At 40.6% G+C, this 470,506-nt stretch overlaps 20 protein-coding genes and 2 long non-coding RNA genes across 33 annotated transcripts; 9 read left to right on the forward strand and 13 right to left on the reverse strand.

Moving 5' to 3' along the window:
- Positions 1–7,931: 7,931 nt before the first annotated feature.
- leo1 (LEO1 homolog, Paf1/RNA polymerase II complex component) lies at positions 7,932–14,108 on the reverse strand. Its single transcript, XM_085907111.1, has 14 exons — positions 13,957–14,108; positions 13,440–13,588; positions 12,955–13,250; positions 12,596–12,804; positions 12,310–12,414; positions 12,142–12,236; positions 11,846–11,994; positions 11,658–11,742; positions 11,186–11,280; positions 10,960–11,094; positions 10,009–10,144; positions 9,385–9,577; positions 8,665–8,762; positions 7,932–8,228 (listed from the first exon to the last, which is right to left on the reverse strand). The coding sequence occupies exons 1-14, from the start codon at positions 14,012–14,014 to the stop codon at positions 8,076–8,078; spliced, it is 1,956 nt and encodes a 651-aa protein (XP_085763237.1). The 5' UTR covers positions 14,015–14,108; the 3' UTR covers positions 7,932–8,075.
- A 694-nt stretch (positions 14,109–14,802) lies between these two features.
- Positions 14,803–25,509, forward strand: tmod2 (tropomodulin 2). Its single transcript, XM_085907112.1, has 10 exons — positions 14,803–14,951; positions 18,734–18,961; positions 19,036–19,192; positions 21,602–21,724; positions 21,944–22,018; positions 22,176–22,306; positions 22,393–22,500; positions 22,577–22,720; positions 22,937–23,081; positions 24,032–25,509. The coding sequence occupies exons 2-10, from the start codon at positions 18,836–18,838 to the stop codon at positions 24,061–24,063; spliced, it is 1,041 nt and encodes a 346-aa protein (XP_085763238.1). The 5' UTR covers positions 14,803–14,951; positions 18,734–18,835; the 3' UTR covers positions 24,064–25,509.
- A 4,170-nt stretch (positions 25,510–29,679) lies between these two features.
- On the forward strand, positions 29,680–34,850 carry lysmd2 (LysM, putative peptidoglycan-binding, domain containing 2). Of its 2 annotated transcripts, XR_015065720.1 has the most exons (4): positions 29,680–30,136; positions 30,992–31,338; positions 32,444–33,562; positions 33,717–34,849. XR_015065720.1 is itself a non-coding variant. In XM_085908177.1 (3 exons), exons 1-3 carry the CDS (start codon positions 29,885–29,887, stop codon positions 32,493–32,495), a joined length of 651 nt encoding a protein of 216 aa, XP_085764303.1. In that variant the 5' UTR covers positions 29,680–29,884; the 3' UTR covers positions 32,496–34,850. The 2 variants fall into 2 exon arrangements, 1 of the variants encoding a protein (XP_085764303.1); XM_085908177.1 differs by having other exon boundaries at positions 32,444–34,850.
- On the reverse strand, positions 33,196–46,172 carry scg3 (secretogranin III). Of its 2 annotated transcripts, none has more exons than XM_085908175.1 (12): positions 45,853–46,172; positions 45,227–45,279; positions 45,097–45,139; positions 44,330–44,536; positions 41,862–42,004; positions 41,176–41,322; positions 40,893–41,106; positions 40,407–40,523; positions 38,397–38,480; positions 37,720–37,827; positions 36,758–36,847; positions 33,196–33,865 (listed from the first exon to the last, which is right to left on the reverse strand). In XM_085908175.1, exons 1-12 carry the CDS (start codon positions 45,947–45,949, stop codon positions 33,747–33,749), a joined length of 1,422 nt encoding a protein of 473 aa, XP_085764301.1. In that variant the 5' UTR covers positions 45,950–46,172; the 3' UTR covers positions 33,196–33,746. The 2 variants fall into 2 exon arrangements, with proteins under 2 accessions (XP_085764301.1, XP_085764300.1); XM_085908174.1 differs by having other exon boundaries at positions 40,893–41,109; positions 45,227–45,285.
- A 3,900-nt stretch (positions 46,173–50,072) lies between these two features.
- On the reverse strand, positions 50,073–67,018 carry tnfaip8l3 (tumor necrosis factor, alpha-induced protein 8-like 3). The gene is made up of 2 exons (XM_085907640.1): positions 66,663–67,018; positions 50,073–51,082 (listed from the first exon to the last, which is right to left on the reverse strand). The coding sequence occupies exons 1-2, from the start codon at positions 66,706–66,708 to the stop codon at positions 50,520–50,522; spliced, it is 609 nt and encodes a 202-aa protein (XP_085763766.1). The 5' UTR covers positions 66,709–67,018; the 3' UTR covers positions 50,073–50,519.
- Positions 67,019–73,071: 6,053 nt separating this feature from the next.
- Positions 73,072–77,547, reverse strand: cyp19a1a (cytochrome P450, family 19, subfamily A, polypeptide 1a). Its single transcript, XM_085907841.1, has 9 exons — positions 77,238–77,547; positions 76,996–77,146; positions 75,677–75,831; positions 75,419–75,601; positions 74,989–75,103; positions 74,807–74,918; positions 74,568–74,730; positions 74,147–74,388; positions 73,072–73,536 (listed from the first exon to the last, which is right to left on the reverse strand). The coding sequence occupies exons 1-9, from the start codon at positions 77,461–77,463 to the stop codon at positions 73,279–73,281; spliced, it is 1,605 nt and encodes a 534-aa protein (XP_085763967.1). The 5' UTR covers positions 77,464–77,547; the 3' UTR covers positions 73,072–73,278.
- Positions 77,548–82,265: 4,718 nt separating this feature from the next.
- gldn (gliomedin) lies at positions 82,266–87,641 on the forward strand. 3 transcript variants are annotated; one of them, XM_085907840.1, is made up of 11 exons: positions 82,266–82,613; positions 82,674–82,865; positions 83,199–83,250; positions 83,330–83,347; positions 83,425–83,523; positions 84,149–84,277; positions 84,342–84,458; positions 84,605–84,688; positions 84,846–84,971; positions 85,048–85,198; positions 85,752–87,641. In XM_085907840.1, the coding sequence occupies exons 1-11, from the start codon at positions 82,266–82,268 to the stop codon at positions 86,215–86,217; spliced, it is 1,782 nt and encodes a 593-aa protein (XP_085763966.1). In that variant the 3' UTR covers positions 86,218–87,641. The 3 variants fall into 3 exon arrangements, with proteins under 3 accessions (XP_085763966.1, XP_085763964.1, XP_085763965.1); XM_085907838.1 differs by having other exon boundaries at positions 82,266–82,865; positions 84,170–84,277; XM_085907839.1 differs by having other exon boundaries at positions 82,266–82,865; positions 84,194–84,277.
- Positions 87,642–87,820: 179 nt separating this feature from the next.
- On the reverse strand, positions 87,821–117,718 carry dmxl2 (Dmx-like 2). 3 transcript variants are annotated; one of them, XM_085907837.1, is made up of 55 exons: positions 117,137–117,718; positions 112,105–112,230; positions 111,558–111,629; positions 111,359–111,437; positions 110,983–111,127; positions 110,540–110,606; positions 110,284–110,456; positions 110,020–110,200; positions 109,722–109,902; positions 109,351–109,569; positions 108,987–109,258; positions 108,294–108,563; positions 107,984–108,213; positions 107,696–107,898; positions 107,323–107,444; positions 106,939–107,028; positions 106,726–106,834; positions 106,527–106,646; positions 106,198–106,425; positions 105,730–106,016; positions 105,014–105,180; positions 104,276–104,927; positions 103,643–103,972; positions 103,444–103,563; positions 103,135–103,270; positions 102,305–102,415; positions 102,010–102,179; positions 101,513–101,610; positions 101,221–101,386; positions 100,687–100,951; positions 100,356–100,558; positions 99,858–100,226; positions 99,267–99,449; positions 98,893–99,189; positions 98,592–98,783; positions 98,426–98,502; positions 98,098–98,228; positions 97,445–97,690; positions 97,020–97,202; positions 95,579–95,769; positions 95,291–95,424; positions 95,117–95,202; positions 94,832–95,033; positions 94,078–94,195; positions 93,153–93,218; positions 92,496–92,582; positions 91,980–92,101; positions 91,748–91,886; positions 91,157–91,217; positions 90,886–91,013; positions 90,724–90,801; positions 90,284–90,375; positions 90,146–90,198; positions 89,835–90,052; positions 87,821–89,464 (listed from the first exon to the last, which is right to left on the reverse strand). In XM_085907837.1, exons 1-55 carry the CDS (start codon positions 117,221–117,223, stop codon positions 89,255–89,257), a joined length of 9,342 nt encoding a protein of 3,113 aa, XP_085763963.1. In that variant the 5' UTR covers positions 117,224–117,718; the 3' UTR covers positions 87,821–89,254. The 3 variants fall into 3 exon arrangements, with proteins under 3 accessions (XP_085763963.1, XP_085763961.1, XP_085763962.1); XM_085907835.1 differs by lacking the exon at positions 97,020–97,202 and having other exon boundaries at positions 117,137–117,715; XM_085907836.1 differs by lacking the exons at positions 93,153–93,218; positions 97,020–97,202 and having other exon boundaries at positions 117,137–117,716.
- A 5,627-nt stretch (positions 117,719–123,345) lies between these two features.
- LOC147059179 (uncharacterized) lies at positions 123,346–328,311 on the reverse strand. 3 transcript variants are annotated; one of them, XM_085907134.1, is made up of 5 exons: positions 327,841–328,311; positions 262,763–262,865; positions 248,623–248,756; positions 192,265–192,433; positions 123,346–124,206 (listed from the first exon to the last, which is right to left on the reverse strand). In XM_085907134.1, exons 1-4 carry the CDS (start codon positions 327,996–327,998, stop codon positions 192,385–192,387), a joined length of 444 nt encoding a protein of 147 aa, XP_085763260.1. In that variant the 5' UTR covers positions 327,999–328,311; the 3' UTR covers positions 123,346–124,206; positions 192,265–192,384. The 3 variants fall into 3 exon arrangements, with proteins under 3 accessions (XP_085763260.1, XP_085763262.1, XP_085763261.1); XM_085907136.1 differs by lacking the exon at positions 123,346–124,206 and adding an exon at positions 125,795–125,842; XM_085907135.1 differs by lacking the exon at positions 123,346–124,206 and adding an exon at positions 191,483–191,616.
- Positions 283,439–303,321, forward strand: sema6d (semaphorin 6D). 2 transcript variants are annotated; one of them, XM_085907130.1, is made up of 20 exons: positions 283,439–283,554; positions 289,533–289,707; positions 290,383–290,494; positions 291,482–291,542; positions 291,765–291,827; positions 291,934–292,035; positions 292,677–292,767; positions 293,016–293,135; positions 293,408–293,496; positions 294,829–295,046; positions 295,154–295,285; positions 295,821–295,976; positions 296,217–296,390; positions 296,713–296,853; positions 297,030–297,107; positions 297,189–297,247; positions 297,770–297,826; positions 298,276–298,458; positions 299,248–299,489; positions 299,811–303,321. In XM_085907130.1, the coding sequence occupies exons 2-20, from the start codon at positions 289,578–289,580 to the stop codon at positions 300,933–300,935; spliced, it is 3,333 nt and encodes a 1,110-aa protein (XP_085763256.1). In that variant the 5' UTR covers positions 283,439–283,554; positions 289,533–289,577; the 3' UTR covers positions 300,936–303,321. The 2 variants fall into 2 exon arrangements, with proteins under 2 accessions (XP_085763256.1, XP_085763257.1); XM_085907131.1 differs by lacking the exon at positions 297,770–297,826.
- Positions 322,672–325,562, reverse strand: LOC147059181 (E3 ubiquitin-protein ligase RNF128-like). The gene has a single exon (XM_085907132.1). It carries the CDS (start codon positions 325,120–325,122, stop codon positions 324,043–324,045), a length of 1,080 nt encoding a protein of 359 aa, XP_085763258.1. The 5' UTR covers positions 325,123–325,562; the 3' UTR covers positions 322,672–324,042.
- A 1,068-nt stretch (positions 328,312–329,379) lies between the features above and the next one.
- slc24a5 (solute carrier family 24 member 5) lies at positions 329,380–336,397 on the forward strand. Its single transcript, XM_085908135.1, has 9 exons — positions 329,380–329,542; positions 330,917–331,102; positions 331,562–331,645; positions 331,733–331,836; positions 331,945–332,045; positions 332,965–333,251; positions 333,571–333,777; positions 334,582–334,683; positions 335,410–336,397. Exons 1-9 carry the CDS (start codon positions 329,380–329,382, stop codon positions 335,730–335,732), a joined length of 1,557 nt encoding a protein of 518 aa, XP_085764261.1. The 3' UTR covers positions 335,733–336,397.
- Positions 336,015–343,239, reverse strand: myef2 (myelin expression factor 2). Its single transcript, XM_085908136.1, has 17 exons — positions 343,039–343,239; positions 342,181–342,383; positions 341,431–341,483; positions 340,555–340,562; positions 340,372–340,465; positions 340,031–340,219; positions 339,804–339,957; positions 339,681–339,730; positions 339,537–339,597; positions 339,224–339,325; positions 338,995–339,036; positions 338,815–338,910; positions 338,613–338,708; positions 338,421–338,492; positions 337,677–337,846; positions 336,987–337,038; positions 336,015–336,810 (listed from the first exon to the last, which is right to left on the reverse strand). The coding sequence occupies exons 1-17, from the start codon at positions 343,149–343,151 to the stop codon at positions 336,647–336,649; spliced, it is 1,719 nt and encodes a 572-aa protein (XP_085764262.1). The 5' UTR covers positions 343,152–343,239; the 3' UTR covers positions 336,015–336,646.
- Positions 343,240–346,985: 3,746 nt separating this feature from the next.
- ctxn2 (cortexin 2) lies at positions 346,986–347,231 on the forward strand. The gene has a single exon (XM_085908155.1). It carries the CDS (start codon positions 346,986–346,988, stop codon positions 347,229–347,231), a length of 246 nt encoding a protein of 81 aa, XP_085764281.1.
- Positions 347,232–352,422: 5,191 nt separating this feature from the next.
- Positions 352,423–364,546, forward strand: slc12a1 (solute carrier family 12 member 1). 2 transcript variants are annotated; one of them, XM_085906993.1, is made up of 26 exons: positions 352,423–352,668; positions 354,350–354,490; positions 354,756–354,831; positions 355,369–355,464; positions 355,540–355,679; positions 356,149–356,259; positions 356,367–356,478; positions 357,351–357,478; positions 357,603–357,687; positions 357,847–358,004; positions 358,091–358,198; positions 358,723–358,846; positions 358,982–359,083; positions 359,507–359,662; positions 359,753–359,852; positions 360,009–360,120; positions 360,212–360,352; positions 361,379–361,485; positions 361,590–361,672; positions 361,900–362,025; positions 362,605–362,733; positions 363,201–363,312; positions 363,486–363,572; positions 363,645–363,780; positions 363,899–363,966; positions 364,050–364,546. In XM_085906993.1, exons 1-26 carry the CDS (start codon positions 352,423–352,425, stop codon positions 364,183–364,185), a joined length of 3,120 nt encoding a protein of 1,039 aa, XP_085763119.1. In that variant the 3' UTR covers positions 364,186–364,546. The 2 variants fall into 2 exon arrangements, with proteins under 2 accessions (XP_085763119.1, XP_085763118.1); XM_085906992.1 differs by having other exon boundaries at positions 354,347–354,490; positions 363,486–363,780.
- Positions 355,571–366,245, reverse strand: LOC147059186 (uncharacterized). Its single transcript, XR_015065611.1, has 5 exons — positions 366,027–366,245; positions 364,173–364,266; positions 359,734–359,821; positions 355,790–355,897; positions 355,571–355,697 (listed from the first exon to the last, which is right to left on the reverse strand). It is a non-coding gene; the product is annotated as an uncharacterized LOC147059186 (long non-coding RNA).
- On the forward strand, positions 365,847–368,526 carry dut (deoxyuridine triphosphatase). Its single transcript, XM_085906994.1, has 7 exons — positions 365,847–366,002; positions 366,511–366,661; positions 366,806–366,897; positions 367,551–367,595; positions 367,727–367,801; positions 368,265–368,335; positions 368,423–368,526. Exons 1-7 carry the CDS (start codon positions 365,936–365,938, stop codon positions 368,486–368,488), a joined length of 567 nt encoding a protein of 188 aa, XP_085763120.1. The 5' UTR covers positions 365,847–365,935; the 3' UTR covers positions 368,489–368,526.
- Positions 368,527–370,170: 1,644 nt separating this feature from the next.
- On the reverse strand, positions 370,171–414,506 carry fbn1 (fibrillin 1). Its single transcript, XM_085907427.1, has 66 exons — positions 414,306–414,506; positions 413,874–414,132; positions 410,712–410,794; positions 409,229–409,327; positions 408,903–408,998; positions 407,996–408,091; positions 402,861–403,058; positions 401,675–401,800; positions 400,692–400,817; positions 399,050–399,202; positions 398,722–398,967; positions 398,458–398,610; positions 398,236–398,355; positions 397,616–397,741; positions 396,842–396,964; positions 395,675–395,797; positions 395,003–395,155; positions 394,606–394,659; positions 394,146–394,271; positions 393,943–394,068; positions 393,734–393,853; positions 393,501–393,638; positions 393,381–393,431; positions 393,188–393,313; positions 392,878–393,105; positions 392,683–392,808; positions 391,852–391,980; positions 391,000–391,125; positions 390,386–390,511; positions 390,166–390,288; positions 389,801–389,926; positions 389,311–389,436; positions 386,555–386,677; positions 386,293–386,415; positions 386,087–386,212; positions 384,902–385,024; positions 384,694–384,816; positions 384,433–384,600; positions 383,893–383,961; positions 383,690–383,815; positions 382,530–382,652; positions 381,903–382,061; positions 381,752–381,823; positions 381,523–381,648; positions 381,328–381,450; positions 380,566–380,691; positions 380,358–380,474; positions 380,142–380,267; positions 379,935–380,054; positions 378,691–378,816; positions 376,935–377,087; positions 376,781–376,843; positions 376,587–376,712; positions 376,381–376,500; positions 376,189–376,311; positions 375,034–375,165; positions 374,828–374,953; positions 374,181–374,387; positions 373,957–374,082; positions 373,600–373,722; positions 373,274–373,390; positions 372,318–372,446; positions 372,100–372,219; positions 371,319–371,550; positions 371,052–371,235; positions 370,171–370,698 (listed from the first exon to the last, which is right to left on the reverse strand). Exons 2-66 carry the CDS (start codon positions 414,047–414,049, stop codon positions 370,312–370,314), a joined length of 8,715 nt encoding a protein of 2,904 aa, XP_085763553.1. The 5' UTR covers positions 414,050–414,132; positions 414,306–414,506; the 3' UTR covers positions 370,171–370,311.
- Positions 414,507–424,314: 9,808 nt separating this feature from the next.
- On the reverse strand, positions 424,315–433,330 carry LOC147059189 (SHC-transforming protein 1-like). The gene is made up of 12 exons (XM_085907983.1): positions 433,001–433,330; positions 431,925–431,995; positions 430,028–430,088; positions 429,391–429,507; positions 429,262–429,315; positions 427,913–427,964; positions 427,698–427,824; positions 427,238–427,418; positions 426,751–426,823; positions 426,321–426,417; positions 425,270–425,417; positions 424,315–425,134 (listed from the first exon to the last, which is right to left on the reverse strand). The coding sequence occupies exons 1-12, from the start codon at positions 433,328–433,330 to the stop codon at positions 425,006–425,008; spliced, it is 1,440 nt and encodes a 479-aa protein (XP_085764109.1). The 3' UTR covers positions 424,315–425,005.
- A 1,898-nt stretch (positions 433,331–435,228) lies between these two features.
- On the reverse strand, positions 435,229–449,842 carry secisbp2l (SECIS binding protein 2-like). Its single transcript, XM_085907610.1, has 18 exons — positions 449,525–449,842; positions 445,585–445,766; positions 444,565–444,889; positions 443,994–444,132; positions 442,885–443,108; positions 442,624–442,648; positions 442,428–442,495; positions 442,186–442,296; positions 441,984–442,100; positions 441,234–441,401; positions 440,998–441,139; positions 440,732–440,901; positions 440,254–440,386; positions 440,010–440,172; positions 439,248–439,468; positions 438,883–439,037; positions 438,577–438,793; positions 435,229–438,352 (listed from the first exon to the last, which is right to left on the reverse strand). The coding sequence occupies exons 1-18, from the start codon at positions 449,543–449,545 to the stop codon at positions 437,712–437,714; spliced, it is 3,222 nt and encodes a 1,073-aa protein (XP_085763736.1). The 5' UTR covers positions 449,546–449,842; the 3' UTR covers positions 435,229–437,711.
- Positions 449,843–450,664: 822 nt separating this feature from the next.
- On the reverse strand, positions 450,665–455,940 carry cops2 (COP9 signalosome subunit 2). Of its 2 annotated transcripts, none has more exons than XM_085908393.1 (13): positions 455,200–455,940; positions 454,688–454,801; positions 454,523–454,600; positions 454,316–454,441; positions 453,886–453,975; positions 453,679–453,795; positions 453,415–453,589; positions 453,146–453,324; positions 452,954–453,006; positions 451,989–452,086; positions 451,829–451,911; positions 451,682–451,740; positions 450,665–451,119 (listed from the first exon to the last, which is right to left on the reverse strand). In XM_085908393.1, exons 1-13 carry the CDS (start codon positions 455,251–455,253, stop codon positions 450,975–450,977), a joined length of 1,371 nt encoding a protein of 456 aa, XP_085764519.1. In that variant the 5' UTR covers positions 455,254–455,940; the 3' UTR covers positions 450,665–450,974. The 2 variants fall into 2 exon arrangements, with proteins under 2 accessions (XP_085764519.1, XP_085764520.1); XM_085908394.1 differs by having other exon boundaries at positions 453,718–453,795; positions 455,200–455,937.
- Positions 455,941–458,396: 2,456 nt separating this feature from the next.
- Positions 458,397–463,656, forward strand: LOC147059192 (uncharacterized). Its single transcript, XR_015065594.1, has 3 exons — positions 458,397–458,498; positions 463,300–463,370; positions 463,497–463,656. It is a non-coding gene; the product is annotated as an uncharacterized LOC147059192 (long non-coding RNA).
- The last annotated feature ends 6,850 nt before the right edge of the window (positions 463,657–470,506 follow it).

The following is a 470,506-nucleotide window of genomic DNA, read 5'->3' on the forward strand; positions in this document are numbered from 1 at the left end:
GACACAACAAATCAATGATAGTTGGTTTTTTTTTCCTTTAATTGCATAACTGGCCTTAGTCATGCATGAGCAACCAAACTCCGTAGGCTGTATCTGCAGAGGAGAGTCTCACGCAGAGACAGCTCAGCTTGCCTTCCAAAGTACAAATAAACCAACGTCATGTCCAAGTGGGGATCATCACTTGCACAACCATGTGTGCAAACTACACAAAACAATACCTTGGCACTAAGCTGTACCTTATACTGTCGTCTAATAACCCTGCTGTGATTGTCAATGTCTCAGAATTCTAGTCAAAAGTCTTTTCTCATATGATTTTCTTTTTCTTTATTTATGTGAGAGAAAGAAATCTATCTTGTGTGTTTAAACCTGAAATGTGAATGAGCACAAATACACTTTAGATTGTTTCTAGATGAGGGCCTGCAAATTCACTGCCACAAAACTCCAGCCAGTCATTTTTATTTTGAAAGGGCCTAATGTTGGCTGGTATTACAGTCGGATCCTAGAAAAAAAACGTCATTGTTTAATTGTTGTACTAGTGAGGACAAAGAGCGTACTAGTGCATGGACTTTAAGATAGATAAGAAGGATATTCAATAAGGCTCCACCTGATTTCCATATTACAGGCTGTATTTACAAAAGAACATTGAATTACTCATGTTAAATATAGGTACACATTGTGCTTCTTGGTGCAGTCGAGACAAAAGTGGAGTGACGCTCTGAAGCTGCATGAAAGCCTCCAGTGGTTACATAATGCAAACAAATTCAAATGGACATTTTCGCCTCTCATCTCTTTGTGCACAATGTCTTATTATTATTGCAGAGAGTAAGAAAAGATGGAGATCATACATTACATGGAAAGAATGTCAAAATAAGCATATTGACTGGATAATATTAGTGAAAAGGAAAAAGTATGAAATAACAAAATTAGCACTTTGCTGTTGAGCTGCATTTCCCTGTGTTTCCACCTATAGTCATTGACTTCCTTGACCATAGCAATTGTTTGGCCATTTTAGAAAAAAGCACCGACAACAAAAAACCCCAAAGTATCAGTAGCACAAAGCCAACAATTTGTGCAGCGAGAGAAAAAGCACAAACTTCTGAATCTTCCACTACGATGTCAAAATTGAACCAAAAATAGTACAGTATGTGACTTTGGGTCATTTTTCTTTCAATTGTTCTTTTCATAAACTGGATTGTTCGTAATATGGGTCCTTTCTAAACAGAGGGTCCAATATTGTCACTAGTATACAATTACTCAAGGCCATTTGACTTGACTTGTATTTGAATAATGGTCCCAAAAAAAACCCAAAAAAAAACATATGGGGACTAGTGCGTCAATAAAACAAACATATGGAACCAGTTACCGTAATTTCCGGACTATAATCCGCACCTGAATATAAAATGCACCAGCTAAAATGAGGGGAACATGTTTTTTCATATATAAACCACACCGAATGAAATATCCTTATTTATATTACCTGTATTACCAAAACAAATCATAAAAATCTCATAAATAAATCGTAGCAGACTATAAGACGCTGGGTTGAAAAGCAAAAAGTAGTATTTTATAGTCCGAATATTACGATACTCCCCCTGATTTAGCTAAATCCAATAATGATTACAATATTTTCTTGAACTGAAAAACGATTTAACGTGACTTTATTTTGACCCCTCTTTATCACCTATCCTGTTCATGCACAATGGTATAAACATCCCAAAGTACTTTGGCATCATGTCAATGAGTCACAAACTACACTTTTTTTTTTGTTGCCCACTCTCCAATAGAAAAGACTGCAAATGTTCCCAATGCGCTGACACAGCAAAACCACCACTGTCACCCTCCTGCAGCTACAGCATGTGTACTTTCACCGCCGTACTTTCTCCACTGCAGCATTGCCTCACTCTGTTGGCAGTGGCGACGCTCGGGACCTTTACAGTCCACATGCTATGAGAACAAGAAGAGCCAGAGAGTTATTTGGAGGAATCAATTTAGCACCATTACCTCCAGACTGTCAGACAGGTTGGCGCTAAAGACAGTAAGTCAGCCGTAAAGTGGTACGGAAATTTCCAAGGTTCGTGTACTAGTATGATCTTGGTCCTCACTAGTAAGACAATTCATCATACTACTCGAACAACTTGGGCACTTACTAGTCATGTTTACTGTTTGTGCTGTTGAGAAAACATTGCTGTATTTGTCGGACAACTACGTTACTAATGAGGCAAAACTACGAGTGGATATTACACATGGCAACTAGTTGGGCCTATTAGTCTTACTAGTGCAGCACAGTAGTTTGCTAGTGATGTGAAATTGTGTCCCAGTCGCCCAAGTAGTGGCACTAGTAGTGGAATTTTTTTTACAAGTAAGAAAAAGTTGTTTTACTAGTGCACTGAATTGTTTTAGCAGTGATGACGAAGGTCTTACTAGAATTTGACTGGAAGAAAAATAATTTAGGCAGATTATTACAGAGTGGTTTATTTCTAGAAAAAAACAACAACACAAGTGAATGTTTACCTCAACCGCTCCCCAACTCCACTTTTCCTCATGTACATTTTACACTGCAGCTTTTGTTCATTAAATGTCGAAAGAGAAAAGTAGAAAGGTATGTAAGCTCACATATCAATCCTCTTAAAACTGATTAAAGCCTTAGCAGGGGTCGCACTCCATCACACTGGTCAGCTGCCTGCTGTTATGCAACAAACCAAGTTGGGCATATTCTGACTCTTGCCGCATTAAGATTCATTATATACCCATCAATCATGAAACACGGGAGATATTTTTCAGCTGCATGCTAGTAAACTAAATGAAGTGAGATGATTAGTTAAAAGGAGCAGCCCCAGTCTGTTTTGATAGATCACTTTCATTTCTTCAGATACTTTACGTCTGCAGTCCAAATTTGCAGTCATCCATCTCGTTGTTTTTTTTCTTTTTTTTCTTTTTGCCTGGTGAGAATAAAGTTTCCTGGAAGTGGGTCAAACAAAGCATGCGAGAGGCCCACGCCACATCATTGTCCCCTCGCCCCAGGTATGACATTTGTGTGTTGTGTGCATGTGTGTACTTTCACTCTAATTCTATTTGTGGACGTATCCATGGTGATAATGATGTGAAGTCATTGAATGGGGACAGACAAACAAGTGGATGCCTCAGTTTGGTATGAGCTGCGCTTTTCCTGCCAGTCTATTTGCCCATTGGAAGTGAAATAAAGGATACTTAACACAAAATGGAAAGAGCTCAGCTCAGGTAGAATGGTCATTATGTCATGCGCATTCGTCACTGAGGAACGGAACATGGAGAGAGAAGTCTTGAATCAAAGAAAAATACTATCTGTATCAGCACCTAATATACTATTATTTAAAATATTGGACTCCGAGGTAAATTTCAGGACGTCATCATCAGGTTGCAGCAGAGAGACTAAAATGGACAGCCTTAGAAATTCAAAGATCTGTTTGGAATTTTGCCATGCAGTTCTCTGTTACAGAATGGCAAGAACTCAACCATTGGTCACATTCAAAAGTTCAGGGTAAGTCGCTGGAGAGTGAAAATAAATATATTTCACAAACCGCAGAGAAGAGCCAAATTTGAAGAACTAAATAAAATGGCAAATTAAATATATAAAATGAGACTTTTTGAGTGTGAAGAATGAAGTTATTATATTAGCTGCTGATTGCGTAATACCGCTGGCTTTTCTTCTCCAGATCGGTACCCATGACTGACAATGAGGCACTCCGTGCAAGTGTGAAGCCCCTGTCCACAAAGTCCATGAAATTTTAAAGTTTAAGATTATTCCCCATAATCCTACCTGTGAAACAAACAGTGTTAAAAACATAACCTTTTTAAAGTTACAGAATTACGGAATTACACAAGCTGAGTAAGAGCTCGTGATGCATTGAGGCACATATTTGTACATTAGCCACACGTAAGGCTCTTGTGTTTCTCATTCCTGGTGTCAGTATAGTCCACGAGGTTGCATAACTGCGACCCAGCAGCATGCACTCTTCCCAACAATGTTTACACATGTAACACATCCATCGTGGAAAGAGTTATCTCTCAAGCACTAATTGAAATATACAAATACCTAAATCTCATAACAGTATATCGCACCATTATATGATACTGTACATGGAGAATGAAACGTTCTCACAGACCTCCACCAAGACCACACAATCCTTATTTGGATTAGAATCACAGAAGGTGCATAACAGTGCATGCCAAAACACGGCGTGCACTGTTACCGCTTATGAAATGCAAAGATAACTCCAGTCCCTATGCATGAGTGATCTTGCTGTGTGGATTTACGTAAGTAAGCAGGGTAAAGAAACATGGGTGACAACAGCCATGGACGTGGACATAAGATGATGACAGAGAGAGAGAGACAGGTGGGAGACAGTTTGGCTCGGTTAAATAACAAAATAATGAGGTCACTCAGGAGCAGTGTGTACTGTCTCAGCGGGTTCTGAAATACCGCAGGTTGCGGAGAGGAGGGACGAGTTCTCAGGACACTGCAAACTATAATACTCTTCCAACTCTCCACCACAAGACTCTGCACCATTCGCTCATTTTCTCTCTCTACTGCCAGTGGTGAGACGTAATCAAGTATTTTACTGCAATTTGGACATTTTCGCTTCCAAGCCACAAATGATTATAATATATAGCCACAAATAATAATAATAATAATAAGCCTCAAATGATCAGAATATATAGTCATGAACATTTGTTGCTTTGTTGCAAAGCAGTTTCGATATTCAATATTGAGTTTATAGCGTCATGCCACGCTGACTACTTTACATGGAGACTCCTGAACAAACACATCACACTGCAATATTTTTGTTTCGTGCAGGCTGCAATGCTTTTACTGTGCAATAACTTGTGCAACCTGCAACACCTTTGAACATCACATACATATTTCATGCACAACATTTCAAAACTACTTCTTATTGGTGATATTGCAAGGTGTGCAGTGCACTAACGTTTGTGATGAAATTTTTTTTAAAATGTGTTGAGCAGATGAATTCCACCCTTATGTTTCATATATTACCGGTGATTATTATTTGTGTGGACAAAGTCAGTGAAAAATCATGCAACGGGCCACATAAAAAAAATATTGAGGGTCAGATTTGGCCTGCGGACCTCGAGTTTGACACCTCAGTGCAATTTAGCCCTACTGTGGTAAACATCAACTTAGAACACTCCGCTTGTTAATTCCTGACCCCCACAGCGGTGCCTCATGCTTGTTTTTGTGGCGTAATGGGCGCTCAGAACAGCTCCTTACTGGTGCTAACCAATTGTTTACCGATTAATCTCTGCGTTTTGAGCTGAACAAGCTGACCCAATTTGGTGAGGGTCAGCAGCTAAGGAAACAGACAAGACGCAATTGTTATAAATGTGTGTGTGTGCGTGTTTATTATGAACACCCGCTAATACGTAAGGGAAAATGTTTTCACAACAGGGCCAGGTTGCAGTACGAGGATCTGTGTCATGTGTAAGTGTTTGAGGAGTATTGTATTTCCCTTTTATTTATTCGTCTCTTACATAAGCATCAGCAGGGAGAAGAGTCGTGCCGAAGCGGGTAGCAAAGGCCACCAAGATGTGTGAAGTGTGTAGTCTGACATCTTGTGCATATATGATTTGAATAAGCTCTCGTTGCCGTGATTACATGTTCATCTCTCATTTAGTGTTACGTATATGAGGGGAAAAAAAAAGGTCATAAAATGGAGCTGCTGTGTTTTCAGTATCCAGTTTCATTTCTAATTTGATGACACTCAGCAAGCACAAAGCTCTTTGCCTGAGCTTAAAGCTCCTCAGAGATGGTGAAGATAAAATCTTAAAAAGGATTTTTCCACATTACATTTGAATAGAACCATCTAATGACTTTTTATTTGCTTTCAACCCAAAAGTTCTAAACATATTGCAAGCATTTAATATTTACACTTTTTTTTTTACTAGCCACTGATTTCAAAATTAGTTATCCATCAATTTGTTGTGTTTATGTGAAGAGGTAATACATTTTTATGGGGTTACAATCATAATAGCCTAGTGAGGGGAACCAAAATGTGCCCTGCGACAAACATGCAGTATAATGGAATAAATGTTATTCTACTAATGCACCCTAGTCATTCCACTCGTGTATTTAATGGTCTCACTAGTACATGGAGGGACGGAACACTGGATATCAAGGATGTTGACGAAACGCTCAACAGCTTTCTCTACATGTTTGCGTACACACGTGCACAAACACATTGGTCAAGAGACGGGAAAGTGTGTATTTCAAATAATTGAAGCTAGCACAGCAAACTGTCTTTCTACAAAAGATGATGTAATGTGGCGTTGTCCAGCTTTAAACGGGCCTGTAGGAAGATGGGGGTAGATAAAGACAGAAAAATGAGGGGGGGGGGGGGGGAGCAAGAGGAAAATGCTGCAGCCCATCCGCCCTCTGTACTGACAGTGGAGTGCTACTCCCCCCCCCCCCCCCCCTCCCCTTTTGCTTGATAACCACCCTTGCCTCCGCTATGCTGTGTGGAACAGGGTTTACATAACCCACTGCAGTCTGCAAGTGCAGCACATCACTCCTGACATAACCTTCACTTTGCAAGACATGAGCCGTGCAAATTTTGCATCATGAGGCAGGGCTGCTCTATGAAAAAACATATGCGTTGCATATCCTTAATATGCAATTAAAACACCATATATATGCTTATAAACCTGGATATTAAGATTGAGGAATAAATGCTGATGCACAGGAAGACACATAGGTAGGCCTAAAAGTGAGTTTGCTGTTAACTATGGGAACATTTTGCCCTGAGCCATAGCTGTTTGTATAGACTAATGGCATTTGGTGGGTGGGATACACCCTTTGCTGGTTGCCAGTCAACTGAATTTAGGGGCATACACAGCATTGATTTTTTTTTTTTTTGATTGTATGTATCAACAGTAAACACACACCATGATGTTGATTTTTGAGAGAAGTTTTTTTATTTTATGTTTTATTGTATAGTACAGAATACAGAAAAGTCCAAATTGAATTGTTGCCTAATGCCTGAAAGCTTTTAGAGTAGAGAAATTATTTTGTCCAGGCCATTTTAATTTGGTTTTCTTAAGTAAGTAAGTAAGTAAGTAAGTAAGTAAGTAAGTGAATGAGTGAGTGAATAAATAAATAACAATGCTCGATTTTCATTCATTTTAGTGTATTTTCTTTTAAATTAATTGTCACAATATTTACCCGTTTGAAGTTATTTCAGTGAGTGAATAAATAAATAATGCTTGCTTTTCATTCATTATTTTACTGTATTTTTTTTGAATGAATTATTACATAATATTTACCAGTTTGAAGTTATTTCAGGAACTATTATGGGTGTGTCGTTTTAAAAAAATCACCAATAATTTAGCCTAGGTGTGTCCTTGTCTGTTTCTGTGTGACAGTGCGTCATCATAGTGGATAAGCTTGAATTAGTAACCAGTTCTGTTGCTGCATTCATACATTGCTGTCCTACTGCATATAGATAGAGACAACATGGTGTGACCTTGCCTGCTTTCAAGGAGGAGGAACATTCACGTCACAGGACTAATAAATGAAAAGGGGATTGCACCTCACTTATATTACATAACTCACAAAATTACCTTGTTAGCCTCAAAATGTTAAACAATAGTGCTGCACTATATATATAAAAAAAAAAAATCAATATTGGCCTATTGGAGCCTAAATATGCCAAAAGTGATTTTGGTATGAACATTTTTTTGGGAGCTTTACTACTACTAGTATATGTTTGCTCAACATATATTTAATTGACTGAATATGAATTTCAATGGAAAATTGCAATTTCTTGGTTCTTAAAAGCACCTTTTGGTGAAATTCACTCGCTTTGTAGCATTAAAAAAATCATAACCTTGCTGTGTGACTCATGCATTTGATTCAAATTGTTAGAAAAGATGGACAAAAGGCTTTAGGAATGTTTATTACATAAGACATTTATTTCTCACTTCAGTTGTACACAACATCAACAATTGTGCACACCTACACGGAGCTTTCCTTAAAAATATATACAAAACATGGGATGGATGTTGGGCCGGGCACTGAGAGAGTTTTATTCATCGTCTTCTTCTTCCTCCACTTCCCCTTCTGCCTCCTCCTCCTCCTCATCTTCATCTTCCTCATCGCTGATTACATATTTCTTGGCCTTCTTTGTGGCGATTTCCTCTTCGTCCTCTGCCTTTCGTTTGCCTAACCCCTCACCCTCCTACAATAAACACAAATAAAAATTCAAGCACAAGGAATGGAATCAAAGCATTAAATTGTGAACAAACTTTCTTCATTCATTACATTCTGCTTATTTGCAGCAATAATCAATGTTTTTGTGTTTAATCATATAGAATTTGCTATTGTCCTGATTAAAAACACATCACCAATATGTTTGTTGTTTTGTGGGGAAAGGGGCCCGGAACAGATCATGTATACCAAGCTATGATATAAATAAATAAATAAAAAACAGGACAGCTGTTGAATGCATGCACACTGTTAACCGCTCGTTGCACTTCTTTCGAGTGGAAAACACGAGTATGCACTTTTACTCTTGCTCATGCAGGCATTGTGTTTCAAAGTTGGATGGCTACTCAGCCTTAGCGCTGGTCGGCATCACAACGCCACCTGTGGGCAGAGTGGCATATGACACTCACCTCATCACTGTCAAGCTTTTTGGCCTTCATCAGTCTCTGGGCCCTGTCGTCATCAGAGCCTTCATCGCTGTCTGATGAGTATATCCTCGCTCGTTCCTCTAAGGAGTGCGACAGAGCACAACAGTTGGAGACCTCATAAAAATACACATTCTTTGAATTAATAGAAAGAGATTTGGAACATGTCCATATTAAAGCGTTTGATGATGAAAGACAAATACAATTTACCATTACACAGACAACAGTTGTTATAAACTGGACGTTTTTTTTCCTTCAAGCTGGTATTGCCCTCATTTTATGTTCCAATATTTATTATACAACATCAGAGCCTGGTTCCAGAAATGAGCTATTTCTCTGTTTCACTATTTCTATTTTACTTGTGCCTTTATTGTATTTGAGGATAGGCCAATCTGTTGCATCATTCTTATGCTCCCTGATTCACGATCATCCTTGTCGCTGTTGTCCCTGTTTTCTTGCCTTGAGATTTCAATCAATCAAGATTTGAACAACTCTTGACTTTCTCTAGTTCCATCACATTGTCGTCTGCCAAGGTTAAAAAAAAAAAAAAGGAACTTTGTAAGCCTATTTTGAAAAACAAAGCTTCGGAAAGCAGATAGCACAAAGACAAATAGGTGTCATTTAATTAGAGCTGGAAAATTGACTTATAAATAAATATAAATGACTATAAATATTTGGTTACCTTCCACCAGTGTCAGAGCTCACCTCTCAAGCCGCCTCCTCCTTTGTATTTGCCCTTGATGGCCGCCAAGCTAATGGACTCCTCCCCCTCTTCTTCATCGTCGTAGCGATCGGGCTCGAGGTAGCTGCTGCTCAGGCCTCTTTGATGCTGTTTCTCCCTCATTCTCCTCTGTTGCGACTCTCTCCGGATAGACGCTCGCAGGCGCTCCTCTTCTTTCTACATTGACGGGAACCAGTTGGAGACTACATTTTTAAAAAAACATCTCATGTAGTATTACACAGCCCATTGAGGCAACTCTACACACTGAGTCTGTTGTTATATTTTTGTCTCGTTTCTGAAAAAGTTAAAAAATGACTTGGGTGATGATGCTGTTTGTCTTAACGCTATTAGCCATGCCCAAAAAAAGAGTCAGTGGATAATGGCTGCTCTGTTTGAGTTGGCAGCAAAGACATAACCGGCCCCAGAGTCTTGATGACAAAAATGTCAGTGTTGCCAACCACAGTCCACCATTATTATGTAAGCGTGTCACGATGTCTCTTTATGTAAGCAGCTGTGCTTTGTGTATAATACACACCACGGGCCATTTGGATTCTTTTCTGGTGGTGATAAGTGCGTTTTGAAAACAGAAACGGAATAGAACGCCGCACCTTAATCATTTCATTGCGATGCGACTCTGGATCTCGTCCAGCCATCGGGAGGATTCGGATCTTCTGTGTCTTGGAACAGCGGTCGGCCAGAGACAAAGTCATTTTCCTGTGTGTGGCGCTGTCAGTGGAGTGAGGCCTGGCGAGGGAAATGGACATCATAAATCACAGCAAACTACTGTCTGATCCTGAGGTAGATACTTGTGCATTGGATAAAATGCCCCAATGTCACTTGCGAAGATATATAAACTGTGCCGATCAGTAAGCGAATGAACTTCCCACTCTCACAGCCAATGGCATGTGTGACGATTTTTCGCAACACAAGCGAGTTCTGAAAACTAGTCACTAATTATAAATGATATCATTATAAGCATCTATCAATCTATGAGCGGTAGACCCAATTAATGATGGAATATTTATCATAATCACACATCGGGTTACTTTTTAATCGTCAAATCCTGGTTGATCGGGTCAGGTGAATTTTGCTGCAACAATTGCGCTTAAGCAGTTCAATCAAAGTTTCATATTTCTTAAAAAAAAGTTTGGTAACCACTGTGTTCATCACAGCAGAAATGTGAATCAAAACACAGTGCCACAACAACACAAAAGGCAATGTCTAATTTGGCAGAGTGAGGCACTGTTGTGCACTAAATCAGCCTTGGGTTGCATCCCACCAGTCCCATGTGGTCTGAGAAAACAAAACATCAGGTGGACGAGTGGCAGCTAAGAGGATTACACAAAGTTGGACAGCTTGCACAAGCTAATTGAAAGACTTGGAGCATATTTCTCAATGGAGCACCAATAGAGGCTGCTATGGTTGCTGAGAGTAAGATTTAACTTGGGGCTTGTTAGAGGAATACACAGCAGAGGACCTGAGATTTCATATTTGAAGTTGTCTGCCTTTACCAAGGCCTTGATTTATTCTTGATAACCCACAGAAGAGTGTTTGAGTACCTGAATGTGAGCTTGGTTTTGAACACAGCCTGTCCCTGCAAGCCAGTACCCTGGCGGATGAACAGGTGGTTGTGGTCTCCTTGGAGTGGTGCTTTGTAAACGTCAAACACTTCATTCCCCAAGTGGAGGGACATGCTGCAGCAGAAAGCAAAACGCTGAGACTCGAGAGGGCCCAGACATTTGGAGAGCAATCAGACAAAGAGATAGGTCGACAGTTAAGACGTACCTCCCGTCGGACCATTTGACAATGCGCGCGTTGCTTTCGCGTGTTTCGTTTCCCTCCTCGTCGCGCTTGACTCGCCACCGAATGGTATTCTCCACCTGGGAAATTGAACCTTTTCCAGTCAACCACAGTTAAGCAACTCTGACCATGTCAAGTCCTAACTTATATTTTTTTCATGGCTCTTTTCTTATGGCTAGCAGATTGTGCCCTCTAGCGCAATGGCTCTCGGGTTACGCAACAGGATAACGGAATAAAACATAGCAGTCAGTCGACATCTGAATGGCACAAGACAAAATAAAGGTTGGTGAGGGGCCAGGTCAAAGTTTAATCTAAGCGAGTTGCTGGAGTTTTGAGGAGAGGGAAAAAATTCTTCCTTAGCAACGCAAAAGACTCATGGGTCAGTTACTGCTGCAATGACTGACTGACACTCAAGCACATTCAGTTATACAATAGGCAAAGAGTGCAGTGGACACACCTTCAGCTTCAGCCTGGTGCGTCCTTCTTCATCCAGCATTTCCTCATCCTCAAATTCATCCTCATAATACTGTGGGTCAAAAGGCCTACAAAGGGGGAATTCAAATGAACTCAGATTGATCATTCAGAAGTTATACTTTAACACTGAGTACAACGTGCGTCTGTCTATAAAGTGGAATTGGCTCGAACCTGGGCTCCACAGAGAGGAAGTTGGGCAGCTTAACAAAGTAAAGGTCAGAGCCAAGGTCAGTGCTGACTTTGGGGATCTCGACTTCGATACGAGTCTCAGGCACAGGCTCCTCCTCTGCTTGCTCTCCTTCCAAACCATCTTCCGCATCCTAAAGAGAACAGCTCATCAAACTCCGCTTCATTGAGCCATGATTAAAGGGATTAGCACAACGAGGCTCAGCGAGATGCTCTGAGGGCTACGTGGTAATTCTTCTTCAAAATGACAGAGACAGTAATGAAAAAGTGGAGTTGGCTACCATGGGCTGTCCTGGGGTTGGAGGCTTTTCTGCATCACTGTCAGAGGAGATATCGTCAGCTTCGCCGAACAGGTCATCCGCTACAGCCTTTTTGTCTGTGTAGGAGCAAAGAATGAACAGTCTTTTAAAATGTTCTGTGAATGGTGAGCACTCATTAGGGTACCTTACTTTCATTTCCACCAATGTCACTGTCAGAATCTGAGTCTGAAGCAGCTTTTGTTTTGCTTCTCCTGTGGAGGAAATCATCTTCACTATCGCTTCCTTTCGCAAATTCTGAAAAAATACAAAACAAAAATGTACACAATGCGTCTTTTGGCCCGGTTCACTTTATCTTGTGTGTATATTACACAAACCAGCTAAACTATTAATCAGTCATCTGTCGTCATAAAAATGGGCGTCAATATACATAGATTAGAGCTATTCTCGGACCAACCTGGTCCCAAGTCCACTGTACCTGACTTTCTGTTCCTGGGGCCTTCATCGTCAGAATTATCCCTTTCTTCGTCCGAGTAGTGCCGTTTCTCCTCTTCGTCCTCTGATTGGTCGCTCTTTACCCTGCCGTCCCACTTGTCGTCATCTGAATGGTTCTCCTGGCCTGACCCTTCTCCATCAGAGTGAGGGGTGGCCCCACCCGAACGCGGGGTTCCAAGGTCACTGTGAATGCTTAAATAAAATAAAATGAACAAGGTACACCCACATTATTAGCTACCTGGACTACATGGAGATGTTGCTTTTTCAGAGATCATAATCCCTATCAAAAAGGTATCAAATCACAAATTGTGCAAAGTCAAAACATTTCATCAGAATCTGTACCTTCTGTCAGAGCGGATGCTGCCCCTCTCAGAGCGAGGACTCCCCCCTCCAGACATCCCACTGCCTGCCGGGCTTCCGCCATCCGAGTGGCGGCCTCCATCTTCCTCCTCCTCCTCATCGTCTCGATGGCCACGCTCCGAGCCACTGTGCTGCTCTGCATCAGAGTGTTCGTTCTCAGCCTGATCCGAGTGCACGCTGGCGTCGGACTGGTTGCCCGATCGCTCAGACTGGTTGTCACTACGTCCGCTGCCACTGTGTTGACTGTGCTCTTCCTCACTGTCATCTCCAAACAGTTCCTGGGAATAACAAGATGTACAGTGAGCCCTGTCAAATAAAAGATGAACTGCGATATAGCGAGGATTCGCTAAATACAACAGTCTTTAGACAAGTTAGTGTTTTCTTACTACTACTACTTGCCTCTACATTGTTAACCATGTGATATTTCTGAGTCTCATTTTAGCCAGGGGTCAAACAGTGGCACACACCTTATTGATACTGGGTTTTCCACCCTCCTGGCCTTCATCTTCGTCGTCGTCATCTCGTTCTCTCTCACTGTCACTGCCACTGCCAGATGCGTTGCTGGCAGAACGAGGTCGCTCTTGCTCAGAGTCAGAACCGGAGCCTGAAGCTGAATCTGTAGGACATCGGTCACAACATTAGGCACACGTGCACTTACAAATGATATTATAAAGAAAATATGCATTAAAATTCTGCATAATTATTGCATTTAGAGGAGGCAGTAATTTACGTATTAAATAGTCATTATAATCGATCAATGGGCTATCAACTCGCACTCTGCCGTATGTTTTGCATACTACGCAGTAAACCAGTCGACAGTCGTTAATTGTATCCTGTGCTGTTCATGTGTTAGCATAAGTGCTAACAAACAAGTGTGCGTTACCTGTTTTAGCCTGACAAGAGCTAACTAGTTTTTGTTTTTACTAGGTGAGCATGCTAAGGTCATACAAGTAGCAGATGAAAGGCTCAAATAGAGCTCCATACCTCGTTGATCATTATCGCTGTCTCCATCACTACCGAACAGTTCATCCATATCCGCCATTCTTCCAAAACTGTGGAAATGTGACCTACCGGAAGTATTTAGGAAGATAGATTCAACTTCCGCGGTCACGCTGGGGCTGCTGAAGTGCAAATAACACTAGGGAGCGGTAAAACGCAGGGCGTGGATAACCTTGATATGCTGCTTTAATTGAGTGTGTAAAGTAGAACTATATTTATTATTGGTTACGTTTTTTTCTCCACTAATGACAGTTATGCCAACTAGTAGGGCAACTCTGACATAAAAGGACAACTACATATACAGTAGTGAGGTAAAACTGCAAAAGTTGACATTCGCAGCAACTCGTACAACTACTGAATAATATATATTTAAAATTATTATGTCATGATATATCATGTGGAGCACACAATTTTCATTTAGTGCAATAGTTTACCTCACTAGTAATATGTAGTTTTCCGATCAACCTTTCTGCCATAATTGTGCTTACGACAACTAGCATACCAGTACATGAACGTCAATATGGATAAACAAGGATGACGCGTGTACACGAGTTAGGCCTAGTATTGTTACTAGTTCAGCAGTTTACCATCTTAAGTGGAACTGGTCAAAAGTGGCACAATTAGTGAGGAAAAAAAACCTGACTGTTGACTAGTCAGACATTTCATTCGTGCAGCCTGGTTATTTTAAAATGAAATTAAAATGCATTAAAAATTACAAAATATTCTGGAACTATATTTCATTCAGATCATTTCCGCTTGACTTGCAGTCCCCCCCCCCCCTTTGGAGTTGGTTCTTTCCCACCATTGGGCAAAAATCGTGTAACAGCGTTGTGGATTGGTTCAATTGTACGTCACTCATTGAATCTGCGGCACTCTCTTTTCCCTGTTGTACCACCCTAAGGCTGACGAGAAATTAAATGCACAAGACACTGTTCTCACAAGGAAGTCAGATCTCTACGCCTCGTTTCATCATCCCTCAGGTAAGACCTGCGAGAGACATGCGCTCACCAAACGATTTCTTTTTTATTTTGATCGATCAGCTTGCTGGAATAATTGGATTTATACGAAAACTGCCACTTATACGTGTGCTCTCGAGCTGGATGAGCTAGCTTTTTAGCACTGTTGAGCGAATGTTAGCCTGCTAGCTGGTTGCTGTCAGGCTATTTCTATCAGATGCCTAGTTTCAGTGGATATTCCAAACAGTCTTAATTTAACTGCCGATTTGCTTATTCCACTTTCATGTACGGATTCTAACTGTCGCTGGGATCGTCATAAGCATGTCATGACGAGTTAAACGCAGATGAATGAAATTCTTTCTACGAATGGTTTTACAGCATTTCCGTAAACTTTCCCACAGAATGCAATGTACGCCTTGTCACCCAATGGGCGTGTTGTTGCTTGTAACACAATGACATCCAGTTCTTCTGGTACCTGACAAAAGTAGTCCATCTATGAATGAATTTCAGTTTCAGGCAAGCGCAGACACACGTCAGTATTCGAATTGTTCCACGGTGACTCCCATCTTCAATAAGAGCACGGAAGGGAGAAGTGTAAAATACCACGTACAGTCAATAATTAAGTGCAAGATCATATAGATGTGTTACTGTACACTTTCCTCTTCACATTCTACATCCGAGTTCACTTTTGGTAGTCTGTCTGGTCGGCATGGTGAATGCAAGGGTGTGGCTCTTGTGTTATGGTGCATGGTTCGCTCAGGGAAAGTGAGCTTTCAGCTGATCGTCTTACAAGATGCGAGGTCGTTGTTGTTTATACCTTGCACGCTGACATGACAATGGCGTTGAAACCTACCGTCTGCCACACCTACCCGATGCAGTGTTGAATTGCAGATAAACAGGCTCTGCAGATAGGATTTGCTTGCATAGAGAGAAAGCAACCTGCTCAGAAATGTGGTGTATAGTGTAAATAGCCAAATATGAAGTGGATTGAATACATTTACCAGCCACAAAAAGAAATATTTGTAAATAAGCAGTTCTAAAAGTCAGATTAAGTTTAATAACCCCATTTCATTATTCTAAACTGCCATTCTAAAGCGGTCTTTCTCGTAGAACATAATTATGCTTTTACGTTCATGCTTTCTTTTTTAGTCTTGGCCAAGCTGAAACACCGGAAGCTCCTTGAAAGCTTCTCTTATTATACTTCGTACAGCAATAATGTAGTTTGTGTCTCAAGTGCGCAGCTTGAATGGGGGAGTAAGCAATCATGTGTTATTTCGAGTAACACCCCATTTCCTGCCTTGTCATTGCCAAGTCTTTAGGAGAGCCCGTTTATTATCGAAATGGATAAATACATATATATATATATATATATATATATATATATATATATATATATATATATATATATATTTTGGGCAAGTCACATTACAGATAATCTTTTCACCTCTGTATTTGGCAGATAAAGACAATATATATTCTGCCATCTGCCTTCATCAGTGCAGTGCAGTGTAGTAGTAGAGGATGTACAAGATGGAGCGAGACCGTGTGGGAATGAAACAGAGCAACGCGTGGGATGAGGGATCTGGGTAATTCTAACTATAGTCTTGTTAGGCCGGTCTACTATAATAAGGGAATAAGATGAAAGGACATCCTGTTTATCTCCCTGATGTATACTTTCTTCCATTAACACTCTGAATATCCATAGATTTGTTAAAACGGAAATAGATATGTTGCTCTGATGTCGGTGAGGTCAGTGTGAGAAAGGTCGAGGTGACAAGGTGAGCTGTGTCGATGGGTTTGTAGCATTATTGGCTTAGTGTCATTACCTGTATGTTTGTGTTGAAGGATTAGCAGAGATAAGAAGGACAATGGAATTAATCAGACTGCACTAATGGATCCTCTTGTTGCAGTGTTTTAACACCATTATCACTGTCTACGTTCACAAATATTTTTCCGTTTTACTGGGCTTTCTTGGCTGCGGTTTTAGAAAAGAGGATAATATCGTAAACTGTGTTATTTCGGGCTCATCTTGTCATAAGAGCATTATATGTGTGTGTCTTATGTTTATCCCGGCTGCAATTTCTCCAAATCCTGACCAGAAATATCATCACGCCTCTCAAGCCATCAGCATTTGTAACATATCAACTGACATTTTGAATAGGGATGCTCTGATACCACTCCCAGAGTATGATTCCAAGTACCTACAATTCAGCACTCGCCATTGCAGTTTTGATGGAAACGTTTGATTTAAATATTGCTCACATAGACAAACTTGGCATATACATTTCACTCAAACATCACACAACAACAGTTGTCGCGTCTCCAAGGAATGTTTCTGGCTGAATTTTTCTGATATATATATTTTTTTAAACTTGAATTTTTTTACGCCGTTGTGAAAGTTTGTTGTTTGTTTAAGTACAGAAACACAGTTCCTACTGTATAACAGTATAAGCAACCTATTAGCATTCAAGTCACTATTATTTGAGTGGTATTATTGCTGTTGATTAAAGCCCATCAGTGTTGACATTTCAGTTCAGCCCAAGTTATCAGGCTTGTAAATGCCCCTGCTGTGACTCTTACCATTTCTCCCTAATGTCTTTGTTGTGGTGGCTTAATAGAGCAGGCAAAGGGAAAGAGTTAAGAGAAAGAAAGAGGTTGAATCGTGGAGGCGAGGGACTGAACTGCACAAGGTAGTGTTCAGGAAACCCCTCTGAAGTCTTTTTTTCCAGCTGCCACAATGTTTACATTGTTGAATTATTTAGGTTGAAGGGCAAGTCTTATGTAATCTAGCGGTAGGAAGACTTGCTTAATGTTCACTTTCTTGCGCAATGAAATAGCCCGAGAAAACTATAAAGGAAACTATAGGGTTAAATGTCTATAGTTTGGGGGAGGGATTAGGCCTAACTTCAGATGTGGACCACTTTAGGGGAATCTGGAAATGATGAGGTCATGTTATGTTCCAACTGTGGCGTGGGAGAGCGATCAGAAAACCGAGATTGCGTCACCCACAAGATAGAAAATTATCAAATGTCTTCACCTTGCTTCATGTTAATTTGCACACATACTATTTGCTTTAAGGTACATATGGATTTGAAATAACGATATGGTAGAGACAGAGAGGGATTTTGTTTGTCTCGGTGGTTAAAGTAGCCCGTTTGGTTCACCGGGCGAGAGTTTGCAGTCTTCACAGGAGTGGTCAGTCTGTTGACTGAAAAAGTTTTCTGGTTCCAGCTGTGTGTTACGTCATTGGAAAGCTTTATGTGCAGCACAGGCAGCTGTGATCAACTATTGTTTCAAAGGATGACATCAACATTGGCGTGTTTTTATTAAAGACTTTGATTAAATTGTTTTGGGTTTTTTAACAAGAGTTTGGCATCCGCTTAGAGATGAGTCAAGGCTATGCCTGACTTAACTACAAAAATAATGAGTCTTTAAATAACAATGTTTTGGTAATCATTTATTAGAACACACCATATCATCGGTGATGCACAGCAGATGAATGATTTGCACATTTCCTTCACGCTTCTGAGTGCCGGGTTTTAAATCTGCTTTGGCTTTCCTGTGCCGCTTGCAGACTTTCCTTGTTGTCTCCAACATCCAAAATAGACGTGACTGAATAGTTGTTTGTTGCATAAATTGTAGTTTAATCTTTTTTTTTTTTTTCAGATCATATAACTCAGAACTCATAGCACTCAATCGTAACCGATCCTTGGGCAAAAAAAAAAACAACAACTCATATATTTTACTCATATTCCAGCTGTCAGAAAGTCATATTGTTTGGTTTCTGTTTTTTTTTTTTCTTTTAGTCTTCAGGTAGCCTTCTCTTCTGTGGAGCGACAGGGCAGAGACATTGAAAGTGGGGCCGCAGTCTGCCGTTCGGTGTGGTCGGGAAAGCAACAGTGAGCATCATGGCGTTGCCATTCAAAAAGGACCTGGACAAGTACAAGGATCTGGATGAAGATGAGCTTCTTAACAGTTTGTCGGTGGATGAGCTCAAACAGCTGGAGACGGCCCTGGAGGAGATGGACCCAGAGGTCAGAGCTTATTTCTGAGTTAACTTTTTTTTTTTTTTAGGTTGCTTCTAATGGGTGTCTTTGGTCCCTCTCAGAATGCTCTTCTTCCAGCGGGTTTACGTCAAAAGAACCAAACAGCAAAAGGAGCCACAGGAACGTTTGACAGAGAGCGTCTCCTCAAATACCTGGAGAAAGAAGCCATAGAGTACAAAGACAGAGAGGACATTGTCCCTTTCACTGGAGAGAGGAAAGGTGTGTAAAACCAACTGCGACAATTTGCTTCTCAAAATCCAAAGCACCCAGCACACATCAACCTTATCACGATAAGTGACGATGAAATAAAAACAAAAAAAAAACGAGAGATATTTTATTTTGGCGAGCTGATGTGCGTCAATGGGTTTGTGTCTGCAGCAGTAAGCAGCTGTAATTACTCTACTGCTGTCTTTGCAAGTATTACTAATTCTTATCCGGTCTTATGCAACATGATGGCGGAGTGCGTGGGAGTACCACCGTTGTGCGTGGGGCGAGTCGCCAGAAGGGATCTACAACAGTTTAACTGAAGTTGACTAGATATTAGAAATTAGTACAGTGGTGCCTTGATCTAAGAGTGTGTTTTGTTCTGCCAAAAGCTTTCTATCTCAAATCCATCCATTCTTTATCTGCACCACTTGTCCTCATAGCAGCTTATACATTTCCTTATTGAAATGAAAGCAAATGCCAATACTGTAATCTGTGACAAACCCACATTATGCTCCATCTGGTGTATGAGCTTTTTCCACCAGGGGCAAGAGACTATTGACATACAAACAAAGACAAGTTTCACAACTGAGTGACTCTAAAAGCCACTGTAATATTATTAACATATGCCTATGAGTATTGTCATTGTCTGTTCACATGGTTTGCTTCACCGTTTGTGTTCATAAGAAATTGCACTACATGTGTTGGCATGATTCACAAGTGTGTAGGTAACTATGTAACTGTTCCGTTTATCATTCCAATCTCAGTTGAGTGATAACAACTAGCATGGTCCAAAGGAGTTCCCCTTGTCAGGATCTTTTAAAGATAAAAAAATTCTTTCCACTCATATGTAGGAGATGTGAAACTGACATCTTGACATCCACACTGAACCCTCACTGGCCCCTTAGCTGTAATGTATCCCATATGTGTATCTGTGCAAGTTCTATGACGACATGGAAAACTTGAATCATTGCAGTAATTATATGGAATGTTGCAGATTCCCTTTCCCTTCTTCTTTTCACCCCCTGCTGATAAATTAAAACAAACAACCTCAAGTGCTTTGGAAACCCCTGCAAAGGATATCAGGCCTTTAGCTTCTTCATTTTTTTTTTTTTTTTCCCTTTTTCTCATTGAGATTCTCATTCCCAATTCTTTTTCCCTCACTGCCAACCTCAGACGTTTGAGGTTTGCAGAAATTTAACATGGTTATTTGCGTTTTGAGACCATAAACCACATCTGAAAATTTCTATGGCTTTGAATAAATAGGCGCAGGATGGAGCCTGATAATTGCTGTTGTTGGCTCCAGGAAGTGCCAGAACTGCCACCGGGGACCAGTCTGAGCAATTTGATTGGCTTGACTGACTGGAAAGAGAGGAACAAGTGAGAAGCCCCTGGTGTTTTTTTTTTTTGCAGGCGCCTAGCACTGGCATTCACAGGCTGTGACACCGCAGCAGCGCAGTCAAGATTACAGTTCATTTATTGTTCATGACTTCCTTCCCTTTCCCCCCTTTTTCCCCTCAGTGGTTACCATGGGCACTACCATGCGCGCTGTTTAGTCTTAGTTTGGCACAATTGAGGATTGTGTGAAATGTTGTAGCAGAAGAACACATGGAGCCTAACCCTTTAGAATTTGCACTTTAAATCGTAACAGCCCAATAAGCCGCATCAATTATATTGTCTCAGACTACCAGAAACTGCAAAGGAAGTTGAGTAGGGATTTTAAGATTCGGGAGCATTTCAGGAAATCAAAACACTTTGCGCGCTGCAATATGATGCCGTATTGTTTGCCGAGAGCACAGGAAGCAGTCGGTCACTGACGCTCTCAAGCTACTGCTGTGTGTTGGAGACGAATGGAGGAAAAAAAACAAAAAAAAAACTGGTTTGAATTAGTTTGATCAGTCATGCAAATGCCGTAATTGGAATGATAAATATATCGATGAAAATTGTCTCGTCATTCGATGTGAACGCGGCAATATAAATAAAGATGTATTTTAATACTTACATTTGATATAACAATAAATAGGGTGTTTGTAATCATAATATTGATAATACAATCAAACAATATTGTATTGCAAGGCTTTCTCACGTAGTTGAAATCAATGGTGAATGGTATGAAATAAGACCTAAAACCTTCCCGGCATCTAACTGAAATAAGAAAGGTCATTTAAACAGATGCGTTACAAGTATCTGTATCATCCCGTAAGGGAAATTAAATATAAGCTTATTGAAGGCCAAGATCCTCAACTGCTGCAGTTTCACGAGAGGATGCGATCAAATATGTAGCAAAACAAAACTTTGACTTGAACCTACTCGTATCATCACCCTGTTTGATAAGCACTTTTTTCCTGTCTGTCCTGTCTACAAGGAAGGAATTATCTCCTTGTTGTGCTCTTTCCTCACCGCTCTCTCATTTTGTCTCCCCAGGCAAAGTATTTATTCCGAAACAGAAACCAGTGGAAATGCGACAGGAGAATGTCACAACACTTGACCCAGAATTGGAGGAAGCCCTGTCCAGTGCCACCGATACAGAACTCTGCGATCTTGCATGTAAATGGATTTACTTGTTTACATCTGTTTGGGCTGAAGGACCAAAACTAGATAGTCAATTCCAGTTGGCGCTCATGATTCCATTTTTATTGTGTACAACTAGTCCGAGTCATACCGCGTGTCTTCCAAGAATGTTAGTCCCAGAATGGCCTTCAACTTTATTTTTATTCGTGGTCATCTGTGCCTGTGTAGAGCCTCATGACCTCCTTTTGTTTATAGCAATCCTGGGTGTTCACACGCTTGTAACCAGCAATCAAACGTATGACGGAACTGGAGGAAAAGAGGGCTACAACGGTATGGAAAGCAAAAAGTCACAGCACTACTTTGCCTTGATTTAATACAGTACCGTAACATACTTGATATGGAGTTGGCAAGCTAAAATCGTGCCTGCTGGGTGAGAGGCCCGCTCCAATGTCCGCCACAAACTAACAAACTTGTTATTGTTCTCAAGATGTTGTTAAAGGGGAGAAGATGACCCCCGTGTTTGACGAACCACCCAATCCCACAAATGTAGAAGAAACTTTGAATAAGATCAAGCGCAACGATCCCTCCTTAACCGAGGTCAACCTGAACAATATTAAGGTGCAAAACTCATTCAAAACCAACATGCTTTTGAGGTTAGTATAACAACTATCTTTTCAACTTTCAACCAAATGTCCTTTTTGCAGAACATCCCAGTCCCCACTCTCAAAGACCTTGCCAAAGCCATGGAGAAGAACACCCACGTAACCCAGTTCAGCATGGCAGCCACACGGAGTAACGACCCCATCGCAGTGGTGAGAGATGCTGGTCTCGGAGCTCTCGTCTCACAGAGATGCTCCGTATTCACCTTTTGAAATATTGCTCGTCCAGGCGTTCAGCAACATGCTGAGGGAGAACAAGACGTTGCGAAGTTTGAACTTGGAGTCCAACTTCATCACCAGTGCCGGAATGCAGTCGCTGATTGACGCATTGCGGGACAATGACACGCTCACAGAAATCAAGATAGACAACCAGGTTCATTCTTCCATCTCTCTCCTGTCCAATGACTTTTGCTGTAGTACTCGACAAAACCTTTTTCTTATTTAGATGCCTGACAATGTAAACGGCAAGAGCTTACACAATATTTGTCATTTTTCCCCTTTTGTAAGTTCAACTATGTGATCCCGGCTTCTGTGAAGTTGCCCTTAGTCCGATATTGCAGACATTTCAAGGTGGTGAATTGTGTTTCAGAGGCAACAGCTGGGTACCAATGTAGAGATGGAAATAGCTAAAATGTTGGAAGAGAACAAGAGTATAGTGAAGTTCGGCTACCACTTCACCAAGCAGGGCCCACGCTCTCGAGCTGCCACCGCCATCACCAAGAACAATGACCTGGGTATGCCGCACTCACGCATACACGTAACACGTGAGAGAGAACCTGTTACAACCCGCTCTGAATCAGCGCATAGTCGAGCGTGGATCATGTCGTGACAAATGTGTGACGTACCCAGTGGAAAACATTTGCTTGTCAATTTACCATACATTGACAAACTCTTGTCTGACGCATTTCAAATCATTTCACATGAAAATAACACCGAATTTTAATATCGTCGCAGAGTTCTACTCATTTCCATGACGTGCTTGTCCTCTTGCCAGCGTGCAAATGAAGTCGAGCTGTTTTTATTCCTCTACATCACTTTTGATCCAGTCTTGGAGATGCCCGATTGAGACTCTCTCTCATACTGCTAAAACGAGCAATTGTATAGAATTGTGACAAGTAATACAATATTCCAAAGTTGTGGAATTTTTGTTTTGGGATCTTTTTATTTTTTATATTTGGGATTTTTTCAGCTTTTCTGTTTCACATTCACAGAAAACATAGTAAGAGTGTTTTTTTTGCAATACAGTGCTACATTTACTGTTCTATTCCTGCTTCATGTATTTTATACCTTTAATTCCCGGTTACTATTTTGAATGTTCTCAACTTTTAGCCACCAATGACCTGCTCTCTTTTTTTTTTTAGTTCCTCCTCCAGTCAGAGCTGCAGTAGCACAGGTCTGATGCATGGGTTGTGCTCAGTGCAAGTTAACAGTGACTTCTCTTCACAGTGTCCATGGGACCATTTGCTGCTTTAAGAGTGTGGTGCCAGTTTAGATTATGATGCACTCACTGATGCACGCTCATGAAATGCGTGTGAACTTTCACCACGTGCTCACTCACATATTATGTCAACTAACAAGTTGTAGTTAGCATGTAATCGTTCAGTTTTTTTTCTTTCCATTTAGCTTTTGCAGGAGGGGTAACGAAATAAATAAAAAATAAAAAAACACATTTCTTTCCCCACAGTCCGCAGGAGACGAGTGGAAGGGGACCAGTAGAGGTGGAGTTCCGCCTGTATCCCAGCCAATCATGTCACTTCATCTCGCCATGTGGAATCACTTCCACCAATGCCCTGATCTCATCTCACCGTGTGGAACAAGTCTTGTGCCAAACTGTGGGGCGAGGCGCAGCAAGAACATACATCTGAGAAGAAGAGAAATAACTGGAATGAAATGCCCCCTCCTTCACCCATATATGTGTTTCTCATTATTATTTTTATGCTGTCATTGAAGGTGTAAATCGAGTTAGTTTTTAGTCTTTCCATTTCAGCTGCTCCCTGGTTTCAGCCTTGAACTGATCTCTCCTGACTTTTTATTTTCCTTCTTTTATATTGATATCACATGAAATAATGGTTAGCATGACATAGCAAAATAGAAATTAACCTTAACATTCAGGTTCACATCATGGAACACCAGGGTCACACCAGCAGCTCACACAGCAGGAGCGCCGCCTGCCTAAAAAAAAAATAATCCTCCACATCCACCCTGCTGTCCGTCACTATTTACAAACTTTGTTGTAAACCCAAGTGAAGGCACATGTAGGCTTTGTCTGGTTTCTTTTTATTTTTATTGCCACTATCTTGTAAAACCTCACAGCTGCTGCGTGTTCGGATTCTGATGCAAACAAAGCATGTTTAGTTAAGTAAAGTTGGTTGCTGCAATCAACCTAATAAAATAACTGCTGACTCATTCCCTCTAGTTAAATACTCCACCCACTCAAATGTACCATGGCATAATGTTTTAGATTTCTCCACTGCTCTATTTTAACGGTTTCAGACAGGATAGAGAACAGGATATTAATATTCTGTAGTGAAAAGGTTTAACAGATGAAGCCATAAAATTGTTAAACCATGCCAAAGACCAACACATGCATTGCTTAATTGTGTCATTTTTCTAGTTTTGGTTTAGACAGTCTTTCTCATGGTGTCATTTCATAAACATTCCTTGTGCGTGTGTATTTTTGCAATATTGGTTTTATTTTTTATTTTTGGAATAGAATTTGTTTCTTAAAAGGTCAATATGAAGTACACAACAAAGGAAGCGAGTGAAATGACTGTACATGAAAGTTAATGTTCCCCTTGCATTCCCACATGTTTTCAAATCAAGCTACTTCTTGGGTACTTATTGCACAGTGATATAAACCTGAAGTATTTAAATTTGCTCAACTTTTTCTCATGTTCTATGATATCACTGAGTGTTAGTGATTTGTCACAATAAAAATGATTTGATTAAATAGGAAAATGCAACACTAAGTCAGATGAGGGAATAATAGACACAATATTTGAATCAACAGAATGATTAGTCTCTTTTCTATAAATCAGAATTTTTAATAATCAACCCAAGAAAATCACAATGTCCAGTAGGAGTGAGCTATTTCTTTTTGTAACAGCCACTATTGTAGTGACGCCTGCACTAGAAAATACTCATTTGCCACCCCCCCCCCCCCCTAAAAAAAAAAGATTGATTATTACCTATAAATGCCAGAAAATGGCAGCAAGTGCTACTTCTATCAAAATGAAGCTCCTCAACCCACACCAACATAATTTCTTGGCACTAAGATAATGGCAAAGCACTATTGTCAAAACAAACCTCAACTCACTTCAAATGAGTTCTTTGGCACTAAAATGGCACAAGATTGGCCTAATCATCAAATCCACATTTGTAAATACACAACCTTGAATATGCGGAGCTTCACTGTCTACTGTATAAATCGAGCTTTCCGTCTAAGTTAGCCCCACACGCTTTCACTTGAACCTCAGCAGGTTCTCCCATCAACATACCATTCATTTCTTAACATGCTGTGTGCCTCAAGCCAAGCCTTCTCAAGGTACGCTAATCTGCTATTCAGATGTCTCAAATGAGTTCCTTAGATTTTGTAAATACGTTCTTGTGACATAGGTTCTCTATTCCGTCATAGCATCTGCTTCAAATGTTTCTGTTGACCAACAGTTCTTTCAACTTCAATGCCACATTCCTTCAACATGATTTGTATCTGAGCCTTGTTGGGTTATTTGCATGCTCACATCCTGTAGTCTTTTCACATAATACGTGCAGGTGGACAGTTAATGTGCAGCTTTGTTGATAATCTGTGACTCATGTATATGAATTGTAAAATGGCATCTCAAATGCGTTGTGTATGCACTCGCCAATGTGTGTGCAACACAGATCTGCACAACTACTGTGGCTATTTTTTTTTTTTTTGTATATTATGTTAAAATAACAGGCGCCGACACGACATGGTGAAACGCACTGCTGAATATACATATATCTTCAACAATAAATGTTTTTACATTCCGTCTCTTTGCTATTCTTTTTTTTGTTCTAACATCTAACTAGTGGGGCCTTGTGGTTTGGGAGTTCCTGTGCACCCTTTAATCAAATCCGGTTTCTGTGATTGTTTGCACATGCCTGGGAGATGATGTCATTCATATGTTTGACATCATCCTCATGGGTTTCACGGGGCGGGCCTGAAGTGCGCAGAGTTTTTGTCAAAGTGCAGGTGAAGGATGTTTGTTGTTGCTATGTCTCAAAATGAGAACAAGGTGACTTTGAGGTCATCAGATTATGTTCAGGTGTTTTGATGTGTAAACCCTGAACAATGCATTCAGTAAGTTTACCTCGACGGCCAAACAAAGGTTAACACAATATAACAGGAAGGAGGGGCTTAAAGGACTTTTAGAAAACAGTTCAAAAAAGTTAAGTCACCTTCTGCACTTTTAAACTGAAGGGAAATTTTAAAGCATAAAGCAGAACCTTCTGATGGGATTGGAAGTTGTAGATATTTTTGCAAATGGGGCAGTGAGGTATTTTTAGAGATCACTACAAAACAGGCCAAAGTGATGTATCATGAACCCGTGAGATTTACTGTGCAACTCCAAATAAGATGTTTGTGTTAATGTCAGGTGCCAGTGCCTGTCAAGGAGCATGCTGAAATTTTCCTAGTCTTGAAAAAGACTGCCCCATGCCCCAGTCCTCTGCCCCATGATGACTGAGTTATTTTTTCCAACTCAGTCCCCCCTTTACATATTTAAAAGTAATTAATTACTCCTGGCTTTAGTGAACTACTTTTGCATTGCCACTCCCAACTACAGAATGGAGATTTTTTTTTTAATAGTGTCTTACATTGATGGATGGATTCCTTGCGCCATCTAGTGCTCAAAGTAATATGACAGCTAAGGTGTCACGCCCCGTTCTTCCAGTAGGAGTCGTCAGAGACCAAATGGTGGACTGTTGGTCAGTGTGTACTGTAATATCCATCCATCCATCCATCCATCCATCCATCCATCCATCCATCCATCCATCCATCCATCCATTTTCTGTACTGCTTGACCCCATGGGGGTCGCGGGCATGCTGGAGCCTATCCCAGCAGTCACCGGGCAGTAGGCGGGGGACACCCTGAACCGGTTGCCAGACAATCGCAGGGCACACAGAAACGAACAACCATGCGCACTCACACATCTAGGGGCAATTTGGAGAGCTCAATTGGCCTACCAAGCATGTTTTTGGAATGTGGAAAGAAACCGGAGTGCCCGGAGAAAACCCACACAGGGACGGGGAGAACATGCAAACTCCACACAGGGAGGGCCGGAAGTGGAATTGAACCCGCACCTTATGAACTCTGAGGCGGACGTGCTAACCATTGCAGCGACGTGCTGCGAGTGGAAACTTTATGAAAAAAAAGACGACTAATTATTTCAAGGTTCCTAGCCCTTCAAAGTATTACGAAAGGCTGCGAGGACCATGTTGTCTGAGGAGCTGATGTTGAGAAGGGTATTGCATTAGAATCTTGGCTGTCAACATCTGTGCATGCAATCAGATCATCAGGAGACAGCGCAGGTGTTGTCATGGTAACGCTGTGACTATGACTCATTGTGTTCTTACTCCTCCTTTTTTTTGTAAGAGGGTGGCTAATAACATTTCTTTTGTAAGATGAACAGACATCCTTGAGTCCTCTACCAAGAATTCACAACAATAAAAAAATGTTCTTCTAAAACTAAACAACAAACGTTTTTATGTCCCAAGCTGAACAAGAACATACAGCCATGGTATAATTTGATAACATTTAAACGAATTGAACCGTTTTAATCACAGTCAATTGTGCAATACTGCTCTTTCTGGTGTGCCCATATGGGAAGGCCCAACTGGGAAGGGTATAAGACAGTGGGAAAAATACTGTTCATTAATGCCTCTCAACTCCTATCAGTTCATCAGTACAGCAATAATATTAGTCGGAGGATAAAGAATATATGACTGGGACTACTGTAATATTATCTGTGCACTGTTTGTTTAATTTATGACTTAAAGGCTTAAACTGTAGCACTGCAACACAGAAGTTAAATATGGTAGCATAGTGGACAGAAAGGCTAGACACTGCTACTGCCGTGGCGGTCGTTTAAAGTGCCCTGTAAATCGGGTGGAGTTGAAATCATTTCAACTGTATGGATGATATGGATCAATATGTGCTCCAATCAATTAATCCCACCATCATAAATTATAAATGAGTTGCCTGGTCATATGCACAACAACTAATGTGAGATTTTTCTCATGTTCGTATATCCACTGGAAAAAAAACACCATTTGACCATCTTGAATGTGGTAACACAATAGTTTGTCCCACAGATAATTAGATTTCATTGTTTACATTCTAAAGGAGCACCTGCCCTCTTTGTGCTCCAGTTGAATAACACATTTCATCAGCACCATCCAGTGTGGTCAGTTCATCATTGCTTACAGCCCCTTTGAGTGAATAAAGGATTCGATAATTTCAGAATTCATTAATTCAAGAGGTAAAACTAATTAGTAAGTGAAATCAGTGATTCTTCAGTGTTTTAAATATTCATGGGACAGGCAAAGCGAAAACAAAGACAAGAGGCAATAGAAGTATTGAGATCATTAATAAAAGGGCTTCTCTCCCTTCATGGGTTCACAGTGTTCCAGAAACAATTTGATTATCTAGCAACTCAACAAATGGTCTTTACTTGCACTTCTACAATAATTAACTGACCTTAGTTGTAGCCATGTAAACAATAGGAACAAGAAGTGCAGCAACAATTTGGACAGACGTAACAATAAAAATTGTCACATACATTTGTTGCACATTTTTTTCATTTTAGAGCTACTCACAAAAGATTATTTTTACTGTTGATTTTCTATCAATATTATATTTGATTGATTAATTAAATAAAAAAATAATAATCCAAATTTCCATCGTTTTCTTGTGCAAAAACTGGACACGATTTCCAATTGACAGTGTTAAAAATGCACAAACATGATTCAGTTATTGGTTTGGTCTGCAATATGATAGGAAAACGGAAAAATGTTGATGCGTGTATTGTTATATGTACTCGCCGTACTGTTACATGCAAGATAACCTGGCCAAAAAACGAAAAAACTATTACATTGAAAATGTGAGAAAGAGAACAAACATGAATGCTAAATAATATTTTTTAAATTTTAATCCAAATCAAAAGCGGACCGTAAAACTGAACTATTGAAGCATTTACAACAAAATAAAATCCACCGAATCGAGCGATATGATTTTATTTGAAAAGCGTACCGGAAGTGAGTGGTTGTTCTTATCGTTGATTGGACGGGTTGCTGCTGGCTACGTCATCACGTCGACGTGACGGCCGTGTGACGAAAGCGACTTTTGAGGTAGTCCACCCCAAAACATGTCTCTCGTCCCAGGCTAGCAAGCAGAATTACACCGGCAATGGGAACCTTTGTGTACCTTGACGCTGTCATGTTTTTAGCCCTGGCCACGCTTATCGAACGTTGAAATTCCCCGAGGTCACAAGTTCCACATTAAATCCAAAGAAAATGGCGGAGTTCTCGCCCGTCTTACCGATGCGGGATGGAGGAGCAGGAGGACGATTCGGCCAACCTATCTTTCCTCGCTCCAGGTCCGGTTCCGAGTCGGAGAGCGAACTCTCCCAAAGCCTGGCTCGGACCAAGATACGTTCTTATGGAAGTACGGCGAGCGTCACGGCCTCCCTGGGAGAGAAATTCATAGAGCATCGGGTTACAGATAGCGATACTCTGCAGGGGATTGCCCTCAAATATGGTGTAACGGTAAGTTAACGCTGCTTCCGCAGCTCCATCGTTTGCAGAGGTACAAAAGATACTCTCACTGCTAAATAAATAAAGAGCAGAAGTGCCCATTCAATTCCTCTTATTTAGAATAAGAAGTGATCATGTCAAATGTGCTCAACCGCAAAAGTAAAATGAGGACATTTTACCCTAACTCGCATGCAGGCATCACTTGTAATCAAACTGATCAAGGCAGAGCAATTGAGAAAACAGACTAGATTGATTGACCAACCTCTCAGGACATTAAAAAAAAAAAAAACATCTTGATATGGTTATTGATTTTAACAAAACAAACCTAAAAGTTTTATTTTCTCTCTGTTGTTAAGAGTCCAGACTTTCAAAATACTAGATGACAATTTTGCTGCATGGCTGCAGCAGAACGAGGGAGTAGGGACTTTTGCAAGACTTCTAAGACATTATCAGTATTCAAAAGTCCTGAAAGACAGACCAATACTGTGGGAAAAATATACATTTGACCATATTTGGACAGCCCAACATGTCAGCCACAACTGCAAGACATCAAGTATCTATCTGTACTTGATATCTGCGAGAACTCAAATGTCATGCAGTACTTGGACTGGTTCCCTTTTTAGCGTAAACCTTCAGTTTTGAGTTCCTGGATTATTCTTCTGAATGCCTGTAAATTCAAATGGAAATGGTTTCCAACTATGAAAACTCACGTAATTTTGCAAACCCAGTCGCTAAGTTTTAATATGTTGGAAAGTTTCCAGATTTTCCTTGATAAAGTCATTGTAAATGTATTTGGTATGATGTGACTTCTCCTTCCTTCTCGCTATTAACACTTTTCTTCGTCTCGGTTGTCACGCAACCTACCAGATGGAGCAAATCAAGAGAGCCAACAAGTTGTTCAGCAACGACTGTATCTTCCTCAAGAACAGCCTCAGCATCCCCGTGGCGGTACCCAAGCGCTCCATTTTTAACGGATTGTCTCTGGAGTCTCCCGATGGCGATATCGAAGCAGTGTGTCAGCAGATGGAGACTCCCTGTGTCGTGTCGCAGGACCTCGAGGGACTTTCACCGCCATCCTCGCCGCCTCCTGAAGACTCCAGAGCCTCCCGGCCCCAAGCGGAGGAGCTCTCTGCCAAAGACTTCTTACAAAGATTGGACTTGCAAATTAAACAGTCAAAGCAGGCAGCGCGCAGGCTGAAAGAAGAGGAAATAAGGTGAGGTCTAGTTAACAAAACCATTGTTATTACAAAACACATCATTTTAGGAACACTATGATAAAATAGAATTTAATGCATATAATTTGAACTTAAAAGTTAAATACAACTGAAGTGAACCACAAGCAGGAACCCGCACGCGACAGTTTAAGAATCACTGCTGTAAAGGCTTTTCCAAAAGTATAGTCATGGAAATAAATTGATTTTGTTTAGTTTTCAAATCAGAGATTAGTAAGAACTGTTCAAAATTTTGAAAAGATCAATTGTAACAAAAATCCCTAGAAACATCTCTACTTTTTAAAAGTGAAGACAATTTGCAATTTTAGTATTGACACAAAGTTGATGCACAATTTGTCTTATAATATAATTACACTGCGGGCCATATTTGAATATGTAGCCTGTGACCACAGGTTTTTTGGTCATGGTTGTAATAAATTCATTCGGCCAGAATGCAGTGGCTGCTAAACTCCTCTACATGACGCATTGGTGGAGTGGCAGACAGGAATCAGGCTTGTGCTAGAAACATGATACTTCCTGCAAACGTCAAAAGAGTTTAACTTGCTGAGTCAAGCATGAGCATATCTCTTATTCCTGCTTCCCACAAATTCACACATTTGAGACAAAATCACAAAAGTACATCTGTTCAACAATCAGCACACCCACTGGCTAACCAATGGTATCTAAAGTTTTTGTATTATTCCAGTTATACGGCAGTGAGCCAATATCTCACTTTCATTTCATCTTGAGCAGCTGGTTTGGCCTGCGAGAGTTCCACTTTGGTTAAACAAACACTCACATGTACAAACATGGATTGTGTGCCCATTTCGCTTTTATCTTTAAGCAGGAAGAAAACCACCAAGCATTTGTGCTCTTTTGTAAAACTAATGTGCACTGAACAGTTTGACCATGCCCTAAATAAAAACAATACTACCTGGATAGGTAGGCTACTGTTAAATACGCAAATTAATTTCCCGGTTACATGAGCTGGAGCTGCACCTGAGACTCATTCATGATTCACACAACCTTATGATCAGTTTCGAGGCTGATGTGTTTTTTCCACAGTGGAACATTTCCGTTAAACCTTGTTTGTCTTCCTTCTTTGCAGGAGCAGTGAGGGGAACTACGCCGCCCCCACCACATCATACCAAGAAATATGACGGACCAATTGTGTTTACCTTAACCTCGCTTGTTTGTTTACCTTCTTGCTTGTTTTGTTTGCCTTTTATTTATTATGAATATGCAAGTGTTATGACTTGTATGATTGTTTTCTTTTTGGTACGGTTGCCCTGGTAAGACAGTCAGCACAGCTTTGCATACAGGTACTATCGAACTATTTATGCACTGCTGCTATGTAGACCGCCCCCTAGCTGCACATACGCTCATCAGTATAACCTCAGTAAAACATCAGGTAAGAGGCTAGAGTTTTCATATTCATTTCATTTGTTCCCTAAAAGCCTTTTTTTCACAAGATCAGAAGGGACACCTCTCATTTTGGAGTGCATTATTTATGTGTGTGGAGATGTTTTTATGTGCTGCTATGTTTTACTTATTGTTAGGCCAGAATAAATGAGTACATTGAGCAAAAAAATAGAAATGCAACACTTTTTGCTTACATTGTTCACAAGCTGAACTCACAGAAGTGAGTTTTATCAAAGGAAAAGTTCTCGTGAAAAAATGGCAGCAAAAACAATGATTGCCTTTATATTTTTGTTCAGTGTATTTCAACCTGATTTGTTGTCACCCCAATGATTGTCCTTGCGTGTGTAATGTTTTGAGTGGTAATTTACTATTACCGTTATTGCTCTCTTGGCCTATTAAGCACACTTGCAAAGAAAAGACAACGTTTTAATTGCTTTCACACTCTAGGAAGGAAAAAAAAAAGCACATATTTACATTTTGAATGACCTCATCTTGTGTGTCTACTCAGATGAAAATGTACATGAAGTCGAATGATTGACACATTGCCCTCCTGTGGGCCCCAGTGTTATTACAACGGTTCACTATCATGTGATACACAAATGTCTTTATGACATAGAATAAGATCTCACATATACACCGACAACAGAAAAAAAAGAGTTTACATATCAGAGAGAATCAAAAGACTTCTGCTAAATTGTCAGCTATTGATCTCAATATTTTCCAGAGCTGTATATATGTTTTAAAAATATAGAAATGTCAATGACAAAACAATGGATTATTACTCTTCAATCTTGCTGTGAAAATAGTAAGAAAATGATTTTAGTGCTTTGTTTCATCATTTTATTACATCCTTTACCCCAAGATAATGATTGTAACATGAAGGTCGTAAGCAATTATTATGAATACACTTTACCATGACTTGGGGATCAAGTGTAAGTGATAAATGAATGTTCCCTTAGTATTTCAGTTCAGGTCAATAGAGGATGACATCACAGGCTGCTGTAGATCCTTTTGATGGTGTCCCCCTCATCCCTGGCTATGATGCCCTTCTCGATGTAAGCGTCCACCTGCTGGTCCATGAAGTCCTTCAGTTTGGACAGGTCATAGTCTGGCACACAAATACACCACAGTGATTACATTTCTTAGCCCCGCTTAAGCCCCCTCCAGTATTGTATTTGATTTATATAGATCAGTGATCATCACCACACCCAAACAAGAAGTAATCTGTGCTGTTGTTATCATTCAGAGGGATTGAGGTCAGTCTAAGTATGTATGGTGAAAGAAAACATAAAGGAGCCCATAGCAGATGTTACATTTCTCTCTATTGGAGTCATTTTAGAATTGGAGGAATATTATCTGTCACACCCAAGAAATTTTAAATAACCAATGCACAAGGTACAAGACAAATGCATTTGATGAGTTGTCCTGAGATCAAACAAACATGCGATCTAGTAAAATTGATTATCAAATATAATGTTACCAAGTCTTGTCTTTATATTCTTTCAACATTTTCAATGGTAATGCAGTGTTACTCAAATAGCCATCTTACTCATTACCTGGAAATACCTATTTTTTAAATATATTTTTTTAATTATCTTTGCTTTATTTGTTCTATATTTGTCCTACAATTCTCAAATGACCCATGACGTTTCCCGCCCTGCTGATTCCTAACATCTTTTACATTTTCATTTCCCTTCCCCTTTTATTCCTCCCCATAATGTCACAGCATTACCAGGTTAGCTCCAGAAATGAGGTAATTATTATCAGTCCTAGAAACAAGACTAACACTATCCTAATTAAAGAGGCAGCTGGCCTACAATATGAATTTCAATAAGGACAGCCCGAGTTAATGGACACGACTCCAATCACGATACTGTTGCCGGGACACGGTTTGCTGATGACAAACATGACGTGCGTCAGGGATTTAAATGCAACCTGATTAGATTCTTTCAATCATGACCGTGAGGAGCCAAAAACCAAAACCAGTATGTGGCCTGTGCTTCCATCTGCTCTGATGCTTAATCTGTGTGTTGCGTAGGCATAAACACACACACACACACACACACACACACACACACACACACACACACACACACACACGCACACACACACACACACACGTTTCCAAACAGCCTGCCAGTTGAGATTGTCCTAATGGCCACGTCTGGTGGAGTAAACACAATAAATGTTCACTGGCTCTGTTTCTATGACACTGGCCGAGGTCAAGGAGGCCTTTGTTTGCTCTTCTTTTCTGACAACAGGGAAAATTCAATATAATTACCGGGCACTTCATTAGGTACACTTACACAATCTAATGAGCACTGCCTTTTGAGCATTTATTTGATATCCGTGATATCCAGGTTAAGGTCCAATTACTCGTACGGTCTTCGGGGCAAACCTGTGCACTAGTAAACTGATTCATGCTACAGGGAGTACTAGTGACACAAAATTCTACTAGTTGACATATAGTGCTTTACTACTAGTACTAAGAGCGGCGACATATGTACTATAATTGTGCAGTTTTGCTTCACTAGTGACATCCTTCTTGTATACCTAAATTGCCCCGCGGGTGAAAGTAAAACAAAAACTGCAAAAATAAATAAATATGTAAAACAGTTCTACTTGTGTTCTCCGGCGTTCTTCTAGTGAACTGAATTGTTGTACAAGCGTGTCGAGTAGTGACTCAAGATACAACTTGAATTTGTTCTGCGCCCATGCTCTTAATTCAAAACGTCTCTATCCCAAATCATCTTTCTTCATTGAAATGAATAGAAAAGCCAATAATTGTTTTTTGAAATCTTCAAAGGTGAGTGTGTTGCAATAAACAGGTTCAAGGCTCCTTTTTGGATGTACTGCTCCCCATCTACCAAACTGCAGCTTGTGAAATGAATTCACAGCCACAAATTGATGCTCACAAGTTAAAATCAAAAAGTGGCCAAATTACGGTTCATATCTTGAAGTTGCGTGACTCGAATCTCAAGGCACCACTGTACTATTACATTTTAAGATGAATATCAAGAATATTGGAATGCATTTCTTAAAATGTCTTTCCATAAGTTGACATGTTGAGTGATTTTGCCATTTTGAGGAAAATTAGTCACGGTTCATTGTCTTCCTCTCCTATCATCAAGTGTGTGTCTTCTTTGACCAAACAGTTAACAGGCAGGCGGGGGAGGCGACTGTTGTCCCAGACAACCATCCCACAACTAGAATACTAATGAAGTGTCCCACATGCAAGCTCGAAGAAGAGACACTGTTAAAAGCTTCCCTGCTGCTCTGTCCTCTTGTAAATTCAGGCCTGTCAAAATTCTTTTCAAAGCTTTTTTTGTTTATCAGCACCTGCCTCGCCACACATGTTGAATAAAGCCTCTGAGCACCGCCCGGTGTAAAATGCAATTTTCACGCAACTATCACCTTCTGCTGTTCATGGCCTGCACAGCTAGAGCTCATTATCGTTTCATTTCCTGCTGTCAGATGAAATACCGCTGGGCATTGATTTTTAGAGCAGCGTGCGTCAATCAATTTTCAAGGTTGCTAGTCACAACCAAAGAAACAAAGTGTTGCCAAACAACGGAAATAATAGACCTTTGAAGACGAGGACATTTTCTTCTTTGTAAAAGTGAAAAATTCAGTTTAGTTTCCTCTTGTGTGCTTTTTAAATGTATGCAGTTTGGACAGAAAAAGGGTAAAAATGAAAGAAAATATGATCGGCAAATTTAAAAGGTATATTGAATGTCAAGGGACAGGAGAAGTTTACCAAGCAGACCTATGTTTCGGAACAAGGCAGTCGAATAAGCAGTAATTTAGGACAAACTCATTGCGAGTAATCCATATTCATTAGCTGTGGGGCAAGCGTCTAGTCAAGCATCCTTCAAGCACTCATTTCAAATGCAGATTAGGGACACCAAAAAAGAGCTTAGAAGGTTTGAGCTTCTCTGTGCCTCAGACCTGCGTGTGACCCACCACGATTCTGCCACATAAGTTCCTTCATTCAACTCACCGTCTTTGCCTTCTTCCTTGTTGTGTTTCTTCAGCCACTCGATGTTCTTTCTGATGGCCTCCAGATACGTCTCGGATTCGCCGGGTCGATCTGTTGAGAAAGATCAAAGCATAGCAATCAAGAGTATTGCTTTTGCTCGGCAAAAAATACAATATCCTGATGGACTAAACATCATGTAACACAAATGTTCACAAATGACGTCATGTTCCCATTTTATCAGTATGAATAAACAGAAGTATTTAATCCCGTTTTACTGTCAAGTGAGTACAGTGCAGTGTGCAGGAACAGGAAATAACAGTATCTGTGACAGGCTTTTGGCCGTCACTTATCGGACTGGCCTAGTTCTGGGACAAACACGGACACTGTGCTATGATTGGCTTGGCCGGCTGTTCTGCCTTTATTTTTTAATTTATTCATGTCCCGCTGGCTCGGCTGAGCGGAAACAAAAAGTTCTGCTTTGTTTTGTAGTCAAAGTAGGACAAAGGAGAGGTTTTGATTAGTTGACGCATCATCGTTTAGTTACAGTTTAATTAGAATTTGAACGTATTTGACATACTGTTTATTCACTTTCCATAAACACATACACTGGGCCAAAATTATATATATTTATATTATATTATATTATTGCATCCATCCGTCCATCCATTTTGTAAAGTATCGATATCAGATTTTGCACATATAGATCTTAAAATGTTTAAACTACCTGTTGGACAATAATAAATTGCTGCTTAGTCCTTAATGTTTCAGAGGACTTCTATTCCTTATGTTTAAAATGTGTTAGAATCCAATTTGAGGGTGAGAAAATGACAATTAGGGTATTTGTATTAGTGTCAAATGTCAAAACAAGTCCAATTTGAGGGTTTTGCATATTGTTTTATATTAAAAAAATAGGCCTTCAAGTTAACATTTAAAGTCTAAAGGCAATGTGCTGTATGTTCATCGCAGCTGCTTTGTGGACTGACTGGTTGATGGCTGATCCTGTTTGGTGGAGTCCTTCAGGTTCTCGTACTCCTTCTGCATCTTGGCGGCCTCAGCCTTGGTGTTGTCGTCCTCATCCAAATTCTTCCCCGCTGCCCGAAAACATCACACTCGATTAACCCCCGGACTTTGATTGGTTTAGCTACCCTTTCAGCTTAGTAGTCGTGATCAAAAATACTTTGACTTCAAGATTTTACGATGTTTTTTTATTTTATTTTAATTTTACTTTTAAATACCAGTCATGAGTAGAAAACATCAATTATTACTTTTTATTTTTTCAATCATGAAAATAGAATTTTTCTCAGCACTATGCGCAGATGGGAAAACCTAGCAGCAACAATAAAAACAATGGAATTTCTATTTTTGCAGAGGACAAGCTGCTGCTAGTTGGCAATTCAGAAAAAAAAAAAAAATTTTTTTGTTTGTTTCATTACATTTGTTTAACAAATGTAAAATGCATTTAAAAAATGAAGGAAAATGGACACAAATAGCCAGCATAGAGCCCAAAGGGTTAGTTCATAGGGCAATAAAACATCAAATTGATCAAAAAGAAAAGGCCTCGATGATGAATCAATATATTCTCGATCCTTGACTCATGATTGATTAGAATAATCACTGTTCCATACAGTTTGCAGGTGGTTTGCTGGTTTGGGTTATTTACCGTTAGGTCCTACAAAGTCTGACGGTCCAAGAGCCTTTCCAAGCTTGTTCTTGGTCTGCATTGCAATCATACCGTCCAGATTTTCTACAGGAGTGAGAAAAAAAAAGTCACTTCACTCATTCCACAATGAGTTAAAGCCCAGCAGCCTCGCTCTCACACTACAGAAGCTTTACCTTGTTTTTTAATTCCGTGTCACACATTTTACATTTCAGTTCAGTGCAATACATTTGCATTCATATGGTTTGTTTAAAAAAAAACAATCTAAAATATTTGATTATCTTTTATGTGCTGTACATTTAAAAAAAATCCATCCATGATCTAAACTGCGTATCCACACAAGACTATCCTAGCAGTCTTTGGGCAGTAGGCGGGGGACACCCTGAACTGGTCGCCAGCCAATCACAGGGTACGCATAGACGAACAAACATTCACACTCACACCTAAGGACAATTTAGACTGCTCAATTTACCTACCATGCATATTTTGGGGATTTGGGAGGAAACCGGAGTACACACAAAGAACATGCAAACTCCTGACAGGAAGATCATACCCCGAATTTGAACCCACCATCTCAGCAATGTGAGGTGAATAAAATCTAAAAACTAAATGAAAGGTAAATACTATTTTGGATTTTCCTATAAGCACAGCATTAATGTTCAAACGATAAAGCTTCTCACATAAAATGCAGTTTGACAGCAATTCTTGTGGACGGTTCTTTGAATTCAAAATGCTTGAAAGTGCATTGTAAGCATAAATCTGGTTTTCCCTGCTCGAATCACTTTACAGTAAATGTAGGTTAATGTTATTCTTATTTTGCCTTGATGTGATCCCTCATTTACAATTATGATAGCTTACTACTACTTCTCTCTTGGGTTGTCACTTTCTCCTCGCAAGTTCTGTCTGTGTTCACACCGCCTACTTCCACGTGAAGTGTGAAAAATAAAATGCTGTTTTTTTTTTTCAGCCTCCTCCCCAGCGTTGAGCATTCAAACATACTGAACACTGTTTTTCCTGATCCTCTTTGTGCTATTTCTTTTTAAAGACTTTCGTTTTTGTTGCGTGCTCACCTTGCTGACCCAATTGGTCAGTAGGGGTTGAGGGCGGCTCAAGTTAACATGTTGCTAAGTGACTGTGGAATTCTAAGCAATTATCCCCGGTGCCACCCCAAACAACCATATGGCCAAGGCCGACAGGTTGCCATGGCAACTCACATCATGCGTAATGGCTGTTTTGTCCGGCTTTACATGGTCACTATTGGCTAGCTGCTATTCAAGGTCTTACTGAAGGACTCTAACATCAGCCTCCATATATTTTTAAATTGTGAAGATGAACAACGTGAGCTATTTCTGGGGAACCTTTCATGCTCATTGAACAACACAATAAATCCTCAGCGCTTCAGATGAGTTTTTATTGATTCTTTTTTTAAACTCAATTGTAGCCTTTTTTTTTTTTTTTTTTTTGGTCTGCTGGTCAAATTACCTCTCTCGCATGCATTCAGAAATGTTCACACAAAACTGTCACATACATTCACACACAAACCCAACCTCACACATCTTCATGCGGTCTCATTCTTCTCAAAATAAAACCGTTCAGGTTCATTTGAGCCACTTAATAATTTGACTACTCTGATTTAAGTCTAATTTGTTAATTTTAGTTGTTTGATTTGTCTGTCTTAAATAAAAGGAAAAATGACTGAGCCAGAATAAAAGAGAAAGTTAAAGGAAGGAAAAAGAGGTGACAGCGGTGCTTGACATGTGAAAAACCTTTCACTCATGTGATGATGAGCCATAAAAGTAGGCTGGCTATTCAACCCTTGACACTAATCTGTCATTTCGAGTTTACACTCAGCTGCACCGACTCATAAGAAAAATGTCCTAATCCAGAAAAACAGGAAACATTTCCTAAAATCAGTCTAGATTAGAGTTCATATGTATTCAGAATTACTAGAAACAAATCATTTGCATTAGTTGTAATGAAAGATGTTTTTTTTTTTTTTTTTTGTGGTCTTACCCAGATAGGAGACGCCTTCCTCGGGCGTGATGGTGCCGTACTTGACCATCATCTTCACAAAATCAATCAGCGTTTTCATGATGGTGATGAGTGTCTCTCTTTCCTGAGCGTCTTGATCTGAGACAGTCACGAATCAATCAGGAGCAATGACAGGAAGTCATTTTCAGGTATCTTTACATGACATTTATTTATAAATGTATTTATACGTTGACTTAAATACAGATTGGGAGTATTGCCACCACTGCACAGTGGAAACATGTTTTGTGTTGGCAGTAATTGGTTGCCATAGTGTTCACATTATCACGCGGTGTTTGGCTCCAGGGATCTGGAAGATGGATTATGAATAATTACTACTGTGTTTGTGTGTTCCTAGTCGGCAATTTGCAAAGGTGACTCATGGCGGAACACCTGATTGCCATGACAACAACATGTTCGGCTCTTCGAGGCACGTGTGTGATGTCAGATGACCGAGCACGTGGTGCTTACCGGAATTGAGGCTCCTGAGTAGCCGGTAGAAATTGGGAAAGTACTGGAGATCTTGAAGGCCGTCCTCTGGGCTGACTTCATTGTCGTCCTCGGCGTCATCTTTGTCCCAAGTGTTGTCTAGTGTCTCGTCCTGGTCTTCAGCATCCCTGTCCACCTCATCCATAACCTCGTCGTCGTCGTCATTGTAACGCCGACCGGGCTGCTCCCATTTGTCCTGCTGATGCAAGAAGCATTTTTATATGAATTGAAATCCTCCCCATCATTCATTTGTAATTGTGATTACCGTGTTTGCTGCCTGGCCATCTTCCACATCCGCGACTTCCTCTTCATTGCTCTCCTCGATCTCGTTGTTTTTGGCTTTTTTGGTGATGAGATCCTGCAGGGCCTCGGCCACCTGATACTCCAGCGTATCAGCCTGACTTTCCGTGATCTAACCGGAAGACAAACAGCCAGATTGAACACCATTGTGGATTGTATAATATTGATCCATGCTAGTCAGAGAAGCGGTGGACTGGAGGTGTCATATTCGTAATACACACGTGAACAAAATCCAATTCACACATTTCATTTCAGTGAGACAAACATTTTTCCTGCAGTGTGAGCACTTCTCCCTCCATCTCACGGGAACGCGGAATATAAACTAAGACCCAAGCAATATGATGTTTTGAAGCTACATTAAGCAGGGTAACATTTTGATTGCCGATTAATTTAAAGAAATATACAATGAATGAATGAATTTTTTTTCCCCAAATATAAAGATCTAATTTTCAGGTAGAACATTTTGCAATATTTTGTCCTAATTTTACTGAGAATAGGTCTATTTTCTCAACCTTTATTTGTTATGTGTCATTGTGTGAAAACAAAAAACAATTGGTCAATTTTTGCTGATTTCAAAAGTAATATTACTAAAGTATGCATTGCTTAGTCCAAGTCCAAGCCTCATCTACTGTCTACCACTGTCAAACCTACCAAACCCAGTTTGAGTAGCTTGGACACGATTCGGTCAAAGACACCTCTGTCGTCCTCCTCATAGATCCTGTTTGCAATCTTCTGAACAATGTCCTCTGCCGTCAACGGAGTGCCGTCCACCTGACGGAACGTGTCTGTCTCATCTGAGAGAAGAGAGGACATCATATGTGTTAGTTCAATTGACAGAACACATTGCAGCTGAATCACAGCAGTCTTCCAGCCACCCTCAAAGGAAATTTCATCAATTTATCAATCAGGACGCTGTGGGTCGTATATGGAATAAAAAAACGGAAGGGCCCACTTTACCTTGTGTTGATTTATGAAGCACGCAGGATAGCGCCGAAAAAAAGATCTTTTACCAAGTAGCGAATTGCAACAATGCGAAAGAACACTGTTCATTTTTATTTCAAGTAGGTGTTTTGGCAAGAGAGTCCCAGTACTTTGACTATGCCGTGTATATTTTCTTACTCATGATTATGAGAGATGCTATTCATACAGCGCAACTCTTTTACGACTCCCGTGCATCCCACAAAGGCCAAGTGAGTTCTGATTTATTGGATCATCTTCAAGCTATTATTGTCTCACTCTGAGGAACAACAAAAGAATATCCACAGTGTGCTTTTGCTGTATTGTGATGTAACGCAAAACGACGAGAAGCTCACAGATGCTGGGCCATATGCGGGAACTGATTTGCGTCAGAGTCATCTCACCTCAAAGATCCTATTACGCTGATTCATACAGCAGGACATTTGTATTTTAAGATGTTTTATCCCTTGATGAAATCTGATGTGAAAGTATTTCCTGTATGCTATTTTTTTAGGCAGACTGGAATCCTCCCGGATAATCTGGCAAATGTGTTTTTATGTTTTGTGTTGCATTTTGATCTGTATCACTAGATTTACTTTCGACTTGGATTTCTGTGGAAATGTTGACTTTATACTTATTTCTACACTCTTGTCAAGGTATCGGTAAGCGAGCTATTTGGTACTGGACCACACCAAAAAACTGCAAACCACAACAGCATCAATTGATCTTTATGCTGAAAGAGCATATATGTGCATGTTTTGAACAGGGTTGTAATAGCTTTTTTTTTTTTTTTCATATCTGTGGATGGAATTTTTTTATTAGTTTTAGCTTTTTCGAAAAGGTTTCGTTTGAGGCTAGTTAGTTATTAGTTTTATTATTAGTTTTCTATGTGTAAGATTTAAAAAAATCACTGTGTTGTATAGAGAAAACTTAACAAAAAATATTATTTTAAAAGCAATCTGCAGACTTTGAAGTACAATAATTATGTAGTGCATAATACTGCTTTTATAATTAGGTGCAGCACAACTCAACAAAACAAGTGACGGTGGTTTTCATTTCCACCCCTTTTTTGCCAAGTTGTTGCCATCTTCTTAAGTGCATTTGCGGCTGGACATCCTGTTGAGAAGAACTACAAGCCACTTGCCCACTTGCTTTTATCTGTGAGTCATTGTCAAGTTGGACGGATGGATGGATGGATCAATTGATGGATGGATGGATGGATGGATGGATGGATGGATGGATCGATGGATGGGTGGATTGATCGACGGGTGTAAGGATAGATGGAAATAAACTGAAATTGTATTTTAGGTTTATAAAACTACCTAAAACTGTCAAAAATTTCATTCGTGTGGGTGTTTGCCAATTAATGTCATTGGCACTGTAAATCCGTAGCTACAGAAAGACCAAGTTCAGTCTCAGGTCAAGGTCTATATTATATAATATTTAGTGACATTTTCTAGCTTGCACCCAACAAACGCTCCATATACGTATATAAAAATAAAACTAACAGCAAAACTACAACAACAACAAAAATCTAAAATGAAGCTTTTTCCCTAAAATAAATAGATTGGGCTAAAAACTACTTAAAATTATTTGCATTAAAAAAAATACAAATGAACACTACTTTGTAAATAAAAATCAACATAGTAAAAAAAATCCTATTGAAACCCTGATGGTCAAAAAAACAATTTTGACTTTTGTGGAGTATTTTTGAGGCATAGTATTGAAAAAATATAACGCTAGTGCTTGTAGGGGCTGGCACAAGAGCATTTTGGAGATAATCCCACTGACATCCACGTGTTCTCTTTCATGACTGCCTACAGACGCACGTGGCATGTTCAAAGGTCACCTACTCGCAGACAACATGACTGCTGGATGAGCCTCAGCTGGACATGAATATAAATGCTTTGTTGTGTACCAACGTCGATTTTAGAGGGTATTTGTACGGTACTTGATCATTTTTGTGAGGGGTGACTTCCATGGAAAGAGGTTAAATGAACCGCAGTTGAGATTTCCAGAAAAACAGACGCCAGCGACAAAGACAGGTATTGTATATCAACATAATTAACAGTAAAAAAGATAATAGTTGAATATTGAGGATGACATTTATCAGAGTATTTTTTGCCGCAACTACTACTTTAGTATAGAGTGTGAGTACTTGCCATTCTCCATCCCGTTCTTGGTCGAGTCATATTCCTCAGCCAGTCGGCGATTCTTGGTGGAATCGGATTCATCTGGAATGTACTCATCTTTCTTCTGCTCCACCTCATCAGTGGTCTCCTTGGATTTGTGGCTTTGGGCTAATAATGACTTCAGTACGGTCGAGTCATCACCGTCCGGTTCCTTGGAGATGGCAGGTCCCTTGCTCTCTGATTGGAAGCGCAAATGAAAATCATTCATCAGTGTGGAGGTGAGGTGTGAGGTGCAGTTTCCTGTATTTTCAAAGTCGGAAACTTTTCATGGGATGAATGGAAAGGGATTAAACAAGGAATTTACTAGATTTGACTCAATTGCTGGCTTTTAATCAAGCTTACACCCGTGGAAAGAAAGGCTTAATTTTCAATGACATATTTGGTAAAAAGACATAATCTCACCACCATTCCTCAAAAGTAATCAAATATACTCGTTTAACACAGTTTAATTATGTGCAACCGATATAGTAAATTCAAAATACTTTTTTTCTAGTGAGTGCTTTTGACAGAATACAATTTTTATATTGTATTCCCATGAATTTCCAAAACAGATCCAAAATCCTCCATCCTTAACTTCTCATCGATATTTCCTGGAAAATTTCCAGTAATTTCTAACCTTCAGTAAAGCCTTGAAATTTGATTCATTTTAAATTCTCCGTGCATTGGCGATGCATTTTCTTACTGGCAGTGCTGAAACCTGAACTCATGAATTGATTAACAATGCGATTTGCTCTTACCAGCTGAATGTACCGCAGTCTTCACACTGTCCGCCTCGGCAATCTGAGGAAATGACAAGCATTTCTGTAAATCATTTCCATGCCACGTATTGCTAATCCATGTTTTTCTGAGAGATGAAAGAACCCTCACCTGCTCTTGGAGTGGTCTTTCTTCTGTCAGCTGTCGATTGTACACTGATTTATCTACAACTGTAATGAACCAAAGAAAGAAAACTTAAATTTCTTTGCATCTCTGTGAGCATTTATTGTCTGATTTGATCATTTAGTGGCGGTTATATTTTTCACAGCTGAACAGAATTTTGCAAGTTTTGTCAACACTTCCGTTGAAGCTTCTGGAGACATATGAAAGCTGCTCCCCCCCCCCAACCCCTCCCCTCTCTTGGTCAGACCTTAATCGGATTACCAAACAAAAGATTAAACTGAGTCCAAAATAGACCACGGGCCTCAACAGCCGCTGGCGAGCTGCAGCTCAATTTGCTGTATTCGGTTAATGAGCAGATTTACAGCTAAATTAACAGACAACTGCTGGAAACAACTACAAAGAACCACAAATGTGAGCTAGAATCAGTCCGATGTCATCAATTGTTCATTGTGAGCATTTCTCACCCATAAAGGTCTGTTATTCTATTGTTGAGAGATTCTCTGATGTCTGTTCCAAGTAAGAATGTGTCACTGAAGTTTGTTCATCGGCAATGAACGTGTTTTTAATGCTCTTAAATATTAAGCCTGTAAAAGATGACTTTTACAATGACTCACCCTCGCTGGATGCTGTCGGTGTAGGAAAGGCAGATATTTGGTTTAATAGACTGAAAAAGAGAACATGGAAAACGACGCAAAGGTGTTTTGCCGCCATCCTCACGAATAAGGAAAATGTCAAAAAGAAAAAGCAATCGGTTGCTGGGGCTCCAACCGCCGCCGCGGAGGCTCCAATATTGCTAGACGCTTGAGTGAGAATGAATCCCTCTGCGGGGAAGCGGCTGGCCTGATCTCCGCTTGACTGTGGAGCGAGGTGGAGCTGTCAGCCGGCTGCGGTGCTGAAAGCAGGTCACGTAAACGCTTTGCTTCTACAAAGGATGAGTAAGGAAGGCTGAGCAAAACCCCGTGTGAGCCACAGCATCACTGGCCAGAGGATGGAACACAGCTCAGCACAACAGGACCTGCCCCCTCACTGAGGAGGAGGAGGAGGAGGAGGAGGAGGAGGAGGAGGAGGAGGAGGAGGAGGAGGAGGAGGAAGGAGAACACTGTAAAAAGTGTCTCACTGTACATGAACAAAGTCCACGCTATGTGATGTTTCGGCATATAACACCACAAAAAAGCTGTATAAAGTCTCCTTTTATTTAATATCATTGACATTATAAATACATTGACAAATTAATCAATCTTGTGATTGTGTTGGAACCAAGCCCCTATATAGTCGTTTTTTTGTAAGGTCAGAGCAAAATAAAAAAATATATATATTACTTTGGTACCATCTTGTGGCATGTTGATGTAAGTTCAGAAATTATTTTAGCCCAAAGTAGTGTGTGGGCGTCTTAGAACCGAGGTAATATGCTGAAGTGAGTTGAGAGCTTCATTTAGATCAATGCAGTGCTTTGCAGCAACTGTGTGCGACTTAAGACTACTAGTGACATTATAAAGTTTTAAACATCATCAATAATAATAATAATAATAATAATAATAATAATAATAATAATAAAAGATAGATAGATAGATAGATAGATAGATAGATAGATAGATAGATAGATAGATAGATAGATAGATAGATAGATAGATAGATAGATAGATAGATAGATGGAAAGTCGGTTACCTAGCCCATCTGCCTCATAATGAGAGGTTCCGTGTGCAGTATTGCGTGTCATTCCCGTTGGTGTTTTCAAAATTTGCATGTGTGTAATATGTTGGGTCTGCAATTTTAAACCAATAACAGCATTTAATTCAACTGACCATTTCTTTTCACCAGTCTGTAATTGAAGGCCATCTGCTCAATGTGCTCATCACCTTTTGCAGCGTAGGAGCATGACCTGGTCCATAATGTGCGTCACACAATCTCCGTGCGCCATGCTTTTGCTGTAGATCTTTCCTCTGCCCGCTGGCTTGTCAACAGCAAGTGCAATTAAATGACCTGCAAACCAATAGATTTATGCTCACATCACAGATTTACAAGGCCACTTTTATGATCTGTTTGCTTTCATTGTCTTTGTGTGATGCCAATTAGACATAGAATGCGTATTAAACTTGAGATAGATCACATAGAGGCCGATAACTTATTATTGCATTTAAAAGCCCCCAGGATTTCTTTTAATTAAGAGAAATGACCATGATTATTTAGGCTTTTCCGTAAAAAAAAAAGAAAAAAAAGAAAGACCACAAATAATAAGTCTTTAAAAAGGACATAACATGCAAAATGTACTGTTTTAGCTTTTATATACATTTTCTTGTACACTTGGAGTCACCTGGATTGTTGAATCTAATCCCTCCAGGTGATGCAGAGATACTTTTATAATCCGTGTGGGGGATATATTTTAATCCGTTCAATTTTATCCATTTCACATGACATATTTTGAACAATTACGTTACAGACTATGCAGCTGCACTGCCAAACAAGGTGATGGGTGTGGCCAAATATGCCATCTTTATTTCTCTCAGCGAGTGAACAGTGAAGTGAACAGAGATAACACACCATTGCGATACGTTCATCTGAAGCCGTGGTTCTGCAGGTTTGTCGTCTTCATTATCGTCTCATTATGAAGCTGATTTTTTTTTTTTTTTAAAAGACCATGTATAGGAAGGCTTTTTTTGACTCATGACCCCTGATCTTTGCCCCCTATCCCTACACTCCTAATCCTTCAACCCTGACATTTAATTCCTGACCCCTGAACCTGGACCCTTGACCCCTGATCCTAACCCCCACAAAATGACCATGTACAGCAGAGGTGGCAAACTTTGACCCGCGAAGACAAATTGTGCATCGACTTTGTGTCACTACTAATATTGTAAATTGCCTTTAAAAAAATAGAGATGTTTCTGGCAATTTTGATTACCATTCATCGTTTTCAAAAAATGTAACAATTCTTACTAGTCTCTGATTTCAAAACTAGTTATTCTTCAGTTTGTTGTGTAGCCAATACTTTATATATTATGAGACGCTCATACAATTATTTGGGTTGACAGTCATAATGACCGTTCGAAGGAAACTATGACTATGATGCGACCCGCGACTAAAGTGAGTTTGACACCCCTGGCTGTATAGCAAAGCTTTTTCTGGTTAAATAAAATGTCCATGCATAGTACAGCTTTTTATTTGTCCAGTTCAGCTTTTAGTTTGTAAAAAAAAAAAAAACATTTATAGTAAGGCTTTTTTAGTTAAAAAAAAAGATTAGGCTTTTTCTTTAGTAAAAAATGACCATGCATTTTTTTTTCCATTAAAAAAAAAAAAGAGAGACCAAGCTTGGAGTTGTGCTGATTCACTAAGTACCACTAGAGGACACTGCTTTACATATTTTAACTATGAAAGTCAATTCAGAATCTCGAGTAGGTGCAAAGACTTGAAAATGTTCATCCATTCATCCAGCAGACCATCTGTCACTGATGTTGGACATGAGAGACAACTTCACTATTTGCGTTTGCTGGAGCAAAAGAAAAGTTTTTATAACTTCCCATAAAGTTGCAGTGTCTTGGAAGTTAAAGTAATATTAAAATCCAGAGGGAAATAAAACAAGCAATTCAGATTTTATTTTTTGATGAAGTGAATTGAGTGTGTCTAGATATTTGCCCATATTGCTTCTCAAACCTTTTACGTATGCCAGGTGTAAAACAAATGCGCCTGTGACAATTATGTTGCATATTAACTACATACATGTCTGAATGTGAACTTAGCAAACCTAAACAGAACTGCACTTAATGATTTTTTTTTCATAGTACAAGAGGAAACCCAAGTTCCACATTTTTAGAATCATCGTTGTATTTCATGGTCTAAATCTCATTCACAGTTGAGGTGGACACATTTCAAGCAAAACTACAAAGAATTTTTTTAAAGTCTTTTTTTTTTTGTGTAGATGAAAAATAACCACAAGGCTAACTTTGATGGTTTTGTCTTTTAACATTTAAGAGTGAAAGGGCGGATGCTGACACGATGTCTGTAGGCCAGAGTACCGCAAGGCATCCTCTGAAGCAGAAATGCTTTATATGTTGATATTTCCAAACGTTAGTTTCGCGTGCATCTTTGGTAAGCCCACAGGAAACCTGTGACCTCGGGTGCAATTTGTGGTTTCTTTTCCCCATATATATATAAATATATATATGAGCACCAAGATGTGAGAAGCTATCATTTTCTTGCAATTATTATCAGAAGGAATGACAAGCTGACTTTGACAAGAAATCTTTACTAAAAGACAAGTGATACACTCTGGAGAAGTTTGACTTGTCATTGGTTTTATGTACAGATGATTCATGCCAAGTATATAAGTATACAAGCACACACGAACACACACGCACACACGCACGCACGCACGCATGCACACACACACGCACGCACACACACACACACTGATTACTGCAATCTTCCAAATGCAAATATATCTTAATGCATGTTTTTGGGCCATTGATGCATTTATTTTGCATACACAAACGAATGTACAGAAAAAAGCCGCTTGAAGATTTATTGGATAATTTTCCTATCCAGCTTTAGGTCCATTTACTAGGAAGACAATTCAGTATACTAGTGGAATGTCAAGGGTACGCAAGTCATACTAGTTAGCCAAAAACGGACCTAGGAGTGCTAAATAAGTCATTTTGTTCAACTAGATTTGTTGTTTAACTAGGTCGGCCTCGTCGTTCTGCCAGCATTAGTGAGGGCAAAAAGTCGACAGGTACATGGATCTCAAGCTGAATATCAAGGATATGAATGACTTGACCAATGGTTTTCCATAGAGCCCCCCCCCCCCCCCCCCCCCCCCACACACACACACACTGCCATCCACAATTTTTTTCCCATCAAATATCTTTTTTAACCCTTTGATGCATTTTTGACCCACGTATGCATCGTAGGGTTAAAGCCCCCCCCCCCCACACACACACACACCAACCCATCCATTTTAGTTGAAAACACATGTTGAATGATTATGGTAGGTTTCATTTTTACTTCTCATTGCATTTTAATGCGCGTGAATTATATGTGGATTTTTTATCCCACTGTAAATGCTCAAACAGCTTGCCGTGAACACATACATGACATGACGCACATTGTCCGAGTGTAGGCGTGGAGACACACAGTGAGCCGCATCTGCAGGATGTTACAACTGATTCCATGGAAACGGATACAGGAAACAGGAAGTTGACAAAAAGAAAGGAGGAAGTGATGCAAGCAGTGGTAGGGTGAGCAGGAAGTGGTCAGGCGGTGAGATGGTGTGAGACAGGTGAAAAGGTTAAAGCGTCCCCTCATCCAGAAGTTTGTTGATGCCGTTGCAGATCTTCCTCAGAGACAGTCTGTACTCATCTCCGTCCCCGTAGAGCTCGGCCAGGAACTCGCCATGGGCGAAATGGTTGAAAACGTGGTCGATGCGAGCGTGAGAGCGAGCCGTCAGGTGCTGCTCGACCAGCGTGTGAAGCAGGTCCCGACACTCTAGCAGTAGCTCGGACAGAATATTCCGGTCAAAGGTGTACTCCACCTCGTAGAAGGACACCGCCGTCATGGCCGCCTGGTTCATCTTCTTCTTGAAACGCTCCACCGTGTCCAGCTCGTCGGGGCTGAACTGGTGGTTGCGGTACAGGATGCCGATTTTCAGGGCGATCTTGATGACGTCCTTGATGATCTTGTGGGCCTCCTTCTTGCTCTTGGTGAACTCGCGACTGGTCTTGTAGAGCTCGTCTAGGATTTCGCTGCTGGTGTCGTCCGTCAGCATGTTGGCCACCACCATGGTCGCCATCTTGCTCAGGATCTTCTTCTGGGCCTGCAGAGCCAAGGAGCGCGAGTTGAAGCTCTCATGTCCTGAGGGAAGAGTGAGAAATGAGAAGGGTGGGCTAAAAGTTGTTGGGTTTTACAGCTTGGTTGTTGATGCAGGTTTTTTTGAACACCATTATGTCTTTTTTTGCATTTTGTCATCATCTGTGGCTAAAATAATAAGCTCATTTGGACAAAATAACCGGTAGAAAGGACATACTGTATGTATGTTTTCAAAGATGCTGAGGCAAAAATACTCAATAAGTGAAAAATCTCTTTCTTAAGCAGATATTTACACAAGTGCAGGAATAAGTCAAAGCGTAGTGTGGAGCCAGTCATGTACTGGTGCAGAAGTGTGGTGCAAGCACATTCTATAACAGGGCGGCGGCCTTCTTGCAGTTGGCAGCAATGCAGTTGACTGACCGAAGGAGGAATGATTACTATCTACTGTAGAGAACATCAAACAGCTGCAGATTGATAGCAACGCCTCTGCACACTCTCTGTCCGCATGCTTCACAGCTGTGCACTATACTTAGCCAAACTTGTCAAGATCAGCAAAGTCTGACATGTGCATGTGAGGAATTGCCTAATGAAAGCTTTATTTTATTTTAGGGCGGACCAGATGCCATATTGTGACAAAAGCAGCAGTTGGTGAAGTGGTAGCATGGTAGAAACATCTTGATCACAATGGAAAATTCTTATAGCAAGCTGGAGTAATGGCAACACTGTTTGGACAAATGTATTGGGTCACATGGACAAGCAAGTTGACATATTTAGTTTATCTTATTTATCTCATTGGTCCTATCAGGATTGGAATGAAAACAAATTTGGAGGCCATCTGCATACAAATTTGCTGTTGACACTTCCAAGAGGAAGCATGTTGAGCGCGAAAAGGAATCCTTTGATTTGATCTTTGAGGAATGCTACAGGAAAGGCGGACTCTGATTTACGATGGCCGACACCAACCGAAAAAGATGTATTTGATAGAAAATAGGATGTGAAAATACAAATGAAACTGTTCATCTGTAATTATTTTTTTTCCAAACTGTGCCCTGGAACTGGAGTAGCATTTTAATGTTGGTCATTATGATGGTACATAGAGAGCTAAGTATTTTATTCAGTGGCACTTATTATGAAAAATTGGAGAAGCACAATCATTTGAACATGTGTGGGCGCATACCCACAAGAGGCTCAAAGCTGTACCAAAACTGGCGAAAGCCGGTTGGTGGCATTTCACGAGTTAGTTTAAAGCAAAATGACATTTCATGAACATATAATTAGCCCAGCATGACATTTAGTAACCAAAAAAAAAAGACTGTCTGCAATCACTTCAAAATACAGATGATGGCATGTGCCCTCTTTCTGCTCTTCTGAACGGCATCATGGGAGGATGAGTGAAGAACTCATAAGAGGCTCAACAGCAGGGGGGGATCTGTTTGTGGTTGACAAACACACAACAGACACAAAAAGAAATGAATAACACGCCGATTGTCATCCACTTGTCATTACAGTGCTACTGCAAATAAGTACATCATCATCATCCAATTTTATTGGACCTTGAAAGAGTAGCTTTTTTCAATTAAAAAAAAAAAAAAGAGTCATACATTTTTTTGGTTTGGTTGTTTTGAGGGGAGAGGTGGATGAGAAATGAGGAACTGGAATCTGGTAAACTCTTCAAAAATCGACTGCAATGGCCACGCACCCCTAACTTGGAAGCCCGGGGGCCGACGTCCTCATGACCTTTCTTAGCACGCCACTGGCCATGTTTTACTATAGCTTTACGCCCTCCCCCAAAAACTGTTCATAGTTTTACAACAGCTGCATCAAGTTGTGCATGGAAATACATTTAGATGTCACAATGTGGATGTCATGGTATACATTATAGTCAAGTAGGAAAATCAGGATGTGGCAGTGTGGTCTTCATTACGCAGATCAACAGGCTGTCATATCATGTTTGTGTTATGAGCCGCTGATATTCCCAAACAAACTGGAACAATCCATGAAAACACGATTGATGAAAGCAACAGCTTTGTAAACATAAAAGAATATGTGCACTGTCAACTTCAAAAAAATGAATCAGTGATAAGTGAAATACATCAGCAGAGTTGGGAAAAAAAAAACATTCAAACACACTGATAAAAAAAAAACACCTCATTCTCTGTATTAAAATATTAATTAAAATCATTCAATTAAATTATTAAATTATTAAAATGCAGTCGTTAAAACTAGTATGCGAATAGAAAAGTAAGTCTCTGTAAGTCTACTATCACCAACAAGGTATTGATAAGCTCATTTTAGAGGTAGATTTATATTTTTAATCGCTTTGTAGAATAAATGGCAATAAATAACACGTAATAAGTGCTTTCATTGGAGACCTGCTGAATGACGCTCAGGCATTTACCAGTCAACACACGGACTGGCTAATAGTTAGCCAGTTAAACAGCCAGTTTGACTTGAGGTCAATCTAATTGGCTGATGCCCACATCACTTACTAGGCATGAACCTCCCTTTCAATGCCATACACACTCATAGTCACAGAAGTAGTGTGGACCATGATAACTGATAGAAAATTCTTTCATATTTAATCAAATATTTGATATCAGCAGCCCTAATTGAGACAAAAAAACAATATTGTACACGCTTGCAGTTGGCTTTACTTCTCTCTATTCACAGCTTTCATTCAATGTGTCATCATTCACTTAGGTTGGAAAAAGCACCCAGCCTATTTTGACCAAGTAAGGAGTAGAAAACACAGTTTTGTTTACTAATGTCGGGACTAAAAAAAAAACATCACCATTGCAAAGATATTCCTGTAAAGCCAATAGGTGCCAATCAACTCGAGAGCTCTCGACAGAGGACCGTCCAACCATAGAAGCCACGTGTCCACCAAAGGGGTTACATAATAGTGTTTTGGAAGTTCATTTTAGACATTCGGATTAGGAAGGTGCCCATGGCTCCGCTGACATTGGCTGTTGACTAGACAGTCCCTCTTTGTCCCGCCTGATGTTTTTGGAGTGCTGAGTAAACACTTTCTGCTGCATTACATCAAAATATACATACAGTGTGGAACATGGAGAGCAGCCAAAGCTGCCCTGCAAAAAAAAAAAAATCTATGGCACCCTCTCCATGGTACATCTGGATTTAGTTATTAACTTTTAGTCTGGCAAATATTAGTTTTCGGAAATACATGTACAGGAAGGTCTAAAACCACATTTAAGAATTGAACAAGACATGCTCTATCTGAACGCATCCTTAGTCAGCAGATCACGTCTGCTAAACTGCTGCTGTGCTTCATCGTATTTCTTGGATTTTATGGGGTCATGCGACAGATGCGTGGAATGTGACCAAAATGAATGTCATATCAGAAGCCACTGCAGATGGCAAACAACTGCCAACATTTTGTGGGAATTCCATATTTCAATTGTTCAAACCGTAAAGAAACCACAAGCTATGATGCTAAACAGTAACACTTACATTATCCTTAACAATAAATGCCTCACAGATGATTTGATTTAGAAAAATGCAGCAGAAGTGCACATGTACTTTCCATGTACATGCGCCAAAGATTTTCACTAACAACCCAAGCTAAATTTAGCTCTTTTGTGACATACAAAAATGTTAGTCTCTTAATGGAGATGTATCACTCCTACATACTTCCTTGACCCCGACTATAATTATGATGTTGAGAACAAAATCGTGAATGAGTGGATTTTTCAGTGAATAGCAAAATTCAAGCAAATATAATAATAATCATAATAATAATGACCCACAACATTGAATACAATTATTTTAGGGAGGAAAAAATGGCCAAAAGAATTCTCCAATTATTAAAGGACTTCCTTACAACCATGCAACACGTCAGAATGATTTTTCTGTGATTCTCCACAGCTCCCCCCCAAAAAAATCCTGTCTGGATCAGATATCGCCCGCTCGTACATGCACGCACATACATGTGTGCGTTGCTCATGACAACACACAGATGTTCAGCATCCCATGACACCAGGTGCATGTGTTGTTTTGCTGCAGGGCACAAAAAAAACGCAGCGACTATGACCACATGCGTGCGTGTCGTGCACACACAACAACACGCGATAGGACCTGTAAATGTTATTAGTACAAACAGGGAAAGAGCTGAAATGCTAAAGGGTAGAGGTGTTGTCGGCAAGGGATGACAGCAGCATCTCGACAATATATTTTCCATTTATCTACATATTTCCATTGCAGACAAGATTCCTCAGACGTGAATGGCCCATGAAGGCTTCCTTGAATCTTTTGAAATGTCACAGTAATGAGAATTTTTTCATAATCGCCGTTATTGCTTCTTGGTGCTTTGGGAGCCAGTCAAATATAAAGTTCATGTGGCTTGAATGAAACAAAAAGCACCATATTATTTCATATCTTGTAACCGAGACGAACGGTTTGACGTTTACAGGTCGACCCCTAAAATCGTAACCCAAATATGGTCAAACAGTGCTGGGCCCAAAATTTGTACTAAAATTCCAAATCTGCCCTCATTTTTTTCTGTCAGTTTTTTATCATAATAATAATATAGTAAAATATAATCAGCTTTAGTAATATTTATATATGAAGAGTTAGGTTAAGCAGCAGGTTATATTCTGAAAAAAAATCATAGCTATGAATTACCGACACTTGGTGAAATCCATATTCTGCAAGCCCCAAAAAAATAAAACAATAAATAATAATTGTAAATTTGCTGTTGTTTATCCCAACCTTGGGTAAACATAACCTAATCTGTTTCGGAAAATAACAGTATTTGAAGGTAAAACATTCTTCAGACTCTAATGATGTGTATTTGTGAAGTGTCTCACTGTGGCTCTCAGACTGCTACCATTCGGCGGTGGTTGGGGTTGAGTTATCTTTGTAAAGACCGAATAGTTGACACAGCTCTCGCAATGGAGCTAATGTAATTTAGTTGGCCTGATGCTACTGCATGTGATTGAAGACAGGATTCATTCCTGCAAATGTGGCAGTTTATGTCTGCTCGCAGCGTGTCGGAGAAAATGTCTTGATATGCTCCCAGTTGATAAGTGTGTCATCCCCAGGGACAAATACAACCACACCAACCTTGCATCAATACAAACAAAATGTCAGAGGAAATTCACTTCAATAGTGCAAGCCTGACAGTTTGCCTTCCCAGCTTTTTTTTTTTTTTTGGCCTTATCTTTGCTATCATTTTTTGACACATTTTTCTAGGCTGCAACTGGAAAATAACATTTTAATGACCTTCTTGATTAATGAGCCTTCACGGACAGAGTATGTCCACAGCTTGACTGATGAAATTGAAGGAGTATTTGTCAAATTTTTACGAAATGCAGAAGTGAGGATTTTTTATTTTTTTTTGCCATTCAATGTCTCTCCTCCTCTCAGTCTGTCCTGCAAAGATTCCATCTGACTATTTTTAAACGCCACTGTCACATAATGACTCAAACACACCAGCCCTGCACGCCACGTGTCCTCTATCTGTAAATATGGAGAAGAAAAAAAGTAGGCGATTGGTCGCCACACAGAGGGCCATAAGTAAGATGTCTTGTTCGTGGTCACGCCATGTTAAATCTTTCCAAAGGCGTTCTGGTTTGAAGGAGGTCGTTCACCTCACCATTAACAACTATTCAAGATGTAGCGGGGCAATCAGAGCTGCAGGGTTAACGAATAATTCCCTTTTAATCCTTCTAATGGATTTCATCAGCATGAGTTGAAAGTCCTTTTTCTTTTTAGTGGGTTTGGATTATTTACTGTGACTGAAAGTGGAACATGCACAAAAGGAGATGGTGTACATTCTCCTGGAGGATTGCTGAGAAAAAATTGAACAAGACAAATGAATGTTGGGCTTTGTGTTAACACTTTCTGACTTTTTTTTTTTAATGGATCTAGCTCAGTTCAAACAGCCAATTGATAATGTGCACTTAATTTATTTTAATTTTATTCTCTGAGCTATGCCTGGGACCTCCAGTGTGTAAAAATGTTGTTTCATTATGGCTCGTGTATTAATAAAGGATTACCTTATCTTTTACAGTGATACAGTGCCCATTTTGTAGCCATACAAAATTCGTGCCTTGAGGCTGTAGAACCTTTGATTTGCCTCTATTTTGATTTATAGTACAGTAAACGCACAAAAAAAACCCCCCAAAAAAACCCAGCCCTTTTGAATCACATGCGACCAAAAAAGCCTTTAGGCTTATTTGATGCTTCGTCCCTCATCTGCGTGTCTCCCTTCTAATGGCTATCTCCCAGCAGAGTTGAGGTCAAAACAGGAAGTGGCAAGAGATGCAATTGAGTGATACACTGTTTGCTTGATTGCCTGTCACGAGGAAAGTGGAAGAAAGTGACATTGGCGACCTCCACCTCGGCTCCCATCATCACTTTGGCTATCCCTCACACAACTAATCCGGTCCTCTGAGGATAACAAGTGCTACTCAAGAAATCCTCCCTGATCAGATGGCAGACCTTGTGGGATCGCTGTCCTTTGACCTCTATCTGCTTGAACATTAATGCTCCAACCAGCTGCGGACTGCTATTGTTTAGTTTGCACAGAGCCAGTCGGGCATGGGAACTGGCTGGCGGCTTTTTCTCCTTCCTTCCCTCTACTGTGGGAGCTTTTCTCTACCACTCTGCTCTGCCAAAGCCACATCACTAGCACATAGCGATACATGGGGTTGATATACAGGAAACAGTTTGCATATAAACAGTAAAAGCAGATTGTTTGGCACGCTAAAAAATACAGTCAAAACCCTCGCTAAAGGGCAGATTTTCATTCGAGCATTCATTTCTTTATCTGATTTGGTTGAACCTTATGGTGTCTAAATGCACAGTCATGGATTATCTTTTTTTTAATTATGCTCTTTGCATGTGTTGCTCTTACATGTGTGTTGCTGTTTGAAGGTTTTTCATGACAGGAACATCTAATTGTAACTTTTGCAAATCTAGCAAGCAATTTGCATGATATGCAGACTAATGAGACAATCTGGTGTTTGAAGTATACAATGCTTGATTTGATTTTCGTGTGTGCTGTTTGTATGTATTGATGTTTCATGTTTGTTAAAGCAGCAGGTCTTAATTTACCGTAAGATCTATGCTAATTTCCGTTAGACCATCAATGGGTGTTGAGGAAATAAAATCCCATTTTGCCTCACGCACCTAATCAGGAGATATTGAGGGCACAAAGGGGGTTCATGCATCTCCCACACCTAGCGATAATTAAACAAGATGAAAATATAGACGGAAAGGGGCCGAGTTTTTCTTCTCTCAGTTGTATTGACGCATTAAATTTCAATGTGCTTGCGTGTTTTAATGTGTGATTTTTTTTTTCATTTATTTCCATACTTCACCCTTGTGTCACCCCTTTTTTAACATGCATCATTTTCTGTTCATGCAGTATTTCTGTTAAGGTTCATTTCTTTTGTTCTTCTGCCAGTTGAATTAAATCAGTGGCTTGTTATGGTAAATTCAAATTGTGTTCTGTATTTACTTATTTTTTAATTTCCCAAGCAATGACTAAATTGTTATAGTGTTGGTGTTTTACTGGGAATAACAAATAAGCATACTTTTCCTCTTATTCGGCAAGTGTGTGAGTGAGAGTGTTAGATAACACAATAATCTTCAATTTCTTGACAGAGAATATGTGTTTTCATAAATTTCAATAAAGTTCATAAATGTCTTTTTATAGGTTTAAATGAATAAGGTATGTACAATTAATTGTGGCATCTTACTTATTTTGAAACATATCCCAAATGATACAGATGGTGCAAAACAAGAACAGCAGAACACAGAGGACCTATAAAAGAAACAGAAAACTGTCTACTGTCTTTTAGCTAAGTGTAGGTTTAAATACTATGAGTACTCCTCCTCTTGCAACTACTGCTACTGATGGTGCAAATGCCAGTAGTGTTTATTTTGCAGGTCCGTGCAAATATTGTTTTGCCAATGTCGTTTCCATGGAAACAAACAAAAAAAAATACTCAAAAGTCCAGTTTAATGTGTAATAAATCACTAGTGTTTTGGTGCCATCTTGGACTAATTATCATGTTGACCAAGTTTAGTTCAAACCATTACAAATTCTGTTACTGTGACTAATTTGTCTCCTTTAATAAAATGAAAAGGACTATGATTTTCCTTTTTTCTTTTTTGTCTGAAATGATTCTATTATAACCAAAAGCACAAGAATAGCTTCAGTACTTGTGGAATAGTTCTTGCCACATGCTCAAGATCTGAGTCTAAATAAATCCAATGACTTACTGAATAAAACGTGCTCTTTGATCACCAAGTAGATCACTGGACATAATAACAATATTTCATGGGTTCCGATTCATAGGGAATCTGCGTAATGACCATGTAAAGGCTTTGTCATTGTTTTGGTTTTGTCTCAATGCCAACATAATATCTAATATTGGTGCTCTTTCTTAAATTCCACGGAAGAAATCAAAGCTTTCTGGAGAGAACATTTTACGTGAAGTCATATAAATACATCATGTACTGTACATTTTCATTCACTCAAGGAGGTAAGACAAACGTGTATGTGTGTGTGTGTGTGTGTGTGTGTGTGTGTGTGTGTGTGTGTGTGCACGTGTGGAGGAGGGGTGAACATTTGCGCAGGTGGAAAAATACAAATCTGCAGTTATGTCACATAATCTGAGAACGAGTGACAAAGATATACAAATCTGGAGGAGGTGGGTAGAGGGTGGTAGAAGAAAAATGACTAGCTCTGTAACACCTGTCAAAGTGCCTTTGCATCAGATCTACTTTCCCACTCACTAGAAACATCTCTTCTCCTCTAGCATCATTGCCTCTTTTACTTTGCCAGTCTCTGACTGAATTTCACCGAGCTGAACGTCAAGGAAGTAAATGTTTTCCGGCCCTGGATGAGTAGCTCCTGTCATTGGCCCTCGCCAAGTCTCAGCATGGCGTAGCATTGCTTTCAAAGAGACCCGCACGGCAGTGCAAAGGCTTCAACTCAACACACACTACTCACAGGCACAATCATCCAGGCAATGCCAACCTTCCCCATTACGCTGGCCCCCCTGCCTTGTTTACTAGTTAACCCATTTGGACTCAGTGTATGTCCAAGTGGGCCTGTGGGAAGCTCCAAAAGGACCAAGATCAAAATGCAAAGACTACTGGTTCATTCTTGGACGAGGAAAACTATTTAAAAAAAAAATAATCTGCTTTTGACTTTACTAATACCTTTGTGGGTCACTCATTTAACTTAGCAGTCATGTCATAAACACCAACTAAATGGAAAAAAAGTTCAGATATAGCCACAGTGATAATTTGTCTTCAGAATGCATGGAGAAGAGACTGAACTCAAGGCATAATAAAAAGTCAACCGCAGTTGAAATCAGAGCTTTGGATTTTTTTCATTAGGCCACGCCTCTTAAAGCCACATATCATCACTCAAATACAAAAATGTGTCTGTTGTTTATCACTTAAGTGCTTTTTATAAAACCAGTTTATTGCTTGAAATCGTAATATTGTTGTTTTTTGCTGGGAATAAAGAAGACATGGCCGTGATTATATTGTCTGTCTATATGTTTTGATGCACCGTTTGTTTTCAAATAGTTATGTATGTATTAGAATGAACCATCCTTCTTTTCTCAGCTTTAGTTGAAAATGGTATTTACTGTTACGGGCAATTAAATTAGGCCCTGGGCTAAATCTGATGTCATGCTGTCACTTTGTGGCTTCTACATTACAATTAGTAACCACCGTCGGGCACATCTGCTCTGCTCGCTTGTTAAATGAAATCCTCCATTCAACAGCCATGAGGAAATAACCTGAGTTGTTATGGAACGATAGAGATAGCGGTGGTGCATAGTCAGCAGAACGAGGATCGTTTAGCATCAGGAAAACTCATCAAATGGTATGTGGGTACCTGCTTCACTGGAACAAAATGACATCACATACCAAAATGAAAATATGAACAGAATATAATTCAGAAGTGAAACTTATTTTTGGTGGAAAAAAACGCTTCAAACATTGCTCACATCAATAACCACCATCAAGGGAGATGTCGACTCATTTTGCAAGCCCTCATTTTACAGCAAATATCAAAGGAATGATATATGCGGGCTTTTATTTTCGGCAAGCTTTTTGTGCCGTATTCTTTCAATTATTGCAAAAGAAGGATCACCCACAACAAGGGATGTCAAGCCCGAGAAAATAATTTGGTAGAAAACAATGGGGGAGGAAAGGCCAGAGGAGCTTGGGTGTCAACTTTCCATGTCACCTCAATTAAAAAGTTGCTCTTGCTTTGATTGTCATGATTAAATTGGATACGTGTTTCATTTTGACCTTGAGGGCCTGATAGTGTTTGAGTGTAAAGCCCAAGCGCTGCTCTCCTCATGGCTGTGGGCCCGAGCACCACCGCTAACTAATGACAAGGAAATAACTGTGGTTCACATCCTCTCACAAACACACATTTGAAGAGTTGTCTCAGCCACGGAGGGAATACATTTCTCCTGGAAAACTAACCCTCAACACTGACAGCGTAAATCCAACCCCTCCACATGTGTTCACTTTAATCCAAGACTATAAGGAAAAAACTGTCACATTTGAGCCTCCCTTTCCTTATTGCCATTAAAATGTTGTAAACCACACAAATATTACTGGTTTGCCTTGTGCTTCCCACAATCTTTATTGGATAGCAAGAGGAGAAATTATCTATAATTTAGAAAGGAACACTTTACAATGAAGCAATTGTATAATGGGTTAATAAGAATGTATTGAACAATTCCCCAAAATGTGTGTAATCATTATTTGGCAAGTTCAACTACCAACTGCCTCAATTTACTTGCAAACTGAATATGTTTGTACATATTTTCCGTGCTGATTCTTTTCAGTGAACTGCGTTGCTGACATTTGTTAGCTCGTGAGCCTTCACTGTAGTGTAATGAGCGGCTTCTATTTATAATTTAGAAAGTGGTAAGGCTAGGCAGTAGATCAAACTCATCTTTGTCACGAAGTTGTCGTTATAATTTCCCTCGGAGGGCCATTGCAATTGTGAGCCCATATAGATCATAATATCACATATAGCAAAAGTTTTGAAATGTGAAACCACTATTTTTTAAATTTATTTTATAAAGGGAGATTGGTAACACAAAAAAAATGCTCAATGTCTTAAATTCATGATGTGACAACTTAAAATTTTAGTATTTGATCAAGAAACATGATGTTAATGCACATAATAAGATAATGTCGCAGCCACTGGTTCTCTTGATGTTATCATCAGACTCGTTTTTTATGATTATGCTTGAATATATCAGTTCGTTTATTGATCATTACTGCTTCTATTTTAAAGTGGTACAGTAATCCCTTTGTTAATGCATGTATGTTGGAATTGAACTAGCAAATATTGGAAGACAGTTGTGTAATTCATATTAAATCCTCGTAATACTTGTAATTCTCTCTTTTTTTGTATTTGTTTTACAGGAAACTTTAACTTCTAGTGGCAGGAAGAGCGTGATGTATTTTTTCAAGGCAAAGTTTTGGGGGGGGAAAGCATTTTCTACTTGATATAACTTCAGGGCTGTGAACAAAAATGATTTTGAATCTAAACACTTAAGGTAACAAGAGTTCATACGCTTCCCTTTGGTTAAACAACCACATGATATAAACAAACACAATTCATGAACGTATGGCTGAAATGTGTGTTGTTGCTGAACACTGGGAATAATAACATTATATGAGGTAATAATTCCAAGGTAATGTCTCCAGATTTCCCTACTCACACTTCATAACAATAAGAACAATTGGTTCTGCTGTGCCAGAGTTAGGTGTGAGCAGGAAAAAAATGTGGCGTTGCCTTCCATGCCACCTCCTTTGTTATATTTGTTATTCACCACAATTATGATCTACTTTGACTCACCAAGTCCAAAACAAGAGCTGGCTGGACATCGTTCCAACAGTCAGGCATTGTTTGCTTTGTGTCGCCAATCAAACCACAAATCTCTGTGAGGTCCAGTGAAAATATCTCTGTCCATGTTATAGAGACCAAATTCCTCTCTGAATGGCCCATAGAATATTATGAAACATGTCACATGATGCATACAATACCTGGAAGTCTTAAGGCTGCTCTTTGTAATGACAGGGTGGAAAAAAAAATCTCCTGAGTTGCCTTTTCCACTTTGGCTTTTTTTTTTTTTTTTTTTACAGTTTGTGTTAGAATTTTCCAGAATCAGCTCGTGGAGTCTGGGTGTGTGTTGTGTGCAGGGGTGCAATGAGCACTCCCCATCTGCAGATTAGATTAAAGTACTGGGGGATGCATGCAAGCCCAGCACACTGTATTTTATGGAAAAGCTTTTGAGCATTTTAGTCCTTCAACTTCATATCCAGAGTCAGTATGCCCTTTGTCCTCACCAATAAGACAATTTAGCTCAGTAGTAAAATGATTAAGGCACTGCGAGTGCCTTAAGTGCCTCACAATTGCATTGTCATCAAACAAGCTTAGGTTTGTTTATAATACAACCTAAAAGTGCTGGCATATTCTACACTATACTACAAAACAAGACACGACGCAATGCGACACTACACTAACACCACCCTACAATAGAACACCAAACTGTTCTCGAACAAGTCTCAGTTCAAATGCAATGTCGAAGTCGACAAAAATGCATGGAAATAACATCAGCAGATGGCAGATTGATTTCTGGTTGAATGATTCATCGGGATTATGTTGCCAAAATAGGCTGTGAGCTGACTCACAGTTCACCAGCATAATGGCAAAGTCTCGAAAAGAATCATCTTCACCACCAAGGAGGAATATTGAGAGGAAAAATGTAACAGGTGGTTAGAAAATTACGCACTGAGTTAGTGTAGTAACAATACACCCATGTTAAGATTTATACCTGCAGTAACTGGCCAGGCCAATGTATACATTACTGTAGAATATACACATAAATTAAATTACATAATGTGACAACATTATAGCTTCTCCTAAGAGGAGGAAGTCAACCTCAATTTTTACTTTGTAATATGCTCTGTGCAGCCCATGTTTCGGGCTGTTTGAGCAGATTGCTTTGTGATGTCATCAATTCAGCCTTTTTCAGTTTGTGACATCACTGACTCCACCCTCATCATTTCCAGAGGATGACTGTTGTCGTTGGACAGTCCATTTCAGGGCGACTTTAAGATATAAACTGACTTTATCCATCACGCTGGTTTGTTGATGATCGCTGGTCCCCAGGCTGAAATAAGTCTGGATCTAGGGGCGACACCAGCTTGTTTGTCAATAAATGCTTGATCATATTAGTTTTCTATCAGCAACTCATTCACATAAAAGTTTTGTCCACAATGGCCTGAAATGGAAAAGGTAGCCTTACATAATATACCTGCCTCACAAAAGTATTATATTTTTTTTTACCACTGCCCTGTACTCTTGTATGGCAATAAAATGTCAAATATTAACCTTCCCAAACTTAACGTGTGGCATCCCAAAAGAGACTGTGTTTTCTACTGACAGAAAGTGGTACGCTGCTTTTGTTTTTGCAACAGGCTGTGTGACCTGCTTAGATCAAACATCTTTGCTGATGCATGTTAGAGGTCACTGAAAAGAACCTGGAGGCAAGTTTCATCATTAAATATGATTACTAACAACAATCAGAAATTGCTCATGCCAGAAAGGTCACCTGAAATAAAACACATCAATATTTACTCTTTTGACACTTTGCTCCAGCACATTCAATAGATGCTATATTTAGTACTCATTTCTCCTCTGAATAAAAAAAAACTCATTTTTGTACTTCCATAGTAGTTCATCTTGACTTCATTAAAACTCACAATGCAAAAATGTTGACCTTTATGAGGCACTCATGCTACTTTTTCTTTCCCTTGACAGTAAACGGAATGGTGAAAAATGTGGAACAGCCACAAAGTAGGATACATTTAAGTATGAGTCAGACTATTGGTTCAAGACATTTCATTTTCCTTCGCTCTCACAACACAGGCCAGACAGGAAGGTCCGCTAGACTTTAATTTATCTGCTTTCCCAAAGACTTTTACAGTTTTGGACAAAACAGAAAATAAAATAGTCTCAGACCATGGCTGCATATGAAAGTGGGGTTTCAAACCTGGACGTTGCCATGCCACATTTATGTCGCCACCTGGCTCACATCTCAGTGTTCCGCTACCTTCGCCAATGGATCAAAAGACAGACAGACAATGTGCCAGATGGACAAACAGATGGTGGAGTTCAACATAGCATAATCAACATACAAAGTTGGAAACAAAAAAGCCTTACAGAATTTGGGGTAACATTAATGAAACAGTTCAGGCAGCAATTCTACGTTTCCTGGAGATGATCAACTTGTGAAACCACAACACATGTTTGTTAGGGGAAGCCATTTGAGCATTTATTGAAACTGTTGGCGAAGGTCTGAAACCTTGAATACTCGTGTAAAACTAATCAAGTATTTATGCTAGACGCATCAGAGAGAAGCATTCAGGGATGCTGCACCCGCCCCTCCCTTGCTCCAGTCTGATGCGTTGATCACCAAACACGTGTTGGAGTTTGCCAGTAACTGGTGGCGACTGAGCCGCCTTTCACTAGCAGCCGCACTCTCTGTCAGTCATCAGTTATCATTAACTCGTGGCAGCATGGAGAGAGCCACACACCAACCGCAAATATTTTTGGGGGAGAGAAATTACAGAGCTGATGTCATGAAAAATGGCACCCAATCGACAATAATAAAACAAATCCAAATAATATTAAAAAACATCATTAAATTATGATGGATAAAGTAAGATGGATGTATTCTATGTTCAGATATACAGATAGGCTTTTTCTAAGGCCAGTATCGATTATTAGTGATCAAGGAGGCTGGTAATCAATATTTGGAGCTGAGATATATGTTCTGGTGTCAAGATTTTAAAAATACAAACTCCATCTCTTAATGTTGTCGAAATGTCTTCAAGCATGTTTATTCAACACAATTTCAGATATGTTTTTTAAAAATTTTACTCAATCAGTTTATTTTGTCCCAAGGATATTCAGCATGTCTCAAAAGGTTAAAATAAAATAAAATGAGGTAGACAGTAAATAAAGTTTTCCAAATTTCAAAATTACTGCAATTTCAAATTTTTACTTATCTTTTTTTATTCATTAATGACCTCCAATAATGAATCTAGAGTACACATTAGAGTTACTTCTAATATTAAATAGAAAGCATCCATTCAACTTCTTTTAATATGAAAGCGTATTTATTAAAGTTACTGTATTAAGTCAAGCGTACCCATTTGTTACTTCTCATGTTGATGTAGAATCAGAATTAATTAGTTACTTCTAATATTATATTGTTAGATTTATTATGTCAAGAGTACCCATTAGAGTTACGACTTAAGTTAAATCTACAGTACTCAACAGAGTACTTTCACTACTAGTAAATCTAGAAGTCTCATGTGTTCCGTACATTTTAAAATCTATAATACCCATTACAGTAACTTTTAATGAATGTCTAACATCTGAATAGTAATTCTTACCCAGAGTATGAGTGTAAGATTTTCAATAAGGTAACATCTGTGATACATGAAATGACTTAAAGGCTACCTCCAGAATATGTGCAATACAAGACATGAACCTGTTGAGTTTGATTATGAAGTGAAATGAAGGCGAGTTGTGTACCTGGCGAGAAGTCCCCATCACTCTGATCTCCAGAGTCAGAGTCCATGTTCTGCTGCAGGACGCAAGGAGATTGCAGAATTTCTGATTCCTCTTCTGTCACACTCTCGTCTCTCCCCCTCTCCTCTTCTGATTTCTTTTCTTTACGCAAAAAAAAAGGGGGAAAAAAAAGGAAACCACAATTTATTTTCTTCCCGCTGAGCTTCCCTTCTCCACCCAATCCTTGGATCACTGAAGCAGTGGGAGGAATGCTATAGGGATCATTTGCTGAGCTGTCCTTTTCCTTTCTTTTTTTCCCTCTACTTGTGCTCCCTTCTCCTGACTCCTTCACTTTCCTCCTTTCTTCTCCTTCTCATCTACTTTTCTGATGCCCCCTCCCCTCCCAGCGCCTTGGTCCGTCCCCTCTTTTTCTCGTCCCTCCTGTTCCTCCTCCTCCTCTCATCCGGTGCTGTCCACTCCAACTCTTTCTCGACCTCTTTCTGTATGCAGCCTGTTCCTCCCTCGCTCTTTTTCTCTTCCTCCTCTCTCTCTCTGGGCGAGAGCGTTGGCTGTGTTTTTAGCAGAGCAGTGGGAGAGACTCATTCAAGGCAATTTAAAATTCATCCCAGCAGTATGAATCCCATGACCTCTTGTTACTGGCTCTCATAAAATGAGCCCCAAACTATCCATGGTGGTCACATGACACGAGGTCAGTTGCTGTTTAACCATAGGCAGTAAACGTTCCTTGCACATAATCTCCAGGTCCAATCTAGGCACTTTGGGGTTGTAAATAAATTCCAAGCAATGTTATGGAAACATGGTCAGGGAACTGAAACTGATCTATTTATTGTGGCTGTTTTTAATGTTGGCCCTGATGGTGTTGTAAACACTGCTTTGTGGTTGAGTGTCCTTGAATGAACTATTAATGATCATTTCCCCCCTGAAATGTGTTTACGCGAACATTTGTGCTTTGTACTTTCCCCATTTTATTTTATTAGGATGACAAAAATAATTAACAGTTTTTTCTATTTCGCATTATATCATTATGGCTTGTTTCATGAAAAACAGATCAATAGTGTCTGGAAATTTAAATTAGATTGTTGGAAAAATTGTTGGAACCCTTCTATTAATGAGTGGCGAAAAAAAAAACCCCCGTGGATAGCACTTGAATTTGACAAATGACACATAAAATCAACCAATGAAAGTCAAACAGGAGGCTGTGGGTCAGGTGGTAGAGTGGGTAGTCTCGTAACCGAAGGATTGGAGGTTTGATCCCAGTGGTGGTCTCAGGTCTCAACCTGCCAACTGTGATGCCAATTTCAGTTGACAGCAAGTGACAATATGGATGAAAATGAGATGGATAAAAATGAGTTAATATTCATATTTCACAAACGTAATATGAATCAGAATGTTGTATTTAGACTACTGTAAAAAATAGGGCTTGACTTACCTTTTAGAGACCCACAAAGACCATTATATTTGAAGCACCTTGACATATATATTTTTTTTTTTTCTCTCTCACATGGCCTACTTTTGAAACCTAAACATAGTTTGCTGTGCAGGATGTCTCACCACCCACCATCTCTTACTGCATACCACTTCATTTTGGAAGCAATCCATAGAAAGTTATTCCTCTCATGTGTGGAGTAGTGCAGTGTGTACTCGTCATTGTTTGACTTGACTGTGTTCCATTGTGTGGAAATGACTCAACGCACAATTGTCTTTTGTCTGTGGTCGGTCTTCTTCTGTCTTGTGTTGCCGTACGGATTCCAGCGTGTGGGGGCAGGTGCGCGTGCAGTTGGTGGCCTGACAACAGTTGCGGGCCAAAGTGGACCCCAGGTGCGGACTTGATGGATGCGCAGCAGGAACATAGGCCACCAGATGCCATTTGCTGGCCTCGGGCTCACTTAGAGCTTCAATATTAACTCGCATTTGATATTCAGCTTTGGCTCCATGTGCTTGTACTCTCTTTGTCCTCAGCAATAAGACAATTGACTGTACAAGTACAATGACAAAAGTGCATTAGGTGCCATACTAACAAAATGTTTCCCACATTTTTTCCATTCCAGAACTTGAGTAAGACAACATATCAATTAGTAAAGGTTAGTAGTGAACCAAAAATTTGCACTGCTACTAGTCCTAAACAGCAACAGAAATGTCACCTGAAATAAAACTTTTGATACTTTGCTCCAGCATATTTAACAAGTGCTATATTTAGTACATCTTTTTTTTAAACCCCAAAACACTTCTGTAGTCATTCATCTTGAGTTCATTAAAATTCACAATGCAAAAAAAAGTTGACCTTTATAAAGCACTCATGCTAGTTTTCTTTCCCTTTACAGGAATGATAAAAAAAAAAAGTGGTATAGCCACAAATCAGGATATATGAATCAGGCTAATGGTTGAAGAAATTTCATTTTTCAATTTCAAGCATTTGTCCTCTATCCTCAATATCGTCACAAGTATGACAATTCAGAACACTAGTATAGCTTGTAAAAGGACCAAGTCTTGTGGAAAAAAAATACTAGTAAGCATACTAGTAAGACAGCTACATATTACTCGCGACGGAAAACTACCAGTGGGTTTGGTGGTGGTGCTACTAGTAGCCATTAGTTTCTGACATATGTCACTACTTTTGACACTAGTTGTGGAAAAACAACATACTAGTAAAAGTCATCCTATTTATTTGTTGGGCCTAGTAATATTACTGGTGCAGCACAATAGTTTAATTGAAATTGGTAATTGTGTCTAATGAAACTTTACACTAGTAGTGGGAAAATACCACTACTATGACACAATTTATCTGACTAGTGCAACCTATATGCAAGCCTCATTAAATAGATATTAGACTTATTCTTTGGTCAACACAACATTTGAATCAGTTTAAAGCACAGTTCAATCCAGTTCTCTGCAGGGCAGGACAAACCAAAGACAGAACACTAATGACCAGTGGTGCCTGCAGTATTTTTACCCTGTCCTACCCCATGAGGAAATTATGCATGAGTAGCATTGTCATCATGGAAGACTGACCCTGCTTGTGTTCTAACAGGAAAGAGTGGATATTTTTTTCATTGAGCTTTCATGTAAAATGATGATTTTATAGAGTGAAGTGACATTCATAATCCCTTACGATTGAGACCGTTTTCAGTTTTATCCAAACATGATAGAAAGACACTCAAAGAACATTCCTGATGAAAAAAAAAACAAAAAACGGTGAGCATAATGACACGTTGAGGACATGTGTACAATTGTTATGCGAATAAACATGAGTGGATTAGAGCATGCAAGTGGAGTAGATTGCCAGGTCCATCCGTTTAACAGCAAGTTGCCATGGTAGCAATATGCCTGCAGTCTGAACGTAGGCTTTCATTTTGGAGTAGTACTGACTGTTATTATTGCACGTATGCTGTATTAGCAAAAGTGTTGGGACACCTCGCAATTACAGTGACAATGGATGAATGGATTCCCGTTTTGAAGCTATAACAGAGCCTGTCCAGTTTCAATGAACATCCTAAAACCTTTTCCTCTCATTTCTGATACAGGGCAATTTAAAGCTACTTGGTGACTAACAGAGGAATTCTTAACCCCAAGCTAGATTTCCTGTCTTTGAATGCAACAATATTCACAAATAGACAATCTGAAGCATCTTTTTGTTAGGCTATGTACAGCCAATTGTTGTAATCCAGTCAGTGCGATAAACATTCTGGTCTGGATTTCTTCAGACCACAATGAAGAGGAGATGGCTTGCATTTTTACGAGGGACTCTTTGCAAGTATTTTATCCTGATCATCGGAACCGCAGGCTCATGCATATAAACACACCCAGTGAACCGAAAAAAATAAAACTGCCATGGAAAATACTCCTCAGTCTTTATACTGTCAAAATACTGACAATGTAGAGAAATTAGAATGTTAGATTTCCATGGCAACTATAGCTTTTATTGACGTAGAATTCCATCTGGGTGTTGAAACCGAGAGACAGTATGGCCACGGGCATTTGTGAATTTTTGCACTTTTGTGTGTGGTGTCTAACGAACAGCGTGCGGTCAGTCAGGCAGCAGACATGAGGAGAGATAGTAACGTTTTGCTGTGTCTTACGTCTGAGATTTTTGGAAGGCTCGCTGGCATCACGCCAAAACAAACCTGTCACGCATATGCAAGTACATGGAGCACCTACTGTATATGAGGACGGGAAGTAACATTGAACGTTCAAAGAGAACAAGAAATATATTCAGTTGAGCACAGCTAAGATGAACAAGGTTACAAATCAACAGAAATGTCTTTCTATTGTTTCGGAAACTGTACCATTTTTATTGGAGGGAATAGTTTGCACACAAGTCAATGGCAAACAAAAAACACAATTCAAGCATTATTTTAAAAAAGTGAAAAACATCCAAATCAAAAGTCATGTTTGGAAACTATTTCCTTATTCTACATGTTAGCAAACTATTTCCTTATTCAACAGAAAGTTCCAGTGCATGCAACAATCTATTCTTGTTTACAAACTGAGAGAGATTGGGAGTGTCTGGAGAGTTAGGCGCGTGTGTGTGTGTGCGTGGTTGTGCACGTTTGATTGGCAAGAGGAAATGACAGTATCAGGCGCTCATGTGACAAAGCAAAGCGATAATGAAGCTGTTTCACCCTGGAGCTGGTAAATGCCAATATGTATGAGTATATTGTTTTAAAAATAAAATGCACAGAAATATTTATGACCTCTTGACTTTAGTTTATGATTGTGCTAGGTAACCAAATATTAAAACTGAACATTCAAGTTTTTAAAATGATATATTCATAACTTTGCAATTCTTAGAAGTAGGAAAGACAAACTGGCAACAGCAGACATTACTACAGAATAAAGTTATGTGGCTTCGTTTAAACAAAAGTAGTGCTTTGTCAACTTATTGTGCCACAGTGCTTTTTTGTAAACACGTCCTCTGTTAATCATTGAAAACTCACCTATTTGCTGTTTTTTGAGCTTCATGTGGACAGTGTAGTCATTAAATATCACCTTGTGGCATCTATAGGTAATTACAAAACAAGTTTAGATTTTTCTGTCTCACACCTTTTAAATTCAATAGACAGACACACAACTTACCTCTCCACTATACATCACTGGCATAGATAAACACAGATACATTATTTGTCAACATTTCCAGAGCAGTTTACCAAACATGGATAATTTCTCATGTTACATTTGATGAGCTGCGCCAGTTGGGAATTACCACAGTCAGAGTGGAAGTTGTTTGGAAGGATGAAATCGCCTCATATGAGGGCCCCGGTGAGCTTTTCTGGACATCGCTTCGATTATCCTTTCCGAAGACCACGTTTGTTCTTGAAACTTCAGGCCATGGCTGCAGGAAGGTGCACAGTGGTTCTGGGAGCTGCTCTGCATCTTGCCTGTCTGTCATGACCAAACTGAGCTTTGATTTCTCAGAAAAATGGTCTAAATTCTCACTCCCCAGTCATTTGGATCACAAGAAGTTAGAACTTCACACAAGGCAAGGCACAAACAAGAGCCGCAAACCACCGGGAATTTAGCACAATAACAACACACTAGCTCAACTTTCTGGCAGACACCGACTTAAGCGCTTGCCAAACATCACAGTGCAACTGTACAAACATCTCAAAGCATAGTTCAAAGCAGCAAAGTCAACAAAAGGAAATACCATCATTGAACTTACCTCAAAGCAAAGTAACAAATGGCAGGAAACATGTAAAAACTATGAAAAGCAGGAAAGCATTCATTCATTCATTCAGTTTATTTTCAATTAAAAATAAAAGCACCCCAAAACAGGCAGTCCAACAAGATTAAAACAACGCCATAAAACCAGGAACATTTTGACCAAGGGTGCTATGAAATGCGTTTCCAGCATTTATTCATCCTTGATATCCAACTTTTATGTTCCATCTGCAACCACGCTCTTTGTCCTCACGAATAAGAGAATTAAGTATATTTGTGGAACGATTCGGGTGCACTAGTGGGACTCAGTAGTGTAGTAGTACAGGACAGTAGTTTACTACCAACATTGATTTGCATACGTGTACGCCAAAAGTGGTACTTATAGTGGAAAAAAAAAAGGCTACATTCAAATTTAGGCATAAAAACAGTCTTCATCCTATTTACACACGTCGTACTAAATTTATCAAAGTATCTCTGTGTAAAAAAATACATTAGGTTTGAATGAAACATCATGAACGTCACTTCTAATTGCAGCACTGACTGAGGACTGTACTGTACTGTACTGAATGTTGCAGTGTCCTCTTCTGGCCACTACACGTAAAGACAAGAGGATCTTCCATATTTTTCACATTATTGTCATTCATCATCAACATACGACTAAGATGCGGCAAAACAACAGACAACAATTTATTTAGTAATAATTTATTGAAAGTGAAAAATATAATAATAATAATATACAGTTTAATATACGACAGTGAATTCGATACACGTTACCAAAACAGCACAATTAAGATCTATACAGCCATGCAAAGGTAAAACACATATGTATGTAATATATCCAGTTGGCAATTGTTTACATTGAATAAGGTGAACTCAATGAATAAGTAAACAATATTGTACTGTACTTATGTAGTCACTATATATATAAATGTCTGGAAACGGAGAAGGCAAGCAAAAAGTCTCAACGAGGGTCCCAGTGTCCTCTTTTTCTGGGTAAGAAAGTCATGGAGAGACTTTGGCTGTCCTGCTGGTGCGCAGCAGGTTGCTGGGAGAGGTTGTTGGTCTGCTGGAGGCAGTCCAGAGTCAAACCCTCATGAGGGCACACGGAATACTGAGAGAGCAGCGTGGCCAAGATTGATTTCATCATGAGCAAAGCAACGTGTTTGCCTACACATGCTCGAGGGCCCGAGCCGAATGGCTGAAAGTAACGACGCGGCGCCTGAAGAAGGAAAGCCACAAAGTTATCAAAGAAATCAGTCTAGTTTTATTTCAAGCCAAACCTCGCACATTTTTTTCTGACCTTCCTTCCTTTCCTCAGTTTGTAAAAGTGTATTGTAGAAGCTCTGAACTAAGGTACTATGTTGACATGAGCTGAGAAGTTTGTTTGGACAAAAGTTGTGCTTTGATGTCATCTCACAGATTGTTGATACCATGGAATTGTGTTGTTGAGGAGCTTCATTTAGAGTTGTACCCAAACTTCACCCAATTTTTCCCCCTTATTTATTTATTTATTTATTTATTTATTTATTTATTTGAATATCACAAGATGGCAGCAAAACACCACTTAACTCTCAACAAAGATCCTTGTCAACTCACTTCAACGTGATTCCTTGGCTACCAACAAGCTGCAAAATGGCGTTACTTTTGTCAAAACAAGCTTTTCAGCTCACAGCACATTATTATTACTACTTTTGAATACTTTCTGTAGGGGTTCACTGAATTGTGGAATCTTTCCATTGGACCAAAATATGAAACAGAATAACTTCAATTAAGAAAAGCAGGGACAAAAGCAAAACATGGTATCCCTATGAACATAAATGTCTACTTACATTTTTTTCAAAGTTTTGTAGATTCAGTTCGTTGGGTTTGGGGAAGAACTCTGTGCGATGCATGCGGCCGGTGTTCAGAATAATATTTGTGCCCTTTGGAACCCGGTAGCCATCAATGACGTCATCACAAAGTGCACGCCGCATGGTGAAGTCCACCACTGGGTGGAAGCGCAAGCATTCATTGATGAAGCTCTCCAGAACTTGCAGCTTGTGAAGGTCATCATTTTGCAGGGGTCGCTCACCTAAAAGCAAACAAATCACCAGTTCAAAACTGATATTTTGACATATTGCTATTGGGGTGGGCTGCATGTGGGGACAGCACACAACTCTGCCACATATATCTCAAGCATTCTACAATCAATGTTAATCAAATAATTATGACAAAATATATACTGTTATAAGATTTCCTGCCAATCCTTACCCATGACGCTGTCTATTTCCTGGAGCAACTGCAGCTCCACATGTGGATGCTGTTTGAGAAGCAGCAGCATGAAGAAGAGGCTGACCGAAAGAGTGTCCGGTGCGGCGATCACCATTTCCAGCACGCACTGAGTCACGTTCTCAGCGGAAAGCTCGCCACGGTTCTAAAACCCAATGATTATAGTGATTATAGTTTTTTTTGTCCTAGCGTGGTGGACAGGTCAAATGTTTTTGTCCAACCTGTGTGAATATGAGCTCGGCAGTGAAGTTGATGTTGTCGAGTTTCTCCGCTTGCTCCACTTCTCTTCTTTTATGCTCCACGAGGTCCTCAATGGCATGTTGGAGCTCCTGGCTGGAAAGCGAAGGATAATGTTAATACTGAATCGGATTTTGATGGATTCTAGTCCGATCACGGGACTTACGCTGCCGACTTGTGCCTTTGGTGAATCCAGTCAAACTTAAAGTAGACGTCAGGTTTGATCAGGACTGTCTGCCATGTCTCAAAATACTTCAAAATCTTCTGCATCAGCTCCTTCTCTGGACAACAATGCAACATTAGAGAGGCTTGTTTCATCTAAATAAGTGTTAAACAACCTAATAAAATCTACTTTAGGTGTCTTGCTAAATGGGTTTCTTCCTTTATTTTGTCTGATATTCTGTTTTAAATCAGAAATATTTTCTTCTATTTCATCCTTTTTGGGACTCAAATGGCCCGTGATAATTATGGTGGAGCTGGAGGATTTTTATTAATTTGTTTATTGTTTGGCAAAACGGCTATTTCAGTGGGCCACCGCCTTTTGTTCTTTCAATAAATCAAAAACCACAATATCGTGACAAGAATATTCCACTTACCATTGAAGGGCACATCCAAGAAGAGTCTATTGGATATGTCGACCACAGTGCAGCGCAACAGATTGAGGACATCCACGTTTGTTAACCCGTCTCCTCCCACAGTCTTCCTCAGGTGCTCCAGGTGGTTCTGCGTGGAAGACACGCACACCTCCAAGGTCTGGTGAAGGCCCGGCCCCGTCAAGGCTGCAACAAAATGTCCAAGTTCTTCACCTCCTTTGCTAGCTGCTTATTAACTCAATTGAAGTGCAATGGTTTTACCTTTGGTGAAATAGGTACGTATCTTTTTCCACTGGGTGACATTGTTATTAAATATAATCCCTCTCTCATTCATTCCGATGCAGCTCAGTCCTAATTTGCTGCCAAACCGTGAAGTGTAATGTCCATGCTTTAGAACGTGGTGCACTGCCGATGCTCTGATAAAGATAATAGAAGAGTTAGGGTTAGAATGAGCAGGAATTCAATTTACAACATTGAAGGTTGCCTATCGACAGGGAATTTATGTTAAATATTTTTCAGCAGAATACCGATTGAAACCAGATTTTTTTTGTCATGCAAAAAGATTTGTATTTATTTAGTTTTGGTAATGTTGTTAAATAAGTAGCACATCTGCCAATGTTTTTTTAAATGTATGGTCCCAATATAACTAAATAAGACATTAATGTGCTTGGTAAAAACAGTGTGTGTTTTCCGCTTTATCCTGCATGGATTGATTCACAGTTATCTAGGTCAGTATTTTCCAGCCAGGAGGTACCCGCAGGGGTATGGAGCAGCACATTGCAGTGGATGATGTTCATTTTCATGAATCAAGTTGAATCAAGGCAAATAAACTGTTTTTGTTTGAGTTTGTTGTCTTTCTGCTCTTGTTTGGCAAAAAAGTTCAATTATGGTTTATTCCATTAAAAAAATGGTGGTAGCATCACCACTCCGTCGTCGTATGTGGGCTACCTCGAGTGGCACATAAAAGATTTACTGAATTAAATTTGAAACTGTTCAAACGATGCATAATGCCATAGTGACCTCAAATGTGAACCTTAATCCAATATGGTGCACATATTGATTCTGTACATTTCAATTGTATTCAACTTTATACTATGAAACAGTTGCATTCAAACGTTGTTGGCAAACCTTTATTTACATCTTTTTTTTTTTAAGGTGGTTCTCGGTGGAAAGGTTTTGACAATTGTTGACTTAGGCCAAGACTTTTGCATTTTGAATGGGCCTATGTTGGCAACTTATATTTCTTTTGTTAATTTTTTTACAATCTTGGTCAGGGGGGTGAACAAGAGTCACCTAAACAATCGTGGTTTTTGTTATACCATGAAATAATTGTTCACTAAAATACTGAAAACATTCATGTTGAAATCTTATGCTTTGTAATTGTATTCTGCTTTACTTGAATATGAAACCTTTGCATGTAATTATCTTCCACTCCCAGTTCATTGCCTGTAATTCCCATGCAAAATTTCTAGCAGAAAACATTTCCAAAATTCCCCTAGATTATTTTCTCATGACATAATGATATAGCATTTAAAGGATGTGAATCATTGACCTTTTCAAAATTAAGTTGAAGAACCAACCTGCTGAGAACAAGCGTCTCTTCTCCATCAATCCAAACTCTGACAATGTCACCATACTTATCGTTGTAGTAATTGCTGGCTGTGCCTATGCCCGTCCAAATAAATCTCAGGTATGACAGAAGCGGACCCAATCCCAGGCAAAAATATGGACCTGTAGAAAAGTAACATAAAGAAAAGTAACTGACTGATAACTGGCTGAGAAAGACACGAGTCATCTTAGGACTCTGTTCCAGATGACCCACCTGGTACTCGACGCTTGTCCGTGTGACCGCAAGCCACCAGCAGCAGGCAGATGAGTAAAAGCAAACTTCTGGTTGCCACGGAAATCCCAATTGATGCCCCCACGGTTGCATTCCGGGAAGCGGGGGCCAGTTCCGCCGCCATCGCTTCCAAGTCTACCACAGTCGTGGTCCGTTCACAAGCAGACATCAGCTCCATAAGAAGGTCGATTGAAAATAAGACGGACATAAACGGTGCAATGAAGCTGCGCAAGCACAGGGGCTTCTTCTTTATAGGCTGTCGACTTGGGTTATGAGCCAGGTCAGGGCAACGCAAAAGCCACAACATGAGTGGGGAAAAGTAAACAATACACTTGTGACCTTGACGCTTGGATTGAGGCCCGTGTCCTTGCGCATACGCTACAGTGCAGTATTTGACAGTTCACTGATGAGAAGTTGCACTCTCCTCCTTTGAACATCAAATGATTCTGCTTGGAAAAGTCAGAAATGAACAGCTGCTTGCATCTGAAGGATTAGTGAGGGAGGAAGATTTTGCATTACTGTCATTGATGTGTCTTTCATATAGCTTACTCGGTAGCTCACACAGGTTGTGTTCAATCAAATAAAATTAAAATAAACGTCTTGTAAATTTGACACCCATTCTTGAAGAGTGCTGCTAATAACCCTGACAAATTTGAATCATTAAAAAAAATCAGGGAGAAGAAAATAAATTAGATTTTTAAATCATAAGAGAAAAAGTTTACTGTGGGTCTTCACCGGACTTTCACACTGTATTTGATATTTTGGCCTATTCCTCCATGCAGATGTCTGTGTGATGTTTTTGGGCTGTCGAAGGGCAACACAGGCTCCACAGATTTTCTTTGGGGTCGAGGTCTGAACACTGGCAAGGCCACTCAATGTCTTTGAAATGCTTTGAAGGAGACATTGTTGTGTTTAGGATTATTGTCATGCTGGAAGACCTGCAGCCACATTTCATCTTGGATGCTTTCATTGATGCAAGAAAGTTTGGACTCAAAATCTCACATGGGACCACCTCCATGCTTTACGATGAGTTGAAATGGTCACAAACATTTTGATATTCTCCAGCTCCTCTTCTGGATCATGCATATATATCAGATGGGCCGGACACATGTGACACTGTAGAATTTGATTCCCTGTCAAGAAAAGACAAAAAAAAAATCGTGGGATTGGGGCAGTCAGTCGTTAAAATCAGGCAGAGATCTTAAAGCTTCGATGTGACTCAGAAGATGTGCCCAGGTGCCCTCACCAAGAGGTCAAGGAGCCCTCAAGGGCGAGCTGAGGTTTTATGGAGAGTAACTCCTTAATCCACCTGCATTGGGAGGGAGTTTACAGTTAAGGAGTATCTAGCGGGCAAGATGGAAAAGGCAAAAACTGTCCGTAAAAGTTTGGAAGCCATTGGAGGCAGGGGAGTGTCAAACAAATCAACATAGCCGTACTTGAAAGAAGCCGAAGAGGTGGGAGTTAGGTTGAATTTTCTAAAGAGCTCAGACAAGGACATAAAAGTTCCTTGATCATAAAAGCTCTGTGAGTTTTGCTATACGTTTGTTGTATCAAGCCCGGAAGGTCATATCCGTGCATGAGGGCAAAGGTAAATGGTTGTATATAGACTCTAGGCAGGGGCAAGAGGGGGCCTGGCTCCCTCAAATAAATGTTGTACTCCCTCAAACTTTATTAAATTCCATATATTTTTATTATCTCATGGATCTCTCCTCCGCTCCACTTAATGTCAAAATGTCCAAATTGCTTGGCCCCTGAAATATGAAATGTATATGTGACTTGGACCAAACAATAACATCCATCGTCATCTGAATCTAATGTGTAAGCACCGATCGTGGCGCAAAGCGTGTGTGTTTGCATTCATTCATTCATTCATTCATTCATTCATTCATTCATTCATTCATGCATTCAAGCCATGCATGTGCGCACACATGCAGTTGTTTATAGGGTAATAATAATTGGGCCGGCCATGCATTTCTTGTGCCCCTCTAAAAACTGAGGTCTGGTGACGGGTGTGGTTGTTTACAACAGGCGCGAAGTGAAGAGCAAGGCTTTTTCTCATCTGAACGCCAAATTTAATCGTGGCAATTACGACTGGATGGGAAGAAAGGTTAGAGGTGTAGTTAAAGGGAGTTGAGAGCAGGCCAAAGTGGAGGGAGAAGATGCACATTTCATATCTACCCACAGGCGGCGTATGTCATCATTTTTGCTACCAACTTTGTAAATATTGCAGAACCAATAGTAGTATATACCATATTGGGCAATGCCAAACTACCCAGAGCAACACGGACTTGCTAATTCATGGAGCTCGAGCTGTCATAAATGGGATTGCCACAAAAATAGTGACAATGAGCAGCAAATACATGTGAAAACAATTCATACTGTAGAGCTTTGCATTTGGGTTTGTTTTGTCCATCTACTTGTTCGTAAGCAAACTGCCATCTTGGTCATGGAGGATGGAGGTACCAAAATGATTCTGATGATTGGACAATTCCAATGATTGACTCAAATTGTAAAAATAAACAAAAAAGATAATATCCAGATCATTGCCAAAAATTAATCAAACATATTGAGTTGTTCATGGTAAATGTATCCATATCTAATATTTATTTCTTTTCATATTAATATTGAAAGAGTAACAGCAAAGAGTGACAAAGCCTTTGCTGTTTGGAGGAAAAATGTCTTTGTTTTGTTGTGTATAAGTCAGCCATCGCCCACTCTTGTCCAAGAATGTGTTGTGTTCAAGCGATTGACTGTGTGCTGAGACCCTGATGTGATGGCAGCATTCCGCATGATGTCAGAGACCCAGATTGTTTTGCATGATCAACCAATGCTCCTTATGAGCAGATGTTAATATAACCTCCCCTTTTTGTCTTGAGGGGTCAACAAGCACATTTAACAGTAAATTGCTATAAATATATATTCTTTGCACAATAACCCACAAATTGATCTTTTAAATTACCGTAATTTCCCGGACTATGAGGCCAAGATTCATAATTATTAAGATATGCACCGTGATGCGGTAAAGCACTGCTTTTGTGGAAGCAAAGTCGTTCCTTGACGCAAATGAAAAAAGCATGTCATAACAATAACGCATCTGTGAAGCATTTAAAATATAAAGACTTTTGTCCTTGTCTGGAGGAGCAAAGCGTGACATCATAGCTTAGTGTTTGAAAGAAGATAAGGCCGACAGCTGCATCTCAGGAAGAGTGGAGGAGGGGCCATAGCAGGACCTGCACTGTGTTAGCCACATTTCATGGATAAACCATTTGAGATGAATTTCATCATCCATTATCATCCATCCATTTTCTTTAGCCCTCGTCCTCATTGGGGTCAAGGGTTAGAGAGAGCACATCTACACAAATAAAAATGATTCATTCCTTTCGTATTTTCCCCTTATTCTTCCAATAATTCTGTCCAGGAGTCTCAATACTATTGTCCACATTGTATCCTTAAAGTGCACTCATTTATGATGCATGTTGTGCACCTTAGCCGGGATATGCGTGTTATGGTTGCTCTTTTATGTGTTTTTGCCCCCAGCCTCAACTGTCCTGAAGCACCATGAATAAAAGGCAGAAAAGAAGAGAGTCCTGATGCGCTCTTAATTCAGCATGTGTGTACACATGTGCTGGAGGGATTCAAGCTGGTCAACAACTCTCTGTCGGTGACCCACAGCTTCAGGCTAGAACTCTGCTCCTTGAAATCCAGAACCTGAAACAAACTGGAATCTTGCACTCGAAGCTGTATGTGTACAGTATGTGAGTACTTTTATTATAGTCGAAAACGATTGGGATGTCTTTAACCCTTAACATTTGGTCCAAATTTGACCTCAAATTCCTCTGATCTATCCGTCCGTCCATCCATGAGGTTCAAGTTAGGATCATTCATTCATTCACGTAGTTTAAATAGCTGTCTGTTTGTCTGTACTGCAGGCAACAGGAAGTAGCCACTTTTTCACTGTCAAGGCCTCCAGCAACTATGGCAGACCTGTCATTTTCCCACAGAAATGTCACTTTTACGGCCCAAATTAAAGCAATAGAAATAGGTCATTGTCACAGTTAGTGGATGGAGGCTGCATGAATGTAAGGCGGTGGGGGTGGGGGGGCACGGCTTGCTGGAGGAGAGGTCATGAACTGACTTGTGAAAAAGTCCACTGCAATTGTACATTGACGAGATGTGAGTTTTCTTTGGTTCAACTGATATAATCCATTCATCAAGAACACACTCAATTTGAGTGAGACAACTGTCAAAGTAATACTTTCATCTTAATCGACAATGGTTCATTCCAGTTCCAACCTTTTCTCAATCTTTTTTCACTCCCCTTAAATTGAATCAAAAGAAATAGTATGATCTAAATAGTTGAGATGTTGATATGTCTTGGTTTTCTAGGCAGAGAAGGAAATGTTGAAGAAAGGGAGGAAAAAGAAGGAGGATGAAGTAGTTTATAGGGGATGTAATCAAGGTAAAAGGAAATGAAAAGATTCAATCACGGAAAGCATAAGAAAAGAACACGGTGATCAAGTATCTCAGCTCAGAAGCCAGGAAGAAGGTAAGGAGACAAAAATGGGTTGTTAATAATTTAGGAAGGGAAAGACACATTGAAAACAAAAAGTACGATTGTGAAAAAAAAAAAAAATGAATGAACTATAAATCATAGCATTACTCTGCATGTTCCACTACAATGTACAATATGCAAGTGCTTTCATGTGTGTGTGTGTCTGCCCACGGCGATGCTCTAGAATGGACTGTGCTGAATATAAATCAGGTGACTGAACAGGCGGGGGTTTCTTCCCAGACAGGCCCAGAAGATTGTGTCATGCCCACTCCTACATAACTGGTTTGCATGTACTCACACATACACACACACACTTAGCGACTGGCGGGCAGCACAACAGGCGCTGTATTTACCAGCCAGCCTTCACATAATCCAGACTGACTTTCTGCTCATCTCATTTGTGGTAAGGAAGGACTACTTTGTTGTGGCTGTAAATATTTCTTACGTGGATTCCACCGATGCTGACTTGTACGGGTGACTCCAAGAGAAGAGCTGGGGACACGGTAACCATGTGGATCCCGACCCCCAGCATGACTCGCCCTCAGCGGCTGGTGCTCTACGGGACGTGCCTGCTGGCCTTATTAAACTCTGTGGGGCTCCTGGTGCTTCTGGTCCAGCAGAATCAACAGCATGTCCTTCTGGAGAAGGTGGAGGCCAGGCTGAGCCAGGTGGAGCAAAGCTCAGTGGTGGAGTTTCTCCAAGAGATGCCCAGAGAACGAGCTCAGAGGAATGTTGGCAAACCGCGGTATCAATATTCCAGAAACAAGAGGAGTGATGCGCTCGAGCTGGAGGAGGAGCAGAAGAAGGCATTAGAGGGGACACAAGAGAAGGAGGTAGGGATGGATGAGGAGCAGGAGATAGAGCAGGAACTGGAGATGGAGCTTCAGCAAGGGGAAGATGTGGAGACCAGCCAGCAGGAGGTCAGCCAGGAAGTTGGGCAGGAAACTGAGTTGAAACCCAGGCACAATCGAAAGCACAAGCATCGTCATAACCATCGTTACCAAAAGGAGAGCGTGCACGATGACATGATGACGATGCTCACGTACTCCATGGTGCCGGTAAGATGACATCCAACTGGATGAATGAATGAATGAATTAGATAAAACAAATTCATGTTATTACTGATATAGAAATATTTGGAGAAAAACAAACATACATTTTTGTGTGTAAAAACAAGAAAAAAAAAAGATCAAAATAAACCATTTAACCTGTTTTATTTACTTCATGGAGATAAAAAAAAAGTAATCTCATATAAAATTTAAATGTGATAGCAGATATTTTGTTTCAGTTATAAGACATGTTGATGATACCATTGTGCTAAAATTGTAAATACACTTCTAGCTACAGCCTTATTCCCTCTTAAATTAAACCTTCTTTTCTTTCCCTACTAGATTAAATTGTTGATCGACATTTGTAACAGCACCAAAGGAGTCTGCTTAGCCGGTACAGTCTGACCTATACGTAGTACATACTTTTTATTCACCCTTCATATAGTCTAACATTCCTCAACTGTTTGTTACAGGGCCCCCTGGACCACCAGGTATGTGGCATGCACGTAAAGTCTATTGCATAGGCACACTTCTGTTCAGAGCCCAACATTGTTTTGGGTTACTTTAGGTTTGCCCGGTGCAGACGGCATGTCTGGCATTAATGGAACGGATGGCATTCCTGGGGTGAATGGGCTTCCCGGAACTGATGGTAAACGAGGGAAAAGAGGTAAGGATGAGGTGTTAGTACTCATCACAAACTAATTGTTTTATAATCGATGATTCTATTGCTCGATTACTTGGGTAATCGGTCCATCAACATTATGTCCCTGTAACCTACATTAGACGAAAGACCTATCATAAATGAATGAATGAATGGATTTTCCAGCCCTGACTGTCACGCTCACCTTTATTTTCCTTTTACATTTCACGTAACAAAGGTCACATCAGACTTGCAATCGATAACTGCTTCACGATGTGTTGCTAGAACAAGCTTTGCTTAGCGACTATATATTAGTTAGTTGGATTTCTGAATCTATCATCAGGAAAACAAAAATCAAAATGACCTCATGAGGTTATAAAACACATTGATGTAGCCTATTCTTGATAAATCCATGAATCGTTGCAGACAGTTTTGGATGAGTGTTATTTTGTTGAGTTTGAGGGATTACATGGTGAGCCATAGGTTTCTTTTGGGACAAAAGGAACTGCTTTGGTATACGTCAGTTTCTGGTGTGAGTGAGAGGCGAATATTATTTCAGGCTCATACGGCACTTCAAATCAATCTCTTCAGTTCATGGGAAGTTTAAGAATAGTGCTGAAAACATTAACATTGTCTTGGTCGTCGGTCACAGGACTGCCGGGTGAAAAAGGAGAGCCGGGAGAAAGGGGAGAACAAGGAGAGCCGGGGGAAAAGGGAGAGCAAGGAGAGCCTGGCCCACCTGGAGAGGATGGTCAACCGTCCAACGATGTCATCATCGAGGGTGAGTCGCGACGTGGTGTTGTCACTAATCATGATCCCTGAGGTCTTGAATCTTTTATGTGCAGGTCCTCCTGGTCCTCCCGGGCCCCCTGGACCCGTGGGTCCCCCTGGACCTCCAGGACCTCAGGGGCCCACAAGAACGAGGCATCACAGAGCACACCTACAAGCAGCTCAGACCATGGGTGAGGGGAAATAGATGATGAATGGGTGAATACAGACAGACAGACAGAACTAGACAGCTCGATGGAAAGATCATTTTAGGGGGTGCTTAAGAGCTATTTGCCATTTTAAATAGGACTCTAACTCCTCTTGTTCATGCCTCTTCCAGAACAATTATATTCAATTCCAAATGATGATACTTCGTTTGTGAAGGCGACTGGGAAACTCCATGAGAAGGAATCAAGGAGGAACGGTGCGTTCAAACCAGGGTGGTTATTGTACTCATCGCAAACATTTTCAATTAATCTGCTGATGAATCGGTAATTTGGAACTAGAATCGGGATTGTTGTAAAAGCAAACTTCATATCTATCGGGCTCCACTTGTAATTTTCATTTTGTTGTCTCTTCAGAGTGCCTGATAAAATCTCTGATCAACCCAAGAAATGTGACAAAGATGGAGAGCACATTTGGAACATGGATGAAGGACACTGCCGTGCTCAATGACGAACGCGTATGGGTGGCAGAACACTTTTCGGGTCGGTTGGACCTTGTTGGCCTCACACCGTTGACCAGATACGCTTTGAACAAGAAATAGTAACTGTTTGCTCACAGGTCGTATGCTGAAGGAGTACCAGAGTATTGCAGCATTGCAATACAACAACAGTGACATGGTGAATGTTCGAAAGTTCTACCAGGGGTGCGGTCACACAGTACACAATGGGTCCTTCTACTATCAGATTGCTGGCACATCCAGCATTGCCAGGTAAGCAATGCCACACAAACTCATGGAAAGCCATTTGAACCCTTATTCCAGATCATACTAGTAGTGATGGGAAAATGAAGCTTCAAATTTGCTTACTGAAACAATTGTATTTTTCGACTCCTCTGGATGGCACAATTGGTTTGAATACATTTTAAGGAATGCCAAGTCAGTGCTTTCAGTCTATGGTTGAACAAATAATGGCATCTTGAGGATTAGAAAATGACAACTGCTTCATGAAGCATGAATTTGAAGCTTCATTTTCCCCATCATTACATACTAGTAGCCTAAGACATGTCACTTGTGAGGCAAACTGTGCAAAGAATAAATAATAATAAATAAATGTGATTTAAGCGTTTTATTGTTCAAACTGTGTATAATATTACAGTAGATTAAAATAACATTAAACATGACATTTTGGTGTTTTGCTGAAGACTTACACCTGTATCTTTAGGTCATGTTGGATGTACTTTGTGAGCTGAATATTACTTAAGATTTTAAAAATTGAGAAGCACTGATATTTAACGCATACTCAACGAGTTGTGTTTCGAAACAGATTTGAGTTGGACACGAAGAAGCTTCGCACACTCATTGTAGATAACGCTCTCTATCACAACCTGGCTTATCTACTGCATAACTCCAAGACCTACTTCAAACTGGCAGCGGATGAGAACGGTCTGTGGCTGATTTATGCCTCCAATGTGGATGAGAGCATTGTGGTGGCCCAACTGGACCAGAAGAGCTTCTCCATCACCTCCTATATCAACACCACCTATCCCCGCACTAAGGCTGGCAACGCCTTCATTGCCTGCGGGGTTCTGTACGTCACGGACACCAAGGACGCCAGGGTCACCTTTGCGTATGACCTGCTGAAGGGCAAACCAGTTAATGTAACCTTTGACCTGAGATCTCCAGGTGGAGTGCTGGCTATGCTCTCCTATAGCCCCAAAGACAGACATCTGTATGTGTGGGACAACAACTACGTCAAACTCTATGTTGTCCACTTCATCTCTGATGACTGACATGCTGATAATCAAACTCCTGATTTTTTAAAAGTATTTTCAAAGCATATAGTCAGCTCTTGGAAAAGACTTATATGAATTTTTTTTATAGGGGATTAGGACCATAGATGCCATATATGCAAAATAATCACTGAATTAAATGTTCCATCCATGCATAATGGGACTGTCTCAAAGCAGTACACAGTGGCACAAACATTGAATTATAGGGGGGCTTGAAATATGAGTGACTTGATTTTTCAGAGATATGCACTGTTTTTTACTGCTTTTTTTTTTTGCTTTGACTTGCAAACTAAAATTCTAAGAAGATACGAGTGCTGTATGATTGAAGATTACTGTTGAATGGCTCAAATCAGAGGATTTTGACAATTTGAAGTTAAAGAATGGCTCTAAATGATGACTCAATGACTGAAATAGTTGTTGATAAATCTAAATCGATTAGTTGTCACAAATAATTGATGACCAATGCTGCGTTTGTTGCACTGTTTGACTGTGTGAGTGAGAGGAAACAACAAGAGCGTTGCTGATAAATTGAGACGGATCGTACCAGTAAACCATTTATTTAATGCTCCATCGCTGGCTAACTATTTCCATACAGCCACACATACACACTTCTGGGTGTATTGCTCAAAGGAGCCTGCCTGCTTCCCCACCACAAATGCACACTCCCCACATACCCATGGTCACAAACACACTAAAATATTTGAATGTAATTTTTCTGATTAAAGACTCATGGCAAACATAAAAATTTTGTTGTGCAGGCTGCAAAAGATAAATGGCATTCCCATTCATTCAAGTTGATTTGAGGGTGTGGATATGAATTGAGTTAAATACTATCTCTAGGTACCATTGGAGTACAAGAACAGCTCTGTTGTGTTGAAGTTGAATGACTTTTCATTTAATCTTTCAATTTTTATTTAACTACCCCCCACCCAATGTTTGAGTGTTAGTGTCATGTGTGTTTCAATAATATAGAATGCAATTTTTAAGTAATAAAACCCCCACTTCTTTTTTTGATCAACACTTCAGCAGCTACTATATATTAATGCCGGTCATTAAGGTGGTACTTGATATAAAATGTTCAAGTTCAATTGTCGAGAACAATCATGATTAGTGTAAAAAGTACAGAGTGCTGTATTTAAATCGCAATCTCAGTGTTTGTTAGGTAGGTTGACATTCAGGTGTAACACTAACAGATTTTTTTTCACAATTTATATCAAACAAATGATAATTTATACCAAGTTTTTTAAGCTATGTCTTGCATGCTTTTATCTATATGTATTTGACATCTTTCTTTATATCCTGATCTGTACATAATGTATACAATAGTAAGCAGAACTGGAATATTATTTCGAGGGACAGGAACCAAGGACATAATGACAACATTGCCAAATCCCCAGATGAAATAAAAATAATTTATTCACTTTACAAAGGTAAATCTCACACCATGACCTGTTCTTTCTTTCTGGCATCAGTGTCTTTGCAAGCACCTGCCCGTGATAGTTTGTGTTGCCGTGCATGCATACACACTTATATACAAACACACACACACAGACACCAGTCGGGTCACTGGTAGAACACATACAATACACATAGTGGGCGGAAATACGGGAGAAAAACACAAAATCTGTTTAATAAATACCTAACGTACACCTAACAAAAGTTACAGCTAATTCAGCCAGTATGATACAAACCAAAAATAAAGAAATGCTTTTATGTTTGTACACGCTGCTGGGATACTTCATATGTATACATATATATATATATAGAGAGATATTTATATCATTTATATATTAAAACTATTTCAAACATTTGACTACTAGGCCAAACAAAGCCAGACATTCATTTGTACTTAACAGTTTCTTCTTCAATAACCTACCGGTATTTGAGATAAATCCTTTTAGTGTCTCCATAATTTGAGTGCAAGTATCTATTCTTTATGGTTGAACAGTAAAAACGACTACTGAGATAACACTTTAAGACAATAGACTGTGTTGCACGTCTCCCAGTCAAGTCAGATACAGTAAAACCCCTTACATTCCTAAAATAAAAGGTGTTAAATTAAACAGTTTTCAACACAGGAATTGTCAACCAAACAAACACATCAATAAATAATAAAATTCAATGATTAGAAAAAAAAAAAAAACTACAACAGAAGTCAACATCATCTTGTGCAAAAAAATATACCAGAAGTAATCTTTTGTGTTTCCGCTTTGGGTGACTGATTATGGGGCAAGCAGACGGATGAAAACATTGAAATCACAGTCACGAGAGTAAAACATCATCTTCCCATCAGGAATGTTCTAGCAGTGAGGCTGCCGCACAAACAGGCAATTGAGGGCAGGTGGGCGGGCACACACAGCAGAGTCAGCACACGCGCACGCACGCACGCACGCACGCACACACACAAGGCCAGACCAGGACAGGTCAGTGTCTGCGAAAGTTGGGGATCACTACAGGAGCAATGCAGCATAAACTCTTCCATAAGGGCTGAGAAAAGCCAGGCATAAAAGGAGGGAGGAGTGGAAAGAAAAAATCAAACTCAAATGTTGATTCACACTTTGGATACCACTGACTTAATAACAAACCACAGTGCTGGTTACAGTAGATGCTAAGAGAGAGTTCAGCTGTGGGCACAAAATGACGACAGTTACACACGTTTTTTTCTCAAAGTTTTGCCAGAGTACTTTTTACACAGCACTATCAATAGACCTGTGATTGCACCGCGTAACGAGAACAGGACATGCATAGCTTCCCTAGGGACACCTTCTAAGAGTAGAGATTCTTCAATAAAATGACAATAAATCTAACTTTAAAATCAAGTATGTTACCTTATGCTTGATACTTTTGCTTGTAGCCTTTGGGAAAAACACATATTTGCAGCTCCGTTTGTCACTCAAAGGTGAACTTGTGAACATGCTGAAAGACGCCCAAGTACGGCAATCTTTTCACCAGCTCATCTATTAGTCTAAGTGTTGGTGATTCCCCGCCCCTCCTCTCTCTTTCTAGTTCCTCTTTGGACCTCTAAAGTGGAAGAAACTTACAGGACATCGACCAAGCTGCTGGGGATATTGTAGCGGTCGGGGAGCACCCTCATCTTCAGGGTGCCGTCCGCCCCGCAAGTGAATATGCGATTACTGGGACGTGTTTCCACCTGCATGACGCCGGCGCCGATGTTGCGGAAGATGGACTGTTTGGCGTGTTCGCTGCCGAAGGAGTGCATCAGCCCGTGGCCGGCCAGCTTCCACACCTGGAGAAAGATGCAATCCATACAATTAGTTCATCAAATGCATTCTCCTAATTGAAATGAATTGAAATGCAATCCACCACCCCTCCAACAAAAAAAAAAAAAAAAAACCAAAAACAAACTAGCACCACACTGCAAATACCTTCATATTTGTGGTCTAGCATTTATAACTTTGCAGAACCTATTCTTTGTTATTTGCTGAACATTCCAAAGGTGCCTTGTTTGTGTTGAATGGTGGTATAGTCATTGCTTACTCACATTTCCTTTTTACAGTCACTTCAACTTGCAAAACACGGTAGCATTGGAACATTTCGCATCGCAATAAAGATAGAATGCATGCTATTTGAAAAGAAGCGTGGTTTTGACAAGTCACCTTCATGTTGCCCTCTGCAGAGCCAGTGACAAAGAAGTCCTCGAAGGCGTCCAAAGCCAGCGCTTTGATGGCCGAGTCGTGGGCTTGGAAAGTATGGAGGAGCTGTCTCTGGCGGATATCAAAGACGCACACAAAGCCCTTTCTGCCGCCAGTGATCAGTAGCTGCTGTTTAGGCGCATACTGCAGTACAGTGGCTCCGTTCTCGTGACATGGGAAGGCTAGAGGGACAAAAAGGAACAAATATAAACGTCATGAAAGGAACATATAAGTGGAACACCGGAGTCAGGTGTTGAGATGCTTGGCTTTCTTACCGTGGACCATGGTATTGCTGGGTGAAATCAGCGTGTCCCACAGACACACATTTCTGTGGAAACGCAAGATCATTTGTGCCACTGTGTACCAAAAAAGGAAGAAGCAGCAGTGCTGAAAAAAAAAAACTCGATGCTGACCTGTTATCGTTCGACTGTCCAGCAGTGGCGATGAGGCTCGAGGATGTGATGAAAGCAAAATCTCCGCAGGTCTTTGTGTGACATTGCCAACTCTGCCGGCGAGATTAGCAAAAGTAAATGTTGTTTAAGAGTGTATCAGGACTTCCTTTTCATCTTATTTGCAGCCATTTTGGGCCATGGAGAAGAATCAGGTTTGAATTTAAGAAGTGTCAAGTACCCGACAATATATTCCACAATATGCAACTTCAAAACTGAAACTTTGTATAATTTAAAGAGCTAGAATTGGAAACATCAAACTTCAAAAATCCCCACCCTTGGAAAATATCATTACCTTAACATAAACACAACTACGATGGTGCAACATAAGGAAGTGAGGTGGTGTCAACAAATTGCCAGAACAATGCCACCAGGATTTAAGCAACGGGGGTTGGTGAACTCACCAGGTAGGGTTTGGGGTTGGATGATGTTTGGTTGACTTGCCACAGGCTGAGAAATCCCTCTCCGTCAGCGACTCCGCACTAGAGCAATCAGAGCAACCTCATTAGACAGACAAAACAAAGGCAATGATGTTGCATGTATGCATGCGTGTGGGTTGCACGTACTTTGTTGCCCTGGGAGTTGAAATAGAGTCGAGTGACACGAGCGTTGCCTGCTTGTCTGAAGCAGATGAGCTGCTGAGGTCTGTTCCATTCAAACATTCTCACACTGCCATCCTGAGCTCCAGTCATGTCTGATACAAAATACACATGATGAATAAGTGGAATATATATATATATATATATATATTTGCAGATATATATCTATATCTATATATATATATATATATAAACAATGAGACCAAGATAAACTCAATTGAAAAAAAAAACAACTTACAATACTGATATATGGGGTGGGAGGTCATTCTCTTGACGTTATTAAGATTTCTCTTCATGATCTGGAAAAGATAAATGAGACACCAATGGATAATGGCAACTAGGCTGGCTACAACAACCCTCACCTACCAAACCCTTCTATCTTGCAATCTGCATCATAAGGCGCGTATTTATCAACATGGCGGGAACGAGGAGAACCCAGGCCGGATGTAAGCGTGACGCAAAGCTGCACCTTGGGCGACAGGGCTGTGAGAGCGCACGCTATCAGTGTCTCTCTCAGTAACGCAAACACACTCGCTGCCTGTATCAGCCACCATAGACTCAGCAGGCCAGCTGTTTAGGCGGCACATCTTAGTTTTCCTATACATTGATAAGAAATGAAAATACTAATTTCTCACAAAATGTGCAAAATGTATTTAGCAGAATGGAAAGCTCTTAAGCATTTATGCAATATCCTTGATATCAATATTAAGGTCATATAATTTCACTAAGACACTTACTTGGTTATAGTCGTGAATGTGAATAGTGTTTGTTAAGATTTATAAATGGTATAAAAATACACGGATGTGTGTATGTGTGCATGAGCCTGTACCACGCTGGCCCCCATGCTGGTCTGCCCGCTGCCCAGCCATGGCATGGATGCGGACACGGGGATCTGAGGTGGAGCAAAGGGACCAGAGCTGGCTTGGGCAATGTTGGTATGAGATGATTTGTAGTCCACGTCGTCAGAGCTGCAGAAACGGTGCACACTTTTACAATTCTAACAATTCGTTTATCATGGCATTGAATAAGTCGTTTGAAGGAAACGTCAGAATTAGTCAGACCTGCGGGATTCCTTATCAAAGTCCTCTCCGATCCAGGTGTAGGGTTGCACAGCCACCAGCGTTGACACATCAACTTCTTGGACATCATGGGTGGAGGCCAGCACTATTTCATTTGAGTTAGCCTGGCAAAGAATGCGAGCAAGTGGGGGAGAGAGCCAAGGATGGAGTGAACCAAATGATAAATGGTTTCCTCTCATTTCCAAGAAAGATTGTGAAAAGCAGTACCTCCAATTAATATAAGTACTCTACTTGAAGCCACTTTATTCAAAAGCATCAATGTTGTCGATGGAGGTCTCTTTCAAGCGCTCTACTTATCAAAATTTTGAAGCAGTTTGACGGTTCTTTTTGTAGGCCAAATCATTTATAAATGATATGTGCCAATTACCAGTTACTTGTTTATCCTCTTCACCTCTCTAATTTCAAGCATCAATGATATGCAATCAAATAAATATAAATCTGGGATCAGTGAAGCCTTATGGCATATTTGCCAATACATAAAATTCACATTTTATTTACCTTGTTGATTGCAAATGCCATGATTATGTCCGACTCCTTGTGAATGATTTTTGCTTTGCCTCCCGGGTAGCCCAGATCTGCCTCCACCTGGATAAATCAGGAGAGCAGATAAAAAGCAGGTTCAACAGTACACATTAAGAGAACTTTTAACACAAACTGTTAATTAGTTAAGAATTTGGATGGAGAAATCAACTCAGCTGCAGCCATCTGCAAATTTTGTGGAAGCAGTATTAGAAGAGTGAAGCTAACAAGAAATGAGTAGTTTGAGAAAAATCTGACAAAAGTATCAGAGATGGAAATCCCACACAGCTCTGACAGTAAGCATGCAAGTTAGTAATTATATTTTGTGTGCAACGTCGAGGAAGCTTAGATGCTGTTGTCTCCAAAGAGTGTGAAACATAAGAACATCCATCTGTTATTGGTAGGAATTTGATGTGAGAGTGGAAAACACAGACATCCCTGTGGGGGGTTAAGATTAGCCTTGACTAGATCATATGCTTGAATAGCTGCAGTCATTATCAAGCCAAGCTGGAGAGCAGACATTCACCAGAACGTCTTAAATGTTGCTCCTTCAAGCTTAGCCATCTAGTAGTGACTACCACCAACAGTCAGAGGGACAGACAAAGTTAGCCTGGTGATACTTGGTAATACTACTACCTTGTTGGGACCGCTACCTCCAGCTACCCAGTTTGGCCTTACATGGTCCGTATGGTTGTCTACAGACTACACAACACACATCAAGGCGTAGAACACACCAACACAACACAGCACAGCACAGCACAGCACGACACAAAACCCATGCACACACACAGAAAAATAAAACATGGAATGAAAAATAAAATTCAAAGAATGCTGAAAGGATTTTTGATGCATGAAATATAGTCTGAATGTGTGCTATGATGAGGCCACCTCAGAGTGTGGAACACTTATCTGTCTATGTGGGTAACCACACAGTAATGAGCAGTTCCAGACATCACAAAAGTTACTTAACCGTCACGTACTTGAAGTTGTTTCAGAAGTCAAAGCAAGGATACTATCAATATCAACAGATAAATGCTCAGGGCCTGAATTACAAAAGGTTTGCACACGCCAACGGGCGAAAACGTGACTGTTCAGGGCAAAGAGATGTTGAAACTGATCTCCTGGTGCTGCGTCTAACTAAAGTGCACAATTGGAGCGTAGTTCATTTTGCGCATTCTGCGAAGATTTTTTTTCAAATAGATGAATTTGGCACATGAAATGTGATTTATCAAACTTAATATGAATCTTCTGGTGTACTTCCAAATGTTCTATTGTGAAAACCATGGGAGCTATCTAACTTGCAAAATCAAAGTCTCCCACACTTTTACATTTGTTGCCAACAGCGCGTGCAATCGGTTAAACTAACTGAACACTCAATTCATGGCCCGCTATTTGGGAAATTAGTCAATGAGGACTTTTCTGTGTAATAATTTACAATACCATTAATGGATCAACTTCAAGGAGTGTTGGTCCTAAATGATGTCCCACAAACACAATATTACACATGCCTTTATCCCTGTGCAAAAGAAACAAATATACCAAAAGCATGTAATCAGCTGACCTCACTCTGCTTCCTTTTCTTGGTAAAGATGTAACGAATTAAGGTCTCCTGAAGAACTTCCTGTTTGACAAGAAAATGCCACAGGCGTCGAGCTGGAAAGGACTGATGATTTTTTGTTCTACAAGACAATAAATACATTTAAACATGTCAGAATTATCAGAATTAATGAATTCTCAGATCATCTCATTAATACCCCTCATAATGTACAAAACAAGGAATTTGGGTTCATGTGACAGCAAAAATGAAAATGCAGAGAATTAAACTATTACTATCTGCTGTAAAAGGGTTCCTAAATTGGAGCTACTAATCCTGATTATTTTGGTAATAATTGAACTCAAATGATCATTAACTTTTTGGTACAGAACAAGAACATTTTTATATGTGGTCAAAAATATTATGAAGAATACATTTCTTTGAAACATGAATTACAGTATGTCAGTTTCTTTCAGACCAAACAAAATGTATAAAATTTGTAATTTCAAAATAAAAAAAATGCAAATGTTCAAAGTATGGTTTTTGTGATTGAGCAAACCTAGTTCACTGGATGCATACTAATGGGTTTTTTCACATATAATTATGTCAATTTTGTAATGGTGGAGTGTAATAATCGTATTTGTAATTGAATTTCGTTCAAGTGCACAGAGCTTGACTAAATCATGTATTGATGCTCAAGTAAAGATGCCTGACGTTTATGGTCTTCTCTAAAGTCAATGTGCGTGTCAGTGTGATTGATTTACTGTACAGCAAGTCTTACTTAAAAGGAGTGTTGTCTGGCTCCAGCATGGCCTTGTGTCGCAGTATGGCAGGACCGCCTCCAGCACTGAGGTCAGTAGGGTAAGTGTTAATGTAGTTGGGAGGTGGACCGTCAAATTTATTCATGGTCTCCAATAAAATATGTTCCCAGTTTTCGAGGGTCTTCAACACAGCGTTTGTGAAAGGCGAAGTGACTGGCAAGTCTGCAGCAAAAACAGCACACAAACATATTTGAATGAATATGCTACAGTTAACTGAAGAGTAACCCGATAGTGTACGTTTGTACCTGCAAAGTCAAGCCCAGTGATAGGGAGGAAGTTCTTAATAGAGTGATGAAACAGTTTCACCATAACCAACCGGATCAGAGCCCAGCTATGGTTCCAAATGGACAGCACACAGGATTGTTAAAAGCAGAAGCACAGCCTTCCAAATAACGGGCAAGAAAAGAAGCACAACCCACCTGTAGGAGTTGGGGTCAGAGTGCTCAGTCATCTGTGTGTCAGAAAGGAAAGCGTCGTCATCATCTTCATCATCCTCTGCTCCACTTTCGTCAGAGTCGCACAAAGCATTGCTCTCTGACAATGGCAGGAAGGGCTGAGAAGAAAAAAAAAAAGTAAAGGTGAGAAGGAACAAGGGAAGTAACAAACACCACATTTCATTTGTTTGGGTGTAGAGTAAATTGTACGAAAAACAAAACAAAAAAAATCTTATTGATTCCAAATGTGGAAAAATGCAGTTGATGGCTTACTTTGGCCACAAAATAGTCCCACATGCTCAGCTCTGGGGGAATAAATTTCTCCCTGTACGTGGGTCTCTCTGTGGGCAGAGGAGGTGGGGCGGCCGGCGTTTCCTTCACAGGGCGACCAGGTACCAGCATCCTCATATTAAATCTGCGCCTGTATCGGTCCCCGTCCTCAGCTGGGGCCTGAGTGGGCACCACTGACGGACAAAAGAAAGACACAACATTCTTCAGATTTTCATTCCATCGGTTTGGTCCAGACTGCAAAATGCTGAATAAGGAGGATTTGAGACTGTGCATCACTGTAATGGCAAAATATCCAGAAATACATCAGGATGAGTGAATTGCATCAACACCCAGAACACATCCAACTGGCAATATGTAATCTGTGCAAATCTGCACTGTAAAAACATTCAGCATACATTCACTTGGATATGCACAAACCTGCACTGTTATCTTGCAGAACTATCACTGGCATTGCACCAGACAAAACAAGACACAACACAAAACAGAATTGACAGAGCAGTTAGACTCACAACACATTCTTGTATGACTGAAACTAATGCAGTAGATCACAAAATTGGAGACAGAGAAACAGCAATGAATGATGATGTTCAGTAACTCAAATAATAACGGAAAAAGGTTTCCTTGGGCAAACCATGTGAAATGCGTGTGCCTCGGCGTTTGTAAAATGGTGCCGTTATCTGTCCTCAAAAGGTCAGCATTAAAAAAGGTATTAAACTGATTCCTATGAATTGATTGGATTTTAAGAGAGCCACTTTGCCTCTGTTCTTCAAAAACTTGTCTCTACTCGCTCTTTTTCACTTTTAGAGTCGAAATGCCAATCTGTGTCTTCCCCTTCCACAAAACAAAATCAGGGCAGTGAGCAGTGGGAATTTCGAACAACTCAGTGAATCAGTCTACATTGCTATCATTAGTTATAATCACATTCAAACAACTGGCGCACACACTAACTATCACATGTTAACTATTGTTAACATCAAAGGATTAACACTCGCTAATCAAGGCTATTTAAAGAGTTCTAGGTCCACTGCTTCATTACTCTAACAACACCACAGGATGTACCTGGTTTAGCCTTAACTTCAGAATTAATCTGTGGGGGGTCAGCTTGGGCTTCTGTACCGTCCTTGCTAGCCCCGACTGTTGCTTCAGCGGCACAACAGGAATGATAGCATGAGTTGAGCACAAAGGACAATGCACGCACATGCAGTACAAAAGACACACACGTACACTGCAAACAAACACCAAAATATGCTGTTGGCTTATCAAAACAACCCACTTCAAATCACACATGGCTGTTTGTAATAGACATTCAGTGTTAACCACACAACATAGAGAAGGGCGGGTGGGTGTCATCAGCAACAGTGCAAACCTGGACTGTACATCTACCATGCACTTCAATCCTGCAAACCACCAGCTTGTTACTCACAGCTGGTCTTAGTTGCTGGTGCCACAGTGCCTGGCCCACCTCCCTTTGAAACGAGAGGGGGGTACTGTTTGGGACACTGGGTTTCATAGGGAATGGGTTTGGGGGTTTGGGTGAGGTTGCCCTGCTCAGGTCTTCGTGACTCCTGAGACTCCTCTGGCCTGGCTGCCTCAAAATCAGCTGGCACTGGGACACAGGGCAGAGCGCACACTCACACAAGACACTAGACATCTACAACAGCATCTTAGGAAGTACATCAGGGCTGAGTGGACGTTTGTGACCCTGATGACATTACAGAGAAGCATTACAATGCAGGGAGGAGACGTTGACAAAGGGATGGGCCTAGGGCATATAAGTATGGACAGGCAAATAAACCCAGACTAAATGCAAAGACAGAACGTAACGAAGTACACTAACACTAACTGTACCTGGTGGGGCCTCGGGCCTCTTTGGCTTTATTAGGACTTTGGCTCCTCCTCCAAACACTGCGGCCCACATGCGGTTGTTGAGAGGGTGTGCGGCAAGGCGGAAGAGTTCATTGCTGTTGTGGGTGCCCAAGCCGTGGATGAGCAAGGCTAGATAAACAGCCATGACTGCTTCACACAGTAGCACGTTGAGTCTCGGCTGGTCCTCCTCCCTGGCAGACGTCAACAGAGAAATCAGGGACGACACACCTGGAGAAAGGGAACACGCATGCATAACATTATCAAAAAGCATCATAGCAAAGAACAAAAATGCAGTCTGTGCACAATATAAAGGCAATTCACAAATGAACATAATGAGCAGGGTCTTTCTTTCTGTTTCCTTGCCAGAGGCCATGAAGCTCCTATTATAGAACACCATCTGTCCATTTGCACAAACAGACTTCCTGCTTTGCACCGCTTCCCCCACTTTTCATATTCTCTCGCTATCATGTCGTCGATGCGCTCTCATAGGCCATTTTATTGAAACTCTGCCTTGCACAACTCAATTGCACTCCAAACTGATTATGCTAAATATGTCAAACACAGATGAATGAAAATGCAAATCATTCAAAAACAAACAATGGAGTACTTGCTTTTTCAAGTGCAAAACAATTTACCTGGCCACTGCGCAGGAGCAGAGTTTGGAGTGATATGTTCCTCTATGCTTTCTGTGCGGAGTCGTTTCCTCTCACTGAGCAACAATCCCTGGTACACCATTCCAGTAAACTGATTGGCCTCTGTCTGGCTGCTGAAAAGTCAATAAAAAGGTACGCGTTTTCATCTACAGAGAAAAGGACCCTTTACAGTAAATTCCTTGTATGCACACTCGGAGTTGGCATCACTCCTCTGGAGTTATATAAAAAAAAATGAAAGGCCGTGATGTAACTGCACCGAAGAGACATAAAATATGCCAATGAAGATTCAAAGGCGTGAGTTGTAGAGTACCTGTAACTATGGCTGTCACACAGTGCCTGATAGATGCAAGCAGACAGAGATGCTGCCAGTGTGTGTAGAGCATTTACCTGAGGCAGACAGAGACAATTCATTGTTCTAATTTTCCACTCGTGAAAATGACACTGAACAAACTGTGTGAATGAATTTGAGTTCTAACCCGGTCATCTATGACATCTGGATGCGGCGGAGCCTCCATGAGGGTGATGGTGTGCAAGATATCATGAATGTGGTTGCTGAGATGAAGCACGGGGTTGGCTATGACCGTCTTGGTGGTGGCAATGCAGGCCGAGAGCAGAGGCAAGGTGGTTGGAAGAGGGAGGGGAGACTGTAGCTGCTTCACTGTGATCTCCTAAAAACAAAGATAAGTGGCTTCATCATTTACTGTGCCAAGAAGAGTGATACGGAACTTGCAGATACATATGGGAGCTAATCCATTTATTAAACAAGTATGTGGCTACCTGTTGGCTTTCCTGCAGAAGGAACAGGAGCTCCATGCGTACAGAGGTGACTCCTCCGCCCTTGGCTCCATGGAGACTGCAGTATGAGAGGAAAACCCGGAGGAGGGCCTGGTTCTTCCTCAGCCAAGCCTTGCGCCTTTCCGAATGCTGCTGCTTGGCTTGAAGGCGCCGTCGCTCCATTTGGTGACGCTCATAGGCACAGGCGTCTAGTCTCTCCAACATGTCATCCGATATATCCACTGACGCTGCTCGTTCTACCCAGTGCTCTGCTTCTGACTCTTGCTCCTTGCCTTCCACCTGCATATTCATAAAAAAAAAAAAAAAAAACATGATTGGTTTGAGATATTAACGGAAGGAAATGTGGAATATTTCACCTTGTAGTTGCAGATGTTATGCATGGCTGCAATCTCCTTCTCCAGCCAACTGTAGAGCTGAAAACGAAGTTTGCCTCCATCCACCTCGAAGCCCGTGGCTAGTGTGCGCAACTCTGTCATTAGGATTTTTAGGCAGGCACGGAACTTCAGCTGCTCTGCTATCACATCCACCTCAGACTCACTCTAAAACATAAAAAGAAAAATGATCATTTTCTTGTTCACTACGAAGTGTTACACCAAGCTCTACTAGTAACTAAAATAATTTCTTTTATACCATTAGATTAAATGCTCTATTTCATTTCTACCTACCCACCAGAGCAGTGCTTAAACCACCAAATGTTCCCTTTGTGCATGCGCAGTCCAAGTGTGCAATGTATTTTAACGGCTGAGGCATTTAACTACAACTCCAGCCATTAAATCTCTGCTCCACTTTGAAAATGTTACGGCTTTGCTCCACTTCAATGGAGTCATTCTCATAGTCACGCCATATTAATTGAGTACATTTGGATGATAGATTTAAATTACACATTTTTGAATGCCAGAGCTGCACATTGGGACAGTTATAAACAGTTTGAAGATTATTTGTCTAACCTGTGAGTCATCTCTCTGTAGCTTCGTTTCAAAAATTCCCTCTGCTTTCGTTCCAGTTTCAAGTTTCTTCATCGTCAGACAATCCTCATCGTCGTCTTCATCATCGTCCTTGTCATCCCCCCAGTCGAGCTTTAGCTCATCTTCCGACTTGCCAATGGGTTGGCTCCAGTCCATCCCACCTGCATTGTCATCTCCTCCCCAAGCCGGGGGAGCAGGGGAAGCCCAGTCCATACCTGTGCTCCGTTCGGATAGCAGGCTTGAATTTACGTTGGCCTTGGATGAAGCCTTGCTCAGGGGAGAGGAGCCTGATTTCTTGGTAACTTTGGGAATTTTAGAGAGAACCTCCAGAGCCAGAACTGGGCAGCCCACCTGTTGGATTACATTGAAATTACTTGTGTGTTAATTGTCAGACTCTGTCGAATGCTTTTGATTTTTTTTATACTTTTAAACAGGAATGGTGTGAGTGTTACAGTCATTGGCCCAGATAAGTAAACCCACCTTGAAATGTGCATTTGCTGTGGTGAAGAACAATTTGCGCTCTATGAGGTTGATCTCATCTGCACTACTTTTTTCTGCAGTGAGCCCCACTGTGGTTGCTGTAACCTCTGAACTCGCAAAGTGCCGCCGAATGATGAGTGGGTGGGTTCTTAGATAGTTGTAGAAACTGAACACTACAGGGTTGCAAGATTTGACCATCACATCTAAAACACAATACAAAAAAAGTGAGTGAGAGAAAAAGAAATGTGTGAATGCCTTCAACCAAACAAAACCTTTATTAATGTTATTGAGACTTCACAAGTAATGTACTGAATGTCTCAAAGCAACTTACCAGGATTATCATCATCATCTTTGGGGGTGCGCTCTAAGAGTGTGTCCAAGGCTTGGGTGTAATCCTTCATTATCCAGTACGCTATGCTGCGCAGGAACGGGTCAGGGTGAAGTCTAGAACAGTGGTAATGACTTCCGTCCCTGTCGCATCCAAGAACCTTCTCATAAAGGAGGCCTTGGCACGTGGATGAATTCTCAAAGTCTGCTTCATACAGCCGAGCAACTATCATGGCTAACTGGAGGTCCTCCATCTTCTCCAGCAACACCTACACACAACAAAACAGTAGATGGGATATGAGAGGCAGATTAAAAATAAATATTAAATGCAAGTTTAGGCATCTAAGAAGCTTTATTTTTTGTGATCTATGTTTTGACTATATAGCATGTGAAACCTTGGTCAAGGAAAGATATGTGGACATTTACCCTATGTATCAATATAATTTGTCTTAGAGCTGTAGAATAACCAGCTGTCTCAGAAACAAGAAGAATCTCTATTTTCAGATATGAAATATGCATTGGTGAGAGTTGTTCACACCTCTATTGCATCTTTGAGTGATCCAGCCAGCAAGAAGAAAGCAGCCGACTGTTCAAAGCGTTGCTTTCCAAGCAGGGAAAAAGCATTTTTTAGAGCTGCCTTCCTCCACCGGTCTTCACTGAAATTATTCTTGAAGAACTGAGTCATCTTCTCATCATGTTGAGATCTGAGAGAAACAAGCAACTTAAGTCAATATCCCCAATTAGTAATACTGTAAATGAAAGGTATGATTTCAAAATGAAATAAATAACTAATATTGATGCACTTTTTTAAGGATTAAAAATAGTCCTACCTGAAGAGCCCCCACAGGACAGCCTTTTTTTTCATGGCCAGGTAGAAGAGAGCAGCATCCAAGGGGTCATTGTGCCTCTGGAATGCAGCCTTGCCCAACTGATAATACAGAAAAATATTCATGATGAAAAGAAAACCTAGACTTTATTATAATAAACTGATGGACGGAACATATCCGAAATCCAATTATTTTAGGTGATTTTTTGGGGATCACAATTTTGTAACATAGCTACACTGTACATATTTTAAGTGCAAGCAAGCACATTTGACATGGTAGTGTGTAATTTGTAATCATTTTCATTAGCCTTACATGAAAGTTAACAAGAATTGGACCTGAAACCATTTTGTGATCATTTCAGTGAACTGAAACTGTTGTGTAAAATAGTCAATTAAACTGTAGCTGTCCCTTACCAGCACTCTGATAAGTTAAGACTTGTAACAAATTATTTTAGTGCCACTATTAGTAACATGTTTCTCAGAATTCAGATCTCTAGCTACCTTTTCCACCATTTTCCGCAAGGTGTTGATGTTGCGTATCCACCAACCAACACCAACAGCTCGGAGTTCAGACCACTGGGGGTCACCTCTCTGCATGGCCGGAATCATATTCAGCAGCTCCTCCTCTGCCTCAGAGTGAAAGGCCCAGGCAAAATGGCATGTTGACAGACCTAACAAGGACATATTGAGAGAGAAGATGAGTGATGGTGACATGAAAAAAAAGTGTCAGCATTAAATGAGCTGGAGAGTTCACCGTATTAAATAAAACAGCAGTGTCAAAGGCAAAGTGTTTTACCTTGGTGAAGAAGCTGCATGCGATAAAGTGGGGGCAGAGAGGTGAGCAGGCAAGTATGAAGACGCATGGCCAGCAGGTACCTCAGTCCACACTCGTCCAGAGCCTCGCCTCCTATAAACACACCAGGTAGCTGTCAACTGGTGTCACTGATATTCATTTGATTGCTAAGTCTCCCCTTTGAACCCTTAAAAAACAAACGGTCCTTTTTCATGTCACTCTGTTTTTCTTGTCCCTGAACCTTCTTACTGTCTCTGTGCTGGAACAACCTGCTAATGTCTTCTCGTCAAAAGACTAAATAAACCGGATTATAAATTACAAAAAGATAATGGACAAGCGCTGTTGGTTTACATACAGTTTCAAGAGCAGAAACAATGGTATTTATCACAATAATTTGATGGTTGAAGATTATCTATGCTGATAAACACGGTCAAGAAAAATCATACTAAGCCTGTTTATAACTTTAACCAACCTAAAGGCTCGATGACCTCTTAGCAAGGGTATTATTAGTTTTTGATAAATGACACTAAAATAAGTGCAACCGGTATCTGTTGGAAAAACATTACATTTTTTCAGTTAGCAGATGGACATTAAATGTTTTTGTTTTCACTTTATGGGAATGGGGACAGTCGCAACATATTGACTATTACGTTTTGGTAAGATTAATTTTCAAGGACATTTGGACGATGCTGCAAAGTGCTTGACTGAACTGTGGTGTGCACATCTGTTGTGTAAAGATAAATCACTGCATCAATGAAACATTATGCCACCACATATGTTGTACGCTCCAAGGTATCAAAATAAAATGACAGCGCATTGACACAATTTCTGACCTGTGTATTGTTGGTCAGTGGAGCTGGTGACCTCAGCACTAGTGGTTGCTACCGTGTCAGCAAGGGCCACTAAGAACATTTGCTCGAGTCGCGTTAGTCCAGGGAGGCTGGAATGCATAAGGTGACTGGACAACACCTAGACAGACACAAAGGACGAGTCATAATGAAGCTGCTTGATGCTGTCACTCTGTTTTTTGGCTACTTCTAATAAGTACATTTGCTGACTTAATGTACCATGAAAGCATTTAGAATTTCTACACTTGATAAAAATGTAACACATAACAGGTTCATTTTTTTCAGTCTTAATACCTGTGCATGTTCTGGTCCAAAGTAGGCAGGACCGTACTGTGAGAGGTTGATAACACGAGATTTCTTCTCAGGTTTGTCAGTGGCAAAGTTCACAAAGTCGTCTGTGGTGACTGTTGGCACCTGTTAACACAGTCATAAGTAGAAAAGGAATCAGCGTCAATCTTCAACGACAAAATGCTTTCGACCGTTGTGTACAAACCTGGAAGAGGTCAGCATACTGGTCCTCGGCCGAAATGTGCCCTGCCTCACCGTTGGCCACTTTGGGTCCTTTGACAGTTTCTTCCGCCCCCTTGAAGGAAGTGTCTTCGTCAGCCAACATGAGCGCGTAGAGAGGCAGCGGGGGGATGGAGTTGATTTCGGTATAATCCCTTCCTCCGTCACGACCGGCTACGATGGTGTCTTTTGCGGTGCTGCCGGTCACACTGATGGTTCTGGACAGATGTCTTCTGGCTCCACCCTCACCTGCCTCTACATCTCTTACTACAGCGACCTCCCCAGCAATACACTTCACCAAATGAGCAAGAATGGCCTGGCAGAAAGACGATTAAAATACACACAGGCAATTGCTGTTAAATACTACTAGAACAGTGGTCATCAAATATAGTAGAACAAGCTCTCTCTAGTGGAATGCTAAAGAATTACTGAATTGTCAAACTTTGCATAATTAACCGACTGAAAGGGGAAAGTCACGAGCAATACATTATTTTAATTGAATTATTATCAAAGTCGTTTTTTGACTTCCCTTTATTTAACCACAGTGTTAATGTCGGAAGTATTTTTTTAAGCAGAACATGTTTGAGAACCACTTTACTAAGGGATGAGGATGACTCACCTTGGCGCGGCGAACCTTTCCCAAATCCATGAGCTCAAGCAACTGGGTGGGATGATATTGGGGTAGAGTCGGGGACAGGGAGTGAGCTGCCTCAAAAAGTCCACCCTCTTGAAGTCCAGCTGGGGCACGTAGGGCCTCATCCACTGCGGTGCTTCCTTCAAAAACACTCTTAGACCTGGTTCTCCCTTCGAAGACTGCGGAAGAAGTTGCGGTTTGACCTCCAGCAATGTCTGCAGATGACAGGTTGCCCTCCTCTCCCTCACCAGGCTTCTTGTCCTGGTGCCACTGGGCATACACATGCATCTCGCAATCCATGCCCACCACCAAGATGCCATCCCTCACCCAAGAGAGTGAGACTGGCAGGGAAGGAGTACCATCCACAGAGGACAGCAGGTCCACTGCCCTTAATAGGATCCAGCGAGAGCGGATCCCCTGTTTGATACTGCCCCCTAGGGGAAGGGTGATGACAGCCACACCTTCTTTGCTGCTTGTCTGCTCATTGACCATGCCAGAGATTCGACCGTACATAAGAATGTTGGATCCAACCCCCACTGTAAGGATGTGAGAGCCATCTTCTTTTGACAACCAATCCAAATGGACGTAATGCTTGATGTTGGGTGAGTTGTGGTCTCGGCTCATGTACAGGTCCGACCTGGTACAGAGAGCAATTTCCTTTTATATTTGAGACAGCTGATAGCAGCAGAGTAGCTTACAGAAATAGGCAGTTGCCTCCCTGACCTGCTGTAAACAAAGAGGTTAGAGTCCACGCTGACTCTCGGGTCCAAGGTTGATGAGGGTTTGTTGAATTCTTCCAAGTGGAGAGTTTGCTCCAAAACCCACTCTGAACCACCAGTTGATTCACACTCATAGATAGACACATGCATGGAGAAATCTTTTCCAGAAATCTAGAGGGGGAATAATAAAAAAAATAAAGTGGAAATCTATAAAATGGCACAGAAATGATTAAAAGTAATGCTGTATTTTGAATTATCACCTCTTTTAATACAACACAGTGCTACAAAACTTTGTCATTGTCATTTTTAATAATTCTTCACAAATAAATAATGATCTTTCCCCAAGTTGTTTGATTTTTTTTTTCATCATTAACCAATTTAAAATGTTATGATTTCCTGGAGAACAAAACCATTAACGCTATTGAACACTAGACTGAAAAGTTTGGCAAAAGGCTGCCACTTCCTCACTATGTGGGAGCCATTTTGGATTTGATTTTGGAAATGCAAAGAACATGCATAACAGCTATGACAAGTCTTGTACATAAGGTTTGTTGACTATTTTACAAATAAAAAGTATTTATACTTGAATAAAATCACCGTCTAATTAATTAAGGCTACACAGACTCGCCCCATGTTTTGAGGGAATTGCATATATAGGCAACAACTGATTAAAACATGTATAATGTAATCTTGGCGCAATAGAACATTCAAATATATTACCTGTCCTTGACGTGGCTGTTTAAAAGCCACAGCCAGCCTACCGGTGTAGGAGCATGACACGGCAACAGGCCGCCCTGACACAAACACAGCGCTGTTGTTGTCTTCCTCTTCGTTCATTAGAGCCCACGGCTCCCAGCGGTACATCCTCTTGTCCTGCTCATTGTCACTATCTCCATGATCACCCTCGACGGCACATCGCCAGAACCGCACCCGAGAGTCAGAGCAGGTAGTCACAATCAGATAAGGAGCCAGGCATACAGGGTAGATGGAGGAGGAACTGAGATGACCTAAAATAAAAACAAGATGAGTAAAACAAAAATACTGTGTAACGTGGTACCAGATACGCTCCTCTTTTTTTAGCATGTAGTACGTAAATAATTTGCGACATAGAAGGTAGCTAAATCTCTATTTGTAATCCAATTCTTTAAATTGGAAAATAATAAGAGTCAAGACAATGCTCAGGCTGACCAGCAGACGGTGTGGCTCTGGTAACCTCTACCCCATGGGGCAGGTCTAGTCGCTTGCTGTACACCAGTTTGGAACTAAGGATGAGTTTGCTGGCTGACTGCAAGTTGACTGTGGAGGCTGAGCGTGGAAGAGGCCTGATAGGGGAGGTCTCTGGAGATGAGTCAGGATTCATGACTTGATTGGGAACCATGAGCTGACTCTGGAAGCTAGAATCTTCGTTCAGATCATCTGCGCACAAAGACACAGTAATGATGAAGCTGGATTGCATTTTAGATATGAGAGTATGCAATAAAACTACCAAATAATGCTATAATTAAAAGAAATCTTACCAACACAGGCCTGAACAGACTGGAGGTGCAAGTGCCACATTTGTAGCACTGAGTTCCTGTTTAGATCCTTTTCTATCAGCACCAGGAAAAACTTCTCCGAAAATGGTGGAGGGTGGTAATCTGGTGTCGGAAAAGTTGATTGAATATGAGGTTTTCAAAGTTGTAGAAGGTGCAGTATTAAACAGATAGTATAGTGCACCTTGGCCAGATGGAAAAGCAGTTGTGTGTGTGTCTGGTTCTTTTTGAGGTTTATAACCTAGAATGAAGTCCTCTTGGAAGACATGGAGCAGCTGCGTGGTGGCACCACACTGTATTCCAGATGGAAAAAGAAGACACAATTACAATACGTATTCTGTGTACACAATGTTAGCATTGCAAGATGTGGAAAGTGATGTGAAGAGCAATGACTCACCTGGTTTGTAATGACATCCAGCTCTATGATACAGCCAGGTCTGGCAGTAGACTGCTGACTGACAATGTTGAAGACTTCACCAACTAGTTTCTGAACCGTGACACAAAACGATTGTAAGTGTACAGAAAATGTGGTGAAAATGCAAAGATATTTTTACGTAATATACATATGATGCTAATTTCTGCCTTAGTTGGTTTTTTTCCTCCCCAATATGGGTGAATTATATTCAGTGTTGTGTTTTGGTTAGTTCTGCTTCAAACTAGACACCCACCGAGTTCGTCCACAAAATATCTTTCAATTCAAAAACTGGGAAAAGGTGACATATTGTTATGGTTGCCACATGACATGTGGCATTTGTGTGTTTCTGTGTGTTGGTCCACTCACAGATGTTTCCGGATCTGAGAGTTCATCTAGTAGCTTTCTGGCATCGACCACAGCTTGATACAGACGAAGGTTCTTACCATCTGATGCCACAAAGCAGGCACTGGCACTATTACAGTATGTTCCTGAAGGGAACAAAATATAGTGCGACAGTGAGATGAAACAGACTTTTAAGGCTGTAGAATATAAGGAGACGATGATTTCCTTTGCATATTGTAGCAGAGTAGACTTTGATCATCTGAATGCTAGATTGTTGTGTGTTCTTCAATACCAAATGCATGACTGCCTCTCAAAGCTATACGAAATGTTACTGCACTGTCTTTTATTTTAGACAGATGGTATCGTGAAATAATTCAGACATCTTTGACATGTTTACCAAGTACAGAGCTGGGGACAAGTGAAGGCAGCCAAGCAACATTGCTGAAAGCAGAGGTGTGCAGCGAGTTGATCCGAGCCAGTTCGGAGACCCCTCCGGTGCACGAGAGTGGTCCAATGTGATCCACTCGCCACAAGATAAGTTCACTGTAGATGGCATTGGGGTCATGGAAGGTCCTTGTTGCTGCATTGCGGAGCTGCTTCCTGATAAACAATGAGAGAGAGATCCTTGTGATATTTATTGTCACTACCTCTTCTGGTTCTTGTCCATTATTTCATTGCTTCTTACCTTGGAAGTCCCTTTGGAAGGGGAAAAGTGGGAGGTTGTTCCCCATCCATGCTTCCAGGAGCCGAGGGAGGTGTAAGCAGTGCATTATGGTGCGAGGAGGTGAGCAGCAGTGGCAGCACTGTATGACAGGCTTGATCATTCAAATGGAAACGGTGGCCACAATAGCGAAATTTGTGGGATACGGTCAACACATTGGAGAATGCAGAGTGCTCGGCGAATGTCACGGCCCACTGGAAAGGCAGACAATTTTCTCAGATTCGGCTAGCATACAAAAATATTACTATTCCCGCTCCATCCCCCCCACACACACCTGGTTAAGAGATCCGTCAACATGCTTGGAGACCATCATAACTGCAGGACTAGTGCCGGGATTAGGAAAATAAGAAGAGGCTAATGCAGGCAAGCCAAGGCCAGCCGAGGCTGAGGCAGAGTGAGCGACGTGTTGAACCATCCTTCCTTGATCGCCTGCCCTGAAACTCTCCCTCTCGGTCAAAGTACAGGCATACATCAAGATGTTTTTACTCAGAGAGTTGGCATCGCCTGTAGGAAATGCCACTGGGATACGGGAGGAAAAGGACACCTGTAGGCATATTGGGCAGGAAAGATAACCACAATCATTCATGCTGATTTGATTGTTGGATTTACAGAATAATTGCTGACCAGCCAAAACATTCTACCGCAAACATTAGCTAATTGTCAATGAGAGCCAAGGCAAGGCTGTATCAAACGGTATGCCTTTACAAAGATATTGAATTTAAATGCACACTGTCAGAGAGGATTGGAACACTTTGGTTGGCTTATTTAGCGTCACAAGAGAGGCAAATCCTCCTCCACTATAATCACCAGTGAGTGTAATGTATGCCTGGATGAGCATGTGGCACAGTAATCACTGATTAAAAGCAGCCAAGCTAATATTTAGGAGAAAAAAAATGACTTAATTTCATTTGCGTGACATTAAAAGCAGGACACTGCATGGCTTTCAAACCATCAAAGCTGTTCTTACCTGAACCTGTCGGAAGATCCCTTGGTTAAATTCATCCAGGTACTTGACATGCCAAACAAGGAAGGAGCCATCAGTTGGGTGGATGGTGAACAACATGTCAGGACTCTTATTCCACTCTGTGATTAGAATCTCCATCCTCCTTTCCAGCAGCATTGAGGGCAAAGGCAAGCTGGAGCTGGATCCTGGTGAGGATGCCTTTGTGCTTCCCTGCTCCCCTGTCTCCGCTTCCTCTCCAAGTTCAGATGAGCCTTTGTCAGACATCTCATCCAGGTCTAGAAGAAAAAAAAATAAAATTCATCATGTGCTTGTGCCACATACACAATAAATGTGTCATTAAGGAATGTCCACTGCACTCTGGTCGTACCAAAGTCAAACTTCAAAGGGGATCCTTCGGGGTCCAGGGGGTCTTCTGTTGCATGATCTAGCTGCTGTTCAGAGTACTTGCGAAGCTGTAGCATAAAAAGATCCATCGAGCAGGTGAAGCTTAGATCTTTATTATTGAGCCAATGAACCACAAATCCTCCTGCCCCGGTGCCATCATCTGTGTTGAAGAGCGTAGAGTCTGCCAGCATTGATGGGATGTCTGCAAGTGAAAACAAGGAATAAAGAGGAAGCGGAGACAGATCGATCATTGAGACACAGTTAATCAATACAGATAAGAATAGTGTATGCTGTAACTAATAGGAGATGAAATGGATCTAAGGTAAAGACGGCTGCTTCGGCGAGAAAGCCTACCTGTGTTGGGATTAATGCTGGCTGAAATGTGAAAATGACACAATGCGTTGGCATGATGAGCAATGTGGCGATGAGTGTGTGCATCCTGCGTGCCAAGCTGAGAGGGGAGCAGCTCACTGTGAGCTACCAAAGCAGATGATCGTCGCCTTCCCCGACGCAGATGCTTCAGGTGGTGAATAGACTGTTCAAACAAAGCAAATAGCAAAGATTTCAACAATAAAGAACAAAAAAAACAACAACACATTTTTGCTATCAATTGTTTCTATTTAGGTCTCATAAACTACCCCGCGTTGTATACCTCCAAGGCATGTTGAATCTTGTCCTTGTTGCCTGCCAAGCCTGGCAAGCTAGAGCTAAACGAGTGCGTGTTCTCAGATATTTGCCCCCCAAGCAAGCTGTCTTCTGGAAGCAGGGTCTCGGACCACAGCCTACACACGCCATCCTCACAAGATGTCAGCAAAACATTGCACACCGAACCCCTAAAAGATACATGAAGGATGCACTTGACATCCACAAAGGGAATACAGGGCTTCATTTTGCAAATAGGTATTCATTTGCTTACTTTGGCATGTACTTGCTAGTCTTCCTCCAGGACATACCAGTGACCGAGCGAGGATGGGCCAGGTAAACAAAAGAGAAGTGAACGGCGGGTGTTTTTTTATCCGCGGGGTCCTGAACGACCACTGCGGAACGCCAGCCCGTGGTGGGATACCACACTTTGAGTAAACAGTCATCCTGCATACACAAACACACACATATCATTTTTGGTGATTTCATTCAATGTCCTTTTATTTTACAAAGTCAAGTTATTGGCACACCTTCCCAACTGTTGCAAAGTACTCTCCATCAGGGGACCACTTGGCAACGTGCACAGATGCAGCAGTCCTGTGGGCCACACGGTCACATTAGCTTAATGCAAAACAAAGACAGCTCACTCATGGCTACCACTGAAGCTGCTGATGTGCAATAGTGGACTTTATGGGTGGAATCTTAAAAAGCTTTCACTTCCCTGTTTGTGTAGTCTTACTGATCATGCACGTTTGTCATAAGATGAGAATTACATGAAGTGAAGTTAAATCGCATGACCCACAGCATCATGATAGAGTTGAAGCTTTTCACTATTGAGTTATCAGAAAACAAGACCTCAGTATCACAATATTTTCACATTTGTGAAAATTCTAACTAGATTTGAGATGATCTGCAAATCATGAAGCAGAAAGGAAGCATTTTGCCTTGACAGTTACGCATAAACAAGACGCACTTGCACTGCCAGACACAGTTCCAGTCATTAAGAACGGGATGAAGCTTGTCCTCAGATGCCTGGCCATCCTCCTCTTCGATTAGGGCGTCTGCCAGCGGTGGAGCCCACAGTTGGAGGCGCTCGGTTGCTGCTAGGATACGGTTCCCTGAAGACACAACGGCACTAGGTGACACATCTCACGGCCGAGTTGATGACTAAAGAGCACAGAGCATCATTTGTATTATGGGAGATACAGAATACTCAATTGCACATGTTCTTCAGGGCAACTGAGGTGGTAAGAAGGTAAAAGTCTTTTAGGGAGAGGATTCAATTAGTCCGTTTTTGGAGAGAAAAACATTAACGGGTTGATTTTATTACACAGAAAGCATTGGCATACCCTGTGGGTCCCAGGCCAGGTTGTAGGTGATGGCGTCAAGGAAGAACTGCCCTGTCTTTTGCCACTGATAGTTAAGATGCTGTTAGTGACAGGAGAGCAACACACACACGCACACCATGCGATGTTATTGGCTTCCTCGCCCACTTCATCTTATTACATTTTTTGGTAAACAATAATTTTTATTCGACAAAACGGGTACCTTGTGCCGTTTGTTTGGGTTGGTAGAGAGAGGTTCAAAGATGCAGACTGTGTTTCCATAGGAGGCAGCAATCTACATAAAAGCAGTATTCAAAACCATTAGAAAATAATAGACGGGGGGAAAAAAACGATCTTGAAGATAAAAAATAAATAAATAAATAAATAAAAAAACATAGACTGGAGGACATCTTGACATTTACAATCAACACAATGCTTAACAGCATCTTACTGAGTTTAAAAAGATGAGAAATGTCCCTTCATGGATCAAGAAAGAATACATACTGTTAATCATAATCATCATCATAAAAGAACAGCTTTTGTAACGTTCTGTCCTTTTTCTTTCTTTTTGTCTTCTGCCATCTGCTGCCTTTTAGGAGCTGGCCACACTTTACAGAGCTGCGGCCAACAAAGTGAAACAAGGACAAAACTAACGACATACACACTTCAAGAGTGTGCTGTGGTTTCAAAATTCGATGACTGCAAAAAAAGTGGACAAAAACAAACCGAGTGCAGGGGTGAAGGGATTTGAGTGTGAGGTCAACACTTACCCTGCCGAGCTGATGGGAGCACTCCACACAGCCCACCTGAATATTCCCATTCTGTGCTCCTGGGATGATCTGCACACACTCGAAGTCACTAGCCAAGATCACCACATCACAACCTGAGCCATAAGCCTGAAAATGAAAAGGTTTCTCATTAAAATGTGCCTTTAAAAAGTTTGAAAAAAGAAAATACAGGTATAAACAAGTACTAATTCACTTTAGTTTGGGCTCTATAACAAATATACAACACAAAAAGTGAAGCACTTAAACTGGAGAGGATTATAAAGCATCAATGCAACACTTCTAGAATGTGCACCATCATGAACCCAAGTTACATAAATAACAGTATTCAGGAGTTTAATGATTCAACAGAAACAAACCATTCACATGATCCTTATCAATCGTTTTCGTTAGCCTACGAGCCTAAATTACATAATGCCACTAACATGACATCCCATATGGGCAAACAAACAAATATGCATACTCGCATTTACACAAACAATATTAGGTCATACATGCACTGTGTTTAGCAAGTTTTAGCCTTTTATTTAAGATTATATATATTTTAAAATATAACTAGCAAGCCAAATTGGCCTCAGAGCAACAGGAGTGCCTGAACAACAGCTTATGTCTTTCATTATTCAGGAGAACAGGAGGAGAGGCAGGGAACTACTGAGTCACACAATAGGGACGCCTTATAGTCACCACTGAAAAACAAACTAATCGTAGCGGTTATGGCCCCGGTGGTTGATGCAAGATGAGTCTTTGTGCACGCTGCATGCGAGAGGCAAGTGAAAAGAAAACTGCAGTCCATGGATTACACGTCCCCCCCCCCACACACACACACACACACACACACACACACACACACACAGCTTCATCTGCTGCAGTACATCACGACTCAGAATTAAAACGTGGTCACCGTCACGCGCTGTCTTGGGCTGCCGTGTATGCGGTGGAGATTTCCTTTAAGTCTCTATGAGAACAAGTCATTTCCATCTAGCGGGGGGCTCTGAGCTACTAGACAAGTCAACAACACGAGTACACCAGTCATGAACTGGAGTCTCTCATCACTTCTTTGTTCCTTTGGTTTGTGTGTCCTGTTTCTCTTTCATCATCTACATGTGCCAACAGTCTCATGCATAACCAACAAGGTGCGGCGGGAAAAGGTGAGCAAACAATGACCGCTTGTTTGTTATGAGAGCATACTCCTGATGTATAACAAAATGACACCATTAAAATACAAATTTGGAAGCACGTTAGAAATACATTGACGTTTTGTAGCATTTACGACAGCAGGACCAGCAGTGTGAAAATAGACCAATCATCATTTCAGATGACTGTATGCTGAGATGATCAGCATCTCCGCAAAAGGGAAAACAACCACTATTATTATCACCACCCATTCAGCCATTTTCAACACCGCTTATCATATTCAGCGTCACGGGATGCTGGGGCCTATCTCAGCTAACTTTGGGTGAAAGGCAGACGACACCCTGAAATGATAGAGACAAACGACCATTTGCACTCGCATGCACACCATCGCTGTGTGGGAATTGAACTCAGGCGAGTGTGTCGCAACACCCTCAGTGACTACGTGACTATCACAGTACTCGAAATGTATGCAGCATACAGGAACGCTATGAACATATTTTTGTTCCCTTTTTTCCATCACAGTCTGATATTTTGACAAAAAACAAAATGGATATTCACTAAACTTTGCTGTGGGGCCAACGATTAACTTATTTTGTTGGGGATCTGGATATATGTTAAATGATTGAGTCACTATAGCAAGGTGCAATATACGTCTTCATTTTTAATGTTACGATCAATGGGACTGTCCACGCTTCACAATCACAATCCCGCCGCCAGTCTTGTCATCTTTCATCAAGCAGGAACTCGCCTGCAACCTAATGAACAGATGGACAAAGACAAATATGACGTTCCTCTTTCTTTTTCATTATCTCCCCGTCAATAAAGGCTCAGCAGAATCCTGCAGCATCGTGACTGACTGACACTTTTCTTACCTATCGTCACAATAGCATTGCTCAATCAAATCTGATGGTAGTTTAGGACTCATACACAATGCACACACTTTGGTAGGTTAGCGTTTTGATGCTGGCATTTTTCTGGACTTCAAAATATAGACCACCAATACTAGTTGGAAAATATCATTTACTAATGTTACAAACTCATGCATTCACAAAGCGACTTTGGTTCAACAGTTTGAAATATTCTTTGGGTGATCCGACATATATCTAGGGAGGTCAATCCAAATCAGGACACCAGGGTTGTACTTTTCTGCTGATCTGATCAATACAACATTCCACCTTGTCAGCCTTGTCAGTATTTAAAGAATGTAGCTGACTGAATAAATATTGCTTTTTTCTAAGCACAGTACTGTAGGAGGAGAAACGCTATCACGTGTGAAACTGAAAATGCATTAAAGTTGAAGTGAATGTCTCAATATGGGAGATTTTGAATGGTTTCCATTTAAAATGTTTATCTTTGCTCAATTTTGGGAAACTCAAGGGTGATTTTTACACTAGTCATTTCTCGGAGGACAGCTTTGGTGTTTTACCGATGTACAGTACCGATGAGATCTGCAGGCACCTTTGTTTGGAAGAGCATCTATTCAAGGCAATTCGGGGAAAAAACTAGGGGCATGCAGCTGTGTGCGATTTATTTTTATTTTTTTTAGAACAAAGTGTGAACATGCATGCACTGACTGTGGCAATGTGAGTAGATAAGAGGAAGAGAGCGAGAGATCACTTCTGTCTTTCTTCCATCCAATGGCCCCTATTCCCAGCGACTAACTCAATCATGCAGACATGTTCTGCTGCTGCAGCTGCTCCCAACATTTTCCCGCACGAGCTTGGCTGCTGCAGTCAAAAGCCTGAGCTAACCATATTTTTTTTTGTTCCAAATCAAAAAAATTTAGCCAAGAGAGAGAACCCCAAGTATGTATGGCTTCTATTCCGACAGACTACTGGTGCACACTGAATCAAACAAAACCAAGCTCTTCTCAAATCTACATGAATATTGTCCGAACATTTGCAATGCAAAAGATGTAGTTGATGCTGCAAAGTCTGAGATATGCATTTTTATATCACGTGGCACTATGATAGAGCTCGGCACAAAAATGCGCTTTATTTCCACTGTGGCAAAGCAGCCCCAGAACACAACAGAGACTGTTCCACTGTAGGCACGGTGTTCTTTGCTTTGCACAAACAGCACAGACATGATTGAAAATCCCACAACGGTCACAAGGCCACAGTCCTGGTCTGTCAATATGCATTTCAGCAAATTCCAGTCTTATCAATTTCAAGTTATTTTAGTCATGACAGTAGGGTTGTGAAATAACAGTGGTGAAATGGTGTTGTGTTAACACTCTTGTGCTTGCATTTGTTGTGTGTGTATTCCAGGGATGTAGCCCAAGAGCCCACGGGGTCAGTGACAGTGTGAATGAAAATACATCGGACAGATTGTCCAGTGTTCTTCAAACGTCCTCTGGGACAGAGAGGGGAAGCACCAAGTGCGCAATCTATGGCCTCAAGGCAAAGTGCACAACTTTTGCTTCAGAGCTAGTTCTAACCTACGCTGATGCACAAATATGAGCCTCAGAGCAAAGCTTGCGTGCATTTGCAGCCTCCATCTAAAGTTAACATCAGGGCAGAAGAGAACACATCCCCCCTATATTGCAATTCAAAAAGAGTTAGCCCTTAATAGAAATATTCTAATGAATGTCTGGAAGCAGCCAGCATCTGGAAGAAAATGTATACTAAAAGACAAAGCAAAAATCTGGCAGCCATTGCATCTGCCTTAAATTTTATCAAGACAGTCACAAAACCTTTGAAGCAAACAGTCATTATACAAAAAGCTGCTAAATTGTTAGCTAAATCTTTGTAAATCAGCTTGTCCCGGACAATGTCAAAGGAGTAAGTTGCCAGTTTCATGAACAGCTGCCAAGAAAAACTTGAGTTTTAGAGGGCAGATTGTCTCATGGGACATAACAAATTACTGTCCCTGAATCATCATAAAAAAAAGGGGGGGGGGGGGTCAATCCTATCCTGACCATTGTCAATTAATTACAAACAAGCTGAACAAAAGCATTCTGTTTACCACAATATAGACTCTTCCGTTTATTTCAAACGGTGCATTGGATGTAAATGTATATAAATATTGAGTGGACTATTCCGCATGATTGCCATCACAACATCCACTGTAATATTATTCTATTTGTGTCTTCCAAGACAAAATGCAATATTGTCCGGTTGTCTGGGACCTCTCTGCATGAAGAAGAAATCAACATTGGGAAGCTTGTGGTCCTTGCCTGGGGTTCCTACCATATGTGACAAAACGCGCATCTATACTGTTTCATAAGCATCAATATGAATTTGGCAATATTTCCAAGAGTCACTGCCGCCAGCACGTGTGTCCATATAAGGGCTGCCTACGTCATGGCTGATGCTGGGATGACAGCGAGCTAATGGTCCGTGAGGAGGATTTAACGCCAAATGGTTGCGAGCTAAGCCACTTCTACAATCAAATACTATCATGTCTCTCAAGTTGAAAGTACATCCCCCTTCCTCATTATAAGGACGGTAACATTTAGACCACCATACAGCACAGTATTTGCGAGTTACGATAACGGATGCGCAAAGGGATTCCCTTGCTTGCAGTAATTGTAACGTGACAAGATGCTGCTAAAGGTCATTGAGTGACTGGTATTAAATCATGTGAATAAATAATAGCGGTAATTGACTGGTGTTGATATTGGCGTATAAATGTCAGTCATTGATGTTTTTCAATGCAGGGCAGACGATCAACGAAGAAGGCAGGAGAAGTCTCGAGTGTTTGGGATTCTCACAGTGCGGCAGTTTGCTAGCTTCCTACCCGGTTAGCTTTAGCGGATTTTAGCTTCAGCGAGCTAGTTCGCCCCCGTCCAGATGGTATGAGGCTAGCTAGCAGCCCACTCACTTCGATCGTCACTAGTTAGCATCAACTCATGTCAAATAATATTCAAATACAAACTCACCGTGAACGGAACGTCATTCACGCTCCCCACCGAGTAGCAGCAATCCCCGGGGTTCACTGCTCCTGTCAGCACCTGATGCAGATGCATGTTTTTTTTTTTTGCAGCAAAATTTGATAATGTATTTTTACGCAGCAGCAGATGCCGTTTTTTTAATTATTTAGAGCGAGTCCACCCTGTCGGTTTCTCCATCTAGCAGCAATTGGGGATTCCATCAGTAAGCGTTCGAGTCGTCCACGGCCTCGTAACGTCGTCTTGCTCCACAGACGTCGTGGTTGGAGAGCGGATTTGTTTTCCAGCCGTAAAATATAATTTTACGTGACCGACATTTACTCGCGTAAAAGTGGCCATCCGTCGCCTTTCGTTGTCAACACCATCCCCACGATTGATCGTCAAAGCCGAGGCAACAGAAGCAGCTGAGGCTCTGCAGCGAGCCAGGCTGACATGCGCGTTCACGCCGTTGCCTAGGCACGACTGGGTGCTCATAGATCCACACCACCTAGATCAAAGTCAGTTCATTAATATTCACATTTGTTCCCGATTGATTTATATCAAGCAATCGTTTGAATTAAACCCTGACCTATTTGAAACACTACTTTGCAATATAAACCCGAATTTATAACCATAGCCCTAGTCATTTGAGACCCTCATTACAAACCCTAAAATGAATACCAAACTCTAGTCTGAACTCCTACTTTGAAAGCCTTAACCTAACCCCAATACAATCCATGCAAAGTCTAAGCCTAGTTTAAAAATGTACTTTGAAACCATAAACCCAATTGAAACCATCATTTCAAACCCTAACCTTAGTTTGAAACCCTAACTCTAGTTTGGAGAACAGTTAGGATTTTTTTTAATACATATTTTTGTATTTGAACGAGTGTCTGTTCTGACTTGAAGACTGTATGAAGACTTTTGCAGCTGAAGACTTTTGCAGCTGACTAAGATGATGTGTAATAAATACTGACTGTATGCATAAAAACATTGTTTTATTTGATTCAAATGCCCTGTTTTCCATTGCCTACATTGTTGCTCACATACACAGACAATAAAATACCTGATACCCGAAACTGAAGTTTGATCATGAGTAAGACAGACCCCGGTTAAAGTTCAGTGTCTATCATCCGTTATCTGCTCTTACTCATCTCGCCAATGATGAGATTTCATGATGCAAGTCACATATTGCTGTTTTCCTCTGATGTCCTGGCACATGTCCATTGTCACGTTACTGTGATCTCCTTAAGTTGTCTCTGTCAGTAATAAAAGTATTAACACCAACTCTATGTAAAAAAATCAGCTTTCAAAGCAGTGGCCTAATTAGTTATCCACTGTGACATCATCTTGAGGAGCCTGCCTTCCTTCCTGCCTGCCTGCCTGCCAGCAAACATGACACGCAGTATGGCAAATGTTAACAAGGCAGCAGCGTAGAGAATATATGTATAACATTTACAGTGTCAGTAACAATGCATGGCATATTTTATCTATAAATTCTCCGATATTAATTTCACAATCACAATACCGTAACATCTGCAATATACTGCATGTTACCAAAGAAGTAATATGTTCTCATTATGGAATGTAATGCACTTCAATCCAATCATGCTGACTTTACAGAAATCTATCCACCTTGGCTATGGCCCCAGGTCCAAATGAAAAAAAAAAAAAAAAGAAGCATGATGCTACCACCAATGTTGGCGTGATGTTCTTTTGGCAATGACCAGTATTGTCGACAAACACACATTTTGAATTATGGCAATAAACTCCAACTTCTGTTTCATCAGACCATAACAAAATCTCAAACACATGGGAAAATGTGTACAGTAAAACATACCATCACGATTACGATATAGTAGTTTGTTCTACTCCTAAGAATGTCCTCCTGCTATTTAGTGACTTTAATATGGTTGATTAGCTGTTTACTATTTTGGATTGATCCCTCAATGATTAGAAATAGCTTTAGACAGTATTGCACAAGAATAAATTCAATGAACCAAAGTTCATAGAATTATAATCATTCTAATTTTTATACTGAACTTTGAACCAGTTTGTATAGAAAATGAACTTTCCCAACACTGGCTGTAGACTAGAACATGCAAAGTTTTACAAGGGATGAAGAAAGCTGAGTTTAAGTCTAACCAACCAGGATCTAATAGTCTTTGTTCATTTTCAATGCAAATACAGAACAGTAATTCTTGCCATCAAATCCATCAACATCCATGTGAATAAATACCACAGAAAGGATATTTATGTATCAGTCAAAATACCATATTGGCTTTGAAGGTTTATGAAAATTTCCAGGACATGTGTATGTTTTTAAATTTCTAATTACCTTAAAACTATTCTGTTCATCATTGGTTATGACATCATAGCTGACCTGTGAATAAGGAATGTAAAATATTTTGTTTAATGATGTTAGAGAGAGTGAAGCACAGATGGTAGACGCTGTGAATAACAACTACCAAGTATATGTCTATGCATTAAGGTTGGTTGGAGGGTAGCTGATGTTTTTTAGACAAGCCTGGGCCATCTAAAGAGAACATAATTAAATGCATTATAGATTTTCTCATTTCATGGATGGCTGCTAGCTGGAGGCTGCGCAAATGTTGCCCTGAGGTGCAAGATATTTTACGTGTAATGGTAAGGATGGAATGGAACTTGGACGTGTAGTTGAATACATAAATGAGTGGTGGCTTAAAGTAATCCAAATGTGAACATGACAGTACATCTTACATCTGAGTTTTAAAAAATGTCAAGTGAAAATTGAAGAATATTAACTGGTATTCTTTGAATGAAAGTGGAAAGTAGCAGTATTTCTTTTTACAACATCAATAAAAAACAAAAATGGCTTCATGCAATACACAGCTGAGGTCACAATGGAAGGTTAAAGTCCGAAAAAAAAGAATGAAACCAAAACAAGATTTGTGTTTGTGAACATACATCCACACTCTTGTGAGAGATAATAAAGTGAAGAGAGAATAATGGCGGAAGATTGGAGAGGAGGCAGGCAAGTCAAGTGTGCAACCCTTCACCTGATTCATGAACAGATGTGACGCACACGCCTCCGGTCTTGTGCTTGACCTGCAATCCGTGTCTTGGTCTTCATCTTTTTCTCCTCTCACTAAACAGAGTGTGTTGTAACTAAACGAGTTATACCAACAACTAACTGCAGTCTTACCTGATTAGACGCCGGTTTCTATTGGTTGTTATAGTGTATATGGTACATATTTCTTATTAATTTCTTGACAGGACAATTGAGGGCACCTCCTGCAGCTCTTATCTTTGAATTGGACATCCACTTTTTCTTTCGATTGTTTTAAATCCTGGAAAATCCTGATCATCCTGGAAGGATGACCCATCTGTGGTCTCTTCTCAAGGTTTCTCATTTTTCCCCGTTTTTTTTTAGTTTTTCCTTGCACTCCTGGGAGTTTAAGATCAGGGGATGTTTGAGAATAATTGTCAATTTTTGTACATGTGAAGCCCTTTGAGACTTGCTTGCGATTTAGGGCTATATAATTAAACTTGACTTGACATGAGTGTAATAGACATCACAGAAATCACGAAAAATCCATAGCTACGCCGCACCGCACTACAAGCTGAAGGGTACAAAATAGGGGCTTATAGTCCCTAAGATACGGTAATGAATTTGTATTCAACAAACAAAACAATCAGAACACTGTGTTTCAATTAATTGGGTTGCACAGGGAATTTACGTTACAAAGAAAAATTTGGGATTGACCCTTTAAAAGCAAATAACCAGCTGTAAAATGAGGTCTGAACTTTAAATGTCAAAGAGTGATGTGATGATGCGTGACCATTTTTGTAAATGATTCACTTGTGGCCTGAGTTGGGGAATGCATTTCTGCCAAATCATTGGAAAAGTAACATCACAGACAAAACATATTTAACATACCCAAACTGAGACAGATCAGTAATTCATAGTCAACATTGATTTCTTTGAGCTTTTCAATTATGTTGCTTGTTCTTTGTTCGTACCTTGAATATGACCTCAATAATGTCTGCCTCCATATTTGACTTTGGTGTTTGTTTTTCATTAATTTTTATAACCCTGCATCTTAAAGCTCGTTTTGTCTCTTGGTCCTGAATCTGTCTTGCACACTGCAATACTGCACACTCTCTTAAAGACCTCTGTGCCTGCAGATACAGAAGATTGATGACTGTTATCAGAGTGTTGTCTCTCTTTGATACCATTATGGCTTTTTTTTTCGCTCTATAAGCATCATCTTTTTCACCCTTTTACTGTGGTTAGATGAGAGTCACGTGAAAAAGAAAGCCAAACTAGACATGAATGATCTTCTTTCTAAACTAGATGAAGCTACAATGAGCAATGTGATTATTTTCCTCACATTAAAAAACAAAAATCTCGTTTCATTGGACATCTCTGAAGAAATAACATATTCTTAGACTACCATGTAATCAAGGCTGTACAGTATAGTGTAAATTTAAAATGCCCTCAAAAATAACTCAACACACCACATTTGATGTCTGTTAGCAACAAACATAAGTGTACCCCAAAGTGAATATGTCCAAATGTTCTCCAAAAATCTATTTTGTAATCCCTTCACAGCTGTGGGCTCACTGATAAATATCTTTCACATTTTTTGGGTGATCTTTCACTGCCACTGCCGTTCACATTACACTGTGGCATGATTTTATAATTTTTTGTCTCACTTAATATAGCATTGCATTTTACAGGTGGTACACACGATCTGATTAATTCCATGTGTGTGTTTCACATGGGCCCCGTCTTTAGGAGGCCAGAGGTCACTGATGTAGTGCCTACGAAAGAGCTTCTCTCAAAATCGTTTGTGTTTTTGGTAAGAAATGGCCAGGTAGTTTTGCAATTTGGCCACATACCCTGGTTTGATGGATTTATGTTAAATTAGGAAACAATTCAAACATTAATATACAAGGCCAAAAATAAAACAGTTTGTTGTTTCCCCTCATTACAATGATTAGGATAATGTGCGTTATATCAAAGGTCAATCCTCAATTTATGTGAATAAAGTAACCTACTTGTCAGATTTTCCTTGAACATTTACAGAATTTAATCTTCCTCAAAAATGTTTATTATCTACTTCAGTGTTTTTTACACAAACCTTTTCTTCTGCCTCTGTTACAAATGCCGAAAATTGTCAACTTCACAAAGTAATTTCAATCTCATTTAAAAAAAAAATCAATGTGGACATGAAATTGAGTGTGGTGTTAATCTTAGCCAGAAGAGGTCACTACTGACATGCAAGATGACAAAGAGCTTTCTTACTAAATGCTGTAGTACTGCTCAATGTTGTACTTTTATATAAAGATAATACAATTGCAATTAAATTCATGTTCATTGAGCACACAAATAATCTAACTCCAAACATTTGTTAATGTTCATAACCTAATGAACAGTAAAATAATTTTATCTTTGAGTTTAAGAATGTAAGGACTCGCACATATGAATAATAAATAAATCAATAATGAATAAATCAGTCATAACATTTCAAACAACCAGAGGAAATTAGTTCGCCACTAAAGAAACTAAATTTGTATATATGTCAATATTTTTTCCCCGATCAAAAGCTCATGGGTATGTTTTTGTTCCTTGGCTGATCATTAATCTGAACCATCACATAAAATGTTCCTAATCAGAGAAGCAATGAAAGGATCACGATGAGACTCATTACATTTTGAGTTTGTGTGAGCATTCAGGTGTGAAAGAGTGACTCTGTAAGGTAAAGCAATAGCACCGTAAAAGACCTCGACTTTAATGGTCCTTGTAAATGTTAAAGGAAGACTTCTTATCTGAGCAAAAGAGACAATGAAGCCAGACGGGATGGCGGTTCCAAATAAAGGGAACTGGTCAATGAATTTAAAAGAGACTCTTCCCAACTTGTTAAAAAAAAATAATAAGGAGACTGTCATTGTTCTTTGTGAGGTGAGGTCCACAGAGATTTAGGAGTAAGGAATTCAAAGGTAACGGCATGAAACTTTAACGCCAAATATAGAGAAAGCCACAGTGGGTGTAAAATCCCTTACATTTATTTTTATGACACCTCGTCATTAGTGGAACTGAGATCCTGAAAACGACAAGCTTGGTTAGGTCATTTTCCTTGACAGTGAAATGAATTAGATGAGAAGGCAATTTTTCAGGGACTTCTAAATACTGCATATAAAATGACAGAACTGCATTCAACATCAGGACATTTTTACTCAAGACATAAATACAATCCTTTCCAGCACAGACAGTGAGTAAATTTACTACTTATAGTATATTTCCACAACCCTTCTGCCACATGTAAATAACCTGGATATAGAAAGTCTACACACTCTAACATTTTTCACCACTGATGTGCCCAACAACATATATAACTCAAATGAAAAAGGAGTACATATTTTAGTGATGAAGTAGAAATAACATATGATATAATGCGGTTGCACAAGTGTGCACCCCTTATCCCAGAGGCATGTGTTCATAGTTAAAAAACTTTAAAAGAGGGTCTTGATTGGTTGATTGACATAATCAATCTGCAAATTCATCTTTTGTGATATTTTTGTTTGATATTATAGTAGTATATAATTTTATTTATTTAGAAAATCATCTGGCTCAAAGCAAACACTGCTAGAGAACAATAGATTGTATTTTCCTAACACTAGAGAGCAGCAGAGAATAGGAAATACATTAATGGTGACATTTTAGAAAAACGTTTCTTTCAACAGACCTTGGAGAACATCCCCAAAAGATTTGAGCACTTAAGCACACTTTTATGTGTGTATATGAACTCAACGAGTTTTATGTCTTCTGCATGTGCATTAAAGATGCGGTCTTTAATGAACGGTTTCTGCCACTGATGAAAATTTGACTGCTCTACACCAAAGTGCTCTCTAGTCATCAACACAACAGATAAGATCACATCTGGACACTTGTACAGTACTTTGGTAAGAACGGGCGTTGCCCTTAGAGGGTCATTTGTTTCTGTGATTAGATTGTGCCTCCTTCCATTATCACCTCATAAACCCTTCCCGCCCTTGCCAGTCACCTCTGCTCCTCTTCCTCCAGCTTTCTCCGGGTCCTGCATTTAAAAAAAACAACAACAAAAAACCAAATCAGGGCCCCACATCAGCCTTTTGTCATTTCAGGTTGTGCATCGTCCCTGCCTCTTATCACCATTACGGAATGTGGCCGGACCAGGCCTCTAAGAATGAGCAATGAGGCAAGCTGAGAGGGTGCAGTGGCTCAGGCCAACACGATAGCCATTACGGGGCTAAAGCACTACCAGCGTGTTTGATGAGGGGGAACAACTGAGAGCTGCCCTAGGATACCCCATTACACTCCCCATCTTTGTCTTTCTGTCTGCAGCTATACTCACATACACTCACACACATATTCCTTCTAGGTCTTAGTCGTCTTAACTGCTATTTAAAACCCATGTCTGTCATCTTGTCTTAAAGGATAACCTGGAAGCAGGAGTCTTAACTTCTTTCAACAAGCAATGCTTTACTTTTGCCATTGTCAAACAAAAGTACGTAAGTGATAAAATAGCGTAAAGTAAGTATTAAGGTGTACCCACATTCCCACATTTAGGTCTTGATAAAGGGAGCAATATGTGTCTTGTTAGAATAGCAAAAGAATGGATGGGATTGTGTTAAAAAAAAATAAAAAATCTATTAGATACTAGCTATCCACAAAATAGGACAGAATAACTTCCAACAGTAATGACCTACTGTGCTGGAAAACAAAACACTGTCAGAATCACTCAATGGTCCTTCCCCCCCCCCATGCAAAATTGGTTTCAGTAGTATAGTAAAGTGAACTCTGCTTTTATTCTAATAGCCTATCCTTGTAAAAATTCACATACTGGCTGTTTTTGTGCTCAGGTAAAAAATGAAAAAAATTCTCACCTCCATCTTGTGGCATCAATGCTTATGTCCCACAAAAAGCATATGAACATTTTTGTGCGTCTTCTTTGTACTGCTTCCAGGACTGTTTTCTCACCTATTCTGATTTTAAATTACCCATCTTTAGATATTCATCAAATTTCGAATGTCTGTTGCTTACGTAAATCTGCCATAGCAGATCAGAATTTGAGCTTGTGAGGGGTGGGCTGGACAGTAGGCATATGATCAGCATGAGCAGTTTTTTTCCTTTGAGCTACCCGCATTCTTTCTGGACGCGCATCACTTAGAAAAAATGAATTTGATTCCGTTGAAGATGTACTGTGTTTGCCAGGCCTTTATCAAAAATATGACTACTCAGCCTTAAAGCCAATTATAATTTGTATCAGACTTGACACGAGCTATCAGACTCTGTGGCGAGGGGAAAAATACTTGTTGAAAGTGGATGTTGAAACTGAGAAACTCTAAAATATAGTCACTGAGCTGATATGAAATGAAGGCAAGAAAAGGGAGCTATTATAGACAGTACTGTGAAATCATAACGTATTAGATGCAATAACACAGATGTCCAGGCTGTGAATTGCAGCTACTGCTTAGAAAATGGAATACTTTATTTTCAGCTCTGCATTGCAACTCTGAAAATACAAACTGAATTGAACCATATTCAAATATGCTACATCTGGCCACAGGATAGAAACAAATTACCCAGTTCAAAACATTGGACAGCTTTCATGTCTCCTGAGATGAGGTTCTCAACATGATACTCCTACATCAGTCATCTTAACGGTGCTTGACATGTTGAAAGGACGAGGTCTGTGTGAACAGAGCAACAAAAATAGCCATTCAAACAGAAAAATGTGCTTTGTAGGTGCTGTTGATCATCACAGGATGGCTTTATTGATTTGCTGTTGGAACTGTGTATCCGTATGGCCGTATGTGATGTTCTCCATGAGAGTGGGAGCATCGGAGGAGCTTCACTTTTGACTATTTGTTCTAAAGCAAATATAATTACTCTGGCCACCATCAAATTTGAACCAGAAATGGCTTTTTATATGTCCCTAAATGTGTACACTAGGTTTTTGTGATATTTTCCATTTTTCAGTTTGACATTTAAAAGCTTGCACAATCCGGATTTGACTGAGTTACATCTTATCAGTGTTTGTTTTGTGTTTTGAGCCTGATCCTAACCTTTAAATCCGAAATTCCACTTAAATTGAAATTGAAATACAAATCATTCTTAGAAATTGAATGCTAACATTTTGTACTTTACTTAAACTGTAAAAAAAATCTACTGTACCATATTTTAAAATGAAGTTCAAACAGAATATACGCATATGTCAAGAAGCTTCATTCTAAAATGTTTAATTGTATTTCACCTTTTCAATATGGCATGTGGGGTTATTTAACATTTTCTTTCACATATCATTAGAGAGAGTGTGTGGTGTTCGTACTATACTTTGGGAACTGCTCTAGCCCAAACGTCAGCTGAGGGAGGCTCCAGTTCACCTTTGAGACTTCTGAGGATAAGCTGTATAGAAAATTCTTAGATGCACTTTTATTGTCTCGACTTTCCTTCCATTTCAATAGCCCACGAATCATGACCATTGTTCGGTCGGAGAGAATTCAAAGCTGAAGGCTCTGATAGTCGGTATGTAGACAGTTCTGAATAAAATACTTGGGATTTAAAAAGCTATTCAAAGAATCCTTATTTAAAGGATATTTGTTTCATAAGGCTGACAGCTCAAGGTAAGATGTGGACAATTGAACTAAGACGGCACAATTCTACTGTGTGTTAATGAGTACACGAGTTAAAATATCATAGCATAGTAGTCAAATAAATGTTGCTGTCTTTTGATTCCTGGCCAGTGCCCCAATACCCAGTCATCATGACTCTCAAGCCTTTTCGATTTTAAAGTAGTATAGTTGAGTACAATTTGCATTTCTGTTTAATATTTAAGTTGCTTTTTGTGGCTAGAACAATTTGTGACAAAACACAAAGGTTGGATTTAAAAATTCTTAAAGTCACCTGTGTTGGTGTTGGTAAGTGAATTGCAAACAACCTGCCAGCTGCTCGAATTTGTCAGCTTGCTTTTTCAAAATGAACAATGTACACCAGTAAAGATGGAGAGAGTCCAATAGAAAAAAATCTGCAACCCCAAAGCTACTCCCAAGAGGGAATTGTTGGTCTACAATCAAATTATTGAGGTTATAATTCATTCATTCACCAGAAGGAAAATGTTTTTGCACTTTTTGAAACAAGTGACTGATTTCAATCATCTTGTAGCCTCTGGTAGTACAATGCCATTCCAAATTGAACTGCACCTATAATGTTCTAAAAATAAACAATATATAATATGATGCACGATAACCAGCGCCAGTCCTAGCTTGAATGGCTGTGCGAGACCCCCTTCATACGTAGCAGGGAGGTAGTAAATGCCTCCAAAGATAGAAGTGGCCTTAAAAGTTATAACACGGCTCCAAATGACCTAATAACTGAAAAATAAATCCTGCAAAAACAGCATCAAGTGCTATAAGTGGCCAGATATGGTTGAGTGGCGATCATATTGCTGCCAGCGAAAAGCATCAATAAACATTGGAGATCCCACATGTATTATTCTCTTTGAATTTTTTGTCATCCACTGAATGTGATCGTCCAAAGTTGAGGCGAAGGCTATTTGTTTTGTCTAAAGAATGATAGATTTGCATAACTATGGCTTGTTTCTTCAATCAAGAAAAGCAAATTCATTTTTCTAGCACCAATCATACACTACATGAATCCATAGTGCTTTACAGAGGCAAAGAAATACAAGAAATAATGATTTGAATTACAAAATGAAAGTCAAGGTGAAATCCCAACATTATCTATCCATCCCATCCATTTTCTGTACCACTTTTCCCCATGGGGGTCGCGGGCGTGCTGGGGCCTATCCCAACAATCATCGGGCAGTGGGCGGGGGACACCCTGAACTGGTTGCCAAACACAGAGACAAACAACCATCCGCACCTAAGGGCAAGTTGGAGTGCTCAATCAGCCTACCATGCATGTTTTTGGGATGTGGGAGGAAACCGGAGTGACCGCAAACAACCCAAGCAGGCACGGGGAGAACATGCAAACTCCACACAGGGAGGGCTGGAGGTGGAATTAAACCCACACCCTCTATGTGTGTGTGTGTGTGTGTGTGTGTGTGTGTGTGTGTGTGTGTGTGTGTGTATACAAAAACACCTAAGTGCAATTTTTCACAACACAAGTTTTCATTCTATGTAATTCAAACGATCTTTAAAGCTTCATTAGTCCCCACAACAGATTTTCTTTTTTCCCCTGACCCTCCTTCCTCTGCTAATGAAAGCCACATTCAGCAAAGTAATCTCAAGTATATAATCAGACATTAAAGTGCAAAACAGCAGAAAAGTCAAGTGTGTGAGCCAGATCATCTCTCACTTTAAAATTAGGTTGCGGAATCAGTGAAAACAAATGTTCTCTGCATAAGATAAATTATGGAAAACCTTTTCATCTAGTAAAATCATCAAAATATGAAACATCACAAAATGTATGATTTTCTTTTCCATGGATTTAGAATGGCAAAGCACTCTGTCAAGTTATCCAAGTCTGCAATGATGGCTGTTGTTGTCTCCCCCATAAGATGATGTAAATGTTTGGGGGGGGGACTTACTTGAAAATCTCTTTGTTAAATCTTCAGGAGTTTAACTGAGTACTTGATTGTAACCAGTCAAGCAAGATGACATGTATGAGGACATGCAGACAAAGGAAGCGAGTACATCATTTTTAGCCTCCATAAAGAGAGCTCATCCATCTAAAACATTGATGTATTCTACTGTATAGCCCATTTCACACAGCTGTGGTCAGGCCCATTTTACACATACAAAGGTGTTCGCTTTTGTGCCACCATGTTGACTGTTGTGGCTTATTTACTGGATTTGGAACACATTGGAATACATACAGCGCTCTTCCAAAGACACAGGTGGAGTTTTGTGTGCTTTTGTGTGAGACATCAATTGGTCCGTAATGGAACGCTATTAGGGCCCTCATTTTGAGTCATAAATAACAGATGTCATGGCGTTAGCAGCAGACTCAATTATTCATCACCCTGAATGTCTTGAAAATGGGCCTGACGAGGCAGAGGTTTAATTTTAGCCGACTATAATTTGTACTGTAAATGGGAGGTTTCCAAACAGCCAAACCTCATTAGGAAGCACCAGCATGACTCACTGTGGAAAGAGAGAGCTGCGCACAGAGTGAAATAAAGTGATGCTGTGTTTTAATTTTACTGTCGGAGGCTACCTGCTGCTGCGGCGTGACAATCAATGGTGCCCTTTGAGAGTAAAATATTATTTTCATTTTCACATTTGCTTTCCACAATAAAGAGGAGCTGATCACACAATTTGAAGTACAGGGACCCTGTAGTAATAACACAATATACTGTAACTGACAGATGAATAATTAATGTCACATTTCCCAGAGCAACTTTGCATTGTTTATGCATGTGATGGAGTTTGACTATGATTCAAACCTCAAGCCATCACATCATTTTTGTGAAGTGTTTACACCAGAATTGGATTTTATTCAGTATTTTATGGCCAGTAATTATTTATTGTAAATGATGGATGGATGGATGGATGGATGGATGGATGGATGGATGGATGGATGGATGGATGGATGGATGGATGGATGGATGGACGGATGGGTGGATGAATGGACGGACGAACAGATGGACGGACGGACAAACAGATGGACGGACTGACGGGTGCATCCATGGATAGATGCATAGATGGATTGGAACATGGATGGATGGAACTGTTCTAAATTGTAAAAATTATGCAAATCTGTTCTTATCTCTTCTTTAAAACATTTTGTACTCATTTGTCATTAACCCAAAGCATGCAAACATACATTATGTCAAGTTTATATCAAGATTACAGTTTGTCTTAAAGTTTGAAATGTTGATGACCCTGGTGACTCACTGGAGGATAAGAGTGATCTAATGCTCTCAAGGCTCTGCCCTGTTGGAAATGAGAAAAACTGATACATTTCATATTCCCCAGTGGTGCGTGCCACCACACTCATTTCCATTGTGCTCACACATGTGTGAAATTAAAGCTATCAGGACCACTTGACTGAGAATGCTATTACTCCAATAAAACATTTCAAGGGAGGAAGTATCGCTGAGAACACATTTTCGTGCTTTGGTGGCCTGCAAGTCACGAGGGTAATAGCAACAACACGATGCATCCACGTGGACGACAGGTGGTGTCAACAGATAGAAATGGAGGCGGAGTGTGTGTGTTTTGTGTGTATGTGTGCCCACGTACACAAGCTTGAATCTATCTATGTGTATCCATATTCATTAGATGGGCAAAGAAAAAGCCAATAATGATTGTGTCACTTGAGATTAAGGAGAATGACCTTCAGATGACTTCAAATGGAGGATGGAAAGGGCGGAAATGTGAAAGAAAGTCAGAAACGTCTTCAGTAGAGACTAACAGGTCATTTCCATCCAATGAGTTTCTATCGCCAGGTATCCCTGCTTTGCATTTGGACAGGTGCACTACAAGCTGTTCTTTTGGCACCTGAAGAACATGCTGAGCAATCGCTGGAGGTCCTGACAAATATTGTGATACACACATTCTGTATCAAAGAAAAACGAAACAAAAGGGAAACTATCCACAGTGTTGTGCATAGATGAACTTAAAACAGCTGCTGTGCAAGGGTTATTCGTGTGGTAATTGGACATTACGTTATTTCACTTCCTAGTATGCAACATCCTAAAAATGCAGGGCACGTTGGTCGGAAGATCAGATTTGGGTGGGCTGAAGAGTTGAAACTGGTCACCTTTTTTTGTGCAGTGAAGGGGAAGTCAATTTATTGTTCGATTCTTTGAAAATGTTGGTGGCATCTTAACAGTCAGGGCGGGCGGTCCACCCACAGAAAATGGTGTGTTGCATCAGGAATAACATCTCGTGTAAAAACTGAGCCAAAAGCAACATTTTACGAGTGATTTGCTGTGGCAGCCCCGGGAAGTTGTGTCTGCTTTTTCTTCGAAAATATTACGAATAAAAAACGGGATAGCGATTTCACTCAATTTGGGTTCCTTTTGACGTTTTAAGTATGTTGATTATCTCTATACACTGCTGCTTTGAGTTAATTGCTTTGATTTGCAAGTAGAATTTCAAGAGAGTGGTGGCAGTGAGATCAACTTTACAAAATGCACGGGTCTTCACAAATGAGGCTTTGATTCATGTAAATAAAACCAAAATAAAAAAAAATAAAAACCTGTTTCGCTAACAAACTATGAGCAACGTCATAGACGAAAAAAAAAAGAACATTAGTGTGGTGGTCCCATAAAGCAACAGATATTTGAACACAAACTGTGACCAAAGAACCACATGGTGACAAGAAGAGCTAAATTGAAATGATCAATAGTGAATGAATAAAGAAATAGCAAGCTAAGCGTATCAATACAACTTTCAAACACAAGGCATTATTTAATATTTGAATTGGCTTGTAACATGTCATCTAGCTCAATTTTTTTCCCGATTATTTCCTTTGATTTCTTTATTGACAAAATGAGATGATTTACACAACATGGTTCAAGTGACACCATTCCGTTTTCATTTATGGCCCCCAAGTTAATTTATTATTGCTTTAAGTGTCCAGTATTGTAATTGTAAATATTGAATCACTTCACAGTCAAAAAACAGAAAAAGTCCTTGCATTTACAGTTGAAATCCAATCGTAATGATTTGAAAAGGAACGTCTTTTTTTTTTTTTTCCCAAACAGACAACTGAATAGAAGTGAAAAAGCAAATCTGGTCCACTGACATAATCATATAATGAATAATAAAGGAGGATTATGACTGTGACCTTTAGCATAGCCATATAATTGAGAGCTTAGTGATTTCCATCTCCACAATATATGTGGCAGAGAGTGATAGAGGAAAGTCGGACGTAGAGGGCTTACCAAAAGAAAGGTGTAGATCAAAGAAACAAGGTGCAGTGAAGATGAGGAGAGAATTGAAGAGGCAAAGGTGTGCAGGAAAGAAGATCCCACTGTGTTGCTCATCCCGCAGGCCCTGACATTATCGGTGGGGACAGACAACCACGAGGGCGTCTCAGTGACAGCAGAGTGTGGAGGAAAAAGGTGGAAGAAAGAGGAATAAAATGTACCATCTGACAGTCATCACACCTGACATTTACCTGCTTTTCATGTGTGCCGGCTTCACATATGGTGTTCAAAACAGGCCACTCAACCTCCATTTGCTGCAAGCGGTGATGCTTAAGCTTGAAAACCACACGCGCGGTTATCGTTAAAAAATAAGTTGTGTTTATTTAATACTATGACAAATAACTCGGTAACATGAAGTAGATCTTAAAGATATAACATAATACTCAAACTGAATACAGTTATTATATACATATCTGTATGTTTTTTAGATTTGAATCACACTTTAAGGACCTATTGGAGTTTTTTGATGACATATAGTTCTGGGTAGAAAAAGTATTACAAACCTTACAAGAATTTCCCCTTTAGTCAAGCTGTATGAGAGAGTTTGGCTTTATATTGCTAAAGAAGATATTTATTCCACACTTAATGTGGACCTGCCAGCTGTGACACTGTCATGGGATTATGAATAAATTATTTTTAAAAAATTGTAATCTGTAGATGTCAGGATATATTCTGGAGGCAGAACACAAATGATTTACTGACTTGAATTAAAATGATGGAAAAAAAAACATGAGTTTGGAGTTATTGTTGCTCGATATACCCCATAAAGTTGAGGTATTTTTCAATTACCAAAAAATACATTTATAAATGAAACCTTCATAACAACTAGTTCTAGCCTACAGAGAACACAAGACTGCTTTCTGCCTGGCTCAAATAACTTCATCCATGCCATCAGAAAACGCTTTGCCTTTTGACACGTGACATCAAATGCTCCTTAGAATGTACAATAAACAAGTCATGTACAAACAACGGTCAAAATACACTTTTAATGTCAACAGTGTCCCATTCATTTTATACAATAGTATTGTTGGTATGAAATTTTACTACCTTCACGAGCTTGATGAACTACCTCCCAGCTAGCCAAAGATGCTCTCCCTTCACGATCTAAATTGCTCAGGCGGAAAACCAGTCTGCTTTCCCTCAAGTGCAAGTGTCTATTATAGCAAATTGCATCATTACAAAACCAGCGCTGACAGAAAGTTATTACAATTAATGAGAAAGTGCCTCATTAAACTTGGCCATGACATCGCCAGCATGCTGACCCCAAATCAAACCAATCGCACAGCCCTCTATTGTAAACGGCGGTGGTCCATCCCTCAAGTCAGTTAGCACAGGTCTGCAAAATCAGCATTATTGGGGGCTTACTGGAGCAAAGATTATTTCATCATCATTAAAACTCAGCCAACCAAAACTTTATCACACACCAGGCAATTAGTCTACACGACAAACTGGTCATGGATATGCATTTCCCATAAGGGATCTGCACCACAGGCTGGTTATCAATCTCTACTGTCAGACGGACAAATGACTCCTCGCGAGAACTGCATCTGCCACATTCAATCCACACACACAAATAAATGCTTGTGTAAAAGATGATCAAAAAACGAATAAATCTGACACCTATGTCTACGGGTCACGCGGAGCTTGTCTCTTTACATTGATGCTTCTCAATTATTTTCTTTTATTTGCCCCCAGGTAGAAGAAATATATCACGTCCCACCCAAACTCTCCTCAGTCCTATAAAAAGTATCTTTTATCTATAAAATTGTAATAAGTATACCTCTGCAAAATATTATTTCATAATTAACTTGTTCCGTGGGGTCACACACACCAGTTTTGTGTGTAGTTTGCATGTTCTCCCCGTGCCTGTGTGAGCTTCCTCCAGATACTCTGGTTTCCACCCAAAACATGCATGGTAGGCTGACTGACCACTCCAAATTGTCCGTGGGTGTGATTGTGATTGTGAATGGTTGTTTACCTGGCTTAAGGCTGCTGGGATAGGCTCCGCCATGCACATTTTAGTTTCGTGTTTACTTTAGAGCACTCTGAAAATGACATAACGTCTGTTATCGTGTAGCATCTGGCTGTGCCTTCTGTAAGGTTGACTCAAGTGTAGCTGCGCACAGGGAACTTGTGATTGCATGAATACAACCCTTTCAATAATGCATGGCATATTGAGTCAAAACCAATCATGAGCAGAACTTTCAGGAGCAGCAAAGTCAAGCCAGCCATGCTGTGCTGAGTGAAATAATGACTGCAAAAGAACATGTAATATTGAAGACACATGCATGCGTGTCATCGATTTAATATTTCACCCAAATACTAAATGTTTGAACGATTTTAGTTGGGTGTGTGAGCGTGTGTTTGTATGATTTCATCTTGAATCCATTGATTTGCTTCATTGACCCCCTGACACATGATTGGTTAAAGATGGTGGGCTGATGGTTGTTATATGTAATCCCCCTCCAATCAGCAGCTTTTGGGTCTCCATGGTCACACTAACCTTACCATTTGTGGTAAGACTTCATTGCTCTTTCTCAGATCCACAAGCCTTGCCCATTACTTATAATTTGGACTATTAGTCAGGGAGTACCATCTGGGTCCTCTAATTATCCTCTTATGTTCTCTCGCTTCTTCTTGCCTTGCATTTCCTATCATTTTTTTCCTTGACCACCTTTCCTCCTCATTTTCCCACAAACACAGTGTGCTCTGAGGAGAGATAAACACAGGGACTGTTGAAGAGAGACAAACACATTTTTAATGGTTTTTGGAGATATCAAACTGGAGAAATTGAAAATAATCTTAGTCATATTTTTTTTAATGATTTCACTCATTTCCCCTGACTGCCTATTTTGTTTGAATACAAATTTGGGATGCAATGCTTGGCCACAACCTTCTCAGACTACAGTATTGATCATTTGTTTTACAACCGATTATCAGGTCTCCCTCGACCAGCCAACCACAAGGGCAGCTATGTGACTGGTGCTGGGTGATGGTTGAGGGCGGGTTCCTCAGTGATTCCTAGTTTGACATCAAGAATATTTTAAATTAGACTTTGCAGCATAAGGATGAAAACCATTTAAATTTAATGCACAAATTATGAAAATATCGAACAGATTCCAAAGCCACCACCATGATCGATGGGAATCTACAAAAAAAAAAAAATGGTAGGTTGATGGTAGCCTATACTAAATGAATGATTTTTTTACTTGAAGGCAGCTTGCATTCTCTCTGAATTCCAAATTGTGCGCTTTGTTCTCAGGAAGATACACTGTTGGCCAGCTGGGATAGAACCTGATACCATTTCTTTTTTTTTAAACACATTTTTTTTTTTTTTTTTATAAACCATTTCATTTTTTTAAAAATGTCACCAATTCCAGCAGGGTAGTCTCAGCATGCTGCTGGAACTGCTCTTTGACTAAATCGCAGGTTAACCACTGACAGCTTGTCATACTTGACACACACACGCATGCACATGCCCCCCCCCCCCCCCCCACACACACACACACAGCACACAACACAGAACCTCCTGTCCTGGGTTAAAATGTTCTAGGAGTCTCAAAAGCAGAGATTTGGTTTCTCCTTTTATGCAGCCAAGGAGACTATTAGTAAAAATGTATGGCACCTTCCTTAACAAACACATGCACAGACCCACACACTTAATTCCTTAGATTGAATTAGCTTTCTTTAAAAAGAAAAGATCCTTAAAAAATCTTAGTATCCGTTGTTTGGCACTACCAAATGGAGAAAAAATCTTTACATAAATAAAAACGAGTAAACAAACCAAATGACAGGTAACTGTTAACTTTAAAAAAATCACCGACATAAATGTTTAAAATGAAACCAGTTCTTAAGGAATAAATAGTGAATCAAATTTAATATTAATTTAATAATAATTTAATCAAGTTTAATACAACTGAACTATACTTGAGCAGTAATTCTTTTGCATTCCAGTGTCCCATACTTTGATAATAACATTATTTTTTCTATGTGATTGATTTTGTCACCCAATTGTCCAAAAGTCTCTGATAATTGCTCAAAATGTGTCAAATCAATGGACACAAACCAGAAAGTCACTACTGATTCTTTCAGTCCAAGTGTTTTTTTTTTTTTTTTAGTTTAGGTTTCTTTTGTGTTTAGGGTATTGTGTCATAGTCCAAATAAATAGTATTTTTTTTCTCTCAAAGATCACCTCAAGTGTTTATCTGTGCCCACTATGAATGGCTCATGTTCACAAGGGAAATCTGTCATGCGTGAATGTCCCCTGTCATAATACACAACATAGCACTTCACTTTTCTTTTTCTGTGTTGTCGCTTGTGACAGTTCATGTCAGAGCTGCTGCCATTGCTCTAGAATGTTACACAAGTGAGTCTTTTAATGTTTCACCGGACCAGACCAACAGTTTGAACAATGAACAATGACAGCATGACATCCATTTGCAACCTCATCATTTTTTCCCCCCTACAGGTGAAAGTAATTCCTAGCCTGGTTCCTGTCTACTGACAGATCCAGACAATTACATTATTCTAAATTTGTGGGAATATTTTGGTAAGGTGCTTTTCTTTAGAGTTTGATGAGTTTGGAATGGAACAAAACCATTTTGATTTGGGCCTTCTCGCCCAAACTTTGTGATCTATGACCTGATACATGGAAGAATCACTGAATTATACTGTGCATAATGTCACAGTGGCTTAACCCAGCCTGGAGCGATTAAATTCAGCACCTCACCTTGGTTCTATCTATGAAGAGGAAGCCACCATGCATGCTGAAATTTTAGCAGGAGTGGGTAAAGATGTGCGAAGAGCGACACAGAGATAAATAAAACAATTTTACTCATGATTAATCATACAGCTTTTCTCCTCATTGATATTTTTCAACTTAAACTATTGATTGTTTTTTTTTCTTTTTGACGTTCAAGAAAAGTCATGTGGTAGCCACCCTGACTGGAGGGATGGGGCCCTTATGCCCTCTATTGACCACATGGTTATTTCAATTAGCACATAAATGTTTAATCATTATTGAATGAGGCGGAACTGGCAGAAGAGGTAAAGACAATACAGCGTTGAGTGTAACAAATGGAGTGAACATGCTATGTTTGGCAAAAGTAAATGGAGGATGTGAGTTGGCTGAATTGGCTTTGTGTGCACTTCAACGAGCTGCGGTTCTGGGATGCCGTCGACCTGATTAGACATGAAGAGTGTGCTTGTGCAGGCCAGCTGAGTGCCGAGTGTGCCGTATCACAAGTCTCTGCTTTTCGGGGCTATATTCCTATCACTGCCACTGGCTTGAGCACACTTCCAAATCCCAAAACCGTTGGCATGGTGATCTGTAGGAGATTCTGGGACTCAAACACCTATGTGTTTCTAGTTTACGTTTTATAAAAATGTCCTGTTTATGTCGCTGTTTTGTAGCTGCTCATACTGAGATTTAAAGCACCTCTTGGGCAGGCTGTGTTCCTAAATCTTGTTTGTAATCCCATATGAAGAATGTTTCTAAAGAAAATGCTTTCCCTCTCTTTAAAAAAACAAAAAAACAAAACATATATAAATCCATTCACCTATTGTAATAAACTATCTAATATGGGAGCAAGTGTGAAGGATCTGCTCTTCTTTTAGAAATAGCCCTTCATTTTGCATTGGAGGATGTCGAGACTGAAGTATATATTCACAGATGAGAATGTTGAAAATGCTTGGGAGAAAAGTCATGTCTTATTTAGAAAGACACCACTTGATGATACTCCATGCACAAGGAGCCAAATGCTCGAAAAGCATGGTTATTTTTCATAGGATACATCTTCATCAATTACTTGTGATGTTATTCAGTATTATTCAGACAAGATGAGATGAAGAAGAAATAGAAGAAAGAAATGAATTTATCAGCCCAACTGGAAGAATTAAGAGCTCACATTTAGGTGGTGTCATGTGAAACATGTCAAAATGACATCTCGGATGTTAGATCTCCGAGGCTAGAATTTGTTCCTCTGAAATATAGCACATGACTGACAATGTTAGAATATTTGGGAGAAATTGTAATATCGGTTTGTTTTAGGATCTATCGTCTGTTGTGAAAGCAAGACAGATTCTCGGAAAACAATTAACAGTGCCACGATAACAAAAATATACAGATAAATACAAACATATAGTACAACAGAAAAGGATCGCAAGAAAGCAGGCAGCAATGATCTTAACAAATTTCCCCTCCAAAAAATCTGTCACACACACTACAAAGGGATTTCCTAATTGGCTGAAAAATGAACCATGATCAAAGGATTTCAAATGACAGAAATGCTCATTCTGATTTTCGGGTCAGATGTTCACCACCGTGTTGACTGATATGCTGATACGCTATTCGAATGCTCCACACGTCATAATCATTCCACCACAATCAAATACCACTGAAATAGCTAGAGCAAGACTTCTTGCATCTCCTCTTGCTCTTTATCAGTATGTGTTCACTGATGCATAAAGGAAACAGCAGTGCGCGATCATATTCACCGAATACACTGAAGCTGATTAGCGAAAACGAGCCGATGTGCCAAAGCTTCTTTTCCTAATCCCTTGATTAGTCAAATAATAAGAGGCCTGTTTTCCTGCTCTCTTGCTCAATCACACAAAGACAAAACAAGAGTTTTGGCTGAGTTCTGAAACCGGAACTGGTATCTACACTCTCTCAGAATGATCCCTTGGCCACAGCAGTGGCATCGCAAATGTGAGAGCCAAAGTCTTGATGCCAGACAAGCTTTTCTTGAGAAGACTGGGTTTAGATATCCAACGAGAGAGCTGGTTAGTGCGTTCCCAAACTGGACTGGAGATTAACCTACTGGCACAATTGAACCACTTCCAGTTTGTTTCTTTGGAGTACTTTCTCTTGAGGAAGACTGACTTTTTCAAATCTGCCCAGAAACAAGCACACACAGATAAAAGTCCACACTTTACACTTATTCCCATGCTGCAAATGTACAACGTTGTCTTCATTTTTATCACGAAACAGCAACGTCCTAAACAGATAAGATGTAGGGACCCTGTAGAATAACTTGTTTCTAAATATGTTATCTATGAAGATAATTTCTGAAAAGGTGCAGACTGTTATGATGACAAAACACCAACTTGTGGATCTCAAAGCAGAAAGACACAAGTGAGCACACGAGACTGTGGAACACTGATACACACACAAAAAATCTACAAAAGGTCAATCTAGAGCAAACTGCAAAAGGTATGTTAGAAAGAGAGACTGAACGGAATGAAGGAAACCTAAAACAGAACCTGGAGACTCCACCCACATCTACACTCCCAAGGAGATTACAAAGAGAAAAGAAAAAAAAGATTTTTTGTTAAGTCCTACTTGATGGCCAGCATGTAGCTGCTGCTTTAGAGGACCTTGTTGTTGTGCCATGGACCTTTTTTTTTTTTAACACATTCAAATTTGACCTTGTAGTTAACAAGATGCCACTTTGCTAAATTTATGTAGGACATTTGAAATGTTCACCTTACAAGGACTTAAGTATGAAGGTGTATCTGGCAGGCAATTCATATGTACAGTTAAGGTCAACAGACAACGGGATACACTTGATCAACATAAACATCTAACTGACATACAAAACCACACACAAAAGAAAAAAGAACTAAAGAAGAGAAAATGGAAAACACAATTAGGCATGTGTCCAGGACCCCTGGAAACTCGCGCTAAGGCTGCTGAATATAATTCATTTGCAAACGAGAAGAGAAAAATGTAAAGCCCAATTTACCGTGGATAGGGACCTCCAAAGGAACTCTTTCACTCCAATCTTTCACGCAGACAAAAAGCTGCCGCATCTTCACCCCGTGTGAGAATTGCACCTTTGAATCTGCATCTGGGGCAGAGGCACCCTGGCTAAAAACAAAGAATGAATCGATATGTTTGCTTTGCAATGAATGCACTTTCAAAGAAACGCTGTCAAAGAGGGCAGGCCAGCGTACGGTCAACTAAGTTATTGTCAACTATTCCCCTGGCATCAGGAGAAGATTTTGGAATGCATTTTAATTTATTCTTTTTAAAAAATGTGCAACTCAGTGGAGCGTGAATGGGGCCTTTTCATAAGCCTCACACTGGTGTGAAATGAGGTGAAAAGTATCCGACTTAGAAGCGATGCGGCAAGTCTTCTTCAAATGTCTGTGGAGGTTTGCTGAGGTGACCCGCACAAATCAGCTTTTGAAATGAGTCAAGTGTGAACTGAACACAACAGGAAACAAACACACATGCAGAGTTGTATCTCGGACATTTTTGCAAAGCATGACCCTAACCCTAACCCTTTCTTGGGGGCCCTGTGAAACGACAACATGCTACACATACAGACATCCAACAAAGGTTGCAGTAAATAAATATGTTGCTATTCAGATAACTTACGGGAATTTTTATGAAATAATCGGGTATTCTGATAACTTAAAAAAAAAAAAATCTTTGTAATGAATACAGATGGCAAACAGACAATTCATTTCATAAATATACCAAATAATTGGAAATATTGAATAGCCGCAGCCCTAAATGTCATGGCTTTTCACAATAAATAATCAGAATGTGAGAATATCTTCTTAAGAGCATGCTAAAGAAGAGGGACTCAATGACACCTACAATTATTCTGCTGCAGAAAGCCGTCTCATTCGATATCATCTGAGTGTTGTATATTTATCAAAGTGACAGCAGGATGCAGGGATCCAACAGAACCACTTACTCACTAATGGCTTACACAGCCATGGATCATTATCCTTCACAGCATAGCATAGCACAGCACAACTGTGCACTGTAAAGCAGAAAGCCACATGGCCAAACCCCTCGGCGGACACAGCACTACACCGAGAATCCACTGCAGTACGAATTGTGTTGGAGGCTGATTAATCCCTTCCAGGAGTGTTTCTTAAGTTTTGCCTCAAAAAATATTCATGAGTGCTTCTTGTTCTTTAAGTGCGGCATTTGAAGTTAGTGGGCCTTTTGGCTATAATGTAAGTTCACTGCATTTGTCCTAAATTATTATTTAATCATTACAACGCGTTGTGAAGCTATACTTTTTCATCCATCTATACCTCCGGTGTAGTATAAACAACAACAAAAAGCCTCAAATGGATGACGTTGTATCGTGTAGAGTATTGCCGCAACAGTTGGTCAATGGACAGAGTTTGGCAGTTAAGATGGAAATACACAACGGTGGTGAGATGTGACATATTGGGTTAATGAAAATAGAATAGTAGCAGTGATCCATCTGTTACTTCAGGCAAAAAAAAAAAGTAGAGCTGGTACAATTGCTCGGCCAATTAAAATTCAGAGAGATGGATGGAGGGATCAGAAAAGGGAGTGATAACACAGCACGATGAGAGCCCCTGTGAAGAGGGTGTGATTTCACAGGCCAAGTGTGAATGGGCTGAGTGAGCGAGGTGAGAGCAGTGCCCGAGGTGAGAGAGGCTTGTTCTGGTGGAGGAAAGGGTTGCGGGTCCAGTGGGTGGAGAGTGCTGATCTGAAGGGAGGACTGGAGCGATACGACGCGTTCTGATTTTGTGAGCTGCACTTTCAGAGCCGTGCAGCATATGGACAGGCGATCATTAGCGGATACAATTTGCAGATATCTGCACTCAAAGCAGAAAGTAAACTGTGCGTGACTTGTGGTTCACTTGAGGGGAGAAGTTGCACTCTTGTTTTTTGGGAGTTTATCATCTAAATAAGAACTGATATGGCGTAATAGCACATGTGATATTTGGGCTGAGGTGGGGGAAATAGTGTTAAAAAAAGATGAGTGTTTTTGCAGCCAAGGTACAAGAAGAACATGTGACAATGGCTGTGGGACATTGAACAAGAGAAGCCAAGCCCTGATTGTTTCATCCCAAATGACTTCAGAGAAAACATGATGATGTAAGCCCCTCTGATTATGACTGTGTTTACTCGTCCTGCAGGGCACTGCAACGCTGGAACCATTTTGCTTCGGCAGCATTTTCCCACTGAGACTGTCGAAGCTAATTCAATTACGCAGGCACTTTGTTGGAGAGCCGCATTACGTATTTGTATGCAAATCAACGTGTGCACCTAACTTATGAAACCATTATATTTGCATGTTGGAACACACAGATGGGTTCCCGTGTTGTAAGCTAATGAATTTGATTATGGCGTGTATATTTAACTTACAATTAATATTTAATGGCTCGAGCCACAGAAGGCGAGAAATGCGATTCATATTTTAAACAACAAATCTTCACATCTTTGAGTCAGGCGTGATGGTTACTGTGTATTTTATTTTGAAGCGTTTATTTGTTTTGAGATCTGAGACAATGTGTCTGATGAGAGTAGAGGCCAATTTGAAAAATTATTTTATTTTCCTCCCTTCATTGTTTTTGTGACAGTCTTCCCTTAAACCCTTTGACCTTGGGAAACGATTATCTCTCCGAGACAGTGATTCAGGCTTTGGAGAGATATTAGGGAAGAAATGTAGTGGAAAAATTGCAGTAGACAGAAAGACTGAATGCAGTACAATATCCATGCAAAGGAAATTGTCATCATCATTTTGTGTTATGTGTTAAGCATTATAGTATGTTATACAAGTATGTTTTAAGTAATGTAAGTTGTAAAAAAAAAATAGGCCAATAATGTTTCAAAAACACAAGTAATTCTATGATGTTAAGTTTGACAGTTAACACATACATAATTGTTTAATATGGTATTGTTATGCGAGATGTACTGTAGACTGGAATATTGTGAATACTCTATTTTTCATGTATAGATGAGATAGATGTGAGTATTACTAAATATAGGGAAATACTGATAATGAAATGAATATCAAGGGTAGGAATAGCATTCATACTGTAAGTATGTGTAAGCAGGTAAGGTATCACCCAATTCTGTTTTGGTTGGTTTTCCTTTTCCTCTTTAATTTTAATACTTTTACGGTATTAATTTAGCTGTTTTTTTTATTTTATTATTTATCTATCACACTGTACGTTTGTATTCATGCATATTCAAAATACAGTAAATACAAATAAAAAAAGAAAACAAGGGTCTAATCTTTTTTTGTCTTGCAAGTCAACCAAAAACACATTTTCAAACTGCAAACATCCCATAAATTGGGTCAGTCATACATATCTCAAGGCACCGCTGTTAGTTAATGCAAAATGCGAACAGCTGTACTCTGTGATTTTATAAAAATCAGCTCAGATTAGCTTTACTCTCTCTTATTTGCTGCCTTTCTTTATTTCCCATTTTGACTAATGCTTCTCCTCATTCTCCCCAGTCCTTCTAAGCATCCTTCCCAGCTCCCCGTTTCTATTTTGGCTGTGTTGAGCTGACCTTTTCTCTGTGTCTATCCATTGGAGATTTCGAGCACTCATCAAACATGACCTCCGCAGCATGGCATCATGCTTTTCTCTCCCTCTCTGGTCTTACTTTCTCCTCTCTCCTCTGTATGTCCTTCTCCTGCTCGCCTTTGTTCTCCTTGACACGGAGTGAGAGGGACAGGAGGTTGGGACCTGCAGCAGCGGGTGGTGCTGAGTATGGACTTTGATCATGGAAAGAGCGGAGAAAGGTTGCTGACACACTGATATGGCTCATCCTTGGTCGCCTTAAGATGTGAATGGTACTTTACTTGTTAAATACACACTAGTCAGAATCTCCGGACAAGGAGGTGAGCTAAAAAAAAATCTTAAATTAATATTAATAAGTAAATAACAAAAAAAAATAATAATAAATAAATAAATAAATAAATAAATAAATAAATATATATATATATATATATATATATATATATATATATATATATATATATATATATATATATATATATATATATATATATATATATATATATATAATTATACACATGGCAAATTAAAAATCAACATTTTTATCTGCATCTATTTCCCATTTCTGTATAGCTGTACAGTTGCTGTACTTGGAAACTTTCCAAGGTTGCAAAAGTTCTCAAGTTTCGCAGAAATAATTGGCGGTGACAGAGGCTCAGTTCATAAAGGACTTTGCTTTGGACCAGCGGGTCAACTGTTTGAATCGCATTGTGGATGAAAAATAGATATATGGAAATTGAGGTTGTCTGTTCCATGAACGCTCTTAAGATGCTCTTGAACCCTGAACCGCTCCAAATTCAAGCGAGGGTGTAAAGTTTGAACACCAAATCATTCTGAAATCTCTTAGTCTTGCGTGTGTGGTCTTATTCTCTGTTTGGTGCCATTCTTGCAAGGAGACAATAGAACTTTTCACCATGATTGATGTCACACATCCAGGTGGCAGCAGCTTTTGTGACCTTCATTGGCACCACATGGAAATCTTTGCATGTCATTTGACCAAGGCAGAGTGATTGAGAACACGGGCTAATCTGATTGAATGATTGCTCGGATTAATGGGACAGACACACTCTCTATGGTGAAATGGATACTGCACTGGATACCTGATATTAGCTCAAAGGCTAGCCATTGCTTTGCTATAAATTACTCAACAATAGCCCAACCACAATTTCATACATACTATCTGTGAAAATATGTCTTCCACAAACCCAGCGGTTTTGCCAGATTCTCGGCACAAACGTTAACCACATTCATTTGAATTAGTCTCCTCACACACCTCAGAATTTTTGTAAAGAAAATGAGGGGGGGGGGGGGGGTTAGTTTAATACACATACAAATTTATACATGTGAAAGGCAATTTTCTCTTATGAGATAGAAACATCATGTTTTTTCCATTGTCTTGGATTATCTTCTGCTGTCACATTGAATTCTATTTTGTTCATGACCTCTAAAAATTTAAATTGGTTTCTTTTTTGTTTTGAAATTGTATCCTGGCATGCTTGCTCCCTCCTGCAGCGAAGGAAAGACTCCACGCAGCTCCCAGGTTAATGCAATACAGAAAACCACACATATCCAAACACTAGGAGGCATGTATTTCTAAGTTTGTTTATGCAAATCACAAACGCTGACTCAAACAAAACATGCCTGAAGAGACGTGCAGAGATTGATTAAAAACTATAAAGATATATAGAAAGTCAAAGATGAGAAGAGAAAAGAGGGTGAAGAAAGCAAGTCCGTCCCTGCTGTGCTACGGGCTCTGAGTCAAGATAGAGCACAGGTGAGTGCTGGCTCAGGTAAGGTGTAATTTCCTGTTCATAGTGTGTGTAGGCTTTGCACCTGCAGGGAGACATCCTGAAACACAGCTGCTCACCCTCACGCGGGAAGAGACCAGCGAGAAAATGTATTATTAAAGCCTGTGCTTTTCATCAGAGCAACTGTTCCATGGTACTCCTCAGTTCAAGCGAAATGAACAGAGACCAAATGTACCAGACCAAATGTTACATTTGTATGAAATACCAATGCCATGTTGGCCTTTATGTGAACAAAAAGAAAAACGCTCATAACAGAAGGTGTAAAAGAAACCATTCGTAGTTGGTGGTGCGTGGGAAAAAAAAGTAGTTTCCATTTGACAATTCCAACAGTCAAGCAAGTAGAAGTTAAAAAAAGGATTGTTTAACCCTTACATTCCATTTGGCATTTGACAATAACAATTGCACAATGCCACTCTGATATTAGATGGCTTTCTAACCTGACCCTGGAATACACACAAAAAGGAACATATTTAAACTTCAATGATTTTGTAAAAGTACCACAAAGTTTGCGTAGACTGAAAGCTCTAATAAGGTCCAGCGTGGCCTATCTCTGCACGTAGTCGACCCGATGTTGGTAATAAGAGAGGCTGTGCTGCTGTGGGAGTGGTCTTGGCCAATAATTGGGATTAGCGGTTTTTAAAGCATTTGCAAAAGACTTGGAGTTGATAATTTGATAGATAGCACAGTTATTTCGGCACAGTTTGTACTGGCTTGGTTTGAAATTGACTGGATACATCTTGCCTGTGGAAAATAGTGAGTGTGTAAGGTTTGAATGCAGAGATTCAGAGGAGGGCCCTTTCAGTGCTTGTGAGCAATTGAATTTTGCAGGAGCATATGTTTAGCGAGTAGTTTTATCCTTTAATGTGCTGTAATACCGACAGAATTAGGCTCTTAAAATGATTATAACGTTTAGTTCCATCCTGAATTAGTTGATCCCCCGCTGCCATAATTTACAAGAGGCGAGAGGATACCGAATGATGGCACGGCATAGCCCACTTTCCAATGCTTTGACGATGCTGTGAATATTAAAGCGGATACATCCACATGGTTAAATTGTGACTATTGATGGAGGCTAGCAATGATAGCACATCGGGGAAGTCTGTAGGAACATCAATAGACAATGGCCCGAGGTGGGACTGAATAATTCACTGAGAGAGGAAGTGCCTATGTGCTGCTCAGGGAGACGTGCAATCTGCCACGAACTTGCCTGCTTTAACTTTGATCATTTCCTCTATCAAAGGGGAAAACAAGTTCAACAATTAATTAAAATGAGTTTAGGGGGATTTATTGAATATATTTGAGTTGATTTTTGCTCCGTAATGCTTTTTGCTGGAGTGTTTAGAACAGACTTCTGCCACAACCAAATGTTCATGAAAGAGTGAGAGAAGTAAAAAGGTCCACCAGTTTATTGATCTCCATGTTTCTAACTCTGTTTTGATCCATTCATTTTCCACCCCATCCATCTTTTTCATAAACAGATCCATGTCTTGAGCTGTCTTGGCCTGTTGGCTTCCAAATAATTTAAAATTATGCAATCCCTTGACTTTTAAATCTGAGCTGTAGATCATTGAAGACCTCAACATTTTGCTGGCAACATTTTGTTTGACTTTTGTATCCATCGCAGCAGGATTGCAACTACAGTGCATGTCACATTTAGTTTATCCTGTTTACTGCACACTGAACCTGCCCAACTTTCTCCTGTCACTCGTGATAGTTCTATTATTTGAATTTAGGATTTGCATAGGGTCAGCATTATGTGCTGCTGCTGTCTACATGATCTTGTCATGCTAGCTCCAGTTTGCTTCCTCTTTGTTGACATATTTCAACACAAGCACAGTGAGAAATCATTATGTGCTCCATGGTAATTTGGTAAATGAATTATGGTCCAAATATGATTATTTACAATATTTATGATTTTTAAAAAAATGCATCTTTGGTAGCTATGTATAGTGACAGGCAAAATACTTTTTTTATTTTTTTTATTTTCATGTATAAATGAAATGAAAAATGTGTCTTGAAGGCCGCGAAACACACCAACCACTACAACATGTATTAGGACGGCAACATATAACGCTGACACAAAGAGAAAACTAGGCAAGCCGAACTGCAGGTGGACAACATGTTTTAGGACAGCAACATATAACACTGACACAAAGAGAAAACTAGACAAGCCACACAGCAGGTGGGAGGAGCTCATTTTGAAACTCAATTTGAAGATGACAGACTCGGCTTCAGAGAAATGTGGAGGAGGCCTCTCACTTGGGAGGTGTGACGACTGGGTTACACAACCCAATTGACATTGGACACGAGTGCAGGTGCAAACACACACACACACACACACACACACACACACACACACACACACACACACACACATACACACAGTATTACAAAAGCAAAGGTCTGTCCATCCCAATTAGCTAGCTGCTGTTCAAGGTCACTGAGTGTCAGCGTGTGTTGCACAGAGATAAGTTTCCCATTAATGGGTGCGCACCTGTACTTGACTGGATAGGGTCTAAGTCACTTTTTCACACAAACATATATAGCAAGCACATTGCTATATTATCAAGTCTAGACAAAGGAGTGGAATATATAGTAGTCATATTAAATATTAAAGATCTGTTTTGTGCAGATTAATGAGCCTTTCGTCTATATTGACACTACTGAAAATAACAATAACATAAAAAAGATTTCCATCCACGAGCAAGCAATCTGGCTATCTACTCAATAGTAGGTGGTGGGTGTCATGACGTCACCCATTCCAACATGGCACTATGCATTAAAAGGTAGAGGGGGGGAAAATGATATAATCTTACTTTACCACTGCCATGATTGTAAATAGTACCAAATATTTGCAACATAGCAGAACAAGAACAATGAACTGGGTTAGTGTGAAAGTTCACTGTATCCCGCTATAGTAGAGATAATAATAGCAAATGTGATGATTTTATGCCATTGCTCTTCTTCCATGGTCACGTATATGTTCTCGAGTATCATCTACCTCCGAGTACATAGATTGGAAATTCTGGTTGAACAGCATAATAATCCACAGTCATTTGTTTTGATTTGAAAATACACTTCATTTGTTATCATTACCGCATTTTCCACCCAATCATACCAATTCCACCTTGCCCATTCTTTTTTTTTTATATCTTATCATCACTCTCTATTCGATCACTTCACATGATCTGATCAGAGAGGAGGAAGAACAGAGGAGGAAGTGTGAATCAATAGATTCGGTCCCTTGCCCTATGGCTAGGTTAGAAATCAATGTCAACGGGAAATTAAGTCGTCATCTCTGAATGCTGTATCAGGCACACTGGAACAAACACAGCTTCAGCACTGAATGTTTATAGCTTGGAATAAGATGATTCCCATTGCCTTCAGTCTGCTTGGAGAAAAGTACTGAAAGCATAATAGGCTTTCCAAAAATATCCGTATCTTAACGCTTCATGTTAGGACATGCGTGGTGTTGTCTTTTTAACTTCAGTAGGAAATGAACGGAGGGGAAAAAGAAAAAAATGAAAGAAAGACAAACCATGTGCCGTTTTATATGACACATAATTTGATGCAAGCTTAAGACTTCTGGGAAGGAAATAGGTGTTGATTTTGTACATTTCATGGATATAAAAATTCTACACACTCGTTTAAATTAGAAAAGCTTTTCTGCCTGAGGCAGTCCTTTTCAAACTGTGGGGTGCAATGTCACAGGGGGGTGACCTGCTGGAAAGCAGTTTTATTTATTCATCTTTGCCATACCTATACAATTTATTTGCAAATGTTTTTGTAAACGTAAAAATAAAATAAAAATAATATGTAGTCAGAAAAGTATGCCCATCTTTTTACCACTAGGATATGTGGTCAGAAGCTTTAAAGTTCTAGCTTTAACTGTTCATAATTCAACCCTCCTTTTCTTAAGGTCTAGTTAGAAAGAAAGCAAAAGAAAACTTCTATCTGCTAACTTAGTTATTTAAGCTACAATTTTTCATTTTCTGTAATTAACACTTCTTTCTCTCTAAAAATCTGTTTTATGATCAATAATTAATTATAACCCTGATGTTTTATTTGGAACAAAAAATAATACAGAAAGAGAGGGAACAAAGCAGACAAAAGAGAGCTGGAAAGCGAGACTGTGAGGGGAAATGATTTGATCTGTAAAGAGAGAAAGAAAAAAATCTAACATCGTTTTGAGTGAACAGAAAGAGTTATGGAGAGGTGAGCACTGTTATTTCTCGAAGGGCCTGTGCGAAGTAGCTCATACTGAGGCCTCTGGCACCACATCACTCCAAACAACCTAATTGCACGCCGATGGGAGTGAAAAAGCCTTGTACAGACCCAAAGGATTTCTGCATAAAAACAACACCAGTAACGAACAACCTTGTGTTGCAAAACCACATCAAAGTTTTCTAGTCTTTATGAGTCCGAAATATCTATGCACGTCGTCTCCAAAGGTTAATCCACATAGAAATTAATTTTGATAAGGGAGGCTGAAACCATATTTGAATACCAAGAGATTAAGATGTAAATCATTTACATGTATAGAATATTTTTAGGTAATGCAACAGGTGCTTTAAGTAAAGTACACTGCTATGTAGCACAACAGAGTACCGACACTTTTCAATTTGAGCCTTGAGCGGGACTATTTATGGCATACCTGGCCCTCTGTCATTTAGACGTGTCAAAGAACCTGCAAACAAGCTCATAACGAATAAAACTCCACCAAAGGCTAACTTTGAAAAAAAAAAAAGCTTACCCAATAATGCATTGACGCCAATGCCAATATTTAGATGTTATGCTGCATGCAAATGAAATGAGTTTGAAGCAGAAGTGAAGGCAGCCCTAAGTACAAGTGCTTTAAAATCAAGTTTAAAATAATGATTTAAGAAGGTTTTAGCATCCTTTGCCAGATTTTTCTCAAGTGACCCGAATGACTGACATGATGGTGAGGTGGGTCAACAGATCATGTGACCTCAGTGACTCTCAAGGTGTTAATGACCCCATATGAATTTGAATTCCCAGGCATTTCAAATAGAAAAGGTTGTCAGGTGAGAGGTCAAATTAATCATCAAGGTTCTCAAATAAGTCTTCTTGCATGCAACAAGCACTATTATGGGTATAACCACTTTTACACAGATAGGTAAAGTTGGGACAAATTGGCGGGGATGAATGCTTTGGACACATTGTTGTTTAGTAGTACAATAAAGGAAGATATGCTACAGTGGATATAACAATTTTATACATCCCTATTCAAATGCCATATTTTTGGAATGCAAATAAATGAGACCAAGAAAAATAATTTAAAAACATTTTCAAACAATTATCTTTACAACGTTTGTAAGAGTAAACTATTATGCTAATGTTGCTGCACAAGTGTGCACACCTTCAGAAAAATGGGGATGTAACCTTATTTACAATGAACTAGTCACATTCAAACTCATGGGAGTCAGCACAAAGCTGCAACTATTTAAAGTGCCTCTAACTGAACCCCAATAAAGTTCAGATGTTCAACTTGGCCTTTCTTGATTTTCCTTTTTTTGGAGGAGGGGTGTTCTTTTCAAACAGAAGCCTGAGGGTTTTGTGGTAATACTGAATGATATTTGGAAGCATTTATAATCCCCCTCCACCCCATTCTAAAAGCCCATTTTGAGCTGGGTGGGTGGGGGTGGGGGTGGGGAATTGAGTACAGTCCAAAAGCTTGATCCTACCACTACAATACTTAATGGAAGTATGGTGTAGTATCTTTTGAGCAGTGTTGTGTGTGCCTGTGTGCACATGTTTGTTTTAAAAACAACTTTGGTTTCATTAGACCATCATACATTTTGCTGTGTGCGAATTTAGGTGTGTTTTGTTAAATATAGCCAGATTTAGATGTTTTGTCTTGCCATTCATCCCCATAAGCAAGAGCTGTTTAGAATATGGAAGATTTTTGGCAAATGTACTGAACAGCCAGAAAGTCTCTTGACAGCCACCTTGACCAGTTTTCTTCTCCTTTACTCATCAATTTTTGGGGATGCCTAGCTATTTGTAATGTCAGTGATGATAACTTTCCTCACCTTGGTCTTGGTATATTTCATGCCTTGGAATTTTTTTTGTAACCTTCAGACTTTGAACAATGAGATGTCTTTAATTCTGTGGAGGCTCTCTCTGGGCCATGGCTACGTGTCAAGTAAGATAGATGTGCATGGTCAATTCGAACAGTTTTCAATGACACAAATCCACATGAGTTTGCACTAAAGGGGTTTTAGAGTACTTTGGGTTAACCTGGTTGACACATGATGAATTTCAACCCAGTCATCTTGCTCTATGGCAGCATAACTTTACACCATAGCATTTAAGCTCCCTATGAATCCAGTTTTCATTGGACAACAGAAAAGGAAACTTCAACAGTAAGACTAATAATCAACTAACATGGGTAACCAAAAGTTGCCATGTGAAGCGTATGCAGGAAAAGTGTGTTTGGCCTGGAGACTGGGTTAAAGGCCTGGAGGGGTGGTGGTGCTGGGGCTGATGAGTGGAAGGAAATATGAGCCAGACTGGCAAAGACAGCCCTCTAGTAACTGATTAATTCTTCCTGTCATACCCACCACACACATTATATTTGTGACCTGCGGCGACTGGCAAAAGCCAATGTCTGGCGGGGTACGAACGGATTTATGTATGTATGAATGCTTAGTGGGCCTCAAGTGGTCTGTTGTTGGAATATTCCCGACAGTCTTTGCTGCGATTGACTATTTAAAATTGCTGTTGAATTTAAGTGACGCATATTAAACTTCAAGTAGTAAGTCAATGAAAATATGCTCAAAGCACTTCGATAGGTTTCTCAAAGGCCTTAAAAAGCCAGAGGCAAGATAGCTTGTATCTGACAAATAAAGCCAGGGATTGCTAGTATATGGTATGTGATAAAGCTTGAGCTTTATCCTTTACAGGTGACTATTCCTAGGAATATTCCCCAAAAAACTGATGTTTGAATTTGTAGTTCTGCGAAAAAGTAATTTTTTTCGGCATAATCCAAGAGGATTCGTAGCATTTTGGTCTTTCAATGTCGGTATATCGTATGGCTTGTTGTTTTTTCTTTCTTCCTGCAATTCAGGTTTCAGTGGTGACATTTGAATTTCAATTATTAAGGATTTTTTCTTGTTAGTGTCTTGTACAATTTTGCATCCGCCATCACATTTACATCATTTTTGTACAGTATACGCTCCACTAGAGAGGGTTAAAAATGTCTTTCTCTGCAAGTGAACAGGGAGGTAGTTAATTTAGTTTGAAGCTAATTAGTATGAATAAAGATAGCTTTGAGTCCCCAAGGGTGTCGTGCGCTGTCAGGCTTTCCTTCAGACTCTCCACGCCCCACTGCACCACTGCTTTCCTTTCTAGTATAACACAAAGTGGTTGCTGCCAAAAGGAAACTGTGAGTATGGGATCGTATCATTCAACTGAGTTTGTTGCATTAGAATCCATCCAAATGTCCAATCTTTCATTCAGCTGTAATTGAAATGAATGATGTTTGATTTGAATCAAGAGCCTGTTCATGAAAAGAATTTGTGGATCCACTTGTGGATCTCTTTAAGAGAAAGGAGAGACTGATTAAAATATTTGTACTCTCGTAAGAGCTGCAAAAAAAAAAATGACTCGAGAAAGTCATTTACATCATACAGTGTAAGTTAGCAGATGTGGAAAGGCCAATAAAAGCAGCAGTAAAAAGCATCTGCTCACAGAACTGAGTACATTGGCGGTCTTAGCAGTAAAGGTGCCCTGTGTGCCAACATCACCGCTACAAAGCCTAACTAGTAACAAGTTTAATTTAGGTTTTTTTTTGCCCTGCACTTGTACAGTAGACCTATAGAGTGGATCAGCGCAATCGCAAAATGTAATAACACAAGAACTGATTTGCATTGCATCAGTTTGTGCTGTGGTAAACAAAATACATTGCAATTTACTGCAAATAACCCTCAGGCTACCTAATGTTCAGTCACGTATGTTCTCTGCACAAAAATACACACACAACCTCACCCTACTCAAACACATATTATGAGTCCAGCCCCGAAGAAATGTTTCTCCTTCAGTTGGCAGCAGCTGCACCTTTTGTGTCTTCATTTACCACAGTTATCTTGGCCTTGTTCAGTCTTTGCCGATGAACTGGTGTACGATCGAACAATTGGCGTCTCTCGAGGCTCTCGCAGTGTGCAGCGATTATGCTTTAAAGGGTTGTTTACTCTCGACTTGGATTTTGTGTAGGCGTTGCCTTGGCACTGCTAATACGGATGCCGCAAACCTGACAGAATGGCTACAAGGTCAAAGGAAGTAGAAAAAGCCCTGCAGAACGATGGCAATGGTCTATACCGAATAAAATACATACAATCAGCGCAACATTGGTAAGGCAGTTCTTCATCCAACTTTAATTTTCAGCTCTCAATTGCTTTTATGAACATTGTGGTAAAATTATTTTTTACCTTTGTAAACACATTCTCACACTCATTAATCTTACTGTGCGTCTTTAACTTAATCCAACATATAGTAAGTGGTCTGTGTGTTTGTTGCACTGGATCTGCTTGTGGACAAACTATTACCACTACTGCTTATAGCAATATCAGGACCAATCTGTTAAACAGCCATTCCATTTGCACTTTATTGTAGTCAGCCTTCCTGAATCTCAGTGGAATTCTTTTCTCCAAAGGAGGCAATTACGTCTCACAGGCGTTCTTATTTTATTTTATTTTTTTAATACCGCAGAGGTCTCGCAGTTTAGTCTAACTCTAACTCTGCCAACTCCATCTGTCCAACCCATCTGGCCCATTACCTTGACTCAGACCTGACAACTTTTATTGTTTTATCATAGAGCACACACACAGAGCGAAGGGAATCACCTGTCTGGAACCAACCCGGTGCAGCATTAATGTTAATGAATCAAGTGATTTAAGACTTCGATCTTAAATTAAGTCAGGGGAACAGATTGGGAAAATGGTGAGTATTAATAATTCAACCCGTTAAAGTGTGGGCCCATTTTTAAGGATGCATACATATGTAATTGGAGACTACTTAAAAAAAATCCAATTAAAACATAAAGTGTATATAAAGAAAGCTTACAGGTAAGAAGTTGAGGCTAATGCCTAATTGGCATCAGATGTAACAGGGTGGGAACTGAAACAACACATTTACATAGTGAACCTCTACACACACCTACAGTGGTGAAATAAGAACCATAAAAATGATTTGGGGAATTACCAATGTTGTCTGTTCAGGGTCATGAGGGCATGCATCTTAAATTCAGTGGTTTGTAGCTAAAATCTCTTGTCAAACATTAAGCTCTTGAGATCATTTAGTAAAATCCTGAGATTAATACAGTACAACTCAAAATTAAATACATTACGGCTGACAGATCTGTGTCACAGAAGGAGGTCATTGTTCTGGACAAAGTTTTATGATCCTAATTACAGTTATGTAGCTCTAATACCAGTAGATCATATATGGAAGTAACAGCAGATGTGGGCTGTTCCCCACCTTATCTCATGTCTTATACAGTGATCTGCCTGATAGATTTGTGAGCCATCATCTCCCCCCGACATTCACACCCACCACATTGATATTAAATATGCACACCACCACCACCACCACATACAAGCGCTGCCGTCTGTTCACAATTACCAGCCCTGACATTTAATTTCTTCTGTTTCCCATTTCCTGAACTGGGTGGAGATAATTCTCGCTGTCTTACTCTCTCTGCACTACAAGGTGACAGGTAACATGTCCTCGTACAACCATCACATATCACCTGTTGTTTGCCTTCTTAGAACAAAGACTGCTGGATTATAAATCATATTCAGTCACAGAAACGAGGGTCTAATTTTTCCCATGTGGGGGCAGTTGCTCTGTCTCAGTTTATAAAGGCAACACCATTTGGTCCCTCGCATCGCTCCCTCAGTGTCCACTATGTACACGATTGGACATGATTTATTTGTATGCAGTACATTTAAAAAGGGACCAAAAATAATTAAATAAAGAACTATTAAGAATGGATCCAGTCACTGTTTCATTTCTTATTGCCTTGGCTCTGAGACCAGAGGGTCCCAGGTTTCTATCTTGTTTTTGAAATTTGTGTGATTGTTGATGAGATGCTTGTTCACATCCTGAGCAGTGTCCCGGTGCTCCCTTGAACAAGAATGAACTGCCAGAAATGCTCAAGGATCTACCCTGACATCCTTTTATAAGTAGCTGAGCTACTTAACAAATGAATTTATTTGAAAAGAAACCGTTAGATAAGTTTGTTATCATGTTCCAACATTCCATATTCCATCATTGGCACTCGATTTTTGACCTTGACTTTTGTTTCATGTTTTTGGATACGCTTGGCTTTGCTGAGTGGTTACCTATGTACCAAATGTAACCACTTTATTAAACAGTGAGCTTTTTGGAACTGGCTTGTGCCTCTGGGTCTCTGCGTTTCTTGGCATTTGCATCTCATTCCATGTAATGCTGAAGACATCGATAACTATTGTTTGTGGTGTTTCAAGGTCAGAGAAGTGTCTTTATCACTCATTTTGTCATGACAACTCCCATAATGCATTGATGCGGTCTGTGGTTAGTCACAAAGTTTTTACTTTCAACTTTGTGTCATTTGTTGCAGAGAACGATAAATATTTTTGTTTATGTTGTTCTATGTAAATATCATATGGGTTACTATGGGTTATCATTTGTAGGTGAGAAAAGAGATTAAGAAAGAAAGCAATTTACCCTTTGGTAGTGGAAACCACACAGAGGTCACATGTGTTTATCTTTCAGCTGACAGACTCCCAAGTATTATGTTGCTGTGAAAAGTGTAGTCCTCAAGTTTCTGGCTTTCATTCACTTATTACAATTCTCAGCTCAACTAGTGTTGAACAATGTCAATATGACTTCGCAGGTTCTCATGTACGTCACACTCGCTGTGTTAGAAACTATCAGAGCTGCAGTTTGATATTATCATGAGTTCATATATGTTGTGAAATTGTGTTTGTTTTGTCAGCGTGCAAGTGGCCTTTACAGTCTGATTGTATAAGGCATACTGTATCAGCCAGAAGGCCACAACCGCTGTTTCATCTTCAGACTTTGACACAGGGAAGCACTCAGGGGGATCAGCTGCTCTTTAAAAAACACAACCACACATTCGCTGGCAGTGGGACACAAACACACAGACATTTCTGATAAGAGTAAATGTGGACTAGAAATGTAATGGCATTTGTGTGTGTGCATGTGTGTGTGTGCTTATGTGGTGAGGTGGAAGTGTTGATTAGGAGGCCTCTGCTCTGCAACTCTCAAGAGTGTTCCAATGTGTAAATGGAGGGAATAGGAAAATATGCGTTAGACATTTTACTGACCCACAACTACTTGAATGGCTTCTAAGCAAAACAAAATCACTTTTTAGATTCATCCCACACAAAGTGATCTGAAGTAGTGTTAGTATCTCTCAATGATGCATTATATTGAACACTTTTGGCGGATGTAAAAATGATTAGATATTTTTTCTCTCCCCGTTTGTTCCTCTCACCCCACATAAGTGGATGCCGTCAGATGCAATAAAAGCTCAGCTGAGTGAGACATGAATAGCCTTCACCTCCTTTTCTATATTAACATTGCCTTCAAATTCACTGGAGAGTGGCATGAATATTCTCATCATCAGGCTAAAAATAGCTATTGTTCTTCTAATAAGCACTCTGGAAGCAAGAATAAAATTGGATGAGAATGGGAACATTTCTGTTTGTGAATAGAAGTCATAAGATATTTGAATGTGGCAAACGCTATAAGAAAAACACAACTGTCAATAAAAAGCTGTCATTTGGAAAAAAAAATGATTTATTGTTCTTTCTACTCGATCAATATGGATTTGAAATGTAATTGTTCATAAAAAAATAAGACGAGCACTTCTCTAAAACACAATTTATGCCGAAAAAAGATTATTTGGCACCATTCTACTGCGCGATATGTGTCAAACAATACAGGCCTGTTTAATATGTGCCGCAAACTGCAGTCCCGTTCCTAAAGCTAAGCGCTGTGACAATTTTATTGTAGGCTTTTATATCCGTTTATGCATTCAAAAAGCCAATTAAAAGGAAAAAAAAACTGTTCTTACAAGTTGGTAATATTGTCAATTGGTGGCAGATGACATCGATTGGAAAAAAAAAAGGAACGATCAACATGGGAAAGCAATTGACTGTGTTGATGAGGGAAGTGTTGATGAGTCGAAGCTTTAGCCGTGATGTTTATCTTGTTTCATTGTCCCATTAGGGTTGTTGTTTTTTTTACCTGGTTAATTGTGTGGTTTGTTTTTATGTAAGTATTAATAAGCTAATATTTTTGCTATAACTCAACAGCAAAAGTTGTGCTTCTGTTACCTCACTGATCCATATAGTCTTGCTTGCTTGGGGTTAACGTGATTTTCTTCTGACAATATGTTAAGAGACAACACATTTGCACCGTGACAAAACTGCCAGCGCACCCTGCTCTTCGTAACTGTGCAAGGCTCGCCCGTGTTTGCCAATTTGGCAGACAGGGCTTCATCAAGCTGGGTGGGCCAACCAGCAGAAGCAGTGTCTTGGCGGAGTGACAATTTGATGGCAAAAAGTCAATTCAAACCTGCCCAGACCATGTTGAGCACCAGTGCAAAGTAAACAGACTTAAATCGGGAGGACCATGGAAATGACCAAATTCTGAGTTTCCTCATCTGGTTTAATTAAAACAACAACAAAATCATCAACAAGTATAACCAAAATTTCCTCAAAAGGGAAATCATTAGGATGCTTGCTTTATGTCAAAGCTGTGAATTAAAAGGCCCAGTCTGATCGTTTTAAGAACACTTTTCTCTCCCTCTTCACCTGTCACCGAGTGGCACACTGACTGTGCATGCAAACCTCCAGACCACTCACAAAGCCATCGCTGTGAAAGCCCAGGTGGCTTTTGTCAAGGCAACCGACATCCGATAAATCCTGAAATTATACATTGAGACATAGTTTACAGTCATTAATCATGGTCAGACCTTGTTGGTGTCAAGAGACCTTTGCTGGTCGCACATTGCATTAACCAATACAAAATCATTTAGTGTAGATCAAACTGTAGTCACAATTTGATCTGAAATTCCTCATGATTCTACCGTCGGATGTGACCTGTAAGCAGCAGTAATCACACAATAGTCATCAGTAATTATTGTCTAAGCGTAAATGAAAGCTAAAAGCAGAAATCAGACTTTGGTTTTTCAAATTCAATCTGGTTCCACAGGGAAAAAAAAACACAATAGGTGAAATTGTGAACAGTCAACTCCAAATAAGCCGGTTAATAAGTGTGCCCTTGCGTCTGATCACCAAAAATTTGACACAGCAATTTCCCGCTTGCTAAGATATACTGGAACAGAAAACTTGCAAGTGTTACATCATAAAACTTCCACCTTTCAGTATCAAAAGTGAACAGTATTGTAATTGTAAAAGTTGAAGCGGAAGTTATATAATTTCAAACAAATTCATCACTGAGGGAGGACAATGATTTTCATCCAATCTTGAAAGAGAACATTGATTAATTTATTGATGGGGTAAAAGTATGCTGTCATAGTTTATACTAGGCGCGGTATAGAGTTGTCCATTACTCATAGGAGACCAGAAATGATTGCCTGAGTCAGTCAGTCTATCACTAGCGTCATAATTCATTACAACCCACACACACACAAATTCAATTAAAAGCTTTGCTAAACAGTGATGATGAAATACAGTCCACCCCACAAACTGTCCGAAGAGCCCATTGTAGCGTTTACCATCACTCCAATTCAAGATGTCACATGATCATTTACGTTAAAGGTTATTACCACAAAACCAGCTAATCTTCTACAAAAAAAAACCCTCTCTGATGTCAACCCATAATTACATTAGAGAGGCTTCTTCAATTAGAATGGTAATTTTCCATTAAAGATGCAAGGTGTCACTGAATATTGAATAAATTGACCATTCATTTGAAACTAATGCTTTGGTTCAGCGATTGCTAATGAATATCTTATGAGCTACAAATACTAACAGTGGGACATCTATTATGTGAAAGTGAAAATGTAACTGGCATCGAAAGAAAAGGCCCAGTAGAGAAAAATAGACCACTAAATTCTTATTCAAGTCAATAAACCAGAAACAATACTTTAAATCAACCACGAATGAATTATTTTGGTTTCACCCAATTCATTAACGGATTGACAGAATAATACATGCTCTCATTCATTTGTGTGAAACGGAAGCTTTTGTATGCATATAGCTTTAAGTCGTCCCATTTTCTTTGCTAATAATCACAACATTTATGAGTTAAATCATTTAAAACAAGCACCGGTTAGTTTGGTCTGACGGATGATGTTCACCATCTCTTTCACTTGGTCAAAGCATGCCTAGATAAGGCAAAGGATGCTTTGAGCCGAAGATGTGCTAATGGGGACAAAACACATTGTCGCACACATCCTTTACTTGTGTTGTCAAGGAGCATCACTATGAAGTGGTGATGAAGGACAACATGATCCCACCTCAACCTGACACCTGCTGCTTATCCATCTGCCCAGCCTAACACTCCACTGCTTCTCCTGCTAACCCCATTTCTATCTTGTGGAAAATGCAAACATCAAACAATTTACCCACAGCATTGGAAACATCTTATTGGTCCTATGCTATGGAATTACAGAAATAAATGAAAAAATAACAAAAACCTTTTTATAGGTTAACTTAATTTGACCTTTAAATTCCTGAATGCATACTATCTAAGTGGTGTCATTTTCAGAGACACAAAGAGCTATGTCATTGAAACATTGATGATTGAACATCCTCGGAAGCACGATTAATATTGATATCAACCTATTAAACAAGGATGTTGTTAATTCTGCCTGTTGTGCTCAGTGTTTTGGGCGGAATCCTACATCATGTTTTGAGGTTTTGCCACAATGATTCAGTTTAAAAAATATAAACCATTATGTTTGCTCTCAGACTTGGCTGAAGTGCTGATTCTGCAGCCGAGTGTTATGTTTAAACTATGTTTAGGTTAGTCTGATGCATGAAAATAAACCTGCTTGTTCACATGAAGGTCTGGCTTCGGTCGACTCTCATGACTGCATCTGCCTTATTTCCTGATTGGTGGTTTTTGGATGGGAAACAGTTCAGCAGTGTTGGTTTCAGTGGTTGAAGCTACCGCACACACACACACACGCACACACACTAACACACACAAACACTGCATACGCACACACATGAGGCTTCATAACAGCAATGACAAGCAGGGGTGACCTACAGTTGACCTGGGAACTTTGCCACTAAGCAGAAGGCTGCATTGACAGCCTCACTGAGCTCCCTCGCGTAACGACCGGTTCACCAAGGGACACATGCACAACTGCATACACTGATACAATGCATAAAGAGACCTGCAATGCTGAACGGCGCTTCTTCGACAAACAGCCAGCTGCGGATATTATATTTAATTTAGTATAGTCCCAATTAAATTTTAGAAAGGCTGTTATGTTACCGATTACTGTTTTTAAGTACTGTTGGGAAAGGAAAGGCTTTACCTTAGCCAGCTGCCCAAGATGGAAGAAGCTGGATTTAACAACAGCACTGATTTGGCAGTCGAATTAAATCACTCTGCAGTTTTGAGATTCTATACTTAAGATAAGACTCCATGGGGCCCTTTTCATTGAAATTTAGTGACATCCCGTCTTTGATGTCCTCTTGGCAAGACATGAGTGGTATTTAGGAGAACACATCCTTTTAGCCCAGCAGGACACATATAGCAGTGAAAAGGCATGTATTGTATTAGTAGGATGGAACCTAGGGCCAGCAAATGCAATTAAAACAAGGGCCCCAAAATACATCCCTGTGGAACACCATACGACAGAGGGTCAGAGAGGGACTCAAAGCAACCGAGGCTAACACCAAAAGTTCTGCCAGCCAAATAGGATCTAAGGCAGTGCACGACACAATAGCGTCATTTAGCCGTGCGATCTGCCACGAGCTGCTCAGTAATAAGATGGGTCAGGACCAGACGAGAAGCGAACTGTCACGCCGCTACCACTCTCATCTGTGATGAAAGACATTTTCAACAATCCTCTTTGCTGCCATGCTAATCCTTGTCAGAAAACACCCCTGTTCATCGCTTATCTCCAGTTCTTCTCTCCTCTGAGCTCTATTTTCTTCTACCTATATTTTTGCTGCATTTTACTTTGCTCTATTCCTTGCTATTGTGAACACTCATCTTTGCTCTTCCATTTATTCTTTATTCAGGTCTGATCATGTCTTGCCCAAAAAATTTTTATGTTTGAGTTCATATTTTGTATCTATTTATATATTTTATTCTATATTTCAACAGAGGCATTATTTTAGATAATATTTCAATGAATATATTTCATGAATATTTTATAAAACAAAAAGCACACTAAAGGCTGTATCATAGTTTGTCAAAAAGATTACAAATATATTCTACTTACTCTGACCATCAAACTTTAAAGCTCAAGTACCCTTGGCTCCCTTGAAATTAGTCATAAGCTTTGAATTTTATGATGAGGGATTTTACTGGGCATCATGCGAAACAAGTGTTTAACACATCTGCCTCACGGTTCTGAGGTTCGGGGCCTCTATCCACATCCCAAGAAACGTGTGTTAGCTTCTTTGTAGACTCTAGGTTACTTAGATGTTAATAATTGTTATTATCCTCTTTGTTGAAATCAATAAACTACACCACAATAAATATGAAATATTAATGTATGAAAATGAAGCTCTACATACTGTTTAAAATCTTAATAAAACATGTAGTTACAGTATGTTCTCTGCAGGCTGTTAAAAACCAATAATGTGGAGCAGAACATAATAACCCATTGATTAAAGGTTTTGTTTTGCCAGTTGGATCTGTAATAATCACATATAAACACATGGACACAATCAGGGTGTGCGTCACCTCTTGTTTAACGTTTTTTTAACGTTTTCCGACCTATGGAGATGGTCCCAAAAACTTCGTAAATTACTCCTCAAATTAAGTCATGGATTCACAAAACAGCTCCACGCAATAAAGTTCTTTCTAGCCTTGATACTGTGCAGTACTTACTAATGTGAAAATCCACCACTCCAGATTCATATAGAAAATAATGCCATCACTGTAGCCGGACATAGCACAATCCTGGGCAGCATGACGGAATTAAAAATGTGTCACTTGGATGTGCTATGTAACATTTGGCAGCAAACATAAGAGCCATGAGGCAGCCGCATGACGTTTGTCTATTTAGTGAGTATTAATGGGCCCTGGGCAGATAAATTATGAAAAAGGGCAATGCATATCTTGGCTTAAAAGGTCTTTTCTCCGGGCTAATTACCACAAAGCATATCAGGTATTTGAAAGTTGGCCAATGAAATGGCATGCCATTTGAACAATTTTGTGTTCAAGCTATGCCTGAAGAATTTTTACCATAGCTGGAGCATGTAGTCTTTTTAAAGCACGCCGGGGTTGTACAAGACTTTTCCGCAATCGTCGCAGTGAGTAAATGACATCTAGTGAATGTAAATGCCCGGTTATTATGGGGCTTGTACTAATCAACATTAAATTGCTGCCTGCTAAGATTTATTTTTGGCCATGAGCATGGGTTTGAGAAGTGCAAAAGTAAGTGTATCAGAAATACTTGTGACTGTATTACCAAATGGTCCAATCAGCTCAGTGCTAGACATAGCACACCACTCTCGTTGATGATGAAGGATTTCTGCCCTGTTTCATTTGACCATAGTCTCATTGCTGAACTACATAATTTCCTGAAAGTGAGGACTCTTTTGGTGAGGGGTGAGTCACACATTTCCACACGAGCATCATAGTCTTGTGCTTGAAGCCTTTGAACAACATTAAATTGGTATAGTTGAAGTTTAGCACTCTGTGAAGCATCCCCTGGATTGAGCCTTTTTTTGTTGTTGAAGAGTTCCAGTGTAGATATCTGACTAAACTTTCCTTGGCTTTTTGCGAATGGCTGCTCAATGAGTTTGGTGTTTTCATCATGACTGGTAGTGTCAGGGCTTCTGCTTCATCGCTTGTCTAGAGACAAATCCTGTTTCGGAAACTTATCATGGATAGTGTACATGCCCGAACGCAGTGTGACAGTGAAGAAGCTTCTTAAAATGGCTTTGAACGGTAGACGTCTTCCCAAGTGGTAATTGTGCAATGCTTCCTCTGTGTCAAATTGCAAGCCATGGGCAAACTTACAAAAATTGTGAAGCCTAAGGCTGAGCTGTCAAATGCTGATGACCTTACATCTGTTTGACTGATAGCTAAAACAAAATAGAAAAAAATGAGTTCTTGAGTGACTTTTGGGACACCTCGTATGTAAACTTTTCACTCTGACTATATTTTATTATTCAACTCTATTCTCCCAGGATTTTACCAGCTCGGTCAGGTGTGGAAACGCACACCAGTGCCAGCATACAGAGTAGTCTGATGTACTGTACAAACACCTGGGTAAGCTACAATTTCAACAGTTCTTTCACAACCCTTTCCAAATTTATTCACATGGGGGCGAATGAATACAGACAGAATTACAAAATTTAAGAAAAAAAATCTGTGGCGTCATATCTGATCACTATCAGCCAAGGCAATATTTGTGTTTTTCCTGGGATGTGTGCCATAGCACAATATCACAGTGACACAATGAGTGAAGCATCGAAACATAATATATGTCTTCCTTCCATGCTGCTATAATATGATATCCAGTCTGAGAATATCAATCCTTTTGCCTACATTAATTACCAAGACTCTCTGTCATATTAGCGTGTCGTGTGTATTACAGTGCGTAGTCGTGCATGTGTGTGTGTATGCTGGTGCATTGTTGTGCACGCGTACATCAGGTGGGATCATTTTTACTCCCTGATGGATAAAACCGTTTCGCTTCAGATAGAAGAGATTTATGAGCATGGCGCCCCCACACACGGAGACACCCACTGACAGTTAGAGAGATGGTTGTGCTGGAGAGGAAGAAAGGGAAGAGGAAGAGGACGGAAGGCAAAGGAGATTGGAGGAGAAGGCAAGCTGTGAGCTGCAAACATATAAACAGGTGAATAATTTCCACTTCGCTTTTAGATTGTTTCCTCATCCCTCAGCATGGCCCTCTCCTCAGAGAGAAAGAGATGGGCTGGAACTGTAGCGTCTTGCTAAGCAGCCCTGCAAGACTTTCTGGCACAGACATATAGCTTGGCTCCTCTCGCTCCATCGTGCACTGCTGGTCGCCTCGCGCCACTGGCCAAGCTGTTAAAATGCACAGCTTTATCCTCCCGCCTGAATTGCATTAGCTCTGGGGCTGTCATAAACTGGTACAAGCAGCAGCCGTTAGAGACGCACTCACATTGGCTAAGAACAGCCTTTATCTAGACATGCTCTCATTCACTCACAACAATATACTGTGCGCATACTTTGGCCGCAAACAGATGCATTCATAAAAGCTTGTATCCTGAAGGTATGAGTGCAATGACCTTTGAAAATATTCCCTTTCCTTCCAACGGACACATATTTGTTCCATTTTCCATTTTGTTTGGCAAAGTGAAAATACAGACAAAGAAGTTATGTGAAATACATACGCATTTATTGTACAAGCATTGTCAAGTCCGATGACTCACATCTCAAGGCATTTTTTTTTTGCATTCACGGACCATTCAAGAATGGGAACCCTAAACTTAAATAGAATGTCAGGGTAAAAGAGGACAATTGGTCCTCCAGTAATTTCAGTAACTGGGCGCCCATTATGTCACTAATTTGCTCTGTGTGAGTGTGTGTGTGTGTGTGTGTGCTGTAATTGGTTAAAAGCAAAGGTCGAATCATGCCTGTCAAAAACCAAAAACAGCTATTACCGACCTTAATAAACCCGTGGAAATAAGACACAGTCCAATGTTTTTGCTTAATCCCAGTGAAATGAGTGTTGTGTTACACAAGGCACTAAGTGTTGTGGCAACACACTTAACTTGTTCAAACCATGTGCAAACACATGGTGGTTAATGTGTCAGGGTTTGAACTGCCGTGCATTTTGCAATTTGAAGTCCATTAAAAGGGATTACCTTTGCTAAAATCGGATGCAATATCCGAGCGTTTGTTTTAATGGGATTTGTGTTGGGAACAAGGCTTTCCTCTGTCCTGTCGACGGGAAGCCACAGTGGAAAAAAGCAAGTGAGCAAACAAGGCGAGACAACAGCCTGCTTTTCAGACAGAGCTGCAGTGACACCTCTCTCAGCCAGTCTCCAGGCTGTCAGTCCCAAGAAGGCTGTCGCCTCCCCTCTCTCAGTATCATTGACTTTTTGCTGACTTAAAAGCACTAGAGCTTGGCCCGACTGCAATGATGCATTGTTCTGGAGGAGTTATCATACTGGATAATATTCTCCTGAAACACACTCTTAAAGTTGACCTGAAAGAATGGAGCTGGCTGCTTCACTTTCTCTCTTTGGTTGCTAGGTTTGAGTTCCCCACACAAGATCACTGGAGCCTTTATAGGCTTCTGGCATCGGTTCAGCTCTCCTCTTCTGTCTGTGACCATGAGAGAGTGGGAGAGGGCAGCACAAGGCGAAATCCTTCCACTCTCTCAGGGTGGCGTGCTGGGACTTCCAATGTGCCCCAGTCTTTTACTGGCAGATCTAATCCTTCTGATGGCGAGTTCCATCAGCTCTGCTCTCTGCCTATGACCTCAATCTGTCTCATTAAACCATAATTGGGAATAAGCGAGTGAACCTGCACCTGTGTGCCCCTTTACTAAATCACACATTGGGATTTCTCACCCACAGCTAAAATAACATAGGCAGATCTGAGCTAAGGCTGAAGCGAAGGTTGTTCTGTGGCATTCGGGTATTTCAAAGCGTTAGCCCGGGGCTATGTTACGACTCTCGAAACTGAAGCCCCAAAATGACACGTGCTGCAAGAATGTACTCTTTCATTTCGTAAGAAAAGCGGGGGTGAAATATGACTTTATTCAATGGTATGTCATCATAAATCATTGGCAGGATATAAATGGTAGTCACTCATGATTACAATGGACATCCTGCAACAGGAGTGCATTCAGAGACATGTGCAAAGACTATGAACTATATAATATTCAACTGACGCAGCGTTCAACTTACTGATTTATTGGGCGCTGCTAAAACAAGGCCCAATGATGCACTCCAGTCCAAGCATAAGTCACCCCATCCCCACTGTATAAGAACTTGAGACTACATTGACATCAGTGGTTATCTAAGTTAGCATTACTAGCTTTACCCTGAAAATGCATCTTTTTATTCCCTTTCCTGCTTTAGAGTGACTCGTTATCAGCCATGAGTACACATGCATGCTTCGGGGCTTCACGTTGGCATGGCGCCTCAATGCAGTCGTGCAGAAAAGCACCGCAACACCCCAATAGGATTAATTCCATCCACCGGAGATTTTCAAGTGGATACATTTCACAGCTCAAACATTAAAGAAAGATAGACAAGACAAAGCAGTCTCCATTTTTCTGGGTCTTAGGTATTTGATTGACAGTTGAAAGTTATGTTAAACATGGTCACTGAGCATTATGTGGAGTTGGTCACAGCATTCAAGAGTGGACAGAAATTTGAGATTTTTCTATATTGAATCCTTGTTTCATATAATTGGTGACATTAGTTTACTTTACAATTCAGTTTCATTTTGCTTCACAATGTCAAAATGTATATTGGTAAACCCCGATTACTCGGGTTTCTACCATAGTGTGCATTGGCAGAACCGCAATAGGTGTGTCAGCTACATCATCGTCAAGAGTCAGCATGACATCATTCCCCAATGAATCACAAGGAGAAAGGTCACACACCCTTATTTTGAGTGGTGTTGGGTAGCGGCTGGCAATTACTTTCTCTGGGGGCATATAAGAAACTGGAACGGTTGTAGAAGGCCACAGCAACAAGCCAACCCCAATAGTGTTTAATATTCATTTTGTGTTGCAATATAAAGTGCAATCTTTTGTTAAGCTGCAAATAGCGGGGATGTATGTGTATTAGGAGTCATAACCTTGAAACACAGATGATATTATTATGGTGATACATATACAATAATAACATAATACATTGTAGTTTTTTTAATGGAGGAATGTGAAAAAGTGATATCATGTCATTTGATCAATTTGGTGACTCATCTTTGTTTGAAAAGTGAAACAAAATAACCTCAATGAATTGTACTGTAATTGCTCCATATTCTTCCCTATTTTTTGTTTTATCTCTTAGACAAAAAAACAACAGTTTTTCAAATGTACATGCATTATAATATTCATCAAAGTGAATATGGCATTTTTGAGCCATGGAGGCAAAATGTTTCCAATGTTAAATATACACTTGAGTACATGAATACATACAGTAAATATATTCAACAAATATCCTTGGTAAAAAAAAAAAAACAAGGTCAGTTTTTTCACCAACTGTTGGAAAACAATGAAAGTCTTACTCACTTATGTACCCAGCCTATTCCTTTCATGGGAAAACAAACGCGTGGAGGACTTCTAGATTTTTTTTCCATTGAAAAGGTGGGCCGTGAATGAAAAACATGTTAGGAAACACTGCATTACACCACCGGAGATGAGTCGCCGGGTTGAGTGTCACAATAACATCGGATATTGTTTAAATGTATGTATGGGAGATTTTAGTATTTGTCAACCTCAGAAATTATTAGAAGGATCACCGCAATAGTTTGGATTTTATGGACGGTAACTAGCGTCTTTGACAGTAAGCTGTCGTAAGCGAGGAAGACATTTCTGCTGATAAAATTCAATATGACATTGAGCAATGTGAGGCTTGTTTACATTAAACGTGCCTGTCGTGTTATTAGCATGCAAACAGATAGATCTGCTTAAACCTAAATAATACAGTGTCCACCTTCTTAACAAAACACGGCCAACTTTATTACTTGGTGAGTATTGTTACGCCTCAGAGCTTTTCAGATTCATCACGTCTAAAGCGAGTGCGGAATATTGTTCAACGTGTCGCTGGCCGCTTTTTTGGGTCGTCCTCTTCCGCTAAAAGAGCGGCAAGAGAAATTGAAATGTTTTCTCTTACAAGCTGCAAGAACTGGCACTCCCACATTGTTAAAATCGGTAACTGTTACAGAGAGTGGAGTCGCACCAATAGACCCTATAGAAATATCACCTCTATCACTATACCGGAAGCACTTCTCACATTTCACGTAAGGAATACGATGGATATACACTTGCACAGAGATTTTGTTTACAGAACAATGATTTACCGTATTTTTCGGACTATAAGACGCACCGGACTATAAGGCACACTTTCAATGAATGGCCCATTTTAAAACTTTGTCCTTATATGAGGCGCACCGGACTATAAGGCGCACCATTAATGCATCATGTCAGATTTTTAATCCAAATCAAATCATTCTCCATTTTATCATTTTTATTTCAACTTCAGACGCAAAAAGTTATTTTATAATCACAAAATAATGATCCATAGTCTTTTTGATTGATGATTCATAGTCTTCAGCAGGCCACTTTTGATTGATTTCATGACACAATGCTTCGGGCCAGTTTAAATTTAGGAATTTAGTCCATATATAAGGCACTATAAGGCGCACTATTGGCTTTTGAGAAAATTTTGGGTTTTTAGGTACGCCTTATAGTCCGGAAAATACGGTAACTGGACTAACCCGATGCACAACACAAACGACTTATCTCCTATGCGTTTTTATATGAAAGGGTTCATAAAGGACAAGTGAATGTCTCTCAGTCGTGAACACTGCCATACATCTCACACGGTCATGTCAGTCTGATTTTCATTTTTCAATGCCTCTTCAGAAGAATAGAAAGCATACAGCCAGCCTTCCATTTTCTATACCACTTATCCTCATTTGGGTCAGACATTTGCTGGAGCCTATCGCAGCTGGGCAGAAAATATAAGATGACATTGAAATAAGTGGAAGTGTTGCGAAGTTATGTTGTATTGAAATGAAAGACTACAAGATATTACCATAGTGCTTTGTGTGTGGGCATATGAGGTTCAGCTACCCTCAAACATTGTATTCTGCCCAAGACTGTTACTTTAAGGTAAAAATACTACATCTTGAAAAATGCTTATCTGGAAATTCCAAATCCTTTATTTTTGACATGATTTGGAAAATAATCTCTTGCATCAAGTAAAACAACCCTAGAGGAGTCTTATACTTGAATAACAATGTGTGCTTTTTTTTATATAACGATACAGTCCTGCTCACCTGCTTAACACGGTAGCCGGGGAAAATACATATTTATAGACATATATCCAACCACATATTCACATTGTGTGATGAATTTATATCAAATCCATATTTTGCCTCAGTGGCCATTAAAAAAATCTCATTCAACAGACAAAACCACAATACATGCCAGTGTGTGACTATTATCAAACAGGTAGAGCCAAATAAAACTGCGACTGTTGTGCGGTTTGAATTTTAGATTCGCTCCCTCAGCACCTTTACTGTCTCAGGCAGTACAGCACAGCCCAAGCTGTTTTGCTGGAAGGGAATATTTTGCAGGGTTATGCCATGGTGGTTGCATATAAATTGATTTTTATCATATCTTTTGTTTTTTTACACTCCTTTATCATTTCAAGCTGGATATACAAACACTGGCAAAAAACACCCAAAAACTAATATACAATGTCAATCATTCAGTGTTAATAATGGTGAATATAAATGTAAATAAGACTGAAAACTAATCACTGGCTTTCTGACAAAATCACTGTCATACAGAAAACAGACATGATTGATGTGCACATCTACCAATATCATTTAGGTGGGCTGGGTTCAGATAAGATAGAAGCTTGGTGTGGTTCAGGTGTGCATTAAAATGAACACAGTGGCAGCTTTAATTCAATATCTGCAGACTATATTTACCAGAATGATTGGCTGCACTGTGACTTCATACTTTCATGCCTGAAGGACAGAGTGCTGAGTTTTAAGACCAGCTCCGATTTAATTGCATGTTTACAGAGGGCATGACAAACATTGTTTAATGCTTTCAAAGAACTCTGTGAACTCTGACTTTGCATGCGTTTGCGGGGTTTGATTAAACAGTGGAACCTCAGTTTTCATGATTAATCTGTTCCAGAAAGTCTAACTCAAACCAAATTCTATGAAATTCAAAAGAGTATTTGACAATGAAAGTTAATTCAAACTACAAATATTAACCAAAACCCCCATGTGGTTTAGCTTTTCAAATTAAAAATTTTAAATAACTAATCAAATGGATACATTTAACATTTCATTTTCACCGGGGTGAGTGAGGGGAGGCAATTATCAAGTTCTTCAATAAATTTTGACAGTCTATAGTTGATGTTGTATTTTGCTAGTTCAACAGACAGAAAGGCGCATATTCAGCCTTTGTGGAATACACCTTGCCATCTGGTAAACCCTTTAAAGACAATTTCTAAAATTATTCAGTTGATTGAGCATGCATTCTGGGAAATGAATGGCCAAGTCACAGGAAAGGAATAGATGCAACCAGGTCAAAGGTTTAGATGAGAAAAATCGGAGAAACCCGAGTCATACAAAATAGGTGATTTGGGGAGTGTCCTTTTTAAAGAAAATATTATTCAGCTTCTTTTTGCCTGCATGCTTCTTGTTTTGTTTCCAACAACTCCACAACAATACCTTGCATAGTAATCTCATCTACACAGTCATTCTCTATTAACTGTCTCTCGAAACTCCTGATGGCCATGGCTAGTACATTTAAACCTTCTAACAATGACAAATCAGGCCAACTATTGAGCATTAGAAAGTACTTCCCCTCATTGTGTGTTCACCACTTACAGTACATAAGAGAGTGTCAGTTGTCTGACACGCACGCACACACTCACCCACACAGGCTGGCAAGATCGACTAGGAGGGACACTCGGAATGACTCACTTGGGATCATTTTGAATGTGACAAAAGCAGATTCGCCATCCTCATTTTTCACACTATATCCTGGTTAGCCACAGACATCTTGTCTGGACATGCAAACATTGTATCCATTTAATCCAATAAAGAGTGAGAAGTGAGCACACATTCATGACAGACTTGACTGGAAAATAATGACAAGCGAAGAAGGCAGTCTCTTCTCTTGCATGCATTATTAGGCCATAAGACTAATCATATGAGATTTGACGCTTTCATCAGTGGATTGTGTCTCACTTGTCCATAAGATCATTTTAAGCATCAATCTGTTCCTGGTCTTGCGATGCTGACAGCTGCTCTGAAGTTTTTTTCCTGAGCCCTTCATCGGAGCAAAGCACCACAGACAGTGGACAGACAGTCAGTCAGATGAGTTGCAAGTGAAGCTTCTGAGCATGTCAGCGCTGGTAAGGCAGACAGCTGGAACCAGATGAGTCATTTCTGATCTGTCTAGCTCCTACTCAAGGGAGTACAGTGAGACCACATGGGTAGAGGACAATTGCTCACATCTCAAAATGTTTGACAGAAACTGCCGTGCGTGTATGGTACATGTGTGAATGACACCATGAAGTGACTTAGTTGAGAGGGACACGCGATGATGGAACATGTTATTTACGAGATAGACTCTCGAGTGTGGAGATTACACACATTTTGTGGCGCTCAAACAAAGTTGTCATTGGACAGCAATGATACACTGACTCCTGTTTATTTGCTCTTCCATGGTTATTTCTTTTTCCATTTGCTGTACTTCCATTTCAAAAATGTGGACGGGGAAGGTAGTTAAGGTACCTTTTACTACATTTAAGTCTAAACACACCACCTTATCATCTACCAATATATATAACAGAAACTTTTGACATTTTATTCAAAGGTATAGTTTCGATGTTGAAAAACCTGAATTTCTTTTTTTTTTTTTTTTAACCAAGATGACCTGGGTTTATCAGCTGACAAAACTTCCCTCATTTCACCTGATTAATTTCTTCCTTTATGGTTTCGTGAACCCTCCCTCTTTCCCTTCAACTGCTAATGTTCGCAGAGTCTCGCTGTGATGTTATTGCATGCGGATTTTCCTGACGGCAGCCATCTGCCTGTCCCCCCCTCCCTTGTCATTAGCCCATCTCCGAGATGATTCTCAACACATATAATTGGCTACGATCTGTCTGTCTGCGTTTACTGCCAACCAAACATCTGAACAGCCCAATCCTCTGATGAGTGGACGGCTGGAAACGTCTTCTGTCCGTCTTCCTCTTGTGATGGCCCCAACAACCCCCCACACACACACATCCTACTTCTCCACTTCCCTCCATCTTTAGCCAGATAATTTTCTTCACTTTGTCACATCTTCCAAGTCATCATGTCTGAAAGTAGCGCTCATCGCTCCCCTTCCTTCATATTTTCTTCCCATTTTTTTGTTCCCCCTCGCAGGGCCACATATCGCCTGGTCCTCCGAGAGAGTGAGCGATGTGCGTGTCGCTCATAGTGGCAGAGGGAGCAGCAGAGCCTGACGTGAACATACGCTATGAGAGATCCCATTTATAACACTGTCTCCTAATGAACAACACACTGAATGCAACATGGAGGCAATTACCATCAGGAACCCATTGGAGGTATAAAAGTCTTCTTACTGCAAAGTAGGGAAAGTCAGAAAGGACACTGATTGAAAACTTTTATTTTCAAGATGACTGCAAATTGACACTAGTACATGTTCCACTCTTCAGCTCCAAGCTTGGCCTAAACCAGGAGAGTCGTAGCCAGATAAGCCATCTGCATCTCTAGCATCACTGATCGTTGCAATTGGCCTGATTTCATCTTCATTTCATCTTCGTCAACAGTGTCATGCTATTACTATCTTGCTAGGCCTCGTGTGACCTTCATCAGGAACACTTGGGTGTCAAACTGACATCAGGAAGAATGACAGTCCATTATGAGGAAAAGAGCTTACAATCCTGTCAGTGGGTGAATGTAGCATTAAAATGCTTTTATAGGACACTGGGGCAGGTGGCGGCAGGTGGAGAAAAGGCACAAAGAAAATCTATTTAGGTTGGCTGAAAGGTGAAATTGACTGGTCGTGTCTAGACGTACATAGCAATTTTCAAATCAAAACTAAAAATCATTTATCATGGTTAGCTTCATGAAGCATTATGATGATGATGATAATAATAATAATAATAATAATAATAATAATAATAATAATAATAATTGAAAGAATTTGATACTGATTTGCATTTTTCAATAAACAACTTATGCCTTTGGTGATTTGTTTTGTCTTGAGTTATGAGCAAAAAAAATTGAGAGAGTATTTCTGCTGCATGGCACCAGTAAATCACAACATCCATACACTACCAATTCCTATTGTTTTCCTTGCAATGGAAGGGCATCAGTAATGCACTAATGCGTCAATAATCTTTTTTTTTTTTGCCATCAACCGACGTGGAGCCCACAGAAGAAGAGCATGGAAGGACAATACCATCGTTTTGTGCTCTCTTCTGTTTGTTTGTTATTACCGTGTTTTCATACAGAATGAAATTTTCCTATGAAAAAATACATTTGGGAAGATGAACTTGTGTTTCTTTAAGAGTACTGGAATGGATTGCTTGCATATACGTATATTAATAATATGATATATTCATTTGATATTTATATCAAAGGAGAAAGCTGATTTGATATACAAGTATTTGGAGATACTAGTGAGCTCACTAAAAAATTAACTGAATCACAAAAAAAAAAAAATCATAAAAACTAATTGAATCACATTTCCATCTCCCCAGGCAAAAACATATGCATGCGTGGTCTGTTTTCAACTGCCAGTTTTGAAATATGTATTGGCGGCCTATGTATTGGTCTGTAAGCAACTACTGAATTTTAGAAAAACCGTAACCCTGGACATAATTTTCCCAAAACGTCTGTTTAAAAGAGACTTAAAACTTTCATGAGAACAAAAAAAACCCCCACACACATTCTGGCCTACTGTGCCGATAAACATGAATAATTGATGCAAACTAGGGTTTGTCAAACATTTGGGCCTCCCTTTTTGGCTTGTGGCTGTTAATGGATTACAATATTTGCAAAGAATAAACAATGGATTACATGCATTTTCATATTCCCTTGTAAGACTTTCTTCTTTGGAGCTCAAGACAAGGAGCTGCTGCCGGCGTGTTCCATCTTGGTCACCAACTAATCCTAGGGCACATATTATAGACCGGGGGTCACCATTTCCGTTCCTCGGGATGGCGACTCCTCGGGGTCCTACATGAGTTATATATCTCCCTGCTGCAACACACCTGATTTAAATTACACCCTGATCCGGTCTCCAGCCAATCGCAGGGCACACATAGACGACATACGTACCATTCTCTCCGATCATACGATACATACGATCTTCTCTCCGACAGCATAATGCTCACGACTGCATTATGCTGTCGAAGAGAAGATCACCATGTCAAATGTGATCTAATAACTGCGACCAGGACAGATGGGCACGAACTAAGAACTGCTGACGACTAAGACGCACACATTTACATGAGCATGGGGGCGCTATCAGAAAATGAGAGAAAACCTGTTAAAAATGCTAAAGAGGCAGAGCTCAGATTGTCTTTCTTCTCCCACCTGCTGCACACCTCCTACCGCCACCCCGCAAAATATGCACAGTAAGAAGGCGACTGCAGGTTAATTAGCAGGAAGAATATGTTCTGGGGCTGAGAGACAAACAGGAGATGGTTTTTCACTGGCCCTCTGCTCACTGGCAGATGCTCGCTCTGCCAGTGTCGTGACCCGACTCAGCACACTTCTGGAGAAGGAAAGAAAAAAGAGCTTCTGTGCAAGCGGGAGACAGTTGGAGCAAAAACAGTTATATTAAATGGATGACTAGAGAGATCTTATAAGTCCCAGAAAACGACTGTCGTTCTGTCGTTTATGCTCATAAAGCTCCTCGGTGTTGGAGGATCGGTCCGTGGAGTTTGGTCCATATGGCTGCTGAGGCACAGCAATGAAGGAGAGAGCATTCCCGGTGGTTTCTTTTAGTGTGAGTGAACAGTGTGACTGGAGGGTTCTCAAGGTTATCCTGTTGTTGAGCGATATAACGCGACTGTGGAAACACAATGGGGCATAATACAGTACTATTAGCAGTCTACAGGGACAGAAAATGAGCACTTCTTGCAGATGTTTGTGAGCCAGTTGTTGCGTAAACATGTAGGATGAAGAATTGGATAAAACAAAAAGGAGTGTTTAATCGTTCGGTGCTGTTGTCCTAGCATGGGGGTGGTGATACACGTCTTTGATAGAGTAGCTTGATAACGTCAAGTGAAGGGCAATCTGGCTCCATGTACACAGTGAGAGGAGGGAGGAGCTTTGTATAAATTGAAAGGAAGAAAGAAAAAGAACAAACACATTCTGAGACTTTGAGACTGTGCATGCCTTTCATTCAAGGCAAAAAGCGAGAAAAATCAAGTCAATTAACTAGCTGACACATGGATCTGCTTGGTTGGAACCAAGGAACACACAGGGAAAATAAATCAGTCAGTTAAAAGTTCTATCTTGAAAAGGAGACAATAACATTGAGTCCTTACAAAGAAATGTTCAGCTTGCTGATATGTCCTCACCAAAAGTTCAACAAAGATTCGACAAAATTACGTTCCCAAGGAAAATGTTTGTCGATAAGTAATACATAAGCCTTCTATTTCGTTAATGATATGTGATTCACACCTATTCAGTACAGCAGTACTTCAAAATATTCTGGTCACATTTCTTTAGAGCCCAGTCACAATGGTTAAGTGGCTTTATAAATAAAGCCATAGCTCCACTTTGGTGGTGGAGTCATACATGATGGGAGGGGACTATAATATACTCTGATGAGGTTAGAGGTGAAAAAGGAAAATGTAGTCTGGCGCGCTTGACTTAATAATTATAATTTCCATCTCTTATATGAACATGCCAGATGAAATACTTTTCTATCTGCTTTCAGTTTAAAGTTCATGGTAAAGTCATTTTTTTTCCTCTTGTGCAAAGATGCAGCTCGGTTGGCATTAATCATCCAGATTAATGACCGCTGTTGCCAGTTACCTTTAAAAAGTAATCAGTAATCAGATTGTTTACTGTTTATTATTTGACTCTTTACTCAATGGGAGACTCATCCTCGCCACAAAAGTCATGGACATACTCATTATTGAAAACGGAGGTGGTTTTAGATGTACGTCACCGTTGGCGAATCAGACAGTGGCCCCATCTGTCTGTTCTTGGACACTCAGAACGAAGGAGCTAGAGCAAGCAAGTATAGTTAAAATGTGAAGGGAATAATCAATGCTACTATATCAGATGACTTTATGTGCTGGGCCTGTTTGGTTTGATTTAGTTGCGCATAATTCCTTCAGGGAATACAGTAAATACAAGGAGGAAGCAAAGCGAGTGCAAGCCAAGTTGAGCCGTGATCCAGATGAATGATACAACGAAGGGCAGCCAACAGAAAGTAATGTATGAAGGTTCTCATCTTGGCTGACTGCATGCTCTGCTGAACATCATCAGAATTGCACCCCAAACTGATTCAACACACACACACAAAAAAAAAAAAAAAAACTTTTCAGGACCTTCATTCACTTGCCTGCGATATATCTGCAAAATATGTCATTACTGAGGAACACAGAAAATCTCTACTGGTAACAGCAGTTGCCAAACAACATTCTTGGGCTGGAAATGAAGTTCTGAAACAGAAGAAATATCTTTTCATTTCCCTTTTCCTCAGAAGTGATCGAAGCCAAATCGATCATCTCGGTCAATAAACCAACGATAGAGCGCATATGCTGTAAAGGATTTTTGCGATGAAGCCAGGGGGAGAGCTCATGTCTTTAACAAGGCATGACATTGAGAAAGAGTAATAGCAACCTTGTGTTTTCTCCTCGTGAATCTCAAGACTGATTCAGTACAATTCCATTAGCCCTCCTCCTCTTTCTCCTCCAGCTGAGAGCTTTCTGTCTGTCATTCATCACGAGCTGCAGAGCCACAATGAAAATTAATTTTCCCCACCATACATCCATTCCCCTCCCTCACTCAGTGTTCCCCGCTCAACCCTTTACTTCCTTTATATGATTAAACTCTAATTCCAGTGCTTTCATCTCTACCTGGATAACAAATGTGAAAGTGTTTGTTACTTCTGGTCGCTTACTTTTGGCCCCTCTTATATTTGCAAAAATGGAAGAACTGATTAAAAAAGGCTCTGGCTCATTTCAGTGGCACAACAACAACCTATTCCAGTAGGTTATAATTCAATTGGCTACTCCTCTTTATTGCCTGTCAGTAGGAGCTATATTAAAACGTGTGTGTTGGGTTACTTGTGCAAAACAACATGTAGCTTTGTTAATGATAATAATTTGACAATACTTTTTTGCAGATATGTAATAAAGCCTATTTGCTTTTCTCATTGCGATTCTTCTGATATATTGAGGCGACTACAGGCTACCTTGTGTAGCTCTCTGCACAGTTTGGTATTTGGCTATTTTTTGGGACAATTGACCCGGTGGTGGTAGCCTTGGTGGCAAATATCTCTTAGTGCAAAGGTCAAGAAGTTAAAGTGTCTAAAAATAGGATCCATTTAAACAGCCTGAAGAAATCATTCCTGTGACATGCTGGACTGATGAATCCTCTTAATCTTCTGGTTGGTTGTCGTCTGGGCTACGATAAAGTGGACTGTCGGCGCAAAAACTGAAGATACATCTGCAACTTCAACCCAATTCCAAAATTAACTAAATTCATGGTTTTAGATTTGTGTCAGCCTTCTCCTCAAAACATAGGGAATTCTAGTATCTAACAGTATATTATTATTTTTCCTGTAAATACAAAAATGAACAAACCACCATCAAACAATACCTTCAAGCTAACAACTAGATCTTAGTACAGGGGGTCCTCGCTTTACGACGGTCCCAAATTACGTGGTTTCGTGTTTACGACACGTTTTGTATATTAAAAGCCTTTTTTCCAACCTATGCGGTTTTGCGTCGTAAGTGTCATAAAGGCATCGTAAGAGCTGTAACGCGCGCAGGAAGTAGTTGGTGTGTGCAGCGGAAGAGAGGCTGTGGACCAAGGAAGACTGTATTACCCACTCACATGGTAGATACCATTTTGGACTGTTGTGTCAGCTCTCTCACTCGTGTGTGTTATCATCAACCACAGGAATAAAGGTAAGTTATTGTGTTCTCTTTTTTTTTTATTACCGTAGTGTTTCATTTCATTACTGTTCCGACTTACACCGAAATTTGGTGTAGGAACGGATCAACGCCGTTAACTGAGGACCCTATGTATTAGGAAATGCTCTCAGTAGGATACCGTGCAGAAAACTACAACCATTGTAAAAAACATGTTACTGTAAACATGTTGCAGTATTTCTGATAGATCGCATATTGTGGATGTCATTGGGCAAGTTGTTATTACTTCGTGGTTGATTGACGTATCCGCTCCAAGTAATTTTTCCTTCATTATCTTCAAAAATAGACTACATCTGTATGCAGATTTGTGTGACTATTAAGTATGACAACAACAAGCTGGATGCTTAGATACGGACACAACCTAGCTGACTCCCGAGTGAGTCATTGATTAGCTGCAAAGCACAGACACAGTAATTAACAGAATGTATGCGAGGGAGGCCATCGTTACAGAGTGACCCACCGTCCAAAGCTCTCAAATGAGGAGAGCTTTAGTCTGTCAAGGACAGGGCTGTCACCTCGTAGCTTGTGAGTGGATTTGGTCCAAACAGCCCCGAGGCCCACTGTCGTGCTAGATAAAAGTTTGGCCACCTGCAAAGGCGCCAGGTGGACTTGTCAGCAAATGGAAGAAGATGGCAAACTGGAAGGTAGAATAATAAAAGTGAGGTCAGGCTTGGGGAACTACCATCAGCTGACACGGGACGAGAAGAAAAATGCAAACTCCAATTTTTGGTTTGGCGTGTAGAGTATTTAACCTGTAAACGAACATTAAAGTGGAAATCACTTGATCTGGTGTTTGTTGACTTGCTAAGTGAGTGTCGAGGACAGAGAAGAGAGGGATCGTCTAACTTAGACTCGGACACGGTCCCGCATCTTCAGGCAATGTCCAGAACTGAAACCAGTGATTACTACAGAAAATAACACGTGACATACATACAGAACATCTCAATTCCTTGAGCCTTTATCAAGCACCTCTGTAACAAAGTGTTTTCCATCAAACAACTACAACAATCATAACAAGAAGAATAGAATACTAAATACATTGATATTATACAGGAAGTATTGGCTCCTTGTTGCACACTCCCCATAATGTGTGAAGCCGTATGAGGACGCAGGAATCATAGATGTGTCTGGCCAGCATGTTAAGATTGTAATTTTTTTCTGTTTTACATTGCACGTGAGCTTACTCAGTTGAGCTACAAGCTGAATTTGAAATTAAACCAACTGTAGTCTACTAAAGGTTCACTGCTCGTCTGATGGCAAGTACCACACATACAGATGGGATGGTTCAATTCTCCTACGCCATTTAGTCCTTTTCTCACTTCCCTTTATCACCGAGTCTCATCTCTTTCTATATCTCCTCCAAGATGTAGTCTTCGCTGAGCAGATGTCGGCCTTTATCCCACAAACGAGGATAAAGTTAGAAGTGCTCTTGTAACAGCCTCACAAGTCACAGGCATCTATTTGAAGTGAAATACGCTGATAAAGGACTAAGAAATACACGATGGGATCACATGATCACAAAACTGCCTCAAAAGTAGATTCATTTGTAACAAAAAGATAACAACCAATCTATGAAAAAAACTTAGACCATATAGAGAAAAGTATTTTAACACGTGGCCTTCAGGAAGTGAAAGTATCAATCAAGTATCAGTATTGTCGATGAAATGGACTACACTCTTCTCCAAAAACTTACAAAATGTTGTGGTGGGAATTCTCTGTCCATTCTTCCAGAAGATCATTTGTGAGGTCAGAGATATGACTCAATTCTAAGGATGCATGCCAAGCTCTGCAACAATAATCTCCAAATTATCAAAGTAACAAAAGTTGAAACAATAGAGTGCGGCAGTGGGTGTCAGTAGTGTTTGAGCGGGTTTAAATGAATGCGTGGGTTGGCGTTGAAACAGCACCACGAGGCTTGGTAAGCTGAGAGAGAGTGGGCACCGAACTGGCAGGTCTGTGCCACTGGTCTGGTTTGCCCAGTTAATTCTCAAGACAGGCTCATCCAAGGAGAAACATCTTTGCTCTTCTTTCACAAGAGCAAATGGAGAGCTAAGATAAACATGCAAACCCCTAAGAACCAAGAGAGATTAAAAAGGGCAGAGAATACAAATCATTCACTGATGAAATTGTGTTTTCCCACCATTCTCCTCCTGTGGAAATAACTAATTGATCTGTCCACTGTGTGATTGCCTCTCACCTTGCTGACTGACTGTCACTCAATCTTTGTGAGGACTCCAATGGGGAGTGAATCCATCTCTTTCAAGAGAATACAGAGTGTGACGTTTTTGTGTGCGCGCACGCATTGTTCTTGACAGTCAGCCATCACACCTCAACATCAGGCCCCCTATTTTTGGACAGAGCGGGCACTTTGACAAATGGCGATGGGATCTTTTGTGATAGGACATGTCAAGGCCCCTATATTGAGTTTTTCCAAGACGTACACGATTTGTACTCAAATGTCATTAGTTTACCCCTGGTAGTTTCCCACTTAAGTTATTTTTCTACCATTTCTAGCTGCTAAGTTGGACTTCAACTGCTTAAAAATGTAGATGTTCTAAAACCTCTGACCATATTATTTGGCTCATATTGTGTATGTGTGAATGAGGCCCCACTTGAACACAAACAGCTTTATATCACAATGTACTGCATTTATTCAAAACAAAAAGTGTGCTTTTTTTGCTATTTCATCCTGATTGTTGCACATAAGTGCCAATTATTTTGTCTAATAAACCAGCAGCAACAAGTGGTATGATAGAGTCATTATCAGTTATATAAAGGCTTAATTCCACACTGTTTTCAGCTAAGTTTTGATTTGGTTGAAAAGCAATAGGTGAACTGAGGTCAAACGAACTAAAGTTGTATGATGTTGAGTCTAGCCTGAGGGGAGAGTGGAACAAAAGAGAAAAGACAAGGCAAAAACAACTGAGAGTGAGTCATGGAGCACAGACAGACGGTATATTTCCAAGCTGTGGCTGCGTGTACATTTCAGACAATCAGTGTCAGTGTGTCCGCTGTATTGAAAACTTGGTCAGTTTTGAAATCTGAAGACATCTGGTCTCTCAGCATCTGGGTTATTGTAATCTTCATGCTTGACTGTCCATGGGAACAGAATGACTCCAGGTGACGAGCTGTCAGATGCTCCCCTCATCAAAATGACTGTAGGGTCAGAGGTGAAAGGCAGCCGATCGCGGCAACTGTGCGGCGGCGTGACTCCAAGCTCTGTTGGAAGCAGGACGGCAGGATGACTGACTGCGTTTTGGCCTTTTTCTTGTTGTTGCTCCCCACAGCCCACAACACTGCTATCACGCTGTCTTGTTTAGTCTGCCAAAGCCTCGGAGGATAGAGTCAATGAAATCCTCCAGCCGTATGTGAAGCCCTTAAGCTGAGGTAGCGGATGTAAACTGTTTGATTTCTTCTTTTTGTCATATTCCCTTGCATCGCAATTGCTATTCTGGCTGACTGCTTTGCAGTTTAAAATCAAACCGGTGACACTATTATGATTGGGGGCATTAATGTCTGAACATAAAAGAGCAGCGAAGGAATTAATCAAAATAAAATGACAAACCTCTCACATGAGTGCTTACTCAATCTTGCCTTACTTCTGATCCAAATGATCTGTGCACAGATAAACAAGCCTTCTAATAAGGTTTTTTTTTTTTTTTTTTTTTTTTTTTTTTTTGAAATAACAAAACAAGAACTGAGTTTCAGCCAGCATTCAATCTTCGCATCTGGCACTGTATCTTGCAACAATGGAAAAAATAAAGCTTTTTGCAAGAAGATGGGCGAGGAGAGATAGGCTTGAATTCCCATGGTCTGAAGCAGGAAGGAAGGAAGAAGAAGAAAAAAAAAGATAATGAATGTAAAACACAAAGCCTCTCAATGGCAATTACCACGCATTGCCTGGTGCAGCTGACAGTTTGAGAGAAGCGCTCTTTGCACGTTTTATTCCAACCAACAAAAGAGAGTGAGGCAGAAGTACTGCTGGAGTGTACAAAGCTCAACTGCCATGCCAGCTCACTAACTGTTGCCCATTATGTGGGGAAAAAAACGGTCTGGAACATGCCCATGACCTTGTTGACCTTAAGATAATCTTTTACTAATATTATTTTAAACTATATTTCGAATGATTTTTTTTCTTCTTGTTCTTCAAATGTTTGATGTAAAGCACTTTGAATTGTCTTGTACATCAAATGTGCTGTACATATTAACTTGCCTTGCCTAACCACCTGCAAAATACAACCATTCTAAAAGTGAAACGGCTGGTTTAAAATTAATTATCGATCACAGTTTAACCTGTCATTAAAATACTGGCGCAACAAATTTTTATTTAAACTTGGTCAAAATGAAACAGTTTTAGGGAGGGGTTTAAATTGATATGTCTAAAATTTAAACTAGATTTAAAATTCGGTGCAACAGAATTTCAACTTTATCCTAGATTCCATCTAGTTTTTAAATTAAACTTTGTTGGTGCGATCCAACATAAATTAATTATTTATGAACTACCAAGGTTTTGATCTGGCCATAAAAGTCTCCTCTTTATTAGGGAAGGTTTGGGGTTTTTATTCCACAATCTAACACAACATTCAGGGGTTTCATAAGATCAGACCAAATGCTTTAAAACGTCTTCAGTAGCTGCTCTGAAAATGTGAACGGGTTAAATTTCAAATACAAAACGGTGCCTATTGCTGGATCACAAGTAGTCACATGCAATTGTGATATTTCTGACCGACCTTATGTTATTGTTCATGTTTCTCAGAAAGATGACAAGCAATCTGCTGCTGTCCTTTAGCCACACTTCACAACAAGCAGTTCCACCATGTCTGATGTTGTGCTACTCAGGAATCACAGGAAACTATGTGGGAATCAGAGGGGAGGCATGGTGTGGGCTTTGGTTCTGCCGCTACTACTAATGAGCTGTAATCTGGAGCAGCAGGAGGGAGCTCAAGGAGTGGGTTATGTTTGTTGCTGAAAGAGGGGGAGGAATGGCAGCTCAGGTGCTCATTTCCTGAAGCCGAAGGACATAAAAGAGGCGGTGTTAGAGACAATCTAGGCGGGGATCATGAGCTTCCAGGGATGTTTGTACCTAGGTAGCGGTGCTGGGCAGGTGGGTGGAAAATAAAGTCTATTCCTCACAGCTGTTTCCTTCGTGTGTATTTTTGGCCTTTCTCTGCACACTACCAAATCACAACCATACCTAGTCACCAAACAGGCTTGTTGCCTAACTCTTTATTAATAGGAAACTTCACAAGCTGATAAGGTCTGGGGAAAAAAAGAAATGCTTGTCAAGAAATGCTCCTCATTTTTCATCCACCACCTTGATGTGTCATAACACCACCTGTGCGAGGGGTAAGAAAAAAAACAGGGGGTAATATGTTTCAATGACAGGCCTGACTGTTCTGGAAAGAAAAAAGCTTATGTCATCTGCAGTAGCATGAAAAGGCAGAAGGAATGCATTTATTTCAATTCAGACCTGCCGGAGAGCGAATAAAAGGTGTGTCAATGCAGAACCAAAGCAAAACAAAGTGCTTGGAGGGAGACAAAGATGCAACCTGCAGGAAAGATGAAGAAAGAAAGGGGAAGATGGAGCGAGCGCAATTTTTTTTCCACCTCAGGCTAGAGTGCTAAAAGCTACGTGTTCCCCTGGTGACAAAACGCAGTCGTTTGCTTTCTCGGGAGAACACCCAATCCATGCGTGTTTTTCCCCACATTGTATTTTTACCTTTTTTTTTAGTCCACATCTCATTTCCCGGCATCCGTTCATCATTAATTTCATTTGTGTCGAATGCAAATACTTGGAATCTCTCCTTCTCCATTGTGCTCCGGAAAAGCAAGAAAAAAGCCAGACTCAGTCGGCAGCCGCAGCCAGCATTAGCCCCAAACAGTATCAGCCGGGCTTTATTACATGTCAGCATCTCTTCCTTTCATTTTTTGTCAGGCGAGGAGATTATGCCCCAGGCCAGAAAGATATGCAGCAGCAGGGGTGGAAGGGAGGTAGTGGTGGCCATGGTAAAATGGAGGATGAGGAAGCCAATGATAGGAGACAGAGAAAAAAAGAAGAGCTGGGGCAGCTTGGGATCTCGCATATAGCTCAAACCACAGGTGTTTCTTTAATACCTTGCTTTGTGGGAAATGATGAGGAAATGAGGAGCACTTCCCTCATTCTTTTCCTGCCCCCCAAGAGCTATAAAATATTTTCAGTTTCTTTTCTTTCTCTCTCTCTACCACATCTCAGGGGAGTTCAGAGCATTCAATGACTAATTCTGCATGCTTTTTCTGGCACCCTCCCTAAAAAAAAGGACCAATCTCAACAGAGTATGTAAAGAGAAGACAATATCTTTACTCACATGAAATGCAGAAGCAGGAAGACTGTCATCACTACATTCTGTTATCACAGCTCAGGTAAATGGCGCAATTGACCGCTTGAGCGCTTTGACTGTGTGTACACACACCAAAAAAAAAAAAAAAAAAAAAACATGGTAAAAGAGTGTAATGACAAAATGGCAATAGTGACATCACTAAAAGCCAATATCAAAAAAGATTTTCTCCAACTTAGTTGGATGTATGGATTAATGGCAATCACATTTTAATGAAAGCACCATCACATAAATTCAGCTATGCAAACAGGAAATGTTTTCATTCAATCAATGCACAATTAGCGCACGATTAATTAATGCATAATCGATAATTAAACGTCAAATGTTATTGAGCTTTGGAAGGGTTTTTTCGTGTGTGTTCCAGTATGACTGTGCCCCATTAAACAAGGCAAGGCTCAAATGTATTCTTGGATTACTTTAATGTAGACAAACTTGCAAAGAACTCCATGAAACACCTTTGGATGTTGTACAACACAGCGAGTCGGCAGGTCCTTTCTCATCCAAAAGCAGCATATGACTTCACTAACGTCAAAAATTCCCATTTGCCTTTTTGCAGTCGCCAGCCATTTATGTGCGACTCACTCACTATGTTCATACTCGTCTGCTGCCAGCCGACCTCCTTTTTTCCTCATCTCACATGGTGATAAATATGAGTGAAACCTAAGTCGTATTAGTAAAAGATTGAGTTTTTTCTTTTCATTTAACTGGGAGACATATAGCTATTGATCATACGGTGAGACATGGCTGAGCCATCTGCCATGTGCTGCAAAGATAACCATGGTAAAGTGATACGCTTCTTTGTGGAGATTTCCACTCCTCACATCATAATAGGCTACTGGCCAGAGGGGCTCAGAAGGTAAGCTGGAGTAAGGCCATTTCACAATATGAAAACAAATAGAAGTATCTCAAATAAATGCATACATTTGATTTAGATGAGTCGGTTTTGATTCATACTAACAATGCAAAATACCACCAGGAGGCTGGGGGAAAAAACATCTGGATTTTGATTTAATAGCCCTTTAAAGAACAGATATTCATAAACAAATAGCGGAGCAACAAATGCAGACATTTGGTTTAACAGTACTAACAGGCACATTTTCTTTATGCTCTACAAAGAACAACAATTACAGGATCTTACAGAGTAATTGTGACTTGTCTCATGTCTCAATTTGTATGTCTGTATTATTCAGCCCAAAATCAAAAGAAGCAGCGCAATATCCATCAAATTGAAGCAAAAAATCTATCCATTCTATTTAAATATGATATTTCTTTGTTTTTATAAAATACAATATTGTAGGATGTATTTCTGATTAAAAGCATGTTTTGAATTTTTGGATTGAACTAATGGCATTCCATTTAAATGAACAAAGATGATTTGAAATGAATAGCATAGAATCCTTTTGTTGTCATTGTAAAATATTCCAAATTCTCAGTAAAACCCATACGCCATGGTCCATATGCGGAGGTCTGAGTGAACCAAAAAGTCCCTCAAAGATGAAAATGGATGCGGTGACTTGGTAGCAGTTTAAGAATTATACTTTTGAAGTTTTTCTTGACGGGGAGGATATCAGAGGTTTGACCCATAATTGGTATACAATCAAGCTGTTCCAAATATATTCTGTCAGCTCTTTTCCAGATGGATCCGCAAAACAAATTGCAAGCATGACATCGTTTGTTGACCAATAGTTGAAGGCCAAATGCGTACTGTCAGAGACTTAGAAGATTTTATGGGAACAGGCTGGGATTTTACAATGTGAGCAGCCAGAAACACCTGCGCCATTGGTGACCCACCATATGTGTCTGTCAAATCTGCTTCCCAGGAGGTGGCAGAATGCATTCATACAGTATGTAGACGTGTGCACAAGTGCGTGAAAGTGCTGTGTTCAAATCTTGTTGACTAAGTCTGCACACCTGTCTGCATTTACGGGGAAGGAAGGAGGGGTATTTTCCAGAAGTAATGTTTGCCGACTTATGGAGGTAGACAGAGCTCCTACACAGGTCAGGCCCACAGGCAACCAGGTGGGAATGTACCCAGTGAGCTGTGACCACCAACAGTTGTGCAAGTCTTTATTGGCTCCATCCCTTCATCACTCCTTCCTCAGCATCATGTCCCCTTTCAGTAGCAAGGACACAGATGGTCTCACTCTGTCAACCATGACTGCCCTACAGCAGAACCATTTTCCTTTTTATAGTTGTCAACTCTTCCAATACACCCAGAGATGATGTGTCAGAAATACTAAAGCCCGCAATATACTTTTACGACAAAGTTTTAGATAATTACCTAGGACAGCATGAGATTGAAAGCCATGAGATCTTTATTCAGTCAGGCTGTCGGGTTTCATTAAAACTTTTTGTTTGGACTTGCCAGGCCAAATTTGAAAAATCAGTGAATCTAAACTGACTCATATGACAATGATCATTTTCAGCAAAGTAAATAATTCGTCAAAAAAGAGGTGTCAAGCTGTTTGATGCCAAACTAAACAGAAGACAAAGAGAAATACTTATATTTAAAATAACCAAAAATGTTGCCTTAGAAATAGCCTGCTAGTTTAATGCTAACATTTTATGGAAATGTCATTGACATGCGAAAGATTTAAAACCCAGTTCAGGGATAGAAAGTGGGGACATAAAAGTTGTGCAACTATCACTGTGGCACAATTGCAACAGATGCAGTCATCTTAGTAATTGAACAGAAGTACAATATGCCCCCAGTGAACACTTAACTGCTCATTCGTTAAATCTATAATCGAGTAGAGCTGTATCAAAAATGGCAATGTTTTTTTAATTATTATTATCATTCTCATTTATATATGTGTCACTCTGCTGGAGAACTACATCATGAGGAAAGGAACAATTTTGATCCTCACATAAGCTGACCAAATGTGTTGCTGGTGTGTATATGACAAAATGCATTAAAAAGTCTCACATAAATATTTGATTCTTTGCATTCAACTTGAGAGTATTGTATTATGAGTGGAATGGAATGGAAGGAGAGTGGAATAATGGGTAGCATCTCTGCCTGCCTCACAGTCAAGAGGTTCCCGTGACCCTCTACGGCAGCTCTAATGAGGACAAGCACTATAATAAATGAATGGATGAATGTATTAGGACTACTTTGAACCCAGTCAGAGTTTTCAACAGAGCCTCACAAAAGACCCCAAGGCAAATATTTATCACATTTACAAATGCATCAAGTTCAATTTTCTTCTCGCAATAAGATGCCATCCGCCACACAAGAGCAATAAATCCACTAAGCCCGCTTTCTCCTGCTTGAACATAAGGGGAGTTCATTTAAATTGATTCTTAAATGATATATAAGGCAGTAAATCATCTCCAAATGGGGAGCTGCAGAAGGCACACTAAGACTGCCAGGTTAAAAATACAAGGAGTGAGGGAGGGGCGCTGTTATTTATGGTGATGTCGACACTTCTTTTTCCATCTGATGAGATGACAGGGTGACTCATGGAACACAGCAGGTAATGAGAAGATATCTTCAGGGAAAAGTTTCATGTTACCGTTTGAAACGGTGACTCATAATGAGATGCACGAAAAGAAAATTCCACAAATGACATGCTACATACAAAAAGGGAACCTCGTTAACTGCCTGGTCAATATCATAAACAAAAATGTTGAAAAAATAATTGGTTTTAAGATTTACTTCTCACTCTGCTGCTACCTTCAAAATACTGTTCTCAAAGTTCATCGCATAACGCTGGATTTATACGAAATAATTTACGTGACGCAATTATAATTTCACTTTTCCCCATTTGGCCCAGTTTGCAGATGAATGAAGACAGAGTGAAAATGAAAAAACGCATACAATAAAAAAAAAAAAATGCTTCGGCTAAAACTCTAACGTCAATTAGATAACTGTCAATGTGACAATTAAAGCGAATAGATTGGACATAGCCTGTCAACAAAATGCTCCCATCGATGACAGGGAGGTGAATTGGAAGATGAATAACAAAATATGTCTGGCTGTGGCCTGCGACATGATGACGAGGTTACCTTCAACGTAGGAGGAAGAGCTAAACGGTATGTAAAGTTTCATTTCCCCAATGCCACACGATTTAGTATTCATCATAACGTTTCTGGCACTTGGCCATGTGGGTTGTTGCATGTGTATATGTAAGGACAGCAAAATTGGATACGGGTGTCTTGCCTGTTGATGTAAATAGACAGTCCAAAATGACTGGATATCAGCACTCAATTTAGAACCGCACATTAAATGTCATGTCAATCCAGCCTTTCCTTTAAATACACAATCTGCGTGCAGTTGTGCAGATAATGTAGTGGCTTCACTGGCAAGGCCAGACTTTCAGTGTCAAGAGATCATATTTCTGCCCAAGATCTTGAAAAAAACATATCAGTATTCTGTTTCCGTGGCCATGTCTGGCAATGAAATGATGGATGTGTCTTCGTAGCTGCGCTCGGAAAAGGAGCCTAAAGAAGGACGGGAGCAGAGAGCCAGCGCCCCGCCTGCACAGCTCCGATCTCCATTTGTGCACAACAAAAACACAAGAGCGATCACTCATCTGGTCCTAGCGTCGATGACTGCATATGAATACCATACTGGTGTTGATGGATGTGTACGAGCGGATGGCAAATCTGCAAAACATCGGTGCAAACTATTTGAAATAGTGCACCTTCTATTCAGCTTTAATGGGCCTTTGGATAGTAATGTTTTTCACTCTGTGGACCAAACCACACATCTGATAAATTATTCACAAAACCATTACCATGTGAGTCATGTCGTGGTTGCACATCACAATAAATGTGTTTCTCTGTATATAATTGCAAGCATTTGTTATTGATGTAAACATTGAATTTGAATATTTATAAATATGTACATGTGCGCACTACTGAAATCATGATATGGCCGCTAAATGTGCTGCCTGCACATAACTACATATTTGAGCGACCAAAATATATCCGCTTAGAGCAGGGGTGTCAAACTAATTTTTTTCGCGGGCCACATTGTCGTCATAGCTTCTTTCGGAGGGCCATTATGACTATCAACCCAAATAAATGTATGAGCACCGCATACTATATACACTAAAAGCCACAAAACAAACTGACAAATAACTTTTTCAAATCAGACGAGTAAAAACTGGTCAAATAAAAAAAAAAGATCGCATTAAAAGTGAAGACAATTTGCAATTCTAGTAATGACACACGAATATGATGCACAATTTGTCTTTGCAGACCACATAAAATGATGTGGCAGGCTGTATCTGGCCCCCGGGCCTTGAGTTTGACAACTGTGGCTTAGAGCTTTCAATGACTTGAATATCTCCCCCCGCAACAATGAGGCACTCCGAAAAAGACAGGCTGCAGGAGGACATGTAGCTCGCAAAGTAACAGCAACGGCGTCAGATAACCACTGCAGCGAACAAACAAGAGGTGAACCAAACCGGTGGTGCTTTAGCTACTCCTCCCCGAAAAAAAATAAACGTCACCACAATTCACATTGACTTGCAGTAGCTCACACTCAGCACATGTTTTCAGCAACTATCTTTAAATTTTAAAATGTACTTACAGACAAATCTTGGAAATCAATTTACAAGGTCAGACACAAAGGCAGCTTTGCAGTTTAGGTACGCTTGGCCTGAACATATTTGGATGCATTTGTCAGTCTGTACCTGAGGGTATCGTCTCTTGGTTAAAACAGAGGCGACATGTCACTCCAAATTGTTTTGATAAATATTTAAGTGCAGCAAAGCCCAACGGGCCCCGAGTGAGCCAAGACAACAAATGCTACAATGAGGGAGAGAGAGAGAGAGAGATTGAGAGAGAGAGAGAGAGCGACAGAGAGAGAGAGAGAGAGAGAGAGAGAGAGAGAGAGAGAGCGACAGAGAGAGAGAGAGAGAGAGAGAGAGAGAGAGAGAGAGAGAGAGAGAGAGAGAAGAAAGAGAGAGAGAGAGTGAGAGAGAGAGAGAGAAGAAAGAGCGGCAGTAAATATAATATACAGATGAGACAAGAATATGGCAGGGCTCTAGCCAGCATTAAGTTATTCTCAGTTTGAAAACACAGCTTCATTATACATTCCACAGGGGCCATTAACTATGCATTTCATCTTAAAAATATCTTCTGCTTTGTGTTTTTCTGCATTTCAATACACAGTATTTGATTTAACCTGTTTTTGCCACTCATTTTAATTAAAAGTCTGGCTCATACCTACCATTTGGTGTCAATCTGTATGAGTCCATATGCTCTTTACCCGGGCTGCCCCAATCTTTCCCCCAGACCCATATCATGTTGCCTCAATGGAAATACAGAGCTTCTCTTTGCTCTTTCACAAGTCACTGAGCCTTAAACTCAACTTCAAAAGTTACTGCATTACATTTCATTACATGACATGAGTTCATAACGCAGCTGCTTTTGTCCTCAAAAGTCATCTTACAATAAGACTTGAGATCCTTATTTTGCCAGACAAAACAAAAGCTCAAGTTACAATAAATCCAAAGTTGCATATAAAGATCATGAGATAATTCTGAATAAATAAAGTGGCCCAATGGTGGTAGCTTGAATAATGTGTATGCAGGCAGTATAGTATGTGCAGATGATGTTGTTTTCAAATCTTTCAAATCCTACCATGTTTTCCCTTCCTTTTCTCTTACCCATCTATTTCCCTTTATTTTACCAATGATAATGATCAAGGAGTTGCCTGGCCAGAGGTATAAAAATTCCAAGTCTAATTGTCTTCAGATCAATGGAACTGAGAAGGCACAAAGCATTTGCGGAAGCTCGGCTTCCCACAGCCCTTGGTTTTAGCTCCACAGCTCTAATTAACATCGCTCGATATTGAGCGTTACTTTAAGCAATGATAAACAACACTGGCTTTATCTCACTTACTCCTTTAATTGAATCAACAACCTAATTGACAGTTTTTTCTTTTAATTCTTGGTGAACAGGACATTCGATTTCTCCTCAAGTTAGATGGCGACCTTGGTGTGTAGTACAATGGGATGACCTTGACTATCAAAAAAAAAAAAAAAAAAGAGCTTCAGTGAGGATAAAGTAAAGGTTCGAGGGCTACTGGCTAATGTTGCGTACACACATTCATATGGAGGCATATTGCGGCCACACAGGGTCAGTATTGCGCAATTATGTTCACTTTTGTTGTGATAACAATATTTTTCCAATGAGAACATGTATTTGGCTTATTCTAAATGAAGGACAAGCTTCAACCTGGGGTGTTGGGAGAAGACTATGCAAAGAGAAATGACACCAGAATTTACAGGAACTGACACTCAAAGCAGTGAGATGCCAATGGATCACCATGTGTTTGCTAGCTGGGATTTGCAAGGATGTGCAGTTACTGGACCGTAGCAGTGAGGGTGCCATGCTCACAGGCGATGCAATGTTCCGCCAGAATTTGGGCGTCAGTAGCCACAAACAGGACTGAGCATAGTAAAGATGTGAGGGCTGAAGTGACAGTAAAGTCAAGGCACTGGAGATGACTGCTGACATTAACACTGGTCACAAGTATAGCCAATTAGATACCTGCCAGATGTGTAAATATAACGTTTAAAGCATTTATACCTTTTACCGTGTATAATTTGAATAAAAGCAAAAACAGATTTGGGTTAAAAGCGTTATAAATGAGAAATGTCTTTCACTCACCATGACGTCACATTCTTCTGTGTGGAAAAAGCCGAAGCAATCTCTTCCATGTCATTTTACCAAGGCAGCGTGATTGAAAAAATGGCATCTGGATGGAATTAATTATTTTCTTCTGGGCCATTATGGGAAGGCTTCTTCTCCTCTGCTGTAGTTTGGATGTTTGAAATGTCTGGAAAAAAGGAGATACCACATGAAATAAACTGCTTAGGAGACCCAAGGCTGGCCATAATTTCAACAGGTAAGTTCATTTATATCCAGATACGAGGGAAATTCAGACAATAATGAATTCAGAAGGCATTAATAAATGAAATGCCCTAATCTTGGTAGATGTGTCAAGGCTTAGTATACTGGCACAATTTGTAAATGAGTCTAGCCCACTGTGGAGTTCTTTTCACTGAGCAAGGATTGGGTTGAAGATATCTGTAGCTTTTTTAGTATGACAGCACACAATTGAAATGACAAATGCGAGGGAACAAATGGAACAAGAAAACCTCTTCTGTGAATTTCGGTGCATGGGCGAGGAGATACAAAATGTTGCTGTGCTTCCTTACTGATCAAAACTTCCTGCAGCAAACTTGGCAGTCACAATTAATTAATCATTAGAGTCTTCAGAGATTTCAGTGAAAATAAGGGTCAGTGTCAGTAATTTCTCTCATGTCAAAATGATTGATTATATGAAGAACTAATGCATCTTTCTACATATTAGCTTGATTAATTAATGCATTACACATAGATGGAATAGTATGTACCAATTTATGTTGCAGTCTTTGCTTATGGGGAATCCAACGAGGCAAACCCAGATTAATTGAACGTGCAATGTCTTAAAGACTACAAATATTCCACACATAGAGGAAACGTGGAATTAAGTCATTTAGAAGTAAAAATAAAACACCCAATTGGTCATCTGGATCGTGTGCCAAAAACTATATTGTCTGACCAAAGCAAAACAAATTATAGTAGAACAAAACAATAAAATATGTTTAGCCAAGCTGAATCCAAACTGATTTTACAAAGTATAAACTACATTTTATGGATCATTTCCTCTCTAAATTAAAGAGTCATCAATCTTAAAGTTTTGGTTTAAATATGTTGATGTTTTTTTGTCATGTTTCCTACCTCAAGTCTACAATTTGAGCTTTTAAGGGGCCCTTGCTTCCTTCCTCCCTTCAGTGAATGAATTTCTTTACGTCCTCGTTAACACTGCACTAGAATTGCACTGCTCACAAAGAAGCAGATGTTTACCTTCTTCACGTTACAGGAAATTTCAATAGCATATTTTTCTTGGATTCAACCTTCATTCAGTCAAGTACCTACAGCGTAACCCTGTTGATCATAAGCTTAATAGCATAATTTCCTGGGTCATTTTTTTCAACAAATAAAAATAGTTTAGTTGCCTTGACTCACTCTTTGTCTATTAGCCTGTCCACAATGACCGATGATTTACACAAGCTGAGAAAAAGAAATACATTTTAGGGAGGAGATTGGAATTTCTTTCATCAGTACTGTGAAACAGTGTAAAAAATGACAACATTATAATGAAATAAAAATAGTTATGCATGGCCACATAAAATAATTACAACTGAATTATCATCAACATCTACGGTACATACAGTACATGGCAACAACTTCTCAAAACCTTTTAGCCTCGTGTACAGAAGCCTTTTCAAGCAGTGGATACAGTTGAAATGTCTCAAAAATAAATTATGTGTGTCTTTAAAGGCTCTTCTGCCCAATTTCCTTCAATATTCATTTAGGCCTACCAAGTGATGCCGACAAATGTGACTGGAAAAACAAAAACTACATTTGGCAATGCTTTGATCACATTTTTTTTTTTTTTTAACCACAAAAAAAAACATGCCACGATTGTCAAGGAAGAATAAAGAATAAAGAGGAAACACTAAAGGAGAGAGTGTTCACGGGCTATTCACTGACTGCACTCGTGCTTCTCAAAATCAGATATTGTTCAAGTTTTGTTTTGTACTGTAGGCACAGGTACAAATGAACTTATAAACATAGTTGAGTAATAAAGCCGGCTGGCTCGGTCTCGAACAAAATGTTTTTTCTTCCATTTTCTTGGAAGAGCATACACATTTTTGACTGGCAGTTACATCTTTCATATTGCGGCGGCGTTCATCATAGAAAAACTAGTGACTATTCATTAAAACTCGAAGCAGAAGCTGACACATTGCACGAAGGTTCAGTGGGTTTCGCTCCTGTTGCTCTGTATGGTGGGCCTTCAATTGATAAAATGGGAAACATAGACATCCTACTGTGTGTATGTTCAGGGAAAAAAAAAACATGTTTTTTTTTTTCATGTGGGTTCTTTCATTGCCTTGGAAAATATAATTAACAAGCCTTTCATCCCCAATGACATAAATACATATGTAACTGTTATTATTCATGTTGTATTCACTCACATGTGGTGATTTACTAAACATTACAATCATTTTGTGATAGCGCAATCAAACACAAGGTATCCTTCTTAGGGAGCAGTCATATAGTGCAGGTTATCGTTAGGGTGAGGACTCATGTTGATACCCTATTTGCAAGCCTGACCTTATATGCTTAAAAAAAACATTACATGCACACATTGAATGATGAGGTCTATGCCACATCTTTGTTGTTTAATTTGCTAAACTATCGGCCTCTAATTCCCCTCAAGTGGCATCCGAGATCAAAACACATCCACAATAACAACATCAGTGCCCATTAAACAAGTTCAGAGATGAAGTCTGGAAACCATTTGGGATTTGGTTTAACTACTCCAAATGCATTTCAATAGGAAACCTGAGCAACATCATTTTCAATGATTCCTTGATACACAAATAGAAACGGGGGCGCTGACTTTCACAGAGGCCAACCTTTAAACGTTTATATTTCGTCTCTGTGGTCTAGTAACTTTCTTTATGTTCTCAAGCCTCACCTTTAAACACACATCGGAGTCCCACAATAGTCTGTGAAATTGAAAGGTGGACCATTGGCTCGCTCGCTAAATAATTTTTTGCTAAGTCAAACCTGACCAAATTAGTTTCAGCTTTCTTTGGTTTAGGGTTTTCCCTCCAAATTGAAAAAATGATTGCTATTTTTTACAAAATAAATGATAAAAAAAAAAAAAGTATATATTTTTCCTCAAGTCAGGGAAGAAACCATTGCATTATAACGCATTCATGATTTAATACTGTGAAAACTGACATTTTTATTCTTGCGGCAAATTGCCGCAGACATAACGGTAACCAATAACTTTTCAAGTAACTTTTCCAACACTATTTGGTGGTGAATGTCACCTCATTCTTCAAAAGTAAGTCAAACTGAGCGCAATCATTCATGGGAACTAATAGTTGAATGAACTCAGAGTATACAAATGCACTTCACGAGACTTCTCATCTGCATTCTAAAGTTAAAACCAAAGTTCAATGTCGTGAGTGGGGGCAACATTTTTACTCGTCCAATGGAATTTCCTAGTGCTTGGAGATTCCAACACCAAGGACGCAATTTAATTAAGCAAAGCTTCAAACGCAATCTAAACAAACAGACAGCCACAAACAAGCAGCAAGTCCAATTACAGAAATGTTTATATGCAGGGCAAAGCAGCGTTTAACGACCAAAGAGTGAGTGGAAATGAAAAGAGGAAGAGGAGGAGAGTCTGGTTGCTTTGATCCATGTTTGGGAGATCCAACACAAACGCTGATGCCGATTTCAGCAGGGGGCCACAACAGACACACACGGTCCTTTAGGTAATCAAACGGCTTCATTCGGGACTTCAATTTTTAGGAAACCTTCACAAGTAAGACTCAAAATATCTCACATGGATCACATCAGAAAGGACTGGAATTTTATCTTCCAACATGTACTTAATGTATTCAGAAACAGATTTATTAGAATTAGATTAATATTAGAATTTATTTTACAAGGTCTCAGGGAAAATATGTAGTTTAACAACAATACATGTGTGCTCTCATGATTGCATTTTGTAACTTTCCAACTTCAAACTATCCAAAGATATTGGTGAAAGCGACCCACCGTTCAAAGAGCCCAAGGGGCTTGACGGATTGCTGTGATTGGACAGCAGGGATGTGTGCTGTCTCCAGTTTGTGGAGGCAGACATACACAAGCCGCACCAAATGATTCCTTTCGAGGGAGCAGATGTGATGTGGTATTAGAGGGCAATATTTCAAATAAACGAAACAATAGCATTTTTTTTTTTAGGGTGGGTGATATTGGATTATCTTGAGCCAGTAGCCATGTCAAAGTGTCTTCCTCCACAGTAGAGCAAATAAACAGAAAATACTGTTAAAAAAAAAAAAAAAAAAAAAAAAAAAAAAAAAAAAATGGCCTCGAGATACGTACGTCCCCTCCACGTATTATTGACCCAACCAAAAGTATGTGTGAGTCGAGGTTTCACCCTTTATTGGAGTGAGCAAGGGAAGTGAGTGTGTCAGTGTATTGGGGTGCTTGCCTTGAAAATGTAGGCTAATTGAAGCATGAGGCATATTCATTCCAGATAAACCAACATTAATGAATATTTTCCTGCTGTCTAATTCAAATGCTATGCCTTGTAGATTTGACTGTGCGTATCTCTATTTGTGTGTGCGTGTGTGTATTCTTAAGTGTGTTGGGCCGCGGGAGCATTAGCCTATATTCGGCCTCATTACGACGAGTGTGTTGATGGGTTGGCAAGGTTAATAGAGATTCATAATCTCAGCACAGCTGCAACCCCCATGCTTTATGAGGCTAGAATGTGTGTGTACGTATAAGCATGTGTTTAATATTCATGTTAGCTTTTAGACATGACTTTTATGTGTGCTTTTCTCTCCTGTTTGCACGCCTCTTCATGCTCTCTGTAATCTGGTTTACAGGATACACGCCACAGCCAAGCACATGGTCAATTTCCCCTCCTGGTCCTATCATTATCCAGAGGCATAATCCTCCGTTATAATTCGGGAGACAGCTCCTGCCAGTCAGGGCGTGCTAACAGGTCAAATAAATCTCAGCGTGAAGCCCGGATTGGGTCGAGGCCCAGTGAAGTCATGTATTTTCCTCATCTGCAGTCAAAGATGTCCTTGTGGGTTGATTACCAATAAGGGTTGATGAAAAGGGCACACATGCAAACGTGTGCGCACACACACAGAAGGGGTGATAATCTGAGAATGTTCATACTTGGAATATTTCTCATAGTGACATGCCAAAGGAGAGTAGCAATAGAACTTGATATACTTTGCCGTTGCCATATGTTGAATCCCACTAACTATTCTTGCAGGATCATTTTTTACATACTAGGTGGATCGGAAACATTCCAGGACTAATGTTACAAAGGATATATTTCAAACTGAAATTAGTTCACAATCCCTTGAGCATCTGACAATTCCTGGCCGAGAAGAACATCGCTGTGCTGGAACATCCTCGGTAATGAGCGATCTCAATCCATTTTCCCCCCTTTTTCCCAGCTCAAAGTGACCTGTTTGAAAGATGTGAATGACATCAAGATGACCATAATGACTGAGATGTGGCAGATACCCAAAGACTCTTTCCAGGAGGACTTGAAGGCATGGCAGAGAATGCTGGAAAGGTTACTTCCAAGAGGGAAACTTTCTACTTTTGTGACACATTATGTATAAATGAATGAAAGTCACCTTGGTATATGGATTTATATATTAGATTTAGGTATTTCTTTTTGACATAACATGACACGTTTCAAATAGGATTACAGATCCTTGTTTGATATCGGATTATCACAGTTATCCACAATTCAAATGATCCCTGTGGTTTAGGTCTCCCACCATAGATAATCCGGGACAATCTGCTGTGACTTGAATATGTGCAGCCATATTAATTCCTACATGTGACATATGTTTCCAATATTAAGGACTTCAAATCGTATTTTCAAAAATCAACTTAGACTTATAAAATGCATTTTCTTCAGACTTTTTTCTGTAAGGGTTGAATAATATATAACATTTTCTTGCAGGCAGGGGAATCTGAGAAACACTTCCAATATTTGGGGTTAAATTTTTAACAGGTTTTCAATCACCAGTGTGATGTTCGAATATATCTCATTGATTGTAACACATTTCTAGTCAAAGGATATTTCAAGTCATTCAATTATTTTCATCTCGATACAGCATATCAGAGTTTACAGTTTTAAAAAGTTGGAACGTATCGGTAGTAGGTATAATACAATCACTCATTTATCAATTGGTAAATGTGGAATCTGAACTAGGGATAAATATTAGGCTACATTTAATTATCGATTACTTGTTTGTTTGCATAAAGAAAATGTGACTTCTGCCATATTGATAAGCATGGTAAACATTTTAATAATATGTCTGTGATTATGAGTAAATAGCACCCAATTTATTCTGCAATAAAGGCCATTAAAAAGGAGCAGTCAGGCAACTATCCCAATTAAAATATTGTAAAAGACGACGTGACAATGTCGTTTAACAAGCTTGAACTTTTTTTCTTGTAAGAAAATGAGAAAAAAAAGTTGGAGTTATTTGATCTTCAAACTTAAGAAAATAACTTTTGAGCATGTTTTCATTCCACATCATAAAGGTTCTCTCGTGTGGAGTTTATGACCTCATTCATATTTTCAAACCAAGCAGCACCTTCGACCTAGCCGTCTGGGTAAACGATATTGGATTGCAAGGAGTAAAATGTAAACTTACCAAATGAATTTGTTTGACGCGAGTGCATATACAATGGTGTGTCATGGCGTTCTGAATCACTGACACAATTGACCGTTTCAATGGGGAGAAGGTTTTATATGTCTCGTGCCAAAATATCAACCTTCCTTGTTGCTCTGTATAAAAACGTTTTTAGCCTAAAATCCACAACGACTTTGTGAAACGACCCAATTAAAGTCCCAAACGAATGTGGGGGAAAAAAATGGCAAAAGGTCTAAGAACAGTCTGAAGCATGCTGGAACCTCAGTAACTGTTAAATATGGACGGATTCAGTGGAATAAGAACTCTATCTCACACCTGCAGCTGACTCACAAAGATTTCGGCAAGTAATTAGTGCACAGAGTTGGAAACGTACAACTACTCTATGTGAGGCACACATTTCCCTTTTAAGTCAGCGGAGGTCATTAAAAATTGGAGCAAGCACATACAAGGCAAATGCAAAAAAAAAAAAAAGAAGAAGAGGGAAAAAGATAAGGCGCAAACTAGTCTTAATGCAACATCAATAGCAGGTCATTATAGAAAGTGTTGAATTTTCAGAAATGTCCGCAGCTCTGCTTCTCGCCTTCTCGTGAGAAGGTATTTACAGTATAATGCTAAGTGACATATAGAGGTCTCCGGAGCAGCAGTATGATTAGCTGGCTGCCTCAACTCTTGCCGTGCGTATATATCCATCTCGCTTTCATTAAATGAATAATCCACCCCTTCACTCACTTGAATATAGAGACAGAGGAGGGGAAAAAAAAAAAAAGAAAAGTTGTCTCCATTTTGGAGGGCAGAGTGACATAACAATAACGAGAGAGAAAGTTACTTCAGGGCGAAGAAGGAACATTTGAACTTTCATTTTCATATGGTTGGATTAGGTTAATCCTAAACATGGAGAGAAGATTTGACAAGTGCTTTGTGGGACTCAACAAGAATTAGGGTGTTTAACATACTGGGGTCTGGGGGATGTTAGGAAATCATAACGATTAGCCCATTTTCATATATTGCAGAGTATCATTGGCCATCAAAGGATTTAGTTGCTCTGAATGAGGTATAAATGATCTGGATGGATGGATATGGATAGTCTATGGACTACAACAATTCTTTTTGCCCAGATCTTTTTTGGGACCAGATTTTTGACCTAAATACTGTATGGGATTCTATGAAAGCATATATAATGGTAACTTTTCAAAAATAGAATGCAGTGCAGCTCAAGTAGAATTCAAAGTATATTTTAGGGAAAATATTGTAAAACGTCAGCGATGATCTCTATCACGTGTTTCAAAAGTTGAACTCGAGTTGTGAGTTTTGCATTTCCTCTGGCTTTTTTGGGGGCAATTAAAAAGATGGACTTCTGTTGTTTATGACCTCATTTGGGACCGCGTTGTACCCATCGTCGCAAACCCAAAAGGATTATTTTATAGTCATTCCAAAAAAAAGTCTCAACGTGGTTGTGGCATAGAAAGAGCAGAAAAAGAATTGGTCATGGACATAACAGCTATCAGATGCTTTCATACTTGGACCCTTTCATTTCCCCCAAGTGTGGGTTATTTGGTCAGGCGTGTAGTAACCCAACCTAAATGCTGCTCAAAACAATCAACCACCTCTTCTAGATCATTGCTTCCTAAACATTTTACACCAAGGATCACCTCAATAAATACTTAGCTCACCAAGTACCTTTGTAATGACCAACATTAACTACATTAGTGTAGTAGGCTTCAATTTATATGGTCTGGCTTGCTATTGGTTGGTTTTGATGGAATCAGTTTTCCTCTCACTGTCTCATTTTCTCCACTCCACTGGGATAACTCTGCTTCATTGTCCTTACAATGTAGCAATAGGTTTGTAACATGGCAACCCTATACCCTCTTCTACAATCCACAAAGTGTGCAATGAGAAGATGGATTAGGCCATTGTATGAGAAGGGAGGTGGCAGCAGCTCAGGATCATAAGAGATTAAGCACATTTTTAAGTGCATGAATTAAAATTAATTCCTTTAAATCAAATACTAAAACTTCATTGACGTTTGGGGGGGCTCTGAAAATATCAGAGGATTCTGTGTTTGGGTGAGTCCACCTCTGGTCAAGAAACAAGGTTTTAATCTTCGAGGTTCCATGATAATATTCAGTATGGTTAATCTCAGCGCTACATGTACCTTGGGGTAATAACTAAAACAGATTATATCAAAACAGTTTCTTTGACTTTGACTGTAATGAGGTGCTAATTAGAATGTCTAAAAGTAAAGAGTGTATGCAAACAAATACTGCCATCATGGGATTATTTTGTTCTCATGGTGATGAGAAAAAAAATATAGCAATGCAAATATGTTGACTCAAGGCAACCTGTGATACAAGATTAGTAGCTAGCCAGTCGCTAAATAACTACTCATTTCTGAGTGCGGGTTGCTCAGAATTCCTGCCCGTGTGAAGTGAATCACCATCTGTTAATCTTGTCAATACAAACAAACACAGATGTGGATATTAAAAAATAAAATAAAAATAGAACAGTACTCTTCAGCATGACTCTTACAGTCGGTAAGAAAGGGCAAAATATCATCATATTACAAATTTTATACCAGAATATAACTTTCCTGCAAGCCTATTCCCAGGAGTGTTTTCGATTCTAAAGAAAAGCGGTCTTATTTTGAGATGACTGCACTTCAAAAAGCTGCATATTCAATTAGTTTCATGAAAATAATGCAAATAAACCCTAATTATTGATGAGTCACACAGGAGCATGTTGTTCTCAGATAGTTAAATTTGAACATGATAGAGTCCTTAACTTTGAGTGCAATGTCAAATTAGATTCCCTTTCGGCACCAACAACTGCTGACCTACTTTTCAGATGACTTAATATGCTTTTTCTACTACCTATGCAATTATACACAAATAATTAATCCAAATTCATTCCCACCATTCAGCAGCAGACGAATCATAAAATGCCGTAATAATGGGACTGGTTTCCATATTTGTCCTTGTTATTAGTCCTTATTAATAGTGCACTGTATAGTCAGACTAAATTTTCAGTATGCAATTAGCCAGGAAGTAACATTCATGGCTAATGTGCTTACCAAAGAGAGAGGAATGTTCATGAGCTGATGTTCATCTAATGAATTCGGAAGAAGCAGTCGGCGGGGGAGGTTGACTTCTTTCTCTGTGTGAGATGAGCCTTTCAGAAATTGAAGCTACAAGGAGATTCAGCAGCCCACAGTCATAAAAATAATTCATCCAAATTTAGTTAATGAACCTCCTCCCACATGTCCTATCTCTTTTGTCTTGCCTTTCACCTCCACCATCGCTTTTCTTTTCGGCGCGCAATCGACATCTCTGACTAACTTGCGGAACCTCCCGCTTAATTGTCTTTGTCTGTTCCTCTCAGAGCCTCTTTCTTGCTATCTACCTCTTTATCGTCTCCCCGCTCTTTTCCCTCGCCTCCGCTCCACCGGTGCCCCCACCTTAACACTAATTAGGGTAACATGAAATCATTAGGATAGCCATCACAATCTCTGCCACAGTAATTCCATAATCATTACCATGCCTCCCTCCTCTTCTTGCGGATACGACAGACTCATCAGAAGGGCTGGACTACCTGGCTCCGTTTCCAAGACACAGCAATTAGTAAAGCCCCTTTGCCAAGGATCTATATCCATGGTAAACAATGGAACTAATGCTTCTGTGTACCTCTACAAATTACCCCAAATAACGTGTTTGGACTGGCCATCATTCTTCAGCCCTAGCTACAAAGCGGTATGGAATGAGATTTAATCGTTTCTCACAAAAAATTGACTCAACTAGGATAGTATGGTGCACATAATGAAACTCAAGCTAACATATATGACAACTGGGATCGATCACATGAGACCAAATGAGGAACCTGGGCAGTACGGTAATACAAGAGCCCAAAAATTATGGAAGGTGAACAGGAGGATTGATGTTGGTTGTTAAATAAAAATAATAGTAATAAAAAAACAAGGGTTGTGGGTCTGTCTTAAAAAATATATTCTATTCTGGGTTTGGTTGTAATTTTTTTGACATACATTATATTTCTGAAAAAGTATCAATTTTGATCTGAAATTCCATTGACTTTTTTTCTGACCAATGCCCAAACCATATTTGCTAATTTGCATAATCCTAATTTGCCATCAGGCCTGTCATTCGTGTTCTAAAAATGGCAGACGCGTAAGACTAGTTTTTCATGAGTTTGAACGTGATCAACCTTTTCCAGATCTACATCATAATGCTATTTCTTCATTTTTGCTCCATGACCCATACTTTTGCAAAGTGTCCTGGTTCTTTGGGTGACCCTTCTAACACAAGCATGGTATAAAATGTGCACATTAAAATTACAAATATTCAGTAAAGTAGGGACTGTTGTCTTCAAGTCAGTTGCTTGTTAATGATCGCGCTGTCCATCTTCAAGATTGGACTAAACACTAAACTATACCTTAAAAGCTTTAACTAAACTATACTTATATAAGGCTATTGTTTGTTTTTGTTTTGTTTTGACAGAAAACAAGGGGTGGGACTAGATTTGTGTCTGTCCTTCTTCCCATTGCCTTCGAATATGTCGACCACTTTGAACTATAACATCTATTGATTTTGCTCTTTTACTACCAAACTTTTGACTTTTTTGTGTGCTGTGTTTACATGTTCAATAAATCAAAGTCAAAGTCAAAATGTAATGTCATACAAAATGAACAAACCAATTATGTGAACGACGGGTTGTTTCCTGTTGGAACTTTAGCGGTAATTGCTTGAGGTTTCAAGATGATGTAATTGCACAATTAATGCATGCCAAGTCGCGGTTGCTTGATTAGTGGTAATTAGTTGATTGCAAGGAGGAGATGCTGGGAGCAAAGCTCGCATGCAATGAGTGAATAACACTGCTTCTGTCTGTCAAAGATCAGACTAATGTGCTGTTGCATATGCAGGCAGAGATGACCCCTCTCCCTGCATGACTCCAGCCTGGCCATGATTCTGCATACATTATCCTTGAGTCCAGGCAGCCAGAACAACACAATTGAAAGAAGCTTGCCTTCACTGGCTCCGGGAAATGTCTTATAATCAAATTTACCTTTCCATAGGTGGCAAATTCAAAAACAACAGAGGAAGAATACTGCCAGCGGGGACAACAAAGGTCAGCTGCTTTGTGCATATCATGTACATACAAGGTGTCAGTGGCACACACACACATAAATAAACTCAATCATAGGAGCTTGATTGGGATTGGAAGATGTCCATGGTGCTCACTTTCTGACTTTCAGGGTGTATGACTGCACTAAGGCACATTGCTCGCTCAACATCATTTTGCCCTTTTGTTGACCTCGTATGGCTCAAGTTGCTGCATGCTTGTCACATCATGTTTAGGTTGCCGGTTTCAAGGTCTGACATTCCTTTTGGGTCATGAGCTGTAATCCTAGTGTAAACAAAGCTTCTGCCTCTGATAAAAGATAGGAATTGATTGTTATTGTCAAACAAATATTTATACAATGACTTTGATGCTCATTGGCGTTCACGTAGATTGATACAAATCAATCACTGGTGATAATAGCATGTAAAAAAACACTGTCACCTTCAAAATGATAGATGCATAGCCCAGAGTATAGTTAGGTCATCAAAACAATAACATACTGCCTCAAATTTGCCAAGTTGAAAAATGATGCAAACAACTAGCTGTTCAGTTAAAGAGTAAAAGTTTATAATATATCTATTCGGCGACCTTGAGTGCCTTGAAAGGCGCCTTATAAATAAAATGTATTATTATTATTATCACTATTCACATCTCTTATTTGAGCAGTTCTGTTTTAGAATACGATAAATGGAGAGAGAGAGAGAGAGAGAGAGAGAGAGAGAGAGAGAGAGAGAGAGAGAGAGAGAGAGAGAGAGAGAGAGAGAGAGAGAGAGAGAGAGAGAGAGAGAGAGAGAGAGAAAACACATGAATATTTAATTGTGAGGGATGCTTGACGTCATGTTTGGAAACAGTATTTATAATTGTGCCAGGGCCTGTTACAATAGAACCGACCCAGTATGAGTGCACCCCTAAAGTGGACCCATGAGACGCAAATGCTTTTAGCAACAGAAAGCTAATTGACCTTGAACTTTTTCCACATTCATCCTTTCCATTTCTGTATCGTTTTCTAACCTATGATCAGTACGGGAGTGAGATTTGGCCCAGGGATGAGAGAAGGAGGGATTTAAATTTGAAAAGGAAGATGTGTAGTTTTCCCCTAGCGCTGAATATTTTTCCTTCAAAAGAGAAAAAAGTGGGAAAAAACTGCAATTTCTAGAAACCGCCACCACCAAAATCTAAAGTGAAATAAAAGCAAAGTGAAATTCACTAATAATTAAAAATTGGTTCTGAATATCTTTCCAAGATAGATGACAGAATAGAAAGACCAGCGGACATCCATTCAGCAATCTAGCGAACAACTGATACAAGCATTTGAGATTCTGATAAATGATTGGAAATGATCTCTATGATCTTCTCTTCCATACTAATGTGACTCAAACCATATTAAAAACCTTGCTCGGTAGGGATGGGGTTTGCAATCAGAAAATCTCCATGGACCAGGTGACATGCTCCTGGGCCAAATTAGCCGTCAGGATAATAAAATCAAGCATTCATGCTGACATACATTTGCCTCTTTTTGTCCTCTACGGTGCAATCTCCATCCCCCAGCCTTCACGTCTCTGCATGCAGAAATCCACTTTCACCAAGGAGTGATGCTGTACATCAATATTTATGATCCAAAAGTTCCCATTGACCATTGCTGTGTTTGTGTGCGCAGGCTTCACTGCAGTGCTTACATCAGGTAGGAGAGGATTAAAGGATGAAAGTGAAATAATGAAATGTGTTTTGTGACCTCCACAGGACAGAGAAGGGGACTTAGGCTTTATTCTGATGCAGTTTATATTATGCTAACTTAAAGAAAGGGAGTTACTGATCCCACTATTATTAGCTGGAAGCTGAGCTTGAATAGGCAAATAGAAAGGCCTCGAGGCTGCACAGTACAGCATTTCCATTAACTTGAAAAGATATGACACTTTAATGGACTGTGAGAAGAAACTGGTGACCACCAAAAATAAGTATGAATAGAGTTCAAAATGTACAAACAACTATGCTCATTACCGTAAAATAGTTACAAGGACTATTTAGATAATGAAGGTTTCAGTTACTATTTGCTCAAAATATATTGTTACATTCTTGGATAGTATTTTTTAATATAAAATGTTCTATTAATTTTAAATGAAAAATTAAGATTTTATATTAGGCCAGCAACCACGTAATGATTATGTGTTAATCTGCCAATCTGTTTGTCAATTAATCAATGAGTCTGATGGGAAAAAAACTAATTGTCCTTTAACGCTCTATTCCTTTATTAAAAAAAAAAGGACATTGTTTCAAAATCACACCGTAGAAGATGCACAAACAGGAATTATGACTCAGTAACTGGATTGGTCCATAGAGCATTTCAGAAAATAGGCAAAAGTGTTGATCATTGCTCTCCAAAATAAAAGCAAATTTTCCATTTTGATTCTACAGCAAGATAATCAGTATGCAGTCTTAAAGGACTCCATAGATCGGAGAAAACGTACTGTATGGAAAAGGAGTTGCGTGGACAATTTAGAATATTTATCTCAGTGATTGATTGTCAAAAGTACGTAGATTCATTTTACAATTTATGAGTTGCACCTCTTCAGTTGTCAAAATCTAACAAGTTAAAAGTTCCACATAATACATTATGTCCCTACATCTGTATTTATACATGTTATCACAATGTGCTAGTATGTTGAAAGAGAAGCATCTCCACTCTTGTGGCGCCTTGAGAATTGAGTTCCTTGTAGTAAATCCAATCATCTTTGCCCATTGAAACGAATGGTAATGCCATGAATCTATTCCAAACAGATTAGCATATGCATGTACCTTTTCTTCTCCAGCATGACTGTAACAAATACTGTAAACCAGGCCGTCTCTTCACCATCAGTCACCTCTCACATATGTTCTTTAAGATGAATGGACAGAAATCCCCCAAAAAAGAGTGAAATTTCCCAATATTAGCCAGTTTCACTTGCTGCTTCGTAATGGGTGGATGTACTAATACTTTTGTCTATGCGGAGTCATTAGAATTCCCCTTGTACTTAATTCCTATGAACTAAAACAATGTTCTGCACAAGGTCAAGGAGGTTGACGATAGATTCCAGCTTGTTTTCGAAAGCAGTTCATTAAGACAGGCGAGATGATGATAAAAGCTACAAAGACTTGACCCCTTTTTTAATCCAATACATTTGGACTGTTTCATTGTATGGTAGGCCAGTAACAAAAGGCAAAATGCAAACCAAATGTCTCGGACCACCAGTAAGCTTTGTGGTGAGGTATGCTTTGTTCAATTGTTTACTGCACAGGAGTTGGGTAACAGAAGCAAATTTCCTGGAACAAGCCTGTTGTCAGCCTTTCAAGTTGTCACTCTACAGCAGAGGAGATGACAAAACAGAGACAATCCCACTCAATGCATTATGCTTTTGGGAGACAAGGGAATATTAGGTGCCTTACAAGTTATTCTCTGAATTTTTAAAAATATGACAAAACACTGCTTTCCCTTTCTCTCTTTCCACACATTTTTAGTATATCCATAAATGGTGCACCGATCCACCTTCAATGGATGAAAGCACTAGAGGCTGTTGCTTCTTTCCTTCTTCTCCTCTTGCCATTAATTCCATGGGGAGGAGAGTTATTGATGCCAACTTGACCTGGCTGGTTTGCATATTCATGAGGAGATGGAGAAGAAGGGCGCAGCATGTTCCTGCTCTCTCCTCACCTCTTTCTGTCTGTCACCCAGTCGCCTTCTCCCCTTTCTACCAGACTCCCCAGTACACGATGAGGCTGACGGATAATAACCGCCCCCTCCTCACTCTTAAGTATTACTTTTGCCAGTCGGTACATGTAAAGTATTTGGCAGCTGTAGGCAGAAACACAATCTCTGTCTAATGAGCAACAATACTTCTGTGCTCTCTTGATATGGTGCTTTTCTCCCAAGCCGCACCCATTGAGAAAGCGGTTCTGAGCCTCAGTTCAAAACAAACCGTTTGCTCAAATATGTTTATTTGTTGTGATGTCACTCTTTGGTGGCGGAAGCTCATCCTCATTCAAAATAGCAGTTAAGACAATAGTTTATCCTCAATCAGCATCAAATCAGTTTTAAACAAGCAGAAATAAGGCGACATTGTGGATGGATGACTGCTTAGCACATGCACCTCACAGTGCAGAGGTTTTGGGTCCCATTCTGGGCTGTATGTTTACAATATGAGTAAACACCAAGGTAAGTATAATAACGGAAAGATGTATAGCTAGTAGTGACGTTTCATATCACTAATTTATTCTTTTCTTTGGGTTATGCTTTGTACTGTGGTAGGCCCATGTTTGTGGTAATCAAACAATGGTGAGAAAGATTTAAAAGTTAACCACGGAATGGGACTTTTGGTTCATCCGAGTTAAAATTCAGTCTTCAGCTTGTTCTAATAAGAAAACGGATAACTTAAATTCCATTTGTTGTTCCAAGAATTTTCTAATTACTATACATGGAGGTAGGCTCACAGGCCAAAAGAGAGACAGAATGCAAAACTAGAGCAAATGAGTAAGAAGCAGTCGGCAGAGCATAAGGAAAGATTGTGTGACATTGCTTGGCATTGTCATGTGTGCAGATTGGAGGGGGAGGCAGCGGGCCGGGAGCTCAGTATGATTCCAACTGAGGCCAGAGACCATGAGCTAACCTCGCTGCTTTTTCACACACAAGCGAGATAACAGAGCATGCTGGAACCATGTTTTCTCTTGTATTGTGAACTTGTATTATTGCATCCTATTTGTTCTGCACAAGCATCTGTCTATCCAAATGCAAATACTACATAATGTATATATCAGCTCGAGAAGGAATAAATGACCATGAACCAGAGCTCATTGGGACATAACATTGGAGAATGGGAAGCAGGTAAGGGGTTGGGGAGTGAGGCACCAACACTCTTGGTGTGACTCTAGAAACTCTAAAATCATTAGATTTGTGTTACCCTCTCTCCACATCTGCATCCTGTTTCACTTGTTGGATGTATACAACACAGTTTACGTGGCATCATCCAGATTTTGTTTTTTCTTCAATGCGATCCAGTTTGGATGTTTAACTTTCTCTGTCATATGAGAGAGAAACAAAGAGTGAAGTCTGATCTCCTATATATGGTGCATTCAAGATAAATGTTTAATTTTCTTCTAAATTGGGAAAATTGTGAACGCTTGCTTGGTAGGCATCATGGTTTGATTGAAAGCTCCACACTTGATCAAACGAACCATATTACCAGAGTAATCACACAATAGGTCTTTTTAACCTAATGAAACCTATCAAGTGTGAAGACATTTGTTGATAATATTTACCTTTGTATATGAAGACATGGAGTTTTCCCTTAATGCTTACCAATAATGGCTTATTCCACCTTTTAGCTTCAGTGTTTATTCTAGGGGTCATTTTCTCAAATGTGAATTTGCATTACAGGCAGACAAACCAACTTTTCAAGTTTGCTAAGTTGAGCAGACAAACAAGGTTGGAACGTCTCTATCTCAAAGTCTGTTGGTTCCATGCGCTTAACTAGGTCTTATTTATATACAGCGAGGGTGGCGCTTCGAACATCCTCCAGGAAAGTCTCTTCTCTTTGATTGTGCCTACTGCAAAGTTTTTGCACATACCCTGTTGAGATTGGTATATAGGCGATCCCTTCTCCTTCTGATGTGGTCAGAAAGGCACCACACAAAATAATTACTCTCAACGATGCCACTGTCTTTCTACTTTGTAAGGTCACAGGGGGGGCTTGGGGATATCTCATTTCTCCTCAGATGAGAGGCAAGGATAACATGAGAGGGTTTCTGTCGATCAGATGGCTTTTATTATTATTCTCTTCTTGCTTGTAGAATTTTCAGAGTGTTTTTATGACAATAAATTGAGCAAACATTCAAGCCACAATTGTTTCACCCAGTCACACCAAGGCATTTTCAGAGACACGCGCATACACTTGCAATGCCAGAAGGGATACTTTGTCATCGCGAAGCTCTCTATAATGACCCTTTAGAGATTTGTATCAGGCCTTTAGTGTCCTAATGAGTCTTAGTAACCCTCTGCTATCGGTTGATGTCCCTGCAATCAGCCCCAGTGTGTCTGAGTGGGTCTAAGGTTGCTGTGGGAGCTCCCTGTACGTGCCTTCTTATTGCCATAGCCAGGATGGATGGTACCTCAATTGAATAAAAGGGCTCACCGCTGTACAAAACAGCCGACGTACTGAATTCACAATGAGGGCTGGATTTACACATCCCTTCTGTGAGTCTGAATTAGCATTTCTTACCCCTCGCGTTATGTGTGTTCAATTGCTTTCATCGCCGACTGGGACCTCTCCATAAATACTACAGGTGATAAATCCCCAAGCCCCCGAAGGGAAATATCAGTCTTGTTACCGGACAAATGGCCATGGTTTCGGGAACCGTAGCTGAGATTAAGAGTCTGTGAAAAAGGAAGGGAAATATGCTTTTGTCAAAGCTGGCAGATTTAACTTGCTTTTTAAACTAGGTAGCTATGGCTGAAGAAAGTTCACTGCCTGATGGAACATGTCGAAGCAGAGGAAAAAGGGTGTAAGGTAAGAAGATCTTTGACGTGCCAAGTTTGGGGGCAATGGGAAAAAAATGGGAGATGGCTCTAACCTTGTTTGATTGATACTCAAATTCCTGTCAACCTGAGCTTGAATCCTTGTTGATGGGTTACTGTCAGAAAGAATGAGACAACAGTAAGTCCACAATTGCAGCCATTTTGCGCCACTCAGATTCTGCAAAATAATAACCCCCCCCCCCCCAACACACACACACACACACACACGCACACAAAAGCTTAGTTACATGCTGCAACACAATGTCCGCTCTTGTAAAGCACTCCATTCTCATAGTGCAAAATGCCCTGATTTAATCCCCAATATTTCTCAAAGAAAAAGCAAAATCTACAAATTAGCTATCAGAAGAAATACTTGGGTATCACCGGGGCTATCTCTGCTCACTCAAGTGGAAGCTTTCTGCATTAAGATCTTTTACAAACAACTGACCAAGAGAATGAGGGGATCAATTTGTTTCAGTCTGTTTCTGGCATGAATGAAGCCAAAAATTCCTTATCTCTTGAAAACACTGGAAGTCCCTGCTGGCTCTGGGAGAAGAGGCTCCTATTATTTCCCTCTGTAGCAGTATTCACAATTCTAAAAGAATATAGTAATATAATGCACCAGCTGTGTGATTTGGTAACTTGGAAAGGCTGATGAGTGTGTTTCTTTTGTGCATTTTGGAAACATAATGAGAACATTGTGCAGAGTAAACAAGGGGACCAAGGACAGGTTGATGAAGTAAGCGTATCTGCATGGAGCCCATCCAAGGGACGTCAATGAGCTAGGGATGCACCAATCCCACACTTTTCAGACAAGGAACAAGTACTTACACGAGTACTCACCAATACTGATACTTGATAATGCCGTCACGTTTTATTTTCTTCACATTGTTCGAAACACACAATAATGATCAGACATTGTCTATTATCTAAAGAATTTCAATATATATGTTAATTTCCTCAGTAATCTGTTTTCTAATCCTATATAGAAAAAAATAAACACATTCACTTTAATTTACAAACTGCAGCGAACCACAGCCCACAAAGCTGTTACCTGGCCGCTAGTGTAAAGATGAATTGCAGCAGCACACTGAACCGCAAGCAGCAAATAATGTACAAATAAACACAGAAATGTTATTGATGATGCCATTTCATCTGCACAACACACAACTGTAAATGAGTTTATAGTGGTTTCCATGTGCTTGCGTCCATACATTTTCATTTTGAAGGCGACACAGACTACAGTTTAGAGTCAACAAGAGCATGGTAAAACATGATGATAATAATAATAATAACAATGATAATAACAATGATAATAATAATATCCCATTAATAAGTATTGCCTTAAAACAAACACAACTAGCCATGCTGACCAGAACGGGCAATGATGCAAGCAAATATCTGTGACCCACAAGTTGTGGTGCTTTTTGCCACTCGAGACGTTCATCATCTTGATCCCAAAATCTTAATGATTAAAAAAAAAAAAAAAAAAAGAGAATTTTACTTTATCGAGCATCTCTCTTATGCAGACACATCCCTACAGTAAGGCATTTTCTTCCTTGCTGTTCTAGCTAACAACTAGGCACTCTAAAGCAGCAATGCCAGAAGCCTATCGGAACGGGTTATGCATTTTCAGCGCACAGACAAATTGAGCTAGTTAGCCGACTGCATGTCGCAGTAGTGATTGATAACCACTGATGCGAATGAGGGAATATCAGACCTCAAGACTGGGCAAGGCAAACAAAAACAAGCCTATTTATCTCTCACTCCTGGCATATTTTAACAATTATTTTCAAACGCATGCCATAAATGTATTTAGCAACCATCGTCTGTATTCTTGTTATAGAAATTTTAAAGTACTATCTCCACACGGACGAGTCTGACATGACTCATACTCGCAAAGTGCTGATGTGGTGTCAACACTGGTGCAGAAAACTCATACTAAGTGTAGATGGACTTTCATGTTGCACAGTTCAAAGCTTAGGCAGCACTCAGAGTCAAGCCTTGCCTTTTCCACAAGTATATTTTCTCTTTTCCACCTTTGCCCTTTCTTCTCGCCTGTAGATTTGTTATAGCTCAATCAGGCCTCACCCTGGCTCACAGGTAAGTCACCTTCATTTCTTCTTCTATCCCTTCCCACGCTGAGTGGACATTTGATTGCATGATGAAACCAAAGTGGTGCAAGTCGGGTGTCACTCTGACTTCTCACCCACTGTTTGCTCTCCTGACTTGCTCGTGCACAGACTGAAGAACCACCAATCTGAAGCACCCAGAGATTGCGCAGGATTTGTGAAAGCAAGGAGAGAGTTGTGTGAAAGCTAAACAGGAAGACATTGATTAACTGGGTGAATTTTGATTCTGAGCACGATTTTTGGCAAATTGTGTTTTTCTGTATGTGTCAGTCTATTATACTCTGCTCTTTGCTGATGACTTTTGACCATTTGTTTGTTTTTATTGTATTTTCCCTGATTTTGCTCTGTGACTATTAGGCACTTGCAGGCATTAGGATGCCAAGTAAGTCACACAGGAGATTTAGTCCCATTAAAAATTAATGTACAAAGATGAGAGACAGTATTTCCATTATGCTGGATGTCTTACCATCTATCACTGCTGTCATTGTGACTCGTGCACATTTTTTTTTTTTAGTAATTCATTTGCCTTTGTATGATGTGGCTTTTTTTTTTTTGTCTCTGTGCTTCAACATCCTGCTGGCTACAAGGACAACCTCTGAGGGTTGCAATTGAAAATGCCACAGGAGTACAGTTTCTGCATCTCCTTGCTGATTTCATTGACTTCTGCTTGTGATGTCTGGCAGCCCATCAATGCAAAGTAATTACAATGAGGCACTGTGGGGTTGAATAATTGATGTGTTTTTTGGAGCTGATGTATACTGAAAAAGCTATCTGCCCACAGTCCCGTCAGTAGTTTATCACAAAGTGAGAGAGGGGAGAGTGCAGCCAGACTGCCAATGCATAGCACTGTGATAATGATGCAGGTCTCGGCCTGTCAGCACAGGGAAGACTAGGACTGAGCTCCCAAGATGGTTACAGCTCAGCTATCAGCTTCTTGCCAAAGATCAATACCTTGAAGAGAAATGGTTTCATGACAAAAAAACAGCTCAACTTCCAAGACTGCCTCCTGTTTGCAGTGGTGGTTTGCAGCATTCTACTTGCTGCAAAGTCACTTCGCACGTAAAATCAAAGTCTAAGGGCTCTATTTTAGTAGACAAGTAGACAGACAGTGCGTGTGCACTTGGGCATGCAAACCGCTGCATCTTCATTTTCGTGCAGGTGCAAGCCTCTTTCCGTGTTTGGGAATTGTTTTAGCATGTTTTGGATGTTCTGGGAGACCAAGGCTGTTTTCACCTGACAGTTTAGTGACTGAAAGAAGACAAGACCTTATACCAGCTAAGTTGTGGCGAAGGTGCAACACGATGTTGGTCAATTTGACTGAGGTGCAGCCAGACGGATTTGGAGCGCTGCAAAAATGTGTTGGATGGTGTGTTCATTCATCAATATGTTGACTGCGTGCATTGAACCCTGTGAATCATTGTAGAAATCAATTCATTGAATGCATTATACATAATATATATATATATATATATATATATATATATATATATATATATATATATATATATATATATATATATATATATATATATATATATATATAATTATGTATTATGTATTATTATTATGAGAGAATTTGAATAATCTTCTTGGGCTGTTCTGGTTGTACGAGAAAATAAGAAAAGAGAAAGATAAGACACCGCTGGCCAAATGTTTAAGTCCACATGTCCATATTATGTCCATATCATTCAAAACCAGATAGGAGCCACATCCCAGAGTTTCGCTACAGTCTACTATGATTTCTTTTGCTTTTCTCAGAGGCAATTAATCTCTTTTTTTGTCTAGTTGCCCGATGCTGGCTTAGCCTCTTGGTCAGTGGGCCACTCTCTGTTCCCCATTCCTTCTTTTGCGCTATCGTGCTGCCATGCCTGCAAGCCCATGAGCCAAACTCCACCCTGACACACTCACACAGCATTCATTATTTACAAGCCAAAAAGGGAAGAATAACAGGCTCGGGACAAAAAGTAACACATATATAAAGTGCAAAAACTAGGGTAGAAAAATCTAGGGTAAAAGAAATACGGTGGATTGGGTGGTTTTATTTCCATGGAATAACATTCACTCATTTGTCAAACTCAAATCAATACAAGCCTTTGAGATATTTTTTCTTTCGCTTTCTGTCCAAACCAGATTCCCTTGTACATTCATCTCTATCGTGCAACATCACACTTGGCTTTATTCTATTTTGTTTTTTTTGCAACCACATGGTGCTTGCTCCCACAACTGGATGGTGCCTACAAGCTAGTGTACACTGAGCCAAAAGTAATCCCTTTAGCTGCATGAGGAAATATTATGCATATTCTCTAAACAAGAAATATGATTCAATGTACAATGCAAATTATAAGCAAGCACAACTTTATAAATAACTGTTAATTTATTATGGCAGCAGTCAAAGGATCATCACCCCTTTGCTGCTCACCTGCTTGTTTTCCAAAGCACATTAACTGGGGTCTCTGGGAGGATTTTCTCAACAAACCCTCCTTATTGCAGACAATACAAAGAAAAATCTTTTTTTATTATTTCCGTTCATTAAAATGAAATTCAAGGGGCTCCATCTCGATATGACAAGAATACCAGCTTCCGCAGGTTCCCTTCTCTCAAAAGAGAATACCTACAAATCATTTTCTGCTGCATTCATTTCATAGTCCTAAAAAATTTCATGCAAAATATAAGGGCTCACAGTCAGACAATTCTGTCCAAAGGAGCCCTCTGAAATGTATGTTCGACTTTTCCTGCAGAGTATATGGCAGATGCAATCATAATATGAAGAGCAAATAAGTACTCTATACTGTATGATCATGACTGAGGTCTTTCAGAGCATTTCAAAAGGAAATTGCACAAAAAAAAAACATTTTCTTGCACTGTACATTTGTTTACAAATTTTAGAAAGACCACCACATATGTATACTGAGTTACCATGTATACGAAACGTGCTTCATAAATAAATCTGCCTTGCCTTCATAAGGAACATCTTTTTTAACTTGATCAAAGGCAATGTCAACTTTTCACTATCAATCTGACCAAACGAACAAAAATTGATTTGCTTTAGCTAAACCCAATGTAAAATATAGTTGTTGTAATTATTTGGTTCATGGCGGCTCGGTGACACACTGGTTAGCATATGCGCCTCACAGTTAGGAGGGTGTTGGTTCGATTCCACCTCCAACCCTCCCTGTGTGGAGTTTGCATGTTCTCCCCATGCCTGTGTGGGTTTTCTCCGGGCACTCCGGTTTCCTCCCACATCCCAAAAACATGCTTGATACGCCAATTGAAAAATTGCCCCTAGATGTGAGTGTGAGTGCGGATGGTTGTTCGTTTCTGTGTGCCCTGCGATCGGTTGGCAACCGGTTCAGGGTGTCCCCCGCCTGATGACTGCGGGATAGGCTCCAGCACGCCCGCGACCCCCGTGGGGACAAGTGGTATGGAAAATGGATGGATATTTGGTTCATACTGTACCAGCGTTTTGGGTAAGACATTTGCTTCACAGTCAAAAGTTCTGGATTCAAATCTCAAGCCCCCTTTTCTGTCATGCCATGTTTGCGTGGATACCTCTTGGGTACTCCCAGATACCAACACATGCATGGAACATTTAATTAGGACTCAAAATAAACCAAATGTGGGAATTTGAGTGTTTGTGTTGCCGTGAATGATTCTTTTCGTACACAGTACGTACCATTTGAAGGCCAATTCATGGTGTACCCTTCCATTTGCCCAAAGTCAGCTGGGATAGGCTCCAGCTCATCCATTACCCCCCACAGGATAAACGGTAGAAAATGGATGGATAGAAAAACTAGATGATCGTGCAATGACACAAGCCAAGTGGCTTGTTGCCAGTGGCAGCACGCTTGGCAAATGGCAATGTCCAACATAGCTATTGATGTAGTGATGTGCAGCAGCCGATATCAAATTCAGCATTTTAGAAGTAAACAGGTTGCTTGAGCTAGATTATTTGATTGAAGGTGTCACCAACAAGACAAGCCTGCTCTCAATAGCAATATTTGATTTCAAACAAATAAAACAGGCTCTCATAAAACTAGAGGGCAAGATGAGCACAGTGTTTGAAAGATGAATATTATTTTCATGATCCATTATTTTTGTATTTTTGACATTGATGGTGCTTTAGACAAATCATTCTACTTTTTCATGAAATTTCAAACATTGCACTTAACACAAATCTTAGAATAACACAATTGCACACAAACATAACAGCAAGTAGTTTTTAATTTAAATTCTTGTATAAAATGTCATGAAGGTCGGAAGATTCAAAAACTCTCAGTTTGTAATTCTCCTATTCAAAAGTTTGGGAAAATAAAGTTACATAAAGATGATCACAATCTCTTCTTCAGACAGAAAGGTGCCATTTGCTGCACAAAATGATTATAAAGACAATTCCCCTTCTGTCCTACTTTAATTTAATGCTCTAGTGATGGAGGTCAATTTCACACACGTCAACCTTTGAACGTCTGGTTGCCTTCTCATCACCCAGAAAACGTTTATCATTAAGACTCACCACATTACTGTACAGAATGTGTGTAAGGACATGTTTCAAGGACATGTTTTGCTTTAAAAAGAATAGACATTTTGAGCAGGACATCAACACATACACTGCTGCGCAATTTTTTGTTTTATCTTTCTTCAAACGATTTGACCACAAATGATCGAGAAAACAGGGGAAAATGGTTACACTTTAGTCTTCTTGTCTACTGCCTTCTTGTGTGACGTGTCAATCAATTGCTTTTTATCAAATTAATGGCTAATTTTTGGGAAGACTTAGATTTTGTGTCGCATAATTTCAGTTCATATCAGAGTTCCAGCCAGACTAGATGTAGCATAATGATGATTTTTACATTTAAGCCTTTGCTTTTATCTGTTTCTTTGCCTGTTTGTAAAAAAAAATGTTTTTAGAGGCATAAAGAAGTGGGAACCGGTGATTTAGACCACTGGTGTCAAACTCAAGGCTCAGGGGCCAGATATGGCCCGCCACATCATTTTATGTGGCCCGCGAAGACAAATTGTGCATCAAATTCGTGTGTCATTACTTGAATTGCAAATTGTCTTCACTTTTAATATCTTGTTTTTTTATATATTTGACCAGTTTCTACTAGTCTGATTTGAAAACAAGTTATTTGTCAGTTTGTTTTGTAGCTTTTACCGTATATAATGTATATAATATATATACATTTATTTGGGTTGACAGTCATAATGGCCCTCTGAAAGAAGCTATGACTACAATGCGGCCCGCAAAAAAAAAATGAGTTTGACATCCCTGGTATAGACACTCAGTGTGCGTGTCTGTGTGTTTCAGTATTGTGCAGCAAAACTTGATAAGCTGACCAGATGTCTGTAGCGAGCAGAGCAGTCGACTTTGCCGAGGGCTGAAGCCTTGGAGGCAGCCTTTGACTCCATCTTATCTTCTCACTCAAGGCACACGGGGCAAGTTTCAATCAAAGCAAATAGCCTCCCGGATGATTCCCTGTAACCCCGGTGAGCCAGTCTCGGAACTTTGGATCCATACAGTCCAGTCGTCTGTACGGAAAATCGTTTTCCCATGCAGCAGAGGCTGATTTGATTTTGCAGAAGGCAAATGGTTTGTCAACAGCAGAGGGGAGATCAACAAAAAATCACATTTTTAACTATGTGTGCTACGGAAATGATGCTGAATGCTGCGGAAATAGGATGAAATATATTTAAAATTATTTACTGTTGTGCATTACATACTCTCATTATTTTTATCAGGACACACTTTTCCCCACAGTCCGGCCACTAATTGGAATATTTTATTTTATTCTTGCAGTATAATGTTCCTTTCAGGGTGGCCTTAACACTCATTTGTTAAGGCCACTGTGTGGATAGAATATATTTTCCCAAATCTCCAAATTTCGGTCACAATCCAAATCTTGCAGTTAATTAAAGGTGAGAACCTTTAATTTGCAATGACATGTTTTTGCTTTTAGTGTGCCCCTCATACGCCTTCATATAATCTACAGGCTTTTCTGGAAGAGGAGAAAAAAGGAAAATGCAAACTCAATTTTCACTATTTAAAAACCACTTTAAGAAGAGAAGCTTCACATTACACACATTATCAACGCGGTAACTATGACAACAAAGATCATAGAATACCTTTAGTAGTGTTAAACTAATCCCAATGTAAATCCTAAAGCTCTCGTTGCAACAATCCATCCATTATCCAAACTGCTTTGTTCTCACAAACAAGTGATTTCCAATCTATGTCATGAGCAGAAAGGAAAAGTGACTCTAGACATTATTGTTTTTGTTTTTGTGGAACATGTTCCGTAATGAATCTATGTCTTAATGAAAATTACAAATACTGGCATCTTGTTTTGTTACAACCAGTTTGCAGCCCTTAGGTCAGGCAATACTATTTGCAGACATGCGGCATGCAAACCTAATTGTAACAAACCTAACTGTTGCACAGATGATAATATTTGAGGTGAGAGTACCCGAGTTTTAAGCCACCTGGGTAAACAGGCTATTGTCCATATAAATCATGTATAGTGACTGAGTGGTGGACAACACAGAGTAGTATATTGACCAACACTGTGACAGAGATGAATGCATACACATACTGCCTTTTCTACACAGCCTCTTAGCCACACTCCACACAAACTTATTTTTCTTCTTTTGTCTTTTATAGGTTCCAGTTCAGGGTGTACACCGCCTACAACCCTAAGACAGCTCAGCACACCCGCAATCCTCATGAGAATAAGCGGTTGAGAAAACGGATGGATGGACGGATACGATAAAACGATAAATCGATCAAACGATAGATCGATAGGAATATGTTATATGTAAATATGTTAGAAATTCCTAAAAATCAACAAAAAGCATAAATGGGCAGGTCTTTCGATATTCTTTCAAATGAATGAATGAGAATTGTGACATCGGACAATGCAGACAAGGATGCCACTGTGGATGTGGGAGACTGAGACCATAACCCTGTTGGGTACCATTGTATTCTGAGGTCTGCAATAACAATTGCACATTGAACAATAGTCTTGCATGGCCTGCAATCACCCCCAAAAAATAAGCAAACCCCAAAAATATGCCAGTAAATTCCGCAATGTTCTAAAAAAAACAAATCTACATTTTGGAGCAGCAAAGGTTAACCTGGCAATGCTCTATCGGCTATTGATATCTACAGTCAAGCAGCCATCACAATGTTTCTGTCTTTTTCATACTTTTATTTCATATTTACTACAGTACATAAACTTTATAAATAGCAATGAAACCAGATCTTGGATTCAATAACTGGATGTAGGTATATAAATAAAGGTGCTGTTCTTGCTCCTGTCAGGGTTGCAGTGTTGTAAGCCAACCCTCCTGAGGTGTCTTCAAAAGCTGAGTGGGTCATGATTATGCATGATTGTTTGTTTGTTTGTTTTGTGTTTCATAAACAACATACCAGGCTATAAACTGAGCAGTAAATATATGTGACTGAGTAATTTAGCTGTTTCTCCCTTTTCACTGTAAATGTGAATTCAGAGTACAAGGAGGGAAGCAAATAAATGTTTTAATGATAAGTTATTCCCCCCTGGTGGGTGTGGAGCAAGATGAGTAAATCAAGTGAAAGCAAGTGTTAAATGCATCAGAGTACAGCTCATATTTTATTGATGGCCCTTGACATTGCATGACCAGCCACACATTTATACTTACAAACCATAAAAACACACTTTCAGAAATATATGCAAGTACAGGCCCAATTTAAAGTGACAGTCGGCTACGAACATTGTCATATTGAGGGCCAATGATAAACAACTTGCTTACTTAGAGTTGAGAAACTGTGTTACTCAGAAAGTGTTTAAATGTTCCCCATGTAGCTTCACTTCTGGTCACTGCCTACTGTGGTAGAAATGATAGATTTTTTGCTGTCTCACAGTTTAGTTCTCATAGACCAGTAGAACGTTTTTCCTTTTTTAATTAAAACTCATCTTACCTCCTTTGACTGAGTTCTTCTTAATTGGAATTTCAAATGAAGATATTTTCACAAAATAGCTGAAGGCTTCCAGACACACAAAAACAATAATGAGGCTGAATGACACATTCTGCAGTCAATCAAAAGTGTGTGTGTGTGGGGGGGGGGGGGGGGGGTGACAGCTAGAACACTTGCTCAGGGATATTTATACCCAGTTTACCCAGATTTGATTGTCTATTCTGCAATGACCTTGAGAATGGGAATATATAACATTTTGCTTTCTCTACTGCTAGTCGGTGGTCAGAACATAGACAACCAAAGCTGTGTCCAAATTCACAGCCTGTGTCCTTCAAGACCAGCTTGAACGATGGGTCAATTACTAGAACTAATAAGTGACTTAATAACCCTTTTTTAATATAAACTCAATTATATCTACTCTGCAACCGTACATTTAGCTTGCTAATATTGAATTTGTTGAAGTTTCCTTATAAATCATTCACTGCCATTGATGACTATAGACGTCAAAAATCTATTTAAACTGTGGTGGCAGTGAATGAGTAAAATATAATGAATGGCAATTTGTTTAGTTTTGATGGACAGCTAGCATCACTAATGTTGTAGTGCTTCATTCACCTCAGTTCTATGCAGGCAGCGAGCGTTTCATTCTCAATCAGTAAAAATGTGGATGTCAGTGTGAAAGGTTATCTGTTTCTATATGTGCTCCGTGATTGACTGGCGACTGCTCTTGAGCATGGTCCGCCTTTTGCCCAAAGTCAGCTGAGATATATGACCCTGAACAAGATAAGCAGTATAGAAAATGGTTGGATAGGATTTAATCTATAATGGAACCTTACTGAGCATTTTGCTCAACTGTGCCGAGACTGCAACATGTCTTGAGAGCCTGATTCACTAAGATAGCGGTCGCTAAGTTATGCGTTGGCAAGAGTTGTAAAAGTAGTCGCGACTGCCGTATTTAAGAGCAAATTTTGACCATGAGGTACTTGTGATTACCACGGAAAATTTGGGAAAGCACCCCAAGTGCAAAATGAAGTTTGAAGTGTTAGTGCAAGAGGCAAACCGACAGGTCCGCAGACAAGACACCGCTGGAAGCGCCAAGGGATAAGCGGAGCCTCAGAGGGGATTGAGCCTTTTCTGTTGCCAGTCGTTCCCTCTGGAATGAGCAACAGTGCCCCACAGTGCAATTCCCACAAAAGCTAATTTTCGCTTTGGAAAATATTTTGTTACCTAACCTACAATGTTATTGAGATTTGTTACCTTGGAAATTTGAGTTGACTCGTTTTTTTTCCACTCGAGTTCTACGATGTAACATAGCCCTGTTTATGATTGCCTCTAAAGAATCGTTATGTAATAAAACATTCAAGGTTTTAAGCAATGATTAAAACAGAGATAAGAGTCTGTATGCAAGTAATTACAGGCATGTGCGTACTCTTGTCGCTCTTTAATGAGACAACCACAAACAGACATTTGACAAAAGGACAAACATCCAAAAAGGCATCCCATGTTTGAACAAGTTAAATGCAAACATAGCCAACATATTATTTGTTAGAACAACACTGCATTTACATTTTCGCCCAGACAACTAACCCCTCACATCCTACTTTGGCGCATTGACCCTGACCTTAGCTATGAACCACAAACCGCGTTGTGACCTTTTCATCAAATTGTTTGACTAGTCTGGATCTGCTTTTTGTCTCAGTCCGATCAGCATTAAGGGACTGTATGACAGGGAACGGCCCACACAATGAGACAAATTACACACAAACGCACAAATGTTGTTGTTACATGTTTTGTTAAGTGAGGGAAGCCACCGAGATAAATTATGATGGATTTATTTGGTTTATTTTGGAAAGGATGCTGTCAGATGTAAAATACCTGTATGGGTCCTTACCGGATGTTCATGCCATTTTTCCATTTAAAATTATTTATGTCCCTGCTCCACATTCAGTACTTTGTCCACTTTACTGAAATGCATTCTGAACGAGCTGTGACAGAATGAGGTTTCAGACAAATAGAAATGTAGTGAGGCAGATTCCCAGCAGCCCATTTCATCACTACCTTTGCTGACCCTCAACCCACATGCGCACAGACACACATAAACAGGTCTGTGTTTGCCAGATCCCAAGTGTTGGGCACTGTCTGTTTGCAGAAGGCAGCCTGTTAAAGTGTCTGATTAGAGCTCTGTTTGAACAGAAAGAGGCAGCATCCTATCAGCGGACGACAGGGGCCAGCCAATGATCACCAGTGGCTCATTTGCAGCAGGCCTGCTCTTCGAGGTGGTTCGCACCATGACATCATGGCAGATCGCACAAGGACGAACAGAAAGACACAATGACTGACGGCATAAAAAGCGCATGTGAACTTGAGGGGTTGGGGAGGGGGGCACGCTCCCACACAGCCAGCAGGTTTCCGCCCATAATGCATTTAGAGGTTCTCAGATGCATGTGATGGGACGCACACAAATTAGGCTGACTCGATTGGCAATGACCTTCCCTCTGTGGAGCAGATGCAGGTCACTGCCGCTAACAGCTGGCAAGCAGGGAGCACACCACCTCAATTTTTATGCCTTTCCATTACCTGATATAAAGTCTTCCAAACCGCAAAGATTTTTCAATCACAAGAAACGATATAGAAATGAACAACAAAATAAAACGCGCATGGAATTAGAATTGTGGAATTTGTCAGTGTAAAATCTTTAACTTGAGGCCGTCGTACGATAATAAGCACTAAAAAAGGTGATATTTTTGTTTTATTGTTTCATATGGCGATTGGACCGTGGACGTGGAACTTCGATTTGGTCGTCAAAGTAAAAATGAAAGCAGTAGGCCATAAATGAAAGTTTATGTTCTCACTTGGTTTCGGCCTAGAAATACTGTCGACATTACCCATAGCAGCTGCATATGATTATGTAAACTTCTGAGCAATACTTTAAATTGAACCTGCCAGAGGTTTTAAAAATGCCTCGTTGGCTCTGTGAGACAATAAAGGTCATTGCCCACTGATATTTTTACAGAAAGGAAGCTGTGATTTTTATGATGTACCTAAGGAGTGGAAGCACTTAAAGGTGAGCAAGGAACCAAGACACTGATAACAAGGTTTGGTGAGATGGAAATGTCAGAGAAGAGAAGATTAGAAATGAACATGAGACTAGATAGAAAAATTGCTATGTGGGTGGGTTTATAGTGTTTGTTTATTAAGTTGGTCAGTGGGTGGACTCACAGATTGACAGATGGACGGACGGACTGACGGATCATCTGGGAAGGGTGTGTACATTGCATTATGCAAATGTTTCTGCAAAACTACTATGTCTGCCTTTTCAGTCAAGGGTCGTTTAGTGTGTGAAGCATTTCCAATGCTGCCGACATGTGCATTGGGAAGGATTATCCAGGACGTGTGGGCTTGGAATGACTTCTCCTTGACTGAACTCCCCCTTCTGTTCTAGAGGCCGGGAGTGTTCCCTAAACTCCTAAGTGAAGCAGAGACAGACAGTCTGTCTGTGGCAGAGGACGCTGGCCAGCTCTCAGGAATGACCCTTCACATTTCGACAGGCCCTTTCTTCCCCTCAACCCCTCAGCATGACTCTTAGCCCCATGGCCTTCTAGTCGCCACAAACAAGCATATCCATAGCAAGTCGCCTCTCTGTCCAGTGTCCGCTGCTTTGCTCTTCATTCCGTGTCACACATTCATCCCAGTTTATAGGGGTTTTCACTTCTTTCTTTCTTTCTTTCTTTCTTTCTTTCTTTCTTTCTTTCTTTCTTTCTTTCTTTCTTTCTTTCTTTCTTTCTTTCTTGAGCTAAGTTAATGGCTGATGAGAATCTTTTTGTTTTGTTCTTGTATAAACTGGATGAAAATATGATGAGAAGGACGACGAGATGAGGGAATAGGCATCAGGAAAAAGTAAGTATTCCTTTGCTATTACTTCTAGATACATAAGTTTGAACACCTGCTATTGGAAATTCCCCACAAACTTTACAATTGGCCAATTAACATAATTTTGACCTCAAATTTGTGCAAGCATTGGGCACTTGAATATTGCCATTCAACCAAACCGGACCATCAGAGGCAAAAGTATAGTCAGCATTTATTCACCTGTCATTTCAGGTATTATCCTAGCACCCTTACAACGAATTGTGCATTCGAACCACTTTCCCAAAACATGGCAGTGACTGTTCAAAAGCACTTGATCTGGAAACACAAGAGCAAGAAACAAATCATTTGCCTTTTCAACATTTAAATGCCTCGAGTGTTGTTTGTTGATTCACCAAATTTCCTGTCTCACCTTCTGTGTGTGGGTGGTGCACTTTAATAATGTGTAACACTGAACGTTCAGATTTGTTCAGAGACGACGAGCAATAATAACTGTGATTCGATACTGCGAAATACCACACAGTAATCTAAACCTATTGACCTGGAATGATGTGAATAGTGTTGAATTTTTAATGCTGAAACAATGAAAAACCATCTTCTAGATCACCAGTTTATCTTATTTGTTGGGCGCCTTACAAATATAATATATCGGTGTACCATACGTATAAGTTGAAAGAAATACAATATCTTCTTATTAGTTAAAACAAATGTGGGCTTGCGATCAAATTGCTTTTTAAAAAAAGGTAAACTGGGTCATGTGCACTAAGATTCGCCCTGACCCATTTACAGTAGCATTGGGTATTTAATAGAGCTGTTTGTCCCAAACAGTTACATTTTTAAATATTTATCATTCCATTGCTATGGACCCATTCCATCACCCCCATTCCAGTATAATATGTTTTTTTATTTTTTTTATTTTAGCCTTTAACCTCTAAGTGCCCAGAGAAAACCAGGACTGGGGCAGAAATTAACTGCGACTGCAAGGATCAGAATGAGAATATAGGTCATCCGGTCCCACAGATGAAAGATGCATAGCACTGCCTGCCGAGATAGGAGCAGGGTGGCGATGGAGTAAATATAAAGAGGCTCCCATCTCCTCAACATGGGTTAAGATGTTAAAATGACCGCAGGGAGGAAGAAGACGAGGAGAAAAAAGGCATTTTTGTGGGGCGGGGAAGAGGGCTTAGAGAACACAAGATATTTAGAGGACAGAAATATACATCACAAAAATATGGGCATGGGAGTATCAAAGTATTCAATTCCCTTAATAGTGAAGGGAAATACAAACAGCAGACAGCTGTTGTGAGAGCAACTGCAGCTCACACACAATGCGGTCCTCTGTCTGCTCGTGCCTGGCAGCGATCAGAGGGCCTGTCTAAAGATCACGCCCGCACCGCCGCTTTGTTTGCTTTAGAAGTTGACTTTTTATGGTCTCGTTCAGCTCTCAAATCGCCCGTTGTTCTTTGGTGCCAATGCCATGTTTTAAATGCAAAGCATGCTCATGCGAAAGCTTAACTTGTTTATCCATATGCTAACAGGATTTAATCATTTACTGTTAATCCTCAATAGAAAAGCTCAGTGGACATTTCAACAAATGTTGCATTGAATCTGTGATAGGCCACTTGCTATTATTTACTTAAAAGTACAATGAAACTGTAAGGTGGGGGAAGAACAGAGAATCCATTCAATTAAAGTTGCTTTAAGTGGCTGCATCTCACTGGTGAATGACACTTCTTTTGATGAAAGATAACTTGTAGGTTACATGACCACTATCATTTCACCTACCTTGTTAATCATCCATCCACCATTTCTCCACACTACACACCATGACAGATCCTTCTGTTCAATTCTTCCAGCTCGCCATTCAGATGGGGCTCCACCCACTAATCCATCAGATTGAATTATCCACCCGCTTTTTCTACCATAATTTGATAATATCCACCAAATCCCCACATTAATTCATTCATTAGCCAGCATCCATCCACGCCTTCTTCTACTATATGAGAGCATCTGTGAATAAATAATAACGAATAAAGGACTGTAAATTGAACCATCCACTCATCTTTCCATCTATCCATTTAACTCGGTTCTGGGAATACATGCATCTTCTCAGCGGTGCAGTGCAAAAGGAGAAATAAATTATATTTGCTGTTGTTTTTTTCCACACAAGGAAATAAAATAACAGTGGTCATAATGTGTTTAAGAACTGCTGATGAAAATAAAATGAACTCAATCTCCAGAACAGCTGTTCAAGTGAGACGCCTTACTAAAAAAAATCTATCATCAGAGCACTCCGGGAAGAAAAGTGAATAGCTCAGACTCCTTCCCCCACTGATATGGATCTGGCTTGCTAATATAGTGCCTACTGCCACGGAAACGTGAAGTCACAATGTTTCCCACACCCTAACAAAGTGACCTCTTTGGGATGCAGACAGGTGTCTGCCTCTCCTCCCATGATGCAGACTCCAAACCAGAGTGACACACACAAACACAATATAAACACACAAGGCTGCTTCCGGGTTACTAGGTCACTCTGACATGCACAGGTCAAGCTGTCAAGTCAGGCTTTATTAAAAGCCTGGGAGTCTGGAACATTTAATTAGCGTGAACCGTGTTAGGTAAGTGCGGGGGTGGGGGGGGGCACTGGGGTGAAATTAGGTCTGTGACAAGACCTCTTAGACCTCTTAGACTGGTATAAATTAAAAATCAGCCCACACTTGGTCTTCGCATACTTGCAGGGATGTCATTGAATTGTTTTTAGTGTACAGACAAAAATAGTTGATCATGAAATTGCAGATACAGAAGCAACCTCCTTCCAGACTACCCCCACATATACACAAAGATGATTGTCAGGAAAGAGTTGATTGTTTAGGGACGCATAACTTTTATTAACATAACAGCACAACAGCTGTCCACAGCCTTTTTATGAGTGTATACGTGTATAAGTCATGAGAAAAATCACAGAACAAAACACTTGCATGAGACGCACTGGACTATAAGCCGCAGGGTTCAAAATTTGAGAAAAAAGTAGCGTTTTATAGTCCGAAATGTACGGTAAGTGAACAGAAATATTTAAATACTCCATAGACAGTTTTTTAAATGAATTTACAACGCTTTTGTTCATGTCTTTCAAATCTCTCGATCAAAAAACAACATTGTTAAGAATAGTTGATACAGTCAAACCTAATGTTATGACTGGTGAGTGTACATGCTGGGTCCAAAATTGTCTTTAATGATGATTGACTACAGCTGATAGAGTCCCTGTGCCAACACAATGGAGGTTGATTCAATTTTATAATCATGAGCGCTACCTGTGGAGACTTGTTGGCATTCTTTCAGCAATTTTTCGATCACAGCTCCAGCAAAACAAACAACAATAATAATAGGAATATTTTAAAAGAAATCACTAGGAAATTTGCAGTAAATCATTCCTGCACTAGAATTTGTGGCAACATTAATTAGGTCTGAGTTGTGATATGCGCTCATAAGAGATCATCTATTTTGGAGTTTTTTTTTGGGCACAGCCTCACAGAAACGTACATCCCACGGTGGCTATTTTCCTAATTTGTTTTAAATTTAGACATTTACGGAATGGCTCAACTCCAGTTCAGATGAAATAGTGTGTGTTGGGTGGCAGTTAGATCTTTGGTTTGTAATCAACAGCATTTAGCGGTTTAGAACGGCGCAAAATGAACTTGTTACGCCAAACAGGAGTAACGGTAGGGAATTATTTTTTATTTTTTTTAACAAGTTCGCTGTATTTAGGACTTCAACACTGAGCTATACAAGGTCCTCCATTATGTTCCGTCTGTACAAATTCGTTACGTTGGCATCATTGGAAATGCTCACATACATCTAATATGTTTGCTTCTTATAATTAATAATGTGGTAAAAAAAATGACTTATCCAGTGGTGTTCCTATCTTAAATGGTGGTCGTGTATAGACAAACAAGTAGTCACATTATGCACTATTTAGATTCTTCACTTAATTATAAAAGTGTATTTGGAAAGTGCGAGGAGAGGTCCAAACACTGCGACAGAATGCAAACTTCTCGGAGCAAGGACGAAACCCAACTTCAAACATCCAACCTCGTATCTGTGAGGTGGATGTCCTCGTCACTCTTTGTTAGTCTTTGCCACTTTTGAAAAATATTCAGTATGAAAATTATTGATCATTACAAAAATAATAACTACTGGGCCTATAAATATTCAAAACATTAAAGCTACACCTTGTGACTCTACCATTCAACTCCAATGGTGTCGTACAAATGGCTTTATTACCACATTTGATGTGTCTGAGAGTGTAACACACGGCTCTCCAGAGATAACTTTGTCTTTGGAAGTAGCTTGCCAGCCACCGTGTTGGATGACTGATCAGCTGTTTCGGAAACGGGGACAGGAGGCTATCAGGGATTTTAGCTCCACAACAGCAAGCAGATGGTCTTGTGTGTGTGTGTGTGTGTGTGTGTGTGTGTGTGTGTGTGTGTGTGTGTGCGTGTGTGTGTGTGTGTGTGTGTGTGTGTGTGTGTGCGTGTATACACACAAACATACAGTGCATGCACACGTTGGCACCAAAATGAAATACAAATGACTGCAGGACCAGTTCAACACAGGAATGACACAAAAGTAAAAGCATGCTTCGTCTCGCTCGGATTTAAAGGCATGCAGGTTCTCCCTCTGGAACTGTTTAACATCCAGCATGATTAGTTATGAACGCACTCGGTGCTCAACACAGTGACACACAACACGGAGCTTCGCAGCATGAATGGATGCGCAACACTCGCAAGTTACTCTGCCATGCTGCTGCTCATCCCTGCCCTGATGCCAGCTGCTTTTCTGTCACACAAAATTACACGCAACCAGGTGCTCCACAGCGCCACCCGCACAGACATAACACATTTGCTGAGACATGACATAAATACATGCAGGTCCATGTACTTTATGTCTACGACCCTGCCAACGTGTGACTCAGCTGCACATGCTTTTGTCACTGCACATTACATCACAAATACAGAATATAAAGCAAGCCACCGCGTGCATACATTTTCATCACTTAGAGCTGGGAAATGTGGCCTAAAATTTATGTCAACATATAACTTGACCTAAGCAAACAGAAAAACATGTCCCAAAATGAGTTCCAATCCAAGAGCTGTATCATGAGTCTTTCCTTTACAAAGACAGCAATGCTCATTTTGGAGTACTGCCATGAATTCTGAAAGTAACCTTTGTCATGCTACTGCTCAGTGGGAAGATACGTATCACATATTACATCACATCAGCCACAAGCTAAAGCTGCTGGATGTCTCTGACCCATTAAGCAGCTGATAAGCCTTGTGCATGTTTCACAACCTTGTCAGGTGGGTGGGGCACAAACTGTTAATATTGTTGACCTAATATGAAAGCAAGATAGTTATAAAAGAAAAATCCAAAAATGCAATGATTAAAAAAAAAAAAAAGATCTTTAATTCCTTAGATGTGCAAAAAATAAATGCTTTATAATTATTTTTAAAGGATATCTAAAACATTGTCATCTTTTAATCAAAGTAGTTTTGAAAAGTCTTGAATTTGGTTGGCTTCATTCAACTTGTACCCTGATTGATATATGCTCCCCCCTTTTCGGAGGTTTTGGCAGACAAAGCCGTACAAATAAGTCAAACATGTTGCATCTCTGTTCCATTTTCATTTGTGTCACATTTTGATGTCAGAGAATGAAAGCAGCAAGAAAAATTGATCAAATACACTAATGGATGCACATTAGCAGTGATGTCATCTTTTATTGATGTCGCTTCCTATTTGGAAAAGTGAATCCAAACTGGAAATGCCATCCACGTCCAATGGAATCAGATCAAACAAAACCAGCAACCATCATTACCATCACAGCTACGGAGCAACCATCATTACCATCACAACTACGATTGCTGGCACCCCTTTCCATTAACACAGCAGATACATATTTATCTGAGTGAAGCTTACTGATATATTTTGAAATTGGAAGCAGTTTGTACAATTTTCAGCCAAATCTGTCTTTGAATGTCAATGGGCAACAGTATATATGCGAACTATAATCCAGCAGTGACCGGATATGAAGTCGGTACGAATTTATTGAAAGCTGTTTTTCATTCTGCTGAATCTCATTTAAATGTTTTCTTCTCAACAGTCTCCTATGGGAAAATGGTATAATGTATGCCTCGTGATTTGATGTCTTCTGCTCTAGTTTTCAACATCGTACACGGCAGCGCTGACTTTCTTTGTAAGATTGGTGCCTTTGTGTGAATATGCATGCGTATTTATTTGTGCTTGCTGTCTGAAGGTGTCTTAATGCCTAAGGCAAGTTGGCACACTCAGGAGATGGGGGAGAAGGATCTCCTGTCTGTTGACAGTGCACTTAAATGCATGTTTGGCTATAAGAATGTGTCTATACGCGTGTGTATGCATGCACATGCATAAAACTTGACACTATCAACTTGCTTCGGAGAGTCGTAAACAAATCATAAATGAGTGAATCAATCCAGAGTTCATACCCATAGGAGAGCAGGAAAAAGTGCATATGCCTGAGCTTTAGGTTTAATACATGGGGTGGATTTGAGAATACTAATATTGGCTGTTAAAAGGATCCATTTTACAAAGGTGATTTAATGTAGAAGAAGAAAATAAACCTACCCAGGTAAACAGGAAAAGAGTTATGGTTCAGGCTGAACTTTGTGGAGTAGGCGATGCAAATGCAGGGAAGCAAGGTAGGTGTGCTTTCAAAAGATATTTCCTTACAAAAAATACATAATGAAGGAAAACGAGGCACTTTGGAACAATCATAGCCTAAACTCTCCAAAATCTGATTCAAAATAACAAACAATTACACTCAGCGGAACAGGGAGGTGACTACCAACAGGGATGACAAACAAAAGCAATGACTGAGAGGAAGCAAAGAACTCAATACAAACAAACTGCTGATAAACTCTGTATTTTATTCTATTTTCAGATGTTCCCCTTCTTGTAAGCAGCATACATTTGGTCGATATAGCGCAATACATTGGTGTCTGTCATTCACAGAGCGTCAGAGACAGAGATAGTGCGAGACTGAGAACGTCATACACCAGCAGAAAGGAATGACGTCTATCATAAATATTTTATAAAGCTTTCAAGACTGAAGGATTTTTCCAGAGGAATAATTTTAGCCGTTTCAACCTCTACTTACTCTTCTTTTAGTTCCTTTCATCGACTAGTTTTAGGACAGTAGAAGCAACATCTCGAAAGGACAAAAGATAGCATCTACAGCAGAGCTATCGTCTGGCAATTCTTTTGCCAAATCTATTAACCCCCCAACAACCCACTCATCGAGACTTTCTGCTTGCCCCTCTGTTTCCTTATCAAATAATATCAATAACTGATTATCTCCCTGAAATTGCTCAGTTGTAAATATATTTAGACTTATCTGAGGAATATATTGTTAAATGAAAGAGAATGGCTTGTTTTTACAATACACAAGAGGATCAAGGACAGGGAGAAACCGTTTCTGTATCTAACTGCTGGCTCCTGAATTTCCCCTCTCTCTCTCTCTCTCTCTCTCTCTCTCTCTCTCTCTCTCTCTCTCTCTCTCTCTCTCTCTCTCTCTCTCTCTCTCGCTCTCTCTCTCTCTCTCTCTCTCTCTCTCTCTCTCTCTCTCTCTCTCTCTCTCTCTCTCTCTCTCTCTCTCTCTCTCTCTCTCTCTCTCTCTCTCTCTCTCTCTCTCTCTCTCTCTCTCTCTCTCTCTCTCTCTCTCTCTCTCTCTCTATATCTATCCCTCTCTCTCTCTCTCTCTCTCTCTCTCTCTCTCTCTCTCTATCTATCTGGAAAATGGCAGGCAATGCACGCAATTAATACATGATTGCTTAGACCTTAGACTGAAGCAAGGTAAAATCCAAGGTATTGTAGATAAGGGGATACCATGAATGAAGAAATTATGTTCTTATTTTATTGACAGAACAGCAGACAAAACTGCCACTATGGCATTGCTTTACAGCTTTCCTCTTTTGGCACAAGTCCACCACACCGGTAGTGGCCACCCCTGTCTCAAAGGATATCAAATGGCCAAGCCATATTTAGAAGTTTAAAAAAGATGGTTTAGCGAAACGACATGGATGGTTGTCAAGGATCCGAAACATGGATTGTTCTCTACAAAAGTGTGTGTGGGTCCCAACCTAGTGTAATAATGTGTAGCAGAGCGTGCACGACACAAAACAAACCCTTACAAACATAGAAACAGAAGAGATTATGAATAATTACCATCGGCAGACCTTCATCTAGATCAAAACAAGCGGGAGACAAAAATGTGGTCCCATTCATGGATAAGCATGTTTAATGCATGTTGAATTTAGTTAAATAAGTTGAATTTTGAAAAGGCAAATGTTTGGATTGGTAAGAGGATAAAGGGAAATTATTCCTTTTGTAAAGCATTTGAAGTGTTTGTTTACATTGCTGCAAATAGAATTGAATCAAACAGTGAGTGTAATTAATAAAGGAATAGTCAGGTAGCCCACAGGTGTGGTGAGATGGATAGTGATGTTTCTACAATTATATTGGATACTAAATTGGGACTACACGTGAACCACAGAAAGGTAACTTCATATTTGCTATATGATTAAAAATGTTTATTACGATTTCTATCACAGACCCAACAAGGGAGTTCTGAGACATTGTTTGATTATGAAGTCACCCAACCACTGAGGTGATCCAGGGATTTTTTTTTCTTATTGATCACTTCATCACATGATTTGCCCGTGAATGCTGTAACACAGTTTCAAGGTCGACAGCCCATCAAAATAACTGTGAAAATCAAGGTATAAATTTGACAGTTTGAGGGTGATGAGGTCAGAACTCGTCTAATGAGTGCTTAACGGAGAATGTTTGTCAGAAAACATTGCAGCGTGAATGCTCAAAACAAGAAATGGTTAAAAAAACATAACAGACATCTTTGTATTGCATATATAGTGCACATGGAATCCAGCGTACCAAAAGAAAATAATTAAAATTCCATCCTGGAGACAAGCATTGGAATGAAGCAATCAATACATTTATAGTCCTCTGAAATGGCCAGACTTAACTTTTCCTACTCCCGTGGCTTTAGCTCATTAAATCATAGGGTGCTTTGAAGGACAATAATAGCCCGACATGGACAAAAATGGAATGAAAACAGGAGATCAATAGTGGAATGTCCTGGTCAATTCACACCAAAATGATTGGCCGTGGGTGACATCAATACAGCCTTAATCTCTTACAAACAAAAGGCTGAGTTTTTCGATTTTATTTTTCTTTCGTATGTATCACCCCACCTACGGTGGAAACACAAACCAGATCAGGGATTATCACAAATGCACTGTACCATTTGGTGAAAACCCAACTAAAATTGTTTGCAGGTGGGAATGTCTCATTCTCCTCTTAACATGAAGCAGTTCAGTTCAGTTCAAAGGTTGCCAAACTACAACAAGCTTTCATTGGTCCAGACATGCAGCTGGATGTTGATCAGCAACTGTCAGAAAAATGGTCTTGTCACTTCCATGTTACTGCAGCACACACCACAAGTTTCACTCTGCTATTTCTCTCTCACACCCCACAGCGGGAAAATCAGATCAGGATTTAGTAATTCACACAAACCTTGGAGAACAGAAGTGCACTTTTATTGTGGGGGTTACTGTCTCCAAGTCAAGTCCCAGGATGACAACAGGATTGCTGCACAAGTATTACAGGTTCTGAGTGTGTGAAGGACCTCAGAGTAGACACTGGAGGCTGGTATTGCTTTTCCAAAAACAAGCAAATGAGTTCAACCAACGTCAATGCTTGAAAGTTTGTGTAGCTCCTTGTTTTCCAGGTGTGTGGGAAGGGCCTGCTCAAATTATATGAGCTTCATGCCAACTAAGCATGCCAACTCTACATGTACTAGCTGGAGATAAGGTGATTGACAGTGGAGATCATTAAACCAGGAAGAAAAACAACGGTTCCCCTTCTCAGGCTGAATATGAATCATGAACCCAACTTGCATGTGCGAATGTGCAGACAGGACTCTCGGGAGAGGAGACTTGGTCTGTTGTTTGACGTTGGCTCTCTCTTTTTCTGGCAGAATGCATTGAAACGGAAAGACTGAGGGTTTGGGATAATGGACCGTCATCGCACAGTGGCACAGTGCGTTGCCTGCCATTCCCTCAGACAGCCTTTCTTGCTAGTGCTACACGGCCCCTCTTTTCAACCCCAAGGAGCTGCTGGCCAGTGGCCAAGCATCACTGAGTGTATTTGAGTGCATGTGAATAGGTACACTGTTATTTGTGAATGTATTTTGTGTGGGAATATAGGAGGTACTTCTTAGCTAAGAGCCATGCTTATTAACACTCTAAGTGCTCTTCATTTTCTATTGTTTTTCCACTCTGCTCCATAGAGCATCTCACCAGTCTTCTCTTCATGGCTGAGAGAAAAATAGTGATGGGACACAGGGAAGAGAAGTTGGAGCCACAAAGTAAACACAATTTCAGGAAGCACACGAGCTGAGCCCTCCTGCAGTCTCCCAGTAGTTGACTCGGCTTGAGGCTGAGAGCAATCAATACACTCAAGTCAGAGCATCACCTCAGCTTGTCCCTCACGATCTGCAAACCTTTGAGTTAAACAAAAACCCTCAGCAATAGTGAGAATACAATACCGCCAGATACACACCTGGTGACATGTATTTCAATGCCGCACCTACAACATCACACATGACTGTGTCCCTCTGCAACTGCTTCTGTTTTGTGTGAGAGGGAGGGATTTACAAGGATCCCTGTCGTTTTTGGTTAAAAGTGACAGTTTGTCACACAAGCTCAGTGTAAGGCACATTAACTGCCTTTAAAAGCCCTCACAAAGAGCCACAAAATATCTGTGGTCGGGTGAGACGTTATTCTAGCAGTTCCGCTTGCTTCAGCGTTGCATAGGAGTCGAAGTGTGTTCATGTGGCTGTGTAATGACACACCTGGGATGAGAGATAAAGAGGCCCATTGCTGCTGTCTGAGAAAAAGAGGCACAGAGACCAGAACACACTTTGGGGCACCATAAAAAGAAGACGGCCTCTTGCATTTTGTTGAAATACAGTTGAGGCAAGGCCACGATGTTGGTTTCCTTGGATCAACCATACTTTCATGCATATCCTGTTTTAACCCTCCTCCTTTTCAACGTCCTCTTTTGCTGCTCTCCATACTGTGTATTGTGCTGGGCATGGGTGGCCGTGTGCCATTTTGCCCTCTGGGCCCTCTTGTCTGATTAAAAAAGGGAGGTTATTGAGGCCATGACATCTGGCACGGTTGCGGCACATACAAGAAACAATGGCGTATAGATTCTCCAGCACATAGCAAACAGAGGGAGACGGTTCGACTGGACCAAACTGAAAGAAGCCATACCAATCTAAGCAGGCCCAGCATTGCAGAGTGGAGCCCTTGAATGAGGGGTCCTGTTTGGTTTAATCCCGACCATGCACCCTGAACCCTTTGCGCACACAGATTTCACAGGCATTACGCAGGGCCACTGTTTGCACTGAGGCAACGCAACGCAGAGAGGTAACCCACTGGGGATGCCAAAGGTTTAGATTTTCCCATGATGGCAACCACTCTCACAGGATAGAGGGCGAGTAACCAGGAAGGAATCTGGCCCTTTTCAATGGCTGCTGAAAAGAGAGCTGTGAAATTGTCAGAAATTTTTCTGTGTGTAAACAGGAGACTGAGGGGGGGGGGCTTGCCTGGACCAGACTAAACTGCTTCCCAAGACTCTTTCTCTGTTCCACTTTTCTTCAGTCTGTCTTTGACACTCCTCCATTTGTCACTGCTCAGCCCTGTCTTAAATTAATTTTCTCTCTGCCTGTCCCCCCTTCCCTGTGAACAAGTCCCATACTGTGAGGACACATTGACCTACTGCGAGGACATTTTAGCACATGGCATTCATTTCTTTTTTCCAGTTTTTCTGAGTGACAGGGTTATTGTCAATATTCACTTACTACAAAATGCATATTTGGTCACCCAAGTAAAGACCTCTAGTGCACTGAGATTAAAGATGACGTGAAGAAGGAAACACATCTTCTAAATTACTTATACTTTTACAATTATATTTGACATGGGCATGAAATATGTGGTCCGCTGGCCCTATTTAGAATCATCTACTGATATAAATTAGCATGACCACGCAGGAATCTCCTTAAACATTTCAGTGGTTGCTAAGGGACGGCCTCAGCTTCTGTGAGTATGCCTCATGAATGAGGAGGGGGTTACTAATGTCCTCACCCACTGACCACACTCTCAACAGACTGCTCTTGTCTACTAAAAAAACAACATTATTCTACTTCCTAAATACAATCAAACACAGCATGCAGCGTACACTGAAAAACCTTAATACCCAACATGCTGTCAGATGTGTTTAAAGTGAAACGACAGAAAACTGCCAAAACACCTTCAAAATTATGTAATGCAATAGGGCAGACTAAATACCAGTTTCAAAAAGTGCTTATATTATGATGAAAGTTCTTTTCATAGACATTGTGAGGTTTAAAGAAGAAACATTAATCCGATGAAGGCTTTGCTGAAAGGTAATTTTGTCAGATTAAAGATATTCTTGCATCTGCTGTTTTGTTTTTTTTTTCTTTCCTGACAAACACTAACAACCAGCATGGGAAATCACTGAATATTGTCAATCATCAGTGATTGAGAAAAAATATTTGCTGATCTGATGGTTGATTCCACGTTCCTACAGCTCTGTATCTGGATCAGATATAATTGAGACCCAATGTTAATTTAAAGTTAATTTTACATAGCTCGCACGAAAAAGGCTTTAATGAAAACACTTTTAACCTCAAAATGAGTTGAATGCACACTTTATCAAAGGCCTCCTATGCAACTTCCACACTTGGATGGTATATACAGTATATAGAACATAATAACGTGACTGTTAGTGTAGTTTGTGCCATGGCAGCAGCGGGAGCATGATTAAAATAAGTAATTAAGAAATAAAGATTACAAAATTGATTCAAACCACCAAGTCAAAGCCCAATTGACTAGGTGTGATGGAATCATTTATATATGCAGATGTCCTTGTGGAGTAAACCAGCAAATTAAGCATGCCACAGAGAGAAGGATAAGAGGAATAAGAATGCTGTTTTGGGAATGACTGCTACCTCTGCTCAGAAGTGTGTGCGTGCGTGCGTACATTAGTGTGTGCGTATGCAGAGTCAGAGCAAGGAGTGATGTTATCGTGACGTAAAAACATAGATTTATATCATCTAGAATTTCATACAACATTGTCCCAGGTCAGGTTAAAAAACAAATCATAGATACAAACTCTTCATTACAACAGTTGCATCCTTTGGAAAAAGCCCTTTTCTATTCCAGAATAACACGAGATAAGGTAAAATCTGGAGGGGTGCACTTTGATGAGTTTTGTATTTAAAAACTGGCCCAATCCCATCAAACACCTTGCGGATGATTCTCGAATAGAGGGGTTCCTCTCTCAGGTCCAATGTCAGTGACCTTCACACATTTTCTTCTACATGAACTGAAAACTTCCCACAGACATACCCAAATCTCACCAGAAGAGTTATAAAAAATGTTCATGTTATAAAAGTCTCGAGTCAGTGATTGAAAGGCAATACTTTTGACAATACCATGCCACTCAAAGGGTAAAGCAATGAACTTTTTGGGAGGCAAAATTAGACTGCCAGAAAGTATTTCTTAATGACAAAATGTTGCCGAGAAATACATTGTGAAGTCATACCCAAGCTGTCAAACTAAGTCCTGAAAGCCAGTTAAAGGAATAAAAGGTCCTTCCCAAGCAGAGTGAGAGTTTCTGTTGTCGGGCCGTTTCTCTGCAGAAGCGCCCTCATCCATCTCCTTGACAAACCTAATATTTTGCCCATTTGCTTCAAAACTTTTGTGCCAAATGAATGGCAGTAATAAATCTCTCTTCCGATGTCAATGCCCATGATGAGCCAGCTACTGACTTTTAACCATGTTTACCATCAGAGACAGCCACCAACCTTCCTAATTCGGGCAATGGCATGGCGCCCAGATCACTCACTTTAAATATATTTAATTTATCCTAACAAAATAATTAAGGCTGGATTCTGAGATGTGCACTCACAAAAGCTCTAAAAGCCTCGATGTCCTCACAGTGACAGTGATTTCTCGTGGGACTGCAGACAAGGAAGAACAGCTTGACATTGCTCATTACAAATCTTAAAAAGTACCACATGCTTGCGCTAAGAACCTTTTAAAGTGCTTCTGCCATTTATGTAGCAAATGCTCAAGAAAATACCCTAAATGAAGTAGATTAATTTTGCTTCGATATCATGTCTCTGCATCTGGTGGAAGATTTGATTTGGGTCAGTTGTCATCTACTATACTTTTCAATGATATTCAAGACCTAAATATTCTATACATGTCCTCATCTGATCAATAAATAATCTGCTCAGACAAACATTTGCACATGACCAAGTGCCATGGATCCAGAGGCTCCACATAACCTCAGAAAAAACAAAATTTTAGAAGCAGGATAAGAGAGACAGCGAGATCAAATAGAATCAAATGGACATTTTAAAAACATGACTTCATCGCAAACTAGTGATTTCTGTAGCTGACCACAGAACAGGACGGGAATTGTTTGATGAAACAATATCTTCAGAATCTTTTTGATGGTACACTGGCGCGTAATAGGAAAATTGTAAATAGTCATGGAAACCATGAATCACTGACTCTCGTGGTCCGCAATATTGGTGGACCCTGCAATGTTATGTTTGCACTGACGTCAGAAATAACGTTACTGTTCATAATTGTGTGCAGTGCTTGGACAATTCTTGTGGACCTCTTTCACTAACCTTGTATACAAGTAGATTTATTATTTTTTACGTATAAATCCAACAAGGTGAAGATAGTGTTCAGTTGTAGTTTAGTCAGTCAGCATTTGGCAATGACTTTGGGACAGTTTAAAAACTCCACGGATGAAGTCAAATTACACATCTACATACTTTACCATCAGGCTTTCCATATAAAGGATTAGTGTACACCGACGGCGCTGTTTAAAGGTGTCACCCTCCTGCATTTGACACCTGTCCCTCCAGGCCCAGGACAGTGACCACATATGTACACTTTAATCCAGAAACAAATCTTCTGATATGGTTCTACCCTTATCTTTATCAGAAGAATGGTTGAAATTGCATTTCTTTTAAAAGCAGGCCTTAAGAGGCTTAGCTGCAGCAGTGCTTTAGCAGCCAAAAGGTCACTTTTGCAAATTGGGTTCATTAATCTTCTGGTGTATGGCAGCACCGATGGGACACTGTTCATACACAGGCAGAGATTAAAATGGGAAAAGCACTCTTAGATTAGCCCAGAAAAAAAAAGAAACTCTTGGAATGATAAAGACACCTCAGAAGTTGAGACTTGGCTTTGTTAAGTCCAATTTTGGCTCATATCAAAGAGACACTGAAAGCTAGGGCTGTCACAAGAGAGGCTGCAGGAGCCCAGAGTGGCATTTGGTATGATTATACCATCATAGATGATTACACTTAGGCATACTGTACCTCTGAACCAGTGCAACGGTGGAATCTCAATCTCTCTGTAAAATCCCCAGAAGTGAAAAGCATGTGTCAACATGTGACAAGATCCCTTATCTGGTAGACTGTAGAAGTGGTACTAAAGTAGTCTGACTCCTGAAGGCACCGGTGTATTACCTGACCTGATATTTCACCATTTAAGTCCAACCAGGAGGGGTAAAATTAATCAGATGAGATGTTTGTTTTTTTTGTATCAGTTGTTCAAGTGTACAGCTTAAGACTCACTAAACCGGCAATAATTAGTTAGGATGTCGTGCAGTCTTTCATCGTCCTCATAAACCAACTCTAGCACCCACAAATCTTAATTGCACAATAAAATAAAAGCACATGATCGTCATACTGCTATGGCCACATTTTATATTGACTAGATGAGGATAACAGAGGTGTATTTCCGTTTTATTCATTCTCGTTTCCCACTCAAGTGGCACAATTAATGGTTAAATAAACCAGGCTCTCATAAACTTAATAAATATTTTAAAACAAACCGCCCTCATATTCCAGATAATGTTTTGTGTTTTCAGTCTGTATTCTGCCCCCATGATGCTTGCTAACAATGTTTCATTTTAAAACAAACCTTCCTCATATTCCAGATAATGTTTTGTTTTCAGTCTGTATTCTGCCCCCAAGATGCTTACTAACAACGTTTCATGAGTTATTCATAAATTCCATTCTCTCCTCAGTTTATTCTTTATCGGCATTGTAGCTCATGCCATTCCAAGAATGGCCGACAACGATCCCTCAAGCCAATAAAAATAAAATGTAAATTCTATAAAGTTACAAAATTCTAGCTTAACATTTTTTCGTTTCTTTTCATTTTTTGTCTTGAGGTTGAGCCACACTTTTAAAATGGAAGTGATGTCGCAAAAAGAAAACAAAAATCAGGCTGTGAAATGTCATTCATCACTCATAATGAAAATTCTATCATCAAGGAAAACTTTTAAAGTTGTTATGAAACAAAACTCATCACGGCTTTCTACTAATGATCACCCCGGATGCAAATGGGATTTGGAAATGCTTGCATCACCACACGCACGCAAAAAGACAACATTCAAATTCAGAATTTCTATTTCATATTCTATCCATTGGGTGAGTAATGACGCCCGTTATTAAAGCGGGTAATTGTCTTACAGTGGTGCAGCGATATTGGATCCGGGGGGCTGTTCTGCCGACACAATCGGAGGCAACTGGATGTAAAGTCGCTGAGCGGTGAAATAGGGAGCAGGGCTGAGCAGAAGCACAAAAGATGCTATCAGCACCAGCGGGAGATGCAAGCATTGTACTGCCTGACCTTTGTGAATGACACTCGGCCCACCTGTTACCTAATCCTCCCCAGAGACTTGGACTGTCTCTGTCCGCTTGCCTCCTGCAACCAGACAAAGTTTACTCCAAAATCTGATAAAAGCCCTGCATAGAGTGATCCAAGCATCACAGACAACAAGCAGTGGGCTACAAATACTGTACATCGTAACCTTAGGGGGAAAAAAACCTGCTTCGGAACATGCAACAGTTGGTCCTGTTGAGGTTCCACACCAATCATATCAAAAGTCATATAAGCCCCCACTAGAGATGGCGGTCATGTTTTGTTGTCGTTTTGCACGGTCCACGAGTTGATCTGATGCTTTATACTACCCCTGAATAACCCATTACCCTACTTTTACCAGTAGTTTCAGTTCAATTTAACCAGCCTACTTGCCAAATTTTCCATCAAGCTGTCTGTATATTTGTACATTGCTTAGCTGCACTGATGCTCGTGTTTCACGTCTCATGTTTGCGTGTTCCTTTTCTCCAATATTATCTCTCAAATATATAATGTCACTGTATTGATAATGTCAAAACAGGGCAAGGAAATGCTGCAATAAAGAGACGATTCAGCTGTGGACCAACACAAGAAGCAATACAAGTCTGATCAGTCAGTTAAAAATAACTTAATGTAGCACCAATAACAAGTGTGATGCTGCTCCGAGCAAACAAATGCAGTTGTAATTAATGAGTTTGAGTGCACTGTGGCAACACTTAAATGCACTACATGGATATTTTATTGAATTTTGCATTGTAATCCAACCTCCTACACTGGCCAGCGAGATAATATGGTTGCTGAATTTTATCTGTTATTCCACTTAAATATGCTGTCGGCAACCAACGCCCCCCGCACACACACACACACATGCGGCAACTAGACTACGGTAATGACAATGAACCATCATCATGGAGAAAAATCTACAGAGTATCACAACATACTGTGCACATACACTAATTTTAGTAAACTGCCAATGACCCTGCTGCCTGTAGGCAATCATCATCAATCAATAGCAGACGAGGCCTTTCATTGCCTCTACAGTTAAACAACAACAAACCTATCCTTCTTTTATAGCATCATTTAACTCTCAATTAACGCTGGTCCAGAAAACAACGTTAATCCACTTCCTGTCCAGCTGTGCACAGCATGTGGCAGAGCTGGCCACGAAAGAAAGATGTGGTCTCTGAGAGTCCTGTTAGGCAGCAGCCTGCTTCCCTGCTAACCAGCTGGTGTTATTGGATCTCTCCTGACCGGGCAACAAAGGTGATTGCTCAGTCAGGGCTTGCAATTGGGATAAAAGTTTTGTATCTTAAACGCAGCTCTTAACAGGACTCCTTTAATCGGCGGGCTCTCCCAGAAATATAGTCCGGTGACAGAAACACACATTTGTTATGGGAATAACTTAAAGGCACACACACACCTAGTAAAAGATTATACAGCACATCCAAAGCTAAAGAAGATCCGTCTTGTTGGTGTTTAGGAAATGGAGCCTCACAACAACACTTTCGGGGCTGGAAACCATTATGCCTGTTGAGGCGAGTCCAGCAGAAACACAAGTTTCTGAAAGCATCGAAGGCAGCAAACACAGCAACCATGTAAGGCCAAAGAAAATGTGTATGCTTGCAAAAGTAATCATGGCACATGGGTACACTTGTTTGAAAAACTTGAAACAACTATATTGGTCTTAAGAGGGAAAACAAACATGTTTGTATTTTATCACGATAATAGTCCATATATTGGCAGCTCTAATATATGCTAAGCCCTGCAGCAAACATCCAAAGAAAGAAAGAATGAGGGAGATTATCAGTGTTGAAGATTATGATCTTGTCTGTGCAAAGATTATCAGGTATCAGTGACTTTGTTTGGATAGAATATAAAATAGAGTATAAAAAAAATAAAAAACACATAAGAATATGATTTATTCATAATCTACCAGCATATAGATAAAGACTGCACAGTTTTCCAAACTTCCAGGAGTCAAGTTGTCTAAAAAGTGTCTCAGCTTTACCTCAGGCTCATCGTTCACATCAGTTTCTCCATCTATTGTCTCACGAAAGGCAGTCCATTACTGCATATTAGCAGCAGAGTGAGGCAGGGAGATAAGGAAGACTGATGATCAAACACTCAGACAAATCACCAGTGACAGAAACACACATTTGTTGCTCAGGATTTAACTTTGATCTTGCACTCTGCTGAGAGCCAACGTCTCAGCCTTTGAACCAGGGCTCTTAGTGTAGGTCTCACACTCTCATTTTATGGAGACCTATTTGCTCCTTCAAACTGCTCTAGTCTAGTCCAACTAAACTAACATATTCAGCAAGACTATCAGGCTGCATTTACCCAATGCCCCCAGCAGCCACGACAGCTATGTTTCAGGCGCAACACGGGATGGCCATGAGACAATGTGACAGGCGGTGAATGCGAGCTAAAGTGTCGAAAAAATGAGAAACCTAGTCAGCCATGAAAACGAGGTAAACACAACTACACCTGACAGGGTTACCATAGGGCCCTGGTGTCAAACTCAAGGCCCGGGGGGCAGATACGGCCCACCACGTCAATTTAGGTGGCCCACAAAGACAACGTGCAACTTAAGAACTCTTCGTGATGTAGACCTTTCTTGAGAGCTTTTCGGGAAACAACATGTTGACTCAAGCTCGGTGTCTCATGAATCAGGTGAGTTCACTTTTGCAGTTCATGTGTGAAAGAGGCTTAGCTGTTCAGCTCCACATATAAGGAGAATCCCACATCAACAAAAGATTAGCAGGAACTATCTTCCGATCTTGCAATGTGTTTTAATGTCATACTTTTCTTTACATCCTCGCAAACATATGCACATAACTCACACTCGAAGATCTCTGAGTAAGATTGTTTTTTCAGGAGCGTAATAACAGATAAGTGGCTGCTGTGTGCCTAAGCTGTCAGCCATGGATCATCTCATTTCCTGACCGGACCGCCCCTGCCCCCTGTGTGTTATTACACAGCCCCGGATCATGTGACAGCGGAGGGAGATGACTGGAGCAACTAATTGAGACCGCTCTGTGTGTTGACTGGCCGAGAACAGTGGGGTAACTGTTTGGCAAGGCGGTTTGATACTCGACCCCGCTACCACAGAATGACTCTTTCAAACAATGACCCTGGCAAAACCATCAGATCTTGCCACCTTGCTGTCAACAGCTGTTCCTTTTAAGATTTGGGATTCCCCCCTTATCCTGCAAGGGGACAACAGGTAGCTTTAGCACACCTGGCCCAGCATATCCCATGATTGGCGGACTATTATTTGTTCTGGACTTTCTGAAACTGTAGCACTGTTCACGAGTCACAAAGACATCAACCATTCCCCCGACCCAGCATGCACTGACCTGTTTTGTTGATAATGCATGTTGCTCTGCCTGCAGTTTAACAACAAGAGTGCAGCTCAGAGCATCAACCAGTGTCTTTCAGGGGTATTGTGGACAGCGGAACAATGGAGAGGCCACCAGCAGCAGCAGCAGCTTAAGCCCACAGGTCCTCACACAGGAACAACTGTCAGCTACAATTTGCTCTGAGTAGAGTAGCCATGCTGTCACACAGCACTATTATTACGACACAGCCCTAGGTCACGCTGAGGCTCCAGGGCAAAACACGATAATCCAGAGTCATCACTTTCAACCCTGCCGCATTACGGACTACTGTACAGCCCTTTTGACGACTCAACATCGAAAAGCACACTAATCCAATTTGCTAATAGCCTGTATGCTTGAGAACTTTGAGCTTTGAATGACAAATAGGCCTTGATTTTCATCACCACTTCAACTGTGACCCTAATGCACACTGTCCTCACGTAGCGTAAACAATTACATATTTAGCAGCACTTGCATACACATTTACAAATGCATTTCTTGCTGAAGCGGACAGTGGGGGGAGGGAGAAGGAGACATTCCATTTGCCACTGCCAAGGTCAGCAAAGGCACTTTGGCTCAGTGTCAGCTCAGACGCTACTTTTACTTTTTGAAATCTGAGAGACACCATGCTTTTAAAGCTTTTGCTGCATCTCAGATGACACCCCCCCAGCCACCAATAACGCAATAATCTTGACCACTCCTCAGGCAAGTAGCTGTCTGGTCATGAGTAATGCACAATGTGTGAAAATTGGTTATATGATCAGTGCCCTGAGGAGAATTGCCCCTCTTAGATACGTAGGTGTCAAGGGGACCTACACTTACAGATCTGCAGAATGGCAAAAACAGCCCAAATGTATCTACCTGGAAACAGAGAGCCGTCAAATGAGAAAATAAGAACAATTGAGGGATGAGAGCTCAAACACCATCATGTTACTGATTTGGGGACTATCAATATCAGTGTCTGCAGTGCAAGTGTAGGATTTGAGGGCGTAATAACACAAATAGTCTTTATCATCCTGTTTCGCGTTGCCTTCACTTCCAGCAATTCACATTCATTTGATGAGTCCTTAGTGCTCTTTGCTTATTCTCTAAATTTCATCTATTGTTTCTTTACTTGTTCCTTTTAGGGGGGTGTACTTTTACAGTCTCAACACAATAACAATGCACTGCTGACACGTTTCTACTTGAATTGGCTCTGAATTGGAAAAACAATCCAACAAGTTTAGCACGACAAGCAATGTTTTGGATCCTTTAACACAATACTCCGCCCAACAATATGTCACCACTGCTCCTTCTTTTCAGTCTCATCACAAATCGCTTTGTAGTCTTTCAAAACAAAGTTTAGTCTGTGATGCTTTTAGTGCTTGCAATGGAGGCCAAGACCAGAGAGGAGGAAAAAAAGCAACACATTCAGCGATAATCTCTGAATGTCAACTTGTCATCATGCCTGCGGCTCCCTGGGTGGTAGTCAATTGCGTCTTTTGTCACACACGCATTACGTGGAACAACTCGGTGACTTCTTAGTTGATGTCCACTGCGTGTTTGTCACCATTACATGTTGGGAAGTGAGTCTCGACGGATAGCGCCAGGATAGTGAATGAAGTCACCCCTCCATTATCCTCTCCATCCAACCTTTGGAGCAAATGAGTGAATCAAATAATTGGAGGGAAGCGGCATAGAGGACAAGTCCACCTGCAGCCAGGATAATGTCTCCAATTTATGGCCAACCCTCCCTCTTTGTGACCTTTCATCTATTTTTCCTTCAAGCACTTGCTGTAGCCATTTGATACGACGAGAACAGGTTGCTGTTTTTACAACGGCTGCACTTATTAGAAACAACATGCTTGTAGCTCCGGCACATAAGTGATGGCAATTAGAGCAAAATTAGAGTTACAATTGTGATTCATTACAAAATTATCTTTGGCATGGAGCGTTCTGTGCCACCATAAAAATAATCACACCCTATTAGGAGCAACGTGGTGGTGCAGCTAGTTAGCATTCCAGACCATGCTGATGTGAATTTGTTTATTTACAACTGGCTGGCGTTTGACTGCTCAACATTCGACAAGAACAAATTCAGAGTGATGCCAATTTTCTCCTGCATGATAAAAACAACGGGGCTTCTGTGGGTTCTCTCGGGGGACCGATCATGCAGTCAACCAGATCTCAGAACACCCGTTAAGAGACACATACAGTATCTTCTGAACACATTTGATGAGATTTGTAAATTACTTGAATTCCCACCAGAGTTGCCTTCAGCATCAAAAACATCTTCAAATGAAACTCCAAGTGTGGCTTCATCTTTGGATCATAGTACAAACTTGAACGTTGGGTAAATCCTTGTTGTTGAATTTAAAAAAAAAACTGTCATCTCAAAATATATAAGTGTCTGATAAATATGCTCCAGAGATGTGTCGGTTTAATGGAGGAATCATCCAGCCTTGATGTATTAGAGGCAAACAGCATATGAATCAGACAGGGAAACAGAGAGCGAATACGAATCAGGACAGGTCTCCTCCCGAAGCATTCTGCCAGCTTCCCATCATTTATTATGATGATCTATGGCTGCTCTTTACATCCTGACTTGATATTCAGGCTCATGCGAGGTGTGGATCATTAGGGAAAGCTTTTACCATTAATAAGCCAGTGTTGTTTACATGACTAATACACCAAGAGGCAATGAGGTTGAGGCATTTAGAGGAGGGCATTCCATCTTCCCCACACCAGTTAACACCAACCACACGCTATTGGTATTTACTGGGACAGGATAGACTTCAGTGTGACAGGTGATGTAAGTTGCAATTGTTTCAACCAGAGAAGCTGTATTCGTGCCACACTACTATGAAGGTATCTGTTTGAAGAAATAAGTGACCGCAGTTCTCATCACACTAACTAGCCAAGATGTGGTAAATCAGCAAAAGAGAGTTATCAGTCTTTGGAGACACAGAACTGAGATGAGTAAGGCCAGCAGTTCTTTAACATGTTGTCCTTGGTTCCTTTGTTATCTTCTGGATGAGTCATCACTGTGGCCTTTTCTGTAGCTTTGTTGGTTCTAAGAACATTCGCCACTGTTACATGCTTTCTCAACCCTCACCAGAGTTCTAAAGGTTTAGGCATTACTTTGTAAATCTTTTCAGACAGATAAATGGACAATACTTATACTCTCAGCTCTTCTTGAATTTAATTAGATCATGACAATTTGTTGTAGCATTTTGAGTAATTTTGGCCTGCGGCATTTCGTCAGACAGGTTCTACTTAGCTGATTTCTTGACTGAAGCAGGCTTGGGTGTAGTCACAGCAGCCAGGGCTCATGGCATTTTTTTTTTCATTCCATCAAGTTAATATGGGTGTGAGGGTCATTCACCAGGTGTGCGGGTGTGAGTCACTGACTAATTTGTTAGCAATTTTCTAGGCCGGGGGCACCAGACCACTTTGTTGGGGGGTGAGGCTGTAAAAAAAGTGTTTTGAAACCCAAAGTCCTGAAAGGCTGTAGCTGTATCAAACTGAACCCTCTTTGATAAAAGCAAAAAAGTACAAATCAACGGTAAAAATCAACTGTTCTATCGTTTGCCAGCTCATTAGGGTACATTTTTCATGGAGGTGGTCCCAATTCTTGAATGAATAAAAGCATTTCAAATCACACACATTGCACAGTCACTTAGATATTTGACTTGTATGAATATTGTGTAAATTAGATTGTATATGCGTTGCATCATGATGCAGCAAAACACCCATGAGATTTTGAGAAAGTGTTTTTGAAGTTGATCAACTGTAAATAAATACAATTGATGTATTGTGGATAAATGTGCACCAACCTTAGAGCTCTCATATATTTCTTCAGGGTTTGTCGACGCAATTCCAGTGTGTATTGATGCTCTGAAGCTTTTCTGGCAGCTTCTTTTGGCCCGTGTGGTGTTTTTCCTTTCACTTGCAACCCAGCTATGCATCCCTAAACATTACACACATGAAGAGAAGATTTTACACAAACCAGACCATATGCTGACAAATAAAGATGCTCAATAAAAGCATTTGGGCAAAGGTTAAAGTAAGCAGATGCTTCATCTGTCATTTAAAAAATGGTTGGGAGTGAACTTTACAACTGTGATGGGATAGTGATATAGAAGACAAGCCAATTTTTTGATTGCATTCCATGAATTGAAACCAGACTATTAACAGATTGTAATGTACACCATAAAAGTTGGAGGACAAACACACTAAAACCTTCCCTGATTATCTCAAGTTTGAATGAAACTCACACAATCCTGTCTCCGTAGGAATGCTTGTTCTGGAAGTCGACTGTTATTAGCATGACAACGGAGGAACAGACATGTATGGCCAGGGAATTAGCTACATCAGAGGGTGCCCAATAAGAAACCAATTTTTTATTCTACAGGAACCGAAATAAATCCGTGTTTCAATTAGTCCACATGCATTGCAGTGCAAGAGGTGTGTACGGGTTTCAGATTGTCCAATTCACTGCTTAGATCTGTTTCTGGCTACCTGCAGCAAGTGTTAAATGTAGAACAAATTCCTCTATGGTATGAATCTCTTTTCTTCCTCAGTCAGGTGCCTTGGCATGCACTTCATAGCCTGCAAATGCGACAGACAGCCCCATTGGTGTGGACTGGGATTCAGCCAGGTGAAAATCAGTGGAGCTCAATTTGCATTGTTGTGGTACAACAATACCACAGAGTAGCTTCGACTATGCTCTTCGTTCAGTCATGCACAGAAAATATCATGCAAGCTTTATTACAAAAATGGAGGGGATATGTCTGAATGATAGAGAGAAAAATCCATCAGGCTCCTACAAGATGCTAATATCTCTTTTGTGTTCGTGACTGACAGATTGCAATTTTCTCATCGTTCTTGCTGTAATCGAGCAGAGCAAAGGAAAAGTGAGGTGAAAGAGATTTAAGCTATATTTGAGTACAAGCTGACATTTAACTGAGATACGTAGTTACTTAGCTCGAATCATTGATGAGACTGTGCGATGTGTCTGTCCACTCTATGGATCACTGGGATTATTTTAGAAATGCTTCCATGCCTCAGTCCCAAGCAAGAAAGAGAGAAGCTTAACTTGTCATCCCTTTAGAGAACGATGTAATTAACAGGCTCTGATGAGTAGCTCAATCTCCACACACATACACACACATACACACACCAGGAGAGTGGCCTGGTTTTGGAGGAAAAGTGTGTGCGTGTGTGTTTGAGAGCAAGAGACAGAGGGAGGGAAAAAAAGAGCAACAGCAAACATTGCGATGTGCATTTGTCCTTGACAACAACCTTGTAGATTTTCCACGATAAGGCAAAGTATTTTTTCGCCATTATGTTTTCATAACATAACTTCAAGATGTTATCTGTCTGGAACGCTTTACTGTTGTATTTTTTTCTTTTCAAATGCTTGGCGCAAACATGTAAAGGACAAAATGAATGTAGCTCAGTCACTTGTTGGAGAGATGGCAAGGCGTGATGGAAGTGCTAACGTCACGACTCCTGTGGTGGCAGGGAGCCCTGCCGCACTTCCTCCTATGTCCCTTGAGGATAAATATCTGAATGTGATTATCTGCGTTATTTCGGTCTCCACCAGTGACGTTGTCTGGCAGCACAATTGAAAACACTAAAGCACAGGAGCAGAGAGGCGTATCTTGAATCCAAGTTTGTAATGGGGTACTAACGCCTTTTACAATGCATGGCTACACAATGGTGGACTATTTTATTACCGGCAAAAAGACGTCATAGAGTGAATGTGGTGATGCATCACCGTGTGCGCTTGTGAAGGATCTATAATTCATGAGTGCTAGAATATATAGAAAGTTACAATGACAGCAATGTGCTGGAAATATCTACCTTTTAGTTTTAAGTAGCATTCATACTACCTGTTATTAGAGGAAATACTTTCCTATTTACAGACGTCTTACATGGAGAATATTGTGTAAAAGATATGAGCTCACAATACATACAATACACATTAGTTTATTACAATTATAATTCATTTTTGACTGGACAATATTCCTTTACTGTGACAAATTACAGGAGCATCACCCATACTGAATTTCATTAGATTTCGTTTTGGGCTCAAAACTTTCTTCTTCAATAACACCACCGAGCTGTTCTGTAAATTGTGGCACTCGGGCATGATGCATTTTCGGGGTGTAGGCTTGGCTCCCTAACTAGCTTACTGTACGCTATAATAGTTTTAGACATTTCCTCAAAATTCCAGAAAACTGTAATGGTGAAAAAGATACAAACGCTATAACTCCCCAATTAAATATTCCATAGTTGTCAATCTTTTCACATGATTTCGAAGCAATTATCCTCAAACATGTTTTATGTGTTTAGATATTTAACAGGGTCTTTAAAAAACTGGATCCATTATCTTCTGCTGCAAAGTAGACATAAGGAGTAGTAAACCGATGCAAAAGTGTAAGGGCGAATGGATCAATGATTGTTTCAATAATTGGTTGACCTTTGACAAGCAGCACAGAATTGTGGGCAATTTAATAAAATATAAGACAGTGGGAATTCCTTATTAACTAGGTGTCACAAGGGGGGGGGGGGGGGTCAAGGGCACTTTGACAGTGCGAAGAAATCAAAAACAATAGTCATCTTTCTAGTAATGTAGTCGGGGTTCTTGGGTCTTGAAACCTTGACTAATACCCACACACACACAAACTCTGAAACTCTCTGATGATACAATCAAATTAATTGGATGCTCTTAATTCATCCAAACTCATTTGAAATGTAAAAGAGACCATTAAGCCAAGCCATTTGTCAATATTGAGACAGGACTGAGAGCACTTAGTGGGATACTTAAAAAAGACGTCGGGGACAGTTCTATGAGGGCTTCACATGAAGTCATCTTTAAGAAGCTTGTAAACATTTAATAGGAGGAAAAAGAATGTGTGTAATTAAAGATGAACTTTGGTCATGCAAGCCATAGACAACCACTGTGGTAATACTGATACGACTGTTGCTGACAAGTGGCACAAATGTACACAATGATTTGAAGTACACTAATTTTGCTTGCCAAGTACAGCAAACTTATCTGATTTTGCTGGATTTGTTTCAACATAATCCATAACGACCCTTTCCTTGCAACAAACTCTTACCAAAATTTATTAGCCATGAAGAACACTCTGATCCTGTGATTAGATGATAATCATCGTCCCTGTCTGCAGTGATTTAAGTTTATACTTTTTTTCAGCATGGTTGCCCAAACTTTCTGGGGGTTTTTTTCAACTGACTTTAAAAAGAGCAAATGAAAAAAAAAATGTCATCAGTTGATTTAGGATAAATTTTGTGTCCAATAAATAATTTGTCTTGGATCATAAGTGCTTAATTGCACTTAATGTGCACTTTGCTGGAGAAATGTTTTCAAGCTTATTATTTTGAGTTGGATCACAGCCAAATTGGTACTCAAATATTGTGATGCATTTTTGCAGACACTTGTCATTTTTAAAACACAAACACCTAAATTGCTTTTAGACCCATTTTTCTTTATTCAACCCTGTCAAAGCACCAAAAAACAAACATCAAAACATTTCATTTCCAATTGAAAGTAATGCCAAGAAAACAGACCACATGACAGCACTGCGAAAGACGAAAAATTGATCAACAAAACAAGCATAAAACTATGGTGGATTTCTTCTTCTGTGTATCTTTTTTACCAACGCACATTCTGCTCTAGCTCGCAAAGCTTACAAAAGCTTTGGTCAATTCTCATCTTTTAACTTGAAAGGCTCTGATGGGAGGATCTAATTCATTTTCAAGGCAGTCAACATATTGATCAGCCATTGAGCCGCCAGGCTTCATCACTATCATATTGCAACTACAGTTTATGGATTGGAGAACTGGGAATTTTATGAAGAAGACAAAACAACACTTGTTTTGAAAAGCCCAATCCAAGTGTTTTTGCAGTGATAACAGGCACAATGTGTGAAAGGTATCCCACCAGCAGGTAAATATACATTTATGTCAAATTAAGCTTCTTTGGAATCCCCAGGGCCATTTTTACATTTTTACTGTATTCATCATTGCTTTTGTTGCTTGCTGCCTTCCATGGGTGGAAGCCACCATCTAATCTTTTGAGAACCCTCACTGTGCATTCTCAAAGTATAGTACATTTTCATCAACAATGTGAGGCAATGGTGCAACAGCACACAAAGATTAAGCAAGAGATGTAGGCCTCCTACTTTGGTCTTTAGATTTAAAGTCAAACAATAACAATGATGATGGGATATCCACAAAAGTTGCCGATTTTCACTTATTCGACTGTGCAAGCAAATCTTTAGCAAATAGTGTTCAGGATAAATTTAAAACAATAATGATACAGTTGTTTTAGGACTTAGTTTGGTACTCTAGGCATCATACTACACTACACTACACCTCAAAATACCACACATAATAACTAGTATTATAAATATTTGGTTATCGTTAAACCTTGATATTCGTTTAGAATGTTCGATTGTGTAACAGTAGTTTAACATGAATTTGTATGGCATAAATGGTTATGATGTGTATGATATCTATTTGTGTTCATGCGGGAGAGGAAATAGAGATATCAAACCACGTGTTTGGCCACTTTAATCCCCAGACCTTGTTAACTGTCCTCCACTATGACATCATCCTGTCTGGCGCAATTGACCTTCAAACATCTTAAGCCATTTCAACAGATTCCAAGTCCACTTTATCCCTGCTGACATTTGCAATGGGTGGTTGGGTTGGATGCTAATGGATGGGTGGGTGGATGGATGGATAGATGGATGGATGGATGGATGGATGGATGGATGGATGGATGGATGGATGGATGGATGGATGGATGGATGGATGGACGGACGGACGGATGGACGGATGGACGGATGGACGGATGGATAAAACTCTGCTCAAACTTTCCTCATTTTCCTCATTTCTGTTATGTGAAGAAACAAAAAACTTGATGTCCTTGAGTTTGTCTATTGCTGCATCTCGCTAATTGCAAAACTTAATTTTTACCATCAGGAAGTACAAATTCTGCCAAAAAGTATTTTTTTTTATGCTGTTTATGTTTACCATACACACACGTACTCACACGGCGACACACTCGTTAGTCATTCTGTCATAAAAGCAATGTCAGCATGAACAATAACGGTGGCTTATCCAAAACAAGGCTTTTTTTATGCAATTAAAAAAAGTGATGTTGGCAGGCAGAGCCTCTAACAATAGGTCTTGCACACACAGACACACACGAGTTGGGACAGCAAACACTTCATTTAAATCAGCAGCACACAATTCATTTGGGTTTTTGCTGGAATACAGTGATAAAGCAACAAAATTAGCCTACCTAGCAGATAATCTGAAACACAAACAAAGGGGCAGTCAAGCAGCATGCTGTTTGAAGAGGGACAAGAGATGGGGATGATCAGGAGCTTGCAAGGAGGAAGAGGAGGAGGAAAGGAGATTAGGCAGTAAAAACATCAATATTTGCTTGGTCACCCACACACTAATGATGTTGCTAGTAATGTATGCAGTATGTAAAGTATGATGAAAAAAGGTTTGGTGCATGGACAGGGTAAAGGGTTTACGGTCAGCTGGTGAAGATGCATGGGAAATGCCATGATTTAAATGTGTCCCTAAATATTAATTGCTTATAGCCCATGTCTATTGAGCAAACACGTCATAAGAAACTCAACCATGAATTATGTTGCTTGCCAGCATATTTGACACTTTTCACCTCTGCATCCGTGGGTTAAATTAAAAATAGATTACAATATGACTTTCAAAAGCAACATAATTAATGAGATATGTAAACACATAGTCTTATGTAATCATCACCATGTTCCGAAGCTTATTTAGCAATTGACCTCTCTCAAGGGGATGTCAGAAAGAATGAGAGGTCTCAAGGAGAGAGAAGTTCTCTGTGAAACTTGGGAAAAAGAAACTTCAGAGGAACAGAAGAGTTGAACCGCAAAATAATGTCCGTGACAATTCAAAGGTACAGTAATTGTAGATTGCTTTCCATCGTGTGATTATATCTATCTTCATCCTTTGAAATGTAGTTACAGAAAAAAAAAACAGAGCTGAAGTCTTGATCTTAGATGAGCAACTTTGGCAAGGTAAACAAGACCATTATTCTTTATGTTTCGTCCAGATATTGAAGCTGCAATTGTGTTTATTTGGATTGCGCTTTCACAGTGTATGAAGACTGCAAACAGTGTCTGACAGCACCAAACTGTAAACAAAGGGAAGCACCCGTCTGAAAACGTCTCGTCTGTTCAACGAACTGAGAGACAGCTACAAGGTGGTTTATTATAGTCTGTAACAATCATTCAAAGCAATTGATCAATAACAGCTTTCCTTTTAATGAAATTAAATTTGAGAAAAAGACTCAATCGTGAGGGCCAGTCTCTTCCAAAACTAAAGCTTACTTTTGAGAAATCATATAGTCATTTATATGTACTTGTCAAGTGCATTTAATATGTTTATTGCCACCATCAAACAGTATGTATTTGTCAGATGTGTTTTTCAATAAGTAGGTGTCTCACCCAGATTGTCTGTGAAATTCAGGTTTGTAAACCATTACAAGGACTGAACGCTCCCTGTAGATATTGACGTTGCATCACTTTGGATTTGAAACCTTTTGAGTAGAGGATAAAGATTAGATGCTTTTCACATCGATTATGAGCGACAGAAATGCCAACATGTCGGTAGATGGACAAGTTAAGATATATCACACTGAAATAGATTAAGTACCGAATTGGTATGAACATGAGTATGTGTTGAAGTAGGTCATTAAAAGAGTCATGATTGTGAAGAAAATGAAAATGAAATGCAATGTAAAAAAAAAAAAAAAAAAAAAAAATAAAAGCGACTGGCGCTCAACTCGAGCCATGCTGTGAGGCAGTGTCTCGCCTCTTTTTTCTCAAATGTACATTACATCTCTAAATAAATCATTTTGCAAACACAAGGCCTTTCTCAGTCTCGTCTTTGTTGTTTTACAATTTGAGGTGTTAAGAAAAGAAAACAATGCTGTCAATGTGGAGAACACTATTTTGTCCAAATATCTATCCATAGATTTAGTTTTAAAAATGTTCACTAATTTGGGGGATTCTTCTAATTTCCCATCCATATGATCTCTTGTTGCTCATCACGTCTCAAGCCCACTGCTCAACCTGAGAGCAGATGGTTGCGAAATTCACACATCCAAGTGACATCATAGACAAATAGGGCAGTGAGCGTTCGGTGCCAGTGAATTTTAAGTTTCCATGACTCAACGCCACACTGACAGAAGGAGGGGTGGTTCCACTAATGGTTGTGCGAATGCATAATTAACAGACTGGTTGGCACCTGACAGCCTTCGAACCTCAGAGGTCACGGCGTCCTCTCCTTTTCGCCAGGCGCCAATCAGCCACTCTGGATTACCCGAGCACGTCCTTGTCCCAATAGCAGATTGCCCAGAGGACATCAGTCACATTATACCGCCTGGACTGGAGATGAGACTCGCACAAAGCAGCAGGAGCAGCAGCAGCAACAGAGATAGTTAGAGATGGAGTGCTGGGGTGATGGCTCACAATTGATTCTGGAATGTCACTGGGGACACATGGGACACAAAACAAAAGACAACCTTGTCCAAAGATACAAGCTACCGCCCGCAGAGGCATCGCCCTGATGTTATGGATCAGAGAAGAATGATGGATACTTTCTCAATGGCCAACGGTTATGCAAAGCTGGACAGATTCATCTGTCTCCCAAAAAGGATTTGCTGAGGTAATTCTGCTGATAGGTGCATATGTGTTACTTTTAAATGTCAGCTCCTCACAGGTCATTTTAATTGTGTTTCTAGAAATGCCACCGCATGTGTCACCGGATTTAATTTAGCCCGGGCCTTCCATGGTATTTTGTTGAGACATGAGGTATATGTTTCCTCATAAATAAATAAAAAGTCAAATATGATATGAAGTTTAGTTTGAGCAACCCTCCCTAAACTCAAGTGGTAAGATTCAGCGCCTCTGTCATCACCATCACATTAGTTCTGCTGCGGGAACACTAAAGAGCTCTAAGTCAGCAATACCTTCAGTTTGATGGAAGTTCTAAAGCTACTTCAGAGCCCTCACCAAACAAACCATTTGTTCCCACTCATTCTGCACCTCTAAATCTCTGGGCTCCTATTGACCTGGAACCGGGCCTCAGCACAATACTGAAAGACTCCTTTGAGAGGAGCAGTGCAGCAGGCAGCAGTAGGAGGGGTTTGAGTGTGGGGAAGCAGGGTTGGGACACTGCAAGTTGATGGTCCCTTAGCTCCTGATTCACTGCTCCTAGTGATAGGCCCTGGGAGATGAAAGACCCTCGCACTCTGTGAATTCAGCGCCAGACAGGTCCCACAAAACTAGATGTGCTAAGACTGGACCTCCTTTAAGAGCACAGAATGAATGCTTTCAACTGGCCAGTCCCGTTGTCTCTCCTCCGAAAGCTGCTGCTTGACTTTTTTCATAGAGCTGAATGGAGTGGATAGTTGATATAGTTGGGCTTTCAATTATTGGCTTCATTTGGACGGTTTGGAGCTGGAATGAGATTGCAGGTTTAATATTTTATCATCACACTAACCATCACATCCAGAGACGGACAGTGATATCAGAAGGCTGACATCAGACTCATTGTGTAACAGTGAGTAGTTAGTTTACTGTCGGGCGCTCACTATTGCATTGCTTTAGGAGCGTCTTTGTGTTTTAGGATGCTCACACTTGCTTCCTTTGGAGGCATGATTAGAGTTGATGCAATCCTCAGAGTAACGAGAATGTAATAACGAACGGAGTCAGTTGGCATGCGGGTCCTCTCGGCTCATCTCTCGGGGTTTGACAACCGAATTTCGTCGGACATCCGAAGCAAAAAAATCTCAGGTTTTTTGTTCGAATACCGAATTGTTTGAGAACCGGGATGTTCGAAAACCGAGGCTCCACTGTATATGTAATGGCTAAAAATTAATGTGAAGACACTAAACATTTTGAATAATTTCTTGCAACGAAGGTGGCAAACAGTATGCAACACTTGATTTCCATAAATCTCTGCAAGTGTTTACTTTTTCACATTATGAATTCTACAACATTCTATGAGGATCACAATACCCAACACTGATGAGTTAATTTTAGAACATGGGAGCAAAAATTGTTCTAGTTAAAGTGATTACAGCTGCCTTATTATATCAACTGGGGCATTTATTTGTCTCTAATGCACCTGTAGATCAATTGAAGTAAGACGTGTGAGAGGTTTGAGCAAAGGTCAATAATTAAGAATATACCTCAACATTTTTTAAGCGCAACCAAGTTAAAAAAATAATGGTAAATTAAATCTTACAACTATGTCAAAAGTTCAAATATCACACAGAATACATCATCAAAGGGTATTGCAAAATTTAATTTAAACATATTAATTTCCGATTAAACCGTCCCAAAATAGAGATGATGAAATGTAGCGTAAGTACTTTAGAACAAAGTTTCAATAAATTGCACATTAAGATATGAAGTTGATAGCTTGGATTTCATTTAACCATACAGGAAATTTGTTCCGACAACTTTACGAGACAACAAAAGTTTAAGATGATACTTCAAAACAGGATGGCAGGTCAAGGAGATAGCAAAACTTCCTCTGAGTTGCAGCTGTTGAAGAAAAAGAACATCCAAAAAGCTATCATTATTCTCCTCAAGAAAAGTACTGTTTTTGGCAAGAAGCCAGACATGGAATACTTCCCAGTGCATTCTTAAGCAAAAGTTTTAATGGTCTTGATGATAGTTTAGGTGACAAGCTGGTTTGTTTGTCCGCCACGTATGGCTCCAGTGAATATACTCGATGTTGTGTCGCGGGACCGCCAAGCTCTTATTTACTGACCGGTTTGGTGTGTGCAGTGGTAACACAGCTGCCACAGATCACTACACAGCTTTAATTATGTTATCAGTCAACTCCGAGTGTAAATATCCTCAAAAATGTATTGAGCCCGGCGGGAAATGTGCACACATCACAAAATCACACTCGCAGCTGCAATGTATCCAATTCTTCGGACGCCATCAATCACCATCCCTTTTCTGCTGTCAAGTGATATTTTTGTGATCAATATGTCTGAGGAGCTAGCCTGTGGTTGTTATTTACAATGTGCCAGCCCAGAAAAAAAAAAAACAAGGAGGTTGATAAAGGATGATATTGGAACTGCAGAGAAGAGTTTGAGGACAGATACTGTGGATAGTAAGTAAGGATGAATGGGAAGATGAGAGATCAGTCATCGGATATAGTGGAAGCTTCTAAAGGATGCTTCAGGCAGAGATGCTCTGTCACTGCTTTAACATTTATCGCAAAGTACAAAGTCACACACGAGCATATTGTGACACACTTTCAGTATGAGGAGCAGTACTGTCAGGGTCAGTTTATCCAGACTGGGTGTATAAAATATGGAGGAAGGTTGTGTCAGGCAGCCCCCCAAGCAATTGAGCCGGTATCTGGAGGATAAATAAACGTCTTGCACCTCAGGGAGTTCAGGTTTGTTTTCAAAGGACGCTCAAACCAACTTCATTGTTTTGAGTCCAAGAACCTGCCTGGGCTCATGCTGCAATAACAACTGGATATTGAGATATCTTTGACTATTTTCACTTCTACTGTGGAGTAGCAAAACAGATAAAAGAGTTTAGGATTGGGGGGGTGGGCTCCATTCAGAGTTTAGTTTGCATTTTTTGTGAAATACATAGGTGCCTTGAGGTACGACTGACTGCGTAGCTTAGATTTTTATGTCCATTCGCTTTATACTAACATGTAAAGGGAACTGCCATAGACTACAAAGCTAATCAAGAGCAATTATATTGCAATGCTATAACCCTTTAAGCAAGAGATAATAGAAGACAATTACAAATACTCCGATATATTTTTTATCCTCTGCGGAGAGTGACAAATATTGCGCTGAGGTGCTGACCTAACAAAAAACGGTTTAACATTTGTCTTAATTATGTAGTTACACCATACCATTTTGTAATTAGGGTACGTTTTTATATATTGCTATTTCGTCCTCTTTTCAAAAAGACCCCTTACATTTCTTTTTTTCTGGACCAGATTAATAGATTCAATTCAATAGAAAAAGAGTGTCTTGAGTTATAAGCATGACTGTGGGACAAATTCAACACAGATCTCAAGGCAATACCTTCATGAAGGGAGAATGTCTTTTTTGCTGCACCCTCTAATATACACGTTTAGCTCTGCACATGCTTGGCTTCTGACCCTTGTTATTGCTGGCTTCCTCACAGTGGAGACTTGACTGAAACTGTACATTTATCTTGCCCTTAATGGTGCGTATATTTGTTCTCGTGGTGAGTTAGTTGATCTGTATCCAGTGCTTGAGTGTCAATGGCCCCGCTAGGGTGACAGAGTAATTACAATGTCTTTGACCCTCTCCCATCTTGCACTGTGTCGCCTAATTGTGGTTGTCGTCTCGACTTCCATTTAGCTTCAGATAAGAAACAACTTCTTGCAAGTGGGTGCAGCCTTGAGTGCCTTTCCACAAAGGCATATCCTGAAGATAAATGTGTTTACTAATAACTCCATTTAAGCCTTTCAGTGCCTGCTGACAGACTTACTACTGTCATTCACAAGCTCGGAGGTAGGATGTTTTATTGCCATTTTTTGACTGCTAAAAAGTGTACCATCTCGCAAGTGACGCACAGTGGTTTCAATCCAGTAATGTCCCAGATTTCATCATTAAAATACCCAAATTTGTGTATTTCCTGTTCAAAAACATGGGCGAGAAAGGAAAAGAGGCAGCAGGCTTTAAATGCCTCAAGCTACTATACAAACATTTATTGTTAAGGCAGTTGGCATGTGCCCTCAAAACAAGAGACATGGCTGTTTCTCTTTACAATAGATGTTGTATTTCACGTGTACTTATTAGATGTGCTATTTGATTAATATGTGTGACATATTTAGTAATAAACAGGGATTTGATAATATTTTAAATGCAAAGTTAAGATCCACTGCTTTGTTTCATTTAAAAAAAAAAAAATGGAGCTGAGCAAAAATCAACAATAGTGAAAATGTATGATATTGGTGCTTGTCGGCCCTTATCAATGTAATGAATGATTATGTCGGTGCTGATAAACAATCAGGAGGATAGGCACTAAGATAAGCGGGTCGAAAGATTTGACATTAGGACCCCATTCATGAGTTATTGTGGACTAACAAAATATTCACTTGAGCAGTGTGATTACGGAGAGTGGCTTGTAAAGACTGGAGTCACATAAAACTGAATAATGATGGATCTCAACCTTCAACACAAACTGGGCTCTATATTAGATACTATGCTTCAACTGTATATACAGCTTTGTCCCACAAAACTGGACATTATTGTCTTTACAAAGGCATATTTCTTGTCTATTACAATGAGATTGTTTGGACATCACTATTTAAAGGAATGCAAGTTGCCAACAGCACACAGGTGTGATAAAAAGTTCCATCTATTTTTTTTTCTTGCAGTCGATGAACAATGATGTGTTTGCGCCACACATGATTGATGGAATTATGGCTGTGCAGTTATATTATGTAAATTGGTGTTTGTTTTAAAAATTCTGACACAGAAGGTGAAGGAATCTGAATGCGATTGGATAAAGTGACTAAATATATGGAGCGACTGAGCGAGTTTGTGTTTTGAGGTGCATGCAGCAAGTCGACGACTGATTTAAAAAAAAAAAAAAAATCACAAAGTTGACTTTACTATCATCACTTTAGCGTCGGCTATAACAAATCTTGAGTAGTTTGTGAATTCAATACAAGTCCACCTCCAAAAGCAGCATGGGGATCGCCTGTCTTCCTGCTGAGATCTGAGGTCATTGTGGTTAAGTGGTTTGACCACAGCCGGCCGTGGTTTTGTAGTAGTTAGTCAAACAGGTTAAACAGAGCTTGAGATAAGCAGTGATGTATGGCCGTAAAAGTATATAAAAACTGTTTTGTTGTCATTTGTCTGTTTGCTTCCCATGGCTAAACGTACTTGTGGATGGCTGCCAGAGATGCTGCTAATAAGAAATAACGTTATTTGTGTTATGCTGGAACATTGGAGTGCTTGTGATGATGAGAGGAAATTGACCACTGCATTAGTTCTCAAAATGTGTTCGACTTTCCAACAACTTCACTTTGAAATATTGAGCTGGAGCGAACAACGTGTTTCGTTTGGTTCAGGAAGTCCTCCTATTTGCAAAGTGACAAACAAAAATGTTTTCAGGAAGAATTATGTTTTCTGATGGATCACCATGACCGTTGAGGTCTGGTAAGGAACAGAACACCAGGCTTTAGGGCTGGGAAAACATGGTGTCTTGGATTTTGTTATTATTGGATGGTATGCGACTGTGGTTGTCATGGTTATAGTAATAATTCAGTGTTATATGAGACATTTAACCTCACGGGAGGAAACGGAATGAGAATGATTAGTGAGTTATGTTAAAAAGTTTGTGCTTTTTTTAAACAAGACTGAGTCAAATGTGATAATGACTCAATGTAGTAAATATAACAGAGGTAAACTACACTGCAAATAGGACAGTTCCATCATCAATCCAACATGAAACCACATGGTAGTTTTGCATAACAAATATAGATAATAGCAAAAGCTGCATTAGTCACATTTTAAGTTTGGAGAGACAGATGATTTGTACAAGTTTCACTAGTGAAACATTTTATCGCATTATGTGATCTGTTTTACACAAAGCTGTACCCATTGATAATATTGACTGATATTGCGTGAAGACACACCTGAAATTTCATTTGTTTGAATCAGAAAATAGGAATATCTTGGATGGAAATTGTTATGTTTACTGTTTTTAGCGTACTCAAATCCACTTGAGAATATGTGAGCCAAGACAACGTCTCTAAGCAGTGGTGTTTATACTTGTTTATATTTTGGGTAAGCGCGAACTGAATTTATAGTTTATTTATCTTATGTGAAACTTCCAGGAGATAGCTCACCTGTTTTCTGGGTCTGATCATGTGACGTTCGCAAGCTGAGTTCTTTGACACGGTGAAGTCATTTTCAGTTGACAGCAAGTGGCGGTACAAGGCAAAAAGACCCCTGTGATGAGATAAAACAGGTTGAGTTTTCTGTTTAATTCATATTCCACAAACACAATATTAATCAGAATACCATGCTTAGACTAGTGCCAGACTATTGCTTGGTTTTGTTTCACATACAGATTGCAGAATTTTTCGAACGATCCAGAAAAAATATCCTTTATTTTGACAGACTGTTTTTAGCATTTTATTTGCAAAACCCGTGTAATGGTATAACCACTTGGACTCCCCAAATGGAGACAAAAACCTCACAGAACTCCAACCAGGTTGTCAAGATGTAAAACAGCATGAAACCTGTCACCTCAAAACAAGTCAACAACAGCTTGTGTTGGTTTTGTTTTGTGGACATGCGACTGTTTTTATGGCTGGTAAGCCGACCCTGAATGTGTGTCCTGTCCATATCCTGAAGGGAAAAGTAGCGGTAGACCACTTGGCCTAACATGAAAGTCCTTTTGCTTGGACACTAGTGGGTTTATTGGTCACAGTTCAGAGCACTCTGTTTGGAAATAGTATACCAGTGTGTGTCCCTGTGTGAAGACTGCTTGAGTCATGCAAAGATGGCGGCATGCTTTTGCTTACAAAGATTGTGGAAATGAGACATCAAGAAGATCTGAGGTGAACAAGAGACACTTTGACACTTGCAAATTATGTGCGCCATAATGTCAGCCACAATACGGCCATCTATCTTAATTAGTGTTAGTTTTAGTTTTAACTTTCTGAGTAAAAATGAAACTTACATTTCTATAATGCAATATGATCACAAAAAACAAAGTCATCTAATATAAAGAAACATTTGCTTCATAAATGCAACAATTCCACCAAAAATAACCATCTGGATTCAATCAAAGGGAGGAAAAGTGACCCAAATTGTGGCGACTAAACCCACATGTACAAAATGACTCATCCACAACCGGAAAAGGAAGTGGTACGAAGCTAACATGTCAAACTTTGCTTAAATGTGATAGCTGTACATCCTAAAACACAAATTTAACCAAACCACACGTGCATTCCTTTGTAAGACATATTGTAGCTGCACCAATATACAATGTGGTTGCCATTGAATTGCTGGCTGACAAGCACTTCATTCAAATCTTGGCAAAAGAGAAAGTTTTCAAGATGCCCCACCCCCCATCCTACCTCCACTACTACCTCAACCACTTCACTGGTGAATACTACATTGTAAGAAAATCAATGGCAGAGACCACAAAGGCAAAAGTGAAGATTTCTTTTACGTAGTGCACCTCACTGAATGTCTTTTCTACCAAGATGAAATGTTTCAGTTGTGTGTGAGGGTTTCTTCTTTTCACATGGTAAACACATCACTTTCTTATATTGTCTTAATACAGATTTAACTGCAATCCACTGCGTTCTTGAACGAACACACATTCCCTTTTGTGGACAGAAAAGCTTACTTGCAACTGTATCAGGAAGAAATTCCTGAACAGAGTAGAAATACGGCAATATCGACTTTATTTACAGTATGTGCACTTAAGTTTAAGGAGCCACACCCTGCTCTACTCTTTATGGAGGGCCGTTATAGAGCGATAAGCCAAGAGAGTGGAGAAATACTGTTGTACGTTAACCTTGGACAAGAGGCCACATTTGTTTTTCTTTATGGCAGTGAAGTAGATGAGAGAAGGAAGAAGATTGGTGCTCACTATTATGTTCTAGTCTTTCCCTGACAGAAACATAATTGTATAGGCTAAGGGTTCCTTCCCACTCGCTTCCTGCATGCTATAATTAGACGTGTGGTTTCTGGCAGCCTACACTAACTTTAGGAGCCCTTTCTGTCTGTTCACTGATCTGGGGCCAGATTTAGAACTTCCCCTCTGGAGTACGATGAAGTTCTTGAAGGAGAGAGTTCCGATCCAACAATCTATGTCTCGGGTGGTGTTTATCTGCTGCGTGGAACCTGCGAGCTGAGGGGGAGCCCAGGAGACTCCACATCAGCACTTGGCCCACAGTCATTAGGAAGGTAGAAGAGTGGTGAGAGAGCGTGAGTTGGAAAAACACTTAGCAGCCGTGTGGCCTCTGTAACACAGACCTGATCCAGCAGACCTCTTTGACCCTCTCTCTCATAACTCATGCAACTCCCACATACACATGCACGCACACACTCACATCGTCTTAAAGAGGGCACAACCGCCAAACCATTTGGCAAAATGTGAGCTGCAGCCGGGCATTCCCATGTATCTAGCGTGCATGTGTGCGCGCGTGCGCATGTAAGCAGGGTGGGGTTGAGACTTTTCTATAGAGCAAACGCAAACAGTCCATAAAGAGGCCCTGCCACTCTTCCATTTCAATGTAAATGAGGCTGACTCTGACTGGGGTTAAAAAACTCTCAAGGGGCCTGGCGACTACCCCCGCTGGGGTCACACGCACACAAACCGCAACACACAACTACACAAGGCTACGCACTACAATCTAAGGCAGGAGGCCCAGATAAAGAGCTCAGAGAGCCTGTCAGAGTGTCAGCTCCCATTAGGCCAAAGGCGTGTGTGCGTGTGTGCGTGTGTGCGTGTGTGTGTGTGTGTGTGTTTGTGTGTGCACGCGTGTGCGTGTAGGCAGGCGTACCATTTTTTTCGGATACATTGCATTCAGTGCACACGCTCTTTTTCTCACACACACATCCTTCCAGGGCCGCCCTGCCTAGCTGACATGCTGTTTGAGACAAGAGAGACACACAAAAGACAACGGAACCCGGGTGAAAAGACAAACATCTCCTACATTTCCGACATCACACGCAGCGATGGCAAAAAAGAGAGGAAACAAAACATGGTCTAAATGATTCTCGATGGGAAGAGGTTAGGTTACAAAAAAGGGAATCCCAATATGAATAAACTCCCAGGAGAACAGGAAGGAAAACACACAAGTGATGCTTTTTAGATTTTAATTCTGAATATGACATGCAGTTCTTTTTTCATGACACTGTAAACTGCAATGCCACGCATTATTAAACAGTGGTACCTTGAGAAGATTCATCCTACTTGCAAGTTTTGTATGGTGGCAGTCAACTCAAATCAACTCACTTTACAATAAGAAGCAGTTTGGAAAAGGTGTTTTAACCTCTTTAAACATTTACTGTCAAAATAAACCAAATAAAAATAATCAATGACGTGTGTTTTTTAAAAAGACAGCTTAAAGTTAACACATATTCTAAAATTCCTTTTCAATGCTGATTATAAATTTAGCATTAATAGTCAAGATTGTAGAAGCAACACATATTTCAACACAAATGGTGGAGCAATACAGGTAGACAAACAATACAACAATACTCACACTACATATATTCTTTATCCTCTGAAAAGTTTACAGTAATATTGCATCTTAAGTCATTTAAAGTAATACCAGAAAAAAAAGTATGTTTTTCCTTTCTGTCTGCATGACTAAAACATGCTACCTCCTGGTGGCCAAGCCAGGTCCACCAAAAGGAGTGCCACATGAAAATATGTTGGAATAAAGATAAGTCATGATGCCCAAACCATTTTTTTTAAATTTTCAGTTCAATTCTGCTATTACTCAAAGTACAATTTTCTAGAATGCTATTTTTCTTCCCACTTCCGCACCCCCTCATTAACCTCCACAAATTGTGAGCACAACTTGACATGCCGTTGCGATATAAACACTGAACAGAGAGCACCGTACAACCAGAGGAGTGGCACCAACGATTTAGCAAGAAGGGGAGGCCTTCTGAGGAAACACAGAGTAAACAAGGAGGAGAAAAATAGTTTTGAGTTCAACCCAAACACGACTCCTTGCTTGTGCCCTGACTCAGGTGTGTGTTGCAACCTGAAGCTTTGACATGCTCAGGCAGCAATGCCGGCTTTTATCCTCCTAAGCCAGTTCTGTTCAGTGCAAGATGCACTGTTTTATTTGTCAAAGATGTGACTTGAACTAAAAATAACCGTTGGTGCCACACTATCCTGGCACTTTAAAACATGGGAGTGTAGTGATAGTGTGGTAGGAAAATCCCTTGTTTACTGTTGAAAATAGTTAAGTTCAATCACATTAAATAGCTCACTCATGGGAAACATGGCTCAGGAGTTGATTTGGCATCTCATTTTCAGACTTAAAACTTGTCCATAAAAGAAAGGCGGAACTCGACTGCAGTCCACTGATATGATGATGGACTCGTTACTTTCAAAGGAATTGCATGTAAACAAAAGGCTCCATTATAAAAAAAAGTACATTTCTGTGTTGCTGTTGAGGAGTTATAATGATGAGCATGTCAAGCTAAGTACTGTAATATACAAGCAGGTAAACACATTCCTTGTTCACAAAGTGATGGCACAACCACTGGAGCAATTTCCCCATCTAAAACAGCACACATTTGAGTGAGCCCATTTACTGTGGCAAATATGTGCAATAAGAATATGGAATAGTCCATTGCATGAGAATGGAGTGGAGAGGACTCAAAACCATCATGGCATGGTGTTTCATGAATGTTACAATAATAATAAATGTTCATAACTAAGAAAATGTTGCCTTTGTCATAGCTTGCTTAATGGTAAGTCCCCGCTATTGTCATAGACTGTTGGACACACAAGTCAGCCAGATTTTTAGAAAATAGTCAAAGCCAGAAGTTCAGACATCAAGATGAGGTTTTCGGTATATGCCAAAATACAGTTGTCCAAGGTAACGGGCAACCAAAACAACATCATCTATGTCTATCTCTGTCTTACAATTCAAAACAAACTGCTCTCAAATAGGTGTGCAGATAACATTTGTATCAGTCTGCCCGTTTCTGTATACCAACGTGGGACATAGTTTCAGGAGTTGTGCAAATAAAATCCTCCACGTGTTCTTAAAATTTTCCAAAAGCAACCCCTCGCTTCATATTTTATCCCTATGAGAACAAGGCAAAGAGAAGTCTTTGATGCAGAAATAACCTTCAAAAACAGAACACAACAATCCAGACTGGACTATACTTGTTGGCGAAAGAGCCTATATTAAGACACGCCTTGTAAACAACTTTATGTCCATACTGTAAACTGACAGGTGTTTCATCTAAAACACAGCTTGCACATGATTTAGGGGAACTCCAGCGACCCTGGAGCATTCATTCTGTCTTCAGTTGTCTAAGATTACTCACGCAAGTGACACACACAGCGCAGTCCGTCTAGCGTCTAATCACTCCTTGTGTTCAAAAGCCTCAAACCACAGCCCAGACCCCCTCAGGCAAGATTCACAAGTATATGGTCAGAATATTGGCATACATACACCCAGGTTACTCATTAGCGTGTTTGTCTCGTACTGTACAAGTGTCTTCGTCACCGCGAAGCAGTTTGGCTCCGCATCAGTCACAGCCATGCATGTACACGCAGGCTCAGACTGGCAGACGAAACAGAGGAAAGAAAAAAAAAAAAAAAAGAGACACTCAAGAGAAAGCAGCAATTATAGATTTGTTGATGACTTCATGCTCACGTAAGCCAACAACTTGCACCCGTGTGATGCGATCAGTGGCCCACAAGTCTTTGTGGGATACACGAGTGCTCGGAGACAAGTTGAAGAGCCCCTCTTTTGGCAACGCTTGCCAAGATAAAATATGGGTATTTTGAAGCGCACACTATTTATTTCTCCAAAACCCTGACCTCAAGATCACATATCCTGAAATAAAAGTTGGCAAGCGTTCTCATAAAATGGACATCTTAAATTTAAACTGTAGAAAGCTCTGCCAATTTGGAAGCATAACACACCAACTACTGTATAGCATGCCCCGAGGAAAAAACACATCCTGCAGCTAGAATAACCCCCCCACCACCACCACCACCACATCTTATTATTTGGAAACTCTTCGAAATTAAAATAGAGCAAGATAAAAACAATTTCCAAATGTTATAAATCTATTATGAGGCACAACTTGCGACTTTTGGCGACTGTGCATTTCTTGAAAGGCATATTTGGCATTCCCATGTCAAAAATGAGCAAATTATAGCTTTACAGCTCGAGACAAATTTGGATGATTAACCCTGCAAACCTCTCGTTGACGGCTGTCCTCACTTTGGGCTCTTTTCGTCCCACGTTAAATTCTCTTGTCACGCACTACCCCGCTGTTACTTCGTAAACTCAAGGACTGGCTTCCATTCAGTTCTCTTTGTATCAAGGTCAACGTTACTGCTGCTAGAAAATGCAAAGTCAGCAACATTTAACTCGTTAAAAAACAAGACAGCTCGGGGCATTTGATACCGGCCTTGCTCCCTTCTTGCCAATAAATTACAGATTTTTTTTTGAGGATCACTGTTGCACTATTTTCATGCGGCCATGATTTGGTCTGATGCTGGGGAGGGGGCTAGATTGACTAGATTACCTTCCTTAACTACGGGGATAAAAATGCTAATTTGTTTTCCTTTCTGGAAGACTCTGGATTTTGAGCAGAACGGGTTACAGCTGAGTTCATTATTTTGACTCAGCAGATAAGGTTGAAGATTGGATTTGGGCTGGCAGGAGCTGATCATCATTCTGGGAATTATGCCCTGAAGTTGAAAACAAATTTCATGCAACATTCCAACCACAGAAAACAGACACACGGCGTGGAAACTGTTCCCAACATATCATGTGAGTGATTTTCTATAGTGAACCCGGACGGGTAAAAGATGTGACTTTTTTTAAATTGTGGGTCACCTGGGAGCCTAAACGTTTTTTGGTACTGTAGCTATTCCCTCATCTACATTGTTTCTGCATTAAAACACAGAGAAGGTATGTTTTCACACAAAAATCGAATGTTTAGATTTAGATCATCCTTACATGTATTTTAACTCTTAATGAGACAATAACAACTCTGTAAACAAACCGGACAAACCGAGGGACAAATGAACTTGAGGCCTGGCAGAACTGCTTCACATTTACGTACACACGTCGCATGAAAACAACGTAATAAAGCATCTGGCGTTTATTGTTGTGAATAATGAGCAGATTACGCATACAAGTAAATTATGACTTATGAACTTGGTCACGGAGCAAATTAAACTTGTAGGTCAAGGTAGCACTGTATTAACACTGCATCTTCATTAGCCTGTGCGTTAATCACATTGTTCTTCTTCTGGCAAATGCTACAGACTAAATCAACTGCACATCTGGTGGGTGTCATTCTCAGTGTTCAATAAATGAATTAATTTGTTCGTATGCATATCCACTAATAATAAGACCGACAGTTTCTGTCTACTGAGCAACCACTGAAGTAATTAGCTGAATTTCAAATTGCATAAAACTTTGGACGAGAACAGAGATATTAAAATAGAAGCAGAGAGCAGTGAGGGGGAAAAAAAAGCATAATTTCCAAGTGCAAGGCTCATTGGTGTGACTTATCACCTGCTGGTATCTGAGGCTGCAGCTAAATGACCCTACTTATTCCACAATAGCAGCGGGATGGAGACAGAAATAACAGACACACACTTAAAAGTGTCTCTTTCAGATGCACACACACACACGCACACATATATAAAATACTTGATGGCCATAAGTGATTTGTCTTAGTCTGAAACAATGTTTCCAATTTTATCACCTTACTAAACAAAGATAAGGGGGAAATGATACGTGAAGAAGTGATGGAGAGAGTGGATGAGGCATAAACGTGAAGTGCAAGTGAAAAATTCATTAATCTCGAGGAATTGGCACAGAAGAGGAGCTCAGCGGGGGGTGAAACTTTAGTTAACATGCAAGATCGCACTTGTCTATAGCCCCAGGTAGGACAGAACCAAAGCGCCGAGCCACTTCAGCACTCCATCCTGCAGTAAAATTGCAGAGAAAGGGTTTTTGGTGGAAGCGATTAATTATCATACTGCCTAATACTTTGCTGGAATCACTAAAGTCGAAAAAAAAAAAAAAAAAATTCAGAAGGGGATGAGAGAATGTTATCAAAGCTAAAGTTTCTCTCTTTGGTCTTTTGGGCAAACACCTCCGAGTGTGTTTACTGATGTTATCCATGCAGGTCATAGGTCAAGTCCAACTGTGCTGTTTTGACTCTGAAACCCAGTGTGTTCGCTCTGCTTCCTCTCTTCTAATCCCTACCAGCTGTTTGTGTATGTACACGTGTGTCTGATGCATGTGTGTGTGAAGCTAAACTCAACCTAGAAACAGGAGACCGAGTTGGGTGATGTTGCCCTAACCAGAACGAAAACTACCAACCTGTGAGGCACTTAGGATGTTATTATCTATTCACCGACAGTTGGAGGACATAAATGCATTGGAATATTCATATTCAGTGGGGACACACACACACACACACACACACACACACACACACACACACACACACACACACACACACACACAAAATCAATCCTATTAAAACCATAGCCCTTAATAGAGTTCCGTTAAATTAGCTCTCTGAGCAAAACACAAATGGCCACTTCAAAGTAGAGAGCGCATTGAGAGGCCACACTATTTTCACCAGGATATAATTTAGACTGAATAAAGTCACGCTCCATTTTCAGCCAGTCCCGACAACTGTTTTTTTTTTTTTCTTTTTAAGGACACCTGATACACTGCCACCCCCCCTTCCCTTTTTTGGGGAGACACACTTGAAGAGCAGCATGCGTGGGAGGGGGCTGGTAAATGGACTTGTTTTGGAGGACTATGAGAGGGGTCAGAGACCAGGCGTGCACATCTGTCCTGCCACAACAGGATTGTCTCCAGTGTGGCGTTGTGTTTGTACGGATGAGTGTGCCTGGTAAATAAAGGTCTTGCTGTTACATATATATATAGTGATACAGAGATAGTTTGATTTGACCATGAAAATGTATTGGAATGTCATTATTCTAGTTAAGGCCTTAAATAAACAGTATTGTTTAAAATTGCATGGTTTTATAAAGTGCAATTACGTTGGGGTAAGCTGAATATCCCAACATGAACCGAGTTGTGTGCCTTTAAATGTGCTGTAAATTAGTTAGTGACATAAGCAACATGGCCGGTTAGTCTTGTCGAGCATCTGTCTGCCTGTGAAATTTGGCATACTTTAGCTGTTTGTCTGGTTCTGCTGTTCAATCAACAGGTGAAAGGGCATCAGTGACTATTGCGCTACGTTTTTCCACGCTTCACTCGAGCGTCACTCGAGCTTCACTCGAGCTTCACTCGAGCTTCACTCGAGCGGTTGGCATGCAACACAAAAAGGAAAAGAAAAGAATGAACCCTTAAAATCTAAAAAGCCCTTCAATTGGGGCGTCACTGCTGTTTTTGTTTTTGCCATTGTCACTGATTTTGACATTGTGTCCCATCAAGCATCCTACAACTATATTATTTGTAATCCACCCCTTGATGCTATTACTTTGTCTGATGCAACCCAATCCAACTCCACTGAAGCTGCCAGGTATTTTTAAATTCAACATTAATTAATTTTCTACCCGAGAGAGCTTTACAACGGTATATACGTAGACTCCAATGATCATGCATGCTAAAACAAGAATACATGTACTAAATATCCAAAGCTAATTTTTCAAACGTATGACATGAACCCGCTTGCTCAATGACAGTCTTCAAGTCCCTGCATGTTTGAGTCATGTCTCAGTTTTCCGAGATACTTTTCCCTTTCTAATATGTAGGCTAGCTACTCTGTAGTGTCTCTTCACAAGCGCTTATCTCGACCCCAATTTGACATGAAAGTAAAAATGTAAGAAATCTTCCATTCTTAAACTGCACTGCATCCAATATAATGCCATCTAGTTCTAATCGTTTCCCTTATCCTGTGAGACTCTGACACCAAAGCTGCAGCGTAAGCACATTCGAGCTTATCAAAACGTTCAGCTTGAAATCTGGAAAGAATTAACCCTGTGACGTCTGACTGCAAAACTAGGTGTGCAATGGGTGTAAGAGGGAGAGATTTCCCTGTTGGCACGTGCTAATTAGGCCAGAGTAAGTAGGGCCTGCTAGAGCTTGTCTGACGGCTGACCTGGAGAGACGGGATTACCTTCTCCAGCTGCTCTCACCCATACTGGCTCTCCAGATGCATCCTTATTATTGGACAGGTGGCACATGGTGGATCTATCCCTCACTGCAACTGGGCTTCTATGATAATGAATGTGTTTCACAACCGGCTGGACAAACAAAAGAAGTCACAGAAATCCAGCACAGGAAGAAAACTAAACCTATTAAATGCTGGCATTCACTTCCCAGTCATAACTTTTGAAACACCTACACTCACCAAAAAGATCCAATAGAAAAGCTGCATTATGTGAAAACAAAACATACCCTCATGCTGACTCCCAAAAGTAGGTTGACAACAGTATTGACAATTTGGTAGCAGAAGGTTGAACTAAACTTCCACCTGGTCGGTCAAGGGTAGACAGCTCATTCATTCATAAAATGTGTGAACGACAGACATCATTGCATTATAATTTTTAAATCATCCCAGCGGGCATTGCATTAGAATTTTTAAATCATCCCAGCGGGCAGCACAGCCATGGTAGAGCACACAAACAATCAGGGGTGGTTTGCGGCCTCCAAGTGGCCATTTCATGGCACAGATGTGCTGAAACTCTAGTAAGAGACTAGAAAGCCGCCTTCAAAGAAGTTAAAAAAAAAAAGACACTGATTGGCCAGGATTAAATTTGGCTGTGACCACTCCGACAGTGGCTCATCCCTCCCTTTTGCAGATCAGCCGGTTTGTCTGAGAAATTACCAGCCCGCCTATGTGCAGATATGCACCACACAGGATTTACTATTACTACTACTATTAAAATTACAAACTTTGAGGCTTATAAAGTTGAGCAGATGTACCTGGCCTGTGGCTTTACAAGTGGAATAAGCATCGGTGTTGTTCTTAAACGCAGTGGGTTAAAAATAGTGAATGAAAATTAATCCCCCAAAAACTACATTTGAAAAAACATTTTTGTCACCAGAATAAAATAAAAAAACACCTTTTTTTAAAAAAAAGATGAACTGAAACTACATCTTATGTTTATAACTAGAGTAAAATTATCCTTATGGTTCGTTACGGTCTTTGTCAATATCATACATGAGCTTTCAGAGTCCATTTTTGATGTAGTACAGAAGAGTTGTAATTGACTTGAGTTTATTAAACAAAACTAAAATAAATACTAAAACATCAATCTCCAACTAAATTCAAGCATTATTAATACAATAAAATAACAAACCTACTGTAAAAGCAAACTGAATTTACAAAGAACCGTCAATACAAATACAAATCTAGGATAAGCCTGATCAATGCCAAGGGGTCATGTGTCTGATACAAGCAGGCATGATGTGGGTGTGTGAATTGATATTGCTCTGCAGTTGAATGCATCTGCATGCAAATGAGCAACTGATGTGGGTGTGATAAAGATGGTCCAGTGAATTCCTGCATCCTGGTCTGGCTTTTACATCCCAGCACTTCGTACTGACATGCATACGTGGTCATACTTGTCATTTCCGCTCTCACTCTCTCACACACACACCCTTTCCCCCAGCTAGATTTGCACGGACACCTGGGCTAATTCTTGAAAACAGTGACTTTTCTTCCGGCTAGAGGCTAAAAATCCAGATAAAGCAAAGTGTGAATTTGACACACCACAAAGCAGTGTGTTAAAAACCCTGCCAAATACAAGTGATAAAAGTTCTATTATATTGAACTTTTGAATCCAACACATTTGCATTTGATTCAGAACTTCGGCATTTTGTTTATTTATTTAACTTTAAGTGCAATACATTTTAATTGAATCATTTTTCCTTTTTCATACTGTGCATAATGTAATAGTGGCTTACAATTTTACCAAATATGTTTACCTTTTAGGAATGAAGCGCCATGCATTTTTTAGGTGGTACATTTGTAAAACATTTGAGAACCAATGTACTACACAATCCAACTAAGAATTCCGGTTAGTTAAGGATGATGACAAAATGCATCTTGAAAACGTAGGCTAATCAAACCAGCTGAAGAAGAAATCCCATAAACAAATAAAATAGCGCAAACTCCAAAGTCTCCAATATGGGTGTCTACACATTTGTGTGTGTTTTTTTTTTCTCCACAAAAGTTTGTTGACCACCCCTGGGGAGCTGAAAAGATGCCATTTGTAGCATTTAATGTGTTTTGCTGACATGAGACATTTGCTGGCCCCAGCTTGTACAAAAGTCCCTGGATAAAGGGCTTTTGCCTTAAATCCCAGATAGCCTCCCAACTCCAAGGAGGACTTAACTGGCGACTGGCAGCCACCATGGGAGGTGGGATCTTTTTTTTTTTTTTTTTTGTGCCTGAGCTTTTGGACTGGAGCTTGGGGTTGGCGAAGGGGGTAGGTAAATATTTGGGTCAGCAGTAGAGGTATAAGTGTGCTACCCTTGGCAGGCTATGAGACCATTTGGAGTCAGCACGAGGGCTGAGCAGTAACAAATTCCTTCGGATTTGGAATGAGCTGCGCTGGCCAGGCTCGCTGTAAAGATTAAATATCATTTAGGAGACAGTACAATTTTTGAGTGTGTGTGCAGTTGCCTGTTGGGGGGGGCCGATGACTGGCACCGTGCAGCTGCCCTCTGACCTTTGTACTTGTGCGTGCGTCAAATGCTACGCCCGCTGGTAAGGTCGGAGAATGCAAACGCCGCCGCCCTGTGTAGCGAGCCCCTACCCACACAGCTGCTCACCATACTGTCACCGGCACACACCGCACCTGTTTGCATGTGTTTTTGTGTCAGCGCATGCCATGTGTGTGCCAGCGCCATGACACACCGGAATAGACCAAACGTGAGAGCGTGTGAACGGAGCAACCTTTGGGCCGGTTCCTTTCCTGGTGACACTTTAACCCCCTATATCCTTCTCCACCCTCGACCAAGTCATATCCTTCCTTCCTGAAAACGTCGACTACTCTGTCAGCTCATTAGCTTCATCTCTTGCAGTGTGACGTGTATAATCTGCTCCAGTCTTAAGCGCTCATTAATGGAGCTACACTGATGGTTTAAGCAGATATATTATGGGATTGATACTGTAATGAAAGGCTCAGGAAAACAGAGAAATTCTTTGTCATTTGAAGTTAGCCCTGTGAATAGGCCCACATTAAAACCCTGTAAAATTAATTTGAATGTGTTTTCATGACACAATAAGCGGAATACAGCGGAACCTCAAGTTACGAACTTGGTTGGATCTGAGCCCGATTGTAACCTGAACTGTTCATAAATTGAGGTAATGTTTCCCATTGAAAGGAATGGAAATTCAATTAATGTGTTATAATTCTTTTATTTGTATCTTCCATTTAGATATAAATGGCAGTCCGTGGCCTCTTCATTGTGCCTCATTGTCAATTGTGAGTGCGTGCACATAAGATAGAAAAGCCGCAGAGTGGAGAGAGGATTAAAACAAAAAAGTCAAACTGAGCTTTTCCTGCTGGCATGCACACACACTGTAGAGTGCCTCATTGTCACAGCGTGACCCAGTCTATTCCAGCCATCGAAGGCTCCAAGTAGTTATATGGATGTGTGGTGGATGTGTAAGTTTAAGATTTCCACAAGACCCCTTGACACAACTACAGCATGCAGTTAGCCACCGAGCAATGTCCACATCCCGAAAATCCATCGTTCCTGCTTGTGACTTGCACCTCCTGTTGTAGAGTGAAAAGCCCCTTGTTGACCCAGTGGGATATACTCCAACCACATGAGGCTTTCAACAGATATATTTTTGTGACTCAAAAATTACGTGATATGTAAGTATACATAACAACAAGCTAGACAAGACAGCCTCCATGTTTCTTTATGGTTTGGTTTGACACGTGCACTGGACTTGCCCACAGCATTTGAGAAATGGAGTCAATGGCTATTTATGATTTTAAAGTCTCATTTTCTAGACTTGGTGATTTTTCTCTTCATTCAAGTTAGGAGGGTTTGTTAACACTCTTGTCTACCTTATGATATATTCAGGAGAAATATTTATTTTCATTTGACTTGGACTTAAAGTCAATATCAGAATATCTGAAGTGACCTTAATTGGTGGAAATATTGTTATAATGGGGTCAAGATGGCACTGCATTACAAACACATCGTTATCCATTTCATGAATAAGACGGGGTAATAGTCAGCTCACATCCTGGAGCATATCTGGTTCTTTCTGCCATGTGTGCTCGAGGATGGCCAGGCAGATTAAAACATTTAGGCGGCAGATGAAATGGGATCAATAAATAATGAGTTGGAAATGTCATGTGTGTCACTTTATCATCAGCAGTTCACGTTGATGTGGTTGCTTATCGCTGGCCGCAAATTACTCACAGCACTAGCTATGAATAAGATTAGCGTTCTCATTTTCCCAGAGAAAACCCCAATAAATAAAATTACTATACTGTACAATTTATTTTGAACATTTCCATGCATCGCGTTGAGTAAATATGACAGTCAGCAGGATTGCATCAAAGTAATGTAGATTTTGTCATTTCCTCAAATACAGCGCGGAAAACATGTGACTGAGTAGAATCTCTCCTCCCCTTATCAGCAAAACGGTCTCATTAAAAAAAAGGAGGCGTTAACAGCAATGTGCGTGAACAGAGCACAGGTCATTTCACAACTAAATATAGTTATATCTCAGCACTATAGCTTGCATGATTATCACATTGGCAGCAAAGAAACGTGTCACCTTTCAATGACCTCTGTTGATGAATATATTTTCATAAACAGGATAAGCAGTCAAATGCACAATCGGCAGGATAAATGTTACTGTGACAGCTTGACAGTCATTCGGCGCAGTTACCCTTTTGCAATGAGATTGTGGACTATTTTTGATTTGTCCTTTACTGTGACGCTCGCAAGAAGTTTGTCAAATAGAAACTAGACACTGTTTCATTTGACGTTATTATGAGCTCCACTCAGCCAGGTCTCTGCCGGGCTATGCGTAGGTCCAAATGATTATCTCAAGCATTGTAGCTCAACATTGTTAGCCTTTATTGCCTAACATTGGCATGTAAACATTTTATTTCATTACAATTGCTCCATTAGCATCATTATCTTTATTCACCGATCGACCAGAAGAAAGCACAGTGGAGAAAGTGTCTCATTGTATAGTATTGTGCTATTTAAACAAACTGCTTGGGGGGGTTACAGTAATCCAGAAGGCTGGGCTTGAGAAATCAGTGGCCAGATTTTTGACATGGGTGGCCTCTGCGGTTTGACTGTGTTGGGGATTTAGAGAAAAGCTTTGCATGTAGACTGGAGGACCAGAGGAGCCTCTCAACAGGACAGCACAGTCAGGTGACAAATGGTGCCTGAGGCCAGCCAAGTGCCAGAAATGGCCTCTTAATCAATCAGAGGTCACTCGGGAGGCCCGGTCCAGACTGCTCCCACCCTGGGAGTCAGCCATCTGATGGAACACTCAATGCCAAAGCATGTTGCACAATCTTTTCTTGGAGTTGGTGTACCACTGCTCCTGCAATTGTCATTAGGCCCATTTCCACCAAATGGTACCGTATGGTTTGACCGACTATGACTTGGAATGGAAACTAACCTTGGGTATGCAGATGAGATGGGGTGACTCTTTCACCCCAATCAACTGATTGCAAGGGTGTGGTGGAAAAAGTGAAACAACACAGGTTCTTTTGATATCCTTTCAAAGATTTGAAAATGGAAGTGCCTCCATCCTAAATAAATCTTACCACATGATGGAAATTTTTATTTTTTTTTTTTTAACAAAATTGTCTATTTACACAATCTTTTCAACTTTGACTGAATATATGGTTTTCCATACAATATTAATCATAAGGACAACACATTGTACCACTTGTAACAAATTAACAAAATCATGTCCTGGCATGCATACAACAGTGCTTTCAGTCAGATTTATTGTTAGGTCAAGATTATACTGATTCATTTACAATGTATACTCTTCAGTGGAATCTCAATGTATTGGACTAATTAATTCAAACTGTTTTATCCTCACAAGGGTCATGGGTATACAAGAAACTATCCCAGCAGTCAGTGACGAGGTACACCCTGAACTGGTCGCCAGCCAATCGCAGTGCATACAAAGACAAACAACCATTCACACTCACACCTATGAACAATTTGGAGCGGTCAATCGGCCTACCATGCATGTTTCTCGGGGAGAACATGCAATCAAAGCCTCCAACTCTGAACTGTGAAGTACATGTGCTAACAAAAATATCTTGGTACTGTATGAAATGTTTTAAACTTGATACAACTTCATCTCACTGGAGCTTGGGGGAGAGGGGGATAATGGGATGCAGCTGGTCATTTAAACCGCAACTTTCGTGCGCATTCTTTTTTCACCTCCATTACAATTACTATAGATTCAATAGAAAAGGGCTTGACAAAAACCCAGCTGTTTATTGTACCAAAAATAGCATATTAACGAGACATGTACAAGTACCACAAGATGAGAACTTGCTCCAGCAAACAACAGGCATGGATACACTGACACGCTCTTTTTGAACGTGTAAATGGCGAAGATAATATAACATTCAGCCCCTGCTCGCATGGCTGCCACATATGTCCATTCATTGTCCTTAATGGGAAAGTCGCCCCTGCAAACATGGCCATCACATAGACACGTTTGCTCTTGTCTACTGAATATCAATGACAAAAGCAGCATAAACTGAAAAGGTGTGTCCCTGTCTCTGTCCGTTGTTTGTGCCACAGGTTACCGATTACTTGTGCAGAGGCCAAATGAATGCCAATTCTGGAACTAAGATGGTGCACATCACTCAGCAAACCAGATCACATACACAATGAAGGAACACGTAAATGCAAGGGGGGGGGGGGGGGGGGATTTGGTGGGAACCTCATCAGTAGTTGAGGCGAAGACGCATTCAACTCTTTCTTACAGATGAGCTACTGCCGCCACTAATTTTATTCCCAAGGCATTTCATTACAATTGAGAGTACCCTTAACCTGTCATGTCCTCTGATGATCTGCTGGGAAATAGTTGCAATAAAATCTTTCCCCCTGAGGTGTACTGGCCTCAAGCATGTAACCCCCATCCTTGACACATGGCCATCTGCACTAGCATTTCTGGCAGTAAATAAGGGCGTGTAGCACAGGCCAGCCCAACCTAAGGCCAAGCCCTTTGCATTCTCCTCTACAACCAGAGGCCCACCCTGCACACCCCCTGGGGTTCACCGACACACGGCGAGCTCCCAAGGGAAACGTGAGGCTCTGGCGGTAGCATGGCCCTTGTGCTTTTTATCTCCAGCCCCCTCACTTGCCCTACCATGTTGCATGCACATCCCTTTATTCGCCCACTGCCATCTATCCATCAACCTTCCCACCATGAAGAAATACATTTGTCCAGACCAACCAGTGTTTAACACTTTCACCTGTCTGTCCAACTGCTGTGATTACCTCAAAATATTACATTAAATTGAACAAGAATGATTGTAGCAATATTAGGACTCTGATGTTAAAGTAGGGAGGGGAGCACTGGCATGACTACTTAAAAGCCACTGATATTGAGTCACGTTGCCATTACACCCCCAGTAATACTGTCAATCCGCAGGAAAAAGGGCCGATCAATACAGCCATCAATCACTGGACACCCATCAATCCATATATCTATTCACTCATTCTGACTCTCAGTCCTGGCGTCCGCACAAACATTGAACACATTGATTGATCCGCCACTAGCCCCCTCTCCCACTCATGAAGCTTCATGCTGATTCAGTACTCAACAAGGGTACAGCAATGGCACAGAGGTAACCCAGGAGCATTGACAGAAAGGGGATTAAAAGCCAAAGAAATACAACACAGTTGAAATGATTCAACACAAGTGGGAGACAGAACTGATAATCTTATTCAAAAAAGGAGGAAGAAGGTGAAACAAGTGGGAGACAAAGACATGCAAGAAGTGTCAAACTCGGATCAGGGGGGATCAGTAGTGCAAACTAGTGTTTCCTCTGCAAGCATTCAGATGCAGATGCAACTTTCACAGCGCACAATGGAGGTTGTCCGGAGTGTGGGGGAGTGTGTGCATTTGCGATGATGGTGCACGCAAAAAAAGGCTTCTCACACATCTGCTAACTTGCATCTCTGATGGGGGTGCAAATAGGCCTCCGTTGTGCTACCACGCAGACCCGGCTGGAGTGACCCGACGCCTCCGATGATAACATCACACACACTGGAGCACCCTCATCGTTGTTGTTTACATGCATGACGCCTGACGACTATGTAAATGCAGCAGACAATAGAATATTCAACATCACAATGTTGACAGTATAACAAAGTGTTTATTTACATGCACTGCTGTTGTCCTTTACCAAGGACAAATTCAAACACTTTCAAGATGAATGTTCAAGCATTTTCCGTGGAGGTAGTAAATTAAAGATTTTCTACCAGCACTGCACATACCTAATATCACAAAGATTTTCAAATCATGGTAGGTACAATAGAAAACACACATTTTACTTGATCCTAGAGATAGATGTAATCATGTCAAACATTTTATTTATTACAAATTCACTGCTCTTTGAACCATCAAAAAGCATGACGTTAAATGTTTCAGGATTTAAAGGAAGTGGAGAAATCTTTCAATTTTATTTATTTGGAAGGGATACTAGAATGCTAAAACAGTGGAAACACATCAAGCCTGATACAATGATACAGTTTTGCAGCACTACAATCACAATAATAAACCGCAAAAAAAACAAACTAATAGCTCTCTGGCAACTGGAAACGGTACTCTTCATGATAGGAAAGTACGGAGGAGCCTCGGTTTTCGAAAACAATCCGTTCCAGAAGGCTGATCGAGAAGAGAATCATTCGAATTCTGAATCACATTTTCCCATTACAAATAATGGAAAAGAAAATTAATCCGTTCCAAGCCAAAAAAACCCCGTCATTTTTTCATTTGCGCATTTTTGTCCTATCGCACAACTGAAGCGCACCGCCGAACGCGCACCGCCGAACGCGCAACCGTAGCACGCCGCCAACCGCGCAACTGCACCGCGCTGGTCGCATTATTGTTAGAGCCGTCGCTGAAATTTAGAAAATACTTTTAAAGTCCTGATGTACTTTCCAAAATTTAAGTGGACCTCAGTGCGCAGGGAGCTGAATTTTGTCCGATCGCGCAACTGCAGCGCACAGCCGAACGCGCAGCTGTAGCGCGCCGCCGACCGCGCAGCTGTAGTGCGCCGTCGACCGCGCAACTGCACCGCGCTGGTCGCATTATAGTGACAGAGCCGTCGCTGAGATTTAGAAAGTACTTTTAAAGTCCTGATGTACTTTCCAAAATTTAAGTGGACCTCAGTGCGCGTGAAGTTTAATTTTGTCCGATCGCGCAACTGCAGCGCATCGCCGAACAAGCAACCGTAGCGCGTCGCCGACCGCGCAACTGCACCGCGCTGGTTGCGTTATTGTGACAGAGCGGTCGCTAAAAATTAGAAAATATGTTTAAAGTCTCAATAGACTTTCTGAAATTGAAGTGGACCTCAGTGCGCAGGGAGCTGAATTTCGTCCGATCGCGCAACTGCAGAGCACAGCCGAACGCGCAGCCGTAACGCGCAACCGACCGCGCAGCCGTAGTGCGCCCCCGACCGCGCAACTGCACCGCAATGGTCGCATTATTGTGACAGAGCCGTCGCTGAGATTTAGAAAGTACTTTTAAAGTCCTGATGTACTTTCCAAAATTTAAGTGGACCTCAGTGCGTGTGAAGTTTAATTTTGTCCGATCGCGCAACTGCAGCGCATCCCCGAACGCGCAACCGTAGCGCGTCGCCGAACGCACAACTGCACCGCGCTGGTCGCATTATTGTGACAGAGCCGTCGCTGAAATTTATAAAATACTTTTAAAGTCCTGATGTACATTCCAAAGTTTGAGTGGACCTCAGTGCGCAGGGAGCTGAATTTTGTCCGATCGCGCAACTGTAGGCACCGCCGAACGCGCAGCCGTAGCGCGCCGCCGACCGCGCAACTGCACCGCGCTGGTCGCATATTGTGACAGAGGCGTCGCTGAAATTTAGAAAATACTTTTAAAGTCCTGATATACTTTCCAAAGTTTAAGTGGACCTCTGTGCGCAGGGAGCTGAATTTTGTCCGATCGCGCAACTGCAGAGCACAGCCGAACGCGCAGCCGTAGCGCGCCGCCGCCCGCGCAACTGCACCGCGCTGGTCGCATTATTGTGACAGAGCGATATTCTTCTCAGAATCTGTGGCAGTTAAATGGTTGTCATCCTTATTTTGGCCCAAACCTTTCCCACTGCACTTTGAAAACATAATTTTGTCACTTTCATAGTGCTTTGCTAAATACAGTAAGGGCTTAGCCCTATCTCCCCAAATCCAAACATTGCTAAAATATGTTTTAACTAAGCAGCAGCAGCAGCTTGCTTGAGCCTCAAATAGGCCGAAATAAGTTTTAACTAGGAGCGGCTGCTGACTTAAAGTATGGGAGGAGGGGGGTGCTTTAACACAGGGGGTGCAATATGGGGTCACACAAGAGGGAGGAGGGATCTACCTCCCACCCCCACCCGCTTTCCCTCTCTCTCTGCCTCTGTGGCTCTTGGAAAGAGAGGAAGGAAGCCAGGAGCGAGGCAGAGAGGTCCAAAAGCGAGCGAGGAGAGAGCTGGATGGTGGGGGAGGGACTGGAGCAAGAGCGCTCCTTATTGGCGGGCCGTGGATCTCTCCCTGCGTGGATTGATCGAGCTCAGGTCAAATTACACCATTTGCCGTGTCTTAGTTTGTTTTTCTCTCAGCCAGGGGAAGTTGGAGCGACGCGCGATATATTCGCCTCCTTTTTTCCCCCTGGAATTACTGCATATGGATACGCAATAATAAAGCATTCAGATGAGGTGAGTTGTTTTTTTGTTTTTTTTTTGCAGAAATGCATGCACCTATTTCTTTACTTTATTCCAGAGTGAAAGTCAAATTAGTAAACGGGAGAGGCTGTGGAAAAAGAAATAATGCCCGTGTGTGCAAACAATTGTTTTACTGTACAGGTTATATACATTAGGACAGATTTTTTTTTTTTTATAATGGATGGCTTTGTACTGTAACCGCTCGGTTCCGTTTGCACGCGCTTTCTTTATTGGGAACATTAACTTCTATGACTCTTTTTTGGGATGTCACTGATTTCTTCCCTTCTTTTTAAAGGGCTGAATCAATTACTAGTATTTAACTGAATCACTCCCGAGTTGAGAAGTCTGCGTCGCTCGTCTTGCTATTCTTAAACACCTGAGACTTGGGGCGTTTAACTCTTGATGTAATTATTCCATTATTATTAATGTATAAATGCGTTCAAAGTTACCGGAGGCGCTGCTGCGTGGGGTGTGTGAGGAAGGGGACGACACCCTAGTTATACCACAGAAGAGTGCGACGGTCGCGGATCTGCTTTGAGCATCAGTCGTCACAACCAAAGGGGCCTCGGAACCAGGACGAAAGAGTCCCAAAAAGAGGTTTAGATGAAGCGAGCGGAGCGAGAAACTGGATTTAAAACAATAAAGTGTGTCCGGATGGAATTTAATGTAAGGAGAATCATACACATTTTTTTTCTTAAATGGATTACCAGAGGAATAATCGGACATTTGGGCAGATTGCTCCGTTCATGATCTTAAGGTAGGTTACGTTGCAAATTAAAAAAAAAAAAAAAAAAAGAAGACTACTATGTGTCTTTTTTCTTGTGTCTGTATTTAAGATTAATGTCAAATTTTGTTTCTTTTATCTGTTCCATCTCTTTGATGGAGTACACATACGTTATTATGTTGTCAAAGGGACTGGGAGTGTTTAACAATGTCACAGTACCCCCCATTCAGTCGTTTTTACTTGTTTATTATTTTCATATTGAATAATTGAGGTGTCCCAATTGAACACTAGCACCCTCTGGTTGGCAGTGTTACTTTTATCTCTTCAGTCGTTTATTTCTCTTTACGGTGCCTTGTATTAATTGAACGCATCGCACTTCTCTATGGCTGCCGGATAATAGAAAAGCCCCCTCACTGTTGTTTCTCCTCTTGTGTCCCCTCCTCTTTGTTGTCTTTTGTACCCAGTCCCACATGTGGACACTAAAGGCTTGTGAAAAGATTTACCACGGATGGAACTTTGAATGCCTTTACACCCCAGTCTGGACAATACACACGTTTGTGCCTGCACTGATGCATGAATGGATTGTGTGCTTAAAAATCATAGAAAATAACCCCTCCCAAACTAGGAACATTAGCACTCTGTGCATAAAATGAATTAACGTTGAAAAGAAATATAAATACAGTGTTGGCCATATTCGTTTAACATGCATGTTGGTGATTTTGAGTGGATTGAGAATTGGTGTGAATGCTAAATTATCTGACAATCTGCCATTTGCGGGAATTAAGGCTAGTATATGAGCCAAATAGCTTATTCTAAATTGATGTGAGCACCTGAGATGCTGAAATCCCTGAAAAAGTCGTATTTTTTCCCTGTTGCGGTAATTCCTTGCTAGATTTTTTTGTTTTTTAATTTTTACCATGGTTTTGACTACAAACTTGATGTTGGCCAAAGCCTTACCAGGGTTGAACATCCGGACCAGCTGCGGGTTGGCCGACAGCTCGGCTCGTTGCTGCCCACCGGGTCAGAATTCAGCGACCAGAACAACTGCAGTTAACCTCCGGTCCAGCCAGCTGCAACCCAGAACAGCCATCATTAAACCCTTGCGATCTGTGTTAACAACCTCATAGATGCTCCAAATGGCAGCTTGAAATCAGAATCATTCAATGTTTGGAGGACCGAGTGTTAAAAGTTCAACGAGTCAACATGTTTATATGGTTTGCTTTGTTCCTTCAAACCCCCTTTTGGTAGCCCCCCAAATGTGCTCTCCTGAACATAGATAGAGCCAGTGACCGGGGGTGGGGCACCATTGTATTGGTGTGGCCAAAGCCCCCCTTTGTTTCCTGGTCACACCTGCAGCTAGGCCCTTTTGTGCATACGACTGCTGTGTGCAACCTTTCTCCTGTTTCACTCTTCCTCTTGCCAAGTTTCACAAGAAAGAGGTTAGAGGTAGTTTACTTCAGACTTGCATTCTCAAACCCTTCCAAAGTGAATCCAGGTGGTAGTAACAGCTTAGGGTCACTGGGACTGGTTTGAATATATACATAATAATCACTCTCGGGGCAATAATGTGATCATCTGGCCAGTTATCTTGCGAGGCTGCATCTGGACCGCTTCCTTATTTATGCTGTATGAAGCTATGCCTCCCAATAAATCCAACGAGGTGCTGCTACCGAATGTCTTGCAGTATTCGTGCCCTCCGAGCTCTCGGCCGAAGATGTTTCTCTCCGCCAGTAGTTGTTGATCTTTGAAGTAGACAATAAACCTCAACAAAGCAGTGCATTCTTTTGCTGCCGCAAGTAAAGCCTATTTGGGATTGAAAGTGCTTGTGGCAAAGCAGTCGGCCAATGGGAAACCACCTTCGGATGCAACTACAGATGTACAGCGCTACCATCCTTTTGACAGATTTTTATTTTAATTATTGGCTTGGATACTACCACTGCTTGACGTGGGTAACTTTGTGAAAAGTTTTGGAAATTAATTGAGAAATATCGGACGCTGAAGACTGATGACTTTGTTGTGAAGCTTGGCATAGCTCAGGCAGACAACAGGCATATCCTGTTTGTGCTTGTATTTTTGTGCCAGTGTGTATTTTGAAGGCCGAGGATGATTTCACTTGGAAGGGTTTAAATTGCTCCCATTGGACCTGTAAGTAGACTATTTGCCAAAGTAGTGCCTGAAATTTTCCTGCTGCGTTTATATGTACCCATCGCATTTAGAATTGAGGCAAGAAACATCATGCACCATTGTTATTTGCCACTGCAGTTTTTTTCTATTTTTTAATGAGCACCAAATCGGACTTTCCTGCAAAATGGAACCCAACGGCGCGGTCTAAGAGAGGTGGCGGCTGACATATGCCAGTGAAAGCGTAGCTCACAGAGCGCATATGTGTTAATCTGTCATTTTAGGCTCGTAACACTAAATCCTCAGATTTAACTACCAGAATTGGGCTGTAGACCCCTATACCCCCCCCCCCCTCCTCCTCCTCCTCCTCTCCCATCCCCCATGTTAAACACCATGACTTTGTGCCAACAATATCAGCGGCAAAATGCGTGGTTGTGGGACATTTGAAAAGCCTGTAATAACAGAGGTAGAGCGAGGCAAGGCTGACTGGCAGCGAGTTGCGTGACAAGCTCAGCGTCTCTGGGCTTGTTTGAGGCCTATATGTACATGCACACCACACACACTAACTGGAGGGCAGGAACCAAAGAGTGCAAAGGAATAGTCAATAGAAAACATTCTGGGCTCGCCGGAGATTTCAAAGTAATTTTAGATGGCTGACCTCTGGGTGTCTTCTGTTTCTGTTTTACATAAAAAGAAAGCCATTGCCGCTACGGTAAGGCTGTAATGGTGCTGAGTTATAGTTAATTTCCTGTTTAATTGCATTTTTAGCAATAAGCTCGGAGAAAGTATGGCTTCTGTGTTTCCCCAAGCTTGGCTCTGATGCAAAGCCAACTGCCCGTCTAATAGGGCCATAGAATTGATATACTCTATGTATATCTCACTTTAGTTACCTTTTGCACAGTACCTCCGCTTGCTCTTGTTGTTGTGCATTTGGCATCTATTCCCGTGTCGGGTTTTGGCGTGAGAGCATTTGTTGGTGAGCACATTTCCGAGGTAGTAAAAGAACACTAGACGCTTTTAACAAACACCAGTGCCTCCACTCTAATAGAGGTCTATCGTCACTTCTCTTTTAGACAATGTTGCTTCGTCGCTATTGATCTGTCGGCCGGCATGGAGATTCACAGTGAAAGGAAATGCTCCGCCATTGTGTGTTAGTTAGATGTACACCAGCCCATTTGACCCGAGACAATTTCTCTATTTTGTCAAAAACATCAAACTTCTCATTTCACTGTTAAGTAGACTGATGATGATGGAGCACAGCCCGATTCAGGTCTAGCATTACTCATAATGACTTTGCTGTTTGGAAGGTCGCAGCGTCCCACTGAGCGCTGAATTGCCACCATTACGCACCGTGAATGACTAAAACACACTTATAGAGCGGTCCATTTCAGCCTCACTTGAATCTCTCCCAGGTGACACGGTATAAGTTACCATACTGCAATTGGATTATCAGTGCTTGGAAAAATGCAGTCGCTTAATATCAACATGGACTGTTCGAAGCAGTTGATGACTCAAACATGGTGGAAAAAGCTGGCATGCAGATGTTTTGTTGGCCTCTGTCTACTTTGACACCGATTTGCTCCTCGGGCACTAAATGTAAGTATAAAGTGGGCAAATTTAGAAAGGTTTCCACACATGACTGTGGTGAAACAGAGATCTGGTCTGCCCCGCTTCCTGTGTGGATCAATCAAAGCACTAATGGCTTAGCTCTGACAGACTGGAGCAGGTGTGCTTTGGAGCTAATAGAAAAATGAATCATTACTGTTTGTGCGCATGTGTGCACATGCATCGTTGGTCTTTGAGATACATTATGTGAGAGCGTGATGATGTATGTGCTCCCAGTGTGCGGATCCCAGCATGCTTCCAACTAATCTATGCTTTGGCCTGTGTGACGTCTCCCAGTAAATTGTTTATATCCGTTCAGGCTTTGCCCACATGAATAATTTGTTTGCCTTATAAATATTTGAAATGTACACCAATCATTTAGAGCCACAGCCTGCCTCTAAAGTCCTCCTACACACATTTCGTACACATGAATACGACCTGCAATACATTACATTCATCCGGTGTATTATATCTACATTAGGACGTATTGGGTGTGCGTGAATGTGTGTGTGTGTGTGTGTGTGTGTGGGTAGTGCACCCATTGTAATTACACCAATGTCAAAACAAGTGAGCGTGGCTTTGTCCTCATAACACAAAGATGGAGTGAATCACTGCAGTGCAATAAAGCGCTTTGGCCCCAAGGAGAGACTGCAGCAGTAAGAGCTAACAGAGCGCTAATAGAAGTCAGCTAAGGTCGCATGTGATGGCGCACCGGTGATGGTGATGAAGTTGCAATGAGCTGATCAGCGATGAGCTTGGCCCCGCACAAACCAATCAGAGCACAGATGTACAGAAGCAGCAGGGCCCGCCGTGCTTCGAGCAGAGCGGACTTCCGTTCCAGCGAACACACACTGAGACACCGCGCCGGACTTTTGGCTGACCTTCTGTTAGTTAGCAGATGCAGGCGGAGCGAGAATGGGAAATTTCTTGCTCTGCCACCCACCAATGCTCGAGTGTGTATGATGCTTGAACACCCACCAGTCACAATACACGAGCTTTATCAAATTTACTCGATCAATTTGATATAATTGCAGACTCGAGGTCCAAACAAAACCAACAAAATAGACTAACAAGATGCAAACATGTCGAGTTAAGGACAGAGCCTTGCTGTGAAAAGCGATAATCTGCGGGTAACTGCCCACCTCAATAAAAATTATTTGCCTTATATGCCACGAGAGAGCAGCAAAGCACATTTTCCTATTAGACAAGGCTGTGGCCTCACCAAAAGAAGTTCATAGTGCCAAAACAATATTTTTACAGTCAACATGACTGTCGCCTAGTCCAAGACAGCAATCATTTCTTTTCATGCTAAGAGCAAATCATTTAGTTTGGGGGTTCACTGTAGAATAATAAACAATGATCTGTTTTGATTGCCTGAGAAGTATCTCTTTGACAATATATTAAGTTTAGAGCAAAATGTATTTCAGGATGTCTTCATTTTTTTTTTATCTAGGTTAGATGTTGTGCTGTACGTCTCCAACTGAATAACAGAGGAATCTTTTTTTTTTGTGCATGTCTCCAGGTAACATCTCCACTAGTGTGAAACAGGAAGTGGATGTGAGCAGCCATGGGCCACAGAGCTGCACTTCTGCTCAGTGAGCTGCTGCGGCTGCTGCTGCTGCTAACAGCTTCACGCACTCTCCTCGCAGTCAGCTTCCCCGAGGACATTGCACCCCTGGATGTCGTTGACGCACACTGTGAGTTCACACGCACACAAACGCACAATCTCAGCAGAGATGGGTCACGATTACAATGACTGCAATATCGCAAAAACGCAAGACAGGACAAAAAGACCAACGTAATGTTGGCGTCTTTATTTTATTCACGGTAAGAGTATACAATCTATAGATCGGTCGCATTCAATGTTTTTTGTTTCAATTAACCAGCTCTAATTAGTAACATACTGCTCAAACACTACTAATGACAAAACATTTTATCACTCTGAATAATAAACTTGCTCAAATTGAATTCAGTAAGTGTGCGGCGAGTGGCACTCAATGGAGTGCATCGCGCTACCAAAGTTGAGCCATCTCATTGTCATTACAGTTTATGCATTTATACACTTCAGAATTGGACAAAAAGGTAATCTTCCTTGGCCCCTAACCCAACGCTTTGTACATTTTGAAAGATTTTCAAAACAGAACATCACTGACTGCTATAATAACATTGTTCTTATTTCATGAATATGTTTGAGTTATTGAAAGTGCTGGTCTATTTCATTGCATGGTAAAAAAATATATATCAGTAGGCCCGCCAATACACCAGCCCAACATCCAAATCAATGAGTCACATTGAATATGGATGTATGCAGGCACATGCCAAAATTAGCATTTGCATCAAATTTACCAAGCAATCTGTGTGCACGTTTGCAGTTTCACGGAGGTACCCCGTGTTCAGAGGCAGGCCCTCTGGTAACGAGTCGCAGCATCGCCTTGACTTTCAGCTGATGACCAAGATACAAGACACGCTCTTCATCGCTGGCAGGTATACTGAACACGGGCAGATTCTCCTTTACACATCTCCCCACACACACTCACTCACTCGCATCTTGGCAGGTAAACAGTGCCGCTAGAGGGAGGGGGAGGGGGGGGGGGGCTCTTAGTGTTATTGGATCCGTGGCTGGTATGCCGCCATCTGAGGTATACGGTCGCTATCGATCCAGCAAAAGCATCTATCAACCTCGCCCGATGCTCTGTCAGAGACTTCTTGGCATCTCTACATGTCATTTTAGTATTTATGAGCATTGGGATTAATCTTACCACCAGCCACTAGTATTGTAGCAAGAAATCACCTTGACATCTATAATATAACAGCCCCCAAACTCTGCGCCTCCCCCCCACTACTGTAATCACAACCATATGTAGTACAGGGATCAGGTAAATCACACTGCCACTTGTGGGTGTTCCCATATGTTTGCTCAAAAGGAAGGCTATTATTGTTCCCAGTTGGGTGTTCAGCATTTGTCTTAACTGGCAGATCATCAAAACAAAAAGTGACGTCATGCAAAGTACAGAAGACAATCAGGTTTTAAAGCCTGTTGAACCAAAAACCATCTTCACTGAGGATTAATTGTTCTTCATGCAAACGACAAAAGACAGAAGATACTCGATTATTTTGCTCATCGTCCCCAACTGATGAGAGCTGCTCGAAACTGAAGATCTCATGTTACCATAAAACCAGAGGTTGTGTTTGGGACGCGAGCGAGTCACATCCGAATTAACAACAGATGTGATTTTCTTAGAATGAGCTCAACCCTAAACAAAAAGCAACCAGGAAAACAATGTAGATGAGCTTATTACCATGCAATTGGACACGATGAAAAACAAGGTTTATCTGTGGCCCTGCTAATAGTAGAAAATTTTTGTGTCAATGGTCACTCCATTAATATTTGAGTCTTTAATAAAAGTCCAACATTTCTATTTTTTTTTTTTTTTGCATCACTGAAATTTTGTGCACTGTTGCTGTTCACAGAGATCAGGTGTACCTTGTAAGTTTGAGAGAATCGTACAGGAATGAGATCATCCCTTACCGGGTAAGATTCTTGCCACAAGCTACTCATTTAAACCACAAACGCGCACACGCACAAACACAGCCATTCATCACAAACTAGGCTGGATGTAAATTGAGAGAGTTGAAAGTCAAGACGTGTGTGTCTGTGTGTGTGCGTGTGTGCATGCGTACATTCCTGTTAGAGCACATGCATTTGGCATGCAGATATGTGTGTGTGTTAATGCTTCACATTTTGGCTCCATAGAAGCTGACATGGCGGTCAGGCCAGGCAGACAAAGAGATGTGTGCCGTCAAGGGAAAACACAGAGTAAGTACAACTATAATTCAGCCTCACGACTGTTCTTTTAGTGCTACTTAGTAATTACGAAAATAATAATAATAAAACCCTCAACACACTCTTTGTGCGTTCATAGGATGAGTGTCATAACTTCATCAAAGTGCTGGTTCCCAGAAATGACGATCTGGTCTTCATCTGTGGCACCAATGGCTTTAACCCCATGTGCAGATACTACAGGGTCAGTATACACATGATAATATATGCAGCCGTGCCTTGTGATATTATTTTTTTCTGTTTTGACTTATGAGTGCAAAGTTTGGATGCAAACAGTGTACGGTAGCAGTGAACTGAAATCTCTTCATAACGAGCAGCAGTTTGGCAAACTGAATTAGTGAGAGGTTCTAAAAAGAAGCTTTGAGTCCTTTATTGACATTTAAAGTTTAATGTCAAACTAAACATTAAATGAATAGGAAGACATAACTAAACATGAAATAAATAGAATTAAACATTGTGTTATAACCATTTAAGACAAACCATTTAACACAAATGGTGACACAACACATGTAGACAGACAATATAGCAATACCCCTCCTGTCTTTTTTTCTTTATCCTCTGCAATGGCTGACTAATATTACCGCTGAGTAATTTAATGACTTTATCATCACTATACTTTTTTTTTTATAAAATACAATATTAAATAGTGTCATTTTCCATTTTCGTTGAAAAAATTCTCAATCTATAAAGTGACCAGGAGGTGGAAGGTAACTCAAAACGTCAACGTGATATTTTCAATGCATTCTACAGGATTGTTTGACCATTTTCTTCCCCATATTTGCTCTGCTGTCTTTGTTGAATGTGTGTGTTTGTTCCTTCCCTCAGCTGGATAACCTGGAGTTGGATGGTGAAGAGATCAATGGGCTGGCACGATGCCCATTTGACTCCAAGCAAACCAACGTCGCCCTTTTTGCAGGTGAGGGTCAAAAGCACAGCCGCCCACCTACACGCTGGCACACGAGAGACTTTCTACACAAGAGCTAATGTGTTCCTAGTTATGCTCTCATGATTACCTCTGTGTTTTTGCTGCGGTACAAATACGCCTGCAGCTAAAGCAAGTCGGTCTAATTAAAGCTTTTAGATGAGGGGGGGAAAAAGTAGCATACGAAGAGTGTTGTCGGCCAGCTTCAATTGAGTGCGTTTCTTGTTTGTCTTGTTTCGTAGAGGGGAAACTGTATTCTGCCACGGTGGCTGACTTTCAGGCCAGCGATTCTGTCATTTATCGCAGTATGGGCGATGGATCCGCCTTGAGGACCATCAAATATGACTCTAAGTGGCTTAAAGGTAAGAAACGCCCTTTCGCCACATCTTCAGTTGACTCCTCTCCGGCGATACCGTGGCACGACATGGTGTGCGTCGAAGCCGGCGAGTTTGCGATAGAGAGCTCTCCTGTCTTGCCAAACTCCTCGGGGGATATGGCCTGCTCCCTCTCAGGCAATCTAGGTCACACCCAGTCATATACAGCCTTGTACAAATCCCTGAAATATTCAACACGCACACTGGTGGTGACGATGCAAAAATACTCTCTCAACTCTCTGCTTCTGTTTCTCCCTCAGAACCTCATTTCCTGCACGCAGCCGAGTATGGGAATTATGTGTACTTTTTCTATCGAGAGATTGCAGTGGAGCACAGCAATCTGGGCAAGGTAAGAACAGTCTAAAGGTGGCATTTTAGTGCACTGCATTTTGCGAACAAATGCTCTATGGAAAAAAAAAAAGACTAAAAGCTCCTCCATCGCATTCATTCATTTGTGGCAGTCCCCGTTCATGCGATGACAGTACACCTCATTACAATAAAGCTGAATTTTCAACGGTCTGGGTTTTCTGGGAATGTTTGCCTGATGTAAAACCATTACACAGCGAGAGGATTTGTCTCCCAGAGAATGCACAATCGGTATCTGGCTCTCTGTCCAAGCTAATGGAAGGGCATTAGGATGTTCTCTGTTCAATGCCAGCGTCAGGTTTGACCACGGCCCATCCTGAGCTGGTCTGGCTGAGCTCACTAGCCTGAAGGCCAACATCCTCCATCAGTTTCCACTTTTCAACCCTATTAGTACTGGAGTGACATTTCAACTTTGATCGGGGTTATCTAATTATCACAAGTCCCAGATAATTTGCTAATATGTATATGCCACTACGAATAATGGTGAGGCTGTGAGGGAGAGGAGCTATTTCTGGACTTTGCTACGAGTTCTTTATTGAATTCTAACGCCTCTCCAGTCTTTTTAAAATCAAACAGCTGGCAGCCACAACTTTCTGTCATATTGCGTGAAAAACAGAAGGCAAGGCAATTACAACCAACAACAACATTGGTGTAACACATGTCAAATCCAGGTCTTCAAAATAAAATCACACCAGTATGGTAACAGTTGAACCACACTCTTATTGGCTCTGTGCTGGGTCATTCAGCGGTCACACTCAAACTATTATGTGCTTCTCTATTGGGTGTGTTTGCTAAATAACCCACCATCGGGCAGAACAAAGTGGATTGAGTGTTATCAAACTGGTGTCAGTTAATTCTAGATTTTGGACTTCAGACTGCAAACTGGCGTCCGTTAATTTTGAAGGTTGGACTTTAGACTGCATGTTGCGTGGTTTATTATTTTATCACGAGTTGTTTTTCTTTCTCTTGTGTTTATGATTAAGCTTTGCTTAGACGGCACAGCAATCTCGCTTGATGGAAAAAGGTGAAGGAATGGCACAAAATGGCTTCCTCTCTGCATTCACGCAATAGATCCCACATCACTTGTTTCCATTAGGCCAGCCATTTGATGTGCTTTTTAATGTTTGGCCTCAGTCAGGGCGAGCAGTTTTCCACTCAAAATCGTGAGACCTAAATACAAGTGTGTATTCTGGCTGTCCGTGCTGAGCCGCAACAGAATGCAGAGATGCATTATTTAGTACAGTGAAAATGTTTTTAGCGAGGAATTTCACTTCCTCCAGCCTCTATCCTGGCTTAAACTCCTGCTCCCTTTTAGGTGGTCTACTCTCGCGTCGCCCGGATCTGCAAAAACGACATTGGCGGGTCGCAGCGCGTTCTCGAGAAACATTGGACATCTTTTGTTAAGGCGAGACTGAACTGCTCCGTGCCGGGGGACTCCTTCTTCTACTTTGACGTGCTTCAGTCCATCACTGACATCATCAACATCAACGGCGTCCCGTCTGTGGTGGGCGTGTTCACCACTCAGATGAACAGGTGGGCTATGACTCTTTATGGCTGATGGATGGACTAATTTCAAGGATGGCAGAAGGCTCTACCGAGGTGAAGTATGGCCATTTAATCATCGTGCTTCTTCTCCGCAGTATTCCGGGGTCAGCCGTGTGTGCTTTTTCCATGGCCGACATCGAGAAAGTCTTCCGTGGTCGTTTTAAAGAGCAAAAGACCGCCGACTCCATATGGACGCCGTTCCCAGAGGAGAAACTTCCGAAACCTCGGTAGGGATCTTTCGAACCCGCTGAAAATATCGATGTGACATTCAAAATGGGATGTAATAAGTGTGGCCTTTCTGTGGCTCCTAACTCGGCAGCTGAAAAGCAGTCCCTTTTTTCAACCGGCGTAACCAAATACGTTATAGTGGTAAAAGAGGTTATTAGCCGCGACCCAGCACACACATTCACCATCTGCCGATGATTAAATATTTAAGGTGACATAATTATCTGACGATGCAGTTTGAACCAGTTTGTCACACGTACAGTCTGCTTTTTCGAAGCATGACCTGCGTCGAAGACAAAAAAAAATCCACAAAGCACCTCATTTCCCTGGTGAATCATTGATGGAGGATAACCACGCGTATTATGCATATTTAATGTTTCCTGCTGAGGCCTTTTTTTGTGATCTAATAAGCACCTGCTCCCCAACCCTTTCATTTCACTTTCTATTCACTTGACTGCACATGATGATCAGCCCCAATGATCACATGAGCTGCTTTTTGACCTTTTGCCCGCCGTGCATGTGAACCCTCCATTTTAGACCCGGGTGCTGCGCAGGTTACGGTCCAGCTGCATCCTTTAAGAGCTCCATCGAGTTCCCGGATGAAACCCTGCAGTTCATCAAGTCACACCCTCTAATGGACACGGCTGTGCCTTCTATGGGGGACGAGCCCTGGTACACCAAGACGCGTGTCAGGTGAATAACCGAAATGTCGTAACTTTATAACTTATTTGGGTCGGGTTGGTAACAGCACCTGAGAACTCTACACAGGCCAAATATCATGTCTATTTTGATTCCATTGAAAAGTTACTGTTCATGCAATATTGATAAAATACATGGCTCCTACCCGTAAGGATATGTCAGGCTGGTGATAGTGGCATCATTATCAAGATTTTGTTTTTGATCCCCAAAATACATGGATGAAATGTGTTGTAGGTACAGGCTGACTGCACTGGCAGTGGACAACGAAGCGGGCCCTCACAAGAACTACACAGTGGTTTTTATCGGTTCCGAGTCAGGAGTCGTGCTCAAGGTTTTGGCCAAGACCTCGTCCATGTCCCTGAATGACAGTCTGCTTCTGGAGGAGATAGACGTCTTTAACAAGGCCAAGTAAGCCATCATGCACTTTTCACCCGCTCTGTCTGCTTTTGTTTTGTTCTCTCTTTCTCTTCTCCATCTGCCTCACGGCTGACGAGTCAGCAAATATTAACTGGCGCTTCCTCGTGCTGATGACAGCGTCTGTCAGATTTCTGCGTATGCAACGCTTGTTTTTCCTCCCAATCGTTAATTTGTGGATTCGCGCATCATTTGCAAATGTCAAAAGTTAAAGGCCTGATAATCTGCGAGAGAAAGATTTATCCACCTAGTGATTACATTTTTATTGAAAGAGTAGACGTTAATCTGATGAACCCTTTTTTGCTCCATTTTCCAGGTGCTTGTCTAATCACGACGATGATAAGCGTGTCCTATCACTGCACGTGGACAAAGACGCACATAGCCTGTACGTCGCCTTTTCAAGCTGCGTCATTCGAATTCCGCTGAGTCGCTGCGAAAGGCATTCTTCCTGCCACAAGTAAGTGATGCCCCTAATGCACACTTAAATGTGCTTTTTGCAGTTTTACACCTTTGCCGTTTGCTTTTGTCCAGTACGTCGTAAATAGAAGGATAACAACTTTGCCCTCAATACGGGGGTTAATGTTCAGCAAACCACAAATGGTTTCCCAGAATGATGTGTGTGTTTTGGACTAGGTCTTGCATTGCATTACGTGATCCCTATTGTGGATGGAGGCCTCAAGGAGCCTGTGAGAGGATACAGCCCGGTCTTTTGTGAGTTCAAGGTCCAGATTTATCGCAAGATGTCTTAATTAAAGCCGAGATAATAGAAATTCTCATTTGTCTCATTTTCAGGACGGGCTATGAGCAGGATATTGAATTAGGAAACACTGGCCACTTGGGAGACTGTCAGGGTAAGAGTCATCTTCATACCACTTCATGCGCATATCCTCTGACACACACTGACGCACACACACACACACACACACACACACACACACACACACACACCTGAGCAAACAATAGAAACTCATCTGCACACTCACACCAGCATTCGCTCCACTAACTTGTCCCGACATACTTGTAAGTCTATGTTTGGTATTAACACACATCTACATACAGCGAGTACATGGCTACTTGTAACTAATGCCTCAAACATGCACATTCAAGGGTCATGCTCAGCCGGTGCAAGTGGTAGAGGTTTTGGTTTCAATAATAAGTGATGGCCATTGCTGATTTTCTTTTGAAATAGCTGCCTTGTCAAATGTACCAACTGACCATGACCCAAGCTGAACCTCGGTATTGATCAGAACCAGAGGACCTTCTTTAGAAAGATAATGAGTGCTTCATTTTTTTTTTCAGTCGCACTCAAAAGAGATTTTATTTTTAACTTCTGAGTTCCCTGAATAATGTATTGTGCTTTTTAATTCCTTTAGCATTTTTGGGCACTACATCAGCGCCAGATTACAAATCATATGGCGACCCCACCTCTGGTTAGTTTGATCTTTTACTCAAATGGTTTATTTTCCCTTGAGTTCAGCATCTCGACTATCCCTGTCTTGGCACCGCTCATTCATTGTCATGTTTTGCCAACAAAACACCTCCTGTGAATGCAAAAGTCACCTGCTCCATTTTAACCGTCACAAACCAAACCCATTTGTCAGGTCACATGACTGACTGCCTCACTTCACACTCATCACTTTTTGTCCTGATCGCTCCCCCAGGCATGCTCACCCACCAAAGCATCCGTCCTGTTCTGTCCCAGCTCCTCTTTGAAACTCTGTATCCTCTCTTTTGACCCAACCAAATGTTTAGAATAAAAATGTCAACGCCGTGATTTACTCCAACTAACTTTTCAAATTCCCATTAGCCATGTCTACTAATTGGGATGATGACAGTATGCTTTACAAACCATTTGTTAACAGTTTGTTTGTCACCACAGACGTGGAGTTTTCATCAGCACCAGTCACTGTCCCGCCCAGTGGGCCCATACCTCCCCCAGTACTCATTCCCACTCAGAGCCCCAGTTCTGGGCCCGTTCCAGAGCTCTACGGCTCGGGCTTTGTGCTGCAAGATGACCCGGCCACCTCTCATTCTTTAGACTCTCTCCCAGGGGGGCAAGAGGGTAAGGCCCACAGGGAGCCAGCCAGCATGCCGCATTGATCTGATAGCTGCCGACCACTGACAATGCACGCTGAGGCTCATACCTGCACCCTGGCAGCTATCTAGAGTTGATTCAAGTGCATTCATTTTCTCTTACTCACATTTCACTACTGCTTTTTCTCTTTTCTTAAAATGATCCTTCACTTCTTTTCAGTCTTTCATTGATTTGAGCTGAAAATAGACTAGCTAGCTTTAGCCCTCGTAATAGTTTACTCTAGCTGGGAGATGATTGGCTGGGCCTGAACTGCCGCAACCCAATGGTGGCCGCACAGTGGGTGAACTAACTCTTTCAATGTCTGTGGTTACTAACAAACCTCCCGTAGAGCATCGACTATTTCAGCCAGTGGAAAAACATCGCTCCTATTGCTCCTCTGATCTACTTCCTACTGAATGATTTCTTGGTCGAAAAGGTTCATTCGGCTTCCAGACCAGTGAACCCTTTGGTGCGCATGGATCCGGGAAACCAATCCTCTTTTCTTGAATTAACAAATCTCCAATGCGGATAGTGGAATCTATATGGATGGCTAACTACCTCTACCAATTTTTCATATTTTCTTCATCTGTTCTACTTGCAAATGATTGGGTACATTGTTTGAGGAGAAATCTGAGAGAAGCAACTCATGCACGGTTGTGTTTGAGCACAAACATGCACATGTCTGCTGGTGAATTGGGGCTTGCGGCGGGGGACGCTTCACTGACCACTTGACTCATCTTAGCAGGAGGTTAACCCGCCTTTATTGTTTGTTTGTAGGTGTGTGGGATATCCAAGCGAGTGAAACCAGCCAGATGGTCCACATGAACATCCTGATCACCTGCGTGTTTGGTGCTTTTCTCATGGGCGCTCTACTAGCTGGCCTGATTGTCTTTTGCAATCGGGAATCCTTCATGCGAAAACAACGGCGTGTCCACAAGGATGCGGAATCGGCTCCATCCTGTTCGGACTCCCCTGGAAGTTTCGTCAAGCTCAATGGCCTCTTCGACAGTCCTGTAAAGGTACAGTCCTTTACTGTGTATACAGTGGTGCCTTGAGATTAGTGACAATATGAGGCATCCTACTCAGTCATATATTCTTTATCCTTTGCTGACAACAACAAAGATTAGTGATGTATTGATGTACCGACAGAAGTCGAGACGTCTCAATGAACCGTTTAGCCATCTGTCTGTCTGTCAATTCGAAAAGATGATTCTAGTGTTTTGAGTTACAAGCATCGCCATGAAATGAATTGAATTTACATCTCAAGCCCCTAAGGAGGAGTCAAAACACTTAAGAGTTCGAGTGAAATATGCTTACTGTTTTATTGTTGATGTACACAGGAGTACCAGACCAATGTGGATTCTCCTAAGCTGTACACCAACTTGCTGAGTAAAGACCTGAAAACGCCCAACGGCGACACCAAGACCATGATCCTGCGGGACGGTTGTCCGCCTCCTGAATTGGCCGCTCTGCCAACACCCGAGTCTACCCCTGTTCTTCAGCAGAAAGGCTTGCAGCCCATTAAAAACCAGTGGGAGAGGGATCACAGGAAGATCAGCGGCCACCGCAAAGAATCCAACTCGACGGCCAAGAGTCCCCAATTTCTCCTCCCTTCACCCGGTCCTCCTAAATCCAACTCCCACCACCCCCACCTGGCCCTGGGACATTCTCACATCCCGAGTGCAGTCGTCCTGCCCAATGCCACACATGACCACCCATACCTTGACAATGGAGATGACACTCTGCCACATCCTTCTGATAAGAAGCTGAAGAATCCGGAACCGAAAGGAAGTAGGAAAGACCAGAAGCGGTCAGTGGACGCGAGAAATACACTTAACGACCTTCTAAAACATCTCAATGACTCCGTGGCCAACCCTAAGGCCATTCTTCACGAGGGATCAGGGCCGCGCTCTCGACAACACCTCACACTGGAACCCATGGAGGAACTAACGGAACTACCTCCTAGGGTGCCAAGTCGTGAGGCCTCTTTGTACTCTCCTTCCTCCTCCCTGCCCAGGCACAGCCCCACCAAGAGGGTGGACGTCCCTTTGTGCACCAGTCCCACCACACCAACGGGCAGCCTAAGCATGGGTGGAACCTTGGAGAGGCCAAGAGGGGGCTATCAGCTCCAACGGAGTGCTTCTCACAGGCACTCCCTGTCCACCTCAACCAATGGGGTGACTATGGGCGTATCTGTGTCTCGCCAGCACAGTATGAACAGAGGGGCATACATGCCTCCAACGCCCCCGTCCAGACTAGATTCCCATGTTGGAATGATGGGGGCTGGAATGCACTCGCCCAACCCTCCCTCTTTATCCCGGCAAAGCAGCTATAGTGGGCATGGCTCACTTCCTCGTACAGGACTTAAAAGGACCCCATCGCTAAAGCCAGATGTGCCCCCGAAACCTAATGGCTTTGCGCCACAGACTCCACAGATGCGAGTGGTCAATAAGTACAGCTATTAGAAGACCACCAATGCTTGGGCGTGAGCTCTTTGCCTTGACAGTTATAGCTTTGAGCCCGGACGGCTCGGCTATGGATTGGGTTGACCCCAGTGTGCGTCTGTGTATCAACCTGAGGTGTGTTCCCCTTTAAGTGATATGCACATTTACTCACGCTTCAGTTAAAAGGGAAGAAAAAAAAAAAATCACACGTACGGCCAAAGATACTCCTCCGATGTTTTTCATGATCTTGATTTCCATCCTGCATGTCATACGGTGGACATCTGTGCTTTGGTGTCACCCGTTTTCAAATGTAGGTACACGGACTGGAACACCGATGTGACCACAGTGTCTGTCAGTGTGTGAGGTACCAGGTTGGAAAGAGTGGAATACTTGAAGAATGGATCTCATTTTTCACTGCCTTTGAGCACTGTCTTCCCACTAATGTGAACTGATCTGACAGGTAGGCCATGCTTTTGTGTGGAAGGTTGTGCAAGGCAGCGAAGACGGAGTAAACCCAATACTGTAATTGTTGGGTTCAAATATAATGACAGAGACAGCAGGCATACAAAACAGTGTAAATGATGACGTGTTTTTTGGCCGTGTGTGTTTGCATCTGTTTTGGCTGATGGGCAATGGCTGACCATGTGTTCAGCCTTCACACGTCAAGAGCGGGTGCCATGCAGACGATGCACCTTAAAATCCATCTAAATTCTAAGACCTAAGTCACTGTCTCGCTAAAATGTGTTGGAAATCGCTATGGTCTCGTATGACCTGATTTTAAACTAAGCCTGAACCATTGTGTCATTTTTACAGAAGTGATAGGGTTGAGCTATTTTTAAAATGGTCACACTGGGTTATATTCTGGGACTAGAACTCTTATCCTCCTCAATACATTTGCTGCTACTGGTTTTAGGCATAGCTGTGTGTGTTTGATGCATTCATATAGTAGTGTGGGATGACCCTCATATGGGTATGCACATCTTTTGTTTTCATGCAAAGAGTAGCCAATAGGTACCATTTCAAAAACCAAACACACTGTAAAGACTGATAATTTTCTTGATTTCTAACTTCTACTCGTAATCTTTTTCTTTATGTAGCAGGAACACATATTTATCATTCAACTGAATTAATAACACCAGTGAGCCCCGTCGCGTATGAATTGGACAATTTCTCCAATACTAAAACTAAACATTTTCTTTTCCGACAACCATGACATAGGTTACTTGGAATAATACAGGTATGGTTTGCTCATTTTATCTTCAGTGTTGGTTCTAATGCCCGTGTTATTAGTACAGCTTCCCTGCGAGTGGTCGGTGTACAATCAACACAACATGTCCAGATAAGTCATGCTGGGAATGACAAGTTTGTGTATATACTTAAATACTATAAATAAGGAGTAAGCATATTTTTAGGCAAGTGAACATGAATCTGTGCATTGTGTGCCTTATTCTCAAAATTATCCATTACAATACAGTACATTATTGGCAATGTCAACGGTTCTTAATACATTATTGTCATTTGCCATATGAATTGTTTTATAGGCCAAAAAGTGTTTCAAATTAACAACCTAATCATAAGTGATAGACATTCCACTTGTGACTGGGTCATACATACGCAAAAGTTTTAAAAAGGATGGACACTGCTGGCGTTGACTACATATTAATCCGCCACGCAGAGGTGCCGTGCAGCGAATGTATTTTTGACAGCGGGATGTAGGCTGTTTAGACCTTGCACTGTGGACCAGTCGGTTGAATTCAGCTCTCCCCGCCCATGACCATTGTATTAAAACGGCGTTCATGCCGTCACCGTTAGAATTGGTTGTGGTTATGCAGATGATCAAATTTAATTCAGATTTTATCGGCCAGCAGGGATAACTTTCGGAATGATTTCACTTCACAATCTACATGGGTGACACCTAACTTAAGCGATCAGCTGCCTATTTAGCCCAAAGCCACTTTTTGTTTACAAGGAATGATTGTATGTAAAGATTTACTTCCTGCCTGTCATCTTAAGCAGTATTTGGGCTCTTCTTTTTTGTGCGTGTGTGTGAGACACTTTGCGACCTGACATACATGAAACATACATTCAACATCCACTGCTTAACTGCCTTGTACATTGCAATATGAATTCCTTCTTCAGTTGCAATCTAAATTGAAGCCTTTAAAATTCAGTCGAAGCTCTTTTTATGTGCAGAACTGTTTTGGTCATGTCATTTAGATTTAAATGCTGTGCAACATGGCCATGCAAAGCCAGGTGTATATATTGGTTCTCCAGAGTATTTGAGCGTGTAGATAATGTTTTAAAGATGTACTGTGAAAGTGTAAATAGTAATGGTCTTTGTTTCATATTTTTTGTTGATTTTTTTTTTTTAACACGGCATGTATAGTTGAAATAAAACATTACTGCACAGAAATATAATGGAGTGGTTTGTTAATTTTTGCTTTGATTGGTTAGCAGCACAAGATTAGGGAGAATGAAAAACCTTGCTGGTCTTTCTTTATAGCACAAGGTCGAACAGCAGGGTTGATGCAAGTCCTGAATGCACATTGCCCCATCAGAGCCATCAAGAGTCCTTCGAATGATTATGACTCACTTCAGACTATTTTTAGAGTGGGGTTGTTTTGAAGTTCGGGGCAAGCGCAGGCTCAACCACACCAGAAAGCATGTGGGAAAGTTTCCAAAATAGAATGTTCCTGCAGACACTAAACATCTGGACTAACTACCGCTCGGAGCAAAAGATCTAAGCCACTAATGAGCTGCGGAGGAATGCTTACACACCGGCACATGCATACATTTAAATGCTTGCAGCATAAACATCCAGAAAATGATACGACGTCAAAGTACAGCTGTGGACAGATAAGATGTCGACAACAAAGGAGAAATGGAAGATAATGGGATGAAAATCTCAAGTGGTTCAGTGTGGGAAATTGTGTTGGAAGTGATAACCATCACACGCCCTACTCCCATGAGATTGACGATATACAGTACTCAACCTTACTTCTAAAGCACTTAATAAATACAACAAAGGTCTAGCAAGTACCGTGCAAGATAAATATCAAACGACAAATGGTTGTTTTCTTATTAAAATATACTTAATCACCAACAAATTCCTGCAGTGCCTCGTTTGTTGCTTAGACAAACTCGCACTGTTAAAAAAAATCCACAGATTTTATATATTTGAAGTAAACTGCATATGTTGCAGCAAAATTTGCAGAAATGTACAAGTCTAAAAGTGCAAAGCAAATGATGCGATCTAGAAGAAATAATCTAATTGTTTTCATGGATAAAAATGCTAAAATATTTTGTGTGCACGATTATGCAAAAAAACATTGGAAACTGGAGGCAAAGGCCAAGGAAGATGCACTTCCATGCATCTATCAAAGTGGTACATCCCAAATATGCTACAATAGGAATAGACTGAGTCCAGTTTATATTTGTATTCTTGTTCTTTTAATTTGCAGCAGACAAAAGGCAGAGCAACGCAATTAATCATGACATTGGGTTTATGCAAATGAGACAATGTTAGCAAAGAGCAATTAGTGTGAAAAGAAAAATGGGATTCGGCTTACTTTTTTAACGTCACACAACAAAGAAGGCAGTTGTCACTTGAATGATGTCCTTATGGCAGCCAACAAATGAGCATATCTTAGCAACAGAAAACACCTACATATTCACAGTTAGACATTGGTGGATTCATCTATTTGTAGATTTCCTTTTGGAAAACATACTGGAAGAAAGACTCCAACTGTGCTGTGTCGTCACCATGTGGCATTTCTATGCCAAGGAACTATATGACAGTGACGTGAAGTGCTTCATTTAGACACAAATGGTGGTTTGCAAACCATCTTGTGGCATCTGTGGGCATTTGTAAACCTTTTTAGGAAATGAGCTAAATACTATGGGAGCTTTTTGCTATTCACAGCAGGTTGACTGTATATAATAGCAGAGGAACCCTGTACACTGTAAAATCACATTACAGGCGAGATAAATTTGCTGTTAAAGACCCTGTATAAAAAATTCAGATGTGTTTCAGAGGATATTATTTGTTAGAAGATAATTGTTGAAAATGTGCAAAGACTAACAACAACATATTGTAGGACTGAATTGAAGAGGTACGCTGTTAATTAAACAAATTTTCCCAATTTCGATTTTCCAGATTTTATGGGTGTGGCTCAAACAGGGCCCAATGCCACATTGTTTGCATGAGCGATTAGCCCATGCAATTGCAACATGCAATTAGCTAGCGAGCTGAGTCTCCAATCCAGAAATGCATCTTTCCCTTGGGGAGGCCGCTGCCGTGGCCGCTTTAGAACGCCTCGTCGTCTCGACGAGGAAAAGCCCCGCGATGACCCAGCCACCGGACCCTTTAAGCGGATATATTTTTTCCACTATCGCAGGAGCTGTGTGTGTTAAGTCCAATAGATGGAAAAAGAAGCGGGCGTGTTCTTACTAATCTGCACAGAAAGAAAAGGGTGGCGTTGTAGCTTTTGGCTCATTGCTTTCACTAGAATGCTGACACAAGTGCTCCTTCATTTGCTTTCAGTGGGGCCGCTTGTGCACACATCCTAGCTTCTCTCTCTTTCGCACTCTCTCGCTTTCTCTTTCTGACACACACACATACAGGAAACACACTCCCCTCTGGGTGTTCCAACACAGGCTGGGGTGTGATTTGCTTGGCAATGGGGGACAACAAAGAGGTGCCTCTTGCTATTCTGATGTACATCCCATCCCCTCAATTTATCAGATGGTCTCTTTCAATTAGTGAAGGCGAATCAAACACAGCCAGTGATTCTGTAGTTGTTTTATTCATTTGTCCAGCCGCCTGGCCACACTTGGTCTCATTACCAGCACAGACTGTCCCAGCCCCAAAAAAAAAAAGGAAGCATTGTTTGTTGACTCTAAAATAAACTATGGTAATACTTAAAGTCACCATACAGCATTTTTATAGCACTACAGAGTAGAAGAGTCCAAAATGAACTATTCCGTAGTCACATGTATGGATTTAACTTATTGCACGTATTTTGAGTTTTTTTTTTTTTTATGAACCCTGTCAACATATGTGCAGGACAGACTGTCCCTGTTTCCGTCAGTCGTCAGTGAAATGGGTGAAAGGTCCATCAGTGCCAGACTGAAAGATTTGTCGGTACTTGACCCGGTTGAAAATTATTACACGGACATAGGAAAATCCACTTCGGTCAATGCTTGGCCCATCATTTTTGGAAAGTCTGTCTTTAATGGTCTATCGCCAGCAAAATATCCATTCCGTCAGTCTCCCTCTTTAAACAGCTTGGTCATTCATCTGGATTCTCAAGATGGATAAGCAAATTGCTGATGTTACAATTTGCGGCAACAAATCTAAGACCACACACAAGCTTTTGCATCAATCTATTGATTTTCTACAAAACTTACCCCTATTAGGGTCACGGATGAGCTCGAGCCTATCCCGGCTGACTGGGGGCGAGGGTCTGGTAATCAATCGCAGTACAATACACACAAAACATAAAAATGCAAACAGACTGGGAGTGATCTGGACCACTTCTGTTGATTAACTTTCACCACTATCCCTCTTGAGAAATGTATGAATGGTTGTTAGACTAATAGCTGGCGATCAGTACTTCCTGTCTTCTTTTCTTAAAAGCCCAGAGGTGAGACCAGCAATTACACACACTCACTGATGGAGAGGTGCTTCGAGAGCAAATGCATGTGCTTGCTCTGATGCATTAAAGCTTGACAGTGTCCAGGCATTTGTTCATTTGAAGGGATAATTACATGACAGGCAGCAGTAAGCCAAGTTTCTGGTATGAAAAAAACAAGTTCTCGAGTGCCTCCACAGATGCCAGACAAGTGAACTGAAGCTATTGCTTTGACAGTTTGTTTAGAGGAATGAAGGGACAAATGTAATTTCAAGAGTGCATGCAAAGGTAGAAATGCTCTAAGCAATCAAGTCTAATGGAGTAAGGCAACATAGGGACATTTTCGATGTATTGAATGTATTGAAGCTCAGCCAGGCTGTGCAATCGGCCGTATTCTTGCAAAGGAATAAAAAAGGGAAAAAAACAGTGGATGAACACAAGGCTATTTGCATTCAATAAGGTAATGTTGTTGACTCCCCCTGCAGTCAATGCTCCCAGATAACCTGCAGAAAATAACATGACTGCTGCTTTTATGCCTACACCTGCACATTCATGTTTTTTATTGAGGTGGAATTTGAAAAATTGATATCATGCATTGTATTTTAAAGTGAGTTCCAGAGGTCAATATTAAATGTAGAAAGTGCAGTAATGCTTTGCCCTCACAGCAAACAGATTGCGAGTCATTTAGAACAGAAATGTCATGTTTAGATTTTCTACGTACTTTAGAGGATTGGATTGTCCAGGTTTGTTGGATAAAGGCTTGAAGAGTAAACATTCTGGTTGTAATTGAGGTTGTCATTACAATCAAAATGAATCCATAAATCTATCATTAAGAATGACTTCAATTGTATTGGATTGTAATCATGCCTGTAATTGATTATTTGATTATTTTCAATTCAAAACAGAAGATGAGATTAAAAGACCTTGCGGAGGAGACTCATTCTCAAAACATAACTGAATAATTTTAAATGCCTTTTGCCAGCCGGTTCAGAAGCAAAACTGCATTATGTAAAGAGTGGTGACCTCCAAAGAGATATGGAAAAGGTTTATTCACTAAATAGAGACACTGCTCATCAAGTACTTTGAACAAATCAAACCAACCAGAAGAGTAAAATGTAAAGACATTGTTTTTGGGCAATGGGGTGTGTACTTACACAAAACCTCTTGAAGATAAACAATATCCGTGATGGGTTAATTGCCGTTCAATTGAGCGTTGCATGTTCAGCTGTTAAATATTTCCTTTCTAATGAATGGACTGTGCACCAAGTCAGTGACGCAGCGATGTACTTTCAATCTCGCCAGTGATCGGCAAATTAGTTTCCAGTTAACTTCCTGCTCCTATCACAACGCTGGGAAAATGAAAAGAGAAAAATCCATCCAGTAAAATAGTAAGTCAAACGGGAGCAGTATTTTCCAGTTTCATTGAACAGTGGGTAGCACACTTTTCAAACGTGGAGAAATCTGACTGCTTTGTTAGAGCGGTGAGTGACATGAATAAAATGCCTTTAATGTCTCTGAAGAAATAAATTTGCTGATCACTGCAAGATCGGAACTACGTCACTATTGCTTCGGCAATCAAGCTTGGGAGTCCATTCACAGACTGTATTTTTATCTATTGCTTTTAAAGATTGACTCAGATTTCATTGCCAATATTTTGCAAAAATGTAGCCCGTTAACATCTCTGATCACTCGGACTAAATCATACATTAACACGCAGAGAGATGACGGGGCAATGCATTTGGATTGTACTGACTGTCTTCCAGCTTTGCGATGCGTGCCATCAATCCTACCAACAACGGACCAGTGTGAGAGATTCAGATAAAGCATCAGCAGAAGAAAGTAAGATGACAATCTGTCCAAGCTGCTTGTTTAAGATGCAGACACACAGCTTCAGCACCAGCACACAAAGGCGTTTATCTCCAAGATTTAATTTGCTGTAAGACTGTATTTTGGGGTGGAAAAGCATGAGAGTCGGTGCAAGAAGAAACATGCAATCACCTCACAGGGACAGTCTGAGAGATGTTAAAGTGAAGGATTTGGAAGGAGCACTGTTAATCTGCATGAAAGCTACATGGCCCTCCAGTTACATTGTTAAGGAAAAAAAAAAACTTTATTCTCTTCAAGTCTGTTCTTATTCCTTCCACTGTCACCCACTGTGAGGCCTTTAGAACCTTTGGAGTGTGGGTGTTCCGGGAGCTTTGTTGGTTAACCGACGGATTATCCAGAGTCCTGAGGCCTAGCGTACTATTACAGAGCTTTGTCATTGCGAAATCACATCTTCCCAGACACGCACGTTGGGCCACACCCTCACACAAACCCACAGGGATGAAGAGAACATGGACGTTTCAGCAGACGAGTCCTCATTACCTGCGGAGCCCGGAGCCTGGGAGAGCCCCTTTGTTGTCAAACACAAACATGCGCACATCGGCGCGCCTTAGGGCGAATTGTGAGTCGGGATGAGCGGGACTCTGTAATAATGATAAAAAGATTTCATCACTAGGCGCAATCGCCTTTGCGAGACCTGGTTAATTACAGTTCAGGGTGAATTATAAAATCCAATGAAACTACAAAATATGCCACATGGTTCTCAGAGATATAAAAGATGTAACTACTTGTGCTTATTGTTTGAGTCCTCCTCATTCACTGTCGTATACTCAAAGTTCATATTCGCCAACTGAAATTCAACCATTTCAAGAGATTCTCGCCTCATTCAGCTCAATTATTGGAACCATCAGCCTCTGGAATACTTGTTGGCTGGCAGTAGCTCATTTACATTTCAGGAAGCCTCTAAAAAGATGGGGGGGGGGGTTGTAATTCCCGAACCTCATGATATTTTAGTGCAAGCACGTCACAGACCACTATTACGACACCTGCAAAGTGTTTTAAATTGTGAAAGAAATACAAATGCACACTATAATCTGTGATGTGGAAATCTTTTCAGACATCAAATCATACATTGAGAGGATGACAAATTCATGATGAACTCATCCACAGGCGCATTCATTCCTGTGTTTAACTATTAATCCCCATTCATCACTATGTCATTATGACTTTGTGTTCTGCTCACTTGATGGATACACAGTAGCTACGTACATTGCTATATTCATATTCATTTCTTTCCCAAGTGATTAATTAATACGTGAGCAAATTAGCTGGATTGTCGTACAACAACTTATACTTCAAGGCCACACACTTGCTAAGATTCGATGAATTGGTTTCCTCTCAATTGACATGTATGTATTACACACGGGTGCATTCAGACGGCTAATATAGTACCATTAGGGCCATTCTCATAAAAATATTGATCTTTCTTTATTCAAAGACTAAAACGGAATGACGTGCATGAGAGAACTGCATCTAATTCAGTAATTGTGAATAAAAATTGACATTATTTTGTAAACCTCTGTTGTAAAGCTATCGGGATACATATATGCTGTGATTCGCTATGTAAATAAAGTTCAAATACAGTAACCAAATTCGTTTAACAACAACACGGCTTGTTTCGCTGTGTTGGGTAGTGTGTGTATTTTGTGTTCAGGCTGATTGCGTAACTCGTCGACGCTGTGGGTAATACATGCGAGACCATATTATGTTGCACTGAAACCACATTATTTGATGCACAACAATAAATATCAGTCGGAGCACTGAACTCCAAATCTCCTGGGTGTAGGAATACGCTGATGTTTTGGGACAATTTTAAATTGGATCCAAAATAATTGTTTCGTAACATATGTCATTTAATTGTATTTTCGAAAACCCACTTCCTGTGCCTCGGAGAGAATGCCACATCAACAGTGACCACACATTTACCAAGCCTGGGAGGCAGCGCCGAGGAAGTTACACGCGTTATGTGGATGGATTTTCGATGCCTGGGCAAAAGTATCGGCCTCATATGGTTTTTGAAAAACGGACCTTTCATTAGCCACTCAGCACTGCAAAAACATGTCACGTCCGCAAACACCGCAAGCTAAACATATCTCCTTCCTGACATAAAACATAATTCCTTGACATCAATTACTACTTTCCTACTGAACTAGGATTATGGCACCATCTTGAGGGTGAATTCATAAAAGGCAAAGTGCAAATAGGCAGGAAGTTGCTGAACTCTCACCATATGGAACTTCTTCAGTCTGCTAGAAAATGCTTTTATTCCACTGAAAAAGATTGGAATTATTGTCCTTGGCTGTTTGTGTGCATCAAAATAGCTTATTTGGCACCGTTGTAAGTGCTCTGCTTTTTTTGCCCCGGTTAGCAAGAACATTGAACGTTGCCTGGCTCCGACACCAGCTAACTACATAAAGGTAGCTCTCCCCTGCTTTAGTGTCAGAGCAAATTAATTCTCCCTACAGATCAATGGCCTCATGCCCTATACACACTGGCACAGAGCGCCGGTTTACAAGCTTGCTGCTGCATCAGCCGCCTCGTTTTCTGCCGCTGTGGCATCCTCGAAACGACCTTGTTTATCAATCAGATAAGCACGCCGAGGCCAATAGAAACAACAACCGACAATTTTGTTTCCCCTGTTTTTTTCCTCCTTCTAGATACAAACAAAAAGGTGCCCTTGCTCCCCTCCACACTGTCCAGATCGATAGCAAATAGGTGTCACACTGAGCGGATAAGCTGGCTCTCGCACGTCCCATCCTGACTGAACACGGTCTTTTTATGTCGCTAAGGCACACGTCCAGTCCGGGGAGATTGTAAGATGGTGGCTGCAGGAAATGGAAAACTCAGGCCACAGGGTGACGGAGGAGAGACGATGGCGCGAAAAGAAGGGAAGAGATGAATGCCAAGATGTTGCACACCAACCTCGATTCTTTCCAGCGGGTAGAATTCTTATTCAAGGCAAAAACACATCAGCAAAGATCCAATAGCCTGGGCTGAACAAATATAGCACCGCACCAAAAACTGCTGGCCGGAGTACAAACCCACATGTAGCCTAATTTATTTATAACAGGGTTCCTAAGCAAGAAAGAAAAGTATGGAATTTGAAATCATAAATTCCCAGGTCTATAAAATGATGGAAAATGGGAACAATTGTACTAGCAATAGGACAAGGATTTCGGTGGAATTTTCTAAAAATAAAAACTGTCCTTTTCACTTTCATCGCTTCTAAATTCCACAATAAAAGCTAAACTCATGAGAATTTACAACAATTGATAATTAAAGTTACATGAGTTATTCTTACTGCGCTCTTCTCACGAATAGTGTTTAATTTTCACTATTTTAGTGAAGTTGTTGTTAAATACTCTCTGTCCTGATTGTTTGGGAAGATCAGTTGATAATGTGCAACTCTTCAGACATCTCAAGTAGTTCCTATCGAAAAATCATTACAATGTTCCAAATGAATGCACCATTAGCTGAGCTATAACCTGGACATTATTTGGCAACAGAATGGCATATAAAGAATCAGAATGATACACACATATTTACCCCAATGGAACCAATTGTTTGATTTTTATTTATTTATTTGGAATTCTACAAATTCAGGCCTTGAATAGTGTATGGAATTTGGAGAACTCAAATTTGCAGGGCTTTTTAAAATAAGCTTTTTTTGTAAAGACAGCTTGACCTAAACAACCTCAGAAGTCACAATAATGTTTGATCCAAGGTTTATTTGTGCCATTTGATCTCATTTATTATGTAAATTTCCTTCAAAATAAGGAAGTAATGGCAGAGGTTCAATTGCTGCCTTGATCTACAGTTTCCCTCACAATTTCAATCATAGCTTTAGTGCACTTTTCTCACAGAAACTTGAGGGGAAAAAAACCTAAGCCTAAAATTATTCCTGCCCTGGACACATTTTGAGTTCGAGCCACGGTTTGTTTGTTTGTTTGTTTGTTTGTTTGTTTGTTTGTTTGTTTGTTTGTTTGTTTGTTTGCCAGTCAGCTGTAAATCTGCGCTTCTTCCAAGGCAGTGAAGAGAAATCACAACACGACATTGAAGAAACGTGAAGTTAAGCACAAATTCAAAGATGAGGAGCACAGTTATTGCTTATTTTCGGCCATGTTGTCCAAATTGAATGAAGTTTTTGTTGTTTTGTTTTGTCACACAAATAGGGGAGCCCTGCTGTCACGTTTTTAACACCATAAAGTGGCTTTCCAGCTCATTTCTATTAAAAACCGACCAAACTGTAATAAACACAATACCAAAATAATTGTACATTTCCAATGACATTAATGCTCACTTGTAATTGAGACTGTCACAGAAGCATTCATTTAAAACCAAGTGTATTATTATGGCTGCAGTTGTGTGCGTATCACAAAGAAGAACCACATTGCCAAATGCGGCACTGTGATTAAATGATGTCATGGTGTTTCCACATGGCTCACTCATGAATGGTGATCTCTTTTTCGTGTGATCGCTTCCCCAAATAACGTGATGTAGCATGGCATACATCATGAAACAAGTAAAGCATTATTATCAGTGTACAATTTTCGACCAGCATCACAGAATGCATCATGTCCTCCTGTAACTCTTTAGGGGGGGAATACAACCAAGGCCAACTAAACTAAACATTTAAAATCAACATTACGTCTATACTTGCACGATCTGCCCTTAAACAAGCTTCTCTTTACTTTTTCTACACTTCAAAATCAGGAGCAGCACCCCGCTGTCACAGCTCTTTCTTTCCTTGTGAATCAGCGCGCATCAAGTGCTTCAAAAATACATGGGAGAAAATCACTCAGAACCTTGCATAAAGTCTGCTTTTCGGTGCTTTTCTTACAATTATGACTCGTCAGAGAAGTACCCTTTGCTTAGCGGCTCCACCTCTGCATGATATGGAGAGTTAAAAGGCTGTCATGTGGCCTTAGGAGCACTTCAAACAGGCCAAAGGAGTGTGAGCCGCAGCACTAGTGACACACAGGGGGTCAACGACTTTCAATGTGTGTGCGTATGAGCTGACGTGGTACATGCGTTTTGTTGCAAAGGTGCATGTGCGCTTGTGCGTCGATACATGTGTGTTTATGTGTGTGTGCTTGTAGCGTTACAGAGGGCCTATTAAAAAGCTGCCTGAGGAGAAGGCTTTCAGCAGAGAATCCATGGGGGCAGAGAGGATGGCGAGGCCATTGTGTGTCACAGTCCCATCCTGAGAGCTGGAATTAAAGTCTTTCTCCTCTACTCAGCTGGAAGAATCTGTACCACCACCGACCCCATGTTCAATTAGAGCGGCCCTGGAGAAAGAGGAGAAGCTTCGACACGAGTTACTAGGATGACTGATGAGGAGGAGATATGTGAGAAAATAATCATCATTGAAGGAAAAGAAAGACAATGAACTTGGGGAATAGGAATTTGACTATAGGCTCCATCTATTTTCGATAGCGCTGATGCTCTTCAGTCACGTACGAGTTGGAGTTCATCCCAATTGACATCAACTAAAAGGCAGGTTAGACCCTGGACTGGTTGGCAGGAAGTCCATTTCCATCCATCCATCCATCCATCCATCCATCCATCCATCCATCCATGTGTCCATCCATCCATGTGTCCGTCCATCCATCCATCCATCCATCCATCCATCCATCCGTCCATCCGTCCATCCGTCCATCCATCTTTAAAATAATGCTTCCAGTGCTCTGCTGAGGGTTTTAAAGCCTCTGTCTGTTTTGGGTTATATAAACTGAGTTTAATGTTCGATTGCTGCGGGATGGAAGAGTGACATTGCTCACAAAGGATACATCACAGCACGTAAACAAATTGGATTTGCCGGTTTATTTTAAGCCTAGCCGAGCCGAGGTGAACGGCCTCCCGGTACAACATTGGGTCTGGCTTGTCAGGCTAGAGGATGGGGGCACTTTGTGCCTTTGTGAAGGTGATGCTCCAATCAAATTAAGTAAATAAACAGCGGAGGATAATGAACGAGAGCATTACTAATTTCGGTAGTTGTCTCCAACCCAATAGCTTTGCAACCAAAAGCAAAATCAATATTTACCAAAGGGAATGAGTGTGACAAAGCACATTTATCAGTTATTGGATCACCAAATGGATAGATGTAGGATTTGTAGGCAGGCTGTTGTCTCAACCTTCACAAGTTCTGTCCCTACGGGCTTCATTATGTCAGAAGGGTGGATTTGGAATAGAAGGTTAAGAAGTTGTCAGGCCCAATTGGAGAGCTAGCTGTGTTACTGTAATGCTATTAAGTACTGCTGGGATGTGCAGGTGCTTTTGTAAACCTCACAAAAGTTATTACAAAGCAACTTTTGTGGTGGATTCTATTCCATTTCTTAGCAGTATAGTTGAACATTGGACAAAACTCTTAAAACTGGGAGTTCAAAGCAACCCAAATTGGGTGAAATATGAAACCAAGCACGAGGTCCAAAAGAGACCAAGTCGTTGCTGGGTTTTTCTTACCCAAGGATTTTACCCAGCGCGTAAATTTGATCCAAAAAGGGGTCAAATAAGCCATGCTGGCTACGTTTCAATGCAGTCAATATTCCTCGCAAGGTCGAAACTCTAATTTGGGAAACGTTTGGAAAGCCAATAATAATTACATGGGCCGTATTTGAATAACGGCAACACAGGGCCGTCATGCATTTCCACTTGCTACTTTCAACCGCCAATGGAAGAAATTATACTCATGTCAGAAATAAAGCAATTGGTTTCCTATCTGCTCCAAAAGTGTGCTTTAGTGCTGTTGTGTACGTGAGCTTAGCCATGATTGTTTAGCGGACTTCAAGCCAGTCTGCTGAGTCAAAAATAATTAACCCTTGGGTAAAAATAAATCAACCCTCTCAAAATCCACAGCGACTCAGCGAGTTGGTTAGGAAAACAAGCTAGCAGTTTTGAGTGCGTATAATGCACACCAATCATGACTATATTTGGGACTTTCTCCTTGGCGTTTGCAGTGTCCCACCTGATTAGTCGCATCATTCACTAGTGACAGGCTCATTTCAACTCTCAAATAACACATTCACATGAACAATCACAAGTGTAAGGGCAAGGAAACATAAAACAGAAGTGGATGTCGTGTTGGCCAAATCACAAGGAAAACATCCCATCAGGGCCCGCAGTTACCGGTCTCACACACCACATCACATCACGTGACCAGTCATGCACACTGGCTCATTTATCGTGAACCACTGACACACACGTACAAGTTATAGATTAATCCCTGAGGAGAAGATTTTCCATACTACAAGATGCAAAAACGAGCACACGTGCTGCATGTTTTCCAAGAAGGAACCGAATGCAAACAAAAGAACAAATTATGAAAACAAAGAATTGATGCAAATGTAGGGAAATAGTGTGACTGAAGCTTGGATGCTGAACAATATGATCCTGAGCCTGCTGGGATGTGCTCTAAGCAATGAAACGATATGCAGATCCATGACTACTTTTTCAAGACGCATGCATGTGTGCATGTGTGTGGAAAGAAGAGTTACGCGTGTGCATGTCGATGAAAAGGAGCATGTCCTTCTCCTCCCACTGTGCCGTGACATCTTTCCAATCTTGTATTCCGCGCTGCTCGTCTGTGATCAAGCTGCTGTCACAAGCGGGCTTTCGGCGCTGATTAAGTTGAACTTGCCGTGCAGAAACTGCGAGGCACCGTTGTGTTCAGGGGCAGTAAATTACTTTTATTCACGCAGGAGGGTCAAGAGAGGGAGGGAAATGTGTTTGTGTGGGCGCTTCATCACTGGTGCTGTGTGTGGTCAAAGTGAGATGCTATCACTTTTTTCTAAGCACCTGCTGGGGATTACTTTTACCCTAATAGTTTATGGAAACAGTTCAGAAGAGATGAAATCGTGAGGAGTTAACTGATTTGTTGGTCAACACCTCACTGACTTACCGTTTAGAGACAAATAAGCACTTTTTCCACAAGCAAGAATGCCAAACATGGCCTCTCGAGAAATGGTTTTGTTTTATGTGACCCAAGTTAAGATTCGCCGGAAACCATTACAAAAACTGCAAAAGCTGGTCAATATCTGATTTGTTTGGACTTCAAAAAAGAAATGGATTTTGACTGTTTAGTTCATATTCCACAAATGAAACATGAATCCAAACACTGTGTTTTTACGAGTTGGGCTGCACAGAACCTACAATGAAAATTTGGTGGTTGACTTCCCCTTCAAGTAAAAGGTGTGTGGAAAATGTCAGTGCTACTCCCCTAGTGGCCTGCTTCTCACCTCAACCACAAGTCCTCAAACCGTCTGGAACTCATACAAGGTCCACGTCTCAAGTTTAAGGCTGGTGTACAAAAACAAAACTCTTGCCAAGTGAGTCTGTCTTTCTGTCTGTCTTGTTTCGCATTCCCTTGCCCCAAGGCCAAGTTCCTCTTTGTTTTCTCGGTGTCACGTGACCCCACCTGAAGCCAGAGTCCTATCTATCTGATAGCTTCACATTCCCCTCCCATCCTGATGTCAGCCTCTGCTCAGTCACACACACCAGCTTTCCACCATGCCTGGACAAAAGAAGCTCCATTGGGATGTAACTCAGGCCTGCACATATAGAAAGTGGAGACAAAGCCTACCATTCTACTCTAATAACAACAACTTTTGTCATCTCTCACAAAAGAGCATACACAGTTCGCGTTCACTAGCAATTTGTGACAGCGCTGGGACACTTAAGGCGCTTTAAGGTTTTTCAAACCCAAACCACTTTATTAGGCCACATTTCACTTTGAATGTGTTTGGTGATTTTTTTTTTTTTGACTCATTGGATTGTCTGTGGCAATATACTGTTCTATAGCTACTTCATATAGTAAAACGTTAAGAGTTTTTGTTATAAACGTATGTAATACATTGTCAATACACGAGGAAGACAGTCATCGAATGATAAATATATGCAGTTACACTAACATGAACTGGATATTCCCCCAAAATAGATGCAAAGATTAAAATATAACTTTTTAAGTTTTGTTCCGCATATTCCATTCAGGAGATTAAAATTGGAATGCGGCTATGTCGCCGTAGCCAATAAAACGATAATGTTGACATGATATTCAAGTCAATGGACTAACCACAACTGTATATTTTTATATTTTAGGAGGATAATTGTGTCACACAAAGGATGGAAACAGGAGGAAACACAATCTTCATGTCCTTTTCGTCAACTCTCACTGTAGTTGAGCCCCCGTCCTAGCAGTGACCCGCGTTGGTGGAGAGTAATTAGGACAAACCTCCGTGTGACATTTATTAGCAAGCAAATGGCAGCCACAGCTTGTGGACAAACGGCGGCCATGACAGATGGTCACTGCGACTGAGTGACTTTTGGGGACCTTGTTCAGCACAATGGCACGGAGACAACGACCCAAAGCTTCTGTTGTGTCACACTCACATTAGATGCAAAGCAGCGATGCACATGTCTGAAAAACGAGTCACGGAGAAATTCAATGTGACATGCCGGCCCCGAGCTCATTTGCTGCTAATGCTGCAGGGCTCTCTTACAACTTACGCTACGTATATTCATTTAGTTTCGACCACCTCTCTTACCTGTTCGCTCACGCTTAGGAAGAAACTGTAAAAGGCTCTTGGTGTTTTTTTTTTTTTTTGCTTAGCCTTTGTCCTGCAAGCTCTTTGCAATTAAGCAAATGGGTCATTTATTAATGACCGCCGTAGGCAACGGGACACAGTTAATAAGGCAGAAAAGATGCCCTGCTTGGAAAACAGTACTCCACATACAGCGCATTTGGAAAGGATTCAGAGCTTTTACCATTTTTTTTAAATTTTTTTTACAGGCTCATTCGAAAATTTAGTAAACTCATTCAGTTTATCTTTCCCCATTTAAATGTATAGAGATGTCATGAATCCTTTCCGCCCCACCAAAAACCACCAACAAAATACTGTAGGAAAAATAACAGTCTACAGTATTATCCTTGATTAATATGAAACGCTTCAGCACAACTGTGACCCTTGTGAGGAGAAGCAGTTCAGAAAATGGATGGATAGAATGGAAAGAGTTATACTGTTTGTGCAGAGTGATTTCATGCTTCACTGCCCATTGACATTGTTCTGCTCCTCCCGGTGTTCCATGACCACCAGGAGGCTTGCCTACATCATGGATGCACAATGTATTCGAAGTTATAACAATATTATATTTAACATTTGGTTTATATATGGCTGGGAGTATTGTTGCTCCAACAACTGCTACAATGATATAAATCTTACTGATGCTATAGTTTGCATTGTGTTAGAATTAATCCAGCGTACATTTAAGTTACAAGTTTTGAAATACATACCACAAATTTCTGTTTACAACCCGTCACAAACCAAATCGTCGGGCCTACCTTGAAAAACTCCTAAGTTAGGTCCCTCGAGGTACTCGTGTACTTTCCATATGTATTGGATACACACAAACTCGTGATCATTTTACAAGTGACATTAAAATGAAGAAGACCTTTGTGACAACGGCACGAATAACATCACAGGCAACAGCAAGGGCATGATCATTGATTGAAGCTGTCAAAGTGTGCTGAGAGGCACTTTTTTTCTTGGAGGACACTTTAGACAACAGTGCCTCAGGCCATCAACATTCAGAGCGAGGCACCATGATATTTTTCCAGAATATGATTTCACGAAAACTCAATCTTGAAGACAGAAGAGTGCTGACATAGCATTTTGATGAAACAGAAACAAACAGGTCTGTTAAAGGAGAACCCCACGCAGGAGTCCAATAACCTGGATTTATATTGGGAAAATTGGTTTGATGGGTACAAGGCTGCTCTGGGACAGGTGCTTACTCAACACTGAGATAATACAGAGGATGGTTAAACTCTGAGAATTTCTGTGTCCCTTTCTGCCCTACAAACCAACATATTTTAGTAATTGATATATTCGTCATATTCAACGTGAACGTATTGTACATAATCTTACTGCATAGCATAATGTTGCTGGTATTATTATTACATAGCATAAGGTAGACTGAATATATCACCATCTATGATTACAATAGATATTGTTTTATAACTTATCATTTTTGTGGCTACTGGCATTTGGGTTTTTTTCGTAAAGGAGATCGTTGAAATGCCTGTTTGAATGTTTAAGGTTGCTAAAAGATGACTCAAGTTAAAACATCTATTTGAATGTTTAAGGTTGCTAAAGGATTACCTATAACAAGACTGTTATTCAAGACACAATAACAAACCCGTTGCACCATACTACAGAAGTAAAAATGTTGAACCCAAAGACTTTTGGTGCAAGTATTGACTGCATCCCTCCACTAGATGGCGTTATTATTTACAGCTGTCCATTGGACGCTCAACTCAACACACCTCATATTTATTGATTTAGCGCTTTGAGCACGGCTGTTACTGTAACAAAGTTCTTCAAAGAATATTAAAAGAATATTTGTATTTGTTATGATTAGTCACTGCAGGTGTACACACTAAAATGTCTGTTTTAAATGTTTATCCAAATCCTTGAGGACCTCTTTAACCGTCTCCACAAGGGGGCGCATATTACCCCAGACAAATGGCAAGAATTTGCATGTTGGAAACCAAGCACTTTTTGTTTACTTTTTACTCCTAGAAATATCCAGACCCCATCCCCTCATATCGTGTATTCTAGAAACAGACTCACAAATCCACATTTACAAGGAATCCATAATTATTATCCCACAGCACACTCAATATTTGTGCTTCATCAATGAAACCAAAAAAAAAACACAAAATGAGTGAGCATGTTGAGCAAATCATCTGAGGTGGAGGGAAAAAGGAAACAATGGTTGATGTTGCATGTCATCACTAAATGGATTCATTTGTTTCTTGCTGCACTTTGGTAATTCAATTTTCCTGCTTCATTAGGATAATTACTCAGGCATTCTGGGAAAAGAGAGCCTCCGACAAGACCAACTGCGGTAATTTCATTCACCAGTCCTCCTTCACTGAGCTGAGGCGGCAAACAGCAGCAGACAGAAGGATGCGTTGGAGTGAAAGTATGATGCAGTCTCAAGTTGGTCGGGGTGAGCCTTTAAAGAGCAGTTTCAGTTTAATAAGTGAGGGTCAAGTCCAGGAAAATTATGTCAGAGGATGTAATGTTCTGAGGCAATGGAAACACAGCTTCGACTCGAAAAGGGGCTCCATCAAATTGCACGAGCGTGTGTTACACTCAAAATAACATAATGACAGCAAAGTACTACTCCATTACAGCATCATTTCTGTTGCATCATTTGTTTTTGTGATTAAAAAAAAAAATGAACACAGCAAGACGCAAGAAATTGTTTCTTTGCCGGGGCTTTCTTTTCATGAGAATATTTTTCTATAATACACACTTCCAACTGGTGCTGCAATCAACAATTATTTTAATAATTGATTAATCGATGAATTGGATTTAAAACGTTTTTTAATTTTCATTCCTTTATTAAAACAACATTATTTCAAACTGACACGAGAAAATGTAAACACCTATTAAAGTTGATTTAGCTACTGCTTTGAATCGTAACATCAGAGAATTGCTAATAATGTTCACCACTGCTTTTCCAAATTACTAAAAGCAAATGTTTTATTTTGATTCAATACAGATCACCAGTCTCATTTCATGAAGGACTAGAGAAATTGGCTAATATTTACTGGAGAGAAGTTGAAATTCTGAAAGCTTGCTTGACTAAGAGAAGCTATTGTCCAGCAGATGGTGGTAAAGGACAAAACTCTCAGTATAAGCACTGAGCGGGTTCCGTTTTGTCCCCCCGACTCCCCTCACTTAAATAATGTGGACAATAGTGTGTCCTTTTACCCCCAAATACATGCTGATTTTATTATTTGTCTGAAATCAAGTCAAATGACTCTTGCTTCATTCTATTTCTTGATCCTTTCCCTGGGATTGAAGGTCAAACGCAGTTTCAAGCGTACAGCCACAAACTGTATAGTATGCCGTTAAATGAAAACCCTCGGAGTCAATTTTCACAGTAACAACTGCAATAAATCAGGGGAGTGCCACCGGTGAGAAGAGTGTGCCTCTAAACTCGGGCTCGCCAGCCGTTCCCAGCCAGCCTAGTTAGATCAGTATTGATTCTCTGTCTCACTGTGATGCCGCAATAACATTTGACCTGTGAATACTGAGATCACAGCATCGCCCTGACATCAACAGCGGGGCGAACCCTGAAGCAGCCGAGGGCTTTTACAATGCTGTTTTCGCCACTCACTTGGCTATGATACATAGAGTACACCTTGACACCAGCCACACTCATTCACTTTATTAGGTATACTTGCACAACCTTATCAATCCTAGAGTCATTCTGAATCAAGAATTCTATCTTTACAGAACAATAAAGATTAGGTTTGGGTAGGGCTCATCGGTTATGAAAATTTACGATTATTCTGGGCTGGCAATAATTGAAATTCTGATTGTTCAAATGAGCATTTATGTTTGGGTTACAAAAAAGACAATGTTTAAATGTAAAAATAATATTTGGAAACATTTCTTTGAAATACTATGGCTACGCAAGTTCCTTTTGGACCAAAGAAAATTTATATTTTATTTTATAAATATATATAAATGGTGCAAGTCCATACATTCAACTATTGTTTCCTTGACTAAACAAATTGCATTGGATATGAATGTGTATTAATTGTACAATTATGCAATTGTTTTAATTGTAGCGTGTAATTGTAATTGCTTTTCAACTAATTGCACAGCCCTAGGTTTGAGTGGACAATGTTTAACAATATAATTGGATTCCTGTATTTTGGTCTGTTTGATGTTTACAATCTGATTAAAATACACGAGAAATTATTTACCGGGTACTTTGGTAGTGAAGTAGTTTTTCCACTGAATAGCTACTAAAGCAAATATTTGGAGTTCTACGTTTTAGTCAAATTATCCCAAGGTAACATTCTTTGTGCATTTGAGTATGTTTTCCCTCAAGGTCAAGTTACAGTTCATTACAACAGCTATTCAACCTGCGTAGGGGGGGGGGGGACACAATTTTAGGTTCATTATGATTTTCCTGTAAGACATTTGCACTAACATATACTGTACTGCTAACATACTGTTGCTGCTGCTGCTGTTGTGACTCGCGTCACAGGAAGTTGCATCATAGAGACCAATGAAATTATAAGAATGCTCAGTTTTAGTGACATTCTGAGATATATTCTGTCATTCAAGTTTGCAGTGATGTAGAAGTGCACTACAGCTAACTGTTCACTGGAATATCACAACTAGTGTAGTAATATGTTGCAGCCAAAATAAGTGGCAATGTATGATTTTTCTTTCCTTTAATATTGTGAAAGCTTTCATAATGTTGTGGGGATACTCAAATAGACATAATTCTTTCAAGCTCCGATGTTAATCAGCCTCATTTTGAGGGATTTATTGCATTGTGAGACGCATCAATGTGATTTCATACAACAAATGATAGTCTTTGTTACAGAACAATTTAAAAGTCCTAAAATCCGTAACAGAATGATTCAGAATACAAAAATATACAGTATATAGGGTGCCATCTCATGTATTGCATGTATCTTGAGCCTATCCCAAAATGTAGCCAGATGAGAATTTGAAGAAAGACAGTCAGGGATTCAATTAATTTACCCTAATCTCCTCTTGTGTGCATTTGTACAGACAACTTACAGACAAGTTATAAACAAGTCCCACCATTATGATAACACAATCTTAACATGTAGATGTCATTTAAAACAGGTACACAAATAGAATCCCCCCCCCCCCCCATAAACAAATATACAATTACCATTATCGCAGATATCATCTCCACTTTGACATTAATTGCTGGTCCATGTGACAAAAGGACTTTCCGTTTATATACGATAAACAGAATCAACACGGAAATAGTTCATATGTACGGTACATGTATTCAGGTTTTGTAAGGAGTCCCAGAAGGCCCTACAGTCATGTTTTCCATTCACCACAGTAGAATGTGTCATCCTGCATTTCCAGCCAAGGGTGTGTTTTCAAATCCAGCTTGACGACCCGGTCTGTGCCTTGCCATGTTTATGTACATAAACCAAACAAAAACAAGAAATATGGGCTATTCTTGAAAAGGTTTCAGAAGACAGAAACGGACCAGCAATAGTTTGTGGCACTTACTTCCTTAACAGTGATGACTCTGCAAAGCGGTATTGAACCTTTTGCACTCGCCCCGACATGACTCGACTTACTCATCGTGCTGAACAATAACTTGATGAACACACCCTTAATTGGCATCCAAGCTAATTACACAAGGTGCAGTACCATTATTAAGTGTATCTATTTCAACACCATCCTGTGCGGTGACAGTGAAGCCCTGAATATTTGCAAATTTGCCTTTTTAGCTGTCCTCCATTATTTGCTGAAAAGGTACCAAAGCAAAAGCAACAACGGTGTTACTTTTGTGCCATCTGGTGGCCCCTAGGTGTCACGGAACTATGTTGACGTTTCATTTAGACACAAGTTGTGCTTTGCTACCATCTTGTGGCATATATAGGTATTTACAAACCTTTTTTCTTTTAGGGGGGTGGGGGTGCAGATTTGCAGGTTGGTTCACTGTATTCCAATGAGGAGGCTCGTTGATTGTGAAAAGAAGCATATTGATTTGAATCTGCTAATTAGAATTTTCTCTCCGCCGTGGTTCTGTCACTGTCCTCTGGCACCCTCCTCCTCAAAGGCCCTGTTGTCATAGTGATGCTGTTGTCTCTCATGGTCAGAGTTCAGTGGGTCGGTTAGTGGGACTTCATACATTGCCTCCCCGCCCGCCACTGTCATGATGGTGACCTCTTGTAGCGGAGCTCGGGACATGCTCTCCTTCTCCTCCTCCTCAACTCCGAGAGCTTTGAGGATGTCACATTTGCACATGGGGCAGGTCCTTTTCTCCAGCAGCCACGGTTCGATGCAGGCTTTGTGGAAAATGTGGTCGCACGTGAGCACGGTCACCACCTCGCCCACCTTGTACGACTCGATGCACACGGCGCACATGTGCGAGTCGCTCGTCGTCTCCCGGTCATCTCCCTTCAGCGTGCGTACTTTGAGGCGGCCGATGGCTTTCTTGGCCTCGGACTTCAACTTCTTCTCAGCTCGCTTGTGGGCGTGCATGTTGTAGAGGCGGTTCGCCGAGATGAACAAGAAGTATGCCACCGAGGCGGCCGTCACGATGAAGAAGGCGATGGACATGAAATAAATCCAGTAGCTGTCCATCCAGGGGCCGTGAGGGCTGCCCGTGTGGATGATCATGCGCACTTCCGTTCCGTTCCTCACCAAGCCAGCGATCTCCGCGCCTATAATGTTGCCGGTCATGATGGAGACAATTTCCAGAGCCTCAGAGTGCGCCATTTGAGTGGTGCTGTTGCCGCTGCCGTCCACATTGTACACCACCACGGCAGATGCTCCTTGACGTTTGGCTCCGTTGATCTTCTCGCTGAACGTACAGTTTCCCCGTTTGATCAGCGCTATCCAGGGGAAGGCGCTGACGTTGTACGCAGGATCCGGGCCGCAGCCTTTGGGATCTCCCGTGGGGAGAACGACAACACCGGCGGCTTCAGTGAGCGGCGAGTTTCCGCCAAACAATCCGCACTCGCAGTCTTTCTCCACAGTCTTGTTGGGGCTGATGAAATAGTTGACTTCCACCACAGCGGTCCAGAAAATCATGGCGGCTGAGCAGTGAACGAGTCCAGACAAACAAAGCAGAAGCAACAAGGCGCCTTGCGTCTTCTTACCCATGGTAACGCTCTTCTTCCAATTCAAAACAACAGGAAGGGCTCGGCTAGGCGCTTTAGGTTCTCCAACACGCCTTTTTCAGTCCCAGTTCCTGCTTGGAGGAGGCACGGCAATCTGAACACAGCCTACCTGCTGCCGACAGTAATGTGATACGAGCCGTTGGGTAACATAACACGAGCTGCACGTCAGCCGTTCACCTCTCCTTATCTTCCTGAACCTTGAACGCTGCGCACTTTCCGCACAGGGCAGGGTACTGCTATTCAACAAGTTGCAATACACAAAAAGCACACACCTACTTACACCGTCCCTACTGCCAAGGTAAAGAAGGCGCACTGCGATAAGCCCGCAATAAGGACACTTTCCTACACACCGGGTCCGAACCGCAAAGCTGTTGTGTTTGAGTCATAAAACCGGCTGACTTGTGTAATCATGAGCAAAGCAACTCAACTGGTTATTCTTGTTTGACTTGTTTCCTTCCCCGTTTTTGTGGTGGAGGTGAGTTCTGTAAAAAGGAGGCGGTACCCGTTTACTTTGAGTGTATTGCTATATTGTGTCAGCTGGCAACAAACAACTTCACAATGTCTTAAAGTCACTTGAATAAAGTAAACATGACTAAATAGACACTCATTTAACGAAAAGCTTTGCCATAACAGACGGACAGGATGGAACACAGTAGTGTCATACTGTCGTCGTATCACGTGAAAGCACAAGACACACACGCACACACATACGGAATAAGAGATGTTTCCAATGACAAATGAGATGGAGAGGTTTCCTGTCACAAGTATTCCCCTGGTCACACTCACTAAACTGGAGCAACCCAACAACAGTAGAACAGTGTTAAATATTTTAGTCAAAGGGTAGATTTAAGTAAATATATGTCATTGTTTACATAACTGGAGCTGACATTTTGTGATAACAAGAACAATTAGGAAGTTGGGACTGGTGAATTCCTGATTATTCACCTTTGAACGGCTGGATGGTAACACATAGTAAAACTTTTATCGGTCGATTAAAAATGTTTAGGGTGTTTTTTCAGGCCCTATTAGTGAATGAATACATATACTGTGTATACATGTTCATATTTGGAGTAGCAGAAGCTTATTCTAAGGACTTTGGCTTTGGGACCAGAGGGTAAAGTTCAAGTCCATGCCCATCAGTCTGTTGTCTGTTTCTCTCTGTGGTGTGCAACAAAATACATACAGCCATGCTAGAAATTGTATTTCCTTCAGGGGTCAGTGCAGTAGATACGTACACGAGTACAGTTAAAACGAAAATTGAGCGGTTTCTTCAGTAATACTGCCATCTACTGGATAAAGCGTATAGTGCAGGATCTCAGCAACAATCGCACCCAGTGAAACCATGTATTATGAATAATAATGGTTAACTAGCCATTCATGGTTAAGTCAAACAAAAACCTAACATTATCAATTGTTTTTCAAAACATCATATGCTTATAAAGATGATGAATGTATTTGTTTTACACATTTTACTAGTAAATTAAGTACAATTGTGGCTAAAGATACATGTTTACTGAGAAAGAAACTGGCCTAAATTTCACCCACAACCCTACAATTGAATATATATCCATGAACTAAATACACACAAGAATTCTGAACTATGAAAACAACATTTAAGTGAAAAGACGGCTCAAGACACTGGATCAAGGTATGCCATAAAAAGGCATTCGTCATTTGACTGTACAGTATGTTGTTGCTGACTGTGTGAAAAATCGGTATTGTGGTCCAACTGGGTGCGTCAGTGCAAAAGGGCAATCACAACTTGTTAGCAACCAGCACAGGGCCATTGTCCATTCATTCAACTATGTTGGTGGCTCAAGAATCTGACATTGGACATAAATGTGAAAGGTTTGCAGTCAAAGGCCCCTGACATTTTTTCCAGCAACGGTTACACCAACAAGATCTTGACTTCACCTAACATGTAAGGTTTTTTTGAGTGTGGGAGAAGCAAGTACTGTGAGAACACGCAAAAACTGCACAAAAAGGCCAGAAACTTAATTTGAACCCAAACCCCCAGAACTGCAAGACACAAATGATACCCATTCGTCCATCATGCCAAACGTAATCACAAAACAATACATTTCTATCAATTCATAGAATCTTAAAGTTGGGGGTAATTTCAATTACGCCACACGGGGGCGCAGTTTGCCGTCTCTCAAAACTAACTTTCATCAGTTTCATGTGCCTTCCATACAGTAGTGAGAATGAACCTTCCAATAAAGTAAAGTGAACATATAGTTAAACAGTACAGTGTCAACATCAGTCATTAAAATATATATATAATGTACACACGGGTCATTCCAGATTTGATTGGACGAGTTAGGAACCAACATTTGAAAAATCGAACATTCATGAAATCATGCTTTGCAATGTTGTCAAAACGTGCAGCTCACGCTTAATTCTTGCAGGCTGAAAAAAAATAATCGGGTTAAATAATTTAAAGAAGACCCAACTTCAGATCACAACCACTATAATGTCTGTGAGGAAGCAAATTTGAATGATTACAAAGAAAAATATGCACAAAATACCCAGCTGATTTAAAACAAGTATGTTTCCGTATTTTGCGCATTTATTAATTGAAATTTCCGAGGGGGGGTCCTTCAATTCTGTAATGACCCACACTAGTCATCATGCTGACATTTCTATTTCAGCATAAATAAATCTTGCAACACACGCGTGAAATATCACCAAAACAACTTACCACTCGTTGTCTGCAGTGAGGTATAGTTTGGAGGTGCAATGAGTCCACTCCATGAATGCTTCGTGAGTGCGTACTTCGTCAAGCAACTGGGGAGTGCATAAACACCGAGCAGCAAGTGAATTCAGGGGGGCAACATGGCCAAACATGTAACACCTCATATTAAAGGGCTCCCTTGTCTTTTGGCGGCGGAGTCACCCGAGGGAGCACTTTAGGACGGTGGCTTAGAGACTACTTCATTCTATCTGCAACAGTTGCTATTTTTCATTTCACTACAAATTCGTTGCATTGAGCACATATGCAATTATATTCGAGCGGCAAACTGGTAAAGAGGTCTCCTGCACGTTTTAGAAATCGAAAGCAAACAATGCACAGTGGATGGCGACTATTTGGGGGGTGCTCAGGAACGTCCAAACTCCACTAACACAAGTTGACAGCTAGTGATGGCCTTCATACGCCCCGTGAGCTTTTGCGTGAAATGTGGGCGGAACTTCCGTTAGAGCGAAACCGGCCTTTTATTTCTAAGCGAACAATTGGTGGGACTTCATTTAGTTGGAGCGCCAGTTGTTGGGGATTTTAAGAGAAAGCGTTTTCATCTCTTTTACTGATAATCTTGCAGGGTAGGGGGATGACAAAAAAAAAAAAAAAAAAAAAAGCGGCCGGCAGAAACTACAGTCATGTCTAACTGCATAAAGTGTTGCTTTGGGCTTGATGAATCTGAAAATCTCCGATGGGTATCAAAAGACACAGTAAAAAAGTTGATCACATTTTTTTTTATATACTTCTTTAGCTTAGAAAGCTTCAGAAGTATCTGCAGCCAAACCACTTGCATGGTAACCACATGACTGAGACGCTTCATGCAAAGAAGCTTTGTTCAATGTCATACATTCTTCAAAGTTCATATGAACATCACTTCTTAGGTCTTCAGGCGGTCGCTACAAATATTGGAACGATCAGGTTCAATATTTTTAACTTTCGGTAAAAAAGCACAGCTTAGTCCATCAAATCCAAAATATTGCAACGATTCTTTTAACAAAAAAAAAATATACAAACAACTATTCACACTAACAATTTCACCGATGGGCAATTTGGAGCAGTCAATCAGCCTACCATGCATGTTTCTGCAATGTGGGAGGAACACCTGCAAACTCCACACAGGAGGGCCGGGCCGGAATCAACTCTGAACTGCAAGGCAAACATGCGACTCAGCCCCCCCTGTTGCAATGAAATCTTTTTTTCAAAATCATTTAGCTCTCCTTCCTACTTAAGTTGTGCAAATGTTTTGCATTGTTATTAAACATTTTTGTACAGTTGATCCTGATTGAACACCTTCCATCCCCTTGGTTGCAGTCTGCTCAACCGGAATGACTCACACCTCGTGATCCCCCATTCTTAGCAACAAAGCAGACCTTAAAAGATGATTTCCCTCTCAAACACTCCCTTTCTTTCTCTAGCTCCCTTCTCAGCTTGTAGTATTTCCACGCTGATGCAGAACACTTCATAAGCCTGTATGACTTCTCGGACTCTTCTTTTTTAACTCAAATGGCCACGAATAATGTTGCAGCTTGTCAGAGCAAAAAGAGAAAAGATTTTATACCTTATTTTTTGGGGTTAGTCTTGTTCCTGTATTGCACCGTTCATCTTGTATCATTCACAGCCAATACATCTGACTGGAGTCACACAAGACGGGTGCGCCGTGCACTTGGTAAGTGAATCACATTTGCATGTTGAATAGTTTTACAGTTTAAGAACTCAAACTCTGTAGTTACTGTAAGTAGAAGAATAGACACGTGTGGGAAAAAAAAGTAAATGGTGAAAGTAGAAATACTGACTAATTATTTTCTCACATAAAATTAAAGTACAAAAATAAAGTTTAATTTTCACGATGGATCATAGTGCAAAAATAAGTACCACTGCCAAGACCAACATTAAACTACAGGAGACACAAGCCTAGAGACACGGGTTTTATTCCAAAATATTTATCGTAAGCTACAATATGTTGTTTGTTGTTGTAAGCCTCTGGAAAATGTTGCAACCTTTGTTCAAATTTGAGCTGTTTAAACATAAGAAATTGGCAAAATACCCAATTATATATTTAAATACAGGATCAATCAAGATTCTATTGATCCTGAATCTTCAAGTTTAAACTTACAATCATTTTGAGAAGGAAAACCTCTGTCTTTTTAAATAGTATTTATTTGAATGAGTACAGTATTGTAGATGGTTTTTTTTTTTGTAAGTGGTACTTGATACAAAAAGTTTGAGAACCACTGGATTAGTGCATAAACAAAGCCCATTTTGATAACTTGGCTCTACAGAAGAACAACTACTCTTCACAGAAAACTATGCCTCTTCTAATAACTGTGATGGTGCTTGATCCACACATGAACAGCAAAGTCACTCACTATTGAAATGCTATTAGTGACAGTTAGTGACCTGTCTGTAGGAATTTGGCCAATGTAATGTGTCGTAGGTATTAAGCGCTTCATCATCGATGTTTCGCCTCATTTTGCGCTTCAGATCATAGTAATCGATTGTGGCTACAGCAGCTGTGGCAGTGTTTATGTCACTAATGCCCATGTCCCACAGGCGTGGAATGGCATGAAATTGCAATTAAAGCGTTACAACAAAGCTTTAGTTTAGAATTTCTTGCTTAGTTTGCAATTTATGGGCCTCAGCCATCAGACAGGATAATAATACAATACAAAGCACTTCGTAGTTTAAAGATGAATAAACCATCAATGCTTTAATAACAAAATATAAATATAAATTGAGTTTGTTAAAGAAAGAAATAATGGGACCTTCTGAATACAAATGCAACTTTTTCCACTGCTCAAAACCTCAGCACAATCCAATAAAGTTATAATGGTTACGGTGAGTCTCAAATTCTGGGATGGGCTCCCTCTAGTGGTACAAGAAAGGATCCTTACACCTTACAATAACCTACGCAGGTAGACTAGAGGGAGAGGGTGGGAGGTTTGTGCTTCTCTGAGAAAAGTGGATAAGAGTTGGGGTCCACACTGGGCACATTTGTAGTGCACATATAGGGTTTCAATATGACCTCATTTGACTGTTTCAGAGGACGAGAACGAGACCGAGTGTATCGCACCTCAGTCGTCCGAATTCCCTGACGGCTTCTTCACCGTGCAGGAGAGGAAGGATGGAGGCCTCGTCATCTACTTCATGCTCATTTTCTACATGTTCTTAGCCGTCGCTATAGTCTGTGATGACTACTTTCTTCCATCCTTAGAAGTCATCAGTGAGCGTAAGTTGGTTCAATACTCTATGCGGACTGTCTAGCTCTAGTATGTGTGAACATTCTTTAAGAAGGTAAGGTCACCGACTGACTTGTGGCTGGTCATTGCAATAGCTTATTACAGGGTCCTGTCTGCAATGTTTTGACCTTTCCTTTGCTTTGGTTTTAAGTTTACATGAGCTGAAAATAGACCAAAAGCAGAAAATAACTTTCACTACTGTAATTTCCGACATGTAGATCCCCAAAGGTGATGAAAAAGGACTACTTTTGAAGATCCTAAACTCACTTTAACAAGTTGATTACAAAAGGAGAATATGTGCCCCGCAAAATGGAATCAAATACACAAATGTGTGTACTTGCAAGTTGGTTTATTGTATACTTATATCGTACACTTAGCAGTTAGGTCATGCAAGGATATTGAACTTTGCTGCTTCGTATGGTTGCGTACATGATTCTGTTTTGTCTCAGGTCTGGGATTGTCTCAAGATGTCGCTGGTGCGACATTCATGGCCGCTGGGAGTTCTGCACCTGAATTGGTGACAGCCTTTCTGGGTAAACACGAAACTGTGGTAGGGATGATTTTCATTAACATTACAATCTATCAACTTACTTTTTTTTTTTATCTTTAATGTGTCTCAGGTGTCTTTGTGACAAAGGGGGACATTGGGGTCAGCACCATAGTGGGCTCAGCTGTCTACAACCTCTTGGGCATCTGTGCTGCATGTGGACTTTTGGCTTCTATGGTAAACATCTTGCAGTTCATTCACACATTGACCCACTTAGTTACTGTTGTCAAAGTGTGATCTTTACGCAAGTTGTAAATGCTGTTGTTTTTTTTTTTCCTCTTGAAGACAGGACGTCTCTCCTGCTGGCCATTGTTCCGAGACTGCTTGGCGTACGGCATCAGCGTCGCCGCCGTTATTGCTATCATCTCTGATAACAAGGTGCAATGGTGAGCGAGCGTGAAGATTAATGATTGTGATTTCGAGGTGCTTGTAAAACACACTGGCCGTTGATTGTGCCTTGTCACAGCAAGAACACGAGTAATAATGAAAATACATCACAGACGCTGCTTACTTTTATGACAGTGGTAGCACAAGTAATAATGAAAATACATCACAGACGCTGTTTATTTTTATGACAGTGGTAGCACTGTACGATACATGAATGTCTTTTTTAAGATTCCACGTTTATCATTTGTGTTTCTACGATCAAGATACGAGACGATAAGATTTTAAATGCAAGTCATTGGCAAGAGTAGTTTGAGGTTTTTGACCCCTGCAAATTTTCGAAGCGTTTGATAACTGAGTTCAATCACACAATAAGATCCTTCATGAACATAAGCGACCTGTTTTCACGAGATTCAATAGCCCTATCATTCAAAGTTACATTTACTTTGCCCCCAACTGAATTAGATGTTGCAAATGTAGTCTTGCTAGTTTGTCATCCTGCTCAAACTGGACAAATTTCAATTTCATTTGACATAGCTTGCTTTTATTTACTCTTACGTGACATCAACAATTTGGCGATTTTCACAAAAGAACCGAACGGAACCTCCCACTCATAAGAATTGAAATCTGGGATGGGTCTCGTAATTGATGAATCAATTGTTAAGGATTTTGCCAAATGCGTGGAATTCATTCTTGATTATTATTGAAGCAACCGAGGCAAACTGGAGTGCAGTGGTTCCTTGTTATTTGTGGGGACGACTCAGTGAGAATTGACAAGTGACACCCGGCAACAAATATGTCAAATGGGCTTTAAATGCCCTTTTATGACACAGCCTGACTAAATAAAACTTCACTTCAACATCGTTTCCATGCCACGAAATGGCATCAAAGCAATACTTACGTATATATCTTACTTTCCAGGTACGATGCTGCCTGTCTCCTACTGGTCTACGGCGTCTACATCATTGTCCTGTGCTTTGACCTTCGCATCAGTGAGTTTGTCTTGAGGAAGATCAGTCCTTGCTGCGGCTGTCTGGGTAAAGCCTCAGGAGAAAAGAACGAAACACGACCTCTGATGGGTCTTTGGAACGACGACAAAAGCCTGCGAGTCCACAGCCGCTCCAGGACAGACAGTGGGATCTTCCAGGATGACTCGGGATATTCCCATCTCTCTCTCAGCTTGCATGGCCTCAATGAAATACCTGATGGTAACAGCTTACACAACAAAAGTTTGACAATGAGATGCAGAGGATTTGTGACCACATATAGCTCACTGTGGCTAAGCTCCACATATCCTGTATGGAGATACATATTTCAGCCCTCCACTGGTGATGGCTCTTCAATGCTTCAAGATTAAGTCTGCCACTCCAATGGACCATTCAAAGGAAAGGTGTATTTGGACTGAAATACTGTACAGTTTAACACTATGCCTCTACAATTCAGTCCTACATAGTTGCCATCTTCAAACATGTGCAATGTGTCCCTGAATTCATTGAACCTAATTGTGTCTTATCAATCTATGCGCAGAACACAAAGGTGTGTTCTCTATGCCCGAGAGCGACTTGAAAAGGATCCTTTGGGTTTTGTCTCTACCGATCATCGTCCTTCTTTTCCTGACCATCCCTGACTGCAGAAGGAGGTTCTGGAAGCAGTGGTTCATCATCACCTTCTTCATGTCTGCCGTGTGGATCTCAGCTTTTACTTACATCCTGGTGTGGATGGTGACTGTTGTTGGTAAGAGGTTTTATTTTCCCTCGAGAGCCTAAAATCAGAATGCACACTTTGTAGTGTAACTTATGGATCACGGTGTTGGGAACTTGTGAGAAAAACGTCAGAGGAGAATCACATGTTGGTCTGCCGCTTAATTCCTGAGATGCCATCGGCCTGGACAGATGAAAGTGTGTGTGTGTGTGTGTGGGGGGGGGGGGGGGGGGGGGGGAGAGCGAGAAAGAGTGTGTGTGTGTTGCAGCTCCAACAAGCATGTGCTGACCTCGCCATTGAGGATTACAGCCTGCCTCACCTCAGGGAACAGTCATGTGAACACTGGGTGAACACAGAGCTGGCTCATGGGCACGGCTCCCAGAATGGCTTTAGTTACAAGCAAGAGTTCCTGGGAGGGGGTGCCGTACTTCATCATGTGACGAGTATAATGAGATTATTATCCCGTAGTCGTCAGATTGGCTCTGATGGGAGGAGTCTTGTGAGAGAATCGACATGAGGCCAAGCAGGTATAATACAGTGTGGGATTGTTTTGTTGTTGTGGATCAGCTGTGTACAGTGGCCTCATATAGGCTTATTTTAAAGGGACAGTGTGTAGAGTATTTGGATGGAATCGTTGAGAAAAAGAAAACACGATTCATTTCAATAATATGCAATAAATGTTTTTTTTTTATGTAATCATAGCTGTGCATCTATTTTGACATTTCTCTGTCCATAAATGAATTTGGAAATGGAATTTATTTTGAAGTGCTGTACTATGATTTGAAGTTTCGAGATATTTGAGAGGAGGTATATAATTCTTATTTTATTTTGAAACAGGTGAGACACTGGCCATCCCTGATACAGTAATGGGACTCACACTGCTTGCAGCTGGAACCAGTATACCTGACACTGTAGCCAGCGTCATGGTGGCCAGAGAAGGTAAAACAAAGTTTGATACAATTTGAGGTGCCAGAAAATGTCCCGATGATCAAGTGTGTCTGTAAAGCGGCATTTGCTTCCTTATGTGAACATTGAGCGTTATGACAGTGGAACACACCCGCACACAAATTGCCCTGAGCATCTGTTAGTTCCTGGCCACGTTGCTGACCGATTTGAACTCTTATATCAAAGCACCACTGTCCAGTAAAACCGCAACTCTATCATAGATTCCAAATTCAAAGTCCTGCTATGCATTTTTAATTGTAATTTCACTGTCAACCTCTAGATGTCAGCACAAGATTTAGTTTGACACTAAATCTTAGGTAATTCAGCTCGCCACAGAATTGAATGTCGCTTTCAATCCTACTTTTTGCACCTGCAGAAAGCAATAGTTGTAGGCTCACTCATTTTAAAATGTATCTTTTAGGGCACAATTATTTATGTATATTGCGGGATATGTTTATTAGTTTGAAAAATGCATTTGTTTATTATTTACAATGGGAATAAGCAGACTACAATGTTTTTTATGCATTGGTAATATTTTTAAGAGCGTAAAAAAACAGAAAAATCAAGTAATGCTATATAAACATGCCCTGGGTGGATTCAAAAAAGTACGATGGAGGAGACTATTGTGTATTTTTGTGAGACCAGTCCTGGAACCTTTCTGAGAGAACTTATTTCGTTTTATGCCAACCAATGACAATTTTTGACCCATTTTCCCCTCAGGGAAAGCTGACATGGCCATGTCCAACATTGTGGGCTCAAACGTATTCGACATGCTGTGTCTGGGTTTGCCATGGTTCATCAAGACTGCATTTGTGGACACCAACAACCCCGTGGAGGTCAACAGCACTGGGCTAGTGTTCATATCCATAACACTCTTGCTTTCTATCGTCTTCCTCTTCGTGGCCGTCCATGTGAATGGGTGGAAATTGGACTGGAAATTGGGACTTGTTTCACTGGTTTGCTACATTCTCTTTGCTACTCTGTCTATCCTATATGAGCTAGGGATTATCGGAAATAATCCTTTAAAACTGTGCAGCGACTGAGAAATGACCCCATCCAGGACCAAGTCATGTTTACCAAGACTCTTGAGAATATATTCCAAGCATGTTCCAACTTGTGCATCCTCACAATTAAATCAGCAATGCCATGAAGCATTAGGATCATCTCAGGAAGAGGGTGACATGTACCAAAGATCACGTAAGCGTTCAACTAGGTTGCCACCATAATGTGAAACTTTCTCTGGTAGAGTCAGACATGTTATTTAAAACCTCAGAAATGGAAAAAATGTTTCCACCAGTGTGAGCTCTCTCTCCAGAAAGAAATAAACAAATGGTGTCAACTGGGTAGTTCTTGTATTTAAGCAGACACCAAAAACGGAACACTGTTATCAGGTTTTCTGAGCAGGATCTTATTGCCTGCGAAGAGGAAAGAACCATAAACAGAAGTGAAAACTTTCCTCTTGCCAGTTGCATTGTAATGAGCTCACAAGGCCACATGCCCTTAACTGGACCCCATATCCTTCCTTAACACTGACCTGACAATTTAAAAAATGTACAGGCCAATTGAATGTCAACCTTACTGCTCCTTGTGGAATGTCACCACACCAAAGAGGCCACGATAGGGCAGTATTAAGCAGTAATGTGCAACAGAGAAACACTGGGCTCATGATATGCTACACTGAAGACTTTGAACCAAACAGACTTTTATAACCGGCGGGTTTAAAAATTAAAATGTTTATTTGTTCAAACATTTTGCCAGGCAATCAAAAAACAGGGATTACAAAACAACAGATAAAAGGAGTCATATTGTATATACTGTATTAACAGAAACAAATGAAATCTGCGGACGTGAAATTAGGTGACGCAATGTAATTGTGTTTTTAAAACAAAACAAGAGCTTACTGGCAAACATGGCTCAAAATGTGGAAATGAGTGAAGCAGTTTCCTTGCAAAAACCTCTAGGCATTACGATCAATACGGACATCCACCTCTCGGCCATTGATCTTCGTTCCATTCATCATCCGGCAGGCTTTCTCTGCACTCTCTGGAGAGTCGAATCTCACTGTTCCGCAGCCCTTTGACTTGCCGTTCTCCATCTTGATCTCTGCAAACATGACCTGGCCTGCAACCAACAAGGTGAAGCAACAATTTACACAGTATTCCTCTTTATGTTTACGAGACCATCAAAGTGCCAGTACAAGACAATCTCTTGTATGCAGTATGAGTTTCATCGTTGGATTCTTATAAGAGATTACATTTATTATGAGAGGACTGTGGCCAGAAAAGAAAGAAACATACCGCAGTGACTGAACTTCTCTTTTAGCTTTTGCCATGTAAGTTCATAGGAGAGCTGAAAAGTAGAAATAAACACATTTCTCGTATCATGTACACGTTTGTGCTGACTTTAAACAGGGACATGAAGTTCTTGTGACAGCAAAAATGCCTGTAAAGCAAAACAGTGTTTGATATATGATTTGTCTCTCCATGATTTTTTTGCCCCAGTTTTCACACAACTGCAAGCACCAGAGAAATCATGTAGCACCATGAACATATTAGCCCTTTTAGATGTTACCCATCTTTTGTTTACTAATCAAGTCGCTCGTCTGTGATCTCTCCATTACTGTTAACTTTAAGCCTGCAAACATCAAAATTCCGGAAAACATTTTTTGGTATCTTTTTTAGCTTTAGTTTTATTCAAACTTTTTAGAATATTTAAAAAATATATTTTTTAGCTTTAGTTTTATTCAGTATTTTTTAGAACAGAACAGTACTAAAAGTTAGCACCACAGGCCCAATCTGGCGGAATCCCCCAAACTTACTTCCGGAAAACATTTTTTGGTATCTTTTTTAGCTTTAGTTTTATTCAAACTTTTTAGAATATTTAAAAAATATATTTTTTAGCTTTAGTTTTATTCAGTATTTTTTAGAACAGAACAGTACTAAAAGTTAGCACCACAGGCCCAATCTGGCGGAATCCCCCAAACTTACATTTCGCACAAATATCTGACAGCCAGCTTTGGACCCAAAGCCTCGGTCAGACATGCCCATGTGACTTGGGCTGCCAGCTCCAAAGCCGCGGTTCATGTCCATTCCTGACATTCCCATGCGGTCAAAACCTGAGCCCATGCGATCTATCGCCATGCTGCCCATCCCACCACCTGTGACGAAATAAGACAAAAAAGCTTAGAAAGAGAGCAAATCCCTCAGACTGGTAACTGAAGACGCCAACACTGTTCCAGGCCTGCTTGGATAAATCAGGAAATTACTACATAAACAGTCAGCTTTTACTCAGTTGTTATGTTGTGTATGTGTGATATTGATTAACTAAACCAGTCCAGTGACACCATTTGTACAGGAAGCTGGTGCTTTTATGAGCAACAATAACTTCAGGTCAGAGCCAATAAAATCATGACTAATATTGCAAAAATAGGTGCGCAGTTTTATATTCGCTCGTGGAAGCTTAGCTGTCTAACACAAACAGTTTTCAGAATGATTTTGCATATTTCTACATCACTGAAAACAACTTTAAATGAATACATATTTGGCTGTGCCAGTTAAAACAGAACATTTCTTTTCAACGCTAGATTGCACATGTGTACATAATGATGTGGCCATTGAATGTTTGTTTGAGTTAGGGGTTAAATTGAGAAGGCTTCACCAAGCTGATTTAGGTGATTGCGCAGTGTGTTAGAGAAGAAATCTTCTGAGACCCTGGATAAGATAAGTGTGTACCTAATCCAGTCCCCATGCTCCCCATGCCACCACCGCCCATGCCACCGGCCATGCCGCCGCCAAAACTTCCACCTGATGAAGAAAATGCAGTTTGGGGCATGATGGGTTAGACTGCAGCACGTTACAACCCAACACCCAGAGACAGTCCAAGAACTGACAAGCTCACCTTGCACCCCCCCCAATTAGACTCACCCATTCCTCCGAAGGAATCTCCGAATCCACGATTCATTGGCATATCGCTGTTGCCGAAATCCCGATCCACTCCGCCCATTCTTGACCGAAACATATCTGAAAGACAAGAACCGCAACCTTGACGGAAGCTATCACTGATCCGGAAGCTGTTCTTACGCTCAAGTGATCCTTTTCTTAGCACAGCAGCACAGCAAATACTCACCGTTCATCCTGCCCATCGCCATCATGTCTCTTCCTCCAAAGTTAACCAGGTTGGCCATGTTGTCCATTCCTCCAAACCCACCGCCAACACCCATTCCTGTTAGAACCGTCATCAGAAAACAATTTCAACTCAGCTCAAAGCATTCATTGACAAACAATGGTCGCGTTTCTTTTAATTTACCCCCAAGTCTGTTCATCCCACCGTAACCTGCCGCATCCATCCCTAAAAACATGGAGAAAATCAGTCACATCATGCTCTAAGTATTTAGGGATCAAAGTTCGTGGGATATTTATTGGTCAAACAATTAATTAGGGCTGCGCGTGTCTCTCAGCCTGTACATAGTATGTAGATTGGAAAAAGTGACAGCGTGTCCTTTTATATGAATTTTTCGCACAAATTTCAAACATACCTCCTGGCCCCATGGAGCCCATGCCTTCTCCGCTGTTCAAATGGTTTGCATTGATTGGCTGCCCTCCTGGTCCTAGTCCCATACCGATACCAGAAAGACCTCCTGAGAGCATTAAAAAAAAGACAACATAATCATTCAAAATGTTATCATACCTTCTTGCCATTGTGTAATTTGGGGCCAAGACTTCCAACCATAAGATTTCATTCCCAGAGATCTAAGTTGTTTGATGTTCTACTTGTATTTTCCGAGCAGTGCATATCCCTTCCTGATTTTGAAGAACTTTATTACAGCAGGTAGATAGCAACACACTCACGGGGTAATTGAGGTGTTTTTTCCATTGGACGATAGTCATCAGGCGGAAGGGATCGATCATCCTGTCAAAACACAATAAAAATATTGACATTTCAAAGTTGGCTCAAATTTAAAAATTTTGCTCAAATGAATCTTAACGCCTCACCATTTTGACATGCATTTGTCTATCAAAGAGCATCTGTCCATTGAACATGGCTGATTTGTGAGTCAAGGAGCCACGAATAAAGAAGTGTGTTTCTGATTTTTTTTGCTGACACGTGAAGGATACAAATAGCCTGCAGAGCCTCCAGGGGCTGCTCAAAAGTCACTGTTCCCATTCCACGGCTTTTGCCATCCTTGTCCTCCTTCACGTCGGCTCTTTTTACCGCACCTGCCATGCTAAACACTTCCTTCAGCTTTTTCCAGCCTACCTTGAAATCAAGCTGTGACATAAAACATAAATACAAATGTAAAAAAATAATATATCTTTGCATGGGCTATTTCGATCACCCTCACATTGGCCACAAACACCGTGCTGCCCAGTCGACCGGTTTGCAACGCGTGCTTGATTTCAGGTGGAATGTTGGGGTTGTTGGCAATGGCGGGGGGGATGTTCATTCCACCAGATCCCATGTCCGGTCCCCGGGCTCCTTGGTGGCTTCCCATGCGCTGCAGCACACGCCGCGCATGTTCGCCATCAGGGTCCTTGAAGGAGAAGCAGATAAAATTTACTTCGATAAGGGTTGACATGAAAGCTTGAACTACTCCAACTACTAAAATAAACATCTGAAGTGTGTGGTTCTGTCGAACGCGCAAATGGAGTAGTATGTCTTGATTGGTCTGAAAAGTGTGCGTACCTCCTTAATGTTGAGAGGTCTTCCATTCAGGTCATATTTATTCATAGTTTCTATTGCCTTGCTCACAAACTCTTCATCCTTGAAGTCCACAACACTGTTTAGGCAGGAAACAAATACATGTTTAAACTAAGGAAAATCCAAATGGCTTCTTAAAAAAAATAAAAATATGGAGATTTTTCTTACCCACAACCCTAACCAAGGGATAACACAGGTTGCATTCATGCAGAACAAAGGGAGAAGACAAAAAGCAGTTAAAGAATAGCAAGGCACTTGAACATTGTTGTCCATCACTGGTGTCAGGCTCGGATCTGCGAGGGGGCGCTATCCTGCATGTTTTTGATATTTCCCTCCTCCAACACACCCGATTCAAATGATAGGATCATTATCGGGCTCTTGCAGAACATACTGATCATTTGAATCGGGTGTGTAAGCTGGAAACATCAAAAACATGCAGAATAGTGCCTCTCGAAGACTGAAGACTGACACCTGATTGCTTTGTCCATTTTGAACTTTAGTTATCAAAAAAATTGTCTTTAGATATTTTGCACACCAGTTTTAAAGATTGTGTTCATTTCAAGCAAATAATATGCATCCAAAAAGTATTCATTATAAGATTTATTTTAAGAGAGGCAAACTTTGACATCTTTTCTGCATTTACGCTGTGAAAAGTAACCACATACGAAGATAAACAATATTTCATAATCTGGCAAGAGTTTTATTCCTTTGAGACATTTGGAGATTTAATGGTCAATCAGTAAACAAATCACACAATCCACATGTCCCTTAGGAAAATAGTCAAAACAAACTACCTTTTACACCGATTGAAATAACAGCAACAAAGGCAAAAATTAGAGAAGGAGTTCATAAAGCTACTTTCCAAAATTCAACAGGACATCTCCCTTTCAAGTAAATGTCAATCATGATCCAACTATCAGGCTCTAGAAGCAACTTCCAGTTCTCGTAAGACCCAAAGGATCAGAACCTTCAAAAGCACTTGATTAAGGAGAGCCTGCTGAGGGCATTTAAAACCTGGTGCAGCAAGTTGGCCACATCACTTACCCTTGACTTTCCTTCTGCATCCTTAAAGAGCTCCACGTATGTAACTTCCCCGACTACATGAGACATACACAGGAAAAAATACCAAACAAAGAACAAAAAGGAATGTAAATCACCAAGTCATCGAGACGCCGTCGGCCTTGGCAATGCCGCTAAATCTGGAGATGTCCCGTTAATGATAAAACAGACCAACATCCCACCAGATAACACCATGCCTTTGTGGGCAGTCACCGAGACACCCAAAGACACACACAGCCACATCCAACCTGGGAAATTCAAAAAACTTCAACATTATAGATCGGGGTGGTCAACAGATTCCATTCGTAGCAAGTGAGCTTTAAGCCTCTACAAAGCATTTCGTGAAAAGTAAAAAGGTTCATACACGTAGTCAAAGTTGACTCTGCAACAGATGCAACAATGTCATACAGTCATATTCTACAACACACGTTTGAGATGAGCTAACAAAGCATGTGATGCAATGTCATATCCATTATTTCTCTCGGCATATCACGCCAGTCTGCATTAACACAAGCCAAAGAATATTTAAACTCCATTGCACAGAAGGCTACTTTCCTGCTATGTGAACACAGTACATCCAGAGAAAGGTTGGAGCTTCTACAACTACGACTACTACTACGAGAAACAAGACGATTCATCTGCTAACATTAAAGATGGAAGTAAAGTACAGCGTTGTAATGCTGAGGTTGCAGAATGAGATTAAACGCATAATCCCCAAGCAAGGACCCCACTTACCTTGATCACGCATGAGATCTTTAATCGCCTGCCATTTCATGTCATACGGGATGTTGCTGATGAACACCCGGTTCTTTTGACCTCCTTTCTTTTCGCCACCATGTTTGTCTTTGTAAGGATGGTAGCGGCCTCCTCTTCGGCTTGCGGAGGACTTCTCGTTACCTTCATGTTTCTCTTGAGGGGTTTTGGGATCCTCAGCATCCCTACAAAGACATTGAGGAAAAAAAACTTAGTCCACCTCTGAAAATACTTGAACAATCGCCTCAATATTTTGGGGTCTATGGAGGGTCGGTAACAAAACGAACCCAACTTTATGACTGTGCAGGTGTAGGTCCAGAGGTACTTTGTGGGCACTAAACCAATACTGTTCAGCATTTAGTTATCAATTTGTCCTTGAAGAGGGATCCCTCCATCTGTGATCGTTTCTCAAGGCTTCCCTAATCTTTTCAACCATTTCGCAACGTGATGTCAGTAAGCAAAGATGGGCGTGGGTTTAGGGGCGTTTTGAAATTAAACGCCTGTTATTGTTAACCCAAGGGCGGGATGTTTATTCCACAAAAGCATTTAACGAATGCTAAATTTGAGAACATGTTGGGGATTTGCGATCATTGGCCGTTGACCCGTTACAATGTCGAGTGCCATTGCAAATATAAATACTGATGCATACTTTTGAATGCACTGAAGAATTGTTTGCAAATTGATCAATAAACTGTTTGCAAATCAACCATAAGTATTATAAAGAGTACATTATATTGCATGCCTATGTAACGGACCGTCTCAGCTAACAATAGTTAGCATCACACGGAATCCATTTTAGCTTAGCTTCATACATTCGGTGAAGCTCGGTCTTTAACTCACGTCTTGATGCCATTGGGTGTCTCGGGACCTGTGTCACTGTTTTCCGATTTGACGGATGGAGTGGGCTCCTCTAGCTTTGGCTCTTCGTCGAGAGAAGGGATGATATCTTCCATAATCGTGCAGCCTTTACTTGCAAAACACAAGATGCCTTGACGCACTTTCAAATGAGAACAGGTTAACCTGCTCTCGTCTCGCGAGACTTCCCGGTGTCCCGAGTCTTACGAATTGTTGCCAGGCAGTGCGGATGAAAACGTTGATATTATATATTACAAAAAACCTAATCAAGAAATTAAAGATATAATTATTACATAATTATGTCGGGTTATTATTAGTAAATTATTATTATTATTATTATTATTATTATTATTATTATTATTATTATTATTATTATTATTATTATTATTATTATTATTATCATTATTATTATTATTATTATTATTATCATTATCATTTGGGTTAAAACATCCACCAAATTTGCAAATACTTGTATGTTAAACCCAATTTTGCAAATTAACTGACAGCGGCAAAAGCGTATTAGTAATCTTTTGACAAATATCTGAACAAATATCTGTCCTTGGTATTCAAACATAGGACAGTGGTACTGTTTCATCACATAGTTAGAAAATACATCAGATAATTTCCAGCTAAAAACATTAACAGTGACCTATGATTAAATTTTAAATTTAGGGGAACTGGGATTCATTTTAGCAATGTTTTAGACCATGAAGACATAAACATACAGTTGGTTTCGCCTTTTTGAGCACAGCTTCTATCCATTTGGTAAAACTTTGCAGTTCTGTAATTATTCCTATCCCAGAAATTATACTAGTCAAGATGATTCTAGCATTTCTGAATACAATCTCATATTGTAAAATATGTGTCAAGGTCTCTGCAGCTATAATTCAAATTGTCAGACATAAAGTTTATTTGCATTTTATTTAACGCGTTGTTCTCAGTCACTTACTGTAAATAAATTGCCACAACTTCATTTTATTGCTATGTCTCGAGTTGACCTGTGACAGAGCAGAGTAGTTAACCTTTAACATAACACTCGCATTAACTAGTAAGCAATATGAGTTCAATAACAGTTCAATAAATGAACCTTTACTTCAATTGGCAGTTGGCAATGTATACACGTTCATAAAATTGAGTGGTCTCATTAACTTCTGAAAACAAACTAAAAAATATATATCTTTTTTTCATTGGAGTTATGATTACATTTGTGACTCGCGATTATCAACCGTTATCATCAGGTCAATGGATTTTTATAATAACCTGATGATTACTTCACAATGACGTTTTATAACCTGACTTTAAACAAGGACACAGCATAACTCACCTCTTACTGAACTGAGATTAATAAACAAAAGGCAATTGCAAAGTAACTCTGTTCCCTAAAGGCATTAATAATTGCTACTGCCAATTATTGCACATTGCCATTACCGATTCTGTCTTTGAACTCTTGGGGGGGAGATTACAACACTGTAAAAGATATGTGATATGAGGTTAATTAGCATTAAAGGTAAAGTACAACCTGAGATAAAAGTCGAATAATCTTTATCCTAAAGCTCAATGGAAGCAGGACAGTCTTTATGCAACAGGTTTAAATTTCACTCAAACAGGTGAAAGAACTGTTTAAGATATAGAACAAAATCAACCAGAGATGCAGTTATGCGTGTTTGAATGACCATATCTCATTTGTTATCTGCTGTACTGGATGTTGTTAAATAATAAGATCGTATTATATTACTGTCATGTTTTTGAATGAGAAAAACTGCCCTCTATAATGGTGTGCTTTTTAAAAACACACAGTAATGACACAATAAACATAATCTAAATAATTAAAAAAAATGTCAAATTTTCGTTCACTTTTTGTAATTTCCTTCCTTCCTTCCTACAGGTAAACATTTGAGTCTTCTCATTCCTTCAGTAACCCTTACTAATAGTAGGCATCCTTCGCACAGGATAAAGAATATATGCCTGCGAGTGTTGATATCTGTCCACATGTGTTGCTTCACTATTTGCGTTCAAAAATATGTTGCTTAAAAGCTATGACACCACCTCATCGATATATATATATATATATATATATATATATATATATATATACACACAAATATTTACATATAGTTTATCCTTTTTTTTTTAGTATTCTTCCTTTTTGTGTCCACGTCAAAATGAAAAATGGAGCTCAGTTTACCACTTGTAGACTCTAATTTATTACATTCAGAACAACAATGACCATTTCCCACATGGAATTCCTTATCCTCAGATCTGAGTCACTGCACCACTACGACAAAAAAAAAGCCTCAGAGCTGATATAAACTTGTACTGCATAACAGCATAACAGATGGTCGCTTTCATACTGACTGTTGTGTCCAGATAACCTGCAAGTTTTCTGCCCTTTCTTCATGACTGTAAAAGCACTCTACTTCATCATAGGCTCATCTGCCTCATTGGGTCTGAGAGCATTATCATTATCATCAGTTCAAAACAAAGATTGCTTGATGAACAACGCCATTGAGGTACCTTTGCAGTATTTACTCGCCAAGCACAGTGAGAGGCAGCATTTCTCCTGCAGACTAAAGCGTGACTTTCCTCTCTCATTTTGGTGTAGTCACTTTGAGGTGGAAAACACAAACACACCCAGTCTGCAAAGATGCAAAGGGAGGAGACGGAAGATCGCTTGTTTATGTGCCGCTGCGGCCATCCTTGCGCTGCTGAGGGAGGAATGTTGTGAATGAGTGAGGCAGCAGGGCAGCTGAGTGAGACTAACAAGTGGTTGCCATGCAGCAGCAGCAGCGTGTGCGTTGCTTTAGGGAGAGATAGAGAATGATAATGAGCAGGAGGCAGCAAGTAAGGCGGCACGAGGATGAGCAGCAGCATCCCTGAGACGCATCCCGTCTTGAGCTTCCCTCCCTCGCCTCTCGGCTATTGCTTCCTACCTCTTTGGATTTTTTGTTTGTTTTGGTGAGACACGAGCCTTCAACATGCCAATAGTGGTCGGTTTCATGGATATATTTGTGCGGTGTCTGAGAGGGAGGACCTCTGCAGAAGTGCTATCAACAGGTCTGTGAATAGCACCATAATGACGGTAAGACATCTGCTTTCCCCCTCAAGACACTCTTCTCACTCTCCCTCATTCTCTCTCTCTCTCTTGCCATGCATACCTGTGTCTTACTAATCATCCCATTTTCCTCTCCTGTGTCTTTCAATTCATTCCACCATCTATTTCATTCACTTGAGCCACCTGCTGCTTAGAAAGATTTGTGGACAAATGAGTGACAGAGGCGGACTTGCAGCAAATGTTTGCATTCGTTGTTTTATGCCGAATGGAATTACACACTGTCTGGCAGACATATGCGCCTATGCAACAGGTCGAAAGCCATGGTTCCAGAAAGTAACATAGAGTCCATAGCGCCATGTCCGAATGGGATATTTGCATGGTTATTGCTTAGCCTGTGTTTAATATCTGACGACAAGCACTGCGACACACTGGGATTCAAACTCAGCTCAAAGCTATGTGGTCATGCTTTGGGCGAAGATGTCTGCTTATTGCTGTAACTTCATGAAGCCCCCCCACCCCCCTCACACTCACGCACACATACAAAATTCAGTGTTTTACCTCCTTCAATCTCTGCAACATTGTGCCAAGGTGGAGCGATCGAAGTTTTTCTCCTAACATAACTGAAAGAAGCTATTTATAGATTTCTTCACCCTTCACGAGTCACGGTTAGTTCTCATGTGCATTGCAAATAATCTATATTGAACATATTGCCGAGCCCTCCGTACCTTTATTCCTCACAATTAGTAGCGTTACAGGCTGTTGAAATGGATCTATCTGCACAAGAGTCCCAATCTGAAGCCATCACGTCATCTCTGTCTAGGTAACATGCAACCAGTGACCCCGTCAGAGGAGAGATGAGGCACCGAAGTGTTGATTTACAATGTGTAGCGTCCACTACAACCACTCCCTGGCTGCCATGAGCGGAAACGACATGATGGCGCACTCCCTGACTCTGGAACAGAAGACGGCGTTTGCCTTCGTAGGAATGCTACTAGTGTTCCTGGGACTCCTGATAGTGAGGTGCTTCAGGATCCTTCTGGACCCCTACAGCAGCATGCCGTCTTCCAACTGGGCAGACGGCATCGAAGGGCTGGAGAAAGGGACGTTTGAGTATGCCCTGACTTAACACAGGGGCACCGACATCTGTAGATGTCCTCACAAACCTTGATTATTTTAGGATTTCATATGCATCCAGTCAATCACTGATGGAACACACACACAAACGCAAAACTGTTACGTACTTGACTAGGGTCGCAAAAGTAAGTTTCAATCAAGTGCAACTGAGGAGAATTTGGTTAATGTTCGAAGTTCAATATTTCACTTGGGAATCAATAGGTAGTTGATATTTAGTTTCGGGATCAAAATATAGTTGTTCTACAGATGATCCGTGCCATGTGATAGCTGTGGTCTCTGAGGGCGCCTGCAATAAATTGTGCAGATGAGACAAAGTGAAACATAGTGTGATTTACAAATGGAGATTTGGTTGTTTTAAACAAAATTATTCTACAGGAATTCTTTTTGGTTTACGTAATGTTTGCAACTAACTTACAATCTTGCAAACTTTCCATTTTATCTGTTCATTCCCATCCAAAGTTGTCACCATTGAATGTTTACAGAATTTCAGAACCAACATGTCTATGATGGCCCAAAAAAAGACAATATTCAGCCACTATCCTCGACTTGCATCTGAACTTGAGTGACATCTTCAAACTTTCCATAAAGTTTCGAAGTGTGCTTTTAGGGTTTGTTTTTCATCATTCATCCAGAAGCACATTTGTGAGGCTATTTCAATGCTTCTGATTTTGTGAGAACAGTTTGTGGATGGCACCTTCATGTTCCAAAATGAATGCGCATCAATGCACAAAGAAAGGTCAATTATAGATTAACAAGACTGGCTTTAACTAAGTCCTGAGCTCTACTCTATAAAACATCTTTGGGAGGAATTAGAGTGGAAAATGAGAGCCGGGCCTTCTCGTCCAACATCGGTGAGAGACATCATAAATGCGTTTCTGGAAGAATGATCAAATGTCTCGTAAACATTCTCCTAGACCTTGTGGAAAACACTCCCAGACTGAACCTTTGTATGAAGAGCGAGATCAAATCATACTATCATATGCAAGTCAAGGCAGGTGAGCAAATACTTTAGGCAATATACTGTAGTGTTACTCTTCTTCTCTTCAGTCAGCCAAGAGTGGTTGGTTACTGCGTCTACATGGTGTGGGAGGGAGTGTGTGGCAAATGCTGTGTCATATTCTCCTTCAGCTCATCAACTGACACGGAAATGGCTGAAGCTCCCTTTAACCCTCACCCAATAGCTGAATGTTTGCAGACGATCACAGCAAGAGGAGGACGCGCAAGAGTTGTGCGGTACACCGCTGTATTATTCCCATGTAGACTCAGGGATAAGTTTCCAAAAGTGAACTCTGAATGGAAAAACCGACTGCACATCTGCACGCCAGAATCCGTCCTGCACAAGAATGTACGCGATTGGATACAGGGTATCGATGTGAAACTATCATGTGGATTGTGTAGGCCAATCAAATCCAATCAGCCGGTGAATTAAAGACATGCTGCTACTGCTGCTGCTATATACGGATCGGTTTGAGAAGTCACATAAGGGACGGCAAACTGATTTGTATTACGGTGTTACTGTTTCTTAATGATGCAAAATTCAGAGTTTGTACTGCTGCTGTTGCTGTTGAATGATGGCTTACTGTTTGGTGCCAAAGTCTGAGCGAAAGAAACACGTTTACTATCCATTTCATCCGTCCGGAATGACAAATGATAAAGAATGTCTGTCAAGAATCCTGTCCAAATGTTGGCTAGTGGAGCTGAAAGAACAAAATGAGGATTAAGGAGCAGGAAAGGATTCGTTTTCGATCTTTTAGTGCTGCTAGACTCTCACGACCTGTCTGCATAGGAGAAGGTCACATTGGAAATGGACATTTATGAGCACTGTAGAGGAAGCCGTTGTCTATTCTCAGCCAAGCCCATTCAAGACTGGATGGTTTTAGTCACGTGGCAGGCTGGTCAACGTTTTGAGCGTTTCCTTTGCAATTATCGACACTTTCTCCGTAGTGCTGTGAATCTGCCTTACTGTGACCTTCAATGGGTTTATGTGCCTTCATCTAGAAACATTAGAGCTCCTGTGTATGTTGTGTGGGACTGCGTGACATATCATGATGACAGATATGCGGACCTGTTGCCTACTCAGCTGGTGGAAGAGTTTCTCGATGACATTCGACTCAATGATGTAAAATAAATGGAGTTTCTTCACTTAACCGTGTGAATTAGGAAGCTTTGTGTGAGAAATAAAGATATGTAGCCAAGTTCTTGTAGCTCAGACGTGTCAAACTCATTGTTGTGCTGAGATATTTCTACAGATACAGTACACAATTGCCCCTGCAATGATTGACAGAGGGACAGAAAAGCGAACGGACGGGCGGGGGGAAAAATGGGATGCCCATGAGAGGAGCTTGATTCTCTACCTGGTGCACCAGGTCCACAATTTTCAGTGTGGGAGTGAGTATGTTTCTGCAATTGAAAAAAAAAAAAAAACTGTTCATTTTGAGGCTTTTAACTCATTTTAACCGGGGGTGCCAACAATTATGGAGGGCGCTATAAATTGCTATAATGACAAAGAGCACAGCTGAACATTAATCAAAATGTCAAGCAACTGTGTTCCTGCATGATGATTGACATTTTACAGCATTTTACTGTGGAAATCTGCACTTAGACTAAACTAATATGGTACTGGACAACAAAGACTGGCCCTTGGAGAAATCAGCATGTTAAGGTCAGAGAAGGTGATTAGAACTCAACTGTAATCACCGTAAATCATGTTTGTTCATTGAACACTTGTTACAAAGTGTAAGAACAAGTAGACAAATCATGAACCTTAGCTTTTACTGATTATAAATCATAAATTTTATCACTTGTGGTCTTCGGACTGCTCGAGCCTTTTGTGTCGTGATAAGATCACACGGTACAGTAGCCTTTATTTTTTTTAAACAACAAAGCTGTTTAAAGAGTTCTCAGCTGCTATAAAATCTAAATTAATCAACTTGAAAAACAGCAATTCGGAGCAACATATGTTGACAGACGTTATAAAATTAATAAGCATATATTCTTTAACCTCTGCAAAGAATGACCAATATTACTGAGGTTTGCAGAGTAATTGTGACCCTCCCCAGTATTTCATTGGCATTGAGCCGGAACCTCCTGTCAGACTTTGGTCAATTCCATTTCTTCTCAAATCTATACTATTGGTGAGGCCAAAACATGTGGTTGCTATTTTCACAAATTATTGATCAATTTAGCTGGTTTTCTTTGATGATACAAATGGGGGGGGGTTCCTGAAAAGTAATGATTTTGGCAATACGAGCATTCTCTCTTTATATCTATTACTTTACTGGCCCCAGGTGGTTAAGGGATGCACTTAAAGAGCAGTACAATGTCCATTAAATAGAAGCAAGAATGAAAAAAAGTGATTAATTATTTACATTACATTTTATTACTGTATGTCAATAGTGCATGCTTTTATAAAACACAATACTACAGCGCTATACTTTCTTTAACAATTACATTGTTTTGTTTTGGAGGGAGGCATTTCCATTTAAAACATCAAACATTATTTGAACTAATTCAACGAGTATTTCAAAGCTACCACTGTAGTACACAAAAACAGTCCACTTGCACTGAATCAGCAAATCCATTAGATATATTTCAAAAGGCTTTATGTGTCCTTGTTACTGCCATAGTTTTACAGTACAGAAGTACAATAATTGGGAAACACTGACAGAGTCAAAGCAGTGGTAACTTTTACTGACAGAATATGTCCTTTTTTTCTCTGCACACTTTGCGTTTGTTCACATTGCAGTGAAGAAATGCTGCAGTGTGCCATCTCCTGAGCCCTTTCAACAACATAATGAAGATTTCCTGCCTGCGCTGTTACAGCCCGCAGTTTCGAGTGCTCGGCCCACTGCTAAGTCCGAAATGGACTATACAGTTGTTTGAGGTGACCTGCAGCCTCTAAATTAAGTCAGACAAAAAAAAAAAAAAAAAAGAGTCTGGTGGTGCTGCCAATTTGAAGGATGTTTATGTCCAGACGGAAGGCAGCAGCAAGGACCAGGTGTGTCCACCGTAGAAGACTGCAGTCTTTTTTTTTTTTTTTTCAATCTGTGTTAATGTCACCACTAGTCTTTTCTTTTCACTGAGCTTGAAACAAAGATAAGAATTGAAAGTCTGGATGCCACAGTGGAAAATTTCCTCTTTTCAGCATGACTCATTCAGTACTATTCCTGAAGAAAATAGCTAAAGTCACTGTGTTCCAATTCTGATAAGTTTTATTGCCATAGACTCCTTCCTTCCTTTCCATCAGTACACAAAACATACGCTGGGCTACTACTTCATTTCATTGCAAAGGAGCCTCAAGGTCAGATTTTGAGTCATTAGACTGCCTTTCACTGGTGCATAAATCATAGTGTGTGTCGGTAATAAGGAAGTTTACCTGTTAAAAAGTATTTTAAAGGCAGTTCAGGAGTCATGTGGCCCTACAGAAATGCCTCAGGCATGTTCCTGTAATTCATGGTATCACATTAACTCTCATTTTATGGTTTATTTCTCACTTCAAGCCAATCCACCAAATTCACTTCAAAGACTTTCCCTGCAGCGTATGATGACAAATAAGTTGAACAGAATCAAGATTAAAGTGACTTTTCTACTTTTTTTTTTTTAGGCTGTTATACTGCTGATCTAGATTCATTAATGCGACGACCAATGAATCTGTTACCTCTGCTGCTTAAAGCTTTGTGAGCTTCCTCGGTGGGATTTTCCTGTCGCGTGATTCATTTTCTGGTCAAAGGAAATACCCATAGTGCCATAAAGTGCCACCGTTGAACAACATGTGCTGTTACCTGCACCTCAGAATATTAGTAATCAATTCACTAGAGCTCAGGCAATGAGCTCCGTTATCTCTCATTTGGCATTTTATGACTTGGTTAATCGTTAAGCAATGCCTTTGTGATGGAGCAAGGACATATGTGACAGCCGTTTTCTGAGGGTTGATCCTGAGAGTTAGCCAATCGCTGAAATAGCTGGCATATGACCCTAGGGTGTCAGGTATAAAGGTGGGCCGTCAGAGATGAATCAAGTCGATAAAGAAGAAGGAGCTCTTCAAAGAAGTTTGACTCAGGAGTATATCTGTCCATAAAGCGGTTGAATCTTCAGAAAGATTCTTGGATGCCTGAAGATATCAAACCCATGCAAGTGTTTTCCCCTTGAATTTTTAAACTCGAGAAGATCCTTCATCATTCCTGATGGAGAAGGTCAAGTCAAGCAGCGGGGAGCATGTTAACCTCGCTTACGATTCCACTCTGGATGGACCGCCGGTCTATGACAAGGACGATGATTGCCGGGCGGTCCGGCCCTCGGTGGTCAGCGCCTTTGGTCACGACACTTTAGACCGGGTGCCCAATATTGACTTCTATCGTAATGCGGGAAGCGTGAGTGGTCACCGAGCCGTGCGGCCGTCGCTGCAGGAGCTGCATGATGTCTTTCAAAAGGTGAGTCATCCTTTTGTGTTTTTGTCCTCGGTCATGATCTGCAGTTCACGTTGTGAAGAGAACCCAGTTTCTGACCCTTATTTTACAATTGATGACAAGGTCCTAACAGAGCACCGGAAGCTAAAAAAGTATTCATAGTAGCAACGAGACAAGATTACCCCAAAGTCTGTAAGAATGTTGAAACGCTTGTCAAAATGCCTCAAACATTGGATTCTTCCTCAACATACATCTCCTTGACCCTCCTTACTTGGGAACCCCTTCTTCAATTTCAAAGATTCTGTTAAAAATATCGATTAATAATCTCTCCAAGTAGATGAGGGAAAATAACTTGCCCTAAAATACATGCAATTAGAAAAGCATGATGGACAGTAGAATAGAGGATGGACTTCAGGAATCAAAACTGTCATTTTCAACGAGGATTTTAGAGGTTTCAGGTTTTGTTGTGTGTTGTCATGTAAAAAAAAAAAGGATTTAAAAGTGGAACCACTGATTCAAGTGAGATTAAAAATGTACCTATTTGATACGTAAAGTCTCTACACACAAAATAAATGTATTAACTTGGTTAGCGCAAAATTAACAGACATGCTGTGAAAACATATTCCAATAGGTTTGCTAAAAAAAAAAAATCTAAATTAGTCAATGATAACAACTGAAAAAAATACACTTTAGAGGTATATAATTTTCCAGAATAGATTGCGAATTTCTAAATTCTCTTAAATCAAACCATGAATGGATCCTGCTATTCTTGAACGTTTTGCCTGTCATGAATCCTCCCTGGTTCACACTGCTCCTGTCCCAGTTTCTTTTTCTGCTTTATAAAAACCCCAAGATCAGAATCAATCAATGACCTCTTGGTCTTTTTATCTATTTTATGTCTTATGTAGTCATCCGAAGAAATTTAAAAAGTAAGGAGCCAATAAAATACAAAGTACAATGTGTAGATATCTATTTTTAGTTGTGGGTAGTAAAAGTAAAGATCAGTCAAAAAACTAGATACTGTAAAGTTCAGACAACTAAAACGATCCACAAAATTCACAGATTAACTTGAAAGACTTGTGAAAAAAAAGGCACGAGAAGTTATTCCATCATTTGGGTATTTGACACGCTTAAGACTTTTACGGCTTTATTTTTTATTTGACCTTTTATGACGTTTCCTATTGCAAAAGAGATGGGTTTATAGGTCATTTGAGTTTTACAGGCTTGACTATAGTAGCCTTCTGGACTCATTTTAACTATTTCTCTTGGCTGTCAAATTTAAAATAAATTGAAAAATGTGCAAGGTTATCCATCAACAAAAATGCCACAAACAGTTCGCTAAATGACGAATGGCCACGATACATAGTTTTGAACTATTTCAAATTAAAATTGCACACTAGGGCAATTTATCGCATTGAAAAGGACACCGGCAGTCTGACAACAACGAATTAAACGCATGAGTGAGCTCAGACTAAACGAGATGCTGGGGAGTCGTTTAATGCTCTATATTTATCTTCCTAGAACGCTAAAATTAGTTTTGTCTTTTTCTCTTTACTTCTCAAGGGCAGACACACAGCAGCTTAATGGATTGACAAATGATATATCAATCTTCATCCTGCTGAAAAAAAAAATGCACATTCTACTTCTAAGTAAACCTCATTAAGGTAAAAGTGCATGTTATTCCTCTCTGATGCCTTTCCAGCAGAATGGAGCCATCTCTGTCCCAGACACCGTGGAGGATGATTATGAGGGGAGCAACGGCACCCCCTCAGACGACGTGGAGTCTGTTGTTCCCCTTGACAGCGGCAAAGGACCTGTAAAGTTCGGCTGGATAAGGGGGGTCCTGGTAAGTTTTGGTGGGCCGTGACAGGCTCCAAATGCTTTATGAAAGCAGAGTCTACAGAAAGGCCATTAGAATATTTATTCAATATCCTACGAGTGCGCTGAACTGCTCCATGCAATGGAACGCTCTTTATCCGCACAAATAAGAAAATTTTGCACACTAATAGAGTGACTTGGGTGCACTAGTAGAATGAAAAGACACATTGCGTAATTGTATTATCTTACAACAATAGATCAAGGCCTTCACCCATGCTATTTGTCATCCACAGGTGAGATGCATGCTGAATATTTGGGGCGTCATGTTGTTCATCCGCCTGTCCTGGGTGTTTGGCCAAGCTGGCTGGGGTGAGTCAGTGTTGTTGGACAAAATGAGTCCAGTTCAACATCTGATTGGGATTTTGTGCCACTGATTTTGCTATTGTCCTGCAATTGAAGTGAAATATTCGATTGTATAAAAGCAATGAAGGTCCTAATTTCTTTATCAGAAAGTGACAGGTCATGGGCAGGTTTTTCTGCTCAGCATGTTATGTAAAAACAATATCAGGAATTTTTATAAGAAAGTTAATTTTGCACTTGTACTGCATTTGAGAAAACTATTCGGTTTGATTTCACAGATCAGGTTTGTTTTGCTGATGTTTAAATGACCCATTAAAAAAAATGAATAAAAAATGCTGCGTATACTGTACATATAATAGAGGAAGTGGAGACGGGAGTGTTTTCCTTGTTCAAGAACATATTGATCAGCACCAGCTATTGTTCTAAACTATTTGGAATAGCTTGTAACGACAGTTTCAGTCTCCTTTGGGACTCTGTGCAAAGGTGACCGTGGGTTTGATTTTTACAATGTGTTTCATAAGAATGCATGATTTTTGCACATTCCAGGTTTGGGAATGGTGGTTATTGCTCTCAGTTGTGTGGTGACAACAATCACTGGCCTTTCCATGTCAGCCATTTGCACTAATGGTGTGGTCAGGGGAGGTAAGTCATAACATCTCATAAGATACCAAATAATGAGCTGCGTGAAGATGAATGATCTGCTTTGTGTGTGTGTAGGCGGGGCCTACTACCTGATATCTCGCAGCTTGGGACCAGAGTTTGGTGGTTCCATCGGCCTGATATTTGCCTTTGCCAATGCAGTGGCTGTAGCTATGTATGTCGTCGGATTTGCAGAGACGGTCGTGGATTTACTCGAGGTGCGTAATGTTAAAATGCTGCTGGTCAACGCACAAATGTTTTATTCCATTAGTCCAGCACTCTCATAAATTTAAACGAGCCACTTAAAAAAAATAAGCACCAAGCCTACCAAAAGAAGGAAGAAGTAGATTCTCATCTTTCACCAGCGCATTCCGTTCTTGAGTAAATCAGCAGTAGGACATGGGGCGGTTTCACCAAAACCATGGTGGAGCTTTTTCTGAAAAGAAAAAACAAACAAACAAAGAACATCAATATTTTTTCCCTTTTATCTTACCTGCAACTATAGAATAAAGAACAAAAAGAAGAGTGAGTAAGGGCTCATAATGATTTATTGATACACACAGTAGGGGTACACTGTATTACAGTAACAGATGTATTATTTTTTAAGCGATTCAATAGTTAATACAGGGAAAGAAACTAACTGCTACTGTAACTCATATGTGACATAATTGTGTTCTCTCGCTTCAGGAGCATGATGTACTCATGGTGGATCCATTAAATGACATTCGAATCATTGGAGTCATCACAGTGGTGCTGCTGTTGGGCATATCTGTAGCTGGAATGGAATGGGAGGCCAAGGTTAGCGTCACATTGAGTGTTTAGTTTGGAAATCCTCAGGCATATTGTGGGAATGTTTATGCCTTGTCCTTGCACTAAATTAAACTCAAGCCTATTGCCACACACAGGCCCAGATAGTTCTACTCTTCATCCTACTGGCGGCTATTGTGGATGTATTTGTGGGCACCTTCATTCCTCCCACCGCTGACAAGAAATCCAAGGGGGTATTTAATTATGATGGTAAGAAAACAACTCGGCAGACTTACAAACAAAGGTTTTAAGCAATTTCAGAAAAGCCGTGACTTGAGATAAAAATAATGTGTTTTCAATAATAAATAAATCATAATAATAAATTGCGCTTTCCTTGGACACCAGGGAGTCAGCAAATAAAAAAAAAAAAAGAGTAATGCAGGCACAAACAAAGACTAGCTTTGCGACTACTGTAAGTATAGATATGAACACTGGTAGATATGATATACGTACGCCCATTTCGAGCTGTGTGCCTCAAGTGACGCTTAACTCGTGTCAGCACATTCCGTGTGTGTGGACGGCAATTAAACAAAACAAAAAAGCCCGTTATGACTTCATTTAAATATCTGTGTAATGCCTGCGTCCCTGCCAACATGGCCTCCATGAAGGCCCAATGTTTGCTGGGCTGCTATTGTATGCTGACGTATCTAGTGACCTAGTGACTCAGTAAGATGCAGTGGTATTGTAAATGTGGGGATTATAACACCGCAATTATCAATGCTAATCGTTCGCATGTCAATGGTGTTTTCCATGGTGTGTCAATCAGTGCCTTTCCTTGAGGGATTTGTTTGGCTGTTTTAAATACCAAAAGTAAAAAAAAATTCGATTTATGTTGAGTTTGACAGGAAACCTTAATTGGGCATGGCATTAAATATCTTAAAGCCTTTTTTGTTTTGACAATTTGGTCACTATTTTCCTAACTGCTGCTTATTGTGAAAAAAAAATTTGAATTGAGTTCACCGTCCACATACAGTATCTCAAGTTAGTGCTCGCAATTCAAAGCAAAAATACTGGATGGATTACTCATGGCATTTAGTCGAAGAGCACATCTCATGTAATTTTTCCTGCATTTTCCTTTACAGTGAATATCTTCTTAGAAAACTTTCCACCGGATTTCAGAAATGGAGAGTCGTTCTTTTCAGTGTTTTCCATATTTTTCCCCGCTGCGACTGGGATCTTGGCTGGAGCCAACATTTCCGGTGACTTACGGGTAACTTTTCCCTCACAAACAAATTGACTATTCCCAACACTGTTTTCTTTACAGAAGAATATTATTGCCATTGGATGAACTACAAATGTGAAATTGGCTAACAAAGATTTGTGTTACTTTCCAGGATGCTCAGGCAGCCATTCCGAAAGGCACCTTATTGGCTATTCTGATCACGGGTATCATCTACTTGGGTGTGGCTCTTTGTGTCTGTGAGTACATTCCATAAAAAAAAAAAAAAAAAACCATGTTATTTGAACCTGTATAGTGAACCCTCAGAACAATCCATTTCTGGATGCAATTCAACCATTTGATTTAATTTTAATGCAAATGATTGCCATGACGTCAATGTCATCTGTTTCTCTGATCAGCTGCCAGCGTTGTGCGTGATGCGACAGGAAACATAACTGATCTCATCACTCCTGGCGTATCATGTGGAGATTCAGCCGTTGCTGCCTGTGAACTTGGCTACAATTTTTCTTCCTGCGCAGTTGAAAAGTGCGAGTTTGGCGCAATGAACAGCTTTCAGGTAAACATCTCTTCCTGAGGGCTGACAGCCTCAAATACTAGATGAGGGCTCTAATGAAGCGCTCTTCTTACTGATGTGTCCATCAGGTGATGACTTTGGTGTCAGGCTTTGGTCCTCTCATCATAGCTGGAACTTTTTCAGCTACACTCTCGTCCGCTCTGGCTTCGCTTGTTAGTGCTCCCAAAGTTTTCCAGGTCAGTCATTCCCAAACATTTCATGAATATGGAACTACAGTGGGGCTTTGAGAAACAAGTGACCCGGCTTAAGTCTTTCACTAAGTGCAGCACCTCTTGAAGGTGAAACATCGTTTTTATTCCTCTAACGGCCCGCCGAAAAATAACTGTAATGCGTTTCAACCCCATTGCACCGACGACTGACCGCTGACATTTTATCAAGTCCCACCATGACACATCTGATATGGAAGGTATTTTCACCTTTAAAGTTCACTATATTTTCAAGATATATTTACGAGTATATGACATTCAGAAGTCTCAGGAAAACTCCATGATCCTTGGTGATTGGGTGTTTGAACAAAAATTACTGGCCTTTCCATTCATACAATAGATAAAGATGATTTGTGACACGGCAATTTTACGATATAAGCGTGGTACCGAAATGAATTCAACTCAAGGTACCACTGTATAAAATTTCACAAAAGAGGTCTTCTTTGGACACAATTCAAGTGCTTCCTTGACTCGTCATTTGTTCTGTGCCTCAGGCGCTGTGCAAAGACAACATCTATAAGGCTCTGCACTTCTTTGCCAAAGGCCATGGCAAGAACGACGAGCCCCTCCGTGGTTACATCCTCACATTTTTCATTTCTGTGGCCTTCATTCTCATCGGTTTGTTCAACAGTTCTCATGCTTATCTTGCGATGCAGTATTTAAAACTAAAAATGAAGCTATTCTGCAGTTTTAAAATTGAAATGGTTGTTTTGTGAATGTTTCGACAATAAGTACATTTTCTCGTCTCCCCAGGGAATCTCAATACTATTGCGCCCATCATTTCAAACTTCTTCTTGGCATCTTACGCACTTATCAATTTCTCCTGCTTCCATGCATCCTACGCAAAGTCTCCAGGTGGGTACATGGTGAACTTGAAAATAATTCAAGTGCATATTTAAAGTTGATTCAGAATTCACACGCTAGTACATGTTCAAAATGTTAGTGAGGGAAACTGTACATTTGCTGCACCTTGTTCTTCGTTGTCCGTTTTGAACCTTTTATTCACCTCTTACATACCAATGCATGTAACCATGACACACTGCAGTTTATTGTCTATGTATCTATAAAAATGGCTTTGTTTCACTCTGTTGTCTGCTGCTAGTTCAACATTGCAATTGAGAATTTGTTTCCAATCACTTTATGTTTAATTAGTTAAAAAAATTGTTTGATGTGGCTTTGATTTGATGTCATGAGAATATGCAAGTTTCATTAATGTTTATCGAATCACTTGAAATTAGCATTACACCTAAAATGCTAACCTTGCTCATGTTTCACCAGGTTGGCGACCAGCATACAAATTTTACAACATGTGGTTGTCCTTGCTGGGTGCTGCTCTGTGCTGTGGTGTCATGTTTGTCATTAACTGGTGGGCGGCGCTGCTCACTTACGCCATTGAGATCCTCCTCTACGTATATGTCAAGGTCAAGAAGCCAGGTAAGCTGTTTTGTTTGTGCGTAGATCGGTAGATTTGTTTAGCCCTTTGCCTCCAGTCTGTTGGCACTCACCCGTTATGGTCTTCTCCAGACGTGAACTGGGGCTCATCTACTCAAGCGGTGACGTTCGTCAGTGCGGTCAGCAATGCTCTGTCTCTAGCTGGAGTAGAAGATCACGTCAAGAACTTCAGGTAAAGATTTTGCAAGTAAAAAGAAACGTTTACAGTTCTGTTTTTTTTTTTTTTTCCGATCGAGGGCCAGCCGTTCATTTGTTGTCATAGCAACATATTGCCATTATTTGAATTAAAGTGTAGTTGCTTGTTGTGACACATACTTGTTTTCTTCAGGCCTCAGATCCTGGCATTGACAGGGGCCACACGGACCAGGCCAGCTCTGCTAGACCTGGCTCACTCTTTTTCTAAGAACTATGGACTCTGCCTCACCTGTGAAGTGTTTGTGGTAAAGTCCCGCTCTCAGATCTTATTGTTGTCCAGCGCAAAGATTTGTGTAGCTCAGCAAATGCAATTTATGTCCACATTAATCTCTCCAGGGTCCAAGAGTAGAGACCTTGCCTGAAATGAACACTGGCATGGAGAAGAATCAGCAATGGCTGAAGAAGACCAAACGTAAAGCATTTTACGCCGCCGTAAATTGTGACAAATTCCGGGACGGAGTGGAGACCCTGCTGCAGGTCAGCATAATAATGTGACGCGAAAAAACAAACCAACTGACCCAGAAAAATCCATGTTGTTCAAGTGTAACTGGAGAACGAAACATACACATAGCAGAAGCTGTTTTTATGGACCGTTCTTGTCCCTCAGAGATACGTACACCGAGTATCTATTGCTATGCTCAGAAGGATCTGCCAAGATGCGCAGAGAGTTAATGAGAAGCAGGGAAACAATCTTATGGCTTCCACTATCACACCTCACCTCAGATAAGGCCTTGTTTCATTGTCAGGATTTTTTACTTCAAACAGTACGTCAGTTTAAAGGCTATCATTGATTAACACTGTGCTGGATGTGGGCCCCTGCGAGACACAGAATGTGCAGATTGATCTTGTGGCAGTAAAACAGCCCAGCCACACAACTTGGTTTGGGAAACTACATAACTTTTTGGTCATTTTGTTTTCTCTTGTAAAACACACAGAACTATCGTGTTCTCCGAAATTAATAGTATAATCTCCGGGACAGTCTGAGGCAAATCTGCAGGGCTCCATAACAATTATATACCTACACAGGTTGCAATTTGATGAAAAAAAAAAAAAAAAAAAAAAAAAAAAAAAAAGATATCTTTAACATAATTTGGCTCAGTTTGACAGTGATGCAAATTGCTAAGGTATGGAAACAATGTGATAGCTAACAGTTGTTGATGGAGATGAACATAATCGTGAAGACCTATAAAATGGCAGTCATAGAGTATTTTAACCACACTAAAGACTATATACTGTATCTCAAGGTATTGTTGGTTTATTGCACTGTAAAAATAAACAACAACAGAATCCCATATCAGTTTACAGAGTTTTAGACATGGCCATTTAATGAGCTCTTGTTTTACAAATGAAAATTGGAAAGCCTCATGCAAGCGATTTGTTGAGTCACGATAGCTAATCCACAATGGAATAGAATAAATGAAAGAAATTGCGTAAACATGTAGTCAAAGTACTGAGCTTATTTCTCCACTATGTAACTGTTGCGACGCTTGCCCATGTTTACAGGCCTCAGGTCTTGGCCGCCTGAAGCCCAACACACTAATGATGGGCTTCAAAAGAAACTGGCAAACTTCAGGTTCAGAAGCAGTCCAGAGTTATGTGGGAGTGCTGCAGTAAGTTATTAGCATATATCCTCACACACCTCCCACACAGTTGTTATGAATAAATTAAGCAGAGCAATTGCATGCATTTAACTGAAATCTGTTATTTCTGACAGTGATGCCTTTGACTTTGAATATGGAACAGCAATTTTAAGGCTAAACCAGGGACTTGATGTTTCTCATATTATTGAGGCAGAAGGTCAGTATACAGTATTTTTATAGACACCATTTATAGAGTCTCTCTCTGGGACAGTCTATTCCTTATATGAAAGACAGATAGCTTCAATACATGTAAGTGGGCTTTCGAGAGTGTTAAGCGTTATTGTGGATATAGTTTGCAGCAGTGTAGAATTACCCCTACCAAATATATGACAGCAAACTCAATAATAGCTAAATGTAATAATGTATCGGAAATGTTGTCTTCAGAGGAAATGCTAAAATCAGCGAAGGAACAACAGGAGCTGGAGACTGATTTCATGTCAAATGGAGGCAAAGGGAAAGGATTGTTCAGGATGTCCAGACAATCCTCTCAGCAAGTGCTCACCACCCGAGGTAAGGTTAAAATGCATTCTATTTGTAAAGGCGGCATTAAGAGATAAATCCTTAAAAATAAACACTACTTTAATTCTACTGTCTTGAATTTGAAGAGCATTTGCCAAATGGATGCAATGTCTTTCTGTCCTGTTTTGGAAACCTCGCCAGAGTCCCATTAGGATATAAGAAATCTAAAAGATTTGTCTGGGGGGGGTAATCCAATCCTAAGGCTCCATTTGTTCCAGCATCTCTATACACAGACACACATTGGCACACACAAGGGCTGCATTTTGCCAAGATGACAAGCAATGGTGGAACAAAACCCAAGTACAAATACTTTGCTTAAGCAGGGTTTTTTTCTTGATTCATGTATCTGTATTTCTACTAAAATACAGTGCGAATACACTTGCCACCTCTGATGACAAGTGTCTTGTTGTTTGTACCTAATTCGCATCAGGCCTCTATGGAACTTTAGAGCTGAAGGATGTCTCTTCCTGCTGATGCAAAGTCATTTCCTCCTTGGTCTTCCCTCTCCGCATTCACAATGCCTCATCTCATCCAACTCTCATGCCTCCAATTTTTTTGTCTCCCGCTCAGTGTCAGTGTGCGGCCCCCCACCACCACAAGTTGCCAAGATGAATGAGAAGCTGGTGCAAGCCAGTACTCAGTTTAAGACCAAACAGCCCAAAGGAACACTTGACGTGTGGTGGCTCTTTGACGATGGAGGTGGGTGACGCTTGAGATGTTTATGTCTACGTCCACGGAATATTTGCAGCAACATTGCAGGTGCAAATTGCATCAGTGAGCGACAACAAATTCAAAAATCATATGAGGATTCTAAATTGCATGTTTAACTTTGTTTTACTTTGCAGAAATCTCAACAGTATATGCCAAACAAAAAAGTATAGTGATTAAAATAATTGTATTGTCTCAATCAATTCATTTATGTGAGCAAAGCTATTAAATTGTTGGATGAATGGCACACTTAGTTGTACCTTCTGCCATCTAGTGGAAGAGCAATTAATCATTGTCATTGTGCGTTACTCACGTAGCCAGATTAACAAAGATCCATTATTTAGATTAAATTGACAACAATGCTCCCGTTGAGTATCACCACAAATTTTAAAAAATGAATCTAAATCTTCTCCACAAAAAAAGCAACTTGTCTCGTGGTTCTGCCTGCTTTCTGACAGGTCTCACTCTGCTGCTGCCCTACATCCTCACCACCAGGAAGAAGTGGAACAACTGCAAAATGAGAATCTTCATTGCAGGCCAGCCCGGACGCACCGAGATGGATAAACAGGAGTGAGTGGAATCAGCTAATTGTTTCACTATCAATTATCGCCTAACGAGCATGGGTCTGATTAACTGTCGATGTGGTGTGCCAAGGGCGAAGGCATGAAATTAGAGGAGATGTTCCCTGGTGGTGAATAAACATACATTTAACAGTTTATCGGTGTGCATTTTCTGTCTTGTAGGATGAAGTCGCTGCTACATAAGTTCCGAATTCAATGCACTGACATCATAGTCATCGATGACATCCATATCAAGCCTCGTAATGAAAGGTACATGTTCGAAAATCATCTTGGTCCAACGTCTGCCCTCGGTGCCCCATGTCCTCATTTGTATGCTCTCAGCTTGAAGAAGTTGGAGGACATGATTGAACCTTTCCGTCTTCACGAGAGGACCAGAGACAGTACTCAGGTTGAGGCTATGCGGAAGAATCAGCCTTGGAAGATTACTGATGATGAGTTGGATGAATTTGAGGAGAAGGTATGTGAAACGCGCCAAATCTTGACAAACTGTTGATTTTGTGACCTGTGACACTGACTTTCTGGAGATGATAATTGGTTGAGAGCCAATAATGAGCAAAACCGCTTCTGCTTTACAGACCAACCTGCAGGTTCGACTGAATGAGTTGCTTCAGGAGAACTCCAAATCCGCTAACCTGATTGTGGTGTAAGTAGAACCATTCGAGCACTATAACCACTTGAAGTCATCCGTTGAAGAGTCTGACTCGGAGTGTCTGACCCCCCCTGCAGAAGCATGCCTATCGCACGAAAGGAAACCATTTCTGACTTCCTCTACATGGCCTGGTTGGACATTCTGACCAAGGACCTCCCACCCACCATCCTCATAAGAGGCAACCACAAGAGTGTGCTCACCTTCTACTCATGAGAGTCTTGCACAGGAATGTGTTTGCTTGAAGAGAATGCTCTTGCTGTGATGATAAGCCATGTTCAAGGACCGTTCCAGAACCTTTAGATGTGAAACAAAACAATGAGGTTACTAATCAGCAACACTTATCTTACTACAGGGTGTCATCATGATATCAATAACGGACACTTATGGATTGTTTTAAATGCATAAGAATCACACATCAAACATTCTGCATCCACAGTCTCAGATCCCTTTGAATAAACACCTGGGACCTGTTACTGCGAAATAAATGTAAATAGTAGGAGTCTCACCATATTAATCTGTATTTTTGGGAATAAACAACTTTTTATCAATGATTTAAGACCATGGACTGCAGTAATACATAACCTTATTTTTTGTTTTGTTTTAAATTTAGAAAAATGTAAAATACTTTCTCAAGTTTACCCATGGCATATTTTTTTTCCAATATATTTAAGGTATTGTTTAGATAGCCATTGTTTCATAATCATTCTGACTTTATAAAATGTAATGTGTTTCTATTTAAGTGTACTTGAAAAAAAAAATCATTTTATAATAATAAATTTGCAGTTGTTAATTTTGTCTCTATTGTTTGCTTATATACAAGCTAATTGGAAAAAATAGTGTAAAAAGAATTGGGGTCAGTCATACTTAAGACAAAACAAATCTAATACAGTATAGCGACTTGACCATTGGAAATTAATATGTACTACACAGTGGAGACGGGCGCTGTTTTCCTTCAAACCCTAACTCGGTGGGTGTGTTATAGCAGGGGTCACCAAATCCGATCCTCAAGGACGCCAATCCAGCCTGTTTTAGATGCATCCTCACTGCCACATACCTGATTCAAATCATCAGGATGGTTATCAGCCTTAATAGAGATTACTGATAATATCATCATTTGAACCAGTAGGGCTGCACCACACACAGGCTGGATTGGTGCCCTCGAGGACCAGAGTTGGTGACCCTTGTGTTATGGTCAAAGTACTTCGTTGGACCACAACATAAACATAGGATGGGTATAAGATTTTTAAATCAGTATTTTATACTTAGTGCACGGAGTAAAACCTTGCAACGAAAACTGTGATAACGCTACGGCATGCCAGAACAGGAAGCTAAAAACGCATTGGCAAATATGCGTAAAGAAACAGGTGCTTTCCGTAAATATGCATACTAAGAGAGCCATTTTAGATGTGGCAGATATGTCGTAATATACACTGAACGCCGTAATTATTTACAACCTAAAAAGAGCACAGAAATAATGATAATAAAGATTCCCTTATCTGGGGAAAAAAACACACAGTCCCCAGTCGTTATTATGAGGTAATTTAGCTGATAGTAAAGCAAATGGGAAAAAATGCTATGCCAAAACAAAATACAATAAAATAAAAATTAGAACGCATAATTAGATAAGGCTGAAAGAAAACCATTTCACTGTGCTTTGGTGAAAGTTTACTAGTGAAAACTGGCTCACTGTAAAATTATTATTAGCGTCGTCATTGTTGTTCTTTTCCTTTCTATTTATTTATGTTTAATAGCCATACTTCTGCTAATAAGTGCTGAGTATGAATTGCCCACTTTTGGCATCTTTGCAGTTTGTTAATCTGCAAGTGGCAAACGAATGAGGTCTTCAACTGCCACATTCAATATGGCGGGGAGGGAGACGTGCGCTTCAGTGATTAAAGGCTAAACTAGTTTACGTGTCAGTATTTTACTTCGTTTGTTTGCGGACATTGTGTTGCTAACGTTTATGGCGGTCAGAAACCTGTACTGTTTAAGGAGGCACTTTCAATCTCGAATGATCAGTCATAAGAAAGGCAAGCACCTGAAGAATATATTACCTTACGAATTGCTACGTGACGTTAGCTTCATTAGCAGTTCGGTGAGGGTTGTGCTTAGCATACTGGAAACCTGTATTAAAGACTGAAAATCTAGATGACAGCAATACACGTGGTTTGTTCTGCTATTCTTCTCCGCGAACGCATTAGAACAATCCACGTGGTTTGTTCTGCTATTCTTCTCCGCGAACGCATTAGCCAAGGTTGGATGCGGTTCTCATCGGTTTGCTGCTCTTGTATTTACAGAAGAAGGCTCGCGACATAACGGAAGTGACGTAGTAATTCTGAGGCGGAGCTACCGGTCCGCGGTAGTTTTTGAAATGAACCGGCGGGAAGACGTTCGTTGATCATTGCAGTCGTTTTCCTGCAGAACCGAGTGAAGACATTTATTTCACTTTTACTGTTGTTTTATTTTTGCAGTTTTTTTTTTTTTTTTTTTGGTCGCGTTGTACCGATTCTAACATGCCTGCCTGTATGCCTGTTCCAGAGGTTGCTGATGCCACCCAACTTTCTCCATCAAAAAGGTTCAAAAGCAACCCTGCCGAGGAGAGATCCGTTCTTCGCTTCGCCAAACTTTCGGAACATGCCACTACACCCACCAGAGGCTCCTTAAAAGCTGCTGGATTCGACCTCTACAGGTTACTTTGACTTTTTCATTCATTTTTCTAAAATCATGCACAAATAACTGGCAGCCCTTTGACGTTCAGCAATATCCATTGCACACAAACAAGATGAAACGATAGTAAACTAACTTCCTTTTTTCTTTTTTTCTTTTTATTCAGTGCATATGATTATTCAATCGGCCCAATGGACAAGGCCATTGTGAAAACTGACATCCAGATAGCAGTGCCACATGGCTGTTATGGCAGAGTGGGTGAGTAGTTTACACAAAAGAATTTTTGGTGCTTACGTATTATCGGGAGGACCTTTAAAAAAACGACTCAAACTTACGTATTATCGGGAGGACCTTTAAAAAAACGACTCAAAAATTAAAGTAAATTATTTATTGAAACGATAACATTACATTTGTAATTCCGGAGGCCAGAACGACCCCGAGCACCAGCGGTCAGCCACGGAGGGTGCTGGATCATCCATACTTCCATAGCTCCAGAGCTCCAGAGATCCATAGTTCCATAGCTCCATAGCCCCGGAGCTCCATAGCCCCGGAGCTCCATAGCTCCATAGCCCCGGAGCTCCATAGCCCCGGAGCTCCATAGCCCCGGAGCTCCATAGCCCCGGAGCGCCATAGCCCCGGAGCGCCGGAGAAAAAGTAAAAATCAAAGGTCCTCCCAATAATACGTAAGGATCCTGAAGGAACACAACAGCCTCTTCCTCAGTGCGCGGTAAATCAAAGATCTTCATACTAACCAACAAACCATGTGAAAAAAAAGAAAAAGTAAAAATCAAAGGTCCTCCCGATAATACGTAAGCACCGAATTTTTTTTAAATAAAACCCAACTCAAACGTGTTTGTATGCAAATACACAGCAAACTTTTAGGCAGTCATTTTACTGTACTTTCTTTTCAGCACCAAGATCTGGTCTTGCAGCAAAGCACTTTATTGACGTTGGAGGTGAGTGGATCGTCACATTGCTCACTCTTTCTGCAACACCATTCCTGCTTCATAGGATCAAATGCATTCAATTGGATCAAATATCTTTCATCAGGTTGATTTTAATTATTTCCCTTCCTGTGTGTTCTTAGCTGGAGTCGTTGATGAGGACTACAGAGGAAATGTGGGTGTTGTCCTATTTAACTTCAGCAAACAGACATTTTATGGTGCGTTATTGACTTTTCAAAGGCCAACTTTTGTGTCAACTATACTACAAAGAACCAGGATAAAATCATTTTTATTTATTAGGAACTATCAAATTGAAGGAAAATGGGACATCAGTTCTATCGAACTTCTAAAACATGAATAAAAGCTGATTGCAAACCTTTTCAAATGAAAGATGTTTAATTGAGCTATTGATTTTATAATTTGGTGAATTTTGCCTCATCCTTAAGACTCATCGATTTCCAATAAACCTTCACCTGTGGAATGTTCAGAACATTTAAAAAAAAAAAAATCTTTTTAATTTTAATTGTTCTGATCCATCTTTTTTGGGAAAAGAAATTTAAGGCATAAAAAATTCTAATCATTTTCAGTATTTAAAATCGAGTGTAAATATCAATTATAGGTTAAAAAAAAACTTTTTTCTCAATTAACATCTAACATTATTTTGTGTATCCCATCTTCCAGTTAAAAAAGGTGATCGGATTGCACAACTGGTGTGTGAGCGCATCGCCTACCCAGAATTAGTTGAGGAGGAGGTAAGAGGCCAACGTACACTTCTGAAAACATGGTTAAAATGTTTTCATGTACAATAATTAATCATGACATAAAAATGTCTTTTTCAGAGACTAGATGACACTGAGCGTGGGACTGGAGGCTTTGGGTCAACCGGACTCAACCGTACCCATTAATGTTTTACATTTTGTGATTAAAGATTCGTTTTTTTTTTACATCAGTCTCAGTGAACATCTCTTTAAATCTGAGTTTTGTTGAGTCTTAGCAATCTTTCATTTCTCCACATGGGGGCAGTGTATGACAAGGTTTAGCAAGACTGCCTGAAAACTGTCCAAGCTTGGTTGGAGTTGGAGCTCTAGACTTTCTTTGAAAAATATACAGTGTCAGATAGGCTGACGCAACAGCAGGTGTTTCTGGACAGACAAAGTACATATTTCAAGCATGTTATTTAGCTTTACTTGTGCTGTTTTACCTATTTCCAGTATTATTTTTATAGTAAATGTTAGTATTCTGACTTTGACTGTACCAAATCAATAAAGTCATTTTGCTATTAAAAATGTGTTGTTTCTAATTAAGATTCATCCCCGAGTTTCACGTTCATTCCGTTTCACGTGCACTTACTGAGAGGTCATCATGCATCTTTCCTGGTCTGTGCAGCGGGCAACTCCACAAGGGGGCGCAAATTACCCATAATACGAATAACCGCCACTGCCTGGAAATAAAGTACATTATATATATATATATATATATATATATATATATATATATATATATATATATATATATATATGAAAGAAAATAGGTGATTAAGAGGCAAGTAGCAAATAAGTTTTCACCAAAAGAATGTTTTTATTGTGAATGTTCAACTAAAACCCCCCACTGATGTGAACAAGAAGAGACTGGTGTCAGGCTGGCCTGTGGTTATGCGGCACTGATTGTACGTGAAAATTGTGTGGCCATGAAGGCCTCAGTGCATGATCAAGAAGGTCCAGGTTTGCCATCATTAATGTCAAAGGTGTTTGTATGTGTTATGTCTGTGCAGATATGTGATTGTATAGTTAACAAAGGAAGTAGTTGGTCATTATAAGCACCATTACAAACTCCTGTATTCCAGGGGCTTCCTCTAGTTTACAAAGTCAACATAGATTAAAAGTGGCATCGATTATTACAGTATAAACACAATTTACATGAAGTATAGGAGAGCGGTTGACTTAGGGAAAATAGCAGACATGAAATCGGAGTGGCTGATGGGATAACAGACTTTTGTATGGTAGTACAGTGCATTTTGAAAGCTATGCTGTTGTGTTGCTAGCACCGGTAAATATGAATGGGCAATAGAAAAAGGTGGCAAAGTATTGTTTAAATACGCAGTAGGAGCCGTCCAAGCCAAACGCGATTACATCTCAATAGTCCTTAGTGGCTTCCTTTCCTCTCCTAACTGAGCTTGTCGTGATTCCACATCATTGAAGGCAGAAATGTGCTGTGTCCGGGTTTGTTCAGTCATCTACCTGAGGGGAGGAAATGAATTCATGCCAGACTAATGGGACATGCTTTTCTTCCACTAGGGCACAGTCGTAAAAAAAAAAAACTAACAAACAAACAAAACACAATCCAGAGAGTTTCTGGTTGTCCTTAACGCCGTTCAAAGTGGCACCGATTCCACATATCATCATACAACATGCAAACCAATAATTGTAAAACACATTTTCAATTAAGTTGTAAACGCAATGTGTTCATTTTTCAACTAGCTTTCAAGCCAGCTCCCCCCCCACACACACAAAGTGTATTTATGATATGTAGAATCATCTTTGGCAAACCAACGCTGCACCCCCGCCCCCACATCATCCCCCTCGTCTTTGTCTCTTTGGTGGCAAGCCCATCTCCCTGTTGGGGAAAGCTGAAGTGACCGACCCCCCCCCAACCTCCACAACGCTGACCCAGAGTTGGAGATGTTTGGCCTTTTGTGGATCAACTTCTGCCCTCCACAGTCTTGCCCTGTTTAATGCAGGATGATCTGCACCCTCATCTTCAGGATGTCCCCCAGCTGCCCTGAGAGGTAGTCTTTATCATGTCGGTCCTCCAGCTCAGTCAGCTCCTTCTTCCTGTACAGCGGGATGCTGCTGATCTGAAGGTCGTACGCGCCCAGAGCGAGACCCTTCTTCTTGTTCAGATGCAGGTAGCTTACGCCCTCCCTCTGGTTGATCTTGAAGTAGCCCGCCTCGTTTCCATAGTCGATGCTGTAGCGCACATGGTCGGTGAGGGCGGACAAAGCCGGAGTGAATTCAAGAATGCGGTCACGGTTGCTCAGGTCACTGATGTTTAGGTGGAGGTGCAGCGTGTCCTCGACGTCCATACTGGCCAGACTGATCATCTCATTGTCAGACATCTGCAAAGAAACAGTTAACCTTGTACATCCATATTGTTGGGTTTATACATAACAATTTTGAGACAAGACAGCGACATCGATGACACCTGTATGCCATAATGAAGGGTAAAAATATAAATACAGCCCGATTGGCGGTTGCCAACTCCATGGCCGAGTCCACACCAGTGCAATACTATGTGTTAAAGTTTATGTGAGCATCAAATGATGTTTACTATTTTGATGTTTTATTTATAACCATAGTTATACAAGTGCACCTCAAAGCACCACTTTGATGCAACCTTAAACTGCTAAAATGTGAAGCAGCTAAATCACAGGGCTAAAGAGTCATCTATAATTATGGCTGACTAAATTACCTGCATGTCATCCCCTGGTTCACCCTGTGTTGAATTGGTACTACGTCGTTGGCGGCCTTTCTTGGGATAGCCGTTGATCTTGCACTCATAGCAGGCCTCGGGAGACAGGGAATTCTCATCGTCCTCCTCACCCTGACCGACACTCTGGTCACCACCACCAAAAGCCAACCCTGTGACACAGTGCCTGAAGCAAATACAAGAGCCATCAGGCTGCCATCCACAACAATGGGCTGCAGTGAACACACAAGCCTTCGTTTGTTAGCGTACCCTTGTCCGGCCCTGTAGTATCCAGTAGGACAACCGCAGAGGTAGCCCCCGTCTGTGTTGGAGCATCCAAACTTGCAGGGGTTCTGGGTGTTGGAGCACTCGTTGATGTCTGAGCAGCCCCCGGAAGTCTGTTCGTAGTTAAATCCGGTAGGGCAGAGGCAGCGGAAGCTCCCCAGAGTGTTGTGGCACGATGCTCCCCCGCAGATTTGACTGTTCTGACACTCGTTCTCATCTGGGTCACAGGACGTTGAGAGGAAGTAAACAAGCAGAAGGTCAGTGCACTTAAATGGCCCAAACAATAGCGGGGAAAAAGTTGGATGTCAGCACTAAGTGGAGATGATTATACAGACCTTCTTAAAACTCGAGTAAACAATACACTACAGTTTGCCACCTGGGTCATGGGGGAAAGTACAGTAAAAGGCCCTCCCATTGCATGATAAGCGTTATTTTTGCAGATATTTTCTGGTCCAGTTATGGCGCAACCTTTTTGGTGTGATTCCACCTTCGGCCACTAGATGGCATGTTTATTAAATATCAAAGAAGAGTAAAAAAACGGATGTATTTGAAGCGCAAAGTAATTTTTGCGAAAGAGATTATGGAGTAATAATTGAATGTCCTGATCCTCTCCCATCCTGCCTTTTATGCCTACATCTTTGGGCATGATTTTTGATGATACATTGACTGAGAGATTGACAAGCCTGAAAAATCACGACATCACATGTTATTGTTTTTCCGCGATGGAGTGGGGAGAATCACAAGGGAACACAGCGGTTTTGCTTACCCACACACTGGTTCCACTGGTAGTGCTGCAGGTAACCTTGTGGACAGCTGCAGCGGTACCCGCCCACTAAGTTCTGACAGCCATGTTGACACCTGTGATTACCGTCACACTCGTCAGTGTCTTTGGGATGCAAAAAAAAAAAAAACACAAGACAACCAGTCAACCTTTGTCCTTTGATTAGCTAAGACTGAGACAATGCTTGCGAGTTGTTTTCAAACCTTCACAGTTTTGTCCATTGGGGTCTATTGAGAATCCTCGCTGGCAGTCGCAATTGAAGCTCCCCGGAGTGTTCTGGCAAACACCGTTGGCGCCACAAAGATTCGGGTCTGTTGAGCATTCGTTGTTGTCTAACACACACAAAGGAGGAATGGTTCCCATTAACACAAAATAAGAGGGAAGGGCTAAATAGGACGAGACAGAATCGAGAATATTTCAGACCGATATTTAGTCACGAGCAAAAGCATTACCTATAAATGAACCATGTTTTTTTTCCTCATGCATTTCTATTCATAAGTGGATGGAAGCACATATGCAGCAACTATGTTATCCTGTAGGGAGTTTAGTAATTTCATCAACCTTTATTTGGCATAAATGTTAAATATGTGAGAATTTGTCAAAGATATACACTGATGCGCTGTGAGTTCACAACATCTGGATTTTTTTCGATCACTATTCATCTGATCTGTACAAACCAACTAAAAAAATGTCTTTGAATCTTTTTGTCAAAATAAACAACTGAAACGACACCCCCGCACGATAACATATGTGCCGTAAGCCATGAGATATTTCATTCTGCACTTGAGACTGAGAGCTCCCTGCCTCTGGATGGATGTGAGGTCATGAGAGCTGCTTTATGGCCTGGAAAAAAGCTTATGGTCGTCAGGAGAATCCATTACCAAGTTCCGTAACAAACTCGCTATGCTGCAAAACTACAAATAATAAAAGTCGAATAAGATAAGGGTGAGATCAAAGAGAGTTCACTGAAGACTATGACAAAGCTTGCTTGATGACACAAGAAGTGACACTGGCGAAGAACACCGGACACAGGAAGTCACAAGCACATCATGACTTAACATGTTTATCCGGCTCATTATACACAGACACAAGAGCACTCTCTGAGGAGAGAAATATTTAGACGGCTAAGTCAATCCGTGTTCCGCTTGTGTTTATTTACCGATGCAGGCGGTGTGATGCTGGGTAAAGCCGGGAGGACACTTGCAGGTGAACGCGCCGATAGTGTTGACACACAAGAATTGACAGTTGTGTTGTTTTGTCGAGCATTCATCCAAGTCTGAAAAGGAAGCGGGAGACATGACATCATTGTTGTTAGACTATATTGTGAGACGATTGCACACGCTGCTGTATGAGGGCTACTCTTTGTCTGAGTCAAATTCCAGTCCGTCTAAAGTCAGAGACCTACAAGTGAACTGCGAATGAACCTGGAGGCAGTGGCAAGTCCTAACCAAAATGATGTGTTTGAAAATCGAGTGAGCGTGTCACCTCTGCAACTCTTTCCATCTTCCTGTAAGATGTATCCACGGGGGCAGGAACAAAGATATCCACCCTCTGTGTTCTTACAAATGAAGTTACAAGGCTTTGGTGCTTGTATGCACTCATCCACATCTGCAACGAAACACGGCAGTGAGATATCGCTTGATCTTTTTCCATAAATACAGTATTCCACGAGAGCAGACGTCGAGATCGACAGACTCGGGCTGTATTTTTAATGTGTGTGGGCAGTCGTCGACCCGTGTGGTTTTGGCCCTTTACAAGGTAGCGGGAACGGGAACAAGAAGCAGGCATGACAGGAAAGGAGTCCATAAAATGAAGAGAGATGGATGTGAACTGTTGGCTTACCCACGCACTGAGTGCCAGTGATGTCGGTGGTGTAGCCGGGTTTGCAGATGCAGTTGTACGAGCCTAGACTGTTGACGCACTGGCCGTGCTTGCATAAGTTCCCCATCACACGACACTCGTCAATATCTGAGCAGAAGCGTTCATGAGCGGGAGTAGCCGTTTTCCAACTCAACGGCTGTTCTTCAGCCTTGGATTTATTCGACGTATATTTAATTGCAGACTACCTCTGCCATCCGTGGTGAATCCATGTCCCAGAGGACACATTTTCTTGAAGTGGGTGGTCCCAGGGAGTGGACAAAGCTCACAGTTGTCGCCCCAGCCCCTGCCCCCATCGCAGCAACACTCCGACTTGGTCACCTTGTTTCTGTTACTGGATGTCATCTGACACAGAGTGGTCAGAACCTCAGTGAAACAGAAGCCCTCGCGGTTATCTAAATGTCGGGAGACACGGCGAAGGGAAACGTGAGAGCGAGACAAACCATCACATGAGCAAACAAAAAGGTGGCTAAAGGGAAGCAGACAAAGCCACCCAGACATCAGCAGACGTGAGGAGATAACCCACGCGCGCAATCGCTAATGTCTGTCAGAAGCCAGATAGCAAGTGAGCCTCACTTTGCTCGGAGTCTTTCTCACAGCCTTCAGTGCATCGCTTTGAATCTGAAGTATATATTTAGATTTGGGACAAAGCCTGTGGAATGATTTCCTTTCCTCTATCTTGACAGTTACAAACACAAGGTTATTAACGAGATAGGAGAGTGCCGCAAAGGGGCTCAAATCTACTCGGGATGTGAACATCCACATTTAACAAATATAACTACCATCGACGCTCCATGTTGAAGAAAGGTTAGGTGGGTATTGCGCAAATACTTACCGATACATTCGGTTTGTGTGGGATTTGCTATGAATCCCTGGTCACATTTGCAGCGATAGCTTCCTACTGTGTTCTCACAACGACCGTTCTTACAGATGCCCGGTTTGACTGCACATTCGTTTAGATCTGAAGCAGATATATAAGAGAAGAAGAAAATATGAAATGGCAAGGATCGAACAATGAGGAATATGTTTTAACAGCCTTACCGATGCAGCCATCTCCACCCGGGTGGCGTGTGTATCCAGGAGCGCAGATACACATAAATGTACCGATAAGGTTCTTGCAGCTCATTCCTCTGCTAGCACAATCATCCAGGCCATCTTCACATTCATTCTGGTCTGCAAAACAAACATACTGTGTTACTCGAAATATGATAGTCTATATGTACAGTTTTATTTTTATTTTTAATTCGCACGTTTATCGTAAAACAAAGTAGCTCAACGAAATACAAAAAGGGTGGTGCAGTGAAACAACACCATATTTTGCAGTTCAACATTAGAAGATTTGCATATTCACTTTTTTTTTTTGCCTGTTTTAAACATTTCCGCCACTGTTGTTGGATGTTTCTGCTTCTCTTCCTTGTCGTTACCTATATTTTGTAATATGTATTATCGTGTTTAAATGCCAGAAGGTACATCTATTGATTAATACTGTTTGTGTAAAGTGCACATTTGGTTTTTGCATTTGTGATGTCACATGAGTTGGTGTTATTTAAGGATTATGCTAGCTAATACTTGAAGAGCCTCACGTGAAGTTGCTTTGTATGCGGTGAATAATTTAACTCATGAATATGTAATTTATGTATCATAGGTTTATGATTAAGTACATACTAGATCTATTGTGGTGATGCTTTATCATCCTCTCCATATTGACTGCTTTGCCACCATCTATTAGTATTAATTAATTATTCATTATTTATGGATTTTCACTGCTTGCTGGAAGGGAATTCATCTATCGGCTGCTACATATGCACAGACTTCCTTCCACTTTGGCCTCCATGAATCTGCTCAATATGACGCAGGCATGGAGTTGCACATAGACAAGTAGTAAGAGACTCGGCGATCTGGTTGGAGCTGGGAAATAAATAATGACGCTATCGACACTGAGAGGTTCCATCTGTCTCGGCGTTTCTCTCCAAATACAACCGTCGCTATGACACCACGCCGTCTGAGACAGTCAAGGTGTAAACAGTGACTCGTCCGCTTCCATTTTCTCAGGCTTTAAGAAGGCTTGAGAAATAATATGTTATGTAACTTCACGAGGGGTTTAGTATTACTCGAGTATACAGTATTAATGCAAAATGACCTCTGACGGAACGAGCTGTATTTAGGACTCTTTGGTCCTTGAGTTGTGATTCCTACCTTTACACATCCTCTTATCTTCACGCAGCACGTATCCAGTTGGACATTTACACTCGTAGGAGCCCACTACATTAACGCAGCGGAATGCACACAGCAGAGGATTCTGGGCGCACTCGTTGATGTCTACAAGAGAGCAGAAAAAGTTACAGGAGTGCAGATAAATTAGAGGCAACCAGAGTACATTTCACACACCTTCGCAGGCCATCATGGGACCAGGCTCAAAGCCGTCCTCACATGCACACTCAAAGCCTCCGATCACATTTGTGCACGTGCCGTTTCCGCAGGGGTTACCGATTTCGCACTCATCAGTGTCTGGAATGGACAAAAATATTGAATGTATGTTCATCGCCACTCGTACCAAAGAAAGCCAGCAACAATTGATGATGAGAGACACTTGCCTACGCAAATAAATCTGAATGCGGTGATGTCGAGGTGGTAGCCCATTTGACATTCACAGCGGAAAGAGCCATCTGTGTTGATGCACTGGCCGTTTTCACAGGGGTTATTGAGGCATTCATCGATATCTAAGAGAGACGCAAAGTTAACATGATGGGTCGGAGCAGAACGATTCATGCTCGATAAACACTCATACCTTTCTGAACCTCATCGAGCCCGCGTTGGTATCCCTTATTTGTACAGAGAAGGGGAAACGCCTCTAGAACATCATACACAAAAGTCATTAATACCAAAAACGTCTTGTATGAATCAGCATTCTGGTGTTGTTTCCATGTATGATGAAAACTTACCCTCGGTCTCGCCAGGGCAGATTTCACAGGGATCTCCCCAGCCTTGACCCGGCATTCCGGTGCAGCAGCATTCTTCCTTGGTAGTATTCTGCGGCTTTGGAACCTGACATTGTCCATTTTCAAACCGTGTGTAGCAGTAGTTGATACGTACATCTGGCAAACACAAGAAACAGAAAACAGAGAGAAAAAAATGACACAACTGGATAACGCCATTTGAAACAGTATGACGGGCCCTAGCATTCTAAGTCTAGACATACATACTACATGTATGTTAAAAACTAATAGAGGGTTACTGAAGGTTGATTTTCACATGTTGATCAATTACAAAATAGATTTCACTGAAACGTGGCGAATTTATAAAAGCAGAGGACTACATGTTGGTAAGGATAAAGGCAGAGAGATGCAAATACATTTTGAATCACTATGCCATCCAAGAAATGGTCCAAACTTTTTAAATAATGTTTTCCCGTTCATAATCATCCGTGAACCCGGAAATAATCTGATAACAAATTATGTTCACGAGAACTCCGTTGAACACTTACTGAAGAAGATATTTTCCGCACATCTGCTCCTGTGAGCTCCCAGATTAGGGTTTGTAGCGTCCTAAATTTGAAGCTTAATCAGAGCAGAAAATGGAGCCTTTTCTTTTGCTGCTTTATGCTAAATAGCTATAACTCAACTCGGGGAGGTTGGTAAAGGAAGAACATTGTGAGGACTCTTGTTCTTCCTGGCTATTACTTGTAATGAGAAGCACATGGTCACATACTCCTGCTAGCTCTTCACCCAACTGTGCAAATAAGTGCCTTGACCTCCACAAACCGCGCACACACACATGAGCGTCCACCTGGCGAGGACATGAACACCTGGTGCTGTGTACACAGCGACTTAGCGGGTCCAGTTACTTTGCTCCACAAAAACAATCTGCAGATATATCCGCAGAACACGTGATGCCTTGTGCACAGATGTTGTGTCAAAATGCTTTTAGATGTTAAGCAAAATAGCAAACACGGGAAAAGCAGTCTTTTAAGTCACTGACACATGGAAAAGAAAAACAAACAATAGCAAATACTAACAATGAAATATTCCTGATGGGATCCAATATATGATCTTTAGTGTATTAGTGGGGGTCACCATATTGTTCTATTTTGTTTCAGGGATCATTTGGACGATCGTCAGGCTATTAGCATTTGACATCTCAGGCTTTGCAGTATTTGTAAGCATATCTATCTGAATGATACCTGAAATCAAACATATGTATCGTGACTTCTTGGACACCTTCTCCATTCATCGCATGTCAATCATCCTTTACTATAAAAACAATCCCAAAACAAGTGTGACGGGATTTATCCTTGATCTCATTTCTTTCCCGCATTTCCCGCCCGCCCTCCACCCTGCAGCTCTATTTCATGCCCCCACCCTTCAGTCAAGCACGATTGACGCAAGGGAGAGGGGCGAAATGCAAACTTTAATCCACCTCTTCACAACCGGTGATGTCATCGCTTGAGTGTTTCAAAGGAACTCCCTAACAGTGGACTCGGCGCTCCCCCACCCAAGCGCTAAACAAGTACACGCAGTAAGTACATAAATGCACACATGCACGAACGAGGAGATGGGAAGGTGGTCGGTCTGGAGTTAGCGAAAAGCAGCAGGGACAGTGAGTGCTTTCTTGGCACATGAGGATAAAACTACACAGATACAGCTTGCACCTCATCTGTAAGATAGTTTGAACATAGTCTTGTTTCTCTCACATACTTACCTAAACATCTGCGTCCCGAGGCAGACAGTTGGAAGCCCTCAGGGCATAAGCAGGTGAAGCTTCCCTCCGTGTTGGAGCAGGTTCCAAACAGACAGATCTCGGGTGACTGCGAACACTCGTCAATGTCTGGCACGAAAAGAAAATCAAATCAAAATCGGAACAGAAGTTCACTCGAAGGCTTTTTGTTCATCTGCTTCAAAGTTAATGGGGATGGGGTCAGATCAGTAAAGTCAGTGACTCAGAGTTTATTAAAATATGAGATTTGTGAACGGAACATCACAAGGGGAAGAACCTTGCTGTCATGCGTTCGGCCGTCACAATGACCAGCTGCTGCTCTTTTACTGATGTTAAGTATTTATTAGTGCCGTTCCTCCCTGCTTCCAAAAACAGAGCCCTTAGTAGGAATGTGTTGAAGTCTGCCGAATATCTCTTCATCAGTACCACTACATAACCAATCCAAGCATTCTAGTTTGGGCCCACTCCCACATGTGAGGAGGAGGAGGAGACAAATGAGACATGAATGGGGTGCAGCGCAGGCAAAAGTTTACGCTCATCTACTTGGAGACTGTTCTTACAAAGAATCAAGACAGGAGTAATGTAATCTGGAGGGATAGTTTTGATTTTGTTAGCAAAATGACCTAAGATAAAACTTGCTAGAATGATGCCTACAAAATACCCGTAACTTTTTTACTTTCTTTCTTCTGCTACCAGTAATGATCTCAGGGGACAAGCCACCACTGGTAGTGGGTTGCAAAATTTGTCAATTTTGAAAGTTGCAATCTTTTCATAGAAATTACCAGGAACAAACCAGAAATTTGGTTAACTCCTTCACTTCATCATCTCGAATCCAACTGCTACTATATTTCTTATGTACGTTTTTCAACAAGTAGGTTTGAAACAGGGTCTCTCTCGCGCAGCTTGGCTGCTACATTCAAGTGAGTAAGCCGCTGTAATAACTGACAGATCCCTATCGATGGCGCATTGCCATGGATTGGAGGTCTATACCACTTTTGAGTCGAAGACAAAGAGTAGGTGTTGAATCTCTGCTTGTTAAATCGATTACGAGAGAAATGCCAAAAGCTTTTAAATCCCACAAGTTTAGAAACCTCGCAGGCAAAAAGAGTCTGCACATGTATGGTATGAAAAGTATGTAGTTAGCAAATGGGGATTTTTGTTGTTGTCTGTGATCGTTTCGCTGATGTGATGCTTCTTCAGTGACTGTCTGCTTTTTATGTTGAAGTTACCTTCACACGTTTCTTCATGGAGAAAATATCCAGGTGGGCAAATGCATCTGTACGAGCCATCCAGGTTCAAACAGGTGCCAACGCCGCATGTGCCAGGATTTACAACGCATTCATTAATATCTGAGGAGAGAGAGACGCACGAGGGGTATCGAGTAAATTTGTAAATCACACAGTACAGTTGACATGAAAATAGCTATACTTTCTTACCTACACACTGTCTTCCATCAGGAGTAAGTTCATAGCCATCGTTGCACACACACTGGAAGTTGCCCACAGTGTTCAGGCACTGCCCGTTACGACAAAGTCCTCTCTGGCTAGAGCACTCATCAATGTCTGAACACAACAAAAACATAAATACAGTTGTATATTATCTAATACATTGCCGTGGTTCTTCTACATATTCTTTGCACACATGTACAGTACCTATACATTCTCTGTTATGTGAATTCTGGAATCCAGGGTAGCAGAGGCAGTTGTATGAGCCCACAGTGTTCTTACAGGTCCCGTTGCCGCATGGTTGTTGCTCACACTCGTCCGTGTCTAAGAATGTCATTTTCAGTTCAAACAGGATTGCACTCACAAGAGAAAAGAACAATTGGAAGGTAAAAAAAAAAAAAAAAAAAGGTCTTACCAACACACATTGACTGGTCCCGCGTTGTTTTGAATCCATTGGGGCAGATGCAGCGGAAGCTCCCTCGCGTGTCGATGCACTGACCAGGACTGCAAACACCAGGGTTCTCGACACATTCGTTACGATCTAAGAAAAAGACAAACAAATGCATACATAGACCAAAATTGAATGCAATATGTTTCAATTCAAATAGGAGGGGTAAACAAAAGGGCCAGACAAAATATTTCATGAACGTATTTAGCTGATTTTCATTTACCCCCACAATAAACAGATAACAAAAGATAACTGCCATCTACATATTTTTTTTTAATTGTGCATGACGTAAATGAAATAATTACCACCAGTAAAGTAATAGTCTATGTACAATGTAATCTAAAAAGAAGATTCTGGCATTAGCAGCTTCCACTCCAAGCAGTGCCCATCTTATATATCTATACATTTCTTTTGTGTTTCTCTTCATTAAAGTCATATTTATTCATATAGCGCTTCATCACAAAAAAATCTTAACGGGCCTCTCATGCCCACGATTGATAAATATTAACAACATCCCCTTAGCTTAATCCCTAAGAGGGCAAGGAAATACTAAAAAAATAAACATGTGTGGAGAAATGAGAAACCTTGAGAAGGGGCCGCAGATGGGGGAATCCCCCTACCAGACTCTTATCTTTCTTGACACATTAGGAGTCAACTGAACCGCTGTATAATGAGTGAAGTGACAAATGTAGTACATGAAAACACATGCATGTGAAGGACATACTGTACCTAGGCATTGTCCCGTCGAGCTGAGGCGGAATCCAGGTCTGCACTCGCATCGGTAGCTCCCAGGCATGTTTAAGCAGGCTGCATTCTGCTGGCACACGGGTCCGTTCTGACACTCATCGATATCTAAGAACAGGAGGAGGGGATGTGTTATTATCTTAAGTGCATCAGGATAAGAAAAGTTCATCAATATAGTACCTTCACAAATCAGTAGCTTGTCATTGTAGATGAAGCCAATGGGACACTCGCACCTGAAGCTACCGATCATGTTGATGCATACTCCATTCTCACACACGCCTGGGATTTCCCTGCATTCATCAATGTCTAGTGCAAGGAGGAAGATAAACATACAATATAAAATACCCTACTGACAAAAAGTTTGTACTGCGATAAAAGCATATCGCAATTGTCATCATCCAACTGTTACCGATAACTCTTCCAGTCGTGATGTCGATATAATATCCTGGTCTCTCGCTGCCGCACAGGATGGCAAACTCATCTGAGTGGAGAAAAATTCACGTAAGGTTCACCCCTTCTTTCGTGTGTGTATATGATGGCGTGAGTGTGTAGGACCTTACCGCTGCTGGGCACAGGACACTGCTCACAGGGTTTATTCCACGCACGACCAATGTTATAGGCACAGCAGCACTTCTTTTTGGTCATGTTGAATGTTAGTTCTCCATCACATGTTCTGTTGTCGGAATAAAAGTTCCTGTAGCAATAGCTCTTCCTCATATCTATAAGTCATGACAAAATACAGTGGTTACAAAGGATTGTTTCCTGTCAAAAGAAATATAAAACAAAAGGGAAGTACATTTGTAATTAAAGCATCCATGTACCTTTCCCTTTAAATATGCTATCTTAATGCCAACACACAATCGGAAATATCCTAAACAGTGTTATGATAATATAAGCAAGGGCTCTTTGAACATGGATGGTACAGCAAAACATACGTATAAACAGACAAAAGAATAATACGCATGGACATATATTTTCTATCCTCTACGGAAAAAAATTAATCTACGGTTATTGGGTCACAAACTGCTTTTCACAAACTTGATGATTTCAAATAAAGAAGATCGTGGTCATCAAACAAATTGAACATATGGTATCGCAAGGCACTGTTGTTGTGGAATTAAAACTAAGAAATATTACAACTACAATATAGATTACTTGGTGGCGAGGGTTATTGTATTCAGACGTACCCATGCAATTGTTGCCTCCATTGACCTGCATGTAGTCCACGGGGCAGATGCAAGTGTAGTTTCCGATGGTGTTGTAACACTGGCCGGGCCCACAAATACCTGGACGCTCACACTCGTTGATATCTGTGCACAAAAAGAATTTTTCACTTTCTACTTACGAGAAAGTACTCGACAAAGTAAGTATTTTATTATGCAGTGATTTTTGATACTCTACATTCAAAGTTTCCCTTTAAATGAATAGTTCAGCGCCATAAAGATGTATTTGCTTTATTAGGCCTACGCATTTTTTGGTGGAAGATAAGATTCATTTCAAAGCCATGCCACATCTGTTTTCCATTTTAACGACAGTTAGTCTGGTTTAGCAAAAAGACTGAGTGCCTGTACCGGCAGTATTTCAGGGAATAAAAGTCCAGGAGAATAATTTTGCATTCGTGAAAAAAGTTTGTGGTTCCAGCGATATCGGGTAATTTGCGAGTCAGCATGGGCGGGGTAATAAATATTAAAAGTAAAAAAAAGATAACCACACCTCTTTGCCAGTGGATACTGACTTGAGGCCACAATAAAATAACCTCCCGAGCAGCTCCCAAATCTCTTTTAGTTGTTAATAGTCCAACCTTTACAGTGCTTGTAATGAAAGTATGGAGCCGGAGCCATGGCAGCACAGAAGTAAAAAAAAAAAAGTGAAAGTTAAAGTCCCAATGATTGTCACACACACACACACACACACATCTGGGTGTGGTGAAATTTGTCCTCTGCATTTAACCCATCCCCTTGTGATTTTTTTTCACAAGGATGGAGAAGGAACTGGTCAGCCACTAAGGAAGGTGCTTGGGGATTCATTTTTACTTATTACACAGTTTCATACGTCATTTTCGAATTGCATCAGTCATGGTGCTAACACAAAAGGAGTTTGGGAAGATAATGCAACCACAGCCGCTTGCTTTCGTGAAATTGTTGGACGTCTGGTGCTTGCGGGCATTTCCTACCATCAATGACAATGGTAATAAATTACCATATTAAAGTAGTGATAAAACATCACTTTTGGGTGGTGTATTGATGTTGGTAAGGCAATATAAGGTAACAAGATAACTCAAGAAAGCGTTTTGTTGTTGTTATTTTGGAGATACAGGTGATATGTCTGTCTGGTGCATCATCATCACCTTCACAGATTCTGGTCTCTGGGTTGAGCGCAAAACCTCTCGGACATTCACACTGAAAGCTCCCAAAGGTGTTGATGCACTCTCCTCCCTGACACAAGCCTGGCAATTCCTGACACTCATTTATATCTGTTGGGGAAGAAAAATCACAATGAGGGAATGATTTCCACACAGGAGTCGTTCTAGCTCCAATGTTAGCGTCTGACCTTCCAAGATGACAGTGATGGGGTTCGGTCTGAAGCCTTCGCCACCTGGGCACAGGGTCTTATACTCGGCTGTGGGGCACAATGACAAATCAGAACGTCAACAAATCATGTTCATATGGGGGAGCTTTGTTGTTCTGAAACATAAGTGGAAAAATAAAGATACTTTTGTTCCATCGAAGCAGTTTCCGAACATCTGCTGGCAATTTTCATGCAAGTTGCATCGCGCGCTCTCATTTGATCAGACACGCCAATTATGGTAAACACACGTACATCTATTCAGGAGTCAGTCTGAAGCTTGAATGTTGCCAGTCAACATTTAGTATCCAAGCCTGACATGTCTGCTGACAGTAATAATAACCGGAAATAACTTCAAGTGTTCTAAAAAGCAAATTGGTTCATTTCCTGTGACTAATCAAAGCTAACTGTAACTGATCATAGTCTGATGGCTCATGCAAGCAAATGACATCACAGTATCGTAATTGGAAATAAAAAGAGACAGGCATAACCCGTGTCCTGTCAAGAAAGGACTTGGTGACCTACTGGAGTTGAGAGGCGGGCATAATTCACACGGGTTTCCCCAAGCATGGCCCAGAGAACAGCAACAAGATGCTTTAGAAACACCAACTCCAATCTCATTGGAGCAGTCCAAGCTCTCAAATGAGTCTCCTCTGGGCTGCACATCCAGGTAGCAGCTTCCAGAGCGAGTGTCTGTTTGTGCACAAAACAAACATGGGTGTATTTTTTTTACCTTCACCTCAGTCAGTAACTAATCATTAACGTGAGGAAACTTATGTGTCTCACCTACGCACCCCACCCGGGTGGGATTCAGCTCAAAATCGGTGGGGCAGTTACAAAGGTAGTTTCCGGGGATGTTAACACAAATCCCATTAATGCAAATGGTTGGGTCTGCACATTCATTGATATCTGAGAAAGACAAATCAAAACGTTCTGATAGTGTCATTCCCATATAAATACATAAATGTGAACAAAATGGGAAATGTCATCAAACCTGTGCAGTTGCCTCCACTCCTGTCCAGTTCATAACCAATGTTACATTCACATCTAAAAAGGCCTGGAATGTTCTTGCAGCGTCCATTGACACAGATGTCAGCGAAGGTACATTCGTCAATGTCTGTGAAAAAGACAAGGGGAGGAAGAACGAAATAATGAGGAGGTGGGAAGAGGGAGGGAGGCCCGAGGCTGGGGATTATGGGATCAGGGGTGGAAAATTGTCAGCCTGCAATAGGAAGTGAACCTTGCTCACGTCTTCTCTAGATAGAAAGAAAAAATGGCAAAACATCTCTGGTCTGGCATGTTCGTAGATGAGATGTGTCAGAAAAGTTCCAGGACTAGCGATATATTTCAAATCCAAACTACTAAAGTTTTACCCTCCTCCAAAACAGTTTCCCTTAATGAGCTCGGGGAAAGGGAATCACACAAAGACAATTTGTGTGAGTGCAGAAAGTGCTCCAGCCTGGTGATATTGTTCTCGGGTAGGAACTGTCAGATGCTCAAGCCAATGTGAGCAGGTGCATTGTCCGAATTGTGTAGATGTGAATGACAGTCATCTGCTCCCTTTTTTTTTTTAAATTGTATTCACCTCATAACTATCGTTAAGGTCAATTTCTGCACATACAACCATCGTATTACTTTAATAGCTTGAGTATTGCTCGTTTATTTTCAAATCAGGTCCATGAATTGTTAAGAGTTAACATAAGGAGACCAGATGCCACTGCCCCCATGCGCATTTTGGGGCCGACAGTCCTATCTACAGCATTTGAGTCAGTGTTTATGGAATCATTTATAATTTGATGTTTTGACCTTGTCTGGAATAATCAAACAGAATTGTCACATGTGCCACATATTTTAAGAATAGTTGATCGATTATTTATCAACACGCAGATGTTGTGATGGAATGATAAACTAACCTTTAGCGACTTTTCATCTTTTTGTCAGTAAGTCACTTTGTCCTGCTTTTCCTTCGTGTGGCTGCGATTGAATGTGCCAAAACGAATCTATTAATTTGCGCATGACTTATCATGCCCCGTTCCAATGCCTCATGAGTCCCATTTGAATACATTCTCTGTTTGGATGGATTTTTTTTTTTCCCCCGAGAGCATAAACAAGTGACCATTCACGACAAAAGCATTTTAAATCGGTAAAACTGATTCAATGCTGTTGCCTGTTATCTTACCCTCACAAGCTTTGCCGTCAGCGGTGGGGATGAAGCCCATGTCACATTCACAGCGGTAGCCACCGGGCATGTTCAGACAGTGGCCACTCTCACACAGGTCACCATTCTCTGCGCACTCATCGCTGTCTGCAATTGGCGGTCACACAAAATAGAAAATGTATTATATTGGTTACCCCCGAGTCAGGCTTCTAGTTCGCATGTGTAACCTGAGCAATGGAAGCCATCTCCAGAAAATCCATCTTTGCATGCACACCGATACGAGCCCATGGTGTTGAGACATTCGGCGTTATTGTTGCACAAGTGGGTCCCATTGGAGCATTCATCCAGGTCTTTAAAAAGAGAAAAAAGAAATGACATTCAGATTTGTGTATCACTAAAGGTCAAAAACATTTGAACGAATGAGAGGTTGAACTCAAATTAAACCGACACGATAGATGGATTATAATAATGCGACAATGTTTGCGTTACCTGTGCATTTAAGGCCATCGCCGATCCACCCAGAAGCACAGTTGCATTTGAAACTACCCGCTGTATTGGTACATGTTGCATGTCGGTCACAGTTGTGAGCTCCAATTTCGCACTCATTGATATCTGTCGAAGAGAGGAGAAATAAAGGAATAATATGCTTAAAAAGAGTTTCATTCCCTGCATCACCCATCCACATCTGGGTTTTGGCCATTTTGACTGCCACTTGTCCCATGTGTGCTTGCAAAGTGGGTATCTATTTTGTCTTTCTCTGTTTTGAACTCGCCCAAAGATGTTTGTATACTCGTGAGACAAACTCTTTTTGAGGCTGGCAATTAGAGATCATCTCTGCTGGTTTACAGCCTCCCCAAATAAAGGTTATGTCTTAGCTCCACGGTATTTGAGGATTGGCTTGATATGAGGCCTGAGAGCAAATAAATCTCTCGGGATCACAGAAGGAATTAAATACAATTTTCCTCCGAGCTTTGATGTTAGCACATGAAACGGGCACTCGTTGTAATGTGCAAATATGAAATACAAACAAGGCAAGAAATGTGTCAGCAGGCACAGCTGGTGTCATGGATGAGGATCCGTTTAATGGGGAAAATGTTTGGCAGAGGATGGGCAACTAAAGAGGAAACAAATGAAGAGAACGACACCAGCTGTCCTATGCCAGCCTCACATCCCGTCTGAAAGTGAAAATGTGGGTTATTATGGCTGGTGCTTGAGTTTAGCTCATCATCTTGATATTCTCCAGCACAGCTAAGACACCATTCGGCTTTCTAACCCACCCAAAGACATCCCCACCCATCTTAACTTTCCAATCAGCTTCTAAACACATAAATACAACAAACGAACAAAGTCACAAACCCTGCCCTGTGGTTTTCAGTGTTGTGGGATAGAACTGACACATTATCATGGTGAGAATGTCAGCAACATCTTGACCAGATGTCATTAATTCTTCTCACACAAGCACAACAATTGATCAAATGACAATTGGGGATTCGTGACAAGGATAAGACTTTTGTTGTTGTTCTAAATTACTGTGACTTCCACAGAAGAAGACCAGAGAATGGATGAGCATACTATGAAACATACTGCTTACTGTATATTGAGAGTCAAGCGCAATAAATGGCCATCATCATTTTTAGCATGTGGTTAGTTCAGTGTTCTTCATGCTCCCTGTGAATGTTCTCAGTTTGTATTTATGTGTTTATTTGTCCAATTCGCTAAATGGCTGAAATTGCATCAACAACTGTCACGCTCCTTTGAGTTATAAATGTGATAAAAGTAAATTGTAAAGTAACTATCATACAAGTTTGTCCTCTTTGGCACATATGAACTGAACTGAAGTTAAGTGATGGTCGACTCCCGTGTAATACATACCCCGGTCGAGTTTGGAAGAAGTGTTGCTTGGACTATCTGGATGAAATTTGTCTGGCAGTCATGCATCATTATTGGATAAATAATCAAGAGGGAGCATACTCTAGAGCAGTGCAATCAAGAGTACTACATCTAAACTATCAGCCTTATATGCATGTAATGAAAAATGTTAGTAATACTTTGAAAGTGCAACTTTGTGTCAAAATCCAAACAAAAATACCGGTAATGAAAATAGCTCATGTGTTGTTGTTTTTTTTTTAATATCACTTAAAAACAACTTTTTTATGGCTCACACACAAAATGTTGAACTCAACAATGTGACCAATGAGATGTTCAGTTCAGGTTGAGAATATTTACCTTATAATATGTACAAGTGCGTCTGTACTTGAAATCCAAATTTTGTTGAAAAATATCTTACTTGAGACAAATTGCTGACATGTTTTCTCAGTATTCCGAAGCTAAAGTTCCCAAACTGTGAATCACAATTGGTTGCATTGGATATTTTAAAGAGACCAGGAAAGCCAGCGTGTGCATCGCTATTTTTAATCACACATGTGATTAATAGCATATACAGTGATGTTTATTTGTGTCTGAAGGTAGACATGCTGCTGCTGACTATGCGTCTGACTCATTTCAGCGCGATGGGGCCAGTTCAGATCCCAATCCAAGTTGTCAACCAGTCCTCTCCAGCAGTCTTTAAAGAGTCATTGTAAATCAGAATTCACTCAGACTAGACGATCGGCGAGTTTAAACTCAATCAGGCCGGATGGGCTTTGTATTTATGTGTTCTGGAGTCATCTCAGGTGATTACAGGCTGCAGAGGCTCTCCAACTAACACGTCATGTTTAACTCACCTTAATGAAAGAGCAGCAATGGTATAAACTGTGGTGCAATGCGATACATGCGTTCCAAAAAAAGAATCACCGCTCCTGTTCCCGATGTCATCAAGTATGCGTGCATACGTGGTCTCGGATGATGGTGATCCAGCTACTTCTGGTTAGCTCGATATTCTCCCCAGCTATACCCGCTAAACAAGTGTTTTGTTTTGTTTTTTGACAGTTTGACGGATTGACGGATGCTATGATGGAAGTGTGGTTCAAATAACAATGATGGACCATTACAGTTTGGCTAAAAATAATGATGGAGCGATGAAGTCGGGCTGCTGACAAATGGCACGCCGGCAATATTTACTGACACTCCCCTCTCTGAAAATATCCTCACTCTCTCCTTCATAACCACTCGTTAACTCTCTTTTGTGGCAATCTGCTTCTTCCCTGACATTCACGCCGTGACTTTGTGGCTCATCTCATCTCGGGCTTGTTTTGCTGCATTGAGCAGGACAGGGATACACGCCAAAGTGTGTTGGTGCCACTCACCTGTGCAGCCTGTCGTTCCTTTGCGGACAGAGTATCCCAGATCACAGTGACAGATGAAGGATCCCTTTGTGTTCTCACAGTTCCCACTAAGGCAGATGTTGGGGTTGAGCTCACACTCGTTCACATCTTAAGAGTAAACAATGACAAACAGTGAAATGGACAAGCATGTGTTTCATTTTAATAAGCAGCACAATGGGCACTTGTGCCGACCTTTTCATAAGCGCTCAAATCATTGTTTTGAGCTTTTTGTTTTCTTTCTCAGTGGAACCAGGCATCGAAATGTCACACATTCCTCTCCACCACAATGTTCACTTTAATATCATCAACAACAATATTACTCACTGCTCGCTCACCCGCTCTGAGTCATAAAATTCTACTGACATGACACATCCTTTGGATAACCTTTCAAATTAGTTCCCTCTTACTAAAACAATTAAGTGTTTAGCTGCTTAAGTTTTGTTTTGGGGATAAAATAACGGAGATCCGTTACCAAGGCAGGTCTTCATGTCCTCAGATGACATGAAGCCATCGAAGCAGAGACACTGGTATGTCCCCGGCGTGTTGGTACACTGGCCTCCATCACATATGTCGGGGCTCTCCTCACACTCATCAATATCTGAAAAGAAAAATATCAATCGTCTTTCTTACTGCTCGACATGGGACTTTTTGTCCTCAGCCGAGCATGTTCACTTCCTTCAAACACATTGTAAAAAAACTCCCTGGAAACATACTCTTTGCATAGAAATGGTTTTGATGTTTCAGACACCTTATAATATACAGAAATGTGCTTATTTTACCACAGAGAAAAACATCTCAACATTTCAAACATGCAGAAAGGTGACGTAGCTTAATTACCTGTGCAGCTTCTCAGATCCGGCATTAGAGCGTATCCATTATGGCAGCTACACTCATAACTGCCTTCTGAGTTTGTGCAAAAATTTTCACACCCTCCGTTCTCAATGGTGCATTCGTCAATGTCTGAGTGTGCGGAGACAGACAAAAAAAAAAACATGACATACTGCTAGCATGTATTATCAATACGCATATGTTCAAGAGTAATATATGGCACACGCACCCACACAGTCCAGCCTGTTCTCCGTCGATTTGTAACCTGTGTCACAAACGCACTGATAGCGTCCAATCATGTTGACACACTTGCCGTGCCTGCACAGCTTGTCGCTCAGCTCGCATTCATTGATGTCTGAGGAGTACAAATTACATTTTAATACTCAGCTATGGCAAAGAAAAGACATGGTAAAAAAAAAAAACATTGATAGACTTTCAACTTGTTTTGAATCTGCAAAGCATTTGTTTCCAATCTTCAAAACACGCACCATATTAATCATGGCTAAACTACATCTTGTGCATTTCTTTAATTTTTTTCTGCCATTGTCAAGTTTTTGCTTCTCATGCATCTATCAGCAACTAAAGACCTGACTCAGACACTTGGACCATACGCAAAACCCCAGAGGAACTCAGAGGCAGAAGGGTGGAAAAGAGCCAACGCTTGTCACGATCTCACCATTCACTTGATGACACGCTTTCCCCACTCGTCAGCTGTCTACACCTTTTTTTATTGCCAGAGAGCCAAAGTGGGAATTTCATTTGCCAAAGAAGTGAATAAAGGCTCAAATGAAAAGGTTTTGAGCGGTCCACCCAAGTCTTCATTCTGACAACCTCATCACTCACCTAGACAGGCCGAGCCGTCGGGAGCGATCTCGTGTCCCTCGGGGCACACGCACTGGAAGCTGCCTTCGTTGTTGACACACTCGCCTCCCCGACACAGCAGAGGATTGCGTTCACACTCATCGATGTCTGATGGGGAAGAGGAAAGATTTGGAGATTAAAAAAAAGTTTACCGTCTGGCTGGATGTCACCTTAGTGACAAGAAATGACTTATTCAAATGACGTAATTGATTAAAGACGGCATAAATTATTAATTCTGGCTTCCTTTCTCAACCCACCCTGCTTTTTTTTGTTATTGTGTTGCCAATCGTGGGCTAAAAACTTCAGCCAACGAAAGCAATGATGCTCACTCACCATTGAATGAGCACGTCGCTCAAAAATTTTAATCTGGTTGGCTAAATGTAATTCAGAACAGAAATAGCACAGTAAGTATTTTCTCAGATGGTAAGACTGGAAGCTGCACATAAATAATTTTTTATTGGAGGGTGCATTATTATGGATTGAGTTCAACTATGTCATAAAAGGCAATTTTCTTTATGGTGCCATGAAAAACGATTAAGTGATGGGCTGCGAGGGGTCGTGTTCCTCATGGGTGTTATATTAAGATTACATCTGAGGTCTGACACATAAGTAGAGCACGGAGGTGGACTTAACATTACACAAACGCTGGCAATTTCCTTGGGCTATAAGACTTTCAGGCTCCTCAAAACGCCTCACCAAACGGATTAAATTGACTTTCCTTTGATTTAAAGCACTTTTTATTGTTTCGCTCTTAAAATCAAATCAAAATGCTCAATCGATCATAGGTGTTTGGAGTCTTCTCCTAGTGTGTGCAAAGGATGATTTCTCTCTCACCCATGCAGTTTTTCATCATCATGAAGCCGCTCTCATATCCTTCAAAACACTCGCACTCAAAGTCTCCTGGAGTATTGACACACCGCCCCTGTCCGCACAAGTCAGGGGAGATGTGGCACTCGTCAATGTCTACGGGGAAGACAAACACAAAGCAAAACATAAAACAACAATGTAGTCAATCATTTGCTGTCAATCTTCAACATTTGACAGTGAATATTTATAAAATGCAACTTCATGGGGAATCATATTTCAACATTTTTGAGGATAGTGAAATGAACACAACACCAATAAAAAGCATGAGGGCAACCTTGTTTTTGTGTCTTGTTAGTTTTTAACTTTGTTTTCGTATAGTTTTATGTTTGATTTGTATTCATGGACAGCAGTTTGTTTCAGCTGTGGTTGTTTTTTTAAAGCACTCTGAATAAAGCCGAGTCAAGTTGCACTGAGGTGAGACATACGCATCAATCTGGATATTAACAAAGAAGCAAAGTTGAGAATAAATCCTCAGCACAATGATTCTTACTGGAAAAAACACCAAGAACTGCATATCATATAATCGTCCCTCGAGGAGGAATTTATACTCAAACTGATATTTTTAGAGCAATAATGTGGCTAACCAGAAGGCCTGGTCCAACCCTTTCAATCCAAGGAGCTCCTCATGCTTTACAATAGTTTTCCTCTGACTATTGTTGGCACACTTAAAATGTAACAAGTGTGTCTGTCTGCAAAGTATCACACAAACTTTGATTGTTGGTCAGATTAAACAAGATATATGTGCTAAATTGAGGTGAGTCGTTAAGTTATGGACGCAATGACTTCATTGTTACTCACCGGTGCAATTTCTCTCATCTGAATCCAACGCGTATCCGTTATCACAACGACAACGAAAGCTTCCGATGGTGTTTCGGCATTTCCCATTTGAGCAAATTGAGTTTATCATCCTGCATTCGTTGATATCTGAGAAGGGTCACGGAACAGAGAAATGTAAGAGACAAGTTCCGTACTTTTGAGAAGAGCAATCAATACCTTTGAGGAAGGGTCTTCCATTGATGAAGTCACCACGGTGGGAGAAGCCTGGTCCACGAGGGCAGAGCTGAGTGTATTGCGGGGTACCTTTCTCAGGACACTCGTCACACTCTGGACCCCAGGCTACTCCCACTGAGCAACAACAAGCATCCACGCGATGTTTTCCTGAGATAGGAGCTCCGCAACGTTCATCCTCGTGTTTTAGGTAGCACTGTTCTGTGCGCAAGTCTGCAATCAATAGGACATTTGTAGCCATTTCATTACTCGACGCTATCAAAATTACAATGGGGTATGAAGTTGTGATAGTTACCGATACAGGTTCTCCCGCTGAGATCAACAGTCATCCCCGGAGGGCATTGACAGAAAAAGGAGCCATGTGTGTTGACACACTTGCCATTGATACACACTCCAGGAAAAACTTGACACTCATCCACATCTGAGGGAAATATTAATGGAATTATGTTCCGATCCAGACACTGAGTAAAAAAAAAAAAAAGCCTTACCTTCGCACACATTTCCTCGGACCCTAGCAAGGCCCTTACCGCAGATGGGATCTGAAAATGGCACACAAAGCAATTTTAGATGATGAACTGATCCAAGCAAACTTTTATAAAGCATCTTACCTTTTTCACATTTGGCACAAGGGCTGTTCCAGGCCACTCCTAGTGTGGCGCAGCAGTGAGACTTGAGAGTCGCCCCGTTGATGTTGACTTCGCAGACATCGTTTACCATTTTCAGCCAGCAAGTGCTTTTAGTCGTCTCTAATTCAGCCGACAAATAAACATACCAAATCAATTCATATTTAGCCATATCGAAAAAATACGTATATACAAAAATATATACTGTATATACTTACCAATACATTCAAGGCCAGAGCTGTCCAGTGAGCTGCCCGTTGAACACAAGCATACAAATGACCCTTTGCTGTTCACGCAGTCTGCGTTCACACAGGGACTGGACAGGCATTCATCTACATCTGCAGGAAATAAAATCAACAAAATGACAGATCTCGTATTTACTCCTGAAAGTAAACAGGGTATTAGTAAATGCGAACGCATCACGGACCTTCGCAGATATCTTTTTCCGGATTGAATGTGAATCCTTTGGGACACTGACAGGTGAAACTTCCAGGTGTGTTCCTGCATAGGCCGTTATCGCACAATAGACTGTTCATCAGACATTCGTCAATATCTGAGGAAAAATGCACAAATGAGGATTTAGGTTTGATGAACAGTATCGTGCGCCTGGTGAAAAGACGCTTCACCTACCGACACAGTTTTTGCCCGTCAGGTCGACCTCAAAGCCTTCATTGCAGTTGCATTTGTATGTTCTCAGCATGTTCTCACACACGCCGTTCTGGCACACGTCCGGGTCGAGGGCACACTCGTTAATATCTGAGAGGACAAAACGCAGTCGATCGCACAAAGAACAAAGCGTGAATCGGTGTAGATGTTGATGGTAAATGTGACTTTGGATCTGTTCAAGAGCAGTTTTTTTCTTGTCAAAAACAGCATACATATTCTTGAATAATTGGCAAAAATGTATCTTTATTTATTTTATTTCTTTCAACGCCGAGGTTAAGAGAACTTACACTAAAGGATCAGGAAAAAAACTTCTTGGTTACGACCGTCCCCATAGTGAGCCATAAAAATCGAAATAACACTAAAACAACTGATTTATACGGCCCTGTCGCAATAATAAAGAATCAACACACTGTTGCATACGTACCTCTCCCATCTCCAGTTGTGCCGAGGCCATTTGGACATAACGCCAGGAACTCGGCTGTGACAAAAAGAAAAGTTTGGTCAGTCAAACCATAACGTTTTCTCAAATTCAAGACATTTAATACCATATTATTATCCATTTATATGCTTTGTCATTTAGCCTGGATGGTATATTAAGACGTCTCCTTAATGCGGTGCAGCGCTGGCTTCCATTAAGAGATTTAAGCAAGCGGGACAAATTGAATGGAGAATTGACTGTTTGATGTCTGTGTACTATATGTGTCCCTTCTGGAGTCAGCGTGTCACAGCAGGCCAAGTGTTTGGGCCATCCAGAGTCCAATATGTATGTTTTGAATTAAGAAGGTGGGAGGTGACTCCATGTGTGACTTGAATGTTCTTACCAGAGTTCTGTGGTGGGCAGGGCTGGCAGGGCTCCCCGTAGGCGTACTCGATGCTGGCACAGCAGCACTCGGATTTGGTCACAGCTCCAAATAAAGGCCGAACACATTGACCTCGCTTGTAACCGCCATAACATGAGCTGCGCATGTGTGTGTCTGTCATATGGACATAAACAGAGTGAGTGAGTGTGTATGTGTGAGAGATAAGGCAGACAACTCTCAGAGGAGGCTCACAACAGAAATGAGGAGGTAAACAATAACAGTCGAAAAACATGCTGGTTGTTCCCTCTCCATAATGTCTCGAGGTTTGAAGCATTCTGCCACGCTGAAATCATCCTGGTGAGAGAGAGCTCACCCGCAACTGACAACAACAATTCTCTTCCAAGACAACACATGCAGAGATGTCACTTGGTGGGAAGCTGAAATTTAGGCCTGCAAAGCTATTAATCATATTAATCATCCAACCGCAGTGAATTAGGCTATTGTTGAAAGATCAATCGATATCAACACTAAAGTGGCTAAAATATTGCTTCACGTGATTTTTTTTTATGGGCATTTATAAAACACGTCCGGAATTTGGGTTCTCGCTGTTCTTGAGGTTAAAAGATGAGTTTGCCAGTCTGTCCACAAAGAGCACAAGATCGTCCTTGAACTTACAGCTGAGGAGTTTCTTACCGACACAGACGCGTCCATCCAGGCCAACCGCCATGCCTGACATGCATTCACAGCGGAAAGATCCCTCCGTGTTGACGCAGTGGCCGTTCATGCACATACCTGGAGTCTCACACTCATCAATGTCTGGAAGCAGATAAACAGAAATGAAACGAAACCACTTTCTGCCTTCATTTGGCAACAGCAATTCTCAGCACACATTATGGAGGTACTTTTGAGTATGACAACTGATTGAAAGTTGTAGTGAAAGCTGTGACCCCGATTCAATTCCATGGTCACATTGATGATGGTGATAAACGATAATGCTGCAAGCGTGCAGATGGTTTTTGGTTTTGGGAGAGAGACGGCGACTCCAGGGACCCTTCTGACTCACGTTTTGGTAATGACCGCATACATATGAACACTTTACACACACACACCCTATGACTTAACTAGGTCAGCATCTCAATACCAAATGCCAAGTGGAACAAAATGATTTCAACTCATCTTTTACCGTAGTTTATTTGTTAACATTCTTAGGTTTATTTTCTGAGGGCACCGGGAGATATGTGATACGTTTGATGAGATAGCGCCAGATGAAATGTTCGCAAAGTAGTAGCTACTCCATACCATTGGCAATTGTCTTTTTCAAACCATAAAAAGTCACAAAATATTAATAATTAATTAATAAAAAAATAAACACAATTTGGGTGCTACTTCTTGTACTTTAGAGTCTTCTTAATTGAGACTACAAACAATTAGCCCCAAAACATCAAACTAAACCAAAACCATTCAAACAAACTTCTGCTCAATTTATGAGAACATCTGTCAATCTGGTTTATGATTGGAAAAGCTGCTCCTCCTCCATCTTATGTTAATTTTACGACAAGTTCCTTTCCCTGTACATGAGCATGTTTATGAAGGGCTGGCTGCTCGGGAACGTCAGCGCAGGCAGGCTCCATCGCTCCACATGTCCAGCTGGGATGCTGCCAGCATGCTTAGGGATTTTTGCAAGGCTTTTTAGGGGATTTTTTTTGCCCTTAGGACGCCCATAACACAAATACGAACATAGCAGGCATGTGGCCACCCTCCAAGTTTGCTGAAATATAGCCAACTACTCCGATGACACACTGGCCAAAGTGAGGTAAGGATTACAATATCAGTGAGCAGAGAGGGAGGCGACAAACTCACCTATACACATGCGCCCACTGGTATCGAGTAGGTAGCCGGGTTTACAGATGCATTTAAAGCTGCCATCCTCATTGATGCACAGTCCATTCAGACACATGTTTCGGATGAGACACTCGTCTTGATCTGAGGACAATCACAAAGTTTTGATCCAACAGTGGTTCACATGCCATTGATGTTCTTTTTATTCACAATGTCATAAAACCATCCATTAAACACAATACTCTTTAATATGGACTGAGATGATCACAGTTATTATTTTAACAATTTATCATTTTAATGGCTATAACATTTAATGGTGTAGCAGACACCCGACCACATCATAGCTTGATGTTACATTTCCTAACGCTGCACAACAGAACGCTATCATGTAACACAATAAAGGTTTTCTTTCAGAAACGGACACGTGCCATATGAAGTTGTGCTGTGTAAATAAAAGCTGAGGATTCTTGTTTTCTAAAACACAAAATGTACACTAGTGAGGATATGTAAATGGCTCGGAAAACTTGGGAAGTATTTTAACTTTGGAAAAGCCTTGGACATGACATTAAATCTAATATTCAGAAGTTAATGAGCCAAATCATGAAAGCATGAGCAGTTGCTCATTATAGCATGAAATAGTCTTGAAACACCCTGTCTTGTAGCTAGCTCATGTCTCCTTTAGTACAGACTAAAAGAGAAATGTGGTTCATTAGAGAAGACTATTCAGACTTCAATGAAGAAAAAATATTATTTTCCAATCATCAGTGCTGCATAATTGCAGATGTGTTGACTGACCTTGACAGTTTTTGCCATCAGTTGAAATCTCAAAGCCAGCATTGCACACACAGTGGAAGCTGCCGTCTGTGTTCACGCAGCGACCGTTGTTGCAGATACCGCCATTGGCGACACACTCATCCAAGTCTGAAAAACAAGGCTGTCATCATGTACAGTTCATGCTTAAGTGTGTGTGTGTGTGTGTGTGTGTGTGTGTGTGTGTGTGTGTGTGTGTGTGTGTGTGTGTGTGTGTGTGTTTGCAGCACAGCGCATTGGGGAAATAATTCTGGATGTGTGAGATTGTTCTCCTAGAGTGTGAGAATGTTGTAGTAATTTGTCAGAATGAAAAAAAAACCAGTTGTGCATGTGAGAGTGTTTCAGTGTCATGTGTGAGAGAAAATGACAATGGTATGTGTTGGAGTGTTTCAGTGGTGTGAGAGTGAAAGCATTTCAGTTGTGTATGGAAGCATTTCAGATGTGTGTGAGAGTGAAATATATGAGAGAGCATTTCAGTAGTGGTGTGAGGGCATAACAGCTTTACGTGTGAGAGGATAGGATTAGGGGAGTTGTGCATATGAGTGTTTCAGTAGCATTTGTGAGAGAGGTTATCTTCAATGTTTGCATGTGTGTGTCTCAGTCACCTCTGCACTCTGTCTTGGTTGCAGTGGACTGGAATCCCACGGGACATCGACACATGTAGGACCCGGGAGTGTTCACACACTCGCCGTGCACGCAAGGGCTTCTCTCACATTCATCCTCATCTGCAATGTAAACATCAGCGTCATTCAAAATTGTTGCCATTATCTTTCTTCTCTCCAGTAGAAGGAACGACGATACACTCTCTGAACCCTGCAGTGACTTACCGACGCACACGTTCCTTCTATCCAGTGTGAAGCCCATGTTGCACTCACAACGGTAATTAACGCCCGGCAGGGGGATGCATCGTCCATTTGGGCAGAGGTTGCGATAGGCCTGGCAAATGTTGGTGACATTCTGGGTTTGGATGATGAAAGGATCTGACAGAAATGACATGAACGTATCATGAAGTGACCATTCCTTCATAATCTCCCAGTTGATAATGGCGGTCAAGTGTTAGTGTGGACAAAGCAGGACGTAGTGCGGTGTACCTGGAGGAGGCTGTATTGGTAGATGTCCTGGAAACTTGCCTTGACCTGGATCTGGGTATTGAATCGGTGTCTGACCTGGGCCTGTGCCCGGGCCTGTTCCTGGCCCGGGTCCTGGGCCCTGACCAGGAGTACGGCCCGGAATGTGCGGGTAGATGCCCGGGAAGTCGGGGCCCCCCGGACCACGCCCAGGTATGATTCCCCCAGTATTAATATCGGGTAACTGGAGGCACAGTTTCTGGTACTCTTCTAGAGTGAGATGAAAAATAAATGCTTTAGCACAGACACACAAGACACATGAAAGGGAGACATTTGTTGTGATTCATCTGACCTGCTCCGCGAATGGGACAGATTTCTGGAGTGGAGCCATCGGACCAGCATCGTCCACTATCACAGCAGCACTGCATTTTGGTCAACAGCTGTGAATTTTGGCTGGCACAGCGCCCGTTCAGCAGGCTGGCAAAACAGAAACCACCACGAGCATCTGTGGGAAACCACATGGCATTGAAATCAATGGGAGCGACAGGACACGCCATGTGTCGTCAGCATGGTGAGGAAACAAGCAAGAATCAAAAACTGATTCACATTTTCCGCCATTCACGAGATGGAGTCCACTGTCAACAGTTCCTGGCACTGGAAATCCGTATGACTAACACTAAGGTTCAAGTTAACACAAATATATCATTTTTTCTTTCACACCAAGACCCAACAAAGTCTTCATGTGGTGAGGTTTGACTCAGAAACATGTGCTTGATCCTCCAGGCAAACGTAGGAATCAAAACCAAAATGTTTGGCGTAACTAGAGAGAAAGCTCCAGACATTCCCTCCACAAAACATCCTCTCATGGGGGAGTCGCGTGAATGTCTGTTTGCATACTATATGATTGTGTTTATGTGAATTTTTGGACCACTCTGACCCAAATTCCTCAATGGAGGAGCTCACAGTGAGCTGAACTTTACAGACTGATTGTACAGTAAGTCTCTCTACAGTACAAAATGTAATGCATACAAGTTAAAAATAATTTAGACTTAAACATTTCTTAAGAATGAAATGCAAATGTATCTCAAAGTTAAATACAACTAAACTGCAACCTTAATTTGCACCTCCCTTCATTTGTTTGGAATCGCTTGTTTTTGTTGTCTTCAATTCAGCCACTTGTGGTAACAGTACCATAATTAGAGTCATTGCTCTATCGTCCAACAAGCATTCACACTCACGATAAAGCCTAAGGACAATTTAATCCTCCATGACAATTGTGTGAAATGTGGGAGGGAGAAAACACAGTAAACATAGAGATAACATGCAATTTCTACACAGAAGCCAAAAGCCTGGATTCAAACCCCACCTCAAAACTGTTGAGCTGTGCGACAAATGTGCGAACAACTCACTTGTCTGGAATACGTAAATAACGTGTACTTTGAGTACACCTCTTTAAAGGACACCATATCTTATTTCCTGCTGACCTACTGTTGAAAATCAAATTGTTACTGGTATGCACTGAATGGGAGGATTAAAAAAAAATCTCTGAAGAATTTTAAGTCGGTCACCTCTTGCAGATCCAACAGCAGTTAAAAAAGGTTCCACTCATCTGGGAAGACTTTATACAAGATGCACTGGGGCAGATTCATACTGGAGCACTAGAGAGGATTTCCCCCAAATTTCCCAACAGAGTTGAAACCACAAGATGATGTCGAGGTTTTGGGTTGATGAAAAGACCGATTTGATACTGAATATTTAATTGATGAAGTGGGTGTGGCGCATTATTTACAAGGCAGGCGTTGTGAACGACTAGAATCAGTTGACCTAAATTCTACCAGCTGGAAGCTTGAACCAACTTACAAGAGAGATTTAATGGAAACTGAATGATTCCCTCAAACTCTTTTTCTCACGTCATATCTGGTTTAGTCCCAAAACACGACTAGTCGATGATGCGTGCAAGGTTAACGACAACCAGGCGTGACAAATGGACTCACCTATGCACCTGGAGCCATCCACGGAGACGTAGTATCCCTGTGGACACTTGCAGAAGTAACTGCCGGCAGTGTTTGTGCATTCGCCAACGCCACAGATACCAGGAATGTTGGAACATTCATCAAGATCTAAGCAGAGAACAGGAATGATTTTCTTCTCCTCATATTCGTTTTCTATTTGTTTGTTACAACTATAAACTGGAACGTAATCATAACCATCAATGAAAGGGATTTTGAATGGAAACTTGAATCTGTGACAGAGTGAACCACACATACAGAATTTGGTAACTAATGAGGACGTTAAATACTTGCTCCTCGTTTTGCACGTCGGCCGACACGCTATATACTGTGACACAACTGTTTAGCACATATTTTACACTGCCCAGACATTTTCCAACAATTATTTTCAGCCATAAAAATCGCGCATAATGTATTTTGCCATTCGTATGAATACCACAAACTGCTCAATGTGTTTCCTTCAATTCCCATCTGGAGTTAAAGTCGGTCTCAAATTTGTCCTATTGATGTCTTAATGACTCCTAATTTTTCACAGTCACGTTACTGGTCTAAGTTGAGGAGCCAGAAAGTCACCAAGTGTGTTGCTAGCCTGTGCTGGTTATCCATTCCAAAAAGATGATTTGGCAGCATTTTGTGAAATGTCTTCCAAACTCCATGTGGATGTAATATTCAGATGGGTCAGTTTGACTGGTGGGAAGGGAAAAAAAGCCCATTTAGAGTTATGATAAGCTCGATTTGGATCAAAGACCTGCCAGAGAGGATGCCTTTTTGGTTTAAGACTAAGAAATAAACGCATATGTGTGGTCTCTGCTCACAACGCAATAATCAGTTCACCACGCCTGGCATAAAGTTAACCACAACGTTGGCAAATACTATACTTTCACAGTGTTCATGAAACTTTTACCTCAAGTCATTTTTGGTGTACTCTGTCATTTGATTTAATAGGGCTGCCAAAGGTTGATTCTTACCATCACATTTCTGTGAAATCTCATTGAATTTGTGCCCAGCGGGACATTTACACTCGAAAGATCCCACTGTGTTGATGCAGTTTCCGCCCTCACAGATGCCAGGGATCGCCTGGCATTCATCTACATCTGTAAAAGCACAACATGTTTAACATTAAAAGTGGCTGTCGCATGTATATTCACTGTATCATTCAAACAAGATCATTGACATGGATTGCTTTGACAAAATGACACAAAAAGGCGAAAGAGGTTTTAGCCAGTTGGGGCCGGACTCTTCAGCGTGACAAAGGAAACGAAGAAAAACGAGAGAAGCACATTTCCCACTGGGAGAACACACACTGAAGCCAAGTCGGTTAGGGAAATGGAAGACAAAGAGACACTGGGGCTCTAGATCTTTTTTTTTTTTGCTCAGGAACTTCCTTTTTGTTCCTTGTGAGGTGTCACAGAAGTACTTAATGGAAAGGTTATCACTTAAAACGCTTAGGACGGGTGCCTCGATGCCACTTTTAACCCACCTTTAGCGTAGGTTAGTCCTGATTAACGAAAGGAGGTATTTGTTATCCATAATTCTTCATGGAAGCAATATTTAAAGCAACAAGCCACTGAAAACAACCCCACCAAAATCTTTCCAATAGAACAATGTGATTCCGCTCTCGTGTTGGATCTCATTGGACTGAAAAAGTACGGTGATGCAATAAAATGGAATTTCTTGAATCCCAGTAAGACCATACAGTTTCGACTTTCTTAAAAACAAAATGCCGCCCGAGCGTACTACAAGTTGCCTCGGGCCCTGGCTCAGGCGCCCATCTCCTGTGGAGGCTACGATGTTGTTGGGTCTGGAAAAGGCAGCCTGGCTGACGGACGCCTTTCCAAAAATGAGCTCTCCCACATGGCACCGCCACTGACCCGTGTTACTGACTCTGACAGTCTTGGCGCAGCGGGGGGCTGTGGGCATTCCATACACATGTGGGAGGCATTGCCACCCACCCCAATTTAACCCAATTAGAACTAATCCTCTGGGAGAGGGGGTGGTGGGTAGAGGTGAGGGATGACAGAAGGAAAGGGTGAAGGCAGACGAGAAGGGTAATAAGATGCGGTACGAGCGTCAGGGAAGAACCAAAGTATACTTTTCTTCCAAAGTCGAAACAAAGCACCGACACAGAAAGAGAGATTTAGGCGCAGACTTTACCTTGGCATGCTCCTGTGCGGTGGTTTGGTATGAGGCCTCTCCGGCATGGGTGAGGCTGGGCCGGGCACATTTCACACGGGTGACCCCATGCCCGTCCCACTGTGGCACAGCACAGAGTCTTTGTGCACACAATACCGGTAAGCTGGCCTTGACACATCTGTTTGTTCACTGAGGCGAAGCACGGACCGGTCCGATAGTCTGCGGAGGAAGGCAAAACAACAGTCAGTGCAAATTGTGTACTATGATGGAAAACACAATTTTACAGCTGGAATGTTTGCCACGACTGAAGGTGGCAGTACCGTAAAGTGGACATCAGATGCAATGTACGACAAGTTTTTTCCATTGGAGCACCATCTGACAGATCACTGCCACACTGCATGCAATGCAAACAGACTCTAATGTAATATAAATGAATTCCTTTCACCACTCCTTAGTCTGCTTCTGCCCTAGTTTTGCAAAGAGGGGGAAAAAATTCTGGGACAATTCCATTAATCTAGTCACAATACCAACATTTTGACTTTGATACTCGACCTGGATAAAGTACCTCGACACCAGTTCTGAAACAATACCATTAAAGTGGGAGTCAAGTCAATTTTTTATTTTATTTTTTGCATTTATATGTTCTATGTAATACCACTCGTCGGTATCGTGGATAATATTGTGTTTGCGGAATATGAGTTCAGCTGAAAACCCAGCCATTGTTAAGCACTTGCTTACTCACAGTGCTTACTCACCTTGAGAATGTCTCATGGCCAAACCCCAAAAACAAGTGAGCTGTGACTATTGTTACCTGAGCCCTTATACATAATACTCAAATCCAAAAATATTCCAACATAGAGACAAATCATTTTATTTTTGCTTAAGTTTGAGAAGAATTATGTCCAAAACTTGGGAATAGCCAGTCTAGGGAAGAGGAATCTCAAAGGCTGCATATCAACTGCAAACATGTTTATGGAGCCCAGACGGGGGATTTCCATCCCACTAGAAATAAAGCTAAAAAGATAATTCCCTTAATCCCAAAGTGTGCATTCATTTATCCCCCATACATCACCTTCCCCCCAAACAGCAGCTCTCAACCCCCCTTTGGATTGAACAGTATCAACAAATCTTATAAGGGTTGGTAGATGTCAGCAAGAAATAAAGCATAGGCTACAAAGGGTGTGTGGAACTTGTACCTCTATACAGTAAATAATCGACCCAAAAAATCATTTCCACATTTTACAGCAGAAAACAAACAGCAGGAGAAAAGACAAGTTCCAACAGCGCAGTTGTTTGAAACAAACGGGACATTGTGCGCTCCTTGTGTGGACCAGAGCCCAGCCCAGGCCCGTCACGTGCAGAGCAGCCTCCATGGTGTCTCTGCCTCTGGCGGCAACACTGTGTGAACCAGAACTGGGTCATTTCTCCTTCTCCCCTCCCTCTTCCTCCCACCCTCACCCTCAGTCTACATCGCAGACGTATGTTTGCCATTGTTTAACTACGACCTCCGCCCAAACACAAGAGGAAACTAAATACAGTATACTGATACAAGTATTAATTGTTGACTTGTAAAATGGTGAAAAACAACAATGACGACAGAATTAAAGTTCCCAGTGCGGAAATGAGAGGTTTTACATTTTCTCAGAGTAACTTTTGGGATTAATTTTAGTTGTCGGTGTCACAAGATTCAGTTTCACCAATCAAATGGAGCCAGGCAGTCACTTGAGCATAAAGTCATCACAGCCCGACACAGAAGCAACGTTTTCAAACTGACGCGTCATGTGAAACATGGCAAAAATCTATATTTACCTTACAGGGATTCGACAACTCACCCTAACCCAAGTGAGAAAAGAACGGCTCGGTCATGAACTGGGATTTACGTACCCCTAAAAATGCCGGCATCTAAGCCTTCAACAACTCCACTTTGGAGAATTTGCTTTTTACAGATGTTACTGGGGCAGTAAAGCGCGTGCAGTTGTGAATTAAAGTAAAATGTAAGTGTCGACTTGAGATAAATAGGGAGAGGCTGAACGTGGTGGTGTCATTTCATCTGTCCCCTCTCTCCATGAAGTGTGTGCAGCTGGGGTCAGGGATCCACCCATGGCCTGTTCAGCTGGGAGTGCTTGCACGTGTTCATGCACATCCGCACACACACACACACACACACACACACACACACACACACACACACACACACACACACACACACAGAGTCGTCAGAATCCCCTCTAGTCTGGCCAACGATGATCTCAAAACAGACCAAAACTCACAAGAATGTTGCTCTCTTTGTTTCACTGCTCTACTTTTGGAAAACCATTCCCAAACTATTTGGAAAATTGTTCACACACTCTAATGACTCTTTTGGTAAACATGTACATGTGATGTTGAAGCAGTGGGTTTATTTGAAACTCAAGGCCAGTCATTTAATGTCTGTACAAGTCAAGATATTGTGAACACAATAGAAATACAGTATCTGCCTCCCCAAGGTCATGTGTGCTGGATGCACAACAACAACTTTGCCAGGCAGGAAGTGGGTCCAAACATTTCCTTGGATTCATTCCAAATCGCACAATTGCATTTGAACAACTATTCTGTAGCCACTGTTTGTCAATGTCAATGACTACACGACTACATACTTAAAGCTGTTCCTAATAATTTGGTAATGTCACTTAAATAACCTCTTAAAAGTGAGTACATCTCTCACATTTTTGTAAATATGTTTTGAACCAATTTTTCTGATTATAAATTGCTCCAGAGTATAAATCGCGACCGTCAAAAATGCGTCATAAAGAAGATGACAAAAAACATGAACTGGGGGAAAGTTATCTAACAAAATCTGAGAACCTAGAACAATAGAGCTCAGACTCACACCCAAAATCCTGTTTCTTGATTGTGGTTGCATTCGGAAATACAACCCGTGCGTGCAATGCCTCACTTCCACCTATCAGAATCTTGGACCGCTGTTCAAATTTGCTGTTCAGTTATTCAGAGTGCCCCTAAAAGGAGTGCCTGAACCCGGTACGTCAGACAGTACAGATGGAAACAGTTCAAGCACTAACTGCTGATTGGTTTATAACATAGGCCTTCACAAATTAATGAGAGGGGAGCACCATTATTTTGCAGCATTTTCCAGCAATGCCCTAAACTTTTGGGCATGGAGTTCAAAACTTTATTCCCACCGGAATTCTCTGCCGCTCTTTTATGATGACATCATGGAGCAGGTGGATGCGAAAGATTTTGTTTTCTTCCACTATGTAATCTTAGAGCCTCCGTAGATCTGTATTACTTTTGCGTACTATCACATACAGCTCTCAGAAGGATAGGTATTTGTAAAGACAGAATTGCAGTAGTGGTACCCAATACTGTGGCTGGCTGACGTCTGAGTCTTGGCCAAATGAGGTCTTAAATCCGGCCCATCAGCTAGTTTCAACAAAACTCGGGGTTATCTTACCGCTGAGGTTTGCACTGGGCTGGAGCAGATAGAAGCAATCCAGTGATGTACTTTGCGTACTGCCTCATTTAAGTTCAAACTGTCACCAACAACCCAAGTTACCGCAATTGCTTAGAAATGCTTGATTTCATCAAATGAGTGGATGCGATCATCAGCCTTATGGACAGCTGTGGCCAGTACCACATTCCAGCCTAAATCACATTTAGGAGCAACAAAGAAAATATTGACGAACCAGTCTGCATTTTTGGGCGACTAAGTCGTGCATGTTTCTTGCTGTGGCCAGCTGGTCTGCAGACAACCGATATGTTCACGTTGGAAGACAAACGTTTGTGTGTGTGTGTGTGTGTGTGTGTGTGTGTGTGTGTGTGTGTGTGTGTGTGTGTGTGCTTGTGTGTTGACGAATAGGATAAGATCTAGTTGAAATGGGACACAGCTCCATTTCAAACATTCAAATTGTGTGAAGCTAAGTGTTTTCAAGGTTGACTGTACACATGAACTTCATTCATTCGGTCGTCAAGGAAATGCCTGTGAAAGTGACTTAAATGTAGTCGAAACACTAACACATCCATAGGCCTGTTTCTGTCTCGGTGAAGACGAAATAAAACATGAACTCAATGGAAACATAAATATGGGTACGTCAGATTGTCATTGTCACAAAACTGTGAGAAAAAAAACGAATTTGCACATTATTCCTACTTTGGGCAGACGTGTGTTTTGTGGCCAAATATTGTGGCATAACTTTTTTTGTCCCTCATGTCATACCTGTAAATATCATCTCCCAGTCCAAGTGAAAGGCCAGCAGCACATTTGTCACATGCCATTCAGCCATTTACAGATCACACAATGTAATGAGTTATATAGGCAAGTATTTAAACGTTTAACTTTGAGTACCCCCCCCCAAAGGTCTGTGCACAGCCATGTTCAGATGCTGCGTTATATAAAATATTCATACAGTACATTACTTCTTAACATTTGGTCTGATGTTCTAAAAAAACTGTTCCTGTCATTTGACCTGTGATGTACTTGCTAGATAATTGCACAATAAAAAAATGTGCGTGCAGCCATTTGAAAATAGCATTGTCCCACATCACCAAGCTTCCACACAGGAAAGGAACAGAAAGCCCACTCCAGTGTGTCAAAGTGTGTTTGAGCAGATAAGGCCTGTTGCTAACTCATCCGGCTAGCAGATAGCGTCTTAATAGTTTCAGGGTTGAAGAAAACACTGAAGTAAACCAGGACAGATCGTCCACCAGACGCCTCTGAGAGGCCCCTAAAGTCTGGACTCGTTAAAAGGGACAATACTAATTAGGAGCTCTGCTGACAATCCAAATATTAGCTTTACGAGGTCAACACTTTGACCTCTACTGGTCATCACTGCAGCAGACCTCGAGCATGTCAGCTCTCACACGTTTGACTTTAAGACGTTGCACAGGCGTGTATATTTTGGAGCATTCACAACCACAGGAGGTTGGGAAGATTTGGGCTAACAAAGCGAAAAGCAAAGATGTTACATTCCCCAGAGCTTCATTGCAGAGCAGATGTGGAAATTGATGCTCACCGCTGGGCACAACATGTCAACATTTTGGTTGCACAACAAACCTCATTCGGTGGCACAAATTCCAAAAGGTGGATTCGGTTACAGAATAAACATTCATCACCCAGTTCTCACTTATGCTCTGAAGGCAAGATGAGTAGTTTTCATTACCTTTCTCGCACTGTGCCCCGGTGAAGCCGTAGGTACACACACATCTGTTGGGAGCCACACATCTTCCTCCATTAAGGCAGCCATTTTCACATACCGCTGGACAAAAAGAGACGAGGGTTAAATTTGGTGGACATAACATGATCTCAATTTTTTTTTCATTCAAAATGAATTTCAACGTGTCACCTTGGTCTGACGATGTCAAATTCTAATTGAATTAGTTGATGTATTATCTAGTCCATTCATGGTTCAAACACCTGTTGTGGATTTTGCCATTTAGCTTCTTGTTTGCAAACAGCAAGTTGTGCAAAACTTACACACTAACTCGTTGGTCATGTGCACGAAAAAGTTTAGAGATGGTCATATTACATTATGTAGGTACATATCCCAAAAGTTTAATCAACACCGCAACACTTTAGTACTACGTCAGAAAAAATGCCATCAAAACCGAAGAAGAATGTAGTATTTTTGGCCCATGTAGCAAACTCGAGTGTTGTTATATAAACACGTAGAAAAGTCAATGTGTTCCGAATACAATTGTGTGTTTATAGAGGCAAAGGAGCAACAATAAAATATAAAATACAATCCCTCGTAGTGGGTTAAAATAAAGTTACAATAACAATGTAATTGGGAATAATTGTATTGTATCCTAAATTCCTTTCTGAGGGTCAATCGGAACTGAGGTAAAAAAGAATATTTTTTGTACAAATGGAGTTACTTATACAGCTGTCCCTAATGTTCAGGAAGGTTTGTCTTAGAATTGTGTCCAAAAACAGAACAAAATTTGGAGCAAAGCCAGTTGCTGTGTGCTGGAAGGCAACATTATATTCAGCTTACAATACATCCCGTAAAGTGTTGCTAGTTTGTACCAGATTGTGTCAAAAAGATCAATATAAGCAGCGATACTTACGTTGACCACAATGGTTTCCCACATAGCCTTTCTGACAGATGCAGTTGTCCTCAGCACAAGTGCCCCCGTTCATGCATCGGATGTTACAGTGCTGAACTGTGGGCAGGACAACACACTTAGAATAAAATTTATTATTTAATTTAAATTTAACAATCAACTGGGAGTGGCAAATCAATAGCTTTGCCTCCTATTTGCAAAACCATAAAAGAAAAAAAAAAGTACCGCCAGCATCTCTCTATATTGTGTTTTGTTTCGCTGCAAAATGTACCAAGAAGCCATTAGATTCCATTCACTGTGCCAAGTTAAGAGACGTGCTGTCGCCCCACCTGATTTGGATCCACAGGACGTGGCAACTTGGCCGGTGGGGCAGGTGCACATGTTTGGTCTGGAGCAGAAGCCATCTCCGCAACTGCTGCGACATATGGCTGCAAAAAGAGCAACGTACATCCACGTTTCATTTCAGGAAGTCTTCAATGTGCGTGCGAGAGAACGTAATTGATGCATCTGCTGAAGGTTTTACGTTTCACTCGCAGAGGGTGTAGCTATGATCTCAACCTCATCAACCCTCAAAATCTCCAAGCGACTCCAGTACAAATGGGGCCCGATCTTTCTTAACCCTAATCATGGTCATGTTATAGCTGGCGCCATATGTTGCTAGCTGAGCCATTCTCTTTTCTGACTTGCCATAAAAGTGCACTTGGGAAGTGTTTTTAGTTGCCGCCGGCTACTTTTTTTTCGCTCCCCGGCTTTTTTTCCCCACAGCCTGCTGGTGGCTTTGCTGCATGGCCTCAGCTCTGGTCAGGTAGAGTCCAGCCACTGACCCCTACTCCCCGAACCCCACTGCTAAACAATGTCATTAGAGCCGTGACAGGCATCCTGGCAGCCGGCCGCCCCGCCAGACTGCGCTCGTATGAGAGTGCGGCCTCTCAGACCTTCCTGTCTACTGAGAGAGGGGGAGAGGACGAGAACAGAAACTATTAAAAGAAACTGCCAAAAGAATGCCAGTGTAAATGAAGCAGAATTAAAAATTTCCACTTGCTTGAGGTCACGTTGTCTGCTCGCACTTTATTAAGAGGATTTGACTCTCCTTGATAAACATCATTATCCACTCTCTACTGCAATGTCACTCCAATTAAATAAGCAAATAAGTGGGGAGTTGGAATTATAGGACAACATTTCCTTTTTTGCTAATTTGTGCAATGTCGAGCCCTCAGGGGCAGCGAGGCCTTCTCTGGTAGCCTAAACAGTATCAGATGTACTCACCTACATTCACTAGCTAAATTTTAATAGGTGTGCCATCAACAGTGAGTAAAGTGAGTAAATTATTACCAAGTATTTTTTGCCATCATTATATAATGCTTCGCTTGTCTACACAGATTCCATTATCCAGTATGTAAATAGTTAGTCATCCGATTGAAACGTCAAGTTCGACAAGCCACTTGTACATATGAATACATTTAATAATCAGCATCTGTGGTATTTTATGGAAAAATATATTTGTTTTTGACACCATTAGATATAACTGATTCTGAGTTGCTCTATTTGAAAAGCGTGACACATATTGCGTTTTGAACGAAAGTGATGGTTTTTCACAAGTACAGCGTGATTACGGCGGTATTATATATATATATTAGATTAGATTAAGTTGGGTAATTCCCACTGAAGGCCCAGTTGTCAAAAGTATAACCCGCCAAAAACAGGATTCACAAATAAACACATGACTGTCCTTTGAATGCTTTCGGTTACCAATATTAAACTTCTTAGGTCAAAAATTCTGGTCTGTAAATGTTTGTTTTAAATGATACTCACGGACAATGCACTGGTTTCCCCCAATCAGAGTCTTCCATCCTGGGCAGCAATAAACATTGTTCCTTGAGCCACACACATTGGGTCTGAAGAGAAAAAATAGAATATAATACATTGTATAGAACAATTCAGGTTTTAGGATGAATGGGCATAACACAAATCAAAGTCCATTGTCAAACAGCGAAGGAATGTATACCTATGTACAGTATATGTGCACAATCCAATGAGATTCAACACGAGTGGCTGAGTTTTGATTGACGCCATAAGAGCTGTATTAACTTAAAATACATGTTTTGATCGTGGTTGAAATTTGCACTGTATCACACCCACAGTCGATTCAAATTTTGCTCCTCTTATTTAGTTTGATTAGGTAGCCAAAATATCAAAACCCCATCTTAGAAGTGCGGGCCAACAACATAAATGTTTATATTTGTTCTGTCAAATGATACTAATTTCTCATTCTCTTGGCCGCACTGCTTTTATGTCCATAGGAATGTTGCATCTATATTTGTTTTTGTCTAATCAGATTTCCGATATTGTCAATCTAATCTGCCTAGGGCCTTCTGGCTAATGTAATTTAAAGGACAGAAGAATCTTATACATGTTTTCGAGATATGAGTCACTGCTGGGGTAGGCTCCAGCACGGCCGCGACCCTCGTGAGGATAGGCGGTTCAGAAAATGGATTGATGGATAACAAAATTTTATCTTGTGAGCGCAAATTTGTGACGTGAGCACTGTATAATAACAGTAAATTGACTTTAATTCACTTCACAATCAGCAGTCATTTGGCAAATTGTGATAAAACAGCGGCTTCAAGCCGTTTAACGCCACTCCCACTTGAAGTTTACGATGAAACTAAACATATATATAAAAATATATATAAATCAATGTTGCCAAAGAGAGGCCCCCTCTGCATAAATGCAACATATAATGAATGGGAAATGGCACTGACATGCTAATGACTAGCATCAATAGTGTTTTCAGAACCTTTTAAACAATAGGTATTTGAATACAAATGGTGGAGCAACACATAGATAGACAATATAGCAATATTTACAGACATATATTCTTTATCCACTATGAATAAAATGAACTAATATTATCATATCTTACAGAGAAACAGTTCTCACTGACAAATAGCTGTAATATTATATTGCCGATTGGTGGTCAAGGCGGGCATACCAGAAGGATCGGCAGAGTGATTTAAATTGCAGCAAAAATCATGATTCACCATATACAGTGGAGCCTCGGTTTTCAAACACAATCTGTTCCAGAAGGCTGTTCGAGAAGTGAATTGTTCGAATTCCGAATCATATTTCCTCATTACAAATAATGGAAAAAATGTAATCCGTTCCAAGACAATAAAAACCCGCCTTTTTTAAGCATTTTTTCATTTGCGCATTTTTGTCCGATCGCGCTACTGCAGCTGATTAGAGTTGATGCAATCCTCAGAGTAACGAGAACGTAATAACGAACGGAGTCAGTTGGCATGCGGGTCCTCTCGGCTCATCTCGCGAGGTTCGACAACCGAATTTCGTCCGACATCCGAAGCAAAAAAATCTCACATTTTTTGTTCGAATACCGATTTGTTCGAGAACCAGGACTTTCAAAAATTTAGGTTCCACTGTAATTAGTTTAATTAGTTCATGATAATATATTATTTTATTGAATTGGATTATTACGTTTTGGAATTTACCATAACAAAGTAATATTTTTAGCAATGAGACTGCTTCTTTAGCCGATCGGATTAGTTATCGGTATATCAGGTGAGTACTATAATGTAATTTATTTATTATTTAGGGTTTTTTACATTAGCTAAATACTCATAGTGAACTGCTCCACATGATGAACATGTCACAGTTGCATGCTGTTATATCACCGAGAACATATCTATGCTGCATGAGGTAAGAAAAGCAAAATCCTGAAGCACCTTTGAAAAAATATTTCCTGTTGATGTCAATACATGAGCCACTCTGCCCCCTACAGGTGTGCCCGAGGCTTACATATGTCAGACTCCAATCTGCACTGACCTGCGGGGTCATTGGATGTAACTCCAACCAGATCCATGAGGTAATCACGAGGATGTCAGAAACATTCTTCTGGTTTTAAGTCAGCGTGACACAGCACGCAGTCTTCCAGAACGCAGATGTTCACATAAATGAACTTAAAGTGTGTCAAAAAAAAAAAAATGTCTACTGTGTGACCTTCATCAGCTGTTTGCTGTCATCGCTGCGCACAGATGGCCTTTTTTGGGGGGGCTTTTTTCTTCTGCCTTGCGTGCTTTTATCCTCTCGCAAATACACAAATGCACATGCAAACCCACACTTACACTCCAGCAGAGAACTGTGTACAGCTGCAGATGTGATTTATCCACATTTTTTAAGGCCAGAAAAAGGATTAGGTTGTTCCTCTGTCTCGCTCTCTCAGTCTCTCTTTCTCTCTGCCACAGCCACACACGACCAATGGCCTCCTTTGTTTGGATGTAATTTATTATTGCAGGCAGCAGGAATGTGATCTCCATGCCAGTATTTAATTGTGAAGCTTTGCTCCAAACTTCCCCATCATGGACAATCTTACTCATCTCAGGCAGTCTTGCATTGTTGTTATTATTAAAACATGCACATATATTGCCCGACCTTCAGGGCTCATAAAGGACGTACGTGTGTTACAGCCTGAAAAGCGAAATTCCACGAGTAATTGAGGAATATTTTTTGTGTTAAGTGTTGGGCATTTGAAGTTGCACAGTCTCATTTTAGAATTTTATCTATTTAACTCTGGTTAAAAATAAATCAAACAGAATAATTACTGTAGATATTCAAGTTGGATGACTATGTTTTACTTGAGTTATAGTTTGTTTAATCACAGTTTTACACAAGTTTTGGTAACTCCACTATCCACCAAGGCATTTTTATTTAACCCCCCCCCCCCCCAAAAAAGTGAGCTTTTCAGCAAATAGGTAGACAGGTGTCTAAGTGCCAAACTCCGAATATGCGGGGGTTCACTATATACAATATGAGACACCTGCATGTGAACGCAATAGTGAGAGATGCTCTTTGAAAAGAAGAAAGCATGTGAGTCGCCAGAGAATGAAGAGAAAAGATGGAAATAAAATCAAGGCTGCCCATATGGGTCTAATGGTTGAGGGATTATCATAGTCACATTACCCTCTGAGCACGTCCGTCCCTCCCCTCCTTTTGGCTCTGCCGTTTCTGGAGTCGGTGGTTCTGACCTCTCCGGTGTCCAGAACCTCTGCGGCGTCTCCGAGCAGGACGCAGAGGGACAGCTGGGCCACCAGAACCAGCTGCAGGAGCCGTCCTCCTCCGCTCTTACTGTCCTGCATATCCACTCCTCGAGTGTGCAGTGTCCTTAACTAGATGTCCAGCCCTCTAACTGTGGAACTTGTGTGCAGTTTTGGAGTCAAAGCTGCAAAAACAATAAAGAGAGCAGAAAGGGGGGGGGGGGGGGCACAAGATCGTTTAAGGGCAAAACAATTCCATGGCACTCAGTAAAACATCTGGTGCGTCGTGATTAGTCCTTTTTGGAAGTTGGTTAAAGTCGCAATAACACGCAGTGTAAAATAAATAATAAATCATTACCTTGACTCCCAGGGAGGATTCTCTTCACACCCACCAGAGGAGTTCTTCTGGCTCCCGTGCAGGTATGATGATGATAAAAGTTTAGAGAGCAGAGTGCAAGCTTCCGAAGGACGCCTGGTGAATAGATGCGCACGGTCACGCGCGGAATGGGTCCGTGCGCATCCAGCTGCGTGTGGATCCACGAGAGATCATTCAGAGGAGCTGACGCATTCCACAGGAGGAGAAGAGGGCTGAAAAGTCACTGAGGCTTTCTCCCTTACTCGGCTCTTTCCTCATCCCTTGCCTTGCTCAAACCCTCCGCCCCCCCCAAAAAAAGTTACCGAGTCATACCACCCCACCCACACCCATCCGAATTCAGCTCTCGCGAGAGTTAAGACGCCAGTGCCAAAAGCGCACAAATTGCTCTGCATGTTTACTTTGGACTTTTGCAATGATTAATAGAATGCCCGAACGTACTTGCACTGTAAATTTATTAGAAGTACAGAGAGTTGGAAAAAAAGAGACTGGTAAAAGACAAACGTGGCTCCTTTACTTTACTAAAGCAATGCGACAGTGAGCGCCCGGCCGGCGCGCTGCGGGCGGTTGCGCGATCGGACCAAATTAAGCTCCCTGCGCACTGAGGTCCACTTAAACTTTGGAATGTACATCAGGACTTTAAAAGTATTTTCTAAATTTCAGCGACGGCTCTGTCACAATGTTGCGACCAGCGCGGTGCAGTTGCGCGGTCGGCGGAGCGTTACGGTTGCGCGTCGGCGGTGCGCTGCAGTTGCGCGATCAGAGAAAATTAAGCTCCCTGCGCACTGAGGTCCACTTAAATTTTGAAAAGTACATCAGGACTTTAAAAAATATTTTCTAAATTTCAGCGACGGCTCTGTCACAATTATGCGACCAGCGCGGTGCTGTTGAGCGGTCGGTGACGCGCTACGGTTGCGCGTTCGGCGGTGCGCTGCAGTTGCGCGATGGACAGAAATGCGCCAATAAAAAAATGCTTAAATGCTGTTACTCACAAATCCTCTGCAATCGCTCTCAACTCTGTAATTTGCAACTATAATATTGGTTCTTCACAGAGGATATATAAGATATGCCAATAAATAATTTTCTATTGTCTGTCTTCATGTGTTGAGTCAACATTCGTGTTCTAATATCTGTCTTCTATCTTTACCGTACAATTTCCTGAGGCACAAGAACTCGGCCATAGTAAAAGTGAGTATAGTCGTGCCATTCACTCAGTATTGAATTATATGCTGTTAATATTTACTGTGTGCGTACAGTATGTTTTGAGGAATTTGGTCTAGGCAAGTGATAGTTTTCACACACACGGCTTCATGTCTGCCGCCCCACCCAGCAAATAAAGAGCCCGCCCGGCTGTGCTTGAGTGTTCTGTCATTCTAAAAGTGAGTGAGACCTGCTCACACACTCCTCCCGCTCCTGGCCACGTTTCCTCTTTTTGCTCAAACGTTAGTTTCTGCACCTACATAACTATCCCGCCTCATGCACTTCTTCAATGACTATGAGAGCTGGGTTCAAATCGAGATAAGCTACTATGAGGATCACCAATGAAGTGGTCCAACATTTCGTGGTGTGTGGCGGTTTTACATGAAAAAAGAAATGGTGGCAAAGCAACCACTTTAATTATAGACCACCTACCACTTCAGAATACACTACTCTCTTCCTGTTTGCTGTGAACTTTCAATGTCAGTGTTAAAATCAGTGCAGTGCACTGATCCTTAAATGTAAGAGTTCCAAAAAAAACATTTACAACATCAATATAGTTGCTCCAATAGTTAGTTCTATACATGTCACACATTTGCTTGATGCTGGCCAAAATCCTTACGTTGTATTAGACAAACGTGTGTGTGGAGTGGAAAACAAGGCCATCTTCTCTACCTCTAATACTCATCATAGTAGGCGAAAGGAGTAAAAGTACACCCATTAAAAAAAAAAAGACACCACAGGTTTCTTGAAGCAGCTCACCTGCTCTTGTTCTCAGACACTCAAACAGAGGGCCGTGTCCGTCGCACCTCCATTTGATTGTCTTCCCGCCCTGTCAAGCCTAGCCTCAACAATACTGCACTACTTTCTTCCCCTCACTCTGGAAAGTCCTGCCCTCTGCAAGGCCTCTCCATCACGCCTCTAGTGCCAAGAGTTTTTGTTTGCCTCAACGCAGCCAGCTGTCAGTTCAGGCGGCTTCTGATAGCTACCAGCTTTTTCGCATCAATGTCTCAAAGATTTCTGATATTTACTTTATTTACAGTATGGCTTGTTTGAACACCTGCAACTCCCAGACACACGTCCTCCCAAAAATACCCCAAGACCACTCCCACAAAATATGGAGGGGCAGCTTTGTCCGTTCATAAATCTCAATGGCCTTCCTTAGATGTTCTCTGTATGAGTAAGTCCAGTGAGAGTCAGGTGACCCTTACATACTGACTTGTTTTGACAGCAATAAATATATTCTAAATCTCATTCGTTCACTTTAAAAAGTCCAAGTCATCTATAGGATAGTGTGAACAGTGTTCATGGGGATATTTGAATTAGTTCCGGAAAGTCACCACATTTCACACAATATTATGCACCTGTTGGACTTTGAAGGGTCAAGGGGTGTCCTAAAACCATGAAAGAAAACAAATTACCATACAGTGCAAGAAACAGAAGTCATACAGAGTTCAGAGGGTGTCTTGGCACCGGCGTAAGAAGTGCACCTGCAAAAACAAGTCCCCTGTAATGTTTTCTCAGAATCTTTGACAAAGGATTAAGCCATTTATTCATGTCGGACATGAAAAGATCTGTAGTTCACAACTTGATACGCACAACAGTTGTGAGGATGCTTGTGTCAAAATTGACTGTCAATGTGCTTTGAAAATGAAAAGTATGGAAGGATTAGCAGGTGGTCAGGTCAAGTCAAACATTTGGAGGGATTCAGCTGCCTCACCTTGTTTTTGATTTAAAATATTCTACAGAATGTTCCTAATCCACTACACATTCTGTTCTTCGGATTTGCCAAAAAGTCATTCAAATTGTTTTACTATGTAAAACGTTTCATCCAGATCCACAACCATCCACTGGAACCAAGACAATTATCGTACGATCCCACTTCAACGTTATAAATTACAGCTTGATTTGATGTGATTTGACAGCTATTGGCTTACAGTAGTTTGAGCATGTTAAAATGGATTTTTCTTGATCAATTGTACTTGCGGTCAAATATGATATGATTGTGTTTCTCACATTTGAAACAGCCGGAGGGAAAACAAATCACCAGTGTTGGAATTTTAGGAATCATGCAGTGGAAATAAGTCCTTGGACGAATGCATAACCATCGTTTGTAAGTTTAGCTTTCAGGGAGGGGGAAGGATACAACACGAAACGAATGCTGACTCTAGAGTCTGTGCTAATAGAGAGCAGCAATAAAACTCAAATGATTGGATTTTTTGGATGGCTGAACAATATGCCACGAGGCAGATGTGCCTAATGGAACTTAACGTGCATCCATCTTTTCAACGTGTCGACAGGTTTACGCCGACTGGCGCTCATTAAGCACATTGTTGTGCTGATGATTCACTGTCCTCATCCAGGAGAAGATGTGCTTGCAAATAAGACGCCAAGCAGGCCAGACGTGGCCTCTGTGCTTCCTCAGTGCAGAGGAGGCGACATCTCCAGGAAGAAAGCAGCTCCCCCCACCCCATCGTCATTCTTCCGCCCCCACTCCCTTGTTTTCTCACTCCTGTTTAGTAGCTTAAGCGTGGGTGTCATTTTAGGTCGTTTTTTTTTTTTTTCCCTCCCTAAAATGGCTGATCTTAGAATCCCGATTTAGCAAGAATGTCGCAGAGCTTTGCTGAATACTTTTATTTGAGTGCTAAAACTGAAGGTCTCCTCGCGCCAGGTTCCCGCTGGACCGTTTGAGTGTAATAAGCCAACACATTCCAAACATCCTCCTTCATCAACAAAACTTTGCATGCGCTTTGCAGTCATTCTCGGATTAATCTCCGCTCTCGCCTGTGTGGTTCTTATTTCCCAAGGCTGATCTTAATAGCTGAGATGGAGATAGTCTCTCACTGGGCTGTGGGCTGTAACCTAGCAAGACTTTCTCACACTGCGTGTTGTCTTTGGCTCGGGCCGCCGCGGTTCATTTCCTTTTGTCTTGTGCAGCACAACTTTTGCCAATATTCATGTGCAATGTTTGAAGAAAACGATCTGCAGCAGCCATCATCGTGTTTGGGCTGAGTTGCATCTGCGGTTAGTTATACCATCTCTTTCACATACACACCCAAACACACAGTTTTAATGTGGCAGCGCACAATCAAATATAGAAGCAGACATTTTTCTTTTGGATGTTCCTTGAAAAGCTGCTTCCTAGAAGTTATGGGAGAATACGGCAAGACAACCGGTGACCTTCGACATACCCTTAATGATGAAGATGCTCTTTGGGGAGGGGGAACGAGAAGAGCCTCAGCGTGAGTCATCAGTCATCGAACGAGCATTTCTCAGCCACACTTCTGCCTCTGACATCACCCCTGATTGGGAAACTCACAGATGGCGTTGCATCAGAACATCTCAGACCAGTGGCAAAAGTCCTCGTGCTCTAAAATAGAGTAAAAGTACAGATCTTTTTTTTTTTTTTTTTAAAGACTTTCGTCATCCATGATAAGAGTATTCATAGGAATGATAAACCGTAGACTATTAGTTTATGGTCCTCAAAGGAATATTGCAGGGAATGAAATATTGACGTAATAAGCAGCTGAAGCTACAGATTTTGACCTGATGGGGAAAATGACCTATAGATGCATAAACCCCTTGGCTAATGTATTAAATCTCTTCATAAACGTCCGAGAAGAAATGATTAGTGGTGTAATGAATGATACTATTTTGGGTCAGAAACAGTCACTTCCTGTTTGTTGTAATGGTGGGAACGGATGATTAAAAAAGAAAAAAAGTCTATTCATGTGAGATAGTGTTCACATCACAGAGCCACATCATTTTTATGTAAGGCATTATTTTTTCCCGACCAAAGCGACAATATGCACACAACATAAGGCACATAGGTCATCGAAATTTTAAGGATATCCGATTATTTTTGTGTTATAGAACTGCACTGCATCATACTCAATCGACAGAGAGATGGTCGATGTGAGCGATGGCGAGTTCGTCTCATGTATTTTGTGCGCTGTATGCAGACAAAAGTAGCGTACACAAAGTCTGTCACCTGTTGGGCCCAGCGGATGGTCGAGCTGGCTTCCATCCAGCCACATCTTCCCTCCACGTGTGATTTATCCAGAGTTCCCCTCACACAAATCTGACCATCTTAGGCATGGAAAACATTCCCCGTCGAGTTTTGTCGTCAGGGGTTTGCCGCCACCATCTGTGAGAGACACTCAGGCACAGATGGAGAGGTCCATAAACATGGAAATAGACACATGGAGATCCTAATATACCACACACGATTCGTCAAGTTGTCAGATTTATTTGTGTGGCACTGATAATGAACGCATGTACATTACATTTTTGAGAAAGTCACCCCAGAAAAGAGGAAACATGGCTTTGGCAAGCGCACTGAACTAAAGTTTCTGAGAAATGTCTGTCAAACAAAAAAGGTGTACAGAGCATACTCGAACATCGATGTTGCAAAATCCATCATATTTAAGCATATTTTACATCTAACGTCATTCGAAAGGAAGAAATGCGCAAGTATGATTCGCAGCACCTGCTTTCCTTTGACATTTGACAAAAGACAGTTTTAGAAGCATAAAAGAGGTCAAACTTAAACAAAAAATCCATTTGGCCTTGATTTAATGTTTGCGACTTACCGTGACCCAGATAACACAGATGTAATCACAAAAAGTTAGCATTTTGGTCATTTTTAATGATAATGATGATCGCAAGTTAAAATTGACTTAGACAGCTATGCTTGTGGGTTAACAAAGTACATCAGTAATTCCACACACAATTGTAATTATGGAGCTGTTTAGATTCATTTCATAATGCTGAACACAAACAACTACAGTGACCATGAAGGGGCAAAAAAAAAAAAAAATCAAATGGACGAGTGAACTCAGTTAATATGATCACATATTTGCTGATGAGCTGGCAGCCCACAGTACAACACTGTCTTCAAAATAGCAAATAATGCTGTGAGTTAGTATATAACAATTAACATTTATCAAAAAAAAAAAAAACATTTAGTAAGAAATTAGGGGAAAAGTATAACTTTGTTCAGTTGTGTTGAACTTTTCAGTATTGTATTTAATTTTACTGTTGCCGTAAAACTTAAAAAAAAAAAAAAAAAAACGTTACTATTTCCTATATTGTTACATTGCTGATGTTCAAACTGCATACTACTACAGTGAGGTACAATAATATTGCAAATACTTTTTAGGAATAAAATTCCTCTCTCCATTTTGAGACACTTGTCCAAGGCTATCGTATTTCCAATACATGATGGTTATTAAGATGGTACACAGATTGGTGGTTGCTGGCGTAATACATTCCTTCTTTCCAACTACAACTCACCGGAAGGTGCAAGAGAAGACTGCAAGAAAAATTAACTCGGGCAGAGAAGCAGCCAAGAGAGAATTGGAACTTTGATATCTTGAGTACGTCTGTTGCCTCATGCTGCAATTTTCCACTCCCTTACTATTCTTCATCATACATTACGTGTCACGCACACGCACACACGCACGCACGCAGGCACACACAATCACACACACGAAGCAGAATCTAATGACTTCGACCTATTTTCCATTGTTGCAGCGATAAAAAAAAAAAGAAAAAAAGACAGTGGAAAGATGGAGAATTGGACGAGGTGAAAGAACTCCAGCGCATTGTCCACGTGTGTGTACAAGTGTGTATGTGTGTGTGTGTACGTGCACATGTGCATGTGTGTGTGCATATATGTGCATATGCACGTGTGTGTATGCATATATGTGTGTTTGCGTGTGTGTGTGTGTGTGTGCGTATTTGTGCGTGCGTGCGTGCGTGCGTGTTCCCATTCCCAAGCCAATAGTCCCTATATTGATCAGAAAATATTTCTTATGCTTGGGTGGAGCACAGAGTATGATCCACACATGACACACAATGCTGAATAACACGACCGGAACATGCACGATTGATTGATTGAAAGTATTGGACACTTTCTCTTTCACAATATCTGTCATATCTGAAATCCACGCGCACGGACGCACGCACACAAAACACACGCTGTCTTTGTTTTTGTGTTTGCAAAGTCTCATATGACTCCTCCTCCTCCTGTTCTTGGAGGAACCTGAGCGGGTTTGTGCCATGAGAGTAAGTTTTGCCACTGTTGTTTGGTTTCCTTCGAGATGTGAACTCTGTGCGACTCTGATAACATTCAGCCGAGGAACAATTTCATGCTCTTGTACTCTGGGTCCTTTTATGACTCAAATTGTTCCATTAAGGTACTGTAGAGTCTGGTAACGCTTTGTGATATTTGTAAATAAAGTGAAGGCCTCAAGTCAGTACTGCAAAGGAATCAGAGCGCAACACACCCACACGCACAGTGTCATAAATTTAAGTCGGGGTTTGGAGGGCGCTGTGGGTACATGTGTATTACTGTTGACATTAACAAGAGGAAATATATTCCATCACTGCTGTTTTTTTTTTTACTGGAGACTGTCAATCAGAGTGAATATTCTTGCGTCAAACTGCCTGCAGTGGTTCTCAAAGCGAAAAAGTACGGCGTTTTCCAAGTACCATCATGACCAGCAATATTCAGTTACGTATCAGATTTTAATGGGTCACAGATGCATGAAAGCCTATTGCGCTATTTATTATCAGTATATGTAGCTATGACATGGGGGTCCCAAGAAACAACATTGCTAATTTGAGTATTGAGCTGAGAGTTTTGCTAAACTTTGCCCTTCACTGACTCGCACTATCCAGAAAATGGTAACATGGCAGACATCCTAGTATGCAAACTATATTTTGACATGAGTTCAAATTGGGAAGGGTTTGCTTATGTTTGTCTAAGATGCTTTTAGAAGACGTTTTTTTAGGTAACCCATAAATTCTACCATATTGTTAACGAAGGCTTTTTTCCTGTTTTTCTTATTATTAAATTAGAGAGCTTTTGAAACAGATTTGGCACAGACAACGCATTGTTCATGAAACAATGTCAATCACACAAGTTGTTCCCCACAAGCAATGTTAGAAATGCAGCTCTTCAGTTCAAACAAACTGCTAAATCATAGGAAAAAAAAGCATACGTTTTTAATAAACTGTTTGTGTCTTATAAATGGTATTAAATTTATCAGGCTAAAATGTAAAAAAATAATAATAATGAGTTGGGCCTAGTAGATTATAAGACCAAACGTCCAAGACAATACTAGTAAGCCTGTAAGTAAGACATTAGCCACATTTTCCAATACTTTTAATAGGCTTCAACCGTTTTTCTTGTTGCAAAGACATTTCTGACATGTTCAAAATTTCGTTGTGACAAGAAAAATGGTTTACAACGGTTTCCAACCTTTTGGGAATCTGACCAAATTGTTTGTTACATACGCAAAACAAATTCTAGACTGGGACTTTTACATGGACCTTATTCTGGAGATCAGTGAGATGGAACAAATGCTCATGAGGGTTTTCCTTATCGATAACCTGACGTGTGTTTGTGGTGACCTCCCAGTGCGTGATTTAAAAACGTACCTGACACGCAAGCACACTGTTGTTCCTGGTGAGCAGAGTTTCGGGCGAGGTCCCTGTGACTCAGAGAGTATCCGCAGGGATGTCACAAAGCTGGGAAAGCACTGGGAGTGGAAAGAAAGTGAAATGCACATGCTCAGTGTTGATTGTTTTTGGATTTCTGAGTCTTAGTTTGGCAAGGACACAATCAGATAAGGCACAGATACTATTATTGTGTTTAACCTTTGCATGGCGTGAAGGCGCACGGTTTGGACCCAGCAGAGGATACACACTGCAAAGTATTGTGGGAAGTTTAGAAGGCATGCAAATGTTGTGATAATATCACAAGTCCTCAGTGGCTCTCTCTTCAGGGGCCCAAAAATAATGAACTCCATAGTTTTTGCTCCCAGTTATCTTTTACTTAAAAATGGGGGGGAAAGTGATGAAATTTGAAAGTGACCAAGAGAATAGCGACGTCAGGGTTGGTTATATGGTCACAAAAAGCTCACCTGCAAAATCCCATCCATCCATCCATCCATCTTCTGAACCGCTTAGTCCCCACGGGGGTCGCGGGCGAGCTGGAGCCTATCCCAGCCGTCATCGGGCAGCAGGCGGGGGACACCCTGAACCGGTTGCCAGCCAATCGCAGGGCACACAGAGACGAACAACCATCCGCACTCACACCTAGGGGCAATTTAAAGTGCTCAATCGGCCTACCAAGCATGTTTTTGGGATGTGGGAGGAAACCGGAGTGCCCGGAGAAAACCCACGCGGGCTCGGGGAGAACATGCAAACTCCACACAGGGAGGGTCGGAGGTGGAATCGAACCCGCACCCTCCTAACTGTGAGGCGGACGTGCTACCCAGTGCTCCACCGAGCCGCCTCCTGCAAAATCTCAAGGAAGGAAAATTTCACACGGTTGAATTTAAAAGGAAAGCCATTAGCGCCATCCTGTGGCTGAATGAGACCTCGATCAAATTGACCTTTGACGCACCCATTTAGTAACCGGGTTGCTTAGGGACAACTTCATAGCTTAATTACTGCTATTCAAAATATGTCTATAATCAAACAAAAAGAAAGTGTTTTATTGGTCATATTTGATAAGTAAATTGGTCATCTGGATAGGGGCAATTTTAAAGGGTGCAAAAGTGATATTTAGTAGTTCACTTCAAATAATATTTGGGAATCACTTTTACCACAGCGGCAGTCACGTTTTGCCTTGGGACAAATATAATTCACTAGTGCATGTTGCTGTACTTCGTGCAAAGATTATTTATTTGATTCTACATAATGACTAGTTTTCGAGAAGACAAAAAGTATCATCAAATGAATGTTATACAAAAGACAAGGTTTTCTATTATATCACAAAGACAAAGGGTGTTACAAATACAGAAATTATGAATATAATAGGATTAGAATCACAATACTGAATGAAGGCTATACTTTTTTTAAAGGTTCTTTTTAAAAATAACTGTGTGAAAATGAGCTCATCTAGACAAAGTATGTTTTTAAACATTTGCAAAATCCCTTATCCTTTGATATGTACTCAATTATAGTAAATCACCATCTTATTATTTTTAATGCAAATTAGGCTTGCCTTCGAATTTTTTTTTTCCCAGTTTTCCTTTCTTAATTTCATCCATCCATTCATTTTCTATACTGCTTTTTGTAATGAAATGAAAAACCAAACTAGCATGCATTTTGAATACCCAGTGACAAAAACCAAACAAAAAAAACCACTGGCGATTGTGCTTAGAAAGTCAAACAGGCACAAAGTGGATGTGAGAAATACACATTGTACCTAATGGAGTTCCAAATTACCCATGTGTAGAACACAAATGAATAAAGTAAACTTGCCATTTGTAGAATTACATGCAACATTCAATTTACAAACACAATTAACATTTAAAGTAATTATGACGTAATTAGATTGTAATGGTGTCTAAATACTAGTACACTGTCCTACTCATGAGGACAAATAGCGTCGTAGTTCATGGACCTTGAAGGATATGGAATAAATGTTCAATCCACTGTCCATAGAAGTTATAGATGCCTCTGTGTTCATGTTAATGTCTCTGCAGGACTGGCTGTTTGAGGCAAAGCTGGTTACTCCCCGTCACAATAGGTATCTGGCTGTGCATGTGGAATCGGACCAGGTGACTCACATTACGAAAGACCTGGTCACAAGTTCGAACCTGTTGACACACACACACACACACACACACACACACACACACACACACACACACACACACACACACACACACACACACACACAAAAACAATGAAGGTGCTGATTCAAGCTCGTGTGCCATGTTTGCGACACCAACCTGGCCGTGTGGATCAACCAGTAGCAGGTGTCGCACCGTGGTTCCGTCCATCCCACTAAGTACATACTGACCGCAGGCCGAGCTGCTCTCTCGGACTAGGAAGTCTCCGTTACATGAGAGAAGTGACTCGGCCTGCTCTCTTCCTAACCTGAGTAAAGGATCACCACATTAAAGGAAAGCTGACCTTGATCACAGGGGAGTAAGAGTCGACAGAGTGGATTTCAAATTGCTATTGAGAAATATAAAATCAGTATGAAAGCCTTGTAAAATATATGCTACGTCAAGTCAAGTTTATTTGTATAGCCCTAAATCACAAGCAGTCTCAAAGGGCTTCACATAGACAAACTACAATGATTAATCGACAACTAATCAATTAGAAAAATGAATCAATAGCCATTTCTGATAATCGATTCGGGAAATAATTTACTTTAAAATTGTCAAGGTTCTCACGAGTAAATATTTTGCTATTTCTGTATAGTCCTTCATTTATGCAGACTTATCTTTGTGTTGAATCACAATAAAACATTCCCAAATATTGATTTTACTTTAGAAAATAAATTAACATTTTTGCCCTTTTTTTTCTAATACAGACCATACTTATCATTGAATTTTAGTTTACTTATGTTTTTTTTAAATATCCTGTTCTTAAATAAAAAGATGCAGATTGAAACTTGCTTTTTAAAATCTGATTTATCAATTAATCAACAAAATAACCGTCAGATTAATCAATTATTAAAATCGTTTGTTGCAGCCCTATACGCCATACAATATCCTCAAATAATATTTCTCCACTTAATTGAACAAAAATGGCATTCATCCATTTCAGCCTAGCCCAAAACAATAATTTCGTGTTTGTTTTTAATAAGGAAAATAACTCAATAAAAGCACATTTCATAAAAACAGTGCGATGTAACATTCAAATTAATGTAATAAATTCAATCTATGTTGTGCTGCTCTTCCTGGTGTGCCTTCCTTGGCCACCAAGGAGGCACGATCATACAGTTATGTAGACAAAGCAAAGACAAAACATGTTAAGAATGACATGACCCACCTGCCATGAAACCAACCCTCCTCCTGGATCAGGTGCTGGATGTGAGTTTTACAAGGAGGAGAACATTGTTTACTCCTCATCTCAGACTCCAAAGGCTCTAAAGCAGAAGGTTGAAGGAAATCAATAACAATCAGTGGTAAGAATTGATAAAGAAGTGGTACAAATACGTTTGTTACTGCACTTTAATAGGTTTTCAGGCCCAATGTACTTGACTTAAATATTTATTTTTGACAACTTCAGCATGACAAGAATAACGCAGCTGGCATTGTAGCCTTCTGTCAGGGAGTTGTACATTTATCCTGGAAATTCCATAATTCATTTACAGTAGTAGTCAAAACATGGTGAATTTTGTGAAAGCATTATAGGCATCATATTGATTGAAGGGAATATTTGTCAGAAGGTACATGTCGTGTATGTGGAAGAGGTGCACCTGTTGTTGGAGCATCCGTGTCCTGTGATATGGAACAATTCTCATAGAGTGAAATCGAAGCAGAGGAACCAATCTAAAACAACAAAAAAGTCATTCAGACAAACAATATAAATAGAAGATATACTAGGCATTCGCTGAATATTAATTTGTAACTTTTGTTTTTAGCTGGGTGTCATCTGAATGGTAATGGGAAGACAACAATACATTGCATAAAAGGAAATCTTATTTTACTATTGATCTTTTTTAACGATCTGTTTCTCCATGCAAAATTAAATTAATCATCTACAAAGAAAATAGTCAACATTCCAAAAAAGAATTACTACTACTCAATTACAATTGTTATCTAAGAATTTAACTGTTCTCACAAGTCTTTCTTATCAGCATAACTTTATTTGCTGACGACGGTTGTAGAGGGACCAAAGAGCCCGATCAAGGGGTTTGGTACACCACACTCCTGTACAGCCCACTTCTAAATTGTTTCTCTTACCCTTTCCTTCTCTGCCTTTGTGACCCACAAGTCCTCTACTCCACCAAAGGGTGACATCGGCCCCGGAGTCACGTTGTAGTAGTCATGACGCTCACTGGTCACATCAACATTATCATCATCATCTTTCGGGTCTGTTGAAGTTCCCTCTGGTTTCCATTTGTTGCATAATATTTGGGTTGATCTGCACGCACAAGATGAACTGAATTTCTTAGAACTAACAAGGGCAAAGCAGTTCATAAATATCAAGTTATCGTTTATGAATGTGACATAGAAAATAAAAGCATCTTATTGTTTAATCTGATTAGTGTGTTTGTCATTTCAATTTCTTGGAAGAAATATTTGTCTAAGTAGCATGAGTTTAATTTTTTCTTTTACCGCAGGGCTAAATATACAAATTGAAAAACCAAGCAACCGACAACAGCAGCAAAACAGAATCTTTGCCTTGACTCATGACGCATACCTGGGATCAGCTGAGACGAGTAACGGCGTGTGACAAAGAAGCTGTTTGAACCGAGACTCAAAGGCCCAACCGATGCTGCGGATCACCTCTGCTGCTCGGCCTTGAGGACACTCCAGGATGTGACACGCTTACATGCAGACAAAAAAACCCCCCAAAACATTTAGGATACAAAGTGCAATGTTGTGATTGGAGACAAAAACAAGGGGCCGCTGTACCTCTTTGATTGACTTGATCTTTGGCTACATATGCAATGTAGTCTTCCATGTCCTGCAAACACATTGCTATACTTTAGTGTAGTGCTTCTTAAACTCTATACACCATATATCATCTCAAATTATATTTGGTATCATGACCAACGTAGAGATATAGACCAGCATAATAAGCCTATTTCATGACAAACGAGGCTATTCCCCCCCCCCAAAAAAAGTGCCGGTTAATTCTAAGAAATACATAAAAAAAAATATTCATCTACATAAATAATGAATCAATTTGATTGTATTGCACAATAAAGTGAAGTAAAAATTGGACTAAAAATAAATTAGAAATCAAACTATTCTAGAAGAAAAAATACAAATTTATTGTCCCTGTCGTGGGAGGTAACTTGCCTCTAAGTGTGAGACGAATAACACTATTAATATTATCATATCATTATTATTATCATCATACAGATTACTTTGTAGTCAACAATAATGTGACAGAAGTCAAGTCAAATTCAGTGAACCGATAACGTCCCTGATATTTTTCCAACACAGTTCTTTGGCGCTTGGTGTCACGATATAAAGTTAAGTGTGACGGCAACATCAACAGTACAGTCTGATGACGGCAGCAGTCAGGCGAGTAGTAATGTTCTATGAATTGGCTGATTAGAAAGCAAGATACCAACAACATGTGATTAGTCGACCTCAAGCTTTCAATCCTCGCGATCACTAGTCGAGCGGCCTCGTCAGCTAGTCAGCTAAACCTCTAACTCGTAAAACAATTATACGTATAAAGCTTTTTTTTTTTTGTACCTTAGATCTGTTTGAGATTGTGGATGTAATCTAACGCAACATGTAGAATTAATTAATTCATTGCATTTTTAACATTGCAAAACTCCAGCAAAAAATTCAGAGTGCCCCCATCTTCTGCACCTGCTTGTGGATTTTGAAAAGACCGTTTGAACAACAAATCAATGAGCAGGCTGACTTAGCATTTGATAGCTGAATCTAGAAGCATTATGCAAAATAATTACGGAAACGTTCATCAAGCAGAATTTGAGCCACATGGCATGCCGCTGCTGATGAGCCATTTTGATTTGTGCTTCCAACAATCGGCCTACAGTGTAGAAAACTCGGGCTCTCCAATTTGTCTCATTTGTAAATAATGTTGACTTGGACGGAACCCGCAGGATGATAGATAAGAGTAATTGCTTTAAAGATGAACTTTGAAAGGTGAAGCCACTGCAGCTTGCACTGGTGACCTTGCAGCACCAATTAAAGCCAGGAAAAATCATTCAAAAAGGCAGCAAAGCAAGTTCAGTTCAAGTAGCACAAACTCTATGTCACACATGAAAATGAAAACGTACCGGGTCTCCTCCTGAGGCGAACGAAATCGCATGGATGGAGTGCTGGGTGATTCTCTGCAAAAGTGAGAGAAAGAGAAGGGCAATGTTTATATGACATAAGTTCTCATGTCGTCTCGTTCAAATAGTCACCTGTGAGGACGCGGCGAGGAGAGTGAGCGTGTCTGGGGAGACGCTGAGGATGACTCGCCTGCCGAAAAACTGCAGGTTGCTGCGACCCAGAATACAGAACATCTGCTTGTGTTCAGGCTGACAAGGACAGAAAAAGGGCTCATTTGTGCAAAGCTCTTTGAAAACACATTACCGACACAATCGCACAATAGTGACACTGTCACACACACCACATAAACATACAATACTTTCACAGGTTATACTGAAATGCCCTGACAGTCAAATGAAATGCTCTCACACATGAGTAACTCGGTGACTGTCACATATACACACACACACACACACACACACACTCAACACACAACAATGAAATCTCTGTTGCTCTCACACATTACTGAAATGCTCTCAAACTCGTGATTGAAATTTTATTTGGTCACCATGTACAATTCCAATGCTCTCAGACATCACACATTTTGTTGTTGTTGTATACTCTGAAATGTTCTCTCATTTGCTACTAAAAAAACTCACACATACAAACAACTTAAATGTTCTCACATCAGTATACTAATGACGCTCTTACTGAAAATTAAGTTGATTTTCATTTCAGTGTATTATCTGAATGAATTTCAGTATGATGCATGAAATGTTTGTTTCTTACACTTTTTATTTTCATTGTGGTCTTGGTGGTGGTCCTCTTGCACAGTCTGTTGATTGCCTCTCTGCATGACACACACACACACACACACACACACACACACACAAGAAACGTACACAGCCAGGCATTGGAAGGATATACGGTTTTTCATCAAAATGTGAAATTTGAAAAATGCTACTCTAAAATATTGTTTTGGTTTCAGAAGCAAAAAAAAATCTTTAATGTGTTGCCATTACATAAGATGATTTATGATATTAGGCCTAGGATGACAGACAATGACAAAATGATTTAACAGTGTTTGAGTGTAGCCAAATCTGTTTCCTTTCAGATCTTTGAGCATGTTAACATTCTCGCAACGCTGTCAAAAGTCATCAGATGAGTTACCACGAGTTTCCCATCCATTCCGAGAATCCGGAAAGTCAAGAAGTTCAATCATTTTCACACATTGTGAACTCTTAGTTTTGATGCAGACGTTTTGCCATGCAACACGTTATCAGAGTATAGAATTGACTTCCCGCAAGTGGGCCACGTGGTAGAAAGCAAATTGATGCTTACACAGTCATGAGCCTGCAAATGTAACTCAATAATATAATCATATTATAATATAGCAAAGTGAAGCCACATCTCGCTGTTAAATATTACCCTTCACTGACAAATATTTAACTGACAAAATGAAATTGCCTGTTCAAATAGCTTTGCAACTATATAAACTGTACACAGTAAATTTTGTCCATTTAACTCTAATAAGAACCATCATCATCATCATCATCATCATAAAAATAATATAAATACTATGTGTGTAAAACGCAGCTTTTAAAATTTAGAACTAAACTGTACCAGTTCTTAGAAATAAATATTTTGTTTCAGTGTAGTATTTACTCTCAATATTTTACTTCCTTCCAAGTGTTAATTTATTACTCAGACCGAGACCACTTACTCGAGCAAAAGGTACTCTACAAAATATACTGTGTGTTAAGACTTGTAAGAAGAAGCAGCAGCAGCAATTAAAGGACAGTGGATGACCCCCGAAAAAAAATCATCCATATCTTATTGCCATCGGTTAAAGTTGTAAGCCTTGATTGGTGACAGAGAAAAATGCCCTAAGTTGAATTGTATTGGAGGATGGGAGGAATGAATAGGCGGCACAGTGGTGCACTGGTTAGCACGTCCGCCTCACAGTTCAGAAGGTGTGGGTTTGATTCCACCTCGGGCCCTGGTTTATTGTCTCAGTGTGCCCTGCAATTGGCTGGCAATCAGTTCAGAGTGTCCCCCACCTACTGCCCGATGACAGCTGGGATAGGCTCCAGCATGTCCGTGACAATGGATGGGAGGGATGAATGATTTCTGTCCATCAAGGCAATACTGTATTGTTTCTATTATCATACTCAACAAACAAGCATTCCAATTACAGATTTATTTATTTATTTATTTATTTATTTATTTATTTAGAGCAAACCTGACAATTCAGTAAGGGATCAAGTCATGATTATCCCCCACTGTATGCTTGTGATTCTCCTGTCAGTATCTCTGGCTTTTTATGGGAAGAGATTTTACCCCTTTTTACCCCTTGAAGACAACTTGCACATAATAGATTTAAGTTTCTCTCTTGCCCCCCCCTCCCCTACTTCCTCTTTCGTAATAAGTGTATGTGAGATCATTAGGAGGAAATTCACTTAATTACATTTGCCGGCCAATTTCTTGTGCAGTAATCTAGCAAACAGAGGTTGCTATGGTCATGTCAACTGATAAGACGTCACCAGGAAATAGCGAAGAAAAAGATGTCACACGTTTCATTTACTGTTACTGAAAGAGATGGTTTTTTTTAGGCGTGCACAGTTGGAAACAAAAATAATGTTCTTTTGTATTATTCTACATGTAGCAGTGGAGTGGGAGAACTTACCGTGTTACTTGCTTCCTTGTATCAAAGTCGAGGGTTCTCATGGATTGGATCACCTCCACGCTACCCATATACTGAGAAAGGGAGAGAGTAAGAAAAGCACAACAGAGAAACTGAGTCTTCTAAAACATGCAGGAAAGGGGCCCTCAAGAATCGGATTTGTACACCAGTGCCCTACAGCGTGAACATGGCCTTATATTAGTTGTTCTATACAGAGGATGAAAAACATCTGACTTTGATTGCGGATATATTGTCTGTCTACATGTTTTTTTACACCGTTTGTATTCAAGCCATCGTCTAAGCAATGTAACATAGATGATAAAGCTGGAGGACTGAAAAGTGGACACAAGATGGTATACTGGACGTGGCAATAAACAGTTTGAAGCCTCTTTTTCAGATGGATTCTTCACTTTTTGATAATATGCTGCACACTGTTACATTCCCTGTATTCATCAATTTGTTGTGTAGGTGATACTATAAAGAATATGAGACATTTATACATTTATTTGGGTTGACAATTTTAATGGCCCTCCGAGGGAAACGATGACTGTGAATAAAATGATTTTGACACCCCTGCGAGTCTAAACGGATCGCGTACCTCAAGACTGTGCTTGCATTCAAAGCAAAAAGCCACAATTAAGTCAAGTCATCACTGTATTGCCTTTTACTCCTGCATGACCTTTTCTGACCTTAATCCGTGTTCACACATACACTATTGGCTAAGGGTAACAGAACAAACCCAGATTCACACAAACATCAGAATGTTGAATTCATGTGTGTGAATGTGTAAGTTGTGAGTGGGTGGGAGAGTTAAGGACAATATGTGTGCTTGTTGACAGGTGTAAGACCCACACCTAATCATTTAGTTCTTGGTTACCAGTTTCACACACACACACACGCGCGCGCACACTAGCAGTCGAGATGGGGGGGGGAGCGCAGAGCCAGGATGAGTCACTACTGCCTACACAGAAAGCTGACTGGAAGGAGGGTGTGAAGTGTGTGAGATGGTGACTACGTAGTATCGCACAATGTGCACCCCAATGGCCAAATAAACAGAATGGTCACATCATGTACCTTACCCTGATGTGATGGTGGACCACTCTATGGACCACTGAAGAGCACTGCTTGCATTTGTGTCGAGTGCAAGGAGGACAGATGGCCGTCCCGGGAAAGCTACACATGCAATGGAAGGCGGTTGGTCGTTTTGGGTGATTGGTCACACTCCCCTCAACACTTCCGGCCCCGGGTGGTCCGAGTGGAGGACTTTGCGGTGGGGCTTCATCAGGTATGAAGTCCCTTGACACGGATGGTGTATCGTGGAGGAAATCAGAATCCAAGCAAAGAGACCAGTTGTCCAAGGAAGTTTTCGAATCGTTGTGCAGACGGCTGTATTTAGTGCGCTTCAGCATGCTTGGACTGTTGAGAAAGTGATGCATCAAACACATGCAGGACAAATAGAATGTTGGGTTGACTGCATGAACTCTACCTGGTTACTGTTCTGTTGTGTGATGACACAAAAAGGTACTAGAATTAGACACATTGTTGATGATTTCATTTGGTTATACTGCAAGATAAATGGTACTCACCAGCATGCGACTGGGACATCCCATGTAGTTTCAAGTCCGGTCAGCCTCACACCAAGTCCAAAACTTACAATTTGAAATCACCTGTCCTTCCCTTGACAACTTTCCTTCCTCCCATTTCTCCGTGCAGATTTTATGAATAAACTGGAAGCTCTTGCTCATCAATGAGTCTCTGTGTGAGGACGAGCGTATGAATGAGCAAAGGAGATTGACAGGGAGCCCCCAGGCCCTCCTCTTTCTCTGCCCCTCCCTTACCTAAAACCGCCGTCCAATCACAGCAAGGCTGAGTGACTCATGCTGGACGCGCGCACACGTATACAGACGCAACGGGACTTAATACCCAGTTATATTTTTTTGATAAATCCAATCTTTTAATCTAGTCCTTCACGTCAAGCGCAACAAATAATTATTCTGGCCCCTAAGGTGAACAGAATGCGTCCGTGAAGTATGACGCTGGGTCATTAACTTTTCATCTAAAACATGTTCAGAAACATCTTCACTGTCATCTAAAATAATATCTTGTCTTGAAATATATGGACGGAAATTAAAAGATGTATTTACACCAGAAAGGTCCTTTGGTCGTTTGCAGAATCATTAGTTTACCGGTAAATTTGTCGACTTTTGCTAATTTGCTGTGAATTTTGCTATTAGTGTCCTCAAAAAAAGTGCAGAAATGTTGAATAGTTGGACGTGAAAATGTTTTGTTTTGAATTAAGATCACTTTTGAATTTAAGATTTGTCCTGTCACCCTAAAGTGCAAAACGCCCAACGTTTTAAATACTTCATGTAGGATCTTATTTCTATTTCTGTGGCGTGCAAGACATTGAGTGTAGCTGAAATTAACAATTTATTCAAATTTATGTTCTGTAAAAGGCTCTGTTACATCGACAGCGTTTGTGAAAGACCTATGTAAAGAAATGGGGCGATATCAAGGACGAGTGAATGGAGCCTTAGCTGCGCTTGACCTCCCTCTAGTGGCCACTCTTTAAAACTACTCAAGGCCAACAATGCGAGGAATCAAACAGTCACTACAGTCATTTAGCCCTCATTTTACATTGATATTTCATTATGTTTAAATCCTTGAATATCTGCTATAACTACACTTTAGCGTGTTTGTATTGAATGACTTTAGATAGTCGAACTGGGACGACAAATAGCATAGTAACATAAAACTACAGGGAGAAAAAAAGCAAGAGATCACTACAAAATGATCAGTTTCTATATATTTTTTCTACATATAGGAATCCGTTTAAGCAACATGAACAAAGAAGCATCAATTACTTGATGCTTCTGTGTTGACTTCCTAAGAATTAATTTCATGTGCTTTTCTAACTAAAATACCCTTGGGCGAAATTAACCCAAAAGTACAGTAGTGCAGACGATAACATGCATAGAACAGACAGTACAGATTATCACGTTAAATTACTGATATTTTACTTTGCCCAGTCGATCCAATTCAATTACGTAATTTAATAAACAAGCAAAAAGTAAAATGATGTCAAGCATTCAGAGCCTGTAAAGCATCCAATGTATTATTGCAACAATGGGAAAAAAGTCAACTCTCGAATGTGTGTTTTTGTGTTCCCGTGTAACATGCACACTTTTGCGGCAATTATTTAATCATTTCAGGGTTCTGTGTAAAAGGCAAAGGCGCAGAATACCTGCGTTCCGGCTCTGATGCAACTACACAATGTAATTGTACATAAATGAACAAAACATCCATATGAATTACTTAAACAACATTTTAATTATGTTAATCAACAGTCCATGTATTTTAGGGATTATGAGAAACAGCCTCTTACAATGTTGCTAATGAAGTTGTGAAAGACTCATAAATATTCATATAAAGACATCACACTGAAAAAGTACTTCATCGAACCGTTTTTTTGTTTTGTTTTGTTTTGTTTGCTCATTTTAAATCACAAGAACTCTTTCTTAGTACTGTATGTACATAGTGCAAAAAAATACACGCTTGTTGTCGATAAACACTTTGATGGATGTGGCAACAAAAAAAGTCCACGAGGACAAAGTACCTTTTATTAAGCTACAAATACTTTCCGGATCCAAACGTGTGACACTTAAGCACGCGACTGACTTAATTCAATTCTACTTCTAACATTTTAAAATGGCTTTACAAAGTGATTGGGAGTTTTTATTATATATATATATATATATACACAATCGAATACTTGTCATTAAAAGGCATGAGTAGTTTGAACGTGCTGTCGTAAACACGGGTCTTCTGGGTGATAGTCGTCATCGAACAATTTAAACACGGGTGTTAACTGCTTTCTGAACGAAACAAAAACTTTGCAATGGATTACAAATGAGACAACTGCAGTGTATTAAAATATCATTACCTTCAGGAAAAAAGCCCAAAGCATGATCGTGACTCTTTCTACCAACAACAACTGTTTCTGACAACCAAGTACTGTACAGACGCTACTGTTCTGCTTCTTAGAAGTTAAATCATCTGAATGGAAAATGGGGGAAAACACTTTTTCAACGATAATGAAACACTTCCTGCCACAGATGCGAGAATGCTGTTGAGGAAACTACACAGCGACTAAGCAATCCAAACAGTGTCTCCTTTCCTTCCTTTCCTTCCCTTCCTTCTTTCCTTCCTTTCGGGAGAAGTGCTAGCATGAACACAGTATGTACAAGAAAGGTAAAGCTCAAACACAGCAAAGTAAATGTAAGCTATGTGCATGTAAACAAACACCCACATAGAGCTGTAAATGCGCTCCATGAAGTTGGTAGCAGAGTAGTTACAAGCTCTCTGAAGCATTTCGCAACACTTGCCCCCAAAAATGGTGTCTGTCAACTTGGGATGAGGACACATGGAAACAAAAGTTTATTCCAAATTCAAGTGTTACAGGTTAGGGGTTGAATTTTTTTTTTTTTTTTTTTAGATGAACCTGCTGCCGCTTGGTCCTCGAGCCTCTCCGTTGCGTGCGAGTGGTCTGCACTGACAGATGCCTGAGATTAAGGGCCTGATTTACTAAGATGCCAAATGGCGTGTTGACTCACTAGTAACACAGGACGAGCAAGCTCCGAAAAAGCTTGATATCCGTCCTGGTCCTGGAGACCCCCTGCACTAACAGGTCAAGTGCGCTGTGAACAAAAGGGGCTAATCTAGCTCCCTGTAGACAAGAAAGGTTTGCTTCAAAATTTAGGAAAGCACTCCATGTGCAAAACAAAGTGGTAGAATTAGAAGTTTAAGTTGAAGAGGCAAACAAATGAATTAGTGAATGGTATGTATCTGCCATCCTGTTGAACATGGTGCTTAAAATGCAAAATGCACCACAAATTGTTTTTAGGAGAGCCCAGAACAAATTGTCACATTGTATTTGGTTTTTGCGTTGGAGTCATTTTAGCAGAGATGAACTGAACTTTGTCATAGGTGATATAGCATTGGGACTAGCATCAGCAGTTTTTTAGGTGTAGTGGTACACGGACTTCCTCTAGTGTTATGTCAACAAACACTGATTTAAATGTTGAAATAATAACTCAGTTACAATTGCTTCAACCTTTTTTAAATCAGTGCATTTGTTAAGTGGGAGTCAGTTGTATTTAACTTTTAAACAGATTTTCAATGACTCTTTTGGAACGCTTTACTTTCAAACACAGGTACACTGTTTTATTTTCCTATTTAGGTGGTCACAGATGACATAATGTTACAGCGGCTTACACCAATTATGAATCTATCGTTGCGGTCAGGCGGAACCCTCGTTTGTGTTCAATTACATATTTTCCCACAATTCATATTGTTGGTCTGTCCCGAGCATTGGTTCATTGGTTTTGTGGAAAACTAATGATTTGGGAATGCAAGGATTTCGCCTGACAACAATGATAATTTTCAGGAGTAAAATCACAGCTTCTGTTTGAATAAAAACTTTGGATTTTATGTAGCTCAGGATGCTTTGTGTAAAACGTTTGAGAATCATTAGGTTGCTGAATAGCCAATATGCTGCATTCAATTGTTTCTGGCATTCAAGCATGTGGGAAATGACTGGTTATCGGTTAGTAGATCAGGTTCTATTTGCCTGCGTTTGCACACGCAAATCTTGAGTAAATCAGGCCATAGGTGTAAGATTACGTCTGGTGTAGTCATGGAGATGCAAGGAGAACAACTGCTGGTTTTATGGGATGAGACCACGTGGGTGAGACCAGGAGAGAAAAGGAAGACGAGGAGGAGGAGGAAAGGTCAGGCCGTGACCTCCTTGGCCCCCACCTGCTCTCTGCTCTCTACGTTGGTATCTGCGATGGCGTCTGAAACAAGGCCTTCCTCATCCTCGCTCTGCGCTCTCTCCTCCTCCTCATCATCCTCATCCTCCTCTTCTTCCTCATCATCTTCTTCTTCCTCTTCCTCCTCTTCATCCTCCTCGTCTGTACTGTCCTGGCTCTTTCCCAGCTGCATGTTCTCCAAGGTTTTTGAAACCCACGACTCAATGCGGCTGTTGAGAGTCGGTACCTCTACGGAAATGGGTTCCGGCGTGTAATCCTCCTCTTCCTCATCCTCTTCCTCTGCCTCCTCCAACATGCCAGGGACCAAGGTGGAGGTGGTGGAGGTGATGGAAGAGTTGAGCGGCCCCCTGCAGCTGCCGTCCAGCGAGCCTGTCTCGGTGCTCTGCTGGGAGGCCAGCTCCAGGCGGTCGTCGGCGCGGACCTCATCTCGCTCGCCGTGAGCCTGTGTCGGGAGCGGCGCCCTCTGCGGGGCAGCGGTTGTCGGGATTGCCGGGGTCTCATTGTCTCTGGGGGGAGCAATAGAAGGGGAAGGGACACTTTTTTCGGCCTCCACTGGCTCCGGAGCATCTGAAGTTTCAACCATACTTCTCCAGTTGGTTTCTGCAGGAAGGGGGGAAGGCTTGATGAACATTTTCGTATATAAATACGTATAGAAAACTATTACACTGAGTAGTGAAATGAAGTACGCATGCATTTTTGAGCACAAATGAAAAAGAAAATAACATGAACACACTAAAAAGAAATCATTGTATCCAAGTTAGGCGCGCTTATGGGTGGCTAACAAGCGTAATAATATATAAGGAAAGAGACACGAGGCATCTCACCATACTCCTTCTCATTGACCTCCGAGATGGGCTCAGAAATGACTGAGCAAAAAGACGTAGCGGAAGCTGCAGAGTGGTTGCGTGAATGTCCCATGTGTGAAACTTTCTTGACGTGTTTCAAAGCCTCCTCAGCCTGCTCTTGTTCCAGAGATGACACCATGTCCTTGTAGGCCTGCCTGGCCTGTTCTGTTAGCGACACCAGGTGGTCAAATAGACTCTGAAAGAAGCAGATAAGAGGCACTCTTATTTTATGAAGAACAATCATATGAAAAATAAATAAAGGTAAAAACCAAGGTAGTTTAGTACCTCAGCTCCAGAATAGTTAAAGATGCCAACCACACTGACGGCCACAAGTTTGTTGACGCAGCGTCCGAGAGCTTTTCTGCCTAATGCAAACACAAACGGGATCCCCTGCTCTCTGGCCATGGCAATTACATTGTAGAGAGCTTCATCCAAACCACCTGTAACAAAAGTCACAGAAATGCTTCAAATTAAAAAAATAAATAAACAAGCTTTCAAAAGTGAAATGACACTTGGAGGCACAGTTCTACTTGATCTAGTACAGCACTATATCAAACATTGTCCCTTACTAAGAAAATGGATAGCTGACTGACAATGTAAATTCATAATTGTGCTTGTATGCCACAGTGAGGGCACAGCTTGCTCCCTACCTTTGGCTTGGATCTTTTCACAGTTAGGAGAGATGATGACGCATTTGATCTTTCGCAGCTTCATGTGCTTGGTGACCTCCCGCAGGCCCATGACGAGGCGGCGTTTGGATTTGGCCTTGTTGGGGTCCTTGTGGTAGAAACGGTCCTGGAAACGGACCAGCTCCTGCAGCAACAGCGTCGCACTCTCGTCAATCTCCTTGTTTAGGACTTGGCTACAGTACCTAAGGAAGGCAACAACATGACATGGAAGAATGGCAAGGTTAAGGAAATATGAAAACACCACTAATGTCGTTAAGACATTTAGCAAAACACTTTGACAACTTGAAGCCTATAAATTTATTCATTTACTTTGATGTTTGGGATAATCATTGGTGGTTTTGAACAATGTAAAAAAAAAAAAAGTCAAAACAGGCTGCAGGCTTTACGCTATTGTCGTGATAACGTATGGAACTGTTGGTCACATCAGAGGAAGGCAAGGAGCTTTAGCTGCAAGGGCCATTTGGAGGCTATCAATGCAAAATGTGTTAGAGAAGGCTGGGCAAGGACAATAGGCCTACAGCGGAAGACACAAAGATAGCTTTGTGGCTACTTGCATACATTTTTGCTGAGGAGGCTCAATGTGTCGGACATCTGTGCCCTGCTCTACAATTCTGTATTGTACAAGGGCCCCCTGAGAAAAAAAGACCCGCTAATTCCGAGACGCTTCTCCCATCCAAGGCTATTTTTGGGTGGGATAACTATTCGCAAGAGTGATTCACTTACTCTCTGAAACGTCGACTGTGGATTATTGTGAGTGCGTTTGAGGCCATTGGACTCCCAATGCCGGAGCTCGAAGGAGAACCCTGTGAAACGGGGGTGATGCTGTATGGAGAGTTCTGACTGGCTGGGGAGAGGGATGTGTCACTGGGGACACACAGGCCATTTTCTGTGACATAAAGAGAAGGAAGAACTGTTAACAGGGATTTGATTTGGGGAGAATAAAGTACTCGTATTTAATTTATCCCACCTTCTTGAGAGGCAGGCTCTTGTGAAAGATCTTCAGTAAAATGTAAACAATCATCCCTATGCTCTTCTTGGCTCGGCAACTCTTGTGCCGAGCTTGTTTTACCCTTTTTGCCTTCTCTCTCCATGAGAATAATCTAAAAAAAAAAAAAAAGCAGATAAAAACAGTCAGAACAATAACAAAAATGCATTACGGTGATCGATTTGAACAAATCAAGCAACCAAAACCAATCCAGACGTTAAATCAAGGTGTCAAGCACACCACACCGCATCCATCAAACAAGAAAATCGATGGCAGTTTTTGAAACATTTCAAGGTTATTGTCACCATATTAAAAATAACACACTATGTAGAGACAGATTTTTCTCATTCAAAAATGACATATTTCGTTATAGGGCGTTTCGCCGGACAGCGACAATAAAATGTGACGTAAGGCCATAGTGTCCACGCTTCTCTTGAACAATTATTATCAACTCATTAACCTTCTTGAGAGCCGTTGGTCGCTTGACTTTGGGTATCTCTCGCTCCTTCCCTCGTTTTATACGTGGAGCAGTGGAATCCAGAGTGTTAGGGGAGCCCAAGTGAGGTTGAGGATGACCCTTCAACATAGCTGTCAAGCTGCCAGTGCTGTGGAATGGCATAGTTGTTCCAACTGCGGGGGAACAGAACTATGTGAGTAGATGTGTAGAAAAAAAAACGAAGCAGAATTCCAAAAGAATATTAAAACTGAACGGTGGGGTTGGGGTACCTGCAAACGATAGTGGCTTGGTATTGGTGATCTGTTTGGCCTTCAGTGCCAGCTGCTGTTTAGCCAAATCTGCCAGCATGTCTCCTAAATCCAGCGTGACAGGAGTTTTACTCTTCTTGCCTGCTGCCTTGGTGAGTGCCTCCTGTAAAGAGGGAAAAGAAAAGACAGAACAGGATCACTTGACTAAAACAGTTGACTCCCGATGAACATTAACTCTTGAGTTCCTAACACGGTACCTGTAATTTCTGCTGTTCCATACTAATCTCTGAGTATTCCTGAGCAGTGGCCACGGCAACAGCCAGTGCCTTCTTCCTCTGGCTTTTGGCCCTCTTGGGAACCGATGTGATAATGGGGATCGGTGTCTGCACAATGCTGATCGGGGAGTTGTCTGCTATGTTTTCTAGCTGTGATAAGGAATAAAACATTAAATGTTCAGTTGCTTTGCAAAAGAATCAGCACAGAGCCTGTTTTTCACCCAGTGGTACTCTTTTATTGAAGTACCACCCACTGCTTTTGTATTTGGTGCAGGATAGCTTTGGAGTAATAAAACAACGTTACAACTGTAACTACGAATCTAACGAATCCTGAATGGCGGTCAGATCATGTTGTCATTTGGAGTTTCCGTATTCACGCAAGAATATTCTCTGGGGACATCAGAACAACGTTTCAATGCTTTCGTAGTTGGTGTCATTATTGCTATTCCTCTTAAAATATAATTGAAAATAACATCTAGCAAGATGCTGTAAAAAGGTTGGATTTTTCCACATCAAACAAATTTGGAGAGTTTACCTAACAGGAATACACAACGTAGAATACCCCCCCGCCCCCCAAACCTTAACCGTAAACCCCTTTGCATCCGCTACATGTGGCAAAATAAACAACATCGGAGTTCATCGCTCCGAATCGATTACAACCTGGCAGAACCTTAGCTGAAAGTGACTTAAAATATGTTCTGATAACAGTCTACAAATATGCACTTGGCCTACCAGATTTCGACACAGTTTTGGCTGCGTTTGGGTCTGGGATGGCGCATCTGCTTTGGTGCAGCGCTGGACACCATTTCCAGTGGGTAGGTCTGGGAACTCATCTCTCTCATCTTCATCCTTGTGTATATAAAGTATATTTTACTGTAAGAAATAAAAAGGGGAACAAGTGAAATAGTACATGAATAAGCAATCGCTTTCCCACTTCAAAGTAAAGGGGCTCCGTTGTGATCTCGTCACGTGTGACCAGTACTGGCTGCAATCTCTGTTCCGACTGGTTTGGAAAACCACGCCCTGGACAGGCACTGTGAAAATCCTACAGAGGGGAAAAATATCAAACGTTGACAAAAACACAGTTGGAGAATTTACCGGATATTCTGGTAATATCTATTATTATTCTGTGATATAATAAATCCAAGTAATCAACTCCAGTAGTCTTTACTGCACCTGTGAGAAGTTACTCTGTTCAGGATTCTTCCTCTGGTCTACTCTGTGGAAATTTACCCATGTACCTGCTATAAGAGACCAAGTGCATTGTAAATTTCAGTTCATAATTGAGACCATGCAAAGATAAAGCTTTACCACTACAGACATATTAAGTACTAAAAAGAAATGTATTCATAAGAGCAGAATTTAAACTTACTTGTCATTACACCAGCCTCAACCCCCTAAAGACAAAAAAAAAAATATTGCAATTAACATCATAGTTGATTTGACAGTTGGAAATGTGTCGTTAAGGAAATTGCTACACTTGAACTTTAAATAAAAACTTTATATTCATGGATACATCTGAAACGTTTAATGTCTCTACTGCTGAACGGAACAATATGGGCAGTCAAGTCAACAAAACACATTATCAGAGGTGAGATTTAAAGAAACAAAATAAAAAAGCCTGTTGCCATACGGTGCACGATGTGGACGTCTCTACTGTTCGATGTGTTAGTCCTGCTGCCTGTTTATGTTTGGGGCTACAGTATCCACTGTCGCTGTCAATGTCAGCTTCACTGGTGCCCTGATCGCTGTAGCTTTCAGCAGCATTGGATGCCTGTTGCCTCTTTGTTCGGTTCTTCCACAGTAGCGGACTGGCAGGCTCCCCAAAACACCGCCCAGATACCTCACCTGGGAAATCTAACAAAGAGGGATCAAATTAGACACACACATACATTGATACAAGATTGTCATACATGTACTATCACAGAACACTTCATTACCAGTAGTTATTTCATCATTCTGACAAATGTGATATTTAATTAAAAGCATAGTCAAAACAGCAACAATGTGTGGCGTAGCCTGCCAATTAACAGACCTACTATTGTTAACAGCCCATCTGTGCTTTGATGCTTTTCTATTTCATCAATAAATATATTTAATTGGTTTAACATCACTGTAAAGTACCTTTGGGGTCCTCATCAGAATGACAGTCTTCATGAAAATATAGCGGACAGGTAATTCTCAAATGATTAGGACAATAGCTTCCAACAGGCTGTAAGTCGACTTATTTGTGAGTCAAGACACATTAGATTTCAAGAAATAAAAATAGATGAAAACATTTTTTAAATATATGAAATAGTCTGTATATTTCATATGCTGATGATATATGATGAGATATGCTGTTGACACGTATCTCTGTGGGGGGGGGGGGGGCGCGCATCCATGTTGATGGAACTGTCGATGTTTTCAAAGGCATACAATGGTCATTTACTTTACTAAAACCAGACTCGGTTCATGTGACATGACTTGCACAAAAGTAAATACCCCAACTGGAATCTCTACATTCTCTTTTTGTTGAGGAGCCCAATCAGTTGCATCATCAACCAGTACAACCAGATGATGCGGTTACTGGCAGTAGGCTAAACTTCCTCACTAAAGTGAAAGTAACATACTTTCGAATAAATATTTTGTGAAACATTACCATCTTTTACTGCTCTATTAAACAGCTAAGATAAAAGTTTTCAAAGTTGAAGATATTCCGTCTTTTACATCCCGAAAGCAATTAAGGAGGAAGATGCTTACCTGTCTGTTGGGCAGCATCCACCAGTAGTACTTTCTTGGTCCAACCATCATAACCATTGTTGCAGAATTCCTTCTGCACAGTCAAAGTCCTGCTTGGGGGGCGGCGACCCCTTTGTGGCTGGCAAACACCTAAATGTTGCTGTTTGATATTATAATGAGAGGAAGACAGTTGGCTGTAATATCTTGAACATGAGAAAAAATATATACAATGGCACAGGAACATCAAACGTGTATTATTATTTTTATTTTCATTATTATTATTATTATTTTAAAAAATATATATCATAAGAAAAAAGGAGGGCAAAGTCGGAATCAACAGGGAAAAAAAAATCACAAGATTTTCATGCATCTCTGATTAACATTTGAAAAAAACCAGTATTTATTTTTTCTAGGGCTTACCATCATTTGGGTCTTGGCATTATTTTTATGTTTTTTAATAATTCTGTTGAACCACAATTTCAAAGCAATGTCTGTTTTTCTTTTACTTATTATTACTAGTATGTTATTCATTAACACAGAGGTTTCAACACTTATCTGTGTATGTGCCAAGTTTAAGAGTAGACAATTTTACCTTTGGCATATTTGATCGGACCATGCCTCTTCCTCTGTGATTTGCTATTCCATATGTTGGCCCAACAGGCGGAGGCCTTTCACCAACATCTGTCGAGACGGGGTTAACAACTCCAGGCTGCACTGGTCCTGCGTAGGTGCCAGGGAATGGCTGGTAAAAGCCCATCATAAGTGGGCATGGGGCAGGCATAATCTGGTAGTAGGTATAGTCATTGGAAACAGGGGGCTGAGGGGAAGACATGATTGGGTAGGCGAAGTAAGGACTACCAGGGCCAGGGTTGGGCTGATGCCAGCGCAGATCCCCGGCATTGTACACTGGATGCTGCCTGTAAAAAAAAAAAAAAAAAAAAAAGGATTATTTTGTTGTCTTTATGTTTAGAATGATTGATCACATTGCTATATACTCTGATCTGACTCTGAATATAAAATGCACATCTTAAAAACAACCTCAACAAACACAAGATGTTGCTAAGGGGGAAAGTCCTTTAGAGGAAGGATGATGATTGCATCTGTGGCATCACAATGAAGTACATGAGGGTTTGTTAAGATGGTGCTGGTGTGGTCATGCTACAGAAAGGTTGACATTTTCACAACCAACCTGTTACAGCAGTCATTTCCTTGCATTCAAATAGCACGGAAGGAAACAAAAGTGCGGATGTGTGCAGGATATAGAAGATCACTAGTGTGAACAAAGAGGACCTGCTGGAAACTGGCTATGGTGCCATGTCTTTTTCTCATGGATGCACTTAACTAGAGAAGCGGGGACAACGGACATAATCACGCTCATGGGGAGGTCTGCTCACACTGGTGCAGAGGCAGAACAATGATGGGAGGGGACAAGTCAGGAAACGGAGCAAAGCTACTTTACACAAGAGGCTTCTTCCATTCAAAAGGTGTTGTCGCTACATGAGATTTAAACTCAACTATGAGTGAGAAAACCATGCAAACTCCACATAATCACTCTAATGCAGTGTGTGCCGTATTAATTAGCGGCGACATTTCCCAGTCTGTGACACAATACCTGTTGGGTTGGTTCTCTTGAACAAAAGGGTAGCAGGTGATGAGGTAGCTCGGAATGGGAGTAGTTTCCACTCCTCCGTTGCCGCCTCCCGGCTCTCCAGATAGACTCATGCTGACCAGAGATCCCTCAAGACCTTTTGTCTGTGGGATGAATGGTTCCACTTCAGCTGAAAGTTTTACATCCTGTAAAAAAAATAAAGCATGATTACTGGTGGAATGTGAGGAATGGAACCAAGTTAAGGCATTAAAATGACAAAACTAACTGTGAAGCCTGGGGTATTCCGATCCATATACAATATGATGGACTATGGGCAGACAAAATTAAGCTCCTGACCTCACTCCAACATAGTTGTATGAACAGCAAATGGCAAATATGTGGTGGTGGAACACTTTTCTTATTAGATCAAACATAAAAACGAGCCACATTCACAGTAAATGTGCAGGAGTGATCATACTAAAATTAGGGTTTGCTATTCAAGATGCTGATCAATCACATGATATGTATATACACAGTGAATGAATAAGACCCAAAAGATCTACATCTGCTCCACCAGGTAATCACCAACATGCAACATGCAGTAGGTTATAAAGTAATTACATTGACATGTAGTTACCCTGATTTTTATATATATAAAAAATAAAAATAAAACGCCCACAGATATAAGAAAAGGTTTTGGTGGAAAAACTAACATCACGTGTGTAATAACAGCCAATTAAATGGCTGACATTAATTGGTCCAACCCAAAAAACAAACACTTGTGGTATGATTGCAACTCATCTGGGATTTTTAGCAGCTACACTAGCTCATTGTTTTTCCGTGAAGACAAATGTCACCCTTTATGGGTCAGGTTTTTTTTGTTTTGTTTTTGTGATTACATTGCCAAGGCATTCGGGAAACTACTGCTGTTGACATTTCCAAGAATTTTCTCCCAAAAAATTTAATTAACTATCATCAAGTCATTTGTTTGTTGGAAATAATTTAAAAACGGTCCTTGTTGTCATCTTTAAGATGTGTCCAATATAGCCAATTAAAAAGAGGGGTGAACAAGTTCAGCAAACAAAGAGGCTTCCTACTTTCTCTCAAACAGTGCCTGTAACACAGACAAGCCACTGTGTCCCACTACCATTGGCGGTGGGTGGTTCCCCCCGCCACACACTTTTCCTTCATACATCAACAAACGTCATCTTGTCTAAATAGAAATGTAGCAGATTAAGCCTATATAACCAATTCACAGAAACTAAACAGCAATGTTGACTCTCAAGATGCAGCAGGATGTGGTTGCAAGTGATTGTTTTGTAGTGGTAAAAAAGCCTGTAGTTACAATTAAAGATGAAAAAAAAAAAAATAGACCAACCTATGAATGCACATAATGTAAAATAAACACTAATCCAAAGTTTCCCACTTAGTAATATTAATAGGGTTAGGGTTAAAATGTCTTTATCATATATTGTGTGCAGCCCAACTAGTCAAAACACAGTGTTAGGTTTAATTTTTCTTTTTGGGAATATGAATTAAACAGGCAAATTCCAACTTATTTTATCCATCTCATGGTGCGATCATTTTGCCACTTGCTGTCGACTGAAAATTACATCAGAATTTCTCAGGTCTGAGGTCAAAACCAATCATGCATGGCTCAGTTTAAAAAAACTGGTGAGCTGCGATTGGTTGTGACCTGAGACAGCAACCGTGAAGTCAATTTCAGTCGACAGCAAGTGGCAAAATGGCTGCCTTCTGAGATGGATACAAATGGGGGAATTTTGCTGCTTAACTCATATTCCAAACGCAATAGTAATCAGAAGGCCATGTTTAGTCTAGTGGGGACACATATCACCAACATATGTCTGTGAAGTATTTTTGAGGGTTGACTTCCCCTTTAAAACACTGAAATGGTCCTTGATAAGCTGTGACAGGATTAAGCCTGAGAGGATAACGGAGACAGCAACACAAGATAAGCTAATTACAATGCAAGGAACAGCGTGGAGAGACTGACTGACTTTGTGCATGTGCGTGCATGCGTGCGTGTGTGTGTGTGTAGAATAGCTGCAATTGTTAAAGTTGCATTGAGGTCACAGACAGATGTGCATCCTTTGGTGATGGTAGAGCCAACACTTAAACAGGGATCCATTGAAGCTTTTGTTTTGCTAGAATTAAGCATCTTTGTGTCAAACTGTCATTTATAATTTTAATCCTTCGTAAATGTCACTTTTTAACATTACACTCATACATGTCATACTGTGCTGAGTGTAGTGGGTGAACTGAAACGACAAAAAAATCCATTCAAGAGTCACGTTTGTCATGCAGAACAAAACCACTACCACTCCATTGCAATAGATCAGATCTATATCTAATATAAAAGTACAATTCCATTAGGAATTTTGAAATATGCCTATCTTTGATAAGAGATTACGCATTCATTCATTCATCTTCCGAACCGCTTGTCCCCATGAGAGTCGCGGGGATGCTGGAGCCTATCCCAGCTGTCTAAAGGCGGTAGGGCAGGGCACACCCTGAACTGGTTGCCAGGGCACACAGACAAACATCATTCAAACTTGCAATGAAACCTCTGGTATGATCAGGTACGTCTTTAGTTAAACAGATCATTTGATTCCCTATCCCTGGAATTATTATTAAATATGATATAACCCACATTTGGTTCAGTTTGATTTATTTTGCATTTTTGGAAAAAGTAGAAACAATGACAGCCATTATTTTAGGAGGGTGATCTATTTTGATCAATTTTCTTTTGTTTTAATGGACTAAATCAGACAATATTACTTTGGAGAGGTTGCAATAAAAACTGTTGTTAATTTGATTATTAGTTGACGGTTAATTGATAAATTTTGAAGCTTCGAAATCGATGGGAGAATCGGTCAAATACATAGTTAATTTTAAAAATAGTTCGATTGTTGCAGCCCTATAGTACATATCCAGTGCATATCCATGATACAGAAGAAGTGCTCCAACGGAAAGCAGTTTGCACATTTATGTGCTACCAACGATATCAAAACAGTTTGAGGATTTGATTATCCATCTTAACATGGATAGGTTGTGCTAGAAGGACCAAAGTTATTCTTTATTCTCGTGTGCCCTCTTCGTTCTCCCAGTGCATCAAATGGTCCAACTTGTAAGGGCAAAAAACATACTAGTGTACATCTCAAAATAGACATGAAGGTTTGAAATAAAAACGCTTATGTGAGAAGCGATTGCGTAGACATGTCAGATGTTCTTATCAAAGTTGTGACGTAGGATGTTGTTTTGTTGATATTCACCCTTAAACGCTTGCCACACCTAATGCCAAACCACCGTCACGCCGAATGTCTTTGCAGTCGTTGCAGACACGTACACGCAAGCGTGCGCACACGCACGGAGAGGCGGTGGAATGTCAGCAATGCTGAAGAACCAGATATATTCTTCTCCACAATACCTCTTTAAAGCTCTTCGCCTCACCTAAACGCACTCTCACGAATCCCTAGGAATGTCTGCATGAGAGTTTATTGACTTTATTCTGCATCGATCGGGACTGACCATGTGAACTGTCGCTCAGCTGTTGCTGCTTCTAACCGTCGTTCAGTGACAGCTGAGATGTTTTGGGTCATGTAGCTTCAAGCCAAGTTAGCATCAACATAGACGTCGCTTCTCATTGTATAAGAAAATGATGACAAAATATAGAGCAAAACACAAACCCTCAACTGGCGACAAAACCAATGTCAACTTGTCACACCGATTTTATTATTTTTAAAAAAGACAGAAAAACAAAAAAAAACAATGCATGATAGCCGTTATGTGACAAAAGCCCTTGCCGTTAGCTCTTCAGACGATGCTAGGCAAGATCTGTTGAGCCTCCCATCTCAAAACAACGTGTGCTTTAAACGTGATAAACTACACGTTTGAATTCAATAACTTGCAAGATTGCAAAGCGTAATTAAGAAAAGTGTATTACCTTAATGTCACTTGCATCCATGTCAGTCACCGACACAGCGTCTGTCCGTCACTGACCCCACAGTGGACGTCAGGATGTAGGCCTTTTTAATTTCTTCATGGTAAATATTATTACCAACGATCCCCTAAACTTCAACGATATGTACACTCGGGTTCTAACTGGGTGCACTAACCGGCTTTGAGACGGAAAAACGTCCCCTTGCAGTGCGTTAGCGCCAAACGTTGGTCACTGGCACACTGCGATTGAAGCCAAGTTGACTCTCCAGTGAGAAACGGGAGTCACCTGAGCGGAAGTAGTTGAGGCCCAGCGACGTTCCTATTGGCTGGATTGTGCTGCTTCGTCCAACCGCGTCATTTAGACACAGTCTCTTTAATAAGTGACGTCAGACAAGATAGGTATGGTGAAAGTAAACACTCCCTGTTCAAATGATTTTGTGATATACTTTCCGCTAACCAGTACGACTCACCTGAAAACACAACTTTCTTTTAAAGAGGGGCAAAATAAACGTGAAATTAGAATGTGCACACCCACCTACCAATAACTGTATTTGGAATGAATCATGCACATTCAAACCCAGGTAAAATGGGAGCCAACTCTACGCAACAGTTAATCATTAACCTCAAATAATGTGAATCTTTTCTGGTAGGCTTTTCCACTGTGAATAGATACTTTATGCATTCATAAGAGGAATCCACAATATCCGTAGGATAGAAAAGCAGAAGAGGAAGTTCTACTAAGAAACCTACGTACATTTAAATTAAACTAAATGCTTGGAGTGACTGGAAAGGCTGCCAGCATTGAGGATCAATATTATTGATTGATGTATAGGACATACTTTTTCTCAATATACTTAATATCCAGCTGAAAGTCCATATAAGAAACCTTTTGGCAACACTGGCAGGACAACGTTACAAGACATCTAAACTGTGCACTTATTGACAATAATTGTTTGACTCAAAACTATTCCCAGTTGAATTTTAACATCAGTGAGCATGCAGTTGTCAGATAGTATGCCAATATTGTACTACTAGTGAGAACAACAGGCATACATGGAACTTGAGCTGGATATCAAGATCAAATAATTTCCATAGCTAGATGTCTCTTGTCATGATGAAAACACTCCATTCCAAGTTTAAACCATTAAGTGCTGACAGGAGTTTATTACCAGGTGGCAACAGTATACATTAAAATACTGCATATGTCTTCTCATACACATTTATACAACCAATATATTTGCACATGGAAGGATCTGCCAATCTGGTATATGAAAAACAACAGTGTCAGTGATTTCCTCTCGCCAGGAATAGTCAACACATTCTCAGGGCTCTTCTTGAACATCGGTGGCGTTTTTCAAAGCGTGTGGCGTCTCGCTCGTCTCCGAAGCACGGTAGCATACTTGATGGATGTATTCAAACATGCCATTTTCTTGTCTCTTGATTTTTCAGTGGCATCATGTGAGCTTGCTCACAATGGCCTGGTTGAGAGAGTTCAGCTGATTAGTCCATTTGTCTAAAGCTGTGTAGCGAGCACCTCCCCGTTTCTGGTAGTCGAGTTCTAGTAGCTGGTTGACTTGGTCGATTCGCCCGTGGATTGTGCTGAGAACACCACAAAAACAGTTAAAGAACGGCTGTATGCAGCAGTAAAATACACAGACCATGGCGGAAAGGCTCATTCTTTAAAGGGAACGTCAAGTTCATTGTTTTCTTTTTAGTATTTTTCTTGTGCCCCTACTAGTCTAAACCTAGCTCCGCTCCGTCATGAAACTGTGGGTACAGGGAGCATAGAAACTCTCGGCCATGAGAATATTTATCCTCATAAGTAGTTTATAGAACGTGCTTATCATCGTTATGATTTTATAATTGGCATAGCCTCAGGTGCCTGGATCGAGTCTATTCAAGAATGAAACAATTCTAATTGGGGTTTACAGATAATGGATGGATGCTATCTTCATAGAATTTTGTCAATTTTGTTTGAATTCTGCATCCAAAATCTAAAACTATCTTCTCTTTAAATAATGTTGAAAAGGAATTAGAAATAGAAATTGCAAGTCATAGTTGAAAACGCCATTTTCCTTGACGTCTAATTTCAAAACCAGTTATCCATCAATTTATTGTGTGGAGGAGAGGTAATGCTATGATGAGACAGGTTGACACGTACTTATCCAGAATACACTGCACCAGTAGACTCTCCACGTCACAAACATCGATATTCAGCTCCTGAAACACAAAGCAAATAGACAGTTGGAGATTATACTTGGCTGGCTACAACATAAAACATGAAACTCCCCAAAGTTGTGTGTCCTACCTTAGAAATGAAGGGGATGTGTATTCTTGTATACGGTTTGATGAGTTTGATAAGTACTTGAGTTCTAATATTGCGCAGCAACTCTGCAATAAATAAACAGAAGGTGTATTTACAAGACATTCTTGGTGCACCACCAGCAGTCAGAGTCACCACCACTCACCCTCTATGTGCTCTCGGATAAAGGGGTCGTCCATTATGTTACTGTGATTTGTTTTTAAGATTTTCTCAAATTCAGTGATGTCATTATTCTGGTAGGCGCTGGGGAGAGGGACAAACAATCAATGTTATTAAAATGCCACACTTGATGGTTAAATATCTGATGAAAACAATTCTAGATAGCTGTCAATCTTGATGCAAAACCGACGGAAAAAAACGTTCACACTAAGTGTATTTTCTCTTTTTGTTTATACAACAGATACACGTGTATTACATTGTACGTCTCTGGTGAACCATTTCTACAATTTTCAGGACGTACGTGTACTTCTGCAATAAAAATTGATTTTACTTTAAGGTTTTAACACATCTTGACCAAGTGGGTGCTAATATTTATGGAGGGCATTGTAGATAGATATTAAAATAAGCCTACCGCAGCCTTTGCAAATTGCATTCTAATTCATTGCAATGTCGATTTGCTTAATTTTGCAGCCCTACAGGCATCTTCTTCTGCAAAATGTTGTGTCGTAGTGCAGCTTACTGACTCACTTTGTTGTGAAACTCTGTGTCTGCATGTCTGTATTATAATGGCCCCCGGTGAATAAGCCACGCACACCAAAAGGCGCACAATGTGGAGTTGGAACGGATTAACGGCATTGCCATTCATTTTAACAAGGAAAACAATTTGCAATACAAGTATTTTAAGTTAAGAGCGTGGAAATGAAATGAATGAAACTTTTAAATGAAGGCGGACATGAAATGAATTAAACTTTTAAATGAAGCCGTCCTGATAACAAGATATCACCAGATGACCTTTTGAGGTGATAAAAAATAATCTGCAAATCTCTGACTGCAAATGTGAGCGATTCATTGTTATATGCATTACGTATTTCACAAAATTATGTGAACACAGTGCAGTTGTATTTAAGAGGTGATGAACGAGGATTGACTCCAATAACAAAACATTCTTACCTTACTAAATTTGTCATTGCTAATATCTCTGGATCATTTTTGTATGGTTTGGCCTTTAAAGGGTAAAGAAAAGGAAACATTAGTGTTTTAAAAACAAAATCTTCCAGACAAAAACAAAATGAATCAAGAACATTAGGTAACATGAATTATGAGCTCAGATTATAAACGGTAGAGTTAAGTAAAACATGGCACCTCTTGTGAATCAAAGGGATTGATTCCCGACTTCATTAGCATATTGGCGAGTACTAGGTACTTCAGACACGTCGTTCTTCTCGGACTTCCGGATTCGTCATAATTTTTAAAGGCCTCGAAGAAGTCTGTGTGAGCTTTCTCAAACTCCCCCTCTCTCAGGTGCATTTTCCCGCCGCATTCTGTACAGGACCAAACAAGCACCCCTCTTTCATCAGAAAGAAGCTTTGGCCACACACGATGGAGAGGTTGCTGAATACGCGAGCGCTTACCTCGGATAACGCCCATTATAAGTGGATGAGGAATGGCAGATTTAATGTGGAGCGACTGCTCGTACAGAGCTTTCAATTTTTTGTTGTTTTTCTGTGCTGTGTACATCTGAATTTCCAGAGCATAGATCTCCAACAACTGCGTGCCTTTCTTCAGGTCATCCTCCCCGTCATCGGTCTGTGACAAGAAAAGAAGCGAGGACACTTTAGTTACGGATGCAATTTATAGTTGGAGAAGGAATTTCTATTCAATTACAAAGGACGTACAACCATAGCATTTGACTCATGTGCTGGGAGTCTTGTTACCTGGCAAGACTGGTGTAATTGCCTCAGGATCTTCTGCAGCTTACCATACTCTTCTCGCTCCAGGTACAACTTTCCCAACTATAGTGACATAAAGCATTATACAATTTACTGATTTTAGTGCAAGTATAAAGTGTGTTGATGTTGAGCATCAGAATAACCTTGAAGTACCTTTGTGTTGGTTTTAAACCAAAGTCTGTCATTTTTTGCATCTTTTAAAGCTTCCAAAGTAGTTTCATAGAACTCTTGTAGAAGGTCCATCTGGAAACATAGTAAATATAAACACATACAGCGGTGGCTTGGAAATTTACCGTGATTAGTTTTGTATTGCATTCTTTGATGGCATTTAACTAAAAGGACTTTTGAAAGGCTGTGGCTGTTATACATACAAAATATTCTCTTTGTTTTGCAATTAATTTGACAGCAAACATCAACTTGAAGCCACTTTTTAAAGAATTGCCAAATTGCTGCTTGCTACTATACTGCAAACACACACAAACAAATGCCTAACAACACTTCGCATTAATTGTCAGTTGGGTCACTCGTATCTCGAGAAAAACAGCATTTTCAACTGTCAGATAAAATGGTTTCCATACTGCACCTGTTTGGACGTTGAGATGTAGTCCAGAATGGAGTTGATGGACTTTTCTGAGTAGTTCCTCGTGACTGCACTTCTTATGTACGTCAGCAACTGTTTGTATCTGTTCATCATCTCTGGGAAATTAGTCTGCAATAAGACATGTAATACTTAATCAGAGTGGCCATGATAATATCAGCTACATGTTACAAGTCAGTGTTGGTTATTTACCAGCTTAAAGTTGATTTTAATCATTTGTTTCAGTGCCTTGAACCCCCATTCGCCTTTCTCGCCTTCTAATTCCAAGACCTGATGATGAAAACAGGTCAGTGAATACTATGAATAAAATAATGTGCGTGAAACTAGCATCCAACTTTGAGTTGAGGAGCATCTTACCTTCTGGAAACTGCTGAGCGCTGCTTTGGGATCATCCTCCTTCAATGCTTTGGAGTTGTAGTACTGATTCTCCAGGTCAACATTTGGCTCTGAATTGCTGTCTTCCGAGTATTCCTGAATGCACATGCACATTATTACAAACTCCAATAGTTCAAGTTTTGAACATAGCGTGACACAAGTTTCGGAAGCAAAGCATAACATGATCTCTTCCTGTGGTATCCGTAGCTTCTGCTAAAGTTAGCCAACCTATGTGCTAACTAGTCGTCTGTAATGCAAAAATCGAGTCAGAGGAGCTTACGTGCAAGTTTCACTAAACTATCCTACAAGGTTGTTGTTTACTTTTGTTAATCAGCTCTGTGGGAATGTGTGTATGCATGTGTGTGGCCAGCTATTAAACTATATTAGCCCAACACGCTAACTACGAGGCTAACGCTAGCTAGCTCTCATTATCGCTGCTTTCCAGTTCTGCTAAAGATAAAAGGCGGGAGTTGGGTCATTTTAGATAGAAATACCAAGTCGTAGTCCTCTTCGTCGTCACACATGAAATCGTCCTCCATGTCAGACATTGTGATAGTCCTTGTTGTCCTTGTTTAGAGACGAATAGTTGGCCCGGCCTGCGCTGTGTTTTGCGGCGATGGGAAGGAGGTGGTGTGTCAGGGTGGCAGAGAGGCGCCACGGCCGACCTCACGTCGCTAGATGGCGCTATTGGATAGCCTCTTCAACGTATTCTCTGTGTTTATTATGCCTCATTTCCAACGACGGTATCTACCCTGCTTCACTCTGCTTCTGCTCTACTCGACTCAGCTCTACACCCAAATACAAAGTTTCCACGGCCACTGCGACTAAACCGCCTCACCGTGCTTGTGACGTCATCTTACAGCGACCGTCGCTGGTGCGCATTGCACGCTCACGCCAAAATAATGGAGTGCGATGGGTTGTTGTACCCGGTGCTTGGTTTGTGGCTGTTTATTTCAGCCAAAAGACATTAAAGGAATGAATGAACGAAAGAATTAAAATGCAAAAGAAAACATGCTTAAGCACCGCAGACGTTTTTGTTTTGTTTTTGAACACACGGTTCACGGGACGTTGTTTACATGGCTGTTACTAACTTTGCAGATTCTACCTTAAGTAGAGCATTGTCTCTGACCAATATTTGGCCTTACGTTACGTTTTAGATCGTGGTTACGTTTTTGGAAGCAGAATAGGGACGGTATTGACAAAAGCGAGTCCGGGGTAAAACCCGTGGAGATACCAGATCAGCGCCGGGGCTGCGACCATATATGACGTCACGCTACGGCAATTGCAATAAGACAACCTACACTAAAACCAAATATTTTAGTCAGGTTGAACTCGTGTTTTTGTGCACGCGTCATTTATCATTATAATACAGAGATTGACAGTACTATAACATCGGCTGCAATATTGATAACTGACTCAAATTCAAGACATAGATGTTTTTTACTGGTGCACAAAATGAGCTGTGCATGAACATTACCTTGTTCAAAGAACAAAATCAACAAAATGGAAGAACTCACAATAAATTACATAATTGCAAATCAGTGTGACTTCTGCTGTTGCCTTTGCGAGATATGCATCATCGCAAATTTACACAATAAATCAGGTGTGTTCGGACCTCTGCAGTGGAGGCTCTGCCGAACCCTTGAGACCGACTCGCCGAACCCCTGAGACCAACTCACCCAACCCCTGGGGTTCGATCCAACCCAGGTTAAGAACCACTGCTCTAAACTCTGCCATTCATCAAAGGCTTACACTGGCCTCTAGAACAAAATAAATATTTTATTTGGAGATTGCTGTGTTGGAAAATCCTGCAAAGAGTTGATGTCATTGGTTTACTGAGAAAAATAACAATATCTGATGAGTGTGAGTGAAAAATACAAGTGTATCATGCTATGAAGTGAATTGGACCATAATATTTATAATATCCAGTCATAAAATATAAATACTGGCATGAGAGGGAAAGATCCTCATCTGACGTACAGGCTGAAAATCTTTCCAAATGTCCATCCATCCATTTTCTGAACCGCTTTGTCCCCACGCGGGCGTGCTGGAGCTTATCCCAGCTGTCATCGGGCAGTAGGCGGGGGGGACACCCTGAACCGGTTGCCAGCCAATCGCAGGGCACACAGAGACGAACAACCATTCGCACTTGCACCTAGGGGCAATTTGGAGTGCTCAACCGGCCTACCAAGCATGTTTTTGGGATGTGGGAGGAAACCGGAGTGCCCGGAGAAAACCCACACGGACACGGGGAGAACATGCAAACTCCACACAGGGAGGGCTGGAGGTGGAATCAAACCCACACCCTCCTAACTGTGAGGCGGACATGCTAACCAGTGCGTCACCAAGCCGCCTCATTCCAAATGTCTCCAGTCATATTACTTGTATGGAAATCTGTGTATATTGACTGCATGGCTGTCAACTGCATTCACATAGAAACCACAATATGTCTGCACATGTTGCAGACGTGCTCCAGTTTGTTCACGCCCTTTTAGTTCGCGTGTGAGATGAATCACTGGAGCAAGTGCGTGCTTCGTGTCTGTCAACAAATTTTTAATTGAAGTATTAGATCAACATAAAGACCTAATAAGCAGCAATCGGCTTGTTATAAGCAACAACAGCAAAAGTTATTTTTGGGGAGGGGCAAGGCTGATACCTCCGCTCTGATTTGTCATGTTTTACATGCTTAAAAATTACATTTACACTGTTATTAAATTTGTCAACACACTAACATGCTCAAAAGAGAACTGATTCGCCACTTGGGATGTAAAAGTTAATGTTGTCCTTCACAATCAAAGGATGCTGCCATTCAGTCCATAACTTGAATTTCTTAGGCATTAAAGTGCCAGAAGCATTCACACGTACGTTAGTGAAAGTACAGACACACACAAAAAAAAAACATAAAATAAACTGGGATTGACTGGATTATTATATTATCAAAGGCAAATATTTGTTGCATGTCATAAAATTGTACAAAATGTTGCGGCGCCTTGAAATAAATGAGCCAAATTGAGGGCATCCACATATCTCAGACATTAAAAAAAAAAATTACAGAGGTGAAGTCAGGCACGTACGTCTGTGATTTCTGACGACTAAAATACCAGAAGAATTAGACATAATGAAATCACCTAGAAGAAGAAAGGAGAACCAATAAAGAATTCATTGTTGCTTATGAACTGCAAACATGTATAGTCAAGGCAACACAGGGCAGTAGAAAGTCCCTGCTGATGAGATAATGCATGACAATCTATCAGCTGCCCCTTTCTTATATGTCATGTTTTAATTGTGATTGTCAAAAGTGGAATACAAGCATTGCCCCACCTGTGCCCTACTTCTGTAAAACTTGTAAAAACAAGCATGATGGCATCCTTCAAATATTCTCTCTTCACCCTTGAGCTATATTATCTTCTCCTCATTTATCACATTTGTTCTATCTGATTTATTGCCACAGTGTCATTTGCGCGGGAGTGATCCATGATGATATCAGAACCACAGGCCATATTTATTAATTTATTCCCAATTAGTGGATGGTATGACAATAAATAAATATTTGTTACCCCTTGTTGTTATTCTGCATTTCTGTGTGATCCGTGCGTGTCACAACGGATGATGCGCTTTACACAAAGGGTGATGTAGACTGTTAAGTCATCATCTTGCACGTTTAGATTCGTAATAGAAAGGGAAGAAAGAAAAATAAAAACCTCCACAAATATAAGTTTGTATCTTAAATGGGGTAAAGGTCAATTGAAGCACAAGCGGTGACGCAGGTACAATGTCTTTGTCAACAATCCAGGTAGGCAGCATTCGACCTATTTGTCCAGCATGTCTCTTATCCCAGCGGTCAAATTAAAGATATCACATTCATCCATTAAGTTCCGCTTTGTTTACGCCTCTACTCGTGATTCATCCACTTTGAGCTGAGGCTCTTAGCAAGGAGACCATGTGAGACTTTTCCAGCCGCTCGCAAATAGTAACTTTCCATTGCGAAAGGCCGAGGTTTACACCGAGATCACATTGATATGTTTACGAGTGGCATGTTAAATGGCACCAAATTACAATTTTGGCAAAGAAAGAAACCTCTAAATGGGAAGAAGACATCTTTATCACAGTGTGGCTCAATCTTTTTTATGTATGTATGTTTTGATACAGCAAGTGTCTGTGTGTGACTGTTTTCATACACACCCGTGACCATATCTATCAGGCAGCTCACTAATTGCTCAAATACATTGAACGCCTGAATATTTGTGGTTCGGCATTTCCTAGTTGCGCTCACGTTTTTTCCCGTTCCGTCAACCACACGTGGCGAACAATCTTCAATTTTGGGGGGGTATGAGGCGAATATGAAAATGCTAAATTCCAATACAGCTCAGGTGGGATATTTTTCAATTCACAGTCAAATGTGGAATTGTGCACAAGAGCAGCTTAGAGAGAACAGTAACAACCGCTATAGAAAATGAATGGATAGATTTTATACACACAGGTATTGATGACCTTTCTTAAAAGTAATTGATTCATGGATATTTGCCACCACAGAGGGAATATCTGTTCTGACGATTGTGTATGTGAAGACTGTCTAACTCTTGTGACAGTTTGTATTTTACACACACATGCAACAGAGTATTGTGTATTTCTTCTACCTTCAAAGAACGGGACGGAAAATTACATTGTTTTTTTTATGGTTAGTTTGGGGTTTGTCATGAACTGCAGAGAGGTGCCAAGAACTTTAGAAGAGTAATATAATGTACAAATCTGGAGGTTTACAATCTGTAAAGAATTAAGAGGCGATGGAGAAGTGGACTTACAAATGTCTCTGGGCATTTTTCCCACAACGATGGGAATTCCATTCAGCCTCATCAGTCTGGAGTTGTTTACCCTCAAAACGTGGGGGCACGGTGCAGTAACTGTGTCAAAGTCAGTGTACGTGTGGCCAAATGAGAGGATCGAGTTTCGTGGGTTTGCCCGAGGATAGGACCTTTGGGGTGGAGTGAACATGATCAGACTCAATGTATTTTGTGGTTACTTGACAACTAAAAAAAAAATCACCACATGCAAGCAAATAGACAAACACAGGCACATGCACCAGGTTTTGAAAATTACAGCTTAGCATGCGAGCATTGAACAGATGGTTCGTCTAATGACTGTTGTGTACAGTGCTGACGTGTGTGTGGGTGTGTGTGTGTGTGTGTGTGTGTGTGTGTGTGTGTGTGTGTGTGTGTGTGTGTGTGTGTGCGCGCGTGCGTTTGTTTGTGTGCGTGCGCGTGTACAACTAGACTCCAACGCATAAGTCTGGCTTTCATTTGCTTTATGTCTTAACTGGCACTAGTTTGAATGACGCAGGTGGTTAGACGGGAAAAATAAAACAAAGCTGTATCGTAGTCTGCACTTGCTTTTCATGTCAAGGGAGGGCCTCATCACTTGTCGAAAGAGATCCAAAGTTTCTCATTCGTGGTGTTTAGTCCCTTTAATAAGTATCATTATCTGCTTAGTCCCATTGTTTGCATACCTTTTTTTCTCTAACAGAGCATAACATGATGAAAGTTTTTTACTGCTAGTGATGAACAAATAATAATCCCCTGAGAAGAGCTTTTAAATGACATCAGTGTGATAGCGTGAGAATTGGAGGTAGACTGCAAAGGATCTGTTGTGATTGATGGATGATTGTTTTACAATGATCTCATTTAATGATGATCTCATTTTTAAAAATATATCGCTTTACTCTCCTGTTCTTAGATGGCTGTAATTCACCTTCGTAATCAAATTAAACCCCCAAATCATAAGAATATTCAGAATTATTATATGAATAGCTTACCTGATGAGATAATGTCTATTATACAAAATTCATGTGTTGAATAAATAGGTTTTTACGTAATTCTATACTTGTACAACTGTGTTGCTAAATATATTTCATATTCGGGCGGCAGACATATTATTTTATGAGTCATTGTGCAAACATTTAACCACAGAGGAGCAAATCAACCAGATCCAGGAAAGTGTTCTGACTTGGCACACACCTTGAATCTCCTAAACGCTCATTTAAATGTTGACTTAACTGTTCCATCCATTATTAATGTTTTATATTGATCCAAGTAACACCTGGGAGCACAAGTTATCTCAAGTGTTGCCTTTCGATGTGATTGAACTCTGAGTTAACTCCTCAGCTTATCTCTCAGGGCAAACAAAGATAATAAAGGTATACTTGATGTTGTCATTTGAACCACATCATTTGCTAACAGCAGAGATGAAATCCTAAAGTTACTCCACCGGATAATCTCTATGGGTGTTATTTTGGTAGACTGGTGCGGGTGCGCTCGGCATAAAAACAAGCATCATTTTGTTTTCGTGCAAGTCTATTCTACTCTCTGTGTGTTTCCGCATCTTTTTTAGACTACCTAAAAGGAGGACTATTGTGCAGCGCGGGTGGCATAATAGGATTTTGCTGTTTTTGATTGCAGGCAAATGTAGTTGGTGGTAGATGTAACCAGATTTCATTCATAAATATTACAACTGTCCAAAAGTTTACAACTGCCCACGTAACATACACGGCCGATTACACAATTCGCAAGTTTACCTGCAATGACTCCAGCGAGACTATTTCTGTTTGTCTGTTCCTGAGTCTACTATTTCTCACAATAGCTTTATCTGACTTGTTTACTGCATTAAGTCTTAACACATGCCAAATTAGGTCTATTTTATAGAGCCAAACCAGCAATACAAATGAAACACTATATCAAGGCACACTCACATTTCTACACTTTTATTTTTATTGCAAACTTCTTTGAAGAGGCAGTAATCAGCAGTTTGCTCAGTCTCCTCATGCGTGACTACACTTTTTGCAAGTTGGTGTGGGTGGGTGTGGAATAGACAAAGAGGGGAGGTTTATGCGCAAGACCTTCTTTAATCTTAATCCCGTCTTGCATGCAAAGGTCGGTGTTTCAGACAGGCATGAGGAGAACTTCAGATGGACTGATGGCCTCTCCAATTGCCTCACTTTGTGGGGGCGTCTTTGTTTCTGTGAAACCAAACACATCCACGTGAATGACATATGGGGAGCTGGCTGTAATTGAGCCGTTTGTGCGGCCAAAACCTGTTGAACTTCTGTTAGTCTCAATTCTCCGTTTCGCACGATATTGGATCTGTTGTTGTGCCTGCACCATCCCAAAAGTCTATTCCATTGTCTTTTGTGAGACAATTTGCTACAAGATGCATAGTACACTTTGGAACACAACTGGAATGACTTTTGGATTCTTAACTTGCCTGAATCTGTGCCAGAACTGAAAATGCAAGACTGCACAGTGAGACAGACTGGGAACCCAAAACTCCGTTCTGTGTAAAATGTTTGGATGGTTGTCATCGAGTATATTTTCTCAATTGCTCTTCTACGTCAAATGACCTACAGTAGAAGGGTTTGTTTACTTGGGGTACCATTGAAGCCGTTAGGTGTACCTGTAAACCTGTAGTCAGACTATCTTAAAATCGGTCTTGTTCATTTCTGTTACGTTAACCACAGAGGAGTCGTTAGTAGCTCCATTCATGAGATTTTCACACTCTTGTCTAATCTCATGTCGCTTCACTGTGTAATGCGCGCTTGATGTCATTCATGTCATTTTTATTTTGTCTTGCTATTGTTAAGAAACTGTGATCGATAGCTGTCACTCCTTTGAAAACAGACAATGGCTCAATGGATTCTTGGTCACGTGCTCCTCTGAAGGTGTGATTGGTGTACAGTCATAAAATAGGAATAGTCTATAATAGTCTTTAACCGAGAACACACACTTGCCAAAATGTGTGCTTGAATGTGCTTTAAATATCATGAACAGCACAAACAAAACTCTGCAGGCGCCTAACCACATGTGGGATGCAAAATGTGCAGGTGTTTCTTCAGCCCTAAATCTACACTAAAGGGTGGTCTCTCTTAGCAGAGTGTTGCTTTAATTGGAAGCAGACATTTCTGGGGTTCATTCTATGCATAACTACTGTACAATAGTGATTTACACGTGTGTAATATATGCAAAATTCTCACGCAACGCAAGATATGACTTGAATAAAAGCACATTTTGAAACAGGCCTCCCTGCCTAACCCTTAATGGGTTAACTGGTGTGATCCCCCCCTCCCATTTGGCCAGGACGGTTTATTTTGTGTCGCCTTCCTTTCAGTCGCTGTCATTGAAATTGGGGAACATTGCCCTCTGTGACTAATATAAAACAAATGTTTGACAAGACAATAAAATTGTGTTTCCTGGAGTGATAAAGTTGAAATGCTTCACCCCCTAGTTTAAGGTTCATATGATAAACCCAGACAAATGATCGTTTCTTGTATTTTAAAATATTATCGGAAAGTGTCTCTGTCAGAGTAGCAGGAATAGATGCAATACAAAAATACTATCCATGACCAGAATACATGTCATCAGTTATTGTGAAGTATCCAATTAGAATAGTAATTGCTCTCTCGATATCGGAAATATCGGGAAAAAAATATCGGAAGGACAAAATTCAATGAGGGCTGCAGCCAGGTTAGTATCAGGAAGATTGTGGTTCATGGTCACACATTTACTCCAGGAATATGGCAAACATTTCAAAACAATCACTATTGACAGGTAGCACCAGCATGCATGAAGAATAGCTCCAGTGTTGGTGACAGTTGTGGGCGTGCTGGAGCCATTCCCAGGTGCGGACATTTTGGATTGGTTGCCAGCCAATCAGGGCACACACAGACAAACAAATATTTGCACTCACAATCACACCAACGGACAATTTGGAGTGCTTAATTGGTTTATCATGCATGTCTTTGCAGCGTGGGAGAAAACTGGAGCACCCCGGAGAAAACCCACGCAGGCACGGGGAGAACATGCAAATTGAACCCTGCACCTCTGAACTGTGAAGCTGACGTGCTAATCAGTACTTCACCATGCCGGCGAGTTGTAATATTTTACTCCAAGATGTAAACCATTGTTTCTGTGTGCTCCAAAGCATAATGGCAAGTCAGGTAAATGTTATATATGACTAATTCTCAGTAACAGATGTCACCGGTAAACAGAAACAGATGTCTGTCTCCCTTTGGTTCAACCATTTGCTTTGTTCAGGCAGACAACAGCAGCATGCCGTGAATTAGAAACAACAAAGAGTGTTAGGTCCACACTACGACAGAAAAAAAAAAAAAAGATTATAGTATTAAACTAATGATAATCTGTTCCTGATATCCATTTTCATGGACACTAATATTCATGAAATAGTATTTTTCTCTTGTATTTGGGTATTCTTATAAAATGATATATTTCTTAAACATTTTTTTACCACTATTAATGACACCCCCCAAAACATCATGTTTTTTTCAACGTCATTATCAAAGACAGGAAGGCATTTGCAACTCTTTTGATTGGACATTCATAATTGTAAAACAAGACCCAGACACACGTGTGGACTGAAAATATTGTAGATTTGTGAAAAATATTAAATTTGCCAAATTATGTAGTTATGCACAGAGGTTCTGGGTTGATGCCAACTAAATTCTTCTTGTTCTCAGTTAGGTTACACTCCCCTTTGAAAAGTAGTCAATCCAAATAGAATTACACTAACACATGAATGTGTACTTTTGCCATTTATTGAATGTACAACAAGAACTCATTTGATTTTTACGTATGTTATGAAAATGAGTCACTGAGGATGATGTGGTTCACCTACCTGACTTCCGTCCATGCTGGCAGAGTGCTTTTGCTTGTCATTGAGCGACGGTGTAATTGTGGGTGTAGTTGCCTTTTGCCAACATCATCTGGCATAGGTTCCAACTCCCTGCAAAATAGCTGGAAGGGTTTTGAAAATATAACACCGCAATACTGTTTCTTATTGGGACTTTTCATAACATATCCTTTGAGGAATTCAATGAATGGTTAGAAAAATGTTCTCTAAAGCCAGGACCAGTAGCAAATATGAAAAGATTAAATAAGCACCAAAACAAATCATGCCTCAGAAGGAATTTTAATGGACTCTGCCCTGTTCATGAGCTGTGAAATTCTTTTTACTGAAATGGCAATTATCTTTACACCTCACCTTTTCAGGTGTATGTTGTCGTTATTTTCTTGAACCAACAATGGTCATATGTACAGTATATTTTGAGTTTGGAATGAAGTACTAGCTTGAAGCTTTGTGACATTTCTGGTGTGATGTCAGCAGTCTTTCCTTGTGACAGGTTACCATTCAACTTAGATTTTTTGGGATCTCATGTGAGAGGTTGCCTCAGAATCTTCTTCAGCCCAAATTTCCCTGATCCCGGTTGTGGTTTTGGCAAAATTGTCCCATGTTCCTCCTCAGGCCACTACTTCCACCTCTTTCTTATTTTAAGACTCAAGTCCAGCATTTTGGAGAAAGGATGCCCTTCCTGGCTTTTTTCGAGTTTTGGACGGGCACTGAGCTGAGGCTTGATTTGACGTCATGACGAAACGTCCAATTAATCCTTTGAAAAGTTCAATTCAAATCAGTCATTTGTCACGAAATGTTTGTGAGTCTGGTTTATAAAATGACATATCATCATACAGCTTGTCACACATACACAACACTTTATAAAACACTCATATTGCTCATTTTGAGATGGCCCACCAACGCTAGCAGGGTTCATAACGGCCTCATTAAGCACGCCATTTAGCCAAGTGAGGCCACACATGGCTCTTTTCAAGTCAATATAGTTACTTCTCTATATGCGTTTGAACCTCACGAGTCTTATTATGATTTCACCCCGCAGTCTGAAACCCCCGAGTGTTTTACAGTTGTTAAATGCACCACCACAATTAACTAGGGCGTATTAACAGCACGCAATTTGTTATGTCTTTTTTGAAAAGCATGTGTGAGTTGGGCCTGGATGAGGGAGGTGGAGGGTTCAAAAAATCTGCATGCCAGCTGAGTGGAGAAGCACACGCATGACGTTTTTGGAAGAAGACGTTCAAGAAAGTGGAGTGGGACTGAAAGGGAAACACAGCCACTCAAATGATGCTAAGACAATCATCTGGAAGCATTTTGTATCAAAGAGAAAGTTACAGTGGAACACTAAATGTCCATGACAGCTATCTCCTCCAGTTCAAGTTCACATCTTTCTTTTAACAATGTAGTCTTTCAATAACAAAGCTCGACTATGATGAGTCATTCAACAATATTGGTTTTAAAATGATAGTCCAAAAACACAGCAATGACTCCTCTTAGTCAAGACAGAAATTCATCACGTATGAAAATATGTACAACTCGGAAATTCAAAATTGTAACCAACAGAAAACATTTCAACTTTTTTAAAACAGACTATTTATATTTCTTGTAACCGGTATCAGTATGTCCTTAAAATAAATTTTCAACTTTGTTTTTATATAATGTTTACCCTGATAAGGAATGTAAATCGAAACCTTTGCAGTTCACGCAATCTCTTCAAGGCCATGGGAGGAAAAAAAAAACAAACACACAAAAACGCCCCTTCTTTTGGGTCAGGTATCATTAGGAAAGGCAAGAGTTTGTACAATACTGGTAACACCTCCCAGTAAGATGAAACGCTGCTGTAACCTCAAACCAAACCCATATTACAATTTTACATCCCTCAAACTGTCAATCAAAGCAGCTGATTTGGCTATTCTTATATAGTGCGGGTGGACCCTGTATTTTTTGTATCATTGTGTGGTTAGCCAACTATGTTGTATTGTAAAAATTCTCAGAAAGACAAAAGATGATCTAAAAGCCGCACCAGTCATCCGAGTCCGTGATTACAAACAGTCGCAGACGAAGGTTTACTGTAAATAAATGATTCACATATGTTAGTGTTAAAAATGTCATCTTATTTAGAAACTCCTGCCACAAATCAATTAAAATGGCATCAAATATACCCAAATTACAAAGTAAACAAGTCTAATTACAAAATTATACAAAATGGCCTACAGGGTTGCAAACAACTGTTGTCTTGTGGTTGACCTCTGTTCTGTTCATATTTGGGGGGGAAATTATCTTTTCCAACAGCCTCTCTAATATCCACATTCTCTTTTTTATTTTGTTTTCTCTCTACATGTTCTCTCTTTGTTGCAGAATGTTGGTTTGTGTGCAAGGGTCAATTGCCAAGTGTGAGTCGCTGACTGTACTCTGTAATTGTCCAGTTGGGTCGAATCAGGTACTATGTGGAAGTACTTGCACGATAAAGCCATGTACTGTTTGCCAAGCATTCGTTGAACAAATATATGCTGGCCAAAACAGCATATTGTACAGTCATTGCTTAGAATTATAAAATGAAAGTTAATGTCCTTTTTTTTTTTTTCTTTAGAAGAGCACACTTGTTTATGACCAGTGTGTTGATACAAGAAAGGCTTCTTGTACATGAACAAATATGGTGAGCAGTTCAGAGCGAGATCCCTGACAGCTGTTCGTACATTAAATTGGATCAGGGTATTCCCATGACACCTTAAGACAACGCCACATTTTATTCTTGAACAAGTCCAATTACAACGAACCTAATGCACCGCCTGCAGCCATTTGACATTTAACACAATTCATAACTTGTTAATATTCACTCATTTTTCTTCAGGATATTTAACATCGTGTTCTTCTGAGGGTAAGATTGCCTTGATCTTTGTACATAATTTTAAGGAAATAGTTGAAGTTTATTTTTATTACCGCAGAGACCTCAATAAACTAGACTTACCTTGGTTTGCTATTTCACAAATTTATCTTTGTCATTTTTTTCAAAGAATTTAATACATTCACCAAAATTGTTTGACTGAGCAACCGTACATTTCACTGACAATATTTCACACACGACACCCAATCATTGACTCAAAGGAGACAGTAAAAGATAAAGTTCATGCTCCAGATCAGACAGATGCTGAGGGGTCAGGCTGAGGTGCGACCATGTGTTATTTTACTGCTCTAACACCCAGGAAGAGACGCTTCAAAGTGTGCAACCTCATTTGTACTTATGTCCTGTGTAAAAATCCTGCTGTCACATGCCAACCTCCATTCTAGCTTTGTCCAAATTCTGAATGAAGCTCAATGTTGTTGTACATGAGTGCAAACTGGTGTGGCTGTGGCAAAAATAACCAAGTGTATTTTGTGTGATATTAAAACCAATACGTGAGGATGAAATGCTTGAAATGTGAAAATATTTGTGTGGCTTCTGCCGCCAATTGACCTTCAGCTCTTTACTCACACATTTTGTTGTCTCTCATCTAGTTTACTGTAATTCCTCTTTGGCGGCCGCAGTCAATCTGCTCTCAATCGCTTATTGTAAGTGCAAAATTTAGCTGCCAAGTTGTTAACTGGAAGCAGTCGTCGTTCTCACGTTAGGCCCTGTAGTTGCTTTCCTCTAGCTGACATTTCAATGTAAAACTAATTTAAAGCTATGCACAACAACACCCCCACCCCCCCCCCCCTGTCTTTGTAATCTTTGCTTTTTTTCCTCTCAAATTGTGTTGAAGCTTGGTAGTGTTTTAAATAACAACTTTTATTAGACTACAGACCCCTTTCAAGGTTTGTAAAAGATGTGAAGTCATTTTTGGGGTGTGCCTAAACTAGAATCAAAAACATTCAGCGCGCTTGCATGAAAACGCCGGTTTGCATATTACAATAGGAATGGATGTGAAAAAGGGTCATTTAAGTGAATGTGAGTAAAGTCACTCTCCACAACCATAAATATTACTTTAAAAAGTTGACTCTTATTGATGGGATAATATTCACAGATTCCTACGCCCCTTACTCACTGGATGGCCAAACATTTACACCAACCTTCGAGAAAAAAATGCCTATAAATCATTAGAAGCCTAACTACATCTAGAATGGACATGTTTAACATTTGAGTGAGAACGTTTGCCAACTTTTGTGTTTGCGTATCTCCTCAAATGTCAAAATCTTCTCTTCTTTAGAAACCTTTTGTAACTGCGTATTTTAGAAATATAAACAACAATTTACGTCATTACTAACTTGTATAAGAGTCAAGCATGCAATTTCCCGGCATGAGTCAATAAACAAGATCGCTGCGCATTTCTGATTTGATTTGCCTCTTATAAAACAAAACTCATTTGCTGCAAACCCTTGTCTGTTTAAAAATGGTGTTACTCTGTCTGCGTGTGTTTACAAGTCAGTTATTTTTAGTTGGCGCTAATGTTGTGAGCATCCGATCCCAAGAGATACCCAATTATCATGGAATTTAGAAAGCAAAAGCTGAACCCAAACGGTCTAAAATGGTGCTACGAATAGACAGACCCCGAGATAATTAATTCGCTCTTATTGCAAGGAGACACTGTTGGAGGCTGATGTTTCTGCAGTAATTGTGGAAATGATCATAAATTGTGGACAAGGCTTTGAGGACTAACCCTCGGGGATTCTTAAATGGGTTGTAATTCACAAAGCAAATATTGCTATGCCTCATAGGAAACAAAAACGACATGATTGACGTTCAGCCTCCTCTTGGGATGAATTATGACAAATGTTCACAGAGCAGAGTTGCTGGTTAAAAATTCTATGCTGTAGACAAATTACAAAAATGTGTTTGTGGTGTACAGCCTACTGGAAGCAAGATTCCGAGAATGTAATGGGAGCTCACTCTGAATTTGGAACCGAGACGGGAATGAAGTGAGCTTTTGAGATTGCGTATTGCACTGCAATGATCCTTCTCTGGTTTCAGCATCAGCATACAAAAGAAAGGAAAACACTAAAATCATTTCATGTTCTCAGCGGTGGCAATTTGCGGACCAAATATGCAGGATCGCTTTGTAGGTGTGCCGCTTGAAAAAGGAAAGCTCAAAATTTGGGCATGAAATATATCTGTTGTGAAACAAGTCCTGGAATTTCCCTGACACATACCCCAGAGCACCAGTGGAATGTCACTGGCAAAAAAATAAAATAAAGGGCCTTTTCTAATATGCCAAATCCGAATTTAACAGTAACATGTATGCTTTGAACACACTCACTGAGAATTAGACACGAGATAATCAGCCAGTCAGGATGATCAAAACTTTTGATCCACTTGCCCGCAAGAGGAGCCTTTTCTTGGAGTGCGACTTTCTTGGAACAGCCTACAGCAAACATCCCATCAAAGGACGGAAAGAAAAATCTCACCAGGAACGAGCAGTTTGTCTATGAAGTGAAATGTCCAAGTGCACGGACTGGAGTGTGAACTGTTCCTGAGGTGATTTAAGGGACAGACGAACTGGCCGGAGAGACACCTAATAGATCAGATCTTTACGACCGTTAGTAAAGAGATGAGAAGGAGACCTGGTGCAGCCAAAAGTCCAACTCTTTCAGCCTTGCAGCCCTGACCTCCCCAGGGGAGCGTGTCATTCGGGGGACCATATAAACTTTTGAAGTATACCCACTTGCAAGTAAATGCCAGGTATGTAAGGCAATAAATTGTGACGTTAAATAAAAACACCAACAGCAAAGGCATGCACGACCCCTGACACTCGGCTGATTACTGAGCGCTTATGTCTTCTGTTTTCTCCCCTTGGATGGATACCTGCCAGCCATAACTTGTTTTTCTACACACAATAAGAAGGAACGCCGGGGCTCATCTTTGAAACGCTTTCACGTCAGACGGTAAATCCTTTCCTGGGATTTGCTTTGACAAAGAAAACAACAGTAAGAGTCGCATTTCAAACGCAACCGCGGCATAAATAGAAATAAATCCTCGTGGCATTTGAAACAGAAAGCAATTGAAAGGCAAGCTGTTGCTATGAGAGGCTGCCATTTAGTTTATAGCTCCCTCTCACGTTTTGAGTGGGTGAGACAGCGAGAGGCGAGCGGAGGGTGTTCCTCCTTTGCATCACAGTCCAGGGACAGCTGACTGGTTGG

Source organism: Syngnathus leptorhynchus, chromosome 3 (genome assembly GCF_054491065.1).
Source record: "Syngnathus leptorhynchus isolate UIUO chromosome 3, UIUO_Slep, whole genome shotgun sequence".
Classification (NCBI taxonomy): domain Eukaryota; kingdom Metazoa; phylum Chordata; class Actinopteri; order Syngnathiformes; family Syngnathidae; genus Syngnathus; species Syngnathus leptorhynchus.

Bases quoted from the DNA above. Each gene is read 5' to 3' on its own strand.
- lysmd2 (XM_085908177.1), top strand. From the start codon at position 29,885: ATGGCGGAGTTCTCGCCCGTCTTACCGATGCGGGATGGAGGAGCAGGA. The intron at 30,137-30,991 runs GTAAGTTAACGC...GCAACCTACCAG, and splicing joins CCCTCAAATATGGTGTAACG to ATGGAGCAAATCAAGAGAGC. The intron at 31,339-32,443 runs GTGAGGTCTAGT...CCTTCTTTGCAG, and splicing joins CTGAAAGAAGAGGAAATAAG to GAGCAGTGAGGGGAACTACG.
- dmxl2 (XM_085907837.1), bottom strand. From the start codon at position 117,223: ATGCATCTGCATCAGGTGCTGACAGGAGCAGTGAACCCCGGGGATTGC. The intron at 110,607-110,982 runs GTGCGTCTTGTT...TGTGGCCCACAG, and splicing joins AACTGTGTCTGGCAGTGCAA to GACTGCTGCATCTGTGCACG. The intron at 100,227-100,355 runs GTGGGTTTACTT...GTAATCCAACAG, and splicing joins CAGCAAATGCACATTTCAAG to GTGGGCTGCCCAGTTCTGGC.
- secisbp2l (XM_085907610.1), bottom strand. From the start codon at position 449,545: ATGGATGCAAGTGACATTAAG. The intron at 445,767-449,524 runs GTAATACACTTT...TTTTTTTTACAG, and splicing joins TGGATGCAAGTGACATTAAG to GATGTAAAACTTTCAGCTGA. The intron at 441,140-441,233 runs GTACCGTGTTAG...CCCTCTTTACAG, and splicing joins TGGAACAGCAGAAATTACAG to GAGGCACTCACCAAGGCAGC.
- fbn1 (XM_085907427.1), bottom strand. From the start codon at position 414,049: ATGCAGGACAGTAAGAGCGGAGGAGGACGGCTCCTGCAGCTGGTTCTG. The intron at 398,611-398,721 runs GTACACCGCACT...CATTTCTGTCAG, and splicing joins ACCAATACAGCCTCCTCCAG to ATCCTTTCATCATCCAAACC. The intron at 381,451-381,522 runs GTACTATATTGA...TCCTGTTCTTAG, and splicing joins CAAGCTACTGATTTGTGAAG to ATATCGATGAGTGTCAGAAC.
- sema6d (XM_085907130.1), top strand. From the start codon at position 289,578: ATGGGCCACAGAGCTGCACTTCTGCTCAGTGAGCTGCTGCGGCTGCTG. The intron at 291,543-291,764 runs GTAAGATTCTTG...TTGGCTCCATAG, and splicing joins ATGAGATCATCCCTTACCGG to AAGCTGACATGGCGGTCAGG. The intron at 293,136-293,407 runs GTAAGAAACGCC...TTTCTCCCTCAG, and splicing joins TGACTCTAAGTGGCTTAAAG to AACCTCATTTCCTGCACGCA.
- LOC147059181 (XM_085907132.1), bottom strand. From the start codon at position 325,122: ATGGGTAAGAAGACGCAAGGCGCCTTGTTGCTTCTGCTTTGTTTGTCT.
- scg3 (XM_085908174.1), bottom strand. From the start codon at position 45,949: ATGGCGGCAAAACACCTTTGCGTCGTTTTCCATGTTCTCTTTTTCAGT. The intron at 45,286-45,852 runs GTGAGTCATTGT...GGTTCATTACAG, and splicing joins ACCGACAGCATCCAGCGAGG to TTGTAGATAAATCAGTGTAC. The intron at 42,005-44,329 runs GCAAGTACTCAC...CTCTTCTCTCAG, and splicing joins CAAGAACGGGATGGAGAATG to ATGAGACAGACACGTTCCGT.
- ctxn2 (XM_085908155.1), top strand. From the start codon at position 346,986: ATGTGTAGCGTCCACTACAACCACTCCCTGGCTGCCATGAGCGGAAAC.
- leo1 (XM_085907111.1), bottom strand. From the start codon at position 14,014: ATGGCGGATATGGATGAACTGTTCGGTAGTGATGGAGACAGCGATAAT. The intron at 12,415-12,595 runs GTACAGTGGACT...GTATTTTTTCAG, and splicing joins CCCCAGGAACAGAAAGTCAG to AATTTGCGAAAGGAAGCGAT. The intron at 10,145-10,959 runs GTACTCAAACAC...TTCCCTCGCCAG, and splicing joins AAAACCAAGCTCACATTCAG to GCCTCACTCCACTGACAGCG.
- tnfaip8l3 (XM_085907640.1), bottom strand. From the start codon at position 66,708: ATGGACTCTGACTCTGGAGATCAGAGTGATGGGGACTTCTCGCCAG. The intron at 51,083-66,662 runs GTACACAACTCG...CTCTTCCCTCAG, and splicing joins TGATGGGGACTTCTCGCCAG to GACATGAGAGCTTCAACTCG.
- tmod2 (XM_085907112.1), top strand. From the start codon at position 18,836: ATGGCGTTGCCATTCAAAAAGGACCTGGACAAGTACAAGGATCTGGAT. The intron at 18,962-19,035 runs GTCAGAGCTTAT...GGTCCCTCTCAG, and splicing joins TGGAGGAGATGGACCCAGAG to AATGCTCTTCTTCCAGCGGG. The intron at 22,307-22,392 runs GTGCAAAACTCA...TCCTTTTTGCAG, and splicing joins TCAACCTGAACAATATTAAG to AACATCCCAGTCCCCACTCT.
- slc24a5 (XM_085908135.1), top strand. From the start codon at position 329,380: ATGGCCACGAATAATGTTGCAGCTTGTCAGAGCAAAAAGAGAAAAGAT. The intron at 333,778-334,581 runs GTAAGAGGTTTT...ATTTTGAAACAG, and splicing joins GTGGATGGTGACTGTTGTTG to GTGAGACACTGGCCATCCCT. The intron at 334,684-335,409 runs GTAAAACAAAGT...TTTTCCCCTCAG, and splicing joins CGTCATGGTGGCCAGAGAAG to GGAAAGCTGACATGGCCATG.
- cops2 (XM_085908393.1), bottom strand. From the start codon at position 455,253: ATGTCTGACATGGAGGACGATTTCATGTGTGACGACGAAGAGGACTAC. The intron at 453,007-453,145 runs GTGCCATGTTTT...TACCCTTTAAAG, and splicing joins ATCCCTTTGATTCACAAGAG to GCCAAACCATACAAAAATGA. The intron at 451,741-451,828 runs GTAGGACACACA...TTTGTGTTTCAG, and splicing joins ACATCCCCTTCATTTCTAAG to GAGCTGAATATCGATGTTTG.
- cyp19a1a (XM_085907841.1), bottom strand. From the start codon at position 77,463: ATGTCCGTCTTATTTTCAATCGACCTTCTTATGGAGCTGATGTCTGCT. The intron at 74,919-74,988 runs GTAAGTCCCGTG...TTCGCTTTCCAG, and splicing joins CAAAGGCACAAGTCGGCAGC to CCAGGAGCTCCAACATGCCA. The intron at 74,731-74,806 runs GTTGGACAAAAA...ATTGGGTTTTAG, and splicing joins CCGAGCTCATATTCACACAG to AACCGTGGCGAGCTTTCCGC.
- gldn (XM_085907838.1), top strand. From the start codon at position 82,266: ATGCTGACTTGTACGGGTGACTCCAAGAGAAGAGCTGGGGACACGGTA. The intron at 84,459-84,604 runs GTGAGGGGAAAT...TGCCTCTTCCAG, and splicing joins ACAAGCAGCTCAGACCATGG to AACAATTATATTCAATTCCA. The intron at 84,689-84,845 runs GTGCGTTCAAAC...TTGTCTCTTCAG, and splicing joins GAAGGAATCAAGGAGGAACG to AGTGCCTGATAAAATCTCTG.
- LOC147059179 (XM_085907134.1), bottom strand. From the start codon at position 327,998: ATGAGGTGTTACATGTTTGGCCATGTTGCCCCCCTGAATTCACTTGCT. The intron at 248,757-262,762 runs GTGAGCTATCTC...TGTAATGTTTAG, and splicing joins TGATCAGACCCAGAAAACAG to GGATGCATAGCTGGGTTGCA. The intron at 192,434-248,622 runs GTTGGTGCACAT...CCTTTTTTCCAG, and splicing joins AAATATATGAGAGCTCTAAG to ACATTTCAAACATCCAAACT.
- slc12a1 (XM_085906992.1), top strand. From the start codon at position 352,423: ATGGAGAAGGTCAAGTCAAGCAGCGGGGAGCATGTTAACCTCGCTTAC. The intron at 358,005-358,090 runs GTAAACATCTCT...TGTGTCCATCAG, and splicing joins GCGCAATGAACAGCTTTCAG to GTGATGACTTTGGTGTCAGG. The intron at 359,853-360,008 runs GTAAAGATTTTG...TGTTTTCTTCAG, and splicing joins GATCACGTCAAGAACTTCAG to GCCTCAGATCCTGGCATTGA.
- dut (XM_085906994.1), top strand. From the start codon at position 365,936: ATGGCGGTCAGAAACCTGTACTGTTTAAGGAGGCACTTTCAATCTCGA. The intron at 366,003-366,510 runs GCAAGCACCTGA...TGCCTGTTCCAG, and splicing joins AATGATCAGTCATAAGAAAG to AGGTTGCTGATGCCACCCAA. The intron at 367,596-367,726 runs GTGAGTGGATCG...GTGTGTTCTTAG, and splicing joins GCACTTTATTGACGTTGGAG to CTGGAGTCGTTGATGAGGAC.
- LOC147059189 (XM_085907983.1), bottom strand. From the start codon at position 433,330: ATGCTGAAGCGCACTAAATACAGCCGTCTGCACAACGATTCGAAAACT. The intron at 427,825-427,912 runs GTACAGCGGCCC...TCTGCATGTAAG, and splicing joins AGATCAAGTCAATCAAAGAG to CGTGTCACATCCTGGAGTGT. The intron at 427,419-427,697 runs GTATGCGTCATG...TTGTGCGTGCAG, and splicing joins CTCGTCTCAGCTGATCCCAG to ATCAACCCAAATATTATGCA.
- myef2 (XM_085908136.1), bottom strand. From the start codon at position 343,151: ATGGAAGATATCATCCCTTCTCTCGACGAAGAGCCAAAGCTAGAGGAG. The intron at 339,037-339,223 runs GTATGTTTGAAA...CCATGTTTTTAG, and splicing joins GGGCTCCATGGGGCCAGGAG to GGATGGATGCGGCAGGTTAC. The intron at 337,039-337,676 runs GTAAGTTTGGGG...TCTACTTTTCAG, and splicing joins GTCAGATATTTGTGCGAAAT to CTCTCCTATGAACTTACATG.